This window comes from Xiphophorus couchianus, chromosome 8 (genome assembly GCF_001444195.1).
Source record: "Xiphophorus couchianus chromosome 8, X_couchianus-1.0, whole genome shotgun sequence".
Classification (NCBI taxonomy): domain Eukaryota; kingdom Metazoa; phylum Chordata; class Actinopteri; order Cyprinodontiformes; family Poeciliidae; genus Xiphophorus; species Xiphophorus couchianus.
In genome coordinates, this window is record NC_040235.1 from 8,285,503 (window position 1) to 8,862,218 (window position 576,716).

Below are 576,716 nucleotides of genomic sequence, written 5' to 3' on the forward strand. Positions count from 1 at the left end.
TGAAATATAAAAAGGTAAATTGTCATCACAGATGCTGAAGGAGGAAAATATGTTTAAAAAACACAAAAGATTGCTTCATACAGATCATAACTTACCTGTTGTGACTGAACCTTTGACATTGCTGTTGAACTTGATGGATAATATCGTATTTGAGGCTCTAAGGCTCCACAATATGGAAATAAGCCTTTTCCAGCTCACTTCAAAAGAGAAGGTTGATATTTAAATTATGGTTACCCGTTTAAGGATGAAACAAACCTTCTGACTGAGAACATTTTATGTTCAGTTAAATAAAATATTACCAATGCCAAATAAATAACTTTTAAAAATGTTTCTGCCACTAAAATACTCTTAGGTTCATGAGACATTTGATGATGAAGGAAAGCAAACAACATATTCATGGAAAGTCATGTATGCTGGACGATATGGCTGAAAAACATATCAGTTGTTTATCAATTGATATCATTAATTATTTATCATTCTTTTGTTTTAAATATCTGAAATAAACTGGTGGCGAGAGCCTTTCTGTTCTATCCATAGTTTTTACTCCACTGTTTTTTTTATTTTTAAACACTTATGAGGCATGGTGGTTACCTAGCAATAGCCTGGCTGTTGCTAGGTAACCACAAAGCGACTGAGTTGGTCGATGCAACTAACTTTGCTTAGCCTTTATGACTAAGCTGTGCGGTTCTGGATTGGAGTTCATTGAAATTATTGAATATTCCATCAAATATCTGTTGATATCGACCATGTGTCTGTTTTGATATATAATTAATATTGGTATTAATTTATTGACCAGCCCTAACATACGGTTGACCAAAGTTTAGATTGTTTGGTTTATTACTGGAAGTGGTTCACATGCCAAATATACTTCAATAAAGTGCACAGTGGAAGCCATCTTGGCACTATTGCAGAAGCTAACATCAACAGTCTTCAGCTCCACTCTTGGGGGCTCAACCAATATTTTCACAGGATAATGAAGTCATCAGAGTTTTGATTGTGTCGTTTTTGGGTTGGTTAATAAAGGGCTGTTTTCATGTGCAGTTCCATCTCAACTTTACACAAACCGACAAACATGCAATGAATCCATCCATCTTCAATCCAAAAAGTTAAGAAGAACAAACATGTTTTCACTGAGGCTCTTTAAATGGGTATATCTTTGAAAATTTAAATGGACATCTATGATTGTATACAAAACAGACCAGGGTGTATTTGTTTATTGTGAGGAAACGCTACAGAAAAATTGCCTTACTGGGGCTCCGTATAGTCCAGTGGTCCCCAAAGATTTTCTTCTGGGCCCCCCTATGGATTACAATAAATCCCCCCCAAAAATAAATAAAAAATCAACTGAGCACACACATCGTTCAACCAGACATAAACCTAAACACATATTTTGTCTTCAAACTCCATGGAAGTTTATTTCACATTTTAGGTTGCAACAAAACAAAATTCAAACCATCTTTACAGTGAAACACTTTTGTGTAACTGCTTTTTTTATTTTCATTCATCCATTCTGCTTCCCGCGCTCCCCCTGCAATGGCACTGCGCCCCACCTAGGGGGCGCGCCCCACACTTTTGGAACCACTGGCATAGTCCAATCAAGCACCTGAGGGTTGTGGTGAATAAACAAATCTAAATAACAAAACAAGTTCGAATTGCTAACAATCGCCTTCTAGTTCAGTTCATAACTCACCTGGTTAGGTCTGGTTTTAGTCATCGTTTTATAATCAATGTATGACTGATGAAGATGATCACACTGAGCATTTTCACACCATTCTCGTCAGACACCTTCTGCTGCAAGCTAAGAAAGAAGGAGCTGCTTTTTCTCACTTACCATCTTGTAGCAAATCTCATGATCTTTGCAGATGCTAAACCTCTTTCTTGGGAAAACCCTTACTTGACAGAGGAAGGATATGAAATAAGCCAGTTTGAGTCCAAATACTTATGTAACAACTTTCTGAGGAGTTCTCAGATTTTTCTCCTCCACAGAGCTTTATGGAGCAAAGCAGCCCGACTGTTAGCGGATTATGCAACTTGATACTGGAATTAAGAGTTTTGTGTTGCCGCTGAAATGTTGGGTTTGAAAAGCAGAGAGAAAATTTACAAAGAGTGATGAGGATTGGGCCGATCAGATGCATGGATGATGCACATTTTGCAAAATGGTTTCTTTATTTTCTGATATGATAAAATACATCTAATATTATCCGACTTCTAAATCTTTTCTGACCTGCTCCACATTTTAACCAGACATGGCCTCGTTGGTAAGGTCCCATTACCTTCACTGGATGGGTTTACTAAATGTTTGAATGAGATTCAGATCACGACTTTAATAGTGATTCCTGCCTCCTGAGTGTTACACAACAGTTGAATCCTGTTTGAACTGAAGCATGACGTGTGATAGCATTTGCACCCCTCACATTATTCCACACTCCAATGCATTTTATTTTAATTTTATGATAGACCAACACAAAGTAGAATTAATTGTGATTTGGCCAAAAATAATTATGCATTGTTTTCAATATTTATTGGACATAAAATCTGAAAAGTTCGGCCAAAATCATTGAGGTAGACCCTCTTTTTCCATTTCTTTTTATTATGTTATTTTGGAAAGAAAAATGAAAAGCATGCATAATTACTTACTTGTCTCCATTATTTATTCCTTTTTGTTGGTCTAAATATCACAAAATCCAGATAAAATACATCTGTTGCTACAATCCCAAAAACAAATTTTGTTGGAAGAGAAATTGTCCCAGATGTTAGTGTGGTAAACAATAACATTGTGATTTTGAGACATTTTCAAGTAATATAACGGTAATGGCATAGTAACACAATAATGCATTCTAAACTAGAAGACATTTTAAATGTCCAAAATAAACAAAGCATCAGAAACAACAAATAAAATTCATTATGACATCTCTGCAAACAAATTATGCTCTGTGATTTGAATCAAACTGAACGGTCAATGCATAAATGCTCAATTGCAATTGTTAATTAGATAAGATGCTTCTTTTCTAAATTACAGAAATTGAAGTGTGATATGCATTTGCATGAACTTTTATTCACCCTTTCATATTTAACATTGGGTTCATGATGATATCCACTGAAAAATATATGTTCTTCTCACTCAGGTTTACTGAAAGGATGGTCATAAATAATAAAAAAGTCAATGCATCCTCAAATGTCATTTTATTTTTTAGGTTTGCAAAAGGAAGAAAGTTCAAAGACGGTACAAAATACATTACTTATTGAACTTCAGAGACAAAATACAGTGTTTGTCATTAAAAAGCGTATCAGTATTTCATGCAACAAGGCAGTTGTAGTCTCTCCAGCGCACAGGGTGAAAATGTTTTTAAAAGTTATTTATTTGGCATCGGTAATATTTAACTGAACGTAAAATGTTCTCAGTCAGAAGGTTTGCTTGACTCTTAAATATGGAAAACAAATAAGGAAAAATTAGATGATGTTCATTTAAAGAAAATAACTAATCATCCTGATGCAATGTGGTGAATTTCACACCCTGACTCCAAAATACCTGCACTATTCAAACCAGAACCTCATCAGAAATGATCCACAACAAAGCAGAAATCCATTTAAATTCTTCACATTTTGTCAAAATGAAAACCTTGTCTGTACCAGGCTGCTGAGAAACAATAGCTTGGGTTCAACCCAGTCACATTTACAATAAAATACAAACAGAAATTTTAAAAACCAGCTCATCAGTTCAGTGAAAAGCTGCATAAAGAAAGTCAATAATGCGTTGATTTAATTGGACACGTTTACAAGAGGAAATAAAACTGAAGAAAAGCTCAACAAAATGTCAGGGAAGAAGACTGTCTTTGTTCATGTGCAGAGAAAACTTGCAGTATTTCTGCAAAGTTGTTGATTTGTGTAAAATGTAGTGAGACAAATGCAAATATGACTGAAAAAAATTAATTTTAAATTGGACAAAAATGATGCAATAATATGAATTTTATAGCAGTTTCTTCATCTCTGGATATTTAGTTGTCTTTTATATGAAAAATATTAAAATCCCAACACTTGTTTTTATTTTTCTCCAAAGAAAAGATTTTGAATTGATTCATTTGTGTTGTTTTGCTTATTTAGTTTGATAAAGTGCGAATGGCTTTGATGTGTTGGCAAATTAGAAACAGTAAAGAAAAAAGGGAATAATTAATCCTGCTGAACTCTGTTATTTTACAATTCTTCTAATTTAAATGACTAGAACAGCTTCACTGGGCTGATTGACCTCGTAGTAACTTCTGGAACATTTTTTTTAGTTACAAAAAAAAATGTTTAGTTAATTTGATGAATATTTTCAATGTTCATATTGATCTTGAACAGATTTTATTTTTAACAGGTGCTCTAAAAAGATTTTAGGCAGAAAACCACATTCCCCTAATCTCTGAAAAACGATCAAACAAAGTGTGTTGTTTTAAACTCTAGTTAAGTCAAATAACTAAATTTGAACTCAATGTTGTACCTTTACTTTGGTACAAGAGGAGAAGATAATTGGACCAGACCAAAACCAAACATTTTATTTATTAGTTGCAAACTTTTGCGTGCGTCTTTAAATTTTTGCTATAAAGAAATGTCCTTGTGTATATCTAACCTTTTTAACAAAACAACATTTTGAAACAAAAAAGTAATAGAAAAAGGTGATTATCAGACAGAATTCACATTTTATTACAATTCTGATGTTGAAACTAAAGATAAGAGTGCTAATAATAAAGGATTCAAACCTCAGGCTTCCAAAAACAATAGATTGTCTGAATTGTTTTGTTACATCCAGCCTGGCACATTCTATATTTTACAATTGTTCCTCACTATCAATTAAAACATGGTCAAATAATTTCATATCCCAGACATCTTCACATTTCCCTTCAACATTTAATAACAATTTTAAGACATAGAGTCATCAAAATCTCAGGTAAGATGAAGCTTTAATTAATAAAATGCCTGATGTTGAAGGTCATATCCAAGCGCAATATATGCATCTTTTAGAGTAACCTATAGATAACCTTTATTGTCCCTGAAGGGGGAAATTCAGGTACACCAGCAGAAAAGTGACAGACAAGCCAAAGTATATAGATTCACACCAAGGTAAGAAAGAGACAAAGTAAAGGTAAAAGCAAAAATACAGAATATTACGTTTTCAACCTACGGACTCCCTGCATGTTATTGCTTATAACACAATGCTGGAGGGCAAAAAGACAATTCTTTTACATGCTGCTCATAGCCGCGCTGCCGCAGTAAAACGATTCCGTTAACTAAATGAAACCTGGAGATGTTGATTTGCCACAGGAAAGGGAAAAATACAGCAGAAAAACAATTAAAAAACAACTCAAAACCACTTTTTTCCTTGCTCTCTGTGACGGCTACGCTACATGCAAGTCGTTGGCATAGCAACTGACGACAACGCCACTTTATGCATCAGGTTTCAACACCAAAAAACACTCAAACATTTCCCACACACAGGACAGAACTACTTCCCTGAAGCTCGCTATCATCTGTTTTAAAGCTGCAGTTGTGTTGTAGTTCTGGTCAAATTGGACCTTTACGTCCGTCTCCACATCATCAAACTCCTAACTTTTCATGGGTTTTCATTCGACTTACTTTGTTAAAACCCAGGACAAAATTTAAATAAAGTTTAAAGGTGTAGATAAAATACTTTCGCAAAACTTTTGCATGAACAAAATGTCTGCCGTGTTTTCTATTATTGTGCAAAAAAAAAAAATTCATTTAGCAAAATCTTTTTACAGTATAATTGAGAAACTACAATACAAAAATAAAATAAAATATATAAATATATAAAAAATAAACTTTTGTAAAAGTTACTTACTGCAGCTTTAACGAAACAGGGACTGAAAATGACAACTGGAGCTTTTCTGGCTCCATCTTTCTATGGAATATTTGTCTCATACTAGCAAATGAAGCAGAGAACTTACAGTAACTTCGCTAATGAGGGGAAAGATGCTATCTTCACACAGTTAAGCTCAGACATCATGCGCCTTCAGCTATTTTCAGGGTGAGTGAAGCTTGTTTTCATCCAACTCTATTATTTCGCTCTAGCACAGATTCACTTTTAAATAGCTAACACGCACTGGGCTTGTTTACTCCCATGTTTCGTCTACGAGTTGCCGTCCTTGGTACCAGATGGCGAAGGTATTAGTGTTGCTCCACGGAGCCGCGGCTGCTCAGGCAACGTGTGTTGTTTATATCCGAGATGGGCTTCTCTCTGAATTCATCTGAATGCCTGGCAGCTGAACAGCTTTGTGCACCTTGTTGCTCATTGGCTGTTCTGAGTTTGACCCCCATGTTGAAATGGGATTTGTTAAAAATGGTGTTGGAGATGACAGAGCGCTTTTTATGACTCATCCTTGACTCTGCTGACCAAAAAGCAATGAAGTCAGACTGCTGTTTGCTGGGCAGTGGGTGTTGGAGACTATTTAATGCTAAAAAAGACAGCATAAAACCACCACAGAGCTTTTTAGCTGGAAGAATGTAAAGCTGCAGAGAAATACTGCAGCTGTAAAAAGTGTAAATTAAGCCATGTAGGTGGTAAACTCCAGCTGTACTTCACTGGATGCATTCATATCTAAGGTCATACTTTGCCTGATTTTGATGCCTAATGTAGTGACTCTCCAACATTTTAGGCCAAGCCCAATTAAAAAAACCCACATACTTTCAGCTGAGAAAAAAATATAGGCCAACATTATTTTAGTTACAGAAGATTTTTCTCTTGCGTCAAGAACAAAATCACATATTTGTCATATTAGTCGCCTGCTGTCAATTCAAAATAAGCAATAAAGTACTCTCAAAAAAAATATATATATATACCGTTTCAGCTTTTTTTTAACCCTTTTTACTCTGTGTGCAGTCACACACTGATCCCACATGAGCTTTTATTACATTTGTTTTGGTGTGTGGTTTTGGGAACTGATGGTCTGACGGGACAACTTCACTTCAACTCTGTCCGACCGTGACATCTGCAGCGCTCCTCCTGAGCATCACCATAAGACCACAGGTGGATTAAAAGAAAAATAGAAATAAAACTAATGTGGGTTTTCTAATTTTCTTCAGTTATTAAAAATGGTTTTATTTTATTTCTAAAAATCATGATTTTATCTGATTGCTTTGACTCACATTTTTATTAAAACCCTAAATACCTTCTATTAACAAAATATGTTTCTGAAACTGAGCTGTTTATGTATTATTTCGTTTTGAATATCCAACGTTTCTTTTTTATAAAATAAATGTATTGTAAATGGTGAATCTACAAAGTACCAACTGGGAGGGACTAAAAACTCACTTTTCAGACTTTTTTTTTAATCACAAAGAATGTAAAAGACAAATCCATAAAGTTTCTATGATGGATATGGATGGATGGAGAACCTTCATAGATCTGTTAATAATTTGTGTTAATAATTACCAGTTTAGATGTACGCATAACAATAAAACTTACGTGAGATATGAAAACAATGCAAAATGCAATCTAAAATAAACGGCTGGAGTTGCAGCATTGCCTCGCTGGAATAACTCTGACGCAAATTAAAAACAATACTTCATCCAGTTTTGCAAGGACTGCAAAAGAGAGACTCGTTTTAGAAGACTGTTATGTCTAGATGAAAGTAAAAAAAAAAAAAAGAAAACATGGCACAAAAGAAGAATCTGCAGCTTTTACGAAATGGGCTGCATGGGTAATCTGTTAAAAGAGTTGTTTATGGTCACAAACACTGATTACCCTCAGCTGCAAAGGATGAATTTTTAAAGACGGTGCTGGAGCCCGAGGGCAAACACTAACACAAACGCTTTGACTGTTGTTTACAGAGGCCACAATAATTACAGCAACCTTACTTACAGACATTAAACAAGATGTTCCTTCTATCTATCTATCTATCTATCTATCTATATGGAGGCTGCCTGCTGGAGCTAAATGTGGTTGTATAAAATGCTAAATGGTCTTCTTTTCTATAAAGCCTTTCAGAGTTAGCCTTTGAAAGCGTATGAAAAATTCATTAGTGTATTTTATCCTAAAAAAAGGGAGCATCAATTTTATCAACAAAACCATCTTTCTCTAGGATTTGATATGAATAAATTCTTTTTGTGTGTTTTCATGCCCATCGGCTGTGGCTGTGAAATCACTATCATTGTTCTCCTTTTAACTGTGAGATAAATAAAACATGGAATATAGGTGGCAACCACTTAGAAACATCTTCCTAATCTTAATCTTCAGGTGAATACATCTAAAAGCTGCTTCATTACTACTCTTCACGTGATGAATGCTGAAATTGGCCTTCAGGTTTTCAGGAAAGGCTCATATTCATCAGGTAAGCTGTAATTTTACCTTACAATTTGCGTTCTTACCATTTTGTAAAATTGCATCCCCTCGCAGCTGAAAGCAGAAGTGCACTGCATTTTGGGAAAAATACCAGGCGAGAGGAGAAGTTTCCAACATCCTGGATTTTTCATTTTGGGCCACATTAAGATTGCGAATGTTCTCAAACGGTTGTGGCAAAATGAAATGACAAAACCACCGAATAAGCACTGGTGGTTTCGGATATGGATCCCTCCCCCAGTTGTCAACTCAGGTCAGAGGTCAACCAAGCACTCAGAAATGTTCCCTAAAAATGTAGCTACATTGTTAACGGACATTAGAGGAAGTTTCTAAATCACATTATGACTCTGAGTCTGTTTCACGCTGCGCTCGCTGGTGCACACCCGTGGGTTTGCCCTTCTCAGTGTCTGACACGAGAGGTGGGTCAGATTTGCCCAGAGTATTGTCTTGAAGGCATGCAGGCAGGTTGAACTGTGGAACAGATTGGTTTCCCCCACACTAGCAGAAGTTTGTGAAGCTATGTTGTGTGTTTTATTCAGTGTGATAACTAATTGTGACGAAATAAGTGTTAAGGAAAAGTATTTTGGAACGCATGTTCTGAAGTCAATTATTTAAGTTAAGGATTGCAGATTATTTTGTTAATGTTTGTTTATATGCTAAAGCATTAAAATTCAGTAAATTTTAATATTGATTACAGTCTGGTTGTACAGTAATTTTCATTATGTCAGCTTAATAGTCTAATTTCATACAGAAAGGTGGTTCGCCCAGGGCTCCAAACAGGTTAGGACCGCCTCTGCCAATAAGAAACTGTTAAAATTTCAATAAGTAACTGTCTCTGCACTCGATTGTACTTCTTAAAACTAAATAATATTGAGCATTTCTTCATGCTGGTGTACTATACACATAAAAACTGATTTGACTTGATTGATAAAATCACATTTAAGAACACAACTGTTATCTTGAAGTTTCTAATTAAGCTGGGTGTTGGGACGAGGGGAAAAGTCTGACCTTTTTTATTTCAGGGTCAAGTCAAAAAAAAAGAGATGGGTGTATTTTGTTTCCATTGTTTTACATCTTCAAACCATGGAAACAACTTTTGAGATGATTTCCATCCTTCAGCATGGCTTGCAGAGGCTCTTAATTTAGCTCAAACCTGCAAAAACAGACAAATAGCGATCCATGGTGCTGCTGGATTCATGGTGATTAGTGAGCTTTTGAGTTGCTCTCTAGAGGAGACATGCGGGCTGACAAAAATCCTTTCAATCGACTGTGCAATCTAGTAATATTGATTAAATCACTTAGCCGGAGATGTTATTACTGCGTGACGAGTTAATCCATCTTACACTCATTCAAATATCTGCTGGTGTTTTGAAGCCGCACAAATGGGCCAGTGGCTGCGCTCCAAGCCGCTCATGCAGTTTTTATGGCAATCTGTGAAGCCGTGTTGGGCTCTGTCGTCTCTCCGCAAACCTGTTTAAACATGAGCAATCTGAGGTGGTTTCAAACCAAACTAGAAGGAGATAATCTCAACTTTTTCTGCAATGTTTGCATGAAAACAAAGAAAGATTCAAAAACATTGCAATCATTTTATTTTGAGTAGAAATTGTGCAGAAAAGCATAAAAAAACCCAATGATTTACAGCTAATTTACTGCAAAGTTTACATGAATCCCTTCTCTAAATTCATGAGAATAAAACGGCTGAATCCCCTCATTAGCACGTAATTCAGATTTTAAGGCAGGAACAACTCATTCATCTTGTCCTGGTTTATTGGAGAAGGGCTGAATTAGGACATCCCTAAGTTATTTTATAACCAATGTCATGCTAAAAAGTGTAATTAACCTATTTTAAATCTCTGGAATCAACCAGAGTTGATCAGTTTGCTTTCGTCAGTGTTGGCACAAAGTTGAGGTTTTGAATTACGATTTAATTAGGTTTAATTATTCAGAATGGCTGCATCAACTGAATTGGATATCAGTGAGTCTGGATATCTGTGTTTACTCAATGAAAGTGAATTACAAGCTTCAAATGTCAAGACAATGTCACCTCTAAGCTAATTAAGGGTGAAGTGATTGGTTTATGGGATTATCATTGATAATTGGATTGGATTGGATTGGAGGAAGTCTGAAACCTTTTGGAAACATTTTTTTTATAATTTTCTTTTTTATTGCCCCGCAAAAGTAAATAATGACACTTTTAATGCAAAGTTGACACTTCTAATTTGCTTTCTATGCACATTTTAATAGAACTTTGCATTAAAAGTGTAATTATTGACCAAATAATTCAAAGTTTACACATTTAATGGACTTTTAATGCATCTTTTAGTGCAACATTGCATTGAAAGTGTCATTATGACACACCCCTTCAAATAAAGTGTCACCAAATAAGCTACATTTTGTTGTCTATTCAGGCAGAGTACTAGTTACATTTACTTGAGTAACATTTTTTATAGCAGTAGTGTTACTTTTTCCTTTTACTTGAGTAATATTATGAATTAATACTACCCTAATATGCGGTTGTACTACTGGCGTAGATTGTTTTTTGTATTTAAAGAAATAGATTTCAGAGATTGGAAACATAGTTTCTTAGAGTTCTGCTAATGTTTATGCTCATATGAGCAGTTACTGTTTATTTTGTATTTAATAAACATGGGTATTTTATTTGAAAGGTTACAAAAACGTTTATGTATTTACATTAAATTAAAAGCCTATTTGCTGTGCCTTCGATTATCTATTCCTCTGCAAGAAAGTCGGGAAAATTTAAATTTAATCTTCGTCTCCTGCTTTGCTACATTAGACTAAAGTTGGGCACAAAAAGTTTAAAAAAATCTATTAAATCTCTTTCCATTCAGCTTCTGGAAACTTTTAAACTTTTACACTGTTTTAATTATAGCAGTTTTGATTATTTTCTTCTTATTGAATTAGTGGGTGGATGGTTTAAAGTCAATCTTGGTGGCACTGAGGTAATTAACAACAAAAATCTAATCAAATCTGGTAAAATGACATAAGAGAAAAGATGAACAGTCTAAGAAAAGCAACCACTGAAATTAACTGGTGTGAAGCAAATAAACAAATGAAAATAGTAAGGCGACAAAGCTAATTAAAAGTCCATAAACTCAGAAGTGGCAGAAAGTCGGTGTGTTTTTTAAATCATATTTTTCATATTTAAATCCCTTTTTAAAATGCTCAGCAATCCCTATTTTGATCATTTAAACTCTAAAACACACCTGAATATGCATTAATACACACAGTGAAAACCGTCTTGGTTCTACTGAAGAAACTCATATATATGGTTTTCCTTATCTACGCTCTTCCAGCCAATCAGCACCAAGGAAAGTGAATGGTGCCCCTGGATTGGCTGGTACGCAAACGCCACTCCTCAGCATGTGAAGTAGCATTGTGGCTAGCTATCTTAGCTTCAGAAGCTGCATTTTATTTCAAATATTTTAGATATGCTCTACGCTTAAATATGCATTTATTTGAAGTATTAATTCAAAATAAATTCATAATTTTTTTCTTCTGTTAATATAAGAATTTATCCTTCAGATTGGATTTGAGAAGTTTTAGCAACACCAAGTCATTTCATGGAGCTTAACTTCACAAACACAAACAAATTCAATGGACGTTTCTCCTAAAGATGTTGTTACAGTATCGCTTCATAGTTTAGAAAGTACCTATGTAAGTTTTGATCTTCGTCAGAACGTCTTGCTTCCGAACCAGCAGCAGAGCAGCACTTATCGTCAGCGCCGGTATCAACACGGACTTCCTAGTGAGCCTCCTGAGGAGCGCAGACAGCGCGGTTGGCTTCGGGGGACGGTGGAGAGTTTGACCCTGGATCAGAGATTCCTGCTCCTCCGCTGTCAGAACAACATGGCTGACTTCAGCCAGAACCTCCAGAGCGGCCCGCTGCCCCGCCTGCACGGCACCGCTCATGTAGCCGCACCATCGGGTGGCGGTCTCAGTGCCGGCCCAGTGGATCCTGTAAAACCAAAAACGCCTTTAGATCGTCACAAAGCATGTTGTCTTTGCTTTTACATTCAAATCAGCACGTTTAGAATCACAATTACAGGCAGATCTCAATAAATTCTAATTACTTTAGCAAATATGATTATATTTTCAAGCTAATGGCTTTTGTTAGAATATTCCATAATCCAGTGTTTCTCAAACTTTTTCATTCTGAGAAACACATAACCCATTAAACACTCACAATGCTCTAATTTGAGAATTTCCCCCACAATAACACATCTAAATATATCCAACCTGAAATGAAAGTATTAGTTTCTTAACTATTGAGAAGCATTCATGTTTTGTAAATGTGACAAAACCATGAACTAGTCGAGGGCCTTTTGAGTTATTTACAAATTCCCAATATCAAACAAATAAAAATAAAAGTTGTTGTTCACTACATGTGTTGTTAGCATAATCTTAGGGTTATATGTCATTTAAAAGCACAATAAAAGAAAAATGGGTTCAAGTTGCCGTGGCAACACAATATAAAAGTTCTTTACCCATTTATATAAGCTGGATTCATTCGCCGTTACATCACTTTCAATAAAATAAAAACAACAATAGCTGTTGACGTGACCTGCTTTTAAGCCACTTACTCATAATTATTTTTAACCACAATCATTTGGTAAGATAACTTCACAGTTTGTGCTCAAGTCACGGCAAATAAATGGTCGTTTAGTTTGCGGATCAGTAGAAGAAGGCGAGGCCAGATTAATGTAGCTTTCTTTAAAAAAGGCTCAGACTAATTACCATCTGTCTTTTACAGGTCAATTCCACAGAAAATCACACACACACACGTTTACACCTAATGCCAGATTTGAACCGCAAATTAACCTACTTTGCAGAAACACAGCTCAGACAGAAACATTCAAAGATGGTGACACAGAACTAGAACAACTGAGAACATTTCCTGCCTAATACGGTCACTAACTTTGCTCTTCATTAGTTTTGTGTTCAACATGCTCAACTAATTAGGAGGAGCTTGTTCAGTGCAGGAAAGCAGAATATGTTGCTGCTCGTTCTACGTGGCCCTGCTCGGGTTTGGTGTCGATGCTGGAGTAGATCGAGAGCTGCTGACAACAGGAAGCCAATTTACAACATTCATTATTCAGAAAGAGAAAATGACAGAAGAAAGAAGAAGAAGAAATTTATTAAGCAGTTTGTTCTGGTCAGATTAGACAAACCAAAATAGGAAGTTTTGACTTTGTGCCACAAAATATGTCAAGGAAAACTAATATTATACAACACCCTGAAGGTGACACTCCTATGGTAAAGCACGGCGGTGGCCAGAACCTGGACAGGAAAAGGAAGCTGGTCAGCTTTGATAGAAAGGTGGATTGAGGTAAATATGGAGGAAGTGTATAAGATAAAACTACTTTGAGTTAGTGGCATAAATTCCCAATAATATAGAATGAGAAAAATGAAATGTGAAACAGGGTCTTGTAGAATAAATTTGCAAGATGTCTGTGCATAACCATGAAACAGACATGTGCAATGCTGCATATTGATCCAATAAAGTAAATGTAGGGCCATTATTATTGATACTGATATTGATGCAATGTCTTTTATTATTTATTTTTAATATAGCATAAAATTTCTGACCTTTGGGTGTTCTTGTGGTTTTTCCTCTGAATTTCTTTTGTCAAACAGAATAAGGTCAGACTTTATAGGCTTCTACAAAATTATTTAATAACATAGTGACATGATAAACAAATACAACAGAAAAGCAAATCAAATCTTTAGGCATTTAAAAAAAAAAGCAAAAAATTACTACTGAAGAGCAAAACAAAACCTTTTCTGGAGTAGATCTGACAAATTACAATAGAAAAATGAAGTAATTCAAAAGGAAAAGCATACATTTTCCTACACTAGAATCAATCCAATACTGATGTGGTGTTGATATTTTTGATATTTCTATTTGATCCACCCACCTAAAACATACAGCAGCATGTAACACACACACGCACACACACACACACACACACCAACTGTGCGTGAGTCTGGAAAATAATTCTCATGAAATGCCCAGCTGGAGATGCTATAAGCAAAACCCACCAAATCAGTTATTATCCACTTCATTCGTCCTCTGCTGCTCTGTTACTGCAGATAAATCTGACTCTTTTCATTTTCATTAATGTGCCACCTATAAGACAATATGCTTCACCTTTACCATCCCATTTCCTTCCTTCTGCCCTCTGGGCAAAAAGGTTCTTCCTCTGAACTTTTTTCAAGTCAAGGTTACACAAAGAAGGGTGAACAGCAAGTATTTATTCTTACTTTTCCTCGTTTTTTCAAAGAGTGCATCCTCTATTGGCTTTGAGTAAAATCTGTGAACCATCTTTTCCTGGTTTAAATTGTTTTCGTGCCAAATAGCTGAAACAATACATACTTGCAACCAATTAGTTGGTGACAGAAACCGCTGCGTTCAGATGGACCATTAGCAACTTGAAATGTTGTTTTACTCCCCCAGAAGTTAGACAAATTATTGCTAAAAAGCCAGTTCATGCTAGCAACAGCAGATACTTGGAGTAAAAACCTGACATCGTCTTATTTTAATATACATTTAGGTGGGAAGTAGTAACTTGAGAAAATCTCATTTTCTATTTAAACTGCTGACATGGTAAGTCCAGTAAAATAAATGAAAATGCTGCTTTGTTTTTTTTATTCCTTATAAATTCAGAAGTCACTCATGCAATGAGAAGCTTCTCCTTTCTTAAACAATCATGAGGAAAGATATCCTGTGGTTGTGGAAAAGATGTTAAGAAGGCTAAAATTATTGGCATAAAGCAGAGAAAACATCTAAGGAAAATGTTCAAACTAGTATAATTGGGTTAAGAACTGACCAACACATTACTGAAAACATTGACAGATAATCAATTAGGAAGAAATGTGGTTGGAAAAACATTTCTGAATGACAAATGATCATTTGAACATTTGGTTGAAACCATATTTTTGAATTTCCCACTCAGCCCCTCCAGACTAGCGGCAGCAGCAATTAGCAGACACCTGGTGGAGCTACTTCTCAGCCCACAGCTAATAAAAATGTTTGTAAACGGCATAACAGAGACGTGTTGTGAAGACATACTGAGTCTCGGAAAGAGCAGAAGCTTCTTAAAGCGACAAAGGCCAATTTCAAGATGTCAAATCACAAACTCAAATTTCTTTTGAGTTATGTTTGGTATATACAGAATTTTTATAGCAACAGTTTCTTGATTATGATGAAAAAATACACATTACCACCCATGTATCCTTGTCTGTCCATTTACAATTCTCCACTACTTTCTGTCTATTATTACATAAAATCCCAATAAATATATTGAAGTGTGTGGTTTTAAAGACACAGAATCTACATTTCGAAGGCAATAAGCACTTTTGAATGGTGATGAATGCCTTTTTAAATAAAAATCCCTATTCATTCATTTCCCTTTCAGTTGTGTTTAGGTTAGTTAGTACACACGCTGAGGTCTTTGTCCTTCCTCAAATCCTCTTTGATTACCATCTTTATGAATCATTTCATGATTTTTTTTTAGCAAAGTTATTTTTTTCTGTAACTAAAAGCACAAGTAAAATCAAGTCTATCGTTATTATTAAAAGGATAAGGACATTTTCTGGCAGCAGGAAGAAATTAAAGTACTGTAGGACCTTTGAGATTGTTCATGTCAGTGTATGTTGTTAAAGCAAAATGGTGAGAAGTTGCCCTTTTCTGTGCATGACTTGGAGTTAATAAAGTGAAAATGAATAAAGCTGAAGACTGTCTGGAACTTTGCAGAACTTTCTGCTCTGATGGTATATAATCAAAAGTGTTTCCATGTTTTTAGAGCAGAAATCAATTCTTATTATGATGGTTTTGCCTCGACTGATTTCCCTTTGAGGTCGGCTCCAGTCAGTCAAAGCCTGTTAAAGTGCTTAACAGAAAGCGCCCGAGTCAAAATGTAGCCGTGATGACTTAATAACCACAGTGCAAATATTTTCTTCCACCTGCAAAAACACAGCAAACGATGAAAAGGAAAATCTATCCCCCTGATGGTGAGGGGTTCACATGCCCCGCGGCAGGAACATGCTGCCTCCATCAGCACGCTGGCAGCCGCGCCTCTGTTGGTTTTCTCACAGATGACTGTTTTCATCATATGCACATCATTTGTATGCATTCTGTGGCGTATTATACCTCATTTCCCAAAACTAGCCGTCTGAGCCAATTCGTCCCTCTCCACACTTGATTGGTCTAACTCAGAGCACAAGTTAGCTTCCCATGTGAGCAACGGTTGCAGCTAAATCTACAGCAGCTAAGCAATGTGTGTTTGTGTATAATCTGAATCTTTTTGCTGCAAATACTCAAGAGGACGCCTTTTATTCTTGCTTACGCATCGTCTCTGTAGCCAGAACAAAAAAAAGGACACTCATTTGATTTATTATTTAAAAGAAAGAGGTAAGGCAAGGGACAAATTAATTCTCATGAGTGCAGGCCGACACCAGACCACAAAACTAACCTGTAGTCCGAAAGCCATCCCCCACAACGTCTGGCCAACATCTTTTATGATTAATTTATATTTTCTGAACAGGGAGTTTGCGGTCTCTGCTGCAAACAGCTTTACCATCTCGTTTGTAGGGGTGCAGCTGGATGTAAGAGAAACGCTACAGGAGTATAAAACAGGATCAAGATGAATAAAAACGGAGCGTGACCGTGTAAATAAATGGTCAGTAAGTTGCAGTGAGGATGTTTTTGTAAGCATTTTTATTTCCTAATAGGCTCAACAAGAGGCTTCATCAACAGAACACCTGGAACTTTGGGAGAAATGTTAAGAAGCTTTGTTTGCAAGCATGTTGCTTGTTAAAGTCTTCCACAGGTCACCTGATGTCCCCCAAGGACAGAATTATATACATTGTCCATCACACAGCTGTGAAAAATAAATTTAATAATTCTGTATTTAGTCTGAATATATGACTAGTTGTATCAATAGACTTTGACACGTATTTATTTCAAATGAAAAACCCAGCAGGTTTAAAAGTGGCGACCTCCATAGGTGAGAAAGAAAAGATGAGATACACATTTTTGAAGTACTTATGAGTTTTGATGCATCACAAGCAGCAATTCTTTTACTTAATAGGAAAATTACAGCATATTTAGGCCAACATTGGATCCCCTTAAATAAAACTGCAGTTTTTGACTCTTGCTTTTTGCTGTATGTTAAGGAAGTTGTCTGACCGAAAGGTTATAATTAGCTTTATTCAATCATTAGAGCCCAGAATGTTAAATTGTGCAGATAAACTGGACATTACTTAATTCACAGTGCCAGATTAATTAGTGTCCTTCTTAAGCACAATTCCTTCAGTGCTAAAAAGAAAATGTTTGACTTTTGGACTAAATGATGATGTCCTAGTCATTTGGTTTATATTGCCTTTCATATCTGTGTTATGATCATAGTGTTGTGGAAAAATATATTACAGATAAGCCCTGAATTTGACTAGGCCACTTTAAAACAGGTGTGCTTCACATTACTCTCCAGTGGCATAATCCAAGTACAATTAGAGTTAAGGTCAAAAACTGGCAGCGGGATTTTCTACGATTGTTGCTTTTTCAGATCATTTAATTCTGTAAATTCCTGATTAAATTTGGACATTTCCACTTACTTGGTAAAAATTTGCCTCAGTAAATTCCACTGCACTGAACTTTCTTACAAACTGTTTCACCATTTTTTGCTTCTGCACATGCCTGAAAACAAATCATTACCGCACTCCGTTTAATTGCTTTTACATTTGTTTTGGAGCAAACGTGTTGGCATGAAGAGAATGTGCTGAAAGTGTTTCATGAAAATTGTACAAGAAACTGAATAATTTTCATTCCAGAAGCTGTAAAAGATTTGTGCAACATTTAGCAGCTGTTGCCCGTTCCATGTATAAGTTTTGTTTAGCTCTTGGCTCAGTGCATTTCATTTTGCTTGCAGTTCACTTGGGAGACCTCGACTCTTACATTTTTGATGCACTGTAAAGGCCTGCCCATATTTTGTAGCCCAGCAGAGCTCTTGTTCTTGGTATTCGAAGCACAGTGCTGTAACCTTGTAAAGGAAGGATATTGTGAGGACATTTATTCTAAGCTCGGGTACAATATCTTAGTCTGCAGAGAGTGTTTTGATATTAAGCAGAGATAACTGGAAATGTTCTGTAAGAGGTTGTGGGAAGTTAAAACAGATGAAATATCATGATATAGACAAATGCATGTAAAAAATAATGGGTGTAATGTCCACATATATGTTATAAATGTCATATCCATGATAATAATTCATATAGCCGTTTACAAGCTGCACTTGATTTTATCAGACGAATTTTTAACTCAAAGAAAAACATGCAAAAAAAAAGACTTTGAATGTGATTTATCCTGAGAGATCCAAACCAACCTGGGTTTATATAAAAGAGTATTCGCTTCAATTATTAAATCATCAATTAACTGTGATTCCCCATATTTTTTTGGAAGCAGAACTAAAAAACCTTCAGTTCCCTAACCAGAGCCACCCCCAAATAACTAAAATTACTTGAAAAAAAACATTAATAACTCCTATTTTATACGTTCAAACACCAAATATAACTTGATATTTCGGATAGTGTTGCTAAACTTGAAGACGGTTAAGGTAATTTTATTTATGTAGCACATTTTCAGCAACAAGGCAGTTCAAAGTGCTTTACGTGAATTAGAATGAAATACAAACATAACAAAACCAAAAGAAAGGCAAAAAAGCTAAATATTGGTTCTCCATATTTAATTCTTTTTCGGGGTTGCACAATCTATATACTAACAGGAGTTTCTCTAGGTCTTGCTCCGACATTAAAGTATAAAGCTAAATGTTGGTCTAATTGTGCGTTCACACCATTAGGCGCCATTCCAAGCGTTCGACGCGTCTGACAAACAGGCCAGCAATGGAAAACAACGGCTAGAGCGATTTTAACATGTCTGAGCTGCGCTCGACTCGCCTCTACATAGACTTTGAATGTAAACCAGATGCACAAAACTCTAGCTTTAAAGCAAAATGTCAAGCATCTGCATTCAAAGTGCACACGCATCCAACTTGAAGCATCGGACCCGTTAATGACGCACGAAACGCGTTTGGTGTGAACGTTTCTCAATCAGCAAGTATAAAACTAAATGTTTGTTCCAGTTGTTTTGTGTTGTTAAGTAGATAGCATTTTCTAAAACAGTGAAGTGAATTTGTAAACCTTGGTGAATGTAGATTTATCTTAAAAAAAGCAGAAATAAGAAACATCATTACTGCAGGTCTAAACTCAGGGTCACTGCGAATCAAGGATTAGGAGAATTACTATGGGGCTTTCATTCTTTGTAAACATCTCACAGAGCCGAGCAGTCCGACAAACCATCCGAGTCTATTAGGCTTATTACAGAAAGCGTAATTTAGCCCCTAATGAGATACAAAGGATCTCAAATCAAACCGCACATCTACAGGCTAATATCGTCATTTCTCCAGCAATTAAATGAGGTATCTTCCTTGTGCTGGACGCGGTCAAGGTCGTAGCACATCTCTGGGGATTCATTTGTCACGCAGGGACAGAATGCCAATGAGGGGCCGCCTTCCCCTCGCTGCCGTTTCAGTCACGTTACGCAACGAGCTTCCCCTGCTCCCCGTAGACTGGATGTCATTACAGAAATGCATTACCCGAATCCCCCTACCTTCCAGTCGCTCTCGTTTACTCAGTCCTGTGCATCCTTGAACAGGCCATTAGAAATGGATTATTTTCTTCAAGGAATAAACCTCCTGATGACCTTTTGTTGTTGTTTTTTTGATCAGGACAAGCATGCTATAATTTAAGGCACTCTTCATGTCTCGTGTGTTTGATGTTGAGGAGGCATTGAAATGGTTTCTGTGGTATAAGAATAGAATAAACAACCAGGAAATACACCGACTATCTCTCAACCTGTCAGCAACCAACGAGCGAATCTCATTAAATAATAAACTCCAAAGAATTACTTGGAAGACTTAGGATTTTCTTCTTCTTCTTCTTCTCCATGGTTTGTCCAAGTGAGAGTGGAAAAGAAGACGAGACATTTGGAAGAGCTGGAGAAGCAGAGGTGTGATTATGTTTGTCATCAGCGGGGTGATTACCTGCCACAGGGCTTCCTCAGGCTCGGCTGGTAAAACGTTAGCAGACCGGGTGCCATGACATTGACGGGGCAGCCGCCGCTGAACTCCTCCTTAGTCCAGTCCTTCAAAACAAAACGGGGCTAAAGATATAACTCAGATTTTAATGGTGCAGCAGAAAAAGAAGAAGGTAAAATGACAGTAACTCCTAAAAAACTAGCATATACTACTTAAAATTCGGATTTAATGTAGGATGTCCTCCCACCCCCCTAAGACATCCTCGTTTGGCGGAATTATGAGAGTTTTTATTTTTATTTTTAGAAAGACTTTAGAGAGTTTAGACATAAATCTACTAGCGTTCTCCCGGCAACACATATAATTAACAGACAACACAAGACAGAAATAATAAGAAACACAGCTGGACAGTTAAAGTTACCCTATTGTTCAAACATACTTTAGTTTTGCTCGTAGGAAGGTCTAAATGTTTACAAAAGCCTGAATTTGGAAGGATATTTCTCTATTAACCAAGATAAGACTGAAATCTGAGCCATTATGGTCTGTATTAAATAGTTAAACAGGAACTTCATCACTGCAAAAACACAAATACTTCAAAGTAATTTGGTCTAGTTTTTAGAGCAAGTATCTTAGTACACTTGAAATGAAACAAACTAACTTAAAAGTAAATTTTCAGAAAGATATATAAACTTGTTTTAAGTAAATAATTCCTTAATATTGAATCTTGCCAATCACCTCTCAGCAAATTTCGCCTTCTCTCAATTTAATTAACTCATTAACGCCCTTTTTCTTTCTTTTATGTTGAAGATGTATACATATATGTATATTTCTTCATCTTTTCTACCCGATATGTTAATAAGTGGCTTTTATTTTAAGTATCAGGAGAAATTATTGTATTTATATTGATTAAACTTCTGATTTTGAAGACAATAATACATAAATCTGACATTCTCTCTTTCATTATTGTGGCATTTAAAAAATAGAAATAATTTTGGTAATTCTGACTGACAAAACAAGAGAAGTTTTGTCTGATTTAACTTCAGCTAGTGAGAAAAAAATGGGAACGTGTTGCAATGCATCTGTTACTTATGTAAACTTCTGGTTGACTACATATAAGTGGTATTTTTTCTCGCTTTCAGATTGTATGGGAGCAAAGCATGAAATGAAAACAGAAAAATATGAGAGAGAAGGCTGGAAAGGCAGACCAAATTACAGAGCTGAGGAATGAGAAATCTAAGACAGAAGAAATGAGCGTTGGGGAGAGCGGGAGAAAGATGGGCCTGAATCTGACAGCGGTTTGAAACGCTGTGATAAAGAGTCAGAGGGAGCCGGAGAAACAGGCGGCGCTGCTGCAGGATGATGTGGCAGGTTTTTAATTGATGTCTATATTAAACTGAGGGCAGGAGAATGCAATATTTCACATTCTAGGTCTCACTTTCTGTGAATAGAACATGCATTTTGTTCGCATTAGTAGAAATTATAAAAATACAACTGTTATTTGCTGCCAAATTATTCTTGCATCTTGATCTTTTTACATTTTTGGACGATTTTATCACCTTTTTCACCGTGTTTCTTGATGGTTTGTGCTTCGCCAAATGTTCAAAGCGTCTAGATATTGTTTTATAGCCTCAAGCTGCTTTAAAGTTCTCCTGACCATCTGAGACATTCACAGGACAGCTGGATTTAGAGATTAAAAAAAACACACAAGTGGATCTTGTTTACTAATTAGGCATAGGATTTATTGAGGAGTCTCAGAGTAAAAGGGGTATTACAAAAAAAAATTCCCTTTTTAGACTTTTAAAGAATTGTAGTTTACAATTATTCACAACTTCTTGTTGGTTTATCATGTAAAATAAAGAAAAACATTTAAAAAAAAAAGAAAACTTGAACATTTCCAGGCACATAAACACTTTGCCAAACCCTGTTGATTAAAAAAATCGCATGGAATGAAGAATTCTTCTGTAACACAGCATGGCTTTGTAAACTGAGGCAATTTCTACAATTGTGAGCTGCAGCTTAACTGCTCTGAGTGATAATAAGACAAATTAAACTGTCAGCATTGAAGGCACTGAATTAGATGCTTTTAAAGTGTTTTGCTGCACAGCTTAAAAGCTATCGCTTTGTGCCGCCGTTCAGTTACACGAATTGACATTTTTATTGGTCACGTATAGCCGGTATGTGCAACATGGGCTCAGTTAGCGAGAGGAAGAGAAAGATGGGGAATGTATAAAAACGTTTTTAAGATTTTCAAAGCATATATGTGAATTAGAAAAGCTGATCTACGGCGTGCGGTGAACCCGGGTGGAGAACCGCTGTACCTGCTGAATATTTGATGGGTCCAAGTTGACTCACTAACATAAACCTGCAATTTTCCTGCTTAATGGGAAATCGGAGGAACGTAACCGCTCTGAGCCCGGTGAGACGCGGCGAAGAAATTAAAATGATCTTTTGAACTCGGAGGCGTTCTTATCTGTACATTTATCGTCGGGGACGTTCGGATAACAGTAATTAAAAGAAGGTGGTGGAGAAATCTGATAACAATTTAGCGGCCATGAAGAAAATCAAGGGAAATCTTTCCGCCGCTTAAGCAGCCTTCATTCATTATTCTGGCTTTACTCAAAGTAATTGTTCTTAAAAGTGATGTCCCCCCTGAGTCTCTTTGTCAGCGAAGTAAAATCATGATATCTCCCTTAATGTTGCTGCCTTGGGTTTGCTCAAGGCGCTTTTCCTGGCTGGCTTTCGATGGTACAGTATAGGAAAAGCAGCCGAGGAGCTGGAATCATACATCCGGCATGATTAATGTACTGTTTCACATTTAATCAATGTGCACTGTGCATCATGTAATGCAGCTAAATAGCTGTTCTGTTTGTGTGTGACACAACATGATTAGGGCAAAAATGATATTCCCAGCAGGTATTTTCCTCTCCAGGAGAGTAGCTGTGTTGAGGGTTTCATATTCTTTCCTGTCTGCCCTTCATGGATTTAAAGGGAACCATTTTAAATCAGATTAATGCACCTTCTGATTCCCTCTTTGGAGATTCCTGATTAAATTTATGGAATAGAAAAAGAAATGTTTCCTCTTCTGTGTAAGAGAAAATAAAAAAAAGACACAAGCAAGGGAGGAAAGTAGAAAGTAGGATTTAAAGTGAGGGAGGCGGGGAAAAAAAGACACGACCAACGAAGAGGGACATAGAAAAAAAATCTGATTTACCAGAATACGGTCAAAAGTAAGTGGAATAATGCATATTCACTCAAAGGTAGAAGATATAACATTGAGGGCAGAGTTTTAACATAACAGAAATGATACTGTATAGTTATTAAAAAATGTTTAACGGAGCAGGGGAATGTAAGGGAAGAAAAAATGTGCAAGATGTGGATAAAAACAGATTATAAGAAGTGAAAAACTGCAGAAATAAAAGAGGGATGTGCAGATAACAGCAGAGATATGAAACTTATAAAGTTCATTGGCAGCAGTGACAGTTATGGAGTCCAACGGCTGCAAAAGGAAGGATCTGTGATGATGCTCAACTGTGCACCTAACCAGTAGCGAGTGCAGCTGTAGGGCTATATGCACCGTGTGCACCTTGAGATTTTCCTCTGAGTAAAAATAAAATCTATATAATTATTGTACTTTTTACTGTTTTTCCCCTTTGCTATTCACAAAGTTGTGGAAATAAATAAAAATGTTCTTTTGTGTCAAAATATGCTGTATGTAACCCTTATTTGGGTGAGTCTGTGGTGGTGGGCACATGTCCATCCTAAACCTGAAAGTTATTGGTCGATTTATTTTTATTTAGAGGCTTGGCACTTTTTCTGTAAGCTAAATGTGACGATGCAGTGAAGCTAGCTGAAAATGAATAAGCAGACTTTTAAAAGAGGGGTTGACTGAACCCTGCCTGAACCTTTTAGCCTGTGTGCTTTTACAGGGTTGTTTTTTTTAACTTAAGTGCTGACGGGAAACCCCATAGCTTCTCCATTGACTGACCGCGACATCTGCCGCGCTCTTCTCCAGCGTCATGCTAGGCTGAGTGAGCTAAACTGTTAAATCCAGTCAAAACGTTTGTCAAAACAAGTAGAAATTAAGAAAACGTTGTTGCTTCATATCCTCCTCGGGAATTCTCAGATAAACCACCTGAACTTGTAATTGTCAAAAAAAAATTAAAAGTAGGCTATACAGGCTATGTGCCTGTGTCTCGTTGTACGGGATGCATCAGGCTTTGTGTGGATCAGAGCTGCTGTTTCTGTGCCATGCGCATCACGTTCCTGTATCATATTTGAGTGGATTAGGTCTGTGCGGGTCATGCGTGTTGGAGATGTTGCTGTGTTTGCTTATTTATTAGGTGCAGTGATAGTTTTGTGCGTACCCTCTGATATCATCCTGCAGGCGCCCCTGCACCTAGAATGGAGGAGTCGGTCAATAAAAGGAGCTTTCAAGTTCTGCAGCAGATTCATGATGTTAAAGTAGACCGAGTTCCTCTGTATTAGAAAGTAGAAGTAAAAGGGAAGGAAACGAGCAAGAAAGTTTGAAATATGTTTGTTTTATCAAAACAGGTCCAGGATCTCAATGAGACAACCTGTATATTTATAAAAGGTCAACTCTTGTTCGACTTTGAAAGATAAATTTTTACATACTCATCAAACTTGAAAAATATTGCAATCAAATTTAGTGTGTTGTTTGCCAGATGGGAACATTAAGATGTGCGAAACCATGAAACACACCTTGGAGAAGAAATTGTTGCAAAAGGGTTACAACGCAACTTTCAAACGACCTGAAATGCTTCACTCTTCGGCGAGAAAGTTTTATACACGGAGATGGAAAACATCTGACAGCTGCCGATTTTCACAGAAGTGGATGTTCCATAAAATCTCAGAATCTAAAGGCCTCAGATAGAGAGCTAAATATGAACAGACAAAAGAAGGGTGGCATTTATGGCAGAGGAAAGCATTTTTATTCAAAGTACACATTACGCGTAAAAGTAAAGAGCATCCAGCATGAAGACATCGTCCTGCCTTCAGGGCTTCATTGGTTAAAGTTGGTGACTTTCTGTTTTTTGATCCATTTAAACCCAGAGTTCCTCTGAGTTTACAGTAGCTATTGAAATTCAGAACACATCTGCTTTCCTTTTTTAATAATAGTGTATAAAATCAATAAAGTGGTTTATAACCCTGTTGGATGGGAGTCGGATTTTGCAGGTAAATTACAGCTAGTAGTTGAGGCTGGTTTTACGTGCTGCTACCTCACTTAGGAGCATCTCAGAGTTATGAAATGTGGAGGAATCTCGACTCCAGGATTTAAGAAGGGATTGTGCTTCAAGTCATTCGTGGCCACAGTTATTGAGCAGTGCAGTACATCAACACAAAGGAGAATAAACCGCATTCCTGCATTGGCTGCTTTGCAAATTTACGCTTCCGGAGCTGCATTGTCTTTCAAATTTTACACATGCTCTATGGAAAAAACATAAAAATAAGTGAACGGGCAAATTTTCTGAGAACAATTCAAGCTGGGGTTCACTTCACTACATTTCACTATAAAATCCATGCAAGTTTATGGACATCTATGCAAAATTTACTTTTTTGAGAATTTTATTATGTTGTGTTGTTATTCCCTCAAACACAAACACTTTGTTGCTTTGACTCAGTCTAGCATGTTTGAGAAATTCTAGAATCTCCCGTGGCAACCAAAAGCAGCCCCACGTATTTCCCCAAAGCTCCTCCTTGTAGCTTCATTTCCCCACTCCGCTCCTTCAGACTAGCGGCAGCAGCAATCGGCAAACACCTGGTGGAACTACTTAGCTTATGAAACTGAAACGCTCCCAAAAAACGGCTGTAAACTGCATCAATGGACGACATGGAGAAGCATTGTTGTGATGACAAGATGAAAGAGGAGTGTTGGAAATGGTTCTTAAAGAGACAGAAGCCAATTTCAAGGCGTCATATACTGTATATATACAGTACAGACCAAAAGTTTGGACACACCTTCTAATTCAATGGGTTTTCTTTATTTTCATGACTATTTATAAGGCAAGAAATCCCACTTATTAACCTGACAGGGCACACCTATGAAGTGAAAACCATTTCAGGTGACTACCTCTTGAAGCTCATCGAGAAAATGCAGAGTGTGTGCAAAGCAGTAATCACAGCAAAAGGTTGTTACTTTGAAGAAACTAGAATATAAGGGGTATTTTCAGTTGTTTTACACTTTTTTGTTTAGTGCATATTTCCACATGTGTTATTCATAGTTTTGATGCCTTCAGTGTGAATCTACAATGTCAATAGTCATGAAAATAAAGGAAACTCATTGAATTAAAAGGTGTGTCCAAACTTTTGGTATATATAAATATATATATACATGTATATAAATATATATTTTTTTATAAATACATTTTTATAATAACTGAAGATAACCTAGTCACTGGTGTTATTAAAAACAAAAATAACACAGAGATGCATGATACGTTGGAACATCAAAACGCGTATTTTTAGATTTCCTTGAACAAATCTTGCTGATCAGACAGTTATTTTATTATCATGCTGCATTTTTTCTCAGCACATTGAGAGTCAGGACAATTAAACACAGATGTATATATATTCATAAAATTGGCTCCAATTATAGAGGATTATAATGCAAAAAAGCAAATGCAGCAGAAGCAAAGAAGGATGCACCTTCCTCATTTCCTTAAATCCTGCCATGCAGAGTTATCATGGACACTTGAGAGACTTAATTTTACAAAATAAAACGTCGAATGTATCTTTTTATGCGCCAGTGTTTGATTTCAGAGCAAAAACATTGGGTTTATACCAAACAACAAACACTTTGACCGCTGAAGGACTTACTTTCTCCTCATAGTGAATGCACGATGCAGCCTCAGGACCAAGGTACTTCACCAGACTAGAAAGCACAGCTGTTCTTCTTTCTCCAGCCTGCAAACAGAGAAAATCCGGGCTCAGCGTTGTACCAGCAGCGCTTAGCATTTAAAAGCAGAGCGGCATACTGCTGAAATAATAATGCACATCCGTGTTTTTCCCAGCTCAAGGAGGGTTTTTATTTTGTGAGGAGCCACAACATTGAGCATGAAACCAGGAGGAATGTAAGAGTGTGGAGGAATAAAGGAAAGGATGAAGGGACATGCAGTGCAGCAGGGATGAGGGATCAAAGCTGTAATTTAATACTTCCTGCAGCTGCTGCCTTAGATGGACAACTGTTTACTAAATGGCATTTTGGTACACACATTTGTTTTGTTTACAATTGACTGTTTTGTTTCTAAATTATGTTTCAATAGGAATTTGCTTTTTACAATGTATGTTTGTAGCTTGAAGCACTTTGTTTCAGCTGCTGCTAGTCTGGAGGAGAGGAAGATGAAACAGTTTTAAAGAGATTTATAAATAAAACTGGCTTGGATTAGACTATTTTACTGTGTAATCTGTATTTGAATGTACTTTGTTGGTCTATGATGCAAGACTAAAATCTTGTAGAAAGCTTTTTTGGATCTGGAGAGTAAATGTTTTACCTCTTCTTTGCAAAATATCTCAAACTCAAAGTGGATGGAAAGCGTTTGCTAAAAACTAAAAACTGTTATTCGTGCCCCAGATTCTCAGCTAACTTTAACGGGGCTATTCTAGTACATGAATATGCTTTGATATAATCTTTATCCACCATTTTTATTAAACAGATGTTGTACAGTGTTAATTTTAAGGCCTAGAGTCTGAATGAAAACACACTGCTCAGAATGGTCTATCCATCCATCCATCCATCCATTTTCTGTTCACCCTTGTCCCTAATGGGGTCGGGAGGGTTGCTGGTGCCTATCTCCAGCTACGTTCCAGGCGGGAGGCGGGATTCACCCTGGACAGGTCGCCAGTCTGTCGCAGGGCAACACAGAGACATACAGAACAAACAACCATTCACACACAACACACACCCCTAGGGAGAATTTAGATAGATCAATTAACCTAACAGTCATGTTTTTGGACTGTGGGAGGAAGCCGGAGTACCCGGAGAGAACCCACGCATGCACAGGGAGAACATGCAAACTCCATGCAGAAAGACCCCGGCCGGGAATCGAACCCAGGACCTTCTTGCTGCAAGGCAACAGTGCTACCAACTGCGCCACTGTGCAGCCCCAGCCCCAGAATGGTCTAAAAATTGAAAAATTATAACTGTGTATAATTGTATTAGTAAACCCCTTAAAATGCAATTTAATTAATTAAGGTTTGTGGTAGTAATGGGACAATATTTGACAATTGGAGTGCTTTTATTAGTAAAGATCCAGATGTATGAAATCTGTAAACTTGCTCTTATATATCATGTATCATGTTAGAGTTCCATCAGACATTAAGGTTGCAAACAAATTGCAGGCAAGACGTGAGAGAGAAAATGTGAAAAAAATGGTAATAACAGAGCGGGAAATAACTCAGACAAATCTCAGACGGGTAAAAAAAAGAGAGAGAAAGAAAACGAGAAACTGGAGAGGAAAAGCATTTGAACCATTCAGCAAAACAATGTAAGCAAAACACAGCAAAGGAGAAAAATGAAACTCAAAGGAAGAAGATATAAACAACACGGTGAGAGATGCAGAAAAATTGTAGAAAGGATGAGCAAATTGGAAGGGCTGGGATGGAAGAACAGACAAACTGACAAAAGGAATAGAGATAAGGCAACGTACACACAGTTCCTGACTTATCTTATCTGTCTCTACTGCGTCTCTTTGTCTCCGCCGTCTTCCTGCTTATGACCTATTACTTTATCCCAAAGAAAAAGAAAAAATTAGGATGCCCTCTATGCTATTTGAGGAAAACAAACAACAGAGCTGCAAGAGTTTAAAATAGAAGTAAACGGAGATGAGGGAGCATCAGAGGTCCATCCACCATTTTAAATTGCGTTACACATGTTTATTGAAATCCTTGTTGATACATTAGAAAAGAAAAGAGGGTTACATAACGCCGCCGTGTGAAGCAGTAGAGGCGCATTGATTTAAAATGAACCTGATTGGTTCTTGTTTTGTTAAACGCAGGTCACCTCACACCTCATTAAGAGAGCAAAGCTTACAGACAACAATAGAAGAGCTCTGCAGCACTAAAGCGTGGGCTTGTATGCTCAAAACATAAATAGAACATTTACACGGCATAAAAAGCAAAACTGCAAAACTAAAATGTAGCTTAGTTGTAAAAAGGTACAGCTACACCACGGATTTATAAGGAAGGGTAAAAAGTTTTCATGCAAACCACACGTGTCAAATCCGGCAAACCGCAACTATTTATGTGGCCCTCAAGGCTCAGGGGTGTCGAAACTTTTTGTCACCTGGGCCAAGAAAAGGGAAAGAACTAAAATCAAACAAATAAAATTGTCAAAGTTTTTGGTTCCTTTGGTTTTGGATTTTGAAAATCCAAAACATAAAATGGGCATCTTGTTTTGAAATTCTTTTGGGCTCAGTATAACCAATTTATCCTCAGTTATAAGAGCAGAAGTTGGGGGTTACTGTTTTTTTTAAATGCTTTCTATATTTAGCCAAATTCCATAAATTAAATAAAAGTTGATTTTGGTGCAGGGAAGTCAGTAAACGTCTCTGGATAAACGTGGATCTGCTTATAAGAAAAACTTGGTGTGAGAAAATGATGATGGTGATAATTTCATCCTGATTTAAAAGTAAAAAAGTAAATTTGGATGGGTCAGAAGGGCCACAAATGGCCCCCAGCCCACACTTTGAACACCCCAGCTTTAGAACACCATAAACATCAAGTCAGTTTTTTGCATAGTGTCAAATTACAATGTGAAAATATGTTAAATATGTAATTTTGAGACATGGTCCTTGTATTTTGATTGATTCTTTCCCACGTTGACATTCAGAACAATAATTTTTGATACGTTTCGAGTCTCTCTTGGTACTCCAGCTTCCTTTCACAGTCCAAAACCATGACTGTTGGGCTAGGATAGATTTATTAGACTAAAGTTAGTTAAAATTAGTCATAAATAAGTTCTCTGTCATTCAGCAATCTAAAACTCTTGCCGTGAGAATTAATGTAGGGCAAGAGGGTCCAAATGAAAAATGGCATATCCGATCAACAACTTCATCTTATTTAAACAGCACATACTGTGCATAATTGTAACCTTTATGCCCACTTGCATCACACGCTACCAGATTTCCTCTGTGTTCAGAAGCAGAGCGGCAAGTGGAGGTTAATTATTAAGAACCTTTTGCTGCTCGTCTCTGCAAGGTGACAGCTACTGCAGCTGCAGAGCGTTAAAGCAAGGCAGGAAAACGACCTAAACTGCAAAAACAACACCAGACACAATGTTGGGTTTTGTCTTTTTTTCTCCCCGAGTAAAAACAAAAAAAAGTATTAGAAAAGGGGAAAAAAAGGCAAAGGAATTATATTCTTGTCGGCTATGAGTGCAAGAAGGGTTCCTGGTGAAGATCTGGAACACTTACAGCTGTTTGAAAATGTTAAAATTGTTTTTACCCGCCAAAAATTAAGCAGAATAGAACCAAGAAGGAACATTTTCACCTGGAGTTAAAAAAAAAAGAAGTACAATTGGCAGCAACAGCGCCAACAGCGACTTACAGTGTTTTCACACCTGATAGTCCGGTAGACTTGGTTCAAATGGGGACAGAAATTGCAACATTTGTTACATTTTCAGCTGGTGCTGTTTGTTTTCACACTGCACTGGGTCAAACCAAGCAAACCTTTTGAAAAACCTGTTCACCTCCTCACCTGTGGGGGCGCTGCGTCAAGAACCACTGAAGGAAATGACCCAAAATCTCAGAAGAAAACACTGTCTTCTTTGCAAAGTGTAAACAAAAATAGATCGGAGTCAGATCTTCGTGGTTGTAGGATTTCTCTTTTGTCTGTAGAAAAGACAAAATAGACTCACAAGTTTGATTTAGCTGTATTTAGTTATCTGAGCTTTATTTCGCTTCTTGGTCTCTGGTCTGCTCAGTGTTCGCACATTTATTCAAACCGCACCAGAGTTTGATTTTTTTGGTCCACATCAGAGATTGATTACGCATTCACACCTCCCCAAATGAACCAGACTTTCTAGGCAAACGAACTAGAATCGGATTAAAGCAGACTAAACAGGGCTGGTGTGAATGCACCCTTAATTTACAAAAGAGACGGGACTAAACACAAATAGGTTGAGCCAGGAGCTAAACAAGTGGTTTTAGAAGATGGCCGTAACAATTATGTCAATTGCTTTTTCTGTGAAAGAAAGACAGCTAAATACAGTATTACTCTTTTAGGAAAGAGACACAGCTAAAAAACAAAAGCACTGAGCTAAGCGTACTTTCTAAAACCAAAATTCAAGAATTAACGCCAAAGGTTTAATCACCAGGAGGAGACGGTGTTAAACAAGAGCAACTGACCTGCTAGCAACAGAGAATAGCTCCATTATTGGCTTCATACAGGAAAAAGAGCTAGCTAATCACAAAAACATGGAGTCAGGTATACTTTCTATTCTATTTTAGCACTGCAAAAGAGGTAATGTCAACAATAGCTTTGCCATTTATTTCCTCTAGGGAAAAGACCTGGCTAATCAGAGAAACTGAGCTGGACAAAAACAAAAAGTAAAGTAAAGAGAAAAGAGATTCAGTTGAAAAACAAAAGCACTGAACCAAGTGTACTTTCTATTGGACAGAAAAAGACAAAAACTAACATCACCAAAAGCTCCATGGAAGGTTTCATCCCAAAAAGGAGACCCTGTTGAACAGAACACTGAGTTGGTAACAACAGAGGATGGCTCCATCATTGGCTTTATACAGGAAAAAAACACAGCTACACACAAAACTATGGAGTCAGGTATACTTTCTTTTGGAATAAAAAGCACAATTACAACAACAGAGTTGTCAATTACTTTGTCTAGGAAAGAAACTTTGCTAATCAGTGAAACTGAGCTGGACAAGAAAAACAACAACAAAAAAGAAAAACTACTCGCAGGTACTGGCAGTACAATGTCCACTGATGATTTCTTTCCTGGAGTAATCTTAATAAAATCTTTTCTTTCACCTCACAACCAGAGCAAACATAAAGCAACATCTTCATTTTCCAGCCAATTAACACCTAATGAACTAAAAGCACCAGATGTCCATTGCAGAGGCCACTTAGACATAAATGTCCCTCACACTGGGTTTTGTTTTGGGCCACTTAAAAATGCTTTTATCTGCTATATTTTATGAAGTAATAGCCACTGCGAGCTGGCAGCAGCATCCTCCCCTCCATCCGCCTCATTCCTGGATGCAATTTTCTTAATGCTGCACTCAAGTAATATTGTTATTATGACAAGACACAATACTCTGCCTTTGTCTCCACACACAATGGAAATCTGCACCAGCCCTCAACATGCAGTCAAAATCGAATGAACCTCTGTAATGCTAACATAGCCTGTTATTTTAGAGTAAATGGGAAATAAATAAATGTTTGAAAACATTTTAGTTTTCGTGACCTGTTATTCCTGCCCAATATTTGAGCCTTTTATACCCACGCTTTCCTCATTTTACCATTAGCATGCTGCATGACTTCACATGAGATCATGCAGAATTCAAATCAAATATCAAACAAGCCTCAGGAGCGGCTGCTGCATGCAGGATGAGAGCTCTGCTAAGATGAACACAGGTTCATAATAATCTGATTAGACCGGTCTCAGTCCTTATTGACTTTACCTCTCTCGCGCTCCAAAGAGTCGCCTGCTGGCCGGAAATGAAGCCCACCAGGGCCGGGTTCCCACGTGGGCTGGTGGCGTCAAAGGTGACACAGAACGGACAGTCGGTGGAAGATCCTGCCACGATTTCTCCGGAGAAACCTTTCTCCTTCCAAAAGGCCTGCAGGAAGACAGAGACGTTCCAGCTCCATCAGCGGTTTCAAGTTAAATTCAAGTCAACAATAAAATCCTGAATGAGATGTTCAATTTTGGAAACAAAGATAATAATGAAAAGAGGAGTTTCTTTGATTTTCAGCAGGGGAGCATGAAGTGGATCCACTCATAGGCAGAATTGTTTTAAGCTGACAGCGCGGGGGCCACATTATGATGAGTGATTTTTCTGCTAATTCTTACTAGATTGCTTTATTTCTGCTGTGTTTACAGTAGTGGTTTATTTTCTACAGGTGTGGAAACAATAATACACTTATTCCCCTCAGTCAGGAGGTCAGTTTACGTCCAGACGGGCCTTCAACACCAGTTAAAAAAGAAAAAGGGAAGAAAAAATGTGGATATTAGTACTTACCCGATTTGATTTATTTTTTTACCAAATTTAATTTTATTTTCCATTTTGTCATTTATCTACCCGTGATGTTGTGATTGTTGTGAAGCACTGTGGTCAGCAGAGGTTGTTGTAAATGTGACACATACTGTATGTAGCAGGGTTCTGTAGACGTTTGTAACTGTTATTATTAATGTTGCACATTTTAGCTGTGTTTGATTTTACAAACGCTAACTGCTGCTCACTGGGAGCTATTGCACTGCAGTTTGTTCAGGGTTATGGAAGTTAACCTACTGGACCTGAGGTGAGCATAAAAGGGTCAAACATAAAAAAACTTTCACTTGACTTCCTTGTATGACTAAAACATTTTGGTTCAGATGATGATGTGATGTTACAAATATGACCCAGGGGCCACCAGACATTCACATTATATTTCTAACATATTCATTACTGTGTTGACAGTGTAAAACTTCCATCATCCAGCCTGAACGTTTTACAAATTCTTGCTCTCCACAGTTAAACCTTACTAACAAGCATAGATCAGTATTTTTTAAATGCCGTTATACATGTGCAAGCTAAGGAATCCGTCCTCCCTGAAATTTTCATGTTCTGCCACAAGCACAAACTTTTTTCACTCTAGTTTTCTGTGATTTGCACAAAGAAATCTGAAAAGTGTGGCGTGCACATGAACCTGCAAGTATTTAGAGGTAGGTCTTCACCTCCAGTTCTTCGAAAAATACCTCAAGGTCTGTCAGACTGCATGGAAAGCATCTGTGAACAGCAATTTTCAAATTTTGCTACAGATTCCTACTGGATTTGGGTCTGGACTTTGACTAGGCCACTCTAACACACACTGGCCCAGTCTCCACTCTTGTGCAGGCTCAGTTTTTCTTCCAGAGCTATCCTGTATGTTACTCCATCGTAAGGTCTGACCAGCTTTCTGCCTTATGCAGAATTAATCTTCTGATCCCGACGGCATTTGGCGTGAAAGCCAAAAAATTTTGATTTTGATCTCATCTGAACAGAGCACCTTCTTCCACATGTTTGTGTCGACTCCAGAGTTTTATTTCTGGAGTGTATGACTTTTAGTTGTCTAGCTGAAATACTCTTCCATCTAAGCTGTAGATCTCTGCAGCTTACCAAAGTCATTTTTGCACTTCTTGGCTGATTAATTTTGAAGAGGTCTAAGCATGTTGGTTAAGGTGGACAGCTATGTCTTGATATAGTTGTGCCATCAAACGCTGGACTGAACAGAGCTCTGTAAAATTTTTAAAGCTTTGAATAATATGTGTTGGTCTATCACATAATGTTCCTATAAAAAAACAGTTTGTAGGTTTAATATCAAAATGTAAAAACTGTTTTGCCAGGCGTCTCTAGCTGCGATAGAACTAAATCCAACAGTGAATGCTCCTTATTTAAAAAAAACAAACAAACAAACATTGCAATAAACAGCAGAATCACAGTTTCATGTTTTATTTCAGTGAGTGACTTGTAAACATCTTTATTAGGATCCCTGTTTTATTTTCTGAACAAATGAATCAAACTTTGAATGCAGAGGCGCTGATTCGAGTCAGGCAATGTCACGCTGAAGACAGACATGCATGACAAGAAGGTGTTTATTTTTGGTTGTAGATGGGAAATTGGCAGCTGGAACAGATTTATTCTCAATATTAATCTGAAACCGCACACAGCAAATCAGGACAGTTATTTTCCTGGAAGCTCAAAAAAGAAGAGCAAAGAATACAAATGTTCATGGAGAGCTGACAAGAGCATCCTGGGTTGCTTACATAATGTTAAAAAAAAGTGCTATACAAATAACCTAGATTTGATTTGATTACTACATGTGTAACGTAACATTTTTTAAAATCTTTTCATGTACATTTTTCTGTTAATGTTTTACTCCACGGATGTCAAACTCATTATCGTTTGACATGAATGCTCTTAAAGGGTTCAGTCGTGCCAGAATGTATTGAACCTGTTCACAAGCTGTTGAAATATCAATAAATACTTAAAATGAAATCATATTACTGAACATCTTTTAAGTCCCTCCACTGATACTTTTTGTGATTTTTTTGCAATAAAACTCAAAGTGTTTGTGGTACTAATTTGGTAATATTTGCGCTTATTTATGACGGTATATGTGACATTACATTACTCACTGCATAGATCATAGACTGTAGTTTGACATCAATTAAGACAGAAGCAGCTACAAATAAAGTTTTTGACAATTTTTGAGAAAAATCTACAGTAAGCTCTCAATTATGCATTAGTGCAAAAAAAAAGTGCAAGAATTTGTTGATTTTTTGTGATTTTCCATGATAATTCTTAAGAAACTGGAAAGACTGATATAATTTGGCAGTAAACAGATAAAAACGGCATTGATTTGGCTGATAACATAATATTTAAGCACATTTAGTACTTAGTCTAAATGTGCGGCCGGATCAAGAATCAAGAAATTACGGGCCGGATTTGGCCCACAGGCTTCGAGTTTGACACGTGTTTTACTCTATCCAAAGCAGAAAAGTTGTTTATCTTTTGCTATTTTTTACAGAAAATTAGCAATAAAACAAAATTTGGCATCATATTCCACAGGTTGGGGCAACGCTACTTCAGAATAGATGTGATGGGAGGCACCCGGTAGAAGTGAGCTGAAATGACACGACTGATCTGCAAAAAGGCAGAAGGGCTGGATAACACGACTGACTAGGCTGATCCAGATGAGTGACAGCCCTCTGAGCTGTTTGGGGGTGGGATGGTGTCAACCTGTCAGCTTAATTAGTCACCGTGTTTGTCTGGAAGGATCATGTCTACATCCTTCAGCACAACCAGCAAATGTTGTGCAAATGTTCTCATGAAAAAATAAGAATTTGGCTCCCTTTGCATATGCTAGTTGTAGCCTGCCGGCGACTTCATGTAATGATAAGAGCCATAAATGTAGCAACAACAAAGGCTTTTGGGTAGGACAAACTGTTTTGAATCTGCACCAAATAACACTCACATTACATTATTTAGGCCTCTTTTCATTCCGGCTAGGATTATATAAACATCTGTACTTTCGCCAGAGATGAAAACGCGGGCCTGTGTTCGCACAAGTTCAGCTGCTCAACACAAACTTCTTACTGTGACAATTTTTACTGTTTTCAGATTACTGTGCAGTCGGATCGGACGTACATCAATTCTACACTCGTTTGACAGCAGAAACAAAAAATTTTATGTATTTTTCCATTGCAAACATTGATAGGACAATATTAAAATGAGGTTAGGCTATCATCAGTACAAGTATAGCTGTCAAAAATACAGTTTACATCACTATTCTTCATATTAGGAGACTGATCTGCTCATTTTATTTTGTGTCACAAACACTCTTGTGCATTTATCTTTGCTTTGCATCAGAATAACGTCACATGCAGGAAAAAAGCTGCAAAGAATGAGTCCTGAACTTAAAGAACGATGTTTTGGATCATCAACAACTTCAAAGTGGGAGTTTCTGCTGCACCAAAACTGCTTTTCAGGACATTACAACCTTTATCTCCAAAAGAGAGAATAATTGGATCACCAGTGCAGAGCCATCTTGACATTGGCAACAGCTTCCAGTGAGCACTAAGACCAGCTGTGCCCTGATTTTCTAATCTCAAGGTCAAACGGACAAAATCGCCCAAACCATGCAACATGTGGACCTACAAGCAGGAAACATCAGATTCACCCAAATCCAACAAACTGTCAACTTAAAATATTTAATTTGAGACAAAATTAGATCATTTTCAATCAGGATTTGATCCAGACATCGATATCCAGCATGTAAGATTATCAAATTTACAAATTAGATTCTTAGTCATAAATTATGAATAAGGAGCAACCCTGGAAATTTGATGCATTTACTAATCATTAACTATCCTGTTTGCTATATAAAACGTTTGTAGCATATAAACACAAAACCTGTCCAAAAATCCAAACAGAGTTTGTGCTACAGCCAAATATCTTGGCTTTATATCAGTTTTTTACATCATATTTAGCTCAGTTTTTATTTTTATCCCTAGCAGAAAGTTTGTGTTAGTTAATGAAGCATGAAATCACTGAGTCCGTTAATGTCCGATAAGGTACATCGACAGAAAATACACTCTCAAGCGTTTTGCATTGAGAAACCATTTATTTGGCTTCATATATTCAATCTTGTTCCTATTTTATTCCACTGTCAGGCCGTTCTGTTCAGTATAAATTCTGAGAAAATTATCAAAGGCCAACGTAGAGGGAATAAAGAGATGGGTAAAACAGTGAAGAAATATCCACAACACATAACGTGACAGTACTGCCAGGATTTAAATGTGAGTGTAGGAGGTTAAATCAATAACAGCAACATCTTTTTCAGCTTTAGTTACACCTATTCACCAGACAAATGCAGAAAACTGCCTTTGTGTTTCCTGTATTTCACAGATTTCAGCTAAAGAAATTGTAGATCATAATGTTATTAAAACCATATCATGATTTTTAGACTGAAGCATACCAGTGAGTTTGGTTTTTATAATTTTCAGTTCTACTTAACAAGCAAAGAAATGGTAAAAAATGAACAGTAATAGAAATGATCTGTTCGAGGAATAAAGCAGAAAAAGTGTAATTTATTTCCTTTGACATAAAAAATATATAGCCTGCCAACATTATATTTACTGACATAATATGTAAACAACTCAAAATCAACTGGAAGGTCAAGGTTGATTGTTGTTGTTGTTGTTTGTCCTCAACAAGCATAAAAAATAATGTATGCCAATGATTTTTCTGGCTTGATGATCATTTTTATGCAATTTATTTCCATATTTACATTGTTCAAAGGACCAGTTATGCGTTTTCTGAAACTGCACAATTAAACTATGTTACCTTAAGTTGTTATAAAAATATCAAATTTGACAAAGAAATTTGGCTTTGTAGTTTAACACCTTGAAACTGGGCCGCTGTCTCTTTAAAAACTCCTGACCTTTTGAAACTCCGCCTTCAGGAAGCCATCACAGCTTCGCTCCTCTATTTACCCTTTAAAGTTTTTAACCAGCATTTCACTTAGAAGCAGCTCGTTGTGATGCGCTGTTCCACCAGGTGTTTGCTAATTGCTGCTGGCTAGTCTGAAGGAGCAGAGTGGGGAAGCTATGGCTTGGAAACTGCAGGAGGAGCTGCGTCTTGAAAGCGAGGCTAGCTCTACCCAAGCGTTTAGCACAACTGGATGGTTGCCGTGAAGATTAAAGGATTTCTTAGACATGAGAATCAAGGCAACACTCCAGGTATGTTTTTGACGAGGGGACAACTTTATAACCTGGTGTGAAGGTCAAATAGAGTCAATTTTACATAACGCTGTCCCTTTAAGTATAAATAATCTGCAGTGTCTGGCATATTTCTTAAAGTTGTTTTTAATTTACAGCAAAAATAATACTCCTAATTGAATAAAGCCCCAAAGGAGGGGTATCTGTGAGCACATGATACAAAATTCAACAAATTTACCAGCAATTTTGGAGGCGAATGTCTCCAATCTGCTTTATAGGATTCCTTTTCTACGTTCAGGCCCTATTAAACTACATGAAGACGACTCCATTGCTACTGGCGTTGCCTCGGTAAATAACCTACCACTTGGGGGAGGGGGGCATTGTCACTGGTAATTGAAGAGACAGATGCCTTCGCCCGCCTGAGAAACCCTCCGTGGACTCAGACCGTGAGAGGGACAAGCTGGTGCTTCAAAGATTGCACCCAATGGGGGGATAAAACTAATCAAGAATGCAGACTGAAATATTTATGCTGATAATGCAAAATCAGCTTGGCGAGTTGATGGGGCAAAAGTGTTGCTGCGCGCGGAACGAGGATGTCATCCTAAAGAGAACTCTGCTGCCATCTGTTATCACGAGTCTCCGAGTTCCTCTGGTTATAGGTTTTCACACGAGAGTAATTCTTAGCCACTCTCTGAGATGTTCCCGCCAGGGAGACGGGAAGCAAGATGGCAGTTTAGTGCACTAAGCTCACTCCTCCGCTCGCATCAACAGGGACTGCTGGTGGTTCTTGATGTCATTTTAATGGAGCCGCTTGTATTCTCCAGAGCGCATTCCTCTCAAGCCGTTTCCAGTCAAAACACCGGCGCCGTTCGGAAATACCTCCCTGAAAACGGCCTCAAAAATGAAAAGAATAGGCGCTGCGATGACAAGATCCCACAAGCTCAGAGCCTTGGTGGCCACTGCAAGCAGCGATTTCTTTTTCAGTCTCCAGTGAAAACAAGGACTTGACAGAAGGTTGAATTTTAGATCTGAACGCTTATAACTGTTGGAAATTAAAAAAAATTCACAGTACAATGTGAGGAATAAATAAAATCAACATACAGTATCGAATATTGCATGTTTTTGGGAGAACTTGAGTTCAAAACATATAATAATTACAACTTTGTGAAATAAAATAGAATGGAAGGTGGAGTGTGTTTCCTTGTTTGTATATTTAGATGTTCACAAAACAAAAACTTGCAAGCAAAACTTCTCTGCATGTGTCTTTAAAGTTAAAAGTAGATACTTTGGTCACTGTCCAATAGCATTAAGGCATAAAATCTGTGCCAATCACTAAAGCAAATCAGAAGAGATATTGCTGCACCTGCATCCAAAGCCATATTAAAGGATGGAGAATGGAAGCACTTAATATTTATTTTTATTGCAGATAGCTACTGCATGGTTTTAAATACACATATTAGTTTGATAGAGAAGCTACATAATTTTAGAGCATATTTTTAATTAGAAAAAACTCAAAAATGAGTTTTTAATTTTGAAAATTGCATTTAATTTAAAAAAATTCTAGTAATAAAATTGAAATGGTAATTTTGCTTTTCCTGTTTGTGGAAAAAAGGGCAAAACAACCAAAACTCAAAAGGAAAAATCACTGAAAAACAGCAGCAGAATTTTTTATACTCAGACATTTTAAAAGAAGTTGCTTTTATTACGTAACATTTGGTTCATTCGGGCTGCAGGCAAGAGCAGAATTTAAACAGATAACAGGAAGTGACAAAAATATATTATTTGTTCACAATATATATATTTTTCTCTACTTTAGATGCATGTGTAGCTATAAAATTAGACCCACTTGTTTATCTGACCAGAATTAACAGCTTTGGTTATCTTTAGCTCGGTAAAAAGTTAACATAGTGTCCTCATCTTGAAGCAAACAACCAATAAGTTCAACATATAATAGCAAAAGGTTGTGAGGCTGGAGTTAATTATCCCGAATTATCCTGAATTTCCCCTCAGTGGGACAATAAAGGACATTTCTATTCTAATTAGAAAACTGCTAAATCAACTCCGGCATAGCATTAGACATCTCAAAGAGAAAAGGACTGGATGTGCTGTAGGAGAAAGATAAGCATATCATAATGATATGATTGTTTTGTGACTTCCTTGAGACTTTAAAGAGCACTTTCAAGTTCCCCTCAGTGAAGTAGCTTGCATCTTCTTACATAATTAATACAAAACTACAGAAGAAGAAAGCAGCAATGAGGCACAAGCTGAAGTTAAGGATCCATATAGAAATCTCTCTTCCTTTAAGATGAAAAATACATTCTTCTTATTTTTAACATGCAGGCAGCAGAGAGTGACAGAAAACATGGAGGGCAAGGGAAATTGAACAAAACAAGCACCTCACAGCAGCGTATTGAACCGCGGAAGCTGCTGTCATGTCAGATGTGGCCCAGCCGTCAGGCCAGCGGGTTGCCATGTCTGCTGCTTTTTTAATCATTCTTTCAGCTTCGTTTAGAAGTGTTTTTTTTCTCCTTATCTTTTCCCCAACACTTCAGCCAAGTATTTTCCATCCTCCAGAGGAGAGCGTACCCTATACTTTACCTTTGTGACCTTAATTTGAGGTCTGCGAGACCTGCCCCCCCTCAGGCTGCAACGCACAGCTGTAATTAGTATAAAGTGAGCTCTTCAGTCATGCATGAAACCGGCGACTCCACGCAGACACGCAGGAAGAGGACCAGCGCTTCATCTGAGCCACACTGTCAATCAGCCAACAATATTTTACGTGTTCCCGCAAATCTAAATGTGTCCCGCTGTGCCACCGAGACGCAGATCTAATAAATGTTTGCATGAGCACTAATGACCCTGCATTCATTACAGCTGGCAAATTTAATCTACTAACAAGGTGCATTCTGGTAATTAATGGTGTGGTTGGAAAGTACAAAATGAAGATGAAAGAAAATGAATCTCAGATGCTGTGCAAAGTCTTCAGCTTTGCATTTATTTGCGGTTTGAAGCTGAAGCTTCCAAAGCCCATTTTTGTATATGGAGAATTTAATTTTAGTGAAATATGTAAACACATTTCAGAGTTATATAAGGGTGTTAATGAAAGCTGATTGCAAACTTGCAACACAACCAGCCTAGGATCTTTCTGGGTCTCCTATAAGTTTATGTTAAACTTGACCCTCATTTAGGTCATGTAGAACTTGCAATGCAATTTTGAAAATCAATCAAACATACAAGTGTGCGATATCATCTGTTGTTTGAGTCTGGAATGATTGATTTGTCAACCAACAGAACAGCAAACAGTTAAATGGGTTCCAAGCCCCACAACTTAATAAAATTGAATGCCCAAAATAAAATATGTAAAACAGAGTGCATTTAATCACAGAGGTAAACAAAGACAACCAGACACAAATCAACCAGAGAAAAGACAAATTAGGTAAAATATTTACCTACAAGCAACTATGTTTCCTTCACTGTGTAAAGTTAAATTAAACTCAATGTGTTCTGTTTTAGATCAGGTAGAATTGCAAGAATTATTTCTATTTGCTAAATGTGGTATATGAGCAACATAAGATTTTAGCAACTAGCAAAACACTAATATTTTTATCCATTTTCCCCAAAGCCTTCATATTTATTGCAGAATTCAGAGAAACAATACTCCAGAAACTCCTTTTAAAAATCTTTTAAAACAAAGCTAAATGATATTTTCAAAAATAATAGCCTCAACATTGCATAATTATTTGTATATTAATCAATCAATCAAGATTATTTGTATAGCACTTTGTCTTTAATCCTGGTAATAATATTCAGGTGACAGAAGGCTGACTTTAACTGTCTCTATGTGGCTCTGAAGGTTCAGGTCTGATACCAGATCCAAACACAATAACTTCACTTTTGTTTCTGTTTAGCTGGAGAAATTAAGACACATCCACATATTGTTATAAGCATCTGTTGAGTTGATGGATGTGTTTAGAGTTACCTGGTGATATCGACATGTAGAGCTGTGTATCATCTGCATAATTATGGTAGCTAATCTTATTTTCTGTTACAGCGTAAGCTAATGGGAGCATATAGATATTGAATAGGACGAGTACTGGGATTGAGCCTTGGGGTACTCCGTACTGTAGGCCTATCAAGGAAAATAATGGGATTTTTGCATATTTCCTGGGAAAGAAACCCATGTAACTGTCACAGAAGTATCTGTTCAGGATGAACAGTAATGCTCTGCAACACAGATTGGTGACTTTGCATTTCTATCTGGCCTGTATTTCCAAACAGCTGAGCAAATTAACACAGATAATCAAATACAGATCACCTTTTACCCAAACAAGATGGCATGACAGACAGGATAAGACAGAGACTGTAAACTCTTCCAACGTTTAAGGTCAAATTTTATCCTCACTGAGACTAACTCAGCCGCAGAAACATTTGGCTGTTGTCAGAGAAGCATTCGTAGGCGGCATTAAATGTCTTCAGATATTTTCTAGTGATCCGCTGCTACTCACCGTCTGATATGTTACAATAAACTTCATCATATGGCCGACAGGCATGTTCTGAGTGAGGAATTCTCTCATGCTGGGCAGCGCCGGCTGGTACTGGATCTTTGCTGGAGGATAAACAAAGACAGGACATAACTCTTATAAAACAACTACAATAAGAAGGTGGAATGGAAAAGCATATTTTTCATGCAATTTTTCAACATTTTCATGGCTTTGCTTGTGTTTTGTTTCTCATGGCTTGTCTTTGTCATCTGTATCGCTACTCTCAAAAGGAAAAACAAATATATTTAGAAAGAAAAAAACTAATCAACATTGGATTTGACCTTTCACATACAAACGTTGTTTTTCTAAGAGCCAACCTAAAAATGTCCTTGCTGGTTTTGATGTTGTGGCCCGGACAAAGTTTTTATGTTTTCATTACCTCAAGAGTGCCAAAGTGAAAATAGTAGTCCTCTCTGAATGCCTGTCAAAATATACCAAGGTTTTCTTAAATGGACGCTTTTATTTAACCAATTTAGAAATTCAGAAAGCTTTGGGATAATGCCATCTCTGAATCTAATGGGATAAATATATATATATATATATATATATATATATATATATATATATTATTGACTGTAAACTAACTGAAACTTCTTTCATCTATTTTTGCGTAAATCTGAAATATTTGTGTTATTCTTTAGCTTGTTCTGAGCATCAGTAACATTTTTTAAGCAACGTTTCGTTCTGATCAGATATGATGATTTAATGACCATTTCCTAATGGCTCCATTTCAGTTGACATGCAATCGATTTCAGTGTCTGTTCTAAACATACAGAGACTTTCTTGCTTCCTTAATTGCCGGCTTGTTCAGTGGGAAGAAAAGAACTCATTCTTCAGACTAATTTTTGACAGATTAGAACCTATTAATTTAATTTACTGAGCTTATCAAAGGTACCCCACACAACGTCTAATCTAAACTGACTTGTTTCCATGAAGGTTGATTTCCATAAGGCTACACAACTGTTGTCTCAATATGTTGAGACGTTTTTGTCACCACCACTGCACTGAGTTAACTGTTCTTGATTGGTTTCTACCAAGCGTTTGATTTTCACTATTTAAGACATTTTGTTCCTTGAAGACAAAGATTCAAAGTCCTCAAGGTTTAAAATTGTTTAGTTTTCAATCTGTTCCATTTTCAAACTTTTTTTTTACCAGTATTTCTTTTTATGACTACCAAACATCTTTGTCAATTAATGTCAGCATTTTCGTAAATAAACATGTTTTGTAACTTAAATCCAGCAGTTTTTATTGGTCAGATAGGATTAATCACTTCAGCATTTCAGATTAATCGCTCCAGAAAAGAAACTATTAATTAATACAACACCTAAACTAATCTTTGTTGTCAGTCAACTCCCACAAACTAAAGCTATTTTGCTCGTTTCTTGCAGTGCTAATCCCCAGGAGGCAAAGCGAGACCTTTTCTGAACGCCTGGCAGGTGAGGCAACATCTGGCCACAAGCCAGGCTATTAACAAATGAACCACAGAAAAGAGGTGATGCATCATTTTTCAACTGTCAACACCTGCCACTAACCTCAAAACAATGCTGAACTAAATTTATGAGCCACCGGCAGTAAAGTTGAATAACTGGGAAATGATAAGTGGCAGCAAACTAATTTGACATGGTCACATAGCTGTTTGAAGGACACCAGCACATGCATAACTTAAAGCTTGTCAATAGGTGCCTCATGCTGGCGCCTATTTGCTTCAGCTGATTGAGAATTAGCTTGAACTTTGTTTGAATCAGATACAATGTCTTGTTAAAGTATTCCTAGTACAAATTGTGACGAATATCATTTGGATTTTATGTAATAACTCAGCAGAAAGTAGTGCATAATTATTAATTGGAGGAAAAATACATAACAGTCAATACTTTAAAGAGCTGCTTTGTGTTGCGCTTAAAGATGGCTGTCTCCCAGGATTCATTAACAACTTTGCACATCTAGTGGTTGACATTTCTGTCAGGTTTGTGCACACAAACAAGATATTTAACTTCAGTTCCACTTTGCTCTCAATAAATACATTTTAAGTACATTTTTATAATAAAAGCAAAAGATTCTTTTTCTTTTGCGCCCCCTGTAGGAAATACAATAAACGTTTATCTTGGTGTTTCACATAAACACCAAGATTGTGACAAGAAGGCAAGATATACTTGTGCATGCAATCTTTTTTAGTCATAATCAAGAACATGTGGCATTGAACAAATTCTCAAACTCTCAAACTAAATGTTGTAAAATTGAAAAGAAAGTCTAAAAAACCCTCTAAAAGGGTTGTGGACCCTTCAAAAGTGATCCGATTTTGAAGTGACAAAATCGGATCACTACTCTTCACTTTTTCAGACACCCATCAATTTCTTCTCTTGGCCTTTAGAATGTGCATTGCTTTTGGCACCCTTTGAAGACCTTATTGATCATTCTCCCATGCTTCTCTACAGGGGATACAACAAGGAAGGGCTTAGTCTGTCAACGACAAGATCGACTTTTCCAAAAGAATCTCAAACATAAATGAATGGACCTTCTTTATAGCAGCTAAAGGACCCATTAAAGGAGCAGCAGCTCAAACCGTTGCCTCATGAAGTGAAGCAATGCCCAATATTCATGTTTTTATTTCTGGGGTCAAAGACTTTTAAAGTGCTCACAAGATGACAACTCAAAGTTGTTTTTTGCAAACTCTGAGTGCAGCATTATTTAACCAGCAAAGAGAGATGAGTCCATAGAGAACAAGGACATTTTAGGTGTAAAATTAAGAGTACTGACAAAGAATGTGTTGTGACAAGGTTATTTGTATTTATATTTTTAATCAGTAGCAACACTTGATGAGCCAAACATTTTTTTAATGTATTTTTATGGATTAAATAAAAGGAAAGACATTTTTCTCTCACTGTCTCAAGATAAATCAGAGCAAACTTTTCTTCCTTTAGTTTAGCTAATTACTTAAATTAATTCTATTTGCTAAATGTCAGAAAACTTAACATTTTTTGTAACTTTCCTCGAATTCAAAAGTTTACATACATTTGGTCAATATCAGGAGTAACTGTCGTTTAAACCATGTGACTTGGGTCAAAACTTTTTTTTCTTCTTTTTATCTAATTTTTTCTTTTATTTTTCCTCTTTCCTCTTCTCTTTTTTCCTTGCATGATTCCCATGGTCTTTAAAGTTTGCGATTTACACACTTCCAAGATATTTTAAACAGACGCAATTCATAACTTCATAATTAATATATTATTTTTTCTTCTCTTTTCTGTTTCCCCTACATCAAATGTGTCAAACTCAAGGCCTGTGGGCCAAATCTGGCCCGCCACAGCTTTTTATGTGGCCCTCTAGATTCTAGACTGAACACCGAGGGGCTTAAATATTATGTTATCATTCAAATCAATGCAGTTTTTATCTGTTTACTGCCAAATTATATCAGTCCTTCCAGTTTCTTGATAACTATTACGGAAATTCACGCAAAATCAACAAATCCCTGCACTTTTTTGTGCTAATACATAATTGGGAGTTTATTGCAGATTTATCTCAAATCTGAACAGGTTTTATCAATATGTTCTGGCACAACCGGCCCTTTAAGAGCATTAATAATCTTAATTTGGCCCAAAATGAAAATGAGTTCGAATCACCCGAGCCTTACATGATTCTCAGAGCCTTGACATGGTTTTCAATCTGACATTTCTGAAATGTCTTTACAGACTCAATACATGTAGCCACATAAAGAATCTGTCAGAAGGAGATGCACGCATTCTCTGTTGATATTCAGAAAAAAATATGAATGCTAGAACTTGATGAAAGATGCTTTAAAAATCATTGGATATATGCAGGATTGGGACATAAAGGAAAGTGTTCCAACATTTTAAAAGTAAAATCTACCCAAATCCTGAAAGTTTTTGAAATTTTCACAACATATTTTTTCATGGTATATTAAACACCAAGTGTCAACACAAATTCTGGTGTCTAAACCTTGCTTCCCCAAGTTGTCTTAATCTCACCTTCTCATTTTAAAGCACCACTGCATTTCATCCTGTCTCAGTTCATTTTGACAAATACACCACTAGAAACCCGCTGACCTTCCTTTCTCAATTTCCTCTGTCACAGAGATCCGAGTCAAATCACAGTAAGAGTCCAGGAGAAGGCTTCAACATTTCATAATGCCGTCTTAACCCTCGTTCGATCCTAACATTCTGTTTACTTCTCTTGCCCTACGTGTCAAAGATGACCCACCCTAACAAAAGCCCCAACATAAAGCAAATTAATTGAATTTTAAATCCAAAATCTATTTTGCATGATGAAACAATCTGTTATTTATCAATTCAACTCAGTTTAATTCATATTTTATCATATATATTTGTTATACAATACAAAAAGACGAACAATATTGCACCCTTTTTTTTTCGTTTTACCACAAACCAAGTCTTTGTAGCAGTTTTCTTTTACATAGTAAAGATTTATTATTTTAATTATATAAATGTGAAGTTATTACTTCTAAATTAATTATACTGAAAGGGAACAAAAGGTGTGAAGGTGGGATGGTGTGTGTGTGTATTAGAGTTTGTGTGTGGCCTTTGAACTTTTTTCTGGTGCTTAAATGTTTTTATAAAGTACGGGTCAAAAATGACCCTTAAAATAATCCTTGTACCCTAGTGGTGAACAGCCCACATGGCAATATAAACAAAAACAAAGTATCTCTTTTTCTAATGTTGGGGCCAATTTAGGAAAAGTCATAACATTTCAAACCAGAAAGGGTTATTTAGGGTAATTAGTTTCATTCACAGCACAGTAAATGCGCTGACCCAGGTAAACATGGTAATGGGTCACTTTTGACCCGCAAGACAACACAAGGGTTAAGCAGAACTCTCAAGCACTGCAAAAAGCCCTTTCAAGGTCTGACAGTGAAACATGAAAAGCCACTCCAATACATGCATTTTATCAAAGAGTTGATGATTCAAAGATTAAGCTTGCAAATGGAAATGTATGATGAGAAACACAAAAGCTGAGGTTTATTACTGTACATGCTATGAAATTAGATCATTTTCTTTATGTTCAAAAAGCAACAGACTAGAGAGAATAATGCAGCATGACAAACTTAAGGGTTTGCCCAACATTTTTATTTTAGTGTGTGGCTGAGGCAATTTAATGTGGATCAGGAAAGAGCAGCAATGAATCTTTTTTTTATATCATAAAGATACAGAGTACCCTTTACCTCACATTTCTGGGAAAGTATCCATACACACGGGCAATTTTAAAGAACAAGGCAATAATGACAAATGGATGCCATTAAAACAAGAAGAAAGGGGGGACGCGGAGGAACACCATGGAGTGAAGACGTGCTTCTCGAGGCTCCGCAAAAGCAGGGACAAAACATTTATTTTAAAGCACACCCCTATTTATAAATCAGCCTCGCATATGTATATAATGGTGCGCTTCTAATCCCTGGTTCATTTGACACCTTTTTTGGTCGATAAGTCGTTTGTTTTAATAACTTTTTGTAACAGGCCGCGGTCGTCGCCTCGAACCTAGCCAGCGTGCACTAGCTACATAGCGCCCGGCCCGGGCCCGAAACGGACTGGTTTGTCGTTTTTGGGTTGATCCCTTGTCCCCTGCACGGTGGTACTAGGACTGATATTACTGCGGGCACGGGTGAGCATAAAAGAGTGGTTTCCGTCCTTGGATGGTCCATTGTGCTAAAGCTAATTATTGGTTGCGCTCGCTCGTGTCGCTGAACTGTGACGTCATCGTTTACGCCAACTTTCTTCGGCACTGTTTGGGACCATTTTCTGTTTTAAAGTACTGCGACTCTTGTAAAATGGACAAGAGGGAAACTAAGGGACCTCGTCAGAGACGTACTGCCGCTGAGACGGGCTCTGGATCGGGCGCGCTCCGGATGGATGAGACGCCGCTGGGGAGCGACGAGCGTGGATCAGATACACCGCTCAGTGAGGCAACATTTATCAAAGCACTGCAAGGTCTGAAGCAAGACATTTGTGATACTTTTGACAAGAGGATCGACTCTCTTACTCTCACATTAAGGTCAGAAATTAAATCCGTGAAGGCTGAGCTTAATGCTAATATAAACTCCATCCAGTCTCTTGTTGAAACTCAGGGAGCCACAATCAAAGAGCTTGAGGTCTCTGCTACCTCTTGCAGTGATGATTTGTCCTCCCTGCAGACCTCTGTATCTGTTTTAGCAGGGGAAGTTAAACAACTACAGGCTAAATGTGAGGATCTGGAGGGAAGGTCAAGGCGTAATAATATTCGTCTCATCGGGCTGGCTGAAGGACTGGAACTGCCCAATTCTAGAGAATTCATCTCACAGCTTCTGCGTGACCTTTTGGGATTGGAGGATGTGCCGCTTCTGGACCGAGCTCACAGATCTAGCAGGGAAAAACCTAAAGAAGGAGCTCCACCTCGACCAATTATCATCAGAGTGCATTATTTTCATGTGAAGGAACTGATTCTGCGCCAGGCAGGAGCTGCTGCACCTCTTCTCTATCAGGGCAGGAAAATTTTTATCTTTCCAGACTTTACGTCATCAGTGGCCAAAAAACGCTCACAATTTGGGAATGCCAAACGTCTCCTACACTCGTGCCCTGGCGTTAAGTTTGGTCTGTTCTACCCTGCTGAGTTAAGAATCACACTGCCAAATGGAGTTGTGCGCAGGTTTTCCGACCCCGAAGCTGCCACAGACTTTATTAAGAAACTGGGAGGTGGTGCTCCTTCTGACTAATAACTTTGACTTGGTTTGAGGCTGATGTTCGTTATTTCTGATTTATATTTGTGAAATGGTAACCTAACTGAATGTTTGTTTTTTTTTTGGGTTTTTTTTGTGATTTCACAAAATGTAGGGGGTGCTTTTAGTACCAGATTTTGTTAATTTTTTTTTTTTTTTCTTACATATTTAATTCTAATCACTTACTTATCTTATTTATGTTTTATTTATTTTTGTTTAATTTTTAAAATTTATTTTATTTCATAAATATTACTATATTATTATATTATTTATATTCTATTAAATCTCTTTTTTTTCTTTCAAATACCTTTTTAGTTTTTCTATCCTTACTACTGATTTATTTCCTATATATACTTTATTTGTTTATTTATATTTCTGTGTGTGTGTATGTATGTAGATGCATATCTATTTATACACTTAATTAGATAATATAATTTGATCCACTTTTTTTTTGTTCCTGCTTTGCACTGGTGGGAGCTTGAGTTCTACTGGGTCCGTGGATGCTTGGGGAGAGGTATCTAGTAGTTAGCAAAAGGGGGTATGCGCATCTTGTTTGGGAAGATGCTTCAGCAATCAGGGGTAAGTTCTAATGTTCTTGTTTTGTCGTACTGTTTTTCACATGTTATTTGGTCTTTAAGTGCTATCAATGGGTCATTCTTTACACAGATTGATGGATGTCACAATCTAATTGTGATAATTTAAGTTTTGTAGTTTTCAAGTTTTGTAGCTGGAATTGTAAGGGTTTAAATCAACCCATTAAAAGGAGTAAAGTGCTCCATCATTTACAGCATTTGGGTGCTCAAATTGTGTTTTTACAAGAAACCCACTTGAAAATTTCAGATCATTCTAGACTCCGGAAGGGCTGGGTTGGCCAAATGTATCATTCAACTTTTCAAGGTAAATCTCGAGGTGCTGCTATTTTAATTCACAAATCAGTACCATTTGTGTCTTCTAACATTATTACTGATCCTAATGGTAGATACATTATTGTTTGTGGGAGCATCTTTAATACAAAATTAGTTTTGGCTAATGTGTACGCACCGAATTGGGACGATTATAATTTTTTTAGTTCCTTTTTTACCAAAATTCCAGATTTATCTTCACATTTTCTTATCTTGGCTGGCGATTTGAACTGTTGGCTGGGCCCTTTGGATCGGTCATCAAATAATGTTAACAGACAATCACATTCTTCCAAAGTTGTTAATAATTTTCTTAAAGAATTCTCAGTTATTGATGCCTGGCGCTTTCTTAATCCTACTCGTAAAGAATATACATTTTTCTCCCCAGTTCACCATACATACACTCGTATTGATTACATTCTTTTGGACAGCCGACTGATACCGCATATCCGATCTTGTTCTCACAATGCCATTGTAATTTCAGATCATGCTCCTGTGACATTGGACCTGGTGATGGGAGGTGGCTCTCCTTCTGTTGTTCCTTGGCGCTTGAACACACGTCTGTTGTCTGATGATAAGTTTGTTGCCTTTGTTACTTCAAAAATAGACTTCTTCATTGCCACAAATGATACTCCAGGTACATCACCCTCTCTCTTGTGGGAGACTTTTAAGGCTTTTATACGAGGACAGATTATATCCTACAGTAGTTTCGAAACTAAACAGAGAAAGGCAAAGTTGTCAGAACTTACAACTCGAATTCTGCAGTTGGATGAACTATACGCAGCTTCCCCCTCACCCGAGGCATACAATGTTAGGTTGTCTTTACAGGCAGAGTTTGACCGATTGGCATCGGTACAAGTGGAGGAGATGCTTTTGAAGTCGCAGCATGCCCAATATGAATATGGTGGCAAGGCCAGTAAACTACTTTCTCACCAACTTCGTAACGCGTCAGCAACACATTTTATCCCACAGATCCAAACTCACAATGGCATTTCTTCGGATCCACAAATAATTAATAACCAGTTCCAAGAATTTTATTCGTCATTATACGTGTCTGAATGTCCATTTGATATTTTGTCTCTGGACTCTTTCTGTGATAACCTTGTTTTTCCTGTACTAGACCGAACTTATAGTCTTAAAATGGAAGAGCCCTTGGCTGTAGAAGAAGTTCTACGTGCTCTTAATAATATGCAAAGTTCAAAATGCCCAGGACAGGATGGATTTCCTGTCGAATTTTATAAAAAGTTCAGTCTTAAATTGGCTCCCCTCCTACTGAACATGTTTAGGCACTCATTTGAAACTGGAACTCTCCCAGCATCCTTGTTACAGGCTTCTATTTCTTTGATCCTGAAGAAGGATAAAGATCCTTTATCTTGTGGCTCCTATCGCCCAATTTCTCTTTTAAATGTAGACTATAAAATTCTCGCCAAACTTTTAGCCCTCCGTTTAGAAACTGTCTTGCCATCTTTGATCAGTCCTGACCAGACTGGATTTATTAAGGGGAGATATGCCTTCTCCAATGTTAGACGGTTATTTAATGTGCTCTATAACCCCACAGATTCTTGTGAAGCTGAATTTGTGATTAGTCTGGATGCGGAGAAGGCGTTTGACAGGGTGGAGTGGGGTTACCTTTTTTATGTACTTCAACGTTTTGGATTTGGTAATAAGTTTGTTTCATGGATAAAGCTCTTATACACTTCCCCACTTGCCTCTGTCAAAACAAATTCCATTTACTCTAAATACTTTCCTCTTTTCAGAGGCACTAGACAGGGGTGCCCCATGTCCCCATTACTTTTTGCAATAGCTATAGAGCCATTGGCCATCTCACTTAGATCCAATACACATTTAAGTGGGGTCACAAGATCAGGCATTGAACAACGACTTTCCTTGTACGCCGACGACTTGCTTCTCTATATTTCTAAACCAGCCTCTTCAGTCCCTATTGTACTTTCAACTCTTGATCAATTTAGCCGCGTCTCTGGCTATAAACTAAACCTTGGTAAAAGTGAAATTTTTCCATTAAATTCGGTGGCTCGAAAATATTCACTTGCTTCTCTCCCATTTAGGGTTGCCCTTGATGGTTTTACATATTTAGGTGTTAAGGTCAAATGTAAATTTTGCGACCTTTTTAAATTTAACTTTGAGCTGTTGGTGGACAAGGTCAAACAAGACCTAGATAGATGGTCTTTGCTTCATTTATCCGTTGCTGGGAGAATTAATACGATTAAAATGAACGTGCTTCCCAAGTTTTCTTTTCTCTTTCAGTGTGTCCCTGTTTTTATCCCCGTTTCTTTTTTTAGCAAACTGGACCAAATCATCACTGGATTTATTTGGGATCATAAACCCTCTAGAATTCGTAAATCATATCTTAGGAGACCAAAAAGTGTGGGTGGAATGGCATGGCCGGACTTTATGTTTTATTATTGGGCATCCAATATTAGAATTCTTAATTATTGGTTAAAGGCAAATGATTTGGACAGTGCCCCGGCTTGGCTGGATTTGGAAGCCTCATCCTGTATACGATCGTCTTTGTCTGCTTTAGTTTATGCTCCCAAATTGCTATCAGGAGCTGAAATTCCGAACAACAAAATGGTGAGAGTGACTCTGAAAATTTGGTTTCAGTTCCGCCGCTATTTTAAATTAAACTTTTTTTCTTTACAATCTCCTATCTTCAAGAACCCTTTATTCCGGCCCTCTATGATCGATAATGCTTTCTCCGTTTGGTTCTCTCATGGTATCAAAAGCTTTAGTGACCTCTATGAGGAGGGTACATTTGTCTCCTTTGATCAGCTTTCTGCAAAATTCGACCTCCCAAAGAGCCACTTTTTTCGTTACCTACAGGTCCGAAGTTATGTTAAGGAAAAAACTTCTCTCTTTCCCTCTAAACCTCCTGTTAATGATTTGGATAATCTTCTGTCACCTTCCCCACCGAAAAAGGGTCCTATTTCATGTTTGTATGAGAGATTGTGCTGTCTTCGTGAGTCCCCAATTCTCTCAATCAAAGCGGCATGGGAAGAGGACTTGGGTTTTCTGTTTCCAGATGACTTGTGGGATAGAATTCTTTACCGTGTTCATGGTTCCTCACTGTGTGCCAGACACGGACTAATTCAGTGTAAGGTCCTGCATCGCACTCACTGGACTAAGGCCAGGCTTTCTAAAATATACCCAAACGTTAGTCCGGAATGCGATCGTTGCCATCAAACACCTGCCTCACTGATCCATATGTTTTGGTCATGCCCATCACTAAAGCAATATTGGACAAACATTTTTGCAGCCTTGTCTGAAGTAGCTCATATGTCCATCCAGCCTGATCCACTAACTGCATTGTTTGGTGTACTTTCTGAGACGGTTTCTTTGTCAAGACTTGAGGCTGATCTGGTTTCATTTCTCACTTTGTTGGCGAGGCGTAGAATATTGCTGTGCTGGAAATCAGCTTTACCTCCCTCATTTGAAATCTGGATTAAAGATGCTTTACACTTTAGTAAACTTGATAAGATTAAATTTACCCTATGAGGTTCCACAACTAAATTTTTAAAGATTTGGCAGCCGTTTTTTGATTTTGTTCAGACATTGCCGTCCCGTATGGTGCCCAACTAAATTTTGCTTTTGCCTGACCTTTTTATTTACATTATCATATTATTTATCAAATTATTTATTTTGTCATTAATACCCATTGATGTACCTTTTTCTTAAATCCTTCCCCCCCCCCTTTTTTTTTTTTTTCTTTCTTTCACTATTAAGACCTATATTTATATCATTGTACTTTGCACACAAGACTAATGTCTTTTTTATTTCTTCTTCTAACATATCTACTTTTTGTTTTTTCTTGTTTTCTTTTCTTATTCCTCTGGATTTTATTTGGGAAGGCTTATCCATGTGTTCTGTACGACTTATGTTCGGTTCTGTTATAGAAAAAAAGTTTACATATCTTGTTCATATATTTTTGTACATTTTGTATTTTGATGTTAAAACCTAATAAAAAAAAAAAAAAAAAAACAAGAAGAAAAATTACAGCAATAAACTGTAAGGCCATGAGAAACTGGGAGCATTCTTCATCAACCACTTAATCTAAATGTTAAAGATAGGTTTACATCTAAAAGCAGGTTCCACCACAGACCCTTTAGTGAATTACCTACTCAGACCTCTGACACTTATGAAAATGGAAAGCTGTGCAGCTGAAAGAGACCGCCTCCAACATTTTTCTGTGCATATACTATCATTAACATACTTGCAAAGCGCTGTATGTCTTGTGGTAAAGTATTCCCCTTTAACTTTTTACATTGAAAATCCCAATTTCAATGGGAAATTGAAATTTTCATGTATTTTAATGTGTTTTATGTGATAAACCAATACAAATACATGCATAAGTGGGAAATGTAAGAGAAAGATGTATGGTTATAAACTGAAGAATGCAGTTTACATTTGTATCAAGCTCCTAAAGCTGATTAACAAACTGCGTCATAAAGACAGAGGAACATAGACGAGTCGGGGAGAAGGTTTAAAGCAGGGTTGGGTTATAAAACAACCTAAACTTTGAAGATCTCAAAGAGAACTCTTCAGTTCATCAATATTCTAAAGTTACTGCATAATTGTACAGTAATTTGTGTTGGTCTATTACATTAAATTCCCAACGTCATAAAGTTTGTGGTTGTAATGTGAAAGAATACTTTTACAATGAACTGCACTTGCCTCTTAATACAAGTCAAGGTTTCTTCAGCAACAAGCCAATTCAAAGTGATCATTCACTGAATTATGAAAAAAGTAATAAAACTTTACATTTTGTCAAATTATGCTGAATCCTGCTTCTGTTTGGTTCTGGTTCTGGTGATGCAGAGCCAAACCAAAAGACCTGAGAAGTCTGGAAGGTTGATACAACAAAACTTTAATGTATTGTGAGGTTAAGCTGTTCAGTGATTTATTAACTAACAAAAGTATTTTAAAGTCTATTTTCTGAGTCAGTGCAGGGACTTTAAAACTGGGTGATGTGCTCCATCTTCCTGGTTTTAGTCAGAACACCAGCAGCAGTGTTCTGGATCAGCTGCACCTGTAAAGACACTGTTTTAGTAACCAATGCGACTAAAGAGAAACGCATGGATGAGTTTCTCCAGATCTCGCTGAGACATTAGTCCTTTAAGCCTGGAAATGTTCTTCAAGTGATAGAAGGTTGATTTTGTAACCGTCTTTATGTGGCTCTGAAGATTTAGGTCAGAGTTCGTCACTACTCCCAGGTTTCATGCCTGATTGTTAGTTTCTAGCTGTAATAACTGAAGCTGTGACTCTAGATCATCTTTGGGTATAAAGACAACTTCAGTTTTGTTTCTGTTCAGATGGAGAAAGTTAACTAACTTGTTCACTAACTGAAATATACTCAGTTTAAAAATAATTTCATCACTTGGCAGTCTTTATTAGACAGGGAAGCTTTGTTCATCTTCCTCTCAGCACTCACCAAGTTGCTCATGAGCAGAAAGCACTGAGAAAGTTTAAATTATTTCCACTGTGATGAAACTGGATGAGATAAGAATCACACCGTGTTAATTATCTCCGCCATCGCTGGAGCTCCCACTTCATGTCTAATCCCTGAATTAGGCTCCATTAGTTTCATTCACAGCACAGCAAACGCGCTGACCCAGAAATCTGTCTCACACCGAGTCAGCTGGCAAATTGGTTCAAATGTGCTGCTTACCTGTTTTCCACTAACGTAAACAAAGCTCTGGACTAAAGAGTGAGTTTCAGATGCAATCGCTTCCACGCCACTGGCCAGGCCTGCTTTATTTACACAGCAGCTTCCCCTCCATGAGAAAATGGATGTTAAATAGATGTTCCTTGGCTGATTGTCGAGTTGGGTCATAGTCAAAGCCAAGGTTCGGATACTTTTGAAAGAGTCGCCAAGAACTTAGGCTTTACTCCGCTGGATGAAAAATACATGCACACTTGGATAAGTGTGACACGGCCCGACAGACTGCACTACGCAGCACTTCCAACACCCCCACCCCCTAAAAAAAAAAAAAAAAAAAAACAGAAACAGGAAAACATGTCGACGCGAGCTGCTAAATTAGCATGCCTAATTGCATTATACTCAAAGTGGCTGCTGCGAAAGGCTGCACTGGGATTTTAGTCTGTGAAGTGGCATAATGAGCAAACGTGGTAAACTAACAGCTTTTCCATGCATGCTAATCTCAAAGATGCACTGAGACCAAACAAGTTCATAAATCATTGAGGTGAGTGAGGACAGTGGCAACAAACAGAATAGAAAAATGGCAGTAGTCATCATAAATAATGGATGGATGGATGATGGATGATTGGGGAGATAAATCCAGAAGCCAAGAACAGGACAGGCATAACTTATCGGGAGTGTGCCAGACCAACTCTGGACCTAAAGTCATCTCCTTTGTTTCTTCAGATGCTCTTTAATTTGTTCAGGAGTAAGATATATGAGAATTGATTTGAACGTGAGATTTGTACACAACACATCCATGTTGAGGCTCACTGCTGTAGATTTTACTGCCCAAAGATTGACTTCCACAAACAAACTCACCATCAACTGCAGCTGTCCTGTTTCCTCCCCATGCAGGGTATTAAAATGAAACACGGCACATGCTGCTTCCAGCTACTTAATGCACCACGGTTCCTTACCACGGTGAGGTCTCAATCACTGAGCTGACTTCTTTTTATTTCGAGGATCCTCGTCAACTTCACCACGCTGATTTAAGGCCCAAGCGTTGAACAGTGGCATAAGAGCTAAAGCAATCCATGCTGCATAATTCAACACCGCTCTCAGACCTGTCTCATTAGGAATCCTGGCCATGTTCCATTGCTCCGAGTATAAGGCTCTGAGTGACAGATCTGCAGCCAGCTTAGTACAAACAGGCACAGTCACAGCTAGGCTCGAGCTTCGGCTCCTGGCAGGCCAGCTTTGACTCCCATTTCAACTTCAACCTGCATCAGCTCCACTCCCCGCTTCCCTTCATCTCATTTTTCAATTTGTGCATCTTCTCTTGCTCGGTCTAAGTGCTATTCTCGTGTCTTGGTCTCTCCCTATTGGGATCTGAGCGAGAATCAGGGTTCAATGCATGTTTTATGAAAGAACTGGAAAAGAATTGGGTGAATGAACAAATGGGACTGATGCAATTTTTAGTTCTAAAATCAAATCAGGAAATGGAAATGTTTTATTTCTCACTGCAGTTCTTGAGACTTCAAAATCACCTCAAACAAATTTCAAGCTCCTCTAGATTTTTCAAAAGAACTTAGGAATTTTGGAGAGCATGGTGAGAGACTGGAAAGAAGGAGGTGAAGAGCAAACAAAACTGGAAATCGTTACTTCTTACCCTCCGTGGCCTTACCGCGACGCTCAAAAGGAAAGCAACAAATGTCACGGTCAGACAGGGTGGAAGACGGGGGCTTGTCTAGTCAATTTTTTTCTTGACTTTCAAAACCAAACAAAAAATAAACTACTAAAATGATAAATGGACTGAACTTATATAGAGCTTTTCCAAACATTTTGACCACTCAAAGGCTTTACACTAGAGTCACATTCATTTAGTCTCAATCACAAACGCGCACACATATATACAGATACGCATATCGTTAGTAGCCCACAACTGTGGCGCACGCAGGGTCAGTGCAACCCCACCAGACTGCGCACAAAATAAAACTTGTGGGATCTAAATGACTCACATCTCTTAAGATCACAGACAACTGCCTGTTTTAATATGTGAAAACTGTATTGACCCTCTGAAGGCTTCCTTATCTCCTCCTTTATGGGTACAGCCATGTAGCAAGCAAACTGAGCTTCTCTCTTCAAGACAACTGCTAACAACTGCTCCACCATGTAGCTCAACTTGGAATCGAGTATTTTGTAAGGTTTTACCTCATCAGGTTTTGTTTCCATCATGAAATTATGTGTGGAGGTGTTTTTACTTCACAAATCTATCATGGCCTCACAATGAACTCTATAATAGGCAGAATTTTCTTCATCGAAAATATGATCTGTTCATTGTTTTTGTGTGCTGCTTTCTGGTTGATTTCAGATCCAAAACAAAGTTTTTTTTAGTTATGTTGCCTAAGGATCACTTGTGAACCAATTATGTATAGAAACAAAGTTCAATACAGATGATTTTTAGAATCTTTGTGTATCTGCTCCTATTTTCTTTAGTTAAACTTAAGAATAACTCAACATAAAACAGTTTGGCAGGCATGAAATAATATGGCTTGAACGAAGTGATTCCCAAAGAGCTATTAGCTGAAAATCTGGCGTCAACAGAAGGATGATGCATCTCTTACCTGCTGTGCAAGCTCTTAAAAGGATTTTAACTTTTAGTTAGCGATACATTTTTCGAAACTACCCTTGAACTATACTATCATGTGCAGGTACAGGCTGTATTTTCTGCCATTATCTTTCATCTTTCCACAACATGCAAACAGAAAGGTTCTGAAAACTGTTATTTCTAGATTTGAGGTTGTTTGAAGTGCAAGTAAACAGCCTAGTGAAGGCAAAGGAGATATGTGTTTGCACATGGTGGAGTTATGTATGTATCAAAATTTTATTCTGCAGTCATTACTTCGTTTGGGTTTGTTTTATTTGGTTCAGATTATGCTGCGGGGAATATTCAGCTGGATCAGATGTGAAAAAAACTTTTATTGTTATAATTAGGAATATTTTAAAAACAAAAAACTTGTGAATAAAGTTTATTTTAGAAACACTGCTTCATAAATCTATGCTGTCAGTAACTTGCTGCTGTGTGAGGAGCTGTTGGTAAAGACATATATTCTGACTTCTGCTTCTGTATTTATACATCAGTAGTCATGGAATTGACTGAATTGACAACATTAGGATGTTTGGACTGTGAAAGCCTTATTTCTCTGTATAAAAGATATCCTGTGGTGACAATTCTATGACACTATTATGGAGTTTTATTGTGTGTTTCTGACTTCATATTAGAATATATATTTATATCTATATAAATAAAGGAGTGGATCTGAGGAAAACAATGTTCAAATGTTCACTGCTATGAAAAGCAAAAGAATAATTGTCTCATTAACACTGGATTTTATTTTACATTTATCTGATCATTTATTTATGCATTTCACAAATTTTGTCTTAGGTAAAGACATTTAAAGCACCAAACCACTCCATCCCCTCTAGTATAGTAAAAAATTCAGGTATCAATAGAATGGGTTTCCATTTTTCAGCTTTCACTAAAACGATGCCTTGCTCCTTTTGAAGGGAATAATAGATCAGAACAGAGAGTCGACCATCACATGCAGTAATTCATAAGGCTACCTAGTCCTGTTTGTGTATCATATGAATCAGGTTCAAATATTAAATATTTTCTGCACTAAAGAATTGAATTCTCACATTCCCCCATCAACCCTTTGCAGCGATGTCACTAAATCATTTGAGGCGCCATGATGGATGTTGGAAGTGAGGGATGGGAACAGAGCAACTGAAATTGTTTCCAAAGTCAAGCTAATGTTTCTGTGAACGTAACACACCTGGTTGGGGCTCATAGACGGGGAAATTTACAAAAGTTGGAAATAGTTAGCTTAGAAACCGACCCATACCTCCTTCCTCCTGATGTGTTGGATGTGTTGATCAAATTACCGACTTGGCCTGAATTCACACCGCATTATTTATATCAATATATCATAAAAGCCGTTTCCCTATTCAGCGGAGCAGCATTAAAAACGTACAAGAGACGAGATGCTAACCAGTTTTTTTCCATACATGCTAGGCTACATGACGGTACGGCATTGTTTCCATGGTTACTAATGGTTAGACACACCTTCTCCATAATGTGATGTTTGATATCTTTCTAATCATACTTATTGATAAAGTATATGAATGTTAAGCTTGTTAACTTGTAAAAAGTGTTCGCTACAAATCTGCGATTACACTGAGGGCTGACAGTCATTATGACTGACAGCTGCTATCCATCACCGCCGTATCTTTCCTCCTCATTAAAAGTTAGACAATAAAATGACAAGTTGGGTTTTCACCTTTGATCCAGACGACCACGCAACACCCTATCCTCCTGAGACCCAGCAATACATTTTTGTCCTCTGTGGAGGACATAGGTTTTTTTGTTCATAACTCTGAAACCATACATGCCACTGTGTTAAATCCTGTTGGTCCTTAGAGAGGACATCCTGGGCCTCGAAATGTGTTCATATTTGCCACAAGAGAGTCCTGATGTCCTCTCCAAAGGACATACTGTAAAAAATAAATAAAAACATGATTTGAAACTTTTTCAATTGTAGTGATGTTTTTTCACTCCAAAGAGTCATGTAGTGAAAAAAAAAAAATTCAAAAACTTTTTTTTTTCTGGGTCTCAGGAGGCTATGAGCATTTTTTAAGTGAAATCAACTAAATAAAAGCGACATTAGGCTACCACATGCATGTCTTTAACAGTCTTTACAGGAGCGCATACGTTTTGACGTCCGTCACAGCAGGTGGCGTTTCGAAGAGCATGACGCCACATGCAAAGTGTTAATATGAATAAGTGAGATTTGTATATTTCAAGCATCTCTATTTATATATTTTCACAATAACTACATTGATAATTCAGCTGCTATTTGAACAACATTGGAAATGGTCAGTAATCAGTAATTAGCCCACTAATGTAGTTCAAGAAGTAAAAACACCAAGTGGTAAAAGCTTTTAGCTGAGAACCACAAACCATCCATGGACAGTAATCAGACATTCATGTGGACTTTCCATAATAAAGTTTTTATTCTGTACAACAGCCAACATTTGGATTGCAATCCACTGATCCACCCGATTTTTGTAATTTTAGGTTTGCCGGTAATTGTACCCTTAAGGTGTCGGCTGATTTTCTCTACATCATTTTGCCTGGTTGTTACCAGTAACAACCAGGTTGACATTTTGCTTATGTTTAACTGAAAAACAATGAAGGATGAGATAAAAACAACATAAAGAATAGTCTCTGCATCCTTTCAAAAAACATTCTTGCTACTCCAGGTGTTTTTTTTTAAAACAGTCATTTTTCTTAATGCTTAGCCAAGATCATCTTCAGTATCACAGAAGGAGGAAACGAGCAGAAACTAAGACAAATTATTTAGCACAAGTTGAAAGTGAAATATGAAACATCTAGTTTATAATAAATCAATTTAATTTTGTTCCAAGGCTGATTAGAGGTTTAAATGCTAAATTTCACTTCATCTTTCTCTTAAATGAAGCCTAAAGGAGCTACTACTGCCATTACGATTTTACAGAACGTACTGCTGGATAAAGATTAAAGGGGAATTTTCCTTTCCTGTATTGAAACATACATGCTCAGAATAAGTCGATACAATCTGATGGGTTTCCTTAGACAGAAAACATCTGAACAAATGTGAATATTTACATAGTTTAATATGAAATGTTTGTATTTCATGATTGGATTCAAGTGATTTTTTTCTTTCCTGAGATTACCTTATTTAAATACACTAAATCAAAACTAAAGTGAATTAAATAAACGGAATAAGGCCAGCTACAAAAAATGTAATTAAAATAAATAAATAAATAAATTTAGACAAGCTTTTTAAAAAATGAGCCAATAAAGAATAAAAGTCTCGACTCGACCTTTCCACTATTTTAAGGCAGATAATTTGTAAAATTGATTTTTTTTAAAAAAAGACTCTTTGGAGCCCTACTGTCAAAACATCACAGCTTGACAGTTCATCTAAAATCAGAATAATCTCAGAAAGCTAATTTTAATAATTTCTAAACTCTTAATTCATTACACAGAGTGACACATTTAAGGCAGTAATGTTTATTTATCGAGTCTTACATGTAATGAAAGTATGAATTCAATATTTCAGATAATTGGCACAACAATATAAAATATTTTCTATAAGGCTTCTGTGCCGTCTCTAATGGAAGCCCATGTCCTGTACAGTAACTGCACTAAATACTCGGTTGTGGCTCCTTCTGCATGAATTACTGCATCAATGCAGCGAAGCATTACGGTGCTCAGCCTATAGGGAATGACGGGATGCTTCAAATTCAACCTTTATTTCATGTGAATATTATGTCTCATCTCATTTCTACCATATTCAATAGTTTCTCTTTTGGATGTGTGAACTAAAATTAGACTTTGGACTTGAGTGCATCTTCTTCTACCACACTTTTTCCTTTCACTCAACTTTTCTTTATTAAATTTTTTTATGGAGGCAATCAGTAACTCTACCAGACTAAACTCTTCCAATAATACTCTAATTTAATGGAAACTGATTTTCAAATTTCACAGAAATGATGCAAAGGAATCCATAAACCGTGGATTGCACAAATGAAATTCTAAAATTAATAAAACCCTTGTCAATATTCGGTATTAGGAGGTACCTGCAAGGGAAAATACATCGGGTTAAAAATGTTGGAATTTAATTTTCGACTTGGAATGATTTTTACAAGTTATTTTAAGTGGGTAAGTGTAACTTCATGGTTCACGCCAAATGTGACACCCCTGCAGGTTTCCAAATGTTTCTCCACTTGGTAACTTGATTGCAGGAAAGCAGGCAGTGACGTGTTTACCACTTTCAACTTCCCACATCCGAGCATAGCAAATGTCACCTTGCCCCTCCAGTTAAAAGTTTAGACCTCAACTCTGGCACCGGTTCCAAAATCCAAATTAAAGCAAATCCTGAGCCCGGAACCTGACCTCGGTCTGAATGCACTTAAGCCAAAGTGACTCCCGCACCCCGGAGTCAGAAAAAGATTGAGAAAATTTGTTGATATGAACGCATGGCTGCGCGGTCGGCCACATTTAACAGACCTGATGAGAGGGTGGGATATTTGCCTTCTGCATGAGTGAGGATTTGAGTTAGCGAGTCGAGGGAAACGTGGGAGACACACACTGACCTGCCAAATGAGGGGGGCATGTGACGATCACAGCCCTGCACAGGAAGGTGTCGCTGGTCGTCATGACCCTGGCCCACTCGCCATCCTGCGTAACAGAAAGAAACTTTCATTTTGTTAAGAATTTACTAGTGGACACCATCTGGAGAAGCATGCAATAGTAATTTGTTGTGAGATTGAAATCAATCACAGAAGGTGCAAACAGGTTGTAACCAAGCTGGGGTTACAAGTTGACCTCACTTGTAGTAAATAAAATGACTATTTCCTCAGTACATGTCTATTTTTAATACTTCTGTTAAAATTAAATTCACACTGGATGTTGGAAAAAACCCCAAGTAAATTCACATTTTCAACCAATGAAGTGGCAGAGAAAATGCCGTTTTATCGGAAGTTACTGAAATGTAAATATTTTTGCATTTTTTTGGTCGGTTCAAGGCATGTTCTGCTTGGAGAAACCAATTAACTACATTCTGGAGAATAAGTTCTCACATTCAAAGAAATCAGTCAGTTTTGTGATGTTTTAGTGTGAATTTAATCACTAAAACATAAAAAGTGTTTTATACCCACTTTTCCACACTTTTAAATCCCTTAATATTTAAACCATCTTTAAATCTGAAAAGTTCTGGAGGTCTTTTCTCCAGAACATCTCTGATGTTTAGTTCTTTTCATAGATTTTCAATGGGACACAAGTTACTTTTCTGTCTCTGAAACCAATTAAGAGTTTTCTTTATTGTGTGTTTAGGACTGTAGTCGTGTGTGAAAACACACACTTGAGGTTTTATCAAAAAGGTCCTGTATATTTTTCCATTGATCCTTCATTTATATTAAGTCTGTACACAATGCTGTAAGTCGCATCACACCATGGTGTTCCTATACACAGACTATATTACTTTCTGCTGACAATGACATCAATATAGTTCTTCTTAAATCCCACCTGACCCAACGATATTCTCCCTCTATTTCCCTCTGTCTTCCTGGTGAAAATACGTTTTCAATTTGAAACGGACGAAACAAACCAGACTTGGTACACAAACAAGCTAGAGTTTGAATGTACTAAAAGCTGGTGTAGATGTGCCCTAAAACTCTCTATAAGTGCCCTTTGGTTCCTGTAAAACTTGTTTAAATATTATTTTTGTAAGACATTGTGTGTCAGTGGTTTGCTTATGGTAAAAATTACATTGTTTTCTCATTTCAGATTATAGCTCCCATCACACTCATGCAACTGTAACCATTTCCGTTATGTTTTGCAAATGTAATATCTTTTTTTTTTTTCAAGTCCATTAACTTTTACTAATCGTACCACTCTGCGATACACTTTGGTAATGAGAAACCGAAACTAATTAACCTTTAAAAGCTATTATTTGATATTGAACCAGCTGGTATTGATTTGCACATAGCAGACAGACTTCTGCTGTTTTTTTAGCCTTCTTGGTACATGTTCGCTACATATTCCCCATCCAATTCACTTCATTACACAACTTGATTTATGGACTAATTTGTTTTGATTTCTTTGTATGTGTGGAACACATACAAATGTCGGGGTGTTCTGGTGTGAGTTTGATGTCAATAGAAATAGTAGAAATATATGTACTGATCTTATGTATCTGTGCATATTTGGTGGAGTGTCCTGAATTGTAAAATTCTTTAAGTAAAACTAAGTATTTCTGCTTACCATTATGTTTGTGCTGGCACTGGAGAACTATCAACTGCATGAAATAATTCTCAGGGAACGTACAACACATTCCCCAAGCATTGACACCGGCCTTAAATAGTTATATCTCTTACAGAGAGAGGAGACTTTGACCATTACTCTTTGCAACGTCCTCTACATTCACTCTTCTGTTTAGCTCACAGTGCAGATTTTCTATACAACGTAGGTCTGAGGATTCAAACGGAAAGTTGAATTTGAGTCTGATGAGTCACATCTTTGGTGATTTTTACGTTTTAGTTCACCATCTTGCTGAAAGACCCAGTGACGACTCATGTCCAGCTTTCTTGGAAAGGTCATGACATTTTTTTTATTCTAAATGTCAAAATACTTTCAAGCAGTTCGTGATGCCATGAACTCCATCAGGGCTCTCAAAGCCAGTGAGAAAGAAAGAAGTACAGCAATAGCACGTTAGTTTTATTAGATGTTCTAGAAGGTTTAGACAAGAAGCAACAAGAACATTTTTTAAAAAGTCTGTGGATTCTGGCTCGTTATGTGTTCAGATGAAACTCCATATGGCTGCAGCTCTAAGTTACACAAAGAAGACAGCATGAGTTGTGCATATTTCCCTTCACTGTGTCAGTGGAAAGTGTCAGATGACCAGGAGGAAGAAGACATTGCCACACATCGTTGATATCAACTCTCATGGATCTGGACCAAACGGTCATGTTCTGTGAACACGTTCAGTCCAAACTGGCACAAAAATATCAGCCATCTTGTTGGACTTTCAGCCGTAGAACTCACATTTTCGCACGAAGCTCAGCAAGTCAGGAATAACTTCATATCTTCCCCATTTCTCTCCATCAGTGAAAATCATCCATACATTAAATGAATTAGTGATACGCATTTCCTGAGATAAAAATGACATAATTACTTTAGATACGGTAGTCAGGAAACTGACTGAATTAGCAAATTGCTTTAACCGAATGCCATCCATGTCATCATGCAATGCAAATGCATCAGATTAACATCGGTCCTCCTCAGTCAGGCTGGTAGACAGCATGTAGCACAAGACTCCTGCTGTCCCACTTCTTGATTCTCCACACGGGAACAAAAAATAAATGATTAAACTGAGCTAGCAGCACTTTCTGAATGAATCACAGGCTGTGAATCACAGTTACATCCACTCTTTTCAATTTCTGTCAATAACAGAATATTTATTGATGCTCTGTGTGTCCGAGTGGATAACAAACAGCTTGCCTTTACCCAGAGTAATCTGACAACAAATTGTTAGAAAAAAAAAAAGGTACAAAAGTCGAGACTTGGACTCTGGGCATATTCTGACTGATGCTCCACCTCCTGCTACTTTAACTTCAACTATGATCTGCACGTTTAGATTATGATAGACCGTACACAAAGGTGCAGGTTTAACCATCCAAGGCCTCACAGGTGGGTCTGTGTAATCCATTTATATACCAAGTCAAGTTCTGAGGGAGACAGACATCCAAAAACTCTGGGGACTGACAATAATTTTGATCAGAGAAAAGCACAGACATTGCTCTCCAAAGTGAAACTCCCTTCATCTCCATGAAGGAGTCCAACGAGTTTGAAGGTCAGGAAGGATATAAACACTCCAGAATGTTCTGGTCCCGCCTCAGGGTTGGACGTGCTCAGAAAAGCTCCACAGCAAAGACCTCGGTCTCTGCGTTTCTATAACAACAAAGCATCAAAACTTTGGATACTTTTTCAGACGATGCGATTTTGGAATAGCATAGTTTTTATTAAATAAATGCAATTTAAACCCGATGTGAAAAATCAAGACGGGGATGAATGTAAAAACATGAGATGTATTTATAATTCAGTGCTTATCATTCATCAGCCATCAGACGAGACGTTTGCTGATGTTTGAGTGAAGTTTAGCAAATTACATAAATTTTGATGCTGGCTGGAATAAATTTTTACTGGCTACATTCATATGAATCGTGTTAAATAGCTTGTTAAAACAAACTAATGACATGGCCACAAGTGAAAATATGGTGAAGATGATTTACTGAAGTTCAAACTGATACTTGAAATCTCACACACAAAAAATATTCCATCGGTCATAATGTTCTTATATCATATCCCCTACTCCAGCGTCTCTCTGCCTGGCTTTCTAACCGTACGGCCACACAGATATTAAATGAGGAGCGGCAAAAGCCAATGAAGAGGATAAGCAGAGCTTTCCAGCATCTGATGATGTCACCCCGGACATTTTAATGTGAAATATCTCTGCTCACAGAAAATGGAGCATGTCAAAAACCTCAGTCAGAGGCTTCATCAGATTCAGTGCAAGACTGACTGCTATCAGAAATCCTTGTCCACAAAAACTCTTAAAATACGAGTCACAACATTTCATTTCCATTTGGGATGAATAAAGCATTGTTGAATTCAACTGATATTTTCCATTTAAGTCAATAAAGCATCTCTGTGGTAAAGAGTCTTTGAAAGATAATTTTGTAGCTTCCAGCACATTGATTTAGAAACACTAATATTATTCTGACGTTGGCGTTCTGCTTCAATTTGAAATGCATCACACTGCTGTTCTGGGCGGTCTTTCAACAAGACCATCCTGGGTGTTAACACAACCTCCCCAGCTGGGAGAGCTTTTGTCCGGCGCTTCAGCCACGGCTTCCACTTCAGCCGACGTGAAGTGGAAACTCTAAAACGCCCGTGGCTGAGAGTGTCGGTGTGAATGCTTTTCTCCGTCAATAAGTGTTGGCACTTTGATAGACGGGGTAAAATGTCAAGGTTCTGCCCTGCCTCTCACCCAGTTCATGCTGCACGCCAAACTAAAAGCTCCAGCTAACCTTGGCTGTAGGAGGATCTGGTGAACGCATAACAGATGGATTTTCTTTCACGTTGCAGTCGCTGTCTAAGGCAACAGAACTGCAACAAATTGACAGCGACTTGATAGTGGAGTTGCCTTTAAATAGAATAAATTGGCAGTTTTTAAACAACCTTTTTCACCACTTTGGATTTTAAAAGAAGTTCGTATGAGTTTTTTAACTGGAATGAAAAATTAAGCTGCAATCACTTCTTAAGTAAAGAAAAATATAACATTCCTGACCAAAAGTATGAACTGATGAGTTTGAGATCGTTTTTCTGCTTGTAGCCGTCAGAAAAATGTAAAATTTCTAGAGCTGAAATGATTAATCGTATTAATGGTGATGAATCGATTATTGAAAAAAAATGTAAACTAATTTATTAAGCAATAAATTAAATACAGATTAAATACAGACTCAAAAAATGCCAATTGCTGAAGAAGAAAAAAATCAGTGCAGTAATTAAAGTTGTACAAAATAAATACACATATTTAATTAAGATAAAAACACTTTTATAGATATGTTTTAACCAACAGTCCTTGGCTGGTTTAGTTTTAGCTTAGTCTGGTTCAAATTCACTAAAGGAATGCTGCGTTATTACATTTAAGCAAAACAAAAATGTTGTTTTTCTCATTTTAAAAAAAATAATGAGAATATTTATAATGAGTTCCTAATATTATACCAAAATGCTAAGTGATTAAATGAAAAATCTGTAGAATGTGCAAAATTTTTATCTGATTAATCAATTAGTTGTCAGAATAATCAATTACTAAAATAATTGTTAGTTGCAGCTCGAATCATTTCAACTGGAACTAAAATACTTTGGTTTCCAGAGGAGTTTGGGGTCAAATTGAAGATTTTAAGGGGTCATAGTCTGGTGGTTACATATTATTATGAACTTTAACATTTTACATCCTAAAGCCTGTAGAATTCAAGATGAAGTTCTTGGTTTTTGTAGTTACTGGGAGTAAATTGGCATGGAATAATTTTTCCCACTTAAAAAAAAAAAAGCTTTCCCCCTGAAAACTTTAAATAGTTTGGAGATCACCTTGTAACCCTCCCCAGAGGGAGTCAGTCTGTTCTTAAAGGTCACTGCTAATGTCTTAGCATGTCAGCATTGTGTTAACACACATTGAAAAGCTTCAGACCAGCAAACTGTGAAAAACCAAATACATCCAACAGCTTCTGGCTGAAACCCTCTGGGGAAAGGGTGTGCTTACTTTTTTCTATTTTAGTTGAATGCTGCAAAGGGTCATTCTGTCCACTGGGGCTTTTTGGAGGACATGAAATTCTGTACAACATGCCATGTTGAATATTTAAAATTTTAGATTCCGTGAATAAATAAATAAATAAATACACTAATAGCCAGCATGACCTCCAGGAAATATGTAATGTTGATGGGGTCTAATGCGCTCGTTGCTTGGGTCTCTCAGGAAAAATCAGGCGGAACAGAGAGTGCCTTCACACGAGACAGCCCGTTAACCCAGAGAGGAAGCTGTTATCTCAGTGTCACGCCTCATCAGTCCCCGAGTGAGACGCTACTGTACTCTACCTGCCATATGGCCATCACAGCAGAGCCCAGCCGGACGTTCTTCCACCCAACCTGCTGCGCCAGACATTCGGAAAGTTGTTGGGTGCCTCCCTGTGAAGAAACAGATACGGCACCATGAGTCAGGCTTGACTTGGTGCATGCTAATGGCCTTTCCTGGACCAAACAAGGGACGGCGATCCAATTTACATTTCATGTATGGATATAGACGTTTTAGCATGAGATTTCTGTTGAGTTTCAAGGCTATACAGCTCTGGAAAAAACTGAGAGAGCACTGGACTGAATCCTATTGAAAACCTGGTGGTTATTCCACCAAATATCGATTTCTGAAATAAAACATTAGCATTGTTGTTTCTAAATGAATATGAACTTCTTTTCTTTGCATTATTTGAGGTCTAAAAGTACTGCATCTTTTTCATTATTTTGACCACTTCTCATTTTCTGCAAGCAAATACTAAATTTCTGTTTGAAATTTCGGAGACGTCAGTAGTTCATAGAATAAAATATAAATGTTCATTTTATTCAAACATGTACCTATGAAGAGTAAAATCAAAGAAACCGATCATTGGAAGTAGTCTAATTTTTTTCCCACTGTATTTGAGACTTTGCTACATTAAGTGGTTTCAGGCCTGGATGCATGTCAGCAATCAAGATAAAATTACGACAAAGAGCAAGTATAAAAAAAACAAAAGGTTAGCACAGGGAAGGCAAAAAGGAAGCAAAAAGTTGCCAGAGAATAAGGATGTATATCTGCTTAAATATAATACAACGGCCATAGAGAGACAAGTGAGAATATTAGTGACTGAAAAGTCTCCAACTTAAGTAAAGATGCATTCAATGATGAGTTGGAAGAAGTCATAAAAACTGATCAATAAGGCAACCTATACAAATGTTTGTTTCTATGAACTGCAAATCTGAAACAAACTTCCAGAAAACTGATTATGACTAAATGTAATGTTTATTGCTTGTTTCATAATTGATAACTGACTGCTGTTGGTTTTACGACGTAAAACACTTGGAGCTGCCTTGTTGCTGAAATGTGTTTGACTATAAACTTGACTTGTTTAAAGTCCCCGGGTGGCAGAAACAGTCAGCTGAGGCAGATGGATGTTTATGATTCTGGATTCATTTAGATGCAATAGCTTAGAGTCAGGTGTTTACTTTCTGGCTCCTGTTCTTACTCTGCAGGGGTCAGCTTGCGATTTCTCCAGAAAACTGTCAAAAACTTTACACTATGCAAAACAAAGGAGCAGTGAAAAGAAGCAGCTGGAAATCTTGATTTTTTTTTTTTTGATAAATCTGTCTGTTTTGACCAAACTGCAGTGATAGAGGTGTTGAACTGTCATTTTAACTCCATCAGGATGTCTGAAGTTAGTTTTCTAAGCAGCAACAAAACAAACTTTGGTGATTTAGATTCAGAATCCCTTTCAACACAATCTGCAGGTAAGATGTACAAACAAGACATAGAAATTAAAAATCACAAACGCCACAAGAGTTATCCGTCATACCCACACCACAAACAGTTTTTAAGACTCATTTTACCCATGAAGCAAAGTTTCCAACTGATTTACAACAAGGACAAGCTGACAATCTGTCACAAGGCAACACAGGGACGTCTGAGGGCAATTTAGAGTAAGCAATTATTTTAGCAGTCATGTTTTGGATGGAGGGAGGAATTTGGAGAATCAGGAGAGAAATAATCATCAGAATGAACAGAAATATACCTCATGATGCAATTAAAAAGTCTATTATGAGCTTTACTTTTCAAAGTAAATGATGAATTACTGAAATAAAGTCACAGATCCAGCTTCAAAGGCTTATTCAAATCTGAAAGACTTATTTTAAAATGATAAAATCTTAAAATCTATAAAGCCTAATGTCTATGTTTGATGCTTATGCAATCTTTAGGCAATCTGAGTCAAATCAGATGATATGTACCTTTGATACATTCTTATTTGTTAAATTTTCCTCCGTATGCTGCAGCTGAATGACAATAAAGTGTTTCTATGTCTTAATTTTCAGATTAACCCATAAAAATGATCATAAAGAAAAATTAAATTGATGAAGCAGTAAAGGTGTAAGATTTTTTTTCCTCTTTCGCTACATCTGCTCCTGATGACATTTACAGTTTCACTGCATCTCAGGCCGTCTCCATCGTTACAGTTATTTCTTCAGGGCATATTAGGAATTAAATCATAAAAATGCTGCCGAAAGTAAAGTGGAATCGCAGAAAAGAAAAAGAAAAAAAAAGCCTTTTGTGGAGGTTTGAACCAAAAGCTGTGCTGCCATTTTCTGAATGACCTTGTTAATCCATTAGTTCTCACTGGTTCTCACCCATTTCTACACTTTAGCGCTGTAGGAGGAGAGAGAGAGAGCTTGTAAGAGCGCAAAAACAGATTACAGAGGAAACACTGGTCTCATGTTGAGGGAATACAGAGAAAAGCAGCAAAGAATTTACATCAAGTTTGGAGCCAGGGGTGTTAGGATGCTGTAATTCAATGTTTAAGGGCCAAAGAAAAGCTGCGTGTTCACTGAGACATGGCGCGGCCAGAGCAGGCTGTGATGAACGGGCTTAGCTTAACTCAAGAGAGGAGATGTTCGGCTCCGTCTCCGGTTTTTAAAACTGCAGCAGAGTCTGAGTGGGAGGACATGAGGGATATACCTTTATCTTAAACTCCTGAGCACAACCAGGAGTGCTTTCCAGGAGCGCCAGGAGCCCTCCGGCCGCAGCAGCGTACATGAGGAAGAACAGAAAGGACATCTGGGACGGCTCCACGCCGAAGACGGACCTGCTGCACACTCCCATTTGCTCCTTCAGTTCTGCCACACAAGAACGGATAAAAACAAGCGGTAATCTGAGCCATTTCCCTGCCACAACAGAGCTCCACTTACTTTTACAAGTTGTAAAAACAGCACAAGAAAAAGATCCACTGTTCCACTTGAGGAGGCGACCATTACCTGTAATCATCTTGTCACTTTCTGAGTCTCTTTTCATTGTGAAGTCGATAAATTCAGCGCCACAGAGACTCATTGCTTTTAACAAAAACATATGATTAAGACTTCTAAGGCCAGAAGTCTCCTGCATCAAACAAGCAAGAATGAAAACATAACAGCACAAACTGAAGCAACAAATTCTCCTGAACGTCGCCTACTTAGGCCTGTCATTGTTAGATTTAAGGCGAGATGCATCATCAAAGCAGCCTTTTCTTGTCTTAACAAGCTGGAAAGACAGTCTAGCATGTAGTTCACCCACCAGAAAACAAAATGTCACAGCCAGTTTGTCAGTGTGCATTTTATACACAAGTTAATACACAAGTTCACCCCTACCTTAAACCCAACTCTAATAACACTCATGGAAGGTTTAAAGTAGTAGAAACTTTACTAATATGTTTCTTCTGAGTAGAATTAACATCAGTGTTTTGGAGTGACCAATCAGAGTCTCAACTGGAGCATGACAAGGAGGCTTCTGACATTAAAGATCTGAAACTCGTCGCTAAAAACATGTAAAAAGCTGGCCAGGTGGATTCACTTAAATAACTTTTAAACAGTTTTTAAGGACAACCTGTCTCATTTCCCATCAGAAGCAAACAGCGTTCGAGTAAAACTCATCCCAAATCGTAATTTAAATGTGAAATTTGCAATTGAATGTAGAACAAACTGCATCCACAACATCTCCCATTGCTGCCAGCAATCAGATAGACCAGCTTGAACAAGCTCGCTAGAAAGTGTTTGCAAATTAAACATGAGTCATCACAATATACAGTTCATTGTAGTGCATACAGAACTGGAATTGTCAATGCAAAAGTAACAAAATTATGTCCTGTGTATTTGATGTAGTATATAAAACAGTGGATGTTTATGTGATCTTTTTGATGGCTGAAATAGCATGTTAAATAATCAACAAAAATAAAAAACTTCTGCTAAGATACATATAAATATATATATATATATATATATATATATATATATATATATATATTGGAATATATTTATCCTCTTCATTGCTTGTTTCAGCCTTGTTTCCACATCGTTGCCCATGACGGTTTGTGAACATTTCCCGTCAGCTGGATCATCTCTGGAGATGATGATGCAAAGAAGGATTCTTCATAAAATCAAGAAAATTATGGACAGTCTTGACCATCATCTTCATAAAACAGAGCATCTTCAGTCAGAGGTTTCTTCAGATTCGCTGAATTACAGACCACTACAAGAAATCTTTCATGCCAACAGCCATCACCATACAATAATCTGAAGAAGCTAAATTAAGGAGTTACAACATTTAATTTTCTTTTGGGATTAACGAATTTGAATTTATTCAAAATCCACATGAAAATTAACAAGTTTACACAATTAGTTTAACATCTCCTTGTGATTTAATCATTTTTTATATTTTTGTACAGATCTATTATGCCAATAGATATTTTTTATTATTCTTCTGAACCACAATTCAAAAGCAATATACGTCTGTTTTACTGTTTATTTTCAGTAAAATTTCATTTACCATTTTGAGATCATTTCACCGAGTTTTTCCTGTCATCAACTGTCTAATTTTTTCTTCATCTTTTCAATATGAGCATGCAGGGTTTTCACTCCCGCCTCCATAAATCGGGGACATGCATGAAATGTCCTTGCCAATATTTCACAATGGTGCTGCACTCAGAGGTTTAATAGGTTGAATAGATCAATTAAAGGAAAGGTCATGGTTGTGTTTTTACAAAGTTTAATAAAAAATTTAGAGAAAGACTCTAAATGAATTTCTGATGTCCATAAATACTATTTAGAAGCACAACTTGAAATGGTCATTTTTTTCAGTTTTGTATCTTTAGGTCTGTATGACTACAGTAAATATTTTTGTCCATGTTGAGAAAAGATTTCAACACAGAAGACGCCAAGAAAACAAATTATATCTGCACATTTTTAATTTAGTTAATTTCAGGGTCTGTAACCAGTTAACCGCAATTAATCGCTTTTTAATTGAAAACCAGATATTGGCAAATAAGCTAACTTTTTAAATCAAATTGCTGCTAAATTGTTGAATAAAGATAGATACAAACTCAACAACAAATTTCTTTATAGCTTTTGATCCGTTATTAATGTTATTCAACCATCAGATCGGTGAAAAAACGACAATGCAGCATCGTGTCAAAAATATCTTCTGCTAAGATGTCCAAGATATCATTACTGCTTTGTGTTTTATTTCTATGTCTGTTTTTGTGTCAAAAATGACACAATGCTAGGCTATTGCTACAATGCTGTGATAACCTAGCACTGTAGGCTATTGTTTGCAAATGTTGGATGTGCATCAGATTTAAGGACCCATCAGAAACACACAAATGCAAAGGTTCTGGGTGGAACCATGAAAACCGCAAGCCTTGTACACTGCAATATGCATTTACAATCAGATTACGCAGTAACAGGAATTTGATGAATGAATATAAGAAAATATTTTTATTTAGTAGCAAACTATTGCCTTATAATAAATAAATTCTGATCAGTCATGGAGTAAAGCATTAAAATTTTGCCCAATTATTGTTTCATGCCTCTCAATTGATGTTGAGAGTGCCATGAAATCTTTCTTCTTATCTCGTCAGGTACGAAAGTGTGTGAGACTTGTTCTGAGTCTCACACAAGAACAACACAGTCAGAGCTGGACCGTCACAGTGTGCCATGGACCAGAAATCTCAGCAACGCCACTTTCTGGTCCCACTTCAGATGTCCAGCTTGTCACAGCATGTACAGACGTGCCACCTGAACAAGTGCCATGCTCCGTTCTGAATATGAGGGAATCACTAGTTTGAATTTAAAGCTGCACATAAAAGTGAAAGAATAGAAAACCTGAATAATATATATAATCTATAATCTGTAAGCAATGATCATCAAAATAACAAGGATTAAAGGGTTGAAATTATTCTCCATGTGCAATGAATCTAATGTTGATTCCTGAAAGGCTTGACAATAAATTTTGAATTTCTGTATGAATTTCTCACTTTTTTCCACGCATCTCAAATCTCTATCCAAATTTTAAATTCTGTGAATTAGTCACTGTGAATCTTGGCAAAAACAGGCAAAAATGTCTTTACTTTTTCCATCAAGGTTGCTATAAAACAGCTAAAATATAACTTTTCTTTCAAGCAAACCAGGCAGAGCATGAAAATAAAATCTGCTTCATTTGGTTGCCTATGAAATGGAATCATGAGCAGAACTAAAAACTGCTGAATAATGTGGAAAAAAGTGACAGGAGGAATCCAGTCTTCTTCAGAGCAAAGGACGCTGCTTTATCTACAGCAGATTGCAGGATGTATGTTGGGTTATACAGCCTTGGGTGATATTGTTGATTAGTACGACAGAGACACAGATGGACCATGGTGTGCTTGGTGTTTCCTGAAACAGCCCACAGAGACTGAAGCAACACATTACCCAACTGTCATGTTGGACCAGACAACAGAGCGGTCTTAACACCGCTAGCAATCCTTATGCTAACGGTATTTTTAGTATAACTGAATCAGAGTTTATTGCAATCTGGGTGCCAGAGAAACAGACACAAGAATTAGCGTTGGGATAACACAGCTTCTAAAAGTCCAGCCTTGAACATGTGATTGGATTCACATTTAGGCGGTCTGTAATCAGGCTGGGCATAAGACTAAAGAAAATGCTAATAACACCTTACTACTAAAACATGGCCACTGAAAATGGGGCAAAATAAGAAGGTGAGTGAGTTATCATTCTAATGAAAAGCAGCAACACCCCCATTATCCATCACATTCATGCAGACGTACAGGAATTCACTAGAGATCAGGATAAGGGGCGCTGTTGGGCATGATGATGGTAGCCATTATCTGGGCACCCAGTTACCAGGGCAACCAGATTCAAACAATACACCTGGATTGATGTGATATTTGCCTTAAGCCCCTTTTACACAAACCCACTCTTCAGAAAAGCCATTACAGTTTTGTTGTGATTTAGCCGCTTGCTAACATCTCCACTGATCGGAGTCTCTGGTGCTTTTTGAAACCGGGTCTTAAAGAGAAACTTTCTGTGAACACACCCAGATGATGCAAAGTATTCTGCAGGTGCTTCTTAACTTTATAAATTTAACAACTTCTGATAAGGAATGTAAATGTGTTACATGAGAACTTAGTTCATCAGAGATGGGTAATTATTTTCTAAATGAAGTGGAAGCAGGTGAGGTAAAAGTTAAGGGTCAAAAGGGCAAGCACTTTTTGACGTTATGCTAACATTGCAGTGCCGCCTAGTGGCCTGGCATGAAAACTACAGCGAATACAAGGTGTATCTCCATCTAAACATCAAACTTTTCCTTAAACAACAAAAAAAAAGTAAATACTGGCAGTTTGCTTTCAATGGTTTAGTGAAAACAAAAACTTAGTATCATTAAACCAGCAGCTTGATGGTAAATTCTCATCCAACTATGTTAAAGAATAAGCTAAATATTTCTGTAGTTTACTGAAAAACATTTCTACCAAGTTCTATTTTCAGAAGTGTTTAACACTTCTTTGTGATAATCTTTTAATTTTTACACTGTACTTTAGTGGAAATGTAATTTTTACATTCTCTCCATGACCTTTATCATTCTTAACATCTTAATCCCCAGTCTGCTTGCTGCACAATTAACTCAAAGGCAGCAAAATAAAAATGAAGAAACTTACTGGATTTAAAAACATGTTGGCATAGCAACCGTGACACGTAATTTCTTTTTTTTTTCACCTTGTCTGGGACTTCTCATCAGCACATCATCATAGCAATGCTTCTTAAAATGCCGTTTATGAGCGTCGGACTGAGAAGTAGTTCATAAACTCAAGATGCATGAAAGAATCAAAACAACAATCCAGTTATGTTTTTGATGAGGGAATAACTTTCTAACATAATATAAAACTCAAAAAAGTTGATTTTAAATTATGCCCTGTGTCAAGTTATGCTCGCACAGATGTTTTGCATTTCATTTAAAAAAAATAATTATGTTAAAAAGAGAAGGTTAGACGCAGTGGACCTGAAACCGACCTTCAGTCCAAGCGTGTTGCTCGATGTACGAGTGCACCGTCATGCTGTCCAGCTCCGCCGCGTTGGGGGTCCTCAGTGGATCCTGAACACACACCGTTCTGCACAGCCTGTCAAACTGAGAACAGCGTGTAATCAGAACCTGACATGACAGTTCACCGCCTTGAAGACAAAACACGCACATTGATACGGACAGAAGAGGAGGAACGACCAGAGGCTGCACCACGTCACACTGCTGCTCCAAAGCGTCTGAACCAGACTGGAGCTACTGTGGTACTTTGTCATGTGATGAACTTGTCAATCCAAAGAACTCACTCTGCTCCAAACAACTGTGACAGTAACATTCCAAGATATAAACCTCTCAAGGTTCGAATTTGGAGAGTTGGGGTTTTACTCAGCGGAAAACGTTGCGTTTCTTGACTCTCACCTTCCACAGCATCTGGATGAAGTCCAGCAGCACCAGCGGAGACAGAGCAGGGATGCTGGTCCGGTAGGTTCTCACTCTGGAAGCGGGTCCACCCACGTGAAGCACCTTCTTCCCGTCATTAAACTGAGGATACACCTCTAACCCCAACTCTTTTATGAGCTCCATAATGTGTGTTTGTGTGCTGTATGGAAAGAAAAATAAGAATAATTTTAAAAACCCCGTTATGAATCTTTATAAAAGAAAATCCTTGAATAACCAGAAAAACAGATTAAAGCTGGGCAAAAAAAAAAAAAACAGATAAATAAAAAGAACACAAAAAATACAACCATGTTTGCTGTAAGAGAGTCATCTGAGTTAAACCTTCACTTTGTGAGGCCGTTTTCTATGAAATGTCCTTTTCTGACATCTATTTGTCCGATTAGGTTGAAACATGTTGAAGGCTAAATCAGTGGCAAGCTAGACACAAACAGACAGTCACAAAGCCCTGCAAAGTTATTCACTTCCCTTTTCACATATTATTTTGCAAGCATATATGTTTTATTGAGATTTTATGTGACAGGCCAGCAAAAAGTAGTGAAAATTTGTTTAACCAAATAAAGCATGGCAAGGCTGAATTCAACCCCTCTGACTCAGAACTTTTACAGCACCTCCAAAATTTTCAATAATCAATTTAACACAAAAACATATTTTGAGATAAATTCTGTATGTTGAGACCGACACTGTATTTAACGTCACACAGCTTCTATATCCCTGCTAAATATACCGTTTAAGTTATTTTAAGGCCTAAACAATAGGGCAGTTGTACAGGTGTCACTCTTTTAAAAGGCAGAGCGATCAGTAAAAGCCTGGCAGTTCAAAGAGTACAAATATTGGGAAGTTTGGTGGAAGATAAAAGTCCCTCTCAGCCACAGCAGGGAACCAAAGCATTACAGAAAAGAAAGTTTTAAAAAGTAAATTAAGAATAACTTACTGTATATAAAGAGTACATGAAATACTTTACAGCTCTTCAAAATACTAAACTCATTCCAGAGAAATGTGTAACCAAGTAGGATTTAAAAAAAAAAATACAACTGTGCATGAGTATTTCTGCATTAAAAACATATTGCTGCTTACAAGAAGTGAACTATGAGTATGCAAACAGCACAAATGTGCAAAAAACAGCAGGAATATTATATGAGAGGAGGAAAATTGTTATGAATCTTTTCCAACAAAACCTTTTTTCTTCCACTCAACTTTCAATTAATCTGCCTGAATACAAAGAACTGAACAACTACCTTTAGAGATTATCTTTTGTAATTCCCAAGACTGCTTGGGCCATGACATACCGTTACTGTATTCAGTCAGTGTTCTTGTTGATGTTCGTCATTCACACTTTTAAAAGTTTTCCTTTTTAAACTGAGTTCCAAAAATAAATTAACTTTTTAGATCACACTAATTGGAAATACAGCTGGAAAGCTGAGTGTAGAATCATCTTCAGCATCCTTAGTCAAGAGTTCTTATATAAATGAGCAATTATGTGTCTAATCTGTTTGTGTGATGGATATTGATCCTCCCTAATCCCCACTCGGAGTTTTCAAGGGTTTTATTATTAGCAGCTCACCTCTTATCTTTTTCTAATGGTCCCAGGAAACTGGAGACAAACACCTCCCTGTCAGCTCGCAGGTGTTAAAATCATCTCATCTTTATTCCGACTTAATTATGCACAGATTAAAGAAAAAAAAAAAAAGTCTCATGTGTGGCTTTAATTACCTTCCGACCCACTGTCCTCCAAAGTCCCAGCGGTCAGCACCGTCGGCTGCTGGGATTTCAGAGGACACGGTGCGACCTCCCACTCGATCTGACAGGAAACACAAGCAATCATGAAGCAAACGCCACACTTTAGGGCTTCACTTTTCTGCAGGATGCAAAGTTCCCGACCTTTCCCCTCCAGGATCAGGATTCTCAGCTTGGCGTCCCGTTTTGTGAGCAGATGAGCCGCACTGAGCCCGGACAGCCCGGCTCCGACTATAACAACGTCCCAGATGTCGGCCGTCATGTTGGAAGTTCAGGTGAGTCTAAAGTTGTGGGTCCAAAAGTTAAACACAGTTGTCGCTAATGCGAGGTGACGTTTCACGCACCTGAAACGTTGATTGGTTGAAAGTTTTCCGTGAGGAGCGGTGGGTATAATCCTTAACGGTCAGCCGCCGTGGGACTCGGACCATGGGAGGAGTTTACGTCTTAAAATAAAGAGGATGACACGTGACATCAAGAATGACCTGCTAGAGAAATTTGTTAAGTTTATTATGTCATTAATACGGTGGCCGACAGGTGCAAATGCGCAGCAAAAGAGAAAACATGCAAACAAACAAAAAACACGCGCACAAATTAAATGCGGCAAGCAAAAAGCGAATGAAATGCAGCAAACAAAAAGAGAGACGCAAACAAAACAGAAGACACCCCCGAATGAAATGCAGCAAACAAAAAGAGAGACGCAAACAAAAAAGAAGACACCCCCGAATGAAATGCAGCAAACAAAAAGAGAGACGCAAACAAAAAAGAAAACACCCCCGAATGAAATGCAGCAAACAAAAAGTGTTGAAAACGGAAGTGCTCCAGACCACTAGGGGGAGTCAAAGAAAATAGTATTCATTTCTATGGGACCAGATGCAAGATTCAGAGAAAGAAATTTGAAAGAAAGTAAAGGTACGTATTACTATATTTCTTTTCAGATACGCCGTCTTTTATAATATTATAGAATAACAGAATAATTTATGGGTAGCGTGATAGACTTTGTGTCAGTCATACCGTTCTGGGCTCGGTCTCGACTCTTTGACTCCCCCTAGTGGTCGGGAGCACTTCCGTTTTCAACACTTTTTGTTTGCTGCATTTCATTCGGGGGTGTCTTCTTTTTTGTTTGCGTCTCTCTTTTTGTTTGCTGCATTTCATTCGCTTTTTGCTTGCCGCATTTAATTTGTGCGCGTGTTTTTTGTTTGTTTGCATGTTTTCTCTTTTGCTGCGCATTTGCACCTGTCGGCCACCGTACATTAAGTATTGACAGTACACGCCTATCAAACAAAAAAAATATTACAGGTACAGGTCAATCCAATCCAGTTCATTTTATAGCTATTTTAGTCATTGAAAGGGAAATTAAACTGTTTTTGGCACATCGTTTAAAATAATTTTAAATTGCTTCTTAAAACTTATTTTTATTTGTTGACCTTTCATTGAGGCCTGATACTGTAACTTTTCTGTTGTGATTTTTTTTTTTTCATAAAAATTTTTGTATTCTTTTTTTTCTCTTTTCACCAACTTATTCTATTGTGTTATTTTTGCACAGCACTTTGGTGCCGCTTGAAACATACTTTTAAAAGTGACAAATTTGACATTGACAAGTATCTTAAAAGAGTCATTAAGGATGGAGATGCCCTAGCAGTCAGTCTTCCACGGTCTCTGAAGAGGCCTCTGAATGAAGTCTGACTGTAATTACATACCAACAGCTCAATATCCAGGCAGCAGACACAATAATTCACAACATTTCAGATTCTCATTTTACTAACATTTCATAAACTAGCAGGAAGTAATAGAAGTGTCCTGTTTCAGCGAGACAATGTGCTCCGACACAAAGCTGAAAGGGTTTTAAATGAACAAAAACAACTTTGAGTTGATGGGTTATTCTGTAAACTCCTCAGATCTCAATCCAATTTAAAATCCGTAGGACAAGTCGAATCCACTTAGCAATTTTTAGGATTTAAATGATGTGATCCAAAGTCAGCGATAAAATTAAGTTGCGTGTAGAGTCCGTCAACGTGCACATACATGAGACTGAAATACGGAGCAACACATGAGTAACACCAACAGCTTGCTCTGCTCAGTCTTGGCATCTTGAGCAGCAGACTCGTTCCATCATTAAATGCTGCAGCGAGTTTCCATATGCTGCTTTTTCTGTGGCGCCTCCACGATCGGCTGGTGTGCAACAAGATTTAAAAGATGCAATCTTTACCGATCAGCTAAGTATCATTATTTTAGCACTACTACTTACCATATAATCAGTTAGCTCATTAGACATTAACAGTAGAGGTTGTAAACAGGTTAACGGGTGGGGAAAAGTCAGGAGACACCAGTTTGGAACCATTCCTACTTGTTTAATGAGAGTATTTCTCTGCTTTGCATCATAACAAGTGTCAAACACAGGAAGAAAAATCACTTGATCATCTATGTAGAAGTTTACACACGCCCTTTTTGAGAGTATTACAAATAACTTCCAATTATTATCCACATATCTTGGATTAAAACTAAAACCTGTCGGGGGGGAAAAAAAGAAAGTAAACTGAATGCGATAACCCAGTTGCCTTCACACAGTGAGTGCATCAACCCTCAATCCAAAAGCAAACACTCTAAATTTTTCAGATTGTGAAGACATCGTTTGTCCACAGCCTATTTCAGGTGGTCTCACAGATTTTTCTCACAACTATAGTTCTGGACCTTGGTCAGGTCATTCCGAAACATCAGTTTTCCTCTCTAGAAGTGATTCCTTTGAAATATCCTGGAGTCACAGTGATGCTGAAAATGAAACCTCTCTTCATTTTCAGGTTAGCAGACAACCAAAGGTTGTGTTATTTGTGTGCTAAATGTACCGTTTTGGAAATGTTTAAGTTTAAGTGTGGTTTCATCAGTCCATGACGCAATCTTCCATAATGTTTTGTATGATTTTAGTCAGGTGTAACACAAAGGTTAGGCATCAGAAGAGAGTCCTTCAAAAGAGACTTGAGGTGTGAATGAAAACAGGAGGCAGTGGTTTTAGTTTTAGTGAATATATTAAGTGGTTGTACAAAAAAAGACAAAAACAGCAGTAAGTCCATCAAAGTCCATCATCCATTGTCTAGCTCGCCATCAACACATCCAGGTGAAGATTCTGGTCCATTAAAAAACCTCAACCTAAAAGGTCAGAAATGCACATTAAGAATTTTATCCAAAACAAAACTGTTTTGATAGCATGTAAAGGAAATAAATATTAATAGAAACATTGAATGTGTGCATTAGTTTATGCATATTAAATGCAAATGCAATGATTTAATTTCCAATAATTTTAACATGACCCAACATTTAAAATCAAACCATAATTTAGGTTCAAACAAATAAAAAGGTCATGCAGAATTATATTTCAAGTCAATTTAAAGTGCACTTTCAAAAATCCCAATAATCAATTATCAAAAATAAAATTCATTATTAATTCTTTCAAAATATTCAAGCAAAGGGAGATAGAAAGAAAAAATAAATAAAGAGACTGCGCAATATTAAATTTAACCAAAAGTTTAGCTACATTCTGTTCAATTGATTTTGCCGTCATACCAAACTTCATTCCCGTTTTAGCGTCAATAGAAACAGTACCAAAACACGCAAAACATCTAACTGATGCACCAACCAAAGATTGACTGCATATATCAGACCTTTTTCCACAATTCGGCTTCCATTAAAAATAATTGTCTTACCTTTTCAGCAGAGTAAGGAGTACTTGACCTCAATGCTAAGTACGTAGCGACCCGGTGGCTAATAATGGCGGAATCCCAGCGGAGTTCTGAACTAGCAGAGCCATCAATTCTGGTAAAAACAACGCTTCAATAAGCAATCGACTAGTAGTTTTAGACATAAAACAATGCTGCTACATGAGGACAAAAGACTTACCTTATAATGGAGTTTGCAGATTTGAAGAAGTGTATTGATTTGTTTGGGAGACGCCGAACAGAGGAAACAGCCACAGTGGAAGAGGAAGTGAAGTTGTGAGCTGGGGGCGGGGCTTTATTAAAGAAGTTGGAAAGTTTCAGCAACACAGGAAGTGAGCCAGCAAAAAAAAAAAAGAAAGAAAGAAATTTGTCTCCCAACACAACTCACATACAAGCGATTGTTGTCGCATGTAGGACACAATTAGTCTTTGTAGTTTTGTTTTTTCAGGACTTTTGGACACAAGTTTCCTGTTGAGCTGCAATTATTGTGGTTTCTTCCCATATGATATATATATTTTTTTACCCTTCCACTAATGATTTCTTTGTACAACGAGATCATTTTGAGCTCTTTTAAAAAATGAGGTGTAACCTTTCTGCTAACTGTGACTGTACCTGAAGGATCCGATTGAGCAAATGTCATGTGAATCCTACGTACACGGCTGAAATTTACTCAATAATGATCATATTCCCTGCAACAGAGTCGACTGAATGTGGAAAATGATTCAAAAGGTTATCCAACAAAGTATTTGCTTACGTGTGTTTATGTGATTTCTGCCTGTTTTCTGTAATGTTTTAAACACAGAAGTTTTTAAATTATTTCTTACTTTTTTGATTTAACAAGATGTGGATGAAAAGTTTTAAATTTACTTAGCTTATGAGATCCACACATACCACAGTGTACATTAATTTATGATGTTTCAGTACTATTTATTGCTATTTCCATTAATTGTGTTTATTTATTTTGCATGAAGTCCTTTTTGTGCACCTTTGGCTACCAAAGAAGGAACTCCACAATAACAATACAGTTCTTGTTTATCTTCATCTAGGTTTGCAGCAGTTCATATGCAAACTCCTCCCGCTTGGCGTCGCGTTCGCTTCAGTGGTGCTGAATGTCATGGAGCTAATTACACAAGGTGGTAAACTGTGAGGACAGACAGACTAATCTAGATTTTATTCCCCGTATCTTCTCTGTCAGAGAGGTTATCAAACTCAGCCTGAGTGACTTGCATAACAGTGTACTTCAGAACTATGTTGAGGAGTTTTCATTAATAAATAAAAATGAGGTGATTTTTTTTGTGCGTTTTGCAACACAAAGAAAGAAAGAAAAAAAAACTTTTAAGTTGATATGTTCACTTCTTCCCCCCCCACAATTCTCATCTGAGTCATATAGAAAACTGATCCTGCTGAGAAGAGGTGAAATAACATGTTTTAAATTATGGAGGACAAGGTTAGTATATCTAAAGCTTTTCATGTAAAAAGGTCTAACTTGAAAGGTGTTGTGTAAGACACTAAAATTGCTGAAAGAAAGGAAATCTGAGCCAACAACTAATCGCGCCATTACATAATCAAGGACCAGATTTCCTAGGTTTATCTATTTAAAAGATATTAAAATTAAGAAAGTGCTCTTTGCACACTGTCTTAAAAGAGAGTGATTTGGTTTTATTGGGTTACCAAACACAAATATTTATGTATTTCACTAGGATTTTATCTGACAGACCAACACAGATATGTATTGCTGTGAAGTTGGAAGAAAATTACATGGTTTAACTAAAAAAAAAAAAAATCTGAAATGATCGAGTGAATGTGTATTTAGTATCTCTAAATTAATAAATATATTATTCTGATTTATATCTATTTCACGTATGGTGTTAATGTGATGATGTGCTGAAGGTCGAGCTTTGCAAGGGTTCTTAAAGAGACAATTTTAAAGCAATGTTGCAAAGTGAAAATTATTTTTAGTAGTTTTTTATAAATTCTGTATTTTCATAACAACTGAAGCTTATGTGGTTATGTGAGTATTCAGTAAAATGGCACTACTTGCCTGGAAAATATAGAACACCCCTTTTTTAAGGAATTTGCCCAAACTGTTACTTTTAAAGAGAAGAATTTGTGTTTTGGGAAATCTGAAATATTTTCTTTCAACCAAACCCATACACGACTTTTGTAATTTTATTTACAAAAGTTTAAAACAAATGGGAGTGTGAGGTCAGCGAGGGTTTTGGTTAATTTTTTAGATTTTGCTTACTTTATAAACTGGTGGCAAAAAACACAAGTGTTTTTCAAAAATCGCCAGAAGCTTGTGAAAAACACGAGCCGACAAGTGGAGAAAGTGTCCAGTATTTTACATGCAGCTCAGAGTTCAGATAAAGCTCCTTATCCTCTATTTCTAATCCATTTTCTGTGCGTGTCGTCTGAAAGATCCCCCACCGTATCTGATTTATAGAGGCGATTTTTCTGTAGATGCGCCACAGAGATAAGCTCAGCAGTCTATTATTAATATATCTACTCTTTCAGAAACTCTTGTATCGTATATAAACTGTGCTGCTTTGTATTTTTTGCCTGAAAAACCTGTTGTTGGGTTTTCTTTGCAACCCAAGACATTCTCTTTGTTTTCCTTCTTACTATTTAAAAGCATCCGCATAATAATAGTTCTGTCACTGGGATGTGGTTTATTGTGTATCCAAGACAAAAACAGGACTGCAGACGCTTTCGTCTTTCCAAAGGAAGGTTGTTTTTTTTCTAATCAATATTCTGGTCATGTTGATAAAACAAAAAGAGAAAATAAAGACAGGATTAGTGTCTGAAGAGAGCTTAAGTAGAGGAACACCTACATAAAACAGTAAACAAAGGTGGGTAATTGGCAGGTATAAGCTTAATTTTGCAGGTATATTTTCAGCACATTAGAGGTATTTTTTTTTTACCTGTTTCCATTTTTGGTTTAATGTCTTTGTCAGAACAATGACTGACATTTAGGCACATGGATCCATGCTTTCTAAATACCCATTCAATTGGTTTTACTGTATTTCGATACAATTTGGGTTAAAACTTTATAGAAGGTTTGGCTAAAGTGAAAAACTAAAGTTATTGGACCAATCAGAAGGCTTTTTGTTACTGAGGTGGAAAGGAAAGGAGGTGTTTCTTGGAGTAACACTACACCTTCATTTGTTCCTCTGCTCTCCACGGACAGCTTTTTGGATGCAGTCGCCTTTTTCAGGTAATGTTGCTATGATATCACATTGTACTGGCTATGGCTTTCAGTTGTGATTTATAAGTGGAGAGGCTCTTCTTGCTCTATTTTAAACAGGATGATTACATGCAGACAGAGCTGCTCTCACCTGAGGACACCTTTCAACCTTTGCTGTCCGCCGTGGTTATTGTTATGCTCTGCGGTGCTCATGAGCACAGGTATGGCCATGGGCAAAACAACAATGTGAATTCATGTAATTGCACACAAACTAACAGTGCCTTGCAGCAATTCTGACACGACCTGAACCTTTCCTTGTTTTACATGTTACAACAGAAACCATACGTCACCCATTCTTCATTACTACTGTTGTCATTGACCATTGTTTTTAAAGTCTTGCCACAAATTCTCGATTGGATTTAGGTCTGCTGTATGACGGGACCATTTCAGCATCTAATTTCTATTGTTGCTCCAACTGAATGTTCATAGCCATTCTCGTACTGGAATGTGAATCTCTTCTCCTTTCAAGGAGCTTTTGTAGTCTTAAAGACATGGGTGTCCAGCTCCAGTCCTCAAAGGTTGGTGTCCTGCCAGCTGTAGATGAGTGTATGCTCCAACAGCTGATTCAAATGGTTAAACTTCCTCCTCAAGACTCCAGAGTCCTGCTAATGAACCATCACCAGCCCTTGATGACTGTCGGTGGACTCTAGTGGTTCAGGTTGACCGCCACATCTTTGTACGTCTGCTGCTGTGCTTGGTTAATTGAGCAGAGCTTTGTTTAGGATGTTGTTTTGTAACCTAACTCTCTCTCTCTCTCTGCTGTGGTCTTTGTTCTTCATGGTGCTACTTGTTCACGGATGTTCTGTTTGGCTTATTCACATCAAATGGACCTCTAAATGTTTCTTCCAATAAACCTTGTTGGGGCGGATTTTAAAGCTAATTTAAATCCTAGTAGAGACCAAAGCAGAAAGATTTCATTCCATTTGAAAACATGGGTCCCAGTTTGCTTAACTAGCCCTAACCCAGCCTTCAGCAGTGAGCTATTCAGCTAATCAAAGAGAGGGAGTGAACCATTTACAGAGTAATTTCCTGCATGCTGGATAGTGTCACTTGCAGCTTGCTAACTCCAGATGACTCATCCAATCCCCGGGGCCATGCCATCAAGAAGCCAAGTGTGAAGTAGTCGGGATGAAATATTAGCTCCTCCAAAGCGAAGACCATTGTCTTCACCTGGAAAAGTGTAGCGTACGCTTCCCAGCGTGGAGGCAGGTTGGGGAGTGATGCAGTAACTTTACCAGCCTGTTTTGGTGAAATGAGGGCTAAGCTAAAAGGTAAATCTTTACCAATTCATGTTCCTACCCTCACTGGTGGTCACAAAGTTTGGGTAGTGACCAAACAAACAAGATTGCGGATGCAAGCAGCCAGGGGGAGACACAGTGGAAGACCCAGGATACATTGGCGGGACCATGTGTCTCTTGGCTGGCCTGGGAGAGCCTTGGGAATCTCCCAAAGGAGCTGGTCCAAGTGACTGGGCAGCAGGAAATCTGGGCTTTTTGCTAACTCTTGTCTCCCGGTGACCTGAACCCAGATTGAGGGCAAGACAATGGATGGGTGGACAGACGGGCTGTGAAGCGATCAGATTCCACTTCCTCACTGAAGGAAATGTTCTGCCTTGTGACTCACAATGTCCCAAGTTGAAGTCAGCACCATTTCCTCACCATCATGGCGGTGCATTTCTTCCCTCTCTTGTGATACCCGATGGTGGACCAGAATTTCCTCAAAGTCGTTCTCTGTGACCTCACCAAATTTCATCCATGCCAGAGTTTTTGCTTGGCAACCATATGAGCTGCATTACACAGATCTGGACTTTTCCAATTATATGCCCTTTAATACCTGTTGTTTGGAGTGGAATTTGCAGTAATTTTGGATATCAAAGTACTCCATGAGTACATCACAAAGTCATGTAAAACCATCTGTCCTTTTCCTTCCTCTTCACATTTATGTTCCACCTTTTCTCGGTCTATCACATAAAGTCCCAATAAAATATATCAAAGTCATTGGTTGCAGTTTAAAAATAAAACTCAGTGTGTGAATATTTCTGCAATCCACTGTAAGGTGAAAATTGTTTAACTTTCTGAATTCAATTCCACTCTGAGTCTGAAAGAAGCAATCACGATGACATTCGTATCTGTTCTCTGCTGAAAGTGGGGCCTCAGGGCATCTGTATTTGCCCAACATCACCACGGGAGCCACAGCTTCTCCAACAAGGTCCGATGTTCTCTTCCAAAATAATTTTCCAACTCCCTTTTGTTCTTAAAATTAAGTCTGTGCTTGCTTTGTTCAGAGTGTGGCTCTTAGCAGCACATTTAGTCTCACTGGTATCCCCCGAGCTACACATAAACATTGGTATTTTATTTAAAATGCTGCTCCATTTTATGCATGTTAGGACCGAAGCGTACTTGTACGGAGTGGAATAAAAGCATTATGGGCTGATTTTACAAAAATACTAAACAGTACACTTGAAATCCCTGAAAAGCTCAATTATAGTCTCATGTTCTGTTCTCCCAAAGGGCAAATTGGAGCCCAATTCAAGCTTCTCCTATTATCTGTACTTAGATTTGTTTTGATAAGATGAATGTTCCAGGATTTAAAGCCTCTGCATCATCTAAGTGGGTTCAGAGAGAGGGGTTTTATTTTTCCAGCTCTGGCGTTGAACCTTTCTTTTTTCATGTAGTCTTTTTTGTTGCTTTTTTTCTGTTGTGAAAGGTTTGAAATAGCTGAAACCTTGAAGGGTTTGTGAGGATTACAACGTTGTAGAGGGTCTTATGGTAGATACAATGCAATTAATAGAATGGGTTTTGCAAAAAGCTCCATGAACACTCAGCCTCTTATTGAAATGTTATTGATGACGACATTTTCAATGTGCAACCCCTGAAAAACTCATAACCACATTCTCACATCCTGTTTGGCCGCTTTTGTTTCTTTTTGAGGCGTTTTGTTTTCCACGTTTCCAGTAACCGAAGCAGCCTCAATGGAGCATAGAAACAAGCTGTAGCTCAGTGAATCAGAAAGAGGACAGCATTTACCCTTGGTAGCAGAAAGAGTAAATTAAAATGTTAGTTTGATTGTGACTAATCTCAAGAATGGTCTGAATTTGCAGAGCTGAGATGCACACAAGGGCTGAAGGTGACATCGACAGGCCCGCAGACCATCCAGAGGGCCGAGGGCGACACCGTGACTTTGGGTTGCAGTTACATGCTGAGCTTATTGGACACTGGAGAAATTGACATCGAATGGTCTGTGCTCAGTCCAGATACGACCAAGAAGGATCAGATGGTAAGATGCAAGATAACGTGAAGAAGCGTCCTGAAAACAGCAAAATGACTCTTTTCTTCTTATTCATCTTCGGTTTTACATTTTGTTGAGAAAAAAGATATTAATTCACTAAAACTTCTTCTGACTTTGATCTCAGTACGTGTTGGATATCAGCCTCCTGTGTTTGTTCAGCTTTTGCATGCAGAAGTACTTCCATCATAATCTTTCTTTTAAACTGCCTTCCTCTCTCCGGGAAGTACCTCTGACACTGAATCCAAGTGGTTTTTAAGAAATTTGGCTGGAAAATCAAAGGATTTCTCCCTATTAAGAATCAAAACACAAGCAGCTTGAAAAAATGTTGAGTGCAAATCCTAAAACTTGTAATTTAGCCATGTTTCTGCTTCTAAAAAGCTTATCCTGATGTGAAGTGGCTGTACTTTCATTTTAATACCCAAAATCAGTCAGACTATGGTTATATTTAAAATGCGATCAATTTTCACCAAAAAATGCAGAAGTTTCCAGGCGAATTAAAAAATGTTTATTTATTGGGAAAAAAAAACACGGATATAGTTACAACTTTGCTAGAAAAATGTAAATTTCCCAAAATAAAATATTATTTCACATTGTTAAGTTAGAAGTTTGCATGAAAAAAAATCCGAAGTTTACTGGAGATTTAAAGTTAGTTTCTTTTTCTGCATGTTGCAGATTTGCACGTTTCTAAAATTTGAAAATATGGTTTTAGCCAACTGTAAATAACTAAAACATCCCTCTTCTGAAAATGCAGTTCTGTGAAAAAGAACTAGATTTCTTACCGATTCCTTCTGTTTTTGCATTTTGGACAACTTCCAGTAATTGATTTAACCATAAATTATGTTGTCTGCCAGAAAATCAACTAGTTCCTGACCTACAGATAAAGTGCATTCTCTTCATGCAGCAGGAAATTGATCAAAAACACATCTTTAATCCAGCTCTTAAGTGACAAAAATAGACGGTTTCAAAGTGACTTCATCAAAGTCTTTTCTTAAATTCAATTGGGGTGACTTAAATAGACCTTTCATGGGCCAAAAGTCATTCACAGTGATTAAAAATATGTATGAGTTTATGCAGCTTGTTGCTGTTTGTTATGAAAAGTAAAAAGGATAAATATGTTAAAGGGAGAATATTGATCAGAGCTCTAAATTTAAGTATAAAAATGAGTACAACTATTCAGAAGATTCATATAAATATACAAGTAGATTTTCTTCCACGCGTTTGTTTAGTTGTGACTTTGAAAAGCCTCAACAACGCAGATTTCTGAGAAATAATAGTTTGCATGCTATTCTAAAACATGAGTCAACAGGGGCCCTTCTACACATCTAAAAAAGATTAGAAGGAACACAGCAATTCACAGAAAGTCATTAGCATTCCTTTTGGGGCGTACGTCCTGACCCACAGATTTCCACGAGTGTTGAGATTTCCCAGCTAATTAAGCAAAAATGTATTTTTATCTAGCTGAATTTTTCTCCAGCTTGTTTGACTGGCACAGGGCGAACACTGAGTGTTTCACTGCTGCTTTGTGAGAAAACTACTCCCTGCTGTCTGGTTGGAAATGTGCCAGCATGAGTGCAGAAGCTGGACTCCACAGTGAACTTGCAGTGAAACTTGAACAATGAGCTCAGGGAGCTTTGGAAAAGAGAAAGTTATATTTTTGATTAGTTTCTGCTGAGATTTACATCTCTAATCAAGAGTTGTTTTTAAAGAGCGTTAACTTGATTTTAATGTTTTTCTCATATTGTTTTCCAGCTTCTGTCATACACCCACGGCACCAAGTACTACCACGGAGGTCCTAGAGTTACTGAAGGCTTCAGCTTTGCTGCAGGCGATCCCTCCAAGGGCGACGCTTCTCTCTCCATCGCTCAGCTGTCACGCGACCACAGTTCTACCTACCAGTGCAAAGTGAAGAAGTCACCTGGGGTTGATACCCGCAAGGTGTCACTGGTGGTTAAGGGTAAGACTGGACATTGACCTGTCACGTGGCTGCATTATTTATGCGAGTCGCTTAACAATAGAGCTTGAGACAGGGTGAAGGAAGCGTGTCTTAAAATGTCACATCACTGCTCTTTTGGCAGCTAGGTTAAAAATACGAAGCCTTGTATGTTTAGGATCTTTAAACGTTTCCACATCATTCGCCTCACAGACACAGACCTCAGCGTGTTTTTCTGGGAGTTTATGTAACAGAAGTTCATCTATCATATGGAGTGAAAGTGATACACAATGAACAGGCAGGTTAACTGTAGTTAACTAGTTGATTATGTTGTCTTAACTGTCTTTTAAGAAGTTCCAGTGACTTTAAACATTTTCTTTGGGTCTTTCAATGGTGCTTACAGTTACTGTTGCAGAACAAGCCATCAAGAATAAGAAAAAAACAAGATTTTGACCTTTTTTTTGGAAATAGAAACAATAGAGGTGTCACTACTTACCAGTGGTCACTGGTCATTTGACTCAAGTAAGAGTAGCACTACTTTAACCTACTTGTACAATAACAAAGGTTTTTAAAAAAAGAGTATTCTGTCAAAAATTGATCTTGCAAGCTGATCCAATATTTAAAAATTAACTAACTGGACAGACAAAAATATTGTGAAACTTTAATACCAACTAAAAATGAATCCCAAACTCCATCAGACTAAGTATGCAAAAAAATAAATATTGACATTAACATCGGTATTGGCCAATGTTGGTCTTTTTATATATTTATCTGTATTAATGAGATTACTAAAACTGGGCCAATATTAAGAGTTGAGGATTATTTTCGTATTGTTGCCTTTTTCCATCCAGCTAAAATGTGAAAACCTGCCATTTCTTCTTTTCAGCACTGTTTTGACAAATGAAGACAGTAAGACAAAAGAAAAAATGTCAGGCTCATGAAAATATTTATATTTTAAGACTCAGGGACACAATCATTGTGGGATAAAGTTTTGTTTTTATATTTATATATACACAAATTCAAAGTGCCTGCAATGATGCTTTGAAGTGACCTTGGAGGAGAGCAGCTATTGTAGGGAAATGTTCAGATCTGAGGCCTGGGCTTTTCTATAGTTGTACTAATATTGTAGCTATCACCTTCTCTTATTCTGACCTTTAATATCAAACTTGTAATGAAAGGCTTACAATCTGAAGAAAGCACTATGCTGATAACTTACATAAGCAGCTAGCAGTTTCAAAGAGACGGCGATGAAAGGAAAGCTGCGAAGTAACGACTCACTTCACTTTTCTTCTTATTTAGATTGGATTTTTTGGGGGGAATTGATGCTAGATTTTATTAGAATTAAATTATTTTTACACAGCCTGGTATTATTTTCAAAAATTAGGACTCGTTCATCTGATTTTAATTTAATCAAACTGCAATTAGTTTTTTTTATTTTTTGGATTTGTTCCTCTTTTCTTTGTTAGAAGGCACTATTTAGTTCATTGAGCATATTTCAAAAGGTATTGCTCTATTTGCTTTCTTTTTCAGGCTTTCCCAATTTTATTCAACACTCCAACTCTCCCTGCTGTAAACAAAATAAATGCGACAGAAATGGCGATGCAGGAAATACCCCGATGGTTTTGTGATTGCAGTAAAACCATCTGTACCTCGCTGCTGGCTGGAAGGAGGGGAGCTTGTCGGTGAAGCCGTTTCTCTGCACTGCGAGTCCTCTGAAGGATCCACTCCCCTAATGTACAAGTGGCGGAGAGAAAGCAAAGACCCCATGCCTGCTGCTGCCACACAGGGTAAGTCTGACCTCTGTTGATGTCATCGTGTTACTGCACATCAAAGTGTGCGTGCGTGTGGGTGGGTGTGTGTGCGCGTTTGTTTCTAATACCTTGTGGGGACCATTTTCCTGAAATATACTACGTTGTGGGGACACACTGCTCCTTGTGGGGACCGAAGCCTGGTCCCTACAAGGGGAAACGCTGTTTTTGGGTCAGGGGTCAGATTTAGGACTAAGGTGTGAATTGAGTTTTGGTTACGGTTAGGGTTAGGTATGTAATGGATAGGGTTAGGATAAGGGTAAGGGTAAGGTTTAGGCTGTAGAAATGAATGGAAGTCAATGGAAAGTCCCCGCAAAGATAGCTGCGCAAACGTGTGTGTGTGCATGTGTCTGTGTGTGTGTAGGGTTGTTTGGAAAAGGAGGCACTGTGTTATTGGATCCTCTGTGCACAAAATCGAAGGACCCATTGTCTTCCTGACTCCAGAATAGCTGCCTATTAACTCTCTTAAAGGGATTTACTGTGGTTTTTACAAATTATTGACATGATGACTCATCCAGGAGAAAAATGAAGAAGTAATGATTTGCACTCTCGAGATGAGCGTGCAATTTTTTTTCCCATGGACTTTGGTGCATTAGCTGCATGTCATTTAATCCCAGTCACAGATTTAGCTAGCTGTTCTTTACATTGTTTGCCACAAACAACAGACAATGGCTCGCAAAAGTATTTACACCCCTCGAGTCTTTTCCTAATATTTGACGCTAGAATCAAAAAATGTGTATTTTGTTGAGGTTTTTTGTGATAGATTGTGGGTTAGCACTACCACATAAGCTAACGTTGACGGTTTTCTTTACTTCCGCTAGCAGGGGAGGAGGAGGGGAGCACAGCCAATCAGCTTTGTTAGCTTCAAAACCAGTTTTTTTTCTTTATAATATTTTATGTTTTATGAAATAAATTCAGAAATTGGTGAATTTCTTATAAATGATTCAGAGTTATGTTTCACAGAAAAAGAATCTATTAATTGCAAATACCTGAAGGAGCCACTCTGTAGAAATTAAATTTACTGAAAGGTGTGGCAGTATTTGCCCCCCTTTACTCTGTTACCTGTGAATAAATCCCATTATTGACTTCACAAATTTGCCTTATATTGAAGAGCTGTTAAAAAGAACGCTATTTTGGAAGAAACTTGAATTTTCTGCACTTTTTGTCGCAAGTGAAATAGAGATATTCTGATGGATGCAACCTTAACGTCTAAGAAAAATGCTGAGATGACACTTTTCAATTAGAAGAGGAAAAAAGTATCAGAAAAAACCTTTCTGAGGTTCTAAGAGACTGGATAAAACCCCCAAAACATGCAACCAGAGATTCAATTAAATAATCCAGATTAAGGAGTTACTACAAAGCGCTCAATATAAAGCGTCCCTCTGCAGCAACAGTGTTGTTTGTCTGAGCACAGACAAACAACACTGTTGCTTTGTCCTGCCCCCTCCACGTGATAAAAATGATTTTTCATCACGTGGAGGGGGCAGAAAATTTAAATTGGTCCCAATCTGAGCAGTTTACAGGGAAGTGTTGTTGTTTTCTGGATTAGATCTCTGTGTGTGGCGATGTGCGTTACAGACGGCGCAGCCGGGGAGTTGAGAATCAGCAACCACACACAGAGCTTTGCAGGGATCTACCTTTGTGAGGTGAACAATGCTGTTGGAGCTGAACGCTGCAGGATCAGCCTGAGAGCCAACAAGCGTAAGAGGAAAACACACACACACACACGCAGAGCTGCATGAGCCCCACATAAAATCATGCGGGGCCCCTTTTTGATTTAAGGCTCCTGTTTTGTAGCGTTGCCGCAGCCTCTTCATGGCTCCACTTTGCTTACATGTGGCGCTCGGGGGACACGAGTGCGTCACTCTTAACAACGGCAGTAAGAGGTTGCTTTTAATGTCTAGAAATAACTGTATTTATGTAATGTTCTCGCTTGTGTTTCATGTCAGTGTCTCTTTGCTGCTGAGTCACAAAGTCGCTGAAGCGTAAAGCCAAAATGAGCCTGCTTCCTGTTTATCTGCCATCTTCTGCAGGGAAAGGTAGCAGCAGAAAAATAAGGAAAGCCTCCATTTAAACTACAGCAAATAACAAGACTGTATACGAGGGAGTTCAATAAGTCTATTACTACACAAAGAGCTTTGGCTGAGATAGAAAGCATGGCTGTGTCTCTTTGGGGATGAATACAGTGGCTGAGAGCTCAAGTAGGTACGCTCAGTGGTTCAGCCTGATATTTCAAAGAAAACTCATCTCTTTTATATTTACACTCCAGTGAAAAAAACCACATTGTTGTGGAATCTCAGTCTCCTGCCTCCTGAATCGTGGAGCGAGCTTACGACACTGACATCTTGTCGAGTCCTTGGCTCCTTGACTCAGCGCTCAGATTTTTGGCTCCAGGCGGCGAATGATTCATTTTCAATTCAAGAGCAGGCTTCTGTTCCAGACCAGAGGTTCCGGCCCTGCGGCTCAGGAACGCCGCCAAGGGGTTTCAGGATAATCACCAGGACATTATAGAATGAGTTTGCCGCATAACTTTTTTCTTTTTTTCCCTCTTGCACGTCTCTGTCTCTCTTCTGATCGTTGTTTCTCTTCAAGCTATGGGAACATCTTAGATAAATAACACAAACTGAGGCGAACATGTTTTTTTTTTTGTGAGCTGTAGTCATGGAAGCACATTAGGAATTAAAACTTCAACTCATCCAGCTCACAGAGCCGACCGCACCGGTGTAACCCAGGGCTGCCTTCTCACCCCACTCTTCTTCTCTCTTTGCTCATTTGAGCCTCAGTGGACTGTCTGTGAAACTCCTGAATATCACAGGTGACAGCACTGTTTTGGGCTAATCCAAATGCTAACAGTATGGTCAGAACCACCTGGTGCTAAACTGGTCAGGACTGTGGAGATGATGGCGAACTTCCAGGGCACACTCGTCCATACAAACACCGTGGCTGCTGTGAATCACTTCCTGTTCCTCTGAACCAGTTCGCTCATCCACAAAACAGAACAGGACCAGACTGTAACGAACATTTAAGTCTGTGGAGACAGGTTTAAGGTCAGGAATATGGCAGCTAACATATTTGCAGATCTCACACATGCTGGACACTAATAGTTTAGACCTTTACTTTCAGGATGGCGTTACAGAGCAGAGTTTGCAAAATGGAAAAAAGTAAAGAAAATCCAAAATAAGCAGATAAATATTGTTTCAATTGGTTCATTCCTAGGTTTTCTTTTGGGTAGTTGTCAGTTTTCCAAAGTGTCTGAGTTATTAGTCATATTTAGTTGTGAAGGTCTGAAGGGAGAAAACGATTAACATATAATCACTGAAGACGCAGCGCTGAGTGGTTCAGTGGCTGGAGCGGCGCTGCATGTCTTCCCTTTGCACCGTTTCCTGTCTACTCACTGTTCACAATAAAGACCACTAGAGTCTAAAAGTATTTTTTTTTTCTTTAAATAATTGCTAAACACGAACAGATCGTTTAAAGAGACATTTTTCTTCTCAGTGACACAGTTTGTGAATCAGTGTTTTGTTTTCAATAAACGGTTCTGAAATGATGTGTGGACAAGAGTTTAGGAGCTCAGTGGTTGTTGGGCTGCATTTCCTCTCAATAGGTCAAACAGAACAACCTTCAGCTTTGAAATAAATAAACTGTTTTCAATAAGCTCATACATATCTGTATAGTTCAGATTAAAATAGACATATGTTTTAAAAGACAGGAATAAAATCAACACCAAAGGTTTAACTTTTCATCACTTGTTAGCAAATCTTACTAAATAAATGTACAGTCATATTCAGTAAATAAGAATTTACATCCTGATGTGGCTCATTTGTCGCCGTTTTGAAATTAAGCTTTAAGCAGGTGTTAAACATGCTTTAAATGTTTGCTTTTCAAAATAGTTTTCTCTTGGTCTGGTGTAATATTCTAATTTTCAAGTGGAAAATCATAATAATAAACAAAAATGAAGGCTTTCAATGTCCGTCTGTGTAAGTGATGTGATTCATTTAGAGATAAAGATCCTGAAAAAATATACTCATTTATTGAATTGCTCTGTAAAGTGATACTCAGATTATTAATTAATTACTTTCTTACTCTCATGAGAGAAATTCAATTCAAATTGTGAAAAAACATGTTTTCCCCCCATTTTGTAAAAGAAAACTGAAGCCAGTAGCCCAGTTGAATTTGACCTACTGTCATTGGGCTACTTCATTTTTTAGATGAAGTCCAGCCTTTTAAATATGTAAACTATATCCTTAAAATCAGAGAAACGTTTAGATAAATCATTAAAAGCTAGAAAGATGAACATGTATTTTATGCACCTCACCAGAACTGTGTAGTTTCTGTGTTACATTTACTTTGCCGACCCCCAGCTGTGCAGCTGTGAAGAGAAGCAACAAACATCAACAGACCCAATTTAGCTATGAGCCCGAGATTTCTTAGGAAGCAAGAACGACCGAGGTGGAGATAAAGGTGTAAGATTCCTGAGAACGTGTTTCATTCCAAACATGTCTGAGTTGCGAGACGTTGCACCACAAATCACCTCAAACAGCCTCTTTGAATACCTGACATCCATTTCAGCGCCATCGAAACGCTGCTTCGATTAGACGAGAGAGGAAAAAAGATCGGGGGGAGGGAGTTTCTATCGCCTAGAAATTAATTTTACAGCATCCAACATCAGCAACAAATGCAGCGTAAAAGCAGTCTAATAGAATAAATCTGTTTTCCCTGCTGGTTTTACAGATCCAAACAGATCTGCAGTGATTGGGGGGAAGGTTGTGGGTTTGCTTCTCCTCATCTTCATCTTTCTGGTGTTTGCTGGGGTCCTGTACTGGAAGCTGAAGGGCAGACGCCACCATGATGAGGAGTTCTCCAATGAGATCAGGTAAATCCTCGCAGCTTGTGCTTGTAGAGGAGTTAAAAGCCAAGTTAAGAGAGTCGACGACTAAAACTTCTGTGAGAACTCGACGTACCATCCCTCCTCCTCGTTTTAAAACTGAAGAAGCTTCGTGAAGTCGAGATTTAAGTAAACTTTCAGATCAGAACAAAAAAATGTTGATTAAAAGCAACGTCAGAAAAAACTGAAACACTCAGAAATAAAGCAGCTCTGAAAGAAATTAAAACCAAACATCAGGCAATTAGTCATGCAGGAGGAATGAGAAAATCGTAAACACACAATGAGAAAGAGAAGTGGTTTCCTTGACGAAAACAAGAATAGTTTAGTTCTATAAACTATGCATCCATCCACTGTCTGCACGCTCTTCCACAGTTTTTAGATCCTGCATCCATAATCTGAAAACCATTTTGCAAAAACTTCAGCCTTCATGTGACCAAAAAGTTAACATAGTTCAGTAGATAGAAACTTAAAGCACAGTTCACAAGGCAGTCAAGAAAAAACAACCATTACTGAATTCAGGCAAACAATAAAAAGTGACTAGAGCTCAATAGTGAGTTCTGGTAGCACAACACAAGATGGTTTAGATGGTTATCTATAGAAGGAATAAGGAAGTTGGTCAGAGTGGATTTAAAGATTGATTGAAATTGATACAGAGCAGGAACTGTTACGTTTCTTCTCTACAGGTTTGGCTTTAAACGGTTGTTTCCTAGTCGGCTCTGATCAGATTCGTCTCCATTTGCAGATCCTGCGCTCTTTATTCCCCATTTTTTTAAACCAACAGTCATGGTACAAGCCGGACCAAACCAAGGATTGCGCTCATGAGATTTGATTGGCTTTACGCCAACAACATCTAAACCACTATTTTCAGTTTGTGATGAGACCGTAGAAGCTGGAAAGATGGCAAAATGGAAGCTAATAATCCCATGGTCAAACCTTGAGGTCCAAGTATGTGTGATCAGTTCTGGTGGAGGAGAGCATAAAGTAGCAACTGGACGGGGAAAACTGCAATGTACAATTCATTAACCTTTTAAAAAGAGAGATGCATGTTACCAGGTTGTAGCCAAAAAATGCTAAAAAATGCAGGTTGATGTAATTAAGTATCAGATCATAAATTGGTGGGAAGCCAGTATAAAAATAAATTACATACATGTCTGATTATTGATTATCCAGATCTCACTAAAACCAAGTAAACCAATCAAACTAAACCAGAAGGCAAGTCACAAATAGCGAGCTATTCCTCGGTATATAATCTCCTGGTGTATATATACCAAATGTACCCAGAGATTTCTGATATGCACACAAAATAACATCATCAGACATTAGCTGACTAAACACAGACTTGACATTGGCGACTTTAGAGGCTGCAGAAGATTTGAGACAACCAATATCCTATAAATCTGCACTACATTGTGTTAGGCTATCGCTATTAAACCACATTAAAGATTTTTGTTGTAACATGACAAAGGGTGAGAAACCTTTTGTCACCTTTTGTCAACACTTCCAAGTAAGCTACTTGTTGACTTGGAAAGCTATTTTTGCAGCATTTCATTTAAACCCTGAATATAAAGTTTCACTGGTCTGCAGATAATCTAATTCCATTTCAGCGTCTCAGTTAATTGTGTTGCTTAAATGCAAATTTTCTGTCTGAGTGGGAAAACGGTCTGATGCTTTGGCTTCGTCACATCCCCCCTGCGTGTTTCTGCCTGACACTTGCACCGTACTGTTCTTTTAAACTTTGGATCAAGATTTGAGAGAGACATCCAAATTCCCCCAGAGAGCAATAAGAGGACGTTCCCAGGTGCTGATTACTAATTGGGAGCTTAGCAGCAGATTTGTACAAACGCCCCGACTGCTCCTCTTCCTCCGGGTACGCCTCCACAGCTGTCTGTGTTTCAGCCACTAAAAATGTATGATCGAATGTTTGAAATGTTCTCTCTCTGACTCAAAACTCTTTATTAGACTCTATTACTTCCTGCATTACGACTGGGTTTGAGACTCACTCTGCATTTGTGGATAAACCTTTAGCTGTGGTTGAGTTCTTTGCATCCCTAGATGTGAATTTCTGTCCTAGCTTCTGAAGTTTTTCCATTTCAAAGCCTATTCTTAATGGGCTGCAACTCTCTGCTAAACAAATATTGTTTGGGCTTTTCATTTGATTTCTAATCTCAGCTAGACATTTACCACATGCTTATATTGTCAACAAGACGCTGGCATAACATATTTGAGAAGCCTAATTGGTAGAATTGGTAGTGTTTCATGGCCTTGACTTGGTTTTTAAGCACTTTTCTCAAATGTTCAAGCGATTCAAGGTTTTTCCACAAGCTTAATGTTGGCCTGCATTCTCTGGCATTGAAGAGGCCCACAGCATGATGCTTCCAGCACCATCCACAACAATCCTTATCGCCTTTCAGGGGGCTTTGAAAGCCTCACATTGACTCCTCCAAACGCGTTTCTTTTCCTTGTGGACAAACGGCTAAATGTTCATCTGCACCCTCCTGAAATGTAAAGCTTGTTTCTCTGTGGAAAGTTTTGTTCCAGCAGCTCGAAGGTAGAAAAACTCAGAGTGTTTTAAACAGCAACATCCAGCCAATGTTGACTGTTTTGTTCATTATAAAGAGCTTAAAGTGATGTTCAGCCTTGCCAGCAGAAGTTATCAGATTTTGTTTCCCCCTCAAAACATACATTATTGATCTACTAAAGTAAACATAGTGTGCTGGTGGAAACCTTGAAATGGCATAAACATGCAAGTTTGCTTCCGTTAAATTCTTATCGTCGGTTTTATTTACACAATAATCTGAGTGAGCGTTCATTCAGTTTTCGGTAAACATAATTCCTTCGGGTAATCCCGCAATAAAACCCAACATATTGCGTCCTCAAATATTGTTGACGTTCCTAAAAAAGATGTGAAAAGCAGCTTTAAAATAAATCTTCCAGACTTGTTTGTCACAGTTTTTCTTGCTGTAGATATGGGCGACATTTGGTGAGCATTCAGTTCAACACAGATCTATCAATCTTGAAAGGCTTTGCTCTCCTTTGTTTTCCAATTTCTGTCACATTATCATTTTACCACAAGGGAAAAACAAGTTTACAGTTACTAAGTTACACTTCATGGACTTTTAATCGTAAACTAAAATTTAAACCAAAGTCATTTCTTATTAATTTAAAGTGGGAGTACATAAAATCCACTTTTTTGAGCTTTACATGATGCTATAATGTTATTTCTTTATCAACAACATACCTGGAGTTCCAGGTTTTTCCATGAAACTCCTCTTCAGAAATGCTGTTTCCAAGCTGAAGTTCCACCACAGAGACCAACTCTCCTCTGCAACTTTCCCACATGGCTCCTCCAGACTAGTGGCAGCAGCTATTGGCAAACAATTGCTGAGTTTGTCATTCAAACTACTTTTTAAGTGAAAAACTAGTAAAAACGTTAAATTCTAGAGGAACGTTGTTGTGATGTCTTGCTGAAGGCGTCGGAAAGAACAAGAGCTTCTTAAAGAGACAGTGGTTCATATTAATTGTCAGAGGTGGAAGGTGATCTTAGTTGGTAGCAGTGTTGTTGCCTTGTAGCAATTAGAACCTGGATTCATATTCCTTTCAGCTTGTGGGTTCTTTCTGGATAATCTGGTTTCCTCCCACAGTCTTACTTGAAGTCTTGAAGTCTTACTTCAATTTGCCGTTAGGTGTGAGTATATGCATGGTTGTCCTGTGTTGCCCTAAAGTGGACCAGCTATCTGTATCCCATAGTCAGTGGAGGTGGGAAATAATTTATCAATGTTTAGTTTTTTTCTAATTTATAAATCTATTGAAATTAAAGGCTTTTATGATGCTTTTTTCACATTTTCATAATGACGCCAGGGTTAGCCATTTCTACTTTTTCTTTTTTAAAACTAGCTCTTTATATCTGTCATACTTCAGGTAACTACAGCAACAAATAAAATGAGGTCTATATTTTATTTTAGCAGAAAAACCTTAGATTTGAAAGCAGCAGTAATACTCGATGAGCTAAATAAGCTCTACTGTAAGGGGTGTAATTTTAGACTTTGCCTGGTAATACATCCAACAATGGATTTTATTCTGGCAAGACCTTTGTGTTAACACAAAGATCCAATTTAACCTTTAATAAAATGCAATTTGCTGCCATTTTGAGCGTATTACTTTGAGTTTTTTCCGTGCTTGTCCTCAAAATTGATTTTTTTTTCAATCCATCAGGTTTGTTTGCACAGGAGATCACAAATAAACATCACGATGTAAATAAGAGCTGAACTGAGGCGAAATGATTTAAAGTTCGAATCAGTTTGTAATTAACAATGCTTGAGAGAAGACTGCCACCGTTTTCAGTATGTCTTTACGGATTTCCACGCTTATCTACAGCAAGGCATTGAACAAGATGATTAATTTAAATTCCAGAAAGTTTTCCAACAAAGAATGCATTAAAATATCGGCGTTTCCTTTCCCGAGGGGTTCCCTGTTGCTCTGAAACACCACAAAAATAGAAATGTGCGACAATGAAATACACGGCTGCTCAGGGGCGACGATCTATAACTGACCCTACATTTGACATCTCTGAAAGGGTTTCTCCTTTTGTAAATAAACACAGTCTCCTAAAACCTGCTGCACTGTATGGAAAAGAAGAAAAAAACAACAACAAAAAAACCCCACAGGCTTTCAAAGCAGACACTGAAATGTGAGGCCCATCGGTGTGGGAGGACAGCGCTGTATACAGGGAGATGCTGTCCTTGACGGTGCTAGTGTGGACTTGCCCATGTAAAAGAAGTTCAGTTCTCCTTACAATAAAAGTGCATCGTAGAGAAAAGCCTGGGGTTACAGGAAAGTTTCATGAAAGTGAGACGGGTCAGCGACACTTGAAATGGTCCGAATGAGTTTCACAGCACTAATTCCTGCAGTTAGTCATCAAAAGCAGCAGTAAAAAAAAAAACCAACAACTTTCTTTCAAGTTCATACAAGTGAGGCTTGAGGTTACACCTATTAAAAACCAGTGTTGTAACCATGGAGACGAGAGCAGCTATACGCGATATGACGCAACAAGACAATAGACGTGTTCAAGCTGAAGTGTGATCACAGAATCACATAAGATCATTGACGTGAATCTCACATTCATTTTCACAGAGTCGATGCCTTTCAACCAGTTTGTTTCTAAGTGAAGGTGATACGGCTTTACTGAGTTTTAAAAACAAGAAACCAATGTAAAGGCTTGAATTTCTAAGACATATTTTGCTCCACAGTGGCTCAAAATCATACGTACAACCACACTAATATTTAGACTGTAAATTCCTCTTTAGTTACACACTTTTGACATGAATTCTGGATGTATATTTTAGAATTTAAAATGGTTGGTTTCCAGACAAAACACAAGCACATTTTCAACAAGTCTAAGGTCAGAAGCTAAACATTAGCATGGATTAGCGATACCAAAATCAGTTTTCTTGTGTTTTTGGGATTGTTTATTTTATGTACTTTATAAGAGCATCATACCTTGCAGTTTTACTTCTGGTATTTCTGCTTGCCAAATTTTAAGTTTTATGCTAATGCTTCTTAAGATTAAGGTGAGATTTCATTCTTATGGCTAGCTTATTGTTAAGCTAACGGAGAAAGCTCAAGCTAACTTTAATGTGTAACAAAATTGATATTTGAGTTCAACTATCCCCATTCTGTATTTCATATTTTCTGTTATTTTTATTTAGAAGACCTAAATTATTTTCTTTTTTTTATTTATTAAAAGTACATATAAAGTCATTGTTTTATGATGGTGCCAGGAACTGGGCAAACCCGGGGACTGGAGAGGCAAAACAATCAGCTGGTTTTGCATTCAGCTTTATGAATGCAAAACCTGATGTGAAAAATGAAAACTGCAGCCAATTAGCTTCTGTGACTCTGTGCAGTGGATTTAAATAATTTATTGGTTCATTTTTAGATGTATTATTATTTGAAATTCAAAACAAAATGTATATAATTTATTTTCTGCAAATAAGGAGCCAAAATAAAAATGTTTTTTGTTAATGTTGCCTGCATGCTCAGTGATTTCATAACCAGCCCAGAGAACAGAACCCAGCGACAGAAATAACTTCACCAGCAGAACAAATAAAAATGGAAATCCTCCGGTGTGAACCATAAGCCATTTGATTTAATTTTGTGAATTTTGTTTGTCAGCTCGAAATTATTCCACATTACACAAAGAACCCCAAATACCACTGCCAGAAAAACCACCTGGGGCAAGAATTTTCCATCTCGATTCACCAGAAAGCGTTCTTTTACTCCCAAGAACTGGATTACAAGAGGAAATAGGAAGAAATCAGTCAGTCGTTGGTGGTTGTTTCTTTGACTGAAAGGTATATAATGAATCCAAGTCGGTACTTGCACCTTAACTGAATGCAAATGGAAAGTATCTGCTAAAAGTAACCAGAGTGAATATTACGCTTGAGCAGAGGAGAAATCTCTGAAACTAAGCTCCTCTGGGACTAGCGTTCAAACACACTCTCTTAAGTTTTTCTTCTACCTACTGGCAACATTGTTTTCAGAATAAAGCTAATACTGTGGGAAATACAGGTACAACTAAGGGTATGAAACTAACAGTAAAATTTAATTTATATAAAACTATCTCACATCAAGTGAGACCAGTTGGCAAAAAGCTCCAATTCTTATTAAGTTAAGTAGAATCCGATTTGGATTTAGTTCCAAATCGGAACTTTAGTTCTGCTCAATCTATTTTATTCCAACGTATCACAATCAGGTCCAGTTAATTGTTATACAATATAGTTAAATTGAGTTTATCATGTAATAAAACTTAGAAAAAAGAAAAATTAAACAACGATTCCAACAATAACTTTGTCCAAGGAGTTATTGGGTCAGAACTACTTTCTCTTGAAAGAAACCAAAATAAAATATATAGACAGTAACTGAATTACACAAAATAAATGGCAGCAGCAGCTCCATCAGTGGGTTCAAAGAAACACAGAAAAGCACAGAAACATTGGATTTAAAGTTTTGTCCTGAATGTCTTTATCCTTAAAAGAGATGAAGCTAACCCCAGAAGGCTTAAAACAGAGATCGCAACTTTAACGGTAGCAAAGGACAAGGGTAAAGTTGTTGCTCCTTCACTGTCGAGTCAGTTATCTTTATGAGAAAAAGCTGGACCTTAAAGAGTGAGCAAGAAAGATAAATCGATGATCATCTCAGCATCTCTAAAGGAAAAAAAAACATGAAATGATTCTCAAACGAGTGGGTTTGGTGCTTCAGTGTTCTGAGATTTAAAGATCTTTTGTTTGTTTGAAGACATTTAAGGACGTTCAGTTGAAAGCAGCTGCTTTCTTCTTCCTTCTTCTTCTTTTGTGATGTTTAACAGGGAGGACGTGGGGCCACCTGACAGCCGCCCGGTGAGCCGGCACACCGGTCCGACCCCGCAAAAGCTGGGCGGATCAGAACGATGTCAGCTATTTCACACACAATCCCTCCAGCTACAGGCAAGGACAAACAGCGGTGCAACATGCAGCGGCTGGAGATGACAGCAAGCACCGATACGCAGCGTGAAGCAGGAGGACTTTAACCTGTTTGAACAGGAAAAAAATATATAGAGAAGTTAAATATATATGCAGGTCAAAATTTTCAGTGTATCAGAATTTTCAAAAATAGTAATAAACACAATTTTGATACTTAGAGTGTAAAGTATATACATATATAAACAAAGTAATTTAGTCAAGCATTTATTTCTGGTAATTTTGATGACTATGACTTACAGATTATAGAAAAACCCAAATCCAGTTTCTTAGAAAATGTTAATATTATGTAAGATAACATTTTAAAAAGTACAGGAATGTTGAGGCCTGCAGCATCATGGGAAAAGACTGTGGGGTTCACAGTTGATACCCTTCACAAGAAAGGGAATTTACAAGCTGAAACATCAAAATATGAGGGTAAAGTTTAGTGGAAGGAAACAATAGTTGGAAAAAGGTACATTAGCAACAAGATAAAATATAGCCTTCTGAGGACCGTGCAGCACATGGACATCCTTTGCAGAGAAATCCAAATTTTTTAATTTAATAGAAATAAGCAATATGAAAGAAATGAACGTAAATGTCTTAATTGAATTATCAAAGTAAGTGTTTTTTGTGAGGGGAAAACAAATGAATTCACACATTAAATCAAAAGAGATATTTATTTCATAATAGACCTCATTTGGAAATACTCAACCATTCAAAAAACATTTATACGATCAGGTGTTTCATTTTTCTGGGATGAACTGACAGGACTCGACATATCAACAGTCACATGCAATGGGTTTTGTCCACCTTGTAAAAAAACAAAACAAAAAAAAAAACGACTACAGCCCTGACCATCAGCCGCCTCCATCAACTCTTCCTGGTTTTCTCCAAACACAGCAGCCCTGTTTGTATTTTTGCACCAACGCTCAAACGTTTCCAGAGGAGTCTTGATCCGGTTGGAGCTGGTGTGCTTCCTGTTTGCATTTCAATCCTCAGAAATCGCAGAAACTGAGGCGTTTCTATAGATTTTTGCAGCAAAAAGTATGGCTTTCACTGTAGAGGTCGGCAAAAATAATCATGGAAACTCTAAAGAATTGGTTCAAATAAAGGTGCAATAAAAAATTGATTGAAAATTGACGGTTTGAAGAGAAATACAGAGAAAAGCAACACTAATTGATTGTGACATGATTTTAGCACCAGGATCGACTGGGACCAAAATAAAACATGAAGCACATCAACTGTCCCAGTTTTTCCTTTCAGGCGAACTGGAGAGCCCTGAAAATGAATTCGCCACATAAACATGTTGATTGGAGTGAGGTTAATGAACCGTGTGAGACAAATAATTAAAATAAAACAAACAATTAAGGCAAGGTAGAAAACTCAAAACACGGCTGGATTTGGCTGCTGCTTCGCCTCTGGAGTTCAATAACAACTTGTGATTCTGACAAATGAACGATGCGTACAGATTTGAAAAGCCTGACATTAGGTTTGAACGTCTTTCCCTTTTTGCATCCCACAGGACTGATACACGTCCACAGATGTGAACTGTGCGTGTGATTGGCTAAAATCCCCAAGCAAACAAGCTGCTTGTGTGAGTCCATCCAGTCTGGAGTTGATGTTTAAAGTTGGATCTGCGCCGCGCAGCTCCTCCAGTAAAGTCCTGTGCTTGTGGACGAACCGGGAGCCTCTTCACTTCGCCGACTGATGCGCCACCGTTTTTTTCTCAAGGCACCGTACTGTACATTTGTATTTACTGTGTGTGTACATGGGTGTGCGTGTGTGGGTGTGTGTATGTGGGCACATGCATACACGGAGAAGTAAAAACCAGTTCACAAAGTCGATTCCATCCACTGGTGTCAGCCCACAAGGCATCACCATGACAACTAAGGCAAAAAAATCTCTCGACATAAAAACACCGCTTCGCTTTTTTTTCCCTCTCTCCTTATTTTAGTTCGTCTGATCCGACTCCCTGCTCTAACTAGCCGTCCCCACAATAATCATTAGTACTGATAATAATCTCTATTCAATAAATTATCTATACTGTACAATTAATTAACCTGGCACAGACCTGCAACAACGGGGAGCGTTTTTCTTTTTGCAAAATAAAGCTATCGACAATAAGTTCCTGCTGCGTCCTCGTTATAGCAAATTCTCTGCTGAGCACACGGAGGCGGACACACAGCAACGCAGTTTTTTCCTTCCGTGTAAAGAACTTAAACAGGACACCTTGCAAAAAAACAAAAGCTGATGCATAATAGAGGGCGGGGAGCAGGGAAATTAAGAACCAGAGTAAAAATTCTTGCAGAAAAAGTAGTTTCCAGCAAAAGGCATGTTGCTCTTTTTTTTCCTGGAGAGAGTGAGTCATTTCCTCTGAGGACAGCAGGTAGAAGTTGGTTCCCGATACAAAAGGAAACTGGCTTCGCCGGAGGGCGAGTGAAGCTTTACTGCGCTCCCTCTTCATCCACGTAGGTGGAGGGAAACCATCCGATCTGGAAACGGGACACAGAGCAGCCGTGTTAATTGAGTTCATTTATTCCCCGCCTGCAGAAAGATAAACATTTTGCTAACAATGAGCGATGCTTAGTTAAACACCAGGATGTACTTTCTGTACAGGCACCCATCTTGTCTTGGTTCTTGGGGTCAGGAGGCGACAGGACACTAAATATCCAGCTGCTACAGAAAGTAAGCTCTCAGAGTGTGAGTTTCATTTTCATATTTCCCAGATAATTGGGATTGACAAAGTTGCCATTTTTGTGACAGTGATGTGCTTCACTGACAAAATTATTTTATAATTTTCATTGTTTACGTCCAGATTTACGTCGTTTTGCTTCTTCTGGGTCAGAATTGTGATGCACCTCAACATCAGTGACATTGAAATCAGATGAAATGCGACATGACTGTATCCGATTTAGTTCGACATGCACAACTCAGGACGAAAACATCGGATTTGAGTCGTGCAGACTGCCATGAAAAAGTCAGATGTGGGTCACGTGCTCCAAAAAAAATCTGAATTTGGGCCGCATTTTCCTGCTGTGTGAACACATTTTTTAAATTAATATCCTGCTTAAAACAGAACTAGTATCTATTTTAAGTTTTCTAGAAGAGAAACCAGACTGAGCGCAAACGCTCCAAGCTCTTCAAATCGCGCCACGCTAGATGCGTAAAATGCGTCTGGTGTGAAGAACCAAAAAGAGTTATTGTTAAAAAAAAAAAAGCAATAAAAAATTATAAAGAAATCAAACTAGAGAGCATATTTTTTTTTGTAAAGATAAAATGTAATGTGTCCTGCACATTTGCCCTTGCAGCACATATGAGAAAAATTAAATGTTCCACAGTCAGTGCAGGTGTAAAAATAGGCAGTTTACTGCCTGATACCGAGAGTATGATGATCATGATGAAGGTGGTGACAGAAGAAGTGGGAAGTGATTATAAGTTGAGTTCAGTGTCAGGGGAAAAAAAACAGAAAAACGAAGCAGTTTTTCAGCTCTAAGGTGTGGGCTGTGAAGACCCTGCAGCACCTGCCAGATGGCAGAAGAGCTGATGACAAGTTTCAGCTCTGAGTCTGCTGCTTGTGGCGTATTCTGAAAATGTCATCTAGTCTGGGATAAGAAAGCGATGATTTTCTCAGGATGTATTCATGGCTCTCCTGAGGATTTTCCTTTTAGAGTCTAAAGCTACACCATGATACTGTTTGTACAAAGGTTTTCAGTGGTGCAGGGAGAGAAGGCTTTGAGCAGCTTGACGGACAGACTGTGCGATCCTCAGAGACGTGTGTCCCCAAAGACTTGAAGGACAAGACAATCCCCTTTCCTCTACACAGGGGAATATCTTTTGTCCATTTGATATCAAAGGTCAAATTAGAAGTCGTCTCCATGTTTGGTTCTGATTTTGGCAATGCAGAGTAAACTCGAACAAAAAGATTTGAGAGGTGTGAAGGTTGATGCAATGGCAACAGATCTTTAATGCATTTTGTTGCTAAACCATTCAGTATTTTATAAACTATCAGAGCTAAAGGCAATAGAAAAAGTCTATTCTTTGAGATACAGGAAGCCACTAGCTTTGTTTGCATCACACGAGTCATGTGATCAACATCCAGATGTCAATACTGGTGGAAATGACAAAGAATGCAACAGGAAGTGGAAGGAGGATTATAATGTGGTGTGTTTTTTAATGACTTAGTGCATGATATTAAGGACTTCAGAACTGGAGTGATGTGCTCTATTTTCCTAGTTTTAGTGAGAACATGAGCAGCAGCGTTCTGGATCAGCTGCAGCTGTCCGACTAAAGATAAATGTATGAATGAGTTTCTCTAGATCTTGCTGGGACATTCATCTTTTAATCCTAGAAATGTTCTTCAGGTGATGGAAGGCTGACTTTGTAATAATCTTTATGTGTTTCTAAATGTTCAGGTCTGAGTCCATCTTCACCCAGATGTTGGACCTGATTGCTACTTTCTAACTCTAATAACTCAAGCTGTATGCTGAGTCTGGATCATTCCTCTCTAAGTTCAAAGATAATAACGGCTTTCCTAACTTTCAAGGGATGAGGTATGGATAACTCTAGGAAATGGATGAGTTGCTTTCTGCAGGTGGTTGTAGTTAAATGCCAACAGCATATGTGTCAATTATTTGGCTGAAGCCCTGTTGGCATAGTGACTGAATCTGAGATGAAAAGCAAACAAAGCCCATGCTGAAATGGTAAAAATTCTCACAACAGAATCGTACAGCTCAGATGTTTGAGCAAAGAGAATCAGTTTAGAAGCGACTGCAGCTACAGGGTTTATTCTGGCTGTTCATTAAGTAATATGGAGTTTTTCTGTTCTATTAAAGTTTCAAATAAAGTTAGGAGCAGAAGCGGTAACACAGCATGAAAAAGAATCTAAATCAGACCATTTGAAGAAGTTGAAACAGAAAATCATGGCTTTGTGACTGCAGAGCATGAGCATGGCCTCCTTCTGTCACCACAGGGGTGCATTAGGACGGTCAAATGTGCAGCTTAATGGGGACAAATTTCTGAAATAGAGTGCTGACATCCTATCCACGTTTCACAGAAAGCCACCTGCTTTAGGGTCTTCAGTAGTTTAATCATTAAATTTAATCTAGGCTGTTTCAGACTTTTATCGTAGCACTTACCCGTCCGTTGGCCTCTCCTTTCCACCAGCCCTGGTCTCCGCCAATCTTGCTGTATATTTTGACAACGTCTCCTTCCCGCAAGGACAGCTCCCTCATGTCTCGTGCTGCAAAGTTATATCTGGCTACTGCCGTGCTCACCACCCGAGGAGTAAACACTGGGGAATGGAAACAGTAGGGAGATTGATAACATGCATAAACAGAGTTCCAACACATCTCATTTGTCAAAATGTCATCCTAATCCACACAAATTTCAGGTTTTGACATCCTCTACTCTAGGAAGCTCATATCAAAGTTCTGACTTGTAGGTACAGCTCAGCTGTGAGAGACAGACTCAGACAATGGTCCATTGAAGACCCAAACTCTGATTAGTGAAAGGAGATTGTTGCCTAAAATCTCTCAACACATGGCTCCATCCATCCTCTACAAAATGGTGCAGTCATGGGCCCCCAAAGCCAGCCGTTTCCACTCCACAGCTGGATAGTTAGGACGATATTCCTGGGATTGTATTCATCTTTCTTCTTCCTCCAAACACTTTGATTGGAGTGAATAACAAAACAGTTTTCAGTCTCATCCGACCACACGACTTTCCCCCATGCCTCCTTTGGCATATCAGTCGTTAGCAAGTGTTATGTGCTGCAGGATGCTAATCCATGATGGTGTAGTGTTTTACTAATAACAACCTTTGAAACTGTGGTCCAAGGTCATTGTGTAGCTGATCTCACTTTTCTCATGATCATTGATCCTCCACAAAACGAGGTCTTGCAAGAAGAGGGAGATTGAAAGTCACCTTCAGTTCCTTTCATTTTCGAATAATTGTGCTAACAATTGTTGCTTTCTCACCTAATTGTTTGACTATTGTCCTGTAGCTCCTATACAAGTCTGCAAATTTTCTTGGCCTTATACCAGGGGTGGGCAACCCTGGTCCTCGAGGGCTGGTGAATCTGCCACTCTTAAGATGTCTCCCTGGTCCAACACACTTCAATCAAATGACCGAATCACCTCGTCAGTACAACCAGCTTCCCCACAGTCCTGCTAATGATCTCATTATTTGGTGCGTTGAAGTAGAGACACATCGAAAAGTTGAAGGGCACCGGCCCTCGAGACCGGGAGTTTCTCACCCCTGCCTTAGACAGTTCCCTGGTTTTATCCAGGACGGCTAGGCTTTAGTCTGAATATGTGTCTTTTATAAAGGTAACAAGTTCAAACAGGTGCAGTTCATAAGGCCAAAGAGTGGAGGATAGGAGAGGTTCCTAAAGATGGACTAATAGGTTGATTTGGTCTGTAACAGCTGATACCTACAGACCTCGCTATTCATTGTAAGTGAAAAAACTTGAAAAGTGCTTGCTTTTCCCACTGTATGTAATGAAAATTACAATTTGCGAAGCTTTTATATGAAACTTATTGTACAAAATGACAAATAAGCATGGTAATAAAAAGTAAAAAAAACATTTTTTTTCTTTCATTTAATAAGTAAAACGTAATTCTTGCAAACATTGCAGTGTTGCCAATGAAAAGAATGCCTCCGAGAAGAAGTAATGAGCATGAGAGCAGATATGTTGAGTAGGTAATTTGAGGTCAACAAGTGCGAGACGTCAGCGGGAGCACAAAGGAGTACCTGACCAGAAGGGAGCGGAGCTCTGAGAGGAGGAGAAGTTCAGGCCTTGTGGACTGAGGAAGGAGAAATTGTAGGAGGCGCAGGTTGCTGCTGATAGGAGGAAACAGAGCGAGAGAGAGAGAAAACAAGAGAAGAAATGAAGCTGGAAGATGTTTTGAGATGCAGGCATGCTGAGCTAAAGCAGGAGATGCAGGGTTGAAAAAGGAGAATGCAATAAGAAGATAAATTTCACAATTCCACGAGTAAATTTGCATATTTATAGAGTTCCTCTACAGCATGGCTCAGTCATAGGTAAGTAAATAGAATACAGTTTGTTCTTTTTGTCCCACAGTGGAGGTAGACATGTTACTTTTATTCAGAGTTAACATGTTTGACCATTAAACTAATTATTTAAGTAATTATGGTGGATACTCTCTGTCTTTCCTAAAGAGTATGATGGCTGGTAATTCCTGTTGAGTTTTTGCCACTACAGCCATCTGGAATTTGCACCCAAGGAAGCTGTCAAAGTCACATCATCGTCTGAGCTTCCCACAGTTTAGTGGCATAATGGAATTGAATGAAAAGGCTAAAATAAAGTCTCTTATTACTAGTTTCTTTTTTGTCTCAGTCATTTTAATGTCTGAACGGTGAGAGGACACAGCTGCATCTTAAAAATCAGCACATTTTGCAGTCGAGCTTCCAAATTTAGCTGAAACAAAAGGGAAGCAGTGCCACTCTGGTGAGGAGAGAGAACAAAGGCAGAGCAGTGCAGGACAGAAGCCAGGGCAGCGACAGAGCCAGTATTCATACAGTCTGATGCACAGAGATGGCAGCCAGTTCTGTGGCTCCACAAACCTCTGGGTTAGCTCACTTTCCATTTTCTATCCCTCACTCTAGCATTTAACTGTGTCATCTTCCTATTCTTCTCTGTTCCCCACCGGCCTGCCTCAATTACTCTTTGTATGAGTCAAGAGAAGCTTTGAAATTGGCAGGAGCAGAACACCAGGAAAGCCAAAGAGAGTGGGAGTGAGTTTAGTCTGTCTGTTGTTTTACCCAAAGTTACCACAAATACATAGCATCCGCTGCATACTTTGCTCCCCTAAGGCCCATTACCAAAGCCATAATCAGTCATAAAGCCAGGCGGCCATGCAGGGAAAAGCAGTTCATCTCTGGGTGGAGATATGGTGACCTTGATTTCTCCAGCTTCACATCACAGTGGCAGTTCGCCAACAATGGAAGCCCATTCGTCCTTCTTTAGAGACGAAGGCATAAAGCAAGGAGCCAGGACTCTGAGCAATGCAGAGATGTGTAAAAAGGAATGGCTGGTTTGTTTGTTCCAACCTTGTGAAACGTTACAGGGGGAAATCAAGTGCCGTCCTAGTGGTGGAAGAGGATAACATCAATCTCCCGCCACAGAAAAGTTCACATTTTTCTGTGGGACAGGATTCCGATTCACAGATCTTTCATCTCGCATGTTTAAATATTCTAAAGAAAATGCCTCTTTGGGAGCTGAGATGTTTATTTAATGCATATTGAGGCATATTTGCTGTTTGAACTATAAAATATACCAACTATATGTGCTTTAAATGGGTTCTCAAGTATTTGCTAATTTTTAACCCCAGTGAATACTGGAGGTCTACCATAGATTTTCACTGCAACGTTGCACAAAAGCATGTTTACCATCAGTACCAGTAAGTGTTCAGAGAACTCTATACTGTGGATGCTCTCACATTTGAATGAACCGATCTGGACCTTACCTGTTACATCCAACAGGTATTCCACGTCAGTTATTTAAAAGTCATAAATTAAAATTAAAAAGTGTGAGCTCTTAATTTTTTCTAAAGGGGAAGGTCTTTTCTTCCACACTGCATAAACTTCCTGGTGATGTTTGTGACCAACAATGACCAGCCGGTTCATCACAAGTGAAGCAAGAAAAAGGGCTTTGAGCAACAAAGCCTGACCACCGGACTTTGTAGTTTGGTCGTCATTGTTTACTTCAGTTTAAACTGCAATCTAATTTTGAGAGCAAAACACACTGATTAAACCATCTTCAATTATTATTTGTCATGTGCTCACCCTAAGTAGTCACAACTCTCTAATCCAGCACAATATCAGGAAGCGAAACAAAGCAGGAGGAAAACAAGCAACATGCTCTCACATGCAACAGATGGAGTTCGGGTTGTGTTGGAATCGACCTTATATTTGCTAGCAGGAAGTTTCAAAGCGTTGCTGAAGGGAACTTTACCTGGTGAGCGTGTGCTAGCCCGAGTTAGCGAGCGTTCTCTGGACTTGTAGGGATACCGCAGCGTGGTGTCTAGCAGCTTGAAGCTTTCCTTCAGTGAATGCGACTGATAGTACTCCACCAGCTCCTGTTGCACGGTAACACACACAACATGAGCAAAAGTAGTCACACTCCATTAGGAAACTTAACATAAAAGTTCAGGGCATGAATTGGAGTTGTGGCAGTTTGGTCTGGTATTCCTAAAGTATTATTCTACATATCCAGAAACTGAAATGTATGGTTTTTAAATGGCAAAATGTATCTTTGTGAGACTGTATCTAAACAGAAACATGTTGTTCCTGCATGAAAAGTAGTTCCTTCCTTACCAGAAGACTCTCAAACTTCTTTGCTTCAGTGATGTGGATCCAGTTGTCTTTTTCAATAACCTTGATGTGTTTTACTTCATCGTTGAATCTGCACAGAGAAACCCAGAGGAGGAGATGTTGATGTAATTAATCTGAAAACCTCCTGATTCATAATGTCAAAGTTTTATTCCGGCGTAATACTTTTATGAACGCAGCGCAATTGAAGTCGTTTTCTAAAAAGTAAAGATTTGTTCACTTATGCAAATACACGAGAGGCTCGTCCCCGCAGTCCTTTTGCACCTGTGTTAAAGGCTTGGAAGCAAATTTGCAAATACAACACTAATTCATCACAATGTGACAGCTCCAGCAAGAGCTCAAATAACAATATCTGTGTGGAGAGCCGTCTCCAAGGAGAGAGAAAATAAACCAAAAAAGCAATTATGGAAATTAGTTGGAGCCAGAAACAGACTCTGTACAAGCTAGCTGGGGTTTCCTGAGACCGTTTTTGTCTTCCCTGGGATATAAACAAGAACCGGACCAGCTTCTCCTCCAGCTCTTTGTGAAATGCTCACTTGATGCTGATGGCAAAGCGCTCTGCCTCGGCCGTCCGCTCCCTGATCAGGTACGTCCCGCTGCAGTGGGACTTCAGGAGGTTGTCCGCCTGCTGGCGCTCCATGTTCCCCGCAAACCTAAAGGAGAAGAAGAAGGGAATTCATGGCATGCTCTAATTATTATTATTATTATTATTTTTGCCAGAATCAAATTCACAAAATTCTTTCTCTCGTTTTATGAACATAAAATTTTATTGTACATAATTTTACAGAGGTCAGGATCTAACAACGGAACTTGAAAAACCAGAGGATAAATCAACAGACTGATGGTTTGATAGAGAGTCACAGTGGGTAATGGCAGCTCTGGATGATAAACATTAGGGTACCGGCCCTTTAAATCTAAAACGCTGAGATGTTAAGAGTTACATACCAAGGATATCCATAGTAGTCTGATTCTCTTGACGACTGCCGGCTGGATAATGACTGGAAAGGCTGTCACAAACGAAGGAAGGAATGCATTATGCAGAGAAACAAATAACCAGACAATATCTGCACCGACGTTTTAGTTAGATTTAAACGTACGCTGGAGAAACAAACTGCAAAATGTTTCAAAGTTTTTCTCAGTTTCCTCTTGCACTTTCCTGCCCTCCTGCTGAGATTTGTTATGATTCATTAGTGGAAGCCCTCCATGCAGAACCGGCCCACATCGGAACAGCTCAGCACATGGGAAGCTTTCACTTTCAAGTCAAGCTTAAATGGAGGATTTGCATCTCGTAGGAATATTCTGAATGTGGATGACAGCTAGATCCCACCCTACAGCAGGAAGCAACGGCGAGGGCTAAAAGCCAGAACTGAACAGGAAATTATTTGGGAATTGTTAATATGTTAATGTTCATGAGTTTAATAAAGAGTTGATCAAGTTCAACTATCAACAACACCTAAAGATGTGTTTGTTTGAACGCATTACAGACTTTAGTTTATTCCCTATTGGCAACAAAATAAATAAAATGTGAAAAGTTTTGGTTGTGCATTATTTTCAACTTCCTTGTTTCATTAATGTTTAGAACAAACTGTCATTTCAAAATAAACCTCTCTAATCGCTTTGGGTTTATGTTTAGGGTTGATCTGCTGAATTTCAAGTTTTTTATGTTGCTTTTAAGGTTTTCTTTTCCCAGGATTACCCAGTATGTAGTCATATTCCTATAGTTGCTGAAGAAAAGTCTTTCCAAAACATAATGTTGCCACCACCAAGCATCAACACAGGGATAGTGTGTTAAGGATAAACGTTTTATATAAAAAGGCAATTCTATGCAGACAATTTTAGTTGGGGTTATAAGATTAAAGGACTACAAATGCAATGTTTCTTTTGTTAAAGATTTTCTTTCCACTTAAAAATTATGCCTTAACTTTGTGTTAAGTTGATAGATCATAAAACACCTTTAAATTGGTGGTTGCAAGGTTATAAAATGGATTATATTGAACAAAAGCTTTTTGTGCTGCATTTTCTGAACATTTCGCTGGAAGAAATGATCTTGAATTTCTGCTGAATATGCTTCCAATTTATATTGGACAGGCAGTAAAACTTTAGAGTTGTTTTAGAGTAAAAACCTACCTTCGGGTCTAAGTAAGGTTTTACACATGAACTGGGAAAGAAACCACTCTTTTGTGTTTGTATCAGCTTCCCCTGCAAGACAGAAATAAAAAGTTAAAAAATATGATAATATAATGAAAAATGTTTTTTTTTTTTTTTAAGATTTTACGGAAGAAAGCCAACCAGTTTGAAGAACAAGGGGTTAAATATCCTGAATTACATAATGAGTTTATAAAACCTCCCTACAGCTGTACTAGCATGTCCATAAGATGTGAATCTTTGCTGCCCCCTAGTGGCAACATCATAAGTTAATGAAGGCAACAAGTTGAAATAAAGCAAAAGCTTTCACCTTGAGTGTTTTGCTTTCCTGATACAATAATCTAAAACTAAGCCAATAAACCAGTTTGAGAGATGCTACATCCACTACATCAGACTGGATTCTGATGGGAGATGAGGCACTCACTAAAAAGGCAACGAATCCATCAAGATTGCTCATCAGCGTCAGACAGAAGAACCGTTTCCTGCCTGCAGCGATCGATTGGGAGCCGCAACCGCCCCCTGACTTCACGCAGAGAGATTAAAACCAGCGTTCTGTCGAGGGATAACCAACTTTAATAGCCAAGATAAATTCACGGCATCACAAAGTCGCCCCAAGTCGCTCTTGGAAAAGCAGGGCCCGACATTAGTGGATAAAAATCGATTATACTGCTGAGACAATGAGAGACCCTGTAGCGACATCAACCATCATGTAAAAGAATGATTTATAAAAGAGAAATCCCCTCCCGGCCTGCAAGTTTTAATAAGACAATACAATCAGTAGAGCTGCTCCTTCTATTTTCAAATGTAAAACACAAATAGAAAAGAAACAACATAAAGTAAATTGCAAGTTTATGTGTTAATGTTTCTAGTATTATTGACAGAAGTGCAAAAATAACAGTTTCTAAAAGGCTTTCCAGCCATCCTGAAATTAATGACTTCCACTAGTCTCAGCTGACTCCTCACAGAAATATCAAGGCCTAGCAATTCATTAAATGTGTTAATCAGCTTTGGCAGTAAAGCTCTATCTTTTTGTCAACAAAGGATCAACTATGTTCTTTTTGTAAAAGGAAGGAAAAAAGACTCAAAAGTTGGTAGAAATGCTTTTGCGTCAATAACTTTCGGTGTTTTCTGTCATTCGCTTGCTTCATGTCCCACTAGGATATGATGATCAGACTGAAGTCTGGATTTGATTATTGTTTTCCAGCCATTCATACATAAATTTGCTGCTGAGTTTGTCTGTTGTCCTGTTGATGACCCAGTTCTGGCTAAGCTTTAGATTTCAGACAGTGCATCTATTATTTCACGCTAGAAAGCATTAATATACAGAAATGTTCATAGTCAACTCAAAGGTTTTGCAAAACATGCTGCATTGATGTTTGTTTTAAAATGCCTTATAACTCCTAAGTGGTTAATGACATCATTACCAATGTCTTTGTGTTAAAATATGCCTGTATGTGAAAGAAAATAAATTAAAAGTGCTAATTAGTGTCATTAATTAACATCTTAAATAGTAAGAGATGCCAGTCTGTGCCTCTAGTGACTATCATAAAATCATATGATCATAAAATGAGAGCTTATCTGCAACAACTGAGCTTGAGCAAAGTTTAAACTATCTGCGACCTGGTGTAGTGTACTTAAAGCAGAAAGTACCACTGGAAAATAAAAAATTAAAACATGCATGTCATGGGGCTTGGATAAGACCGGAAATAAATTGATTTACTGATCCAAGATGCCTTAGAAACATGAGATAAAGGGCAATTACTAAGTCATTGAAACAAAAATGGTTGTGTCTAAATAATAATAATAATAATAATAATAATAATAATTAGTTTTTGGATGTAAAATTCTACTTTTGTGTCAAAAAAGCCTTCAATTTCAATCATGTTTTATTTTCAACCTCTGATTTTTTTCTGATTTGACTTCTGGATTTTTCTTTTACCAGAGCAGATATAAACCTTTTTGAAGATTTTGTTTTTTTTATTTTAACCAAAGTGCAGATTTTTTTCTCTTACAGATTTGCTCCAGACTAGAAAACTGTTAGAACTCCACATATACCGTATTTTTCGGACTATAAGCCGCTCCTTTTCCCCCATGTTTTGAACCATGCGGCTTGTAGCCCGGTGCGGCTTTTCTGTGGATTACTCTTCAGCCGCCAGGGGGCTCTTCAATCATTGGAAGTCAAAATTGGAAATCAAAGAAGAAAGTGCAAATTTTAATTTAAAACAAGCACATGCTAGCAGCAGGCGCGACGGACAAATGTTTTTAAACTCAAACTCCTCATCATGGAAACCACACGAAGAAGTTCATATGATGATGTAAACTCGGCATGAATGAATCCATGGTTCGGCGCTGGAGACGGAGGGCTGCGTCTTTAATATTCTGGTTATATATTCTGGTTATAGTACGGTGCACTCTATAGTCTGGAACAATTTATCAAGTGTGTTTTATAACTTTAATCTTCCTTTAAGCCTCTGAAAGTGGTAGCGGTGTGCCTAATTTTGTCATAATAGTTTGTTTTTGTTCAGTAAATATTCTGGTTTTTGGACTCTGGCAGCTGTACCTCCCACCACGGGGTGTCTGGATCCCCCTTTAGCAGCTCAATGAAGTCTCCTGTTTGGAAACAGAGAGGCGTCTTCCCTGGAGGTGTCGGTGTGCCGTGATAGTTCCTCACAGCCACCATCTTTGGACCTGGAAACAGTTTGGAGAAAGAACAGAAAGCAACAGTTCCATTAAAGACGAAGGGAAGGGAAGAGTTAAATGAGCATTTATGAGTCAAAATACTGCAGGAATTGTCCAAAGTAAACATACTATAATCACAATTTAAGTAATATTTGGTTGCAGAACTTTACTGATACAAAATATTTTGGCCAGCTGTCAAAATGAATTCTCTTTTATTTGGAGGATTCATGAATTGAAGCTACTATTACATTAGCCCTAAGCTGTCACAATTAACATTAATAAAACTAAATGACTACATATAACACTTTTTAAAAAGATCTAATGAAATAAGAACATTTGCTTTTCTTCATGTACAAAGCCACACGTTTTCCTTCCACTCAACTTTTTTTTGTTTTTGTAGAGCAATGTAACAGTTTTACTTTTTGATATGACACTCACTGGAGTATTTTTTATCAAGGTTAAATGAAAAAAAAGTAATCGTAAAATCATAATACTGATATTTTATTTTTTATGAACAAACAATAGCATTTTGCCCAAAATGTGGGCCATGTTTTAGGTTTTGACACCCTGATCAAGATTATATAGGAGCTGAAATATATCATTTATGAGTCCTTTTTGAACCACAAGTTAGTTTTTACTAACTCTGTGTGTAAGAAATCTTTTTTAAGTGACCAATGGTCTCTCAAATTAAATTCTCTTTAAGGCCTTCTAAAATTTTGGACCAGTTCAGATTAAACTCATAATATTTGGTTCAATCAATGCTCTCACGCTGAAGAGCTCATGAGCTGTAACCTGAAATATCCAGAAGATGGCGGCAGAGAGCTGTGCAGCGACACCAAGCAATACAGTTTTCAGAAAAATCAAGCTTCAGGTCAAAGATAAGAGAAAACTGACCTGGTGACATTCCAGGCTCCTGCAAAACAAACACAAAGGCAAAATCAGAAACTTATTAGATATTAAATATTGTATGTTTAACTCTAACCGAGGTGAATGTTGCTGTTTAGTAGAACAAGTAAACTCACCATGTCGTGAGGATCTGAAACAAGACAAATTAATGTTATTTTATATTTTAATAAGCAATATAATGGGTTTTCTAGTTACATGACAAACAAGGATGCAGATTCACAAATATGCAACTTTAGATTAGGAAGCATGGAGGTGGGTAACAATATTTAATTTTGTCCTAACAGCACTGTTTGATTCTCTTTGCCATGCTTACATCAGGTTTCCTCTGCTAAACTGACATGAACTTTAATACAACATAAACATCCAAAGATCTCAATGCTTATCTGAGCTAAAGTTGAAGAAATCTGTGGGACACATTTGGGGTTGTGAATCCCCTGAAGGGATAGCTAAGAATAATCCAGCTGGAAACGGGTTGATAATGTGCAAATATGCTGCAACACAAAAATTAATTTTTTTAAGTTTCAGCTTAAACAGAAAAAAAAAAATTATAGTTGGTGTTTTAGGATCAAACAATACAGATAGAAAATCTGTCAAAATTGATCATTAATTTTAAAGAGCAGCAATGCCAAAACACTGGATCTCACTGGAGGAAATAATTATTGCAAAACCAAGGATGAAACCCCCCTGTGGGGTCTGAAACGGCTTTCCCATGATTCATCCTGACTCCCAGTTGCTGTTTTTCTTTGGTACCAGAACTCAACGAGACAATGAATTAATCCCACCTTCCTCCCGATTTCTCCTGCTGTTTCCTGGGTGCCTTGTTTACCTTTTTGATATTTCTTGTAAAGATGTGTAAAAAAACAAACCTCAACACAACTGTACAATCTCACATTAATAAAATGTAAATATATCTTCAACATGACTGCATTTATTCAGCGAGGTTAACAGATTCTCTCACCGTCACCATTCTAAATGTTGTGGCTCATGTTAAACTATATCAGGACATTAAATTTAGTAATTTTATTGCCATTTGGAATCTGTGGTTATTGTTTTCTGTTTCTATTTTAAGCTGTTAAAATATATAATTTGTCTGGTTTTATTTAGAAACCCCTCTGTGGACTGACAATGCTAATTAACTTAGGCTACAAATGTTTTAGTGTTTGTTATCTATTGATTCTGGACATTTGTCCCTTAAATTGAACACAAAATGGAATGAAATGAAATTAAAGTCATAGTGAAACTAAGGTTTTCATAAAAAGAAAACATACCCTAGATGGATTTGATGTGAATGAAACTGTGAATATGAGGAAAAACGTCTAAAATTCCCACTTTTAAGTAAAGAGGAGGATTTGCGATGCTGTGGGGCTGTCTTATCTTCCAAATGCCCCGGGAACTTTAGCATGGTATCAATAGTGGTGCTACTACGATGTAAAGAAAATATAGGATTTTCTGGTCTACCATCACAAACATAAACAATTGGATTTTGCTAAACTCCAGTTGGACTTTGGAATAATTTGTTTTGTTCTTATAAAACCTGGACTGAACTTCTCAGCATCAAACTCTCATAAAACAAAAGATGAATATGTGGAAAAGCTCCTCATGCTCACTGGTAAGCATAGTGGAGGAGCTGTGGTGCTGTGGGCCTGTGTTTTTATTCCAGAAGTCTTGTTGTAAAAGCATAACATCCTGTTTTAAATGATGGAACAGAAAACTGATTATTGGTCATCCTTTGATCTTATAGCAGGATGATAAACCAAAACATGCAACAAAATCAATACAGAAATGCTACACCAGACACAAAGCTAACACTGACTGATGGTCATATCTGTCCCCAGATCTAAATACTTCAGAAAACACAGTAGGACTAGTATAGATCCATGTGCTTGTTTACTCTGACCCTGTAAAACGTTATAAGTGCTGTCCTAAGATGCTGCCACTGCAATAAAAGATACATTCAGGCTTTTTACAGATATTCCCATGGGAAAGGAGCTGTGATTTAGACCGTTGACTGTCATCGTACAGACCATTAACGTTACCACTTGCCACACACTTTTTGTCAGAATGTTCCCAAAGAGCGCCTCTTAACTCCATAAACTTAAAGTGAATTACAGATGCGCTGAGAAAGAAAACACCTACTGATTTTACAGATGGTGATCACTTCCAGACACTCTTTGTGAGCTCCTGTTCCACAGCGAGAGCAGTAGTAGCCCTGATAGAAGATGCCCCTGGAGGAAACACACAAACACAAACTTTCAGAGCTGTAATGCAAACAGGAAGTGTCTCAGACGAACATTAACCTCCAGCGTTAGAGTCCAACTGCTTGTTCTTCCAGAAATATGGCTGCTTTCTCAGCGTTTCCTGCTGTGTTATTCTTTAAAATCATAAAGCCCACCGGTTTTGTTTTGACCCAGGTGGTCCGGAGGTGTTCCTGTAATGTCCACCGTAAACACTGCATGCATAGCAATGCTGCCGCGCCGAATACCGACTCCCATAAATCACGACAGGATCCATCGGGAGATGCAGCACTAATTAGCATCTAGATGGCTGGTTCCTGCCTCCGAAGGCTCTGTGAATTCAGGTCAACGAAGGCCGGGAAAATGTGCGGGTCAATACACAGAGCGGCGCTGATCCGGCTTACTGGGATGGAGGTGAGAGTGGTGATCCACAACAGCGGCGAGGAAGCTCGGTTTTGGGCTTACAGTTGGGATGTTTAAAAATATCCATCAGCAAAGAGTGTTCTCACTCTAAAGTTGGAGTATTTTAGCATTTTCATCCACTCACCAATTGATTTAATTTAGTTTATTTGCTTTAGTCTTACAGCCAAGTTTGGTGGGTTTGAAGGAAATTAGCTGAAGACGTAAGTAGCTACTTTACTTCAGTTTTCTTTCTTTTTGCTCCTTTATCTCTAAGAGACAACTTGATATGTCAAATACATGTGCTGCACTTCATAAAACTATCAATAAACTTTGATACTTTTCAAATTTGTCATACTACATCCCAAAACTTCTATGTGTTTTACCAGTATTTGATATGTAAAGTATGAAACTGTAGGAAAACGACACGTTTGTCATCGCACTACTAAAAGGCCACTATAAGCCGGTGAGAATCTGATTGAATACGCTGAGCCATAAATAACGTACCGCACCAACCCAACCTGTGGAAACAAGGCATAACAAACCACTGAGGTCTTCACAGAACAGCTGGATTTAGATTGAGATTTAATTACACTCCCTATTTTTCAGGTGACCTCTGTCTACAGTTGGTTGCCATAGATTTAAAGGTAGCAGAGTAAAGGGCAATGAATACTAAGATACAAGACACTTCTTTTAGTGAAAAGAAATGTTGGAAACTATTTTAAATTTTCAATTCCACTTCACAATTTTGCACTTGTCCAAAAGATAAAATTCCAGTAAAAGAAACTCGTTCAGCATTAGTAGATTTGCTGAACAATTGTGGCTATATCTAAAATTTCTGAAAGAAAATTCAGATTGAGAAGTTGAAAATATCTAGATATAGACATAGTGCTGCCTAAGTGGTAAGATGGTTCCAACATTTATGCGTTTTATGGTAAAGTTGGTGTTTGAACTATTAAAATGGTAGGTAAGGGTATTTTCAGATGGAGTCTAAGGATTAAAGAGGGATTTCCAGACAGTTCTGGTCACTAACCCCCCACTGCAAATGCCCTGAAATAAAAGTCTTACCTTAGGAGCATCTTGCAGGCTCTGCAGTTGGTGTTCTTATCAAAGGTGTGCATTTGGAAGTTGTGCTGGTTGGCGGTTGCTCTCTCAGGCTTGATGTTGGACCTGAACAGTAAATAGTTTCTTGTAAAATAAAGTGATCAGCCAAGGCAGATTCTAACAAGAATGCAATCGCAGTCGGGTTGGGATGGACAACAGATTAATAACAATATATATCACAATATACACATGATACCGATCAATATAAAATACACCTGACAGAATATTCATTATGTAGAGTATTTACTGAACTCAGATCCAGAACCACACAGCATTCTGGGGGATGTAGGTAGAGGAAAGACTTTTGTGGCTCACGGTCAGTTAAGCAAGGATGTAACATCAACTCACTCACTCACACATTGGTTACCTAGCAACAACCTGTTGAGTAACTTGCAAAGCAGCAGTTTTATGTTTTTGCCACCATGCCTTATGCCTACTAAAAATTAAAAACAATGGCGTGGAGTGAAAACTAATTGAAAATGGTTTTCCTTCTAAACAGCACATTGCTTCTTAAAGAGAAACCTGATTCTGATGGCTTAAAAGTTTTAAGCTATGTTGCGTGCTGCTAATAATAGCAGCACGCAACATAGCGTGATTTTCTATGCTAAATAGACAATCATACGTTAAATGTCTATTTAACGTAAAAACAATTTACTCAACTGAATTTCCAGTAAAGCAACGCGCTGCAATTCAAATCCCATTACTTCAGGTAGCACTGATTTCCTTTGTGCAATCATACTTACATGGCCATCTCAAACTGCTCCATCCACTTCCTCTTGTTTTCTTCCGTTTTACAAAAGAACTGGAAGCCCTGCTTCCCTTGCAGGTGGATCAGGTAGAAACCATAAGACCACTAGAGAGAAAAAGTGAGCGTATGGGAGATGGAAGAGAGATATGTGGATGTTAGTGGCAAACAGAGATGGACAAAAAAAAAAAAAGCTAGTGATGAAAGCAAATTTTTGTAAACTTTATGTGCTTTGTGCGTGATCGCAGTCGGTTCGGAGATGTGGAGGGAAAATAAAAATCCCTTGCATGCTTTAGCGATGCATCTGAGCAAAAAAAAGCTGCAGAGCCAGTCACAGAGCAGAGAGCTACATGTGCAATCACAGCATGACACCCAAAGAACAACACTTCTAAAAATAGGCCTTCATGTGAAGATGAGTTAAATAAAAGGGGGGTCGCTTGGGCTTACCATTTTTCCACTTGACTGGTAGGCATGCAAAAAAGAAAGACACCAGAGAAAGACCCGGTTACACATGCAAACATGGACAGAGACATGCAGATCCAAACCAAAAGAAAGCAATGTTAGACCGGTGGCACAATGCACTGTCTCCATGAATCCTAAATGACCTTCATTGCATTTACATGATTGTTCAAGCATGGACGAGCACAACGCACGATCGGCACTTCAATGCATTACTCATACGTATCTGAAATTATCATCAACAAGCTCCTTTGGCTCAAGGACACCATTTGTAATGATTATACAGGCTGTTTGATCATGTGCGCTAGCGGCGCCATCGCCGCGGAGATTAAACTGTGGAACAAATAGCTCTGCTCGGTCCGATTTCAAAGCAAAACAAAAACTAAATTGGTTTCTTACCTTTTTCATGTCTCTGTTGTTCATGGGGTCGTCTGACATTTTGTACAACTGGAGTTCAATAATCTCTTTCAGCTCGTAGCTGTAGCCTTTTCTCTTGCAAACAATCACCACTTTGTCAAAAAGGAAAATGTAGCTGCAAACAGAAAGTTGTGGCACCTCAGTAATCAGACGGGGATGAATGGGTTCTTGGTAAGATACAAAAGACATAACGTCACTATGCTGAGTTATTAAAAGGATATGAAACTAACTGGAGATGACAGTTTGTGATAAAATTGTAAAAAATGAAATTATTTGATTGTAATAATAGTTTAATTGCAAAAATATAAATGTAATTAGACTTTTATCTTATGTAAAATTGATAACATGTCATTGTTTTGCTAATTTCATAATATCTAATAATATTAAGGCGGTTACTCTGTTGTTGATATCTTATTACACAGTGCAACTTACAGATAATGACATATACATTATTTTTGGTAATTATATACCATTACTTTAGCACATATTTACTACTAAACAATAACTCTATTGCCAGCATCTTATTGCAAGTTTACTAAAACTTTATTGCATCGAATTAATCACATAAAAGTTCAGAAATTGTTACATATTTACTACCCAGCTGTTGCACAATTGCTATAATGTTAGTACTGAGCTCAGTGCATCAGTTCAGTCCTGCTGACCCTTTGGGACCAAACTGAAACTCACCGGTCTTGTTTAGTTCTGTTGACGATGGAGGACACCTTCAGCTCTCCGTCTATCTTTGGCCTGCCGTACTCCTCCAGTTTCACCTGCTGCTTAGATTATAGAGACACAGGGTGGCAATCTGATGCTTTATCACTCAGAAACGGGGCTTTACTGGTAATTATGGATATATGTTTAAGGTTCGATTGGACATTAGTTTCGCGTGGAGATCTACCAAGCAACATTTTATTTCCGCTTTTCACCGCATTCATATTCCAAACAAGTGAAAGAAGCTCCACAAGCCCATCTTATATAGTAGAAGATAATTAATTATGTACATTTTCCAGGTATTTAGATGAGAAATAATCATTAGCAGATGATTTCTACAGCACAAAGAAGTGGCAGTGGAGACACTTACAAGATTTTCTATTGAACTTTGGAATTCACAGATTTTTTTCAGGGTCTCGTTGTCTCTCTTGACTTCGTTGATGTACATGGCCAAGTCCTAAAAGGGGATGATTAGAGACACAATGCTCAAGTTAAATAAAAACTTGAGCACACTATTCAAATGGCTGCATATAAACAAATGTGCATGTAAAAAAAGTCAAGTTTATTTGTACAGCACATTTCAGCTGCAACGCAATTGAAAGTAATTTACATAATAAACATATAACACAATAAACTAAAAAGGTACATTACATTACAGTGGCAAAATAAGGAGAGGTAATACATTCTAGTAGTCCAAACTGGAATTATCAACGCTCCAGTTATTATTAATGAAAGAAAACTCGTAAAAAAAAAACCACCACATTTTTAGGCTTGATTTAAAAGAAAAACAACCTCCATAGCAGCCAGTGCCTCTTTAAGTTGTTGCCTCTCAGGTCGGTCAGTCGAGTGACTCAAAAGTTCCTGCAACGAAAAGTTATTAATTATTACTGAATCTTATCTAAGACTAGTTCAGGTTTACTAAAACAGAAGAGTAGTTGCTCTCTACTCTAAGAACACATGTAGCATTTATGTAAAGGCTAGTAAATAACTCTATGCACAGCAACATCAATAAAGTCGCTAAGCTGGCAACAGGGTAAACTATGCCCACTTCAGCCATTCACTACCATACTGAGAACGTTTCCAGTTTTACTAGCTAATTAACTAGCTTTATTTAGCTAGCAAGTTACAAATGAGATGAGATTGCTACACAAATTTATCACGGTTTAAGGTGTCAAAAGTAATTTTTTTCCTTTCTCGGGCATTTTTTTTTTTTTAATATAGTAGGAAGATTTGGCATTTTCTGCAAACTAGTCATGTGGCAACCCATGGTGCCACTGATGGGTTGAAGGTGCTAACATACTGTATCTAGGTAGCAGGGCAGGTTAACAATATTAGAAATAAAAATCGATTTCTATATACTTCCTGTCCTTACTGTATGTTTTGTTAAAGTGAACCAGATCTTTCCAGATGCATTCTTCACAAAATGCATCACAAAATCAATAATGAACCTGAACAGTGTTGAAGAGCCACTCTGAGAAAATACTGTTTATGATTTCATGAAAACAAGAGCTTCATTTCTTATGATAACACATTTTTCTCAGTTTCACAGCAGCATATTAAACCTTATCAGAGCCATGTGAAATCAGGTGTAAACACTAATAAACAAGCAATTTATGAATTCGGGGCACCTTCATAATCCCCACGGCTCATTTTTTATCAAGTCATTATGAACAACAGAACAAGATAATGTGCCTAGATGCAGCTGAACAGACCTGCAGCCCATTTGAGAAATAAAACACTGATGTGAGATAACAGGACACTGAGTACCGTGATCATTGCTGCTGTTCTTTGTGGTTTGGTGGATATTTCAGCAAGATGTCAAAGTGTGGTCATTTCATACTCTACACTCTTAAAGTAATCCCTATTCCAAGCTGTTACTAGGGAGGACAGGCTTCATCTTGCTTCAGGGTAATAATATCAAACACTGGTGTGTGGTGACTCTACCACATTTTTTCCTTCCACTCAATTATGCAATAATAGAACAGCTTCTTTATTTACCAATCATTTTGTAACTTATCCTCCTATCTGAGGTTTTCCCTCGTGTTGCTAAATGTCATAGCATAGCAATACATAATATATGATGCAATGTATAATATTCAAATTATCTAAAGAAAACTAGATTTTTTATCAGCTGTAACCCACAATAATAAAAAATGATCAAAGAGAAATGTTTGAAAAATGTCACTGTGTGAAATGTGTCTCTAAGTTTCACTTTTTGGATTGAATTACTTGCACCAATCAACTTTTTGTTGATGTTGTAACTGACTGAAATTCTCCTGTGCACTAAAACCACAACACAGCAAAAAAGTTGTATTTTTCATTAATGTACAAAATTGATGTGAAAAATGCCAGCTGATGCTCACTACAAGAGTGCCGTCTCATCTGTTCAGCTGGAAAATGTTACTTTAAATGCTTGCTTCACTAAAATGAGACATTTCTTTGTTATCACACAGAGAAATGCTTGTAAATAAAACATTAAAAGCGACTAACTCAGTCTTTCCAAGCAATATAGTGAGGTTGTCAGATTCTGTTAGTTTACAGGCTACAACACAACGCATGTTCACCCATTTTTGTTCCTCAATGTCTGATTTCACATGAGACAAAATGAAGTTTTGAAGTGACACATGGTAAATGGGGCTGTTCAGGGATTCCCCTGTGCTGCAGCCTACATACATAAGCTTCACAGAGGATGATGGGTAAGGCTTCTGATGCTAAATATCTAAAAATAATCAGCCACTAGCTTACAGTAACATGCTTTTCTGCACTTCATCTCTCTTGGGTAACATGTGCAAGAGAAAAACCTGTCAGTGTCTAACCTGTAGTTACTGCAGAAATGATGAACAGGTGAATGCAATAGCAGCAAAAAACATATATTTTCATAACCAGAAAGGCTAACTACATGCTTTATTATGGTGGCACTAAACCAATTCCCTAATTATAATACATTATGAAGAAAAGAAACCACAAAAACAAACTAGCTATCGATGTTTTTCAAAACACTGACGCTTTTCTTGCAAAGGTTTTCAAAGAGTTGATTATTTCTGCACAAGGTACATTTGTTTAAAGAAAGCTTGTAATCATGACCTTCTTTCAGTTCAAAGTTGGGATTAAAATCAACAAAATCAATCGCTGCTCAAGGACATCTGAGATGTTGATTTCTCTTCATTCTGAGCGCATAAAGGATCTATTCACACCACGAACAAACGGTGAACTCTGCTGCGATGATATCTATGCAACAGTAAGTGAAGTGATGCCCTCAGGCGTGATTAGACCTGCGTAAGAGCCCCTCCACACAAAAACAGGACCTGTCAGTGTGACAGGCCCTCAGGGCGCAGCGCGCACCAATGCTCTCCTGCAAAGTTGCGGGAGGCGACGAAATGGGGTGTGTTTAATCTGATTAGCGCACGGCTGATTTGACCTGGGAGGCTTGTTGTAGCTCCTGCAGCAGTTCGATACCAGCAAACAGAAAAGTCGCAGCGTCCACAGTCGACTTGCAGTCAAGTAACTTATTTGCTGAGTGATTTGGAAGATGAGGGTGAATTAATCATGGGAAATATTACAGTGATCCACTTGTTTTATAAATAAACACCAGATATTTAATAGTAACAGCAAAAAAGTAATCACACTAAGCACAAACTTCGAAGGATTTTATTGGGATTTCATTAAGCAAACTAACATTAAGCATTGTGTCACATGATGAACCTGTGTACTTGTCCTTGTGTTTTATTTGCATGCTTTTAATTTGAAATGTAAATATTTCATCCTGTTGATTACCCATGACCTCAGTAACCAATGGGGAGTCAGCAGGGTGGCAAGGAAAAGCATTTAAAAAGGGAAAATGAAGAGAAAATGATCAATAGTAAATCTGGAGAATCTGCTAACGAGATGAGTCTTAGTTGTGCATTCCACAAATTTTTCAATTGTTGAAGAGTAGCAAGAAGAAAGAAAATATAGAAGTCCCGTTTGCAGAGTGCTGCAAGTGACGTAGACTACAAACCTTTGACTCAGTGGGCTAAAAACAAACGCAGGCTACAATTTAACGATCTTTATTTGTTAAAAATAAATACATATATTTTACCACCTCGACAGTGGGTGCTATTCTGTGCTGTTCTATTGCAGAAAACACTAATAAAAAGAACAGAATTTGCAGATTGAACATGACAAAATGTTTTGTAATGCATCGTATGGGAATCCTCTTTACAATTTTATGAATGATTGACTATGAAATGGGTTAAAACTGTGTTTGTTTAGTTTCTTTCTTTGATAAGAACCAGAAGAAACGGTAAAGAAAATTATAACTTAATAATCAACATGTTAAACTGAAACATATTTATAGCAGTTGACACAATGAGCTCTATTTATTTTTGCCAACTTCTGATGCTTTAATAAATTCACTTGTTTTCTTTTTTAAAGTGATACTGGGACGTTTCAGCTTTACTCCAATCTGACGACTGCTGCTTTCCTCCACTAGGAGGCTTCAAACTTTTCAGGACTGCGCTTGACACAAACATTGACAGCTTGATATTTAAAGGACGAAATAGAAACTGTGAAGATTTTCATCAGCTCCGTCTTCAAAGAGATACATTAAAGTCCAATGGAAGAGAAAATAACAGAACTGTAGGGCGTTTAAAGGCGATCTGTCAACTCACTCTTCAAATGAGATTAAGTTGTGTAAAACGGAGAATGATGCTGGTCAGGAGGAAGCTCCTTACCTTCAGTAGTAGGTGATACTTCAGCACCCTCTGCATGGGAACCACCAAGAGATCCTGCAGCTTGAACTTGCCCTCCTGCACCTTCATGGTGCATTCCTGCAGGAACAACATGAACAGCAAGGCAGTCATCATCATCATCCTCCTCATCACATGTTGCATAACAGAGAATTGTTCATTTTTCCACAAGCATTGTTAAATAATTTATTGCTGCATTCCAGTAACAACAGTGAGGTGTTTTTTTTATTTTTATTATTCTGTTCTCTCAATGGCAGAAATTGAGCCCAACTGGTCTGCGTGCTGACAAAGAAATTCCTCCAAATAATGAAAACATTCAGATTAACTCTGCATCATCAGCCGACGGAGCCGCTGTTGTTCCCTCACAGCGGTTTGTGGGGAAGCTTATTTCCACCTAAGCTTATCGCTCCCTGCCAACAAGGTATTTAAAGAGACCTTCAGAAGCTGACTTAGGGCGCTACAAAGCTGGCCCAATCTGAGACGCTCTCAGACTGTGATCACCCCATTACGCCGTCAATGGCACCCAGAGCCCCTTCGCTGCTCACAGACTGCTGATGCAACTATTACACAACAGCTCTGCACAAGAAATGACACTCATTCACATTCTGTAGTTCGTGCCAACACTCGAAAGCAGTTTTTCTCAAGCTCTAATGAGTCAGTGTTCTCAGATCTTTTTGTTAGATCTCACTTTGGCAGACTCAAAATAAGCAATGCAGACTTTACAAGTTTAAACCGATTTTATTAGGGAATAAATGAAGTTTATACTAAGTGTCGGTAGGTTTCCAGTAGTTAGGATTTGGGGCCCAAAACTGAGCTGGAAAAAGGTTTCCTCAACACTGATTTGCTCCTCTATTGTTGGGGAAAGTTGGTCTTGGAGGATATTTTGATCACATTTTTTAAAGCAACAAAAATTCTCCACATCTACACATAAAAGTTCCCAGGATTGTCCACTGTCACATGACACGGGATTTATGGCTTATCACAGCAAAAACACAAAATCTTACCAAGTAATTTTGGTCTAGTTTCTAGTACAAATATCTTAACAAACTTGAAATAAGATAAACTAACTTACAAGTAACATTTTAGCAAGCTATAGAGGCTTGATAAGTCAATAATTCCTTAATATTGATGAAAAAGTTCTTATTCCATTGGCAGATTATTTAACTTATAACAAGACATTTTTCCTGTGTTTTAAGTAAATTTATCTGCCAACAGAACTAATACTTTTTCATCAACATGAAGGAATAATTGACTTAAAACAAGCCTATATAGCTCGACAAGCCTTAAGCAACTCTCTTAAGTTAGTTTGTCCTATTTAAAGTGTACTAAGATATTTGCACGAGAAACTAGACCAAATTTACTTGGTAAGATTTTGTGTTTTTGCAGAGTTATGTCTGGTTCTCTGGAAAGTTTTTTTTTCTTTTCCTATCCAAGACAGTCCAAAGGAAGCATCGTCATCTGAGGAAATAACCTCAGCCCTCTCCAGATCCCTTTTTTTGTTGTTCTTAAATGAAAAGTTTCTCATTTTCCACTTTCTTTGACACCATTCCAGGATCCAAAAGCCTCATACATAACAACTAGAATCTGCCACTACTTAGCAAACTCTTCGGAGACGCCCTGAACCTTCTTGGACACTAAGCCGTTCCTCACAACAAATGAAGCTCTTGATGTTTGGATAAATGGTTAATCAGGGTGAAATTCCACTAGCAGTAACATTTTGGCCTGTGAACACCAAATTAATAATGACAGCAAGCTTTCTTAAAGGTAACAGCAGACAGAAGAATGACTCCACTCCATTTTAAGGAAGCCACTCTGCTCATCTACTTCAATCACCATCTTCACCGGCATTGTTAACATTTTTCCCTGAGCTCACTGCAACCATGCTAGCAGGTCATTTTACGGCGAGCTAAGTGCAAATTAGGTTTTTGTGATTTAGTTCATTTTCATTAACTTTGCAGCCAATTGCATTTCATCTGAACACTCATTATAGCAGCCAGACGCAAAGCTGATTGGAACAATAAAAACAAAAGTAGTGAAGTTTGTAAATACTCAGTTTGCGAAAAAGTGAAAATCTTTCTTCTAAAATATATATATATATATATATATATATATTGGCCATAAAAAAGTAATAATTTGACATTAACTTTGAAGCTGTATGCAGCAATCCTTACTTTCTGCATTCAACAGACAATACAAATAAAATCACTGCACACCTTTTCTTTTCTCCCCATCATTGCGTGTACACTCTCACACACACACCGTTAATAATATTAATTCCATAAAACACAATATTTTCTGTTTGTTTTTCTCTTTGTTTTGTGTTTTTTCATTAATGTAATCTAATACTCTGATGTAAAATAAATCTTTATTTTTAAAACACAATCAGTTCATAACTTAATTATTTGCATTCATAATCAGTCAAATGAACTGAATCCCACCTGCAAGTTTATTGTAATTTCTTTAAACAAAAGTCTGCATAGTTAATACTGAACTAATAAAAGTAGCTTACCTCCACTTTAATTTTCACATCCTCCCGTGTTGCTATTAGCTCATCCAGTGTCTTCTGGGCGTTCTCCATGTGGCTGCAGTACTGACCGTAGATCAGCAACCTGAGGCGGGAACAAATCTTTGCATTAATCCAAACTGTCACGCCTCATCATCCTTTCAGGATTCAACGGGAAAAGGACACGTTAAAGGAAGTGAGGTGCATGTGTGTTTGACCTTCCTGTCAGTTCTGTTCACATGAAGTGGACACAGAACTCACACAGACACACACAATATGCATGAATCTTAGAGTGGGACGGACAGTAAAGTGGGGGAAATTAATTCATGTGAATACTCATAGTTCCTTTACCTTTGAGGCTCCCAACATTTTCTCCTGAGGGACCCCTTCTTACACCATAAATAGCAATAGAGCACAACCATATCCAAGAACCAAAAGAAAGCTAACATACTGACTGATTTCTTTAAGCATTAGCAAGACTCAGATCTCTCTCTCTCTCTTTTTTTGTCCCTTTGCTCTCACTCTGAACCAGCCTGATAACAGGTGAGTTTTAACACAGCCTGGGTTTGGTAATTCCTCGCTAAGATGCTTCCTATTATAAGCAGGCTCTGTGCAAACGGCAGGAAAAAGGAAATAATTTGATCCCGAATTGCTGTTTTAGAAAGTTCCACAAATGAATTCTCCCTCCTAGTACATAAAGATGGTCAGTCCTTTAATTTGATCACAGAATATAATGTGGTACTACTATCTTTGTACAATTTAATTTGAATAAAACACAAAAATGTGAGTGGAGGTTCACATTATTCCAGTTTAATCCATTAGTATGTTATCACTCAGTATACGAACAGACAAATATATTGGCATCCCTGTCAAAAATTTATACAAACTCACAGAAATATTATTCCTTTATTGCAGTAAAACAATCACAACCTCTAATTTGAGCACATTTGTTGAGGATACAACTTTTGTACCCTAAAAATGGATTGGAGTTTCCCTTTTTCCCTCAGGTAAATACATGATGTGACACAGAGGGTAATTTATTTTAGCCTATGGCCACAGGGCATTTTATACTGGTCCCACACATAAAATGAGTTGGAAAAGAAGGCCAGAAAAATAAATTCTCCAAAATTCTGTTAAGAGGACTGTAGAAAAGAGCGGCATTCAAATGTTTAGTTATGTCATGAAAACATCTCTAGGGCCGGAACTAGAACCAATCCCAAACATAAGACCAAATAAACACAGACATTGGTCACCAGGGGGCTGAACCTGATTGTTGACAAAATTCACCAAAAACAATGACATAAGTGATGGATTTATACTCTTAATGCCTGTTGATGAATATTCAGCACATACCAAGGAGCACATTTTAAGACTTTTTACTGCCATCTTATGATCAGAGTTATGTGCTAAATTATCTAAATTACATTCCAAATAATAATTTATAACAAATTTCCTCTGACAAAAAAAACACAGAACCTTTACTTTTCTATATAATTGATCATAATTCCAGATTAATAACTTTTTAATTTTGAATATTTTCCAGCATGAAATAATGCTTCTGTAATGGAAGCTAATTAAATTTTAAGACTTTCTGAATATCTTTACCATGAAAACTAAGAAATATTTCAACATCTATAAGTACAAAACAAATGTGCGTTAACTTTAAGGCCTCGTGTCCAGGCAGGCACGCCAGGTTGGGGTTTTCTGTTCTGCCCTCACCGTCACATTTTTAATTAAACTGAAAAATCGAATCTATAAATAGCCTAATGCAATATTCATCTCAATCTGACGCAAATTGAAACATCACTTGAAACAGACGAGATTGTGACTGAGATCTCTGCGGCCGTCCTCTGAGACTGAATTTGCATGCTTGAGCTACAATATGAGGCTTAATAAGAACTAATGCGGCTCTTTGGAATGTCTGAAATGTTTAAGATACAATATCAGAGATAAAAGAGAGATCACTGTCTGACTCCATAATTAGCTCTGAACTGCTCTGTGATTCCCGGCCTCCAGGCTGTGTGCCGCACATTCGTTTTAAGATTAATAACACAGTTCCAGAGGTCAGTTTAAGAGACGTTTACCACCACAGGGGGGGCAGATAAATGATTGTGTGAATAAATGTGTTCTGATTAGAAAAGTAAAGCAGGCTGAACTCGAGGCAGTGTTCGTCAGGGTGGCATCTTACTGCCAACAAATTGTAATCACAGAGCTCTAATGAAAGGCATATTTCCTGTTATCAGTGTGAGAGGAAAAATATCCCGTCGTTCCAAGCGGTGCTTCATTAGATGCTACAATGGGACACTGACACAGATCTGGGATGGTTCAGCTGGGAGTGAGTTCAAAGTCATCTTGCCTGGAGGACGCTGTTACACGTGGCACACATTGGAAGTAGGTCGTTGGCACGGCTGGCGCGATACTCCACCCCTCGCCCCTTCAACAGAGCTGGAAAGGCTCTCAAACTGAATCTTGAGAAGGGTGAGTTGGAGATGAGCACTGGCATTCTAGTGTCTAATCAAGCTCTTCGTAGATACCCGAGAGCAAGATATCTGCAAACTGGAGGCATAGCTGCAAAATTCTGTATGCCATGCGCTTCATTTTTACTATTTTTACCTTACAGATGTGGACAAATTTGTTGAAACTGTTGGGAAATATGCAGTTTAAAAGTTTCACAAGGTCGCTGCACACAGGGATCGCTCAGAGTCCTGGTCTCTCTCTCTCTCATGGGACGCATTCACACAAGCCGTGTCTAGTCCGCTTTAATCGAACTCCAGCTCGTTTGCCTGGGAAGTCCAATACATTTGTGGAGAAGTGAATGTGCAATCGAAACTAAAAGCGAACTCCACCTAAAAATCTAGGTCTCATTTTGGTTAAATGAAACCTAGTGCGGTTCGAATGAATATGTAGATGCAAGCAGAAATGAGTTATTCTGGGTAAATACAACCAAAAACGTGAGTCTAGTACGACAGACAAATGGCTTGTAGTGTCTTACCAAATACAAGCGCTAAAATCTGACACCACTTGAATTTTTGCTTACATTTTGAGAAGCAGAAAGTTGCGTTCATGTTTTCCTGAGAGGTAATTTCTTTCAGTAGTTTGTAGTGCAGCGCAACCACAGGCGAGGAGGGGAACAGCTTTTTCAAACGGTTTAGTTTAGAGGTGGGAAAGCAAACTGAAGCAGATGAAAATGTAACGGTAGAATCGACCAAATTATCATGTAAAAACACTCATTTTCTGTTCTTTTCACCTCAGCCTAAAGGTATTCTAAAAGATTTAGCTGCAAAATCAATCTATGTAAGACTTATTTTGGGTTTGATGAAGCATTACTGTTGATTTGGCCAGGATCTATAATGCCTCATTAGCTGTTTTTCAGGAAGAAACCACCAGATTCCTGCTTGAAATGATCTTGAATATCAAATATCTCATGATGCCATGAGATCTAAAAGCTCCCAGGAATTTTCTCTGGAATAAATAAATGCCTTTTCAATCTGTTGTGCTTTTCAATAAGCAAACAGGATTTTTTGTAGCAGAAAAGTTCAAACTTAGCCTCAGTTTAATTCAGCAAACTTCACTTATTTACATTTGTAATTCCTTAAAAGTGAACCATTTGCCATCCTCCTCACTACGTGTGATGAAAAGACAAACTTCTCACCCAGTCTGGTGGTTAAACAAAATGGCTTCTGAGACAAAACTTTAAATAAAGTCTTAAATAGAAAAAATAGAAATGTTTTAGCTACAGTTCATTCAAAGGAATTGATTAGGGTAATAATAGTTTTTCAACAGTATTCTATTCTAAAACAGTTATGAACTGAGATGAACTCAGGATGTTCGTCTGTTTTTTTGTTAGTTTTTTCATTTCCTTTGCCCACATGTTTTATATGCAAGATAAGATCAGTGTATTATTTCTCTAAGACCCACAATATTAATCATGCTACTCCTGTTATGATGTCATGACCCAATTTGTTTTTAAGATGCGCTTTAATAATTTACAATAAACATGCTGGAAGATTTATTTCAAAATGTTTGTGGTTAAAATTAGACTGCAGTGTGATTTCATGGCTGCTCCCAAAGCACAAAAGTGCAAACTCACGAATCTCCATTATTGATGTGAAAGCATGTCCACATGAATAATTTCACGCTGGAAATCTTCCTAAAATGTTCAGGCTGCAAAATGGGACCAGGCTGCCAAAGGTAGAGTCCTGAACTACGAGATTCCCCAAAATGAATCCAAACTTCTCTCCGAAAAGTTTATTGAAATATGATCAAGAGGATCCAATAAGATCTCGATTAGGACTGGATCTACGCTCCCTCAGCTCTGGCTCCGGTGGAACTGTAATTGAGATTAATGGGCGGCCTTGACCGGCTATAAGACAGCAGATGGAGCATGAAATGTTGCTCAGACCAAAGATAGAAATTATAGAATGAATGATCAGGACATAATGGGACATGAAGGTCTTATTTTAAGACGTTTGAAGTCAGCCCTCTAACGTATTTCTTCAAATTTTGTTTTTTATGTCACACCTAAATGTTTCAGATCATCAATTTTAATTTCAAAGATAACTTAATTGGTTTCTCTTAATAAAAAATGCATTTAGAATTTTATTGCTGTTCACTGACATTAAAACGTGAAAAATCTTGATCTGAAACCTTTTACTTTGTCAAAGAAAGTAAATCTATAAGCGGTGAATAGATTTTCCCAGCAGATTGCATCAAAAATACGACAACAAAAAACATTACTGGAGGTGAAGCAGTGAAGTTGGAAGCAGCATCATGCTCAAAATGTGAGTTTAATTCTTGTTCTCATTCAGCTCTCTTCAAAGGAGCCCATTGTCACAGTTTTTGATTTGCAGCTCATTTAATTGATTTATTGCTTTTGCAGCTGTGGGCAGCTGTTTACAAGCCACAAGAAACTTATTGTATGCTTTTCTTCTGGGCTTCTAATAGTTTGAGTTCAATACCTGCTTAAATAGAAAATAATTATACAGGGAATTCAGAGAAGAACGCAGTCTGTCGTCTCACGCTTTGTCCTCTTGTTTTTCTTTAACGAGTCAGTTTAACAAAAGCACTAATGGTGAGTGGAAAGGGCAGCTTGGAAAGGAAATAAAAACAGAATTCAGAGCAAATCCTGAGTTAGAAATAATAATAAAAAAATCACTTTTATATAATTGAAAATACTAAGAGATGATAGAGAAGTAGAGTGCTGCTCCCTTTTGCAGAAAATATTGGTGTAACTCTTCTTGCTGTACATTTTCTTTACAATAGTCAGACGTTGTTGCTACCTTTTAAGATGCTCTTTTTGAATAAAGCTTTCCTGCTCGTTTTCAGGTCGGAAGATGAGCTTATTTTATCAGATGTTTGATTTTTGCTTGTTAAGACACTTGACTCTGACCTATGGCTGATTAGACATTAAAATCAAGGAAGAAACCAGCGTTATGCCAACACACAATTTAGCAAACAAGGTCAGACACAGCTATTGGAAATACACCCAGATTAGTTCATATCTTCCATGCATTTCAGTAGATTAGAAGATATGGACTTTAACTAGATCACAACAAATATAAAACCTCTATGAATCTTATAATGTCATCTCAAAAAGAAGGAAAAGTGTGTCTATATATTGTAATAAAATGATTGTGGACAAGAAGGAAAACTTTGCTTTCTAAGAACATCATGAAGGTCTGACTAAATATGTCAGACAGTAAATTGCAAAAATAACTTTTTAGATACTGAAAGTTCCAGCTGTTATGGATAAATGGGCAGATATATTTACTCTCAAAACATTTAAAGAACTGCGTAAAATTAAAGCAAGCAAAATTATCCAGGCAGAGATTTGAACGTAGGTCTTAAAGGGTTAATGATGGTGCATCTTTCAGGTTACGAGTCAACTCCTTATCGGATTCATACTGGCTCTTACAGGTTCTTAAAAAAAATTTCATCTGCTGTAGATGTAGTTTTTCTTGCACACCTTTCTCATTTTTGTTAAGCACATTCTACAGAAAAAAGCTGCTCAGTTAAATAAATGAAAGTTTAAAGAGCTTCAGAAATTCAGGTTCACTATCGATCAAGATGACTTTAAAAGGTTACAAGAAAATATAGTGTGTGGTGCTGCAGCTTTTATGTGCTTTTCTTATATATTTGAACAAATGTTTATCATCTTCTTCACTGAATTGAAAGTAGCCAGTAACCAGGCAGGAATTATATAAAAGAATTAAAAGATAATGAGAGGCTTTGTGTTTAGGGAAGAAAATAAAGCCAAAGTTTTGGTCATAAATTCAGTTGCCAAATGTTCACAAGTGCCGTTAGAAGTCCTATAGCTGTCCAGCTGGCAATATCGGTCTGCAGAAAACAGAAATGTTGGGAGTTTTCCTTTGGGCTTTGCAGAAGCAGTTAAAACTTCTCCTCTTCCTCCTGCTGTGTGCGTCTCTTCCATGACGAGAAAGCTGCTGCGCACGTTATTCCACCAGAAACACAATTTCGGGGTAACTGTGCCCTGGGCATCCGCCCTCACCCTAGCAGAACAGCAAGCTGAGTCAGGCGACGGAGGAATTCTGTGAGCAAACCAGAAGTGACAAGCTGTGGAAGCAGCTAATATTCAGAGACACATGGCACTGGGACCCCCTCACCTCCACTCAGCCTTCCCAGCAAACAGCAAATGGTGGAGAACGTAGAGCAAAGGCCCTCTTTAAAGAGGCTCACAGAGCCACTATGATTAGGCCCCCGCCTGCATATCTGTGAGCCAGATTACTCCGGAAATGAGTTCTGGAATGTTGCAAATGAGTATATCAACAAGAGGCTATTTAGATGCCCATTTAGTTTATGGAGCTTCCTCTGAGTGCACTTTTCCATTCCGCCTCAGTCTGGCTGTTTAAAAGCTGGGAAGATAAACCGGTGACATTTTCAGCATGGCTGCCGGTTCAATGACAAGCACACAAAAAGGCCTTTTCATCTTTTGCACCAACACGAGGAAAAAAGATACAAGCACATTGTTGTAAAGGTCACAGAGACTTACAAGCACAGATAACCAAATTAATTATGCCAGACCCCGTCCTCAGGAAACCCGCCGAGGTGCCGGAGGAGAGCTTTGCCGGTTCAAATCCCCTCGGTTACGGCTGTTTATCACCACGGAGACGCAAGATGCACCGGCGGCTTGAAATGAGGAAGGTACGCATGTCAATCACCTGTAAGTGGTGAAAGACCAGGATGGAGAGCATCTGCAAATCAAATGAATCATTTTCTTAAAATAACCCTGCGTCACATTTCAGAGAATGTCACTGAAAGGTAAACGGGAACAATGACCGGCGTGTCATCAGCACATTAGTTTATGAATAGAGAGGAAATGTTTGGTTGCTTGAAACTTCTAATTTCAGCAAAGACTGCATGTGAGTATGATACTTTGAACAAAACACTCAATATTCACTGCACTCGGTAGTCAGGTATGTTTTCAGTGTCTGGTGTATTTGAGACCTCTAATAATCTTTATTTGTCACTGTTTGGCCACAGTAATGAACATTCATAATGTCCATAGATTACATATATATGGATGAATCAGGACAGATATTATTAATCAGATTAATCACGATGAATCAATTACTGAAATAATCATCAACTAATTTAGTAATGAATTAATAGTTAACTAGAGTACACAAACTCCAAAATTGCCATTTGCTAAAGGAGCATCACACTCAAAATTGTACAAATATATATACACTTTGCATTTAAGAAAAAAGAAAAAAAAAACTTCTTTTTCCAAAAATTTATTTTAAGAAAACAAAATTACTTTACCTAGTTCAAACTCTGTTAAAAAAATAAAACAGACTATTAAGTCTCCTTTGTAATCTAATTATTCTCTAGTTATAAAATAAATAATTAGAGAATAATTAGCGCTACACTGTGCTGATGCTAAATCAAGTGGAAAGGTCTGAAGTTTTCACATGTTGACGATACAAAAATGCTTTTTAGCTGCAGATGCATCATTTGCTATAAATGATCACATGTACACTAAGGAAATTAATGTTAGGCATTAAAATATTTACTTTCTGATGTGTTAATTTGCATCTTTTAATGTAACTCCAATATTCTACAAAAAGGGTTAAGTGGTTAAATAAAAAATTAGCAGAATTTGCCCATTCCCACTCACCCCCAAATTAATCGATTTATCGACAGAAAAATTAATTGCTAAAATAATAGTTAGTGCAGCCCTAATATAGATATCTGGTTGAAACTTTACGGCTGTCTGGTTTCAAGCTGTAGTGAATCAGTGGACAGTGAACAGCTTTTTAAAAACAAATGTAATGCGCTTATTACCTGGGAAAACATCTCAGGAATAATGAGTTACAGGCTGGAAGCAACAAGAAATCAGGATCACTGCTCACAGAAGTATTTTAGTACTTATGTATGTAAGAACACCCCGACACACACACCCACACACACACACGGCAGTGAGTGACTCATTCCTGCGGTAATGGCCGCATTATTCGAGGAGGCTCCCGTTTTCTGTGGGTGCGTATAGAATCATGACCGAAACCAGAACCCATCATCACTATCATTACCATTACCAACCAAGCCGTTGCACTCAGAGCAGCAGGGAGGCAAATCACCGTCCCGTCAGGGGTGCAAATTATCCACACGCTGCTCTTCAGCTGGGAAAGGTGGAGATCAAAGAGAAATCCCCAGTTTGCAACAAACCCCCAGGTTTCCTTCAGACTTACCTTGTGTTTTCCCACATTCACAGAGAAATCAAATAATTGAGACATAATTGCTTTTTGAAGCAAATGATGCATTCTGATTATTCTTAGAGTTTGCAATTGTCCCTGAAATAAAAATTCTCAGTGTTTCAAGTTAATACGTAAATGAGGAAGAGCAGGTTTTTAAATTAATTTTGTTTATTTTGGTTCCATTATCTAGAAAGTGACGTAAAATGTTAAGCAGACAGGATTCAATAGTGACCAAAATTGCTACATTTGTTACATTTTTGTTGATGCAGTTCACATTGACATTGCACTGCGTCAAACTATCAAAACCCTTTTGAAAAGCCTGTTCACTGCCTCACCTGTGGTGGTGCTGCACCAAAAACTACTGAAGGAAACGACAAGAAAACATACAAAGAAGATACTGTATGAGCACAACTTCCTTCTACACAAACTGTAAAGAAAAATGGAGCGACGTCAGATTTTAGTGGTTGTAGGATTTCTCTTTTTGGTTAAAGATCATGAGCCATTTCTCTCACTAGTCCTAGACTTGTGTGTTTAGTTACAGCTGCACAATATTTATGCAAAGAATAATAAATTGTGATAAGAGAGAGAAAAGATTTACATGAATGACAGGCTAAGTGCTGCTGCTTTGTCAACCTTTGCTGAAAAGAGAAACAATTGGCTTCATGCTCGCTCAGCTTTTTTTGCACACAACTTGATTTATTTATTTTTAAGTGACTTATTCTTTGTGTACTAATCCCATCAATGGGCGGTTTGGTCTCGGATACTCATCTTAATGCAGTCTCATAGAGTTGAAAGGATAGAAAAAGGCCTCTATCATTGTGTTGTAACTGGATTTCATCGCTCTGGGTCCTGAGCACAAAAGAACGCGACATGAGGTCAAACACTTGGCGCGGATTACAGGGTACCAACCTTTCTTTGAAGTCAAGGAAGATCTTTCCAAGACCGCTTCCTCCGCTGACCATGTTCAGATCGATGGCTCGCAGAAGGGCAAAGTGGACCCGGATTATATCCTAGGAAAACAACACAATAAACAACAGAACAGGTTGACATATCTGTATTACATGTAAAAGCAGAAAGAGGAATCTATAGTGAGTTCTACAGTATTGGACATCAATATTTGATGTTACTATTGCCATATTGGCAAAACACATACAGTGGACTTTGAGGGTTTAAGAAAGAAAAAGAAAACACTATAACTCCCTCTAAAACTGCTTAGAACTGCCTATTTTAATAGTTCAAACACCAAATATACTTTAATTATCACAAAAAAGCACAGGGAAATTGTCTTAGCAGTAGCGAAGAAGGTAATATCAGACGTTTTCCTTACCTCTGTTCTTGTAGGTTCAGCAAAGACAAGGAAAATGAATGGTGGTCCTTGATTTTTAACCTTTTTCTAGATTAAATGCTGCTTTTTCAGTAAAATTGCGACATATAAAGTGATCTAAGCAATAAATGTAAAATAATTCCACAACGCAACAGAGAGGTTGAGGACTCAACATGTCTCAGATAAAAGCAGATCATACAGAAGGCTAAGTTTTCCAACTGAAGATCAGATCCAACACAATCACTACGTGGTTTGCTAATCAGAGTAAAAATGCTGGTCAGAACCTGAGCAAAACCTGAGTTTTATCCCAATCCGACACTCACCACCATAATGTTTTACACCTACACTGGGTTCATGGCTGAGAACTTTTATATCTCTGAGTAAGATGCCGGTTTGTTACATTTCCGAGATATATTTCAGTCAAACAACAGTTTTCCTGAATGCCTCCTTCTTGCTGGAGACTTTGCTATTACTATTTTTACATTGGGTGCACATTGTTTTCCACACTGATGTCCAAGTTTGGTGTTCCAGACATAATGTTACCACAGATGCTTTTTTTAATATACATTTTCTGTGGAAATGAGTATAACTATCATGAGCTTAATTTGTAATAATGATGATTTACGACTATTTAACAATTGGCATGAAAAGCACAATTTTACCAGATGTGAACAAAGTCAAACATGTTGGAGGTGCTTTGGAGCAATGAGCAATGAGCTGTTTTCTAAACCTACAATCTAGAAAAAAAAGCTGATTCAGGTTCGATAAAAAATGTAACAATTTTGCTTTTAAGAATCTTTTGCTTGGCATATTGAGCCACTGCTAAAAAACAACATTTTTCCATCGTTCAGTCCAGCTCATACATCCATCACTGACGACAATGTATGAAAAAAAAAATCTTCTGTTTTCCTTTGGTGCTGTTTTGAAAACGAATATTTGCTTTATATATGAAACTATAAATTATGTATCAGGGTAGAGTACAGAAACAATAACATGCCATGTCAGTCAATCAGCTGCACACTCCATTATTCACCTGTCAGAGGCATGCAGACATGCTGTAAATTCAGATTTTTCTTCGCCTGACCGCGTACTCACCTCCAGGTTGACAAAAATAGCCTCCATTTCTTGCAAACTCAAGACGTGCTTCAACGGGATCATGTAATTCTTCAAGGGGAGAGAGGAACGAATCAGAACATGCTTTACATGAAAAAACCTCATTTTCTCAGCAGTCATAACGTCAGAGTTTGCATTTCTTTCTTCGAAAGAGATCAATTCAAGCTTTTAGCGCAAATCAATATTACACAACATGGCAAAAAGACAGGCAACATATATCAGGCCATTTACTAAATGGAAATAACACTTAGTGAGCTAGCGCTACATGGAGACGCAGTGCTGCTGCAGACGACAGGAAAAAACCTGCCTGTTATTTTCCACAGCTCTACTTTATGGCCGCCACATTTCATCATCATAATGATAACAAATAGATCAACTAAGAAGCAACATAAAAAACGACAGCCTTTATGAACCCCAACTCAATTAAGCTTTACGAGTCCTCTGATCACGAGAGGCACATTTGTTCTCATTCACTCTCACGTTGGTCTAATGTGGGGAAAAACACAGGATGCACATTTGCTTTAATGAAATTAGCAGAGCAGATGATTTGTGGCACTCAGAAGAAATCTGCCAACGACGAAAGTGATGAGTTAGCAGTGCCGATCTCAACAGAGGTTTATCATCACACCAAGAGAACTGGAGTGTTTGTGTCTGTTTTGCATGAAAGTTGCTTGACTTTACCAGTTTGTTTTGCAAAAAGAATGGCAGGAAAGATGTGTGAAATAACTGGAATATTTTTGAATGTCTCATAGAGCTCTGTTCAACCCAGTATTTAAAAATGAAAAGTTTATGGTTGGACTGCAAATCTACTGAAAGATGTACTGTATGTTCACCTAAACTGACAGGCCAGGCAAGGAGAGCTTTATGAAAGAAAACAAATATAAAACAGAGGTCGAACTTGGAGAAAAACCTGCTGGAGGCTACATAAAAAACCTCAAGGCTGGGGTTAGGGTTCATCTTCCAACACGACAGTCACCCTAAACATCCAGCCAGAGCTGCAATAAAATGTCTTAGATCAAAGTATATTCACATTTTCATCCAGTCTGACTGAAGTTGAGCTATAGAAGATCAATCAAGAATGTATTTCTGTAGCTGGTAGAGAAATCCCCAAGTTCACCCAAACTGCACCTGAAGTTGATTCTTCAAAGTATTGACTCATCAATGATGAACACCAATGCATGACACATTTTTATGTTTTGTTTAAATACTGAAAATTATTTACCCAGCTCCTTGAATTCAAAAGTATATGGAATTTTAAATCCTCATAAATTGCACTGATGTATTATCAGACTTTGCTCTTGCATTATAATGAGATTTAATATAAATCAAGCTATTCCTTTGGCAACTCTTGGCACCTATAATGTGCACTTAAAGCACCAGGAATAACTGTCTCCCCTGAGGGATCGGCCAATAATAACCATATTGATCAGTTCCATGATATTTGTGCTCCCAAATGAATTGGCCGACATTTCCATGCTGACACACAGCTGAGGGGCATCAGGCGCCGACAACAAGGAGGCAGCAAACAGGAACCCAGAGCAAGTATGAAAACACTCACTACCTGTACGATCAACAGTTGTGGACACAAGTTTTGGCATGATATAAATTGAACCTTTTTTCTGAAGAGAAATACCTGCAGAACATTACCCTTAAGTTGTTTTTCTTTTTAATATTGATTCCTTTTAGCTGTTTATTGCTGTTGGTCTCTAGAAACTAGTGACCAGGCTCAAAATCTGAACCTTTAGAGACATATGAAGACAGATACAAAGTCAGCCTTCTATCACCTGATGAATAATTCCAGGATAAAAGGACTAATGTTTATGCAAAAACTAGGAAATTGTTTATTTTTAGTCGATATGTGTTTGTGTATGAGTCTGTGGGTATATTTTCATCAATTACATTTTAATTTGTGCACCAGAGTCTTCATGTATGCCACTGAATGAGTGAATGAGAACTTCTGAGCCAAACTGTAACTCTCAGCAGACTAGTCAACGTAAGAACTCACCTTCTCAATGTCCTCTAAAGTCTTGTAGTACTTAGCTTCAGTCTCTTGGATCTCAACTAAGCAGCAGTTCCTCTTGTCATCTTCTGTCATACCCATTTTCTAGAAAATACAAAGAAAAAACCTAATTATATTAGTTTAAATACATAGTGAACTTGTTGAAGTAACCGGGATTTAAAATAAACATGTTTAGGGATTTTGCTGGTTGTAGTAAATTTATGCTGAAGCCTTTTCAGGAGTTTCCACAGTTTTCATATAAAAAGCTTGTCCTTTTAACCAGGATATAATCTTGCCATGTGTTAAAACTCTGAACAGATTTTATGGGATGAAACATTGATGAGATTGGCATGAAACCCACACGCCAGTGGTTTCATACTAGATTTCTGCCGTAAAACGCCGTTTCGCGTTGTGCCAGGTAAACTGGATTACCTAACAGATTATAATGAAACTCTACCGTAAGGTAAAGAGTCATTAATATTTATTGTGTTGTTGAGACAACTAAAAAATTTAATATTAGACTTCTTAAAGTTGCAGACGCTTCATCTTTCATTGGCTGAAAGGAGTCTAAGAGCGTCAAAACTTGTTTTCCAAAATAATTCTCAAAATTAACAATACCTTTTATCTTTGACCTTTATGTTATTCTTCTTCTCAAAACTATGTAAGAGATGCAAAAATGAATGCCCATAAAAACACATTCTGCAAGGCTAAGGTTTAAACTCAAGATTAGCCTTGTTACATAACCTCAGATCCTTCCTAAAAAGTATTTCTTTACTTCTTTTTTCTTTCTATACTAGCTTGTTTTCTGACTTGCAGGAAAATGTGTTGACAGCAAGTTTCTCCCACCGAGTTTAGCTGTAAAGAAACGGTTCTGACAAGCCAGAAGTTCATTTCATTTCATATGATTCGAGAATTTATTTTCCCAAAGGTAGAGTACATCCAGGCTTCTTTCACTTTATTTTGGGCTCTCTGCCACATTGCCTTTTTGGAGGATGACTTCTGTTTAGCAACTTGAGTAAACAGCCCTGAGCGCTGCATCGATTCATAAAAGCACTAGAGACCAAACTTGATCAAAGAAGCGATTTAAATCATAGCTGCTGTTGGCGCTCTAGTTATGATTAAGGCTCCATTTTTCTCTGCTCAGCTTGGCAGGTCACCAAAACTTTTGATTGGGTTGCGTTAGAAGGGTTGAACCAAGTTCAAGTTATAAAAACACTGCTGAAGCATCTAAAGCAGTTTCTGGTTCTTTAATGTCATCCCTTTGGCTACAGAATCAATGAAGTATGTGACTCCTGCCTTTGACATGGTGGATCATAGTATTAAATCGTTCTGCAGGTTTTTGTGCAGTGGTTCAGTTCGTACCAGCCTGAGAGAACAAACTGTGTTGTTTTAAATGATTTCAGGATTGTGTCACATGGTGTCACACAGGGCTTGATATTTGTGCCACTGCAATTTTCTTTGTATTTCATGGGCTTCACTAATATTCCAAGGAAGCATAAAATTGATTCTTGTTGTTACACAGATGATACCCCCACACACACAGGGTTACTGCTTCATGAAATCACTGAGCGACTGCATAGTTCACTGATCATAGTCTGAAAATCAGTCGACAATCAACCTGTGCTTGGTCAGTAAAAATAAAGAAAACAAAGAGAATCTGAATAAATGTAGGAAGTTGACTGATTTCCACACACAACTTAGCCAACAGCTCTGTAAAATCCACAGAGCATTGGAACAAAAACATACAGATTTAATTTGAACACATTTTTATCTGGTGCGCACTTGAAGCAGCTAAACTTAAGAGGAAGATAAAGAAGAACTAGGGGAGCCATCTGGACCAGATTTGGCCATTGACAATAAGAAACCTGGAGCTAACAATGCTTAAAGAAGAAGAAAAAGAAAGTCCAGTCCAGGCTTCAGTCCAGCATGTAATTAGAAAAAGAGAAAGAGAGGCAGGGCACGAAGCCAGCACAACAAAGTTTGTGTCCGTCTTTGTTGTGGCAGTGGGTAGTGTTCGCTGACATCACTTAACACTGCAGTCACTGAGCTGAAGTCACAGGCCCTGAGTCAGACGTTCAACCAGATGGGGTCTCCCCCGCCACCATGCATGGGTCACTAACCCTAATCGGCGGGTCATTCTCGTGGGATGCTGTGTGTTTGAAATGAAGTGATGAGGGGAAGTTAGCTGATGGGGAGAAGGAGGTTGGAGGAGAGAAGAGGGGGAGTTGAGTCACAAGCACAGCACCACTCACCTGCATGTATCTGATCTGCAGCATGAGAAGGGCAAAGCAAGTGACAAGTTTATATCACCAAATGTGAAATAGACAATAAATGGAAAGCTGCATCATCATCTGGTCTTTGCAGTGTCTGTCGATCGTCACAATGCATCCAATAAACTCTGCAAAGAACAGATGTATCCTCAAGCACTGAGCTTATGATAATATAAGCTTATGTAATGTTGCAAAAGATTTCATACACTACAACCACAAACCTCAATTTATTTCTGATAGAATTTTAAGAGACACAAAATAGAGGATAATTCTCATTTCCAGTCTCCCTACGTCGATTCTTAAAGAAGCACCTTTGGCACAGTTACAGCTGTTTGTCTGTTGGGGTTTGTACATCTGAAGACTAACATATTCACACATTCCTCTTTGCAAGATAGTTCCAGTTCAGTCGTATTGGATGGAGAACTGCTTGTCACATATCCGCAGATGAATATAGGTCTGAATTTTGAATTTCGCCTCAGGAATAATCTGCAATCTAAACAATTCCCCTGCAAACTCTGCCTGGTCTCAAGTCTTTTGCAGAATCTTCTGGATCTCCCCTATATTTAGCTCTAGTAGGTGACTTCGCTATCATCTAAACATCAGCTGTTTTAGGGGAACTTTGTTCTTGCTTAAAAGGACAGTGAACATGGAATAATGAACCAAGTAGAATCTTGCAGATAAGGGTTGTGCAAATTACCACAGACCCAAAACATAAGGGATTTTCACATTTATATTTTGAAAAAGAAATGCAAATGTGTTTGTCTACAAATGCATTTTTCACAATAAGTGGAGGATATGAGTCACTTTCTTTGAAAGTTGACGTGTCTTGCTGTGTTCCTTGGCCCTCATGGTGATGATGTTTGTTTACAAATGTTCTTTACTAAACCTCTGACGCCTTCATGAAACTATTGTAATAATAACAAGACTAAATCACACACAGATGGACTCTGTTTACTAATGAGGTGACTTCTCGAGGCTTGCACTGGATTTAATTTGAGGGTACTAGTTAAAGAAGGGTAAGTAGAAAAGCTCACCCTATTTAATTTGTGAAAAACGTTGATGAACCTATAACTTTCTCTCCACTTAAGGAAAATCCAACATACTGTGTAGTTGCATCCGACATTAAGGTTTGTGATTATTGTGACAAAAGGTAAAAAAAAAAATAAAAATCAAGGTCTGTGAATACATTCGCAAGGTAGAGCATAATGGAATACGGGATTTTACCTTAATGGAAAAAGAAAATAATGCAAAACGAAAACACAGTCAAAGCAGGAGATTTCAATCTACTGGCTTCTTACTCACAATCATTACTGGGTTTGTGTGAAACCAAGTCTCAAGAATGCAGCACAAGCTCATAATCTTACTGTCTATACCTCGTTTCTGAACTGATGATGATACAAGTCAAAGTAAAAGAAAATGCTACAGGAGTTAAGACAATATGTTGTCATCCCACTTTGGTTGTGTGTTTATGCTTCCTTCTAATTAATGTCAGCAGCAGGTTGAAAACGATAAATTCACAAGGTGGAAAGAAATCTTGTAGTTCACAGATGGCCATAGTTTAAAGATACTGCGCCTAAAAACACACACAGAGCTGTTTACATTTACAGTCAATTATGCTGCAAATGTGTCAAAAGTCTTAAAATAAACTTTTATTGCAGTAGCATAAGTTCACACAGAATATTTTATGAAAATCCAACCCTTAATTTTACCGATACCAACAGAAGATTGAGGGTAGCAAAATTCCATGTTAGAGTAAAAGCTTTCAACAAAACAAGGAACGATTTCTCTCTTGTTCTCATTATTCTCCTGAAAACACAACGATGAACTTTATTCTGTATTCTGGCAGAGGCAAACTTTTTTTTCCCAGTATCCTGGAATTACTGGTTTGAAAGGGAAACAGGCCCACATTATCACTATAGGCTTGAGTTGCTTTTCCACATACTTAAAAAAAAAAAATGCCACAAGCAGTTATGAACGGGTTCCAACTCCAACCCAGCAGTCCACCCTTACAATGCATTTTGCCTCAGTGTTACACTATAATGCAATTTAAAAAACAAATCATTAAAAATTTTGACTTCTTTATAAAATTCCCCAAATATTTTCATCCATCCATCCATCCATTTTCTGTTCACCCTTGTCCCTAATGGGGTCGGGAGGGTTGCTGGTGCCTATCTCCAGCTACGTTCCGGGCAAGAGGCGGGGTACACCCCGGACAGGTCGCCAGTCTGTCGCAGGGCCCAAATATTTTCAAAATAGTAATTTCTTTTTCTCACTGATTAAGTTGTACTTTAGCTAAAGGTTAATTTTTTTTCTCTTCAGCTTCTAGGATTAGTGCAGCACTTCAAGATACATTAATTATAAGCTTAAAAAAAACATCTTTACCAGGGCTAATTGGTTTTGCAAAGGAAAAGTCTAGATCTATTAACTCATCATGCCCTCTGTGGTTCTGTAGCTAATTAAGCCCATGATGAGGATTGGTTGTCAGTTTTTATGGCAAAGAGATGTCAACTGGTCAGCATGCGTTACATGTTATAGTGAATTGCAAAGACTTCTTTTTTTCAAAGATTGTTTATTGTCTAGTGTGCATGCTGACGATGCTGGAAATCTTGTGTGAAAACATGCATCAGGTAATCAGCGACTGACAAAAGGGCCTTTTATACAAAGATCTCACCATCGGTTGTCGTACTTCCACCTTAATGATGTCCTCATAAATGTCGTCGCCGTCGTCCTCACATGGCACGCAGTCGTAGATGTCATCCTCACCCAGGTCATGTTCACTGAGGAGAGGAAAAACATGCCACAAGGTCAGATAAAAATCCCCATCCAACTGATAAAAAAGTAAAACTTTAAGGCAGCCAACACACCCTGGGCTGTCAAATCAGAGCCATCTCATTATCTTTTACACATGGGGGCCAGAGGGGTAACGTGATTTTAATTTCTTTAATGATTTTGTTTCCGAGGAAGAGGACGCAGCACCCAGCATTTACAAACCCCTCCGAAGTGTTGGGCTCCCATGTGGCATTTCCCTTGAATCTGTTTATATTGTTTTGGCACCCAGCTAGCTAACTGACCTTTAATTAGGCCAGAAGCCAGCAGAGCAAAGACAGTTGCTGTGGAGAGGAGCGGCTGCTGCTCCTCATGCTGTCGGAGATTATACTGTGCCTTGCCTTGCACTGCAGGTGTAATTATTGCTCAGGAAAGGGACTTTAAGAGAAGATGCAAATCTCTTTCAAAGTCTTCTCCCCCCAAAAATTTGTATTTGAAAGGAATGAATGATGGTTTTTATGTTTGATGCCACAAATGTTGTTTCTTAAGTGTGTAAGTCCAAACTCCTAGTTAAATGTCTCATAAATTCAATATTCTTTGGTGATTATTAAGTTTCCAACTTGAGTCACAAGTTCAGCTTCAGCATACATCCACCTTGTTTCTCTGTCCTGAAAGTTCAGGACTGGTTCATGCGGCATAAGATTCTCACAGTGTCTTTAACTTTCTTTAAAATGCCATAAATTTACAGCTTCTAAGTGTTTACCCAAAAATGTATGAAATCAGGGCTTTTATTTAAGGGCAACTCAGTATTTGCAGATCTTTCCATGGAATGTCACTCAAAATTACGAATAGATGGACAATGAGCCTATTCATAATTTTTTTGTGTGTGTAAATCGTATGGATATTATCCTGAAGAAAATGATGGGTAAATATCTGAAATACCTTGGTGCAATGGCATGCGACTGGCTGGTGTTTGCAAAGGAGCAAATGCAGAAGAGTCACTCAGTTCCCCTGGCGCTAATTGGCTGTGTCTCCAAGAGGGCAGATGAGGAAGATGGTGGATGTTAGCTTCTGAGGTAGTGCTAACACAATTTCCACTGTGTCTAGTAAGAAATATTAAGATATATTTGGTGCTTGAACTATTAGAATAGATAGTTCTAAACATTCTTAGAGAGTAGTTTTTAGATTTTTGTGATTTGCAGACAATAGAAGGTGTCCACTGCATTTCTAATTCTGCCAAAAATATTACAACATTGATGAATACAATTCAAATTAATTTTCTATTAATTGGATAATTAGAAGATGTAAAATGTTTACAAGCTAATATAGTCTGGTAATTCTGAAGGTTATCTTCTGATGTAGAGCCTGCTATTTAACAGTCACGCTAATCGTAGCATGCTAACTGTAGCTTTAAAACAAAGTCTCATTAGGAAGAGTGATTGCAGTGACAGGAAATGTGGTAAACTTTTAAAGCATCATGTGGAGAACGGCAGCACTGGGTTACTAAGGCAGTCTGTAAGTTGTGGGTTCATGTTGTTTGATTCTCCAAAACTAGTTCCAGGTGACGACCTTCATCGGCTTTCAGAGCTACAATAATCCTCCTTTCACTGTCTGTATAAACATGAGGATAAGGAGAAGAAGAGTAGACGCATCTGCCCTCAATCAAAAACTCAGCTTTGCAATAATGCTCAAGTGACGTTGGTTTGAAGTTTTAATTGGGGTGTCTCAGTTCACTCTCAGTAATACGCTGCTTCTTTTTTCATTAAGTCAAAACGGCTCAAGTTGAATACTGACGAGGCTGCATGGGAGGACAGTATCCAGCTCATGCTGTCCTATCAGCATGTCCTCTCCCAGCGGTGGGACTACAGGACCACTCTCACAGATGCTGGATGGCAGAGAGGTTACGGTGAGGCACACTCTCAACTTAATTTTGCTCTCTTATCCGCGGGAGGTTATGGACATATTTTTGACCTATGAAGAGATCTAAGAGAGGAAACTTCTCCTGGGAGAAGATGGAGGAGAAATCCAAGACTAAGTGCTCTTTTATACAGCAGGATATGATAATGAAGTATAGCTCAACAAAATAAAAATACATAAAAATTAGACAGTCAATATTGACCTGCTTCTTATCCTTAGCTTTACTCTTGAATCTGTTTTTATGTACACTGGTAGTTCTGCATCTGCAGCATCTTTATCAATTTGTCATGTCTTTCTTCATCTTTTCAGTTAGAAATTTCATCATCAGTTCATTTTCAATCAGCCGGTTAATGATACTCAAGATCACCAGCGATGCATAGTCTGGATTATTCAGCTTGGATATGACCTTAATATATGAATGTCAATTGGTTGTTTCATTCAAACTCTTCCTTATCCACCTAGATTTAGACTGCATTACCTCTTTTATTTAAAAATTGAACTTTTACAGGGGCACTTTTGTCTTCCACAGGGTACTATGTTCAATGCAGAACATCTTGCAAAGGTTTCCACAACTTCTGAAGTTCAAGGAAAACAATATCACTCATCCAGACTCTTACATTGTAGATCTGGTTGTATTATTCAGTGTTGCACTTGTTCTAATCGATTCAAATGTTGTGCTTCAATGTAGAGACAACGTGTTTATGGGGATGTATAATGTCAGTTTTTCACCACACACAGCGTTTTGCGTTTAGGTCATGTAAATTAAATTTGGTAATCACTTGACCGGTGAACCTACTTCCAAGTTGTGTCTAATACGCCACAAATAAAGTATGCTAAATACAATTTACCACAGTTTTGAGATTTTCATTTGTAAAACATTTGATAAAGTTTTCTTCCTCTAAAATTTTGCGCTACTCTGCTCTGGTTACATTACGCAATCTGTTGAGGTTTTTTGTTTTAACATTCGAGTTTTTTGAAAACCGTTGCAAAGCAAGTAGGTAATCACATTTCCAGAAAAAATGATGAAACAATAAGAGCGCTGTGAATGCAGCAGGGCTAAATTTGTATAGAGACGTCCTACATACTGTATAATGTGTGTAAATATGTGATGATATGAGAAAGAGAAAAAACAAAGATTTATCTGTATAGGACGAATTTCCAAATCTGTTCTTCTGTTGGGCTTTTGTGAGCACTTATAAATAATTCACATGCATGTGGGCATGTTGGGGTGTGTAGGTGTGTGTTTTTGCATGTCTTAGCATGAAAATGCATTGGTGGGACACAGAGTGGGAAGAAAAGGACCTTAGGGCTCAGGAATTAGGGTCTAATTTTCTGTCTGATAAAACAATGACAAGCCAGAGGGTGTCCAGTGTGTTTGCATGCAATCGGTTTAGTCAGTGCTCCAGGCATATGATGACATAGAGCTGCATCAGTAAGGAGGAGGAATGGACAATGATGCACTGTATGAGAGCTACAGTGCATATGTTTGATACAGCTGAGGTTTTTGTAAATCAAAAAATTATATAACATTTAGGTTTTTTAAGTTAAAAAAGGTAGGTTTTGGTAAAAATGTGGCCTCAGACATGTAATAGGAGAGTATACAAAGAGTATGAGTAAAGCAGCTCATGCCTCTAAATGAAAAGGAAAAGTTTGCAAAGATTGAATTTTAAAATATGGATGGCATTTATATTTATTTATTTTTGTGACAAGCTCTTTTTATTGCTTTATACAAGAGAATAAAATCTCCCGCAACTCAGATTAAAAAAAAAAAAAAAAAGCAGCCCACCTGATCTGATTTAGTTAAAACACCTTATCTTATGCTGCTATGATCAAATAAAGAAGCTGTTAATGAAATATTGCATGTTTGGAATTCAATTCATTCATTCATCCATCATAAGATGCTTATAGAACGAAAGTTGCTACATGTTGCAAAAACAAATTGCAATAATTATTAGCATTTGCAATAATTGCTTATAATAATAATAATAATAAAAATTTAAGTACATAAATTATACTGCTCTAACATCTCAGAGCAGCCACAAATTTTGTTATCTCAGGCTGCATTTAGCTTTGACACATTTGTGACGGTAAATTCCAGAATAAAGAGATGGTAGCACAACAAACTAAATCGGTAAAACAGACTGGGAGGGTGAAGGAGAAAAAAACCGTACAAACAAGAACACTTGTTTGCTTAAATTGTTTGTTAGGAGGATTACATCTATGAACATTCTTACAATATTTCTCAAAATGTGTGTTTTCTTCTCTTTGGAACAGAAACTTTTACAAACTTTTGCAACATATACCGCCACCAAGTGGACTGGAGTGTAAAACTCTACACTAGCTTAGCTCAACTTCATTTGGGCTTGTGTACTCTGAATAAGCCATACAGACAATAAATAATAAAAGTGTATTTCACAGTAGTTTTTGGTTGGGTGTGCATATCTAACATAAAGTTTGCGGATTATAAAAAGGCTACAAAAGAGAACAAAGTGATTGCTCTAGCTGAAATTTATTTTGAAACAGAAATGCAACTTTTACTGATCCTCTTATACAACCATTGGTAAAAAAAAATATACACTCAGCTTTATTAGGTACATCTGGTTTACATCTGATTGGACCACAATTCTTCCTGCCACACATTCCACATGTAATCAGAAATATTCCTCTAGCACTAGGTCTACATTGACATGACAGCCTCAAACAGGTACTGCAGAATGTTTGGCTGAACCACATCCGAAATGAGAGAAATCTGGTGACTCTGAAGGTCACCGTAGCACATTGAAGTCACTGTCATGTTCAAGAGATCACTTTGAGATGTTTCGTCTTTGATACTGAAAAATTCTGCTGATGAATCCTTGCCTTCGAGTTGTTTACTTCAAACTCCACCCTACCATCTGAAAGACAACTAAAATCAAGACCAGGAATTGTTTTTCCAAACAGTAAAAGTCCAATACTGGTGATTCTGGTGTCTCAATTTCCAGTTCTTAGCTGGCAGAATTAGCCAGGTCGTCTGCTGCTTTGAAGGTCAATAAATGCGTTCAGAGATGGATTTCCTCAGACCCTGACTGCATGTGAGCAAAATGGCTGACAAGTTATCTGCAAATAATGCTATTTTTAATCAGCTGCATTACTTTAAGATGACTTATTGCTTCCATGGAGAAATTTCTTTCAACTGTTCACTTTTGCAGGACTTTTGCTTCTATTCTATTCTATGTTACTATCAGTTACAGCTAATATTAACACCAAAATTGCTGCTCGTTTTATACATTAAGAGGAAAACAATCAAATAGAGGAAGCCAGGAATAATCCACCAACTGCAAGTAAAAATATATGAATGCAATAAAGACAAACAAAAAGTCACAAAAAATATAAACAAACATTACCAAAAAAGAAATATTAATATTTATACATGTCTAAACACTGTACAAAAAAGAAGAATAAATCACAAATTGTGCAACTTTCCTATTTTGCAAGCTATTGACTTTTTTTTTTTGCCTGCCCAGGGGAATAACACACCAAAATAAACTGCTAAAGATGACACAAAGAGCTTGTGACAGTCCATGTTTGGGAATGGAAATCTATGTGTGCCTTTCGCAAAGGAAATAACTCCCCTGGCAACTGTGGCAGATCCTCCCCATTTCATGCTTTGTCAACCTCAGGATGGAGTCATTCCAGACGGGGAGGACTTGGGACTTAAGCGAGGTGATCATCTGGACGCCAGAGGGAAGAGGTAAGGACCAGGGTCGCCGCATTAACCTCAGAGACCTCAATTAGACGAAGAAACAGATACCGGGTAGCAGAACGCAAACAGCGTGACCAACATTTACATGCCGGCGCTATGGAACATCCAAACCATCCACTTTACATCCGTTGCTTTTAGGTGAGCTCCTAATGATGGCTGCAGGCCTCAATCAACCTCACTCAACATGAGTTCAACTGACGCAGCGTGCGCAATATGGAAATACTCTAACAACTGAAGTGACTTGTACTTAACCTTTAAATGATACTCAGTCAAGCAAAACATAATCTCTTGTGTTCATAGCTTCAGGTTAAGCTGCTGGATGTAGATTACTCATACAGGACCAATTCTTAACAAGTAGACTTCACAAATCATCAAGCATGTCCACATCAAGAGTCCAAGCACCGCATTGTACTTTCTGAGGATGTAGGATCAGATTTTAAAATGATAGGAATATAAGCAGTAATTTCTGTTCTGGGGAGGTTGTGTCTGTGGAAAATCCTGGCTGAAAATCCCTCTGATTGTCTCCAGTCACATTAGCTGGACAAAACACAGGACACGCAATTAAAGTTTGTCTGTTTTCCTGACATACAGCTGTGGAAAACGTTAGGAGACCACTGCAAAATTACCACTTTCTCAGATTTTACTCTTCATAGGTATATGTTTGAGTAAAATGAACATTTGTTATTTTATTCTATGAACTACTGACCAGATGTCTTTGAGATTCCAAGCAACAATTTAGTATTTATTTGCAGGAAATGAGAAATGGTCAAAATAAGTAAAAGGATGCAGACCTCAAATAATGCAAAGAAAACAAGTTCATATTCATTTACAAACAACAACACAAATGTTTTAACTCAGGAAGAGTTCAGAAATCAATATTTGGTGGAATAACCAAGAGGTTTTCAATGGGTTTCAGTGCAGTGGTTTCATCATTTTTTCCAGAGCTGTATATGGATAATTTTGAATAAATTTTAACAATAATGAAAAATTCCACAAACAAAATCTTTAAATTCTTTTTGTACAATCTAGGGAAGTGCAGTTTCCAGTGCAGAATACACACTTGTCACTTCAGGAGTCTATACTAGGAACATCGCTACTTAACATTTTAAATGGGGTTTCTGATGTTTAAACCTTCAATATTTAGTCCTGTATTGATGTGACTGAGAGTGAACAACAAAAGATCTGTCTGAGACCTTTAAATAACTCCAGGTTTTAAGAGTTGAATATTGAGTCGAAATGATCATAAGTTTGAAACTGTATGATCATCAGTCATTTTTATCCTCTGTTCTTTAGGGAACTTTTGTATAAGGTGAAATGGACAGTGAAAAGGCAAGATGTTGACAGACAGTCTTCATCACTCTTAATCAATGTGGCTCTGCAAAAAGTCAATGAAGCTTCCATGAACTGTAATTACTGGAGTTCTATTGAATATGAACACATCCCTAAAAGATCCATGCAGCTGCTTTTCAGGTTCGTTTTTCACTAAATAAATCCATGAAGACTCACTTGAGTAACATAAGAGTGATTGTTTTTACAAGGCATAACATTGTGACCACCTTATTAACCATCATGGTGTGATCCCCAACGCCTGTGAATATCAAACATGGAGAAGCACCATTTAGGTTTATACCTTCAGATCCAGAGAAACCTCTATAAGTATAGAAGCTGGGGAGTACTTATTCTTATTCTTATTAAACATGGGGAACCAATATTTAGTTTTATACTTTGATAGTAACCCAGAATAAGACTCACACATGGACACACATAAACTCCTACTGGTTTATAAATTATGAGTACTTATTCTTATAGCTAATCGAGAACAAACTTTAGATCTAGAGAAACTGCTATTAGCTTAAATTGTGTAGCATTTTTGTCTTTTTTGTTACCTTCTTCTCTTCCGTTTGGTTTGTTGTTTTGTTTGTATTTCCTTCTAAATCATTTAAAGTACTTTAAACTGCCTTGTTGCTGAAAATGTTCGTCCATTCATCAACATCATTCAGCAGTTGGTTTCAGTTTTTATTTATTTTTTTTACCCCCATGTTACTCACCAGTTTCAGGAGATTCTTAGCTTTGCCATAAAATTATTATTGCACTTTCCCACTGGCTTTTATTATTTACAATCAAAATTTGTGGTGGCAATATTGCTGTTTTATATCTTTCACAGTCTTGTTTTTTTACGGCTCCACATGTTCTCCCTGTGCACTGGTTTCCTCCTATGGGAAACAGATTGGCTTTACATCGATAAAACATGACTGTTATTACTGTGGAAAGACAATTATTGTCCCCATCATCCATTTTTCGCAGTTCAGTCATGGAGCCATCATAAATCACACATGCATCAATATTTCAGGCTAATTAATATGTCTTTGAGAGCGGGGTTATTGCTAGCATGACCTATGTGCTAAGCGTGTCCTACTGCATTAAGTGGAGGACCTGCTGATGAATCAATTATCCTCCTGTCCATTGGTGAGACAAAATGTTCCTCGTAAAAGGTCAAGTGCAGCCATATGGTGGAAGGGAATGATTAATTTAATAAGACCTGCCCTCTGCTCCTACAGTAAAGGTTACACACAGACCTTAGCTTGGTGACATCCCTGACCACTTAAGAAAACAAAGAACTCAACCCTCTGACTCAGTGAAGCTGCTGCTTTGGGTAGCAAGGTTAATTTCAATCAATGTGTAGAATAGATTTTAGATGTTAAACACTGATTTAACCTTTCCTATAGGATGGCAAGTCCATCACCTGCTCAGTTCCTATGTTTATACACTGACTTCTGAAGGTATTTTGTTGATACAGCTTTTTAATTTTTTGTCGTAAGACAAACTGTCCATGTACAAACTCTCAACTGATGACCAGTCAGGTGGGCTCGTTAACCAATATTCATGATTCTGGGAAGCGAAACCTGCAACCCAATGACACACGGTCACTTCAAATTGTTTACAATTATAAATAAATAAGCAATAAAGTCAATCATTACACCTGCAGTAAGTTAGGGTCTACACATCTAGAGACTGAAATTATTTCTATTCTAAGAAATTCTATTCAAGTTTCAAGACATTGAGAATCTGGACTTTGACTGGGCCGTTTTAACCCCTGGAAATATTTTGATCTGAACTATGGCTGCAACCAATTATTATTTTAGTAATTGATTATAGTATAGATTATTCTGATGATTAATCAGATAAAAGACTGCACACTTTAAAGATTTTTTTAAGCCTTTTTTAATTCAATAATAGAAATACATAAAAAGATGCAAAGAAGCAAATAATTCCATTTCATTAAAAGAAAGGAAATAAACATTTTATTGAATTTTAGTGTACACTTGACTATTTATAGAAAAGGTGCTTAGGGGGGCGTGCCGTGGTGGCGTAGTGGTTAGCGCGACCCATATTTGGAGGCCTTGAGTCCTCGACGCGGCCGTCACAGGTTCGACTCCCGGACCCGACGACATTTGCCACATGTCTTCCCCCCTCTCCTTCCCCGTTTCCTGTCAGCCTACTATCATATAAGGGACACTAGAGCCCACAAAAGACCCCCTGGAGGGGTAAAAAAAAAGAAAAGGTGCTTAGAAGAAGATTTTGGTTTATGTAGTATTTCAAACAGATGAAGCTAAAACTTCCACTTGAGAATTTCTGGGTAGAACATATTTACAGACAAAAAAGTATTTATTAAGTGCAAATCTATATATATTTTTTTAACAGTTTTGACTTAATTACTGCTCTGAGTTTGTTGTGCTTTCAGCAAGTAACCTTTTTGGAGTCTCCATGCTCCAGCTAATGACGTCAAACTCAGAATATAACATAAAATTATGTTACTGGCACCAATTTTAAGGGGTGTGAATACTTTAGCAAAACTCTATCCTTGTGAGTCTGCTGCATTCAGACACATTTTTATTATTTCTCCCCTTCATAAGTGCATTACACATTAATAAATGAAACCAATATCATTTAAATATAAAACAGATAATTATGGTTTGTATATCAGGCTATCATCACCTAAATATGAGACTTATTTGAGTCTTATTTCATGCAGTCACCCTGCATACAGTATTTGCACCCTAATCCAGCATTACCCTGCTTGGCAGCATCTCATATCCTTCTCAGCCTGCATCATCCTAAACAGTTTGTCCCAATCATGCATTCAGGAGAGACATATCTATATCTACAGTATAGTTTGCATGATCTGCTTTCTCCCCATCATTCCATGATGAACGACACCCATCTCAGAGCGGTTAGCTAATTAATCTCCATTAATCTGAGTCAAGCAGCTGCTGTCACCAGCCCCAGAGCCTACAAATCCCTCTCACGCACAGGAAAACCAAACCACTGTGCACCGAATCCAAGCAGCCGGCCACAGACGCTTTCAGAAAGGCAGCCAAGCCTAAAAAAAAAAATACTGAGCAGAGCAGAGCTGGTGTCGCCATCGCAACAGACAACGTGAAAGAGTGCTCTTTGCTTATCTAATTAGGCAATTAGCGCATATGGCGAAAAGTGACAATCACAACTTGACTTCAAGCATCGCTAGTTATGTGATATGTATGCACTGGAATCCTTACATCTGAAAAATGGTTTCTGCATCAAAGCAATGAAAGCCGATGGTATTTAGGAGAGAACATGACCATGAATAAGATGCTCTCCAAGAGACGGAAAACATGTAGTCAGCGAGTAAAACTGAAACAATGTGCAAAAAATTAGAACAATCTAAGGAGTTTTAATTTTCAAATGCAGGGTTGTTCAACTTAACAAGGTTTATCTGAATCCTTTCATGCATATTGGTCACTACAATGGACAGCTATCTGAAAGCCATTTTCTTGTGCTTCTTGTGGATTTTTATGCTATAAATGCACACAGACCACTGAAGTGGACACTAATGCATCATAAAATACATTATCAACTACTGGCCATTAGCTGCAAATGCAAGAAATTATTTTTGTTAAATCCAATACAGAGCAATGCATCTGCCTCACCTTAAAGGCATTTTCTGTTGTTTTTCTTCAACATGGCATAAATAGATCCCAGAAAAAGCTAAAGAAAGTGTTTTTGATCAAACCTAACTCAGCTACACCAGTTCTGTCAGGTCTGAAATTTCAGAAAATGTTCGTTTTGGTTACACTAAGTGGCCCTAAACAGCAACAGTTTTTTCTCAGTACAAGTCAGAGACCGAGGGAAAAGGTTTTTGTATGTACATGATAATATCTTTTTATACATTCCTGAAATAGAAAATTATGTAAGAGAGAAAAAAAACAATGTTGTGAACTTGCTTGTGTGTTTTCTTAGAAACAAAATAATGCACATCCATTTCCCCTTGGGTTTTAGATTTTCTTGTTTAAAGTGACAAAATGTTTGAAAAAGATTAAGGTTAGTGGAAGCCTGCAGAGAATTACTGGAACGTCCAACTGGGTGACTAAGAAAGTCAGTTTGGAAGATTGCACACTTACTCTGCCAACTCCTCCAGGCTCCGGTACACATCATCCTCATTCAGAGCCGTGTCCTCGGACGGGAAGGGCCTGATGCACAAACAGAGCACACACAGCCAGAGATGGTTACAAAACACTTTGTCGACACACACCCACACAAACACACCGCTCTGTCTCAGGTAGAAAAATAACCAGTCGGAAACTTGGTGTTCCATCTGTCAGCTTGTCGCTCCTCGCTCCATCACTTCAGCAGCTAAACAGCAGGAACTATTCAACCGAGGGACCCCATCAGTCACAAACAACGTTGTCAAAACACATCAAAATGCTGCTGCTGACAGATAAGGAGCCCGCCGTCCTCCGAGAACCAACTTTACTGCTAGGAATTCAAGGGAGGGAAGCTGGCTTTCTCTTTTTTTTCCCCCTCCTTCCAGATTGACAGGCAGGAGTCGGAGACATCCTATCAGGATTTCGACCATCATTCAATCTTCAGGGACAACGCAAGCAAAATAAAAAACTGAAAGTTTGGAGATGTTTTTTTGTTTTTTTTTCTGCGGGGTGTGACCTTCAGCGCTTGCAGAAAACAAACTGTACCGGTGTGAGACAAGCTGAACATAAAAACCCAACAAATAAATAAAAAGTTGTGTTGAGATTCATGTTTTGTGAGGACCTTGTTTATCTGGGTGAATTTATCCAAACTGTTTTTAATGATGTCAGATTTCTGGAAGTTTTAGTTGGAAGAGTAGGATTAGATTTCTAAGGGTTAATGATGCCATTTCTCCCTAAGAGCTGCATGTGAATGCTGCACATTAAGGCCTAATAAATGACATCTGAAAGCCTCGTAACCTACACTGCTGCAACGTTCTCAGTCAAATCTTGGGTATTATGCCACAAGGTAGGGACGGGCGATAGGGAATTTGATCATGACATTTTATCAAATTTATTGTGTAAAAGTGACATTAAAAAAAATTTACAAATTCTTTTAGGCAACTATACTTTTAGGCAGCTCTAAAGAAAAAAAAACGTTTAAATAGGCTTCTTTTGGACATCAATTACATAAAGAATTGTGATTTTGCCACTAATTTGCAAATAGCGACTGTATTTATTTTCATTTTTATACTACTTGGTAACTAATCGGGCAAAGTCGGGCAAATATTAAACATGATTCCAGCAATATTTTAAGTTTTTGAAGTTTTTAAGGACCATTAATAAGGATTTATCAATATTATAGTTTATGTTAGTCTATCACAAAAGATCCCAATAAAATACATCGAGTTTTGTGGTTTTAATGTGAGAAATGTGCAAACATTCAACTTTTATGCTGACAAAAAGAGACCAAAGAGAAATAAAAAAAATAATTTGTGCATGTCATGTTGCTGTCTAGACAGACAAGTTAGCCTGGAGCCAATGGCGACAGTTTAGTGTCACAGTGTCACATTCAAAGCTCTCATGAAAGCACTCTCCTCTCTGTTAGCTCTCTGCTTTCAAATCCTTTTTACTGTATTTAATCCCAAGATATGATCAAATGACTCCCAGTGGTGTGCATCTCTCTAAAGAGGCAGAGGTTAGAGGCTAATTGCTGCACTTTATGTTTAAATGCAAGTGGGTAAACTGGACTCTAGCTGTGCATTTTATGCTTTGCGTGTGATTGTGACATCAGTACTCAGCCTCTGCTTAATTAAAGCAACAATCACACTGAAAGCCCGTGTCAGTCGTCGAGCTAATGAACGCTGGGCGAGATAATCAAAGGTCAGCAACCTCACACAAACAAACACGTCCTGAAATCTCCTCTGTCTTTTATAAATCCTTCTCTCTGAACAATTTCCTCGTGTTTTACAGCTGGTAACTTTATTAAAACACGTAATTTCGAAAGCTAATTACAAGTTTTACTTCCACAAAATCTGCCTCTTCTGATTTATGTCAAGCTCTCGCTCACTGTTATGAAGCGCACAGGGTGCCTCCTCCAGAGTGCAATAACACACCCACATTTGATGGCCCCCTCCAATGAAGTGTGCATTATATTTTAAGTTATTAATGGAGTCCCGCAGGGCAAAATCTAATTACACAGTAGTTTGTGGAGCTCCACGCACGCATTCATCATCCCTGTGCTCCTCCGTGGAGCCGAGCAACGGCCATTGCTGCAGTTTTAATTTCCCTTAAATAGTGCAACCAGGTGTAATTGAACTCTGTTCCTAATTTCATCAAGGCACCTCTGATGAGCCGACACTCGGCAATTTATTGCTGCTCTGTGGGCTTTTTACGGATGCATGTTGTTCATGTCTTTATCACACAGGCTGAACGGGAGAAAGTGATGCGGCAAACGTAAAACAATAAGTTTATGTAGTTTTATATTTTCGTTAATGAATGCCTCTTGTATAATTTGAGGTGGTGCAGGGGTTAAGCACAACCCACATTTGGAGGCCTTAGTCCTCAACGCTACTGTTGCTGGTTCGATTCCCGGCCTGACGACCTTTGCCGCATGTCGTCCCCTTCTCTCATTACCCTCTTTTCGTCAATTCACTATCAAATACAGGCCACTAGAGCTTTTTAAGTAGTATTTTTTTTTCAAAACAACATTTTGAACAATGCGACTAAAACAACTTTTATAATCCAAAGAGACATTTCTGGTCAATTTTACAATTTACCGATTGCTTAGAGGCAAACAATTTTATTTTATTTTTTAAGGATTTCAGCGCTGTATCCAACTGAAGAAGGAAAACTGGCAGGTAGATTTGCATGTTTTCTTTAATATATCCATCTACACAGATTTTTATACTTTTGAGCTTTATGAATTTTTTTCTCCTTTAGCTGTTGCTTACATTTCTTTTGAAGGTTGATAACGATTGAATTGTTTTCAAAAAGCTAGCCTGTAGGTGAATGGGTTTTGATAGAAACATGTCTCTCAGACGTCGCACTTTTTAGGTGAGTTTGTCAGAGGAGATTTTGGCGCCTTAATGTGGTACGAATCTGCAAAAGTGGTTGTTTTGCTTCAGCCCTCTTTTAACACCGAAGATGAACAAAACCAATCAGATCTGTCTACAGATAATTAAACCTTCAAGGTGCGGATCAGTACATTGTGGAGGACTTAATTTGATCTTTTTCAACAATAATGTGACACTTGATGCTTCTTTCTGTTTTGGGTCATTAATAACCAGGAAAATCCCCAACAGCTGATCTTCTTAATCTTGGACTTCATCTTCATCTTCTTTGTTTCAGTCATCCTACTTCTACACTTGGTCCTCCTCCTCCTCATCCGTCTTTTCTCATCTAGCTGCTGATCATGTTGGTCCTGGTCATGTTTTGTGTCTTAATCTTGGTCTTCTCCATGTAGGTCGTCTTCTACTTGGTCATCTTAATGTTTTTCATCTTGGTCTTCATCATTTTGACTTTGTCTTAGTCTCATTTACCTTTCTCCTATTTTTTTTGGTGTTGTTCTTATGATTCTTCATGTTCATGTTCTTTATATTTTCCTACTTTTCATCTTGTTTTAATTGCCCCCTCTAGTGGTCGCCATAGAGAACCAACAATTTTGTTCACTGCTTTATTAATTCTGAATTGCTTCACTGTTAAGTAGTTTCCTCTTAGCAAATTTTCATCCAAATGTTTCTTTTCCAGGGATTCACCACAAGTCACATCATTGCAAAAGTATTTTGTTTTTCTCCAGACGAGCAAGGTTGTGCCATCAGCAATCCAAGTCACATTTGTTGACATTTGAACTTTGTGCTTGTGACACATTGAACGCCACAAAACCCTCAGGTGTCCCGTAGCATGATGCTAAAGCTGAGGTCAGAGCCCCGAACACACGAGGAAACAGCAGGGATCAGCGAACATGGAGGACAGGGTTACAGTGGGGTTCGCTGAGGACAGAAAAGATAATCAGCAGGAAAGAGGATGAATAATAAGTGACACAGGCTTATACTATGGGTGAGACGGATAAACAGGAGGTCAACTCAAAGCACAACCAGAGGGCCTGAGGTGGGAAAACCAAGGTTATCGGGATGTTAAGCGAATAAGTAGCTACAGGAAAAACCTTTGAAATAATTTAAATAATCAGTTTGCCAAACATGGTAAAATGTTATTAATTAAAAGGGTGATGGCTGTATCTTTTTATGAGATTGTAACACCACTAAACAACCCAAAGCGCCACAAGATATGATTCAGACTTTTCAAAAGATGTGAAGCTTTCTGTCATCTTAGAGGATAAAAAAAAGAAAAAAAAAACTCCTAACAATCCCATGTGGCTCTTCGGATCCATCTGCACTAAATTAGCAGAGCAGTTTTCAGAATGTTGTAAAGTCAGACCCACTTAAAATTTAGCAAATACTAAAGCAATGTAAGGTCAACGTTACAGAGATGAGCTGCAGTGTGTTAACAAGGCCCAACAGCAGCCAGCAGATGGATCAATCGTCACGCCTGAAGTGATTTCATCCACAGATTTTTAAACGCAAGACTTGCAGTCTGCTCTAAATGTAAAGATTCAAGAGGTTTGGGTCAATGTTTGACCTGAGCCCTGGAGAGATGGAGAAGATCTTTTAAATGACTTTGGAAAAAAGAATGAGTCATTAAAATGTTCTGCTTACTTTACATTATTTAACATCTTAAGAATGAAAAACAAAACTCAATCCAATATATAGAACCAAGAAATGAAACACAATGCCTAGGAGTAATTGTTGAAAGCAAGGTAAACATGATTATTATTATATTGATTTTGTCTAAATCTTGAGTGCCACACATTTGTGTTCATGTCCCTTTAATGTGACACCCCTAAAGAAAATCCAACATTACTATTTGAGGTGAATTTGAGAGTTTAGAACAGCTCTGTTGCACAGATAATATCTTCATTATTTTTGAAAAGTTTGGCAGATTTCCCTTTCAAAAGAGATCATTATGTCATTGACTTCAACCAGGTTTCTATGGATTTTGGTGGAGAAACTGGCCCACAGCATCACAGACTCGCCACTGTACTTAAGAGTAATCATTAGGTGTTTTTATGTATATTTTTCCTTTATTTTAAACTGTACCCACTGCAGTGTTTATCTGCTGAAAAGCTCAAGCTTAGTTGCAGTTTGGCGCAGGTTCAGTTGTTTCCAAGTTTGTATATATTACTCTGACTTCAGCTCTGTGGTTAGCATTAATAGAAACAACTTTGGTTGCAGAGTTTTTAAAGAATGTCTATATGTGCAAATAAGTGTGAGACTCGTGGATTTTTTTTACCAAGCTAAATAAAAGCACTCGAGGAAAAGGTTATAGATGTTTCTGTGTGAGATTCCGCTGCTGCAATAAAAAGTAATTTATTCTGAAGCGCTTTTTTTCCACTGCGCTCCCAGGGGTGCCAATAAGTGTGGGTGGGGGCAACATGATTTGTGTACTCCCAGTACAAAGCAGACCACACGGCTACCAGCGTTTGGCACATTCATTTTGGCCAAGAAAACTGTATTATGCAAACAGATCTTCCCCAAGGATTTGTCTCAAATAATAGACTTCTGCTTTGCGTTGTTGTTCAGGGCTTGTTACAAACATGATCTCAGTAAATAAAACCTTTTTTGATCTATTGTTGCCTTTGGATATTAATATTATAAATCAACTCAAGGACACTTTATTAACTCTGTTCATGTGGACTGCCACAATTGACATTAAGCTTAAATTTAATACAAAAATATCTACATTCACATTTATATATAGCTCTGTTCTGACCAATAAAGCCTTCACACACACATTACATCAGTTCCCAAACGTCTAGCGATCAAATCGGTCCATGACCCTGTGCTGCAGGTGGGATTATTGGGGTGCAGCAATGCTAACACAATGATTCTGTTCAGGCCTTTTCAGAAACCACTTTGTAAAAAAAGTACCTGGCAGGAAACTTTTAGGAACTTTGTTCTGTTTTTCAAAAAGATAGACTCTCTGTATAACCATGATAACACTCATGGTGCAGATCTAGCCACAGAATTCATCGGCATTCAGGAGGTGGATGACCCAAAAATGATTGCCATGGCAACCGACAACGATTTGAATGTGAAATCTGTGTGCAAAATGATGGCCAAGTTTTCATTCAGTCAGCACTCCAGATCAATGCTGCTGTAAACTTGCTCTCTTTTTTTTCCTCATTTACAAGAAAAGTTTTATCGAATTATTCAAATTTTTCACATTTGATCAACAATATTCAATCTGTTTTATTAAAAGTTGATGTGATAGCTCTTGCTTTTTGTCTTTCCTTTGGTTTGTTGTTTTGTTTGTATTTCCTTCTAATTCATGTAAAGCACTTTGAGCTGCCTTACTGATGAAGATGTGCAATTTAATTAAAATGACCTTACCTTACCATCAACCCTGTTGTAGGCTCAAAGCTCTGTGTCGAGCCCAAAGGTTTAATAATCAGATGAGAAGTTTAAATTATTTAAAGAGATATTGTTTTGATTTAAGGACATTCTAAATTGTATTGTATTAAAAACAGGAAGTGTAGGATTTCTTTGTCAAGTTTAGCATGGTGATCTATGACAGACCTCTTCTGTAGGGTTACATGCCATGGTTCATTTCTATTAACTTCACTGTTTTGTTGTTGTTAATTGTTATTTATTGAATATAACACAAAATCAATTATGCTTATTGTATGTGCTGTACTGGTAAAAAGCTTAGACTTAACTTCTCACTGTTCACAAACCAATATTGATTTTGACTCTTTGCTGCATTGTTAAAAACACAGTCAGCAGGCTTTGTTTGTCTTTATTAATAACAGGGGACATACCTCCTCTTTTGCCCGCCGCCCACTTCTTTCTCCCCTCTTTTCATTTCCTGGCGCAGCTCCTAATGGGTGTACACCATCAACTTATCACTAACCCAGATGAAATGGCCTTTTACATGGCGCCTGTGAGCCACCCAGCTAAAGCAGTCTGAGCGAATGAAGAGATCAGAAGGCCAAAGAAGAAAAATATAGAGAGTCCCTGAGCCTTGAAGAAAAATGACTACTTTTCATTTAATAAAGGATCTGACTCAGAATGACGCAGGGCCGATTTGAGTGACAGATGGAAAAGCATTGTGGAGTATTCCTTCCCCTGAAAGATAACGCTGGCAAAAAGCTGCTGCTAATTGCCTAAAATGTAAATTGACTTTTAAATGAGCAGCAGATGTTAATAGCATAATCTATTTCAATACACTGCCTTTGAAGGAAATAGGGACGAGCTGTTTCAAAATGGCTTTTTTCTTGACATTGATATTCTTGGAGTGGATGAAGCAATAAAAGAGTGATTTGTGTGTCGCACGCATACCTGATGCCTTTGATTTGTGCAATGCTGTGGTGGGAGATCCTCGACAGGGCAGAGATTACCTGAAACACACAAAAAGCAGAAAAATAGTTAACAAAATATTCATTTATCTATTTTTAGGACTACAGTAAGAAGCGAAAAGCAGGAAATATGTTCAGGAAAGTAAAGCTGCTGTTTAAATACATATTTTGTATAGTTTTGGCTTAATTACTGCTATGAGTACGTTGTTTCTTCAGCAAATGGTCTTTTTTGAGTCTGTACACTCCAGTTAACTAAATTAGTTAACAATAATTTCAATAACTGAATCATCACAATTAATCTGATTAATCGTTTCAGCCCTATCCCTGCCTATTTGCGAGATAAAGAAGACTGTAGATATTAGCTTCTGTAGCAGCACAAAATGGTTTCCACTGTGGCTATTAATGTATATTAAGTCATATTTGGTGTGTGAACTATTAAAATAGGAAGATATAAACATTTTTAGAGACCCATAAATGAACTACACCATTTTATTTTTTGCCATACCTTGTCATTGTTGATTTTGACCATCATTTTTTCTGAAATTGCATTACTTAATATTAACTAGATGCTGCAAATGAGCTATTTAATTAAGAGTGAATTAAATTGAGATGAAGATCTAAATACCTCTCTCTAAAGCAGGGGTGTCAAACTCATTTTCGTTTTGGGCCAAATCAGGATCATGAAAGCTCTTAAAGGGCCGGTTGTGCCAGAATGTCTTGATAAAACCTGTTCACAAACTGTTAAGATATCAATAAATTCTTAAAATGAAATATTATTGAACATATTTTAGTCCCTCCAGGATTTTGTAATTCTTTTTGTGATTTTTCTGCAATAAGAATCAAAGTATTTGTGGTACTAATTTGGACAATTTGCAATATTTGAGCTTAATTATGACATCCTGATTAATATAATTTGGCAGTAAACAGATAAAAACTGCATTTATTTGACTGATAACATAATATTCAAGCCATTCAGTCTTTAGTCTAGCATCTAGATGGCCACATAAAAAGCTATGGTGGGCGGGATTTGGCCCACGGGCCTTGAGTTTGACACATGTGCTCTAAAGACTTCAAAAAGTGTGTTAACCTTGGAGATAAAACCCTATAAACAAGCTACTTAAATATCCGGTTTTTTTTTTACAACCATCATTTTAAAGTGAGTTTTGGCATAAAAAGGTTAATTGTATTCTTGTAAAGATTTAACATCGCGTATGTGTCACAAAGAGCCGGGTTTGTGGTTGACTACCGCAGATGGCACGCTTGTAGGCTAATGCAAGAAATCACACACACAAATGCAACAACACACAACGCAAACCTCGTCTCCTATGACTCATTACCCACTCCTGGGTGTATTTCAGGTTGCAATACCATGGCAAAGCCAGATGTCTCCCTGACAGGAAGGATAAAGTTGATATCTCAACCTCTCTTTGGAGGCAGGTGTGTCATCTCAGAGGCCCTCTCTGCACACAATGCAACAACATGGCACCCGCAGTATCCATTATTCTAGTTGAGCCTCTGCTAATGACTCTCCTCAATAGAAGGCTGGCACTTTAGGACCGTGAAGCACTTCTGCAGAAGTGCTGTTGACCCAAACCTTAAACTCTCTCCATTCACGGTGTTTCATGTAATCAGCCAGACCAGGGATTACATTGAGCGTATGTTCATCATCTTCATTTACATTTAAGTGGTGTATTACAGAGGATATTTGCTCAAAAGACTAATAAGGGATTTTCTTCTTGTGTCATAGATATTGCTGAAATAATGGGTCCAATGCAAAGCAAATATAAAATTAGATAATTTAGATTGAAAGCACACAATGTACATAGCCGTGTACAATTCCCCTTTTTTTTGTCAGGGAATGATAGATAATCACAATATTTCCACTTTTAATATAAGATATCTTGTAAGGAAATTAAAGTATTCTTTAATACTTTAAAGAACACTTTAAAGTATTAAAACTTTAAAGTTTAAAGTAAGTACGAGCTTAACAGTACATCTCGTACTGTTAAGAAAAAAAACCAAAAAAACCCACCTAGACCCAAATTCAAACCCTAAGAGAGAATGTGGTACAGTTTTACGAAATTAAACCTGAAATCTGGGCTAAAATTTTAAAAAGATTTAAAAACAATAGAACATATAACCTAAGAAACATTATACCCCCATTGAAATATGATGGTGAAAGTATCATGCTTTGAGTTTACTTTTCTTTACATAGAGCAACAGGTTTATCAAGGTGTTGAAACAGTTACAAATTTCAAAACATTTGTTTACCACAGAAACAACTTGACAGAAGTCTGCCCTACCAAATGTGAAGCATGGTGGTGGGCTTGTTATGCTGTGGGGTGACTTTTCCTTAGAACAAACTGTATTTTTTTGTCAACCTGGATTTTGAAAAATTCCAAAATGATCACTGAGGCGCAGTCGCCCCATATGGAGCTGTGCTTTAAGTCGAGGTGAATAAAAATCTGAACAATTTCGTAAAGTATGTTCAGAACAAAAACATCATTAAACATGGTGGTGGCACCATCATGCTGTGGACTTACTTTTTTTGGAATTGGACTTTCAAACAAAGTGCAAAATGAAAGATCAAGAGAAAAATAGAATTTTATAGAAAGATACTGAGTCTAATAATTCATCCAAATTATCTGGCTTCACCAGAAGGAATGACTCCATAATCCAATAATAAAATATGCTCTCCAACAAATTGTTTTCTTAAGGATGTTTGTTAACATTTTATTTGGGCGTGGATAAAACTGGCATGACATTGTCATAAACATGACATAACATCTGTTATGAACATGGAGTCTTTCTAAATGTATATAATTGTTGTCATGAAGTGTCATTTGGTAAATAATGACACTTTTCATGCAAAGTTGACACTTATTTTATTTTTATTTTTTTTTACAAGATATCATATTAAAGGTGGAAAATATTGAGATTATCTATTATTCCCTAATATTACATGGCTCTGATGTCAGGGAATGACAGATAATCTCATTATTTTCCACCTTTAATATGATATATCTTGTAGGATACATATAAAAAAATCTAATGTAACTTTTAGTACAACTTCTTTTAGTACAAAGTTGCACTAAAAGTCCATTAAAATGGTTAACTTATCATTATTCAGTAAAGAATGACACTTTTAATGCAATGCAAATGTGCAATGAGATCATTTAGATTGAAAGTACATAATCTACTCTGCCACCACCATGTTTCACATTTGGTAGGGCGGTATATGCATTAGAAGAGTCATTATTTACCAAATGACACTTCATGACAGTGGTTATAAACATTTATGAAGACTCCTTCAAATAAAGTGTTACTGAACATTTATTTAATTGGGTAGAGTTGTACAGAATCTGTATGTTACACACAGGGAGAAAAGATGATCAGGATGTCTAAGAAATCACAGTGGATAAATCCATCATGCTCCCTGTGGCGCTCTGCCCACCCTGCTGTGCTGCATAAAGAGATCACATATGGTGTCATTGCCCCACTGACTTTATTAGCCCAAAAAGTCTGAATCAGCTTCCATTTTCTGAATTAAACAAAACATAGATCACATCAACCAAAAGGCAGGAAATATATAGCAAATATGTCAAAGAAACCATCAGATGTCAGCTAATGCTAGTATTTAAGAGCTATTAATAATTAAATATGGCCTGGTGTGATCAGCTGGGGTGGATCTTTCTAAACACAGCTGCCTTCAGCTCAGGTTGGTCCCATTTCAAAGGATAGCCAAGCCACTGGCTTCCTCCCAGATAGGTCACAGAAGGAGCGCAGCCTGCCAAGACCAGCCTGCAGCATGCCAGCGCTGCACGTTAGCGTAACGTTCACACATTACAGGGGGAAGCCAAGCTCAAGTTAACTTTCCTCAACATCAGGGGTTTGCTCTTGAAGACTGTGTTTTACAATTAGCAGCTGTAGGGACGGTTTCTGCTCAGATTGTTGCCACGTGACCTGGACATAGATAAAAAGGGGAAATTGGACACATTGCTAGACTTGAGGTGTTGGCAGTGCATGAGAGCTTGAAGCCTCAAGTATGCCATGCACTCAGAAAGTCTGGAAAAACAGAGAGAGTGAAGCATACTTTAAAATGTGTAACACCTTGACTCGACACCTAAAACACAGTGGTCAGCCTTCATTCATTCTCTTGTGCCTGATTACCGTTCACCAGAAATACCCAACCTGAGTGAGAATGGATGGATGGATTGACAGATCAATAAATGAATTAATGGATGGAAGGAAAAACAAACCAATGAATGGATGGACAAGTGAACGAGTGGACCGATAAACAAATGAGCGGATGGAGTATTGGACAGACAAGTGAATGAGTGAATAAACAAACTAAAAGACGGGTTAATGGACAATTGAATGGATGAATGCATAGATTAATGGATGAATAGATAAATGAACAGAAAGATGGACAAATGGAAGGGTGTATGGGCAAACGATTGAATGAATGGATGGACAAACAAATGGACGGACAAGTGGATGAATAGATTGATAAGCAGACTAAGAGATAAATTAATGGACAGTTGGATGAATGGATGAATTAATGGACAAATAGATAAATGAATAGACGGATGGACAAATGAATGGATGAAAAGAAAAATATAAAGCCAAGTGGACAAACTAATGATTTGTTGGTTCAACAAATAAACTAATTATTGGACGAATGGATGACTAGCTGGATGGACAAACAAATAAATAAATAGATAAACAAATCAATGGAAGGACAAATGAACAAACTGATGGATGAATTAATTTAGTTCCTATATTTTCTTTTCCCGTTCTAATCCACAACAGGAAGTCAGTATAACCTCTGCCGTCTCCGTTGTGTTTTATCGTGCCTTTGGTCTCTCCTTCCAGTCTTTTCTCTAAGGTGGTCTATCTGTTTAATTGCTCTTTCTTCTTAAGGTCCGTGTTTTCTGTTTCCCTTTCAGCCTCCAGTTCCCTACCCTCTCCCTAATCTGATCCTTTGATGCGGTCCGAGCCTTCGGATCTCTGCACATTATTAGTTTCCTTCTTATCTCTTTCTCCCCTGGGACTCTTAACTCAGGGCTCGCCAGAGAAAACAGAAGCATCTCTAACCTCATTAGGAATATGGAAAAGACAAGTCACACAATAGCGTGATAACTTAAGTTGCTATCGCCCCAAACCATTATACTACTTTATTCTAAAGCCCACACAGATCCTCTATCCAGGCCTGCGTCTTCACCAATGAGTTTTGAACCCAAAACCAATTTTCATGTGACACTTCATGGCTAGGAAGAGCTTTTACAGCAAAGTGAAGCCAAATGGAAAAACACACAGACGTTTTTTTTTATTTTTTTATGTCTGGTCATGCGGACCACCGTCTCAGCTGGGCACCAGGCCCACGCCACATGTGACCACCCTGCAGCCAATAAAGCGACCTGCAGCTAGCAGTTCACCGTGGCAACCAAGGACTGACTGAATATGCATCGTCACAAATTATGGCTCAGATCACAATAAAGCTGCAGCTGGGTGCTAGGGTGTGGCTGGGATCTGATTAGGAACGGAAAAATGAAAATACAATACTAAATAAACAAAACCTGATACAGTGATTACATGATTTCTTTTTCAAACAGAAATTAATGGATTCATAGGAAGCAATTGAACAAAATGATACAGTTAACAAAAGACGAATCTTTTTGTCTCCCAACTTTTCAATTTCTGTACCCTCCCTACATTGCTACCTCCCTCATTCTCTTTCATATTTATGAAATATTAACATGCTGATAAGGCAGCATTGCTCTGGTTCTGCCGGCCTGATAAAATGGGATCCATGAAGCAATGGGGCATTGAGTGGGAGTGCTGGGAGCAGATGGCAGAGAGGAAACCCTCCATGTACATCAATAATAGACAGACAGACAGAGGAGGAACGGCTGAATCCCTCTGCCCTCAGGATTTTCTGCCATTTACAAACCCACTCTGCCATTTCATGTCTCTGATTCTGTCCTTTTTAACTCTTCTGTGGGTGTGCCAGTAGGTAGTTCACACCAAGCACTGCACCCAGGGAATACAGAGAGAATATTCTTGTAAAATGAAGGGATTCACACATAAAATGCCAGGCATTTTAAGTGGGCAATGTAAATACAAAATATTGACTAAAATCCAGGTTCAGTTCTTATTGCAGGGGTTTATTTTCTATTTTTCATTTTTCAGGCTTCAGGAACAATCAACCATTTGAACCGATTTCCAGGACTCTTTAAAGTCTGACCTAATGAACTGATTTTGGTCCAATTCTTAATTCTTTGCCTAAGGAATATTCAGCTCTGGAAAAAACAGAGTCCACTGCACGGAACCCCATTAGAAACTTCATGGTTATTCCACCAAATACTGATTTCTGAACTCTTCCTGGGTTACAACATTAGTATTATTGTATCTAAATGAATATGAACTTGTTTTTTTTGCATTATTTGAAAGCACTGCATCTTTTTTGCTATTTTGACCATTTCTAATTTTCTGCAAATACACTTTTCCTTGGAACTTTGGAGACATGTCAGTAGTTTATAGAATAAAAGAACAATGTTCATTTTACTCAAACTTAAACATATAAAGAGTAAAATCAGAGAAACTGATCATTTTAAGTGGCCTCTTAACTTTTTCAAATCTGTACATGTTTTAGTAGTGTAGTCTTTCATTGCAGGATAAATCCAATAAAGATTATTAACTAGAAATATTTTTCAAAAAAGACAATAAATAAATATGTTAGTATTTTGAGGGGTTATTAAAAATAACATTAAAAGAACTTGTACTACATCTAGAATGCTTTTTTCCCCAAAACATTTCTCAAAGAAATATACCTGAGTAAATGTAATTAGTACAGAATCAACACCTTAAAAATTCCTGATCGTTTTATGTGCAAGAAATTGTTTATTTCTGTCATTCCAGATAAAGGTTGACGGTAAAGACACAGTTTAATGCTCTGATTCAAATAGCCTGAGTGCACACAAACACGCCCACAGCGGTGCAGCTCTGAACCATGAGGACAGGACGCAGAGCCTCATGAATGACGGCGCTCGCTCTCCCGGCAAATTGGTGAAAGCCATCAGGAGTTGGGCCTTAATAAATCCTGATTCCACTCAGATTGGCACCTGCCACATCGCGCTCCAAATCTCTTCAAAGCAGACCCGGCAGCTGCTTGATTATAGGGGATTTCACTGCATATGTGTGGGCAGGAAAAGCCCGCAGGCCGGCCTGCAGAGCCGAAGGAGGGCTGCCTCTGATCTAAAGGCGCATCATGAGCTTCATCAGAGCCAAATTGAACAGCTGGAAGCTCGCACGCAGAATCTACAGCATTCCTGCTTACGGCAAACATGATCAACGCGTGTTAGCTTAACATGATGCAGATGAAGTTAAGTGTTTTAAGCCTTTCTGTGATGCCTTTCCTCACAGCCGTCGATAGAGTATTGATGAGAATATGTACCGACCGATCAATTCAGGAGCTTATTTAACTTCAGGACCTACAGCATCGATTTGCTCTGAGCCTCGGTGAAAAAGGGCAGCGGTGGCAAATAGTGCTGCATGGATCGCTGCAGCCTCGTCAACACCTGCCAATGCGCCGCAGCCAGGACCCATTTCACGCCATTTCACCCGACATGCGCACGCTCGCTTATGCACGACGACGCCTGCATGTCAGGAGGTGTGTCTACATATGTGACACAAGGCAGACACACATGAACATTAACACACACACTCGCACACCCCCACACACACACTGTGGTTCAATCATGGTTTGAAAACAAAAGTTCCACATTGTTCCAGAATCGAAGCTTGATTTTTCTCTGTGGGGGTTTTAGGCTTTTTTCATGCATGAAAAGTTCATAAGAAATATTTTCATAAATGTCCGATTCTAAATATGGAAGCTGCTAAAACAAAAGTGAGAAAGGAAATATGAAAACAAATGAAAGGATCAACAGGAAGATGTTAGCGGACAGGTGGGTGAATGGAGAGAGAAAATGAATGGATGGATAGAGAGATAGATGGATGGATGGGTGGAGGAAGGAGAGACAAATTAAAAGGATCAGTGGATGGATGGACAGACAGATGGATGGAAGGAAGGATAGTTATTTGGATGGATGGATGGATGGATGGATGGATGGATGGATGGATGGATGGATAAACAAACTAATCTATTATTGAAAAAAATGATTAATGGAAAAAAATTATGGATGTATTTATGGATGGTTGGATGAAAAAAACGACAAATGGATAATTGATACATAGATGGACAAATGAACGAATGGATCGGCAAATGAGCAGATGGACGGATGGATGAACTAGTTAATTACTGAACAAATGAACAAGTGGATAAATAAACCAATGGATGGATGGATGGGATTCCTCTATCATTCCAATAATTTACACAAATAGCTCATTTATATCAGATTTTGTTTTCCAATCCAGCTAAACCTGCCAGGTCTGAACACTTCCTGAAACAACGAGCCCTGAGTGAATATGGTGTCAACACCAAAGCCTGCGGTGCAGACTGGAGACCTGGAACTATTATTTACAGTAGAGAAACACGGCCCTGCTAGGCTGCGGCACTGAGGCAAACAGAAAGCCACATGTTGACCTGAAAGAAATCTGTGAAAGTGAGAATTAAGTGTGGGTAACTTTTTTTCTTTCTGGTTGTCAAAACAGAACTAAAGAGTTCAGATGAAGGTTAATTTAAAACTGTTACATGATTAGAAAAATTAAACTCAAAGGAAGACTGCATTTTTTTAAAGCCAAAACATTTCCATCAAAACTGCCCTTGCATTTAATCTGTGCCCTTATTCTGGTCCGGGAGGTAAACTGCTCCCAACATCAGAATCACAACAATAACCCCACTTTGCACTTTTACAACTTCTTCAGCAAAACAGTTGACAGAAAAGAGCTTCCAAGAAAATATTATGGCATGCAGGTGATGCAGGGGAACCTTTCTTTCCATCTCACGGAAAGAATAAAGAATGTCACAAGGAGCCAGCATGCACCTTTGAGTGCATAAAAAGAAAACAGGAGATGATAGTAATCCTTAACAGTATTTTTTCATGTTAAAACATTTTCACAGGGTGGCCTCGTGCTTGCGAGGCGTTTGTTATGCAAAAAAGCAGCAGGTCACTGCCTTATTCTTGTAACACTGTAACACTTTAATTTATGAGAATCCTTTATCGGCATTCCTTGGTTATGAACCGTCCAACCAACTGGGACTCTGTTGCTTTCTGTGACAAAAGTAGAGCCAGAAAATAACAACAGCGCTGGGACAAATGATAAGAGGCAGCTTTTGCTCAGTGCAGCAAATTGTGTCAGAATTAGAAAAAATTTTATCACTTGGGTCTAGTGCAGAAATACTTTGAGGGAAGACCAGGATTAGTAGATAAAGAACAACTATTGAAATGTAACAACATGTAACAACTTTAATAATTAGGAATTTTAAACCCAGAATATATAACCCTAACTTCACTAAAAATTGCACATGTGATCCAAGAACTGAATATTGGAAAGAAATATACATATATATGGTCAAAAACTGAATTACTTGGTCACAGCGTTCAAATGTCAAGCATGGTGCTGGAAGCATAATGCTGAGGGCTTGTTTCACCACCAGTATTGCTGGTGGACCACACAAAGTGGACATAGTAATAATGAAAGAAGATTAAAGTGAAGTCCTGGGATTCACGGGCATTATGGACCACAGTCGCCCATGAATAACTAAAGTCTGCATATACATAATCTAAAAACACTTCTAAAAGTCTATTTTAATAGTTAACACATCAAATGTGCATTAATACACCCAGCGGAAACCATCTTGGCACTAGATGCCAAGGGAACATTCATGCCATTCCTGGACTGGCCAATTTGCAAACGCAAGTCAAGAGTGTTAAGAAGCATCGTATGTATTTCAAGCTCCCATGCTGCATTTTCTTTAAAATATTTTAAATATGAAAAAAATCTGCAAATATCAAACCACGAAGATGCTCAGGTCCATTTGTACCTGTAAATTATTCTTCTTTATCTCAAGAAGATTATTGAAACTGGGACACAGTTGGTTATTCCAACGCAGAACGATTTCATATACACATAAACACTGACTTTTGTGATAAAGTATTAAGTTATAGAAATGTCATCCTTAGAAAAGTCCTTCAAAAAGGCATGAATAGCTAGAATAGCAAAAAACCAAGTGCAATGTGAAGTCCAAGAAGATTCTTAAATTTGAACAACTCTATAAAATCTGCATGAAACCAAAACAAAACACTGAAGATTTGGTCACACAAGCAGCATTTTGAAATCAATCTGCCACATGGTGCACATCACAGTTGATCCGAGACACAAAGCCTCTGAGGGCGTGCGCCGACACAAGGGTTTAGGGCTTTGGAGCAGGTTGTGGTGATAAGAGCGAAGTGAGGATCATTGGAGGATGCAGAATTTCCCAATGTTCAGCCGAGGCTGGGCTCATGAGGCCAAAGCTTCCTCGTGGTCTTATCAGGAGCGGCCACCTAAGCCTGCGTCTGTGTGCGTGCGTTAGTCCGTTTGCGTGCACAGGAGAGGCCAGGACATGTCAGTTTGACACGCAGCGCAGAGAGAGTGAGAGGGATTAGACCAACATGCATAATCCAGCCGGCCTTTGGGAGGAGGGTCTGCACACACCCCTCTGCTGGGGGAGATAAGACAGAAGGGGAGCAGAAGGGGAGGGAGGATGTCCTGTATTCAGAGACAATAAATCTGAATGTTCTGGTTTCTTGCTCTCTGATTGAAGTCATGAAAGTGTTTGAAACCAGTGAAACTGCAGTTCTCAAAAGCAAGGCGTCATCATACTGACATGATGTTGTCATTTTTATGAAAAATGTTAAACTCCAGGAAGGCTTTCACAGAAGCTACAAGTCAGGTTTATTTAGCTATTCCAAACCCAGAGTGGAAACATGTTTTGGATTATTGTCATGTTGAAACACTAAACTATGTTCATGTTTCAAAACATCTGACTCCAACTACAATCATCAGACGAAGGGAAATTTGTTAGGATGTTCAGAAACTACTCAAGAATCACATTGGAAAAAGCTGAAACTCCACTAATACCGTCCACAGAGTTAGTTTTTGTGTCACCATAAAGTCTGACTAAAACTTGCTGCTGCCCACATGGACAAACCAAATGAAATCCAAAGAAATGTTTCATGTTTAGAGGATACAAATACTGAGATGTTTGACAAAATGACCAAAGAGTTTAACCAACTGTTGGGTCAGTGTTGTACAGTTGGGTTGTTTTATTGATAGTGATGGTTGGTAAATAGTTGTTTTTGTGGATTTTTTAAAAATTGTATCTATGCTACACACACCAAAACAAAAAACTTTAATATATTTATAACTTTATTTAGACTAAATCTATTTGGATCAGAATTTAACATTTTTGTCTACTGCAAAAAGTCAAAAATATAATCTATTAATGCAAAATCTTACTTTCTTAATAAATGCTCAGTCCCAAGCCCTTAATTTAATATCAGACTTTCTGAGTGTTACTTTCATGTAGCAGGATTTAAATGGTTAAATAAATAATGAGTTTGTTTCATTTTAAGCATCCATATTTCACTAATTATCTGAATAAATCTGTACCAGATTTCTTCTCACATTTCTAACAATCAGAGCCCTCGTTGTTTATTCATGTGTAGCTCATATTTACAGAAGATAAATCCTACAGATTCCTCAGCGGTGTTCCATATTCGCGCCGTCTAGAGATACAGATGATCCCTTTGTCGTCTCTCCCCTCATCTCCTCCAGTATTCCTTTCTTTCAAAAACTCTTATCACACAGCACAGTGTTGACTTAGCAGGAGAGACGCATGTAACCGAAGCCAGTTCACAAACAGCTAATACAAAGTCAGGGGGGAGGCATTCTTACACACTGGAGGGAAAGGATAAGCTGTGAACTCTGGCTTCTAACATATGAAGGAACAAAGATTTCCTCTCTCAATATAACAAGGGAAATGTAAATTTTCACCAAGCAACAGTAGCTCACAAATCTCAAATGTGACATGGGAACTGCTTGTCTTCAGGTCAATAGAAAATGTCCTTTTTGGACATTTAGACTATTTTTTCCACCCTTCAAAGTCTTGTCAGTATGTTACAGCTGGTCATTCAGTTCAGAAAAATCCCAAACCATCACACTACCACTGCTGTGTTTATCTGCTGGTATTCCTTTTGATTAGTCCGCGAAGATTTACACCTTCCCAAAATGTCCCTTTTGCCTTCCCAGTCCACTAAATATTTTCTTGGGCCTTATCAAAATTTTTCAGGGGAAATGGATGCCATGGGTTTCTTTCCTGTTGTGGTTCCATGTCTACATCTGTTAATAATGCTTCAAAAGCCTCAGAAATAGTTTTGTAACCGTTTTCAGAATGACAGATGTCAAAGATTTCTTTAACCTGAGGCATGATGTGTTAATTTTTGAGATATTTTAGCCTTATTCGGGCTGTGAGCCAGGTTCAGTTTGATTATACAGACTAGGCAGTAATCCAGAAAGTGAAATTGTGGCAAACGTGTGGCGAATCACAGGTAGATGGTAGATGAAGGGGAAAGAGGGACATTGTGTTGGACATTGTGACAACAGTAGACTCTACATTAAGCAGAGTATATCAATTTTACACAATGATATTAAATTCCACAATTATTAATAATTAGAAGGTGGCAAAACAAGTTGAGAGACGAGGAAAGAAAAAGAAAGTGAAGATAGTTTGGTGTGATCGATGCAGCCTCTGCTACCTACAAGGCTCGTCTGATTGGCCAGCAGGGTGTTTCCATGGGAGCAGTGGTAGTGACAACTGGACAAAAGGCTTCCATTAGAGGTCCTGTCCCCTTCGCTCCACAGCTATTAAGACCCTGTCTGTTGGACACCTAATGCTCCTGACAGATGGAGAGGAGCAGGAGGCAACGGGGAGCGCTTTCAACCGGAGAGGCCGATTCCATACACAGCTGCAGCGCAGTAGAATGTCAAAACATTGTAATATCAAGGCTGCGTTATGCTTCTGCTTTTTCACACCACCTGGAGACATTCAAAACTTTAATTCTGGAGATTTCATGAAAGTTTAAGACCTCAAAAAAAAAAAAAAAAAACTAACACAGTGCAAGCATTTCTTGACCAACCGAGGACAAGGCCTTCTAAAGGAAAGGAGCTTTTAGTCAGAAGAAAACTCACAATTAAGGTAGTGGGAAGAGAAAAAAGTTTGAAATTTTTGGTGAGGTTGCAAGAATGTGGTGTGAAAGAAAACTGCAGCTTATAACAGAAATTCCTGTGTTATAAATAAGCCTCACAATACTGACTACAAACTGTGTTCAGCTAACTTTTCATAAAGGCCATTCTATGAGTTGGAATAACAGCAGACAAAAAAATAATAAATAAATACTCTTATAAAGATTATAGCAGCATAAACAGCTTCTAATATTCACATAATCTCACGTTTACATTATTCATGAGATCACAGGACACTGACAGCACAATATGTCTGCCTCATGGTTACACAGCCTTCCTTTGCATGTAAAGTAGAACATTCTTTATACAGTCATGGGAAAAAACTAAGCAGATGATTCCAGCTTCCACAGGATTTAATCAGTGAAGTAGTAGTCAGGTGTTGCTAATCAGATGGAAAAGCAGCAGCAATGACCTTAGAGAAGCAGTGTTGTTACTGTCCATTGATCTGGGAAGGGTTTAAAGCCATTTTCATTCACATCAAACTCAGACCATGCAATGCTTAGGGGAAATTGCAAATCTTAGATTGAACAAGTAAAGCAAGAACACCCAACCAGCTAACCAGCGAACCGGTGGCTATTTCTCTTGATGAAGTATCATTTTATTTACTTTCACTCATATAATAAAATCTAACTAAAGTAACAATACATGGAGAAAAACCAACAAACAAAATAAAACATAAGCAACAGAATGTAGAACATTATATAAAACCAGTGAGCTCCAGCTCAGTGCAGGTTAAGATTTGAGGAAGGAAGGAAGAAAGAAAAAAAGAAAGAAGGAAGGAAGGAAATAAAGAAGCTGTCATTAAAAAGTGGAACAAGCACAGAAGATAATGAGGGTTTATCAGAGTTGAACAGCCTGAGAATATTTACTATTTGAATCTGGATCTAATACTCTGTAAGCTGACAGTAGGGGGCAGTAAATGGTAATTACTGCAGAGGGGTGAGACAGGCATTAAGTGTGCCAACAATGTTAATAAGCTCTCTGCAATTTCATTTTGATGACCTTTTATTGCAGACTTGTCATCAGCTGTACAACTGCCAAACCAAACTTCCTATGAAGTAAAAACACATTCTGCGACAATCCTGCATAAAAGCGATGGATTCCAACTTTTTAAACCTTAAATTGCCTTGGTGAGCTCGTTCACACTGAATCTGATGTTTTCTTCTAGCTGTTGATTAGAGAAACTCTTCTCTCTGAAAGGACATCGTAGCATGACTCATCAGAGTAAGCAAGAGTAGAATGTGAATGACGCAAATGAATCTGGAACAGTGTCCTTCAGGCAGATTACACAGGAAAAGAAATGTATGGCCCAGAGCTAAAATATCTCATCCTAAGTGTCAGACACGATGTGATGATGTAGCATGAGCACTGTTCAGCGACCGAGTCAACCATGAGCTCCTCAATGACATTTCAGAAGCGACATCCATCTTGGATGGGTTATAAAGCCACCTTCAAATCAATCTGAACAGCACCAAACCTCCCATTAGTGTGAGCTGGAAAATAAATTCAATAAATTGCGACAGACACGTGATCAATATCAAAATGATGGAATAATTTCACTGAACTCCAATCCAGAACCGCACAGCATTCTGGGGGATGTAGGCAGAAAGACATTAGAAACTCAACCACTCACGGCCAGCTAAGCAAGGCGTGTGGCATCGACTTACTCCTTCACCCTTTGGTTACCTAGCAACTCACGCATTATTTAGTTACCTAGCAACAACCTCTTGAGTAACTTGCTCAGGAGCAGTTTCAGGTTTCGCCTTATAAATGAGTAAAAATAAAAAGCAATGTAGTGAAATGAAAACTGAGGATAAAAGAGGAAACATCATGCCACTGTTTGGCAGTATTTCCGATATTTAAAACAAAAAACTAATCAATAATTATCAATATGGAATGATATGAAGCGTTTGTATAGTTTTATGTGTTTTCAGCCGCATTGTCCAGCCCTACTGTCAGCATGTTTTTTGGGGGGGAAGATGCAGCAGATGCAGAAATGTTTGCAGCTCAAGAACTTAAACAAATATGGAACAGAGTAGGTGAAAAAATATAAATGAAAGATGTTGCAAACCTCATCTTAGTTAAAATGTCAGAAAACCTCAATAAACTCAATCAACATTGTAAAGACGAGTCAGCAAAAACCACTGAGACTGAAAAGTTTCTGCTAAAAACTAACTACAGCAACAAAATCATGGGATTTACTCAAGTTTCCCCAAGAATGCAGTCTGCAGGCACTCACAGCACCTTCATTGTTTGAGGTCAAACATATCCTTCACACTGCTGAAAAAGCCTCTACATAATGAATAGAACAGGATCAATGTAAAGTGTCTAAACGCGTGATCAAATGTGTCAATCACAGCCTGAAGCAGCAACAGGACTCTTAATGTTCCTGCCTGAGCCTGTGGAAGGAGAGAAAGTCCTTAAGAGCAGAACATGTCCAAACAGGCTGAGAGATGTTCCACCAGAACAAAAACTGCACAGCAAGAGACGAATGAATGTACAAGAGAGTCCATCCATATGGAACAATGACAGGGCAAAGATGGTAGCAGCTATCCAGTTTTAGATAACATGGCAGGACATTATTTTAGCTGAAAGGTCGGCTGTTCAACCCTTCACTTCAATTGTTCACAAGTTGAAGAATCTTCTAGAAAGGTTCTGAATGCCACATTGTCTCCACAGTGTTCCTCAGTTTTACGGTTTGTCTCTTTGAATAAAAGGGATGTGAATAAATGTACTCTGATCTTTTGATTTTTGAGAACGTGGGTGGGCAGTGCAAGCAGTCTGTGCCTAAAGATGGTTTGACGAAGTGTACTTCCACATGACTGTCAGAGGCATGAATACAGATTGATGTGCAACTTTAGTGAGCCTCCAAAATAAAAGCGCAACACCTTTCTGAACGTATTCATGCACAGAAGGCTAAGTGAAAGTTCGCAGGTTAGCACAGCGGACAACACCACAGGTTGGAAATGACGACAGAGCTCCACTGAGGTGAAAGCTGCTTCTTTCTGTCCAGTATGACCAATGGCTGGCAGAGAAGTGAGGAAGCTGGAAAGTGTGAAATGAGCCAGGGGTATGAGGGAAAAGGGGTGAGACACCCAGTCTGCCTTCATCTATCAGACTGATGGAGTGGAGTGACATACTATGGACACAGTATGTATGTCTGCAGGACAATTCCCTCCTGGCCTTCTAACAGTAAGCTTGCATTTGCCAAAGATGTAGGGTTTGCCTGCTGTGACAGAAAGTCACTAATAATTATTTTATAACACAAGAGGATCTTACTGTCTGATAAATTTGAGAAAAGATTACCAGCTATCATTCTGTTATATTTAAGTTATATTTACACTGCAAAAATAGTTTTATTTAAAGCAGAAAAAAATTATTCTAACATCTGCAAAATGATTACAGTTAATATTATGTTATGTATAACATTATTTATTTTTAAGTCATAGCTTTTAAATCATTACTGTAGAGAATATTACCCACTTTACCCCACATTTTACCCTTTCCCGAGTAACACAAAGACACAATATAGTCAACAATTATGAAGCAACAATAAACTTTAAATTTTGTCAGATGTCTTCAAAATCATGTGTTGATAACATGTTGATCAATATTTACACTATTCAAAGGCAACTCTAAATAGCTATGTTCTATATATTAATATTTAATATCATAATTTGCTTTAACATTGGTGTCCATAAGGAGAAAATAAGTGTTTTTCTTATATCATTGTTTTTAAAGAGAAATTGAACAAATTTTAGATAGGTAAAAGCAGAGCTTTAAAAAACAAAAAAAACTTTCTGATTAGAGGAATTCAAGAACTGTAAGTAGAAAATCCTAAAAGTGGCGTCTGATACTTTTATTCAGCAGCAACATCCTTAATTAATGAGTCCTTCAACATGTAGTCAAAAAAATATGTATCCGATGGCTTAATCTATTCAATTTAATGGATGCATATGAGATGCAGTTTGGCAACAACAATTTGAGACCTGACAAAACACTCCCACCCACTGATCACACTGCAGAGGGGGAAAAAAGAGGTGTGAGGAGAATCACCAGAGGGATTTCAAGGTGTGAAACTGAGAGCCATATCATTGCCGTGGCACGAAGATTGGAAATAAGGTTGATTCGGGTGATGAAGAGGTCACTGGGTGCTCTGCATCACCACAGTTACAGTACTGGACTCAGACTGAGCTCCGCCACTCGAGGAGCGCTTCAATTATAGGCTGGGTGGTGAAAAGGCTTCTTTCATGTGAGTCATGAGCAAAGGCAGCAAAATGAGAAACAGAGAAAGGCACTCTTTGTTTTAAAGAATCAAACTTCATTTGAAGGAAACTTTTCGCATAGTTCTGCAAAAAGCGTAAAACAAACGAAATCCCCCACCAAACTAAGTAAACAAGGAAATAAATCAAAACAGTTTTACTGCACGAAGAATCGAGGAAACAGTTATGTAGTTTGGATAAATATATACAAGTCAAAGAAAATTTCAGAAAAAACAGTTTTGGAGACCTACAAAGAAAAATATGAAAAGCACAAAAATTGCCCTGTTTCAGATCATCACATGAAACATTTTTCATGTGATGAGAATCATGAGAATCAAACTTTTTTAAAAAAAAGACACATTTAGGCCTGATAACAACCAGACCTGTACAACAAAAGAAAATAACATAATGTAGACGAAAACATCTCAAAAAGCAACGCATAATGACCCAAATGAAAGGAACACAAGAACAGATCAGATACAAACTAACTGGCATCCAACAGACTGGAAAGAATTAAAATGATTTTGAAGGTTTTGTGACTCTGGGTGATATTATCCAGAAATGGAAAAAGACATGGAACATCATTAAACTTTCCCAGGAGTGACCAACTGGCCAAAATTACACTTCAAGCATAGTGGGTGACTCATGTAGGACGCCAGAACAACATCTACAGCAGCCCAGACCTCACTCCCCTCAGCTAAGATCAATTTTTATGACTCAATATGAGCAGCCAGAAATGGCATCTACTTAACATTTACAAGTACAAAATAAGACAAATTACTTTTTCACAAGTTATTAAAAACAACTATGGAAAACCATTTAATGGACTAAAAGTTGAACTGTTTTGGAAGGTGCAAGCTGTTTTACATCTAGCTTAAAACAGCATTTCAGAAAAGGAATATCAAAGCTACACGGCGGTGGTAGTGTCATGATCAGGGCCAATTGGCTTTTTATTACCTGAATGATACAACAAGCAGGTCATTCATGGTTAAAAGTCCTTTAAGACAGGAGTAAACCAAAATTCGTCCACAGTGATAGAAGTTATTGTCTTTAGGTTATCTTGGTTTGGATAGGTGAAACATTTAACTGTGAAAAAAAGCAGAATTAAAAGAATGGATAGATGGTTATTTTGCTTGATTTTAAAAGAAATGAATCCCTACTAGTATAATAATGAAAAAGTGAAATCTTGTGTTTTTCCTTCAACGTTCAGCCCCCGTAGCACGCATACAGTCATCAATCAGTTCAAAAATAATGAAGTTGTGGGTGAGGGGAATGTGAAAAAAAAGCCAAGTGTTACTAGCCTTTATTACTGCCAACATGCATGCAGTTAGACGGGAAAAAAATGTGTGGGGGTGTGTCGTTTTCAGGAACTGGATGAAGGCCTTTTGGATTGTAAAGAAGCAACAGTAGCAGGCAGACTTTTCTTCCAGCGCTCCACAAGCACAGAGAAAAGCTGAATGTGTAGGAAGGTCCGTTCCAAGGTGGGAGGAAGTTATTCTGGGGCAAGATTATGTCACTTTGAATCTACCCGCCAGCAGCACGGCTTCAAAAGGACTCATGTCTTATTAATATCCTCTCTGAAGGGACACGGTGGCACGAAGAGGTGACCAAAGACATTATTTGTGCACTCAACACTGTGTGAGCGACATCAGTGACTGTCCTCGTGTGTCTGTTGGTGACGGATCAAAATGTGGGGCAGAAATCCAGAAAACAATTAATTGGGTTCTCTTTGTGCTGCCACCATGCGTGACGTCCAAAACCATGAAAAGTGGATGGCTTGTCGGCATAAAAGCGCATCACATCAAACCGGGGCGACAACAGCGGCGTGTCACGTCGGACGGAGGGGAAGAGCTGGTGCCAGCTAACCTTTGAGGACGGCCAGAAATCTTCGCCAACACTGGCAAGTCTTCGAAGGGCGTCGCTCTTCCAAGTGCCCTTCCCATCCCCCATCACTCCCTTTCTGTTCAGTCATCACCCCTCTCTCTTCCTGCCTCTCACTGAATATTTTCACATTCCCCGCCTATGAAAACACAGCTAACAGCCTGTATGTGTGATGTGAACGAAGCTGCGGGCGATGCTCGTCAGCCAACGTGAAGAGACACAAAAAAATAGAATAATGCATGCTGATGAGGGCGAGCGGCTTTTAAAGTTCGGTGGCCACCGCGGTACGGCGCCGCGGCGGTGAATAATTCCCTCACATGAGGCAAGGCTAATGTTTCCACTGGTGGCAGCGCGCCACTCGGGAACGCCATGGCATTCTGTTGATGCCACTTTTGAACTCAGATGTTGATCTTCCCATACAAAGGCAAACAACAATGATTATCAAAAATCTAGTTGATTATTTTGGTCACTTACCAAAACCCTAACCCAACTCATTTGGGAGTTTTAACATAACTTACAGCAGGTGCACCTCAATTAATTACAATATTAAAAAGTTTTTAAGAAATGTTCAAATTTATTGAAGCAAATGTATTCCTAGATGTTGGTCTCATGCAGTCAGAAAAGATATGGCAGCTTCATTGCTTGAGATTCAATCTACACAAAGATTTTAATCAAGAAAGTAGCTAAACAGGACAAAGAAACGCCTCCACTATCAAAAACGCAAATCTTCACAAATCTGAAAGGAAAAGAAACTAAACAGGCCACCAGATGATTCAGTTCCTCAGCCATGCAATTAAAAAGCTGAATGTGTGACTTGTTCACACTTTTGATTTCCAAAAATTAAACGAAAATAAAGGTGACATGTTTTCCTGTTATGACCCTGACAACTTTTAATTATGTTTTAGCGTGTCTTATTTACTGCAGAGCTGTTTTCTCACCCTGCCAGAAGGCTGCTCCTGTCCCCATGTGTCAGTTTCAAGATGTTGTGCTGCAGTTGTTAACGGGTGATCAGACGCCATATTGATGGCGCACATTTTAATTTGTCTGTCAATCATGACAAATTTTCACAATAAGATCATTTTTACAGCCTGAATTTGTGTTTTATACTGACTTTTACAATTTTTGACATCTGCTGACTTTGTTCCACCATTTAAAGAATCACTGTCATGCTTTAAAAACAACATTTGCATGAACATGCCAGATGTATTGCAGGGAAGAAAGAGGCATCATTCTCTTCCCTTTCCTTAAAACTGAAATTCCAGTTGGCAGCTTGTCACCTTGACAAAGTGGAGGAGATTGAGCGTGAGTTGCAAATGTGTAACATGGTCAGAGAGCATCGCAAGTGTGGCAGGACTGCCGTAAGCAGGGCATCTCTGTAAAAGGCGGCCAATTTTAAGGGTCGTTATCATGAGGACGTGTTCCACCGAGGTGCAATGTTTGTTTTTAACCATGGTTCTGCAAAAAAACTGAAATATTCTTAAAGTACAACAGCATCCCTATGCTATTTGATTTCTCTAATAGTCATTTTAGCCTCTTCCAATAATCTGCAAGTCAGATAGCAGAAAAGGATAATGACAAAAAATATCTGCACTGTTTTATCAGTTTCTGGTCAGGTACAGATCGCTGAGCCAGACAGGTAATACAATCCTCAACAGCAGGGGGAGCCCAAGAGCACAAGAGGATTCCAGTGCTGCTTTGAGAAGGAAATTATCCCCAAAAATATATTAAAAATCCTTTTATAAATATACTAAAAACAAACCAAAACTGAATTGTAAAACATATAAGATCCTCAATATAAATAAAATTATATTTATAAATTAAATGTAGTTTGAAAAAAATTAATACATTTGAGTACAAAAATATATATATATAAAGACCTATAAACCTTCTCAAATATTAGAATATGCCTATAAAATAAACAATTCTGACCTTTTCTTTCAGATAGAATTTGCTTTTTTATTAATTATTTGTTGGAAAAATAAAGAGCTGCACATAAATGACATGCTGCACTACACACTGGAAAATAAGTTCTGAGAAAACACGAAAACCAAAGTGTTACTAGAACATGAATCCAACATGAAAAACCATTCTCACTCTACATTATAAACCCGATGGGGAAAGTGATAAAACTTGACAATTATATGCCGATTGTTAAGAAATAGTACCCTAAGTCATATTACTGCTACCTGAGCACATTTTTCTCAGCTAGGAAAACATGCTCTGATGAATCTCCATCATCACCAATCTGGCAACGAAAGTGTCCAAAGACTGATCTTCAATTAAAAATTTAAGGTATTTTAGATATTAAGAAGCTTCTCTCATCATTGTTTGTAGAGAAAACTGAGGCTCTACATATCAGACATGAGCGTTGCTTTAGTTTTAACACACCCAGCAGTGCTGCTTCCAATAAAAACCTCCTCAGTCCTGTGTGAAAACACTTTATGTCCTCCGACAGAAACAGCCAGGTCTATCAGATGTAGCGGCAGACATTTCGCTTCCAGGCAGCGGCTGTCAGACTGCCATTCCTGCTGCTGGGTGCCAGACACGTGCTTTCCACGCCTGCCTCCTTCACCCAAATGAAAAACAAACTCGCACTAAACGGGACCGCGTGTTGTGGAGCATAAATTGGATAATCTAAGGCAGACACAACAAACTTAATCCTTCACAGTGATTGAAACAAAGAGGACAAAAGCTCAAAAAACTGTTAAATGGGATTTTTTCCCCCCTTACACAAAAGAAAGTCAGAGCGCAGCAATGGAAACTGTCCTCTCCACAGAGATGGCTGTGTGCGACAGGGTGTGTTTCGACTGTAGGCCACCCATCCCCTCTAACTGGAAACACTTTTGTGAAGGAATCCCTTTTTGTGCGTGCAGACATCTGAAGGGAGAAGCCCAACACAAGTGACACATCACAGTCTGAGACAGCTCACTGTGTGGAACAGACAGAGGCTCATTATGGGGTCTCCGTTCAGCATGTCTCACCAGGGAGGCTTGGAGAAGGCTGGGGGAGGGGATGGGACTCAGAAAAGGGGATCCACCATCAAGGTTTCTTTCTTTCTTGGATTTGGAAGATTTAAAAGCCTTGATTCCAGGAATAAAGAGAAAGCTTTTGTAATTATATTGATACTTTAAAAGGACCAAAAGCTTTTTTAACGAGACTTTCTCGTAAAGTGTCAGCCTCCCTTGTCTCGATGAACACATAACAGTCAGCACTTTTTCACAACGGCACCAAGAACAGATTTCCTCTCTCTCTGTAAGTGAAACACACAAAAAAAATCTGTGACATTTCCTTTATTTTTGGCTCAGAAGCCTCCCAAACTCATATTTTTATTCTCTTTGCGAGTTTAATGTGTGTTCTCCTAAAGTTTTGGCTGAGATGCCAACTGAACAGGAGGGGTTTTTTGTTAAAAAGGCAAATATTGTTAAATCTTGGACAGCTTGTTATTGTCGAAGTCGGATAGCTCTGGGTGTGGTCCAACATTTTATTCAAGAGGACTAAAATGTGTGTTCCCATAGCATAGAGCTAAAAACCCATTTTAGCTCTATGCAAACTGTCCTTGAGCAGAGCTGCTCCAATTGAAGCAAACAGTTCTGATATGAACGCAATCTAACTTAAAATCCACTCAGCAGTAAAAACAAAACAACCTGCAAAGTCTTCAAAATGTCTTTTCTAATATAGTAAACTGTATTATTTTACATAAATTCTTACATTTGTAAGAGTTTTCTAGTACGGTTGTATAAACAAGAGTTTTTAGTTATTCACAAAAGGTATTTTCTTTACAAATAATATCAGTTCAAAGAAGTTTTTAGTCTTTCTTGTGAAACCTCAGAGGACTAAAAGTCTCCTACAACACTCTCTGTCATCCTTCGGCTTATTTTTGTTTCCCTTTGGGTCGTAAAGTCTGGAAATCTTCCTTGAGTAACACAATGGTGTTTTTTCCCCATGAAAAAGCTTTTTTTTCTTTGCCTTAGCACGTAAGCACTCAGAAAGCTGATTCACAGCCCAAATCCTAGTGTTTTTCATCCTGCAACGACACTGGCGGGATTTTAAAAAGGGCTTTCAAACCATGGAAATCCATTAAAGTGTCAGTGCTGTTGCAAAGTGCTATCTTACATGTCTAATTTTATTACTAATCCATGCTTTTTTACCCATGAAATCAGTGCCATTCCTGCGGGGCACAATTGCCAATTGCTGGAATCATTTAAGAAAATCAAAGTGACACAAATACATACACATACAATCTGCAGCAGGAACGCAGTTCTTCAACTTGATGTCATTACAATTTTTTATCAAGGCATCTCAACTCCCTTGAGTTTTACAGTGTGAAGAAACCACATTTAATTTGAGACGTAAACTAAAAGATATAAGATCTGATTGAAACAGGAGTCTACATGTAAATTATACATGTGTAATTCAGGAAAAACTTTGACTTTTGTTCTGATTGACCCAGAAATGCTTAGGAAAATTACTTTATGATTAAAACAAAAAGAAAGTCCATTACGTTACATTAGTCTCTTTTAAAATGTTTATCTTTCTCTGGTGTTTTCCTTCTCATGATTATGTTTCTGAGTTCAATATTTACATGGAAATGATATTTCATTCTAGTTGTCGAATGAATTTTTAATAAATTTAGTTTGGCGTCCTTTTGTGTGATTGTAGATTACTGATCTACTTCTTTCAATTATTTACTTTGCTTTACATTTGATTGGATAAAAAATGCATAATAAATAAAAACTGATCATAATTGATTGAGTAATTGACATCTTACCAACCATATCTGCTTTCTGCTACCAACAAATGTCCCTCAAAATCTCCCCCAATATCTCAAATAAAAAACACAGACCGAGCAAAATCGAGCCAATCTCCTGCTCTGCCTCCATAATAATGTTACTTGTGTCAGGAATGCCTCTCACATGCGGAATAATTAAGTTTGACAGTTTGGTTTTATTATTGATGCGGCGGTTCATTCTTCAGAGGACAGGTGCGACCTGTCTGTCACTTAGACAGCAACCCGAGTCAAAACAACCTGGAGTGAACAGGACAGCCACAAACAGCTTCTTACAAAGGCGACACCGTGACACACAGAAAGAGAAGAACGCCGCTCACATGTGTTCACAACAACTGCACCCTCCTGAGCACAAACACAATGAGACAACGACACACTCAATAACCCAGAATCTGGGGTAGGTGAAGGAATCTGACGGAGAGGGTTTGTCGTCTTTGTGGAGGTTAGAGGCTTTCTGGATCCAAGGTTGCTACCAGTTCATTTACTCAGACTCTAAAAAAACGCCACAGCATCACGACAAACGCTGACATACTTCTAATTTAGTGTTACATCAGTGGATTTCTAGTCTAATGGATTTTTTCCATCTTTGCGTGAGCTCAGAGCTCACCATGCATTTTCTCACATGTTGCAAGAGGGGTGTTGTCTTGTTTCTGGTTTAATGTGGATCCTTAGCTACCAAGAAGGGTTACCTTGAAAAGCACTTAGAATGATGTCATCTACAATGGAGGTTGCCAGTATAAGTTGTGTTGCTTTTCTTCATGTCAGGAAGGTGGAATTTTATTGAAAAGCTAAGTTTTATTTCAATTGCTGATGTAAACATCTAGATTTACTACAGAGATTACATGCAAGTATAGAAAAATACCAATTGGAGTACTTTTCCAATTGGAAAATTACCAATTGAAAAAGTATTGGTACTTTTCCAAGATGGTATACGAATACCAAGTGGAATAGTGGAAGGAAAAAATGTAGTAGAGAAAGTTGTGAAACAACAAGTCTTGAAAATATTAAGAAGTTCCTCTAAATTCCCTTCACAAGGTTGATGGTGCTTCTGGTAGCCACCACACACAGATATATCTTAAACATGAGCTACAACTGTCACATCCCTTGTGTTAAGCCACTTCCAAACTAGAAATGCAATTTAAATCATACCAGAATAAAGCAGAAAACGTGGATTTAACTGTTCCAAAATGATATTATATTTTCTACAGAATGATCAGGAAGCCATTTGTAAACATTCAAATATTTTACAATAACTTCATATTGCTACACTGTGCCTTCATCCGTGGCTTCCAACTATTATAATAGATTCAAATTGTATGCAGTCTGATTCAGCACCATTGGCTGCTTGCTTTACAATAGTGAATCCAGAGATAATTTCCTAATGGTACGGCCATTTACAGAACAGAAAGGCAAAGAGCTATTACATTAATGTGTTTCTTATTGTTATTGTCCCAAGGGGGCACCCATAGACAGAAAAAAGGTTGTCATAAAATTGATTTAATCTGGTTATCTACCAGTCTTATGTCAAATGTGGGTGTTTGTACCAGAGGAGGACTGTTTTTCCATTCAAGGGCTCTTGTGTGGAGACGGCGACAATGCATTTTATTCTCCATAAGATTTCATTTCATAAACTGGTACATTACCCAAATGCAGGCTTTGCACTGAGGAAGGAATATTAGAGGTGTGCTTGGTTCAAGAGCTGAATGAAAACAGCAGGGAGAAATGAAACTCTTTTCCAGATCACTGGGCTACAAGGCACTGCAATCACTTTCCCCCAAACCCACCCATCTTATTTTCAACATTATCCCTTTCTCTGTCATGTATGCTTTTCTTCTTCCTACCAGCAAAATGTAAAAGGATTTGGTGGGTTTTGTTTGTTTTATTCCTTTTTTGATCAGGTAGTTTCCAGAAAATAGAAAACTGGATTTGTCAAATTGGAACAAGCCAGAGCTGGCATGACTGAGGTAGGCACATGGAAGCAGACCACCCTTCACGTTTTGACTCAGGGCTGTGCAAGTAATACTTCCTTGATTGTTTATTCATTGCATCCTGGGCCGCTGACAGTAGCAGGAAAGGATGGAGTGAAAGAGCAAAGGTAGAAATGCGAGTTCTTTTTTTTGTGCTCGATGACATTTATGTTGCTTCAAAAAACATTCAGTGGTGAACCCAGAAAGGTTGGCTTAGAATTGTGTGCTTTTATACAAGACAGGCAAATGATTATTCTCACCACGGTATCTGAATATGATGTTTTAGTTTTGGCTGTACCTATAACTGAATCAGGTTTAATGAACATGGAAACTGGGTTATGTTAATAAGCATATAGTTTTCTTTCTATTATTTTTAAATATTGATGGTTTTCAAAAAGAACAAAATATGAAAACAAAAAAGTGCCATTCAGCACCTATGAATACTTTGCAAACCCACTTTTAGAGATTCAAGTATTCTTGTAATCGCTGAAAGTGATTACAAATTGGGTAACATTTGGATATTCATCATTGCCCAACATTTGATACCAATAATAATGCCCCGTAACTGTGTAGTTCAGATGCAGTTAGATTAGTTATGAGACCATTTTGAGTCATTTTCAGTGTCTTTAGGAGAAAAAAGTCCACCTTTAGCTTGAGGCACAGCAACCATCATTTAAAATTTGATTTCTACATCCATTTCATCACTTCCTACGTCTGCTTCAAATCAATCTGTATCTGCTCCTTTTTCCTCTGTGTTTAAGTAACTTCATTATTATGGAGATAAATAGTCCTAGTTTATGATCCCTATTTGGGGAAATAAGAAGTGTGAACTACAACAAAGCTACCATAAGGGGGGATTTTTCGAGAGCATACATTTTCAGTCTGAAAGCAGGACTTCATGTCTTTCTTCTCAAAACATGAATGCGACAATCGGTAGTAGCCAAACAGGAACACCCACTAGAAAGAAACAAACGCACCCAGTATAACACTTTCATTCTATTGGCTGAGAGGTTGCCAAGCGATGGTACTTTTTTGTTCCAAGCAAAAGCAGAAAATGATTTGAAAGTAAGCAGGGAGGCGTGCAAGCGGAGATTTGATCCGAGCAGAGACACGTTTTGAGCGTGAGGAGAAAGGTTTGAGAAAGCAGAGTGAATATTTGAAAGAGAGCAGAAGTTTTGAGTACAAGCATTACAAGTTTTGAGAACAGACATGAAATCCTGCTTTCAGAATGAAAATGTGCGCTCTCCAATTATGGCAGAAAAATTACCCCTTACCGCGATCGGAAAAAAAGGTGAAGGTTCAAAATAACCAGCACCCTTTTTTAACACATCAGGCAATAAGAATATGTTAATGCAAAAATAATTTTAGCTTTAAAAACAGAGGCAAGTTTTCTTCTAAGCAATGCAAAAAAAATTAAATAAAAAATAATAAATGCAAAACAGGTATAATAATTAATCCAACAGAGAAGCTACAGGCTTTTCCACGGTCCGTAAGGTCAGCGTGAGAAATGTGCCACTTCGCTGCAGTAGTAATCTGTTGCAGACGACTAACTCATTCATGAGGCTGTTCTCCTTAGTGTTCATTTTCTCAAAGCAATAAGCCACTTTGTTGAGAGAGTGAAGCTTGGGTTTTTTGTTCAGATAATGCACCCCTGAGCTCCTATTATAAGCTTATATGAATAACTTTGAGTACAAAGGCGACAATTAAAGGTTTTAGGGCTGCTCTGAAATGTGACTCTGCTTATTAAAAGTGGCCTGCACTGTAGCTTCTGGTGATTTCTAAATTATTAAAAAGGAGGTGATCTGACCATAAAAACTTGACTCTAATCCATATAAATCCATTAGAGCTTTTGTTAGAAGTTAATTGCTACATTTGAGTAGTTGGGACTCTTCATCTTTTCCCATTTGAACAGGGTATTTGTCATTTGTTGGGGGTTTTCTTAAGAACAAAATCAGCAGTAGGGATGAGAAACACTTCTCTTTTAAATACCAACAGATAAACCAAAGATTGCTTTTGTTGTCAAAACCTAAACCTTTCCATTTATAATTCTGTTTCAGAGAACTGCTTTTAATGCTTCTGTAAAGCAAGACCAAATCAAATTATATGAACATTTTGAGTTTTATTTCCTTTCAGTCTGAGAATCTGCATCATTCAAGGCTCTTTATTATTAACAGTTGCATAGCAAAGCAGCCTCAATCAAAGGTCTGACCCTTTTAGCTGCCAAAGCAGCCATGTAATTGTTTACATAAACTGGTGTGAACCCTGTGTGGATGCATAGGAGTATGAACGTCAATAAAGTAAGATATATTTTTATTTAGTTGTCCGTTAGAACATCTGTATTCACTAGAAATTTAATGAAAAATGCCAGAAAAGAATGAGATTTAAAAAAATAGAACTGTGCATGTATTTACATTTAAATAGGCCTGATAAGTGGTTTTTGTGGAAGGTTTCAGACCAGTTCAGGCAGCATTTTTTACAGCAACACCGCAGAGAGTCGAGGAGGAACAAGGTTCTAAACTGTTCTGTTAAAAATTAATAATTAATTTTATAGACACCTTCTGACATCTTGTTGCATTCAGCTTACACCTACAATAAAGAAATCTTCGCTTTGCTGGCTGGTTTCTTCCGGAGGGAACTGCATGTCTGATTAGTTTAGGAATACTTGAGAAACCTGCTGGTTGCCGCACCGGCGAGCTTCAGGGTCGTGAGAGGTCTGCAGTAATTGGAAGGTGTGAGAAATGGCTGTTCTCACAGAGACTGACCTATTCCTGGGAAAAGGGAGCTTTAAAAGCAAACAGAAGGGTATGATGTGGACAGAGGTGCACTGCTGAGAAAATTATATCACTTCTAGAAGCAAAGTGCTTTCAGAGCATTTTACTGCAAGCTCAGCAAACAAACCTACAGTGTATTCATACATAAAACACTGTTTGGAATACAAGCCAGCTAAATGGCTCAAAAGTCATTTATAGAAATGACTAGATTACAAACTTTTATAAGAGCATATTTTATACATGAGGGACATTTCTGACACAAACAAATCTGTCTGCAATCAGTTTCCAGGCAGAAACAGAGCCAACGTTGTGTTCTCTACTTCTAACTCTATGTAGAGTTAGTGTGCTAAAGGCAGCAGTTAAAACTGGGACTTCAATGTACTGATACAAATACAGCTCTGTGTCAGAGTGCAAACTGAGATAATCAGTACAGTAGGTGCTTGGTGTTTTGTTCATTCATTATAAGTATTAATGCGTAATTTCATTTTTACAATTCCAAAATCTTTAAGGAATATCTTACAATTAAAAAACTAGTCAACATGAAGGAGACACAACCAGAAGCAGATCTAATGGAAGTTGCAAACATCCTGTAGACAGAGGAACTTTATCACACTCGTGTGATTTCAGAATTTATGCTTCACAACATTGATGGATGGATAAATAAAGGGCTTTGTTAAGTGACATCTTTGGTTTACTTTGACTGACCAACTAGTACCCACATTACTGCAGATGAGGCACCAATGCAATGGGAAATGTTCCTTCTCTTTTCAAGCATCAGTTGTGAAGAAGACATCAAAATACTTGAACTTTTCTGCTTGAGGCAGAGACTGACCCCCAACCGTGAGCGTCCATTCAGCTTTTGTTCCGGTTGACAACAATTACCCCAGAGTTAGAGGAGCTGACTCTCACACTCAGCTAAAAACTGATTCATGTGTGCACCAAAGGTAATGACTTTATGACACCATCAGAACCAGATCACCAGCATAAAAAATCGGACTCTTAACTTACCAAACCAGGTACTTTCCTCTAAAACCTTGAGATTCTTGTCTATGAACTACAAGGGACAGCCCTATACTGCAGTAATGGATAAAAATACTGACACATATTAAAAGGTATATCTTGAAAAATATATTCCTGTTCTGCTACATTGCACAACACTGATAATTAGTGGAGAACAAGGTTCCCTCTGGAACTACCTTTCAATGATTCCCGTCTGCCTGCAACAGAGGTACGACCTCACCCTCCAGCCATTTACCCTTAAGAAATCCCCCAGAGACGACGGTCAGAGAAGGTCTGCAACAAACTGGGGTGTGAAGGAGGAAAGGGCTCATTAATCCGATCCCTGAAGTGCCCCGATGTTAAAAATAAATGAAAAGTACACCCAGACCGGCCACCTGTGAGCTGGAAAGTCTGCTTGAAGAAACACAGACAGACATGCAATGTTTGAACAAATCAAACTGATCAAACAGTTTGTCGAGACGAGAGAGGAAGATGGCAGAATCTGCTCTCTTGAGTGGGTAACTTCTGCTACTGCTGCAGAAAGATAAAGACTTTCCTTCACTGAACTTGAGCAAATTTGCATATGCAGGAAGTAAGATATTCTTTGCTTTTCTTCTCTTAAGGAAGTCTTTGGATAGCTTGCACTTTCTTCTCTACAGAAAAGCCAATCGTTACCAAAATGATTTAATATTCCAAGAGTTTAAATTAAATGGCATCTTCTATTGGCCAATCATGTTACCTTGACGACAGTTCCTTTAACTTCTACAATACAGGCACAAGATGAAGTGAAACATACAAGGTTTCAGTGTCAACAAGTTCAAAAATTCCTATTCTTAGTTCCTGCCACCAAGAAGAAACTCATTGATAGTGACGTCTCCCAAAGGGACAGACACAATCTGATGACCCCATATGACCCGATTAGCTTTGTAGTTTATACAGCAGGGAAAATAAGTAATTCCAGAAACAGTACATCCAAGACTAGATGGACCATTACCCGGTCAAATGTGTTCCACAGTGGGATATACTATAATCTAACTTTAGAGCCTCTGGAGCAGCTGGAATTCAAACAATATATAATATATTACTGTGGGGGAACCGAAAGTCGATTTCAGTCCAGAGAGTGGGAAATATTGAATTCACTGTGAAAACATTGGGTTTCATTTAAAGCAAAGATGAAGGGTTTGTAAAGTTTTTGATGTTTTCCAAAGCAAATATTTCTTTCAATGAGAAAACTTGAGATCTCATACCTGTGCTTAGCTTAAGGTTAACAAACAATCACAAGAATATAGAGAACCTACAAGTCTAATATAATTCACTGTACTTCATCTTAAGCATTGGGATTTCATTGCATCTTCCTTCAATGAGTTGAAATATCAAAAAAGACAAGAAAATCTAGGGCTGTGAATTACAAATTACACATCTGGGTTATTGCCTGGAAGCAGAAGCTATCTTAAGGGCTGTCTGGGTTGTGTCTATCTATGTTTTTGTCTCTTTCTGTGGCAGAATTCGGTTCCTCTTTGGCTCATCCCCGGCTGCTCCACGGGGGGCGTCAGGACAGGATGTTTCCCCCAGGGACAGATGTGCTTTCGTGCAGACTGCTGGATCGGCATTAGCTGAGGATAAGGCTGAGCTGCTCCCATTACTTCCAGCAAAGACAGCAAAATTGAGCCATGAACTGTACCCAGATTTTATAGTTACTTTTTAAGTAAGATTGTAATTGTAAGATGAAACTTGTACATATTCTTGTGACATGATATCAATTTCTGTTAAAAGAACAGTTATAGTTATGGTTAGAAGTTCTCATGCATGGCTTACATTTTGGGATTTGGGACACTTTAATAACTTCATACTAAAATGATTGAAGAGCATGTACAGCCATAAATTATTGGTTTAAAGTTTGGATTTATTGTGGTTCTTATTAACAGATATTCATATGTATTTAAATATATCATCCCTGTTATTTGGATTGAGTGTCCCTAAGGAGCCTGCACCTCAACCAAAGATTTTTGTTTCTAACGTATTTGGACTGATCATGTGAGAAACTGCAAATTTCAATCACGGTGGAATCGGTTTGGGAGCAAGGGGGTATGTTCCTGTTTAGTCTCTCCTCTTTTCAATGCAGATGGTTTCACTGAAGACTGACCTTAAGCGTTAGGGGTTCCAGGTTGTTCCTAACCATCCCAATCCATTGTTATTGTTATTCAATGGATTATAGTTTGGATCTTCTTGCCGAAATGCCAAAGGATTTTTTTCACTTATGTATAAATGATTAAATCAATAATGTTGGAATCCATAAGTGTTTTGAAATGGTCCTGAAAGACATTCCCAACTCGCAAAAATCTAGAGTTACACGTCTTAAATTTTCAATGAGTTTATCTAAGTGTTTGCCAATCCAATTAGTTCTTGATAAGCCTCAATTTTGTTTACTAAGACAATATAGAGCCTCACACCTGCATGTACAACCATGAAAACCTGTAGATTACTACTATATGTTTTGGGTAAAAACTAATATTGCTGATGCGAACAAAGTCCCTTCTTATCCTGCTGCTTCTTCTCTGTTTTCTGATACAAAAGAAAGTAACGTCCCATTGTGCCTCTCTATTCCTCGAATGTCTCGTCTTTGCCACTCACCATGGGCCTCGGGATGAGTTCTTATCTGCTGCGTGCGTGTGGGTTCGGCACACACACACAAACCCACGAGGGACCGCCATAACAAGCCGGGATGCCTGAGAGATGGGCCGCAGAGATAACACACGAGCGAGCAGGAATACATTAAAAGCCAAGTGAGACGAACCATGCAATATTAATTGGGGCATTATCAAACATCATCCCAGATTGACTCTCGCGGCAGAGGAGCTGCATAGAAATGTACACACATTTCCTGAAGTGGATTTCTGTGAGAGGTAATCGGGTTTAAGTGAAGGAAAATGAATGGAGATTTGTATTTTAACAATGTGTTTGCTGATATATTCACAGTCAGGGAAGGAGATGGCATGAGTATTCCCTCAGCTGCTCAAAAGTCAACATGTAGCCCACAAACAGGCAAACACAAAGCCATCTGTAAGATTAAAAGGAAGTTATCGGAGCAGTTAAAACGCTCCAATGAAGAAATAGAGTGAAGCTTCCACAGGAAAAACAGGCAGATAACCACCTTCTGAGTCACACATTAGCAGTAAGAGAAGGACGACACTGGTGAAGCAAATGACGAGGAAGGATGGAGGACGGATCCTTGGCTTACAGGAGCAGCGCTGAGCATTAAAAAGAGCTAATATCCACAAGCACTGACCTTCCAGAGCCAATGACACGGCCTGCAGGGTCTGAGGTGTGATACTATGTGTCTTTTCTAGTCCAGTCAAACTCAGCGTAGCATATGTCGCCTACTATCCTCAGATTCTCCAATCATACAGAGGCCTATCTTATCACTTACAGTTGTGCAAAGTAAACCAATTTCATTAATGGACTACACAGATTCAAAGAACGATTAGAAAAAACCTTCTGTAGTTACACTGTATTAACACATGTTAAGGAATATTTGGTGTTTGAACTTTTGAAATTTTTCAAGTACTCACAGATTTCAGCTGCCCTAGCTAAGATCAGGAAAAATACTTGGTGGATTCCTGCAAATACCAGGATCCCACAGTACAATTCATTAATAGCACCAAGTTTTCATATTTTATCATTTTAGTAGAGCTCAATTGCCTCTTTTGATGAGCAGGAATTAGTCAGAGATAAAATGGCAAAGTCACACAAAAAGCAGCCTTCATCAGCGTCAATGTCAGTTCACTCAGTGTTACTCCACGTTTCAAATTTGCAGGTCAGAGTTCACCGAAGACGAACCGACACAACCCAACCTGAGTGATGTTTAAGTTATTTTTCCCGATGACCCCTCTCTGCCCTGGAGCATCCGCTGGACTGTCAGGCTGCATCGGCTGATATTTAAGTGAGAGCATGTGGGCCAGAGTCCACAGCACGTCACACCTAACGCCCCCGAGTACACGTGTGCTGGAAAGTGACAACCCGCTGTAGCCGGCTTGGCAGAACGGACAGATCATAAGGAGGCAGCTGTTACTCGTCACCACCCCCAGTGCGGGTCAAGCTGGGCTACCTTGTACTAGCGGAAGGTTTAAATGTGAGAAACAGTCTGTGGAAAATAACTAGGCATGTAAAATGTCCACTTTCATCGGTCGGACAACAAGCTGATCCTGCATTTGTTCGTCACATTTCATGTTGTTCACAGATTTAGTTTTATTTACAACAACCTAAAAGTGTGTATTGTTACTGTAAATGTTCACTGGTCAGTTATTTAAATATAATAGATAAATAAATTTAATGTAGATCTGCTTTATCACATGAAAGGCTTCGATTTGTGTTTTTGTGTAATTTGCTTATTTTTTTATTTCTTTCTGTAAGACATGGATGTGATGAAACACAAAAGAAGTGAACTCAGTACATAAATAAACAAACATGAGAATATTAAATTTATCAGTAAATATATCAATGTCTTAATTTCATTTTCTTATTTTTTTTCCATTTTATTATTAGTTTGACTACTTAGCTTTAAAAAGACTTTGGTGACATGTCTAAATATTCAGTAAATGTCAAAAAATAAAAATATAAACTAGTGGTGGGCTCATATGAAGAAAAGTTTATAATTCAAAAGCCCTTTTTAGTCATCCATTGCTTTGGTTGCAGAGATAGCTTGTGCGTTGGATTTATGGACGTACCAGAAACACGCAGCAAATGTTCCGTCTTGATTTATTGCATAAAAATTTTTAACGCATTAATGTCTGTTTAATTATTTTATTGAAATTAACACGTAAAATCCTTAATGTAAATGGAATTTTTTTTTAGTTTTTTATCTGAACAACCAACATTTTTTATTCATTCATTTACTTTTATTTACATTCATTTATTTATTTATTAATAATTTAACAAATAAATAAAAGCCAACATAAAAGTAGTTACTTTCGGGTAAATATCCAAGATATTCATTCATTTATTCATACTTTTAAATCAAACATCCCCAAGTTTACTTTGAATATCTCAGCTGAACATTTTAATCAAAATTCCTGGATTGAAAAAGCCGAATGATGAAGTGCACTCATAACCTGCTGAACAGACAAATATGGCTTTCATTTATCCATGAATTGAAACTTTCACGCCCCTGACCGGTGCTGAGGTTAGATGAAATTCTACAACACTGCTTTGTTTATCATTCCTTTAAACTCCCACCGCCAGCCTTTATATCGCACCTTATATATTTACTGAACCAGAACACACTGGTTACATTGTAGACTGCTTTATGACACAATGATAGATGAGGAAAAAATTGTCGATGTTTGCTCTCCAGTCCTTCATTCCCCTTCCAATGCAGATCCTTCTCTCCCTATCAGCTCCCACAGAAGCTCTGAAGAGTCATTTCGCCAATCTGTCAGAGGATTCGCTTTGAATAGTTTCCCACACGAAACCGGCATTTATACAGCATATAAATTCCATATTCACGCCTTTGGACTTATCGTTTTCTTTTAGTTCTCCATCACAGAGGCAGAGGAAGTAATTTAGAGCCGGAATATGGAGAGTGCCGGCCGGTGAGAGATAAAGATGTCCGTGCCTACCACACTCCACCCCCGTCCCTGAGGGAGGTAGGAAAATAAAATAAAAGAAGGAAACGTTATTGCGTTTTCACAGATGGGCTCTCTGAGAAGCTGCTGTTGCTGGCAAAGCCAAAAGCAGTTAGAAGTATTACACTTCCAGACATTGCGTTTCAGACGCTGTGGTGGCTGGTTGCTACAGAGAGGAAGTGGAGGGATGCGTCAGCAACAGGAGGTCACACCAACAAAGACTGGATTTGCTCAAATGAATCCCGCTGTTCTTTCTCAACAACTCATTCACTCATTTAAGGATGCTTAACTGCAACTTCTGCTCAAGGTACACAAACTGAGTTTGACAGTAATTATAAATAACTTGGTTTTCTTTAAAAAAAAAAAAAAAAAAAATCACGTAGCAAAGTTGCTACAGACATTGAAAATGAAGTTTGGATTTTATTATCGTAATGGTGAGTAACGCATCACTCAGCCGGACGATCTACCTGCTCGGCAGTCTCATCATTGTTTTTGATGATCACTGTGGTGTCATTTGTAAACTTAACGGTGGTATTGGATTTCCATTAGAACATGGAAATCTAAGGATTATAAATTCAATTAAGATCATACAATTAAAATTAAACTGAAAAGTTGTTTGATTTTAACTAAATCAACATAGAATAAAGTAGGAGCACCTACAAATCATAATATTGAATAAAAACATTATAAACCTTTATTGGGGCAAATTTTAGATTAAAATTTCTTCGGTCTGTGATCTTCATTGGAATTTTGGAGACATCTTTTTTGAGTTTTTTTGGGTTTAAATTTGTAAGTTTTTAGATGTTAATATTCCCATAGAGGTCATGACCCTTAAAATTATCTTTGTATTCGCTGATGAAGACCTGGGTGATCCTGAAATCAAATCAAAAACCGATTAGACTAATTAAGAATCTTGGCAAGTAAAAAAAAGTGAATGTTTGCAGACTTTTTAAAATTGCATTTTCATTATTAGTGAATGTAGCTTTTCATCAATCCTTTTTTTTAACTACACTTAACTGAAACACAAATCTAATTTATTTTTTTTATAAACAAAAGGGCACAGACTTTTAATTTGTGATATTTTAATAACCTTCACGGTCGTTTACATGAATCTCACCAAGCAAAACAATTTCATGATATCAAATTTAAAGCTCTCAACAAAACAGACAGAAGCTTTAAAAAATGCTCGCTCTTTAGAGGGAATCTATGTCAAGCCTACTTCCAAATTTCAGATTATTCATGCTAGTGAGATTTGTCAGAGATGGCTGCCATCTTTCTAAAGCCCCAACCCCTCCTGGAGTCACTGGGAGTTCATGTTTAACGTCAAGTCATCTACAGTTACACCAAAGTGAACCAAATGACTCACAACAAACAGCACACTGGAGAAGGAAATCTCACTTAGTGGTCCAGTTCAATCCGGAGTCGCAGTAAGTCATGCATTTGCTGGAACTGGATCAACACGATAAAAAGCAGCATTTTTATGGACGTTACAGGAGCTGCTGGAACTTCACTACATGTTAACCGAGCTTTCAGTAACTCAGAGAATAAATTAGCTTTACATAAGCATCAAATCTGGATTTTGAAATCAAAATTATGTGTTACTGAGCAAATTTATGACAGAGCAATGCTTCTATTTAAAGAGTATTTTAATTACAGGGAGCTACACAGTGTGAACAGTTATTAGGCAAGCGAGCATTTTAACAATATCATCGTTTTTTATGAATATTGCCCAACTAAAAGCAGCATAAATTGTAAAGCTTGATGGAAATAGAAATCAACACCATAGAGCAAAGTGTGAAAAAAACGAAATAGTTTCTGTTTATCAGGCAAAATAGACAAAAAAAGAGATTTAACTAACTCTGAAAGTCATAATTTATAAAATGTCTTCCACTGGAAATTGTCATGTGCGTAACTGGCTGAAACACTGCTGCATCTGTTACCAAGTGTCATTTATGTGTCCAAAAACAGCAAGCATAAGTTCCTATATAGCAGAACATCCCCTCCCCCACTTGTTGCTGTACACTGCTGCTCAGATGCAGAAGTGAAAGCTACTATACTTTTTTCATATTGGGCTGTTTGGAAATGTGTCCATTTACAATAAATCAAGAAGAGTCACAATTGCAAAGGACTGAATGGACGCAATATTTGGCAACATATTATGAGTGTCAACATCTGTTCTGCATACTAGTTTTCCCAGTTAGATGTTAGTGAATGAGATGCTAACGCTAGAAGAGAGTTTTTTGCATTGTTACGTAAGGGTAAAGAAAGAAAAGTATCAGGAGAATGTGGGTTAGTATCATAACTAAACAGATTCCTGACATTGTTCATCCCTTCTTAAAACAATAGTTGTTAAGCTACGAGCAACATGTCTGTTACACAGCTATAATATTGTCTGCTGGAGCAGATAGCATGACTAATCAACCAGTTAATGGTAACCTGTAATGCTTATGGTAATCAAAAAAAAATGCTAAAGATTATTTATCTGTACTAATAAGAGCAAGACAAGGGTACTACAATAATAAATGACCTCATTTATGTCTCTTTACCAGAGTTGCCAGTATTTGTAATTTGTAAGATATCGCATCGCCTTCACCCGGAAGTCACATTAAAACCATAGAAAAAAGAATCAGATCCTCCAAAAGCAAAGCCTCCTAATTGAACGTGTCTTTGGAGCAGCTGGAAGTTGCAACCCAGCGACCACTTAGCAATTACTGCAACCTGATGAATTCTGAGGAAGCATGGCTTTGTTCTGTAGACACTATATTAATGACACGAGTACACAAGACAGATCAACAGCTGGACTTGAAGAATCAATAAAATATTCAGCCTCCAGCTCCACACCTCACTGAGCTGCAGGGCATGTCCTAGTTGTTTATTCAGAGGAGCGACGGCTTGTTTGCTCGTAATGAGCTTCCTCATTAGAGTGGAGGAGAACAGGCCGGGAGGATGCCTGTGTCATAGGGCAGGTGTGCTAGTAAGCGGCTGTGAGGAACATGAGGCACTTGTGCCGTCCGGTTTCTAAGTGCCATGATGGACACGAGCAAGTTTTAGATTTGGAAGTACCAGTAATCTATCAATTATCAACTTCTTGTGTTCCAATTTTCCTCCACTTCCTTTGTTTACATCAACATCTCTTTGTTTCATCGTCTCCCCGTTGTTTTTGCCCCCCTCCTTCCCATTTCACTCAGGCGGACGGTCTTTTGGGAGGACGCTGGGGTTGAAAGCAAGAGCGGCACGTCCGTCTACCAGGAGGAATCGATTGATAAAGTGGGGGGCTACATGCAAGCAGTGCTACTCTGACCCTGGTGAGGGAGCGCTCTGAATACCGTCCCACCGGAATCCAGTAATCTGGTACAAACAGGCCTTGTTAAACACACAAGCGGCGTTCTGCATTCAAGGGCAGCTGATGGATATTAACAAGCAGATTATGAGGGGAGGTCAGGTTTTACAGTAGAGAGCACTGACCGATAAATCCTGCTGCTACGGTGGATTTCTTTTTCAGTTTCACTAAGCTAATATATAATGCAGATTTGTATTCCAATGGGGCAGAATAATACCATTGCTTTATTGAGAGTCACATTCAGACCCATTATCTTTCAATCCATCAGAATGTCTAGCTACTCCTAAGTAGATACAAACAAGCAGGTTAAAGGTTGAATCCCTGGAGGATAGACAGAGTGTTTTCATATGACATCTTCTGATGAGCTGAATCTGGGCTACAGAGGTCTACAAGGGATTGGAGAGCTATCTATAGTGAGTGTTTGATGATAATCCACCAAGCAATACAGTCTATTCAAGGAGGTCCAACAGGCAGGAGTTCATCAGGGAAATTAGTCATTCTGACAGCAGCTTTATCCTTCTCTGCTCTCTAGGAATGTCCTCTTTCTGATTCACATACCGCCTTTCCTTCAGGGTCACTAAAAGTGAAATAACAGATTACTCTACAGCTTACTCTAGGTTTCCTCTTTCCAACAATAAAATGGAATTTAAAACATTTGTAAAGTATACTTTCATGGTTGGTTAATTTTAAAAACTTCAAGACATACTTAATGATCTGGTGAGGCAATTATTGAACTCTAACCTCAAATGTCCAAAAAAACACACTACATCCACACTGTCATTTTTTATTTAAACAAAAATCAACTCCAAATTACACCCATTTAAATGTAACTGGTAGACTGGCACTGCAATATGCTGGTTCAGTTCTTATTTGGAAGACCAGGACTACTTTGTGTCATTTGACAATTCTGAATTCAAGTGAACAAATATCACGTGGCGTTCCTCAAGGCTTCATTCTCGGGATACTTTTGTTCGACATCTATATCCTCCTGCAAACTCACGTAAGGGAGTACCACAACATGACAACTTTAGTGGACGGGTCACAGACACCTTAGACCCATCGAGTCGACACTGAGCTCCTGTTTGTACTAAAGCATTCTAGAGTTAAATATGAGGCACTCTGTCCGACAGCTGAAGTTAGGCTCTAACCGGGTCATCAGTAGGACGGTAATCCAAGCACAGCTGCAAATTTGGAATAGAAAGGCTGAAAAAGAAAAGAAACATCATTGTATTTGTGTTGCAGTGTCTCAGTAAAGTCTAGACCTTGGCCTGAGTGTAATGTCATATGAGACCTTGAAAGTTTTGCAGAAGCAAATGTATAAACTCCACAACGAGCTGAAGTGAGTTTATAAAGAAAAATAGCTTAAAAGTTCTTCTAGTTATTGCTGCTAAATGGTATTCAGAAGCTATTGAATAATGTGATCTGTGTAGCTATTTACTCTTTGCTTTCATATTTTAGCTTCACTTAATAACTCATTGCTTTGTTGGATTTATTGTGTGGTTTTGTACCTGAGGTGAGATGTGACTAGTTTTTGAACCTGATAAACTATAGTAAAATGTTTTATCATTTCTAGATTCAGGCATACATTCTTTTTACCATTTCCAGATATGTTGGGCTCATAGAGTATTTAGATATTTGATGTAGTTTTCTTCCTGCAATCATGCAATTGGTTCTTTTATCCTCAAGAGATCTCTACTCTTCCTTTGTACTTTTGGGAAACCTGATTCTCAAATCTAAAGAAATCTGTATTCTGGCTTGTACCAGCAATTGTCCTGCCAACTAGACCCAGGTCCTGTTAAGAACAGCAAGTCAGTTACACAACACAAAGCACAGCAGTTACAATTAACAATGCCATCTTCATTTCGCCACGAGCGTTAGACAGCGAGTGTTGATGGACACAATGTTTCTGCTGCAGACATTGAATGTCAGCAGTTTCTGCTGTCAGGCTCAGATGCAAACACGTCTGGTCTGACTGATATAATGCATTTGGAAAGTCTTCACATCAGAGACACTGACCTACTGGGATTTCATTGTCTTTTTTGATTATTATCTCTTCATGTAATTATGCTCAAACAAACAGTTTTTTGTCTTATGAGTGTCTAAATAAGAATCTGAGTAATCAACAAGAATGTACAACACTTCCCTACATTGCATATTGAGTATTCCTAACACCTCACCACGCAAATCCGGTACCAATGCGAGTGACAGGAAAAGATGCACAAGGTGTTGAATGCAATGACACACCCTCAGTTCATCGTGTTACGTTCTGGGAGGAACCCAGTTCATGTATCCATAGTGTGAGCAGCAGGGTTGCAGCTCCAAAGAGATTCGAAACTTTAAAAATCCTATCTTATGATATTTTAATATGGAGGATATGATGCATTTCAACGGAACGTCAGAGACGAAAGTCAATGTTGCTGGATTCTTGACACTCTGGAGAGCCATAGCTGATCCCAGGGGAAAAACGGGATCCCCTGAACATTTTAAGACTTTTAAGATGACAGGGAGCCTGTATAGGACAGTGTGTGCTACCTTGTCAGGTCATGGTTTCTCTCTGAAGCTCAGAGGTAAATGCCAGCACTAAAAATGTGTATCTTTATCAGAACTGAATGCTTCTGTGAGTTAAAATCCATTATTAAAAAAACATTCATGTGTTTTCTGTCTCCAGAATTTCCTCCACCTTCTACCATAATCAACTGCTGTGAGATTACATTGTTTCAACATTGTTTTTAAAGAGTCATTAAAAACAATGTTGTTGTTTGACACATGCTCAGAACAGATGCAATAGTGCAACTCTGGCGGAGGAGGATGCTTGAGACAAAGAAAAGTAAGAGAATAATCACAACGGGAGTCGATTGATTTGTTTTCCATATTTAGCAGCCGTCTGCCATGCTACACCAACTGAACTCACAGAGACTCCATTGCTAGTCATGCTAACCTTGCCTTGCTGACACAAACATTCAAATTCCACTCCAAAAAACTATTTATTCGTCTTCAAAGAGTTGTAGATGAAGCAGTCAGCTCTTCCCCTGAAGTAAATGATTCATTTTGATCACATACTGTATTTCTTAAAATATAATTGTCTAAAATCTTTATCATCAGGTTGAAACTATACCCTATGTTGATGTTTGTTTTCCACTCAAACTAGCAATAAAACTTTCAGCGATTTTTCAATTTTATGTTCTTCTCGCCAGTCGGATGGCTTTACTGCCCATGTCTTATTTCATTTCACTGTTGTTTCTCATCTGAACAGCCTGCCCGCTGGTACTGTCCTCTACGCTGCATTACGTCTAACTCTGCGGTGGCCCATTAAGCCTTATTGTTGTATCGTTTCTGATATTATACGTAGGCCTAATGTGAATTCAGTGGCACACATGAGAGCCTGCATGCACACCTGTGAAACATGCACAACGATCATTAATGTCTTTTCATGTTGCAAGCTTCTCTGGAAACAAACCTTAGGAACAGACAAATATAGGCACAGTGAGATGTCACAAAGTTTTTGAAATGGAAAAACAGGTGAATAGAGATTGTAAAAAAAACATTACAACAAAGAGATCAATATGTGTAAAGTGTATTTTACTTAAAGTAAAGAAACTAACAAAAGGAAAAATAAGATTTGAATATATATTAACCAGAACCGGGCCCCTTGTGGAGTTTCATCATTGAGGAAGTTTCAATGACAATGGGGATCATGAAAGGGTAAATCCATATTCCTGGAGTACTTATAAAGTGTGTAAAACATTTACTGTGTGATATTAAGGACGGTTTGCAGGCACGAGCACCGATCCACTAGACTTGTTACAGCACCGGTTAATGACGCAGAAAGGTTTTGGCATCAAACACGCACCAACTCGTTTCCTTCCATTTTCCCTTTCTATTCTCTGCTTTTACATTTTATCAGCATCCGTTAATGATCCAGGGAATACAGCGGCAATTGCCTCGTCTCGTTTTTGTGCTGTCTGTGCGATGACATTCATGCCATCTTCGTCTCGGCTTTGATTAAAGATCGAATCAGAAATGAGCCTCTTCAATAAATTCACACAGGGTGAAAGTATCATCTTAGCTTGCAAGCAGAACTCAGACAAACGGGAGGTGGAAGACCTAGCAGAGGCGATGGATTGAAATGTCTGATGGCGTCTGGTGGAACAGTTCAGTGGAAATGCACCCTAGAGGGCTTTTTTTACTGACATATGGAGATTGATCTTCCTCACGCTGCGAAACAGAGCAGGTGAGACATGGATCTGTATTGGGAATGGGGAATCATGTCTCTCCCATTGATCTGTAAAGGATCAAACTGATGAAGGAGGGGAACAGACAGATATGACTTAAAAAGAAGCAACAAATGAGCCAGAGAATAGCAGGCATTAAAAAAACAGAGGCAGAGGGCAAGGAATTCATAAAAACATAAAAAAGAACAAGGGAATATTGTATAGTAAGGAGCCGTCAGTGTCTCCGATTTTTACAGGACTATAAAAGCGGTTTTGCATGTTTCACGCAATAAAGTACAAATTGCAAATTCTTGAGTAAAGACATTCTATAAAAGTCTATGGTGGTAACCTGAAGCCAATGCTGCTACTGTTGTTGCTTCTGCTGTTTAATATCTCATTTAAAAAAGAAACAATCATAAAACTAGGACAATTCCAGAGTCTGTGGCAGTAAACATGTAGTTATGATGGTCGGACAAAATCATAAGAAACATTGTCTCTAATTCCATCAGTGTTTACAGCATGCCAAAGTCAGCTATAAAAGCTACTAAACCTTGGATGATGAGTTTCTGTAAAATTCTGTCAATAAATAACATTGACACAAAGGACAACAGATAATATTAGCTATAATTCAAACAACTTGTGCGAGTCTATGATTAGGCTGGACGTGAAGCTGCAGAAGAAGAATTGCAAGTTATGATAAAATGTCACAAGAAAATAGTCTAAAATGCAATGAATTTAAATATTTTCTGTATTTTCTAAGAAGCTAATCAGAGGCTCTGTTCACACTTGGTGGAAAAGATCCAACCATTTATCTCAAAACTTAAAGACAACATATCCATCTATACATGCATTCATGCGTTAATGGATCTGTTTATTCATTAATCACAACTTGGTCTGTCTGTCCATCTATCTATCCATCTTTGTCAGCAGTGAAACACAGCGTCTCTCCACAACGATCTGCATGTTTGGGTATTGAGTAAAATGTGACACACTGCTCTCACACGGAGGACAGAGTATCTTTTGACAAATTTCCAAGCCACATCCTATTGATTAGCATTCATTCTTGTGCAAGTGAATGGAGACAGCAGAAAGCTCACACTACATCTCACACAGCCTCCACAATCAATCTGGGCGAGAGCTGGCAGGAGACAAAAAGACAGGAAGGGTGGAGGCTGTGGTTCTCATCGGCTGCGAGGGTGACAGAGAAGACGACAAGTCAGCAACAGGAGGAGGAAAGGAGAGGTGAGACAAACGGAGTAAATATAGACATGTTAACCTGCAGAAAAGAAGCCAACTAACAGTTCTATTAGCACCTGCACTGGAGCACTAATGACTGTGACAATGCCATCCAGCGCTCCCTCACACCAGTCTGAACGTGCTGCTGCTGAACGAGTTGTGAAATAATCACACTGAGGAATGTCAGAAAGCTGAGGATGATTGTTTCAAAGTGAAAGGAAGGCATGGAAAGATGCAGAAAACATCCAAATTTACCACAACAAATCTGTATTAGTTTATATTTTAGACGAATTCCTCAAGTAGAAACTAGGGTCATCAGTCACACGGTTGGGTGGAAGGAACAGTCACCTCGCAATCTAATTTCAGTCCTGTCCTTTCACGTGTCGATGTGCCCTTGGGCCTGGCATTTAGGTTACCTACCAATGAACACGCGGATACTTGGGCCGCCACTAAAAATGCTTATACCTGACTATTTTGATAGTTCTGACACCAAATGTACCTTAATATGCGGAAACCGTCTTGGCAGTAGTGTAGAAGCTGAAACCCGCAGTCTTCTTTATTGTTGCTCTTGGAGGTACAGCCAATCAGCACCAAGAAAAACAAATGGATGGCTAGGATTGGCTGCTGTGCTGTCGGTAGGTATTTAATCTTTCCAAGCTATATTGTCTTTCTAATATTTTAGATATGATATACACCATGAAACTGTTTAAGACGGTCATACAATCTGAATCTATTAAAGTCTTTATTTTGCAATCAGGAAACATTTGTCTTGTTTATCAAATCTTTTCCCATGTTTGCCAATATTCTCACCTGCCTGTTCAGCCCATTCTCTCTGTATGGCATCAATGATCAGACTCCCTAATTCTCATCTCCCTTTCCCATCTCTCGCCTCACATTCATCAAACGTTGATGGCCTGTTTTTATGCTCCATTATGAGTTTGACTTCATTCCCCATCCATCTTTTGTCACAGACCAAAAAACGGCATCTGACGCTCACTTTGACTAGATTTAGGTGAACACGACAGGCCAGGAGCAGACAGCTCGGAGAACATTAGCGGTGAATTCATTACTGGTTCATTCAATTAACGCGCCGAAGAGCGAGAGCCGTCGCGCGGTAACGCTGCTTGGTAATTAATGGAGTCATTATTTTTGGAAGATAGTGCTCTCAGCTGTGAATTTGTGGTGTGTGATCATTCCAAGTCACTGAAACCATCAACATCAGATGAACATGATCTTGACTTTGTATTTGACTAGTGTTGTAATTAATGAGCCTGAAATTATGTCAGTGAGTCTGTTGCTTTAAACGCTTCACTTAGAGTCACAGTTGATCTCCAAAGAATACACACACCTTTTAAAATGCTAAAATGAAAACTAATTTCACTTTTTTACCAACTTTACTTCAACCTATTACTAAAAAATTGGCTAATCTAGATAAAATTGCCAAACTCCAGCTGGCTGCTTATAAGTACAAACCCTTAACTAACACACTACACTAAAACACGTTTTAGTCAAACTGCAGCTGTTTCATTTGGTGCACAGCTAACATGAAATATATAGTCAGTGGGCCACTGACTATTATTACCACTGAATTTAGCTTTAGCGATCTCCTGAAGACACAAAGGAATTTCAGTTTTTAGCATCACAGCCTGAATCCAAATCCACAAAAGGATTTCTTCCCCAAAGAAAATTAAAGTCACAAAATTAAATCCGACAGGAAATATGTGAAGAGATAGTTAGATGAGAGATTTTTAGAGCTTTCAAATGATGTAGTGGGAAAATGTTTGCCAAGTCAAGTTGTACAATGCTAATATACTTCTAGTAATGCTTTGGATGTTCATGCTTTTGCAACCAGGTTGTTTGTTTAGTTTACTAACAGATTTGTTGTTGTTGAATTACAACATGATTTATAGTCTGCACACTTTTATGATCCACTGAAGAGCTGAAAAAACGGCCTTTAGCTCATTTTATGAAAGTGCGTACACCCAAGGCTTTCTGAGGGATAGATCGTTCCCTGGACCGGACCAAGCATCAGCCAGAGGAAGTATAAAGCTATTTTTGACAGCGTATCACGTCTCAGATCATAAAATAAACAGAGAAATCAGAGACCCCCAGCGATCATAATGTTGAGCCAGAAACAAATTGGCCCTCACTTGACACTTTCAGCTCCCGGTATTGATTTTTGTTGCCAGCATAAAAGAAGACTCGTTCTTGAATCAGGATCAGGTTCAGCAAAACAACAGTGAGGCAATTTAATAGGATAAATAAATACTTTTCCAGCGACAAATCCAATGGATTTCTCAGAAGGAGAAGTATATCTGTAGAGATTTAAGAAAATAATAAAATGCTTTAGAGGCTGAGTAAATCCTCATAACTAGTGTGATGATGTAAAGTCGTGCTCATAAAATCTCCTTAGTTATGTCAATGAATATGAAAATAGCAAAACATATTCTGGTTTTGAAGTGAAACCCCAATCAGAGCTCCTTTAAAAGATACTCTGAACAAACACAGTTACATTCATTCTTCTGATTCCTGAGCTAAAAAAGATAATTTATCTCTATGAATCGCTGTGATTATAAACATAATTTTAAGAAAAACTCAATGTTCACCACTCACAACAGGAGGTTGTTATCGAGCCATTCAGAGCTTCTGTTTACTTGTCAAACTCAGTCATAATGTGGTTTTTATTTCATCTATCCCCTTTCTGCTCGACTTTTTGCAAAATAACTTTTAGATTATTATTTTTATTTACCATTTCTTATTTAGTTGCATTAAGAATTTATGCTGCAAATGTGTTTAGCATAATCTAATGAGACACTCTTTCAACTTGTGGCTTAATCCCATTCTACCTCTGCTGGTCATCCAAACTTTCTGTGCCAAAATGTCCCAAAAAGCTCGAGGCCAGTGGTCCATCATCACCACTGCATGAACACATAAAATACTGTCTGCTTTTAAATAAGCATGCAACGGAGCAAATAACCCTGGCAAATCAATTAAAGTGTGGCGCACTGTATGAAAGTGTGTGTCTGTTTGTTTTATTGCTGCAGTACTCTAATAGGTCACAGAGATTATTGTGTTATTACAGCTCATTTAGACGGTCATTTATGTGTTAATTCTGAATCGATGTGAGAGCAAACAAACCGTCAGCAGGCAGGAAGCAGCACAGGGTGATTCCAGTCTCTTCCAGAAGCAGCAGGAATGAATGTTATGAGCTGCGGGTATTAGCCATACAAGAGACGCATGCATGCATGCAATATCTAACCAACTTTTACCACAGTAGGGATAGAAAGAGCTGACTAATTACTAGTTTTTTTTAAAAACTACTGTGCTAAAAAGTTGTGTTTTATGGTTTAAGAGTTTTTATTTTTATGTGGCTTTTGTGTTCAGACCAATTCCTGAAACTTTTTTTTCTCAGTACCTTCTCAGTAATTTTCCATCATCAACAACAAAAATATAAACAAGTATATATATATTTATATTCATATAAATATTTATATAAATTCCCCCATACCCAATCAGTCAAGCAGTTACATTATGATTAGATGTGGCTGTATTCTCAGACAACATTTATTTAATATTCATGTTATTGTCTTAGCTCAGATTATAGAGGATTACAAAGGATCTTACATATGTATGCTGATGACACAGAGCTTTATATTTTGCCACATGACCACAGGCCTGTTACAAGAAATAACTTATGCATGCGAGTGTATGGATCAAACTTTTGTTTGTATTAAAGTGCAGAAATAATTGTTGGTTGAATCTGGTTAACACGATGATGCCATAATACAGTGGCATTGAGTCATACTGTGAAAATATATCAGCCCATTTCTGCTTGACAGGTCAGAGTCTGCTAATTGAAGTACTGGATTCTTTCAGAATCTTTTTTGTCATTTGTCCAGAATCTTCACATAAAACGTAAACATAAGTTTGAAACATGCACGCTCAGAGACGAATTAAACGTTTGGAAATTGCAAGTATTAATTGGATTCTTTCCTCCAACTGTGTTTATGTTGCTTTCCTGGATACTTCGGCTGACTGCAAACTTCTCATCTTCTCTGGATGTCAGTGTTACAGTAAAAGACACACTTTATGTCCTAATTCTGTCTGGGCAAAGTGGTAGTCGCAGCACAGGTGCACGTAGAGGGCTATGACCCCATTTGGGGGATGTCCTTGTCAGAAATCAAGTGCAGAGTTCAGCTGCTCTCAGTCTGTCGTCTCCTGGGAAACAGACTGGCATGCTCTGGGCCTTGGGATTTATCATACCCTTACTGCCTTCTCACTTTCTTAGAGTACAGTGTTCTATCATTGTACTGCCTGTAGAAGCAGTATTTTTCTTCTTTCTTTCTTGTTTAAGTTGGGTTAAGTAGTTAGCTCTGCACGGCTGATCAAATTGGAGTTTCTGATCCAGTTTGTATAAGTTTGGAAGCTTACACTTGGAAGCATTTCTCCGGAATAATAACCAAAGGTTTGAATGCATAAACGTGAATATTTCTGCGTGTTATTCATGTTGTTGATACTTCCTCTATGAAAGAACACACGGAACTTTTGGTGTTTTTAAAAAAATGGTTCTTAAAGAAAAAATAGATATCAGCCAGAAAAAACCCTGATTGATGCTCCTTACATCCTCGATCCAGGACTTTCCTAGACTTGTAACTAAGATGATTTTTAACTCATCTGAATGGCATAATGTAGCTTTGACAACTTTTAATATCTTAATATGTTGGCTTACCTTGATACCTGTGATGCCTTGGGCCTATGCCCACTTAATGAATTTGGGCATCAGTAAAAGCTGTAGGTGTGGTTGTGTTGGGAGGAAAAAAGAAATCCAACTTCTAAAAAGTCTTAAAATTTTAAAATCAATATTAATATCTTTTAAAGATTCGTTCCACAACTCCCTTAGTCACAACAAATTAAAGAACAACAGATATTAAACCGTTATTCAAGACAACAACAGAGAAGCTGAATCTATCAGGAGCTTTTTCTTTGGGCAGCAAATCAAACCCCGTCTTTGATCTCCACTTTATGATCCCAGGGAGACAATGGCTTGTTTTCTCATGGACTGGGAAAATATATAAATAAAGTAAACCAAAACAAATGCTGCCACTGTGTTGTGTTTAAGCCTGGAGGTTATCACTTCAGAAGGAGGTATTTCTATTCATTCAAGCCCAGGAGGAGTCTCACAAATCACAGTCCCACCCATGCAGACTCATAAAGAGCCAGCAAAATTTCATTCAGCAGCACGCACACAGGCTGAAGACCTGTTTCCTACTCTGACCTCTCAGGGTGTGCTGCTTCATCAGTATGTATATGATAGATTTAAACATGGTACTAATGAATGCAAGAGCTGATGGTTCTGAGCAATACAAAGGACTCTGAAACCATATAAATGAAAGTTTATAGTATTTTAGGTGGAAAAAGTGGGTTGTTGCAGCAGAAAAAAAACAATTTTAGTTTTTAGACAAAATCAATCATCTACACAGGGAATATTATGAGTCAAACTCAAAATACATCATCTAAAACTGATAAATATCTGCATGTGAATGTAACGTGGAAAATCTTCATTCATTATTGTTTTGAATAGTCCTGGGTTACAGCACAATGAATTTATCTGCCAGACTTGTCGATCAAAGTACTTAGGTGGGGCTAACACTGCTTTTCAGAAGGTGATAGGTGAGTTGTTGCACAGGTCGGCAAATCAGATTTCCAATTTTTTATGTCAACATCAGCCTATTCACAGATTTCTTTTAATATTCCAAAGAAAAAAAATGCAGCTTGGGAAGCTAAAATACCTAAGCACAATGCTACTTTACCCACTATTGGCTTTAATTTGCAAAAAAAAAAGCCAATCTAAGAGCACCATTCAATTTCTTTGGCACTGACTGGCTGTAACCCAAGGAGTGAAAGTATGGACGACTGTGGATCTTCGCTTCTGCTCTTGTGCTAAAACAGTTTCCATTGGGCATGTGAATGCATAAAAAGCTATATTTCATGTCTGAACTGTTTAAATAGGCAGACATAAGAAAGGATCTCAGGTATTCGCAGGCAGCTGTGTGTCCTAACCTCTGCGAATACCAGGAGTCCACAGTAATAACTGTATCAGCTATGGCAATGAATGCAGTGTGATGAGGTTGACTGCTCTAATTTACATTAATCCAAAGGAAAAAAAAGTTGTAAAAATTACAACTGTCTGTGGCATCATGAGACCCAGCTGCACAACGACTGTGTGTAAATTAATAGAGCAGCTCTCCTCCCCTCTTTACAGCAGAGTGTTTAAATGCATTTTCTGTGTGACTTCGCCGGGATGCATTTCTGTCCAATGTGCGTCTGGACTTCACTGTGCATGCATGTCGACACGCTTATTGTATAGTCTCATTAGACAGAGCATATGTTGTCCTGGGGGCAGAAAGCCACCGAGACGCCTGCCACTCCATCCTGTCTTCTCGTCTGGGCTGTGAGGACGGGCGTGACAGACGCACAAGTTGCAACTATTGTTTTGCGCTCTTGAAAGACTTCTTTTCTCTCAGCTCCAGGCTTCCGTCTGACCGCTTTCAAACCCCGTCACCCCGCTCTAACCTTCCTCCGAGCCCGTGAGCCCAAAGGGACCCTGGCTGATGAATTGTTGGGAATGTTAAAGACAGATAAATTAGGATCTGTAACTGGCAATTTATAGAAGCCGGTCTTAGCTGACATATCCGACAGTACGCTGTCAACCCGAGAGGGCCTCCTTTAATCAGAACGCCCCTTCAGAGTGTGTTTGGCTCTGAAGATCCCTAAAGGTTTATCGGCTATGGTAAGCTGAAGAAGTTCAGACAGAGCCTTTTAGGAGCATTTATTTTGGGCATCTTCAGAAATATAAGGTTTGAAAGTCAAAGACTGCAGAACTTAGGCAACAAGTGCTTCCAAATGAGCAATAATCCTTACTGATTGAGTTTCTAAGACACCTCAAACCACAACTTGACATAATTGAGATTTAACTCAGCTTGTGGCAACAGAAGGTCCCATTATTCATCACCAGTGAGTGCTAAGATTCACAATATTAAAAGCAAAGCAGTATCACACCTTCTGTGCTTCTGCCTCAGCATTCAGCAGCTGAACTGGCAAAGTGAAGAAAAAAAACATAAAAACTGTAAAGTTTTAACCTTTTCGTAGAAATGATTTGCTTTGTGGATGAACTCTAAAGGGCAGACAAAAAAGCATAAACACACAGCAAAACTGGATAGTTGCAAAAAGCACATGCAAATAGAAGGTTTCTTATGCTTTGTGGTTAGAAACACAAATAGCTGATTTTTCCATGAATAATTTGGAGTTTTGTTCCACATCAAAATCCACAAATAGGTGAATTCCCAAATACTGTATTACAAACAGGTGGGGATCCGCTGTACGTCACAAACCGGCAACCGGCCCACACTCATCCAAATGTTGTGGTTTCATGGTTTGTCTCTGCAGCGTTCATGAACCAACATGCTTTAGGCAGCTGTTAACTTGTATTTTTTGGCTTTTTACATTCCTTTCAAGATTTTACGACATGCTTGCATTTTTTACACACACACTAACGTACACAAATTAAAGGCTCCTTATATGCTTTGCTTTCGTTCTACATGTATATGTAGGGAGGGAAAGGTGGCTTTCTGTCAGTTTTCAACAGACTGGGAATCAAATCAGCAACCTGCTGGGAAAGTGGAAAATCCAAGACCAATCAGAAAGGAGAAAATCCTGGATATAAATTTCATATCATTTATCTATTGGCTTTAAAAAGTTTAGCCCTCATCTTAAGTATTCAAAACTCTCAGATTAGTTAATAGATTAAAGAAGCATTTGTTTGACAGAAAAGATAGAAAACTGTTATGTATACACACTTCTCCAATTAATAATAAAATGGGGGTGGCTGATCATAGATACAAAACAAAACATCAAAAGTAAATGATTTTATGTTTGAAAAAACTTGCACAAACAGAACAATCAGTAGGGAAAAAAAGAGAAAGAACTCAAACATGAAAAGTAGAAATATTCTTTGTTTTGGATATTGTTTACAAAGGGCCCATTATATTGTGAGAAGGACGTACAAAAAAGCTCAGAGGTTAATGGGATAATGATTGAAATGTAAAAATGTTTTTTGGCGTAGAGCTTCACACTCTGCACAACTTGCTCACACCTGTCCCAACTCGTTTATTAATTGCATCGGTCTGGTAGTAAAACTGAAGCATCATGGTTTACCTGTCACTGAAAAGACTTTTCAGAATAAGAGTAGTGGTCAACCTTTTGAAACTGTCTGGAGTCAGCTTCATGACTCAACACCTGCATTCGATGAGAGGGAGTCTGTTTAACCTAAAATTAGGCTCAGGATTTTCCTGACTTTTGCTTGCCTGTAATCTTTAGCTAATGCCAGGATTTGCATGGAGGTTGGAAGGGTTTCAGTCAGGGAAATATTAAACAAATCTCCCAAAACATTGCAGGAAATAGAGTCTAAAATGGGAACTTTTAAGTAACAAAAGCCAAGTCAAGACCAACCCGTTCTACTTTCAAAATATCTCTCTCACACAGTCAAATGAGGCCAGAAATGTGACCACTCTTCTGTTTAGGAACTTGGAATCACCATGACTACAATGACTTAGAACTGTAATCAACACTTGAGTCGAAAACGTGCCAAACAACTGCAATTATTTCTGCTTGGTTGGTTTAATTGCATTTTGTAAAACACGCCTTTCAGTCCATAATATTACTGCCTCATAATAATTTCAACATTATTAATGATTAGTAACAATAAACATGTAATTAGCTGATGATAAATTAAAAATAGTTTAATAAAATGTCCAATTAACCCATTTTTCCAACCTTATTAACAGCAGCTAAGTGGAAAGTGGGAACAATTCCCTTTTCAGCCTCATTAACAGGTCCACCTCCCAGCCTTTGATTAAGATCACATGTACTAATTGTCTGGTGTTGTAGGTAAATACTGCTGTGTAGCCTTTTGCCATCCTCTCCATGTCTCATTATCCCACAAAATTAGAAAGCCAATTACAGAGCATTACGTTGACGAGGGGAAAGCTACATCCCAGCCAATGTTAAAACCACCACCCTGTCCACATGCAGAGCTGTGTACGAGTTAGATGTGTTGAGTGTACAGTTAAAGTGCAAACCATCTTTAACCGTGGCAAGAATTAGTTGCAAATAATATTACCTCTGAATTGCGTTGCTCTTGAAAGTCACAGGATCTAGGTGTGAAGACTCAGATAGAGACGGAAAAAGGTTCATTTTGTCTCTGATGAAATACTTCTGTGTTGACTTAACTGCACTATCCTGCTAAAAAATCCAAGTTTGTCAGCTTTTTAGGAGAAGCCACCTGATCAGATTTTTATTTTTATAAGTTCATGGTGCCATGCTCATTAACAAAGGTCTTTGGAAAGGAAAAATCCCATCAATTTGGAAAGTGCTACCCCATGTTCATTCTTCATTGGCAAAAAAATATCCATTAGCATTACTGGACCAAAGTTCATGTTTCCAATTAAAGCCCCAGCAAAATTGAACAATATATTTTCATTCGTTGTGATAGGACAGAAAAAGCATTTTACCAAACTTTAAAGTTGGCCAAATTAAATCAGGGATATCAAACTCCAGTCCTCAAGGGCCGATGTTCTGCAACTTCTAGATGTGCCTCTGCTGCACCACACCTAATAGAATAATTAGGTCATTAGCAAGGCTCTGGAGAATTTATCTACACAAGGAGGAGGTAATTAAGCCATTTCATTCCAGTGTTTTGTACCTGTGGCACAACTAAAACCTGCAGGACAGCGGCCCTTGAGGGCTGGAGTTTGACACCTGTGAATTAAATGAATCTCCTTTCCAACAGGTAGAGTTTAGCTAAAAGTTTAAGCATCTCCCACGCAAACCAGTAGCTGATTCCAAAGCAAAGGAGCCTGGAAACTAAATTCTCTGCCACCCAAATCTGGATCTGAGTATTCATGGAACAACACAGTTAACCTGTGAACTACAACTAAAGGGCTTTTGTATGGAATAATGAGCTGATGGAGAGCTGTAAAAGTAAGCCGTATAATGTTTTAATGTCTCCTGGAATACCTTTATAATAATAAAGTCTTGGAATATTACATTGGCAAAAGTAGGCTGTTTTAATGATTTGGTAAATGTGTGAAGAAAAGCCAAAGTTCTGCTTAAGAACGATGACACGGTTCTTCATAGTTTTCAGGAGATGAAGACTTTAGAGACATTTAGAGAAATGATGAATTCATAATGACTTCAGTATTAGCTGAATGCAGGGAAAGAAACGAGTGATTCCTCCAGATCTGTACATTTTTAAGACAGGTGATTAGTGCCACTTTGATTCAAAGAAAGGCACAACGAGCTGGGTATCACAGGCATAATGATGAAAGCAAATTTCATTATTACCCAGAAGCATTACAGGGAAAATAGAACTGAACCTATAGCTTAACCCTGAGGGACACCATATCTCACTACATGAGGAAAGTGTTTGCTACTGCAGTAAAATATTAATTATGTTTTTTACATATCTTTACCATGTGTGCTATTCAGTCAGAGGAGTGCTCAGATTGAATAAATTACCTTTTCTCCTAAGATAATTTATTATTCCATGTGTTGCCTTCATCGTTATAGGAAAACCCCAAAAAGCAACTTTACCTCAGCATAACAACAAAAATCTCAAATGAAAGCACACAAATTCAAAAGCAGTGAATGCTGATGATGAGGAGTCATTCACTGCGAGTGTGGTCTTCATTAAATTGCCAGATCTAGAAATAGATGTAGTAGGAGGAGGAGGTGAACAAAAGGATGGGGGAGTGAGGCACAAAGCAGTCAATCCCCCTGAGAGAACTGCTAACAGACAAGGGAGCAACAAAAGGGGACATGGCAGCTCTGGTCAGGTGAGGTCACCGTGAGGACAACAAAGACATCCTCAGGCGCAGGCTGTTTTTTTCAAATCTGGCTTCAAAACTGACTGTGATTTAACATTTTTTTTCCATTTATATCCTGAAGCTTCAGAACCTGTGTATTAAAGGGTCACTTTGTATGATTTGATTTCCACCCTAAGGCTTTTGATATTTTTTCTTTCACATTCTTCATAGATCCTGTTATATTTTCAGGCTATGCTTTATTTTTCTTTTGTTTTATTTTTTTTATCCTATGATAATTGCCTTGGGCATCCTAGCATTTATATGTTGAACTTTATTCTCTCTTCCTTTAACCCATTTTGCCCCTTTATCTCTATATTTAATATTTTCTTGAAGTTTAATTTTGGTGCAATGACATGTTTCCCAAAAGGCTAAATTTGAAAACCATAAACAGAGGAAAATGTCTGCAAATTTGTTGGAAGAAATAATAATCTTGACAGCCTACTTTACAAGATAAAACTGTATAATTGCTTGTTAACACAAAGAGTCAGTAGCACAGTAGCGACTCAACTGTAGTTAAAAGCATCAGAAATGGGGAAAAACAACACAATTTAATTGACTTTGAGCATTGCATGGTTGTTGGCGCCAGAAAAGCTGGTCTGAGTGCTTCAGAAACTGCTGATCTGCTGAGATTTTCACACACCACCATCGCTTAAATTTACAGAAAATAGTTCAAGATGGAAAAATATCCAATAAGAGACTGTTGGGTGGTCAGCAATGCCTTGCTCATGCTAACAATCTCTTTTTGCAACCAAGAGAGATGGCATAGCATCTTTGGCAGCTGGTAGGTTAAACTTTGAAGCAGATGGTCTACAGGAGGATAAGATCACACCGCGTGTTACCTCAGCTGGTAATGGGAACCTGAGGCTATAATTTTCACAGATTCAGCAAAAGTAGACAAATTGGACAATAAGGCATCGTAAACACATTGGAAAATCTGATGAGTCACTGTTTCAGCTGCCAAATTCAGGTGGTAGGGTATTATCTTGGCACTTTTGGGTAAATTGGTACCAACAGACCATCATTTAAACACCACCACTTCCAGAATATTCACACCTTCCTTCTTAGATGTGAAGCCAATAACTATGAGGCAACTGCGTGGATTATGCCAATAACCTCTGAAGAATGTGTCCAACATCTTGTCTTAATTAAGTTGGAAAAAAGAAATCTAACCTAGTAACAGCAAGTAGGCAGAGGCTTCTGAGCGTTTTCCAGAGTCATTCCTCATGCATAATCACAATAACTGCTCAGTAGTGCCAAAAATGATGTAAATTAGGCACGTTTTGTCGCCCCTTTTGGGTTTAATTTGAACAAATCAAGTTATGTTAATCTGTGCTGGTCAGATAATGTGCAAGAATTAAGAAAGAAGATGTGCCCCAAGCCAATCAAGGTAAGGGCGCTTGTTTAGAGGGGAAGCCTGTCTGTCAGCCACTGATAAATGCTTCCATATAGCATATCTCCATAAAATCTGCCTTTATCAGGGACTAAAGGCTGCTCAGTCCAGCCATTAGTCATGCAATTTATGGAACAGCTTGCAGGCTAAGCACAGCAATTCCCAAGTGTACCTGCCCAATTCCGGGCAGATTAGTTGAAAATTAAGCAGGTCAGGTTTTATTTTTGCGCCTGATGATTGGTTTCCGCTTCAGTTCACACCCGTCTGATCTTCCGCAGCTCACAAAGCAATGCGCACCCCACCTTGGCATTTCCTTTATTGTTTCTACTGTCGCAGCATACAATAGATTTAGCCATTTCCTCCACCCAATGCTGCATTGTCAGCAATTCAGAAAGAAAGCGTTGCCCTTATAGAAAGTCTATTTATATAAACCCAAGGTTTACTTTGTTGTAATGAGTCAAGCAATCCTTTTACTTTTCTTAACATGCATCGCCATTTTTTTCCCTGCTATCAGACAGCGGTGTTTTCCTTGACAATTTGTAAGTTTCTGCCAGCTCCCGCTTACAAAGGTAAAGATGTTGTCAGGTGGCGGAAGACAAAAGTCAGTCTGCCACCTCCACAACGAACAAACCTCACAAAACAGCCTGAAGCTTTTGTTGATTTTGAATTCATTTGTGTCAAGAACAACCCACCAGAGGCCTTATCTGCAGGAGCGAGGCTGTGGTGGAAAGTCTGAGGTAAAAAACAGATGCGCGAGAGAGAATCAGACAAGGTCTGTTTCTTCTCCTTGTTTTTTCAGTTCTTTTCTTTTTTGGAGGGGCGGGGGAAATTTCTGACTCCAAACTGGCATAATGCTGCACAGTGAGAACATCAAGCACAAGGCTAATGGTTTCCTGAAAATACTTTCTAAAATCTTTATAAAAAGCAAGGTCTCCACTTGGAGGTGATTTATTACTTTTAGTTATATGTTGTGATTGGTTTGAAAGGAATCATCAATCAAATCTCACTCTTTGGCTAATGGGGAAAAGAAACAAAATGGGATGTTAAAAAAAAAACCGCAATGGTGACGAGCCTGCTATCGGTTTCCCTCACCTTTTGCATCTTTGTCACTAAAAACTACATCAGATGTGGACATTAGAGAGAGTAAAAGTTCATCCAAGTGAAGAAATATATCATTGGCAAACAGAGTTATAATGTACAGAACCTGAGATATTAAATCCGCCAAAAATGCCATCATGCCGACTTCCATACGATAGATTGTGCACCTGCAATCTATGCCTACAAATTCATCCATCCATCCATTCATTCATTCATTCATCCATCCATCACCTTCAGTTTATCCAAAATTGGGCTGCTGAGGCAACTGGTCCATACCTCTCCCCAGCAACACCCCAGAATAATTATGGGATATCCCAAGGAATCCTTGTTCATATGCGATTGGCAGCTTGTCCTGCAGGTTCTGGGTTTGCCCTGAGTTTCTTTTCAACCATAAGTGTCCAAAAAAAAAACCCCTCAACAGACGTTTTTTGGTGAGTAGTAGCAGCGGCTCTACTTGTTTATTCGATTATGATCCACATCTCGAGACCATAGTTGAGGGTTGGAATACAGAAAGTTGACAAATTTGGACTCTACTTAAAATAGGATTTAGAATCAAAAAGTAAATGTCTGGAAATGACATCTCTCCTGTTTCATAATGTTTTCGTGCAATGACAAATTCCTAAAGAAAATGCAGCTTATTTTACCAAAGAAAAGATTAATCTTCTGGTTTTCTGGAACAAACGCAGTTTCTGTTTTGGCTAAAACTCTCAATTGCTTATAGCCAGAATCTGTTTTTAGTTGAAAAAAAAAAAAAAAGGTTTGTTACTGACCTGTTGCTTCCATTACCTGGCAACTTACTACCCGTCAAACTGGAAAGCCCAATTCCCATCACCAGCTGATAGATGGAACTCTTTAAATACATCCTTGTATGCTTTGTAATGCGTTTTGTAAGTTTGTAAGCTGGTTTAATACTATGTGGCAAAAATCAAGCCAGCATCCTTCACCCGGATTAACACCCAGTCCCTGGACGATGGGAAATAAGGAGTGGGCACTCATTATGCAATTGCAGCTTAGGGAGGACGGGGATCTCTATCAAACTCCAGATCATGCTATAGGATCTGACATGCTGTGATAAATGATTGCCCTTTTACAAGAGAAATGGTGGAAGGCTCTTTAAGGCTAACTATTCTCTTGACCAAGAGAGGGTAAAAGTCAGAGGAGAAGCCAGAGATTATATAAATAGGAACCTTTTCTTCTTGTGCAGGAAGTGTGAGCACAAAAAAGAGAGACATTTCGCTCGGCTCCTTCTGTGAGTTTTACTCCAAAGAATTGGAAATTAGTTGCTCCAAAATGGCCCCGCTTCCAGCACAGCTCGTCCTCATGTACAACATTTTCATATCAGATAGCACAAGGCTAAAAAAAGCAGTTTGGATGACAGTTCACTGAGAAACCACGCACAGTTCTCGGAACATTCGTGTTTCTGTGAGGTGGCCTTACCCAGAAGCGGGATGCTTTAGTTATTGGAAAATCTATCTCCCAGTCATACATAAAGATACTGCTATTTAAGGTCAGGAGCCTGAGGTAAGAAGAGAGATGAGGAGGTGAAAAGGCAGGGAAGAAGAGGGAAACTGCAAAGTAAATCTGCAGCTAGCCGGAATGCAAACTGTCTCTTCGTCTTTTCATCACTTTCACCAAGGACTGTGTCACTGACTTCAGCAACACACAGCATGACAGAAATAATCCCAGCAGTCGTTCTTCATCAGCTGATGGCCTCTAACATCACTGCACCCACTGGAACACTGATATGATAAGAGAAAACTCTGACTGATGGGCTTTTTAAATTTAATGATGTCATTTAATGTGAACGAAGATCAACTTTAGTTACAAAGCTTCAGTTCCTTATGCTCTACTCAATACCTTTCAAAAGAAGATGTAAAACAGCTATTGCTTAAATTTTGCAGCTCACTTTCACTCAAGGCAAGAGTTTGTATTCCAGTTCCATTCAGGTTTAGGTAAGAAGTCTTGCACTTGTTTATACCAAAATGTCAATCTTAACTGCATCCAGACGAAGAATAATTCAGTCATTAATAATTACAATTCTCATTCAGAAATGTTTAAATTGCTTTTAGGCTACAGAAGAACAGCAGATCAAATTAGATAGAGCTACTTTCTAAAGCACTCCACACCAAATTAATACAAGACTGGCCAATATCGATAAGAAGGAAGCTGAAGACCCACCAGCTTTTTTTTTCTCCACCAACCATGAGGATGTTCAGCTCGTCTTTATAGAGAGAAGTGGATTATATGGCAAGCCCAAATATCATCTAATGGTAATAAAGTCAAAACTACGTATAACATAACAATGTAAGATTGACACTTTCCTGATCTTTCAGAATGGAATCTCATAATTGCAAATACTTTTAACAGAGTAGCATATAGAAATGTGCAGAGTTCAGCAATGAAAAGCAAGTTGCAATTCAACCTGCAAAAGAATCAAGAGCATCTTCCCCATAGCAGTGTGCACTTCTTGTAAGTACGAAAGTGTGTCAAGGTCACATTAGAGCTTAGATACACCAGCCGTCTGATGCACAGATCCCCTCATGCATGGAGCATTACGGGGTCCCAACCTCTGGAACAGTCTCTGTTCTCAACATGCAAGATTATCTTGATAGAGCTGACGAAAGTCCAGCTCCTTTGGCCTGCGGAGATCTGACTTTGCCATCTCCTCAGATTAAAAATACAAATCATCCTGCAACAAGCAATCTTAACTGAATCCACACAAAACCAACTGAACTCGAAAACTCCCGTTTCCTTTTTTTAATCACATTTTCTTAACCAGTCTCTGTGCAGTAACATTAAATTTCTGCATTTTGATATTAAATTGCTTAAATATGTGTCGCTGTTTGATACAAATGAAAATGTTCAGCTGAGCAGAGCATCAGTTTGATACGAGCTACTGAGTTTCCAAAGGGCACATTAGTATGCACAGAAAAAGCTAATGAAAAGTTTAAAAACATTTTCTAGCTACTGTCACATTAAACAATAAAGGGTGAGAAACAAAAAGTTTGAAAAACTCTTTACTTTGAGGTTAATTGCAGACCATTGTTTTGTATTTTAGCTAACCATGCCAGTATGTCAATATTTGCTTGCAAATTTTGCCTCATTTCTCCTCCAGTCAAGAAAGAAATTTATGATTCTATTCTTTTTTGTGTCAAATATTTTCAAAGTAAAAAAAAGGGTTGTAGGTACAATAATAAGCAGGCAGCTGCCAGTAAAGCTTACACAATCCATCCTAATTTTAAATCCCTTAGCAACCACAGTCGGCTCACAGAATTCAGATACCAATTTATTTAAAGACAGACACTTCCTTGTCCATTTGCCAGTTCACTTTGGGGAAGAAAATTAAGCAGCTATTATTGCAGCAATATTTTTTATATATATATAATTTGCACAGCTAGTTGGCAACACTTGGAGAAATATGGAAGTAAAAGTAGTAGACAGTAATTCTAGTGATTGTTGCGAACTTAGAAAAGCAACATGTTTTCATTGATCTGCGAGGCATAGGGTGTTTTGAAAAGTGATTAATAGTAATCTGCTGACAATGTTAAGCGCTTTATGGCTCTGTTCAGATAAATAAACATATAATGTGCAAATCCAACACATTTCTATTGTGTTTGCCCCTGTTATTATAACTTTATTTTATTTTTTTCAAACACCTGTTCTGAGATGTCAACAGATATGCCTCACCAGTAATCAAATACCCAGGTGGGATGACCATAGAAGTTAAAACATCAAATCATGTATGCTAAATTTCCCCTAAAATTCAGAATCGATATGCTATACACTAAGCACATAGAAGGAGGCAGAGGACTAGTTAGCATCAGAGCCAACGTCCCAAATGAAACAAACATTCAAGCTCCAAGAATACATCAGGAAGATAGAAGGCCCCAAGGCATGAAGAGCTGAATGTCAAAGGCAAAGGAAAGTAGGAGAGAAACCATCATGGGAGTTAAAAACCCATCCACTGGTTCTACCACAGCTGATGTGGCTGATGTGACCAAATCTTGTCAAGGACAAGAGAGAGTAGGTCTGAAACACGGTGCAGAATCAGTAAAGTAGCAGGCGTTGAGCATTTCAGTGCTCATTATCTTCATTTGTTTTTTTAAATGGCAATAGGCTCAACATCATCATGTAAGTGTCAATTTTATGCATTATTTTCCCCACTTTTCTGTATTGCAAGGAAAATATTTGTTGAATAAGCGTCCAGAGTGATGTACTTGAGGCCTACATGTCGGCATGGAAACACAAGCACAGTCGAACTCAACGTATTGCTAATGTAGCTAATGGCAACATTCTGTTTTCTGCCTTTTCAAATTTTAATGGATGTGACACAGAAGACTATAAAAAATGCAATAACTAACTGATCATTTATACATCAGCATTTTAAACTAATAATAAGAATCATAATAAAAACAATGTTTCAGTGTAGTTTTTGGAGACATGTTTCAGCGGTGTCCGTGTTCATTTATTTCTCTTTTCTTTGATGTTGCCGTTACACAAACCAGCACATTGTGTCCAATGAGACACTGTAAATGACACAACGCTCAGTTACTGCACTCATAAGCTCACTAGCTGGCTTACACAGCATAACAAGCTCTATCCAGGTCATTCACACACTGGCACACATACACACCCCGGGTTAACGACATGATGTTCTCTCCAGCTGACTCACTTGAGTAAAGTCATGTCAAGAAAGATAAGTCACTGAGTGAAAGGATGAATTCCTGCTAGTGTGTAAATGTGAACATACTGTATGAACGCTGCTTCATTAAATCATGCAACCTAATGTGTGTTCAGCATGTCTGTGTGTGTTTCTTCTGTTTGTGAGGCTTTGTGGGTGTGTCTGAAATGAAGAGTGAGATAGATCCCCCTTGCCTCCTGCTTCTGCAGTGTGAACACCCAGAGAGCGAGCGAGCTGCCAGGACTTCCACCGTGAGTAAAAACGGAAACAAGTGCTTATGGCCCGTAAGACTTTCTTGCACGAGAGCAATTTTCCATTTCTGGGAGCGAGCCCCAGAACAAGCTAAAAGGAAAAAAGCAGAAGTGAAGAAAATATTTCAATCGCACTTAATCATCCCCGAGCAGGACACAGAACAAGCACAGAAATGCCGTGTGACAACAAGGGAATCAAAGTATATTAGAGCAAAGCCTGTGGCAGAGACTTTCCTCTGTCATCATAAAAAGTTTTAAGGTTCAAAGGCAAGCAATTCAGGATGAACTTGTGAAATCATCTCTAATAAATATGGACCAGAAGATAATTTATATCACTCAGACCTGTAAAATAAACAAATAGTTTTCATTCAAAATTCAAATAAAGCAAATTTAGTATTCAAACTTGACTGTTACTGTCAAAGTGTCTCAGTTTTATTACTTTTAGCAATCATCTGCAACATTCCCCAACGAATGCAGACCAGTGTAACTACATGCAAAGCTGTGAGCACACACACAACGAGCACACTGTTCTGCTCAGGATGGAAAACTGCTGTAGAGGGAAGTCTGACTCTGCCAGCCAGATAACAAAGTCTACAGTGTGTGCTTAGCGTGTGGGTCTAAGTGAGTTGGCCTTCCAACAACTTTAGAGTAGTGTGGGCAGTAAATAATTGTACTGTATGTACAAAAGTTGTGCACAGCTTGGGACCTTTTTGCTGCAAAAAGCAAATAACGTTGGGTGTAAACTTCAACCCAAAATGGTTCTGTTTCCCATGAAAATGAGAGAATATGAACTGAAAGGCCAAGAGCTGCATTCATAAATGTTTCAGCAGTAAATCTAAATTGTCTATGTTGGCATAATTGAATTTCAGTGTTGATGTTTTTGACCCGAGCATACTGACTGAGACAGAGGTTGTGCTAATTTGGTTAGGAACTTGCTTGACTGATCAGGACTACCAGTTGTTATTTTACAATAATTCATCTAAATGAACAAGAACAACATAAGGTGTGCCTCAAAGCACTGTTTCATGACCACTTTTGTTTCAACTCTTCATTTTCAGATTCTGGAGGTCATACTGATGACACATAGATATGTTTCTTTCTCTACAGAAACTATGCAAATTCCACAGTTGTGTTGTTTTTGTTAAGTTCTTTCTTTGCTTTTATTTTTCTTTACCATTTAGCTGATTTTGGTACCACAAATATAGATTACAGTTAATATTCACAAATAAAAAGACACATACATATTTATTTCTCAATGTCTGAAGTTAAACTGGACCAAACTTTTCTTGCTTTAGATCACTTAGTCACAAAAGTTTCTATATGCCAGAAAACATAGCAAGAATTTTCTTTTGTAACTTTCTGTGAATTCAAAAGGCTAAAATGTTACAAATATCACCCCAGCTGTGATATGACCACTGCACTGCCTACTTGTTTCCGTGTTCACATACACCCAGTGTAAATGAAAGTGTAAGTGATTCAACAAGTGTACCTAATAAAGTGGCCAGCTGGTTAGAATATTAAGTGCAAAACTGGCCAAAGGAAAGAAACATAAGAGAAGATCATTAAGAAAATGTTAATAAAGTGGTTGGCATGGTTGCAGCTCGGTCTGGAACCCTCTGAGTCTGGAACTGAGGGGATTATTGATTTCTGCCATTCAGGGCCGACAAGCCGAGTCCAGCTATTAGCTTGCTGTCCTGCCAGCCATTGTCGGCACTGAGACCACACTCCTTCATCACAAAGGGCACTAAAGTGCTCAGAAGAGTGAACACATGTCAGCCTCAAAGGAAATGATAGGAATGTCCCTCTTCAATCAGCGTTCTTGTTTCCCGTTTTTGAAAGTTCTCCCTAATTCAGGTCAGATTCTCTTTAAATTTTCACTTTTTTGTAGCATTATCTCACCTGTCAAACAACTTGACCTCTGTCTGGCGGTGTTTTCTAGTCTGAGTCTGCTTTTGCTAAATCTGTGAGCTCCTGTTCCTTGCATGTCCTCTCACTTCATCACGCTGTCTGTCCGGTTTAACCTCAGATTTCTTGTTGCACCTCAGAGAAGCAATGAGCACTAAAACTGAGAAAGGTGCACTCATGTTTTGTTGAACAAATGCTTGCAAAAACTGTTTTGATTAATATTTAATATTTTCACACAAATATACAGTAGAACCATTAGAAAAACAAAACACAAAAGTAAAAGAGTTTACACTGGTGCACAATGTCTGTGACAGTGAAAAACGATATTTGAAATATTTTGCCTAAAAGAATCTAAACTGCAAGAGACTTTTTAGTTTATCTTCATCCATCTGTCACCGTTCTCTCTGTAATGCATTCTCTGGCGGGGGGCAGCCATATTTATTTACTACCAGGCCGGGGTCATGCCTGACTTTGTTACGTTGAGCAGGTACAGACAGTCTTGCTGCTGTTAATTGAAGCCCAGGCAGATGGAGCGCAGCAAGGGGGTGACCAGGCACAGGCAGGGAGCTTCATCTTATGTCCAGAAAACCTAGAGGCCTTTTTTGGAGGTTGAATTCAATTGGTTAACATTTGTGCTACTGTTGTTGAAATGTTTGAAGGTGGGAGTAAATTTGGATTGTTTAAATTAAATAAAGTTTAAAATTATATTTAAACTTGCTTGAGGTGTACTTAAGTCAAAGCAGAGTATCATGGCGGTAACGCTTTAAAAAGTTCAGAACCAGTCATCTTTGCCTTTTAGTCTTTAATGCAATATCAAGGACACTACCTGAGTGATTTGAGTTTGTAGCAAAGAACATCTCTACTCCTCCTAAACATGTTTCTGGTGAAACCCTTGATCTGTTTAGCTGTGTCATAATATACCTTTGCTGCAGTTTGGTTTCAAGACCAACACTTTGCTTTATTCTAGTGATTCTTAATTTTTAATTAGATGTGACAGAAAGCGACTTTTCAATTCTTATGGAGCACAGAATAACGCTGTGCTTCCCCTCCCTCAGTTGTTCCCTAACAGCTAAAGAAACAGACCGTTAGCTGTTGTAGCGCCATTTATCATAGTTATTAAACAAATAACTATTGTTTAATAATGGTTAATATGAGAATTATCACTGTTAATCAGCTGAGAGCAGAACACAAATGTCTAATAAAATATACAATAAGCACTTAGGGAGCAGTGTTACTTGGGATTATTATTATAACTGCAAAAAAATATATTGTTGAATATATAACATTTATTCTGCACACACTGTAGCCCATGCCTATCAAAACAACACTAAATAATTTATTAAAATAAACTTAAAACCATCTTAATATACAGTAAAATTATAAACTTCCCTGATTTTACTTTTTTTTTTACATATATGTTTGAGATAAAATGAACATTGTTCTTTTATTCTATGAACCACAGGCAACATGTCTCTGAAATTCCAAGCAAAAACATAGTATTTGAAATGGTCAAAATAACAAAACAAGTTCATATTCATTTAGAAACAACAACACTAATGTTTTAAATCAGGAAGAGTTCATAAATCAGTATTTGGTGGAATAACCATGAGGTTTTCAATGGGGTTAAGTGCAGTGGTCTCTTCATTTTTCCCAGAGCTGTTAAAAGATTGAGCAATAAATACACTTTTTTTTATAACAGCTTGCATGTTCCCTTTTAGCAAGAATCGAAATATTGTTGGTATTCCAAAAACGTGGAGGAAACTTTCCCCCTAGCCGACATGCAAGATTTACAACACGAACAGCTTTTCATCGCTGCTACCTGTTCCAATGCACCTGCCGTGAAATAAATGAACGAAAGCACTGAGGAGGGAATCAGTTTAGTGGCCACTGCAGGGGACGCTCATAACACCCGGCAAGCTGCCCAGTCCCACACAATAAGAACCCTGTCTGGCGGTTTTTTATTACCCGTATCAAATTACAGAGTGCTACACCACAACTATGAAAAAATTGTAAAAAAAAAAAAAAAAAAAAAGAAAAAACTTCCTTAGAAAGACTAGAAAAGGGAAATGGGGCCAAAAGAAAAGTGTGAGAATCAACCCGAACCTGGTGAGGAGAAAATGAGCTGAGGGTGGAGGCCATCTCGACCAAGTGTTGAAATTCAGCAGGAGAGGCAAACAGAGGGAAGGATGTGGATTAATGGAGGCCATAAAAAATGAGCAAACTAAAGCATCTCACCATTTTCAGTCTGTTGCCAACATTAGTCCCTACAACTTTCCTTAACACATGCGGTGAGTGATGAGAGACCGTGTCATCTATTCAAGACTAATTTCCATTTTACAGCCTTTTGATAAGAGGAATCGGAGAGGACCGGCTCCAGCCGAGACTTTATGGCCTCAGTGTGTGTGTGTGTGTGTGTGTGTGTGTGTGTGTGTCACAGTGATGTGCTCACATTGATGAACTGAACCATACAAAAAGCAATGACAAATTTAATGGCCCCCACAGACAGTGCTGTCAATGTTCCGATTGAGTGAAGTGGTTATTTCCCCTTCCACGCATATGCATATCTGACACAGTAATTTTCTAGTCAGAGCAAGTGATAATACAGCATTTATGTGCTTGACTGAACCTTTTGTACTGATACGGAAAGATGCTCTTGAGTGACTCTAATAATGCAAATGATGTGTGGATGATTTTGTGCTTTTATCTCACCGATGTACAATTCAAAACCTGTTGTGAAAATTAATTTGTATCCAAGAAAATCCAGCCAGGGAATATTTATTTTGATTACAGGTGAGCACAATTTTCCGAAAGTGAATCTGACAAAACTTCTACAAAGTTGGCATTTGACATCTCAAAGAAAGTATACATAGGTAAACATTTCTTCTTTTTCAAAACCTTGGCAGAATTTTTTAGTCGTAATCTAGTTCTTGCTCACAGGCAGAAAGAATGGATACTCAAATCCTTTGAATATCCAGGTGGGTTCTCTCTGAATAGGCATTTTGGGGGTCTATAAAGATTTTTCAGTGACAAAAATGTTGATATTCCCAGAGCTGACTCGCAGAGTAAGTGTGAAGTAGGACACAAGGAATAGCTCCACTGGTTATCTGTCCAAACATATTACCAAATCATGATGGGAAAAGACATTTTTTAGATCACTTTCGTGGTTCCCAGTACTGAGAATACTGCAGTTTTGTGCTGCTACCAAGTAGGAAAGTGTCCCTGAATCCAGCTTTTCTGACCATGATCTTGATCTCTCACAAGGCGAGAAGTGTCCCCAGAAAATATAATTTATATAATTCTAGCGTCACACACAACAACTCTTGTGTGCAGGACTTTATGCGAGTAAAGCAGAGCTCTCTGACTCGGCCCTCTCAGACTTGCAGCCAATCCTTAATGACTGGCTGCAGTTCTGACAGTGAACACACACTCCATTTACACAGCAGGGATCGACTGGCTGCCAGAGATCCTCACCCTGTCTGCACCTGCTCACACTGCAAGTCCAGATTCCTGAGTACAAATGTTAACAAATGCCTTTATTACAGAAATTAATCTCATCCATATTTGATAGAGAAACTGTTATTCAGCTAATGTTACAATGCAAATTATTTCATGACAAAAAAATTAATGATCACAAAATCTGTGAGTTATTTGACAATTTTCTCCTAAGAGAGATGCAATAAGGAAGAGTATTATTGATATTATTATTATTATTAGTAGTAGTATTTTTATTGTTATCCATTATTTTTCTTTTTTGCATACGCTTAATACAGTTCTGGGAAAAATTAAGAGACCACTTCACTGAACCTATACCTATAGGGAGCAAAATCAAAGAATCGGATCATTTTAAGTGGTCTGTTATTTTTTCCAAAGCTGTCTGTTGTTGCTAAAAACTAATGGAAATAAAAACTATATATTTCTAGTAAAATTCGCCTGCTGTAATCGGCTTGTTTGATTGTTTTGTTTTTCAGCCAGTATTTACAACATTATGAAAAGTAATGGGAAATTAACATCAAACTGAGTGCAGATATGTTTGTATTACATAACACAAAATGTCCACTTATTTATGCGCAATTCATGAGCGTAGCATGCTCGCATTTCAGCATTCCCTGTGAGAACTTCTTACACAGTGAACAGTAAAAAAATGAGAATAGATTCCTATCTTTTATTCTTTTCACATCACAATGATTCCTGGGAGATTGTACTTGCCAATCACTGCCCCAACCACTGGAGGACTTCAGGATCAGAAACTGGGGGAGGGGAAATAATGAGCTGCTTCCAAGGAATTCACAGACTCTTGGCTCAGCGGGGGCTCTTCCCATTTATCCCCTGACATTAGTCGCGCTACGCTCCGAATACGCCACCCAGACGATCGGGGAACTCCCTCCTGTGACCGACGCCTCCCAAACCAAAGGCAGGAGTCTCTTGTGATCGCGCCTCAGCAGCCTTTTTGGGCCATCAGCACCACGCAGCCGAGAGGCGACACTTCAAAGAGCCAAACTGAGGCCAAATCCGTTTGTCTCGCTCTTTCTGTTTCTCTAGCAACAGAATCCAACACTCGCTTCAACAAAGAACGAGAGGATAAAAAAATGAAGGATAGATTCAGAATCAAAAGGCCAGTAAACAGTTTGTCATGAACGTCATTATTTCTCTATTTCCTTTATTCCCTGCTGGTGGATTTAAACGTTTCTGCTGCTGAATGCTCGCCAAGAGAAAACAGCAGCTCAATAAAATGAGAAGATGAGAATTAAATAAAAACACAATGTCACCTGCTGTTGACAAGGTCATGACTAATCACGTCATAATGACCTGGGAACGAAGAAAAAAGGCTCTTGTGGAAGTGACCTTTCATTGTGATATTTAACAGAAGGAAAGCAGGTATCTAGACATAAAATCAGTATTGAGATTTACAGAAGAGGTTTCTCACTGCTAGAAAATCCTGAGTCAGTTTTTTCTAGAAAGAAAACATATAACACACAGTCATGTCCAAACTTTTTAGAGCACAAGTCAAATAGTCAACTTAAAGAATATTTTTTCTTACTTGCTCGACATTAAACTAAGCCTGCAGTATTTTGATCAAACAATGAAATGTGATTGTGGTAAAAAAAAAAGAAAAGAAAAAGAGATCTGTATATTCTTGTGGATCCAAAACATTGAAATGGGTCCTGTCAGTTTTCCTTATTAAAAAAAAATCTAATATTTTTTTTAGGTTAACTGCTTTTAATTTACCTTGTCCAAATAAAAAAAGTAAAATCTACTGTTAATAACAATATTAATTCAATTACATTTTCTTTGAAAAAGTTTTAGAATGAAAGTTGCTGGTTGTTATTTTGGTTCTATTTACCAAGAAATTAAATAAACATAAATGCATGGTTAATAAAAGACCAATATAGTGTGTTGGTCTTTCCATTTTCCATTTTTAGAAGAATTCAGTTCTTTAATTTACATGCATCCATCTTCCTATTAACTCTGACACAGAATCATCCTCTCATCATGATGCTGTTACAACCATATATTAGTGATGAGAGTTTGTCAACTAGCCTAGACCAGCCGTCGCTTCACCACAAATTATAATTCTGGCTACCAAAACCCCAAACTCAAACTTGAAGTGTGAACACCTCAGACTTTTGGACTCCTGAACCTTTTCCCCAGACAGGAGCCCAACCCTGCCCCGCAGTCACCTGTTTCCATGGCTATCAGGGTAACGAGCTGCTGTAGCTGAAGCGTTGCGGGGGCGATTAGAGGGGTCTAAAAAGACAGGAGAGAATACGGGGGGAGCGATCCCATTTATAATTCATGTCAAGAGAAATATCATCAGCGCTGTGCCGTTTTGGAATGAATTATTGATTGTGTCTTGGAAGCTTTATGTAAAAATTTGCAGATGGGGGCGGTCCTGACGGACGGTTAAGTAAAGTACAGGGGCAAGGGAATAGAAATGACAACCACAGAGCTACTTGGGAGAGCCAGGGAGTGAGTGTCCAGAGTCGAGGAGTTAAATTTTCCCCTTAGGGGTGAAGAACCTGTTGGGGAGCTGAGCCATACTGGAGGAAAGTAGAATATTTCATTGTAATACTTTCTTCTAGTGTCAGAAAATGGTCAAATGAGAGCTAACAATAGGGAGAGCAAGTTAAAAGTGTACAAAAGCACATATTACATACAGCATGTGCTGGCATATATATGTAAACACATCCACCTGCTTCACATAAATGTAAACATCTCACAATAAATCTCAAAACACTTAACCCCCCCACACAAGGTCATGTGACCATCCACTTAAAAACCCACTCAGGTACTGACAGTAAAGGACTGCTGCTCAGGACGTGGTCGCTAATGGAAGGGGACGGATTCATCTGAAATGCTGACTCCAGCTGATTGACCTCTGAACCTTCCCCCTTCCATCACTTACAGGAAACTCCGTCTCCGCCTCGAGTCTGACGACCAAGAGTCGCTACGAGAATTTACAGCAACGCCTTCAGGCTCTACAGACACCGCCAATGTTTTCAAAGAGACTTCTGTATATTACAGTTTGTAGATATTACTAAACATAAAAGTCAACATTTCATGAAGCAGAAGACTGCAAAAGCAAGTATCCAGAAAGCATTTTTTTTTCTGGATTTTCATAATAAAGCTTGAAGATACCCTTCAATATAAAAGTTTCAATATTTCTTCTGAGTATATTCCTACCAAACAGTTTGCACATTACTAATGGGACTAAACTATTGCTGAAAAATAGTGAAGTTGACCTTTCAAAATAAAACTTGCTCTAAAATAGCATGAATATATAAATATATATATATAAAATAAAACCTAAAGATACTCTTCAAAATAAAAGCCTTTATGTTCCATACAAAAGATTATTGCAAATTTATGTTTCACAACATTAATAGTATAAAACCAGGCATTAAAAATGCATCATTTTACCTTGTAAAAATAATGTACGTATATGCAAAGGAACTCTAGTACAAATTTAAAAACATTTAAACCAGAATGAACAAGAGATTATCTTAGACTTTCAAAATAAAATTGACAGATTATAGCAAACAAGGATTTTTTAATGAACTGGATGAGGAAATTGAGTATGATCTTCTTAAATGAAACCTAAAGATGTTTTTATAAATAAAAGCCTAGATTTTTGATACGTGATTTCATATGTAGGTTCCATATTGCTTCAGAAGTCATTCTGTTGGCCTAACAAACAAAACATACAAATATTTATCAAAATTAAAGTTAGGCTAAAACCAGACAACAAACATGTCTTATCTTTTGGGATACATAAAAAGACAATATTTTTTATGTTTATATTTTAGTAATCTTGTTCTAAGAACTTGTCTGCTATGACCTTTCTGTGGCATGCAACAATTCTTGAAAATGAAACAAGGACAGCAAAAAGGTCTGAAAGTTCAATGCTCTGTAAATTGAAGCTCTTAAAAGTAAAATAATAATAATAAAAAGAACCACAAGGCCGAGCCGAGGGTGTGCAACGGAGGCTAAAACATGCAGGCACGTTCCAGATGTTTGAGCACTGGGCGTGGAGACTAAAGAGTCGGCTATTTTCAGCCACAGAGCGCAGAAAAGGAAATGAAAAGGAGCAGAGTTCAGCGTGCGCTGGTTTTGGGGCAGCCAGAGAGGGTAATCAAACACCGCCGTCCAATGGCAATCACGTCGCCTCGACACAATAGTGGCTCGCCTGCCCGCTAGCTCTGTCTTATCACAACACTCTCTCAGTGAGAGAGGTGCGAGATGAATGAGAGGGAAGTGGAGGACAGTGAAGAACGGGAGGAGATGGATGGGGAAATAGAGAGAAAGAGAAAAGCAGCAGAAATAGGAGCGCTTGGTACAAATTAAATCTGGGGGTTGGTGTTGTTGTTTCAACTGAGCTTCCTTCATGTTATAACACACTGGCTGTTTGGTGGTGTGTTTTGAGTGTTTGACCACAGAATGATGTGAGATGAGCTCTGATGCAGGTCAAATTAGTGGAACAGTACAAATAGTTCCTCTTTGGGAATTTCATGCAAATACTTCCAATTTACATCTCTAGGGACACAATTAATCCAACATTTTGTAGAAAATACAGCTTTATTTGTGCAAATCCTTAACTCCTGTGCTCTTGACAAGCATTCATACTTTTATAACTTTTTTTGGCGTTACAATCGCACACTTTTGCACGTGCTTTGAAATATCCCTCTCTGTGGCACATTGCTTCATCTGAGTAAACTTTTTTTTCTTATACTGTAAATCTGCCAAGATTGTACCGTCTCTTTTTTCACTTTCTATTTCTAGAATTTTACCATGGTGTGAACCTGCATGCCTCAGCTTGCCAGTCATTTTGCTGCTGGTACACCTGAATTTCCCCACCGAGGAACAATAAAGGTTATTTCTATTCTATTCAATGCTGCTCTTGTTAATGCTCTACTTGCCCAGACTGTTAGCTTAGGTGGATGGACATGGATGAATTAAATAAAGCACTAATAAAGCTACTCTGTTTTATTATGGGGATGGTTGGTTCAGACTGATGTGGTTGGATTAGTCTTCAACCATATTGGGTACTTTTAATGTGGTGACTTTTGAAGGCAATTTGTTGCACTAGATTTTATGCAGAGGTATCAGAGTTAAGAAGGGTGGACATATACAGATATAAACTATATATTTTTCCTCTTCCCATCCATAATTACGCACTACTCTGTTGGTCCAAAACCTAAATTTTCCAATAAATACGTTGGTTGTATTATTAAAAAATGTAAATGATCTCAAGGAGAACGTCTCTGCAAGGTAGTGCTTTTGTGTGAAGCAAAATCTTTAGCTAAAGAATCAGCCAAAGAGCGTCTGTTTTCATGTTGAAGGACTGATTTCCATTCCAACGCAGCGCACAAATAAAATCAATTCACCTTGACGCTGTACCTTGGAGTCAGTGAGCATCACCTTGGCGGCTCGGACACTTCACAAGTCAGTTGCGTCTCTGAGGGTGTTCTGGTGAGACATTCATTTCAAACAAACGATGCAACTTTCTTTAATGAAGCCTGCAAATCTGTCAGAGAGCTTCCTTCCTTCACTGCTCACAGACGGAAAATTACCAAACTGTTGATAGATGGTTAACAGGTGCAGGCTAATTATGCTAATCATGGCAACAGCCAAATAAACTGATTGCCATGTTCATTTAAATGACAGCAATGTTCCTTTGGTGGCTAATTAAAATAGGTTGGAAGACAGGAAACGAGGCGGCTGGGTTTGGAGAAGAGAGAGAGAAGGTGTTTAAATAGAAGCCTTCTCTGGGGCCTCAGTAATAAGCTGTATTTCATTGGTTTAATGATGTCATAATGAATTTCTAATGATGGGGGATGGGTTAAGGTGAGAGAAGAGACGAGTGGTGAAACAGGCACGAACCTGTAGATTTAACATCTGCAAAAAGAGTGCTAACCAGGGAGCTTGAGTTCATGCTAATGCAAAGTAATGAAAATAAAAATTAGTAGAGGACATCGAGCAGGTTATGTGCTCCATCTGGTTTAGTACTAGCCCAATGTGAAGACAAAAGGGAGGGCTTGAAGGCGCAATTACTTTTTATCAGCACCGCGCCTTGACAGGTTTGGTCTCCCTTTCCTGGTGACCTGGGAAAAGGCATCATTAGAGGAACTGGAGGCCAGGAGGGCTGACTTCTGGGTCGGTGTAAAGGAGTGAAAGGTGAATACAGGGCTGATTAATGTTTATAGAAGTAGTAAAGAAAAAAGTCGCCTTATCAGCCCCTTCTTTCGTTACTTTCACAGTCACAGCTGCTTTACTTTCCTATGTCTCAAGTACACTTTACTTTAACAAATGCATAAGACTAACTCTTTTTTAAGAAATTGTTTGCTCTTGAACTGCACCAACACCATCAGACCAGGAGTAGCAAATCTGAAAAAGATGTAGAGAATTTGATGCAAATCTGTGAAAAGCAAGTATATCATCTTTCCTCATGTCTAAAGAAAACTACAAACAGTTTCTTCAAAATTCATACTCAACAATGTTTTTCAACCATGTGTTAGGGTTACAAAAGAGAGTATTACCAAAAGTTATGTTTTTTAAAAAACAACTGAAATGTTTCTAGGTATCATTCAAAGACTATATCATATAATAAATAATGTGGTAGATTTTTTGGATTGGGGTCACTACCCCAATTTTGTACAACAGAAACTGACCTTTTTTAAAATATATTTTGGCTACACCCAATGAAAAAAACATAAACAGGTGAATAGTGAACCGTGAAATGGCGGAAGTGGATTAAGGTGATGTTGATCCCATAGCACTTTTACTTCAGGTTAACACACAACAAGAACTTGTGTAGTTACCAACACTGGGATCACTAATGTTAAGTAGCTTCCTGTTTGGGTTCCCCAAAGACTTATGAGCCGCTAGAACATTGACAAACAACTTATAAAGGCAACCTAGAGTTTTTGGTCCACAGACATAGCGAATATATACTCAGACCATCAGCGTAATTCGGTATGATTGCTATGGACAGAGGCATTGGGGGTTAAAGTGAACGTAGAGTCAACCCACTGCCATTATGCATCTAGACTACTAAGTCTTTGAAGGACCACAAATCTGTTCATAACATAAATATTGTGCAAATGCTAATTTTTTAAATTTAAACCAGAACAGTTTAAATTAATAGAGCTACACAGAGTTTATAAAGTTTTGTTGAGAATATTATGACACTGTTAAACCTCGTTTAGTAACTAAACGTTACCATATTGTGGGAATTTCACATCTGCTCCATTTACAACAACACAGGAAGAAACACACAAACAAGACTCTCAGAAGGATCTTTGGATTGGATTAACTATTACTGATGTCAATGACAATCTGATAAAAGCTTAATCAATAGCAACCTAAAAAGTAATCTGAAATCTCAATGGACCTGTTATGATTCAATTTAAATTGACACTAGAAGAAGATTTTTCATTAGGTTTTCTGACTATTTCTTCAAAACATAATGCTCTGTTTGCAAGCCATTTTTGCACCTATTGATGAGAATATTATACAGTATATTCTTTATTTCTTGTTGATGTTCGTATCCACAGAGGGGAAAAAAAACATGCTGAGACCTGAGAATGTGCAAGAAAGAAAGACCTACCTTTATTATCTGTTTCTGAGAAATTCTGACCATTTAAATGTATGCTACATCACAGGGATCTACTCTGTTCAATATATTATAATGTGATGTTTGCCCTTAATGGAAAATCAATGGTGAGACAAGCCCGCCACTGCTGAGACCATACTAAAGCAATTTCTAAATTGACATATGGAGGGCCTGCGTGATTGATTCTGACTGCTGTTGGATTTTAATACCATTCACTGCGAGCTCATTGACTGTCAGACGTCGTCTTGTGGTTTATCTACAAACTGCCAAGTGAGTCCTCGTCTCCTTTTTCTTCTCTCTCATCGTTTTTCTGCTCCTTATTCGTCTCAGTGCATGCTCCAGAGAGTTGATAAGTTTGGATTACAGCAGATATGTTTGATAAATGAGCAGAAGACTTTCCACAAATAACAAAAGCTAACAGTTTATTCATACTTCACCCTCCTTGTTTTAATAGAAACTTATGCTCGTTCGGATGAAGCGGCACATTATTAACGTTCCCAGCTGCATCAGCTGTCATCATGAATTGAATGACATCATGCCATTACTAACAGCTTACAAACTTAGAGAGGCTCTCGCCTCTTAAACCAGACTTCTGTGTGGAGCTACACACAACTTGGAAAGGGATTATTAAGAGGAGTGAAACACTCTGTCTTTAGCTGAAGCCAACAGGAAATGTTTATCCTGGATTAAAGACCAATCTCTTTATTTCTCCATTTTTGTATAACAGAAATGAGATAATAAGTCAATTTAAGTGTTTGACCCTACTGTGTGCTTATTTAACTTTCATAACCTTTTCAGGCCTGATGCCACTTGGAGAGACTAAAGGCAACGTGGAGAGAAAGGCTCAGTGAAACATGCAACATGTTCAGATGACATGTTTGATGGATGGGTGGATGGATGGATCCATCTGTCAGTCAACATGTCATCCATCCATCCGTCCGTCCGTCCGTCCGTCCATCCATCCATCCATCCATCCATCAACATGTCATCCATCCATCTATATCCATCCACCCATTCATCCATCCATCAATCAACATGTCATCCATCAATCAACGTGCCATCCATCCATCCATCCATCCATCCATCCATCCATCCATCCATCCATCCATCCATCCAATCTGCCATCAGATAAATATGATCAACCCTTACATCCAGCAATCCACTCATTCATTCATTCATGCAAACCAACAATGTCATTAATCCATCCATGACTCAGTACCAAATGAAATGATATCTGCTCTACAACAGATGAGGAAGGGTAACTATCTGGATGTATCCAGAGCCATTTACTGGACCTGAAGTGTTCTAGATTATTCCGTCTTGTGTTAGATGGCCCATTTTACATTCAGCAAAATAGCTGCGTATAAAGGTACGAAAATAGAATTTGATTCAAACTTGAAGCCCATTTAAAGCTAGCAGGGCTATATCAGGGTTGTTTTGTTTGTTTTACCACATCCAGAGAGCTTTCACACATGCGTGTCATTTAATCACTTCTTTTAAACCATCCTTCATGATCCACTTTTGAACCTGGAATATTCTGAATCGCTGTAGAAAGTTCCAAAAATCACAGTGCTTGTCTCATTTTCCTTACATGGTAATGTCTAACTAGCATAGTAATCACATTATGTTTCAAAACAGAAAACTCTGAATGCTAATAGTTTAAGGAAGACTGAGCCCTACTTTTCCCCCGCTGAGAGGTAAATGTGAACATTTTTCAAGCAGCATGCAGGTCAATGATAATTAAGCACCTACCAATCATCAGCAATTAGTCTGTAATATGTTTACATGAATGCTGCTGGGAACAAAACTGCAAAGCCAAGTGGAAACAAAACCCTTTCCATCTTTAATATGACATACATCCTCTACAATTCAACTTAATGATGTAAAAAAAAAAGCCTAATACTTTGGTAAAGCATATTTAATTACCTACATTCAGAAACGTTTCTTATTTTTGCATGTTTTTTTTCACTTTCCCTGTCTCCTTTCTTTTCATAAACCATCTTTTGACTGAATGAAAATACTTTTTCATCTACGTCTGCCAGGGGTATGGATAATTTTAAGCTCAATTGTTAGTCTATTAATGGCTTTTGGGTCATTCTTTGTAAAATTAGATCAATTCTGATCTTTCTCCATCCTATGTTTTAATTTAAAAGACACAAATTAACAAATGTAAGACAACAAAAAAACCCTAATAGGACAGCTGAACTTTATTTTAGAGAAATTGATTTCACTATAAACAATAGGAGGTGAAGTATAAACAAGATATTTTTTAATGCATCTTTTGTTTGCTTTTTAGTTGAAACTTACAGGATTGCATAACTTAAAAGGTTGAAAAAGCCTTGAAATTAGTTTGCATAGTCTCATTTTTGTGTTTTTTCCCTCCTTTTCATGAGTATAGGACTTAGCAACAGCCATCCAGTGACATGGAATAAGATTGCTGACCTTTAGGTGTTACATTAAATGCTCATCCAAGCTCTCAGCGCCACACCGGGGGTTAATGTAACAGACGGATTTGGGTCTGAACTACCTTTAAACTCAAGCTAAGCACAAAGGGATGCTGATCTGCACTTTAGATGAACTCACACATCCCTGCACTTTTCTATGCACACACATGTCCAACACATAAGGAAAGTCCAAACAGCAACAATAACAGCAAGCTTCTATTACTTATTGAAATAAATTTTTACCTGGAAATCTCATTGTCAGAAATTGCTCTTAAAGTTACAAGCAGCCAGCTTGGATCACATGACTTTCTGGAATACATCAACCAGGAAGAGTTTTTATGTCTTTCTTTTTTTTTTTTTTAAACTTACCTTGCCGAAGTCTCTGACGTCAAAAAGATCAAACGGGTCAAAAAGTTCACTGTTCCTCAAGCCGAACTTGTCGTGGCACACTTTCAGGAATGTCCGGATATTCTTCAGGCACAGGAACTACAGAAAGAGAAAATAAAAAGCAAAAATGACGTAAGTGTCTGCGTTAAAGCATCTCCATCAGATAATTTACGGTACAATGAAAAGATTAAATATTTAACGCCTGTGTTGCACCAGCATGATTAATCTTGAAGAATATTTAGCAAAATGTTCTACAAGTCCGGCTAGGATTGGCCAACAATGCCGCAGCACTGTTGGGTTTAGTTTTTTAATGAAGTGGCTTTGTAGTTGACCTATTCCTTTCAGGTGCTTAGGAACTTTAAAACTGCGTACCTAATCCTCACAGCCACAGAAGATCATGTCGTCTGATGTCTTATCAACAGACACAGTGTCCTGAGATATGTCCTTTAGATGGAATGAGACCTCTAACTAAAAGCTAAAAAACAACCTGTCAATCAACAGCAGAAACTACCTCCAGCTCCAAGGACGGGGAGTCTTGTCAATCATTAAAACATAGTTAGATATTAAGGAAAAGCAAAGAATAAGCACACTGAGAATAGAGTAAATAAGAAAAATCTACACTTTTTTTTTGCCATACTGGGAAATAATGAGACATTTCTACCTCTTTTCATATTAGGCTGCAAGAGACTATAATCAATTGGTGTTTAAAACCAGAAAATGACTGAAGAATCAATCACAGATCCAAGAGAAACATTGGCCAAAGATGGATGACCTGTCCAGCTTCAAAAGAAAAAAAATATTTATAGGGATTGATAGTTTCAAATGAGTAGTTCACCAGTTTATTAAACACAACTATTTCTGTTTATTTTTTCTAATTAAATGAATGTTAACATATTTAAGATTATGTCACTGCAATAAAATTATTTATCTAAAAGTTTTTAACACATTTTTAGAGGGTGATTCACATCCCTGCATTGCCAGCCTCAGTTTTCAGGTTTGCAGGACTAATTCTCTGCATTTATGATCTGCTGAGGCAATACAAATACCTGAAACTACACAGACAGAGGGAGAAAACGACAATCTTTGGCAAACTGATGAGCTGACCTGGTCAATTTAACAGACAGAATGAATTCAGTGTAGCACAAAATATTCCTTTTCATCACTGGCAACAAAACCAAAGCATGTGTGAAGCATGTGTTGATGGAGACAATCTTTATAGGGGTTACAGCCATTGACGCTATTCCGGTCTAAATATTGACGCTCTCGGTGCTTAAAATATTCCATCAGTCAGCCAAACCTTGAAGGCAAGAGCACAGACCGATTACAGCGGCGTTGTAGTATAATTTATAGTCAAACCTGGTCTCTGATCTTTCTGTATGTGAAGAATGCATTACCTAGCATTCAAATTCACACACTGCCCTGATTTGCTCTTTCAGTTCTGTGTGTGGTGTGAGATATGAGCCGACGAGCAGGGAGCAGACGGCACTCACACAAGATTTGAGGCAAAGAGTCTATATGGAGCGAAATGCTTGATTGCCTCGTATCTGCTGAAGGCCTTGACCACATATTTCTTTGTAATGGCTGTTGCGTAAGACCAGCAGTCTTTCAAGTTACATCTGAAGCAGGGCTGATGTTAGACAGCAATCAGGGCAGCAACGATGGCACCAGAAGGTGCAGGTACAGTTTTAGACTGAAAATCTTTCCCTCACCAGCTACATATGGTGACCTTTAAAACTTAAAGTTAAAAGTCCGCCTTCTCTGGAATACACACTTTTGTTTTATGCTAGATGTACCACTTACGCTAATTGCGGATAAGATGCTAAAGTCTAATTATTTATATTGTTGTTTTAAGTATTTCATAAAAGCTTGTATAACAGCAATTCAGAAAAAAATCAACTCACAAAAAGAAAATACATCTTCAAGGATAGAAAAGGATGAGTTGAGTTCTCTTCTTTTTCTTATATTAAAGCTCCCAGTGAGTAACTGGAATTGATTAATATTATTAGAACCAGGTGAAAACCTAACAAAAACCGAATATTTGAACACAACCCTGATCATCTCCTTCATAAGAAGGTTATGAAACAACAGAGTGTCCTCCATCAGAGGCTTCTTCAGGTACGCTGCACTACAGACTGCTGCAGGAGGTCCTTCGTGAGCACCGACATCAGCATGTACAACAAATCTTTGGATAATATGAGTTAATATAACATTTAGTTTCCCTCTAGGATTACTAAAGTATTTTTTCAATCTGGTAATAATTTCTACTAATAAAAACAAATACAGGTTTTTTTTTTGGTTTTCTTTTACTTCTTTCTTTCTTTAAGTGTAAACTTCCTGTTGAGTAAAGCCGTTACATTTGATCATCAAAGAGCCTGGAGTCCAGAGAAAACCCCACCCACCACATTATCAGCTGCCAGAAGTCACACTAATGACTTTAAACTCTCATTTCTTTCGAGTCACTCCTGCATCAAAATCAGAATCGCTGTTAAATTATATGACAAGCATCCGGCCTGCATCAAAAACCTGCAATGTGACTTTTTAAGGTGGAATGTAGTAAAGGTTTTAGCGATTTAGGTTTGTTTTTCTACATGCAATAAATCAGATTTGATATTCACTACTATCTACTTTTAGTTCAAGGTTATCAGAACATCAGAATCTCAAAGAAGCCACTCCTTCTAAAAACTGCTCTCCACTGAACTCTGCAGATGTCTGAGGAGACAAAGTGTTTCTTTTCCTGCAGCTGACTTTGTGAGGTAATATCCACCTCAGACTGATGTTCTAATTAGCTTTCAAAGAGCAAAATCCATCCCATTGCTGCTACAGTTCTTCCTGGTTTGCCTGGTATTTTATGATATTTCCGTTAGCCTCTCTGGGCCACACCTGAGAGGTTCGCTGATTCATTCTCATTCATATGAGCACGCCGGCTCAGTCTCAGTGTCACGGGTGCGAACCCCATAAGAGAGCCACACAGGCTAGGAAAAAGAACTGCGATTGGTCGCCTCGCCAAAGTGACATTTGCAGTTCAGCGGCGGAGGTTATCATGCCTGCAGATCCACTTGTGCTGCAGGGGGAGGAGAAAAAAAGAAAGAGCTTATTTTCCCAGCCCTGATATGAAAAGGTAACATTTGCTGGAGTGGTCTGCGGGCGAGAGAAAAAGAGAGAGGGAGAGAGAAAGGTTCACTGCAGATACGGATCAGGACAGGAAAGATGTGTCTGACATTCTAATGTAGGTTTGGCAATTCCAACGCATAGGTTGGATTAGAATGAAAATACTTAGATTCAAGCAGAAAATAAATAATATTGAAAAAAAGAGATATTTTCATACAGTGCGCTAAGGGCAAGTGCACCTGGGAGTGAACTATATATGATCATCTCCTCTGGCTGAGGCTGCCTTCAGCATAATCAATCTGGTATAACATCACATTTTAAGTCATACAGGCTGCAATTAATATGAGTATTTAACAAAGGAAGGTTTTGTTTCAAATATGGCAGATTTCAGACGATAAATGTGGGATTTTTATGCTTTTATTTTATTTCTAGCTTATAAAACAGCAGGTCTATTTTTCAGAGTTTGTTTTTCTGCCTGTCAGCTTTATGACAGACATTTAATTTCCCCTGTTTTAGGTGGAAAATTACCTTTGGCAAATAAAATGATGTTTACTAGTGCTTTGAGGTACTTTTAGGATGTAAAATGCCCTTAAATAAGTTTTTTCTGCCTAAGAAGAAACAAATGTAACTCAAACTCAATATAAGACTTTCTTCTCAACATGATTTATCCAACTGACTCAACAGGTTTGTTGTTATTTAGCCCAATAACCGTCTTCCTCAACAGACTGACATGAAGGTCAATGGGTCCATAAGGACACCGGTGTCCTCCTGACAGTTGCACGAGACATTTTGTTTGTTTTTAATCAGTAACTACTATTATTGGGCATCACAGATGGTGTAAAATCTGAAGAATATTTACAATGAACCATAAAGATAAACATAAAAAACTCAAATATGAGTTCAGGTTGGCTGCTGAATGCAACCTACCGTATTTTTTGGACTATACGGCGCACATAAAATCCCTATATTTGCAATGCGCCTTATATTCCGGTGCACCTTATGTATGAACAGTGTACCGTATGTTTTATTACGACTTTGGTAAGCGACGAAGCCACTCCCCTTGATTGTTGAAGCATAATCGCTGCTGGTCAGAAACCTCGTGGAGTCAGCTTCCTATGCTGTCTAGACAGACTTGTTTTGGGGTGGAGAACCACTTTTCAACTGTTGTCCAAGCTTTCACAAAGGCCAGAATCATCAATGAACAGCCAAGCAACAGCAATGAGACTGACTCGGATGATGACGAGAGGGATCCGGGCTTGCTTGATGCCGCTATCGCCCAACTGTTAAATTCCGACACTGAAGACGAGGAATTTGATGGATTCGTAGAAGATGAATGATTGAAAAGGTGAGTGTACTTTTTTTGTGTAATATTGACAGTTATTGTTAATGATTTGAATAAAGTCTGACTTATCCGACTACCGTATTTTGTTTAGCCTTATGCACCTTATAATCCGGTGTGTCTTATATATGAAAATAAATCCGTTCACTGATACTGCGTCTTATAATCCGGTGCGCCTTATAGTCCGAAGAATACGGTACTTAAGTACATTTAAAACATCAATGTGACTAACTCTATAAAAAGCAAGAGTTTTTGTCATTTGTTGCTCTGCAATATGAAGTTCTAAGTAAACACAAAGCCAGGATGGAAAGACAACATCAATAACCTTAAAAAAAAAAAATAAAAACAGTTGCTGCTCCACATCAAGCTGGGAGGGGTTTTTAGGCCAACTGCAAACCATTTTAAATTAACTGGGTTGTTAATTTTCCCAGGAATGAGCCTACCTGCAAATTCCCTCTAAGCTCAGACTGTAAAATGTCGAGAGAGATTGTAAAAAATGCAGGAGCTCCGTCTCAAAATCGTCAAGCCTCAGTTAGCATGTCAAATATTAAAGTTCATTAAATGGCAACGAGAAGAAGATTGGAGAAAAACTCATTAAGATCAAAATGTTAGTTTCACCAGTATTCTGGACAAGATGAACAAATTTGGGATTCACTGAAAAGACCATCAACTTCTTTGTGTCCCAAAATATTCCAGAATCAAATTTTACACCATCTGTCTAAAACACACAAGTCATTGACATCAGCAGTAACCCTAAAGAAGCAATTATCACAACGCATCATCTGGAAAGGGTTATAAGGCCATTTATAAACTCAGAAAGATCACTGACAAGGGGAAAACATTTACCACAGCGGAGAATCTTTCCAGATAAATTCAACCAAGGTCAGGCATGTAATGTTCAGAGAAATGATTAAAAACTCTACAGAAAAAATACAACAACTATTCTTTGTGTGGAAGAGTTGGAGGAGGACGCCTCGTCTCTCAACAAAAATTGCAGCATGGTTTTGGTTTGTAAAGTTATAAACAACAAACCACAGGACTACAGGATCAATGTACTTTGGCTAGATGAGCGAGAATGTTCTAATTACTGCAAAACACCACAAACGCATGCCAACTGTCCAGCATGTTGGTGGAGGGGTAGTACTTTGGGCTTGTCTTCAACCACATGACGAGCCCACCATGTAGTCTTTGAGTTGTCCACAAATTCTTCAGTATAGTAAATATTCTAGAAAGAAATTTTAATGTCTTAATGCCTGTCTGAGGGATTAAGTCAGGCCACAACCGGGTAAGCAATGAGGAAAAGATCCCTGGTGAAGCCATCCAACCATCGACAGAAGGCCATGGGAAATACCAAGAGCACAAAGTCAACATTAAAGAAATCGGGCATTTAAAGATCAGAAAATAGAAAATCGGATGCTTGGAAAAAATTTAAGTTTAACCGGAAAAGAAAAAGAGAGCCACGAGAGCCTCACTCCAGTTTGTCAGCAGGCTTTTAAAAGGGTGGCTTGTGTGCGACAGCAAAAGAAACAGTTTGACTTCTCACTGAAGAGTAAACAGCTCCTGAAAACGGCAGACATGTCAGAGACATACAGGCAGAGCAGAGCAGGTGGGAGAGGAGCAGCAAAGAGCAAAGAGTCAGGCAACAAAGACTCATAAAAAAACCTTGACATGCCCTTCTACCATATCACCACGCTACATTGCACATAGAACAATGCATTATTTCTCTGAGGGGGTGGTCCTTCATCTGCACACACTCCTACATGTTCATTGCTGAGGAACTACAAATTACAACTTCCACCAAAACCTCGCACAACAGCAAATTACAGAAATGCGACATGTGAAAAGTACAAGGGCAAAAGGCTTGTTCCACCATAGCTGTAGATCTTCTCTGTTAGGGACAACCGGGGTGAAAGCCAAAACAAAAAGAAGCAAAAAACTGTAAGCAGAACATCACAGATAAGGCTGCAAAAACAGAATCAAGCAATCTGTTCAGGCTCCCCCTCATATCCCTATTTTCATCACCTTTGGGAAATGAGCAATTAGTGGTAATCTAATAACATGTTTTATCGCATCACTGCAAGAAAAAGACACTGTTGTTGCCCATATCTGACTTGTTCCTCTAGCAGACACAGAACGGGCCCAGAACAAAAAGAGGAGGGAGAAGAAAAAAAAACTCAGGTTAAACTGAGGTGAGTCAGAGAGAGGACCAGATACCCAGACAGCCTGTCAGAGAATTAAAGTCAATGAAAGAGACTGATGTTTGTCTGAGAACTGTGAGGAAGACTAAATTTGATTCACAACAAAATCCCCTCAGCAGACAAAGTAATAGGGGCAGTGAATCATCGTACACCCCGGATGTCAGCTCCAAAGCTCTCAGCAGGTGATGAAGCACTCAAAAGATGCACCCAAATGACCACAGGGGAGCCTGGAAGACTTCTTTATGACTGTAAGTGCACACACGCACTTTAAAAAGCTGAAGGGGATGCACAATCCAGCAAGAAACCTTCTGGTGCCAGGTGGAGGTGACGATGGATTTCATAAACTTCAGACTCTTTGTCTTTGGAGAAAATCAAAACAAGAGCTAAAGGAATGAGAGCCGTCTGCTTTATTGTTCAAATGTCTACAGTTCACTAATCTAAACGCATGTAAGCAAACACTATATTACTATCTATAATGTCATGTAAGCATGTAAGCAGACATTATATTGCTATCGACAATGACAGCCTCTTTATGGCCAACTTCATTTATGTCAGCAAAAGAAACCAATACTTAGCCACTGAGTCAACGTTGAGTGGAAGGAAAAGAATGATTTTTTAGAGCTGGTCTGACAACATTGAATTTTTAAATCTTGCACATTTGTTTTTCCAGAGCAAAAAAACACAAGATAAACTCATATGACCAGTAGATAGTGAAATTATTTCTATTTTTCTAGTTTTAACTGCAGGAAAAGAAATGCCTCAAAAGCAATAGGTGATCACCAGTTTCATCTAGAAGAAGATGCATGTGTTTTTATTGCTTCTATAACAGGAAATGAGCAGATCTACTTACAATCCCAAAGCACTCCACACCAGCTTAATGCAAATCAGAAGACAAGATCATTTTTCATTGTCAAAATGAACAGATTTTTACATTTAAAGCTGCTTTAAAATCTTTACACCCTCTCCAATGCTAAAATAAAATGGGAATTGATCAACCATACTGTATACCAATATAATTACAATGTATTTTTTAAATTATTCTGTGTTCTTCCTGTCAGGTTCCATTTTCACGCACACTACAGTAGTTTGCTCTTTATAAGTGTTCAAACAGTGTCACTGAAGTTATTCAGTTCTTTACCAGCTTTAATTTTGTATAAAGTTACAGACTAATTATTTAAAATACAAACATTTAGTATTTTCTAATGCAATAGCAGTCAGACCAAATAAATCTTAACATATGCCCTTTAGGACACTAACTAGTCAAAACTTCAGGAATATTTTTTATTTGTAAACTGAATTTAATTCAAAGATTTTCAAAAGACATTAACTTTGCCATTTTAAATGACTCAAATCTCCTTATTTGACAAAACACCCGATTTTCTGTGTATTACATATTCGTCCTACAAGAAGAGCCAGATATAAATAAACTGATAAATAAAACACTATAATAATCTGAGATGTGAAGTATTTTTCTCACATCTTTATCCTCCAATAAACAATCAAAGTTCAACCACTGACAGAATCAGTGGACTCGGATCTAATCTCTATCTATTTGCTACGCTGCTTCCATTCAGTTTGAAATATGTAAAATAAATCGAAGGAGATGATCTTCACAAGAGTCTACTTCCCCCAACTGTTATCTCTAAATTCCCCTTATTTGAAATCAATATGAGCCCGGATAAATATTTTAAACCAGCCAATGTCTCCTCTGGGTTTGCCCTGCTGAGGCCTGAAGGAGGAGAATCTGTGTAATCTGTTGCTTTTCATCTTTGTGAAGAGACTAAGGAATAACTTTGTAGACTTTGTCTTTTGTTTTGCACAGCAACTGTTGGCAACAATGAGGCAAAAGGTGAGAAAGCTTTAGCGGTACGAACGCTGTTGTCAGGAAATTGTGTGCGACTTTTTTTTTTTTTTTTTTTTTTAATTTTGTGGCCTGGAGAGCAAATCAATGCTTGAGCATCTGCAACTCCATGTTGACTGCAGTTCAACTGACGGTCACCGTGTCACTAAAAATAAAGGTTTCGTAACCAACAGGACAGAACATTGCGCCCTACATTAACTAAAACAATTACACTTAAGGAATGAAAGCAAGTCCAGCTTTGCAAATGTTTGGACAGGATCTGCCAGGAGACACCCGGAGGACCCTGATAAGCAGATTCTAACCCCCCTTCAACCCTCAACTGGGACACTCTGACACTTGGAATGCTGAGGAAAGGGGGCGTATTCCTTCAATTTAGAGAAGAGGACACTGCATGAATTATGCATTACATTAAAATTGCATTCAAATGTGTTAATCTCATCTTGTTACCCCCAACAGCCTGTAAGTAGGAAAGGATTGACCACAGTTTTGTATCTGAGAAAACCCCCAGCTGTCGAGGCAGAGCTGCTTCGTTAGAGAAGGCCTGGTGTTAAAATATGGAAGCTAAATAGGCTAAGTGAGGCTGTTAGTGGGGTTAATCTCCGTTACAAAAGAGGATAATTCTGACTCTGTCAGGAAAAAGCCACCGTGACTGTAGAGAACAGCTGCGTAATTAAACCCAGGCCACCTTTACCTTTTATACAGTGGCTAGTCGTAAAAACAGGAGCGCTGATGTGGAGCAGCGCTGAGATCAGAGGAGCCCAGCAGGAGCAGGCACTGTTTGCATTTGCTGCACCAGAGGAACACGCCATCAGTAGCAGGCTCGACATTTGAACACACACAGGAAACAGAAACACAATAAGGAGGATATATCAGAATTGTACGCAAAATTCAGAAAACAAGGATAAAAGATACAAAAATTACCCATCCCAAAGTTGGAATAACTGAATGAATCTATTATGTTACAGAAACATCAGCAGACCTGTTCATTTGCTCAGCTGACTGACTGACTGCTATTTTGGCACACATCAATTAACAACCTGTTTCCTCTGTTTTCAGCTCTATAGCACAGGTGGGTCACCTTCCCCACTTAGGAAAGATTTGTACTTAAATCTATAGGACAGCTCTGATAAACATGGGTTCTAGATGCTACTTTGTGTTGTAGTTTTATCACAAACATTTCAGATTTTGTTAAACTAATGCTGCTCATCAGAAACAGAGTGACTCATCATCACATGCTGTTATTTTCACCCAATGAATAAAAAAAGTTCTTTGTTTCTTTCTGATTTCTCTTCAGTGCATAATGAACAACTCCAAGCACCGACCTCCTCAACGGCGCAAACATTTTACATCTTTGGGCCCACTTCATGTTGTCAGACAGGTTTTATTTCATTCATCTTTAAGATAAAATAAAGGGAACAAGGTGTACGTACAGAAAAAATGACTTCACTATTCAAATTAAATTCTTTTTCTGACCTGTAATGCATGTTTTCATGTGTTCTTCTTACTCTAAACAAGTAAATGTATGTCAGTTTTTCAGCAATGTTTCCAAAAGTGATTAAAACTGCGTGCAACACGTTTTTGGATTCCCCTTTGCATGATCAGCTTGATTTCCATCTGCATCTGGATTTCACAGTAGTTCAAAACAAATATTAACAACCTGGATATCCCGCTTACCCTACAATGATTTATTTTCCTGAATCGTCTCAAAAGCAGCCTGCGAACGGGAAAAACGCTCTGCACAGCTGCTGTTAAAGCAAACAGCGCTCACTCAATATAAAACCAGACGTCCAACACGGACCAAGATGCTAAAACATCTTGGCGCATAATGCAGGTTTTATCCACTCTTCCTAAAAAAAAGAAAAAAAACACTGCTGTATCCAAGCAACAGGCCATGCTGCTGCTTTCTCAGGAAGGGGAGGATGTGTTTGAGACATTTCCACTCAGGCTCAGCTGCAGACGCGGGGTGTGATGAATGCGAGGAGGAGGTCCGCCGAGAATCCCAGACAACCATGGATCAATGGCCTGGTAATTTATGAACGGGATGGGCGAGAAGAAAGTCGGCATCCATCTTTTTCTCTGGCGAGTTTCTCTCACAACTTAAAGACTCATCGCTGTGATTTAGACCCCCAGAGGACGCATAAACAGTCACTTTTACCTCACCAAGTATATGCTCACCACTATAGGTATAACTTAAATTTTATTTAGATGAAGAGAACCCCAACTGTGCAGAACACCGCTGCAGCTCGACAGCTTTAAATAATGTTTAACTTGGCCGACCTGCGTCTGAAAACAGAGGCTTTAATTTCTTGCAAAGCTGCTATTAACATTATACTGATGCTAAGAGACGAGATCAAAGCAAGATACACTTTTATTGCATGCTGGTTATGAGTTTCTGTCAACAGGTGCAAAGTAATGGGAGCATTAATATTCTGCAAAATGTCCGTTATCTACACAGAGCAGAGGCTGTTTCATCATCGCATTAGGAGGCTTACAATAAATCGCTAAATGTTGATTGATTTCAGGAATTTGTTTCAGAAAGTGAAAGTCATAGATTTATTTATATACAGAGGGATTTATTTCAAGCACTTCATTGTGTTGATTTTAGGGATTATGGCTCACAACTAATGATGATCCAATAATTACTAGAATATTATACCAACAAGACCAACAAAAGAATAAGAAAAATGTTAATATTATTAATCCATTAAAAGATACCAGTTATAAGATAGGAAATTCATAAAACGTTGTTGCTGAAGGAGGACTGTACATAAGGAAATTGATTGAAAGTTTAGTGGAAGGAAAAAATATATTTCTATAAGTGGCAAACATTCCAAAGTGCATATACAATATCATGCATGGATATGCTTGTCACTACGCTGCCATATCTGGAACACAAACTTTGTTTTCACATTGGCTCTAAGCCATATTAATGAAAACTATGAAAGTAAAACATTTCAACAATATGTCACTGTGTTTGATGATTCTATATTTTCTTTTTGAATTATGTTTTTGTTGCTGCTGCTGTTCTAATTTATATGGGAACTGTAATGTGTTAACTTACAAAAAAAAAACCCCTAAGATCCTGTTTGTGCAGGATTACTTGAGGAGGCCATCGGCAACATGGAGGGATGTAGCTTTGTGCTGTCGATTATCTCCAAGGTGACTAATGCTGTTAACACCGGAGACCAGCCTCTTAATTACCCATCTGACTCCAGGCTGAGCTCGGCCCGCTTTAATCATCCCAAGGCTCGGATAAACACGGGTTCAATCCACTCGCAGCTCTGCAGCACAACACAGTCCACCAATCAGTCGCTTCACAGATTCAGTGATCGGACAGGTGCGACTCGCTTTGTATTCCTGTTGGTTTCACTGAGCAGTGAGCTTTCCACTCGACCAGAGGAAATCCCATGTGAAGCTAAAGCAATTGACTTGTAGATAGAGTGGACGGATTGATTCCTGCCTGAGAAAGAGACACTGAAGATACGCAACAACAAGGCTGCATTCTGCAGATACAAATGAATGAACTATGTGAATTTAAATGAATGAGTTAAGTAAATTATTTCTTTAATTAAGCAAGGATGTAGTGATATCCTTGCTGTATGCAAAAAAGAACGAAATAAACCACCATCTGTCGCTTTGGGGTTAGTGTTTTCAGGATGATTGTTACTGCCAATAATGTCTCTTCTAGTCATTGCATGACTGTAGGTTTTCTCTACAGGACAATAAATTGGGCTTTTGATTACTTTCTTCCAACAACGACCATATTCTTACCTTATTCTTTCACCTTCCAGAGAGTTAATACAAATACACGTCACAATTTTGTATAAATTATTTCCATTTTATTTCACAATTTTCTGCTTCTCTGTGTTTGTCTATCACACATAACTGCAATAGAAGACAATTTTTTCTTCCTTTTGATGTGTCAAAAAGTGAAAAACCGGGTATAAAAGACAATGTATATCACATTTGAGCTTATACCCACTAAATTAAGAAGAAATCTTGAGGCTGAAAGAAAATCTACAGAAGTCATTTTTATAGCCGTTGTTATTAAACGATGAAGTTTAAATAGGCTTAAATCTCGTTGGATATTGCTGCTTCAGCTTTTATCTGGCCTGATAAGTTCATGTCAAGTATTTTTTAATCAATCAACCAGTCATATTTGTTTCTACAGTGAAGCTGTCAGCTGTTATTTGGTGAAATAACCAAGTACACATAGTTATGTAAGTGGAAAGTGTTGTATTATGTACCTCTGGTATAAGTACTCAATAAACCTATAATGAAACAAAGAGGGTGGGGTGTGTTTCAGCTTACTGCTGCTATTATACTCAGTTTGGACTATTGCTGCACTTTTCTCTGACACTGACAGATTGCTTACTTAACAATATATTGTGTGTTAATCATCTCTCATGTCATGCAAAGGCACATTAGTGGAAGGTAAAGAGGAAAAATAATGTGTCCTTCTATTTTTCATTGCATATATAACCATGTTCAAGATGAGTGAATAGGTGGAAAATTATCTCTTATGAGATGATTTATGATTCCAATAAGACTTTCAACCTTTCAGAGATATTTACACAGTTCTTATATGAATGACAACATAAAAACATTGTCATCTTTATTTTTTTTTTTAAATATCAAGAACAGCACCTTGCACACAAATAGGTGCTTAAAATATAGTCACATAAAAAAGATTTTTTTTATTGCAGCAGCATTAAATTATGCTGAAAAATGATTTAAATCTTCATTTAAATGCTTTTATTCAATGGGGAAAAAATATACAGTGAAACATTCAAACTGAGGAAGTGTGTGGTGCCGCTTGCAGAGGAGAAAGCGGCCAAGGATGCCAAGGATGCCTGGGAGTCGACTGAAAACTTCAAGACATTTGGCAACAAAACCCACTACTGCCACAAATTCTTAAAAAATGTATACAATTTAGAGTCGAATTTTTTAATAATATGTAAAAAATTATCAGTGAAAACCCTCAGTATTCATTGGTGTTAAGAACCACAGCCGCCTGATTTTATCCAAGAATAACCCCACTAAACACATATACAACAACAGTTAAAAAACAGGCAATGGACCTTAATATGAATTCATAGATACAGTGAAAACTGTCTTAGCAATGCCATAAAAACAAACAAACATTAAAGTCTTCTTTATCTCTGCTCATCAGCGCTAAGGAAAATAAACAATCCTCTTGGACTGACTGGTTTGTAAACACCAGTCAATAGCATTTCAAGGAGCATCGCTAGTTCGGCTTCTCAAGATGCATTTTCTTTTGAATATTTTAGACATGCTCTAAAAAATCTGGGAATAGGCAAATATAGAGCTACACTATACAGAAAAATCTGCAAACAGTGAACCGTGAAAAGGCAAGATCCACTGTGTCACTTACTTTATTTTAAGACTTTTTACAATTACTTATCTGGAGTACCAGTAATATTGTAAGTGATTTAAAAAGAACTATACATAAACTATTTAACAAATAGTCTTTTAAATTTCCTTTGGCAGAGGAGTCTATTAAATACGCCCCACTGTTTGAAACCATCGTCTTATTGCTGGGGGTTTTAAATAGAGAGCAGTTCATGCAGACCACACTTGGCCAAAGCGGCTGTAGAGCTTTAGGGAAGCCTTTTCTTAGATGGGCTGACTGATTATCTCACAGTTGGCGGTCCGCGTCATGCCCGCACTCGATGTCTGCTTGCTGCACATCTGAAGGCTGCATGTCTCAGTCTGTAACCGAGGCCCTCAGACAATGTTCCGCGACACGGTGTGGTGGGGTTGATGTGGGTTAGGATGTATGCATGGGAGCAAGCTGTGAAGCAGTTCTGTCCAGGCAGGAGAAAGTAACTCTTCAGTCTCCTGTCATGCAGCTTTCACAGTGCAAATACGATTCCCTGCTAAATTGCTCCAAGACCTCAAACTTTTCCAAATTATGTCCCATTATAACCACAAAGCTCAATGTATGTTATTTGGTTTTTATGTCATAAACCAACCAAAGTAGTGTTTGTGTTGGTTTATGACCAACACAAACACTACATGATTATCTATTGCATAATCATGAAATAGAAAAAAATGATGTGTGGCTCTGACCACCTTCCTTCACTGCTAAAGAACAGCATCCTTAAAGTATGAGGATTGTGTGTTCAAGGTTAATGTGCAATCCATAACCTCTGCATCCCCTCCACAGTTACCACTTTCCCTCTTCTCTAATTAATGGTTTCCTTGTCAGGCCCGTCGGTTTAGATGGGGGGTCACGTCTAGGTAGGTTTGAATTTGTACAGTACTCTTTCTGCTTTAAACTGCTCCACAACTTTCCCCAACCTGTCTGCTGTGTTCCTCCGTCTTTATGATGTGGTTTGTCACTAATGTTCTCGAAGTGACTCCTGAGGCCTTTAATAGCACAGCTGCATTCATACACCAATTAAATTACACAGAGCTAGAGTCTATTTGCTAATTTGGTGACTACTAAATACATGTGCAGGAAACAGGCTTTTTACTTTAAAATTCTGTCTTACTTTGTGTTAGCAAACCCAAACAAATACACTTGAAATTCAAGCAGCATTAATACTTTCAGAAACTGAAGGAAACAGGACTTTTTTCAGCTCGTTTCCATGAGCACATCAGATTTCTGGCTTAAATGAAGCACCTTTGTTTACACTTTAGCTTAGACAGCTTAAGGTCATTCAATGCTGTCCTCTGTCACATTGAATCACCAGAGCACAGTTTCATTTTGGCTCCCCTTGCAAACCGCTGCAACAGTCAACAGCATTTTGCATTTGGAAACACACTTCCTGTTTATACTTGCAGTGCAAATTACTTTAGAAAGCTCTTTGGCACTGTCCCTCGGAATTAATCACTGTTAAAACAAAAACACATCATCAGACCAGAAAGTGAGCAGAATAAAAAAAAAAAACAACCTTCACACAGGCAAGCATGCAATCGGAATGTTTTTATGCAAGAGCCCCTCTCATCTTCAAGACAGCTAATTATCTACTCCTTCTGCATTATCAGAGGAAACATTCATAAATTACCCACACCTGTCTCTATGATCGTTTCTGCACCATCTTGGTTGAAATTCAATTAAATCCAAGCATATCAGTGACCCAGCTGTACTGCCAGCTTCCAGGTAGACAAGAGCTAAATCTGAGACATTAAACAGCAGACAGTAGGGAGGGGAAAAAAGGCTTAGCTGTTATCTTTTTAAAAAGCAGCTGCAAGTGAGAAGTTTGGGAAAGAAAGAGATTCAAAGAGCCTTGTCAGGCGGATATAGCCATGGTGGAGAGCAAGTCGGGATCAAACGTCCAGTTTCTGCCGATAATCCTCCTCAAGAGGAATGGGAGGTGGGAGCTGGGAGGGGGGCCATGAGGGAGAGCTGTTTGCTGTGCCACGGAAAGCAAACGTTGCTGGTTTTTTCATTCGGCAGGCAAGGAGACGCCAACCCCTCCGTGGCTCTCCAGACAGTCTGGCACACGGGCCGAGGGAGGAAAACCTTTGGAAAGATCACAGCCCTGAGCCTCCAGCGTGGAAACAACCAAGTGTGTATTTTGTGTGCAAGTGTATCTAAGAGAAAGAGAGAGAGAGTGCCCATATGAAACTGCTTACGCCTCTCAGATGTACGTTGTGGCTGGTCCATAATTGGAGGTTTAAGACAATCTACAATGTCTAAAAGCCACAAAATGGCAGCTGTGTAAGTGAACTAACAAAAGAACAAGAGTTTACTTCATTTTCATGCCAAACAGATGAGTTGAAGAACAAGTTTATTCTATGCATCTATTTAATATAAACATTAACAGAGACTCTTTTATACAAAAGACAATCAAACATTTAAGAGATGCTAAAAATAAGCATTTTATGTAAAAATCAATAAATACAAGTTAACATTTAGAGAAATGTGCATTAGCCTTATTGGCTTAAGTGACATTAGGTCACAATTTTAGTGCAAAAAAGTTTTTATAGCAACAATATCATACATTTATAACCAGAGGATTATCAGGAATTGCTTTAAAACATGAAGTGACTGATATCCTGTATAAAACTTATGATGTTTCCTATGTTTTAGATAAATGTTAACATGATGTAGTAGCTCCATGCTAACATTTATCTATCTAGAAGAAAAGGATGGAAAGGAAAACTTCAGGTCAGCCTTGGTAAAGTTCAAGTAAATGTTTCCTGTCTTTAAGGCACAAGCTGAGACTAAAGGGTTTATCTATAAGTCTGAGTTGGAGAAAGAGTTGGATCAAAGCTAACAAGTCATGTTATCAAAACACAGATTGATTATTGTATTTAGATTTTCCTAGGCACAGCACAGATGGGTAAAAAACATCAAATTTTTCATTAAAACTAATGTTATTTACTCATAGTAGCATCAACAATACCCAGAGCAAGTTCACAGTTAGCATGTTTGCTAGCACCAAAAAGCACCAGTAAGAGTACATCAGAATGGGCCTGAAAGGGAACTTAAGTGACTTTGATTGTGAGCTGATCTATGTTTCAGAAATTGCTGATCTACTGGGAATTTCACTGACGACTATCACTTAGGTATATATAGACGAATCAGAAAAAAGTTACTATCCTGCTGGTATCAGTTGTATGGATCAAAGAGTTGTTCATGTCATAGGTCAGAAGAGAACAGACTGGATTTTGGGTGACTGGCAACTGGGTCAGCCAAGAGATGTGGGCCATACCAATTCTAAAAGCAGAGTGGAGTGTTGTAGACGGTGAACTACGGCAGAACACACTGAGATGCTCAGCTTTATTACCCAGCATAAACACCATGAAATGTATCCATTCTGACTTGTATCAACTATTCAAACTGCTGCTGAAGGTGTGATGTTGTGGATGGGGGTGTTTTTCTAAACCCTGAGCCCCTTATGGCTGACTTTTGTAGCAGCCTCTGTATTCTTGCTGACCATGTCCTTCTTTTTATCACTACTATGTTCCAGTGGATACTTCCAGCAGGATAATGAAGAAACCTACAATGACGGCATAATCTTGTTGCCACACAAAAGTAAGGGGTTCATGTTGTACTTGCACGATGTCCCTAATAAAGTAGGCAACAAGTGAAATGACAATAAAGTAAGTCTCTATGAAACTGCAGATTGGAAACTATAACGCAATGCTGTGAATGAGTACTTAAAGTACAGGTCTAAGAAACTGTGAGGCAGTAGTGTCTTAATAAACCAGCTCACTCCTTTCACTTATTTCCCATGCTGTTGGACACCGCCTACAGCAACTGCTTTAACATAGGAGGGAGAAAAAGCTGTCACTCTGGATTTAGCCTACTTTCCAACATGTGCCTTCATTTCAAAGCAGATGGCAAAAAAGGAAGAGTTGGGAACGGGAGGGGAGGCATATTTCCTAAGCTGCTACATTACAGAGTGGAGAGCTTTTCATGGACGAAGAAGACAGGCGTACGGTGACTTGAGAGTAGTTATTTCAAAGTGGATTAGACCCTTAACATTTTTGACATGATTTTCCAGAGTTTGCAGTTTTTGTATGTGTTTTCATCTCAGGTTAACGATATGGGGCAAGTGACTCATGGCAAACATATTGATTTGTCCAGCCAAAAATGACACCAAGTGACATTCGGTATACAAAGGGATTTAAGGGGTGAGAGGTGTGTGAATCAAACAAAAATATTTACTAAAGACCAAGAAATGAATCTAAGCAAGAGTACATCTGATTTCAAACCCCTATATTCCCAGCAGTAAACAGTTCCACACAGAGTTGATGAAGCTGTTCCTGTAAGGGGAGCAAGGTGAAGTAATCATCTCAATTGCAATCAAAGATACCCGTAATTAATTAACATGCATGCCCATGGTGGGTTAGGCAGATGCGCAGTGAGTTTGGTAAATCATAGCACAAACAGGCACTCTTCAAGGACAATCATTAATCATCTGATCAGCCATCATGACAAAAGTCCTTGAGGTGTGTTTTTTTTTCTGACAAGTTAGCTGGTTTCAGTAACATATGTAGTGATTTCACTGCAGTATTATTGGGGATTTTTTGGAAAACTACTTTAGGTTGTTGGTTTTTGCACTCAGACTTGGCTAAGAAATGATATGCCTGAATCAGGAGGACACAACAGGACCCAAGGGCAGAGGAGCAGGGTGGAGGGGATGATGTGGAATCATTGCGTCTCTCTCCTGAAAAAACCAGGACGGGTCGACTCCCCTCGTAAAACCATCGATTAAATCTTCAACATGATGATTTCACCACATGTTCCATGCCAGTACTTCAGCTATCATCATTAGAAAGCAGAAAACTGGCTGACATAAGCAGGGGAGTAAATAAGAACATGTTATCTCCAACTTCCACGTATGGTCATTTCTTTATTTGTGTACTAATTTTGATGATTATGATGTGATTCCTCTAAATAATTTTGTACAGAAATGTTCCATTATAGCCTATACAATTCAACTACATTTTTGGATTCCCAAAGAGAAATTCAATGTTATCATAACTCCTATCATCCAAGAGTCGTGGAAGGTGATGCTGTGGGTAGAAGGATCTCCAGCAGCAGTCAGTCTTGCAATTAATCTGAAGAAGCTTCTGACTGAAAGTACTGATACCCTGTGAAAGCCTAATGACATGCTAAAGGTTATTATCTGGGTTAGAAACAACAATTTTGTTGTTTGTTTATATGTCCTGGTTGACACCATCAATTGTTGGCAAGCAAGTGCTAATCCACTTCACTTGTTGTGACCTCTCCTCTTTAAACATCTGTCTGACTGTATGGTTGGGAAGCAATAAACAGATGGTACCTGAATAAATATGCATCTATACCCACAGCAATATTAGACAGATTAGTGATGGGCTGTACTAGTTTAGAGTTAGTAGCTGTTGACAAGTTGCCAGTTTTAATATTTTGTTGATTACGTCAACTGTTGGTGAGCATCTGTCAGACAACCATCAGCTTTCAGTTTATGCTAAACCCAAGGCAATGTGACCACAGTTTCAAATGGATGAATTATCCTGCTTAAAATTTAAAGATGTAATGCAAAAACAGCAGTATTTTTTATCGACCCAACTGTTATTACTATTCATATGCCACATTTCAAAACATTTTCACTGAAACAGTAAAACTGAAGATTATCCCGAGCTCTGTCCTGGACAAACAAAAGGCAGACAAAAACATATGTAGCTAGAAATGACTTTCACCTCTCACCCTTCGAGTAGGGACTGCCTGCAGAATTCACAGAAATCAATAAATCATCGCTACAAGCATCACTCTCCGCTTCCACAGCAAAATCTCAGCAAGAAACAGCATCCCCCCTCCAAATCCCACAATATCTCCTCACCAGTCCAGCAACAAATATATATGTACAAAAAAACAGTAGACAGATGCTGCAGTAGTGTCAATAAGCCTGGATGCAACAATCATTCCCACCAGGCCAGAGTACACACAAGGTGTCAGCCAAACAGCAGAGGTGTGGTAAGCACACCGAGAGCAAGGTCATTATTTGGATAGAGTAGCTGGAGTGGGAGAGTTGAGAGCTTAATGCTGTTTGAACATGGATCTGGCCAACTCTATTACGTACAGCAGAACTGACAGAGTAATGGAATATTTGATCAGAATGCATAAGACACATCATCACCAATACCGTGTGGCTAATATCCGCATGCTGGAGAAGTCAACTGATATTTGGCAACAATCTTGAGTGAACATTCGTCTGAGAGAGTGGCATGATTAAATAAATAATTGCTTTTTCTCCGGGACAGATTCACTTCCAGGGCAAACGGCACACCTCATTCCAGTGCAGTTAGGTGAGGAACCCAAATATAGGTGGGCTTTGAAGGTAAGGATGTATGGTTAAATCAAACTCACAAGACCATTAACGACCACAGGTTCACATTAATGAGATGAGATACTACCAATATTTTTAGAAAGACACTATTTATTTTTTTTGTTCGTTTTTTTTGAGTTGCAGATTTTTCTGTGAAACATGATAGCAAATTATTCACCAGAAATCAGTCTATGCACTGATTTTCCAATAAAGCATATCTATAATACTCACAACAAAGTACAAAATACCCAGGTACACCATTGGCTGTCATTTGCAACGCAGCCAATCCAGGAGCGCCATTCATTTTCCTTGGCTGAACCAAGAGCGGCGATATGAAAGATCATAAATGGTTGTATCAAAACGGTTTCCAACGCATATATTGACACATATTAATGTATGTTTGATCTGTTAAAACAGGCAGTCGAGTGTTTTAGAGGGAAAAGAGGAAAATACTTTTTTATTGCCCAGATGAAAATTTATTGTAGAAGAACAACAATTTCCTGAGCGTTCAGTATAAGTTACTTATACCAAGCAACAATTGAAAACTATGAAAAAAAGAAGAACCTATTAAAACTAGCAGACAAAATAAAACAGATGTGGCCCCAATTGCACCATTATTTCTCTATTAAGTCATTGTACTATTCTAATGTCTTGACAATTAGCATCCAACTAGTTATTACTGTGCATCTCCACCTCTGTTTTGTATGCATGGACATGTTCATGCACGTTTTGTTTTGTCTCTTCGGTAGCACGTGTGTGTTTGTGTGCACCAACACACCATTGTATGTTAGCTTAGCATGTGCGCACGGTAAGATGTTACTGCGATAACGGAGAAGACAAACGATCCATTGGGTCTTATCAGAGAAGTTATCACGCTGACTAAGAGAAATTACACCTAGTCAAATAAACCCTAGATAACATCTCAGTCTAAACGCTACAATTACTAACTTTTTATTCCCTCCAAATACACACCCTGCTCAGACAAAGCCCCGAAGCCAGCTTCGCTATTTAATGACTCAGTAGATTGGTCGATATAACAGCCACTTGTATACTCAGGTGAACTTGCCTGCTGTGGTGAATACATAGCTTGAGTTTATAGCTCTCAGTTAAAATAAATGGAGCAAAACCAGAGGTAGAATACAGCAAAAAGACCCCCCTGTTCAATACAGACATAAACATCGCTGTGTTCAGAGGCGAGGCATGTGCACACACTGAGTAGCAAACAAAGAGTACAGGTCAGAAGATTTACTATGCAACACAAAACACTACAGCCCTGCCAGGAATTCATGCAATAGAAGATTTAAACACAGCGTCCCAAAAGAGCAGCAGGTGAATCCAAAGTGATTCTTTTCTCTTAAATCGCTTTGATTCTCTTTGGAGTAAGGCAGCACAGACCAACCATAAATCAGATGTAGCCGACATGCCTACATAAAAGGACCACAGATACCAAAAGAACACTATTTAAAAAGAATGTTCCATGAGAATGCATGTTTTTCCACCAGTGTTTGCATCTGTAAACCCTTACTAAAGGGTTTGGCTGTTTTTCTGATGTAAAAAATAGATCAAGATCAATAATCTTTGACAAAATACAGAATAAAAATGACCCCCAGGTTTGAGCTGTGGAATCCCTCCATCACCATTACATTGTTTGCCTGGAAATGTCACAGTATTAAATATTAAAACCAGCTCCTCCTTTCTTCCACTCTTGATAAGGAAGTGGCTTTGCAAAACTACACAATCAATCTCACATATGTAATAGGTCAGATTTTAGTCATAATTGTTACCCTTTCTTACTATGTTTAAAAATAAGACGCATACAAATAAGGAACAATTCATTTCTGATTCCCATTACTTTTAGTTTGTGCTTTTTTGTCATCTTTTCTTTCCACACTTATGTTTACACTTCTTGTATCTACATTTCCTGACAAATTACATATTACAAAAAGAAAATAATACTTTTAATCCCTTTTAGTCCTTCCTCTACACTTCTTTCCAGAAGTCTGCCAACATGATGACAACACTATGTCACGCCACATGTTGAGAGAACTGTCATTTTCATGGAACTTCATGTTAGTATGACGACATGTGGAAGGACGCATTCAGTGACCACGTGACTGCATTTATGTGCCTCAGGGAAAAGCACAAAATTAATCTGGTCTATAAATATACAGTTCTACTTAGTTGGAACTCAGAAATACCTGATGACTTTAAACATCAAAACAAGTTTAGCTAATCTGGTACAACGGTGATTTACCATTCTGGTCACAGTCTCTCAGTTTTAGCGTCCTATGTAGAAAAAAAAACATCAACAAATGTTTTTATGCTGTAATATCAACCTCAGTGGCAGCAGGAGCAACAGTGGAGTGGAAAAACCCACATTCACAGTGACAGTTTAACCAAAGATGCTAAGGTTAATCACAGCAGGCACGAAGCCCCCTCCAACAGATGGTCTGTATTAATGCAGACACCCATCATCCTCAAAGCGGGTAAAGTCAAGCTGGATCCACTAGGAAACGATAATTAACTTTTAATTCAGAAAAAAATTCTTGTTTTATTAAGATTTGCTGGTTAAATACATATAATTCTAATAATCCACTTAAATTTCAGCATTTTTGACATGCCCCTTTTATTTAGAATCAACTATTAACAACACAACATGACAAAGCAGTAGATTTTCTGTTCCAAAGTTATTCAAATGATATAAAGCACACATGGAGAATTTCATAGTATCACTGACAGAATCGTTTTTGGTCTTCTATAAAAGACAACCATCTCCATTCAGCATAACAGCAGGAGGAGAGTCATTTGCTGATCAAGGCGCTGCAGAAATAAGAGTTGCAATTACAACAGGTTTTTCCTCTCCGGGAGGCTAATGATAATTAGAGACAAACTACTGTCCGTGCATCCATCACACTGCAGGAAGCCAAATAATAAACTACTGTATGAGAGCATCCTATTGTCTTAAGACACACATGAGCACCAACTCTTGGAGTGATTTAAGCTGTTGTAATGTGTTGTTAGGGAAGAAAAGTAGTAGGATTAAGTCAAGGCAACAGATTTGGTGATTACACACAAACAGGCATCCTGGAAAGCTGATGCTGCTGCAGCAAAAATAAAACAAACAAACAACCAGGTTAACATATATGATGCATTTTGTCATCTTTCCCTTGCTAATTTGTCTAAGAACAAAACAAGCATCTCTGTAAATTATATAAACATTGAAACATTTATTTTAGTGCATAAATTTAAAAATATATAGCTTTTAAGCATATTTATGCTATTGATATTTAGATTTTTTCTGTTATTCTTGAGAAGCCTGTCTATATAAACTCCCTCTGGTTATTCATATCACAAATCCAGAGCAACGACATTCCACACAGCTGGGAATTTCTTGAAGAAAGATGTCAGTGAGGGATGACAGGCGTCCTGCATTGATGTCAGGACTACCCATAAATCGGCACTGGAAGTCTCTCCGTGTCGTTCTTTTCAAAACAACAATGGCAGATAAAGAAGATGGAGCAATCTTGTTGTTGAGCGAGCAAATGCTTCAAATTTAAGTACCGGTAGTATCTCTCGTCTTGTAGTCTGAAGTCATTGAGTGTTGTTTCTGCTTTTAACTCATGCTGTTTGTGACATACGTCATTACACTGGTCGCTCGACCTGCAAGCCTATAAGTCAGATAACACTGGACTGTGACTATCTTACTTTACAAGTCAAAGGTGCTACAAATGCAGACTGACTTCCAACCCCTGCAAAACACATGGAGGCTACAAAAAGCCCCCCTAATACTACTTTGAAGGAGCAAGAATCTCATTTCAATCGCACTTTTTCCTTCCAGTAAACTTTGCAGTAATATACAGCACTTTGAACTGGTGATGCACTGATCGATCAGCCGGTCTTATTTCCTTAATGTTGGCTGATCGACCGATAATTAGTTGTGAAACTAATCTTATCCACCTTTGCGAAGGTCAGAAAATCATCCGCTTTCCCTTTTTTGCTCTGCAGTGAAAAAGGAGATTCACCCATCAAGTTATGTAAAAACCTTTCATTCATTTATATTTGAGAGCATTATATTTTGATGTATTTTAATAAAATAAGACTGGAACATTGAAGGTGGAGTGACATGTAACAACTGGCAATGTGCACCCATACTCAGCTAAAACAGCAGTATCACTTTAAACCAGCTGTTCAATGACTATGGGTGTCGGTGATAATGACCACATGACGGTGAAGTGAGTAGTTTTTTTTTTTCCCCAAGACTGTGGAGGCCACAGAACAATTCTATTTGAAAAATCATTGTTATTTCCTAGTACTAACTTTCTGACATACTATTTCTTTCACTTCATACAAATGTATCTGTTTATAACTACTGTGTAACTCTGGCTAGTCTCTTAGTCATTGCAAATCAAGGTAAAAAATAAAGCAAGTAAGCGACAAGCATGCATAAACCAGCGTTTTGAGCTAGATCTTTAAATTCTTATCATGATGCTAATTATAAATGAGACCTATACGTCTGCTGATAACAGGGTTTCTCTGCAGCAGCAGCGAGTCATTATTCCACTCAGCGTTCCACTATCTTTCGAAGGCCATCAGTCACCGGGAGTCACAACATTAACTACTTGATGAGCCCTCAATCAAAAGACAAGCTCATGCTGCTGTCATCTAAATAAAACCTAACCATTCTCACTTTGTCGGTTTCCACCTCAGGCGTACCTTTTTTGCAGATTCCAAGGGGCAAACGGAGGAGTAAAGCTTGTTTCTTAAACTCAATTTTGCTCAGTTTTTTTTTGGAGCGTCGACGGGGTTCATTACACTTCCAGTAACAGATCTTAAGTATGCGTTATTGCAGTTAATTAAGTACATTTGTAAGGTTTTAATTGTTGGGTAGCAGGCAGGAGGGGATGAAAATTAGTGTAGGGATATGAAGAAAAATAGAATATGCAATCGTTCACATTCCTCACCATCGCCCACTTGGGCTGTCTCACACGGAGAGGCTGGAGATGAAACTCCGGGGCGACAGAGTGAGAGCATATTATAAAACAGCATGGTGGCACAGCGAAATTACACATTATGCCTTCGCATCCCTTAAGAAAATTATTCAATTACGCTTTCATTGCATTTGTTGATGCAAGTGTGCCTGAAAAACAAGTCTCAGTGGCAGCTGGGAATAGTGCGCTAACAGAAGGAGGGAAAGCAGAGGGCGAAAAAAAAAAGATCCACAGATGGAGGTCGAGTGTCTTTATTTTGAAGCTGACTGAAAGGCATGGAAAATTAAGTGATGCATGTAGGACGGGTGCAATGGAAGATGAGCAGATTGAAAGAGGCAGGGGAGAAAGACAGGATCTAACAGATCATATTTGCACTGTGTGACATGCCAGGAACCTCTTGTTCTCAATACTTCATGGAAAGATGCTCTTTACTTTTTTAGCATGAAAATATTAACCATCTTTTAGGGATTTGGGGAAGAATCACTGAATTATTAGCTGTTGCTAAGTAAGCCGACTGAGCTAATATGCACTTGCAAAACTTTAAAAATTTTGGGGAATGTTAATATTGATGTTGAATAAATCAGTTCCAGTCTGAGGAATATGTAGAGCAAAACTCAAGTTAGTGATAAAGGAGTCAGGAGCTCTTTCAGACAAATCTGTGTCCACAGTTTTGCTAATCAAATGCACTTGAGGAACTAGAGCATGTCACAATGTTTCAACCTGTTCCTCCAACTGTCAAGTATGGTGGTGGAAGGGTGATGATGTGGGCTTGTTTTCTAGTTTCAGGATTTGAACACCTTGCAGTCACTGAATCAACAGTCAACTCCTCTGTATGTCAAAGAATTCTAGAGTGAAAGTTGAGGCCAAAACAACAAATCAAAGCATTAGAATGGCTCAGTCAAAGTCCACAGCTTAACCTCACAGAAATGCTGAAGAGGGTTGTGCAGAACCAAAAATCTCGACCTCTTTCTTATTTTTCCAAGTGTAAGAGTGTAAGAAAACGACGAGAGAGACGCCACGAGGAAGATCGAGAGGAGCTTGGTGCAGCATGACCGCGATAGGAAAAAAAACAAACTGATGGATGCACACTTTGCTCCTTACACAGAACTAATCCTAAATAAAACAAAAGAATAAAGGTAGCAAAAAAAAAAAAAAAAAGAAAAATTAATTTGTTACATGTTGGTAAAAAAAAAAAAAGGAAAAAAAGAGAGAGATCTCGGAACAGTGAACAGTAATGTCAAATCAACAGTGATTTGACATTACCTTCCTGAGTTTTAGTGTTCTTTGATACTGTTTATTAACAATGTTAGGTCAAATTTCATAACAAACTGAATAAATAGAATTTTTTTTTTACAAAATTCCTTGGCCAATAAAGTTGATTCAGACACAGCACAAACAGTGTTCCTATTGACATGACAGCAGTGTCCCATTCTGGGAATTTCCTTTTGCCTTTGTCATCTCTAATAATATTATCTTCACCTACCTGTCTCTGCTCTGCTTCTTCATGCCTTACTAGTTTCCACGGATCATAAAAAAGGGGACAAAGGGCAGGACTTCTCAGGACATTTGAGTCACAATAGACAACAGTTTATATTTCAAGATAAATGGAAGTAGCCTACTTTTAAACACAATTACACTTTGTAACCTTGACAGTATCCAAGATGTCCAAATCCATCAGTCTGGAGTGAAAGAACACATTTAGTTAGCAATGCAGTTTCTAAACTACTAGAAAATGAGGCACTCTTCCTAAGGGCATAAACACGTTCAGCCACATTACTGCAAAGTTAGAGTGAATTTAAATCTCACAGGATTAAAACGCCTTTATGTTTAGACATAAATATCAAAATTATATTCAAGCTCTGGGCTAAGCAAGACCAAGTACTGATGTTGAAGTAACCAAGTTCCCGCTTTAGGTGGTCCTTCCAGTGTGCTTATCTTGAACAGAAGGTATCATAACCGAGAAATGTTACTGCTATGTAGCTGAAATATTAGCAGAAAAAAATTATTTATGTAATACTGTTTTCCCATCAGTTTGTAACCCATGCTTATGTAACATCTGCTGCAAATACAGTCTTTGGTTTGGATCCGTTGACACCTGAACAAACCAATCAGTTTGCAGATCAGTACACACCCTCGTGTACTGTTCCATGAGGATGTGCATTATGGTTTTTTATTAACTACGGATGGACAGAGTGATGACAATCAGCTGACTTTCTGCTTGATCAAAATTGACTGTTGATCAGAAAGCCAAAGATCCACCTTTCAGTGTGGACTTTATTAATGTGGTACATGGACTAATTGTTATTCATTTTCAGTAACAGTGTTATTAAAAGGAAAAAGTATGTCTGAAGTTCATTCAGGCTGCGAGAGAGAGAGAGAGAGAGCAATACTTGAAGAAAGCAAGATGGACGAGTGGAGTGAAATTTCCTGGCTTTTATTCCTCTGAGCTTTTAAGTTTTTCCTGTAATGGAACAAGTTGGATTTGCAAATCTCAAACTGAGCATGGATCTACAATCTCTGCTTGCATAAACATCCTGTCATAAAGCATAACATAAAGATATTCAGAACAAGATAAAGTCAGTGCCAGTTGAAGAGCTTGGCAACGATATACGAATTATGTAAATAAGGCTGCAAAGAATGGAAGGATACCAGAATGGGAGCATTGCATGGGCAAGGATAGTTGGCATACTTTGGGATCTTGATAAATACTTTGATAAGATAAGGATTTTAAACACTTAACCTGCATTGACTTGGAGTAGCTTTATTTGCTGCCAATCACAAAAAGTTTGTTTAACCTTTGACTGAGCAACCAGAGGAAAAGCTTACCTTGGCACTCTGCTGTTTGCTGTAAGAGCTGACTGTTAAAGCAATCTACTGTGTTCCTGAGTACAGGTGATGAAGTGCCACAGACAGGCTGAGATCGAGCAATTTGCTCAGCTTTGGGAGTGAACCAGCACTTAAGCCTCAGCTGAGCCGTGCGCGTTGTATAGTGTATATGAGTGTTTGTCGAAGGCAAAAGAAATGCTGCACTAAATCCATTCGGCTCTTGTTGTGACTCCTGCCCAGATATCTGGATGTGTTGCCAGGCTTTAACAAACAGGCTCTCTGTGCTATCAGCCTTACTTATCACCCCGTCACACTGTATGGGGAAGATAAATCTAGGCAATTAAAATTTAAATTGCTGTGTGCACTGCCATGACTTCCTTCTCTCTGTGTGTCTCTGCATCTCTCACCGGCACCAGCTTGGACCGCTTCAGCACCATGTTGGGAATAAAAATAATAGAAACATGTAGAAATACTGTGCATCCCATTCAAGGTTGAAGTTGATTCTTTTATTCATTATGCTTGACTGATTTGATGGATGGATGGATAAACTTTTACAACTTGTAAATACCCTGTAAATCATAACCCTGATAAAACATAGTGTTTATATTTCATATCGCCTCTTGTATTATTCCGATATTAGCGTGTGTGCATCATGAAAGAAGAATTTGACATTTTCTGCAGATTGCTTGCATTTGCAAAACTCATTCAAGCTGAGATGATTTAAATAATGCAAAATCTATTCAAAAATGTTTCTATGCTTGTCACAGAAATGTGCATAGAACACGCCGGGCATTCCTAAGCAAGTTAAAAGTCTACACCCAAAATGAAGACCAACTTCTCATAAATTCTCAACCAGGGATTATTTAAAGATCCTGTAACTCAGAAGAGACGGAAGTTTTCCAGACAGAAGACTCTTAGAGCAGCTGCTTTACAGATAGATAAGATCTAAGTAGAACTAAGTACAGACATTAATTGTGGTAGAACAATCAAAATGTTACTCAATCACCAATAGATTCTGAGTGAGTATCTGTCGAAGATCTAGTGAAAAGTGAGAACATCTGTTTATGCTAAACTTTAACAGGAAACAAGTCATGTAGAAGGACAATGTGTTAATTTAACATAGATGAGTTTTTAAGATTGATCCAATGAAAATTTTCTGAAAAAGAAACTAAAAGATGCAAAGAAAACCAACCAGTATTCAGTTGACTCTTTTCTAAATGGGAAATATTGATCATCTTTTAGTGGCAACATTTATAAACCTTATAAATATACACTTTATTGTGAATCAATAAGAAACCATTAAAGGACTTGGCCAAGCCATAAGCATAAAATATTAAAAATATAAACACATTTTAATATCTTAAATCCTATATACTTTTTAAAGTATATTTAAAAGAAAAAAGATCAAAACGGCAAATTACAGAATAAACAAACTCTAATGTCACAGATTCAGATTCCTTCATATTCAAAGATTCATTACTGCACACATCCACACAGCAGTTTTGTAATATCTCCCTCCTGGGAAGCAGGATGCCATATTCACAAGGTGAGATCAGTAGTACATTTATGGAGTGGTTTTAAATAGTTAGAGCAAACTAAAAGCAGAGGTAGGTATTCTGAAACATATTGGCATGTGGTTCACAAAAATACAAAAATACAAAGCAGAAAGATATTTATCAAGTGTTATAAGTAAATTCAACAAAGAAAATGTCTTGGGTTCATATAGTTAAAGTGAACTTTCACAAGAAATTCTAACTGGACCTTCATGCATCGTTATGGGCTGTTCTGGTCAAACACAAAAGCCACTTCTCCTTTTGTTAAAGGGAACTGAGAGGGACAGGAATTTGAAAATAGCAATCACATAAAAAATAATTCAGTGCCTCAGGCAAGATCAGCACAACACCTCACCCTCTGCTTCTGTGAAATGCATCACTTCCAGGGAAAGGTAACATGAAGGAGGGACGTGATGCATGCTCCTTTGACAAGGAACTCAAACTCTGGTAACAAGTGCTCCTTGGAGCTTCTTGTGAAAATGACAGCAAGGCAGTCTCAACAGTGTCCGTAAAAAGGGAATGTGTATGCACATGACAGCAAAGGTTGAGAAGGGTTGAAAGGAGACCTACCGGTATTTTCTTACAGAGCATGGTTCATATGTATTTAACTATCATTTTAATCTGGGATTTATCAAATTCTCTTACAAAAATTTATTGTTGCAAATCCTTTCAGTCTCTACTTGACTTAGCAGTTATAATGATACATGTTAAAGTACATACATGTTAGCCATTAAAAGGTTTGAGGTTAACAGTGTAATAAATTTTAATGTTGGACAGTGTCAACAATTCCAGACTTTTGATGCAGTTTGAAAAGTTTTCTTTCTAACTGTGAAAAGTTAGAAAGTGAAAGAACTCCATATTTTAGGTGACAAACAGATTTTTTTTTTTTCTCAGAGCACATTTGAAATATTTGAAAGAAAGAAAATGCAGCTTGGGAAGATGAGATAGCATAATGCTACTTGACAGGCTATTGGCTGGAGTCTGCAAGTAGCTGGAGCAGAGCTAAGATGTTTTCCACTGCATATTAAAGGTACAGTTGGTGTTCAAACTATTAAAATAGGCAGTTACAAAGTAAGTGTTTTTAGAAAGAGTCTCAATTATTTGTGGATTTCAGATATTCTTAGAATAGATCCATGCACAAGGGCTAGCTAGCTTAGGAAGTTGAATTATGCTAGCAATGAATGATAACATTGGCCAGTGCAATCATTTCCAGACTATTCTCAGAGATGGGTAAATCACTTTATACAAATTATTCTATGTAATAAAAAAGAATCAAGACCAGAGAGTCTTGATTTCTTCAGAGCGTTGTTAACCCTTTTGGCAAAAGTAGATGTCTCTATTCAACTCTGATCAATATAACAGATCTGAGCCTGAGGCTGCTTTCACCAGGATCAGTGAAGATCTCAACAGGGTGTCAGTATTTTGTAGAATACTCACATCAATTTTCAGTCAGTATTCTACAAAAATATAATTCTGAGAAAAAATCTGGATGTTTACCATAGCAAAACAAAACATGAGGATGTTTTCATAAACATTGTAAACTAGTGTGCTGTTAAAAATAAACTATTTATAGCAAAGTATAGAAGAACAATTTTAAGAAACTGTATTCATCACACATATGCAAACAGTTATACACAAATTGCCTTTAGCCTCAGGCAGGTCAAAGGCTACTCTGGGAATTTTCATGTGCCCATTTCCTTTAACCTCTTCCTCATCATCACACTGACAATCTTTGATCCATGACAACGGTTTGGCCTCTCCCTGTCCCCCTCCTCTTCCTCTTCATCCCTTTTCCCTGGACCTATTCATGCAGAACAACCAAACTAACATCTCACTACCAGCAATCAGTTCATCCGACACAAAGCAACCCTTCTATACACATAATGCAAATGACCAGATAAGACTTGGAGTGATAACCTCAAGCATTTACAGCTGCCAGGCTGTTTGGAGCTTTAAGACGTGTGCACCGCAAGAAGCCATCTGAGGCAGAAGATATAAGGATGATGGGGTCTCAGAGGAGCAGTGGAGATTTGTGATAAAGGAGCTTCTCAATCTGCTAGAGGAGGGCCAGAGAGCAGAGGCGTGACTCAGCTGCAAATGCCCCGCCCAGGAAGAACACACAAAAGCAAAGCATAGGGAGGATTGGAAGAAGAAAAAAAAGAGATGTTCCTTAGCTTTCAACTCGCTCTGTGGCTTTTGGATTAATCCCTGTAAAATCTGCAATAATCCATCTTTCTATTGGTGCCATTTTCTTATGCTAACTGCAATGTAAATAACATCAGTTACAGCCCTCTGGCAACAGAGCAAACAGAGCATCTGGACCAGTGCGTCTGTGCATGTGCATTAAACAATGTGTGTGTTGTGTGCGTGCTTATATGCAATTAAGTGGGGCAGTAAAGCAAAGCACTAGGGCACAGTAAATTTTCATGCAGGGCAATGTGGGTCAAACTGTTTCCACCTGATTTAGTTCAGAGGACCAGAGGACAAAGACCTGCAATAATAGTTAAAGACAATAAAGTCACCAAAAATGTTGCTGCATATGAGACATCATTCATTTAAATAGGAATGGGACAGTATGAGACTCTCACTGTGGGATAACCTTGAATAATGTTGATATATCTACACACAAATATGTGAAACACAACTGCAAAAGGAGATTAAGAAAATTTACAGGATATTGGGAGAGATTTTGTGATGAAAAATAAATCTTTTAGTGTGAAAACGTTTGAAATGATTCATCTGATTCATTTCCTTGCATCATAATCTTGCATTTTACTGGGTGTCCATACTTTTATAGATACAATTTTATATATGCAATTTGGATACATTCCTATGTGATGCAAGGAAAAGAAAAACTTCTGAATTTGTCTTGGAAGTTTTCTTTCAACCAACTGACCAGCAGGCTGCATCAACAGGTGAGGGGTTTACTGTGTTACTCTAATTTCTTTTAAGCAAGAAAACAGTTCAGGAACTTTCATATTTAAAGGCCAAATGTACACAACTAGAGCCATTAACTTCTTGACATCCAAATCAAGCAAAAAAATCTCAATAATAGAGATTCTCTTACGTAAAAATTGCATCAAACGTTAAAACAATAGGACTCAGGTCAATATTAGACACAGAATAACCACCTAAATCCAATGGAAGCAGCTGTTAACAGAATCAGAAAACAAATAGCATTCCTTGCGGTGCTAACAACGTCAGGGATTTCCCACAGCAAGAACGTCAGGCAAGCTTTTTTACAGGCAAAACTCTGCTATATAAATCTGTAGAAATGAGTCACAGGCGCAGACATGAAATCATTCTGGACGCTTCTGCTGGCTTTGTGGTTGACTGAGAGTTGCGCAGAGAAGGGAAAGACCTCCCTGTCCTATAAATAAACAGCGCTCCTTCCCGACTTCCTCCGCGCCCAGGCAGCGGGAGCATTAGAAAGGTCTGCCTGCAGCGCTGAAACATGCAGCAGCAAACCAATAATCTTATGCAACACTCTGGAAAAGGAGGGGCAAAAAAAAACCACCCTAAGCTGTACTGCTGCAACAATCAACTCTCATAAAACAGATGTGAACACTCCTAGAGCAAGCAAGTACTATAAAACTGAAATATGAGATCAAAGAACAAATATAGCACAAGGGGGAAGTCTTTAAATATTAGCTGACAAGATGGAGATAAATATTAAAGCACAACATAATCACAGCTGGAACTTTTTTTTTTATTGGATTTTATTATTGCTGAAATCAAAGTACATCTTTTCAAGCATTTAAAAAAAAAAATTAGCTTGAAACAAGGCATCTATTATTCTTTATGGATTTATAAGCCAATGTCCAATCAGAAAATCAAATAATGTAACAGATAAAGTTAATGTTACTAGGCAGGTGTGATTATGTCTACAGGAAACATTAGATAAGTGAAACAGAAGAACAAAGATCATCGACCAGGAAAAATTCAGATCAGTCCAACCCTTCACCACTTCAAATAATTTCAAATTAGCATTTATTATGGAGGTGAATCAGTTTAAAAATGATAAATTCTCATAAACCAACTGATGGCGGAGTACGGCAAAAGTGCAACGAATTTGATTGCTGCAAATTTATTTAAATGCATATTATTTACTGAGTAACTTTAAATTGCATCTTACACCTAGCAGGTATGATTGTCAAGTGGTTGGTATAAAATAAGAAATGGGAAAAGAACATCTAAGAAAAATAACATGACCATTTGCCTCTGTTTTTTATCTTCATTTTAGCTGGCGTGCAAAATTAGGGTTGGAAGAAACATTTATATTGTGAATCTTAGTACAAACCATGTAAAATTGTTTATGTAACTTGATCACACTGATGTTTACAGTTCATATATGAGGCACCTGCTATCCAGCTACTCCACATGACTGGCAAAATGTACCTTAATTTACCACTTTAAAACTTATTCTGTAACTATTTTGTATCACCAGCTGTAATTAACCAAATGAAACATCAAGTTCCTGTTCAACAGCAGCTTTTATCTCATCTTACTGTAACAATTACATCACTGCTTCCGTTTTCTGTGGGGTCAGAAGTTTCCTCCCAGATTCCAGGCCTGCGGTCCGGCACGTCAACCTCTGCACTCTCACAAAAACGGGAAATGGCACTTCACCTCCCCTTCACCCCCCACCCCGCCGCTGTTCATCTCTGCATTACATTACCCTGATTTCCCTACATATCCATTAGAGGCTCTGGCTTGCAGCATGGAGACCAGAGCTGACAAGGAGGGACTAACAGCCCCCTCAGTATTAGATCAGATCACTCTGCTGCTGGACGGGAACATGCTGCGCAAAACTATGTCATTCACAGAGCTTCTTCATACAAAGAGGAGTCAGTTACTGTCAACATTCCCCTCTGCATGGAAAAGTAATATTAGAATCACACACTATCATGCATTTTATTGACATTTTGTTAATGACAGACCAAGACAAAGTGTTTAGGTTATTAGTTGTTTTTGAACTAAAGTTGTTAATGTTGTATCTAAATATGCTAGTGTTTACATTTTTTATAGATTTAATTTTGTCAAAGAAGTATGAATTTGGTCTCTCCTCCTTTTACTTAAGAGTGATGCTTTCAAAGCTTTAGGATCTGAAACAGGATGTCTCTCTCTTTCTCTTGTTGAGTAAAGTAGGATCCATATGCCTAAACATCTTTTTTTGGAAAGTATATTTTAAAGAAATCAGAGGATTTTTATCTTTGAATACAGTGAGATTTTTGCTTTTCTATTTGAAATGTATTTCTCGCTGCTATGGCCATTCTAAAGCCAGATGGATTTGGGTTTTTTTTAAACTTTGCCCTCAAACTTTAAAAGACTTCCTAAAAATACCCACCACACAAATTTTTTATTACTTTTGTAACTAAATAGATTTTTACTTGCAAAAACAATGTTTAAAGCAATACATTTTCTTCCAGTTCATCAGAATGAACTACTTTGTGATGGTGTGTCATATTAAAATGTATTTAAGTAAGATGACATATTTTTGTTGTCATCTAAAAACAATGTGAAAAGGTTCAGCTGGCATTAATACTTTTGCAAGAAACTGCATCTGTAATTGGAAAAAGATTTCAATGTTTTAACAGATCTATGAAAAATAATTATTTATTTCATGAGGCATAATAGTGAAGTTGACCTTTGGTGGAATTATATTAATTTTCTGCTGTGAGCATTTGAAACAGGACAGACTCTCATGTTCTTGTTGCTGATTTATTTTTAGCACATAAAGCTACTTTGTGTTAGAAACTTTTTCGCTTCATCTCCTGACGTTTGGAAAATAAACAACGCAGAAGTTTCTATGAAAGCAGGAAAACACACCTGTCGTTAAAACTCTCGAATGCAGTATGGAAATCAGCAAACACCCCCTTTCTGTGGTCCATTTTCACACTTCATCTGTCAAACAAAAGCCCGCCCCCCCATTAGATGTTACAGTGCAGTTATTTCCAAAAGGCCAAACACAGCAACGAGTGCTGACTCATCATCCACATGTAAATTATTCATTAAACCTGCAGCCAGATCCGCCTATACGGGCCTCCTGATCAATTCCCTGTTCAACAACGACGTGATCAGCTTTTCTGCTTCCCACCAGAAACAACCAATCACCATCGCCGCCATAAGCCTGGTAACTATCCATCAAAGTCTGGTAACGCACCCAAAGTGTAGCCTGAGAGCAAAACTCAGCATAATCTTTATACTATATCTATATTAAAGAATGTTTGGAGTAAGTCAAAGAGATTTTAGAAAGGGATAATGAAGAATGACTGAACTTGTTAACTTGGGTCAAGTTTTCCAGATGGCACATGTGAATGGATTTGCATGTGCGTGGAGTTCTCCCCATGCATGGCTGAGCAGACACAAGCACCCCCTTCTCCCACTCTCTGATCTGTTAAACCTCGTCCTCGCCTCTTCATGTGTCAGTCTAATGTAATTGTAGTTACAACGCCCGGCAAGCGAGAGACACGTTAGAGGGATGTCCCGAGGAGGAAGCGCACTCCAACAGATGGCTTTAATATGGAGCAAATTAACAGTCGGATCTTTCACACAAGCGCTCCACCCAGGAAGAAGATCATGTAGAAATGCAAAACACCAACCGGCCAACAAACTACAGCGAAGGAGTACAAGGAAGTAGTGGGCACCCCCCTTCCAGTTTTCACTTTTCCCACAGAAAGTGTGCAACATGAAGGAATCTTATGTTCAACTTGGAAGAAAATTCCCCGCCTCCTCAAACCTTCTGTTCACAGTTTTGCTATCACTTTTTTTTTTTATTACAGACAGATACTTAGTTCAACACTGAGGTTTAAAGTGAGATAACAAGAGGCAAAAAGAACTAGACTAGATGCTATTTATTTGGATAGCTCTCCTACCACGGCCATTTGAAGTGTGGACTTTAATTAGACAAATGCAAGATCTTGATTCTTTTTCTTTTTCACACATTCTGCTGTTTTGTTTTACTTCAGTTTTTGTTCATGTTTGGGCTTAATATTGGTGTCTAGCATACTTTGGTATACAGAGAAGTTGTGGACTCACATGTCCAGGACCTGTGGCTGTAAAACAAGCCCACATCATTCTCCCTCCACCACCAAGTGTGGCAACTGGTATGAACTTTTTGTTCCAATATGGCTGAGGCCGATTTATGATTTTCAACCAACATTTCTGTTCTGCTCTTGTGGTTCATTCAGATTCAATTTTGCAAACCTAAGTCATGCAGTCATGTTCTTCTGAGAGAGAAGAGGTTCCTCTTGGAAAACCTGTCATAAACTTTAACATGCTAACTGGGCCATTAGAGTCGGCGATGGAGATCTAATTTTCTTGACGCAACTCTGACTTTCCGGTGAATTGCCTGGGATGTTGACTTCTAGGAATACTGTGAACTTCTTTCAGTATATTCCACTTGTGATTGAAGTGATGGGGAATAACTGTAGCCTCACTTCACGACGCTTGGTTTTATAACCCTTCCCAGATTTATGGGCTGTAACAATTGCTTCTTTAAGGTCATTGCGGATTTCTTTTTATCCTGGTACTGTGTGAACACACCTCTATTCTCCGAATCAGTGGTCACGATTGCTGTTGATTATTTGATCATCTGTACCAGGCTACTAAATTTCCTCCTTGTTTTTCCCACACAGCTGTTCTATTTTGGAATCTGCATTATGTTCTTGCTTACATTGGGGCATATAAAAATAATTTAAGAACACTGTGAGAATCAGCTTCTTTTTTATTATAACCTGTTGTGGAAAACCATAAAACTGAACTGAAACTGTTTCCTTTCCGTTTCCAATGAGTGTACTCTCTCTTTCATGTTACTATAGACTATCCCCACATCAAAATCCCTCGCTGTTAAGAACCAAACCCATTTTTTCCTTTGGGAAGTCAAAGGGTAATCTGTCTCTGCATCCCATTGGCTAACAGTACATTCTAGTAATCAGTGATTGGTTGGGTTGGGACACATGTTCTGTGCTTATCCTTACCCTCTGAGGTTAAGCAGCAGAAGATATGTGACAGAGTGGAAACACTACTGACCCACTTTTAGATATAAGTACTTTACATGTCATGGTTTAAAACACACTCTTAATCCTTTACTTACAATGAAATTCACCCTTTTTTCTCTGAATACGCTCTCTGCCAACAGAAAGCTTTTAATGGCTTAATCAGAAACCAGGGATGTAATTTGTGTTTTAATAACTCATTGTCTGTCATATATATATATACATAACACTATGCTTCTAACTTATTGACAGTTTTGAGTAATGAACATCCAATAAAAAAGTCTTAGGCAACTGTGAGGACAGTTTATTTTGCTGCTGTGGAAACTAGACCTAGAAACAGACCCAATGATCTCAAACCAGTGAATAATTTAAAGAGCAGATGCTGCACTAAGGAGTTAAGTCACGTATGTGACCGCTCTCTAGCACATTCCAACCAAATCAACTATTTAGGCACACATACAGATGCATCTCATATTTTAGACAATTTCTGACAAAAACTGACTTATTTTAGTAATTTCATAACTTTATTCTTGACAATTGTGGGTTACAAATGGAAACAAAAACCTCAGCTTATAGGAATGTTACTAAGAACCAATAAAAACATTTTTTAACATAAAAACATATTGTCATGGCAATTTATTGCCTACGCAGTCAAGGCAAAACTAGTCACTGCTCAAAAGCTGGTTGTCCACTCAGTGCCAAGATATAGTGAGAGGACTAAAAAAACAAATGTCTTCCCTGCTGAAAACGTGCCAAGGTACTTTATAGTACATGACCTCGACGCTTGGTTTGGGCTGTTTTCATAAAACACTGTATGAGAAATCACTTGACTAATCAGGCACAGTGACATCATGCTCATTAAACCAGATATAGACATCATGTGCTGATTGTGGGCAAAAGCCAATTTCTGCTGGAAAAGGAAACCGGCATCCCCATAAAGCTCCTCAGCTTGAAGGCTCTTTGCTCCACAGTTTTCTCAGAGCTATGGCCATCACTGTTACGTATATACTTTTTCCTTCCACTCAACTTTCCAACATACGTTTTTATTTTTTGCCCATTTTGATGATTATGGATTTCAGCTGATGAAAATCCAAAAATCTAAATCAGTTACTCCTAAAACTACAACATTAGAAGATCAAAACAATAAAAAATAAAAATAAAATAAAACAGAACAGTGGCCTAGTGAAAAGCGTAGTTATGGACCATACAATATTTGCCCTAATTTGTTGTGGTAGGAGTATTTCATTCTTTCCACTCAACTTTACATTAGTATGCTTTGATATAGCATGCTGAACTGTCAGCTTTGTGGTTTACCCTCATCAGTGAGCAGTTGTGTATAATCATAACATAATTCTGCATTAAACATTCTATTTTTCACATTTCTTACACATTGTGATGACTATGTGAGAAACAAGTTTGTTGATTTTCATTACTTTGAAGTCATAATAACCAAAATTACCAAAATAAACACTTTGTGTGCAATCATTTCATGTAATAACACAGGTTTTACTTTTTAAAATGAAATAACATTTTGTTGAGATTCACCTTTATTTGAAACAAAGTGGTGTGATGATTCCTTTAGTTTGTTAAACTTTTAATCTCCTTTGCCCTGGAGCTCTGCAATAAAATGTGCTCCTACAACTGCATTACACCTAAATGGCCAATTAATCAAGTGCATCGTTAAAAGTAAAACAAATGGTGGGGAATCCTGTTTTCTCATCATATTATGTAGTTTACAAAGACATCCCATTGTTCTTTTCTCATTAACAGGATCCTGTTTGTCCTGAGGCGCTACCAACACATCATTAAAAGCAGAAAATGGAAATCTCTTGTTTCATTTTGGTTTGATAGAGTTTCTGAGGACAAACCTTGTTTTGTAACTGAGCCACAGAGTTGGATTTTAATTAGAAGTAAGTGCCTTAAGGTTACATCATGTTTTCACGTTTCAATGCCTGTTTCTGCTCAAGGTGGAGCAGAGAATAAATCATGCTTTTTTATATTTGATTCATGTGAGTCAGTAACAAAAAAGTGCTGAAGTGATTTTTGTTTCCGGCACTGAACACAACTCGCCTTCTGTCATTGAATAAAAACATATTTTCAAGGTTGGAAAGCAGCTGTGGATGAACAAACCAAAGGGCAGATTTAACAAAATTTTGACAGTCATGTTAATATCTTTGCTGTGGATTCATCTTTTTTCCTCTTCACCCATTTACTATCTTATAAATGTTCTGATTTAAAAACTGGGGAGACTTGTAAATGTAGAATATTCTCTCAGATGTCCTTAACTAAGGCTAATGTACAAGTACTCAAGCTAAATATTTCAGCATCCCTTCCCTTTTAACTGACTGCTGATGGGAGGCAGGCCATATTCTAATTAATGGAAGAGAACAGCAGGCCTTGAACACTGCTGTCTAGTTTTATGGAGAAAGTTCACCGCCACATCTCTTTCTATCGAACATTACTCCCAATAATGTGATTCATAGATATTTAAATCGAAACAACCTGGGTATCACTTTTTATCCCAGTTTATTCAGGAAATGACTGAGGTCTTTGAGCTGCTTGATGCTACAAACAGAAATCTGGAGTTAAAATAAAAGGAAAAACATGAAAGTTGTCATGATATTTAATCTTTTTTGTTGACACATTCGATTTCAGACTAAACAGTTAGACCAGCTGAGGGATATGAGACACAACAGCGGTATCCATCAAGTAAACCACATGCATGGATTACAACAAAGAACAAAAGTCCTAACAAACCAAAGACTTTGCTGCCTTTAACGACATTAAGACTGGAGGAAGAGATAAAGCACGGTTATATAGCCCATAAACACACACATGCATAAAGAACAGGATTTCCAGTTGATAATATCATGATTTACATGACTGAAATGTCTCAGACATGTAAACTAACAAACCTTTGTGTAAATTAGCTCCACACGCTCCAGAGCACTGATATGGTCTGATGTACTAAGTGCTATAATTAAATGACAATCATCTAATGAGCCTTATTATTATTAGGAGCTACACGCACGTCGAGCTACGCCGACATCAACCGCAGAAAACGGCATATCTCAGGACAGCAGTTAAACGTTTTCCACATCATCAACCTAACAAGACTGTTGCTGACAGACCAAAGCCCTCAGCAGGTATCAATCAAGCAGCACTCCAGTTGTATTGAGAGGTTTGCTTGATGATACCAAAACTGTATTCCCATCAGTTCTGCCATCACCAGTGCCGTTCAGCTGCCTAGTTAGAGGTAAGTTCATTTAATCCAGCGAGCCCTGTAATGGTGTCTCAATAGTACCATCACTTGTCCTGGCATTTAAACACAATTAAAAACCCTAGACGAGCAATATGTCTGTTTACTGCCTGTGAACCCAGCAGAGTGCTCAAACAAACTGGGTCCTTCTAATGGCTCACATTAATCTGGACCGAACACACCACAGCCCTTCAAGTTAACTTTATAGGTTAGAAGATATAAAGACATTAGAAAAACTAAGTATATCCCATAATTCTGAGGGTTGCAGTATAAAACCTTTAAACACATTTTTTTGTGAGGTTTTTGTAATCTCTTATAAATTTTGAGGAGTTTTGGCCCACATTACAATGACTCATTAAGGTTTTTGAGACACAGTGGATCCCCAGTAGCTGTGTGCAAATTGCTAAAATCTGTAAATATTTGAGACCAACTCTGAAAGACGCTGAAAGCTGCCATATACCTTAATAAAGTGGAAATTGTCTTAGCAATACTGCAAAAACTAACATCTACGGTCTTCCTTATTTCCATTCTTGGGGGTCCAGCCAATCAGGACCAAGGAAAATAAATTCTGCTCTTGGATTGGCTGCTACGCAAACGTCAACTTGTCGTGTGCCAAGTAGGACTGAGTATGTATTTCAGCTTCCCAATCTGCATTTTCTTTTGAGTATTTTAGATATACTCTAAAAGATAATCCACAAATATACAACGAAGTATTAGGGCCACGCTAAGAAAAATAACATTTTGAGAATTAAATCATAAAATTATGAGAATACAGTCATAATATTACAAGAATAAAATCTACTGATATATTAAAGTCATAATATTACAAAAATAAAGTTGAAATAATACAAGAACAAAGTCATAAAAATGTGAGAATAAAGTCATATTTCAAGAATAAAGTCATAATATTACCATCATAAAGTTACACTCGTAATACGGCAACTTAATTGTTATGTTATTTTGACTTTAGTTTTGTAATATTATGACTATTATTTTATTTTAAAGTTTTTTAATTTTCTTAGTGTGGCCCTAATACTTCATCTACAAATACACAAATTTTCCCTGAAACATTTGGAGTTACATTCCACAACAAAATCCACAACTACTAATTCCAGAGTAAGAGGGTGTCCACTATCTTTTCTCTTTTAAATCCTACAAACAGCAATAGTTGACTTACATTTCTCCATAAAAATGCATATTAGAATAGTTTTACATTTTTTAGAAACTTTCATATCAGTATAATGGGGGGAGAGGGAAATTAAGATTTCAAAATAACCTTAGCTAGTATTTTTATTTTTTCCCCACCCGGCTGGAACAAAGGCAACTCAAAGAAAGGAGGTGTGGGTGGAGGTGAATGAAGGAGAGGAGGTGTACACATGGGAAAGATGAATGTCACCAAGCAGAGCAGTTCATCATCTCAGAAACCTATCTGAGGGCTGCGGTCAGGCAAAATGTCATCCCCAACTCCCCCCCTATATTCAACTGTCAAGGTCAGAACATGTTGGAGGAATGAGGCATGCAGAGGCATGAAGGAGCACCGCCGCCAGCGAAGAAGCAGCAGGACAAACTCAACCTGCGTTTAGCCCTCAGCTAACGGTTAGTTAGGAGAGTGGAGGAAAAAAACCCTCACATAGCAGAATGTAATCGCTACCTGCGGATATGTGGCCTTATCAATAAAAGTGGATGAATGTAAAAACAATCAGACACACCGTCATTGAGCTAATCAATATATACTGAAACACATGAAGGATCCAATTTTACTTTGGGATCCTTCCCACAGTATAAAATATTACCCATAGAGAATATTTGTGTGACTGAATTGAAATAAAGTGCCTCAAGGTGACTGCACTGAATTAAATTGATTAATAATTGAGTAAGTTATGCCAGTGAGTGTGGATATACTGGATCTTACTTAATACTTTGCCAAAGTGACTTATCTTTTTTAGTTAATTCAAAACACATTTTTGTACGTCGCAAACCAGACACTTGGTGGTTTAAAAATGATGGATTGTAAACTAAAGCTTTAAAACATTAAGGCAAACAGAGATGATGACCTAATTCCTCACTTTAGAGTTAGCAACTTGCTCCCTTGTCTTATTGCACTTTGGGCAAGAACAAAATAAAGTAATCAGGAAGTGATAGAAATATAACATGGACTTTACTCCAAGGTCATCTAACTCTTTAAACTAGTTTATTGCATTGTAAAATATGTGTTAGGACTGCATGCAACTGTAAAATGTGTCTGATTGCTGATCAGAAAGTAAAACACAAGGTTATTTGGTCGTCAACAAAAAACATGTTAAACGTACCGAGATGGATCTGTTTACTGGCAGCCCTGGAACATATGTGGGAAAACTCTTTAGTAGTAACATTTTATTTTTATTTCCTTTATTTAACCAGGTAAACCCCATTGAAATCTGGATCTCATTTTCAAGAGGGACCTGGGCAGAAGTCTGCAATACACAGCAACCTGGCTACAAAATAAAACTAATTAATACATATGCACAAGTTTATTTATAACTGTTTTTAACAAAATCCCCACTAATATATTTTTCTGGTACTTCAGCGGTCAACATTTTGTGCCACTCCTATTTGGCCCAGAGCATCACAAATCCTGCCTAAAAGATGTAAATTATGGAAATCTAAAATTATTCAACTAGTATCAATTCTCTTATCTTTAAATTTTACCTTATTAATGAGGTAATCTCGCTGAGAAGAGGTTTAAGTGTCAAACTTCATAGTTAATCTAAATCCAATACAAAAGTTAGCAAAACAGCACAAAACACATTCAAGTCTGACTGGGAATGTTGTTTGCCCAGAATGAATTAGGGAAGTTATGATAAAATCATGATGAAATTACAATAAGTGATAAAAAAAAAAAAACCCATTTGTTTACATGTTAGTTTCAGCCACAGTAAGGACCAATTTACCCCCATGTCTCCCCTAAAACTGCGGCTCTGATGAGTTATTTGCATGAGTTTGGGGAAATGCATCCTGTGCATCCAACCACGTTGTCTTTATGTGACAGATGGACCGGCCTCAGCTGAGAAAACGGGACCAAAAATGAGAGACAACCAAAACAGACACAGTTGAATGAAAAGGCAAATATAAAAGTTGTGTAAAAGCAGAAGTCAGCCTGGTTCATCCTGCAGCTCTAATTTTGGCTGCGGCACCTGGCGCTGCACGTTCACGTGTGATCAGCAAGCCAGAAAAAAAAAGAAAAGAAAAACACATCTGTATGACATACAGTAAGTCTCTTATTAAAATAGGAGGATGTGAGAAAATAGTTTACATTGACTCTGAACTTATCAGAAGCACAAATTACCAGAAATAGAAAGAAAATGTGATCCATGCTCAAAAATAGATGTGAAACAACACTTATGAAGAGAAAATTGGTGAGAAAACACACCGTTGCAGAGTGAAAGCCTGCAGATACACAAATTTAAACCTTTGGAAAGGAAGTAACAAGGTGTTGTAAAGAAAATTTGGAAAGGAAAATAACACCTCTTTACCCTTCTCAGAGCAAGAAAATTACACACTTTGAACATCACAACGAGCATTTCATGATAGAAAACCGCCCCTCGGCATTCTTCTCTGAAATCAGCCGAGTAACGATAAGAATGCAGCGCTCCGAGAGGGTTTGGTAGGAGAACAATGGGGCGTCCCGACTCCAAGTGTTCAGTCCAGAGCCAAGCATTGTTGGACTCATCCAAAGAGGGGAGGGGTGCGCTCTGCGCCTTCTGTTCTCTGGCCAGATGTTTCTTGTTGTCTGGCTAAGTGGGGGGGAGGAAGGGAAGGAATTACACAACTCCTTCACTTACTCTACCTCCCTCTCTCTGTTTAATCCATGGAGGGCTTTAAGCTGAGCAGGAAGTGGGAAGCGGTGCATGTCCTTAGAAACGGTGAGGGAAAGCTTGGATAAACAGTCAAAGTGAGTCTAAGCCAAACTGCATTTCACAAGCAGAGTCACTATTGTTTGTTAGGGGAAAAAAAATCTCAGTGCTTGTGCTATTTTTGTCCTCAGGGGAAGAATTTAAATCAGCAGCTACCTTCATCCTTTGAGGCATCTCAACCACTCTGTTAGAGCAGCTTGAGCAACTCATACTGATTATTTCCACTTTTGCTATTAAGTCACACCACGGCATCTCACATTTGTCCCAAAACGTCCTGATGACACCTGAGATTTGCAACATGCAATACACGATTGTTGTTATGGATGATGTGTTTGGGGTTATACTTAAGGTTAGATTAGGCTAATACACAAGTGTCCACAAAAGAGGTATTTTTTAATCCACTCTATCCACTGTTTCTTAATCCACTATTTTCCCTATTAAGGATTATTTTCTGATATTAAAATGTATTTGTAAGGCTTAAGTGTAGTGAATGTATGTAGTGAATGCTGCCATTTTTCATACCAAAATTCTGTCTTTCCTGTCTGAGCTAAAGTCAGTGATTACATTTCCATGAACTAATTACTGTACGAACAGATCCAGAACAACCAGGAAGTAAACAAGGAAGAGTTTTATCAAATCTCATTCCAGCTTTATGATACGGTTAACAACACCTACAGAGACAGTTCACTTTTTTTTTAAAGTTGGGCTGAGGATAGTTCTGATGAGAAGTAAAAAGAACAATCAGTACAGTCGTCAGGAGAAATAACCACATTCCTTAATTATATCACAATAATTGCTAGAACTATCTTTAGCAGCAATTAATTGACGTAATTGCTTTTTGTATGATTTCTGTCAGTCTCTCTCAGCTTATTGTGGAGTAATTTGTAACCACTCTTCCCAGTATTTTGTTGGGATTTTAAGAAAAGTAGCACACTTTACTAATATAAATCTGAAAAGTGTGGCATGCATTTGCCTTGAGCCCCTGCATAAATATTTTATAGAACCACTTTTGACTGCAAATGCAGTTGCTGCTTTGGATATTTTCTATCCTGCCGATTCTTCTTTACTGTCGCATAAACAGTAAAGAAAGTCTTGAGTCTCCGTAAAATACTGGACTGGACTTTGACTGAGCCATTCAAACACAACAGTTTGGTTTTAATCTGAACCATTTGACTCCAGCTCCAGCTGTATGTTTTTGCCCTGCTTCCAGGAAATAAACCTCTCCACCTGTTTCCAGTAGCATTAGGCATTTGCCATGTTGTTTAGCATTTATTGTGATAAATTTCCTATAAGAATTTTGATTTACCTCAATAAATTCCAAATAATGATGTTTAAAATCCCCTAGAACACTCTGTATTGCACAGCTATTTTCTCCACTGTGTTCAATGAGGGTATGTTGGGAAGTTTCCAGAACAAAAATTAACCTTTAACTCAAAAATTTGAAAACAATCTACTAAGATCATTGGGCAAAATCAGTGACAAGCCCCAGAACAGGTGCATCACATATTAACAACAAAATATATTGACAGCGCATTCTTTAAATTCCCCACATCAAGGCTTCTGTTACCTAATGGGTCCAAAGCTGAAACAAATAAACATTAAGGCAGCGGATAAGTGGATCCCAGGACCGACATGGTGTCTGTAAATGCAGCTTGTTGTCCCGGTCTTGGCACATCTTTGTCTGCTAATGGAGGATAAGTTGCTGAGAACCAGATGAGTTGTGCGCGTCACTTCGAGGGACATGCTCAATTTCACAAGAGAACGCCACTAAAAGCGTCTCCTCAATCAAATTCTCTTTCTGTTTTCTCTCTCAGTTTGTTTCCCCCCTGAGCCGCCGCCATTAATTCTAAATTGTTTAGCTTTCCTGCCTTCACACTCTGTTGCTTTCATGAAGCTAACACCAAGCTGGCTTCTTTCCCCTCCACCCCACTTTTTCTTCGCGTCTTCAGATGGGATTGAGGATGCTCACCGGCCTTCCTTTCAACTGCCACTTATGAGAGATTGGTTTTTAGAAATGTCATCAATCAGGGGAGGACTGGACAGCGTGCCAACGTTAAAGAAAACCAAAGCAATCGTCAATATCATCTGGGGAGAGAAAAAAAGTCTTGCTTTCTTTCGCCTCATGCACTAAATCAAATGACTAAACTGAGGAACTTGATAAGTGGTTAAAGCAGCACAGCTTTCAGTACTTATTAAGGTTTGAGGATCTTGACGTCCAAAGAAAATACTAAACCACGCAGTTTCTGCATATTTCACATGGTTCAAGCCATTTTACCAATTCTCAGTGGAAATTTTGACATTTCCAGCATCTAACACCACCAAGAAATATCTTTTCCTGAAATAATAAATAGCCTATATGTTTAAGATGTGGATTTCACATCTTCATTCCTGTAGTTCTACATTGTATTGTACACAACAATAATTCACAATTCTTTGCTCCTCCAATCAATCAGCTCATTTAGTTTCAAGGTACTGCTACTTCACAAATTTTGCATTTGTTCTGCAAAAGGTGTGTCTCAAAAAAGTAAGACAGAACATTTGTAATATTTACCAACTAAAGATTTAAATGGTAGGTGTTGCAGATAGAGATGTGCTAATGGCTAATAAAAATAGTTTAAAACAGCTTCAAAATGCCATCATATGTTCTTGGTTTCAATTGGCTAAAAAAAGGAAACTTATTTTTATTGAGCTGTATAGTGCAACTCCTCTCAGTCTCTCAGCACACAGATGGTTATGGCTCCATTCATGAATTATTAATGACTCTTCAGAGCAGTAAAGCTTATTATGGGAAGATTGTCACTTTTTTTTTGCTGTTTTTTATACATTTTTCCAACATGTACTTACAGCACATGAAAAACATTTAACAGCAGGAGCTTTTTTTTAAAATCAGTGTAATGAACATCCATAGTTTCAGCAGTATGGACACAGGTTTTACAGGCTCTGCAGCTTGAAACAATTATTCTGAAGTTTATTATTTCTAAAATGAGTAGAACTGAAGATATAGTGTGACGTTTTGCAGACGGTGTCATTGTGAAGAGGTTTGCTTTGTTATTATTGTCGCATTATCACAATCAGATCTGAGTCATCTCTATTAAATTTTTCCCTGGCCTCTATCACTGACAATTAGCTCATTAGTATGCAAAAATGATACATTAATTACAAAAAAAGTATCTTGTTGTCTGATGAGGGGGGTTTATTCTCGACAGGTTCCAGCAGCTGTCCATCACAAGATTTTTTTTAATTACTTTTCTAAAGCCCACACAAGCTTTATTGTGTTGCACGTATCCTTGAGGATGATTCAGAAGTTGGAGGTGGTGAAGAGGTGTTTTATCCCTGCACTGCATTATGGGGTTTGCTTCTTTAAGCCTATAATCACTCATCGAACTAATTTACTATGTGAGAAATTGGATTAAATCTAATAACAAAACTCCCAGCCAGAAATTCATGCTGAGCAGTTTATTAGTGTTGAAAGAGTCTGATTAGTCGACGGAAAAAAAACATGAATTTTACGTGTTCTCCTAAAATCAACAGCAAAGTAAAAGAGAGAAAAAAATTATTTTACAGCATTATATCTGAATTGGTAACATTTGCTCACGCTAGGCCAGGCTGGGATTCAGGTGGTGAGACAACCTTAAGTTCAGATCAATTCAAAATGAAAAAATAAAAACCTATAATTTGTTATCTGATTTAATAATTAAAAATCTCATCACAGGTTAAGGGTACTATAGCACTGCAGCAAAAGATAACATGTACAGTCATCCTTATTTCCGCATTTAAGGGTTCAGTCAATCAGCACCAAGTGAAATGAATGGTGCTCATAGATTAGCTACTTTGCAAAGACCTTTCAAATATTTTACATTTGCTCTGCGAAGAAATCCGTGAATTTCTCTGATTAATTTTCCAGTTACACTCTTCAAAAAAAGCTGCTATTAATGAAGAGTGAATGGGCGAATGTCCACTGTCTCTAAACAGCCACGTTTATCTATTGTGTAAATAGTCAACAAACCTTAACCTAACATATATCCGCATACGTCTGAGGGAAGCTCAATAAACTGTCAGAAAAGTATGGTGACGATTTTTTAGCACAAAATGAAGTCATAATTCTAAAAAACTCAGGTAGTGCCAAAATGATAAATTTGCTTGTGTACAACAAAATGCTGTTACATTTTTGGGTTAATTGTATTTTTTTCCTACACATATCCAAAATAATTTCATAGCCAAAAACAAGTACAAAGCGCAATGCTTAGAGGGCTAAACAGAAAGCATCAAAACGGCAACTGGGAGAAGTTTAAATTAAAAGTCACAAAGCAGCGTCCCACAGATGGAGCGTGAGGAAATAAGCTCTTCCGCTCCCTCTAACCCACAACGCTGTTCCACTTTGTTTGCATGATTAACAAGGGAGATCAATAAGCACCAGCCCTTTATGGGACTGAGTGTAACATTGCAACCCTACCTTTGTGCCCTTCCGATCCCACAGCTAATTATGTGATATGATCAATACATGTCAGTAATGGGATATTGGTGCTTCTTGTGGCAGTTCAGTGGCAAAAGCCTTGGGAAAAAAAAAATCTAGTGCTACAGTCCCTAATAAACACAGCTATTCTTAGGAGGCACCAGGCAATGACGAGCGTGTTATCTGCTTCCGTTTGGAGAAGAGATAGAAAAAAATATGAAACTGTTTATCTTTCCCCATGTTTGTGAGTATGGAGAAGAAGAAAAGCGGGTTATGATTTGGATGCTGTGCCTCTCCCCCAGCCCAGACCGTTATCTGCTCTCAGTCAGCAGGAAACAGCCACAAGCAGTATGCCACAACAACAACACCACCACAAACTAGACTAGCAAAGTCCTCATATCATAGGGTAAATGTTGTTCAAGACGGCGGTCAATAAAAACAGAAAGGCAGCCAAGGCCAGGCAGAAATGGACTGCTGTAAAAATCACATGACATACTTCAAACCGTTTTGATTTCCTATGATTGAGAAGAACTACAGGAGAAAGATTGAGCCATCTGTCTCGCTCTGACAGGGGGAAGCACTGTGGCCTCTTCTCTCCCATTTCGCCGCGGAGTGACGGTGCCCAGCGAAGCGTGGCTGGCACCGGAAATATTCAGGCGCCATTCCGCTGCATGCCCATGCAAATGAACCCCCTCAACAACCACTATGCAGATGGAGCCACTTTATAAATCAGACGGTGTCCATAAGGTTCAGTGTTCCTCGAAGCTGGCTGCATGTTGCCACGGAGGGTCAGTTTTCCCTCTAACTGGCAAGTTCCCCACAGTTTCATAAGGTAATGGAATACAATTATGTAAATAATTTTGATTTGATGAGCTAAATAACTGTGAAGAGTATTGGAAAACAATAAATGGTACCAAACCTAAAAAGTTTGGTGTGTGTATGCATTAACCCTTTTTAATATGATACCCATAAATAAACTATTATGCAACTACTTGCCTTCAAAAGACATGTAATACCTAGAAAAGAGTCTACCTGTGTGGAGGTTAATCTCTTTTCAAATACAGATGTTCTTTGATGGTCTTAGAGGTTTGATAAAGAAAATCAGTGAAGTCTAAAAATCATCACAAAGTTCAAGAACCACAACAGAGACGTCAGAGATAGTCCACAAATTCCACAAGTCTGACTTTTATGGAAGAAAAGCAAGAAAAAAACCCAGAAGGACAAGTCTTATTTGTCCCAAGGTATTTTATATATTGCCATTTTAGATTTTTTTTCACTTTGTGTTTACAGTGAATCCCCACCAAGGTTCAGTATTTATTGATTCATCTAGTCGATGAAAACTAGAAGCATTTGAAAGAACATGTAGCTTGGGAAGTTAAAATAGAGAGGTGCAATGCTACTTGATATACTGTTGACTAGCGTTTCCAAAGCAGCACCATTTATTTTTCTTGGTGTTGATTGGCTATACCTCTAAAAGCAGAGATAAGGAAGATTGTAGATATTAGCTTAAAATGCATATTAATGCATTTGAAGGTATTGTTGGAGTTTTAACTATTAAAGAAAGGCAGTTATGGGGCATGCCGTGGTGGCGTAGCGGTTAGCGCGACCCGTACTTGGAGGCCTTGAGTCCTCGACGCGGCCGTCGAGGGTTCGACTCCCGGACCCGACGACATTTGCCGCATGTCTTCCCCCCTCTCCTTCCCCGTTTCCTGTCAGCCCACTATCATATGAGGGACACTAGAGCCCACAAAAATACCCCCTGGAGGGGTAAAAAAAAAAAGAAAGAAAGGCAGTTAAACGCATTTTTAGAGGCAGTCTAAATATTTGCAGGTTTTAGCTATACTCGGATGGTTGTGGTCCCTAACCCGCATGAACACCAGATATCCACTGTTGGTTATTCCAATAAATTACACTGAAGTTTGAGGTTTAGCTTTAATCTGCCTCAACATGACATCACTTGAATCACCTCTCAATCAAAGGATTAAGTCAGCTTGGAGTTCCCCTTATAAAACACATAAGCACTCACATCTCAGACAATAAGCCGTCCCTGAGGAATGCAAACAGAAGAAAGATGGACATTAATGTACCACAAGCGCTAGGTGGAGCAGAGTTTTTAAATGTGATTGATAAAATATGTGGCTCTGGTTTTTCAGAACAGACTGGCTGACTCATGCACAGTCTGTGCAGTATGCGGGGGGAAAAAACAGTGGACCACATTTCTACAGTGTGCATCACGATGCAGTAACACCATCACCAGTGTTACAAAGATCAAATGAGTAAGAAAAAAGGAGGATATGTTTGAGTTATTAAGGTAAAAAAAAGAGATCAAAAGTAAGAAAATATGAATCACTGACCATGATTCATGGTCAGTGCCAAATAAGAAGAATTTGGCTTCTTAATCAAATTCTCTTTATATATATGTATGTTTTTCTGCAATGTTTGAACCTAGTTAGCAATAAAACACAGTTTTGTGTTTTATTAGATACCATCATCAAAGTTTCTACACTCTTTAATTCTTCGGGTCAGCTTTCTACTCTGTGGGGACTTTTAGCCATTATCTCATTGGTGTGTGGACAACTGAGTATAAACTCAAAGTCTGACAGGATTATTTTTGCTCGCTGGGGGGATAAAGAGGTCCTTATGTTTAATTAGAGCTGAAAAATATACATGCACACTCAACTGTAAGTCCTTTTGATTTTACAAAACAACTTCTAATAGTTCCTAGAAAGTGGTAGATTGTTCCAACACACAGAGTTCAGGTCCTACAGGAAGCTGGACTTCTTAATAATAATAATAATAATAATAATAATAATAATAATAATAATAATAATCCTGTTCAGTTTTGTTCAACACATTGAGGTTTGACTAGAAGAAAGATTGAAAATGTATTAACACTTTTGCAAGGCAACATATTAGACCTAAATTGCAATTTTTAGAAAAATTAAACACCAAATTTCCAGGGTTAAACCAGTGCACAATTCACTTTCATGGATAGGTTTGCAGTCCTCTGCAAATATTAATGATAACATGGAACCGATTAACCGGCTCTTCCAGCTGTTCTTTAACAAAATGATTTCATTTTCTGGTGTATTAGTTATCATCCGACAGAAATTGAGTTTTATAATTAAAATATTGTCCAATTTTGGCAGCTAATCGAACTTAATAATTACAGCATCGAACATTGAAACATTTCAAATTTCAAAATTTACTTCCATTTTTATTTTTCACAGTGCTGCAAAACTATAAGTGTGAGAATCCATTTGCACTTCATGTATACTGACAACAGCTACTTAACCGTTTCACCATTTGAGTCTCAACTAATGCTGTTCTGCATTCTTCCTGCAGAATGGGAACTTTTACCGCTTCGTATTGATTTATTCTTATCAGAGACTATGGTATACCACCAGATGCTATCTTAATAATGAAAGTGATAAAGAAAAGAGACGCAACACTCCCTGCTCCATAAACATCTTAATCTAAATAGAAATATTTTTCTCTTACAGCTCAGAGATCACAAGGAGTGCATCGCATGGCACATAAAAAAATATTACATAGACAGATGATGAGAAGCAAGGGGTAATTTTGTTTGTACATCTAATAAAAGCATATTATTATGGAGAGCTGTTGACGTGTTAGCACCATGTTAAACAGAGTTGTTTAGCAAAACACTACAAATGTTTTGAACTTTAACCTTTAATTTCTGTCCATCTTTCAGTGGCGATTTTTATATAAAATAATAATAAATCAATATCTATACCAGTAAAACAAAAGCTTTTACTTTACCTTATAAAATACACAAATGCCAATTACATCATGTTAATTATTAAACATGGTAGAGGGTGTGTGGTGTTTTGGTCTGATTTTTTTTTTCTGATGCTCCAGACTTCAAATGATTGACTGCATGACATTATGAAATCTTTAAACTACCAAGATGTTTTAAATAAATCCTGACACAAAGCTGATCCTCTTCCATAACCATCTGAGGATCCAGGCCTAAACTCCTTGCTATAACATATCCATGGCCATTGTTGCAACAACAAAAGGGGGCTTATACACAAAATTACCAGCAGTTTATAGTTTGAACAGTAGTCGCAGCGTAGTATCACAAATACAGATGTACACTGAATGCCCCTCCAGGCATTCCTTTAGAAATATTAATGCTATTCAAATGTCTGATTTGTATGGCTGACACACAGATTAACTTTAAGAGGATGAGTCTCATCTGGATTAAATAAAATTGCACTAACTTAAAAAGAAGCAGTTAGACGCAGGCATGTAAAGTCCTCCTCTGTTTAGTGTTTTCCACTTGTTTCTACGTTACAATGTATGTTTTTAGGTCATGTGGACACAGAAGCTCAATTATATCAAAGCCACATCCTGATGACAGGCGTTTGTCCTAAATAAGTGAAACTGAACATCAACTTCTGCAGCTTGTCAATGGTTGATGTGATCCTTCCTAGACTCAATAATGACATACTATGCTTAATGGTTGCAGAAATAATTAGCAATTTTACAACCATTGTACTATATCTGATTGATGTTCCTGGCATTACATCCTATCACCATATAAAGGCAACTCTGACTTGTAGCAGAGCATTAAAATAGTGACATTATAGACATAATAAAATGTACATCTCATTATCTGACCAATTTAAAAGGAAGATTTTAAAGGTGTGCTTTTATGTACACCTTCATGCTTCACTCAGTTGGCTCTCTCAAGGCAGGTTGTTGACAAGCTTCACACTGCCTACCAGGTGCTGCAGGCATCACTACATGACTTATTATCCAGAAACTATTATCATGTCTCAGAAAACATCAATGTGTGTTCTCGGTTTCATTTTCTTCATATATATTAATATTAATGTAAAACTTTAAGCTTGAAACCCTGGTCTTCTTTGGCCAGAATTCCTGATTAAATACAGAAGCAATTAAAGGCAATTTATTCTTTAATTGATAAATTAATTCTTTAATTGATAAAGCATGTCAGAAACATAGTCACAGGCATGCAGAAAATGTTGCATTTGTGCTATTTGTTTTGTAATTTTACTGTTTCATCAGTCGGACTTTTCTTTGCAAAAGGGAGAATGTTAAGAGAGGGTTAAAGAGAGTTGCAGCACAGTGCTCAAACATGTGGTTAAAGCCCTAAAGCCACATACGTCAATGATTTATGGCTGAATAATAAATTCCCTTAGCTTCTGTTGGTGTCAAACTGAGGCTCGTCTTACAATCTAAATCACAAACTCTGATATAAAGAAATTAAAAGCTTGATTGCGGGTTTTTGCAAACCTACATTTTTTGCCGTTTCATAATTAGAACAGCAACAAAGCTACTTTTCTCTCCTGAAGAAATGGCTAGCTAAGGATGGCAAGTGTCACTGAAGCCACAAAAAACAGCAACAAAAACTCTCTTTAAAAGATTCTTGTGACCTTAAGAGCAGGATCACTTCATAAAAAGGTTAGACAACCCTGTGCTGGGACTCATTCCCTTATTGTCAATCCCATTAGCTTTCAGCTGCACTATCCCAGCTGTTCAAACCAGTGTGGATCTCTAATGAGCTCCATTAACAGTATTACCTGCTTCCGGTGAGCACTGGGGTCACGGGTCAACAGTAGACCCAACGCTGAGATTAAATTACCCCTAGGGGAGGCTGGGAGGTGGCTGGGCAATTTAGCCACTGCCATCCTCCGTCTTTCTCTAGTCGTAAACCGAAATGTGAGAACAAGCTGGATTTATTCTCTTGATATGGTTCTTTCTGATCTCACTTCTAGCCCAGCGGAGATCAAATGTGGTTTTCAGGGTTAGAAATTCAACCTAGAGAGAATATTCAGAGTACGCTGCGATCAAAGGACTGATTAGGAGAGGATGAAATGGACTTAGTCTGAGATGTCAGTGTCGCTCTCTGGGATTTCCAGCTCATCTCACTGAATGACGGCCATTAAAAGCCACAGTGTGGTGTACATCCACTCGCAACCTCAAACAGAATCCAGACAAGACGATAAATGAGTCTTATCAAAAAAAACAAGGATAACGAGATCAGCCTCAATTATCTACAAAAAACAGTCCAATATTATGGCAGGTGAGAAAAAAAACAGTAGCCACTTTCACAACTTTGTGAGGGTCAAACAGCAGTGAGGTTTTTTTGTTTTGTTTTGTTAGCCGAGGAAGGCAGCCATTATTTTTATTTGTCATCAAGCAAACGGCAAATAACCTACATCTGTGAATACATAACTTACATCCATTTTAATAGTTTGAACACAAAATACACTTTAACATGGATTCATGCAAAAGTAGAAACTGTCATAGCAGTACTGCAGAAGTTAATGTCTATGCAGATGCTAACTGGTTACTAAGCCAGACAATCTGTCTTGGTAGCAAACTTGCAGCAGGTTGTTTATTTAGCAGATGAACAATGGAGTTATTATATCTTGTTGCAAAATTGTGTTTCAGAACTGAATCAAAAGCTAAAGATTTTTCTCTTCTAATGCAGAACCATGACTGTAAAGAACAGACTCAGATAACAGTGGTCATTTACTTTCTTCTGCAATTCTACAAGGCTGACTGACAGCTCACAGGAACAAGTTGGAGAATGTGGTCTAAAAAGGCTGAGATTTTATAAATGGGCTCTGGGTTATTTTTTTATAATCTAAAATTTGATTTACTGCCTTAAAAAAACTGAATCTTATTTGCTATAATGATAAGAATTTCTTTTGAAAAGCCTGGTTTGCCAGGCAAGGGTGTAATGGTCGATTTCAAATCAGTTCTTGCTACTTGCTGTCATCAGCTAATCTGTCAGGTGGGAGCAGGACAAAAAAGAAAGAACCTCGATTGCAGTGATTGGAAGCAGCAGGCGCTGTGTGGGATCTGGAGCCCCGCAGAGAACTGGGAGGATTCAAGAGAGCTCGACTGGCTTGGCATACAGCCACAACACAGGTACTGGAACATTTCTCACTCACGCATGCAATTTCAAACATAACAAGCACACTGAAAACAAAAGCATGGTACTACATGCATATCTGCTTTAGTCATCCCAAAGGCATTCACAGTAACCTCATTGACAGAGTCGGGGAAGAAAAAAAATATATCAAAGAATCAGATGTGGAAAAAACAATACAGCAAAACACAAAAAAGCTACAGAGAGCAAAGCCCTCTCTCGTCTCCCAGACACAGCTTGAGGCGCTGCACTATCAGCTCACACAATTTGAGCTGCTGAGAGTCTGCAAACACCAGTGCTCATTAGGTTTCTGTTTACAACCTTGAGGTGAAGATGAATAAACGATGAGAACACAATGAAGGATTTATTGGGCTATATAAATAAGGGTCAGCTAAACTCCTGTCTGCACAGATAAAAACATAAAAATATCTTAAACTTCTACTCCCTACACACATTTGATAAGTAACTCTGCAGTTCCTCAGAATATAGATTTTGATAGAATTAATTAGACCACTGGCAATTCTTGTTGTTGTGCTTCTACCTGATATCCAAGTTTTGCACTGGGAACCAGATCGTGTTTGTATACCAGCTCTGTTTCTGTTGCGTTTTTAACAAACCACAGATAGAAAGTGGGTCTTTTACAAATGTCTTATAAAATTTATGACAAAATTAAGCATTCCAGCCAACTATAGGCGCCTGTCAGCATTACTAATGTAGATGACTAACAAGAAATAGGAAAGGTTAAGGAAATTGTTTCAGTTTGTTAATGTTTAATTTCTGTGCTCAATATTAAACCAGCATGTCCATAAGAGTCATAAAACTGAGAAGCCTTTGAAGAATTACAGGTAGACTGTGCTTTTAAATTTCTCAACTGGGGAGACGGTTTGCCAACATCGTCCCTCTCTTCACGTTAAAAATCGCCACTTAATTCATCTTTATCCTTTAAACACTTGTTTGCATATTCCCCAAACTCAAATCAACTATGGAAAGCTGCAAGCCTGACAAAACTTTCACAGAAGAAGCTATAAGCAAGATAGATGTCCTCTCTGCTTCACATCCTTCTCATTTGGTTAAGTCACTCAGGTTGTGTGTTTCCAAGTATCAGAACACACACACTCTCTGACCTTTTCCTTATCATAAATCACAAACTACCGTTCTCCTGCCAGGGTTTTGTTTAACCCAATTTGTCACTAAGGACACCTCTTCCACCCTTGCTGCAGATTTTCTCAGAAGGACCGGGAGGGCAATTAGTGGGTGGATCAAAGGGTGCCATCCAGACCTCTCCTTCGCCTTGTAATCATGGACGTCCATAGCTTCTGGAGCTGATAAGTGAGGGCTACAGTTGGCCTCAGAGCACAGGCAGAAGCACAGGTGCCTCAGAGAACAGTCAGAAAAGTGCCGCTTTTCCAACCTATAGCCCTAGATTCAGAGTGTATTCTCATGTGAAGTCACAAAAGATGCAAGACATTCAATTTGTTTTTGGGCTTCTTGGAAGTTTCAATCGTATAAATCAAAGTATCAAAGTGTTAAAGTTCTTTAATTGAACTTTAATTATACTAAACTGAATGACCGGAAATACAAATTTTGATTTTCTTTTTCTTATGCAAAGGGGAGAGCGGTGAATCCTGGTGCAAAGCAGACAGACTCATGTGACACATATTCACACATTACTGTGACAGAAGCAGGTCAGCGAAGGTGTGCTGAGAATATTTGACAAACAAGGCATCAAATACCCGCTGCTCTCGAATGATAGCCGTTTCGACTCCCTCTGTAGCATAAGAACAGGAATAATCAAAATTATTTTCTCCAAACTGGCAATTTTTATTCAGAATTCCAGCCAACCTTCACAAAGATGACTCAACATTCAGCAACAGAGACCTACTGGCATCATCAGATTGGGGAGTGAATGAAAGCAGAATGAAAGATTTTCCACAGAGCACTTTTCACTCTACTGCTGCGGTCGTGTTAACTTCCTGAGGAACCAAATGCTTCCTCATATTGATGTTGGGAGCATAAACAAGATTAAGTGAATGGGAAGCTCTAGACAAACGGAGGCACGTCAATGTAATCATAAAACCACTTCGGCTCATGTGTAATCTTAGTCTAAGTATATATCAGGATGGCTACTCTTCCCAAATTCTCCTTTGCAGGGACAAGTTTGCCTATTGTGTTAAGGTCACTCCATGGGTACAGAATCATCCATGAAAAGCTTCACATCTTCATACAGATATCTTTCATGCATGTGGCACATATACGGTATAAAGAAAGCTTTAATTTGGAGAATTTTCTGATGTTCACCCAATTGAGACGAATTAAATTGATTTAGAATTAAAAAGAATTGTCCTGTGTAGAAATAGAGATTAAGAGAATACTGTTGAAAAATGTCTGCCTTCCCATGCATGAAGTTGTTGCAAAACCTGAGAGCTCCTTCAGTGACAGATTGCTGCATCTGAGGTGGAGAAAGTAGCATTATTGCATATCCTTCCCCCCCATCAGCATATACACTTTATAACCCTCACAGCTCACTATAAACTCAAACTCAATAAGTGTTTACATCTCTGCTGTTAGCAGTGCAATCTTTTTTAAACATTTCTAGTAGGCTGTTGCTGCTTTCAATGCACAGATATTGCAACATTGCAATTTTGAAGTAAGCAGTATTGTTTCTTCTTCGTTGTAAGTTTGATCATATAAAATAACAATTTCTTACTCTTATTTTTTCTGTTGGTCACCTAAATGTTCCCAGAGTTGGACAAAAAAGATACTTATATTCCTTACTATTAAAATGTACTGCTTAAATAGGCAAATTATAAAGTAACATTTTGATATCTTACTCATGAAAAGCTTTTATTTCAGTAAAACTATGCTACAGTTCCTCAGCTTTATTATAAACAAAATGGAAATGAAGTAAAAAAAAAAAAAAAAACACTTCTGCATTGGTATACTAATATATGAGTAAGAATAGGAGCTGTTATATTTATTTTCTTTATATAAAATTCTAAGTGGCCTTAAAATGCTTGCAAAATAATATATCCTGTTTCTATTCCTCATAACTGCCTAAATAGAGTGGCAAAGCTGCAACTTCCACATCTCAGTGTAAATGATTAAACGAATAAAATCTGTAACTTCCTCTTTTTAAGCAACATATCTTTTCCCACTTGCACAACTGGCTTGATTGATAAAGTTGAGGTAACATCCTTTGAAGCAGATGAGAAGATGCTGAAGTCGCAGCAAAACTGCATGATCATTTCGCTGACGAGGCAACATTTCTGGCAGACAGGTGAATGGCAACGAAACGCTCAGACCTTGCAGGAGGTTTGCATGTACATGATTGGGTTTGTGATAAAACTGCTGCTGCAAACACAAAGCACAGCCCACACCTACAGAGGTGATCAATTGTTTCTTTCATCCAGGACAAAACTGAACTTGATCGTACAAATTCCGTATTGCTGCATGCACATTGCATTATCACAGGCCGCAGTTCTGCAACAACAGAGATGTGGGCTTGACCTGACGGGAAGCTCTGGAGGAATCGTGTTGAAGACATCTAAAGCAAATTACAGAACACCTCAGTGGATATCTGGCCAGGTGAGAATCAAAATTATCTAAAAGGATATCAGCAAAAAACGTATTTATTTTAAGCATTTATTGCTATTCAGCTTGATAATTACTGCTTAGAGCTAATGAAAATAAGCCAATATTATGGAAGAATACTATATATATATATATATATTTAATACAGAAATGTTATGCTATGGACACACATTGCTTATTCACAAACTCCAAGTGGCTTGCATACCCAGAGCTTGGGTTCGAAACCCAGAGACGTATGTCAAACCCTTAAAAGACTACGGCTAAAGAAGCTAGATCTTTGCACAGTGCTGTGTCCAAAAGCACTGATTAACAGCTTAGAGCACATGTGTCAAACTCCAGTCCTCAAGGGCCGCTGTCCTGCAACTTTTAGATGTGCCTCTGCTGCACCACACCTGAATAGAATAATTAGGTCATTAGCAAGGCTGTGGAGAACTGATCTACACAAGGAGGAGGTAATTAAGCCATTTCCTTCCAGCGTTTCGTACCTGTGGCACATCTAAAAACTGCAGGACAGTGGCCCTCGAGGACTGGAGTTTGACACCCCTGGCTTAGAGGAAGGAAAAACTGTGAGTGAAAAAGCTCCAATAATCATTGTTGCTTGTGCATCTTTTTTTGTACCAGACTTTTTCCTTCCACTGAACTTTACAACAGGGAGATTGATACTGCACTCTCAACAGCCAGCTTCCTTATTAATGACCTTTCATGAATGGTGTCACTGACAGCTTGCTGGACGACTGCCAACTCAGCATTCAATCAAATAATTGTGAATACCAGAACATGGCCATGATCTCACATTTGTGTTAAGGTTATTGCTAGATTACCTGCATTAATCAGCAAATGTAACAAAACTAATGGTTGGAATCATATCACTATGTGTTTAAGAAATGAGTTTCACTTTTATTAACTTTCAGGTGATACTCTAATTTGCGTAGATTTACTCCTATATAGAGCAGTGCAAAATGTGTGTGCAATCAAGAACAGAGTCTGGGGCGTAAACCAAACCCCCATCATCTCTTTGAAGTTTGTTTTGCACAGACTTACCTGTGACATCTGGGGCCTGAAATTGATCTCCTTCAGATCAACCGATCCGGGGGAGAGGTTATGCAACATCTGGCACAGGAGCACCCCGTCCCGCAGCGCCTGTGCCAAGTCGAACACGACCGCCGAGGGCCACACGACCCGGTGGTTCGGGGGCAAGACCTTGCAGTCTATCAACCACCGCCCGCATTGTCTCCACTCCTCCATCTCTGCTCCGGAGACCCTCCTGGCAAAACTGACCGAGTCCTGGAACTGCTTCACAGCCGGCGGAGAGCTGCGTTTCTCGGCGCACGAGCAGGCACTCTGGTCGGCTTCCTTTGCGCTCTGGGTTTCTTGATCATTCACTGTGACTTCTGTAATGATGTGATGTCACAACTTTAGGTTAACAGCAGTAAGACGCTGAGCTTGTATCACTGCATGTCGGCTCTCCTGTGGTCCCAGCATGAAGGCTAAAGAGACAAAAAAAATTCAGGAGAATTTTCTTCTCTTCATTCTCAAAGCCAAAAAAAAAAGTTTATTTCAGAAAATCCAGTTCCCAAACAAAAAGCGAACAGCTGGATGTAGCGGTACGTCAGACAATCCAAACAGCAGAGAATGTGGGCAGGGTGAAGTGTCGTTTAATACTGAACAAAGCCCGGTGTCACTTACCGCATTTGCATTTTACGTTTCGTCACAACTAGGCGTGCAGGGGGGGGGGGAAACGCCAACTTTCAGTATTTTTATAGCACAAAAATAAAATTACGCAGAGAAGTGAAGACAGAGAGAGCAGGCAGAGAACAGTAGCTCAGTCCACAGCCCACACGTCGCTCACAAGGAGCGGAAACATGTCCAGCGGGAACAAAAAAACAGAGGAGCTCGTGTTTACATTCACCTCCGTTAAACGTCACGTTTCTGATACTTTGTATCGAACCTAAGCGCACGCGCCAAAACACCGCGGTGAAGATTTACAGCCCCTGTTCTCTTCCGCTCCCTTTCCTCACGCGCTTCTCTCACTGGTTTCTTTTGGCACGGAGACGTTTCTGTGGTCCCAACTACAACCCACTGCTCACGTTTGACCCGTTGCCCCCCGTTTCAGATTCGTTCCAGACTCGGGAGATAAAATGAGCTCACAGCTTCCCGGTGGTATCCCCTGCAAACTTACAACACGGACAGTGTGTCCCGACTTTCCCAAAGTGGATCCACACTCCATACAAAAAAGAAAAGAAAGAGAGACATGGGAGTTTCAGTGTTTTGGAACTCGGAAAGTGAGAGTTGTCTATCGCCCCCTGATGGATAATGTGCGAACTGCAGGCGTTCAATTAAGATTTTGTTTGCCTTCGCCCTACACTGATTATAAATAAATGGAAGTGAAACATTATGTAAGTGCAGACTTAATTAATTGTTTACAAAACATTTATTTAACAGAAAAAAAACAAACATATGCAGAATAGGGAAATAAAAGCAATGATCCAGTTGCAAAAGTATGACTACAACTCCTTATTTAATAAAGCTTTTGGTTTAACTTCAGCTTTTATTGCTTGGTAGGAGTCTATGCACACGGACATCTTATCTTTAAAAACTTTTACTCAGTTAGATTGAGAGGTCATCCCTACTGTACAGTTAGTTATTTAGCACTGTACTCAGTTATGTTATTCCAAAACTGCAATTTTCCTTTCATGAAGCCATTTTTTTTGTTGATTTGGGTGTATGCTTGGACTCAGTGAGGCTGGAAAAATCTATCTTTATTTCCACCTTTCTAACAAACATGTAAAGGTTTTGGAAGTGTTTTTATTTTCATCCATATATCAAAAACCTCAGTTTCATGAAAAGAGAAGTCACCACCCTCATCTTCCACCCTCATAGCATTTCCTTCCACACGGTTCTTTGACATTTTAACAACCGTGAAATTTTCTTTCAAATAAAAGTCTTTTATATTTAACTATCGATTTGTCCAGACAGGTGGTAATCTTTACATGCATGTCCAGTGATTTCCATTTTATGTTAAAAATCTCCTTGCAGTAAAAAGTGGCATCATGGGGTCAGTGTCCATGACAAGCAAAAATCAGTTTGAAGGAAAAATAAACAGGGCTGCACAGTGGCGCAGTTGGTAGCACTGTTGCCTTGCAGCAAGAAGGTCCTGGGTTCGATTCCCGGCCAGGGTCTTTCTGCATGGAGTTTGCATGTTCTCCCTGTGCATGCGTGGGTTCTCTCCGGGTACTCCGGCTTCCTCCCACAGTCCAAAAACATGACTGTCAGGTCAATTGGTTTCTCTACATTCTCCCTAGGTGTGAGTGTGTGTGTGCATGGTTGTTTGTCCTGCATGTCTCTGTGTTGCCCTGCGACAGACTGGCGACCTGTCCAGGGTGTACCCCGCCTCTCGCCCGGAACGTAGCTGGAGATGGGCACCAGCAACCCTCCCGACCCCATTAGGGACAAGGGTGAACAGAAAATGGATGGATGGATGGATGGAAAAATAAACAAAAAGCAATAACCTTACAGAATCATGCCCCCTTTCAACCACTACCTTCCTAAAGCACCTTTTGATTCAATTTTAGCATTCATTCTCCTTCGGTTGCAGTCTAGCAACGCTCCGTCTCTTCTTGGTAATATTTCCCCACTCTGTCTTGCAAACTCTCTCCGAATCTATCAGACAGTGAAGACATTTCATGCCGATAGCCATCTTCATGTAACCCTAACAGATTTTCAGTTGAATTTATTTCTGGACTCTGGCTCAGCCATGGCAAAACTTTATTTGTCCTTCACTCATGTCGTCCGCCTAGAATGAATTCGGACGTAGAGCACGTTTGGACTCGCTATCATTCTGAAAAATAAAATCCCTCTTTATCTTCAGGTTTCTAGCAGGCATTTATTTCACAACCATAGATACATGGAAAGTAGAGGAGACTGTTGTCACATGTAGAACAAAACTAGTCCTTGTTGGAAATTCCTGCAATTCCTTTAGCATTGCTGTCAGCCTCATGGTAGCCTCCCTGGCCATTGCCATGTTGTCCTTTCAGTAAATTTGTCAAACTGTCCAGTTTTTATAATGTCTATAGCCTCTTTCAGAACATATTTTTGCTGAAACATGAGCACACACATATCAGAGGCATCACATGCACTGTATTTCGCTGTTCAACTAATCTGGGGAAACAAGCAGAATAATATGATGCAGGCAGTGGACAATAACATGTTGAAGATGCTGCACGACAAACTTGTATTAAAAACGACTGAACATAGGATCATATTCTTTCAACTTACTGTTTACACAAAATCATTTATGAAAATATTCTTTGTTGCATATCCCAAGAAAAATGTGCTTATACAACAGCGGAATTGCCCTGTGACAGACTGACAACCTGTCCAGGGTGTACCCCGCCTCTCGCCCGGAACGCTAGCTGCAGATAGGCAGCTAAGGGACAAGGGTTCGGTACACCCTTGTCCCCTAGAGGGACAAGGGTCCCTTTAGGGGACAAGGAGGCCTGTAGGAGCCGATGCTTCATTCTGGAGCTAAACCTGTGTATTTTTGTGTGATCAAAACCGTGTCACTGTGTAAACAAGAGCCCAAAATGCAACAAAACATTTGTGTTTGACTGTGCTGGCATTGTCATGCAAATAGTTCTTTCTGCTGTCTCATATTTGCTCTGCTTTTACTGGGGGACAGTATGCATATAATGGAGTTCAGTGAGGCCATTCCATCCTCTCTATGCAAAATGTGGCTAAAAGCTGCAAATGTGGACATGACACCAAAATCCAACCAGGTTTCAGGTTAATCGAGTTTAGTACAATCAACGGTAAATGTGAACTCAAGTTTGATTACAACAACTGAACACACTTATATAGTTTTCTTCCCTCTTATAACAGATTTGTTTGATTTCCAGTCAAACTGTACAACATACTGTATGTCAGATTATATGAGGGAAAGTATTCTGTCAATAGTTAACTTTTATTAATCAAAGCTGGCGAAAATCGCATATGGGGAACCCCAAGGTTCCATCTTTGGGCCCTTCTTCTTTAATATCTACATGCTCCCGCCAGCTCTCATTATAACTATTAAAAAGATTAGACCATATGCAGATGATACACAGCTTCACATTACAATGTCACCAGGTGACCATGAACAATTCAAACACTGAGCAGATGCATATACCAGATCAATGCCTTGATATGCCATATCTTTCTTCAGCAGAACAGAAACAAAACTGAAGTAATTACTTTTGGACCTAAAGAGGAAAAATTAAGAGTCAGCATACAGCTGAGTCAGCGCACAAAAAAATGCCAGAGTTTATATTTGAACTCTGCCAGAAGGTCTAATAATATTCTGTTTAAATTATAATTCCCTCTTTTTTTTAAATATTGGGAGACATTTTTTTGCTGTTATTTAGAAAGTGTTTTGTGAAATTCTTAATCTGAACTGAGTATTTGATAGCAGACAACGGATCACTCAGTCAGATATTTCAAGCTGATGAAAGCCAGTTTCTACCTCGGGCTAAATCTGAGAAAAATCCACCCAAGCTGTGTTGTTTTTAAACACAGAGTAAACAGATATTACAGCACAGAGTGCAGCACGAAATGTTTAAAGAGCTAGACTTTTTTACCCCATGTGGTGTTAGTGGAGCCAAAACACGAAGAGTTATTGGATTTTAGTTCAGGAGGCGATTGAATGCCAGTGCTGCTGGTATTTAAAACTTACACCTGCTGCCTCTAAAGTGTTCCAAATATCAACTCATGCAAGCTTAAGTTTCCCCACTTTGGTTTTCAGCTAGCAGGTCAATATGTTGTTCATGTCTGCCATACTTGACAGAAAAAAAAGAGAAAACTCTATGCCCTCTTCTTTATTCTCTCTAAAATCTATTACGGACACAGCCAATGCCTGCTGTGATTCAGCGAAGTCAACAGCTTTTTATTATTGCTTTTCTTTCTAAATATCTCACTCCTGCTCGGATCGTTGAGGTCGGGTTTTTTTCCGTTTCTGCCAAAATGTCATTTTTGTAAATCAAACAATCACAATTGGTCAATTAAACACTTAATTGCCACTAACATCAGTATGCCACCTGTTCATGGTTAAATGGCTTTTGTCATGTCTCATTACGCTCTCTGCTCACTCATCACTGCGCCTCCCCAGCTCCAGGATTCCCACTGGGATGGAACCTTTTTAGCCAATTTATCTTCCGGCTCAAATCAAAGCTGGCTTTTCTCCTCACATATGACCAAGCGTATCTGTTTTAGATGATTCATGTCCCTTAATTAAAAAAAAATATATTTTACATTTGGTTAACCACAAATATTTGTCTATTTGATAGTGTATGTAATAAAGTAACACAAACTTTGGGATATGGAAGTAAAAAGCACATCCTTCCTGTCCACAGCCATCACCATCTACAATAACTTTGAAGAATTTCGAGTTAATATGAGCTACATGTCATTTCTATTTGGGATGAATAAAGTATTTTGAAGTTGAATATGATTTAATCATTTTGTCTTCCACTTCCCAGCTTAACTCTTTTTTGTGTTGGTCTGGTGGATACAATTTTATGAAGATACATTCGTCTAACCTGACAAAATGTGAAGTCGAGGAGGCATGAAAACTTGCTAAGGGCTCAATGTGAAATGAAAGCTTTGGAAATTTCCTTCTTTGTGGTTCCCCTGATGTTGCAACCTTTTAGCAAAGGCTTCCCTGAACTTCCAACAGCCCTGACATTTAAGAGGCCCTGATATCAGCACAGAAAATGACTGTTAATGAGAGCCGAGGCTGTGTTTTAATGCACCTCATTATATCCCAGCAAGACATTTAACTCTGTGAGCTTCAATATGCAGTGCTATTCTCATGAAGACGAGGGAGTTGCATAAAAGGATGGCCTTTGCACAGTGAAATCTGTGATGTATAAATACTCTTTGAGTGTGGCCACAGAGCCATGAGATCACTTAACCTTTAAGGGCTTTTTCTCGTCCTGTGAGCCTAAAACATGGCTTTTAAGTCTCCATGCAGGCGGTTTGTTCACTGTGAGCTGTGTTGCTATGCTGACAGGGAATCAGTGTCAGTGGAAGAGACAGAGAATCAACTTGCGGCTATTTCCAAGGAATTTTGTGGCTTTCAGCACCACCAGACTGTGGTTCTAAAGCAATTATGGCAATATGCTGCTCTCAACAGTTTCTATTAAAAGTAAACAATCTAAATCTTCCCAAGACAGACGCACCAAGGCCAAATTATTTCAGGAAAATACAAGGAGGGTACCCAGTTAAGGCCTGTTTGGTTTCATCCATGCTCCAGGGCCGCATGATTAGGAGTTTTATTACACTGTCACTGGAGGAAGTGGTTGGGAGTGAGTGATGGACCCTAACAAGTGGCATGCAGTGAAGGACTAAAGGAGTCATAAATAGAAAGAAACAAAGAAGAGATGCAAAGAATCAAAGAATAAAGTAAAATAAATAAACAAATGAATACTTAATTAAACAAATGAATGAATGCATAGCATAAACAAGCCAACAAACAAATAGCGATAAAATACAAGTACAAATATAAAATAAGTAACAAATGAAGATGGAACAAACTACAACAGATAAAAAATACCTCAACAAATAAACAAATAAAGTAATTTAATTACAAAATAAAAAAAAGATGGAATAAACTACTACAATCTATAAATAAATAAATACATACATTAATTAATGTACTCATGCCTGGCAAAGAGATGAAGCATGATTAACAGTGTTCCAGATTCAGCCCAGAGCTGCAGGGTCAGTGTCATTGTTTGCTTCTTCGCTTCCTTAGCAGCTTCCTGAACTGAGCATGCTCTGTACATGTGACACAAGTCTTTAAAAATCAACCAGTTCAGCAAAACCTCTCCAACCATAAGTAATGGCTTTAGAACAGATTAATAAGCACCATAAAGCCTCATACAAATTGAACATATTAAGCAGAAGAGGCGCTGGCTTCCCAGAGAACAGTTATCAGCTAATTTTCAATTAAGATGCCACATTAGCATGAACTGAGCACCAAACAGAAGTGTGTTCATCTGGATTTCGCTCAGTGGATCTCGATCCAGAGCAACATTGACAGAAAGCCAACAGTAACAGTGTTTTCATTTGCTTCCCACTGGTTTTGGGATGGGGTGTTAAAAGAAAAGCAGACACCAGTTAATCAAAGCGATCAATCTTGTGCACCATATGTGGAGTTGGACGTGTGGCAGTGGGGCCAGCAATGGGAGAACTGAGCTGTTGTCATTAGAGGTGTGGCACCGATCGATCATGACCTGAGGCCGGTGTGCGCTGCAGGATGGCATTTTCCATACGGCATGATGGGAATGCGGGTCACAGAGAGTGAATCATCCTGCAGCATGCACTCAGGACAGCAGGCTTTTCCCCATAAAACTAAAGTTTAATTTAACAGTTGTCTTGATTATTTAAAGCTAGATTTAATATTTTATGTAAACCAGAATGAAAGAAATGCATTGGATACATAGTCACAACCAAACTTCTGCTCATTTAAAATCTCACAAAGAGAAGCAACCTCCAAGCTGATCTATGATAGCCCCCTCCTGGCAGAATCCTGAACTGCTCAGTCTTTTCTCAGCCAGTGCCTCACTACCATATTTCTCTACAACTCCCCAACTGCAGATATGGAGTGCTTCAAAGTGCGCGCATGCTGCGATCCAGTGGAGCAGAAACTGGTGGCAGGACCAGCTGTTAGGACTGGACTGTGCCAGTTTGTGCAGAGCAGTTGGCAGGCCTGTTGGAAGCACAGCTAATGTGTAATTCAGTGCAGCTTTTTGTCACAGTCTAACCATTCACAGAAGGTGGAAAAAGATGGTGTTGTTAGACATCAGCTGCCTGTTGTGTAGAACAGATCTGAAATTGAATCAGTGGAACATAGTAAATTACTGAAAATGTCATTTATTTCGGAATTTCAATTCAAAAAGGGAAACTCCTGTGTTAAGACACACATTTTGAAGTCAACCCTTTTTTCATACTCTGGGAAATAACCTACTGAATTTAACTTTCTCAAAGAGATCAATGTCTAGGTTTGACTCTGCCAGAAACTCTTAATTCTCAGATTTACTGTTGTGTTTTGGATCATCCTCGTTGTGCAGGATGTTCTAACAACATAGAAATCTAAAATCTGGAGATTGGACTTGATTTAACACAAATTCAAATCAGTTCAGAACCGCGGGTAGCGATCGGATCATTTTAACACTTTATCAATTTCAACTCAGAGCCTGAAGCCTGGTTGACTCGTTGAACCGAGCACACAGCAGCGGGTGTCGCAGCACCACGTGCACCTCTGGATCTTTGTAACTCGGCGTATATCGCGCGCGCCGCTGTTCACACAAACTGGAGGAACTGGAAGATGCTCTTCCAGGCGGCTCCAATGCAAACCTTAACTAGGCCTGGGCAGGGGGCCCGCCGCCCCAAAGTGCCCCCTGCAGCTCCACCCCTGGATTCATCTCTTTATCTCTCTCTCTCTCTCTCTCCCTGATAAATATTACTCTAACCACAGCTGCTGTCCCTGGTTACTTCAAAAAAGCAATTGTGGAACCATTAGCAACAACAAAAAAATCGTCATTCATCAGTTTTAAAGAAATTATGTTAAAGTTTTCTTCTGCTTTGAATTTTTTTAAGAGGCTTCAGTTCATTTAAAACTATTTCACAAAATAAGATAGCACTTTGAAGAGCTTTTATTCACCTTTGTTCATCAGGTTCAGAGCAGTGTTGGTGTCAGGGTACAACTGTACAGCGGTTCAAGTGTTTCGGTTCTGGCAGACGTGGGGACTTTTCCTTGGCTCTCTGTCCTTCGGGACAGCAATAATTTACTAAAAAAACAAATAACAAAAAATAAGTACAAGGAATTTGTTATGGCCACTCTAAAGCATTATTTCTGCTGTTTTTGCACCTGTATATCACATCAAACAAGGGACTGAACATAGAGCCCTGACTAACTCCGTAGGTGAACAGAAAAACTCCTGCCTACGAGATGTTATACATTAGGACAAATGCATCTTTAATTTCAGCAACAGGCTTAAATTATGACGCCAACATTTTATGATCATAAGTGAAAAGCTGTCAAAAAGCCTAATAGCACAATGACAAAGCTTATTGAATAAATGTTAAAAAGAACACCATAAAACGATTCTTGGAAACTTTTAAGACGTTAGACATTAGAAAAAAACACTGAATAAAAAAGGTAGAAAGGTTTATTTTCAACAATTAAAATATGTACAGAAACAGATAAAAAAAAAACAACAAACGTTAACATGTAACAACTTTTGGTCCTCAGAGCGAGATATAAATAGAGAACAACAAAGATTATGAGTCAGTGTCTTCCGAACTTGAGTTGGTGGAGGCACAATCCGACAAACTGCTGCTTGTGCTGACAGACTGAGAGGCACTTTTGCTGGTCTTCTCTGGAGAATGTAAAGGAAACAAAGCACCATCAAAATCTTATTATCAAATCATTCAAGAATAGCTTTGTGCCAATATGCTTTACTTACTTTGATATTTTTTGAATTTCTTGAACAGGCACGTTCTGACATATTGCTCGAGCTTCCGCAGAGTGGACGGCTTCAGTAACTCAAAGTCGATCTCAATCTCATCCAGGTTATTGGTGCACATGGTGGGCTCCGACGCTTGAAGGATTTCGACCACGCGGGCCAGCTTCATGCCAGGAAGGCGATTGATGTCGAGGCTCAGCTGATGTTTTTCCTCATACGTCATCGGCAAGGCTTTATTGTCTGAATCCCGTCTTTCCTCGTGTGTAGCCGGCAAAGCTTTCTCTCTCAAATCCCAATCTTTGTTTTCTTTCAATGGATTCCTGAAATTAGAGAAAGTACGAGTAAACGTGCATATAATGTATAGAAACAGCACTAAGTCAATAATCATACCGAACTATAGGGTTTGAAGCACTTTTAGGTACATCCCCGCCATGTTCTTTCTGGTCATTCTCCTTCCGCAGGTTTGGGGTTTGAAAAACGGCTGCATGCTGTCCGTCAATGGTCTTTAGCTAGGCAGAAAAACACCAGAACATTATTTTTATGTGGTGAAGCCTTTCTAATAAAGCTCCAAAACAATTAAAAGCACCAAGAAGCCAAAGATGTTGAAAACACGGTAGCGAAGAAAGAAATGCAGCCGTTTTCACACATGAACACCAGAGTTCTAGAGAATGTTCTGGCAGGTTTTGATTTAGACATTTTCTGTTAGGAACACTCTAGAAATGTGGTGGAATGGCAGAACACAACGCAAAAATACACTGAGGAAATCAGTGTATTTTTACACTCAGTGCTTTACTACAGCTCCTTCCTGGCAAAAAGGAAGCAGAGATCAACAAATCAGGAGAGCAGAAAGGAGATTGAAGCAGCCATTTTGTACTGGAAGCACGCTGGCTAACTTGCAGTAAACACTCTGCGAGATCTGCCATCTCACCCGCTGACATTCCAGACATTCAACTCAAACGAAAAATGTCTTGCAGGCGTCCAAAGCGGACGTTGTGGAAATTCATTGACACATATTTCACCAATCAGGAACATCTCTAGAACATTTAAGTGCACGTGTGAAAATGGCTCTGGGGCACATCTGCAAGGGAACGCAACACAGTTAACACATCAATATCTATGTTACAAATAGCACCTTCCGTTCATTAGCACCCCTGGAGAAGATGTGGAGAACATATATTTTATTGCACTGATATGAAATTGTAACAAAAAAATCTAACCGTTGATTTAATTGTATTTTAGTGCAGAAAATATACTGATAAAATGTCTTTTAAACAAGTAGAACTAATAATCACCCTTGTCTATGGGCCTATTTCTTTAAACTACTCTGCAAAATGGAAAAGAACACAACATTTCATGTCAATAAATAAATAAATAAATAAATAGATGACTCCTCAAAGTCCATCGTCCAGGTGGGTTTTCATGAATATGTTTAGTGGAGGACACTCTGGGCAACTTTCTGTTTCAAACATCTGGGCATTATAAATTCCTTCACATTGTAAATAAAGCAATACAAAATGCAGCCACAAAAACAACACAGAATCGGTTTATCGGACAATAAAAGCACCGCATCATCTCTCAAATCTACTGTAAATATCAGATTTGTCAGATGAGCATCTTTGATTTTATGAAAAACAATTATTTTTTTCTTTCAGATGAAGCCCACCTGTTTTCGTGCCTCAGCAAACCGGGTGGAGTCCTCCACTGTTGACTCAGATCTGACCAAACTAGCCGGACTGCTGATGGTGCAGCTGGGAGCGGTGACCCCCACTTGCTCATCTGGCATCTTAGCAAACCTCTGTTCGAACACTCCCTTCAAGCATCCATAAGCAAGCATGAAATGGAGAGAATTACTAAAAAAAATAATACAGTATTATAATTCGCAACACACCTGAAGCTTTCTGGCCATGCCGACCACAGTGTGATGGGAGGGGTTGTACTTGTAGCAATTGGAAAAAATTAAGCGGATATCTGCAGCGAACTGCTGCGCGTCCTGGTACTCTCCTCCATCCATCTTTTTCTGCAGATGAACAGAAATCCTTTAAGTGATGCCAAGATTACACTTCAATCCACATAAAGGTAAAAAAAAAAGTAGCTCTACTTTCACAGTGCTGAGATCCATTGGGTATTTGATGATGTCGTGGTAATCGTGAATCCCCAGAGCTTTAGCGTCTACAGGCCTGTAGAATGGCCAGGCGTAGGCGGAATGTTTTTTCGACAGCATCTCCTTTAGGATGTTGCTGCAGTACTTCAGCTGCTCCCTCAGTCCTCCATGTTCTGTGTTTGGGTTTGGAATGTCCCTTGCTTCAAAGTCGCTCTTGGTAGGAGTGGTTGCTCGGCCCGTGCCTTCAGGCCTCATCCTTTTTTCTGAAAGGAGCAGCAAAGGGTATTCACACCTCTTGAAATTTTTAGATTGTGTCAAACTACAATGCAGACCAACACAAATATAGTGCAAGTAAACAAGAAAAAAACAAAAGAGAAAAAAAAAAGATATGTAACTTCCTGGAAGTGCCAGGCCTCCGATGACAGAAACCGCTTATTGAAGTGGCACAAATAATTTTTGTATTATCTTGTGTGACCCCTGACACTTCTGTAAATATTTTTTTGGGGAAAAAAACATGATTAAAATGACATTAATGGAAATTTTCTTAAAAATCCCAAAGCTTCAGTTAAGAGTTGATATTTACAATTTGAGAAAAGACAATATGAGGATAGGCTGAATTTTTTTTTTGATGGTGAGGAAATATGCACTGGCTGTAAATTCTGATTGTTTGTCCTTGTGTGTTGGACTGTTCATATGTGGAATTGATGTTTGATTCATGTTTAGAAGATTAAACAGTTTTAGTCGTTTGAGATCCCAGGTTTGTTTGTTTTGATTCTGGTTTTTCCTGAAAGGAGGAAGGCTTGCTGTCAGTAGGACTTTTTGCTGTAACACACACGTTTGAGTCGCATCCTGACTGGACGATGTTTTAGATGTATTGTGAAGGTCTTGTGTGAATGAATGATACATTCTATTTGTACTCAAAAGGATGGAAATCTAGAAATTTTACTTTAGATTCTGTATTTTATTATATGCATGTAATGGTTAATGATTAGGTAAAAATAGAGCAGAGTGTCTGAAGGACATCAACAAATAGGTGCAAGTTGGGAGTCTTGCACCAGCTGTTGGAATGTACAGCTCATCTTGAGTGTGTGAGGAGAGAGGGGTGTTTTCAAGATCAACACACACTGGTATTGGTGCCAACAAGCAGACAGAGCTCTCATTGTTATACCAGGCCTTAATAAAAACTCTCAAAGATAAAGTGTTTGAATCTTATTAATTATTTAACAGAAAATTCTGAAAAAAACAATAAAATAAAGTGACGTTTATGATTATAATGTGACAGAATCTGAGTACGAATTATTTTGCAATGCGCTGTACGTCTCACCTCACATCAGCCGTTTGCAGAAGCGACATTACCTGGAGGGATGCTTTTTCTGCCTTTCCCTTTGCCTGCATGAGGAACAATCTCCTCCTCTTTCTGAGGCATCTGGGAAACTTTTTGCAAGAAAATCTTCTCCAAGGCAAGAGCCATCAGCACAATGTCATCGGTAGGCTGCACGGGAGGATTGAGAAAAATCAGTTAGGACTTAAATATCCAGGACTTTACCTTCTTTAAACCAAGAAGCTCCTAACCTTGTTATATATGTAACAGTTGGTAAACATGGTGTTGAAGTCTTGCAGGCATTCGCTTGAACTCCAGTAGTAGTTGTTCTCCAGGCGTTTCTTGATGGTGCCCAAGTCCATGGGAGATGTTATGATCTTATGATAGTCCTGTTGAAATAGAGGCGAGTTTGGATGTAAGAGACAGTCTGTCCGGGTATGACTGACAATGCAGGGCAGTTCTTATCTGGCAACAATGTGAGCTAAAAAAAAAACAAAAAACAAACAGATTACTCACTGGTAGCCCGAGACTGACTGCATCAACAGGCTGGTAAAACGGCCAAGCAAACTGGTGCCGCCACAGAGCTTTCACCACCACTTTCTCCATGTACTGCAGCTGGTTGGTCCGTCGGCCAGGCTTGTTGGGATCGGTCACCTCTGGAGGAGGGGGATTCACGGGCATTTTGGGATCTGGCTCAGCGTCGGAGGACATGATGCAGGTGAAACGGGGTTCGCCGTTATCTCGTTTTAGCCAGGTAGTGTGTGCCTTTCAGCTCAGTGGAGACTCCGAGGGAACGCCGGCCTGCTTCATGCATATTTTTCATGCCACACAACCTGTTTATCAAACAGCAAACAGTTAGAACTGTGCACTTCTAACAACGCTGTGGTTTATTAAGACATCACAGTTGTCTGCCAGGGAATTGTAGAGGTTTTGTTAAGCTTGCCTCTACTCTTTTTGTTCATCTTATGTATGTTTGTTCAACAACTTTATGGCGTAATAACCTAAATTAACTGAAATAAATACTTGGAAGTATTTCAGTCTGTCTAACAAATTTGCATATTCTAAGACTAGCTTTCATTTAATGGAATTAGTTCAGTAAATTAGCTTATATAATCGTACAAAAACAAGGAAAAAAATTGGGAAATTAAATTTTGTTGCTTTAATAGAACAGATTTATGTACTCAATAAAATGCTAGGTCTTATTAAGCAGAAAAAAAACCCCTTAAGAAATATATTATTCCTTTTTGAACCCCAGTGCTCTAAACTTGACAATTTGGGCCATCGGGGCAAAATCACTGTTTTACAATGTTCAGCTTTATGGGATGATATTTAGTGAAGGGCTGTGTCATTACAATAGCATGAAAAACACCGAAAATGGTGGACGTTACAAAAAGAAACACGTTTTGAATGACTATCACTGGGATTTTAAAAAATAAATCTTAGTCTAAGTATGTTTAGTTTTATCGAACAAGTTCAAAGAAGAGTTTAACCAACAGTTACTGAAACGGTAAACTCGTTTACAGCAACAAACAGCACTGGATGTTGTCGAAATAATACAAAGTATCCTTTATTGAACACTGCTAACTGTTGAACATTTTATAAGCGCTTTTTTTCCCCCCACAAAGAAAAAAAAACAACAGCGGTAACACATTACAGCAACACTAGCTAGCTCAACTTGGCTAGCTGGTTTTCATAAAGTGCTACTAACTAGCAGGTTAAAGCGACAAAAAAAAACCCTCAAAAGCCCAGTATGGATCGGCATAAATCAAGTTTCACATAAACAAAGCCAACCTGGAGTAGCCTTTCTTTGTTTTGTGGTGGTCGACTTCTAGTTTAGCAAGTTTTGACGCCGAACCTTCGTGTTGTCATTTAACGACGCAAAAGTATCCTTTCCAACAACTGACCAGAAAAATAACGGTTGAACAAAAACTGAAGGGTTTGTGAACTCTTTTTTTTTTTTTTCTCGTGAGAGGGAGTTGAAGTGATCTTCTGAAGACTTTGTTTTTCTGATCAAAGAAAGTTATTACTGAAGGGAAATGAAATCAGAAAGCCGAACTGGGTTTACTTCAGAGTGCAGGAGTGGGGTACCAACTGAAAACTAACTGACCAGTAGCTGACATGGCTGGAGCAGGAGTGGAGGGAGGGGCGTTCCTCTTCACACCGCCACCTGTTGAACCGGAGTGTCTAGAGCAGCGGTTCTCAAACACGGGGTCGGCTTCCCAGGGCGGGTCGTCAAAACACATGAATCAAGACTGGCCTGAGAGATTGTTTGCTGTTGATGTTAGTCTACAAGAAAAAAAAAAATTATATAAAACAAACATAAAAGTTGTGGGTAATGCATAAACCATGTGTGCACAGTGACCACTTGAGTATCCATTTGTCATGCTACCCATGCAGGCTATTAACATTTCAAAATTGCACATAGTATGAATTAGCTACACATATTCAAATAAAACCATCTTGCACAAATAATCCTTTATCCCACTGCTGCTTCATTGAGCATTTTCTACCATTTTTGAAATGGGAGAAAGAACCGCAAAAGACCAATTTTATGTTGTTTTGTAGCAAAGACTTAGAGTGCCTGTGGACTCTATTTGATATTGTGCATCAGGGCTTGTGTCCTGATTCACACACTGCAAGGTGTCGACCACACTTACCTTCCCAGAAAGCCATTTTGTCAGGACTAAGCCCTCTCTGATATCCATTTAGCCGAGATGTGGCAGAGGGTGTGATGTGTCGAGGAGGTGAATCAACAGACTAAGTGAGATGTTAGGAGGTGTGGGTGTCGATTGGTTCAATAAATTAACCCTGTTTTCTCTCCGTTTTTTCTCTCTCAGTTTTAGCTGTTCTTGTGTATCTTGGATGTGTTTGGCAGTGGGGGTTTGGAATCTTGTTCTGGTGCTGCAACAGTGAAACTGTGCACAATCTGAGACCATCTGTCTCCACGTTCTTCTAAAACATTTTTTGCATTATAGTCATATGCATAATGGAGAATTTTTGTTTTGTTGATCAGGCACAACATAAACAGAACATTGTCTCTGGTTAGATTCAAATATCATAGATGGACTGGACACAAAACTGTATCAAAGTGTGAAACACCCATATTATTAAGTACTTAAACATCAAAATAAGACATAAAAAAAACACAAGACAAACATATTTTTGCTTGAACGATTGTACAGAAGATAATGAATAGATTTATAAGATTAAATTATAAAATTGAACTTGGGACTTCTAACTAACAATATTGGAATTCTGACTTCTGTGGGATTCGTTTTTGTTTTTTCTGCTTGCAACTAAGAAGTCCTAAGTATAAATCTGTAACAATTAAAGTATTACAGACCTTTTTTTTTTTTTACACAATTACTGAACCAAAACCCACTTATGTAATAGTTTCAAAATACATTTCTATCCAGTAACGGAGAATAACACAAGTTTACCAACACAGCAAAAATAACAGCGCTAAGGCACACTTTTGATCCTTGTAAGTTCCCGTACCTTCCCCTCGTAACGCGCTTGCGCAGAATCTTAGCAGACCACATTCCCCGCTTCTCCTTCTCCTCGCAGGTCCTCCCAGCTCAAGGCAAACATTAAGAAGCGAGTTGCTTGGCTTAGCCGCTCAGCAGGGGCTTTTCCTTCACTGTGCGGGTTTTCCTCCCCTCTTTCTTACTTTCCGATGAAATAATATCTGACTGTGCAGCAGCATCAATCCTCGTGAGTATTAGCATAAAAGCAAAAGCTCATTGTTTGAATGGAAGATGGCCCCCCCCTTCGTGGCTGCTGCTTGTCAACAGCGCAGCACGAAAAGGCCACTACTCGCTTTTTGTAAAAAATTGGTATTTTTTTGTCGGTTAATTTGTTTTAGTAAAACTTGGTTCACATTCTATGTAGCCGTCTTCGGAATACTATCCGTGTTTTGAGCGTTGAGCACCACAGAAACACAACTAAGCGATCCCGTCTTGCTCTTTGTTTAACGTTGCTTTTCCACAATTTATTTGATTTCAGCGAACATGTATAAATCACCTCGTGTTTAAAAGTAGCCTTAAACCCAACAAGATGGTTGTTAAGGTGTTTATACCTTTTCCCTTTCTCAAAATATTAACATTTTAACGTTAGTTAACTGAAGCTAGCTGCGCTAGCTAACTGTGATGCAACGGTTGAGCTGCTACAGGTATTTATGAAGCAGTTGGCAACAGTAAGCAGCCACATTACTTCCCAATTAGATTTGTTATGACATATACTGAATACGGTAAGGACGTTTAAAGGTTAGAAATGCAGCTATGCTGGTAAAACTTTGAAGTAGTGTGTAAAAGTAGCTAATCGTTGTGCTAGCAGGCCGTTTAGTTGAGCACATCTTTTTAAAATCAGTAGTCTGCATGTTTGTTGTCAGAAGGCCGGTAGTTTAATTCCCTTTCTTTAGGACTGTCGGCAATTTCAGATGAAATCTTTATGTTAGAACAAATTATGTCATTTGAAAGCTAATTTAAAAAGGCTTCGTAAACAATCACGGTTGTTGTCTAGAAATCAAACAGTTACGGTGTTTTGAATGCAAAATAAACGATTAAGCACCCGAGTGAAGACAAAAAAAAAAAAAAAAAAATCAGTTAACATGCTCCCCAATTTACAATGAAACCCAAGTAGCCAAACATTTTAATGGGTTTATTGTTATGTAGAGTGACAACAATGAGAAACAGTGTCGTAATTTTCCATTTCTAGAGCTCATGTATTTACAAAGTTTTGGTATATTAGTGTGTTAAACATCTTTCAGCAGTTGCACCGTATGCATAGAGTAGAATATTATATTGGCATTGCATTAGAATGTGTCCGTTGGAACTCTGCTTTTCAATTACATATTTGGGCATTAAAATGGACTTTCGCTGTCCTTTATTACCATAATTTACCACAGATTTGAGTGATTTCAGAAAGCCCAGGGAGAGTTAAATGTGAGCTATCATCACAATATTCCATCCATCCATTTTCTGTACACCCTTGTCCCTAGTGTGGTCGGGAGGGGTGCTGGTGCCTCCCTCCAGCGAACGTTTCGGGCGAGAGGCAGGGTTCACCCTGGACAGGTCGCCAGTCTGTCGCAGCATCACAATATTCAACATCAGGATCGCAGTGTCATATTTTCTAATAAATGTTCTGCCCTCGTAGTTCCAGATCACAATACCTGGAGCAAATTACCTATCATCAAGCAAGAATGTCTAATTTTGATATATCTTTAGACAGTTGTCACACATATGTGAAGAATTCAACTTAAGGTGATTGAATTCCTGGTCCAAAAAATGTCAGATTCTGCTCAACAAGAAGTGGTCCAACTGATTGTGTCAAATCTTGGCCGTCCCATCCTGAGCAAGCATCAGGTGACAGTGGGGAGAAATTACCTCCTGATAACAGTTAAAAAAACCTCCCAGCAGAACCAGAACCACCATCCATCTGGACCTGCCAGAGGGATGAGAGGAACCTAAACGATAGGATCAGGAGGACTCCAAGTTTTGCTACTTTATTCACATCTTCTTAACCTTCTGAGTTTTATTAAGTATTTTTAAAGAACATTACATTGTCTAAGACACGCAGCATATTTACTGTTCAGGACCTTAGAGTCCAATGAAAGTTTGCAAAATTTCTGAGGTAAAATTTCAGCCCTCTGAAGCCTGTTTAGTCCAATCAGGTCTATAAATACTGAAAATCAAAGATAAAAGTCTGTGCTGTGTGTCTCAGATTATCATTTACTTTACCCGTTTGTTCTGTATTTCAGGTTAGCGTCAAATCAATGTTAGTGTCCTCACCATGGCAACAGAAGACAAGAAACCAGAAACTGACACTAAGCCTCCAGTGGTTCCATCAGCGTCTGCCAGCCAAAGCAAGGTCTGACGAATTAAAGCGATCAATCCCACTTCCTGTTTGTCTCGTCCCTGCAGACCGCCTGATCACTGTGGCTGCGCTGATCTTTTCTGCTGCTCTTGTTCACAGTCTGCGCCTGCGAAGCCAAACTACAGCCTGAAATTCACATTAGCAGGACACACCAAGGCCGTGTCGTCCGTCAAGTTCAGCCCGAGCGGAGAATGGCTCGCCAGCTCATGTGAGTCCATTAAACATCATTGTGATGCTAGTCTGACTCTGAATTCAATGTGATACTAATGCCAGTAAAGTATTGAAATGTTAATTTGTATAAAACAGCATTTTTAGAAATGCCCTAATTGTAATGCTTCTACGCTCCATAGCAGACATCAACTTTTTTGACATTAACAGCAAAACTTTGATAATTTGCAAAGTTCTCTGAGCTTCAGATTTTGTCATTTCATCCTAGTTTCTTTTTTTTCCACCCAATATGTTACCACGGGAACAAATGAAAAACTTCCTTAATGCTATTGTAGCGATGATATCAAATAGCTAGACAGGCAGTCTGAGAAAACTGATTCAGTACAAGTCAGCAAAACTTTCAAAATGAGAATCTCAAACTCTGATACATCAAGTTTCAAACAAAAATCACAAACTTTCATATGTTTGATTGTGAACATGACATCTTTCACAATCAGACTGCCTCTGATCAACACTTCATGGAGATAACTTCACTTTAATTAGAAGTTGTGTTAAAGAATTAGTGCTCATATTGGAGAAAGACTTGTATGGAAATACAAGTGATTTAAATTGTAATATATCAGTAATATTAGTCCACACTAATATTTGGGTAGTAATAAGTAGAAAAGAAGCTAAAATCAGGGAATTCTACATAAACACAAAATAATAATTCATACACACTGTCAGTGCTGTTGGAAACCAAAATAATAGTGTTGCAAATGTCAGAATTAGTTATTAGAATAATAATCATTATTTCTGCGTCGTCTGTCTCCAGAGGTTTAAATGATTAAAGTGATTTCTGTTGATTATTTTTTTCCATGACCTGCAGCACAAATTTCTTACATAATACACATTTAGATAAGTTCCTTTTAGGTTAACGTTTCCGACAAAAGAATTTCAGTCCTCTATTATAAAAATGTCCATCTGTAACTTACGGACTTATTGTCCTGCTCTCAGCAGATGCGCCAACATTAGTTTTAAGGTTGTTTTCCAAACAGTCCTGACTGAGTTTCTGTGTCTGCTGCAGCTGCTGATAAACTCATAAAAATCTGGGGCGCGTACGATGGAAAGTTTGAGAAAACCATCTCTGGACACAAGCTGGTGAGTAGAACTGGACTTTCTGTCTGAGCGGGTTTGTCTTCAAAGCTCGGTTCGTGACGTTTGGTCCTACACCCGCAGGGCATCTCTGACGTGGCGTGGTCCTCGGACTCCAACCTGCTGGTGTCGGCGTCCGACGACAAAACCCTGAAAATCTGGGACGTCAACTCGGTAAGGTGGCTCAGACGGGCGGGAGGAAGCGTCAAACCCGCGGTGCTGGGATTAGCAGACGTGAGACTCTGAATATTTTCTTTTCAATCCAGGGAAAGTGCTTAAAAACCCTGAAGGGCCACAGCAACTACGTGTTCTGCTGCAACTTCAACCCGCAGTCCAACCTCATCGTGTCGGGATCGGTGAGTGCGCTCACAGCTCCTGGCAACAACACTCCATCAGAAACACAGAGCAGATGTTGGACTGCAGCCAGAGCTCTCTCCCATTAGCAGCAAAGCTTTAGTGACTGTGACTGAAACTCTCATCCGGTGTGTGTGTGTTTTCTTTTTCTTTTTGGCGTCTAGTTCGACGAGAGTGTGAGGATATGGGACGTTAAGACTGGGAAGTGTTTGAAAACACTGCCGGCTCACTCTGATCCCGTCTCTGCTGTGAGTTGGATTCTGTTTTCTCTTATTTATTCTGTTTGACTGAAACAGGAAAACATGAAATCTGCTTAAATCTGCAGGTTCACTTCAACAGAGACGGCTCTCTGATCGTGTCCAGTAGCTACGACGGACTCTGGTAAAACACTCCACTCTGAGATCCTGTTTTTATTTTATTTTATTTGTGTTTGTCTTGTTAACTAACAGTTTGGTTTATATTTCAGCCGAATCTGGGACACGGCGTCGGGGCAGTGTTTAAAAACTCTCATCGGTAAGATCAGCCACTAAAAACAAAAGATGTAAACCAACAGACTTTAACGTCGTCAAGAAGTTATTGTTCCAATTGATTCAATGACTGGATTCAAGAAGTGATTGTTGCACTTAGTGATGAGTTTTGACTTTAGAAAGTTAGGTGGAAGGAAAAAGTGAGGCAGGGAAAAGGTACACAAGCAACAAATGTGTGAAGCCATGAGAAGATTGTGAAGCAGAATATCTATATAGATATAGATTTTATACAAATTATACATTTACTTACTGAAATGAACTTTTCAATGATTTCCTGATGCACCAATATAAAATATTATTCTGTTACGTGAATTATTCAACAGTAGACCTTAAAATCATTTCTAATATCGTCAGTAGTATAATAACCGACACATCCACCTGCAGCTGCTCCCTAATGAGAATCATCCAGACAGAAATCCTAACAGGTTCAGATTTGTTTGCTAACGTTGCTCCTGCTTCTAACAGACGATGACAACCCTCCTGTGTCGTTTGTGAAGTTTTCTCCCAATGGGAAGTACATCCTGGCTGCTACTCTGGATAAGTGAGTGCTGCACATTTACAGAGCAAAGTTGTTTACAGACGCTGCTCACTCGGGTTGTGTGTGATGCTCACCTGCAGAGGGCAGCACAACGCCACATGTAGCTGGACTGTGGAGTTTGTTTTACAGTTTGTGTTCATGGTTTGTCTTTGCAGCACGCTGAAGCTGTGGGACTACAGCAAAGGAAAGGTGAGAAAACATTTTTTTAAAAAACGATTGTTTTTGTCAAGTGTTTCCACCCAGTCTGTTTAAAAGAATGCCTTAGTTCTTCCTTTTTCAATCATTTGAAACAAGTGAAGCCGCCTGTTGTTTTCGTTCACAGTAGCAGTTCTGATCGTCTTCTGAATGTTTCTCATAATTTCAGTGCTTGAAGACGTACACAGGCCATAAGAACGAGAAGTACTGCATTTTTGCTAATTTCTCTGTCACCGGAGGGAAGGTAAGTCCCCGTCTCGTCCCAGTCCGCCGGTGTTTCTCAGAGTTTGAACGATGCCGCGTGCGGCTAAACGTGACTCTCTGGCCGCTGTCCTGCAGTGGATTGTGTCCGGCTCTGAGGACAACATGGTTTACATCTGGAACCTGCAGACGAAGGAGATCGTGCAGAAACTGCAGGGCCACACAGGTACAGCACATGAGTTGTCTATTTGATTCCCTGCTGAGTTTGAAGTCTTTAGAAAAATCTTTATAAATGAAAAACGGGACTTAATTCCAAATTTGATTTATGTGTCATTAAAATTAATGTTTTTGATCAGTCAGGAAAATATTTTAATCCTAAGTGGAAAAATATCCCCAAAGCATAATGCTTCCACCTTCGTATTGATTGATTACTTGCACATCATACCTTTAAAAAAAAATTTTTTCCCCCCGTTTCTGCTCAGACGTCGTCATTTCGACCGCCTGCCACCCGACAGAGAACATCATCGCATCTGCTGCTTTAGAAAACGACAAAACCATCAAGCTATGGAAAAGCGACTGCTAATTCAGTTTTTGGGATATTTTGGCCTATTCACCTTTCTATATAAATATATGTTGTTTTTTTTCTACATTGTGTTGCAAGACAAGAGGACCTTTTTTTTTTTTTTTTTTTTAATGGAGCTCCGGATGGATGCAGAGAACTGTACCTGAAGTTCAGTAAGGAGTAGCAAACCCGTCAACCACACATCGGCTTCGCAGTGCAGATCTTCCTCACGTCTGAAGTGCGTCACGTTTATTCGTCTCCTTAAAGAAAGCAAGTAAATCGTGTTAAACCTTCAGCTGCTTCAGTATTTTTGACTCTGCCTCTCTGTTTTTAACAGCTTCTGTACAATAAACGTAATTGTTTCCAGGCTTGTTGTTCCTCGAATTCCTGTGTGACTGTAAAGAACCATTTAAATGAAGAGGGGATATTTACATTAACCTTCAGTCTTAATGAAATGGGGGAGAAAAAAAAAAAGCCGTATCAATATTGCATTTTTATCTTCCCTAAACGTCAGATCTTTGTGCCACTTTTTGTTTTTTTCAAAAAAATGCCTCAGAAACTGAGTTTAACTTGGTGTGGAAAGTTGATTTAAAACTTGTTTTAATATTTTATTTTAGCATAATTGTACGAGCAACCAGTCACAATTCTTGTGTTCCATTTGTACATATGAACTGATTTTTTTTTTTTTTGGGTTGCTTATGCTCTATTAGTACACACCTGTGTGAAAACAACAAGCAACATCCGATTTCTGTAGTTAATCTGGATTTCAGTGGAATACTTGTTTGCAGCTCTCAGATATAATCTGCAGCCTAATAAAGTTTTGTATGTTTCATGTTGTGTAAGTTGTTTTGGTACCTAAATGTGCATCAGTTAATTCTTTGTAAAGTTTTCTCTGTGTGCATGTGGAGTTATATGGATCTCAAGGCTTACAGCCATATCTCTTTTCCAAATCGACGCAAACTTCACATTGGACCTAAAGCTGGACCAACAAGTTTTTCTTTCCACTCAATTTTCCATTACTCTGAAAGTAAATCTTTTTTTCAGCAATTACCATTTGTGGGCAACCCTGTAACAATACAGCAGTCTTCCCTACGATTGTGCAGGCCACAAAATAATGAAAAAATTACTTTGCCATCAGTCAAAATAACCAAATTTATCAAATAACTAAATGCCTATATATTTGTGAATGAAAGATGTCCGGATTTTCCTCCAGAACCTGTTACAACTGTCATTTCATCTCATATAATAACAGATCCACTTTCATCAGTTTAAAGTTTTTTTTAATAACTTTTTGTTTCTTTTCATGAGAGAACATCAGAACAATCCACAAACGTATGACAAAAAAACAACAAAAAAAGACAACCTTTTGTCTTCTTAAAAACAGAAAAATAAAAATATAACCATCAGAGATGTTCCCATCTTGCAGTGACAAGTTGAAAATGGCAAAATAAAAGGCGACACAGTTACCAAAGTGCCAAAGCGGACAATCCTTCCCTCCCACTCCCCACAAAAAAATTACACTTTCAGTCTGAAGCTGAGGAAGCTTTTCCACAAAACAGCCACAGAGAAGGAAAAGAACAGTAAATAAGCAGGGGATAAAATTACCTTTGTACAAAAATAGATCTTTTTCCCAAGTGATTTTTTTTTTCTTTTTTTTTATAAACTAGAACATTTAACCGTTTATGCAACAAACAAAGCAGTGATTGTGTCACAAGCTCAGCTTTTCCTGATTACATGTTTTCAACATACATTTGCTAAGCAACATATACATTTAGGAGAGTTGAAATTGATTTTTTTTTTTCATTTTTGCCTCTCCTGATTTTTTGAGGTCACAGAAAACGGCTTAAGCTGGTTTCTTTTGAGTTCAGAGCTGCTGCGCTTCTGCTGGTGGATTATTGTGTTTTTTTTTTAAAATTTTATTTTGTTTTTAATAAAAGTTACAATCCAACCCTCCCCACCTGTATTTGTGATAATAAAAACACCTTTAAACTCCCACAGTTTAGGAAAATTCAGACTTTTATTTATTTATTTTTTTCATTTTCAGTTTTGGAATATTCAATGAGCAGATCTGCTGATATATATTTATAAATATATACAAATATACATATTAACAAAATATAGCTTTATGTTATAAAGCATCCGTTTAGGTTTTCATTCTATGTGGACAATTATTTCCTCATCGTTTCCCACATCTATCAATTTCCTGCAGGGGGCATGAACTTTTTGCACGTCACACACTTTATATGGCTTTTGCACGATTGTTTCCAATCAGCCAGTAATGAAGAGGATGTTCATATATATATATTTTTTTTATATTTGGGAAACAAATCTTTGACGGTTTGAAATGAGTTTTTCTTGATTCAAATAAGAAAAATCTACATAACACAGAGCATATTCTGCATCAGGAAAACCAACATGTTTTCCCAGAATATAAATACTGTAAACTGAGCCCAAGCTGGCAGGTAATACTGTCACCTGGATAGGTTGCACAAACACAAACCACCGTGCTTAAGTTCATCTTAGCAATAAACATCACGCTGATGGGTTAAACTGAAGTTATTGCTACTTTCTCATTGCTACTTTTCTGTTCGGCGCAGAGCATCTGTGACAATTAGAAAGCTGTGACAAAGTGCCTTCTGTTTGTCCATTTAAATACTTCTAGAAAACAATTTCAAGTAACGCTGCAGCGCTGCTTCTCATCCACCAGAGGGAGCGCACGGCACACAAATCGCCACACTTTTTTACTTCGACTCGAGGTAAATCCATCCAGCACATTTCATTTCTATCACATCTGACATTTCCGAGCTGGCTTTTCAACAGAAGGAATAACTGGAAACAATTTCACAAGATGGAGCAACATCCAACCCGAAATAGTGAGGAAACAAACAAACAAAAAAAACAAACCCAAACTGATTTAAGCACATTCTACCGTTGGTGATTTATGTATAAATTCTCTGTGGAGTCTCTGTGAGGCTACTGGAAAAGTATGGAAATTTCATAGTGCTTAAATATGTAATTATATGAGAAGGAAAGCTAGTAAAACATAAGAGAAAGGGAGCAATGAAAGCAGTCAATATCCGACAGCCTTCAGCTCATAGAGTTCTGTTTTTTTTTTCTTTTCTTTTCTTTTGTACTCATTTCTTCTATATTTTACTTTTCACATTATACGTTCTGGGCAGTAAAGAGGGAACAGGGAATATTGGCGAGCTGTTCCAGCCAGCTTCTATATATGGGGCCCACATGGGTAAGTAATGAGCTGGAAAATGGGCCCCAAATCGGATTGTCACTGGGTTACATAACAACCCCATGTCAAATGCCTGCATAGGCTTTATGTAGGGACAAGATGTGATAATCAATTCAGACCAATTTTCTAAGAATTCATGTCAGAGCCAGCTGTGCGTCATATATGGTGCCCAGTATAGTCCCCAAAACCAAAGTCCACTTAATACCAGCAGAGGAGATGCAAAAATGTATATGGGTCCCTTATCCAGTGGGGGGGTCCAAACTGAGAAGCTATTTGATTTTTAACAAACTAAAATTTAATTTAGGTTCCATGAAGACATCAATTAGTTAACATACTATCGTTAGAACTGTTTGGAAGTTTTGAAATAGATTTAGTTAAAATTTTATTCTGCTGTGAAATGACAACTTCTATTATTTTGTGCGTTGCAAAATGCTAGAAATAGCATCCATGAGGTGAAAAGTGATTGCTGTCAAGAACCCAAGACTTATTTGCTCGTGTTGCTTTTGAAGTCTCAGTCCAAAGGTTGATAAAAACAGTCACTGCTTAGGTTTGTTCTCATTGACCATTTCCGGACAATCAGGAGTCATGTGAATATGTTTGGTGCTTTTTAGTTTGCAAGAATTTCTATGGTGCATTCCATTCACCTTGAAAGGTGAAATTTTCATGGATATAAGAATTAGATCAGCCCTATCTACCCAACTGACTCTTAAAGCTTTTCGACTTCTAATCTGGAAACTTTGAATCCAGAGTAAAAACATAACAGGGTTTTAGCTAACATATTACCTAACATTTCAGATAATATATATTAGCTAATGTTTTCGCAAACAGTTTTAACTTGTAGATGCTACATCCACTGAGGAACTTGGACAGTGGACACAAAAAGACATTTCTCCCAACTGTATTCAGAGTTACAAGTTAAAAAAAATTAAGTGGGATTTCATCATTTTCAGCTCAAAGACCAAACTTTCTCTAGTTTGAAAACCAAACTATCAGTCAAGCATGGTATACCAGCAGAAGTTACAGAAAAAATACATTAGAAAGTACAAAATCAATTTCCAACAGGAGTTATTACTTCTCTTTACATAAACGACAACCATATTGAATTTTTAGGTTGGGATTAGTAATAAACCTCAGTTTCCGGGGCATAATCCTGAGTTTTTCCGGCAAAAAAACTCAGAAATTCTACATTTCAAGTAGAACTAAAGTGTCCCATTAGCTAACATTTAAGGCAAACTGTTTGTAATTCCTAGTTTAGCCAGTCGATTTATGCTTTGCTCCATTTTTCATAGAATCCAGAACTTAGGCACAAATAATTATGACGTAATTTCTAACTTAACTGCTGTAGTAGCAAGTTAGAAACCAGTGGGATTTTTTCCCCCATACAAGACCAACCTAGCTACAAGTAGCAATAAAACCCCAAAATAATTCATTTCTGTGTCAGGCATTCAAGCAGTGAAGCCAAACATTGTACATTGTTATAAGTGATGCCAAATTATTTTTTAAGTGAAAAAATAAATGTTTAGCTAATTTCCTCCAACTTGGAATTTAGAAAATTTGACTTCCAAGCACAAATGGAACGCACCATTAGATGATTTCAACTAATATGCTGAGCCGCTAATGGCTAAAGCTAATCTTTTCAGCTAATGGTTTCCGCTACCAACTTAGTTTATCTGAAGGTGATTAAACCAGATTAAAGTGAGTATCTATTTCTGAATAATGGAGACCTCCACCTCCCAAACATTTACTCTCGTTAAGACGCTCTGCAGACAGTCTTTGGAAATGAACACTATGCATAGTTTTGCAGCAGCTTCAGCATTTAGAGAAAAGCAGGAAAGGGCAAAAAACAATAAAAGAATGCGGACACAAAACACGTTTACACATAAAGACCTTTAACATTTCAGTTCAACTTAAATGTCACTTGGTTGTCCAGAGAAGTGCACAGAGTGAATGTGTGTGTGTTCTTTTCAGGAGGAAAAGTACTGAGGCGTTCTTGAACGGGAGAGTGTCAAACTCCACCGCAGAGGTCGATCACATCAACATCCACTCTCCATCTAGAAACCCAATTACACTGTCATGAGGTTAAGTGCCAAGTAACAAACAAACAAACAATGGCTCTGCCACGACAAACTAGCTCTCCTCCCATATTCTCTAAATCCTACATGAGTGAATGGAAACAGAGGTATTTGTGCATTTCTGAAAATAAGGTCAATACTGTTGTAGCTTTCAGTACAGGTAGATATGAGGTGTTGGAAAGAAAGAAGTGATGCCTACTGCAACGAGCAGAGGGATTTCTGAGCGTGGAGGTGTGTCTGCCTGGCAGAAGTTAGCATGAAATGTGAGGCAGAGAGAGGACTATGAGGAGCTCAGAGTCTGACAGAATGATGACATTTTCTCTTGTGTGGGACTGTGTGGTGAGGCAAAAAAAAAAAAAAAAAATTAAGTCTGAAAAAAGTTGACATGTTGTCCCTGCACCTGCTGGAGGCCTCCTGGAGCATCCAATGACGCTCAAGTCTCATAAAGCTAATTTACATCAGTTTACGGGCACAGAGAGTTACAGAGATTGTACTAAACAAGATTTTCCAAGTCATTCTGAGTACTTGAGGGTTGATTTGTGGACTGCTAAGACATCCTTCCCTAACGCCGCTCAGTGCTGGTACAGTAAGACATGGTTGGGTCTGTTGGAATTGGCCAGAGACCTGAGGTTTGTGAGAACTTGCCCTCTTGTTAAGCCACTTCTGAGTTCTACGCTGGCAAGCTCACTCTTCCAAAAAATAAACACCTGGTGCAAGAGCTGACATGTTCAGTCAGATTGAAGAGACAAGTTCCTTTGCGTTGTTGTTGTTGTTGTTTTTCCCCCAAGCTGTCCAGTCCTAAAAAGCAAAAGCAGGCTCAGATCCCAGATTAAACATCCCAGAGGTTCCACAGAATGTGCGATTGTCCCGATCACAATGCCTGTGACATCGACGCTGTTTTGCTGAGCACTGTGGGTGTTGAAAACCTGATCGTCTCTGCTGTTTCCTCATCAGGGGGATCCGACAAGCAAAGACGAAAACCATGGCTCAGTATGTTTATGTCCTCGTTTCAGTCCTGTCCCGTCACTTACGTTGATGGTGTTTTATATATATATATATATATAGATATTTTTTCTTATTTATAAATTTTACAAGGTATAAAAGAGACCCATATTCATGATGGATTCCTCATTTTGAAACACTTCAGAGAGATGGTGAACAGAGAAGATGGATGAGGGACAAAAGCAAGAAGGGAGATGTTCATTTTTGTTGTTTATTCTTTAAGTCTGCCCTTTTGTAGATGTTCTGGATCCAAGGCAGCTGGGGTGATGCATGTTGGGAGATTAAGTGTGGGAGGAGGGTCCGGGGGGTCATGAGGGGTCACTCCTATTATGTCATTTGATGAGGAGCTTCTAGCATCTCCATGAGGAAGGTGTCAATAGGTGTGTCGCCAATCAGCTTGAAGAAGAAAAGGTGCTCCAAACACTTGAGCCCGATGGAGCGCAGCGCTGGTAACCGTAGCAACAGCTTAGCGAACCTGTTCAGAAATCGTACAAAAAATATATACATGTTAATGGTTTGAATAAATGGTGAAATTAGGCTGCACTTTTTTTTTTTATACAAGACCTTACATATTTCTTTCTTTTTGACTGAGATCAGATCAGCAGCTGGTTGTCGGCTACGGCGCACATTACATGCACCTCCATTTTGCTTTTCTATTTTAGTAATTAAACATGGAGAGCATTTTATTCTGAAACTATCAAAAGTAAATGTTATGCCTAGGTGTGCTTACACACATGGCTCTTGAGGTTTAGTACTGCAGGGATGGAGTGAGTCCAGGTGAGGGAGAAAAATGAAAGATATTGTTTTGTTTCCAACATATTTTTCTAATATTTTATCACAGGCAGAATGTCTTGCTTTAGTTCCACAGGGCTCCATTTTAGGTCCTGTGCCGTTTTCTCCACATACATTACCATTGTGTTACATCTTAAATAGTTTTCTGAGGATATCCAGATTTATTAACCTCAAATAAAAAAATAACTTGCATTGTCTTAACTCTAGATGCAGCTGGAAGTCTTTCTTACATGCCTGATTTAGATTCGACCTCTAAACTAAAACACCAGTTAAATTTTTTGATGGGCACAGAAAGAGAAATGTTAAAGCAAATTATGTAAAGCATTTTATTTTCTGAATATTACATTGTAGAGCAAAGAAAAATTATTAACAATATGACATTCTTGGACTTGGTGGTGTCTTTTGTTGGGATCCCTAAGCCTAAGTAATTTGTACAAAAGTAGATAAGAAATTGCCAGCATTTTAATATAAATAATTAATTTAAAAGTGTTTCAATTATATTTGTGCACATGTTTTATAAATCTACAATCTACATATAAATTCTAAAAATTAGGTTTACCTGTTTGTGGGTGTTAAAAAGTGAACTAATAACATAGAAAACTAGTAAAGAACCACACATAAAGACTTTATGAAAGGAAGATGTCATCTATAACATAGAACATATGATATTGTCTATGTGATTCTTTCACTGCTTTTTAATCTCACCTGCCTGGCTGCTCTGGGTATTTCTGTTTGCAGTAAGCCTCTAAAGACGCGTAGACTTTCTCTCTCAGAGCTTCCACCTCACCTGGGTTGGACAAACCTTTAGAGTCTGCAAACACACAAGAAGAAATAACCTGGGTTAGATCAGACCTCACTACAGTCAAAACGTCCTTTCCTCATTTTCTTACGTTCTTCTGAAGGTCGTGCCAAAAGTGGCTGTTGATTAAATAAATATTTATGTAAAAAAAAAAAAAATTGAAAATACATGGAAATCCTTTAGGTTTACACATATATACACAAACAAATATAGTTCAATTACATTTTGGGTTAATTTCATGATAAAACTCAAAATTGTCTCAATAATATTGTAGTCCTGTGTTTATTGTACTAAGTGGTAAATAATATTTATTATATAGACAAGAATATTGGTCTGCTGTTTGACCAATCAAATAATAGTGTGTAGTTGGATATTATTTCATGATATCAAACAAATACTAACATAAAATTTAATGGTGAATCTTTTCATTTAACAATTTATTGCATATTTTAAGTTTATGTATTAAAAAATTAAATACAATTTTTATTTATGTCTTTATTTAAACTATTATTGGATAGAGGGACGTTTGGCTCTCGAGCATTAAAGCCTTGTGGCCAAAAATATTATTACTAAAATAAGTGGTTCAATTTTTAACATTTTAAAATGAAATTGCAATGCAGGCTTCAAAAGAGCCTCAAAACTAAAATAACATAGAAAAGGACAATGAGTCGTGTCAACACGTTTTGTAATGATGCAGTGACAAACAAAGTTTAGCTAATTAAGCTAATAATAACTGGGTTGTATTTATTTACTTTTACAAAGCACTGTAATTTTCCTGGATAGTTAGGATGTGACTTCCACATTAAGCTTTAACCCTCTGAGCTCAATCCAAACCCGCTCGGCCCGGTCCGGGTTAGTCCAATTAAGGCTGCGCTAATTTAGGCTCAACAGAAAGACACTGGGAAACAAACACGTCATTGATGGAACATTTCTGCTCGACAAAGGACTGTACTTTTAATAATGGCTGGACTAGTTCGCATGGTGTGGGAAAGGAATGACTGAGGGCCCCTTTTAGCGTCATCCCCCCTCTACGCCCACAACCCTTTGCGCCCTCAGATAGTCCGAATCTCGCAAACCGCTAATTAACAGGAATCAGGCAGCAAAGCAAACCGAGGCCAGTGAACCTGGATGCGGCTGGAACAAAATGTTGAACATAAGGGGATCAGCGCGTCTGGGGTTAGCAGATCCACCGTGGCCCCTGGAGGGACCAGGGAGGCTCCAGTACTGAGCCATTTAACACCCTGACTCACATTAACAGGAAGCTTTGGTAAACATGGATGACATTTGGCTTGATAAGGTTTTGTGACACATGCCTCTGTAATAGGCTGAACCTCAAATCAGGAGGTTTTTTTCCCTATTTGACACAAACTTTACAGAAAAATACAAAAGTAAACAATATAGGAGCTCCCATATGGGTCAAAATGAAGAAAAAAGATATCTAGGGTCTAAAATTGTTAAACAACATAATATTTGGATGAATGGATGAACAGAATATATAGATCCATATATTTTTGCAGTTTTCTTTATGGAGGATTTACTTCTTTCAGTATTTATAGGTAACTAGAAATAAACTCTAACCTCCAAACCTATACATTCATCCATAAGAAATGACACAAGCTCTAGAGATGAACTGGTGTTGTGTCAGCATACAGGAGGACTTGGGAAAAAAAAAAATCAGAAATCTTATCTCTAGGCTGTCCTAGCCGAGAATACTATTTATCTTTATCCATCAAAGTAACTCCTGAAGAACTCTTTGGAGCACCACTGTGTTCTAAAAGTTTATAGAAAACTTGACAAGTGGAGGATGAAATGAAAATAATGTTTGCTTACACGGAAAACGAGCGGTGTACTTTCTGGGAAATAAGAAAGAGATGTTCTTTTGAAGGTACACAGTCTGAACTGAAATTTTTTTTTAAAAAAAGTGCTTCGATAAACCTTCAGAAAGTTGGTAAAACAATTCAAGAGCATGTTCAAATATCATAAAAACAGTCTGGCTTTTGGAAGCAAAACACAAAGAAATAATGGCAGACTCAAGACTTTTGGACAGCACTCAATATATGAATAAATACAGGGCTCCTGCGCCCTGTTATTACCCTCTTTAGAAGCATAACTGGGTTTTTTATGCTCCTCCTTTATAACCCTCACTTTGCAGACCTTTTTCAAAGCTCCTGCTGAAAGTGAAAGCTTGCTTATGATTGTCACCTGGGTTGAAAAGGACGATGGCTCGGAGGCAGCCCAGCTCAGTCTTATCCATCTGCATGTCTCTCATCTTTGACACCAGCTCTGTGAGCACCCTGAGCACAAGAAAAGACAGGAGCAAGATGAGAATATATATATAAAATAAAGGCAAATCTGTGGTTTTTCAAAGACCAGAACTCCAGTTCAGTTTTTTTTTTCTTGGCTACTGTTTTATGTCAAACAACCAAACAAGAACCAGAAAAGTTCACATCACAGAAAACCACTTGACTGTAATTGGTACATTTTTTTTTTTTACTGCTAACTTCATGTTAATTATCCAGACTGGTATATTAAAAATATGTTTTCAACCGCTAACCAGCTCACATCTGTTTAAAAATAAACGCACACGAACACGCTGCGAGGCACCGTTAGATGAGTGGAAAAGTTTACAACCCTACAGAGCAATTATATTTAGTTTGTGGTTTTCATGCAGAAAGAGCCGCAGAGTAAACACAAGCTGTAATCCAACACCAGCACACCCACTGTCTGTGTGTGACATCACAGGGTACTGTAGGTTTGCCCGAACTCCTCACCCCTCTCTGACTGGGTCACACCCTCGCCGTGCCGCCTGCTCTTATTTTCTCCTTTTCTTTCAGGCCCTCAGGATTGTTAAGTCAATTGTGACTCACTGCTAATTTAATTTGCACCGAGGAGGAACGACAGAGCCAAAAGAGAGAGAAAAAAAAAGAGACTAAAGTGTGTAAGTTAATCAGTCTCTTCATTTGTATGGGCAAAGAGAGAGAAAGGAGTTGATAAGGAAGCATAATCTGTGCTCTGGATCTTAATACTTGCCACAGTTAATGCAGAGATGGAAAATGTCCTGTGGCTCAACAACTGGCCTGTTGACAGCAGCTGTCTGTCCTCTGCTGGCTCCAGCTCACTGCTCATTTTCCTGATAAATAATCCCTAATGCTGATATGGATCGATAAAAAAAAAACTAAACGTCTGAACAACTCAGCAGATTAAACGCCGCCTTTCTGCAGCAAAGCATTGTCTTTTTGCAGAGCCCGACCGCGTCCAAGTTTCAACTGTCTGATCCAAACGGCTACCATCAAGTGACATAAAATCGTTTTGGATGTTCAAGAAAAACCCAGGAACCATCAGGCTTTTTTCCCACACTTGAATTTTTCAATGCAGTCATTTATTACATCCACAAAAGAAACCAATCTGCCCTACATAGAAATAATAATCTCCCCTTTGTTAATTCCTGAATTAACTGTGCTTAACCAAGTCTTTTGGACAGTTGAACATGGTTTGATTACAGCCAGACCTGTTGAGTCAAGAAATCAGATAAATATAACCAGTCTGACAACATGAAGTGGGTTAAATGATCTCATCAACTAACCAACAACCACGCTTTGCTAAACAGTTCTGTACAACTAAATGTTTTGCAACACAGTGATGTTTAAAAGTGCTAAAACACTCAATGTTTTCATCATCAATAATAAAATAAGTGAGTCAAATAACTCAGAGTAAATTAGGGCCGACAACACGACCTTGTGGAACACCACAGGTTTTAAATCAGTCTAGGTGGTGATTTGAAATTGAATTTTGCAAAAGAATAGCTCAACCAGACATGCCCACCCAATATTTTAATATTCAGATGAATATAGCATGATCTGTAGAGTCAAACGCTGAACATATGGTCATTCTGGCTGTAGATTTCTTTGCATCCCTACATATATTACAGACGGAGGAGCACTGACTCAGTAGAGTGGCTTTTCCAAAAAGTAGACCAAAATTTCTCCAAGATATTAAAGTCATCATCTAAATCTGTTGTAGGAGTTTTAGTACGTAATACAGTGGAGTTTAGACATGAGCCTACATTTTCTATGTGCTGGTGAATCAAAAATGTGTTAAAAAGGCCCAAAATCTATCAATTATTTGTAAATTCGAAAAATGATATATGTGTTGAAGTGGTTTCTGGGTTACTTGGGTTTCCATGGTATAGTTATAAAAACTAGTAATTTTTGACATGTTTTGGATTACAAGATTCCCTCAGGGAGTCAAACAGAATGAAATGAACCACCAGCACTTTTAAAGACAACAAGAGTCCACCAAGAGGTGTGCTCCATCTGAATTAAATCATCCATCAACAAGACTCCACCCCTAAAAATCTAACACGAGTACCTCATTAAAAAGAACAGCAGTAGGAATCAGCAGTGGTTTCGAGTTGAAGGCAAACCTTGATACAACAGGGATAAACTGAAAACAAAACTGCAGAAAAAGAAACTTATAAAAACGTAACGCACACAAGCTTTATTTAGTCACTCATGAGAATGGGACAAACTTTAAATTGTGCACACAGTTCTGAACAAAACTGTACTTTGCACAAAAAGATATGTTTTATCTAAACATCTCACTTTTACTCCACTGCAGTCGGCAGTTTTTGATGCCGACTGAAAGCTCTAGTCGTCTTAGCGATGATCTTACATGCTTAGCCTGGCTCTCCTTTGTACACTTCTCTAAATTCTTCTTGGCAGAAATGTTTGAAATAACTTAAACTGCGTGAATGATGTCTGTCAACAGCCTGGAATGTTTTTGTTTCTTTTGCTGTGTCACTCAATGATATTTAGAAGGTGTTCTAAAAGCTCAGTTGCGTTCTCATTTTAAAACGTTAACTCTTGTATTACATCGACCTACAGAGCATGTGGGTAAAGATCTTCACTTGGGCTAGGTTTTTATTTTTCTGGAGCTCTCTTTTCCTCGATCATGTGACCATGTGTTGTAGAGGAAGAGTTTTAGTTGGCAGTTGCATCGTGGCTGGATTTGTTGTCTTCCTGAATCAGTTTTCATTTCCACTTATTGACTACTATTCAAAGAGTTGGTTATCTGTTTAAGGAATGTGTTTTATTTGAGATAATTCTTCCTTCCCTGTTTGGATAAGACAGCTATGGATGTTGATTCTGCAGTCAGGAATGTATATATTTGAAACTTTTCCACTTCTATTACTTCTGCTCAAGTTGTGATGCAGCAGAACACATGCCATGGTCTCATGCGATATCTCAGACAGCCAGTCAGTTCTCTGCCACGCAATGTCAATAACAACCACCAGGGTGGTTCCTGCTATGCTCCAAACTTGGCTGTGACTGAACTTTGCATGGATTTTTTGACATTTTCTGAAGCAGCTCAGGGTTCTCTCTGAGAGCCCTGATGCACCCAGGTGTAAATATTTAATACAGTGGAGTTAATCAATAATTTCTGTGCTGCTTCACCCTCAGCGAAGCAACCCTGTGGTTTGCAGTCAATGTAATGTTTTCATTGAAGAACCAGAAATGTCATATGCTGTCAAAAAGATGAAATTACTTTACTCAAATGTACTTATAAAAGGCTGAAAACTTCACTTGGTTTTAAAAGCTAGTTAGCTGCACAGAAAGTGAAAAAATTCACCTTAAGTGAACTTAAATTCAGTCAAAATAATTCTTGGAACCAACAAACTTTAGTCATCACAAAGATGCATCTCAAAAATTTTAATCTCATTGAAAAGTTAATTTATACTAGTAATTCATTTCAAAAAGTGAGACACTTATTTTTTTTTAAAGATTATTCACACAGAGCGACACATTTTAAGCATTTGAAGATACTTTTGATGATCCTGCCCGTGGAAACTTCTGATTGGACCTCAAGCTATCCTCTCCTCTTTCCCCCCAGGCTCTGTGTGCAAATGAATTGCAAGCTTTGCTTCCATCAGAAAGATGACTTTGAACCATATATTATTATATTAAAAATATCTTTTAATTTCTGAAATGCTAAGATTTTGGATTTCACTAATTTTAGACAATATCGCTTTGTGCATAATGTGTCTTGGTTGACCCATTATGCAATTTCTCTAGATTTATAAACCAAAAAAGTAAGTCCAACTAACAGACTTTTTAGGAACTGAAAAATAGTAACATTGACCTGTCAAAGATGGCTCCCACTCCGGCACTATGGGCGCTGTTGCGATGCACGTGCAGCCCCGTCGCCAACAAAATCCCGTCCTTTACTGCGATGGAACGGTGCGAAAATGACGCAATGAGGAGTTCATTCCAACCTGAGATGAGGAGAGGGATCAAGGCAAAGGATAGTTTAAAAAAATACAAAGGAAAAGGTAAATCCAAGTACAAAAGTTCACACAGCGTTCAAGCAAAATTAAAACAACAAAGGCAGAATTCCAATGAATCAATTAAAGCCGAGCCGCAAAAACCCTGCAGCTCCCTCAAGCACAAGCATCAGGTTATCACTGAGACATTGGAATCATGCTTTCTAAGGAGACAAGCGTGTAAAAGGGATGAACTGCGCCTGCCATCACAATAAAGACAACAAGCTTGACGTGCCAAGGCAGGGGGTCTGACACGGGGGAGCGGCACAGACGAAAGACGCCGGCGGATGAGCGACAGGGTTCCTTTAACTGTTCTGCCTGGCAACAACTCGCCTCTTCTCCCTACAGTTGAGTTTGGCCATGAGAGGAGCCGTGATGCTTTTATCTGTGATACAGCAGAACTAAAGTGGTTATTTATAGAAAACCTGGGAGACGAGAAGAGACGAGCTCTGCAGAATAATATCTCACTCCAGTTTGGTGAAGTCTCTGCATCGTTATATGTGCGAAGGCTTGAGGAGCAAACATGGGAGGAGGGGATTTTTTTTTTCCGCCCGTTCGTTTTCTTATGGATGGAGAGATAACATAATGGTGTAATTTGGAGTGACAGGCAAAGAATGAAGGCAATGTGTTGCCATCTTACTTGTGACGTTGGCAAATGTAGCTGAAGTGACAGATGATTCACTCTGTACTCCACGTAGCATCATCACTAATACTTAGCAGCTAGCTTATGTCATTTTCCACAAGATGCAAATGGCAACTGGAGGCCTGTCTCTTGATTTAGGTCACACAATCTGGGTTGGTAGAAACAGCTTTTAGCCCGCTTGAATAGGGATGCACTGAGTTAGAGCTATTGTCTTCTGTATCTATTTCTTAGGTTTTCTTAAAATCACACCAACAGAATAATAATAACTTTCAACCCAAAAAATAAAGAAACTCCAAGCCAAACAGAGCATTTCAAAATTTCCCAGTTGAGAACCATAATCTCACACTTGAATCTAATCTTGGACCCTTTGCACTTGGTTGTAATGGGCTCCAGTGATTGGATGAAGACTACAACTTGAAGATACAAACTGTACCCCGTCATGTGCGACAAGTAAGTCCAAGGTTCCTGAACCAGAGACGCTCCTCTCCAAGAATATGCCATGAGATTCTGTCTCTGAACACCACAACAAGATAGACGAGAACTGAGAGTTTGGACAGAGTCCAACTCACAGTGAAGTTCTAGTTTGCTGAGAATGTGGGAACAGCTTCTGATTTAATAATATTAGGACCAAATAGCTCTTAAAAGATAATGCATACCGTTCACAGATCAGTAAAGATCACCCCACACCTCCTGTCAGTTGTGAATTTCCCTGAATCAGCATCCAGGCTTAATGCAGATTGGAATTATTTTGTGCTGCTCGATGCACATTCCACATCTATCAAAGATCATTGTGGAAGCAAATTGCCACCATTTTTTCGTTAGAGTCTGAGCAACGTCCCACATTGATTTAGCTGTATATTTCATCATCATGTTGGTCATTCTGTGTGTAAGATCGACTGTCAAATTGGCCTCTTGCCCAATGACCCTGGAGATAGGCAACACCCCTACTGCAATATTGCACAATAAACCAGGGAGGTTCATCTAAATATCACAGCTATTGTTGGCAAAAATAGTAATATTTAAAGGAAATACAATTCACCACAGTCTGTCATATTTTTTTTTTTGAACTCCTGAACTCGTGCTAACATACCTGCTCGTAGCAGGATGACCTGGTCGTCCAGCGGCAGCTCCGAGAAGTGGGGAATCCTCTTGGCCCACTCCACCAGAGTAAAAAGCTGTTTGTCTGCTGCCTGACAGATATTTGTCACTGGGTCGTTGGGCTGCAGGAAAGCACACACACACGAGAAGAAGCACAAGCACAATGAATAGGTGTCATTTTGTGTGTGTGTGTTTTTGTTACTTTAGTGTGTTTTGGCCCAGAGCCTGATCTCGGGATACCTGTGAGCTACAAATCACCGTGCCTTTACACACATAATGACGGCAACATGAGTGCTACGCTGGGAGTGATAGCCTGTCAAAAGGAAGGCAAGCAGGAAGACAAAACAAACAGTGATTCTGTCCCAGCTTGTGGAGGAAATACCTGCAGAGAGCTGCTGGTGAAAAAACAAGCTTTGCTGAGCGCGCTCCATCTTTGGGGAGCTTTTAGCTGAAACACTATTGGAGAAGTAGAAGAGCTCAAGAGGGCCTTCGAGAGGCTCAACTGACACTTTACTACTAAACAACTCAGAGGGAGCTTTATTGCCAACCAGAAGGGGACTGTAAAATGTGCAACCTAAATTATGTGCATAACTCATACATATCTACCCCTAGTTATTCACCTAAAAGAGGTTTCCAAGATCTCTTGTTTTACCCCATATAAAAAAAAACAAATAAATTCAGGAACGGTGCCTATTTTAGTTTTTCCAGTGATTTAGGAGCTCAGAAGATTAACTAGAGTGTAATTATTAATGTGTGTTAAATGATAAAACTAAGCTCCCAGGATTGCGTTGTCTGTTACTGGATTGAGCTTACGGTGCCAAGAACAAGAACACTGATTAGTTTCTCTTTCTGATAAATAGTGCAGATGAACCAGAATAAAAGCCAGAATAAATTACTGATTTGACTTTATGGGTGTTCCACAGGCCTTGAGGAGATGTGATCATAAAAGCAGTAAAACAGAAAGATCTTACAGCTCTTAGAAAATGGGTTTTAAAGCCTGTCATCTCTTTCAGTCCCAAAACGTAACATTTGCAGTAATGTTGCTTAATCAAATGTCGCAGTGCACAGAATTTTCTAATTATGTCTAAAAATTTGGTCCTCTTTTTATTTAGGTCTACAATGGGTTCATGTTAGTAATTTATATTCACTAACAATATGAATAAAGGTCATGTCAATGGCATCCTAAGTATAGAAATTATAGAGCATTAAACTTTCATAAGTTTTAAACACAAGATCAATTTTCCTACAAGTAAAAAAAAACTTCAGAATTAAACAGGTGTACATGTCAGCATTTTGTCAAGGAGACCTAAACTACCCACCTCAAATGAAAGGAAATTTCTAACTTCACCTCAAGTCAGTAACTAAATGTTTGAAACTCAAACACTGGTAGATCCAACAGGCCAATGAATCCAAACATACACAGGTGTTATAAACATGTCTGACAGAATTGCCAATAACACTTTATTTGACTAGGTGTGCATAAGACTGACATGACACTGTCATAAACATGAAGGAGTCTTTATGAATGTCTATGACTGTTGTTATGAAGTGTCATTCGGCAAATAATGATACTTTTAATGCAAAGTTGCTCTAAAAGTTGCATTGAAAGTCCATTAAAACTGCCAACTTTGCATTAAAGTGTAATTATTTACAAAATAATAACAGGTGTTGATAGCGGATGGAAGTATTTTGAGCTTATTTTGCTTAAAGAAAATCTGCAGTAAATTCAAAATGTGTGCTCCCACTACTGGTTTCAAAATATAATTCGTGCCCTTAATGATTAAATATAACCCTATACTGCCATTTTTAACACATTTTATTTTCAATGACACTTGGAAACTTTTTTAACCAGAAAGTACTCAGCATCCTAGAACTCTTAGAGAACATTTCAGCTACCTAAGGTCATGGAAACATTTCTTTTTGAAGAAGAAAAAAAGAAAATTGTTCTTGTTTGCACCAAACCAACATCAAATACAGCTTCTCATACGGTGTTCCTGTGCTTTAGATTCAGAGGTACAATATCACGGTCCAATGGGAATCGCCGCAGAATACTAATGCAACACATGCATACTGTATGACTACTTTGCTAAGATGAAACTCCGTTTGGACATCCAGAACAATACTGTCAGTCTTTGACAAGAAGTTTACCATCATCCCAGGAGTCCAAACCACTGATATGCACATGTATAAACAGGCACACTTGTCTTTTTTTTGCATAAAATTAAGTCTAGTAAATATTCTTAAATGACGAGTCCCCGTGTGAACTCGCAGTCTGCTGAATAGAGTCAGTAACTTCTCCCCGACTTCCTAAACCAAATCCCACAGATCGATGCTAAAAGCTGGGAAGATCCTGACATCAACTGCTGCTCTCTAGAGAAGATTAGTTCAAGATGAAGGAGAAAACTCGAATCCTCTGTTCTTAATGTGCAGGCCAAAGGCGACCCAGTCCTCTTTTCCCCGTTCCACCCCAAACAGTCTAAGATTTGTGATGCCTGCAGAGCATTGCAGATGTCTATCTGAGATGAATTTGTGTATGTATATATATATATAGAGAGAGAGAATTTAAACCAGAAACAAAGCTTGAACTGTTCTTGAAAGTAAAAGTTGTCTTATTTTCCCAGTGGGGCCACAGAGACAACTGGCGTCTTATGAATATTTCAGCATCTGATCTCCGTGGGAAACGATGGACGGCGCAGCTCTGAGCGACAGTTTTTGAGAGCTGCGTTTCCTCTCAGAAACACAAACAGATTGAGCTAATTCCTTCCAAAGGGCAGGCTGGGCGAAAAACAAAGAAAAAACAAAAAAAGGAGTAGAAGGGGGGCTCCGATGTGTGCCACCATCATGCCACCAACCCCCAGTCTCCTCCTCTTCTTCAATAGAATAAGAGTCCCGGGATTCTTGTTAGACACTACGGGTCTCATGAATGTTGTATGGATATCTTAGCCGTGTTTACACTGACCTTGTTTCTTTGCCTCCGTCGGAGGAGATGACAGGGGAGAGGAGCTTACACTTTCCTGAGACAATTTACGAGCATCGCGTTACTGTACTTACTGCTCGGGTCATGGAACAGTATTTGGGATGTTATCAGTCTGCAGGAAAAGAATCTGCACTGAGCTGTGCCACTGTAACTGTAACTGTAACCTCACTGTATGGAAACACTTGACTGGAACTGCAGCCTGCCAAAAGTCCGAAGTGAAGGAGGAATTTGTGTGAAAGATATTTTCCCTGTGACCATAAACTGGCTGTGTTTGTTCTAGGCGAATCGAAGGATTTACAGCACACATGCGCTTCATCACCATCATCCCCACTACTTAAGAGAATTGCCAGGCTTGCATACTGTCCTATGAAATTTTCATCACTTGTGGAAGGGTGGAGAAAGATTTCCCTCTCAATTTTTCATTATTCCACTTGAACCAGACTTCACCAGTGTGACAAGAGGGAAAACTGAGCTGCAATGAAGATTGGTATGAAAAAAAAATAGCTCATGTGCCATTTTTTTTTATTTAAGGGCCATTGTTCTGTTAAAGAATGAAGTCTTTTAAACTGTCTAACATATTTTGTTAGATCATTTCTCTATAGTGGTCCATTTATCTCCCATTAACTCTGACCAGCTTCTCTCCCTCTTCTGAGGAAAAGCCTGGAAAAAGCATAATGCTGCCAACACCATATTTGCCCATTTTTGTCATGATTTTATTGATATTTACAAGTGGATGAATGTAAGAACATTCAGAAACTATGTGTTAATCTATTACATAAAATCCTGAAAAAAAGTCATGTTTTGGGTTGTTTTATGACAAACTGTGAAAGATTGCTAAGGGAATTAATGTTTTTGAGAGGTGCTTTTAAAAAACACTTCTGTATTATCCTTTAAATAAATGTGTGTACTGTAAGTATTACAAAGTCACAGCCTTGAAATATCAAAAATACCAAAAAATAAAAATAAGAGCCTCAGGTAGGACAGCGAATGATAGCTTTGTTTCCGTCTGCTGAGGAAGAGATCTCTCCTCTCCTCTCCTAGTGAAGGCATATTACTAACGCCTCTTTAACTCCTGTTCTAGGTCACCATGAGATAAACACACTTTCATTCAGCCAGACCAGACCCCAGCCATTAGACAGTGGCAGCAGCCTATTCACGGGGTACACCCATAACCCGGGCCCTGTGATTAATTATAGCACGGGGCAGCGACTCTCAATGGACACCGGCAGGGGGGGTTGGACGCGGACGTTATTCGGAAAGAAAGGGAAGCCCTGCTGGTCGGGCCGCCTGAATGCTGAAACTGTGCCAAAATTGTCGGCTCTACTTTAGTGAAAGGGTCAGCGCCCCCAAATCAGAGAAACAAAAATCAGGCTGTTTTCCTTGCCACCGTTACTTCCATGTTGTTAGCAGAGACATTGCATAACACATTGACAGGAGGATAACCTTGAACTAATGCAAAATGCTATGGTTTCATGCTGTTAAGCAATGCAATACAGATTATTGATGCTGTTTTTATTAAAATACAAAAACGCAACTACTTTTGCAGCTACAATGTCACATAATACTCAGAATTATATTATTGATTTATATGAATTTCCAAGAACAGATGCACATAAACAGTGAGTGAAACACAGAAACTAACAATGTGTGTAATGCAGAGTTAGCTATATTTAAAACCAAGGCTTAAGTCCTAATCCAGCCTCAAGTGCTGAGATGAAACTAAACACCAGAGTAAGCAGGCTATTTTTAAAGACATTAAGATTTATGAAATGTAAATAATGATGGAGGGAAGAAAAAAATATAAACACTAACTAAATTTGGTTAGAGTGGTGCTCCAGTATTCATGGGGGTTAAGTAGCACAATAGCTAAAAACTGAATATGCCAGCCAGTAAAGTGTTAGGTAGCATTGCACCTTTAGATTTAATGCTTTATGGACAAATCTGGGTTTCTTATGTAAATAGGTTTTCCACAGAAAAACTGGTGAATAGGTGAATCTGTGAATGTGGAACTTCTTAAGTAGCCTAAAAAGAATATTGTGCAGAGATTAATATACTCTGCTTTTGTTAAAAATGTGACATTAGGAGTCTAAGTGGACATGATTAATAACAGGGGGAGCATTATAGTGAAAACTTGCCATTTCTTATTAAAGTGTAATATCAAATAATCCCATAGGAATTTGTTTAAACTTAAAAAGTATATGCAACTTCTAGTTCTGGACAGCTTGCAAAAGTTTCTTTTATCTGTTCAGAAGTCCTCTTGTGTTGGCGCTGGGCAGGCAACAAACGCCGAGGGAGCCAGCATGACTGAGCGCAGACACACTCAGTGCATTACTGAGTCTTCACTGCCAGGCGCTCCCTCCTGAATCCTAACTCCTCCTCTTTCTCCCTTATGTCAACACTCATCTCCTACATTTCCATCTCACCCCCCAAAATAGTTCTCATTTACTCTCATAACATCCCTCACATTTCTACCTTTACTTCACAGGACATTTCCCTCCCTTCTGAAGCAGATAATTCCCAGAAGCCCTCCATGCCTCCCTCCCGCCTTCGGGTCCTTTGGTAAGCTGCAGCGCAGCTCCTCTGCTTCCCATGTTGCAACAGAATTCCAGAAAAAGCAGAGGCTTATGTGGGATGCTTTCAGGAACAGTCTGTCTGTTGCAATATTCATCACTCTTTAGTCTCCTCTGTGTCAGAGGCGGCCCAACTGATACTGGGAGCAGGAAGAATGAAACTCGCAGCTGAGTAAAGAAAGTGAACAGCTAAACCTGCGTTCTAAAGCAACCACATCCAACACCAGATAAAAAAAAAAAAACTAAAACAAAAACAAACACATTTGTAGCATATGAAATATTAACTATATACAAGTAACTTTGCCAAAAAAAGCTATTTTCTCTCCTAAGTTTACTCGTTTTGCACTTAGTACAAGGCAAAACTAAAAAAGATCAGAACTATAAAAAGAAGAAATATTTTTTGAACATTTTGCCACAGATGGAAAGCTCTAGATGATTCTAAAATACAAGTTACATCTTCAAGTTCATGCAGAATAGGATAAAATTATGGCATTGTATAGAATCTATCATTATTTTTCACAGGCATGTGGGCTTAGAAATGCTTCTGTTTAAAGACTTTTACAAATATCCCTTATACTGTTTGCGTGGTTAAAAGAACTTAATGAAATATCAGATAAAGTGGCAGGACAGCATTATTATTCCAGAGTATAATATTATAATGTCCCTCCCCCACTTGTTGCTCTGCACTGTTGGTCATCTGGTTGAAAGAAGGACAGTCCACTGTTTCTGTGCTTCATCAGAAAGACAAATCCATACAGATAGTGTGAAAACTGAAGGGACACCACCCATAATGTGGCTTTGAAACTACAGTCTGGGTCACCGAAACTCACTGAATTAAAAATAAAAGCAGAAATATCTAAATGGTCCAATAACAGCGGACATGATTCATCAAATGGGTTAAAATTTATAAAAAACTCATTACATTGATTCTCAAGTTGTGGCATAAATAGACGTCAATGTTCAGGCTACTACTTGAGTGGTACTCATTAAATATTTGGGCCTCAACTATTCCCCAGATGAATACAAACAAAATTGGCTAATGTAAAGATAACAAGCTCGATGGCCAAAAAGATGAGTAATTTGGCCTTGTTGATAATTGCTTCAAAAACAAACTCCTCAAAAAAGAAATGAAGAGGGGACAATTTTAAGAATCCCTGCCATTAGAAACTAAAATAGACATACAGAGAACCAGGAAGTGCCACTGACAACTTAATTTGTGTCACATTTACCCCTGAAGTCAGAAACTAGATGTTGAAATAAGACCTAATCTAACTTAAGCAAGCAAGATCAAAAGGAAAACCATTAGAACATTTTATTCAGTGACCAGGCTACTTACTTTTAGCAATGGGAGCTAATAGCAGCACATCTCTTGACATTTTATACATGTTCACAAACAGAAGCTGCTACATGTATTTATGTGTGGGGATGATTTATTCTTATACAAACTTCCAGAAATGCAAATAAACTGTTTCTTACTGCAGATGGCAGCCTCTCTAAGGTCAGGATTAGTGACAAACATCCATCGTTGACTTGCTTTATTTTTTTTCAACTTGGAAGTTGGACATTTTGACATAAATCAAAAGAAAAAAAGCTCAAGTGCTGTTGTAACGCCGTTTTAAAAAGCATTACAACATTGCTTTTTTTGTGGTGAAACTACTAAGTTTTCCAAGATTCACCACACTAAACCACAAGTTTAGTGTGGTGAACACTAAACCACCACACTAAACCACCACTAAACTTGTGGTTTAGTGTGGTGAATCTTGGAAAACGTAGTAGTTAATAAGTTGGCTATCTGATAATTGCTCCTGGAGGAGACTGCAGAGAGAATACAGAACAAGAATCCAGAATCTGATACCCGTACCTCGGACAAGCAGCTTCATGATGGCTAAAACTTTCCATAGGAATAAACTCCATGCAGGAGTCTCTGCAGAAGTACAGGAACGAGTTGCTCCTCTCTCAATTCTTCACCTCTTAGACTCAGCCAGAGTTTCTACTTCAGCTACTGTACTTTTCTCTGCTTTATTGAGTGACTTCTCAGTGCAGACAGAAAGTGCCTAGAGGAGACATTGAAATGCAGCTTTTACCTCCTGCACTGCAAAGTCTACAGGAGCTGCACACATTACAATTTATTTCACTAAATTTGTAGAAAAATATGGTAATAAAACAGCGCACAACTAATATGGTTCCGGATTAAACTAGTTTTTGTTCTGGCTCAAGAATGCAGAACAATACTGCAGAATATTCTGCACAATAAAAACCAATATGAGCTTTAGCGAGTGTTTATTCTATATTCTGAAACAAAACAACAAGCAAGTATTGAATATTACTTTACTCTAACTGATTATATGCTGTTGTAGCTTTGTGAAAACATGCTACCCTCTGATTTTAGTTAAAAATAAACAAATTGCACTTTTGCTTGAAAGTTTTGTGAAAATATAGTAAAATTGTGCTATTTTTTAATCAAGTTGATCATTCTCTGAGAATCTCATTATGTGAAAACACAGAAAAATAAAACGGAAGAAGATTGAACTTTAACAGCTGTTTAGTTACTCTATCATTAAAGATTTGTCTTATTTCACCTATTTAGTTTTGCTAATAAGCTGGAAGCTTTTTTCATTTTACCAGTACTATATTAGTAACAAAAACACACAATCTGAAATCTAAATTTAGGGGGATTAAACAAGCAGAAGTAGAGAATAGTGGCCATTTCCAGCAGTAGGCCTGACGTGTTGGAAAAAGACACAGTTTGTTATCAGAGGAGAATCTGCGCTCACCGAGTTGGACGGCATCCCCAGGTTGGTCTCGATGTAGGTCTCGGTTTTGGGCTCCACCGCCTCCTCGGCCTCCAGGATCTTCTCCACGGGCATGTCCTCGTTCACGCAGCTGGTGGACTCCACCTCGTTCTCGTTCTTGTCCTTGGCTCTCTGGCGCTCCTCCTGGACGGCTGCATGTAACAAAACTGATTCCGTTCACTACTGCTGTTTACTGCTGACGTCAGCACCCACCCGACATGTTTTCAGTTGACGTAGCTGAACACCGTTTAGCTCCCGCATGAAACAGCTGACAGGTATTTGCAAAGCCAAACTTTTGATTAAAGCTGAGAGTTTTTGTCAAGTTCAACCAACAGTCTTTTTTTTTAAAGTGTGCATTGACTTTAAAGGGGACCTTGGTCCTATAAAAGGATCAACAAAGCAGTGAAGAAACGTTCAGGGACTCCTTCCAGTTTCCACATCAAAGCAACCTGTTTTCCTCTGCTGTGCTCAATGACAAACAGCTATAGCCTTCTCCATACAAGTCCTTCATTCACACATAAATAATGCAAGGACTTTCACTTCTCCCTTACACCACAAATACAGTGCCTTTCAGCAGTATTCATATCACTTAACCGCGTCAAATTCCGACATATTTTTCTTAAGAGTTTCTGCACCGACTAACACAAAGTAACTGATTCACAGTTTTCACATTATTTGAAAAAAAAAATGACAATCTGAAAAGTGTGGCATGCACTTGTTTTTAGACACCGAGTCAATCCCCTGCAGGACAACCTTTTGCTTTGGTTACAGCTGTAAATGTCATGGGGCGTGTCTCTACCAGATTTGTAAATACTGACATTTATGCCTTTTTTTTAACTTAAACTGGAAGGACAGACTCTGTAAAACATCAATTCTTACGTTTTGCAACAGATTCTTAATTAGATTTAGGTCTGGCCCTTCTAACACATGATAATGTATTGATTAGATATTCCATTGAAACTCTAGTTGCATGTTTGTTTTTATTGCTGCCTAAAACACGTTTTCTTCAAGGATTGTTTTAGATTTAGCTCCTCCACCCATTTTCAAATCAACTTTAACTCTTGCACAGTATGATGCTGCCATTCCCATGTATCAGCATAGTGATGTTTTTTTTTTTCTAAGAATGATCAGTTGTTTTAGTTTACTGTTCATTTCATTTTTTGTTTGTCAGATAAAATAGCATTTTGAAGATTTTGGCTGCAATGTGATCAAATGCAACAAAGTTCAGAAAGTTTTAGGAATATAAATACTTTTCCAGGATCCTATAAGTCCTTTCTCTTTTTCTTTAACCGCATAAAAACAATAAAAAGCTGGAGTAGAAATCAATGAGGACTTTGTCGTGCATAAAAAAAAAGAGATATAAAGAAAACTGTTGATTTTGTCATCTCATTGACTCGGAGACAGGAAATGATTTTGTTGCTGGGCAGACAGACAGGCTCATAGCTGAGGCGGGAGAAACCGCATGTCCACCCTCGAGTGAAAAAGAAAAAAAAAATCAGTACGAGTATGTTTTTGCCTTTTCAGAAGGCTGTAATTTATTTAATCCGAGGCACCGCATATAAACGTTTAAACGAATTGTGGCTTTTAATTTCAATTGCGAATTAATAGAGCTTTTTTTTGTTAAGTGTTACATAAAGGGAGGTTTTTAGAAAGCTAATGTGAGCATCCAGGTCTGCACACACCCTTAAGACACACACATTACACACTGGGTGTGCAGGACGGCCTGTCTTCTTAAGTTTTCCCTGCTCTGGTTTCCATTTCAGGTTGAGAACTGGAGAGGCCTCGGCCTTGTTGTGAGGGAAAGGGAAGCAGAGGTTGTCAGAGGAGAAGGAGAAAGGGGCCCCAGTTTTGGAGAAACGGCTGTCTGGCAGTGGAGGTCAGCCCAAGGGTAGAATACTTGTGTTGGAGTCACACAGAGGTGAGGAGGGCTGAAATCATGTTAGCTTTATTCTCCCCTCTTCCCTCCTCCTCTGCTGTCCTGACTGGGAGCGCATAAATTCATTTAATCCTGTTTTTCTGTGGATTCGCTTAGCCTTTTGGGCTACTGCTGCTGCCTTGTTCGCTAACCACAGCCCTCGGGGTGCGGGGGAAAGGCGGTGGGGTGGGGGGAGGAGTGGCGGTGAGCGGGGAGTGAGGCAAGAGGTAGTAAACGATAATATCCTTGAAAGAAGTATGGAGCCCAACAATGACATAAACAAAAGCGTGAGGGAGGGGACAGGGGGCCAGGATAAGGTCAAGAAAAATGGAGAGAAATCTAAAATACTTTCTTTGAGCTAAACAAGCCCTAAATAAAGCTGCACTGATACAACACAATCATCGGTTTTTCTGCTTAGTTTCACACATGCCTTTAAAATAGGCCTTATTTTTAACAAATGTGTAAGTATTTTTGTCTAGTTTTTAGCACTAAAAACTAGACAAAGTATGAGACAGTATGATGCTGCCATTCCCATGTATCAGCATTTCAAGTGTACAAATATCTTTGCACACTTGAAATGAAACTAACTTACAAGTAACTTTTCAGAAAGATATAGGAGCTTATTTTAAGTTAATAATCCCTGATGGAAAAAGCACTAGCTCCAATAGTGGATTAGTTCACTTATAAAAATACACTTTTCCCATAGTATATGTGAAATAATCTACCGGTGGAACTAGTAATTTTTCGTCGAAATTAAGGAATTATTGACTTAAAGCAAGATCCTATGTAAAAATGATTTAGTTCTTAGTTGTGTCTCAAATAATCTGTTTTAAAAAAAAAAAACTATTGAAATTGTAAAACAATTGTAACACCTGCATATATCCCAATTTTTATCCAGCCTTACTGTGGATCAAATTCATATGGAGCCATTATGAAAACTGTGAACAATTCCATCTGGGGGCTATTTGTCAGAAAAACTCTTACCCGCATGGATCCAACACGTAACTCTTGGGAAGGTAGCTGGAAAATTGCAGTAAAAAGAGAGTTCTTTTTATTTTGATATTTTACTTTCGATAACCATGTGTTGTTTTCCTTCCAAAACTATCTTTGTGTTGGTTTATCACATAAAATCACAATAAAATACAGTGGAGTTTATGATTTTAATGTGGCAAAATGTAAAAATTTGCAAGGCACTGTAATCTGCACTCTCCATTTAAAAACCTCTTTAACACAATGGAAAGATGAATTGATTTATTTGCTCAATGTGAGAAGGAGAGCTTAACAGCACTGCTGAGAGCACAAATATTTTTAACACCTTCATGGAGTGTTAAAATCCACACCTCGCTGCCTGTTTTTCTTCCCCTCACATAACAAAACTCTCCTGGTTCCAAGGCCCACTGTGGCCCGATCTCTGCCGTCTCCACAGTGAGGCTCAAATCTGATCGACCACCTCTGGGTTTAATCAAAGCTGTTCGCTGGGCAAGAGGGACAGGAGAGAGCAAAACGTCATCATCAAATTCCCGGGAGTTTTCTTTGTTCAGAAGATGCAACAGTGACTTGCAAAAATTACCATGGCGACAAATTTTGTTTTTATATGAGCAAGGTCTGATTCAAGGATAAATGTTTGCAGTTTTACTTTGATTTGCTTGTTCACTTGTGGTATGAGCAGGGATCAATGGTCCAAATTTATATCCACATAAACTGATGGATTTTGTGTCAGAAATGAGGGAAAAAGTGTTAACTGCTAGCTAATTCATAAAAACTATCAATTATAAATCTGCTGAACAATTGATAATATTAACCTGCTTATGTTTTTAGAAGTATATATAATTAATTAAATAAAGACTCTTTATCATGTGTGTGACTAAATCACTAACTCGTTTTGAGAAACAGGAAAAAGCCTTTGCATGGCATACATATTATTGCTAGTACCCTGAACAATACTTTTAAAATAAATGTAGCTATATAATTTTTTTTATATTGATTCATTCCTTTTTAAATTTTGATCAAGGTTTCTAGGAAGCTTAGCATTTCTTTTAGCCTTTGGACTCAAAGCTGGGTGAGGATACATACAGGTCAAACATCTTTTCTGTTCAACTAATAAGTAGTTTTCTCTTGGCACAAAGTGGATGATCTTTTTAAGCTTTTTTTAAATTCTTTTTTAGGTATTTTTAAAATTCATGCTACTGCAATGAAAAAAGAAGTTTGTTGAATAAATATTCTGCTTCAGAATTTTTTTTTTCAAACAAATTAAACATTCAGCTTAGATGAAAGAATGTGATCTCTTTCTGCTTCTGGAGGTGAAACCTAAATTAAATTAAAGAATGATTTCTGAAAAGAAAACACACTGATTGAAGCAGGTTTGTACAGGATGAGGGTTTTGTTTAAGCAGGACTTTATCCTCAACGGTATGTGCTGTACCTTCTCTCTTCATGCCCATGGCCAAGCACTTCTGGTAGCGGCAGTATTGACAGCGGTTCCTCTGGCGCTTATCGATAACACAGTTCTTGTTGTCACGGCAGGTGTAGGTCAAGTCCTTGCGAACGGTTCGTTTGAAGAAACCTTTGCAGCCTTCACAACTGTAGACACCATAGTGTTTTCCTGGAAACGGGAGAAGATAGAGGATGTTTACCTTGGGTTTTAACAGGATGTTTCCTGGATTATGCTAAAGTGAGTCTCACATCAGATAAAATACAGTAGAAACAGCAATAAATTCAGGGCATGCATGAGATTATTATTCACTAAGTGAAGCAACGTAGCAAAAAAGTAAAAAAAATCAACATCCAGATGACTGGTATTACAGAGAATGGTAGAAATGACTTTTCCAATAATCTCTCCCATGTGCTGCTCTCTTTTTCACATTTTGTCACATTACAACCACAGAGTTTAATGTCTCTTATTGGGATTTTATGTCCTAGATCAACATGAAGAAAGGTGCAACAGTGAAGGAAAATCAAATATCAAATAAAAATCTGAGGATTGTGGCATGCATACAAATTTAGCTCCCTTTTGTTTGATACTCCTGAATAGAAATCCAGTGCCACCAATTTCTTTTTTCACTTTAAACAGAAAACTAACACTGACTGAACACACAATTCTTAAACTGAAACACGATGGTGGTAGCATCATGATGTGGTGGATGCCTTTTTTCTGCAGGGACATGAGAGCTAGAAAGAGATGGATAAAGGACCATTCTGAATAGAGCAGAACAAAAACATGCAGCCAGAGCTATAATAGAGAAAATTTTAGTTTGAAGACTAAAAGCTCCTAGACTTATAGTAACTGAGGAGCTGAATACATATACATGCCACACTTTTCAGATTTTTTATTTGCAAAACTAAACAAATAAATAAAATAAAATAAAAAACATGCACAGTCGATCCCCACCTATTCACAATTCATTATTTGTGCATTCAGCTATACCCTGAGAAAAGAACATCGGCACAATGCTGCATGACATGCTATAGGCCGGCGTGTGCAAACCAGCCAATCCAGGAGCTCCATTCTCTTTTTTCAGTTTTCTGTGTGTATTAATAAATATTAAAGTATATTTAGTGTTTGAACTATTAAAATAGGCAGCGTTCTTTGAAGGGATCTGAAGTACTTGTGTATTACAGATATTTGCAGACTGTTGTGGTTCCTAACTACCAAATTACATGTTGGACTAAGACATAAGTTCTCTCCAAAGTAAAGTAAAGGTTTGTGTCTGTAACATAAAAATACATGAAGATTACATCTGTTTTCCACCTTGGGTCAAAGCAGGCATCCTAATGCTCTCCACAGGTGGTTATTTATGTGACACACAGCTCTGAATAAGTAATTAAGACGAACTGCAGCACTCAAGTTGTGCTCAAAACACAAAAACAGCTGCTACCTAACAACCTGCTACTTACACTGAAGACATGGTGCTAATGCGCAGTCATGGCAGCAGCATATGGGAACTGTAGTTTGATAAGCATCTGATCATAATTATATCTTTGTTCTATCAAAGTGAACAGACTCTTGAGTTTGTAGTTTATGTTGTGGTTGTGAAAGGAAACAAAGACTCACTGCACTGAGGACAGATTCCACCAGGACTCTGTTCTCATGTCGGCCTCTTGTTCCTAACAGCTACAGCTTTTGTTTTTTATGATGGATGGAGCCCGTTTTCCATCTTCAGTGTTGCTCAAACTGTTTGTTCAATATCTGCTGCTTAGACCACCAGAGAAGATAAATAAAGCCCTTAAGCAACACCAAATGAAGCATGACTTGCTATTTAACGCTGTTTTGATTCTCCCTCCTCCCCTATCGGGCAGAAGCAACTCCGATGATGCAGGATGACAACAAAATTCACCTAACCCCTAAAGGTTAAAAGCTTTTAACGCTCATCCCAGGGGAAAATGATTCAACAGACATCTATTTGTTTATGATGGAAAAGGAAAAATAAGAAATTGATTAAATTTTTGACTGCAAAAACCTTTAGAGTTACTCATTCTTGAAAGTTGAAGCGGCTGAGTTAATTCTAGGTCAAATGATAACTCATGATCATCATAACTTTGAAAGGCAGATGCTTTGTTAAATAGCGCTTTTAGCAATATCACTTTTCAAATCAGAGTAAATAATTTTGAAATATTAAAAGTGTAACCTATATTTAGCTGATTTACACTTTTTAAAGCCAAAGCAAAATTTAGGCCAAGTTTGTCAGAATTATGTCACGAAGTACAAAATGCAAAATTAATATGTTATTGTGTTTTGTATTTGACACTGAACAATAATATATTTCTATTCGGTTCAATCTGTTTGTTTTCACCTCCAGCTGCACCTCTGTTAGTTTTTTTCCCCCCACTAATAACATCAACGTTGTGCAGTTTCCCGCACATACAGTATTTCTCTATTTCAGTAGAAGTTGATGTGAGGTTTGGTTGCCTCATGATTTATGTTTGTTCTGAAGCGCCTCCTTGCTGCAGCCTTCATGTGCTTTTCCCCCCCAAAGTGTGGCCTGACTCTGGCTTTCCTACCACATAGCCGAGATTTCTGAAGAATTACGCTGACTGTTGTCCTTCCAGGAGGAGTCCCCCTGCAAGAAGCTGAAGTCTGTAGTTGTGCCAGAGTGGTCAGCGAGGTTGCTCTCTGCCGACGATCGTGTTTAGATCTCCTTCGGAGGTTTTTTAGTGCGGCTCCAGAAGGATTAAGCAAGATTTGGGATAGTCCGACTTCCTTTTAATTAGGCAATAATGAGAGACGATGTCATCTGAGCTGTTTACAGATTATTTCAAACCTTCCAGGGATCAACAGCTCATTATGATATAATGAGGGAGAGAGTGGGGTAGAGTTTCTTTTCTGTTGATTTTGATGAGATCATAAAAACCCCAACAGGAGACCAATAAAAACAGATTTCAGGAGAGATATTATTATTGTTTTATGGGGATGTTTTGACCTTCACAAACATAGACTTTACAAATGTCAATAAAGAGAACTAAGCGTACAGTGCTATGAGCAAGCTTATTAATGAAGTTAAGTGAAAGGAAAAAGTCCCTATGCCTTTTGAATCTACTCTTACTGCTTGACTGGACTTTGTTTAACAATCCTCTCCAGGGCTTGGTTATGCCTGTTGCTTGTGCAAGTTTCTACTGTATTTTTTTCCTTTTTCTTTTCACTCAATTTCTCACTAATGTGCAACACTCTGCGACTTACCCTTGCTTTCTATCTTACCGTTAAAGATTGACGTCGGTTAGTTTCCATAAGAATAACTTGTTTTTCTTAGCTAAAGTGACCATTTTGAAGATTTCCCTGTGAATGCTCAAAATATAGCATTCTGTGTGTAATAAACATACAGAATATATTAAGAAATTTGTATTTTTTTGGAGAATAGTGGCCTTTATTTATGAGTAGCAGGACAGGAAGTAGGGTAGCGAAAGAACCCAGGGAATCGAACCCAGTGGTGTTCAATTCCCTGGGAATCGAACCCAAAATTCACTTTTTGAATGAAATGACTAATTGAACTCGTCAATAACATTCCAATTGACTGAGACACACCTGTGCTGTATCGATGGCCGTCCCGGTGTCGGTGCACTCACCTGAGGAGCGGTCGCCGCAGATGGCGCAGATGTGTTTGGTGAGCGACAGAGCCGTGCCTGAGGGCTGAGCGGGCACCTTCATCACGCCATTGAGGCCCAGCGGGGGCTTAATGTCCTCCGTGCTGCTGACCGAGTTCATTGGAGAGTTCAACTGAAACATCAACACACACAAACACACACGCCGACGGGTCACAAAACCAGACCCTCTGAACTCAAAACAGGCAATATTACACACTTCACTGCACAGCGGCTGCTAGATAGTTTCTGTGGAGTTAAATACATGTTACTTAAAGCAGACATTAGAATGAAGTTTGTCGTGTGGAGTATTAACCACTTGACCAAACTTAAGAAGAAGAAAAAAAAAAGGAAATTATGTAAAGTGAATTATTAGCAGTCCCAGAAGTCCTCTTCGCTCCTGTTTTAGATCTAAATCTGGTGCGGCGGGGATGCTGCACCACTCAACCTCAGAAACTCTTTTATTCATGCCCCCTACAAGCCCCGCTGGCTCCAAAATGCTCAGTGCTAGCATAACTACCCTGCAAAATTTAACAGCACAGCGGAATAAAGAGGCAGAATTTGTTGCAGCAGTAGTGCAAACGGCAGCTTTTAAACACAACTTCAGCTGCTGCCTGATACCTTCTGTTTGAGAAATGTTCTCCCAAGGAGGCCTCTCTTTGCCTTCTGTTGAAACCGAAAAGCCAGGAGGGTCAAATTATTTCAACTGCCTAAACGTTGCTTCCAGAGAGGATAAATGTTGCATGGCCAGATGCATATACTTCACAATGACTAAATGCAGTTCATTAAACAAGCTAGCCAAAAGAACTACCTCATGACAAAATGAGAAATGTAAAAGTCTGCTAGTTCAGCACAAGTTGGCAAAGCAAATGAAAGCTATTTTATTAAATATATACATGTGGACAACAACTTTCTCAGCTTGAGAAAGCGCTCTGGGTGTAGGGCAGAAAATCACAAGGGAAACCTGAAGAAACAAAAATTTCCTTCTTGGTTTTGGTTTCATACAAGATCTCTTCAGTCATGTTTATAATCATCTGACAGAGTATGGCAGCTACTAAATAAAACATTTTGTATCCCTGTCACGTAGATATATTGTAAAAAAGAAAAGAACATTTCTAGTATAAATAGTGGTAACATAGGTTGAACAATTATTTGTCAATTCTTTAGCTCCACATGTCACTTTTATATCCAGATTTGATTCTGCACTTCACTGCACACCTCTATATTTATTTGTACAAGATCTATGATTGATTGTTAGTCCATCCCAGACATCCTGAGACTGAAATAAGTCTGGACGAGATTAGCTTCACATTTCTTTGTTTTTGCAAGGAAAAGTTTTAAGAGCAGTTTATGAATATAAATTTATGTTTGAGAACTTAAGAAATGTTTCCAAAGTAATCAAAAGCCCAAAATGTTCTCCATACAGGGCTATTAGATGAGCTGGAAATTTTTCATTTACTTTCTCATCTTATTAGGATAAATTGTGAAGGACCACTATTGTGAAGTAAAAGAACAAGCTAAATGTTACTCAATGTCATCTAAATGTGTCTTGAAGGAGTTGTAAAATGTCTAAGTGATACCAAAGCATTAAGTTTGCAGTGAAGATTATATTTTGACCAAGATTCAAGATAAGAATGCAGTTCTACAGAGTTCAGAACAAAGTCTGGCAGAGAAAAGAGAAGCCAACTCATTCATCACAAATCAGAGCAGGAGTTTGAAGGTGTGACCCAGAAAAGCTTTGAACTTAAAAAATATATCTTGTCTCGTTAAACTAATCAAGTGCCAAGAAACCAACTTGTCAAGTACAGGTTGTTAATCTATTAATCTAGTCAATCTAGAAAAAATACATCAGGCAAGTTGTCAAACAAAACAGAAAACTTTATGCATTTGTTCCATTTACAGGTTTTGGGTGTTTTTTTAGCACTAGTGTATCTACCTCCATAATGCAATTCAGCAATTTTCATTAGACCTTCCAGCTACGGGTCAGAAAACTCCCTTACCGTAATACAGAACATTATGCTGCTGTTCTCACAGGGCTCCATGAGCTGCTGTGGCTCCAGGCCTCTTTTTTCATCTTTTTTTTAAAACTCCAACAGCCCAGAGTATGAGTCCTGCTTAACAGCATCGCTACGAAAAACGCAGCTTATGCAGTCCATCCATGAACAGAAATACTCCTGACCACAGTGCTCACCATCGGCTAAAATAGAAAAATTCAAAAATACAGATTTCTTTGCTTCCTTTCATCCATGTTTCTGTACGATTAAGCATGACATATGGAGTGTTACAGCAACTCCGGGAATATGAGCAGAATTTCAGACTGAAAGGGTTTGAATTACTGACAGATATTTCCCAGATGCATCCACAAAAATGGATGATTTCACTGCAACACAGGAATATCTTTAGGTCACGCTGTGTCATCACCTCCTGGTTTGATCTTCATGATTTATTTTTTCATAAGAACACAGAAAATGTTGCACACAATCAAGTATTAATGCTTTGAAAAAGATTTAAACTGAAAGAAAAAGTCAATTAGTAAAAAAAGGGAAACCTTTTTATGGTTTATAGTTGAAAAGATCACAAATCACAAAATTGAATAAAAAAAATCTAACATAAATGGCCTACAAAATCTGACTTGGCAGTTGTTGAACAGTCAGTGACACCATTCACGAGGAGGGTAAGTCACATTAATGGCAATAGAAATAGTAATATTAATGGAAAGTTTAGTGGAAGGAAAAAGTGGAGAAATCTCATGTCGTCTGCTGCAGTTGGTCCAGAGTGTTTTACCAAAGTCAGCACAGGTAAATGCAAACCCGGTTCTTCCCCAAAACATCAGCAAAGTGACAGGTGTGTGCAATGATTCATGAGAACGTTGCCCTAATGAAGTTCTGTACAGTATAGATTTCAGTAAGTTGATATTTCAATATTATGTCATTTTTATTCACCTCCTCTAATATTATAATTATAAATATGCTCCTGTCATATGTTGAAAAAACACTTTTTGTTTAGAAAACCAAAGAAAATCAAGAAAAAAAAGGGGGAAAATACCTTATCTGAACTATAAAAGCTGAAAACATGACATGACTGCACGTTCATTTACAGGATTACACACACACACAAGCACACTCACAGTATGAGGTCTTACCTCCCTCAAATGCCTGACTCTAGTTTTTTTTCCCCCCGTAGCGCAGCACTCGCAGAGCTGTCTCCTCGGCCGGGATTGTCTCTATCAAACCCTCTGTCTGCCTGACAGAAAAGATTCTGCCTCTCAGGCTATTTTCAGTAAACTTGCAACTCAATCCCAGCAAGACAGAGGCAGAAAGCCTGGGAGGGGTGGGCAGACTGGGGGCCGGGGGGGTTTCTTTCTCTATTGCCAATGGCAATAGAGACAAGGCAAGGGGATTAAAGTAGCTCAGGACCAGTACTGGAAATAGAATACACGAGCTCTCCCTTACAACACACACACAAACACACACCCCCACACACGCGATGCTTCATAGGGAGGTATATCAGCTGCAGGTGGAACTACGCTGCTCGGGGATACCCCAGCTACAATACTTTCCTCAGCACACAGGGTCAAAGGCTAATAGGAAGCCTTAGACTTAAACTTAATCAGAATATGGAAGAGGAACGATTCATTTCAAGGACTGAAATGTAGGACAGAAGATTTCCTGAGGAACAATGTACAGCGTGAGCGGCTGGAACGCTTCGTGTGCTGCAGGTGTTATGTAATGTGCCATGAAGGACGTCTAACTAGTGCAGTTTCAGCTAGTGGGTGTTAAATTCGTCGCAGAACTGTTGCATTTGATTATATGTTCTGTGCTGGAACACGGAACGTCACATTAAACAAGATACATTACGAGTTTCCTGGGGGAAAAGCGGGTCCGTTCAACTGTTAGCATGCTAAGACACAGAGTGGAGGAGTCGTCCTTTGAGGCAACAGAGGACGAAAAAGAAAGAAGAGCCGAAACAGAAGAAGCCTCAGCCTAAGACGGGCTTAGCGTGATTCAGAGTCAGAGCCACAATGGCACTTCAAACGGAGAAATCAACTCCTCATGTGGCTCTTCACCTGCTTTTTATTCAAGGGCACCTTGGTTAATGTAGAGGAACTTATCTTTAACTGTTTTCTTCTAAAAAGCTGTAATGGAACTCCTTCAAAAGGTTTTCCATTATGCAGCAGGAGCGGCATATCCAGGAATAGAGCACTCTACTTTACAATCCACTGTTACAGATCTCACTGCCCGCCACTGTATCACCGGCTGCAAGCTGCTTATCTTAAGTATGATTAATTTTTTTGTAGCTTTAATTTACTTTTGCCTCAAGGCGTGAAGCTTTAAAAAAAACAAAAAAAACATCCAAAAATAGAAAATGAAGTGCCAGGAAGTCAGCGGGCACTGTTCAAATCCCCTGTTGAAAGAAGGGAGAGGCCTAAATGGCAAACTCAGGAGAGGTGAGGACAGGGATCAGGTCGAGATCTCACCTCCAGATAACCCCCGCTGCCCTTTCACCTCTGACACCTTGTGACGATTACTTCCTCCTAAAAGCAAACTTATCTGGACAGCTCCGTAAAGGACGGGAGGAGCGAGGAGGAACTTTCTTCTGCTCGCTGCGGTGTGTGTTTGTGTGTGAGAGTCTTATCCGGACACACATCAGCAGAGATAGTGGATCAGGTTTCACACAGGGAGGCCTGTTAATGGACCCCTGACTAGCCTGTGTGCCTTCAGGGGATCGCAGTGAGACAAGCCTCTCTCTCCTGGGACCGTTTGGATATCAGACACCGGTTTGAACGCAAACGGCTCACCAACAAACATGCAAAGGTTTGATTATCCGTGGAAACATTTACCCTGCATCTCTTTGTGGATGAACTTGCAGAATCAGAATGCAGGAAAGCTGTGTTTTAAACCTGCACTGACTTGGACATCAATCATGTTTGAAAACTGATTCCTTGGACAGTCTCTAGCTGCATTTCCATTAACCATGACATTTTGCAAATTAAACTTACAAAAATAAATTTGCTTAATGGAAACATGACAATTTTGAGAAATAAAAAACATGTTTTTTGTTAAAAAATTTTGTGCTAAGACCAGGTGGCTTTTCAGTTGTAAAAAAAATAAATGTTTTTTGCATCACACGAGTCACGTGATCAGCACTGAATCAATACTGAATATATGTTATGTAACTGTTAACATATGTCGTTGCCATGATTTTTATCAAGTTGGACAACCTGATTCACATTTGATTTTAATTTAATTTCTTATTTAACAAGAACATCGCAATTGCGAAATTGCGTTTTTTCCATTTTAGCAGAAAAAGATTTACACACATTTGTAATGGAAATAAAACTACTTACTTCACTCAACAAAATATGCAAACAAGGGAGTGAAGTTATTCAGCAACTTCTACGATAGTCAATAGCTACTTTTCCTACTGACGAGTTGGCACTGCATCAAACTCAAAGTCAGTGGCAGGCTGCAGATTTTCTCAAAACATCTGTAGCTTAGGTTTTCTTGGACACTGTGTATCATTTCCTCACAGCCATGTTACATTTTCAACTCAAATTTGATGGTAAGCAGAACAGAGTCCAGCCAAAACAAGCAGACAACAAAACTATTCCTGAATATGCAGTCAAAATGGCCACATCACAAATCCACCTTTTAGGAATCTCAATTTTTGGCGCCAAAAACCTGGTTTCCATGAAGGTAGAAGGTGCAAATGCAGCAGAAAATCTCTTGTCTGGGAAATTATCCGCATTAGTGAGGACTAAGTGAGCAAGTAATTATTTATCAACCATTAGCAAAATCCTTCTGTGGTTACATAAAAATTCCTTTAAAGCAATCCTTCCTGTAAAAACTTCATGATTATTGTCGCAGGCTCTAATAAAACACAGTCTCGGTTCTCTCCTAGTGGCTTAGTAGTAGCAGACATGATTCCAGACAGCTCGGAGGTTTACAACTCGCCCCATGCTGTGCCACAACAGATAAAACGAAGCCCTACTGGCTCAGTTTAGATATATGTGTGTGTGTGAGAGAGAGAGTTGCTGTGGAGTTCTGTTGCTGCGGAAAAAAGGCGATTTTAGTGAGACTATCAGTGGCATAAAACAGCTGAACCTTATGGGGCAAAGTGGAAATATGCAGTGACTTTCAGCTGTTGTGTCACCTCAGCGTGGCAGCATCAGAGCGTGCGTTTTCTTCGCTGTTTTTAGCATTTGTGAGAGCGCACGCAGAGCTCGGGTGCATTTCAAACATGCGTTTGTATGTTTTTGTTGCGTGTGCACCCCAGCGTGTGATTTTATGTGTGCAAGCAGACATGACTGTAACACATACTCCTCCATGCGTGCGGTTGATTCTGTACTTTCAGGCTTCTGTGAGTACTGAAGAGGATATGATGTTTTATGTGGAACAGATCCTCACATGTGGGCAAATATCACACTGCCCATTACAGAAAAACTTCACTGTGGCAACCTTATTCTAGCTGGTGTAAATAAGAGTTAAAATGCGTGATATCTTGCATCTTTCCCCCCTAAACATATTGCATTGTACTGTGACCAAACATCTCTATGTTGATCAATGATCATTGTTTGACTCCTCTTATGGTTTAGTAAGGTGTAACTTGGTTCAAGTCATGCTTCAATTTTATTTTAAGACAGAAGAAGCATTCTCTTTCAACCTTTCCTTTGTTTTTTCTAATCAGCCAGTTGAGTATGAGGTGAAGTTCTTTGTGGGTTTTCTTTCTTGTAGTTTCTCTGAACATTGTCTGACTTTTTGATGAATTTGCTAGTACGTCCTGCCTGAGTGAATTAGGAGCAGTTTTAAATGTTTCTACTTAACACCATAACGTGTCTATAAATTGTCTTTATGGCCATATAACCCTTCCCAGATTGATGTAAGGGAGACTCTGCTTCTTTAACATGATTACAGATGTCTTTCCTTCTTGACATTGTGCTAACACACTCATGCATGCATCAGTCCTGATTATGTATAATCACCTTGGTGACCATCAACTATTCAGTTTCTTGAATAAACAGTACTTGACTATTAGGCATAGCTGTTTATAGCTAGTTATATTGGCAATTATTAAAACTAGTTTTCCATTACTGTAAATAGAATTGAAATATTATTCAAAAATGTCTGCTGTCTCCGAAATAATGCATGCATACATAAACTTTTTAATGTATTCTGTCCAATTGTGCAAGAACTACATCCGAGCGATCCCTAAGGTGTTTTCCCAAATGTTGGTTTGCCTCCGTTTGCCAACATTTCCCATCCATCTGGCTGCGTGTGTGTGAGTGTGTGTGTGTGCGTGTGTTGAGAAAACAGTTCAAAAGTTCAAACAAAGTCAGACTCTGGCAGTAGCTCTACGTATTTACATTTATTGTGAAACTATTTAGGACATGAATGTCATCTTTTATTAAAATCTTGAGATCTTGTAGCTCGTTTTTGGATCTAAAAGCCTTTTCAGCATAAAGATGAGATAAAGTCCAGGTATACATTTTCTGTATGTATGCAATCATCTGGTGATAGATCATATCTTTCTAAGTGTGCTCTGCTGTGCTACATGAGCATGAGCAGAGGCAATTTCTTTTGTCAAACTACACATAATCCAGTAATAATTCAAGGGGTATTTTTGTGTCAAACCACAACGGCGTTTAGGATTTCTTTGATTAATTCCTTCCTGTCTGTCCCTGAGTAGATAATGGGGTGGGTAAATCCCCGTGCAAGTGATCCAGCTTTTAAAAGACTTCTTTACTTGAGTATTAAGGTGTCACGCAGCCACTGTGTTCAATATTTAATGACTATTTCCACCTTGAAACTGAGAAGCAAACAGGTTTTTTCTGCCTTATTAGACCCTTAAACAAGCATGAAATGGGATAAAAAGAGACGGAGAACAGCAATCACACAGTCTGGTCTTTGCTGTGAGCTTATTGAGGTCCAGACAAGTTAAATGTCTTTCAAAGAATTAATTAACACCAGTCGAAAAGTCTAGTGCTGCGAGGGATTTGGTTCCTTTTTGTTTTTAAAGGACAGAGGTCCAGAATTAAAACACCTATTGCCAATTCACTGACACCTACACACAGAATGTCATTGTTAAATTATTTTACTGGACGATAAATTGCCCCAGTAATTACTGTGATCAACAATAATGTTGTTTTGAAACCATTTTGAAGTAGTGTATTGATAATGGCATAATAATGCATGTTTGGCCCCTCACATTTTGTCGAGAACAGTTAACGTTAAAACTGGAAGGTATTTTGAATATCCAAAATAAAATACGACAACCAAAAACAATACATATAATGGGAATAAAAGCCACTTATAATCGAACATATCTATTGATTTTTTTTGTTAACAAAATTGCTGTAGCTTTTGATTTTGATTATTAATATTCAAAAGATATTAAATGCAGCTCAATCTGATTAATCATGCAATTAACTGACTAATTGCAACAAACACAATAATGCAGCTTTCCAACCAAAAGAGACCCAGACCACGTTCTGTACTTTGCATGTGAAGCTTTATCTGCTAAGCTTTTTCCTTCCTCTCAATTTTCCAACTTTGTGCAGCTATACAAATGACAAGAAATGTCTTTTTGTGGCAAACTCTCTCTGTAGATGGTGTCAGTGAGTCTCTGTTAGGACATCTGTCAAAATAGCAATCTTCTCTACACTGAAAAAAATAACTCTTTGGATGAACATAAAAAAAATATGGAAAGGATTTCCACCTGATTACTTTGCTTTATTTCAGCACCATGTGATTCTGTTACTCCTATTTAGAGCAAATGTCAACAATAATAATAACAGAGATCAACAAGACATTGAAATAAAAGAAACATGGAAAAAATCCACTTACTAACTTCACCTTTCACATGTGGGAGAGTCGGTATTGTACTTCATAGACATGCCACGGTGTACATTTCAGCCCACAGACAGTATTGTGTTGCAGTAAGATCACACCAATAGATGCAATTAGCTCCAAAAGAGATTATTCCAAGCTCAAAATAAATGTGTTCCCCTGAGGCACTTCAACCGCAAAGCCATGCGCCTGCTTTCGTAGAACATTGTTTGAAACTTAAGACCAATGTCACTGTTTCTGTTGCCCTATAGATATGCACATGTTGGCATCTACTTTGAATTTCCAACACAAGTCAGAGCAAAACAACAAGTCTTGGAGTTTTCATATTAACTTTTTAGAAAACTTAGTTTCAGAATAATTTGAATTGACTAACTTGTAATCCTTTTCTCACATAGCAGCTTCATGTGGGACTCTATGCAAGCTCAACGTTTTATAAAAATATTTGAACAAGCTTCTTAATCACATTCATTTCTCTGGCCAATCTCCACTCCCCGTTTTTGTCTAAAATCTCTAAAAAGCATTTCTGAAACAAAAGTGAACCCGCCTGGTGTTTCAGTGCAGCTTCAAAGTGAATTACAGTATTAAAGCCGTTTGGTTCAAAATATCTCACATTGTCACACAGTCTTGAGTGTATCATCAGGATCAGATAATGTAGTTTCAGTCATATCTATGTGACACATTGCATTTTGTAAATATGAATGATGGATCTGTTAATAGCGTGAAATATGGTGTTCTGCAGGACTCAGTTCTAGGTCCAGTTTGTTTTTTTTCTACACATCCTTCATTTTGGCTGTATAAAATGAAAATATGAGATCCATCGCTGACAGGATTAAATGAAACTTTTAAAGAATAAAGAACATCATCATTTACAGGTGTGCTTTAAAGACAAACCATGGAATGTCCACTAAACCAAAGTAATCAGTCTTTGGATGGCTTCTTCCTGTATCTTAATCCACCATGTTAAAATGCTTAATCATCCCAAACTCCCTTCTTTAATATATGACGGAGTGACCTCCAGCATTCACTGGAGGTCACTAGAGGTCTCCAGTGACCTCCAGTGAATGCACAAGTCAATTCAGCAGAGCACATTAGGGATGGGTTGGAACGGGAGATTTAGATCATGAATTTACAGTCGGTAAATCTGCAGCAACTGTATGATGTTATCTAAATCAGGGACAAAATCACTAAGATTGTTTGAAAAAGTGAAGAATTAGGACTGTTCTGAAGGTGAAAGAAGGTCCAACCCATTACTGGTAAACTGTACAGTATTTATGTCACCGAGAATACATTTTGGTTTTAATTTTATTATTGCTAGCTTTATGTTTTGTACATCAATCTACTATATTTGAATCCTTGTTTATTCTTTGTGTAAAGCACCGAGGATTACAATTATGCTTGAAAAGGGCAATTAAAATAAAGTTTTGTCAGGTTTCATTTCCAAATCAGGACGTACATTTTATCAAAACAAATAATTGAAAGCCAAAATAAAGCACTGGAAATGTGCTGCACTGTTTTCCTTTTCCACAAAGAAACCTATGTTTTGAGTCAAGGCCTTTGCTCTCCGTGCGTCCATGCCATTTCAACGTCTTTACAGCAACAATTCCTACGTATATTTCAGACTAAAAGCCCTCTCTGGCAGGAACTTGAATTTTGTCCCAACAATGGGTGGAACGATTATAATATGGAGCAGATGCAGCAGAGTCAACTTGTACTTCTCAAAATAAGGATTTGCATCAAAGAGGAGCAAAGCTTCCCTAAACAATGACTTAAGTGCTGTGTGCTAAGTGCATGTAAACTGAACCATTACATTAGCTGCAGAAAGGAGTATTAGGGAAAAAATAATATTTTCGTCTGATTTTATTTGCTACCTGCAAAGAAGTTTTGCAAAAAAAAAAAGATTTTCCAATATAAGGTTAATTGACATGAGAGACCCTTAATGGTTACTTAAGGAGCCTAAACAGAGTCCCTTTATGTGACATGGCGACCATGACATCATGCAGAGTGACCGCAATAGCCATCAAAACCTTAAGTAGTGGAATGGACTTCATGACTCCCATGCAGGAATAAACTGAGCTCCACTGATTTCATTCTTTTGAATATTTTCTGTTTTTGTCTCCTAGCGACTCCCGTCTGAACATGTTGCCCTTGGAGCTGGAACATGACATCACCGCTGCCGCTCATTTATAACTTATTAAGTGCGCGTTCCGTTTTCTTGTAAAACATTTACACTTTTTTTCTGCATCAGTGTTTATGTTGCGTCCAAATCCAGGCACAGTCATGCTTTGTATGTATGTTTCTTTTTTTTTTTTAAAGGCAAACTGGGAAACTGAGAAACAACAGTGGCCCGTTGTTGGTTTAGGATCCTCGGGGAGATTTCAGAACCGAAGCGCAGAAGCCAAAGGGGTACTGGTTTAAGCCGCAAAATGGAAAGTTGGACCCTGCAGTGGTCTGATAATAAAGGACCCCTTTTTCAGCAAAAGACAACAGCCAGACAACTCCTGCTATTGTAAGTGGAAGTGTGAAATGTGTTCCAACCCCAACACATAATCCCTTCCAGCTGCACAAAAAAGTTGTGGCGTCTCTGATAGAGAAGGACGGTCTGTATTGTCGGTGTGTTGAACCCTAAGGACCAAACCGCTGAAGAGTCTGATCAGAAAGAGCCCTGTTGTGGCCTGCGAAGCCTTAAAACCACATGCTGAAGCTTGAATCCTGCAGATGTCCTTGTCCTTTACCTCCACAAACAAAGACCAGCCTTCAGAAAGCAAACTCACAGACCCTCCATGCATTTTGAGTGACAGTAAAACTCAGTCAACATGTGGCCTTTTTGCAAAAATATGTAGTTTCCTTTCTGATCTCCTTCATCAAAACCAAGGAGGCAACCAGAACGCAGTCATCAGCCATGAGAAACCTACAACGTTCTTCCTGAAAAGTTAAAAAGGACAGCTCAGGACAGATGAGAAGCATGGCTGTTTTAGATGTAAGAACTGACTGGTGAAAAAGGCTTTAGATGTGGTTTGGTTTCTGAAACATGCAAAACTACTGAAAGAACAGAACATTTAGTCATCTTATCCCTGCTTTCGTCAAGCAGTCTTGTGGATATTTGATGTTACGCCTCACTTATTTTTATTATTATCATATTTAGGGGAAAATAAAGCAGGTTCCTGTAAGAAATGGAGTGTTTTACTGTGATTTTAAACGCTATTACATGTTTTTGTACTTGGGGGGGGGGGGGGGGGGGGAAAGCACTTGATTGCAGTTCATGCTGAGAAGAAGCTTCTTGAGGGCAGGAAGAAGTAAAGGAGGGACGGTGCACAGCACGATATATGCCTGGTAAATCATCAAAATTAAAGTATATGCCTGTAAAATGTGTGTGGTTAGCAAAGGCAGGGCGGTTAAATACAGTAGAGGCTGAGCTGGGCAGTGACCTCGTTCCAGTTAAGTGCTCTTGAGAAAGGATAGTCAGCCAAGTGTTAAGAGCAAGCGGCATACGCCGTCTGACTCAAATCACGTCTCATCAGAGGTGCCGCGCCTCACGACCACAGGGCAACACCACCGTTTTTAACCTCTGAGCCCATCCAACTGCTGATCTCCACCCTCCTGCAGCAGCAGTCAGAAGCTTACAGGGTCTCAGCTAAGCAAACAGGGACTGGTGAGCACCTGTAAAGCACGGGGGTCACGCAGGAAAAAGTGTAAAGATTTGAGTGAATTTGCCAAGGACCAAGTTTTGTTCTGTGAGGTGTTCCATGTCTGCAGTGGTCAGTATCTATCAAAAGATTTTGGTCTGTCAAAGGAACAACGATTAGAAGGAGTTTCTCAAATTCCTGAAGAGGTTAACGCTGCTTCTCATAGCAGTGCACTGTCTGTCAAGTCAATCTACCATAAAGGACTGTTTGATGAAGTGTGTTAGCACTGGTTGACCTTGTGGCTAGTTCCTCTAGATTCCCCAGAGAACACCAGATTCTTGGTCATCACTCTGATCAAGGCTTCTTCTTTGATTACTTAGACTAGTCAGGCACTCAGTTCTGGGGATGATCTCAGTTATTGCAGCTAAATGTCCAAAGTTCCTGTTACAGAAGTTGAAAATAATAATAATAATTAAAATATATATATATATTTTTCAACTAAAGATCAGGAATAACATACCATTTAAGTCTTGCTTTATTCCATCTCACAGAAGACTCAGAAAGGCGTTTCCTGTGTCGGTCCAACATGAGTGAAGAAAAATAAAAGGTACTACAAAAACTTTTCACCGGTGTCAACAAACTAATGCTCTCCCTACCATTACCACAACCAAGACACATTCCTCCCTTAAGAGTCCTTGAAGTACATACAGTACAGTTAGCAACCTTTAACTTTAAATAAAGAGATTTACAAAATATATTTTAAACATTAACCATGCTTTTCTTATCTTGTTTTTAAGGGAATATCTTAAATATTCAAAAGAAAATAAAGCTTGAGAGGTTGAAATACCACAAGCCAATCCAAAAACGGCATTCATTTTCCTTGGTGATGATTGGAAGACCGCTAATATTAGCTTCTGTTTGAACGCTAGTACAGTTTCCACTGTGCATGTTTATGAATGTTAAGGTATATATGGTGTTTAAACTGTTAAAATAATTAGAGTTTTTAGAGAGTCTCAGGTATTTGTGTACTTTAGCTATTCATGGGTGGTAGCGACCTCTAACCCCACACATAGCGCGGGTCCATTGCACATACATTTTGCATTTAAGCCTCAGGCAAACATCATTAGGAAGCCTTAATCCGATCCCCAAAAGTCGTAGATCGGATGTTTCAAATTTTCTTTTGCGTACCACTGAAGGAACATCGCATACGCCTCCATCAGGGATTCAAATGAGACAGATAAACCCAAATTCACCCCTTTCCAAAACGCTTCTAACCTGAAAGCCTAAAGTATGCTACTACAGTACATGAAGAGGAGCCCAAACAAAAGTTCTGGGAATAAAAAGAAAAGAAGAATCAGAACGAAGAGGATGGGGAGAAGGACGGGAGCTTTCTAGCTATGAAAAATATCATCCGTTTTCATAAAGTGGCCCTAATCCCCTCCTAACTCTATTACATGTGGGACGCGTTCCTTATGAAGGTGCAGATGAGCTTAACAACAGAGAGAGAGAGAGAGAGAGAGAGGGAGGGAGGGAGCCCATCCCTAAATAGCAGCGCATTGTCTGGATTCTTTAACTCAATTATCAATAAACACAAAAAAGGTCTAGCGAATGCATTTTGTGGGGAGAAACAATTTTAATTTCAGATATGGGTCCAGACTGAAACTGGGACACTGGAGGCTTTGATGTCTTAATTGTGTATGTGTGTGTGCGTGTCGGCGTGTCTGTGTGTGTATTGTTAATGCCAAGGAGTCTTTTTGATGGAAGACAAGAGACAGATCAGGAAAAAATGGGAAAATTGAAACGATGTGACAAAAAAAAAAAAGAAATAACGAAAAAGGCAAACGGGAGAAAGGAGCCCAGACAAAAAGAAAAAGAGAGAAAACCAGTGGGAGAAAGTGACATGGATGCTTTGGTAATAAAAGCGCAGAGCTGAAGCTGGTGTTTTTGAATAGGCCTTGATTGACTATGCCACGGGGTCAAAGCGGGGCCTCTGTGGAAAATTGTATAATGGTATACGCGTCTGAGTGTGCAAGTCTTAAAGGCCTCTGATTTGCACTTATGGGATGTTTGAGTGCAGTTTGTAAGAGATGAAACATGACCATTTTGTCTGCATGGTTTACAGGGCAGCTGTATTGGCCTGTGATTTAGGAAAACCATAGTGGTGGCTGCTAAACATTGATCTTTCTGGTTTCGCAAGGTGTAATTAAACTCAAAACAAGCTAAAGGCAATTATTTTAAGAAAACATGCTTATTTGATGTGTTGCTGAAAGCTAACCCCGAAAGAAATATGGGTATTTTCCCCTGATCTTGACTTCTAACAAATTTTCCTTTTTGAAAAACCACAATTTATCAGAAATGTATAACTGAGAACAAAAGTGGTGAAATTAAAATGCATTTTTTCCACGTTGTACAAGTATTTTAGTTTTGAAATGGGCTTATCTAAATCTGCTTTGAAAGAGTATTGCAGTACTTTAAAAATGTAGAAACTAAAAGTAAAATATTTAGCTGTTCAAAACAATATTTCACTGTATTTTTCAAAAATCTAAGTTACATTTGATCACTTGTGACTCACAATACTAAATATCTAGAGTAGTTAAACCTGCACACTGAGCACATGTTTTATTGAAACACAGGTTGAAATATTTGTTATATTTGTGAAAACACACAAAAAAGGAATTTTCCAGAAGTTTTGGCATTGGGGCAATTTACACCAAGAGAGCTGTGAAAGATGCAATAGTTAATAAATTTCTATTTTCTCAGTTTGTAACTGGAACAACTTCACATGATTCCTCCACTATTTTCTTTCTCTCCCGTCTCTCTTTTTTTTCTTAGCATGTTTTAACAGCTTTATCCAGTGTTCAGCAAACTAAACATGATAAATATCATAAATCTTTTCATGTCAATATGTGTTGTAATGTGATTTAAAAGTTATTAAAAATTGTTGAAAGCTCTGTAAAAATGTAAGTCTTTGCTTGGCTGGTTCTGAAACATGAAGAGTCACTGTACCCAAAATGTCTCAGTCACACTTATGTCATACTCGAATTTAAAGACAACCAATAAGTTTAAAGGAAAGCAAGGTTTACATAAGAAAATAACTAAATGAGCTGTTTTTGATTAGGTGGTTTTGGGTCACTTGTGCAGTCACCGTCAGAGACTCCAGAAACACTAAATAAAAACGTCTCATAAACAGACTGGCTAAAACCAAACAAGTAATCCTGCTGCAATTTCCTAACCCAGCCTCATCCAACAGAGCTGTTCTGGTCCAAAACTTTTGCCGAAATTAGATCTGGTTATTTTAGTTTCCAAAAAGCACAGTCCGGAACAAAGACCTGTTGTATGAAAGGTTGCTGTGTGGCTGTATATGAAGAAAAACTCTTTCCTAATGGTGTTTACGTGAAGACAAACTGAAATGAGCCAAATTACAAACATTAATTAGTGTTTATAGTAATAAAGCAAAATACAATTAGAGAGTAATGTTCTCCATTAACTGCAAATGACAATTTTCTAGGGCTAAAAAGGCTTAATAAATCCTGCACTTGCTATTATGATAAAGGAGCTTCCATCATTCTCATCAGCATCTAGAGCGCTGATGCTTGTATGAGGTGCGGGCATCCACTGCAGTGGGACTCTAAGATGCCTAATATACATAATATGTTAGAGGTATGCAAAGTGGAAATTCATGACACAACCAAAAAATACTGCACTAGTAGTCGATAGCTATCCCAACAATGAGCACAATGCCCCCAAATTCATCTATCACTGAACTAAGACAATTTTTTTAAACATTAATGGTCTGGTTAAAAAATGGTCAAAAAAATTCCATAATTGTGCCAAATACAAACCCAATAAAGATGAAGTAGGTGTGGACAGACGCGGTAATATTTATACACCAAAACGTATTCTTAGAGTTTCGAGTTTAAAGTGCCTCATAGATCGGGTAAGAAGTCTCCATCACATTTACATACAAACATGTATGCAGCACTTCTATTATATAATGTAATAGTAATCCTGGAAGTATTTGATGTTTAATCACAACAAAACAAAACCAAACATTTATGTGACAGACCAACGCAAAGTAGAGAAGGATTTGGAAAGTGGAAGACAATGACTTGCAGAGGTACTTTTCATTGCATTGCAGCTACAGCTGCCAATGTCTTGTGGTATGTTTCTAGTTTCTCTGTTGGATCAGATTTAGAGTATTATCACAGATTATCAATGAATTGTTGAATTAATTCAACAATTCATGTTGTGTCAGAAGACAACTATGTCAAAGTGATGGCAAACTGTTTGAATTAAATGCCAAATATTAGCAAACTTTGATTTGTTTTGATGTGTCAAATTAAAGCTGCCTAAAACCATATAGACACGCCACATTTTTTAGATCTTATCACAAAATCCCAATTATGCTACACTGAAATTTGTGGTTAGAATGTCGCATAATGTGGGAAAAGTTCAAAGTGTGTATTCGCAAAACACAGATTGTGTATGTCTGCCTGAGGCCTCACCTGTGGGCTGATGCTGGGGCCGTAGCCCATGCCAGGTGAGTTCATGGAGTGCGGCCCCATGGGTGAGCTAATGACTGAGAAGGGTGAGGTGAGGCCGTTCATTGGTGAACTCAGGGTGCTGATGGGAGAATGGAGAGAGCCAGAGGGTCCCATGGAGGTGGGGCTCAGCAAAGAGGGATGCATTCCACGATGGGAAGTAGGAGAGCCTAAAGGTGAGGAGGTCACCTGTCCTGAAGAATCTGGTCGGAAAAAAAAGAGAGAAGAATTATTAATGAACATCAAAGAATCAACAGCATTTTTGTTTTGAGGTTTTATAAGCCCCACAGCTCCATAAATGTATATTTTCCCATGAAACCTTAATGATCTGTTTTCTAGAGCACCCTCAGAATATAATTACAGCTTTTCTTGACCACAGCTGTTAGCACCAAAAGTCTAGCACATCTGCTAAAGTGTAAAAGCAGGTGTCAAATCTGGGCACTGTCCAGGAAAAAACGGACAATTTAGCAAAAAAAACCCCAACAAAACAAAACACAAAAAAACCCCACCTCAAACTATTTCAACAGGATTAGTTCAGAGAGGAAAAAAAAGAGCTCAAGCTAACACAAGGGCCAAATGGGAATTGGCGGTGTCGACACAGTCGCTCTGCTGCTCTCTCTGGTTCTGTCCCTCAAACTTCAAAAGTGCTTCCCTCAGGAATGCAGGAGGTCAGCATGCAGAATAAACCTACTGTATAATGCATGCGGCCGATGAGTGGGGTAGTAAACTTGAGAGAACAGAAAAAAACATGACCTTGCAGCACAGCCCAGGAGAAAACCTGCAGCTGGGTTGTAAGTCACAGACGGCAATGAAGCTAAGGTCGTGTATGCAAGAGCTCATCTGACTTCAAAAACTAGACTTTTCTTTGACTTAGGTTTTACTGAGCTGTCATCACAGAGATCTAAGACAGACAGAAACATGAGCAAAGACACAGTGATGAGAGTTTTGGAACAGGGTTTCAATGCATGTTGATAGAAACGTTTTTCTCGTTTGCCTCTTTCGGTGCTGCAGTTTCCTGAACTACAATCTTTACTTCCATTCTCCATAAACTTTCTTAAAGCAATTTACTTGTAATGTTAATCTTGCAGAAAATTAAATATTTAATTTATTGATGTTTTGTTTAAATTTTGAGGTGTAATAACAACAACAATTACATTTTATTTGAGACATCCAGTGATGGTGAGAAATCTAATATTTTTCTGAAAAAGCTGCTCACATGCGAAACATTTTATTCAATTAGACGATAAAAAAAGAAACGATAATTTAAATGACACCACTTTTAATTCTTATATTATTTCACATAAGCCTTTTGATATGCAATTGACACTAGCCTACACTATTTAATCCCTAAATGATCAAGGCTGCCAGATTTGGTACATGTGTGCCACTGAAACAGAAACACATTTCCTTCAATATGGCTCCAATGATCCAAAAATAACAATGCTTAATCTGCTACATTATTTTGTCTGCACTGATGAGGTTAAACTCACCTTCTAGCAGACTTAAACTGAAAGTGAAACTGATAGCATGACCTATTTTCTGATTAATTTGATTCACAATCATCTGGTCACTTTGAGTTTATAATAGAGAACAATTTCTTCTTCAAATGGTCAATAAAATCTTGTATATTAACCCAAAAGTGACATACCCCACCCAGATGCAGCAGAACACTGTGAATTCAACATCCTTGACACAATACTAAAGCTGTATTCAGGACAAAAGCACAGGAAAAGTGACCCATGTACTTCAAAGTTGTTGCAGGACATAAGGCTTCAACGATTCCTCATGTTCAGAACTACGTTAACATGCTTTTTCAATATGCAGGCAGATGTGGAAAGAGGAAACAGCTACGCGCATGAAAATCTGAGTAATCTAAAACTGATAGTAGGAGATTTATAATGACCATTGGCAAAGAAAGCTGCAGCTGGTGCATCTGTGTCATAAACATATGGGTAGCATTTCTATCATACTCACATGTGTAATAATTTAGTGGCTTCTCCAGCTTCACTCACCAGAACAAAAGAAAAAAAAAAAAAAACAGTGGATCTATCCTATGTCTCCTGCCTGATCCATGTGTCGTACAAATACATAGACACAATCACAATAAGTGGAAGAGAAGAAAAAACACATTTCTAATGGCTAACAACTGCTCTGCACATTCACAAATCAGTTCAGTCTGTAATCTCCAGACTGATACATCATGAATGTCTATCTATCTGATTACATTTTCTACTGTTTCTAGAATGTGCCCACCCACATAATTCCTGAAAAACATTAAATAAATAAATAAATTTTAAAAAAGGCTCTTCCTGAACCAGCAATTCCCACAGCTGTTCCTCCAATTGGGTTTTAATTCAGGCAGATAAAGCGAGCTGTGGTATTAGGGTTGCCAATCCACCATTGTACGGCTCAGCAGGAGATGGCGCAGGGGCGTGTGTGGGCGTGGGCGTGTGTGTGTGTGTGTGTGTGTGTGATGAGCTGGGGAGTGGGAGGGCTTAACTGACAGCAAGGCTCCACCTGAAGGGGGGATGACAGAGACGAGCTGGGAGGTAAAGCCGGCTGCTTATGTCTCTTTCTCTTCCATTCATCCTTTTGCTTTTCTTTTCTGTTTATTTCATTGATTAAAGAACTTTTCTGGGTGACATTATGTTACAATGTGATACAGTTTGGTGTGGATTATCTAGTTTGGTAAAACCTCCCAGTTCAGAAAGCTTTCTCAGAGCAAAATATGCTTGCATGCGCTTGTGTGTGTGTGTGTGTGTGTGTGTGTGTGCGTGCACGTTTGTGTGCTTTTGTCTTGTTAGAGATGGGTAAATGGTGTCGGATTACAGCTGGATATAAAGGACTCTGTCCTAATCCTTGAAAAGCTACACATTTTTTCTCATCTCCAAATTCCCCATTTTTTCTGAATGAAACATCCAGAGTTGTCCAGATATTTTTAGTATAAATACAAAGTTTATTCTGGATTAATGGCATATACTCTCTCTCTCTCTCTCTCTCTCTCTCTCTCTCTCTCTCTCTATATATATATATATATATATATATATTTTTTTTTTTTTATAAAGGAAGGTTTTAAATATAGAACCGACATAAAAACAAGGATAGGATGGCTGGAATAATAGTGTAAAAGTATACAAAATGAACAAATAAATAAATGGATGGATGGAAGAAAAACTTTCTTTGTACTACACTGGAACACCCTGGCAAATATTTTTAGGAATTTTCATAGATTTCCAAATGGCAAAGAGACCTTGAAGTACATGATAATGAGCAAAAGAAAGGCTGAAAAGAAATGAAACTAGAACAACATGTATAAAATAACCAAATACACAAGGGAAGTACAGCAGTAAAGAATTCAGCGAGGGGCAGAACGTTATAGGACTGACAAACTGTTCGTTCCTGAGTTTTTATCACATCTCGCAGAGCTGAGGACAGTCTCAAGAGCTCAACATTTCTGGCATCAATTTGCTTCATTTCACAAGCAGCATAAAATAAACAAACTTTCAAAGATTAGATAAAAGCTTAAGCAAATTAGTGATCATAGGCAGGACAGATAAGAGTGCAGTAAAAGCATCTATAAATATGAGCAACATCTGCCCAAGTCCTACAAGTGTCAGATAAAAAAAAAGCTGACTTAGGGTTAAATAGGAGCAGAAAAAGTCTTTGTCGCCTCTAGCTGCTGCCTGTCAATTGCTCCAAATTGCTTGGCACATTAAAGCAAAAGTGACAGCTACAAATAAGCAAATTAGGGCCCAATCTTCCTGGCAGGCACAGACAAGAGCTTCCCCTACTTATCGGCTCTCCTCTTCATTCAAGCATCTCCCATTTCTAAACAATAGCTCCCTCCCTCTTGCCTTCCTTACTCTTTTGTTCTGTTTTTTGGATGTGATTACATGGAGGGAAACTGCCAGTTCAAGCGCTGGCTCTCGCAGGCTTATGTGTTTAGAATGTGATAAATGGATGATGCAGATGAGAGCAGTTAGTGAGATGAAAAAGAGAAAGCGTTCCACGTACAAACAGAATCGCGTGGCATTTCTTCCTGCGCCGGAAACAACTTGTTTACATTCTTCGGCTGGAGTGAAACTGATGTGATAGAGACTGATGACAACTTTCCAGAAAAATGACACTTGCACAAAGCTCTTCAGGTTTGTCTGGAATGAAACGGAAGGGATTGTCATGACACGGCATGAGTTTTACTGTAGAAACAAAAGAATGCCTGCAGATCACGAGTGTAGTATAAATTCTCCTTTCTAGAAATATTTTGAGCTTTGCTTGTCTAAACATAGCCGATAGCTTTGATATGTTGGTGGTGGATGTTGCAATCCTATTCATGTTGTAAAATGCACACAGTATGTGCTTTTCAAACTAGCCTTTGTGGCCACATGTGGCCCACAATAGTTGTGGTGGTTAGCTGTGAACAGCTAAATTCCACCATTCAAAAAAGGCTTAAACTGCATATTTTAATTGTTCAAACACCTACTATGCCTTAATATGCATAAATACACACAGTGGAAACTATTTTACCGCTATCACAGAAGCTAGTATCTACAATTTTCCTTATCTACAGACAGTCAGGAAAAAAATGTTAGTCCAGGATTTGGAGCTACATTCCACAGGAACAATTATTATTGGCCATTACAAAAAAAGTAAGAAAAAGTCTCATGTGAATGTTGGTACAAGGCATGATGGCTAAACAACAAACATGTGGAACAAGATGCTCTAATGAGAAGACAAAACTGTTGCAAGACTTCAAATGATCAATTTTGATGGATATATGCAAAGAAAATGAGTAACATCAGTCTGTCAGTATATTGTAGTGACAGATCCTAAAAGGGTTGCATCTCTATGCAGATGACACTTTTAAGATTTGTATGTGCAAAAGAAAACAAACAACTATTGTAAAAAATCCTTTCAGTTAGTAGGTAGGTATTACCTTTTGTTGGTCTATTTCTCAAAATCCCAATGAAATACATTAGAAAAACAACATAAATAGTGAAACATTTGCAAAATTCTGTAATAAAGATAATTAGTTAAGTTAGATTTTCCTGCTAAAACATTTGCTCAATTGACCTCATCAGCACTAGAAAAAGAAAATAAATAATTGTTGATCATAATAAAAGACACAGACAGATTCTGCAGAACTCTGAAGAACCAAGCCTGAATTTTTTATCAAGCCCATAAGCTGGAGTTGTCTGTGCCATCAGCAAGGGAAAATGCATTATGAAAAGAAAGGATGCAAAAACCTTCATATGATAGTTTGAACTACCCTAAAAGCAGCAAAAAAAAAAAAAAGAGTGTGTATCTTTAGCCTGCTTTCACAAATGACAAATGTAGCTCATAACAGCTAAATCTTCACTTTGCTTCTGGTAACTGAGTTTCTTTTCTTAATAAAAAAACCCCCAAATATTTATAACCTTGAGCAGATACAATTGTTTCTTGCTTGAAGGCCAACTTCTCTTCCTCTGTTATCCAACTACTTGTGGAACAGCAGCGATTAGGTGGAGAATATGTGGGACACAGCAAAAAGAGAGAGAAAAAGAAGACAAAGGGAGAAAGCTCGCAAATCCCTGCAAATCACACACTTTGCGTCCAGCTGCCTTTCTGAAACTGAGGCGCTTAAATCTTGATCAGTGGAATTGACCCTCTATAGGCAACGATCATAATGCTTTGCATTTGATTGAGGCTGATGCATACAGATTTAGGTTAATACCCCCATGTCCAATCATCACTTTCCTCTGAGACTCTGGGATTTTCACCAAAACGACACACATGCATAAAAACATCCAGATGGGCTATATGAGGGTCCTCATACAGACAATTTGTTTTCTATACCTCCATGCAGAGGGGGTTTCAGAGCACAAAAAGTGAGATACCAGCCAAAACAACATTTTATGCACTGAGTTTGCTGTGCATCCATACAGTACTGTAACAGCAAAACTTCAGCTCTAACAGGAAGAAAACTTGATGAAAACCGCAATCTTTGTTTCTGTTACTGTTAATATTCACAGGGACATTTTAGGCGAGGCAGGTGAGTCACTTTTAGAAGCTTGCAGAGCAGAACAGCGCAGCGCAGCACAGCCAGGATGAAACATTAGTCATTAGCATTTCTCCGGATGTGTTCAGAGGAAGGAGAGAGAAGAAGGGAGGAGGAGAGGGAGGAAAGACGTGGCTAAAAAACCCAAGAGATTCAGTTCGTTGCATTAAAAAAAAAAATGCTCAAAATAACACAATAGTCTGCGTAACAGCTTTATTTTCCAGAGTTTTTACTTCTGACGTCTGTATCACCATGACGACAACAGGCTGATATTTCAATCTACCCGCTCGGTTGGTGCTTGCTTAAAAAATTAGACCAATATTCATCACCTTGCCATCGTCAGCACCCAACTATGTGCAGAGTCAACATGTTGTGTGTGCATATCCATGTGTGCTCATTACTGGTAACCGTCCGTCTACTGTTTTGCACAGCATAAACAGACTAATCTGGTCCTTTCGGTGGAGATAGAAAGTGTAAATATCTGAGTCTGAAGTGTTTACTCTGTGGATGGTGGGAGTGTGGAGGGAGTAATGATGGGAAAAAGGCGAACGAAAGGCAACAGGTGACGTGGGGCGTATTAATGAGGTGGAAGTGTGGAAAAAACAGGGTGAATATCTCATTTAAAAGATTGTGCAATCGCTTCACAAATGAATCAGGCCCACCATTTTAAAACACCTGCTACCAGTGTGTTGGCCCTTCTTCTTGCTGCCAAAACAGGCCTGACCTATTGAAGCATGAGCTCTACTAGATCCTGCAAGTAGTATTATTGTATTTGCCAACAAGCTGCAAGGTTAGAAAAGAAAACACCTATTTTTATTTTTATGTTTTTGAAACGTAGATGTTGCAGTAATTAAGAGAAACAGAAATCAGATGTAAGCAGCATCAGTAAGTGAGAACTTTACTGAATTAGAAATGATGTGATTACTGCATCTGTAAATGGAAATATTTGTGTTTTTCTCAAGTTATGTAATTAACTGGTAGGTAGAAAAAGCATTTGCAGATATGTTGAGTAGTGTCGTTTTTTATATTTAGATTGATGAATAATCATTAATTTTAGTTATTCTTTTTCAAATGTAAAATTTTAACCATTTACAAAAGGCTACTTGAAGGTAAAAAACATTATTACATTTTAAATAATGTCAATAAAAACGTTTCCAAACATATCTACTTTTTGGCGCAAATTTGTTTGATGAATAAAAAAATAATATTTGATCAATAAAATTACATCCATGTTATTTTTCCTCCTCAGTGTCGGCCCACATTTATGCACAAAGAGCTTTGTGATGATTCAGTAAGCAGAGGGGAAATGAAAAGGGTCATTCAATAAATAATAATGACAGTTTTACTTCCTGTTTACACAAGTAAATGGCAATTTGAATCCATGGAACGTGGAATTAACTCTGTTTCAGAAAGAGTTTGATACAAATCGTACTTCTTTTCCCCACACATCCTGCTGTTTGTAAAAATTTCACTTCTAAATGAAAATAAAAGACAATACAGAACATGTAAAACCTGAACAGATGGAGAGAAATTGCAATGCAAACCGATGCATAAAGGAACCTTAGCGGATAAGGAGATAATAATGAGGTTTAAAAGAATTCACATGTAAGTCTTGGTGGAAACAAGGCCTTATGTTGTTATCTCTGCTTTAACACTCCATAAAAGAAAGAAAAAACAGCCTTCAAGTAAGGTCTTCCCATTTACATCAAATCCTCATTACAGTCAGAGAGGATTAAGAAAAGTGCACAAAGCCAGGTGATGAAGGTTGTAGGCGTTACTGTAATTCTTCCCATGATGAGATTTGATCAGGCATATCTTCCTGACAGCTCTAATCAAAAGTACCAAAGCCCCTTCACGGTATCTGTCGCCGCCCCTATCTGCTGCCACTGTGAACCAACTTGTAGGCTAATAGAAAGAATGTGTGAGCAAACACATACAAAAGCCTTAATGTTGGATAAAAGACGGAAAAGAACCCAAACAGGCCACCCATCATTTCACAGTAGGTGGGCCACTAACAGCCATCATTTGATACACTGTGTTGATATAACCTGATTCTTTTTGCCTGCTGAAACAACTGCCCTCATTAAAGACTTAATTCCTTCCCTCCCATTGCTTTTTCTTTTACATTTTTCTGTCTCTTGTGGGCTTCCCCTTCTCTCTCTCTCTCTCCGTTTTATTTCCCTGCTTGCAGGCGGATGAAAGTGCCAGCCCTGAGCCATGTCTGTGCCCTCCGTGACTCTTAAGTGTCTGAACAGGCCATGGAGCCACGGCTTGCCGTGGCGCGGCGCCAGCTAAGCCAAAGATTACTGGCACTATTGCTAACTGTGAACTCGGCTGCCAACACTCTGATCTGTTGATATGGCCTAATTGTTCTCTTTAGCTCAGAGGTGATACACAAACTCTCCTTGGGTGCTCTGAGTCTCAGTCTGCACTGGATTATGGATAAAGCAACAAAAGATCTGGCTGAGCAAATTTTACTTTGCCAGAAAGACAAACATTACGGGGATGATCATTTATGCATGTAGTCAAGCTATGTTTGAATTTTCTTTTGTAATTTCCTTCAAAAATGAAACGTATTATGGGTTTCATCAGGTTCCTCCCATAACTTGGCCTGAAATACAGTCATGGGAAAACTAAAGCACATATTTGTTGCTTTTCATAGGAATTAAGAGCAAAAGAAGCAAGTTTCATAATGAAATGTAATTAAAAGTGTCTTTAAAAGAAAGTGTTGAGGCAGTTTGTTGGTCTGGAGGATACAGGTGTGCAGAAACACAATGCCAGGATGGTGAGAAATCAACAGAAACCCAGGAGAAGCGACTCCTGCTGAAGCCATTAATCTGGAAAGGGTTATAAGGTCATTCTGTGTAAATCCAAATTATCTCATTGTGAAAAACGTAATTCAAGTGACTCATTTTTAAAAATATTCCTTCCAAGGAACAGACATTCCCATAATCTCCAGCTCTGAGGTTTAGTTCAGGAGGAAAATTCAATGCATTTTTTTGTAGCTACAGGATCAGGGGACTTTACAATCATGGACTTGTATACTAAAATATTGTATTCATGGATAAAGCTTAAACTTAGCCATCAAGCCTCACCTTAAATAGCCTTAGGGATATGTCATGTTCTCTTCAAAGCACACCAATGACAATAGCCTGGTTTATTAGCACAGAAAACATACACCCTTTTCATGCTAGAAAGTGAGATGGTACGTCATGTAATGAATCTAAAATAGCCGAGAGACCAACCTACAAGTAGACAAAAAGAGAGGGAAATGCAGGATATGGATGAAAGACAGCCAACATGGTAAAATTATTACACTAGCTGTGCTTTGGTCAGCAGCTAATGTCCTGTGCAGTAACGCACAATGCAATGTGATCAAAGAGGTCCAACCAGTCCAACCCATGGAGCAGCTGTAAGAACAAGAAGACTATGTCGTAATTCTTCTTCTAAGAAAACCTGTGAGAAGACGGTATAGATTAGGGAGCAAGTGAACATTTTGTTCTGAAAACTGATCAGTCAGAAGCAGGGGATATGAGACGTGGAAATGGGATCAAAGGATCTGACAGGGGCTAAATTGTGATGGCAAACGCGGTTGCATTGATGCATCCTGGGAACGAGTTCTCCTAAAATGTCTTTCTGCATCCGGAAGGGCAGACAAAGAGCATCAGAACTCTTGCAAAACTGGAGCAAAAGTGAAGAAGGTGGCCTAAACAAAGGAATAACATTTTGTGTGCAAAAGGACAGAATAATTCAGAGTGACGCGTTTGGGAATGTTGTATAAAATCTTGGGTCTTACAGATTCTGTACTACCTCACTAAGAATTATTGTAGATCATGTACAATCTTTTGTCCCACACACCGTACACCCTGGTTAGTGTGGCCTCTGTCAGCATCAACATTTACAAAAATGGTTCCAAATTCCCCAGATCTTAATCCAATCTAACATCTGAGGAATGTAACGGCTAAACAAATGCAATTGATGGAGGTTGCCCCTTTCAATTTTAAAGGAACTCATTCTAACATCTTAGTGTCTGATACCACATCTGAGCTTCAGGGATCCAACAATGTCTATGTATTTTTTGACAGCTAAAAGGGCAGCCAATCTGTATACAGTCTTAAAATAATAATAATAATAATAAAACAATTGCCTATATATATTTTGGAACTAGAACTGCAAGGCTGCAAGGAAGAGCTGCTACTTCATCAAGCTTCCGATTTGCTTGAGCTCAGAGACGGAAATCACAACACAAGCCCTTATCTGCTGTGTTCATTGCCAAAACACACTTGAAAGCACACAACCGAGCCTAAACATAAAGAGATAATAACATGAACGAAAAACACAACCTTGAGTCCTTTCAGCAAGAGCGAGAAGCAATCTCATTTCTACTTTGGATTACTTTCACACTCTAATGCTGCCAGAAAGTTTAAGTTTGCCAGAATAATATTTCACTAGGCGACGGGGATGCACTCCATGTTTTAAGCACACATGAAATTAATTAGCAAACAACTACTTTGTGAAGGACAAATATTATTACAGAAACACGCGACCTCTTTTAACTATGTGTTTTCAGAGTTAGGATTCTTTTAGAGATTAACAATGTCAATTATTGAAATGGAAACTAAATCATTGCTGCCCTCTGGTAACAACACAAATCTACAACTTAACCCACAGTTAAGAGACTGTGGTTATTTGGACACTTTTGTTTGTACAAGAAGTGAAAAACATTAAAATGTCTACGGTTATAAGCCTTAAAATCTCCAAATACCACAGCTTAGTAAGGGCACATTGTCCACTGGCAGCTTAGTTGATGCCTAAAATTCTGAGTTTAGAACTAACCACAGAATGAACTCTGGCCAAAAAATCAAATCTGCACAGTGAAGCTTTTGATTCCATAACCATCCAATGTTGGTTCCACAGGGATCAATATACCTCTTCTTTTTAACACACATCCTCTGTTATGATGCACAGTTAAACATTCACCTTGCAAATAATCTGATTGGAAATTTAATTGTTCAGGAAATTCCTAAATTTGAATGATAAACACAGCGTATTGTAGTCTGCTCTTCTGAAATGTCTTGTGTTTCTTTCTTTGAATCCAGTGTGAATTGAACGTTTTGAGAATACATAAAGCATAAACTAATGACTTTAGATTGTGATCTCAATGTTCAGAAACACATTTTATTTAATCACAAACTGTATTTTACCACCTCTAAAATGTATCCAAAATCAGATCCTTCTCAGTGCAACCTATCAAAAATTGATTCATGTTTTTACTGCACACTGGATTTTCATATGCAACCCAACTTGTATTCTTAATCTTTATACACTGTTTTTATTTGGTATTATCAATGCCTTCAATTTAAAAAAAATATTTTAAAATATACTGAGCTTATGATTGTTGTATTATGTATGTTGTATGTATTTGTTTTTTGCCTGGGAGCTGCTGGTAACTTCAATTTCCTGAGGGAGTCTTCCCAAGGGATCAATAAAGTACAAGTCTAAGTCTAAGTCTAAGTCTATGAAATGTTTTCGATAAATTAAGTCGATCTGTATGTTTGATCACGTGAAACGCTTGGAATGAGCGCAAAGTGAATGTTGGACCTCTTCCACTGAAATCTAGGAACACAGTGAGAAGCACATACTGTATATTTAGATAGTCATTGCTGTCTAGTACAAACTTTCTCAGATTTTCATGTGATTTAGAACATGGCATCCATATTAGTTTCTGTCGGTTGAGACAAAAGGAGCTGCATGGATCACATTTAACTTTTGACGAATCGTCAGAACCTTTCATCTTAAAAGGTTTGAACATATAACCTTCTTTCTTCCATTTTATCCCTTTTTTTTACCATTAATTTTCAGTTAGTTGGTGGCCAGAAGGACCTGGCTGTTATCTCAGAACTTTCAACAAAACACCCCCTCTACTCTTCCCAATGGTGAACAGCCCTGAGATAAGGGCGGGGGGGGAGGGGGGATAAACACAGATTGATCAATGGACGGGCACACTAAAGAAAAGACGGAGAGGTTCCTAGATGGCACAAAAAATGAGCAATGGAGGAAACAAGAGCAGAACGGGGAGGAGAAAGCTGGAGATCCTGGGGGTTTTGGGAAGGGGATGAGACGAGAATGGGAAAGTATGTGCGTACGTGCCGCAGGAAGAGGCCTGCAAAAGCCGGGTGGAAATGCACGCGCCTCCATAAGAGAAGGGGGCTTACACATCCCATGGAGTGTGCGTACGCATGAGTGTGGTTGTCACTAGTGGAGTGTATTTTGGATCAGTGCACCAACTTGTAATAATAATAAAAAAGAAATCCTCCCAGGGAGAGGCGCAGGATCGGAGGCATGCCGAATCCAAGATAAGTAAACAAAATCAAGAAAATATAGTGGATCTGACTGATGAGACCAGACCTTACAGCTCCCACGCCTCCGTCCTTCCCTTCAGTTAGTCGACTCGACATGCAGCATTTTGCACATTTAGCTATTTTTTACATTTAAAAAAATTCACAATCAAAAACTTTGTTCTTTTTCCACTTAGTTTATAATTAAGAGACAAACATAAGCTAGTGTTGTTTACAAATTACAAATATAAATCTGAAAAATGTCAGATGCAATGTAGTCAGTCAAGTAGACTGGATGACTAGTAGATGTCTCATCAGATTCCTCCACCTGGATCTCTGCAGCTCCTCCAGACTTACACACACAATCCTTTTCAGATATCCATGTGGGAAAACAAATTAAAAAAACACAATTTTGTTTTCAGTTCATAGCTATGTACAACTGAGTTGTTGCATCAAATACAATCTTGATAAATTCAGTGCTGTCTTTGGCTGTGCTATGCCACCATCTTTAGGTAGGGACTTTTTGGAGATATATTTTTTTAATCTTCTTGTGTATTTTCTGAGGGAAGTAATTCTGTTTGATTTAAAATGTCAGATGATTTTCAGGGTGTATTTACAGTAGATCAAACTGCTGCAATGCTAGCAGGGTACACTCTTTAGTGGGCTGGAGAGAGAAAATAAAGCACAAAGGTGGTTAACTGAGGCATTGTTTGGATCAGTGGGACCTTAAGTGGAGCTGGCATTAATGTGGAAGAGAGCCTGCAGATTTATTCGTCTTCATCTCTCCCTGGCACTTGTGCTCTCACATTTAATTTTCCCTCACTCTTCCTCTCTTCCGCTCCTGTTTCCTTCAATTTCTTTCCACATATTTCCCCTTGCCTTCCCTGTTCATCGAAGGGACTCCCCAGAGGTGGAGGATAATCCCAGTTCGGGTGCAGCGAGTCTTTCATGTTGGAGGAAGACACACTGGCGTGAGCGCTGCCAGCTATCTCCCTCCACTCTACCGATACCTGCGGGTTCCGAAGCCTCGCAGCCTCCCTCCGCGCGCTCCTTCTTACTCTGTTTGTGTTTTCCACACAGCTCTGTGTTCTCTTTAATTATGAAGACCCGTTGCTTCGCTTTGGTAAATGTGGCTGACAGCACATACAACAGAAAACACTGAGGGAGCCGGATCCGTCTCTGTTAAACAGAACCACTGACTGCTCTTATTCTGCTCTTCTGTATCCTCCTGATACTTTACAAGAACCCCAAAATTTTGTTTTTCGGGAGTTTGAGGCAGATCCTTGGGATGAAATAGAGACTGTTCTTAAGTGTTTGTTATTCCTGAGCACACAAGTGTAAATAAACATTTAAGGATGTTGACATCAGCCATAGAATGCCCAAGACATGTAAGTTTAGTATGACTGTTGCAACATCTCATACTTTCAATCACAGTTGGTTATTTTAAAGTTCCCCATAGGTTGATTCACAATATAAAACAAAAGTTTAAAAACACTGAAACATATTTGTCAAACTCTGGCTGAAAAAAAGAAAAGAAAATATAAAGAAAATATGCTATACTTTCAAACAAGATGCTACACTCACCTCTAAATGCTGGAAACTTGGAACTGGTGTGGAACTGATGCAAGACTTACTTTCAAATTAAACAAGTGAATAATTTTCAAATTTAAAATTTATTTTCCAGATGGTCGCTTGTGTCTAAATAGCAAAAGACTCGCTCTTTACTAGCTCCCTCAATCCCAAAATGATTTCAGGTTTGCTAAACCTTTATTTCAGTTAAAAAACTAAAACAGGAAACATTTTCACAGGAAAAATCTGTTTTTCAACTCAAATAATATCCATCAATAATATCCACCTAATAATATCCATCATTATTAGTTGTTCATACAGTCACGTGGAATCGTTTTTACATTTCACGTAAGAATGTAAGGCAGAAAAGTTACTTATTTTTCCACAGTCTCAGAAGTGAACAATGATCTCTCAGTACTATCAAAGGGTGCATTGCTGCAGAAAGTGTTTTTTCCAGTGATGCAATGTTGTAAGACACATTTGTAGAGACATCTGTACTGGGAAAGTTATATTTTGGAAGCATTTTTTTTTTCTCACTGGCATGGAAATACATATTTCTTTTGCTTGTACATCTTGCTGGTCTTGGATGGACACACGTATGTGTTGGGCTTGGCTGCAAGACAGAGCTCAAATAAAGTTGTGGTCATGATTGGCATTGACGGCCCCCTCTGCAGAAGAAGCAGGTGTTGTTCATTGGTTCACACCAATGTGACCATAGCTGCGGGGCTTTGCAATTGGCGGAGGGCAGACACCACCGCTCTGAGGAGGAAGCCACTGATGCCAGGCGTGTTTGTGGGCCGGGGTGAAAGGAAGGGAGAGTGAGTCTATGGGGGAGGGACACTGCGGAGAACAGACCACCTGGAACCCACGCCTCAAAGCCCTGGCCTGACAGAGTCAATCTGACCAACAGTGAACAGAAGACAGCCAGTCTGCTGACTTCCCCTCTCTTGCATTTTCACTGGCAGCTCTCCAAAAAACACATGCTGTCCAGCAAGACTTTCAAATAGGAACTTCAGCTCGGGATTTTCCACTAAGTCAAGGGGGATTTTTTTTGTCTTTGCAAAGCTATAAAGAGAAAGTACACTAAAATCCTTGAAAAAGAGCAAGAATAGAATCTGTATGTCCAGTTGTTGAAACACAAGCTGCTGTTAACTAGCCTAACATGTGGATATTTTGTATTCACCACATCTGACAATGCCACAGCATCTAAAAAAATAATAAGCACAACATGTTGTATCCTTAGCAAGCCCAGAATGTGACGTTAACACCAGTATTTCACAGAAACCATATAGCATAATTGTATTAGTTTTTAAAGAACCTTTGCAGTGTGACAGGAAACAATCATGCTGTTGGAAGTCAACATGGATGATCATCCATTAATCAACTCCAAGCTTCCAACTAAGCCCTCTACACACTGAGGTCGGCCTGAGATGACCTGGGCAATCTGTCTCAGTCAAGTCTAGAAAAGACTTAACAGATATGGAGAAACAGGAGTTGTTCTTCACTTTCATCTTCTTTTCACTTCTAATCCCTTCCTTGTTTTTCTTGACTCTTCTGTCTCTTCTTTGCTTGACTAAAGTTGTATTTCCTGCCCCCATGACCTGGCGTCCTCCCCTTCAGGATCCCTCTGCCATGACTAACAGAGTTTCTTGTGGGTGAGGAGGGTGTGGAATTTACTTTTTGTTTTTTTTTCTCCCCAAGCTGCCTCCTAGAATACTGTAACCAGAAGGGGTGTCGGAGAAGAGAAAACATCCAAATTCAAGAGAAAGACTCTGCCAAGTCAGCAAATTAATGGAAGGAGGTCACTAATGGATAACTCTCGCACACAAGCTCAACTCCTTTTTACCACACACATGCTCAAGTGTTTTTCCTGGGCCTTCATCCAAATGATAGGTAAAGCTCAGTAGCCTGGTTTTCCTCAGGGTGGCTGCTGAGAGCAGGCCTCCCTTTGCCACTGGGGGTATGAGAGCAGGACAAGACTCCGGCGGTCATTTGTTGCCCCGAGGATAAACCATAGATCTTTCATAAACACATGCAGGCATAATTAACTCACCAATTACACCAAGTGGTTAAGATGATGCTCAAAAGCATGCATTTTTGAAATGGATATATAGAAAAACAGATGTATATTTCCAATAGGAATAAGCATAAAAAAAAGCTAATTTCAATCGAAGTTCTCTATTTCAATCAACTCGGAGAAAACAATATTGTGCATAATCATGCTCAAATGAGTGCAAACATGTGCTGCCCTAATATATACTGAATTAAGTTTTCAACTGACAAACTGGGCATAGTTCTCAAAAATAAAAATCTGCAACAAATCCTAGTTATTTTGCAAAAAATAATCAGATTTTTTACTCAAGGGTGCAATATTGTTGTCTGCTGAGTTTGAGCTGTAAAGCCAGGGCGTTACCCTAGTATATGTACCTGAGTTTTAGTTTGCCTTACATATGCAAACTAAAATGTTCTGACGTAAGAGTGTTCTCCATCCATGGAGGTCAGATCTTTGTGTACACTGCCTCTGGGCACTCGTGTTTTAATCATGTAAGTGTGTTAAGTAGACTGCACTGAAACTAACAGTGATTACAGTCATCTTCAAATCTTGGGTTTCAGTCACAAATGTAAGACATTTTGCTTTCTAACAACAAATACTGAAAATGAACTTTTCATCAAAGAAAGTAAACATTATATTTGAGAACATAGGTATTGGGAAACATCAAAATGCTGCTACAGCTCAGTCCAAAAATTTGATTTTTGACATGTTTAAAATGCTAAAATAATCATAAATTCATCTGCAGGATTTATCAACTCGTTAAAGCTCTTACGAAATGTAACATTTTAAGATAATCTTATAGGTTTTTAACTGCCTTTATTTTAATTTCTCATAGAAACTGCACCTTCACAGCTTTTAGGGTTCACATGTTTCTCTTTTCTGTACAAAGTCAATAAAACAAGCTATTACTCAATTTTCTTATATTTTAAACATAGAAACAAATGTTATTCAATTTTTTTTCCCCCAACAAAAGTGTCCCTGGCTCAATGTTTTGACCTTAGACGTGTCTCTTTCCCGGATACTCTTCCTGGAAGTCCCTCCTAGCTCAGCTACTTCCTGGGTGGAGTTACTGAAGAAAAAACTGGTGCTATTGATTTTGGTTTTTCTTTCCCATAGAAAGTACACCTAGCCTCGTGTTTCTGTGTTCCACTCCATCTTTATCGTGGATGGATGCATTGAACTATTACTGTCATTAACTTTGAGAACCATCTTTGTTTGTGTACTGCAGATTGTGTGGCTGGCTTTGTGCTTCTGTATTTAGCTGTCATTTTGCTTGACTGTCCAATTTATGGTGTTACTGTTCAACATTATTGTGTACTGCCTTTGTCTTGTTTTTTATGGAAAGTACTCATGGTCCACAGACACGCACCATATACCATTAGACTAAGCATACTCGGACTCATTCTTTCCACCTGGAAGTATGTGGAATTAAAATGGAAAACAATAAATAATTATTAATGCAATCGATGTAAATTCCAGAATCAAATCCAAATCCACAATTTCCCTCTGACTCTAAATGTAGTTTAGAGGTTGTATCAACAGTCTGGAATACATCGCCACCTGGCACCGAGCGCCATCCTGACACACTCGAGTGAAGCAGTCTGTGCACTGCGCGACACGGCCTGACGCTGACTGATAGCTGGCTGGGGATCCTGAGGGGCATCGAGAGTTTAATCACCCATAACCGCAATTACAGACATACACGTCCGCCTCATAAAGCACTGAAACAAGATGAGCGCCTCCCTCCTCTCCTCCCTGCAGCGCGCATCAGCCAAATTCCACTAAAGCTCAAGGAGGAACGAGGGAGCCAAAGGCATAACCTCAGAGAGTGAGGGTGTGCGGGCGGGGAGGGGGGAGAAATCCCTACCTTGTGTGCTAAATTAGAGGGAGAATTGTGGCATATTAATTAGTGCTTTTAATACACTTATTAGCTTTCAAACAAGCCATTATGCACTCACAGTGTGGAGGAGTGCTGCAAGAGTGAACAGGTGTGTCGTGTTTCTGCAGGAGATATCTTAGGATCTTAAGGAGCCTTGAAATAAGAGATTCAAACGGACCGAGCTGCTGCATCAGTGAATGCACAAAAAGACAACATTAACATATCAAATACGTAAAGTCACACACACACTCATGTGCCTGAAGCGCATGCGTGGACGTGCATACGAGCACACAGTCCTAATGATCACATAAAAGCTCACAGTACACCATAAGACAGGCCTTAGGATGGATTAAGATGCAAGCCTTTATCAGTAGGTTCCCACAATCCCCTGTAGAATATCTCATCTCTCTCTTGCTGTATCTTTTTTTCTTACTTCAACTCTTTCGATTCCCCCCCACCATACCTCAGGGATAGTGCCGGGAGAGGGAAAGAGAAGAAGAAGAAGAAGAAGAAGGGAAGAGAAAGCAGGAGGGCAGCAGAAAATCTGAAAATAATTAAAAAAAACAAAAAACATTTTGGAACAAGTTTGCTAATGGACTCGCTGTGGACAGCAGATCACAACTCGGCTGATAGACACCAAAGCAGCAAACAAGATCCAAAGCCACCCCTGGTCATGAGTCAAAGCTACAAAAGTGGCTTTCTGACAGGGAGATTAGGAACAGCAGGTGAGAGAGAAAGGGCTCCAAGGGTTAGCAGGTTAAATACAGAGGGCAGGCAGGATTATGAGGAAGGAATCACATGACTGAATTTTAAAACATTAACATTGACTTTTCAGAAAAAAGTATGTTTCTGTGCTGTCAGTTATCAAGTCATAAAGTCTCACAGATTACGTGCTTTGAAAGGAAACTAACACCACAAAAATCAAAGCTGCTCCTCTTAAAACACAACTAAGCATTTCAGAATCACAATGAAACAACAGAACTGCAAAGTTCATAGACTTTAACAACCAACCCTACAACTTTAACACATAAATAACCACTAAATTAAATATATTTACCTTTTTTAATTTAAGTACATGATTGGGAATAGGATGTAAAATGATCACATGTTTAATTTTGTCATAAAAGCATTTGTATTTAACATCTCCTCTTCTATTTTATAGAACCATATTTCACAATTGAAATGGTTCAATTGTCTCCTTCACAGAGACTGAAATTAACTATTTACATGAATTTTCAAATCTTGTCATGAATTCCCAGTAGATTGAGGGCTTGACTTTGACTAGACCATTTGAACTCAGGAATATGCTTTGATCTGTATATCGTGCTATTTGTTTGGGTTTATATCCATCTATCTTCTATTTAACTGATCAGTTTCCCTATCCCTGCTGATGAAGAGCATCTACACAGCAGGATCCTGCCACCAACATATTTCACATTATATCCAATATGTTCAGAGTAATGTGCAGTGTTAGAAAATATTTTGGTTACTCTTTGCATGTAATATAAACAGCTCCAATTGGATCTCACCTGATTAGAAAATCTTGTTCTTCATTTAAAACATTGTTGGCATTCATACACCAATGACTTTCTTTATGCACTCTTTCATAAAGGCCAAACATGTGAAGCGCACAACTTAAAAGTTATCATGTCAACATATTCTCCCACATGAGTCACCATGGATACCTTAGCCTAGTCTGTTAGATTAGGTTGTCATATTTCGGTAGGTTTAGAGTTGTGCTATACCTTTTTGTATTCCCAGATCCTTAATTAAACAAAGTGTGAGGACGTTCTAGTGTTGTAAATACACATCCAGCATCCTGACACCGTTGTTCAAAACCAACACTGGAACACACATCCAACTCAATATTCCTAGAGGGCCCATTTGCATCTTTTTGAGAGGGAGGTTTGAGTTCAGACGAGAAAGAAGCTTAACAGACAACCTTTGAACCCTAGAGGTGACAGAGGGCAAGAGTATGGTCACAAGATTGATGCTGTAGGTGATTCATGGCGCTGCGGCTGCACTACAATGCCACACACATAAATCTGAGCTTTCGCCAGAGGCCGAAAAAGTGCAACAAACAGGAGCTACAGAGGAAAATGTGTCTTTTTTTCCCACATTATCTCCACTTTCTCTCTGAAAACCTCAAAGATAAATGGCTCATCAACAGCATAGTCGCACACAATGAAGGGTAATAGCTGGCCTTCAAATGAAAGCAATTTTTTTTTTAGTTCAGCTCGTTAGCTTGGTAGAAATGATATCTACAGGAATATGATGAAGTAATTACATATTACATGAATAAAAGCGGAAATGAGGACAGAAATTAAAATAAGGTTACTATGCATTAAGAAAATGCATAGTTTCTGATACATAATGCTACACCAAAAATGACATCATGGACTGATACCAATGTATCTTGCATCCCTAATAAAACACCCTCATACTCTAAGTCAGACAGCAGCATGCTTTTTCTACATACAAATTATCATCCCATTAATTAATCAGGAAGGGCTGAACTCACCCACATGTTCCTTTTCTTCAGATGGAGATCGAAGGAGAGAAGCTGCCTGCATCATTCAAACTGTTAAGTGCAGCTCAGTGTACAATAAAAACTACAAGACAAAACATCATAGATGCTGCACATCTATGTTGTCTTCTCATCAAACTGCATTTTATTGTGTTGTGGAAGAACACTTTGACAAACATCCCATGCCTAGAAAAAGCCTCGTCTTCTGCTTCACCACATGTGGCCTTTAAAAACTTCAGTTTTGACTGTTAGATTTCCCTTCATTTATTCAGTGAAATCTGTCCTGCCAGTGTTTCTGATGATGCACCACCAGTTATCTCGCAGTATTTGATCCAACATAGTCAGTAAACACTCCCCTGCTGGTCTTATTTTTCTTGCATGTCAGTTGATGTCTATTAGAGGATTTGTGTACTACTTTTTCTAATACTTTAATGTCACTCTAAGTGTTTGCCAGCAGACAACAGCTAAGCTTCAGATCTAACATTCACATTGTCTGATGAAGTTTGAAAGGGACTAAAAACTCAGCCCAGGACACACGCTGAACACAAACCTAAAGAGCAACCATTACAATCAGGATATTATAATATAAAAACTAGCATATACACACCTTATGTCAAAAGCATGGCTACCTTTCTTAAAATTTGACTTGATTTGTTCATTATCAAGTAGTGGAACAACAACAAACAGGACTTGTTTAAAACATTTAGACAAATTTCAACAGTTTAAAAGAATTTTTGAAATTAATTAAAAAATCAAAGTTGAACCCATAATCACATTAAGATACTAAGAAATATAATTAGGCTTTCCAGCTCTAGTAAAAAGACTGTAGAAAGCAGAACAATTTTTAGCTGCTTTGAAAATTTCATGCCCACATTTCTTTGGTATCTAATAATAGATAATATTTTAAAAGCCAGTTCTATAACTTATTATCAAGTCAAGCAAGATTTTGTGGAAATTTCTTGCATGTGCAAAAGTACATGCATACATTTGGAGATTAACATCCGGATTTGCCAAAGCTTCCAAACGTCTAACTTTTTAACATTCAGAGCATCCATCAGCAAGTCAGCATCCCAAAGTAATCAGCTGGGACTTCTTTTTAAACAGGCGCTAAACATGACAATAACTCTACATAACTATATAATATCTTAAAAAATGTGAACTTTTGTTACGTTTTGAAAGGAGAACTTCATAGAAAATTTTCAAACAAAATATAGAGAGATTATATTTAGCAAAGTATTCTTTTTCTAACAGCTTAATCTTTGAATGATCAAACTTCCTTCATTAATAAAGACCTGATTGTTCAAAATTTTACCATAAGAGCACTTTACACTTTAGTGATTATTTCTAGAGTTAAATGGGGGCAGATTTTTTCCTTTGTGGATTTAGCTTGCAGTTTTTGTGTTTGAGGCAGGCCCCAAATTCATTTTCAGAGCTAAGCTTAACTCGTTCTTTTTGATAAAGCTCAGTCTGTTTTACTGTCTGTTTTGTTTTTCCATTTAAGGTCCATCTGGTCAGATGACTCTGTGTTTAACTTTATCTTCTTCCTGGACAAAGCCAAAACCACACTAGAATGGCTGGGTTTTCGATTTCTCCCTAGAATGGCTGAACAGGGCCAAAAGGCCCTGAGTCCACCCTGACGACTCTGATGGCTCAAATTAGCATTCTTCTTCAATTGTAAATGTGGCCGTTGACCGTCAGGCCAGAATGTAGGAATGTGAATAGTCCATGTTGGGGGTGGGTATCTATGATACCTGCAGGAGATCAGATCTCCTGTAGGTAGTGCTCTTCAGTTTAGTTTTGAAGCATACATGAAGTGTTTTTGGAGAGATGTGACCTTTTGCAGCTGATCCATGATGTTGTGCTGCATTATCCAGGTCATTTTGCCAAATGTACATAGAGTTTGCAAAACATACAATCTGTTTCAAAAAATATGCAAAGGTTTTTCTAAAAGAAATGAGTAATGTTTCTCTTTGAAATAAAGCTAAGAGGGTATTAATTGTGTTGATCCACCTCAAAAAAATCATGCAAAAAGTGTAAGCAAAAGAAATCTGGGAGACTTAGCACATGCAAATTTGCATGCAGCCTTTTGTGCTGTGGAGGATAAATAGGTGACTGCTTCACCTATTTAGTTCACAAGAACTAATGGCATTTATTTCAGTCATAATCTTGCGGGGGGTGACCAAGGTTCCATCACTATGTGACAGCTGGTCAGCAAACCTGGCAAACATGATTGACATGGCAGCACTGAATGCACATGTGCTTTATCAGGCATGCATTGGGGTGCAGGAGAGACGGGTGGACTTCCTGGTTGAGCTTGCAAAAGAGTTCGGTAACTCTCATGTGAGTGAGAAGAAGGCACACAAGGAGAAACTGCTTCGGCAACAACCTTCCACACCCAGCTCAGGCAAAAGGGCGAAGTGTCAGGTCAACCATCGATGCAGGATGCGTGTCCTGAGGCCGAAACATCATCAGTGACCCCTCACACCCCCACCATGGACTGTTCTCCCTGCTGCCCTCTGGAAAGAGGTTCTGCAGCATCCGGTGCAGGTCCACCTGGTTCCGAAACAGCTTTTTCCCACTTGCCATCAGACTGCTGAGCTCTTAACTGGACTGCACTCAAAAACTGGTCTCCACTTTATACCTTGCACATGTACAGAGCTAAATAACTTCTATTTTACTGTCAGTCCTGCACTTTATATTTTATATTTAGATTTATATTCATATTTTATACTGTATTTTATTTTACTCACAACATTGGAACCTCAAACATTATCCTGAGCCGTATGCAACGAAATTTCGTTCTGTATACACCCTGTGCATTGAAAATGACAACAAAGTCAGTCTAAGTCGAAGTCGAAGTCTAAGGAACAATTGTGCAACTGTGAGATGCGTTGAGGCCATTACCAGGGTACTTGGCCTAGGTAATGGCCCTATTTACTGAACAAAAGCACCTGCTAGATAAAATCCTTCAGGCCAGTTGGACTATCTCTAGCCTGAATAGGTATATGTCCAAATGGCCTAACTCCAGCCATTCTAGTGTTTTAATAGCATTTACTGCCATAATCTGAGTATCATTATCTGAGTACTATCTACTGTCTGCTATACTTTGCTTCTTATGTGTCATATGAAATCTTCTGCACCAGGAGCCACTGATATATCAACTGTTGTTATTAACTCCATGCACAATCTTTGCTATTTTCACCCATGAAATATTCCTAGAGTGGTGCTCCTTTGCTTAACTCTATCTCTAATCTCTATTTTCTGGACAAAAAACACTGAAGAAACTACTACTGCCATTGACAAAGACATCAAAGGAGCTTTTGCTTCTGTTGACTGAGTACTCTCATTGTTTTTAAACTAATCCTGAATTCGTCCTTTCTCTGTTTAACTCTTTCTCTCCCATTACTTCAACATGCTTTTTTCCCCATAAAAATACAAGCAGGTCCAGTATTTGTGGTTTTTACTTTTTTATGTCATTCCAATCTTCAGGTAGTAAAGGCAGACAGTTGTTTGTTCTAATACTCAATATTGCCTGAGTTATTTATGAATTTTTTTGAAGGGATTGGTCTGTTTTCACTGTTGCCACATTCTTACTCAGTTTAAAGGGTGGCTGCACAGTCATAGACTCAATGCAGTTAGCTAGCTTTTGCCATTTCATGATGAACAGAATCGGAATGTGTTGTATTATGCATTGCATTGAATGAAATACACTTTAGGTTGAACTGGATTCTTTGTAGTTAGGTATGAATTAGGCCAACTGATTGTGAAAAGAGCTGGGAGGTGATATTTGTTTTCCAGAGCATTGGAACCAACGTAAATGAACTCAGATGAATTGATATGCAAAGTAAAACTGTCTCAAGCTAATGCAATCAAAATGTTTTAGACTTGTGTTACACTTCGTACTCATTGCGACTCCATGGTTGGGTAAAAAGAACAATTGCATAGTTTACATTTCCAACACGAACAGCTAGATAATAGTGGTAAAATCAAAGTGCAGGAGAGGCCAAATGAAAGACATGAATTTGTTATGCTTTCAGACAACCTCCTGCTTTCTCTGCAATACTTGTATCAATATGAAGGACACACGAGGAGGTAAATGTGTGAACACCAACAGCTGTGTCATCAAGCTCGACTCACCTCATATATATTTTATCAGCACACAGATTTTTAGCTTTTTTTATTATTAAACTCCTCATCATATTTTCATCCAGATGAATCTTTTAAGGCCAGAGATCCATTTTACATGTCTCCCTTCTGACACATCAGCCTCTCAACTTGCTGTAGAAAGCTACTCGACATTATGCCAAAGCCACATGTACAAAGATGCTGAAAATATTTCACTATTAGCAGTATAAAAAAAGGCAGAGTACACACATCCACAGGTTGCATAAGGTTTCATGCATATCTATCTATCTATTGGCTTTGGGTTCTGCTGACTCAAAAGCAGAATGAGTTAAGATAAAAGATCAATCAGGTGTTTTTACAACCATTAAATCAGAGCAAAGTCAACTTCCCATCTCTCTTTTCCGATAGCGTCTAAGCCACGATTACTCATGCAGAACAAAGAGTCGTAAACTGTGCTATAAACACTGTTTAAGCATGCTACTCAGCGAACAGGGTTATGATCATTATGTAACCTTCAGAGCTGCTGTGCTTAAGCATTATTTTCTCCCTCCCACACAATAAATGTGTCGCGTTCCCAAATAATGATTATGTGAACAGGTAAAGGAAAAAAAAAAAACATCAGCAAATGCTTAATTACCACACAACGCCCTGGCACCATCAGTGATAATAGATCTGTTTGTTCTAGATTCTCCTTTAACCTCTGCAAGCAGATGGAGGCAGATAAACACAAAGAGCTCCAGTTGCATTGAACAAAACAACATCAAAACACACCATCCCATCCTCTGAGTGTTCTTCGGCTCTGGTTAATTGCATCTCCTTAAGGTGTCGTGTGCACACCCATCACAGTTAGAATGTGAGCACAGATGGACACTTCGTGTATGCATACATCACTCTCTCTCTCTGTTGCATGTGTATTTGACACTTGATAATGTCTGTCTGCTTGTCTTGTTTCATTTCAGGCATTGTGCCGTCCAGTAAAGTCTGAATAATGTAATTGGCTGAAAGCTGGTGTCGTATGAGAAGTCGACACCGCCAAGCCGGCCCGGGCCCATGTTGTGTAATCATCAGGCACCAAGGCACATGTGCCTGGTCCATGTATCACAGTACACAAAACAGATGGCAAGTGTGGGGTGTTAAATAAACACAAATACATGCTCATTATCAGCTTGGGTTACAGGCAGCTGCTGCTGTAGATGTTCAATCACATCCCAATGACCACATAGGAGGGAGGAAACCAAATCATGGAAAAGAAGCCAAAACAAGAGTCGCTTTGGATGCGGCAGTGTGATTACGACTGCTGCTTCTTTTACTCACTCAGCTGGGTTGTTAATGAATACAGCTGGCAAAGAGACAAAAAAAACACACAGTCTTTCAAATACAGAACAGGAAAAGGGGAAAGGAGCAAAGATAGCCCTCTACCAGTGACGTGCGGTCAGGGGAGGCAGGTGAGGCAGTGCCTCACCAGCCATCATGGAAAGAAAGAAAATATATAATCATAAAGTAATTTAAATTGTTATATTCATCCGGTGGTTTGCACTAAAAAATATTTATTTTTCATGTAGCTTCACCAATTTCGATTTTTATTTGTTCAAAATCGCTGAATTTTCTTATTTTCCCATTGAAATGCTTGGAAGCGATGCCGGTGAGGCAGCAGCGAGCTCTGCCTCACCTTGGATTGCGCAACCCCTGGCTCTGCGCTGGCTGCTAAGCGGAGAGAGCATGTTGCTGTACGGCGTCAATAAAATGGTTTAAACAAATTTAATATGTGAACTTATTTCCAATAATTTAGCTTATGTATATAATGTACAGTGCTTTTTGTCACCAACTGTGTTTGTGTAACGTGTTTCGTGTAATGAGCGATTATAAACGGCAGAGAACAGGTTCGAGGTGAGGCAGGCAGTTCTCTTGCCTCATGGCAGGGGGCGCTCAAGATCCCAGACGTTCGTCTTGTTCACTCCTCAACTGCCCAGTAAGTGACAGCGAGCTAGGCTAAACGATTCGGGAAGCAAGTCAAGTGCAGCGATAGATTATAATAGAGATAGTGATTTTTTTCCTCTCGCTTATCCCGACTTTCGACATGGATGACTACATTACAACACTAAAAAAGTTTTCTCAAGTGGACTTTCAATCGAAGCAGGAGATAATAACCAAAGGAAGACCAACGCCGGAGCTGAAAGGTTTGTATGTGTAAGGATGCAGAAGTGAAACATAACCTGTAAACTGCTGTCAATCTATGCATCTATTTGCAAATCTGATTCTGATGACGTCAGTGCCTCACCAGCTATGAACCTCACCGCACGTCACTGCCCTCTACAGACTGGTCGTGAGGTTTTTTCTTTTTGACACTAAGCTCTTGTCCTGGTGTACAGAGTACAGATCCAAACCTGATGAGCATATGTAGATCAGTACTCCATCCGTCCATCCATCCATCCAAAGTTGTGGAGGCAACAGATTCATGAGGGAACCATAGATATTCCTGTCCCCAACATTCTGGGGTATAAAGGCTTTTCCAGGCTGGGCGGGATATACAGTATGTTCCCTATATATCCCATCAAGTTCTGGGTCTTTCCAGTAGGATGTGCCTTGAAAACCTCCAAATGGAGGCGCCAATGGGGGTGTCATGATTAGATACCCAAACCACTTCAACTGACTCCTTTCCTGACAGACATTTTAGTCCATTTTACTCTTAATCGTGATCCATGTCTCACGACCGTAGGTTGAAATCGGAACGTATACGGACTGGTAAATCGTGAGCTTTGCTTTTTGGCTCAACTTATTTTTTTTTAGTATAGGCTGATATACACTCTAAATGTTTTGGGTCTTTCAAGGTGCTTTTGTGACGTTAAGTGCAAAACTGTCACATAAATGATTAACTCCCAGAGACTGAAGTGGGGGACAAACAAGAACGGTGAGATGAAGAGAGAGGAAGAGTGTCCCATGGCATATTAAAGGTGTCAGAAAATAGAGAAAAAAGTCTGTTACTGCTACTAAAGCAGGTGATCTCATTAACATCACTCTGGTTTATGATCTCCAAAAATATTCCTAAAGAAGTGTTTCACTTTTTGTCACGCAACACATGCTTAGTTATTCTTTTGAAATTTTAGGTGATAGAGTACATTTGTAAAGTAGAAGGAAAGAGATGCACAATTTATTGCAAAAAGAAATCTTGCCACAGTGTGATGTGAAGAAAATCATCCACACAGCATGATTCTGTTACTGCCAGGTTTCATGGGGGGTACACGAGCTCAGTGTAATGTGAAGCCTCAATTTTATGTTACATGTCATGTTAAAGTTGCATGTCTCATCTTACGAGAGCACCTTCCTCCAACTGCATCCAGATGCGTCACAGAATACACATGCTGTGACTTGAACCATGAACTTTGTGTTCATCCACAAAAGTGCCTTCACCTTGACATTGAGAATATGAAAACATGTAATAGGTGTGAATACCTTTGCAAGGTACTGTACTTATTACGTAAGCAGATAATCATATTTAAAGAGAGCACACATTCTTTCATTGTTCACTCTTGCTCAGTGGGAGCATTGAAAGGCTTAACATTCCCAAGGAGTTATTTTGATCTTTTCATGCCATCTCATTATTGTGCCTCTTTCATTATCTGAAATATATTTGAGCAGAAAATCTTGAGTCATAAAGTTCTTGCTAAGTGAACCACCCCTTGAATCCTAAGCCATCTGCCAAATACTCATGAAAATGATGGTGTTTTGAACATTGACTCTGCAGTCTAATGTCATCATCAACCCCCTCCATTACCCATTTCAAAATCTGTGATGCACAACTATGCTATCAATTAGCTCAATATCAGTGACTGTAATGGGCTTTTGGACACTATCCCCCTGTGGCATTTGTTGTGCTTTTCCCTCCTCCCCCGACAGTCCCTACTCCATCATAGTCATATTGACTGAGGTGGCAGCTTGGGCAGAAGCAAAAGGTCAGCTTTCTGCTATAGCTCCCCCACAATGCCCCTGGTCTCACCGCGCCCAGAGTGATGGTGGGCCAAAGTATGTTCAAGTTGATCAAATATTTCTAATTTATTACATGTACTATTACACCTCTTCAGTGAGTCGGTATAGCGTCAAATTGTAGCTGAGTGATTTTTTCAGAACAGAAAGCAGTGTGAATGTATGACATGACACTTCTTAAAAGCAATTGAACATATCAACAAATTAAGCATATTGTAAAACACTGAATACAAATAAAGGACAGTACAGTGGACCCAGTTATTCACACGGGCTAGGGAACAGAGCTAAAATTTGCAATTACTTGAGAACCCTTTAAAAATACTATCAGCTACCTATTGGAATAGTACAAACACCAAAAACACCTTAATGGGAATTATACACAAAGGAAAACCATCCTAGTAGTTCTTCTTGCTTTGCAAACATCAGCCAATAGCATATTAAGGAGCATTGTGCCCAGGTGTTTGTGTTTGTTTTTGAATACTTACGCTATGAAAAAAAATCACAGAGGCAAATGGAAAATGGAAAATTTAAAGTTACATTCCACAGAAAAATCTGTGAGTAGGCAAATGCGCAAAAACTGAAATGTGAATAGGCAGGGTTCCACAGAATAACTCCTAAAAAGGTCCAAATCACCCTGCACCTTAAGGGTGATTGACAGGTGCAGTTTCCACCAATAATCTTTCTTCTCACTGAATTGAAACATATTGGCAACACCTTCCAGGTTAGTGGGCAGCAACAGATGTTGCTCTTCTAAGGTCATTGCTAATGTCTTTTCCACTGTGGCACTGTGTTAGCCCAAAGTATACTACCAACCAAAAACTGGCAAAACTTCTTTCAAAGAAGAAATTCTCACTTGCTAATGAGCAGGGTTTGGTAGACAGAGGAGTCCATGTTCGACTCCATGACTCCAAGCTCTCTAGGTTTTGTGGCTACTGAACAAGCCTAAATGATTACCCTTTCATTAATTTGATTGACAGCTGGTACTTTCTGAGTCAAATTATTGATGTACATCTTTGTGATGATATTTGATGTTTTGAGATACCCCTCAAAATCCCTGATGCTTGACAGATCATCTACCGAGCAGTGTTGATGCAAATTTACCAATACTACTGTAGATAATGTGACCTAACTTGTTTTCCAACATGTGCGATGTAATACTATACTGCAGCAGATGTTCTCTTTGTTATCTGTAAGAAATGACTGTAATTACTCTTGCAGGTAAAACCTTTTCCCTGGCAGACAGGATGACTAAAAATGAGTGAAGCTGAAAGAACCCGGTTCCGGGCATCCTTCCAACAGCTGTAAAATTTCACTCCGGTCCTAAACAATTGTGTTCTTCATTTTTGAGCTCTGGAAGCCACCTGCATCTGAGCTGTTGTTATGTTTGCTTGGTAAAACAGGGTCTACAGCATAAATGTTGTCACTGGGGCCATGGTGCACATTCATCGAAGGGCGGTCGGCTTCGCAGTACAACGTTGAGTCCTGACAAGACATTTCCATTAGCCTCTGCATTACCATCACTCCCACCCTCGTTTCCTCCGCGCACCTCAAGGAGTGCCTCTCTGAGGAGAAAGCATGTGGGAGTTGCAAACACTTCCAGCTCTCACATCCCAGCATGTACTGGCCTGCATTAGCACACTCTGGTGGGCCTGTTGCTGTGCAGCTGAGGCATGCGATATTGGGAGGTTAGGAGTCCGCCACCCTGCGTCCACTCACCACACTCATGAGCACAAGACAAGGATCTTTGGCCCTTCGTCCTTTGCAATGTGCCTCTCAATTTCTAGGTTTGCCCTTTTTGGTCCTAGCACAAGGGCGGACCCAGTTTGAGCAGGGGTGGCAGGTGCTTTTCTCTGACCTTCCACTTCATGAGATCGGCAATGGTGACATTCGGATCAAGCGCTCTGCTGCAGTTTCTCCCTCCCCCCACCACCAAGCCTGCTATAATGCCAAGCGTGTCAAATCACTTTAGCATCAAAATACCAACAGCCAACCCTCCGCACTCACCACCCTTCCTCTATGCCTTAACATCCCTGACTGCCTGTGTTTTTCTCTCACCCTGCATCTCCCCCATTTGAAGCTGAAGGGACGCGTAAAGTCCGATGATGTGTAGCTGCCTTTCCCTTTCAGATTCCAACTGACGTGGAGAGAAACATCTAATGTTTGTGAGCAAAAGGATGAACTGGATCTACAGGCAGCAAGACAGAGTTTTGAGTTGGCTTTAAAGGACAGTTGTGGAGAAGTTTAAACTAGGGGTAAGTTATAAAATACCAAAGTTATGAACATCAGAGCTCTGTTCAGTCGAGCATCCAGGAATTTAAATAGCATGGTACAATGAAATGCGCTGATTTGACAAGTAAGGCAAGGAGGACAACTATTAATCATGTACTCCACAACTTTGGCCTTCGTGGAAATCAGGTGAGAAGAAAGGAATTGTTGAAAGAAACCCACAAGAAGTCCATTACAGCTTACTAGAAGCCATATAGTATGTGAATCATGTAAAGCACTTTGAACTTGAAATGTAATATGCGAATAAGCTTGACTTGACTTGAACGAAAGGTGCTCTGGTCAGATTTTTTTGTATACTTGCAAAATGACATGCATGCAGAAAAACTAATCCACAATCCTTCTGGTTATCTTTCTGGTTATACAAGGTTCAGAGTTTGTAATTTTATACAAAAGCTTTAATTTTGGAAAAAAAGAAATCTCTGATCATGGTTTAAATTGAAATAAAGATTCAATCAGTAGGACAGTCACACCAACCATCAATGTCTACCTCCCTACCAAATACCAGCTTTAGAAAATATCACGCCATCTCATTTTAACACCCACTGTCTCATTTCCTCATCTTTTAAGTATGAACATTTACACCCATTATTTGCTGTCCAAATCTTGGTATAATTGATATTTCTGTCTGACCTTGAGGATACTTAAATGCATCCAAGCAATATATCACAGTCTCATTAAATGAAGCATTATTTTTCTCATTAGTGTCAAAAATATTTTAAAATCAATGATTATCCATTTTCTGATAAGATAGCTTTTCAAAAACACTTATATCATTGACAAGAGGCAGAAGCCTAACGCAAGGTTTACAATATTAACTAAAAACCAGAGTGCATTCAGTTGGAAGAATTATGGAGTAGAAAAACAATATATAAATATTCCAAAGAGGATTACTTTGAGATGTATAATCAACAGTTCATCTTAACAGTTAACAGTGCATTTGGACAGTGTTTGTCCACCAGAGGTATGAAAAATGTTTTCAACTCATTCTAAAATTGTAACCATGGCCTTTTGCAGTTTGAAATATCTACAAAACTAAACGTGTTAGACAGTTTTCAATGCTAAATCCTTCATTGTTTAGTGTTACCGGCATTAAAAACCACAAAACAATTGAGACTGGGGCAGAGGTTCACCTTTCCACAGGACAACCCTAAACATACAGCCAGAGCAAAAATAAAAGCTTATATCACAGAATTTCATCCTTTTTAATGACCCAAACTAAATAAAATTGAGAATTTGTAACAAGACCTGAAAAAAGAAAGTGCAAATATGCTTAATCTGTGACTGCAGTAAAAAAAATGGTGATCCATAATTATGTATTACTTTGTGTCAGTCTATCATATAAAATTCCAAAGTTATGTAAAAAAAAAACAGAGGAAGGGAGAAATAGTCTTGTTTTTTTTTTTTTTACAGCTAACAGAGGCTGGATATTTTGAGCAGAACAGCAGGAAATGCTTGTTTAATAAAAAAAGATGTATTGGACAAATAAATTATGAAAAATAATCTCTTCCTTTGGTTTGACCTTCTCTAAATATTTAGCCCTGCTGTTGTTTTTACACCAGATTCACAATTCAATGTTTTCTTTCAATCATCTTAGCAAACAAAGAAGACACAAAAGAGGAACCATAATGAATTGGAAGTTCTCAGAATCTGGACATGCTTCGTATTATTTCATTTTGTGAAAACATTTTAATGAAATGCATCTCCAATATTTATCCCAGCCTTCAGCAAATTAATATGCACACAGAGAGTTCAAGTCGCTTGCACAGAGCCATGCTTTCAACTCTTTCGCTTATCTGACGCCCATGTAGTCCTTTCACATCCTCCTGCTCCAGTGTTTATCAGTGTTTAGATGAGGCCAGTGTCCTTCAATACTTAGTCAGCTCCAGTGATGTAAACATGGTGCTTAGCATCAGGTCCAAGTAGCCCGAAAGGGTGCAGTGACACAGCAAGCTGTTTCTGGCGTTTTCTATCATCTGGGCTGAAGAAGAGTCAGAGCCAGGAATAAGATATCTGGGTTGAGATCTACGTCCTCGTTTATATTCATGCCTTTGGTTAATTCCCCAGCACAGTCCAGCGGAACCCAGCCAGCTTCCGTGTGATTTACATGCCGTTCTGTGTTAGGCAACACAAGGCCTGCAGAACGAAAACTTGCTTATTCATGTTTAATTAATGTTTATTTAAAAATGCAAAATTTCTTTTTTTCCCCCCCATATTTTTCTCCACAAGTCTCACATAGTGTGTCATTTATCTCACTCAACGGGTCGGGATAATCTGAAAACTCAGAGTACCGCTGGAATCTGTGCAACAATGGCAACTCACCTCATCTGTGCAAACTGCCTGTGAGAGAATATATTACAGCCTAAAAATACAACAGCAATAGTATTTAACACCAAGCTCTATCTGAGTAAAGGAAAACTGAACAATAAATGTGTTTCATTCCTCCTCATAGTTCATTAGACGTTAAATTATGCTTTTCTCATGATGGTTTAAATTTAAAAGCTGCTGACTTTGCACTACTGAGGTTTACTAGTATCAACAGCCTCTGAAGAGCTTCGATCAAATCCCAACCCTTGTTTCTACCACCTTCATTTACATAGAGGAGATGATGACAACTGAGAGGCAGCAGAGATGTGACTGCTTCCTGTGAGCCTCTACTTCCCGCCCTCTGTCCCTGGTTGCCTGCTCTTCTGCCTCTCCGCTGGGACTGAGCTGCAACAATGAGGTAGCATTTCACTGAGATGCCGCTGCTGGGGGATTAAAGGCTCAGAGAGTTATCAAAGGCTTAGTCGCTCTGATTTCCAGTGACCCGCCATGGATGGCTGCCATAAGAGTGTTCCAGCGCAGAGACCTCCACCTCTGCCAATGCGTCCCGGCTGCTGCGGTGGCAGCTGGCCTCCAGGGACCGTGTCATTTAGGGATATTCCACGGATGGGACAATTTGTAGAAGTTTCATACATGTTTGACAGAAGGCTCAAATGGAAAAATACAAGAGAGAAAACCAAAAATAGAGTAAAGATTCAGCAAGTACATCTTGATTTTTTGAGACAACTCCATAGCATCCTGGATGTTTAGTCAGTGTTTGGAAAGTTTGTTCCCATTATGAGGAAATGCACTCAGACAGCAGTGTGGATATTTTGCTTCAACTTGTTTGTTTCCACTGATTTTTGTATCCACATCAGACACGTTTATCACATGGTGAGGAATCATGAACATATGTACGGTTCTTCACCAAATAACTACGGTACATAGACTGCAGCAACGACTCAGCTGCTCCACCACTGTGTTCTTTTGGGATGACTTAACATACCAAATGGACAACTTGGAGCAACATGAAACAAAATAAATGTAGGACCTGTGGCTGCCAAGCAAACCATTACTCCTCCACCACTGTGTCTGATAGTTGATATGGGACATTTTGACCTGAAATTCTGTGTGGATTTTCTTCTGTGGATTTATTCTGTGCTTTATGGCCAAACATTTTCACCGAGGTCACATTGGCCCAAAGAACACTGCTCTAGGATTGTTGTGCCGTCAAATTTCCTTTTAGAGAAAATAGGTTTTATGCTGGCAGCCCTTCCAAAAAAGAAACTCTTGTTCAGTCTTTTTGTTTGTGATGAACTTTAACATGTTAATTGAGGATGTAAAGTTATAGAAGGAGGTTTTGGAGGGGGGGAGGGGGGGGGGGGGGTTGTCATCTCTTGGAGCAATACACAGTCTAATCTTTGGTTAAACCTTCTTGACCACTGTTCCGTGTTTTCCAGTTGATTTATTATTTTTTTTGCAAAGCCAGTTGTTTATGATTGCATCCATTTTTTCATTTCAACTTGTTACTTTCATCCAGTTTATAGTTATATGAAAACAAACTCGTGGTAAAAAATGACTAACCAAAACGTAAGCAGCCAATTAAAAGTGTTATCTTATCTGGACAAACTCCAGTTCGCTGTCTGAAAGTAAACTGCTCCAAAAGCCTCAGATTAGCACATTGCTGCTCGAGATAAGCGTCTCTAGTTGCACGTTAAAAATATCTCCTCTGTGTTGTGATGAATAGAGGCCAGCACAAGTAAACAGCAGCATGGTGTACTCCAGCATCTTTGGCTCCTGACCTAGCAGGAAGCAGCCTGGGAGAGCATGGACTCTGGCCAGCCAATTATAGCGCAGGGAGCGAGGAGCACGCTGAGGATAATGAGGCCCCTCTATGTGACCCTCTTCACCTCTGTGGGACCCCGCGATGGGAAACATGAGGACCCACTTTAACCTGACGTCGGCCCCCTCCACTACCCACTGAACTGCTCTCTTTAGCTTCCTTCACACTCTTTTCACCCCAACTGCTGGTTTTAAACCCTGCTGCGTGACCACAAGGTCTACAAAACACACGCTGCTTCGCTCGGGAGGCCCACCACATGGCTTATTGTTGCACTGCTGATCCTAAAAAGCTACACAGAAAAAAAGCTAAAAGAATTAGGGACATAAACATAAATTAAGAGCAAAAACTGGAGCTATATCACTACTCTTGTTTGCTGTTTAATCTGGCGAGCAAGAAAGGGTTCTTGCCAGGCATTGATGATGCCAGGATTTGTAAGGCAGTGAAATCCAGTAACTTAGAGAAGATATTATACCCCACAAATTTCTATGCATTTTATTGGGATTTAATGTGACAGGCTAACACAACGAGGGCCTAATTGTATATTGGAAGAAAAATGTTACATAGCCTTCATTATTTTTATCCCTATACGAATCCGAAAATCCACCTTCCACTGCAATTACAGCAGCAAATTCTTTGGGGTAGATTGTTGCTAGCTCTGCACATCTGAAGGCTGACAATTTAAAACCTTTTTGCGATTACTCTTTCACATGCAGATTGGATAAAGTATCTGTATACAACAATATCCAAGTCTTGCCACAGATTCTCAGTTCGGTTATATGCTGAACTTTTGGTTTGTTTGAACATAAAGAATGTTCCATTATTTAAACTACTTCACTCTAGCTCTAGATACATGTTTAGGGTTGTTGTCATTTAGAAGGTGAACCTTCACTGCACTCTTTTGCTGCCTAGAATAGGATTTCATGCAGAATTGCCCTGTATTAATCCAACATATACATTTCTTCTGGATGATTCAGCCAACTCATTGTAAACCCAGAGATAAATTTTTATCTTATTAACCTTGGGACTTTCATCTACATCTTCTTCCTTATAGTTCCTTGAGGCAAAAGCCAGATAGAACTTAAGACTTTCATCCACAATGGGATTCTTTCCTTATTTCTGGATAATAGAAGTGATAGAGGTTCTCTCAACAGAATTCCAACTAGTGTTTCTGGATTTTATTTCAGAGTCATGGAGTACAATGCTGCTGAATATAAAATTCTGTATTTTCTGACTTTTTAATCATTAAGTCTAAATCTTTATTAGTGGCAGTACTGAGATGTGAGTGCTTATTTGCTTTGGGTGTAATAGAGGCATTAGTAGAGAGTGAAAATGGACCGCATTGGTAAATGCTGTCAGATTAGTGTAGAACTGTTCGATACTCTTCAGATTCACATCTAAGATTCACTCCAACCCCCTTCTCTGCAGGCATGATTGGTCCTGTCATTTGGACCCTCCAAACACAGACCATATGTGAGCTCAGCCCTGGCAATCAGGCTGCATTGTGGAGCAGGCGGCTGAGTTCATCAGGAAAAAATTAGCCCGCCGCTCTGCAAGCCTTGCTCCTATTGGCCAGTCATGCGGCCCGCTCTGTTTGAGGGCACCCCAGACATTCCTGCGGATAATCTTTTCCATTCCTCCGCTCAGCTCGGTGAGGACAGACCAAATCACAGCACAAGGACTGCATTGTGAAGGCCCTGTTTTCAATGCCGTCTCTTTCTTTTTTACGCTTTTCTCCCTGCCTCACCTCATACACCACAATTCAAAAAAAAAAAGAAGTTAAAACAGCATTTTCCATCATAACTTATTTTTCTCATTAAAAGAGAGAACAAAAAAACACGGTAAAAGGTTGCCCTCTTTTTGAAATAATCCTAAAGAAAAGCTACCAACGCAACGTTTCTCACGATCCTTGTCCAGCAATAACTTGTTATTTGGGTGAGGGGCGGGAGGAGAACAATGTAAAAACTGCTGAAACCGGAGCCCAGCCACATCAGTGCGCTGCCTGGAGTTCAGCAGATCACGGATGAAAACGGTTCCACCCCCCCAAACCCGAGTGAGGTTCGCTTCAGTTCCCAGAAAACCTCCTGCTTGGTCACCGCTACACGCCTCACAGCTCCCACAGCAGCTTGTCATTGTGGGTGCAGGCAGAGGTTGGAGGACAATCACACAATCTGGGGACACTGGTGGATTTACAGCAACACTTTCCATAATTAGACCCACGATTATTACAGACTATAAAGTTTAGAGAGGCTGTCCACTCTCTAAACCAAACAATTGCTTCTCTTTTTTTCTTCACTTGGCTGCCGAACATACCACTGAATTACTTCAACATCTCATGTGAGAACAAAAGCAACAAGACTGTGATAATAAATTTCATCAACCCTGAAAGTGCTCTCCTGTTCATTTGCCTTTGAGGCAGACAAAATAACCCAATCTGACTCGAAACTTAAACTCTTAAAACATCCCAAAACCTTTGACATACTTCAGCAAGACTATACACTTCTAAACCAGATGGTCTGGATTGTTCTGGAAACACATTCACCCTCACCACAAGCTGTGACAGTAAAATATGTTGCAATCAATCAAGATAACTGTGTAAAATGCAGAAAGATGGGGGCGAGGTTGGTGGAATAACTGTGTGTGCCTCATCATGCTGAAACTTGTCCATGAAAATGTATTCATCTGAGGAGAGGGGGTTTAATTTTACCTAAGATTAAAAAAAAAATCTTACATCTTCCACTGGGGTACACAAATATATTTAAATCATGTCTTTCTTAAAACTAAAAAAGGAAAGTAAAATTAGGTAAATAAATAAATAACTGTCTTCAGGGATTGCTGCAGCAGATGGGAGCTGAGTCGCAGCTGAAGGCATATTTTTTTGCTAGTGCTGCGACTCGTCATGAATAGCAAAGATAGTCTGCTGTAAATTTCTCACGCAAAACTTTATGCAAGTAAGGGGTGTCAACTTTCAAAAGGTATGCTGTCATGGGAAAAGGAAAGTTTTCACAACTGTGAATGCGGTCATGGAGAAAACTTACAATAATCCAAGACCGAGGAGCTAGCAGAGCACCTTGAGCATCAATCACTTTCAGAAGCTGTAGAAGACGTTTGACCGATTCTTCTGTACAATGAAGGTTCATTTCACTGGGGTTTGCGAGGATTCACTTACGTCTTATGTTGATTACATTTCAATCAAATTCAAAATAAATACATTTGCTTAAAATTCATTTTGTGTGTGGATCCCCTTGATTCTTTTATTTTCAGTAATTCTGTTGTAGATTTGCAGCTGTATTTAGAAAAAGTTTGTAACTGATGACACACTTTGTGCCAAACCTCCGCTGTTAAACAAATGACCTTACATTTGGCAAAAGAAGACTTTGGTATACAGATGAATTCAAGTTTGTACCAATGGCTGCATTATGTCAAGCCCAAGCCCAAATCATTACTCTTCTACCACAGCGCTCGACAGCTGGAGTAAGTTGATTTAATTTTCTCCAGTCATGGACTTCATTAACTTTTAAAGCACTTTATGACTTTGTATCTGTGAACAGTGCTATATAAAAACAGTCCTGCTGCCATACTCTTTTCAGAAAAGATGTTTCTCCTTCAGCCCTTCCAAATCAGCCATGTGTTCATCTTCTTCTATTTGTCTCGTCAAAAACTTTAACATTCAATATGCACAGAGGGGCTTGTGGGGCCTAAAACTGCACTGCACAGTCTGACAAAGAGGTGAATTTACTCTGACGTCTATTCTTAGGAAGAATGAGCCGCTCTTATAAGTCTGTCATTTCCTATACAGGAACCAGAGCCAAGTCAGAGTACCACAGCAGAAATGAATCTCAACCTGCTCAACACCATCTGGGTGGGAGGGCAGTAAATGTATCTCACTGACTGAATATGCTCAGCGTCAAGGTTTTTGTCATCTAACTATTTTCTAACTGATTAATTGTCCATATTTTATTAAATCTGAATCAAAAGGTAAAAATAAGTATTTTTGTTTGGATGCTAAAATTAGCTTCCATGTTGAATGAGACTCAATGGCTGAAAAAAGAAAATTGTTGATATTTTCAAAATGAATTTCAAATATATTACAGCTACACATTTTCACCACAATAAAACTCTTGGCTTATTACTATGATGGCTTGATTTCAATAAAATTAAAGTAACTGTAATTTACTTTCTTGTCTTGTGCTCCAAAGCAGCAATGGTCTAAGCATCAGTGGACATAATTTACATAAACGGTGATGCTGTGAAATATGAAAAGCAATTAAAAAATAGTCTTGAGTGAAGTTCTGGGGAGCAATTGTTTCAAATTAAAAGCAGAACTTTAAAATGTTTTGAATTTGAGAAAAATATTTGATGTTCAAGTATGATGGGCTTAACTTGTTTGGATATTGCCTTCTAGGAAGCATCAGTGGCTTATCTGAGGTTATTGCTGATATATTTCTTTCTTGTCGTTGTGCTACCAGGATCTTGCATGTTCCAGGTGGACAAACTACTAAATTTCCTGCCTTTTAAAAAGTGCCGATGCCGAATGTAATTATTTAATCAAGAGCATTTGATTAGTAAAGCCTTGCTGCTAGTTTCTCTAAAAATCTCTGGAAGGAATGTACATAGATATTTTAAGAAGAAAGAAAATACAGCATTTTTTCCCCCAGCAAACAAACCTTTATTCCAAACATCAAACGTATTATGATAAAAACCACAAGAAGCCAAAGAAATGTCGTCCGGATTTGATCAGCGTAATTACATAAGTAGTTTAGGGATTTTTTCTGCTCTAAAAAAGTTCAGCTGTCACCCAGAATGATTTTTAATTTGCAAAGACCTGCAGGCAGTTTGATCTATACTTCAAACTCAAATGGAACTTATTCCATTGTTTTTACATGCAGAGAATAAAATTTTTTGTTTGTGTATGTTTGCATTCTTCAAAAGACAAAATATATGTTTAGTAATAAGCACCTGCAATCCATGAAGAAATTAAAAAATGAAGAATTCTGATCCAATTATGCCAATAAGAAGACTCTTAAAACACAGTAGGAAATAACTAAGCAAGATTGAAGTGTTTTATGTTTCTGGAAAATGGCTAAATACAACACAGGCATCAATTCAGATGCCATTAAAAACATTTGAACCAAAAAAAATATTTGTTTATGATGCTAAAATTAAAAAAATAAGTTGGTTTCTGGGGGTTTATAAGAAATTATTTGCTTCAGTGCATTGAAGAGGTATTTACTCCATATTCTGTCACTTTGCAAATACAAATATTTCTCAGACAACACAAAGTAATGAATAGTTACTAAATTGAAGGAAACTGGTGTATGTTTCTAAAATTTGTGTTTTGTATTCAACACGCCGCAGTCAACAGTTCAGAAAGCTAACCTTTGCTGCAGACTGTCTAATACTTTTGCACAACTACAGACTGAAACTTTTGCCCAAACAAATATAGAGCAAGATCAGTCAGACTGGAGGAAGATGATCTATGAAAATCAACTTTCAACTCTTGCACAGGTTCTAAATTTGACTTTGCTCTGAAATGTATTTATTCTGTCATTAGTTTTAACATTCGGGATGTGATCAGGATAATGTTCCACCACATATGCTAAAACAAATAAAACCTGACAAGACCAACTTCATTTACATGTTTGTAGGTGTCCTCTATATGGGATTCTCATGGGTTTCCATTTACAACATCTTTCGTCCTCTTAATCATAAATCAGCTTTGTGGATTTCACAATAATTAGTACAATAATACATGTCAGAAATTTCTCTCACCTAAACTGTGGACTTCTGCGGCTTCTCCAATTTAACTATGGGCTGCTTCTGGTCATAACATCAGACTAGTTTTAAGTGGGCGATCATTGTTTGATGGAGTTGTGCCATACTCTACATTTTAGACGACAGATGGAATGGGGCTCTCTAAAAGACAATGAGATCATTTTTTTTGACTATTTATAGACAATGTAGGTTTTGAAGACAATTTACAGCTCTTGAGTTTACTTACATGTAGAGGGATCAAAGTAAAGAGGACTGTCACAACTTCAAGATTTGTTATCTGTACAATATTCTAAATACCATGCATCATTTTCCAATTCCCAGCAATGAACTGTGTTGATCTACCACATAAAGTCCCAGTAAACTATGCTGAAGTTTGGGGTTGTATGTAAATAAATATGGAAACGTTCAAGGGGCACGATTACTTTTGCAAAGCCGGGGAAATCCAAGTTCATGGTTAAAAAAAAACAAAAACAAAAGAACAACATATAATCAAATGTTCCAATTGAGCTTTTTACAAGTGGAACTGGCTTTATCCGGCCATAGAAGTCATGCTTTCCTCACATGATGGCCAGCACAGCCAGCCTCAGCAACGATGCTGCAGATAGAGCTAGCCTCAGGGAAGGAATCTATCAGCATTAACAAGATGTTCCGCATAGCTTGGACCCCTATTCATTAGCTTTACACCAGAAAGAGCTCGGCTCAGGCTGGCCAGAGTGCTAGAAAGGAAGTGGGCGATCTCAAAACACCTCTATTACCTTATCCATCAGTTCTCAGCACGCAAAGACAAGATTAATCATAAAAACAGACTGAGAGCTGCATGTGAGCGACGCCCACAGTCACATCTTTGACCGGAGGCAGTGACATGCGCATGAGTGTTTTTGCAGCATCAAGCAACAGTTTGCACCACATGAAAACTCCAGCAAGGACTAAGAAACATATGGAAGTTTGTTGGAAACTTTCTGAATCATAAGCAAGTTATTTTTGACAAAACGCAGAACTGGACACAGCAAAAAATTTTATGAAAGCAGAAAGACGAGAAGAAATTGCACTTTTGAATACTAGACAATGTTGTATACAGCATATTAGGACAATGTGTGCACTTTAATATAGCAAATGAATGAGATAAAATCCTCGTGTCTGACATTTTGTTTCCTCACATATCAAATAGGAAAAAAAGAAACAACAAACAGCTTTGTTTCCACGGTTACCTGAGGATAGGCGACGCTGATGGAGGGGACAAACACCGCTGAAACATGAACACGCCTCAGACGAACGACCTCGTTGCATGGGGGGAGCCAATGAGCACTGGGGCTTCAAAAACCCTGCAACATATGAAAGAAAAATGCATTAGGAATTTATAAATAGGACTAACATTTGATAGACAAATTAAAAAGAGACAAATAGTATTTTTTCAAAAAGTTGAGTGGAAGAAAAAAAGCGCAATAGAAAATATTCTACAATTAACTTGTCTGTGACGATTTGGCGAGCTATGCCATCTGCTTCTAGCAGTCCGCTCTTTTATTAAGCCCAATTTCAGAAAGTACACATTTTGCATTTTCTTCAAGCTCCACTGTAAAAAGAAACTTTTTGGAAATGGTTTTTTTTTCATTTTCTCAACAGTGTAAATACCTGGTTTAATGTTCACAGTATCACTGTATCTGATTGACCACTGCTCAGGAGGTTATCTTTTGAGAGTGCCGTGTCAAAGTATATAAATAGAAAATTCTGTGAAAGTAAGAGTATGGTTAAAAAAAAAAAGGAAAAAAAAAAGAGGCTGCAAGCAACAGGTTTAACTTGAGAGGATTGAGAAGCAAACTTCAATCCAAAGCTTGAGGGAGATTCACAAGGTGTGAACTGCAGCTGGAGGCACTGCTTCAGGAGCTACCACACTCACAATTCTCTCACCTGAACCAGAGACAACATCTGAAGCACCTTATATACAGCTGAAGCCAGATTTCTTCATACTCCTGGCAGACTTTTTAATTTAACATGTTATTTCAGACTGTAATAACAATGTAATAATGTTTTGGAGCGGAGCTTCATTCTAACAGAGAATCTGAGGAAGAAGTTAAAGATTGAGATTTTCTAACCTCAAAGACTTGGAGCTGATCACCAAACAGAAAATGATCAAAATACCAACGGAAACATGCAAAAAGCTGCTGAGCAAATAAAAGAAGCATCATATTATTATGATTATACCAGTAGAGATTAGAGTAAAAGTTATGTCCAGCATGCCATTTTTTAAAACAAAATGTAAAGATATTACATTTTTATACAATATATAACATTTAAATAAAACATACTTTTTATTTAAGTATATCAGGCTTAACAGCATGTATCTAAATGAACGCTGTGTAATTCCCTCATCACAATATCGTGTAAAAGTCTTTTGTTGAAATAAAATAAGACAGTAATGTAAAGTACTTCAGCAGAGCAGTGAATTCCACTTCATAAATCTCAATCCATATGCATTATACAAGCCAGAGAATAATAAAAAGTGATAAATACAATTCAAAGACATAACAGAACTGTCTGCTTCATTTCATCACATTTAGCTCCATGTAACATGTTTTTAATGGGAAGATAGGAGACATGCAACATACGCGACATTAATCTATAAATTGAGTTTAAATTGAAATACTGGAATGAATTAATTTTTCAATTATATTCTAATAAATTGGGCTGCAGTTTATTAGAATATAGAGCTGGACTTCACCACGACCTTCATCTGCATTTGGATCAAAACTACTGAACAGTGTAACGAACCAACAGGATGATAATTAATGGTGGAGTGGTGGAAGGCAAAAGGCATTTGGGTACCGCTATGAGTTGTGCTGCTCTGCGTGGGCAAAATGTCACAATAGAGGATGCCTGGAGGGGCTGGACCAGGCCGTCTTACTGTCTGTCTCTGAGGTCATGGGGGTCACTCTCAATGGGGTGGTCATTATCTGGCACAATGAGGCAACTGTGGAGGCTGCAGCCCCTCCAGCCAAGCACTCACCGGTCATTTGGCAAAAAAGAGGGAACAAACAAACAAACTAACTAAAAGAGACCTTTTTTTCTTTTGTCAGTTGTTCTTTATTTTTTATTGTAAACCTGCCAGTGGACTACAAAGGAAATTTAGCCCATGTGGCTAAATCTGGCATATTTAGATGCCTGTCTAGCACAAAACCAAAAAAAGAAGATATTGCTACAGTGTTTTGGAACCAAAAGGACCAAAAACAGATTCTGTATTCCCTACTTGATGATTCCTTAAACAAACTTTAAGTGACATATGAGAGGCATTTCGCTGACTGACATTGTAGCTTCTAGCAAAGCTCAGATTTATTTGTGCACTTTGAGATGCTCCGTTTTTATTGACTCGGGGGGGATCACGATGCAGCGACAAACTTATGAAAATTCTAACGTTATTCATTTCTTCTGAAGACCTTTGGATTTCCAGCAAACATCAGTAGAAGAAGCCGCCCTCCTGCTGCCTCTTCCCTCCCGAGTCACTCTGTTCAGAGCCCAATAAAGCTCTTTTATTTCCAGCATGAAAAACATGTCACTCCAGATGAGCTCAAAGAGTGACATTTAAAACAGGAAAAGGGATATTGAATTAGTTCCCCATCATAAGCTGTCTTGGATGCTGATATGTTTTTAGCATGTTTGTGGTGGGTGCGCGAGCAAAAACTGATGTGCACGTGTGAAGTTATGCAGATGTGTGACCAGGGGAGATTTTATGTTTGATGCTTTTCTCTCAAAGCTTTGACAGAATCTGATGGAGCAAAGGCAAGCACGGACTGAGATCATTTCGAAAATCGCTAATTAAACTTAAGATGAAGAGAGACTTCAAAATATTACACAAGAAGCACAAATGATTTTCCTCAGATCATTTATCTTGTTGTGTACAAAGCACACAATTGTTATCAGATGTTGGTAAATATTAAAAACAAAATAAGTGTCTTTCAAATACAGTTTTATGGGTGTCGTTGAGAACAATGGCAACATGGAGAGCCAAAACTGTGATGCTCTGACAGTTTATCTTAATAAATATGCACAATAACTTTAGAGCCTGGCTTGGGTTTCAAATACTCAAACAATTGGAATTAAGTTCAGAGGAGGATGTAATAATACATCCAGTTCCCAAACCAAAGCAGGACAAGATTTTAACTATATTTTTTTAGGAAAAATAAAATTTTTTGTTTCCACTAACTGGGCTTCAAAGGTTTGCAGTCAGTGTAGAATAATTCAATCTTGTCTGACTTCCTCAAGTACCGGAGTTTCTAAGCAATTAAACTGAAAAATACTTTCGTTTTCCCAAAGGGAAACTAAATTTTATAATTTGTATCCTTCAAAGAGTTGTTGAAGATACCAATGGATGGCTGTGGGCAAATCTTCTGTAGCAGTCTCTGTCACTGCCGTTCTGAGGAAGCTTCTGACTGAAGTAACTCTGTTGTTGTACAACAGTCATTTTATGAAGAATCCTTCTTTGCTTGAAAGCCCCAGAACAAAACCATCCTTCTTCATCTCTTTGCTTAGCTTTTTAAAGTCTGGTATTGATGTTGATGGTATTGACCTCAAAACTCAATCTGGAATGGTTTAATGATCTTCCTGACATAAAAAAAACAGTAAATACAGATCTGGAAAGAAAATATTTCAAAAAACGAGTCTAGCATACACAAAAACGGTAATGACTTAAATAATGTGCTACAAATAAAAAGCTACGTAGACTGTGCCTGTGCCTTCTTCCCAGGCTTTTGAGACAAAGAGTCTTTCAGAGTTATAACCGGAAAGTATTCCTCCATACCATGAGTCCAAGGGTAGCAGAAATGCCGTTTAAGAGTGAATTAGAGTAGGGAAAAAAGGTTTAATTTGCTTAACCACATTCCATCTTAGCCAAAAGCATCAACTTTTAAAGGAACAAAGTACAAACCATTTTGTATAAAGAGGTTGAAGGGCAAACAGTGACACATGCTCCAAGTTCTGAGCAATGTCACTGAACATTAAGGCATTAGCATATGAGCCAACCCTCCCCAGTCAAGCTGCACTTTTCCAAAATCAGGAGTAAATTAAGGAGACAGCAGCCCCCCACCACCAAAAAAAAGCCCCACACTCCAAGCTATCCACTGGAAAAATGTTCCCACGAGACATAGTTATGTTATAGTATGAAGTTGGATTTTTACCTAAAGCTGAGAGTGAGCAGAGGAAAGTGGGACAAATTAGTTTTAGAACATAATCTCAGCATCTGTTGAAAAAAAATAAATAAAAAAATAGAAACTTTATCCTTTGCTATTTTCAATGTAAACACACATCTCTGACTTAGATGAAAATTTTGTCGGTTGCAAATGATTCATTACTTGACTTAAAAAACAACCGATTCCAAGAAATATAATTACGAAGCTAATAAAACATTCAGCAACGTGACGGCTGAGAAAATATTTGGAAAACCGCAGATTTGGGAGGCACATATCCATCTTATTCTTTTGGCTGAACCCTGACTTATTTTCAGTTGTTTTACTTTTGTGGCCTCAGAGTAAACGATGAAAGCGGGTGGACATGCTTGTGCAGGTCGAGGATCTGCTGCCATGAGTGGTAAAGGTTGGTACATGTCTCGTCATTAAATCCCAGAGTTCATCCTGCATCGTTATGTCTTGGCTCGCATATTTGAGCAAGAATGTTTGATGTTGCTTTTCATTTCGAAACAGAAAGAAAGAGTAAAACTATTTAGGTCCTTTCAACTTTTCACATTGTGTTCCACAACACAAATTTCAATGTATTTCTGAGTCCTAATCATGCTATCAGTATAATCAGTGCACATCTATCTGCTGGTCTATCATTAGAATTAGAATAAAATATATAGACGTTTGTGAGTGTTACGGGACAAAACTAATACTTTTGCAAGGAACTCTATCTGCAAATGTTCAAACTTTTTGGTTGTTTGTTGCTTGCCTGCCTCAAACAGCCAAACTCCATTTTCTTTAAGACAGATCATAGACATTCAGGGTACTGTAAACATGCTGGAGGTTTCCTCATTAAATTTGGGCTGCAGACAAAATCACATATAGCGTACACAGTCTGGTGTTAATGAAGGAGAGCCTAAAAGATGCTCTGCTAATGAAACTAGGGTTTTTATTGATAGACTCACTTGTAAAACAGAGCTTTAATGACAAGGTTCTAATTAAACATAGATGTGTAAATTTACCACAGCAACAAAACCAGCAGATGAGAGCAGAAGTGAACCATGCTGATTTAGGGATATTTTTAAACTAGCAGGTTCACTTTGAAAAATCTAACAAAAATAAAGCACAATTTAAATTTCTGGTTACTGTTCGTTTTCCTTACTGCCCTGGTGATCAAGCCCAAGGTCAAAGTTCATCAGGGCCCTCACAGCATCTCCAAGGTGTAATAAAAAATAGTTTCCCTCACGGGAAACCAGGGTGTAAGACATTTGTAAAGTGCACAGAGGGATGGACCAGCAGAAGCCATTAATTGCTATACTTAACCATTGTGAATGCCATTCACCTTCAGCCATTTTCTAAAGTAGGCCTCAAAGGTCCACATGAGGAAAAGGAAACCATAAAAGACCCATCCCCACACACACCCATCCAGCAGCCTCCATTGTCTGTCCTCCACAGCAACCTTGAAGACTGTTGTTGTTAAATCGAGTGTTTTCTCTACATGTCTAAAATACTGTGTCCATCATAGTGGATTTTCTGTTTCATTGAAATAAAATATTCCCATTTGTGCAGTGCTTTGTTCATTTCAACTGAATATGAGGGAGTTTTAGATAAAGAAAAGGTAATTATCGAATTGGACCTAGTCCTTGAAAAACCTTGTACAAAATGAAAGCACATTTTAGTTATTCACTATTGATGACCCATCATAGCCCTGCTAAGAACCTCAATGTGCCCCTAATTAATATACACCATTGTTTGCATTTCTATCATCCATTTTAAAATGATTTCCATGCCTGTATGCTGCTGATGCAACTCTATTTTATTTGCAGTTTTATCTTTGAAGCTATCTGCACATTAAAACCCATCGTTTTCTAATCAAACACTAAACGTGCTGCATCCTGCTGTGATCCGCATTGCGAGCAGGGAAGGAATCTTTGACATTCCTGGGCATATGTGCTCCATCAGCAGATATATTTTTCTTCCCTCATAAAACTCAAATTCATTATAAAGAAGAGAAATCTACCTATAAAGGTTTTATTTATCTCTTATGGAGCAAATATTGGACAACAACAAAGCCAGCTTTGATGACCTAGTTTAAAATAACAAAATACATATGTGTTGACCATTGTTTTATACAAAACACACCCTCCTTCGATTCATGCCTGTGTGTATTGAGGGCTAAGACTGTTTATGTTTCTTAAAAGATTATCCACGGTCTGAGATTTTAAAAAAAATGGGCTTGGTTTGAAATCTCATTGCATTTGTAGCACATTTGAGATTTGAGTACAAGGGCTTGTAACTGAAAAAAATAAAAGAATTCGATACGACATTTTACACAGCGGAGTGGATTTCTTAGACGCACAATTTTCTCTGCCTTTAGGGCAACATGAGCTACCCGAGGGCTTCTTTAGTCCTAACGGAAGCATAAACAGACTGCAGAACCAGATGCCCAAAAAGACCTTGGCAGGAAGACAACATTTTCAGGTTCAGCCACAACAACCCAAACCTGTCTGCAAAATGTTCCTGAGCAAAATGACAACGATGCTGGCGCTTTGTCCTCGTCTGAAAGAAGGACAAAGGTGACTAAAATCTGCAGACAGGCGTCTGTTTCTGGAACTGTGCAGAACTGCCTGCTATTTAGGTCTCAAGCGGCAATAAAAAGTCAACTGGACAGTTTTACTGAATGACTTATTAAGCAACTCAAGTTTCTGCGAGACACAAAGCAAGGTACTTTGAAAGGAACAAGAGCACCTTTCTTTAACATTTCTGTCTGATTGTAATAGGTGTGTATTTTAACGGAGAGACAGGAGAGTAAACTGAGGTATACAATTCACAATGGCAAACATTAATGTTAAAGGTGGAACCTGTAAGTACAAGTTTTAAAACAATGAAAATGTTTAAGTTACCTATGTTTTGTGTGCTAATATTTAAGGCAAATAATTCTAATGCAGTCCAGATAACATTGTATATGGGCTAAATTGAATTGAATATATATATTTTTTATTATTTCTGAAGTTATGCAGTGTTTCTGGATGAATTAAAATTTCTTATAAAGCTAAATAGCTCTCAAGTTATGAGCCCAATCAAAAATTAGCAATTAAATGCCAAGGGGAATTTCCTTTGTCAGATGAAAAAATAAGTATTAAAACAGTTATTTAATTTTTTAAAATGTTTTTGTACTACCAGCATTAGCAAAACGTCTTATATTTTGGTTGGGGAGAAACTGCAACTGAAGTAAAATAATCCATTGTCTGGATTAAAAAGTACAAACCTGAAGCAAACTTTATCAGCTTTTGAAAACTGGAATTTATAGGAATATTTTTGGTATGTGGGAATTAAGTTCTGTTATTATCCAACTTAAAACTGGGAGCAAGTCACCAGAGCAGAAATGAAGAAAATCAAAAATAAAAACCATGAATTTCTGACAAAATAGTGATTTTTGTAGTGGGGAAACCAAAAACTGATTAGCATAGTGTCTTTTTTTGGCTATTCATGCACTCATTATTGGTTTTGACCAATAAGTTGCACATTTGAAAGGAGGAGATACAGCATATTATTCTTTTTTTATTCCTTTGTGTTTGATTATTAGAATCCACAGCTTAGAATCCACACTTTCACAATCTGTTAATACCTCAAAATGTCTCCGATAAGATTTGCTCCTGGTTTTGTTGTGACTTTTCACTTTTTTTTTTACTATCTCGTACCAAAAATGGAACCACAAAAACAATTCAAAAGCAGAGTTGATGTCTTCTGCCCTTTTCTAGCTGAACAATGCTATCTCTTTCCAAGAAAGATGATCCCGTTACACCATTTAATTTAACAACCTCACTACACTTTATTTACGATAATATATTTTTAATCCTGAGCAGCAAAACATGTAAAAATCTTATTTCTAATGGCCTGCATGATAAGAAAGCTAATAAAAAGACAGTTTTGAAGTTTTCAGTTAAAAGGAAAAAAATATATATATATATATATACATATATATATATGTATATATATATACTCTATATACACAGTTTCATACTGTAAGCATGTACCATGTTATGAAGAATACTAAATATAATTCTGACAAAACGGCTTGGCAAGATTTCTCTTGCCACTGTGGGTGTGAATAATCAACTCAACCACATGCAAAAATCTCGTTTTCTACACCCACATTTATGCCAAAACCAAACTCTTGGCTCCCTCAGACACTCAGTGCACCTGCATAGATATCAGCCACTAAGTAGATTTAGAGTCAGAAACTGCATTCAGGGACTAGTTCAGGCTAAACGGCAGATGGATGCGCTTTGGCAGTGGGTTTCATTACAACCTGTCTCTCAAATTCACCTTTCCCAAAAAAAAGATCACCTTGTCTTTCTCTCTCCGGATTGCATAAAACATGAAACTTCAACGGTCCTTTGCAGAGATCACACCAAAGCCCCAGTTCCTGATTATTTATAACAGTCATTTGTCTCTCTTGCTGTGACATGATGAAGCCAAAGGCAGCCCAACGGTGAGCAGCCCAGACAGACACGGGGGAGGAAGAAAAACTGAAAGAGTATGGTAAATGAGGTTAAAGGGGAAAAAAAGAAAGGGGCTGGTTCAAAGCCTACTTCTGCATGTCAGAACCTTTCTCCAGGGCAAATAGGAGAACAAGGGCCTCACTGCGGCCTGGCAGCCAGAGCTGCTCCTTGGGCAAATGACTCCTAATCAAATTTGTGTGATTTCTGGACTGTGAGGGTAAAAGAGGCTTCTTTCACCAAAGGGACAGAGACAAGAAACATTTAACCATCTACTATCCCTCCGCTGATCTTTGCAGTAGCTGTTCACATGACAGACTATCTACCCACACCAACAGCCCTTGGCAAAACACACACTGGCCTCTCTCAGCTGTGAAATATTACCACCAGAAAGGGAGAGATACAGCTTAGGTTTATGGGCTTCCTCAAATGGATCACGGGTGGATTTCGTCCACAGTTTTGCAACATTCACAGTGATTTGCAGTGTTCCAGAGCACTGCAAATCACAGTTTTTTCTGTTTGATAGATGGCTGCATTCTGATAGAAGAAATTCAATCGAGTAGTTGCATTATCAAAGAACTTTAACTCGGCCACTGAAGGTACTGTAAAAGAAAAACTTGGATTTCCAATACACAGAGGAATGATCGTGAAGGGATATTTAAAAGGAAGCTCTGAGGCCCAAAGAGTTTACGCGACCCATGTCCCACTCACTGCCCGCCTGGATCCCGGAGCACGTTTCCTGTTAGCCTGCTAAATTGACTACACACCCACGCTTCTGCCTCCACAGAGCCCCCCATTAACCTCATCCTCCCACACTGGCAAAGCACAGCTTGTGTTCATGCACTGAGGATGTAAACATGAAAATTGCTAAGTCAAAAAACAAAGGGAAGGACCTGTCCTGCCATCCATGTTTGATTTTGTTTTCTCTCTCATGAGCATGCTCTAAAACATCTGGTCAGATCCAGACAGCTGAGTGATGAAAGATAAAATTCAAACCCGAATCACTTTGTGTCACAGATCTTTATGAAATCTTTGACTTACTCCTGCTCAAAAGAAAAATTTTTAATCAATTTCAGCTACTGTGAAGTAAATTTACATCAGGATAAAAACACCTGTTTTAAATAATTTCCTGAAAGATTGAAATTTCTTAAAAAGCTGCAAAACATTTTGTCAACCATCAACAGTGACATGTTGAGATATTATTAATTAACCACATTTGTTGGTAATCAGCTGTAAGTAGATTTAGGAAAATTAACTAAAATTGGCGGTTGTCAATGTGATTAAAGATTGTGCATACAAACTAATGCCTGGTTGTTATAAAATGTCCACTCTTTTCTGTGCTTAAAAAAGTCAGGTAGAAAATCATTTGGAAATTTGTATGAACAAAAGAACCACATTACATGAGGTACGAAATGCTGAAGGAACAAAACGACCAGACAGCATCTGGAAAACGAGAGAACAGGAGTAGGAGAAATTGCGAAAAACAGTCTTGGAACAAGAAATTAGAGTCAAACTATAATACATAGTGAGTTTCCAAAGTTTTGATTTTGAGGGAACTATAGCTTCCATTAGTTGTTTCCACTACAACATGACTTTGGAGTAGCCTGGCAGTTCTTCTACCTGTCCCTCTCCAGTGTCTGCAGCCTTCACATTCAGTAAGACAGAAAGGCAAGGAATGCCTAAATGCAAAGAGAAGTGTGTGTAGCATGAGAACAGAGGCTTGAAAACAGTTTCCCTTTTTTATACAATTGTTTTAATTTTATTTGCTGATGCACTCATTCCACTGACCTGCAGAAACACCTTTTCCTTTTAGTCAAATCACAATCTGCAGTTAAAATTTTTTTTTTTCTTCTTTTGTTTCAGACAGGTGAGAAGCCAGAACAAGCAAATGCTTTTCTTAAAACATGCCTTGAATAATAATAATAAAAAAGAATATCTTTGGCCTAAAACATCTCCACTCTACATTATGCAACATTTGCAATTATTGCAACTATTAAGCTAGAATTCTGTCTTTTTTCTCTGAAATTACCCCTGGTCCATGTTTCTTTTTGTCTTTTTCTTAGGAACTGGCGCTATATAAACTGCACCGACTAGAATACAAAAAACAACAAAAAATCACATATCTAATATATAACATGTTCAGACTCAGATTTGCGCTGAGAATATCAGCGCAAATTTCCCATAAAATTCTTAAACTGAACTGAATTCACAAACTAGCCCAGTTTGTGTTCAAACATTCAAAATCCAATTCAGACCAAATTAAATTCAGATCCAAAAAATCCATTCTAACAAAATCCAGACATTTAGTCAGATTGGGATCCAATCCGATTAAATTAAAATGAAATCACACAATTGTATTCTTGAAAATAAAAATATAGTATGTTTGAGTCTCTTATGCTATATAAAAAAGATGAGTAGATCAAAAACACCTAACATGAGAGCATCTGGAACTGATTCCAGAATGGCCTAACACTGCAAATAAAAAATAAAACACAAAAAAGAATGTATTACTGAAGAACATATGAGGACATTTACAGATAAACTGGTATGTATTTAGGTGCACTCTTTTGCTAAAATGCATTTCTCAGTCAGAACCATTAAATATGAATGCAGGATTTAAAAAAAACAAACAGCAATGCTGATTTCAACATGTTGACGGCAAAGCTCCATTAGGGAGTGGAGGAATCCAGGAGGGGAAAATATTGCTGTAATCTAGAGAAGGATTTCAAATCTACACTAAATTGATTGTGAAGCGTGAAGAAATGATTCAATATCATTCCTTCACAGGGAGCTAAGCAGAAGTTGTCAGGGATTACAGAGCAAAGGGAAGGGGTGGAAAGCACATTTTAGCTTCCAGAATAAATTGAGACGACGGCGCTCTCAATCTGACTAAATGTTTCAGCTTCAGCATCGCTGGCAGTAGCTGTTGTAGCTTGAGACAAAACTTTTATATTTTGCAATAGGATATCCAGAATAGACTACTCCCGACTGTTTTCAATATTTCTTCCATTATAAACTACATCTATGGTGTAAAAGAAAAAGATTGGTTCTAATAATATTAAAGATTTTTAACTGATTTCCTAAACATCTCAATTTTGTTGATCTGGCGCTAATGTACGTAAAGTTTCATAAATTTATAGTCAACAGAACTGCATTTCTGTTTATAAGCATAATATAGAGATGAATAATTTAGTTGATGATATTGAATCTCAATAAATGTAACATATGATGCAGTTTTGAAAAGCAAAACACTAATTAATCCTCTTGAGAACATCCAAGAACGCTCTGGATTCACACTATCCTTAGGTTTTCATGCAAGTTGCTTGAAATTATGAAATACTTCCACAGGTTGAACTTAGCAAAAACTTTCCAGTCAGCAGCAAAGTAATTGCTCCTAAGTGGACTAAGCCTGCAAAATGTACTTGTGATAATAGACTGCTATTACATCCCATTATTTTACTATATCTTAAAAATCTCAGAATAATTTTAGTAAATTCAGGTTTTTCTAACAAAAAGAAAATTAATGCTAAAATTATGAGACAGCCTAACCACAAATGGTGAATAAAACCCATCTTAGTAAACATGCAGAGAAGAAAGCGGATTCCTCTGGTATTACTGAGAAACAGGGAACACTTTGTTCTCAGAGCTTTCACATAGAAAGTTTTTAGCATCCAGGCTAAATTATCGACTCGTGTCTGCAGTGACATAACAGTCTGTCGAAAAATTTCAGCTTCTATGCTGAAAGTAATTTAGACAGATACAAGCACAGAAAGTGTGCGCTGGCATGCAGAGTGTAGGAACAGTAAAATGTTTATTGCAAAAGGTTTGCTAATGAGTTACAGTGTATTCTGTAGCCTGAGAGAACGTCAGTGCACTCCAAGAACAGAGGGATGCCATCAATTCCAGGAGGCGCTCCACTTGTGGGTGTGCCAAGCTTGCTGCTAGTCTGAGATAAGCATCTAATTAATCATCTAAATCTGTGATTCTCAACCTGGGGCTCCTGGGGGCACGAAGCATCTCAGGGGGGCAAAGGCTTTAGGGACAAGAAGAAACTGTCTGCATCAAAAACTGTGGGAGCACACAGATTTGCCTTTTAGAAGAATGTTTATTGAATTAGAAATATTTAAATAGTTAAAGATTATAGTTAGCAATTTTGTATTAACACTAGAAAGACGCATGTTTTAATCGAAATAGTGTTCTCTCTGGATACCCGAGGGCACATACATACACATCCCCCACCCCCACACAGCCATATTGTTCTGCACTTTGCACTGTCACATCATCTGTACTTTACCATAATTGGACCTGCTGCTATTTCTTTGGTATAGTTGAGTGCCTTTAGTTAATTTTAGTTGTATATATTGTTATTATTATTATTGTGTGTTTGTTTATTTTATTTATTGTATATATTTGACTTTTTGCACGGGAGTTGTAATAGAAATTTCGTTGAATCCTGTTCAATGACAATAAATGCTATCTATCTATCTATCTAATTAGTAAACCCAATAAGAAGACTCAACATGATGAACACGTGAAAACTAGTTAGCAACATATGATATAGACCTCAGAATAAAACCAGAGTAAACACTGATATACTTCTTTTTTTTTTTTAATTAGTCAAAAAGGGACGTCTAAACTTAAAAACAAATAGCTACTATCTACTTGGTTTTTTAGATTATGTTTTAACAACCAAATATCAAAGAAATATGTTTCTTAAAGATTGTAAAACTATGTTTTACATACAATGACAGCTTGAGAACAGAGTTAAAAGCATAAACAGTTGTATGAATTATTCAGTTCAGGTTTGACCTGTATAAATATTTTACATTGGGAAATTTGGATGGAAATGCACCAAAGAGATAAGATTGTCAAGCTGTGATTATGTGAAGGTAAATACAGTCCTTACATAAAAGATCTTTTCTGTCACTTTGTTACCATCAAGTCTCCATAATCATTTAAAGTGAAGTAGAATCTGAAAATAACATTTTTAAGTTTGTGTACGGGCATTTATTCTTTTGAAAATAAAATAAATAAATAAATAACTTATTTTTGTGTTGTAATATGTAATCCAACTGTAACTAACTTTATTAGAGGTTTGATCAGTGTAAGGATTTTAGACAACAAATGAAGAGATGCTAGTAGAATGGTAAGATTAGCATGAGAGGACATTGCAATGTTTAATACAGTCATTACAAAGTCATATGCTTTTCTGTCTGTCAATTCATGCAAGCTGCTGTTAGCATGACTTCTTCATATGACTAGAAAAATAACATTTTAACAAGATCAAGCCTCATGAGCTCATTATTCTCCCAGAAAAAGCACAACAATAAATCTAAATCAATTCTGAATGTGTTAAATATGCACTCACACACACCAAATGGTTTAAATTATGAGTTTATGTGAATCAATACTCTGACATCAGCACTAAAAGCAGTATGTTATGGGGAAAGATGATGGGATGACGTAAGATTTTAGTAATAATGAATATTCTGTCACAAAAACCATTAAGTTGGTGTCCTTTGCCACTACAAAGCTATTAGATACATATTTCAAGATATTAGGACATCAAGAGGAAAAGACAAGTCCTTGGATCAGTTATAAGAAAGAAAACCAGCCAACATGGGGGAGACAAAAATTGATAAGAATGAAATTAGAAACAGATGAGAGAGAGGAGAGTAATGCTTACAGATTGTGAAAGAGAAAAAAGGGGGAAAGTGAGAAAGAAGAGAGAGAGAAGCAAAGGGAGGCATAAAAACTAGGTCAAGTCACATGACTGGGATCGAAAGCAGGCAGGATTAAATATCCTACAGCATGTGGTCATTTACACAACAAATGTAGATTTCATTTTATGAATTATTTCTCTACCATGGGGTCTGAGGCCTGGCAGAGTGAGCACGATGCTACACTGCCTGGCTGGTTGGAGGCGACGCTTTTCACTGCGAACAAAAAAACAGAGTATTAAAGACTTGAGCGAGCTCTTCCCTCCGAGACAGGAAACAAAGCCGGAGCCAGGGATAGCATGGAAATGATCATAACAGGACGGGACATGGTTCCAGCGTCAGACAGCTTCCATTGTGACAGGCTAATGGCTGTAACATGCACTGCCCATTATGCTTGATAAATTCAGAGGAGAGTGAAATGTTAGGAAACAAAGATGTCATGGATTCTAACTCTGCATTTAAGGACACCAAACGTGTGCGGATATTTTTACGTCTACAAAGGTAATTCAGGCAACAAAGCGATTGAACATGCAATTATTTAAAAAACTCAAATTCAGGCCACTTGATGGTGACGTTAACAAAAGCAGTCTTATTGTGACTGAAAGCTTGCCTGGTGGAATATCAAACCTATTAGGGAGTCTAACAAATAATGTAATGTAGGGTGGCATGTCGTGAGAAGGGAAATGTCACTGGTGCCCCGTTATCCCCTGCTCTGCCACATCCAGAGAGGAAACTATGCCTGCCAATCAAGCCCTGGACTGCAGACTAAGCTGGTCATAAGCTAACTCAATCCCCCTGAAGCCCTGGATACTAAATACAAATCATTCATCCACATCTGTGCTGATTAGGGAGCAGCAAGCACAGAAATGAGCTCTACTGTCCATGAAAGATTTGGAAAGTGAAGATAAAATCTGGTGTTACAGTTATTGTTTAAATAAGTGAAGCTGTTGCTAATCGGAGTGATAAAATGTTGTCAATCACCCAGATCAACAACTCTGAAAAATGATGCATCTGTCACTTTACGTGAAAGTTCTCATAGGGAGATATCAAAACTAAAATCTATTTAGTGCACCTATGTATTGATCTACATTTCACATCTGCCACAACAATTTTAAGTTATTTTTAGAAACTAGTTCTAGCTGTTAATGATACTCCACATGCTGTCAAAAGATAAAATAAAACATATGAGCTGGCACAGTTTTGTGTGCTTTTAGTCTCGACATTGATTAGTCTGTACACTGGAGAAAACCAACAAGAACAAAAACAAAACAAGAAGTACTCGCCAAGTTTTCTTTGGCTGGATGTAGCCAATTTGATTGCAGTGGTTTAGTTTTGATTGTGACAAATGTTACATCAAATCACCTTCAAATTAAAAAGTCTATAACCATTTCTAAAAATGGCCTTTGGGCTTTTGATGTGTGTTACTAAACAAAGCTCTAAAAAATTATATCCATCCATCCATCCATCCATCCATCCAGCCCAAACTTTCCTCTGTCCGATTAAACCCGTGAAAATTAAGTACCAGGTTTAAAAATGCATTTTGTATTCATTTTTACTTTCAATTTCCACACTGTTGCACAGAACTCAGAATGCAGTCACTGCCTTAAGGAGTTCCTGACCATTTGCTTAGGACATATTTAAACAATAACTTCACTTTAAATCTATAGACTTTAATGATAACAAAGAAAGCTCTTTGCTTATCTTCAGAGATTTGTTTGAAGTTATGCAGAGTGAGAACACAGTCCCCCAGGCACAAAAAAACAAAGCTGCAACAAGAAAAATCCGCTTTATCTTCATGTGGTGAAGAGATTCAGGTCAAAGGGTGAGGCACCTTTCCAAGGCTATCGAAATGTCACAGCGCATGTCTACCTGCAGAAACCTCAAGATCTGATGGGCCAAGTCAAGCATAAGGCTGATCAGAAAATATTAAGTCTGCCTCCCAGGGTAAAGAAATAAAATTATATCTCAAATAACAATTACATACAGAGAGACAGTCCGTCAGAACAGTTTAGAGCTAAAAAGAGGTGAACGCTTTGAAAAAGCAGGATCCAAAGCAGCAACGTTAGTTTGGATCAAAAGATGGGCCACTGGACGAGTTAGAGGAAGGTCAGGCTGCAGGGCTGCACAGATCATCTGCATACACAATAACCTGAGGGCATGGAGAAAATGTTTTCCCATTGTAGCTTACTCTAGAGGCCGTGTGCCTTACATGACCTCTGTGCTGACAGATTTAAAATTTAAAAGGAAGCAAAACCCATGTCAACATGTCATTTGGGGAGAAAATCCTGTCTGCATGCTATTGGATTGTACAGCCAAGTTCTGCCTGGAGTCTTTATGTGTGTGAGATTCATGTGTTTTATACAATTTACCCTCTTTTAATCAATTACATGCCGACACAGAAAAAGCCTCAGCGCACCTGCATAAAGAACTACGCTCTTTTAACAGAGGGGAGCTAGCACTGATCTGAGTTTACATAATCTAACACGTACAGTCAACTGTATCATCAACATCAGCATTCCTAGAAAGGAGCACAACTTGTCAGCTCAGCCAGGCAGAAAGATGTAGGCCAACTGCAGATCAACACGGGCAAGAGGAAAGAAAAAAAATCAAAGTCAAAATTTAGCTCCATATCTGCATGGAGACTGGGATAACTGACAAGGTATTTTCTGCACCATGCAGATAGCCAGACAATGAAAGAAAACAGATTCACGTCAAACAGGCCAGGATGCATTGTAATGAAACTGTTTGACATGTTCTCTTCAACTAATGAATTAAAGCTTCTTTTATTGCCTGACTTGTCTTCATTGAATTTCCTCATCTGTCTTTTCTTGCTACTTTCATTTAGCCCCTTCTGTTTGGGATCTCTTTTTCCCTGTCTTTGCTCTCTGTCTCTCGTTTCTCCCTATGATTGCTGGCCTGCTCCTGCTGGTGCACACCGGGACTTTGGCAACCTCGGCATCAGAAAACCCATCAGAAAACAGTGATGAATCTCTTTTGATCGACGTGGCCTACCACATTAAAACGTGCAGCTGGTCGCTCTCTGTAGCTCTACCGTACACGCTTGCTGCCTGCCAGCAACCCCATGAGAGGTCTCATCCAGGTTAGACAGAATGCTCCCTGAGCTCCTCTGAACCCTAAACACTAACAAACACGAGCTTCCTTTGGTAGAAAATGAACAGAAACAACGCGATCTTGTGATCTTTGCAGTAGGGACAGACAAAAGCTTGCCTGTGCAGCTACACTATATCATACTGTTACGTAGGTGGATGCAGCACAGCAGATGCTTAAATTTTATTATTATATCATTTAAAAGGCACTTTTCTCTGAGATTTCTTTTAATCGCATTTAATCATAGAGTGGGAGCCAGATATCCTGAGCTGTCTTAGTTATGCTGCTATGTGATCAGGCTGCTATACGACACACTGACCAGATTCCTTTATTCCGCTGTTTTCCAACCACGTTCCAGATACGCATTATTTGAAATAATTGCTGCCATTAACTTTGGGTTCTGGCTCAGTTTTCTCTTTCTTTGAAGGAATGTCTAAACCCAATAATTCAGTGTTTATTTGTGTCTCTTCCCTAGACTGAGCCTCTTTTGGGGCTTTGGCTACCACTACCTTTTTGTATTCTTTGTTTTTCTTACTTGTAGAAGTTACAACTAATTTTGTGTACTCTAGTTGTGTTTCTATCCCAATAGAAAGGACCCCTGGTACAGCTTTTCTGTGTTTACTTGTGTCTACCTTCTGGACAGTCAGTCACAGACCTATTGTTGCCACTAACTTTGTATACTACCTTTGTTTTTCCTAATAATAAAAACTTCTCCAGGTACTGTGCTTGTGTTTAACTTTGTCTTTTTTTTTAATCTAGACTGAACTATTGGCACAACTTATAAAAGAGAGTACACAAATTAATTGTGTGTACTCTCTTGTCATTTCCCATTGAAAGTACACCTTTCCTATGATTACATGCTTAGCTCTTTTGTTTCTTTTAAACAGAATAACACCTTTAGACCTGTTTTCTTCTGTTGATCTGTTCTTGCTGATCAAGGCAGATGACTGCTCATTCCAAGTCTCAATCTGGTTCTGCTGATAAAAGTAGTGTTTCCTTTCCAGTGTTGCCACTTGTTTGCTCAGGTTGAAGGATTCCTATGTAGTCAGTGAGTCAATTCAACCGTTTTTACTCATTTGATATTATTCGTTGATTGTACTGCATAATAATTTTGACTGAATTCGATTGTTTTATTTTAAGTCTGACTACACAACTTGAGTATATTGTAATGGAATTAATTTGACTCCTTCTGGATATGAATTGGACCTCGTAATGAATTTTCTTATGAATTTGCAATATACTGAATGTGTAGAAAGAAACTGAACTGAATTGAATTAAAGGGGACTCGTCTACATTTAAAAACAGAGTCTAGTCTTCATGCTTCGAGTTACAGGGCCCTGTGAGAAGAAAGTGCTGTATTTTCTTCTTTTCTCCCCCCACGTTTTATGAGGGGTTGTGTTTGGCTCAGGTCTGGTCTGAGTCTGGATCCACAGCCGGTGCCCTCCCGCTCCTTTGCCACTTAATTAGCCAAACCTCGCACAAAGGGGAGTTGGTCACATGGGCCCAATTTGGTGCGCAATAAAGTCTGCGAGGGCTCAATATACATTACTTTGAGAGTATTTACGTGGCTGGTGCATTAAGGTAAGTGACTTTGAAGATGCAGAAAACGGGACAAAGAAGAAATAAAGATGGGGGAGGCGGTGGCGGTGAGGAGGGAAAACGACTGAAATGAAAGGAGGGGACCCTAAAATTCCAGGGAATTTTTCCAGATGTTGCACAAATATTCTGCTGAGGCAATCCAGATGTGCTCACTGTTTATTCCCTCCTCCTGCTTGCTGTTCCAATGGCTTCTCTTTCTTTTCTACAACCTCTCCGCCCCTGTCTCCTTCAAGCAGCTCACATTAACTGTTCTCTGATAGTGCCTTTTAAGTGAAGGCTTTAATAGCCCCCAGGGCACCTCAGCATTCACGAGGATCCTGTAATAAACATCCACTCTCATTCTCTACAGCTGTTATAGGCGTGTGCATGTCTGGAAGAAAGACGAGCTAGGGTGGTTTTATTGGAACTTTGGATCAATTATCAATTAATTTTGTATCCAAAAAAAAAGAAAAAGCAAAAAGCTCCCCCCGTAGGAATGAGACAGAATGTGGAAGACTAGCTCAAGTGAAAACTAAACATAAACATCCGTCCTACTTCCTTTTCCTATTGTTTTTGTTCCCCCGTTTCAATCATTTCTCCTCACCTCCAGACAAATGCTGTCATGTCTGCTGAAGCCGCTCCTCTCCCACAGAGGGTGACCCAGCCACAACCCCTGACCTTAACTCTCCCAGACAGCACAGTGACTCTCAACTGCACCACCATCCACCGCTGCACATATATCACTTCATCAAATCTAACTGTCAGGGGGATTCTCATCAGATGACGGAAAGTCATTTTCAGCTCAGGTGCCGAAGCGAGTTGGCCGCTAATCGGCCTGTTGGATACTAAATCTCCTGCCGTCCAGTGACTCCCGACAGCTGATCAAAATTGAAGGCTGCCGTTCGCTGACACTGGAGCAGATCCAGCATGCTGTGGGGATGCTTTGCTACAGCAGGGGCAGATAAGCTGGTCAGAGTTGAGCTGAGTGGAGCTAAATACAGGGCAATTCTGGAAGAAAACCTGTTTGAGGCTGCAAAAGACTGGAGATTGGAACTTTTCAGCAGAGCAATGAACATAAACATATAGTCAGGGCTGCAGTAGGAATGATTTAGATGAAAGCATAGTTGTGTAAGAAGGGTCTTGTCAAAGTCCAGACCTAAATCCAGCTGTGAATCTGTAACAACGCTTGAAAATTAATTTTTGCAGATGTTCTGCATCTGAGTTCGAACAATTTTTCACAGAAAAAAAAATCGGTCTCTAAATGTGTAGAGCAGGAAAAGATCCTTCTAAAAAGGCTTTCAGCAGTGATTGTAGTTCTGCAAAGTATTGATTCAGCAGAGCTTAAAACAAATGCTTTTCAAACCTTAATTTGTAGAAATAAAACTAAACTAAACTAAAACTAACAATGTTTCCTTTCCAGTTCACATTGTATTTGTTCCTTTGTATTGGTGTATCACTCAGAACGCTGATAAGATATATTGATAGGTTGATTTTAATACTGGCAAGGGAATTTAAAGAGGTATGATTGATTTTTTGTTTTTTTAGTCGGATGCTGTATATTTATGCCAGGAACAAAGGAGACGTTTTCATCTGCTCCTTTCTTGTAATTTGCATGTAAAAGATATGGCTACCTAACATCTTTTTCCACTGCTACAATCAGAACACTTAGCTTTCCTATCCAGGAAGTTAATTATTCATGACCAGTTTTTTTTTTTTTTTTTAATTCTGACCAATCCTGAAAGAGAAACACGTTTTCACTCTTGAACTGTAACAAAACCCAGTTTGAGTTTCACTTTAGTTTGAAAACTGCTATGAAGATATATTTTTTAAAACACTTTCTTACTACAACAACTAGTGACTTTCACTGACGGTTACCAGACAGGAAATGAGCGGACGGCGAAGGGGGAAGACATGCAGAAAATGTTTTTAAGGTCAGAAATCGAACTCAAGATGACAGCATCTGATGATCTTCCGATACACCAAGCGATGTTCCATAAAGTTATTTTTACCATAAGCAATTAATCCAAAAGCAACAGAGTAACAGAATTTAGATCCCTAGATTTTAAGATTTGATCTAAATATCTGGCACCTTTCTCCTGTTTTCACTACTTTGCTAAAAGACAAAAAAAAAAAAAACTAACCTAAATGTGACACTTGAACTTGTCAGAGTCGTTTCTAAATGCTGTCAGCACTTTGGTATGTAGAACCGCATTGACGAAAACACAACCAGCACCTGCACGTCTGAGTGTCTCTATCTGAGTTTACCTGGCTGTTCAACTGTCTTCCCCAAAAACAGCCCATGTGTTGTGCTAAAATCTTAACAGTAGAATGAACAAGAAGACATTATGCTTCACCGGAATTGAGATTTACGAATCTGCACTGAATGAATTTACATTTCTAGAGCACTTTTATCCCAAAAGCACTCTTTAAAAATCTATTTAACAGTATAGAAGAAAGTATTTTACCACATTAAAAGAAGTTAAGGGTTCTTAGCTTTCCTTTAAAAAAAAATCATTCTCACTAAAGACAAAAAAGAAAACTATATGTAGACAAAAGAATAAATATGCTGTTTTAGGTTTTATCCCTCTACTTTGTTGTATGTTTTATGCTGCAGTCTTTCCAGGTCATTCTTGGTAAAGAGGTTTTTAATCTATTATATTATTTCCTGGTTAAATAAACGATACATACATATTTCAAAGTGGTACAACACAATGCAAAACTTTTCGTATGTGACCTTCAAATTTTGTCAAGTTAAAGCCACAAATTTCAATGCATTTTATTAAGAATTTATATGATAGATCAAAACAAAGTATTGCTGTGTTGTGAGGTGAAAGTGACAGGTGCTTTTGAACATTTTTCACAAATAAGATTCTGGAAAGTGAGTTGTACATTTGTATTTGGCCCCCTGAGTTAATTTGTAGAAGCACATTTTGCTGAAATTAAAGCCATATTTTGGGTTATGTTTTGTTATGCTATGTTATAGACATTATTATTTAGTCTTACCACAAATTTTTAAGTGATCTCAGCTCTGGACTTTGACTAGGTCATTGCATAACATGCTTTAACCAATACAATTTCATTACAGCAATGGCAGCATGTCTTTCACCATTGAGTTCCAACAGAATGTCCACCAAATTTTCCTGTATTTCGCTCAACCCATATTCCCATCAATGTTGACCAGTTTCCCTGTTCCAGCATGATGCTGCCACCACCATATAAACCCATTGCAATGGTTTGTTCAGGATGGAGTGTTTTGCTACTTTTAGTGTTTTGGATGTTAGTTGAGTAGTTGTGATTTCTTGGTGTCCCATATATGACACATTCCCAATGTAATATGTAATAAACTTCTGAGGCCTTCACAGGAAAGCTGTGTTTATACTCTGATAAAATACACAGAGGTGGACTTTACCAATTAGGCTGCCATCTGGCTGCACTGGATTTTATTTCAGATCAGGTTTGAAGACTAAATGCACGGCACACTTTTCAGCTTCTTCAAAATTCTTACAACCTCATCCATCTCTTTTACAGTGTTGGTCTTGAATGCACAATGATAATAAAACACAATGAGGTTTAGTGTTTTTATGAGACTTCATGTGTAAATGTTTAAATGGGTGTGTATCCGCTATCGCAAGGGGCTGCAAGGGCAAGTACAAAATCAGATGTACAAGTGTTGCAGTTGTGTAGATTTTCCAGATAGATGGCCCTTCCCCCTCTCTTCTCAGCACCCTTTACCCTCCGGCCATTGGGGACATTCCTGAAACCAGACGGTCACAGCAAGGTGTTTAACTATAGGTGACAAAGCCCTTTGGACTCCTATACATGTGCATGCGTCTCTGTCTGTGTGTACATTTACAAACAGGTGTGTGTTTGTCTGCTGGCATGGGGGTGTCCGTGTGCGTGTGTATACTAAGGGGCTGAGAGGCCACAGTCTGGGCGGATGTACTAACACGCTAGACCTGCAGGCGTCAACAAATGGTTAATCGCTCTTTCACTACTGCAGGCAGAGCAAAAACCCACAGAGGAACTCTGTTATCTGACATGAGATCTTTTTCTCTGGTCTCAAACATGCATGGCAGTTAGTGAAAATACTTTGAAGACAACAAACTGTTAGACCGAAAAAGATGAAGTCTGTGTTTATAAAAGTAGAGCCAGCTTGCACTGATACTAATCCATCTGTCGGCATCTATGTATATCCTACAGGTAACCCAGAGTGTTTTATAGTTCCTCTGATACATTTTCTGTTTGTTATAATTACAGTCTTAGCATTTACCCCATGGAAATAAAAAAAACAAAACAAATGTGGTTATTCCATTGCAGCACGGACATCATTGAGAACTATAATGCAAAAGAGACTTTCTTTACATAAACTGAACATACAATATGGATTGCAAAAATTGTGTTTTTACTTAAACTCTATTAGGAGAATCATATGAAGGCCTATACACACACATGCTTAACTGATGAACAAATGGAAGAAATTTGTCTGTGCTTTCAAGTGCGTTTCCGATTGACCCATACTCTACAAAGGTTTGAAGTCATTTTTGAAGTCAAAAAACTCATGCAACAAAAAACAATGCATGAGGTTTTTTTCTGTCTTTGGGACATTACTGATAAATATCAGTGAGACCAGACCTTAAAAACTGTGTATGTAGAAAATAGCAGTGACAACAATAAAACAGGAAAATTACATAAAAGTAAAAACGTACAAGAAAATTGGTCACATGTAATGACCTATAAATGTAACAACTAATTATATCAACTGTTTATTCTATTAATTTTTTGAAGTATAATTTTGACTGATTATTTACTTATCAAGTGCATGAAAATTCTGAAACTGCTATATACAATCTGCACTGTCTCTGTTGTCACTCTAACTACAGAGCCATTATCGTATTCAAGACACTAAAGTAGGCTGCTGACGTTTCCTTGGAGACGCTTTTATGAGTAAGCCTTTGAAATTCAGCAACAAGTCTTGAGAAAAACTGAAATAATATAATGAAATGACAAAACAGCATGGTAGTCATGTTACCTCAGGCAGCTTGGAAACGGCATGCTATTTGCACGCTGCAACATGAAACAAACCACCGTTTGAGTCTTTTGGAACTTAAAATGAAAACACACCAGGTCTGTTGCAACAAGGGAAGAGAAAGAATAGGATGCACAAGAATAGGATTACTAGCTCTCATATTAGCGTAACCAAATGCAATGAGATAAACAGTTTATGTTAATTTTGGCTTTGCTGTGCAAACACAAACTTAACAAAACCTTCATAAACACAATCTGAATGGGCGCTATTTCTCAAACTCTTACAAAAAACAACAAAAGTTGGAAAAAAGTTATTCTGTTATCAGCATGAAGGTTAAAAAGTAGCATCTAATGTTTTCTGGTTCACCAATATACTGGCGAACAGAATTCTGTTTAAATTAAAACATGGCTGAGAAGTGAGGCTTGCAATGTTATGTGCAAATGTACTAAAAAATGTTTTGTGTTGACCTGGAGCATATTTCTTTTAACTTGTACATCAAATCAAAGTGTTATTTTACACCAGGGTTTTAGTGCAGAACTCTACTTCCTGTGACACCACTTTAAAAATGTTGTGCATAAAGCAACATCAAAACAAAACAGCACTGGAGGCACAGACAAACCACAGTTTCTATGATTACTCAGCTTTTTGGGAACATCACAGCTTCTCAGTTTTATCTCTGCACAGTTCAGCAGTGATGAGTTGAGCAACTTTCTTTTCCTGAAACTTAATTACTTATCGCACCATCTACAGGAATAAATATTGTGCCAATTCTTCTTTGTGAAATAACTCGGTTTCAGTTAGTTTGGACTGAGAATGTGAATGTCAACCGGATTTATGTCTGCTTTGATTATAACATGTATATGTTTCGCTTTTGCTTTGCGCTAGTTGAGGAAGAATAATTGCTGCAAAGCCAGTGACTTGATGCAGAAGACTTGATCTCCATAGATAGGAAATAATGAACTGACATTTTTTTTATTTTCTTTGCAAAGTCCCTTGAGACAACATCTGTATAGAATTGAAGCTACTGAAAAAAACTTAACTGAATTTAAAATGCTTTGCCCTGATGAAGAAAAGGATCCCCACAGTATGATGCATTCACCACCATGTTTCACAGTATGGGGTGTCCAGTGTGACACCCCATACTGTGAAACATTTTCCATATAAATTTATATAAAAATTTTCCAATTTTTATATACTCTTTAGTTAGTTAGTTGACCTGAAAAGGCAGTTTGATGTACTGGATGAATTTAGGAGCTTTAAGGGGTTAAATACAAACTCATGTCATGCTTTTATATTTATTATTCCTGCACTAGTCTATTACACTAGTCTATTAGTTAGTCTATTACATGAAATCCAGAGTTGTGTGATTGCAGTTGGATGAAAATGCAAAAAAGCAAGTGGTGCAAATATTTTTTGCAATAGATATTGATAAATAGATTTAAGAAAGCAAGTTTGCAGCAGCCAGCCGTCTGAAGTGTAAAATTACAGACACTGAATCCACCTCATGATATGAATCGAGGCAGAAATAACCGTCAGCCTTCATCTCTCGAAACCTCTGTCTTCTGTTTACACTCAAACACTCATCCATTACCACACAGTCGCACGTGCACACTCAGAACACAACCGAAGTGCTGTGCATGCTGTGGGATTTCCATGGCCCGGTGCCCAGCAGTGCGTGAGAGACTCGTCCTCCCCTCCCATTGGCATCTGGCAAGGTGACAGACAACAGCAACAGCGGTGGTTACTGTGGTGGGTATGGAGGAGGGCGCGGGGGCACACCGGGACAGCTCCTCCAACTGTCGGTGACCTCAAAAAGAAGTTGTGGCGGAGCAGCGCGAAGCATGTTTCTAATTACCTCAATCGGCGTACGCCGTGGCAGATGCTGTTTACATGTACATGCACACGCATGATGTGTGAGCGTCAAAAAAGAGCAGGTAGGCTAATGTTTAAACACCTGGATATACAGTTTCATTAAAACAAGTTCACTGCAGGAGTTCAGAATCCAATCCCTTTGCTTCAAATGATCATGACGTTTCAGACACATTACAATCAAACATGCTAAACACGATCCACTAAAGCTTTGTTCCAATGAGACATATTTCAGGTAATAAATCAACAGAAATAATGAAAAAACGAACTGCCAATTACAAGCAAGAAAGCATGTACTTAAAGAAATATAATGAGAGAAAGAGCACAACTCATCTTTGATTCAGTTGATTCGTCATCTCTTCCAAGCAAATCAACATCAAAGCCAATGCGCTCATAACGCAGTTAATAAACACATCATGACTGCCTGAAAATTCAAAGAGAGTTGTTTTTTTATTTTCTGCTGAAAATATGCCAGCTGTAAGCTTGTGAAGATGAAGCAAGGGTTCATTTTCACAATAAAGCTTTTATTGCATGTGCTTTTTTTCCCACTGCCTTTTCACTGATGTGCTTACAAGCAGCGTTTAGATTCAAATGAAGAACAGGTCAAGAACCAGCTTTGTGGATTAAATCAAAATTGTGCTTTTGTCTAGATTTTTATTCCAAACCAACAGAAAAATAAGGTAAAGATTACCATTCAAACTACTTTATCAAAGATGGAAAGATCCACCATGAAACTAAGAAGCTTGCTGATATGTAGATGTGATACAACAAAAAAAGATTCCTGTAACTGGGAAGTTAATTATTTCTATACTAATAGTATTGTACTGTACGTTATGGGGAAGGGGTGGGCACTCATGTGAGAGAATGCAGCCCCCTCCCAAGCTCTCTAATGGGCCCCTGCCCTGCCCCAACTCTGCCCACACTAGCACAGCAGAGTCCGCGACTCGGGACCCCCCAGAGTTGCCCGGCAACGCCAGTGAGATGCCCCAGCAGGTGGCCCATTCCAAAGCTTTCTCATGCTGTGTAATTCTTTTGCTGCAGGAGGGACTGGTGCACTTCACAAACTGATGTTATCATGAAGAAAGACTGAATGACTAAATCTTGAAGCAAAATGTTCAAATATTGGCCTGGATGGGTCATAAAATTAGGCAACCTGGATCTCATTCATCAAGAAAATTTGTTGACATAACTGAAAAAGTGTGTGTGCATGTCTGTGTCTGTGTGAGCAAGGTGGGCTGCAAACCAAGCAAACTTACACCAGAAATGGGCCCAGATTATATTGTTAGAAGCTTGTGAGAGGATACCAAAACGTTTCAAAGCCACACCATTTAAATGGCAATTCAACAAGACACTGAGGAAATGTATCTAAACTTCTGAATTTCTAGATAAATGTAAGTTATAACTGTAATTAGATCCAAAATGATCTAAAACAATCAATATTTCCAAATCTCCTTTATGGCAACATCCTTAGAATCTGTAATTTCAATGCAAAATTTAGAAAGAAAGAAAAATACTCCTATGAGTTTGGTCCACACAAAGCACATATTCTAATTGATATTTTTAACTTCTGCTAATAAAAACATAATGTGAAAAACAAATAAAAATGTGTTTTTTAGGTGTGGCTTGTTTCCATAGTCAGAGAATAATTATGAGATATAATAGTGACTTTAGTACTCAAGTCAACTACTTTTTTCATGAAGCTTCTTTACCAACAACTTGTTACATTTTCCCACAGACTTTAACGAGGATGCAGAAGTTCACATTGAAGGTGCACTACTCAACATTCTCAGTCTCTGTGTTCTTTAGGGTTCTCGGCCAATCCTCCTCGTCTTATTCTGGGACGCAGGCAGAACAGAGAGCGGAGAGTTCTGGCAAGTGTAGGGGGCAAGCCGACCTTTCTCTCAATACGAATTATGAGTGTGATCTGCCCCAAATCCCTGCAGAGACTAACGTTTCCACTTCAAAAGAGCGACTGTACGCATCCTGAATAATACCAGCCCACAAAAAAAGCCATTCAGACACTCAGAGGACCTTCAATAAACTCTGAAACCACAATGCTTAGATGATTTCCAATAACCGAGGAGGGAAAATGCTTAGAGAAACAACCAAGCTTCTGGCAAAAATTCAAATGAATTGAGTCCACAGGAATTAGGAACACGAACACAACAAGGTAACAATATTCCCAGCTTGAAGGATGGAAAATGGAATATTTACTGTTTTGGATTTTTGATATTCTAAATATTCTTTAGAGTCTCACAAAAGTTGTTATAATATCTGAACTTTTATTTTTAGCATTCTGACACGTTACAACTACAAACATCAATGTATTTAAATGGGATTTTATGTGATGGACTGGAAAGTAAAGCAATGACAAGCGGTCCCTTCAATCTGTATGATATGAGCAATCTTTTAGCAGGACAGCAACTCTAAGCATACTGCAAGAGATACCATTGGATTGTTTAAAATCACAAAATTCATTAAATTAAAAATGCAAAAATTAGGGGGCGTGCCGTGGTGGCGTAGCGGTTAGCGCGACCCATATTTGGAGGCCTTGAGTCTTCGACGCGGCCGTCGCGGGTTCGACTCCCGGACCCGACAATATTTGCCGCATGTCTTCCCCCCTCTCCTTCCCTGTTTCCTGTCAGCTTACTGTCATATAAGGGACACAAGAGCCACAAAAGACCCCCTGGAGGGGTAAAAAAAAAAAGCAAAAATTAGTTTGAGATATTTTTTTTATTTGCTAAACAAAAAAAAACATTTTTATATCACTAAAGATTTTAATTATAAAAATGGCAAATGTTCGCCATTTTTATATATCCAAATTCGTTTGGTCATCAGTTGTTTTATATTTTATATTATTATTTTACCCCTCCAGGGGGTCTTTTGTGGGCTCTAGTGTCCCTTAAATGATAGTAGGCTGACAGGAAACGGGGAAGGAGAGGGGGAAAGACATGCGGCAAATGTCGTCGGGTCAGGGAGTTGAACCCGCGACGGCCGCGTCGAGGACTCAAGGCCTCCAAATATGGGTCGCGCTAACCGCTACACCACCACGGCACGCCGTCAGTTGTTTTATATTTTGTTGGCAAAACTTTTTTAATCATTCTTGACTTGTGGTCAGCGGCCGAACAAAATCTCAAGGGACACAAATGGTGCCCGGGCCACACATTGGACACCCCTGGTTTAAACAGAAGCATATTCATGAGTTAAAATGTTCCAGTCAAAGTTCACACACAAGTCTATTTGAGAATCTATGGCAAGGCTTGATTCTGTGAACATTAGATGTTCACAGATGCTCTCCATCTAATGTGACTGAACTTGAACTATTTTGGAACAAAGATTAGATAAAATACTTGCAGCTGTAATGGCAACTAAACATGGTTCTGCAAATATTTGAATCAGTGAGGGATAAACACAAACAACTTTTTATGAAACAACATTTGGATAAAGAGAAATCTGCTCACTTCACAATTCCAAACTATGTTATGCTGGTCTAGCTAATAAAACCTCAATAAAATGCAATAAAATGTGTGCTTATAACATCAATGTTCATGGTGTATATAAACCTTCGCAAAGTACTGTAAACAGAATATTTTTCTGCAAATCTCGCACATTTTTCACTCTTACACTAAACATGTCAATCACAGCGACTCACATGTTGTGAAACCTTCGAGTCAAAATGCACGTACTGTAAGTTGATGAGAACAAAGAGGTTAAAAAAAACAAAGGAAGACAAAAGAATAACAAGCTACTGTCTTGAAATAGTTTAAAAGGACTGAACGCCAAGAGCAAATTCCTAAAATGATCGAGCATGTGGGGGTGTAAAGGTCAAGGTGTGAGGTGCAGAGTTCAGTGCGGCCGTTATCAATAAAGACCTCCTGCCAGTGAGCAGCTCCTTAGACAAATAATTAACAAGCTTTTCGGTTCATTCTTGGATTTGTGCATCAGAATATCTCAGAGCACTTTTTCTGATTTATTCAATGTGCACAGCGTAAACATCTGTGAGCTGCAGTTCACACCAGCAGAATAATTTAAAGAGTAAAGACCTACCATTTCATCTAAAGTCAAATAAACTTCTCCTTAAAAAGTTTAAGTGGATGGATCACACACAGGTCTGAATGCTTGCACTGTTGCTATAACTGAGGGAAAAATGAATTTTTTCCTCATTTAGTTGGGATGCAACTGTGGGTGAGGGGTGGGAAAGTCCAGGGTGGGCACACAGACGGCAAGCAAGTTTTCTTTGACTTGCTTCAGTTAAAAGGCCTCATGGGTAAGATTGCGAGAGAAAAGAAAAAAAAAAAAAACGTAGAAAAGAGAGGGAGAGAGCTGTCACTTTAAGCCATTAAGTCTCGCTATAAAACTCCTCCAATAAAAATGACAGCTGCAGCCCCCTTTTATTCCTCAAAAGGGGAGCAAAAGCTTCACATCGGGAACACAAAACTGGACGGCCGTAAAAGACAAACTTGGCCAAATGCTTTTGGCAGAGTAATTTTACCTCACACACACACACACACACACACACACACACACACACCCCTACCTCCCGGCAGACACACAACCTCTCCCTGTATTACCTTTGTTCCTGAGTTATAGCCAGAGCAGGAATGCAGACCATAGAACCCCCCGCCCCTCCTTCTCCAGACTCACACAGCCGTGAATCCCACTTTCCCATTAAAGACCATGAACTTCATTGATTTTGGAAATGAGGGCTGGCTAGTTTATATGACTTAGGTAAGTTCGCGTGAACATAAAAGGCGCCGTGCTTCATAAAATGAAAAGAAATGAACACAGCTATTGCAGGTGAAAAAAAATCAAGCCCTTCTTTAATAGTACTGAAGACTATTAAAAGCAGGCTTTACATTTTTTAAGCAATGGCAGAGAGTTAATTTCAATGTTTTGAAATGGCTTAATAAGAAAAAAAGCAAATGTGTTGCAGTTATTCTTTATAGATAGGATAATCATTTTTAATGTCTATTTAAAAAACCTTGCTCAACTGATGTGCAATGTTTATTTCAGGCCAAAAGATTTTTAATTGGGGGAGAATGGATTCAGTCGTAGGATTAGCAGTAGCACAAAATATTAGGGCAGAGTGATGTATACTTCCAGGAAGTTTAAAAAAACAAACAAAAAAAACATAATGACAAGCTGCAAATTTCCAAGCAATTGTCAATTAAATTAATTTTGCTAAGTTTTTCAAGAAAGTGAGTACCAAAGTTAGCAAGAGCACATTTTTCCCTAGCAGGTATTTTAAATACTGGGTTGCATGTCTTTTCAATACATGTCTATTTTTTGAAGTTGCCAACAAGGAAACTCTAAATTGAGCCCATTAACTCTGACCAGTGTCCATGTGAAGGCCCAAAACATGATGCTGCAACCAGCACGGTCAATGGCTTTTGTTTTTGCAATTTTCCATAAAGATCAGTTGCTCTGTCTGCTTTCTTTCAAATGAACTGTAAATCTTAGCAGCTCTTCTGGAGCCTCCATGGGTCTCTTGGCTGCATTTGTGATAGTTGCTCTCCTTCTGTGGCCTCTAAGTCCGAGTGGTAAAATCAGCTCTTTGTCTTTTAGACTATTTATTTCTTTCCTGACAGACTGTTATCATCACTATCCTGCAATTTGCTTTGACTAAAGGACACATTCTCCTTTCAATGTCACCCCTCCTCTCTTTGTAGTTTAAAATCACGTGTGGAATAGTTTGGATCAGGCAATACAGTACATAATACTGAGCATCCGCTGCCAAGACAGGGTGCGGTCAGCCAACAACCAATCTATAATTGTAAAACATGTCCGCTGTCGTTTCAGTCAGATGCATGTCAGAATTTAAAATGCAGCACAACTTTAGATAATTACGTCAAGCAAGTGGATAATCAATAGAGTCAAGGTCTTTGAGAATCGGGGTGTCCTTGAAGAGGCCAATTAAACAGCTGCAGCTCAAGTGGTCCCTTTAATGGAGAAATCTAAGACATAAATGATGATTTAAAGAGGACAAGAATCACAATATAAAAGCTGCTGATAAAGCAGAGAAAGATTAGGTCCAACTCAGATGGAAGAGAGCTGAAATTTACACCAATCCCTTCAGTGTCAGGTAAGGCGTTTTCTGTCAGTTGGGCAAGTTTAGGTGCACGTTCAGACAGTCTGAAACTTGAATCAGCATCAGCGTGGACACACAATACAGCGCACCTGGAATAACAGCCTGTCAGTGTGTGCGACGCTGGCGGTTCAGCGTGTTTCTGGGAAGCCACAGAGAGGGGTGCTGGGACAACACCGTCAGCAAGCAGAGGCTGTAACTGAAGGAAGGGTCTGTTTGCTCCCTGCGAATCCAGCCTCCCCCTCTGGTGCGAAGAGAACAGGCAGCTGATGAAATGCGTGAAGGTGTAACTCGACGCCCTTATGAGAAAGACACAATAACAGAGGGGGGCTCACCTGCAGCTCTGGGCTCAGCTTTGCCACAGAGGGACAAGGGTCTGCTCTGTTTACTTTGACTAACTTACAGTGCAACTGGGCATTAATGATTCACAGTGCCGTGTGCTTGTGTTCGCTCAAGCTGCTAACTCAAACAACCAATTAGTACAAATTAGAACCGATCTCAGACTATTGCATTTCCATTTTAAACTACCTCCGTCCAATTCTTAGGAAGTTCTGCAGCTGCTTATGGCTTTTAGCTTAGTTACACCCGATATCTCTGCACTGGCACGTTGTTCGGTAAAGAATTAGATTTAAGATTTTAGTCTGGACTGTTGAGGCTTGAGGCCCCTTATACATTTCTAAACTTCTGCAGCCCCCAACAGGACCCTGAGCTTGCTAGAGGCTAGAATGGTTGTGTTATGTAATTGCCAGAATTATTTTCTACCTAATCATTAGATTAATCAAAACTAAAAACTCCTGTATTTTTTTTTTGTCTAAAAATATGCAACAGGCATAGATGCAACAGGAATAACTTTGATGCACTGCTTTTTAATCCACTTGCAATCAGATAAAAGTCGGGGATTGACCAGCAGAAGCTTCAACACAACTAAACTTAATTCTAACCTTTTCTTTATTTTTTTCTCTTTGCATGTAATTGTATCGATGTGAAGCATCAAAAAAGTTACATGCAACAAATACATGCGTCGGAATCTAAGAAAGGGAAATTATATTTAAAAAACGTTTAAGATCTGAGTAATAAAGCACCGGCAACGGCGCAAAAAACAAACAAAAAGAACCCCACATCTTGCACAATGATCCATGCGAAGATTAACTGGATAATTCCATCCATAAAAACCGTCCAAATTTAAATTGAGCAATGTGCAGAGATAATTTTCGTGCAGCTGATCTGAGAATGGGGCTATCTATATCTGATCTCAAACTCTACTTTAAGTAAAAAAAAAAAAAAAAATCGCCTTTACATTACATTTAAATGCAACAACCGAAAACCCTGCAAAGCAGTATTTCCATTTAAATATGCCCTAATCATTACGACCTAAGAAATATTCAGCGCTCCGTTCAAGTTAGAGCTTCCCTTTCTGCAGCAAAGTTTAAATTGGTTGTGTCCAACAAGGTATAGCGATGGAAACGAGGGAATATCTGCTGAAATTGTTGCAGATACAGTTAATGCGTTGTGTCAACAGTTAGTTCGAAAGTTTAAAGTTGAACCAAGTCGATTTTGATGCGGCGCACGCGACCTCTGCGCGCAGCCAACCTCGAGCGCTGTCAGTCCGTATCAAAGTAAAATGTCATCAACTCACACAGGGGCTAAGTAGTCAGCGAGTCAAGAATGTGTTTGTTTTAACTAAAAGCCTGCGGATTATGATGTTGTTTTTGATGTGTGAATTAAATACAGCTCGCGCGTTTGGCAACTCGCTCCACGCGCTGTCAAAAAAAGGGAGAGAAAAGGGGACAGCGCGAGGACACGTTCCGCGAGAAACCTCAGAGAAAAGCTGTTATAAAAACAAAACACCTCGCTCGTAACACATTGAGGCGAACTTACCCAATGACAGGAACGGTTTGGTTTCCATGTCGGACTCGGAGGTTAGCTCATGCCAGCTGAGACGACCGCGTTCGGGGAGTTTTCTCACGGGCGGCTGCTGGAGCAAAGCGAACCGGACCTGGGCGCTGCTGCTCCGGCTTGCTGCTGCGGCGGCTCCTGTGGCTGCTGGGGGACCTCTCGGAGGAGAGCGGACTTGACTCTGAGCGGTAAAAGTGACAGCTTGGTGTCTGATGATAGTATCTGGAGATAACCTAATGTTTCTGCCTCTGTTTGCACACTCAGCTGCTGTTCTCTCTCTCTTTCTCTCTCTCTCTCGGTTGTACAACAACTCCAACTACTGGAACAGCGCAGCAGAAAGGGACCTGTGCAGGGGGTACTCACACCAACGCACGCCGCACTGCAGCGACGCAGGCAGATAGACATGAAAAGCTTGCTGCGATGTTTGGAATCAACATGGAAGAAAAGGAGCGCATCACGTACAGTTTTCTACATCACCCAGAGCCCCCTTCAACTTTGCAGCAGCTACTTATGTCTTGGTCTCCTGTGTTGAGTCAGACAGAATTGTTCAACTTATCTCTCACACAACTTCCAGAATCTGAAGTCGATTCACATCTGCTCACGAGTGTTTTATTCACTGTGATTAAGAATTTAAAAAAAAATACATGAGCTACATTTATGCTTCTTTTCATACTTTTGTAATGCATCACATTACAGTTAACTCTAAAATGTTGTCTGTATTGTGACATTACTCATTTAAGTTGGTCTATGATTTTAATATAGACCAACTTAAATAGTGCAGAATTGTCAGGGCAACTAAAAATCTGATAAAAGTGCACATTGTGCATTTCTGCTCACCCTTACTGTAGTTCCTTCAAATGAAATTCACTGCAACAAATTGCTTCAGCACTTTGCAGAACCATATTTTGCTGCAAGCTCTTCACTTCTAAAGATAAACGTTTGGAAGTTCTTTGTTTTACAGCATAGCTAAAGTTCAATCAAATGGAATAGTGTCTGAACAGATTCCTGGTTGCATTTAGGTCTGAATGAATTTCCTTTGTTCATCGCCATTACATTGTAGCTCTGGCTTTATCTTTTGGGTCGTTGGCTCCCTGGAAGCATTTTTATAGCATCATTCTGTGCAACCTACAGTTTGTTTCATTCTGGATAATGTGAACTGTTAGCGCTCCAACAATAGTTGTCCTGAGCTCCAGAAACTCGGAGGAACTCCAGAGATCATGGGCCGTCTGAAGGCGGTCAACTGAAGTGGAATTAAAGGCATCAGACTAAAGGGGCATCATTGCAAGTCACATTTTTCTGATTTTTATTTGTGTAATAAAAATAATACCATGTTCTTGATTTATTATATAAAATCATAATAAGATGCACTACAAAGTGTGTTTTAACCTTTTGCTACAATAATTTAAAATGAGAAAGAGTTTGTCTTGATCCCTATTCTTAGATTTTGTCTTGAACCTCTTGGCAGTTTTACTGCATCACTAAAAATGTTTTAACAATCATTAGATTATGCTATCTTTTGACATTTTTCAGATCTGGCCAATTTTTATTGCTTTGACTGATTGAACTTTATCTTCTGTGCTCATTTTGTTTGCTACTAAATTTGCAGAGCTGCATTGCTCACTCCTTTCTTTAGAGGACTGGTACTTATTTATTTTCCACATGTATTGTTTTGCCTCTGGAAATAAACTATTTCAGTTTTTAATACTTTATTTGGCTGATTTTATCCTGGCTTGGTTTATAGAGCAATGAGACTATATTTAAGGGTTTTTGGGGGCTATTACTAATTCATAGAGCTGAGGTTTCTTCAGTTGGGCGGTTTAGTTCTGAAATTACTCACTCTCAGTTTGAGGTATTAGGAGGAGCAAAGCAATAACAAAATATGACTCAAATAATTTCCAAGACAAACAGGTAGTCCGTTTTAAACACAATTCTGTGAATGACCTGCTAACCTTCGCATGTTAGCACACTTGTCTGCCAATGTGCATTGTCCCTGTCAAATTATGAAAGCAAAGTAAAGGTTTGCTGAAATTTCAAAGGGTTACAAAAAAAGTGAGACTGAGGAAATGTCTCGGAAATGACAAGTGCCTTTTTTCTCACTAACTAAGAGAAAAAGTCAAAAAAAGTGACTTTTTCTCAATCTTGAGTTGCTGTAGATAAGAACATGATGTGTTGATTTGAGATCATTTATCCGACTTTAGGACATCCGGATGGCAGCATGGAAGTGATTTTTTTTGTTTGTTTTTATTCTGGGTTAACCAGCAGGCCTGTATGTGGCTGGTGAAATGTAATTTACGAATGTGGTTATCACAGTTATACTCTCATAGAGGGCCATGTTACTTTGGATAAGAATTTTCCCCCAATAAAAACTTGTTTTTATTGGAATGTAAAAGGGACATGACTTGATCCCAATTGATTACACATGTTCAGTAAAAAAACAATAACGAGAAACATCAAGACTGCACATTGGTCTAATGCTGTGAAAGGTACTCAAAGACAAACAACATACATTTATGAACAGATGCATGGCTGTGACTATGTTTTTTCCCCTTGCGATTTTCTTTTTGTTATTTTGTCACATGTTGATGCTCAGATTATACAAATGTCAAGATCCTTTCACTTCCACATCCGATTCTGGCCACATAAACTAGATGAAAGCAGAACATTCATTGTTCTCACAAAAAGACTTCACATAGAAGTTCTGCAGGCGACGTAAATGGCTGCTGCAGCCAGCCTCTAGGCCCCTGCTGTGATCTTGCTTTAACTAAGAACTCAAAGGTGTTCCCAACTTATACTGAGTTATGATGCATAATTAATGCAATGCATGACACATCTAAGATCAAAGGCAGTTGAGAAAAAAAAGAGCAAAATGAAGTCTAATGATTCAAAAGATATCTGAGTAAAATGTGTTTGTAGAGAGTTGCATATGCGCAAAGAAAACAATTCGTTCTTTGAGTGCCTCTTTCTTGGTTTTTGTTAAGATGTCTTAGATCTCTCTTCTCAAACACTTAAATCATCTTTTCACGATGATCCATTAGGTTTATCTGTATTTTGTGCTAACTTCAAATGACGTTTTGTCCTGAGCTCCTTTTCATAATGCAAGGCAGACATAACACGGTTCTTTTAAACACCTCAATCTGGACAGGTTCTCTCATCTTTCCGTTGGATTGAGCTATTAATCTTCGACTCAAGCCATGATTAATAGCAGTCCGACCCTTCACCTTCATCCACATAAATTCTCTTGAGGGTGTATTAGTTCCCTAACATTTTAGGGGCTTTAAAAGGCCCTGAGTCTACACTTACCTCTGAATCACAATATCTCTTGGCTCAGTTATGTCTTTTGTTTCTCAACTTTATGCAACGTTTTGGGGCCTCAGGGGATGAGAGACCCCCACTGTTACGCTACGCTTTGCTGTGGTTGCTTTGACAGCTCTCCTCTTCTCCCTTTTTCCCCTCTCTTAAAATGGGTGATAAATGGGACAAGGGCCTTTTGGTGTCCTTTGTGCCTAAACCATTCACAAGAAGCTCATTCGTAAAAGTTATCATGGCTTTGACAGTTATTCATTGGCTTTGACAATGGTTTTCAAAATTCAGGTAGGTACAAATGTAGGACTATTTGAATAAATCATTAAGTCTTTTAAAGGGTGTACAGTTTCAGAAATGAAACTGTGCTTAATGTGCCCGTTTCTAAAACCATTAGGGCAATTAGTGACTCAATACCTCAAAATCTTCTGAATTCTTTAGAACTTTCATCTAATTTGATGAGAAAATTGGGCATTGAAAAAATATGGTCAGCATTAAGGAGTACCAAAAGCATTCTGACATCATTAGGTCGTTTGCATTGTCCACCCCTAAGGAAGGCCCCAGTCATCACATCCCGAGTTCACATTCCTTAACCTCCAGGGTCAGGGCTTTGTCTTGGGATAGCAGTGAGGCAACTTCCCTTGCGGAAATCAACACGAGCTGACACAGTAAATGCTGGAGACGAGCACAGAGGCAGGAAAGAGGAGCACCATGCGTGTAACAAATAGCTTCCCAAACACTCCTGTTGCTTCTAAACACTATGAGAACATGATATCGAACAGCTAGTTGTGGATTTATGAATTTCTGCTTTCAGGCTCAGAGTTAGAGCCATTACATTTTTCAAAGTTTTGTAAAGAAGAACCTCTGCCACTCAAACCGGAATTATTGGAAAATTTGTTTGTGGAATCTCTGAGATCAAACCTACGAAATGGAGGTTGGTTGATACAACTTGCTATTTTCTTGTATCCAAAAATAAAAGATTTGTTTGGAGGGCACAAAGGTACGCTGATACAGCTTGACCAATGCATTAAGGTGGACTGTCTTTATTGGTATTCATGAGGGTTAGGGATCTCAGCAGTCCACCAGATAGATCAAATCTGAATACTTGAAGTATTCAAGTTGAGGTAACATCTGCAGTCTTCTCTCAGCACTTGGTTGTACAGCCAGTCAGCAGCAAGAAAGAAAGAATGCCACTGCTGGATTGGCTGCTTTGCAATAGTTTGTCCAGTATCACTTCATCTAAGCGTCCCAAGCTGCATCCTCTTGAATACTATTAATGTTGAGATACAATGTGAGTCTATGTAGCTTAATATGAAACAACAGCAGAAGTACATGTCCACTGCTACCACAGAGTTTCAAACGTTGTCATATACTATTTGTTAGTGTCTTTAAAATTGTGTTGAGTATGTCCAAACATAAAAAATTGAAAAATCTTGTCAAACATCATGTCTTGTCAGGAATATCTGTTTGTGTTTCCACATCAGGTACTTTCTTCATGTTGCCATCTATTTTATTTCTCTTGCAGCAAACAGCCACCACAATATTTTACAGTTGGGATGGTGTTCCCAAGTGCACCAGTGTCCGTCTTTTTCAAACAAATGTAGCAACAGTCGTTATGACCAAACAGTATTTCAGTTTCATCAGATCACAGAATATGTCTCCCAAAGTGAAAGTCTTTGCTCCTGTGTGCATTTGCAAACTGCAATCTGATTTCTTATGTTTCTTTTGGTGTGTTTGCTTCCTCCTTGCTGAGGGGTCTTTCAGCCCACCTTGGTATTGGACACGTCTTACTGTAAATAATGAAAGAGTCTTATGTGCTCTAGCCAGCATCTTCACAAGGTCTTTGGATTTTGTTCTGGGGTCAATTTGCACAATCAGCACATTCATCTCTGGGAGACAGGACCCGTCTCCTTCCTGAGCAAAGTGATGGTTGGACATTCGAACCATGTCTATACTTGCGTATAATTGTTTGAACAGATGAATATGGCAACGTCAAGCATCTGAGAAGCACCACAATTCTCTCCCTAATATCTGGGCTTGTTTTATGTGACTTTCCCATCATATCAAACAAGGAAGCAGTATTTTCCAGGTGTGGACTTAAACTACATTCACGGGTATGTCTCCAATAACTCAGATGTGTAAGCTCACCTATTAAGCCATGACATCATCATCTTGGGTTTTCCTCATTGTTTAATATAGTAATCATTTGACATGTATATTCAGAAATACGGACAGCTTATGACTGCCCAAACTAAATTCCCCCAAATGCAAGTGTTTAGGATATCCTTAGTAAGTGTGAAATCCCAGCACAGTCAGATTGTCTCGCAATTCTGGCTTTGTTGTGTAAATACACGCTCAACATACAACATGCATATCTTTCCTGAGTTTTCCTTGTGTGCAATGTTGGAGAACGTTCAATGCTTCCTTTTGCAGCCAAACAAAGCATTCCCACACAGCAGATTGTTGTGCAATAACATTGTTATGTTTTTTTTGTAACATTTTGAAGCTGGGCAACTGATTTCTTCTGAACTGCAAGTCCATAGTAAGTTATACTATTTATATCAGCGCTCTTAGGCACTTACTATAGTACCAAATTTGTGGATATGAAGAATACTCAGTGAGGAAACATAACATTAACCAAAACAAGCTACATAGTTGGACATTTTATACAGTGCAACACTATTGCACAGTAAAAGTATCGCAATTATTAGCGAAATTACTCAATTTTGCTGATGATTACTGTGATTTTCAGTGCTAAACGTGGTTTGGTGGGAGTGTAGGTAGAGAATCCGAACAAATTAGAAAGTTTGGTTTATTTTACACTAATTTGAATTGGGAACAAAAATCACTCCCTTAAAATACAAATGTCTTCACAGATATGCAGTTCCTTTGACTTTGTTTTAGCACATTAATTTTTTGTTTTGTGCATTTTTGTCATGAGATCAAGGCATTTCACAGATCCAAGTTTAAAAAGTGGCGCTGTATTTTCATAATTGAATGGAGCTTCCTTTACTAAGGACCCCAATCCATACTGAAGGCACCATCAACTATCTTTCTAACATGCCATCTTGGATTTTCAATGCTGCCTCTGGCCAAAATGAGATTCCCTCAACACGAATAGTCAAAGCTCAGACATGCATCATTTTTTAATATCATATTAAAGTGAAATTGGCTACATTTAAAAAGACACAACAATAAATCTTGTCAGCTCTCGGCTTGGGCTGCTTTTATCACAGAGGGGCGAATTACCCTCCCTGAAGAGCATCATCTTCCTCCCAACAATCGAGTGAAGCATTATTGCAAGATGATGGAGCTACTGCTGCCGGGGCTGACAAATTGTGAGAGTGAATTATGGCTGTGTGGAGGGTTGAAGGTGTAGTCAAGCACTTGTATTTTTTTATACAGCTTGATAAGCAGAGATGTCATCATTTCATTTATATTCATTTGCTTTTTTTTCTTCCAAGATCTTACTACAAGATTTGTATTGAACGCTACATCTGTTTTTCCTTCTCAAATAATATAATATGGAGGGTTATAAAGTGTCAGTCTTTTCCCCTTTAGTAATCTAACCCATCAACTGAAAATGTTTTCACCAGACTCTCTTCAGAGTTCAAAATGTTCAATCCAGCTCACTTCACCATCCACAAAACAGCTTCCATCTGACATGATACAGAGGGGGAAAAATGTCACTCATTTTTTTCTTGCTTACTTGTTTGGTTGGCTTCAGAATTTTAGCACCCTTCTCTACAGCAGGTGCATCTACAAGGTGTGCTGTCAACCTATCCAACCTACCTCCGAAAAGGAATTTAATGTAAAAGCAAATATCTTTTTGACAACACTTTAGTTTTGTTAAGAATTTATGGTTGAGATACCATGATCAAAGTTGAGAAATATGAAAGATTATAGAAGGAAAAATTACCGTAATGGAGGCCAGAAAACAAGCAAGTTGGTGCATAAGACAAAAGCAGTGATGGTAAAGTTTCATACTTAAATGGGATGTTCAGAAGTTGCAGATTCATCCAGTAAGAAGGAGGAAATGAGCAGAAATTTCTGACTGTAGTACCATGGCGACTGCAACCTCATTGGATTTCAATGGTGAGCCAGCATGAGTATGATTTACGAACGGAGTCTGCACGACAAAGTCTCACTATTTTATACATAATCAGTCTGTATTTTACATGTACAACAAATGAATCTACAATTCAGTGGTGTAGCTGTCAAGACATTATCCTGGCACTTTAAGCCACACCACTAAAACTATACTTCCATTTATGTTGTTTTCTCACAGCGTCACAAAGTTCGGCTATAAAAAGTTATTCAACACATGTGGTAGAGAAAATATGCACTACTTCATTTAGCTCAGCCACAGAGAAAAAGTTATACTTTTGTAACTAAACCTAGGTTTCCATTTGTTTCACGGTCGTGCAGCAACAAAATTGATGAAAAATCTGTCATTATCCGAGTTTACATCATGGAGTTCACCCACAATTTTTGCTATATTATTTTTCTGAATCAGTGATAATTATTTCATTTTTTCCATTCTAAAGCATTTGTCATTTGGAAAGTCAGCCTTAAACATATATGCTTTAATATTCTTGAGCTGCAAATATTTTATGCAAGTTGCATATATTGAAAATGGTTCCCATTTACCATAATCCAAAAAATTATGAGGAAGAATATCTAAGCATGGAATATAACTATGCAGTCTAATGCTTTTTTTATTTGACCTCAAATCCTCAGAGAATCATGGATTTATTAGTCGATAGATTTATTTGATGTGATTTCCTTTCTCTTTACAGTACAGAGAAAGGAGATAGTGTGACACAGTTGGACTTCAGATGGGTAAACACTCCCTGCTGAGGCCAGAGATCTTGTGTACACACAGGGCACAGCACACGCTCAGCGAATGGGGCCACACGGCTGCCACAAGGATGGATGGTCTAACCAGGCCAGAGTCCATGTGGGCACAGCAAAGTGTGACCAGAGACCACCCCCCTGTCTACTGAAACCATTAAGATCTAAAGAAAAGGCCAGTGTAGATTTTGCGGATTATTGTTCTACAACTGTTGCTTGTGCAGACCGAATGTTCACATTCACGGCCCACTTGCCGAGTGATCGTCTGACCACAGGGGAAGGGACTTGAGTCAGCGGCTCTTGAAAGCAACAGAGTAATTTCACTGAGAGGAACACTAGAGTGAAGTGGAGTAACAAGACACCTCTTCTGTGGCTTCCTGGTTGCTCACCAACTAGTGTTGACAGTCTCTTGCACACACGCTCTAGACCACAGCTAATAATAAACCTCTGAGTCAGAAAATGCGGATGCGATAGAAATAGTGGGTTTTCACTGGCCAAAATTCCTTTTTTCTTGTGTCGAAAATGAGGTTTTTTGGTGTGCGAGACTCGGTCTCACCTCAGTGGATGAAGAAAATAGCAGTACAGTTGTTTTATATGTAAAGTTGTCTAAATAAGCACTTTTTATTTGCCGCGAAAATAAAAAAGAATAAATGTTTCCTGCTATTTTACAAATGTAGCAGTTTTAGTCCACATAGCTCTGTGATATCACTGAGTGGTTTTTATTTTAGAGTATCGCTCCCAATATGTGAAGAGTTTGTATTGTGCCTTATCGTCTCCAACAAATGCATCTTGTTGCTATTTTTATTTGCAGCAACTCCCATTTTAATTAAAAATGTAATTGGACTAAATTGGAATTCAGAGAATCACAGTGCATGTAATTGGATTTGAATATGTATCTGATTGTACACACTTTAAATTAAACCATGGATACCATATAAAATGTTATGTTTTACAATATGACAGGACAGAAGACATCACAATTAATGCTATATTAATACTCTGAAAGAAATAATAAAAAAAAACAAAGGCACTTAGCAATATAGGTAGTCTACAAGTTAGATGTAATGCGAATAATTTGGACAATATTAAAATAATAACCTGAATTTTATGTAAGTGAATATTTATTTGATTTCATTACCTTCTCTATTTTGGCCAAACGATGAAGATGAAAATGCTTTTTTGTGAATAAAATATGAACCAAGTTGTTGCTTTTCTTAAGAACTAAACTGTCTAAAGACGAGCTTGATTGTTTTATCATTAGTCATTGTTATTTTGAAATTCAAACGTCCCTTTTAGGCAACTTGCAAAGAATGATTCATTGTCCATTTTTGAACTGTCATAATTTTTAACCAGTGTATATTTTATGATGTTGGGAAGAGACAGCATGATCTGTTTGCAAACATCTTATTTCATTGTCCAAACTTCTTTTTCTTGCAAGTTTTGTTTGGTAAAGAAAACTAAATTATTTGCATAATTTTGAACACATGACCATGGGCAACCTAGTGTGGTCCGTCATAATTCACCAAATACTGTAGATGTACTGAAGATTTTGGCTGAAAAATAAAGCCATTAATAAGGACATAAATCTCTCATCCAAGAGCTGCTTTATCGGTTTGTCAGCAGCCTACTGGAGAGCCGCCCTTCCCTCACACTTTATCTGCCTGCGAACTGGCGGTGTTTGTGTTTGTGTATGCGAGTCTGTGTCTGAGCCACGCTCTCGCCGTGATTTACAGCTCCTCTCTGCTCTCCCCTCCTGTCTGCTGGTCAACTGCCACGGTGAAGGCAGCTACAAGGGACGGAGAGCCATAAATCTGGACACTTCCTACCACTGCCTCCCACTTCAAGGAGACGCCTGTCCCAAGCACGATTAACCCTTTTCCCCTCCGTCTGAACACAGTCGGCGACCTCCATCCTCTTCCCACCCCAACAAGGGGCCCATTAGAGGGGGAGAGGAGGCTCGCTTTCACACTTCAAATGCAAGGAAGCTTTTACATTTGACATTTTTCTTACTGCACAGGAAAAAGCTAATGAAGTCCAACATACACATTTGAAGTTGATTGTTGAAAAGCTTTCATTAGGGGATAAAAGGAACAAATTGTATTACAGGAAAAAGATAGGAGATGTGTGGTAATAAAATTTGTCTAAATAAACAGACTGGATTTGCTTTATGAAAGTACAAAAAAAATCTAACAGCATTAAAGACATCCCTGACAGTATGCTAACAGCTAATCCTTTTTTCTCTGTCATGAAAGTGATATTCCGCTCCATGTAAGAGAATGTTTTCAAAAGGCTTTCAAAGCCACAAAAGCCTCGTTCTGTGTGAGTGAAGCAACAGTCCCAGCATGCCAATTTGTAAGGAGGTTTTCATGCTGCTCGGGGGTTACAGTAGGAATTGAGACATCTTGTCATTGAGATGCCTAAATACAGCTATGAAATATCAGATTAGAGGGCCCGTGCTTTTGACAGTAGAGACTGGGGCATCATCCTGAGGGCGCGTGTCCTAATGTAAAGCTTGCCCCTGCACAAGAAACACACACCCAAACAAACATTCTGCTTACCCACTTTCAAATATGCACAATCATGCACTGCAAAATGTGCCCTCTCAAACAGACACACACATACTCATTATTCATGGAGGACGGCTTACAGATGCTTGATCTCCTCACTGTCAGTCAGGCTTTTCATGTCGGGTTCCAGCTGAGGACACTCGTGGGACAGTTTTTGAAAAACTTTCTGTGGCTAATCAAGCCGTGCCATTCAAATTTCTTTTGAAGGCTGATGCAACAAAAGTGTACTGGATCTTTAAAGGAAAGCTCTGAATTATTCAGACCAGTGGAGTTCTTTACCTGAGAGCTGCAATAACTGCCTGTATTAGGTTGGGACTATGACAAAATGTATTTTTCACAATGTTTGAAGGAACTCACAATATTTCTAGAATTGCTAACCACCAGACAGAATGATTATACAGTTGTCGACTGTCATTAGGGACGATGATGCGAGGGATTATGTCATGGGATGATAGGGGAAGCGCCAAAGAGCTAAACTTTGTCTAGGGAAAATAGTTTTCACATTGGTAGCGAGATACTTTATAGTGGTCAAAAACATAAAACATTGTATTTATCAATATGTTGGGCTTCGTTGCGCAAAATTTATTCTGCACAGCATTTTTTTTTATCTTAGGAAAGTGCAGTTCATTGAGTTGTCCTGCGACATTCTGGTTCAGATCTTCGTCAGGCTGGGAATTTGTTGTGTCATTGGTTAATTTTAAGTGAGAGCAACCCATGATCACATGTGGTCTACCTCAGAGCTCCATCCTCATCAATCAACATCTATATGATCCTGTTAGCTTGAATCAAGGAGAACTGGGACTTTCCTCACAGCATCTATGCTGATGATATTCAACTTTATATTGGCCCACATGGCCCACTACAGATTTGCCTTCATTTTGTCGTACTTAATGAGTAGATGGGTCAAAATTCCTTCAGTTTAATTCAAAACAGACAGAAATCCCAGTTTTGTTTTGTCCTAAAAATGTAAAATTAAAAATCAGAACTCACCTGGACTCTCTTGGGGCTAAAGGTTTCTTTTAAAACTCTCATCACAATAAAACAATGCATGCTCCAAATTTATATACTAATGACATATACAAGGGTTTACATACTGTATATATACTGCTGCATTACGGCACTGGCATAAACATGCATCTAAGACTGCAATACATTATATTTAGAAATATAATAAACCTTGTACTGTGTTTGTCAATCTTCCAAATGTTTCCAACATGTTTGACTGATGCCACATCAACAAAGGAAATCCTCTATATGCAGCAAAACAGGACTGGGCTATATGCAGCAACCCACACTAACAAGTATGTAACTGAATGCAGTCAAAACAGTACACACTTCAACTGCAGCCACATAAATAAACATATGTGATTAATAGCATTTCCTTCTTGTATTATGATAAATAGTAAACTGCACAAATCACCTTTTTGTCTGGCCAAAATTTTGTTAAGTATTACAATTGATAAGGTGTGAATGTTTATTTAATACTTGATGCTTACTAAAAAATATATAAATATAATATAAATATAAATTATCCACGGAGACACAAGCTGCAATTTCTGTCCATACCGTTAAGGCCACAATTATTTGTCAAGCTTCACTTAAAAGATCGATTACCAATTTTGAAAAAAAAAAAAGTCATTGTATTTCATTTCAACAAGAAAAAATAATCAAAATGTTTCCACTTTATTTGCAATTAACAGCTTTGGCCCAGTGTATTCTCTATTATTTTTTTTATCTTTTTTTTTTACCTTGTGCCAAATTCTTCTTAGCTGCTTCCAACCAAACACCATCTGGTTATTTGCAGACAGATGTTGGAAGCTCAAAAAATTTTAATAAAGCAACTTTCTGTAATGTGATAGCCTTCCATTCCTGCTGAATCTGCTTGTCAAACTAACACCTCCACCACACACGAGACTGCGGAAAGTAAGCAGAGCATCAATAAACAGCTCAATAAAGAGGTTTACTGGAACACATGATGATATGTTTTTAAACTGTTTTAAGAACTATTTCTAGAGACTGGCTATTACTGAACGCCGCAGTAGGCTTTGCATTTTTACAAGGCTTTGACACAAGCAGGAATACATCCAGACTGCAAATATTTCCAGATATGACATATTCTATGGCAGATCTGCTACAATATTGTATCAGATCAACATCTGGACTTTTACTTCCTTTGATTGAGGAACTGTTCTGGTGTCACAAAGATATTTGCTGAAAAAAGATTTACACTAGAAAGAGCCCTGCATGCTCCAAATTCACCTCCCTCGTCACCTACATCTGAAAGCATGATGGGGTCATTATGCCATGATTACTGTAATGTCCTTAATGAAGTCCCCACTTCAGTAACAGCACCTGTTTAATCCACCTCCGGGGGCTTTTTGAGCAAGCAGATGGCTTTTTTTTTTCTTTCTTCGGATCGGAGAGAAAAAAATTAATAAATTGCAGAGTAACATTCTATGCAAAGCTACTATCACATGCATATTACAACATGCAGTGTTTTAGTTGGCAGAACAAAGCCGAGGAAGCTGAGTGAATCTTTATGAATCAATTTCTTCTGAAATGCTAACCTGAACATGCTTGCTGTTTGAACCAAATGTGCATAAAGTAGAAAATAGGTGAATAGAGTGCTAAAGTTGAAATGTAAACAATAAAGAAGACTTTAAAGAGCAAATGTCTTCCACAAATATTAAAACTGTTTAGTGTAACAATACTGTGGTTTTAAGACATTGCTATCAAACCTAAATGAGTAAATTCCTCTTGATCATAACAAAATGTAAACAAATTAGCGGTTGGATTTTCAATATTTCATGCAGTTTGACATTATGTGACTGCAAAACAAGATTAACTTTTTCTCTCTTTTTTTTTTGCACGAATTCAAAAGTATATAGCGACAACTGGTGCAATGTTCTGTTCCATTATTGCTTTAAAAATAATGAACAATTCATTATTTTGGTTTATGCACAACACCATCTCCTTTAAGCCACTTGAAAACAACGTTTATTATTTAACTACATTGCAAAACTTTGATGAATATTTTACAGACATTGAATCAGAACCACTCTCATTTTCATTTGACGATGATTTTATCGTCACCAACAATTATTTTTCTCTTTGAATGACTTTATTATGTCATGTTTATAAGTCCAGATTGCAAAAGTGCATCAAACGAATACCAAAAAAACCAAACCAAACACTCACTTGTGAAGATCCAGACAACTTAAACATCAAAGCATCCATCATCAGTCCGCTTGCTGGACAGATGCCTGCATGCTGTCAGTGCTGTCATTTACATTGCACCGCAGAGAGAAAAAAATCAAAGGGAGACACATCAAAAAGGTGCCAAATTTTTTTATAATTATTTCACGTCTGTCTTCACTGCCTCTCTACTTCAAATCATCCAGCTACAGATCAGATAAATGTTGCAAACTTTTACCGGCATTGAGGGTGAAGTTGTTAGGTTTTGCCCACTCTCTCCTCTTCTTGGGGAATCTGCCTCTTCATCCGAGCACACAGGAGTCAGCAGCCTGCTAACTTCATTGTGCAGATGGGGTCAGGGGCAGTTCAGATGGGGGGCTGTTTGGAGAGGGGAGCCTCTGTCCTGGCTATGCCCTGCGGTCAGTAAACCCTCACCCCAGTCCTGGCCTGTCCTTATCTTCAGTTTCTCCCAGTTCCTCCCCCTCAGGACCAGAGACTCCTCGGAGGTCAGCAACCTATTTGTGAGGACACTTGGCTCATCGCGGGGGATGAGATACCCTTTACAATAGCCCTCGTCATCTGGACAGTGACTAATGAAGCCGTCTTTCTGACAAGTACTGATGAGCAGCCTCAGGCTGGTTTGGGATCCATTGCTCCGCTGCTAATGATACCAACTGTGGCTGTGATTCCCAAACTCCTGACAGTCCCCTAACCCTCTGACAAACTTCTAACGAGGGCCTAATCACTTGTAGTTTCTCGGGCCATGAACACATCAGCTTTTGTTTATTAATAAAACTCAGGTTCATAACGTCACCGACTGCAAATGGCTGCTGGCTCTTTTTAGGAACACTGGGTTCCCATAGCCTGATGCCTCGTTGGCATCAACACAAAGGCAGAAGATGAATGAGGCCGAAAGGCCTGATGGAACATTAACATGGATAGTTGGTCAGATGGGAGACGCAGCACTGTTTAAAGATAATTTTTTATCAAGGCCTCTCGGTACAAGAAAATATTTTTTTCCTGGCTAATAAGAAACAATAAAAATAGCAAAAGAACGACTGTTTTACAGAGATCTGCCTAAGATTTAAATCATAGAAAACAAAAAGCCATTTAAAAGGAACAGCCTGTAGGACAGCGGAGATACAAAGCTGTGCAGATTTCAGTCCTCCTCACCTTTATAGAGTCATATCAGATGGAAAATTTACATTCATTTTATTCAAAAACTCCATGCTTAAATTATGCAATGTGATAGGTCATCCCTGACACTTGGAGTGGTTTTACTAGAAAAAAATAGGGGGATACCAGGGAAAGGCGGAATATTAAGCTTAAATTCTCCAAATATTTTCTTATTTCTCTCAGATTCTCACATTTTTAGTGGCAATAATAATAAAAACATTTTTCATTAAGACAGGTTATTCATTGTGGGTTACATAAGACACTTAAAATAAATTAATCTTTTTTTTTGCTGTGGCATTATTTCACACTGAAATGTTTTAGAAAAGTCCAACCTTTCTAGAATATATCTATCCAATGTGGAGAAATAAGTGCCTTTTTGTTTGTATACCAGAACTATGCACTAATTTGTGTTGGTCACATTAAATCAGCCTGAAGTATATCCATGTTTGCAATTTTATCATGAAGAAAATGTGAAAAAGTGCAGAGTATTCATATCATTTCAAGGAGCTCAAAGTCTCTAAGTTAATTTTTTTTGCACAGAACTGAGGAGTACGCCCGAACGCAGCAGGTGAGCGCAGGAAGAAAAGCAGCAGACGGTGGGCTCCCTGGCTCACATGCACACTCCAAGTGTGATCATTGTGTAAAATCAAAGATATTCTCTCATGCCTGGTGTGGGGCTACAAGAAACTCAGGTTGGAAGTGACAAGAAAGGGAAGGAGATAAAAGAGTGTGTTTTTTTCCCCACCCTCTCTTTAGGAAACCAGATATATTTAGAAATAGGTGCATTACAGAATATAATCTCCAACACTAAAGAAACAAAGAATGGAAATCCAGTCTTGGATTAATCACGTTATGAGAAACGAGAGGAGAGAAAAACAGGGAGGGCGACTCGGCCACAGATGGAACGCTCAAGTCCACTGCTGCTGAAATATTTACTGCAACGTCTGCACAGATGGTTCAATTATCACTTATCTCCAAGATTTACAGGCAGACCATTTGTCACTGAAACCAACTAACTACTTGTTTGTTCGCATTTCAGTCAGTTTGATATTTAAGAAGCTGCATTGACCTTCTGTACGTTGGTGCAGTGAAAGAAACGATGAGGACGGAAGCACCTGACAGTTTGGTGCAACCTCTAACCAGGTTGCACCAGAACCTGGTTAGAGTCCACAACACCACGTTCTCTAAGGATCTGGGTCTTTGCAGAAAAATCAGGGCCACAGACTAACAAATGTTCCACTCTTCATTAGTACTTGTGGCTTTTGGTATGAGGACAATTTTTTTTAATTTTATTTATTTTAATATAATTGTTTATCAATTGATAGAGGCCAATCTGTCCGTACATACTGCAGAGCTAATGTGAAGAATTCAGTAAGAAATAATTAATTATTTCATTATTTAATGGAAAGAGGCTCAGTTTATGCACGTTTTCTAAAACTCAATGCTTTCGAGGCCATTCTGCTCACATTCTGCCCCCTCCAGTTATATCTTCAGTGCTGAGTAGTATATGCAGCATTTGCTGAACTGACTGTAGCCTCTTTTGTTCCACTTTATTATATATATATATATATATATATATATATATATATATATATAATATTGTTCTTTCCTGTATAATGAAAAGAAATAAAAATTCAACAGAAAAGTAGAATGGGCCACTATTCTGGATAATAATAAGCATTTCTCGACACAAAATCTAATCATGTTTTCTGCTACCGGATTGAAACCAGAGCCACATGGCAGAATTTATCCTACTTTCCTCTTCCTGGTTAGACTTCAGAACAAGATACAATGCAAGACAAACCATGGGATTTTATTTTACTAAAAAAAAAAAAAAATATATATATATATATATATATATATATATATATATATATATATATATATATATATATATATATAATATTGTTCTTTCCTGTATAATGAAAAGAAATAAAAATTCAACAGAAAAGTAGAATGGGCCACTATTCTGGATAATAATAAGCATTTCTCGACACAAAATCTAATCATGTTTTCTGCTACCGGATTGAAACCAGAGCCACATGGCAGAATTTATCCTACTTTCCTCTTCCTGGTTAGACTTCAGAACAAGATACAATGCAAGACAAACCATGGGATTTTATTTTACTAAAAAAAAAAAAAAAATATATATATATATATATATATAAATAAAAATGTATAGCTCAATGCCACACTGCTCCGGCTTGATTAAACCGTAGCAGTGTGTGGACAGAATCTGAGTCTGCAGAAAGAATGTAATTCTTTGAAAGCTGAGAGCATTGCAAAATCTCAAGTGAAGTGTGGCACAGAAAACATAAAGGATGTGCATTACTCGTGGAAAGAGGACAGCCCTGGATGTTAAGGTAGAAATAGCAAGCTGTCTCAATATGAACAACTGCACAACCTTCTGACAAAGACAGAAAAGCAGGCACTTAGAAATCTGTTTTCATGTCTTTTCTATGTTCATTTTATTCCCAGTGGTGTGAATAAGTCATTAGCTCCTTACAGATTTTTTATTTTATTTTGCTTTTGTTTTCCTGTCACACTTAAATGTTCCAGATCATTAAACAAATTTTACCATCATCATGACAACCTGATCAGTTTTTAAATGGTCATTTCATTTGTTAATGTGGAAAAAAAAGCTATTAACTGTGCAAATACTATTACTTGCACAGAGAACCAACAGGCTCTGCTCACAGACGTTTTAAATCACATTTGCTGTACTTCAGTATGTAAAGAAGTTGGGGAGAAACAGTCCGAAATTGCCTCTTCCATTCATTGCAACAACCTTCTCAAGTTATCTGAACAGAAGAATTTGAAATGCATATTAAGGACGATTGAAAAAGCGTCATGTTTTATGCGGGTTTCTCCTGCATTTCCTTAAAATTTTTACCTCATGTCATGTTTGCATTCTGTTGATTTTAGTCTCCTTTAACAATATTGCTATATTTAACTTTTTAAATCTGATAATTTGATATTGTTCTTGAATATTTTCTTAAATTAAAAAAAGGAAATTACTAATAAAGAAAAAAAAAAAAAAGAAGAATAGGCTTCATTTTCATGTAATATTGATCCCTCAGACAAACAGTGATTACTAAATAAATAAATGTAAAAATCTTTACAAAACATACATTGCATAGGAATTAAAAGGAGATACAATCAGTCTGGATTAGTCATTTTAAAAGGAAAGAACATAAATCTTGAGTTCAGAAGGCACTGCGCATCCATCCTCTCCACTTTCCCTCCTCTGTTGACTAAATAGGATTGATCACTTATGCAGAGAAGGAGCTATTCATGCTGTGCTAAAGAGGTGACCATAACCCTATCCATTTCATCAGCCCTCAGCCCAGCAGTCTGACAACAAGGCATGTCAGCGGCTTCTTGCATAAATCCCCTTCAGATGGATGTCCTGTCCACACCCATCTGCTTCTGTCCATTTTTTCCTGCAGGGAAAGAGGAGAAGGCTAGGACCTTGTTGTGTGCTGCCTCACTATATGGAGGCTAAACCTCCCACTCAGAGCCACACTGTTTGAGACGGCCAAAGAAAGTGCACTGGACAAGGAAAGGTAGCTTGTAAGGAGCGGATCATAGCGAACCCTGGCCCTCCCCGCCCCTGATGTTCAAAAACACATCAACAGAGACGCACGCCTCACAGTGCTGTGGGTTCTTCCACATGGGAATAAAGCATGGATTTTATGCATTTCATGCTCTATAGTCCGTGTGGATGATTACTTGAATTTGTGGTGCAGAAATTGTCTGCGCTCAAGCATCCTAAATCACACATAACGGTGACAGTTAAAGTCACAACAGCCAGATAGCAAACCTTCAAGGTTGGGTGTGTTTTTCTTTTTGAAAGCTTTAAAGGGGAACATCTGTCAGTTAAAGAACAGTTCTGGTTTTGAACTTTCACAGATGGACTTTGTTCTTACTCCTTAGAGTGTTTTGAATATACAAAAATATAAAAAATGCAGAACAAAAATACAAAGGAATGCTTTTTATACCAACTAAAGGAATGGTTAACCTTATACACATAAGATGCACTACACATATGAATCTGTTTGTAGCATTACAACTGCAAGCTGTCTTTTTAGGAAGCCAGGTGATGGATCAAGTCAAAGTGAAATGAGCATTTTCATTAAGAAACCAAACAAAAACAAATGTAATTCCAAAGTTTAAGGTCTACATTTGTGTTTAATTCTCCCAAATATTTCAGAGAACCACCTTTTACTTCAGCATAATCTTTTTAAGACTTGCCATAGTTTTGCAATTGGATTTATGTCTGAGCTTTGACTGGGTGATTCTAACATATGAATATACTTAATCTAAGCCATTCCACTGTTGCTCTAGCTGTATGTTTATAGTCAATGTTCTTTTGAAAGGTCCTTGTCTTTTACTGTCTCAAAGCCAATAGCAGGTCAAGTAGCATTGCACCAAAGTATCTCAGCTTCCCAAGAAGCATTTTCCTTCAACATATTTTAGAAATACTTTTTGCCTTTTTGTACTTAAATACTTTTTGTTACTATGATTAACGCTCTCAGGTTCGCTGGACAAACATCTTTTGTGGATTTGCAGTTGAACTAATTAGGTCACTTCAGAAAGCAGTTTGTTATAATAATGATCCTTTAAGAGAAACAGAATGGCATACTTTTCTGGATTTTGTATTTCTACAAAATGTCGCAAAACCACGCATCTTTCTCCATCCACTCAATCATGCACAAGTGTGTTTTGGTCTATTGCATAAAATATAAAAGGAAAAGCAGAGTCCCTGCAGATACTTTACACTGAAGGCTTTCTACTCCGAGTTCTCCAGCTGGAGCACTGAATTATATCTTTGCCTTCCTGTTCCTTTTGATTACAGTTTGTTCTCTGTGACTTTGAGGTAAATACTATGAAGGTAAAAGGACGCTGCAATCTGGAAAATGTTTCATGTGCTGTATTTTTCTCTCTGAGGTTGGCTTTGTGCATCTCCGACTGTCACCCAGCGGCATCTTGCGCCGATGCTTTTGTTATGAAAATGGGAGTGTGAAAAGGTTTCACTTGGGGTTACTGGAGTGGGCTCTGTTTATGTTTTTGTTCTGGCTTTGTACTTTTGTAGCTCCAGGTTGTTAGTTTCCTCCAGTTTGTGTCCCAGCCTGAATTAGGCAGACTCAAAGTCTCCTCACCCACCTCTTTCTGTCCGTTTTTGCATTCCTTTGTTTTCTGCTCACACCCATCTTTGCTTCGCTTCTTAGGAAATAACCTTCAAGTCCCATGGGAGCCTGGTGATAAAATCCTTCTCGGTCCAGGGATTCTGTGTGGATGGTATAACTCCGGGGGCTTCAGGCTTTGTTAGGAACTTCTTTCCTCCCTTACACCTCTGGTAGTCTGTGGAACTTTCTCTTTGCAAGTCTGCACCTATTGTATTCTTTTTGATATGGGGTCCACCTGTGTGTTTAATCGCAGTGTAAATCCAGCTGTTCTGTGAGGTTTGTTTGACAATGCTGGTGAAAAGAAAAAGCACATCATGAAGACCAACGCAGTAGTCACACCAGGGATAAAGTTGTGGAGACGTTTACGCAAAGTTAATGTCATAAAACAAAAGCCAGAGCTACAGTGTGGTGGTTTTATCAAAAACTGACTCAGTCGTTGATCCAGATAAATACAATAGAGAATCTAAGGTAAGATTTGAAAATCAAAGATCCATCTCATCAGTCCTCACCTGAGCTATTTTTGTTCTAAATATTTTTCTCCTACTTCACTATTGTGCACTAGTTTCTATAGATGTTTCAATTAAAATTTCAAGAAAATTAAGGTTTGTATCTGTGTAAATGATACATCACTTTCAAAAACTTATTTATTTTCATTCATCTTTTTGCATAACACTTAACTTTGGTGGTGTACAGGTTTACACTCCATGCTGATGGGGGATGACAGCGCTCTGGGTTGTCAACTTCATCTTTATTTTAAAGTGTTCACTTTTTCTTACCCCTTTTCAAGCAAAAACTTAGTGATAAGCATATTACTTTGTTCTCGGTTTTCCGTTTCCTTGTCTTACTGGTTACTTGTTTATTTTTTTAAACTTGTTGAAAAAAATACAAGAAAGAAGAATCCTGCTTGCAATAAAGTATTGTAATTTCGATTGCACTCATGACTTTCATACATTTTGCACGTTTTTGTTTTAGCAATTGATAGTTTTTGTCACAAATAAAACCAACATGGTGGCCCTTGTGGCTGTGCTGGTGTGTCTGTTTAATGGATATAATGGACCATTTACACTTTGTCTCAAATAACAGCAACACATTCACAGCACAAATGTTGAGTGAAAGTCAGCAGCAACAATAACAAAAGTAACGCCGTCCTTAGACTTTTACTTATAATTGCATCATATTATTTACACAAGCAGATGCTCTGGTCAAAATTTGGTGTTTACTCATGTTTGTGTATCACCTTATTGCTCTACCCTAACCGTACAGAACCCTTGTCAAGTGTATGCAGAAAACTGTACAATCAGAGATGCATATAATTACACTTTCATTGTTTACGGTGTAATTCCACACCTCAGGGTTCGGTTGTTTGAGTTTCTGTTTTTTCCTGTTTATTGAATATAAATATTAAATGAGCTGCCTTTATTTGTAGGTTAGTTCATTTCATGCTTGAAGCCAAAATTTATTCATTTTGCTTTTGGAGAATTAAATCCACCTTTTTTCACATTTTGTTACTTTATAACCAAACGGTCCAGTGTATTTTGTTTCCATCTAGACCAAAACAGAGGAGAGCGTACTTCTTAAGTGAAAGGTCTCCAATTGCTGTTTGCCATGCATAAATAATTTGCAGAAACACCGTTTACTATCATTATATTACAAAAACATTAAGGTCTGGACTTTGACTGGTCCATTCCAACACATGTTTTGATCCAGTATAGGTTTTAGGTTTCTATCTTAATCTGTTCTCCCATCAGTTCTGACCAGCTTCCTGTTCTCTCTGAAGAAAACCATCTCCACAGCATAATGCTGCCACTGCCATATTTCACAAACAGAGTGATGGGATGAAAATTATGTGTAATATTTTAAACTCATCCTACCACAGCACATTCTTCTACATGATTGCCATAATATGTCGGTTTTTAGCACATTGGGATAAGGATGTCTTAAGGCTTTTTTCTTGAATATTTTTCTCTTTTTACTCATTTTACTCATTTAATGACATCTCCAAACAATTGACTGCATTGTCTTTTAATTTGGATTATCAGAGTAAAGGAACTTGTATAACAAAAATCAATAAGCAAAAACCTGTTGGTCTGAAATGCACAGGTTGTTATACAATGCACTAAACTAAAAGAGTATTTGGATGAAATCTAACACTTTTATGGTTATTCTTTGAAGTCAAATTGGAGCAAAGAAAACTTCCTGTTTGAGATTTTGCGTCTAAAAAGGTCCAAAAAGTAAAAATGTTTCTTCTCTGTCTATAATTCTCTTTCCATACACTTTTCCTCCTATAATGTCATAAGAGGTTTTGCATGTTGGCGATATGCTTCCTGTATGCACCACATATACAAAACAGTACGTTTAGGGCTTCTTGTAAATTTTTCCCCATATGACTTTTCGTTCTTCATACATATACTGTAAGTATGCATAAGTACAAGTATAAATCCTTTACTATCAATTTTTTGTTTTCCATATCAAGAGTTTTGTTGGAGGTCTGAGCTATAACAAGAAGGCTTTCCTCTGCTGGACTCATTTTTGTAGCAAGCCAGTTTACAAGAAAACATTACTTTTTTTTCCCATTCCCGCTCATCATTAACGTTGACTCTGTCAAAGTGAGCAATATAAAAGGAAAAATGAGAAACATTTTGTATGAAATGAGCTGTGAAGCACTATTTGAAAAATATTAGAGCTAAAAAGCGTCTGCGACTTAACATAACCCTGACTACAAAGAGATGATAATATTCCTCCGTAACCTCTTGATGTGCAAATAGACACCTGTTTGCTTACATGCTTGTCATATTAATTTAAAAGACGATTAAACTTCTGTCTTTTTACCTAAACAAGCTCAGGGACTTATTAAAGAACTACAATTACAGAATTTTAAATTAATGTCAAATTGTTATCATACAAGATACATGCTTAAAAAGAGTAACAAGTACAGATTTATTTTTTCCTGCCCCCTTATATATATATATATATATATATATATATATATATATATATATATATATATGATATTGAGATATTGGCTATATATAGACATTTTTTTCTATCAGTACAATCATTTGATAACTTACAATTGATGTTTTCATAGTAATGGCTCAAAGCAGTTGTGTCACTGTGTCTTGCAGCAGACAGTCTGTTAGCCAAGTCTTTTAAATTTGGGCCAGCCATTTACCAAGCTCTGCATTTTTTGATGGAAAGTGTTAGAGTTAGAAATAAACCTTTTGCCATTTCATTTTTCTTAGTTTGTTCTTTTATCAAGAATACAACGTGAAGATGAAAAATCTCCTTAATTTTTTAAAAAATTTTTGGTCAACTTCTTATAAAATATTTATCCATAACCAGTGATTTTTCCTAATTACGGTACATTTCCACTGACTCAAAGATGGGCTTGTTTCCCATTTTATAGTGGTTGCTATACTGTTTGACCTCTTCACCCCATGTCCTCCTGCCCCCCTCCTTTCTTAACCCAGGAGTCCATCAAGCCAAGCAGAACAAAAACAAACAGCGAACACACATCATGACTAGAGCAGTGAGCATTGCCTGTCCCTTTACACGCAGCTACCAGAAACGCATCTAAAAATCTATACCCACATATTCCCGAAACTAAAAACCAAAATTCAAACCAAGAATGGTTTACACCAGCTAACAAAATCCTTTTGGGGAAATGATGGGAGCCACTTGCTTCACAGGATCTTCCAGTGTTATTCTAAAACTCTGTTGTCTTTCTGGAGCTCCAAACAGTATTTTTCAGAAGGCCATACACATGCAGTGTTGCACAGATAAACTTGAATTTATTTAATACCATTTGCAGATAAAAAAAAAAAATCTTAAATCTGACCAATATTTGTAATCTGAGAACTGGGCAAGGATAAATCATGCAGCTGTGGAATATTAGAAAGAAAGCTATTGTTGGAAGAAAGCCATGAGGAGTCAAAACATACGTGTGGAAAAAGGTGGACATTAAAGACCATAATTCAACTTTTGGTCGAAACTTTTGGGATGCTTTTGCTGGGATGAATAGCGGTGGAAATGTGATGAGAGATAATGTGAAGATGGATGGATGGAGCAAAAATACAGAGCAATCCTGGAAGGAAATCTGTTAGAAGTTGCAGGAGAACGGAGCACTTTTTGGCAGAGGAATTGCTCAACCACACACAATCAGAGCTTCAGTAGACATGTATTAGGATGAACTAGCCAAAATCAAGATTGGAGGTTGATTGATTGATTGAGAATCATAGTAAAAGATTAAAATTTTACAATAATGCTCTCCATTCAATTTTGAGCTTTTTTTCCACAATCAATATGCCAACTTCTTAGTGACTGCAAACCATGCAACCTAATTTTTTTCATTTTATGGTCAGTTTATTTGTTTTGTTTTCTAGTAACAGAAAAAGCAGAAAAAGAGAAGCGGCACCAGTGTGGGTTTTGTAGGGCGCCATCATCACAGACAGCTGAAAACGTGCTTTCAACTGTCCACGTCACAGCGACCCGAGTTAAACTCACAGGCTGTTGCACTTCTGCTGTAATTTATTCATCGTCGGTGTCATGGAGAGGTAATGAACAGGGGAAGAGCAGACCTGGTAGGATGTGAGTTTTCCTGGAAACTGAGTGTTTTCTTTTTCACCAAGCGCTCAGCTTATTTCCCTGCTCTGCTGTGTGAGAACACAGAAACTTTAAAAGCTCTCAGAGGTGCACTCTGCTGGTGCAGACGTCCACTATTAGCTGCCTGTACACCTTCCCTGCAATGGTAGAATGGCATACATTGGGATTCAGGGAATTAGACATGTTTTCACTTTCAGCTCTAAGTATAACTCGCAAAGTGTCTTTTTCTTGCCTATAAAATATTCAGTTTATTTTCTTGCCTTATAAAATCCCACAAACAGGGCTTAAAGAGCTCTTTGGGTGTGTTCACTGTTATCACTGGTGATTTACCAGAACAGCATATACCCTTTAAAACACACTAAACTAATTATTTTTTTGGGAGGGTGGGAGTGGGGGGGGGGGGGGGGGGGGGGTTCTGCTTTAAAAGAACAGGCACCAAGTGAGAAAACAGGAAGTTAGCCAGCTGAGTGGTTTCTTTCTTTTGTCTGCACTGCACTTTAACCCAGAGACGGAAATAGAGCTATGGAAAGTGTGACTTCTGCCACAGGAAAACAAAATGTTCAGAGCAAGTCAAATAGAGACAAAAAAAGGAAGTCTAGTTCTAGCAAAGAACATGTCTACATGCACCATTTTCCTCAAATAACACCAACAGCATTCTGAGAGAAGACTGACAGAGGGGTTTAAATAATAACTATTTACATGTCCAAACAGGCAGATCAGATTTCTTCCCTGTCCTGCCGGAGGACAGCTGAAGCAAAACCACTGTCTCCAGCTCACTGCGTGACTGCATGCTGTTGTGCAACAGTCGAACTCTTTGCGTTCTTGTATTTCCTCTGCCAGCTTGTTTTTAAAAAAAATTTTTTAACAGTTTCAACATCCTGCACGCGGGGTGCCACGAGAGGCTGACACTGCTGTTCAACTGCTGCTTCGTTTACTGTGAAAACCGAAAACCTCGTGTTCGAAATGAGAAGGACGGAGCGGAGGAAATAAAACATCATCGGACATCATTTTTATTTATAGAAAACTCATTGTAGGCTGCTGAATGTAGATGGGAGAGTTTGGTGTGAAACATTAAGCTTAGGTCAAGTGGACTAATAATAGAACATGGAGCTTACTGGAGAGTAGGGGTCAACAAAGGTCAGAGTTTCCAGTAAGCTATGCTTATTTAACTATAAACAAATCAGTTTGGTGAAAGAAACTGATTTATCTTACACTAAAGATAAATGATCTCTCAAGTGGTCCTGTTTGGCTATAAATAAGCTTTTATGGTGCTATGGAGAAGTCTCCACTCCTCTTAAACAGTTTCCCTTTTTTTTTCACTTGACAATCAAAACACAAAGTATCAAATAATCTTGAAGTAAAAGGAGAATGATACATGGTTTTCAAGTTCTTTACAAACAGAAGCAAATCTACTCCGATACCCCTAAATAGAATCAAATGAAACCATCAGGATTTAAAAACTTAAACATCACTTATAGAGTTCATCCGTGATTTATTTAGAATTAGTGAAGCGGTTCTGTGAAGGCCTCTGAGGTTTGCTAGAGAACAAACGGAATCATGAAAACCAAGAAACACAACAGACAACTCAGGAAGAAAGCTGTGGAGAAGTTTAAAACAGATTTAGATTATAAAACAATATCAAAAATGTCTTGGAGTGTTTAATGCACCATCTGAAAACGGAAACAGTATCGCACAACCGCAAGCCTACAAAACATGGCTGTTCATTGCATAGTCTACATTGTAGTCTCTACAATGTTGACCTTTATTGTAGAGAGCACTTTTGAAAGAAAGCTAAAGGAGGTCCCACTTCCAGTTTGCTGTCAAACATGTTGAAGAAGATTATCTTGTCACACGTGACCAATTTTGAACACTTTGGTCTTCATATCAAACATTTTGTGTTGAGAAAAAGTAACACAGCAAACCACCCTGGACAACGCCACTCTGAAACATGGTGGCGGTAGCATCATGCTTTTCTTCATCAGGGAGGTGAAAGATATTTGGTGGGGAGATGGAGGGAGTTGAAATAAAAAAAGAAAAGGAATGTTTGAGATATTTTGTAAAATAGAAATCTCAAAACTGGAAGAGAAATGTCCACAGAGTTGGAGAGGCTACTGAAGCAAAAATTAGTTTTACGTAGTACAGGTCAGAATACGAATCCCTGCTTTTGCACTTTTTTGGATGAGAAGTTAAACGCGATGTTATTTCCCTTCAATGTCAGACCTGCATCATATTTTGTGTTGCCTAGTTGCATAAAATCCTAATAAAATACATAAATTGTGTGATTGTAAAGTGACAAAATGTGGAAAAGTTCAAAGGTTGTCATTACTTTAGGGAACTGTCTGAAAAGGTAGATTTTGTTTTATCCCAGAGTAAAAGACAACATAGAGAAGTTTTGCTGTCCATGTTAGCAGCAGATCATTTTACTGCATTTTTTAAAATTTTAGTACGATGCAAAAGGAAGTTACACTTATTTCATTTTTTTTTTTTTTTTTGCTGATGATAAAACCAAACGATAAAAAGAATCTGTGATGATAAGGTTTTGGCACTCCCAGAACTTCAGTTGCCTGTACTTTAGCTGTAAATGCATGAATTTTAGATGAAGAAAGTCCCTGAAGTACTTTCAGTGTGAAGATTTTATATTTCCTAAATAACTAGTTTCTAGGAAATATGGGAAGGGAGTAAAAATTGCACAGATGGAATATTCTTCATTAATGCAATAATGCAGCAGTAAAACATCATGTAGTTGAATGTTTCATTCAGTCTTGAGTGCTCTGTACATCATATAGTTTCAGTGAAATATTTCCACAAGCTGACATAGAATTTTGAATCGCAAATAGCAGTAACTGTTTGAAAGTTTTCATTTCAAACCATTTAAGGGAGCAAAATATTTTTGTGAATCCATTTAGTGAGCAAATAGAGAAATTTAATGTACAGAATACATGATATAGTCATGTATTTAGAAAAGCTGAGCATTTACAATATTGGAACTTATTTCCTATTTCCTACATTTAACCTTAGATACGAACATTGTTTTTGAAATGTTCATCTAAAGTAAGGTTATTTTTGGTCCTTGAGAGCAATAAAAAACTTTCTTTTGCAGTAATAAAAAAAAATTAGACTTCTCTAATTTCTCAGTACATAACTAAATATGTAAAAAAGGTGCCTTATTTTTTCAATGTAATATTATATTTTCTATATTCTATTAATTATTATATTTTAAGCAATCACCCCTTTACTTGACAAATTAAACAAATGGATGTTTCTTGAAAGGTATAGCACAGAGCTAGATGAATAAAACAAAAGAAAGAAATTCATTAAATAGAAGCTCAGACAAGCTCATGTGTGTCTGTTGAAAAGGAAGACAGATTAAATGATATAGAAAGCCTGTGTCCAGCTCGTTTCTTCTTCTGACCATTTGCTCTGTAAAGCCCCACTTCCAAACGCACACAGAACGGCTGACTCAGAAAGCCCTCCTCTAACTCCACTCCATCAAGAGAGTCTTCACAAAGCTTCTGACAAATTACATCATGTGATCACGATCGCACAAGCAGTCCAGCCCCCCGTCTCGTTGGAGGATCACATGATCTAATACTGAAGTGTTGCCATTGTGTGTCAAGGCATTGCCTGTCAGCGATAGCCATGTGGTTCTGTTGACTGAGGCCTCCGAGGAATGCCGATAAGGCTCGGCGGCGTGATCCCGCTGAGATCGCGGGGCTCAGCACATGAGCGGAGATTCAGCAGAACATATGTGAAGTGGACTTGCCGCTGATTGAGGACTTGATATCCTCTGCTCTGGTCTTCATTAGACAGAGGAATGGGGGGAAGGCAGGGGGGTTTCTCTCAACAAGGATTGCATATTTTCTCAGCTAACTTTTTGTACTCTTCACTGCATGCCTGGGGGTAGAAGGAGGGGGGTCACAGACCATTTTTGACATCCAACATTTGTGTTGGATGTCAACACAAATGTCTGGATTCATTATTCCCTTACCAATCATTTAGTGTCAGAAGGAACTGTATGCGTTTTTCGCACTCAGCTTGGGAAAATACCAGCTGTCTCATGCAATCTAATTCACAGCTAAGTGTTTTTTTCCCCCCTTTTGTTAAATGGACACAATGGTTAAGTTAGAATGTTTTGATATTAATTGAATAAAATCAAAGGATTTCTGTTGAGGTACAAATGTTAACCTTAATCAAGTGTTCGGATACACATAACCCCAGTCCTTCCATATCTTACTGTAGGAAAATATTGAATTTTGTGTTAATTTGAACAGTTGATGCCAAGACATTTTTTCTGTAATAACATCTAAACATTCCCACATTTTCTTGCATATTGTAAAAAGCAGCCTGAATGGCAGTCGTCACAGATGTGGTGTTATTGGTGATGATATGATCCAGTCCAATCGTGGTTTAAGGTCCTGAACTTGGTATTTATAACAACAACAAAAATTATTTTTGATGATTTTGAAGTATTGCATTAGAAGAGACTGGTGGAACTGGCAAAATTCAAAAAAGAAAAAAAAAAGCTTGCTACAGAATTTATGAAGGGAAAGAAACACAATTACTGAATAATTCTGATGTAGCAAACTTTCCCCATCCACAAGTGATGGGCCTGTGCCTAATAGAGGCACAAAACTCAGGAAAACTGAAAGAGTCTTTCCCTCCGTACTGGAGGTTTGGTTTTTGAAAAATTTCCGAGATGTTTGGTTCATGTTAATTTTCAACCTCTAAATTTTGTTTCACAGCCATGTATACATAGTGTCAACATCTGACAAAAATCACACTTTGTGTAGCCTGGTTGAGTCGCTCCAAACCAGCAGATGTAAACGCGTTTAATTCACATCTTTGTTGTGACATTTTACAATCCGCATGACAATTGGGTGGAAACGTTAATAAATATTTTGGATGCATAGTTAATCTAATTACCTTAAAAGCATTGTGATTTTCCTAGAAAATGAGTAACACTTTGCATCAGCTTTGTAAAATAGCCTTGAGATGATGAATTAAGATCGCTACAGCATAATGGAGCTCCATCAGTCCTTTTATTCCTCACTCTAAGCATATCAGAATAGGTATTCAGATGGATCACAGAATCCTTTTATGCATTAATTGCAGGAAACGAGCTGTTCAGAGTTTTTCCAAGAAAAACAAGATAGCAGAGGTTAATGTTCTAATTGCTGGTCCGCTGAATGTTGCAGGATAAAATAATCATCTCTTTCAGCAGGAGACGAGTGGAACAAAACAGACTAAAGGCAATGGCCTCAATGATGGCAATTATTCAAAAGAAAAAATGGCATTTTTAGGATAAATGCTCAAGGTTTTCTGAATTTCAGTCAGTAAAATTTTCAGTTTGGTGATTCAGGGTATTTTTTATTTCTGTCTTACTTCCTTATTGTCAAAGTTTGTACTTTCTGTATGATGGTACATATGGTATGTTATAAAGGAGGTGTGCCATTAAGCAACTTGTTTCAGCAGGAGAAGAAAAAGGCAATGTGGTGTTAATGTACAACATATCCAATATTTATAGTTTGAGTGGTGGAACTGTAGATTATAAGTGGACTTTCTGCCATCTCAACCTATGGCTCATCATAGAGTGACTTACTCTGGATGTTATGCTGCAAGAAACATGAGCCTGTCATTATCTCATGTCCTCACACCCCATGCATAAAGTAATGTAAAGTAGAAAAACATGAAAAAAAGCTAGCTTTTTCCAATAGTTCTTTAAAAATTAAAAACATGTAAAAATTCTCAGGATATGAACACATTAATCTGAATGGAGGGAGACTGATGCATGCATTCAGCAGCAAACTGATGACCGAGTTATGGTTATAGAAACCATGCATCTGGGCCTTTATCAAGTCGTTTACTTAGTTACTTTTTACTGGAAAACAATTGAACAGATAAAATTCACATTCACAATCAGGCAACAACCTAGTCTTCTGCTTAAAAGTATATTCATCCTTGTTAAAATGTCAGGCTTTGTGTTATATTGAAAAAAGACTGATGGATAGTTTCAACACCATTGCCAAAAATGATGTGATATCCATGTTGTGCAATTCAACAGAAAAACAAACAAATCTGGTTACATAAATTTGCACAACCCAAATCAAACTTGTTGGTTGAATACAAATAAGTTCAGATCTTTGTCTGCTGGGGGTGTGAATAGTTTGGGGCCTATTTCTGTTGTTGAATTTTAAAATTTCGGTGCTCTTCTCCTGACTGATACCTTTAAGACCCTTTTGTTCTTTTGCAAACTCTCTCCAATGGATTTTATGGATTTAGGCAAAATATGAAAATTAGCAACTCTCAAGAAAATCATATTATGGTATTTGAACTTGAACGTCTTGTAAACTGTTGCTAGAAAATTTGCCCAAAATCACGAAATTAGTAAGAAGGAATGTGTTTAGAACTAATGCCTGTTGATGCACATAAAACACATACCAATGATAATATTGAAAATAATTCCCCACCACCTATGGATTGGAAATTTTTAAAACTATAGTTAATTTAGTAATTTCACAAATAAAAATGCACATCTGCTGTATTTTATATATTTGAATGAACAAACTATTCCATGTATAATCTTTTGGGTAGGGATTAAACAAATAATAGATTGTTAATATAAGTTTTAATCAGTTTAGGCAGGGTTTATTCCTGTTTCATTGGACACTATAATGGACTAGATACGCTACAGGAACATTATAGCATAATTTACACCACTGGTTTATTTTCAGAGGTAAATTGTTTAAACGTCATATTTTTGGCATCCTTTACGTTTTTCCTCACCATTCTTTTCCATCCTTTTCAAGTGGATCATCAGTAGTTGATTATTTTTAGAGATATTGGCTTCAGCAGCTACCTTTTGTCTCACCAGCTCTGAAACATTTCTTGTTGTTGGGGAAAAACAGAACACATGAGGGAAAAAAGGCCAAACCTCAGTAAGCATGTTAAGTGCAGCCCATCATTGTATTGACTGACCAGGTAAAACTGGGTACATACTTCTTAGAATGGATCTTCTTATTGATTAAAGCCAGAAAATTCCTTGCAACCATGTGTGGAAATATATTAACAAGACAGGCAGCTGAAGCAGAAATTTTTCTCAAGTCTGCTGTATTTTCAACAATTCTTCACTGTTTTGTTGCATTAAGTGGAAAGCTGTAATAGTCATAATGTCCCTTGAATGTTTTTACATTTTGTCATATTACAAGCATATTTTACATGAGACTGACATAGAAAGTGAAGGGCTAAGATGCAAATGCAAAGATAGTTTATTTCATTTCTTAAAATTAGGAATTTTTAATGCACCCAGAGTGCAGACAGCTGGAGGAAACACTTTTAATCAAGGAACAAATGATCAGCTTTCAAAGCTTTTGTTGTTTGACATTAGACTTCTATTGTAATGCATAAAACAAAAGGACAAAGATAAAAAAAAAAAGAATGTGCTTGGAAACCCCCCCCCCCGTAATTTTGGCTTCAAAACAGCGGTCGCAAAAATTATCGTCCTGGGATCGAGTTCAAATGTTTCTTTATGTCAGAATTTTATCACGGCACTCCAAAATGACAGAAATTTAATTGGTGCCAGTAAAACAAAGCCAAGGCTGCCATAAATCTTTTTAGCTGCTGAGGGCCAAGTTGAAGTCCTGATTTCATTGACTGAGCAACTGTCCTTCCCTCTGGGTTTTTTCCCCCCCTCTCGCCTTTGTTTGTCATCTGCTAGTGGAGTGCTCCGTGACACCATTTGTCTCTATAACAAGTCGCAATGAGCAATGTGTTCAGTGGGCCCACCTGCAGGAGCCCCTGCACTGGTTGATGCTCACCATGGGCCTCCCAGGACTACCCACAGAGGAGGAGGCAATAAAGACCTGGGGAAGGAGTCATAAATCTCCATAAACTTCAGCCAGCAGCTCTCCCCCACTTTCGCTGGCCACTCAGATGAAGCCCCTCCCCCTATGCGTCCCCCAGATGGACTCCAGAGGAAGCAAGGCGAGGTCTTGATTGTTTGCAACTGAACAGCCTCTGCTGAAAATCTGTCAGCAGTGACCGTTTCTGATGGCGCAACTTTGTGAGAATGATCAATAAATAAGGTTTTGGTTTGAAGACAAATCTGGCCTGAAGAGAACTTGCTTAAATACTCTGCAGAGCATCCATGTGTCATCCAATCAGCAGCCACATTTCAGAAAGAGAAAACGTTGAAAATAGCTGCGGATACTTGGCAGTCTCATGCTAATTTCATGATAATTCAAAAGCTAGAGTTATGAATTATTCACTTTCCTTCCTAATGCAGGAGGATATTTTCTCAGAGCGATGTATAAAACCTGAATGTTTTTCGCTGCTCTAAATGTGTAGAAAGAAGTCATCTGGTGATGAGTTTCAGGGGAAGAGGATCTGATCTCACTAATCAGGACGTGTGGCGGAAAGCATCCCTCTTAAGGAGGAAATGCCTGCTTCCTTTGTCTCTTACTCCTAAGGACAAAGTCCTCTGCAGAAGCTGCTGATGAATGGCTTCGTAGCTGCCACCTACAGACGTGCACATGTATGAGTTAATGTGTCGACCTGGTTTATGGCACATTCTTTGAATGTAGCACAGAACAGTAGACCATAGATTCATTATTAGTGAAGAAAAAACTCAAGAAAAGGAAAAGTGCATTGCATAACTTACATTAACAGAAAAGTGTAAAAGTCAAAGTGATAGGGCTTTGAGCTTCTACTTCTGAGGTAAAATGAAGTGAAGGCATCCAGTTGAATTTAATGGATGCTCTGAAATGTGAAAGCAGCAAAGTCCAAGTCAATTCTTAAGTCTTTGGGGTGAAAGTCCGAGTCACAGCGGCTGAAAGTCCACTCAGAAAAGTTGATGTCGCAACTACGATATCACATGGAAGCCAGACTACTCATGAACAAAGACCTTCATGTCTTGAAGTATTTGTTTATCATAATTTCCCTCACCATTATTTAAGGAAAAAGGGAGAATCTTTACAACATGGGAACATCATTCTAACTGAAGTACGGCAGCATCAGGCTGTGTAGGTGTTTTGCTGAGGGAGGGACTTGTGCACGTTGCAAATACTGATGATAATGAGGAAAGAAAATCATCTGAAGATACTAAAGCAACATCTCAAGAAATCATCCTGTAAGCTAAACCTTGGACACTATTCAGTGGTCATAAAGCCCTCATCTCATTTTAATGAGAAAAAAAAGGTTGAAAAATTTGCATGAGTTAAGCAGCTAACTAAAAACTAAAAACTAAAAACTAAATACTAAAAACCTGAGTAAGTAAGTTCTGTTCTCTTCCAAAGAAATGGACCGAAGTTCTAGTAAACTATTGTGGAAAGAAACATAAAATTGAGCCAAATTGTGCAGTTTAAACACAATTCAACCAACACTAAGAATATGCTTGTAAATTTCTGAATTTAAAGATATGTAAAAAAAAAAACTTCAAAAATTGCTCTCAATTCGACATGTAGCAAATAGAAAGAATTCTATTATGCTTACTCATGTAAAACAGGTAGAGTTTAATCAGAGTCATTAGTGAAAAAAGTTATGCCTTTTTTGTAAAATGAATGTGGATCTAATTTCTACTGTAAGAAGCAAACCCCAACAGTGGTAGTTTATGCAGCTTTAACAACTATTCATCTTTTAAAGGTGGACCAAATTCCAAATTTCTTTTTCTAGGTTTGCCAATTTTGACCTTGATATTTTATGGTTTCATTTAATACTTCATAATTCAGTTTAAACACACAGACAAACTATATTCTTTTAAAGATATTTAAAAAGTTAAGTGAGTTACCAGTAAGTGCAGGTTTTATTTAGGCTATTATAGTGTTCAAATAATAACCTGTTTTTCCATATATTATTTCTTTTAGATGACTTGAGCAGATGAGTTGTGTGGGAAATCCCTCAGCAGCAGATGCCGCTGACAGAGACGTGAAAGGTGTCGACCTGATCTGCAAATTGTCTCTCATTTCCCTCCTCTACACAAACGAGCCTCTTATCCGGCCCAAGTCGCCCACCAAGTTCTGACAGGAACAACAAAATGGCTGTTTGCTGGGGTGTGCACCCAAAACTTAAAGGTTCAACCTTTCACTGACCTGGAGACGCACCGTTTCTTTGCACCAGTGAAAAGCCCCATGTGGAGGTGGCGGCACAACTCATTCGATCCTTTACACCTCACTGTACTGCTCCCCCTCACCAGCCCAATCCCCCGGCATCCCTTTTTCTCCTTTTTGCTGCCGTGAGATCACCTTACCGTGTCACCAGATTTCCCAAAGTCAAAGCGAGGACATGCTGCTCACCTTTTGACTTATTTACCTCTTGAACTGGGGAACAAATTCTCCTGAAAAGCAACTAAGACTGCCAGCTGTCATTCTCACCTCCCACTTATTAAAGACTGAAACCACATGCGGGGAGACGGTGTGCAGTTTAAAGAAAAAAAAAAAAAGGAAAAAAAGGCAACCGCAGAGGAAAACCTGATAAGCATCAAGCTGTACTTGTAAAGCAGCTCATCTAACATTAATGGTGGAGTAATTGGTTTGTAACTGTAACACTTACTCGGCCATCAATAATGACCAGGGAAGAGAGTGTAGTGTTACTTGCTGAGGATAAGGGGCTATTGTGCCTGAGCCGAAGCCACAGGATCAGCTGAATGGGCCTACAGTTATGTCGGACAAATATTTATATAGTGTCATGTTGCTGGAGCAGTCTAACTAGAGGGGACAATAATAGGTAAGGTGATTGAAAAGTCAGATACACATGTACCACAGTTTTACTTTATCTAAGGATCTACTTTTGCATCCTTCGCTGATCAAAGCTAAGGAAATGGACTCCAAACACCTGGAGAGGATTTATTTTTGGAGGCAATGATTGAAATTAGTTCTTTGAGCCAACAGTTTGTTTACATTTGATCCCACAGAGGTTGAATAGCACACATTATGTGTTGATTTCTCAACAATAAGCTCCCAAACTTCCTCAAGGCAAGTTTATTTACTAGGATGATAGTAAATCAAGTCAGTTAAGAAAACAATTTATTCTCTAGCATGAAGTGGCACAGATATAGAAGAATAACTCAGTAGCCATGTCATAGAATAAAATAATCAGCATGTCTTCCACATTGTGATAATCAATCTGCAGGAAAAACAAATATACTTAGTAGATAAACTGTTCTCATATAAAGTAGAAAAAACAATGATGAATGAAAAAAACATCTGTGGTAATAAAAATGTTTGAGTGTTTAAACCAGAGTGTTGGCATAAATCTGAAATAGAATCTGTGGGGGGAGCCAAAGACTGAGGTAATGGCAGGTTTTTCAATTTCAAATATTTCAGGTTTCTTGCAAAATTTTTAATCTCCAGCATAGCAATTATACAAAAAGTGCTCCAGCAATTATAAGAAGGGTTTCTGTAATGAGCAAAAAACTTTCAATTATAGAAATGGTTATGAATATTAAACAGCATAAATTATTTGATTGTTTTTTTTAATAAAGATTAATAACAAAACAGAGTATCAGCATTGAAAATATATTATTTTCTCCATTGTTTCATTAGAAATATAAAACTATCCTAAACTCTGTTGTATAAAGAGCAGTGTTAGCAATATGGCTAATGTTAGTTGACCAATGTGCTGGGCTAGCCAGTCTGCAGTGACAATCTACACGAAACTTGCAGACTGAAGTTTTAAGACTGTTAACTTCACAGGAGTGATGGGTGGTGCTTCTTTCCTTCCCATTGAATAACTAATCATGTCTTTCATGACCAGAACATTCCTAAACAACCAAATTTCTTTTAAGTCAGTTTTATTACTCTGATAATTGACTGAATCATCTTCAACCCTTTCATTTCAGGTTTGGATCTATAAAGGGAAGAGTTTGTAGCTTGTTGTAATTTCTGCATCTGTAAGCTAAAATAAATATAGCACTTTTCTAAGAACATTGTAATGTGACAATAATCAAATGTACATCCAGGAATATTTATAATAAATTGTATTGATGCACCACCAAACTACTAAAGCCTTAATTTGAGAATTAAAAAAAAGCATAAGTGTTCATACTTATGCAAGGCACTGTATGCATACCGTCCTGACAAAGCTGCAGCTTAGCATCCAATAAATTAGGATGTCGAAAAGCCTGAGAAAGTGTCCAACTTTCTTTCCTCCTTTGATGAAATGCAATAAGTATATATTTCTCCTTAAAAGAATGTGGGAAGGCGAATACGGCACCTCGGTTTATTGAGGTTAGATTGAGTTGCCCAAACAATTCTGTTAACATCCCTTGAGAGCCACAGCTGTCGGGGACCTCTCTTTGAACTCACAGCAGGAGATCTACGGCACCCCCTGGCTCTAAGCGGTCCTTTCTCTATCTCGACTTTGCATTTTGTAACTGTAGCTGGACGTAGACTTTTAAGAGGGCTCAAACCTCCCGGGGCAGCTGCACGGCTGGTAAACGGATCCACACCGGGCAGATCACCTGAGAACACCAGGGGTAGACCTCTGGAGAGTTGCTCATGTGTCCCACTGCCTGCTCCGTTTGCAAGAGATTGTAAAGAAAAATACGGTGAGGATCCATGAGAGTGAGCAGAAGGAGAAACGTAACAAGACCTCTAACTTTAAGCCCGGCTCATTCAAATAATGATCGCAGACTGATCTGTGCGGTAGGAGTGATCTCACAGCATATTCTTTGGTAGACAAAACGGCGATGAAGGCTAGCAGACTATGCAAAGAATACTACAACTTCTGCACCTAACAATGTACATAAAATATTCATACAGGCACTGTAGCACATAAAAAAACCCCTAAAATATTGCATCTAGTTTGATGTAAAAAATATGACAATGTATATATTATATAAAACAATGTAAATATTTTTTATTCCTCAGTTTTCAGTGGTCCTGCTCCCTTCTCAGCTGACACAGAAAAGTTTGTGTTTACAAATTATTTTATTCATATAGTGGAAAATAGCATTGGTGTTACTTTGGACGACACTCTTTTCAAAAGAATAAATAATTTGGCACCTAATAATCATCAAAGTATCTTTGTTGATTATGCAATTGGATTTTAAAACAATAAAAGCAAGATGAAATTTTTGTGTTGTAAGACAGTGAAGAGGTAAAACATTTAGCCAATGCTGGGCTTAAATCAAAACCTAGTCAGCCGCACTAATCTACAGTCTGACTATACACGATTAATCATGGCTAAATTTGTAAACAGTGACCTTGCCTGTCAGTTGGTTAGAAATGACAACCGTTGAAGCAAGGACGGAATCTGATCTGTAACCGTTCCCATAAAAATACCAAAAGACAAAGGCAATAAATAAACTATGAAGCACCTTCTCTTATCAAGTGGATTCACAGGGTTTATCACATGTCCTTCACTTCACTATGCGGCCATTACCACTATTTTTTTAATTCAGTTTCGAGTGGTATTTTTTCCGTTGCTGGTTGCTGTGGCTGTTGATACTCTTAGTATGATCAGTGGCAATTCACCTTATAACTAAGAAATTCTCAGTCAATTGTTGGCCTGGAGTTTCTCATAGTACATATTTTTTCTCAACATTCTTCTCAGACCCCAAAGGTGCATGCATGTTAGGTTAAGTAGGATTTCTGAATTAATCATAGCTAAAAGTGTAAGCGTGTTTTCTGTCTATCTGTGTTACCCTTGTGGCACCAAGGAACCAGGAACAAAGAGACAACATTATGGAGCTTTGTCTCTCCAAAGCTCCCAAGTTGTTCAACAGGGCAGAAAAATTTTAGCTTATGAATCATCTTCTGTGTCAAATGTTGAAGTGGTTAGGATTTCAATTACAGATGATATGAGGTAAGAAAATCATGAATGCAGGGTTTTTAAATAGTTACCAAGTTCAGAAAGTCATATCTGAATGCAGTACATGAGCTTAAACCTTGAATGTGGACAAGAGATCAATTCAAGTGTGTTTAGATTTTTCCAGACATTGCATTGGATATAAATAGATATTTGATTAAAAAAAAACCAACATGTTTTGCACCAAAAAGGCTGTTTTATAAATGGTGCACTGCAGCTAGTTACTGGCAGGATATTGTGCTAAATATTTTTTTTTCCCCCAGTCACCATTGATGACCAGCTTGAATCCAAATGCATTCACAAAAGTCAGACACATCCAGCCTCCTCTCAGCAGTGTTTGTCATAGTTTCCCAGAAACCCTGGGCTCCTAGTGTTTCTGAAAATCCATTAAAGCTGTTGATGGAGGTAAAGACCTGGCAATTTTCACTTAAGCTCTTTACGCAGAGCAAAAACAGGAACAACACAATTATCAGATGTTCACAATTTATTTACCGAAGCTGCAGGTAAGAATAAAATAAAAGGAAAAACTTTTCCTTCCATCTGCCTAGTTTAAATTAATTATATATATATTCTGTTACTCTGCTGTTACATAAAGCATCCGTTGGGCGTTAGAAAATATGGATCAGTATTTTTCAATATGTTTGATACAACTTCATGTTTACACTTCCACATTGAGGATGTCACCAAAGATCAGAAATATTTTTGGCTGATTAAAGTTAAGCTCGATCATTAACATTATTACCAACTCAGCTCCTCAGGCACTTGGAAAGAGAGTTTTTCTTCATTTTAATTCACAATGTCAATATTTTGTATAAACACTTATTCTAATATTCATGTTTCTCCCGGGTGCTCGCGTCCTTGCGGACTAACTGTCTGCATGCTGGAGCATTCATGCACTTTGAGTGATGCAGTCATTCATCAACGTGACCCCGGGCCCTTACAGATGGAAGGCGAAGCAGGCTGCAGTCTGACTACGCTCAGGTCCACTCAGTGGGCTGTCAAAGCCTATCATCTTCATACACTTCAGCGATCAATACCTCACAGCATCCTGACAGAGTGAGTTAGTGCAACACACCCCTCTCTCTCAAGCCGTAACTGGAAAATCCACACAAAAAATTAGTAAAAAACATGATAAATAAGCATACTTATATCAATTTCCATCTCCTCTGTTTAGATCATGTTTGAAACAACATATAAAAGAGCTGACTTTGGGGTAATGAAGATATTTCTCAAACTTCAATTGTCTGGAACTCTGAATTCCCCAAATCCACACAAATGGAAAATGTTTTTTCTCTCCCGTGTTGAAAATGCAAGTAGGAATATTTTGCAAATGGAGCAAGTTCTTGCAGCAACGCTTGCTCAAAGACTGATTTATAACCTGGGACATAACTGCCTAAGGCTTTCCAAGAAAGTTTAGAAATAAAGCTCAACTTGTGAAACATTACCACAGTGTAAACAATAATCCCGTCTTCTCCACACAATTTATCCTCCCTTCACACTGGCAGAAGACAGCACTACAATAGTAAAAGTCAGTATGTATCCAACCCAGAGTTCAGTGGACTCTCCATTAACTATGATAACTTGTAAGAATTGGGACATGTAGAAAACTTCAATAGGGAGTCTGGGCAGTGATATTAAGGTGGTATGGGGCATGGAGGAGTGTGGCATCAGTGGATGCACATGCATTTTGTAGGACTCAGATTGACTGCAACCTCAATTATACTAGACTATACATTACTAGTAAATTATTGTAATACTTGGGAAAAATAGACTCATTACCTCATACTGAGTAGGAGCAGAAGGAGAAGGGCCAAAACACAGGTCTCATGCATTGTAGTTTTTTTGGGGGAAAAAAAAAAAAGTTAAGTCCTGACAAACTATTTAGGAATAAAGAGAAGGGAGGATGAGAATACACCAACGCCTGAATAACAGTTAATATATTTTGTAGCATAAATTCATATTAGTTGCAGTGTAACCTTAAATATCTTCAGGCTTACGAATCTTAGTTCAACTAGTTCATAAATTTCATTAAGATCTTTAAATCCTGATTAAGAAAATGACAATCGCCTCCTCAATTCTGAGGTCATGATCATCAACTGGACAAAGGTGGAGTGTTTGGGAGTCAGTCCCTCAACCTAGAGCTCACATCTTGCTGCGACTTTCACGAGAAATAGATGGGAGTTCTCATGTTTGGATCATGATAGACTCAGAACCTACATACATGACGCTGCTAAGAGATTTCTCCATAGGTTGGCTGACTTTAGCTCAATAAATAGTGGAAGGAGCTCAATCATTTGGAGAAAAGCCATTGAAAAAGGCAATGGAGTTGGTTGCTGAATGCAGTCAGGTTGTGCTCTCGCTTTTGGGAGTTTTTCCAGAGGTTACTGAAGGGACCAGGTGCGCCATTTTGCTTTGGCTGGTGAGTGCTTGCATGGTTCAGCCGTTTTGATATGTACATACATTCGTCTCACAGCAAAACACACCTTAGATCACTTAACAGCAGTGGCCACAATGAACACACACACAGACTCTCTCTTGCTCGCCAGTGCATGCCTTCCCACACACCCCCTTTCATATACAGACAGTCTACACACTGGTGATGCACACCAGGTCTCATTTTGTATCATTATTGGCTGAACGCTGAAGATGGTTTTTATTTACCACAATCTAATCACATTTCAGCACATTGTGAAGTTTGCAAGATGGCTTTTAAACCAATGACAAAGGACCGGAAGTCGTCATTGTTGCTCTTGATTTGACAAATCAATAATAACTAAAAGCTGTCAAAAATCATTTTACTTCTGACAATTTATAGCTTTCGTGGATGGACATGTCCATGTCTTTTTTTCAGAAAAAAAAAATATTTTTAAAGAACCAAAAAATGTCAAACAAAGACCAGTCAGGATTTTTTGTTTGAACGATTTTTGAGCTGATGGAACATTTCTGCCTCAGATAAGCTCTCCAAATACCATCAAACCCATCATTTTAAAACGTGTAGCATCAACTTCTCAGCAGGGTCCATCGGGGCAGAGCTGAACCCTTTCCACTCTGTTCGCTCTTTCACCAAAGTTGGAGTTTCATGTTGAGTAAATCAGTATTAGTGAAGTAGAACTTTGGCTGATCAATGGCTTCAGCTTTCTGATTAGATAGTGGCTTACAGGTCTGGGGAATATACTTTTTAACCAAGTGACATTAACATTATTGCTTAAAGAGAAACAGAAATCCAAGCAGAAGTGATAATTTGATAAAAAAGTAGATAAAAGAAAAAAACATCGCTGTTCTATTGGGATGTATATGAATATCATGGAACAAACTGGCCTCTGACCTACAGCACATTTATCCGGGGACTCCATATATATATATATATATATATATATATGTACAGTATATATACAGTATATATATATTGAGCAATTTAAAGTAGTTGTGTTATTTTTAGTTTGTGCTGTCTAGCCTGCCATTAAACCCACTATAGCCATTGCAACATGCATGGAGTGGCTGCATGCCAGGCCTTTCCAACACACAAATACTAACAGTGAGGCGGACAACTTCCAAATAGATGCAGACAATCATGATTTCAAAATCAATAATCTTCAGTCCCACCTGACAAAAAGAAAACATTAAAAAAACTCTAGAGCCTCTGTGAAAATAATAGTTCTTCATTTTGCCAAGTTTTAGGCCACAGTGTTGTGAAGTGCCTTCTTTCAGCTGTTGTTTTGCTGTTGAAATAAAACAGTTGGTTTAAGAGTTTCCATATGTGCTCAAAACGTCGATCCTGCAGAGATCTGAGCATTTTACAGGGTTACAGTAAAAGCTGTGGATTAAAAACCTTTTCTGAAGTTTTTTTTAAGTCTGTTGTGATAAAGGGACTTGTACACTAATATAGATCAAAAATAATCTTATGGTTACACTTTCCATTTGACCTTCCACCCAATGTAACTGTTCTGCAAGTCACTTAAACATTTCCTCACCATACTTTTAGCCAAATTTCAATCAGTGAAAGAGATCTCCAAAACATGAATACTACTAATATAAAGAATATACTTAAAATATTTTCAGCTGGACACAAATGCCATGTTACATTATCATGTTGCCAATGTAGTTAGCATGTCATGGAAGTCATAAGGCTGCCAATACAGCAACAGGTACTTTAGTCAGAGGCATCTTTAGATTGTTGCAAGACTAACAACTGCTAGAAACTCATCCTGCCTACAGCATGACCACCCACACAGACTCTGAAGATACTTGAATACGAGTTATGACAACATTAAATTTCACATTTGGATTAATAGAGTATTTTTGAGTTGACTTAAGTCAGTCTTTTATTCTGTTGAGTGATGTTTGAAATGCTGAATGCAAAAAAACAGTCCCAGTCATAACATAATAATTTAGCTATAGTTAAATTTTGTTGATATTTTTGGTCTCTCCTGGGCTAAAGAGGAGAGTCTGGAGATATTTAGTAGAGCCAAACCTCAGAACCCATAAAGGCTTGTTAAATGAATGCACCGTCAGTTACACTGTCTTAGGTTACGACAAGATTTGAGTTTCTTTTTTTTACTTTTTCCTCTCAACATCCGATACCAAGTGAAGAATTCAATGCCAGAAAAAAACAAAGAAAAAAGAAAACACAATATTGCATGCCATTTTGGAGTTACCCAATGCAGAGAACCACTCTGAGAAAATGAGACGATTCCTTTTTCTTCTGAGGAGAAATGCAAGTCATATCTCTGTAAGCATAGTCACAAATACCAACTCTACAGTTCTGTGCCTGGCAAATAGAAAGCTAAAAGCAGATGAATCTTAAGATAGTTTTAAGACTTTATATGCATTTTCCTTTCATTCTCAGAATACCACATAGATTATAATCCATTTTAAGATGAAAACACTTCGATTCTTCCGAGACCAATTACCTCGATAAATTGTAATTTTCAGGATTGTCCATTGAAAGTTCCTCTTTTACTTTATAATACAAGTTGCTTTGTATTTTTGTTTGTTTGCATTTCCCTTCTTATTTAAATAAACAGAATATTTTTAGCATAAGGACTAAAATGCATTCTTGATTATAATTTGCTATAGTCAATGCAAATGTTCACTGCAGAAGTTTCAAAATGCTTAAATGCAGAATCTCTTTTCTCCTTGTATATGTAATACAAACGATGGGAAGAGTTTATCATTCACAGTTAAGAAAATGATACCAGTTGATTTTAATAGATTATGAGACTAATTGGTTTATAAACTTTGCGTGTCTCAGCTTTTCTTATATCCCCCAATTCCATTAATTTCATATTGCGCCAATTCACAACATGTCGTCTCACCTCGATTGAAATAAAAGACGTGAATTCAAATTAATCATAAAGACAGAACCCCATGCAACAGAATTGATTGAACAGAATCCATAGATGTCCAAGATAAAAACAAAACCTCCAGTGAAATGCCACCCATTATAATACAAAGCAGTTCTTTGACTCACCCGCACCAACATCTAGACAGAAAGGGTCCATAGTGAGCAGGCCGACAGATTCACAGATTTATCTCCTTCCTTGTCAGGTGCAAACTTCAAATCCAGCGAAGGCTATCTCAGACTGTTGCCTGACCAAACTACTTTCCTCCCTCTCCATTAAAACTCTTTGCAAAAGAATAGACAGTCCCCTGCTGAATATCAATCTGTTGAGAGGTCTCCATTCTCCGCATTAGGAAATCCTGGCTTTCTTCAGTTATAGGGCAGTTGAAAGAAAGCAGTTTAAGCTGAACTTTCTCATGCATGCGGGCACAGAGAACAATACTACTACAGCCACAGTTTTTGATTTTGAGTTGTTTTGACTATTTTGAAGGCTTCAACACCACTTTGTTTCGATTTTGGATTTGGCAGGGTACGTCGCTCAAGAACACAATCATAAATATTATCAGAACATGCAGATGGAGCTGTTCAAATAAATGTTATCAGGGAATAAATTTGCATTTTACACAACATTTCCTCACTAAAGATAGTATGGCTAATGGAATATTAAGCAGTTTAAATCATAAAATCAGAATTATATAGACAGAAACTGTTATTTGATGGGAGTCTGTAAGAAAATCTGAACATCAACATTGACTTTCAAAACTATTCATGCAACTTAAGTTGCAATCACATGTATGATAGATCATGATAAAATAGTCCAATATTATAAACTGGAAGGAAAAGGAGATTAGTCAATAAAACCTAGTGAACAAATGTTGACATTTTCAAATGTGAAGGAGGTGGCATCTTGCACAAAAGAAAAAAAAAAATCCACAGCCTCCTCCAGTTTTCAGTGACACAGCAACCATACATTCATTTTGTGCTCATCTCTTTGGTGATGTGCAGTTTTAGTTTCACCACCACAAAATGAGTTGCAAGTAGAACATAAATTTGAGTTTCAATCTCATCTGACCAAAACACTTTATCCCACATTTCCCCATCTCCTGCATGACTTGGTGCAGGCTGAACACTATTGCCCCAGCCTGTCAGTTTTAGCTGTCTCATGTCTTTATAAATGTGAAGTTATGCTATACTTTTTTTCCAATTTCAAAATTAACTAAATACGGTACTCTGTGACATGCTGAAATGTTGGGCTATTTATAACAGTCTAAGTCATAATGATGCTTTTTAATGTTTATTTTTAAATCAAATGTCTAAAGACATGACCAGATTATATTACACAGGAAACTTCTGCAGTGCATTGTACTTACTTTTATTTAATGACATCAAGGGAAAGTGACTAGAATACATAATATGGCGCTTTTCAGGTTTTTATAAGTAAATGTTAGGATTTGAATTCTGCACTACTTTCAGGTGGTTTATTTCTTCAAATTCCAACAAAACACATTCATTTCTGGTGCTAAAAACTGATAAACAGGTACAAATAGTTTCACAATGCACTGTAACTTTATATCTTTAAATACATAATATGTATGAATAAAGCAGTCATGCTACTCCCTCAAGAAAACTGTTACACAGTGAAAGGAGCATTGTTAGTCACATTGTAAAGATCTATGGCATTCCATCACAAGAATTGTCACATAAGGTCATATCCACATGGGAGTGTCATTTGACATCTGGACATGTTAAGGTTAGTAACACCGCCTCTGGACTAAATCAAGAAAAGTCACACCATGTTTTACAAGTACATAGTTGAATATAATTTACTTCTAATAATTTTTCCATCTGACACCAGACATGGAGTTTTGTGGGGTTTGTGTAACATTGTTCATTTAACATGACATAATGCTGCATGCTGAAATGAGAAATGAAAAGATTCTTGGGAATAAAAGATGAAACTTGGGGGAATCCAAGTTAGAATCAGCTTTATAAACCAAAACTGTGCACAAATAAGAAAGTTGGTTTTGATTTCAAGCACTCAGTGCGTAGAGAAAGCAAGTAACAATACTTAGAAATAAACTGACATGTAAAAGGAATAATACATTTAAACTGTACATTTGTGTGTAAAATGATTTTTTATATACAAGGAAAAGAAAAGCAGGTTTTGGTTTAGAATATATTCTTGTCATTACAGTAATTATGACAAAGTTCAAATTAGAATATAACAGAATTGGAGACAGCTCATTCAAAAGGCTACTGATCAGACCTAATGAAACCTAAAATATTTTGAGTTTTCTGGCTGTAATGTAACAAAATGTGACAAATTTTAAAGGTTGTGAATATTTTTGTAAGTCTGCATACCTATTGTCTCTTGATCAACACATGGTATCCTTTAATCATCTTGCTTTATAAACATTATTTAATCATTTCAGGCTCAGTAATGGTTTCCCTGGCAACAAGACAGTCAGATGTTTTATTTAAATTTCACTATAATAAATAAATAACCATGAATTAAAAGATTATATCTATACTGAGCGAAACTTAAAGCAACTTCCTTTGAGTTATTTTCCCTTTTCATTGGAAAGAATCAAACTGACTCTACTCATGTATAAAAGGAGGAAAAAACACAATAAAGTAGTTTTTGAAATGTATTGTTACTTCTAAGATGAAAACCAAGCTGTTTAATAACTTTATACATTTTAAAATCTGCGTGCATAATCACTGTATATTAAATACCACATTTTAATCATCAACTAATACATTAAAATAGTAAAGAGGCTTTATTTTGCAGGCTCCATAACCCATTTCCCTTTTTTAAACGCCAAGGTGAAAGCTCAAATATCACAAGCCGCAGGCTTTAATGACTCAATTCATAACCACAAAGAATAATAATGATGCACTTTCTAACCCTCAATAGCTTAAAGTTTAGCATAGCGTATGAAGTGTCGAAACCTTTTCACGCTCACAACATCCACTTCCTGACCTGCTGTTTGACCTGCAGGTCACAACCTCTTCACACCAGCTCCGGGTAAATCTTCCCAGTCAGGTTTCTCAGAATTAGCTCAGTGAGGTAAAATAGCCTGTCTGTGGTTTCAGCAGCTGAGTCAGAGACTCAGGTGTGAGACACAAGTTTGACAAGATGAGGATGGCGGGAAATAAAAGCTGAGGTTGGTGGTTTTATGTTTTCCATGTGGACGAGTGATTAATCCTGAGTAGGACTCTATATGCCAGTCATTACAACAAAAAAGTTAGGGTTAGAACAAGAGGTCTGCTCTGCTTTTAATTAAAATGTCTGGCCTAAAGGGATTCCCAACCACCGCTTGGAGCTCTGCACCACATGTGCAGTCCAGGAGGGGTGGGGGTAGTTGGGTTGCATTAGGCAAAGCTGGGGGAGACATTTGAGACTGTTTAAACAAATCAGTGAAGAATATCAGTCACCAAAGACCCTGTGGGAGATTCTATTGGCTTGTTCCCCTGCTGCCGAGGCATTTGTCTCTTGGGAGACCGTTTTTTTTTGTTGTTTTTTTTTATTATTTATTTTATTTTTTTTGCAAAAACTAGAGAAGTTTCCATATTTCAAATAAATGTGTTTCTTTCAGGATGAAAACATTTTGCAGTCACATCCGCTGCACATTTATGATGAACTTAAAGGCAGAATGCCATCAGGTATTTGGGAGACCTCTGACATGTGTGAGAGTGGAGGGCTGCACAAAGCCGTTCAGCAGAGATGGTTGTGTGAAACCCAGATGGTCAGATGTCATAAACATGGCCGAGGTTTCTGGCTCACATAAAGGGCACAGTGCTGGTGTTTTATTTCATTAGAGCTTCGGGGCACGAATGCATCCCCCCTCAGACTCTTAGGGAGGCTTTATGAGGATAAATAGGAAGACTGCTTCCACCTTGTTTGAAATATTTATTTAAGACAGTGTGCACCTATGAGGAGTTCCTGCAACCATGTGCACCAGGGGGAGCGGGATGGGGAAAATCAGGTGGCACTGAGCTCCTTGAGAGAGCGATCAGTTTAAAACTTCAGTCAAGCGGGCTGCAAAGTGTAGCAACCACATCTGTTTTCACTCAAAACTATCAGGGGCTGGCACTGCAGGCAGCTTGAGCCTGTTACTAAAGGCTTTCAGGGGCCTGCTGAGGGACGGTCCAGACGCAGTGATTTATCCACTCTCTGCCGAGTGGATGAGGACAGAGTGTGATGAATATAGACGTGGAATTCTAATCAGTCAGTCCTGCTGCAACACCTAGCCAGAAGGGATGATGAACTGAGCAGTTTCACTGCAATGAGGCAAAATTGTACTTCATGTTGAATTAGAGAAACAAGAAAACTGCACTGATTAATAATTAAATTGTCGTTACTTACAGGGTTGCTTAATTACAGTATGGATGTTGGAACCCCAGGATCCAATTTTTAAGCCTGCAAGTCCTGACAGTGTTTGAAATGTACCAAGAAACAGCTACAGTGTCTTCAAAAATATTACCAGCCTTTAAATTTTTGTGCATTTTATATATAGGATTGGTGTGATTTGATGCAACAACATAAAATGTACTTAAATGGTAAGCTAAGGAGAATGGAGCAAAAAAAAAAAAAAAACAACCCACAGATTATGCATCAACTTCCCAAAAAACACAAGACATTGCAAACAGAAACTTGGTCGTCCTATAGTATAGGCATTCTTATCTTTCCAACTCACAATTATGGTTTACTTTGTGTAAAACATAGAGTGTTTGTTTTTTAACATGATAATATTTCACAAGGTTTAAGAGGTACAAATCCTTATAGAAAACACATTAAATGTTTGTAAATAACATACTGGATCATGTATGTCATGTATAAATTATGGAAGTGCAGATATCTCTATATCTGCCTTCCTCTATTCTGAAGTTGGGGGATAAATGTTTGACAGCTTGCATCTCAAACTAGTGAGACAGTGCTGTAAAACTGTGATCATGTTTCTTTAATGTCCTTTAGTATCTGAATGTATAAAATGCCGGAGAAAAAACTAAACAAACAACAAAAAAAAACTATTGAAGGTTCCAAAAAGATCTGTCTAACTTGTGTGGCACCTCCAACCAAACTAAAATACCATCACATCATCTAAATTTCCTTTCTTCCTCCAGTTGGTGCTAAACTTAAACTTCAGTGAGTCTTCTTTATGCCTAGATCTCTACAATGATTGAATTACTACGATGCAAGTGACAATTTTTAATTTTTTTGCCAACAATCAATTAAACAGGTATGCCCAACTACTTAACCAAGCAAGACTAGCCAACAGTCGATTTAAGCTTTTTTTCTTTAAGGAAAAAATTCTGTTATGGTTCCATACGTCATGGTTTAGGAACTTGACAGAAATGGTTGAAAGTTGTGGAAACTCCTAACAGTGGAGTTCTGAGAATTCCACCAGGCCGCGGTTTCCTTGTGTTGCTGCCACAGCCGGCTTTTAAATAATTTGGAAAGAGCCCTCTGGAAGCTGAATAATTCACCACAGCATGATGAGGTCTCTAGTCAGCTGGGTGTACCATTAGTAGGCTCAGTCCTAGACAGCTCTATTGCCTGACAGATCCAACAGAGAGATGGAGTGCTGGAGAGATCGGTGCGTTTTGGTGGTGGTGGGGCAAGGGGCTCATCTTGTCCTCGCTCTGCCCACTTCAATTACATCAGCCACAAGGCCTCCGAAGAGAGGATGAAGAACCCCTTAGCCTCCATTCACCACACCCAACTATCATCCAGCTGTGGGAGCTACCTTAAAGGACCTTGCTTGTGGACATTTAACAAAAAAGGACAAAGTGTAGGACACTGCTTACTCGGTGCCTAATTTCTCCTCCATATCGAGGTATAAGTGAAAAACCTTACATCTCTCCACTTGACGGACATCATTGAATAGTTTCTCTCCAGGACAGGCTGGTGAAAGATGCTGCCCTGCATCATCACCTGTTTAGCTCATTTCAGCTCCCCGGGCAAAAGAAGCAATGACATGAATGGAAATAGAAGATCAAAAGCTGCTTGACTGTGACTAAAATCTACTTTCCTGTGAGGCATCAAAGCAAAATAGGATTTTCTGCTCAGAGGTATTAGCCTGCTCAGTGTTTCTCCCACATTCCAATTACCTGAGAACTGATGGCCACGGCACAAAAGGTGAAACCAGCACGGACCTGTCAGAAAGTTCTATCATGGAGTAGGAATTTCTTTTAAAAATGTATGACACATTCATTAATGCATATTTTCACCATGGTCAGCCTATCAGTTCCATATTGACCTTGCCTGTATTCCCAAGGCCTTTCTGTTCTACAGTGCAAAGATCCGTCAGCTCTTGGCTTGAGTGACAGAGTGCCCAGCCTTACCTTGTGCAGCCAGTGGGCCTAATTCATAACATCATCACCTTCACTTGGCCATGCCATGCCTCTTACAGGAGATGAATTTCTCCCTGCGAAGGACACCTCAGTAATGTACCTCATCTCAACCTCAAGATGGGACTCAATCATCTGTCCATTTTTGCCTGTTCTATATGATGCACACTGAGACACAGAGCAAAGAAGAGGAAGGAAGAAAAAGTGTTTCTTCACATGAAGGAAAAAAATGGTTCTTATGCCATATGAATTGTCAAAAAAAAGACTTATTTGAAGTTTGTGCAATCTCATATCTTGCTATATCTTTGATTTCATGTGCATCTTTGAATGCACCCTTGTTTTCTATTCTGTACAGATTAGGATAAAGAGTGTGAAAGCTATTGTTTTCTTGTGTCAGGAGTTGGTGTTCTGTCCCTTTGTTAGGATAGTTATGTCAGTAGCCCTGTTACACCCTGTGCACAACATTACCTAGGATGCTTTCTAGCACCAGGTAGCACTCTCTCTCTCAGAATTATACACCATGACACTTCCCTTAAAGGATTCTAATTTCTAAAAATCCCTGCCTAGAAAACCCCAAAGGACGTCAAGCGTCCTTCGAAAATGTTAGTTTCCATGTTAATTTTGCACAGACAAAAACCACTACAGGGCAGAGAAACAAAGTATTTTTCACCTGTGGCATGCACTCCGTATGCATGCCGAACAGACCAGGCACACAAAGCACTAGAAATCCTGCCAACCAATGACAATGTCCACAATGTCCAATATTAATTAATATTACTTAATTAAGATGCATTTAAAATACATAGTAACTCATAATCTTACTGATTTTTTAAAATTTTTATGCATTGAATATATTATTGTTGGTTACAGAGAAATAAACCAGGGTTTTGCCATTTTACACCACATGATTCCAGGTCATGTGGTGTAAAAGTCACAAATACCATCCATTAACTCGATGTTAATTGATCAGGTCAATTAACATCGAGTCTGAAACAATTTCTCCTAAAAAAGATAAACCTAGAAGACTGAAACAAGCAAAACTCGGTTTTCCTCTCTTGAGTTGGGGACCTTTGCATTATGTGAGGCGTGACTGCTGATGAGAAGTTAACATCTGCATCATTTAACATCAAAGGTATGTTAATCTTTCATTTACCTCCAGGGAACACCATCAAGAGTACACCAAACCCTAATGAACTTATAATGAGGAACAAATAGCTCTCTAAAAGGTCTCGCTCCTACACTGCTTCCTGTGTCCACATACTCAGCTGAAAACACATCCACTCACTTACTGGTTCGGTATATTGTGATTAGTCCATCTGATAAAACCTAACTACTTTATTATATTTGATAAAATGAGACACATAATGACTTGCTGATTATAACTAGTAACAGTTTTGCCATCATAGACATGACAAACTACACACTGTTGGGAAAGTTCTTTCTAAAGTCTCCCTACAATCAGCTGCTTTCCCAACACTGCAACATTGATTTTTAGCATATGGGGCAACAGACTTTCATAACATTTTGGACACTGACCAATTCAAGGCAGAGGGGAAAAAAGACAGAATGATGGCAACATGGAAACAATGAGACAGTGGAAAAGATATTGAACAATGAGGTCAATCAAAACTTTCCACAATATTCATTTCTATAAAAACAACAAAAAAAAAGGATTTTCAACCGTTTAAGGACAATTTATCTCTAAGTGTTTGTTATTTACACCAACATTCTAAATACAACAGGTCTATGGTCTTGTGTGAAAATAGAACAGTACTGAAAAAGAAAAACACAGAAAACAGATCAATTGTGGGTAAGTGCAGAGTGGGTGGAGAAAGAACTACAAACCATATTTTTTGCCCTACCATTGTTGTGACAGGGTCTACATGAGCACAAGTAAAATAATTCATTTCAGTGGAAGGTGATGTGTGGAATCAAAATTTAAGTGGAGGGCTAATTCACCAGGGTCCCAAATCCTTTCATACTGTGAATTTTTTTTTTTTTTATCTGGCAGGTTGAATATGAATGATGGTGGCAGCCCACGTTTCTTTTTGTTCCTAACTTTCTGGCTCTGGACAAATTAATGTATAATTAAGCCACTGCTTTTACCATGGTGAAGTGTTTCAACTTTTTGTCAGAATTCCAACTTCAGTGGGTGCTGCTGTGTTTCTTACATTGAACCCTTAAAAATCTGACTTAACTTTCTGTAACAATAAGTCTTCATGTAGGGGAACTTTGTTTACTAAACCAATAATTATGTAAAATGTAAATCTGTTGGATCCCGTTTGATCCCTGTCTTTGACTACAAATAAGCTCTTTAGTTTTTATGTTTGAGAAAGGAAAAAGAAAACCCTATCAGAGGAAATTTACTTCACTAAAAGTAGCCCGACTGCATCTTATTTACACATTCAATGTCATAAGCCAAAGTCTTTAGATATATTTAAATAGACTTCTACTCAAGGACTGAAAGGCATTTTGGTGTGAAAACAAAAAAGTAAGACAAGGAAAAAAATTTATATTTCTGACAATAATATATGCAGTGAATTTCAATAATAAATAGTTTAAAAGAAAACTTTTAAAAAGTTTACAATAAAACTTCAAATTATACCAAGATCATAACTGGCACATGCATTCTTGAAAACATAATCTAAATTCAGAAAGTATTTTGAAAAACAGTCTTCTGCCATAGTAGCACATCTGCTTCTAAGTAAATCTAAACAAACAAATTGTTCTAAATGGTGGGTTGGTAAATGGAACATTTTGTCATGGTGTCATAATGTAATTAAGGGAACTTTAGTTTGATTTCTTTTTTCCCCCAATGTTATAAGAAAACTTCTTATTTTCCCTAATCTGGCCCCGTATTGTTAAGGGAAACCATTTGTGGGTTGAGTAGTATTTGGGCTGCATACATGAAAAACTTGCCAATTCTGTGTGCCAGTGCAAAACAATGCATTCTGCTCTTGGTTTTGTTTTTGGATTGGATGATTCAGGTTTCGAGAATCAATACATGTTGGCAATTTATTCTTTTAGTAAACAGGGGCCTCACTGGTGTGTGAAATAACCGTTCACAGCCACTGGAGGCTGGCACCTCCTGGAGCTTTTGCCAAAACTGTAACAGCAAAGTCAAGAAAACAAAAACACAAATTTCCTTTTCTTACTAGGATGTCTTGTAAAACTGATTAAACAGAGCCTTTGGCTTGTATAATTTAAATGTATGTTACAAAACCTCATGGAAGGCAGGAAAGAAGGAATAGATAGCCTGTCAGTTGTAAACTGGTTTATGCAGGATATTTGTGCATCTGGGACTATGTAAAGAATTTGTTTGTGCACAAAGAAAATATACTTGGAAGAATCAGATTCATGTTTATGCAAAGTTCTCTTCTTTAAGTCATGTCAAGTTTTAGTATTCTAGGTTTTTTTCCTCCAATGTTCCTATCACTGTCTCCTATTTTTCCATCATGTCTAACATACACAGCAATAATTGCATGTCTACAAAAACTGAAACACTATCTTCTGAACATATTGCAGCTAAATGAAATAAGCAAAACATTGTGTAGAGGATTTTGCCTTAAGTCATTAGAGAAATCTTTGCATGGCTTTTTCCCAGCATTTGCCTTTTAAACCATTTTCCCTTCTACTAAACAGCTTCACATTGTACGTGTAGTAACAAAATTAGGTGCTCATTGTTAAAGTCTTTAAAAAAATGCAGCAAAGTCCATATCATATAAAACATTTTCTTTTCAAATGCAGTCAGACTTACAGCTCAAAACTACATTCATTTACATATGTTGAAGTGTTAACTAATAGAAAATATAAGATATCCAAGAACAACAGCAAATGTTGCTCAAGGTTGACCTTGTACGGCTGAACTCAGGCATGGATGCAAAACACAACAGGTAATTAAGACAAGCCTAGTGATAGCAAAGTCTGAAAGTCTGCAGTTTTTGAAGATTTATTTAATGGTTTAGTCACTGAGTAGGAGGAAATAAAACAACTACTGCCACAAAAGAAGTCAAGTCTACTCTGCCTGCAATTCACCACAAGGGAAAATAAAAGCTTGCCACCAAACCTAAAAAAAAAACCCCAAAAACTTCATTCCTAGAGGCAATAAGGTTTCTGCTCGATTTATGAACAACACTGTTATTCAGCAAATTACTTTGTACAAGTATAAATTTTCTCCACATATGCAATCTAAGTTTCACTTGTGAGAGTTTAACGAAGTGCAAATTTGATGAAAGAATCCTCAAAATTTGGAAATATGATCAGACTGCAGCTGCAACATGAATCTCCATCAGTCAGGCAAAGTAGGGAGAACAAGCTAGCAAGATATATTGGCAAATTTTTATGTAGATCACAGATTTGATGCACCTTTTGATTCATGATCTGTAGACAACAGATGCTACATATCAACAGAGGACATGTAAAAGTACAACCTCATGTTAAAAAAAAGAGAAAAATCTTACCTTATAAACTTTATGCTTACAAACAGCCACATTCCTCTGCTGGCCTGTCTTATTCTTGACTCTTCCATTGGTAGATGTGATGCTGGAGTATTCACCCTCAAACTTGTTTCTAAGCTTAATTCAAGTATCTAGTTATTTAGTAGTCAGATGGCCAAAAAGAAGGTGCTTACAAGGCAGAGATGACTTTTCTCATGAGTGAGAAGTTATGTACCATAAAAATATTTATTTACCAGAACCACACTACTGACTACTGAGATGTTAACAGAGATGTTTTTACTGGGAGAGTATAATTATTAGTATAATACTGGGAGGAACCAGGTGATTACTGCATGGAACCAGGTGCACTGATTGCTAATGAACATCAGGTGCGGCACGATAGAAACCAGGTCAACTGAGGTACTCTGATTATTTGAATTTAAAAGTCATTAAGAGAACATTAAGAGAACTGCCGAAATTAATTTATTTGTTAAAAAATAAAGATTCTTCTAAAAGTCTAAGCATCAAGACAATAATGCTTAGACTTAGCAAAAGAAATGGAACCATAATCCATATTATTTTGTATGTCCTTATGCTGTATGTATTACACAATGATTTTGAATAAACATTCTTAGCATATGTATAAAACACATGGTGAATTCAGTTTTCATTTAAGAGTATATTTTATTTTTACTTGTGTATACAGATATATTAGCTTAAAAGCATTTGAGCTTCTATCCAGGTAAATAATAGCAACCAGTTTTAGACTTGCTGAAGAAGTCGTTGACATTCTCTTTTTCCCACCTCCTCCAGTTTACAGTGACAGCTTCCCTCTTCTCATAACAAATGTTTGTTTTCCCAACAAATGCAGGCCAAATTGGTAGGGAAGTATACATCACCTCCCAGCCACACCAACCACCCCCACCCGCCTCCCCGCCTCTGGCAAATGGCCCCTGAAGAGCTGCTCTTACAAGCACCGGAATGAAATACATAAGGCATTATTCATATGAGACCCCAGGGTTCAGAGGCACTTTGGGAGGAGTGTGGATAATTAACAAAGAAGTCAGGAGAACGTCTGATAGAATGATGGGAGTTCGCTAACCTCCCTGGAACGCTTGCAAGTTGATCAAAATGTTGCTGCCAGGCTTCTGATGAAATCCTCCAACTTTTGACATGTGTCTCTAATTTAATGCAACTACTGTGTCTTCTGGGTTGTATTAATGTGTGATTTCTGACTTGCAGCGTCCTTCACAGACAGTCACCAGGCAATATCAGAGGACATCTCTACCTTTATGTTGCTGGCAGGTCCCTGAGGTCCAGTGATCAGAGTCTGCTGCTGATTCCCCATAGAGAGATGAAAACAAAAGTGGCCAGGGTGTTCTGTTCGGTGGCCCCCAGACTCTGGAATGCTATTCCTCTGGACTTGAGATCGTTGGACTCTGAGGTCTCTTTCAAAAGTCAGACATAATAAAGGATAGGAAAAGCATGCACACATTGTTTATTGTTCTTCAGATGTCACCACCCTGGTGTCCAAAGACGTCCAGGTTCCCAATAAATCTCTGAACAATGGCAGATAACTTAGCTTGAAGGCAATAAAATAAATCGTAATTTCAAAACATAAAAAAAAAAAAACTTTTCATCAGAGAGTGGTGCAGAAATTCTTTCTTAATCATAACAATATCCCAATAATTTGAAAGATAATTATACATATAAACAAAGTTCACGAACAACAATATAAAATAAATATTCGCTAAACTCACACAGAACAACTTTACCTTACAGGTTCCTTTGCTTCATGTATTGATTTTGCTTTTTAACATTTTTTCTTTCACTTCAATACAATTTCATTATTATCACAGCACTAGAAGAACATATTTTTTACAATAACACGCTAGAAAAGAAAAAGAGAGGGGTTGTTCTACGTGTTTCTCTTTTAATGAAACAAAAGTTTTATAAATATTCTTGAAAGATACCATTCAACAGGAGGGGAAAATATGGAAGAGAGGCTGAAAATATGGAAGAGAAGCTGATGCTGACATCTCATATTCCACATATTTGCTGGAAGCTGGATTACTTGTTTCTTTTAATAATGACTTTCTTCTTGCCACTGACCCTAACATGTCGGATTTGTGAAATTCACAGTAAATAATTATCTCATCAACAGATTCGCACACCAGAGCAGCAGATCTTCTGGGCTCCTTCAGAGTTATTGTGGATCTTCTTAATGTTTTCCAATTAATGCTCTCCTTGTTTTACCAAATTACCAAAAAATAAATAAATAACATGAAAAAACTTGAAGTCTAATGGGAACATTACTGTGTAGAAAAAAATCAACTTCACCTATTTGTTCTTTGATATTCTGGGCATGACTCAATCCATTTCATATCTACAAAGGAAGAGGAAAAAATAAAGGAAGGGGAAGAAACCTTCTCCCTTGGTCCTTCATATTCATAGCATTAATTTGAATGAAAAATGTTTGTGTAGAGACACTTTTCCATTTATCACAGCAGTGAACAGGAGGACTGCAATACATACATACAGAGACAAAAGAAACATTGCAAAGCAAGTCTCAGTTGTACATCATATACCTGATTCAGCTGATATGATATGATTGATGGTATTAAGAATGGAAGCAATGGGAAATAATAATCATTTAATATCTGACAGGCAAACACACAAACAGCTCAATTCATCCAGAGTGGAGGGCAATCAAATGTTATGCTTCTCTCACAGCCCCTCTCTCTGAGTGACCTTCATTTTCTTTGGTTTAGAATGACCTCAGGAATTTAAATGCACGGAAAAATGTTTCTGTGGTATTGGAGGATTCAAATAAAGAGGTATATAAGGGAATTGCTGAAGGTTAAAAACAAGCACGTACTGCGATCGGAGCAGAAGGCCTTCAGAATTTTTAAAAAAGTTCACTCCCGATCATGAAATAGGACTAACATCTTTCTTTACATCGTGAGATGCCAAACCTCTCATGGATATGCCACTCTATTTGATTAGAACTGATGTTTGTAGATCATGTAAACAACACTCTTATGTTGTGTCATGTTGCGCTAAACCAGGCTCTCCACATCTGGATGACCCTTTATTATCTCTGCTTTACTGCCTCCCTCTGTTGTTTTTTTATGTTCTGCAGAGCCATCACTGTTTCAGTGCTCATAATGACTTCTTTCGTTTCATAATAGCTGGTCAACAGGTCAGAAAACATAAAAACCAAGCAGGAGGGATTGGTCTTCCTTTTAATGGCATACCGTATAGAAAAGGTGCATCTTTGTTAATGTAATGTCAATTAGAGGAACATAATGGAAGTGGGTGCTTTCTATGCGAGTCATTCGTGTCAGTCAAAGGTCAAATCTCAGTAGATGAGTATTTCTTTAATTTCCTCTCCTCTTTTTTTGCTGCTGGATTCTTGCAAATTCTTAAATAGATGTTTTTGGAGAGCTTGTATTTCTGGTTTATCGCAACAGACGCAGTTCATGCAGAGGTTAGCATGTTTATCTACTCATTTTGGGGGAGAGAACAGATTCAAATTATGCCAATAGAGGGAACAGACAAGGCTCCGGTTCCATCATGTCTGCTGTTAAAACAAAGAGCCTGGAAAAAAAATGCAGAACTCTGGCTAATTAGTGCAAAGTAAATAAAATTAAACATGCAAAGTTTAGAAACAATATTTAAACTTGCTAGTTGGTGGCTCTTATCAAAAATCTTGTCTTTAAGATTAAAGTAAAACTCATAACATCGTTTAGTTTATTTGTTTATTGAGTTAGCTATGAGAAATCATGTATTGGATCTTTTTGCTACATTGTAACCATATTTTTTGATGTATTTTGCCAGAATTTTGTGTGACAGACCAACACAAAGTATTGCATACTAAAAATAAAACAACATGATTTTGAAAGGCGTCTGTAATTTAACTACAGCTCAAATTCTTTAGAGATATATTTACTAATTTTTGCAAATAGAAAATTTACAAAATTGTTTATTTTTGCAAATAGAAATATGAGCAGCTCATTGTGGTTCAGACTGGGATCTTTCTCTGATTTATGCAGTTACCTGTGCTCTGTGTGTAAAGTTAAAAACATCTGCACACATGTGGTCAGGGATGTGAAGTGTTATCGGTCAAAATGACAGATGGCCTTTAGATTTCTCTGTCACCATTTTGAAAAACATAGAAACTCAGAAAATATTTGGTCAATGTGACCCCTGTTCGATAGTGACGCAAAGCAGATTCTTAGTAGGATTTAGATTGGAACTTTGACTGGGCCACACAAACACACAATATCGTTTAATGTAAAGCATCTCATTATACCTTCGTCTGGAGTCAACTTGCTGGAGGTTGAAGGTCTTAAATCTTTTGTAGCTTCAAACTGGTTTTCTTTTAGGATCGTTCTGCATTCAGGTCTAACCATCTCCTCATCAAGCTGCTGGAATTGAACGCTAAAGCGGTGGGTCTTATTAGTTTGCCAGCAGATAGAGTTTTGCTTGTAAGTAAGAAAAAAAAATAATCAGAAGACCTTTCACTTGTTTGCTGTGTCTTCTGGTGGCTTGTAGAAAACAATAAACAAATTCTTTTGGCTCTCTTTACAGAATAGATTTCGTTTTGCCATATTTCTAGAGTGCACGGCTCATAGAGGGACAACTATGTACCGCATAGTCCTTCCACAAACACGTGGAAGGAAAATGCATCGTTTTCCTTCCACTTTACGATTATATACTACTCGTGTTGGTTTACTTCTTAAAATTCCCTTCAAAAAAATGTAAGTTTGTGGTTGTAAAACAACACATGAACAGTTCAAGCAGCATGAATACTTGAGCAAGCGGCTCTTTCCCTTTCTTTCGCCGTCGTTTTATTTCCCTCACCCCTCCTCCACCGCATTCTGTCCGGCACACATGTGGTTTATGTGCTGATGGTGTGCAGACATCTCCGTGCAGCAGGAGGAGGCGTGTGGCGGAGGTGGGGGTACAAATCCCACTCGACTTAAATAACCAAATAAGTGGAATTTCTAAAAACAATGGTTTCCTGACTTGTCCACGACCCTTCACCTTATCATTTTGGGGTCACGGGGCCCTAAACTTGAACCCTGCTTACTTCAGAGCATTTGGCTTGCTGCCACCTCAGGTTAACCCCACATCCTGCAGCCTGCCGTAAGAGTTACAGGCCTGTCAGTCGTACAGCTGAGATAAGGCCTCCCACGGTACGGCTATTGCGTTTTATTTCCTCTCATTCCCTTCTTCTGATGTCTGGTCTGGCTTTCAAACACATGTGACATTATGTTGCATGAACTGAAATGGTTTGTTTTAAAACGTGCAGACTGAAAGTCCAACATGTGTGGGTAATTTTGCTCGGGGTTTAGCAGTTGATTGATGAGGAAAGCAGACACTTTATGCTTCCTTGAAAATCCAAGCAAACCAAGGTAATACATTTTGTAAGATTCTGCCACAGTCCATGTAATGTAAACATTTCTAATCTAAAATAAATATCAACACTAATCATGAGGAATTTACCTGCCTGGGTTTTAAACTTAGTAAAACTCAAATCAACTAAGCAGCCGGTTGCCTCAGAGAGCAATTAGCAAACAGAGTCCTACGGTCAGGGATGAAGTTGTGGAAATGTTGAAAGGTTGGGTTAATAAACAATGTCTCAAACTTTGGACATTATTTGTTCAGTTCACATTTCCAAAATGGGAACACTGACAGAAAACTAACCCTAAACAGATGATCTCCATAGTAAAGCTAGGTAGTGACAGCATTATGTTGGGGGAATGCTTTTGTTCAGCAGGGACATTGAAGCTGGTCAGAGTTAATAATTCCAAGAAAACCTGTTAGAATTTGCAAACAACTTGAGGCAAAGTTTTACCTTCTAACAGGTCAAGAAAACAATAATTTTTTTAGATGCTCCATTTGATATGTTTCATATTTGTTCAATAGCTTTCTTCCCACTCATGCAGAAAGTGTCTTTTAAGAGCCACATTCAAAGAACCAATGAATTGCTTTGCATCTTTGCATTTAGTAAAATGTATTGGATTGTTTTGGTGTGGTATAGCGCACATTTTTAACCGGATCTTCACATGAATGTGTTTTTTTTGTTTCCTTGGTAACAACTGTTTTGATCAGGTATCCAATTGAAGAGTAGAATAATAGTGTCTCAGTGGGATTTCCTTTGTTTAATACAAACAAAAAATACACAAAGAATGAATATGAGAGGCCAGATTCATGCCTCCTCTTTGTGATGTACCAGTGCTAAAAAGCAGACCACTGTGCATCCAACGTGTAATCAAAAACAAACTCAACTTATATGTTAAGTGGTCAGATGAGTGACTCTCTCTCTGATTTTAGAGAAATCAGTTAACCTAACAGTCGTGTTATAGACAGCAGAAGGAAGCCGGAGTAACCAGAGTGAACCCACGTATGCATGAGGAGAACATACAAACTCCAAACAAAAAATACCCCGAGGTGGGATTAGAACCTAAGACTTTATTGCTGCAAGGCAACAATGCAGCCAACTATGACAAACTTTTAATCATTCTTCATAAGTTTTTATAGAAATGAGGTTGGGACTATTCCAGGGGCTCAATGTTAGCCTGATTTATCTTGATTCATCAGCTCCATGTTAGCACATCAGCTCCACACCATAGCATCCACAATGTCTCACTTTAGGTTTGTAAGCCTCATCTTGACTCCTCCAAGAATACTTTTTTATGTTGTGACTAAACAGATGGATTTTATTTTGGGGCATTAGAGCAAACAGGAGTGAATAAAAATGCAACCATGTGATGTAGGTTTTTAGTTTTAAAAAAAGATGAAGAAAATCATGTTATTGACTTAAGTTTCACAATTATCGTCAACCAAATTATTTCATTGCAACATTAGTTCAGACACTGAAGCAAAACACAGATAATACATCACATTTCTGCTAAAGAAAACCCAGTTTCTCTCTCCTCTACCATCTCTGTGAATGAAACAAAGAGGGGTTTGTGCATGAAGCTGCTTCACCGCCAAAGACAATAGAATGTGGAAGCTCTACCTGTCGACAAATTCTTGGCGTGTGTAAATGTGCTTGGATCAGTTCAGGTAATATGATTAATGCATCTGTGGGCCTAACTGACTTTAATTAAAGGGCAAACACTGTAACGGGAATCTGGCTTGCGGGAACGTTGTTGAGAGAAAATCAAAGGGTTGGAACGACTCAGTGATGCAATCTGCGTGCAAAGAATGGTCCTACTGTACACTTTTTGGAGGGCATGAATTCACATGTTTCCCCACTCCGCACATTCATTCATCACACAAACTGGCTTCTGATTAACCTGTAAATCACAGATATATTGTCCAGATCTCAGGGCATCATCCTGTGTCTAGTGTAAGCAACTGTTCTTTCTAAGGATATAGACCTGCTGTCTGTCCAATGTTCCTTCAAGCAAGAAAAACTACTTGTTAGAGCATGCTTAGGGTTTTAACAGGAAAGATTCACACTTACAAAGTAACATGCAGGCATACAATGGAGAGTGCAGAAAAAAACCCTGTAAAGCGCAGTGCTGGGAATCTTAACCAAGATTTGTTTGACAGAGTTAACTTGGCAGGAGAGAATATTGCCTTGGAGTGAAAATGCTCCCCTGCGTCACAACATTTACCTCAAGCCATCATCAGGAAGACGGAGGCACAAAAGCAGGCAGTGTATGTCACTGTACAGGCTGTGCCCTGCTTTGTCACTTAAGACTACTAAAACAGGCAGTTGTGACAGTTGATGGGAAACACAGTGCAGCTAAGTGCACTGGAAACCTCCTAATATCCCGTCTTATGGTTTTCGCCCAGTTTCTGCAGCAGTGTTGAGCTGTCAGTAGTAAGTGTGGCGCCACAGGCTCACAGTCAGACGGCAACATTTGGGGAGCCTGTGTTGGAGAAGGGGCCGCATGGGAGGCTGGACAACAGTGTATGAGTGTATTAATACAAGCTTATAGAGCTGCTCTTATGATACAGTGCTGTGAATGGAAAACATGAATGCTTTACTGGATGTTTTCTGCTGCAATAATTTAGACTTTTACTAAATGGTTATGAGGATTTGCATGATTGACATTCTGGTTGAAATGTTTCCAGCAGTCAGGTTTTACATAACATGTAACCTTTAAAAGATTTGATCTATTCATCAGTTCCATTTGTTCTCATACATTGTAGCTGCCTTTCCATTATGCAAATCATTGTCAATATTCCACAAATTACAACCCCACCCCCCCACAATTTTTCAATTGCAGTGTTTATTAAATAAGAAGCACAATTAAAATCAAACACGATAAGTTTACTCACGCTATAAGTCATAAAAAATCCCAAAAAACATGTGATCATGTGACTCGTCAGATACAAAAAAAAGTGTTTGCAGTTTTGCTAAATAAACCAATTTCAATAAGGACAGAAAACCATGTCATCCATGTCTTAGACATTTGTTAGTGTCTCTTACCAGAGAATGATTAATGCTTTGTGCTGTTTTGTCTTGATGCAGGTTAATGCAACAGAATGCCTTTTTCAGAGTTAAAGTAAGAAAAAAAATCTCATTAATATTTCAATTCATATCATTTGAACATGTACAATGGATTTTGTTTTCTTTTACTTCATCAATGATTGTCAGAATTCAGACTAAGTCTGGCATAAAAGCATACCGAAAGAATGACAAGAAGAACTCACCTCTACTTGTGTGGACCAATTCAATGGAATACTACAAATTAACTATCAAAATATTAGATTTCTAAACAAAACGTGTCATATTTAATAGCTTTTAATTTGATTTCACAAAGGATTTAACTTTTAAAACTAAAAATCCTAACGTCTAACCTTGGCAAAGAGAGCCATCTTTTAAGCATACATAGCATTTTTTGAGTTTTTGTTCATGGGGGTGAAAGGTTACAAAAAAGGCTGTAGAGACGGAGTTTATAATGCAAATAAAAAAAGTATTTTCATATTAAAAAATTAAACAGGAGAAATAAGTTTGAGTAGTTTTTTCTATCAAGATTAACAGTTGTCTACAAAATTATTGCCACACAATATTGGACAACAAATTAAATTGGACTGCCAATGTGCAAAAATGTTTTTGAAAGTAATAAGTAGAAATGTAATTTATGGTAAATGCAATGCAGCACATCATTATTTTACCATCTAGTAAAAAATTAGCAGCCAATGAAGAAATCTTCCAGATTTTTATTCTTGACAATTTAATCTAAAAAAGACAAAACAGGTTTTTTTTCTGTTCCTTCTTTTTAGGTCTAGGGAAGTTCAGAAATTAAAAATTTAAACGTTTTAATTATTGACCTTTAAATTATACCAGGCATAAATTTCATAATTTTATCCAATCCACCTCATGTGCCTTCTCTTTCCAACAAAAGCAATAAAATACTGTTTGCAATATGTTTGTTAAATTTCACAAAATAAGTTAATTGTAATAAAAATGTCCACAGTTGTTCTTTTAGCCCCTATCTGGCTGAGGCAGGGCACAAATCTAAATTTTAACGACTCACTTGAAGAAAGGATAAACACCACTCAGCGTAATTATTGTGCAGAACTCACAGATTAAAACGAACATTGACGACTGAATGTCTAAGATGATACAATTCCGCCCTCTTGTGGAAGAATAATTCAGTAATAAAATTGATAGTTGGACATATTCTGAGTATTTCTACCTCTAAGCATGTTTAATCACTTAAACTACTAGTGAGATAAAATGAGTTTTTAATCCCTCGCTAAATTCTTCTTTTGTTTCTCAGAGTTCCTGCTTCCTTCCATGTAACCTCTCTGTTTCCTTCCTTTCAGTATGACATCGCCGGCATCCTGTCTGCTAATGGTCAAACAGGATTTATAATTAGGTTGCATTCCAATTTGTAAAGAGAGCATACTCTTAAGAGATTGGGTAAATTCTGGAAACGATTGTTTATGTTGTAACTTACTTAGTGCTATCAGAGTAAAGCAGCAGAATCTAAGGGTTCACGACCTTTTTCTGAATCTTCTTTGTGGAAAACTTGATATTTTCCCCTCCATTTCACAAATATCTCAAAAAACAAGACCCAACAAAGCTCCTCAGCTGCAGCTACTTATCACGGACAAATCCAGGAGATGGGAGAAAGAACAGAACTGCTATAAATTAATCAAATCAAATGTCTGATATTTCATACTGACATATAATCTTGCATTTTAATCCCAGGGAAAAGAGAAATAACACTGTTTTTTGCTGCTGAAGAGAAATCCTTACTCTTAATTTTCACAAAATTCACTCACTTTTTCTCTCCTTCATATTTAGTCGTGCTAACAAGGGCTTCCAGACACATTTTAGCCAATTTCTACTAGAAACTACTACTGCTCTCTATATTTTATCTTTATATATATATATATATTAGATATGTGTGTGGGTGTGTGTGTGTGTGTGTGTGTCTTCATGTTCCAATCAGGCTCATTTTCTAGACTGACGGTGCCTTTTAAAATAACCTTTAAGCTGGTATTTAACACACTTTTCAATAGGTCATCTTTTCTGTATTAGGAATATAATATTCAAATTTTAAATGACGTCTTTAGAAAATTAATTAGAAAAATCATCATAACTAAGAGAGATAAAGGCTTTAAAGCATAATGTGTTTCACTGAGTGAATTAAGTGACAAGAATAAATAAAGTTTTTAATAATACTATAATTCATTGAATAGGTCCGAGCTTGAATTTGATGCAGAATCTGTGAAGGAAGCTAAAGATTAATATATTGGCAAGAAAGCTTAGAAACCTGTGGGATGTGAACTCAATTTACCTAGATTTTTTATGCTCTAATTTTTATTTGTCCTAGATTTTAAGCAGAAAATGGTCTTAAAAAGGTCCGAAAAGTCATAGATTTAACACTCTGCACCTTGCAGAGTACCTGCACGTGCACTACTATTTCTAATGTGTGAACCCAGAGATAGATACCAGAGCTTTTTTTAAACACATTGTTAAATTCTAATTTATTCACATTAAGAAAAACAAAATTAAAACGTCTTTTTCTTTTCAAATCCTGCATAATACCAAGTTCTCCTTTTTTTTGTTCCTCTTCTCTTTTATCATGAATCATTCTCATATTTAAATTTGCTAAGTGTGTGTCAGGCAGATATCTGGCATTAGAATAATTTAGTGCAGTTATTGCAAATTGTGCTTTTAGCTCAATGCATGATGTTCAATTCCTTCCCTTTGCCATGTATTTTTAATGTCCCTCCAATCTAATTATACCTATCTTACAGCAAACATTTTGCACTGAAATCCTATTAAAAGCACAGGTGTATTACTCAGGATTTCATTGAGAGAATTACTTGCTTTGCACACATTCTGCAGAAAAAAAAAGCATGTGCTTTATTGGGACACGGCGCTTATTACTGCTAGACTTACAATTTCTACTCAAAATGCTATGAGGACATGAATGCAAAGTGCAAGCGAAAGCTGGCTTAAAGAAAAGCAAAACTCAACACAATCACAGCGATGTCCCCAACGTCTATGTGTTGAGACAGGACTCTGTGAATAAGTTTTGCAGACATTTAAATGCTTTAACTGTTTATACTCATGAACACTTCCAAAAATTAGACCCAGCACTTCAATTAAGTTGAAAAGCAGAAGAAAAACATCAACACAAAATAACCTCACTAACTCTAGGTTGAACTGCTGCTTAACGTTGCTTAGCTGTTTAGATAGATAGATAAATAGCATTTATTGTCATTGAACAGAATTCAACGAAATTTCCATTGCAGCTCCCGTGCAAAAGGTCAAATATATATTATTATATATTATATATTTTATTAACATTATTAACAGTATAAATAAGCAAACACACAATAATAATAATAACAATATATACAACTAAATTAACTAAAGGCACTCAACCACACCAAAGAAGTAGCAGCAGGTCCAATTATGGCAAAGTACAGATGATGTGACAGTGCAAAGTGCAGAACAATATGGCTGTGTGGGGGTGGGGGATATGTATGTGTGACTGCGAGGTTATGATATGTGTGGGAGGGGGGGGGCGGCAGGGAGTAATGGCTCTGACGGCTGTGGGGAAGAAACTGTTTCTCAGTCTATTTGTTGTAGTCCGTATATTCCTGTACCGCTTGCCTGATGGCAGCGGCACAAACAGTCTGTGGCCCGGGTGGCTGGAATCCATCGCTATGGATCCAGCTCTCTTCTTGACCCGGTCTGTGTAAATGGAGTCCAGGTCTGGGAGGGGGCATCCCACAATGCCTTGTGCTGTTCTCACCACCCGTGTCAGTTGTTTCCTCTCCAGTGCTGTGCAGCTACCATACCACACAGTCATGTTGAGGCAGAGGATGCTCTCGATCATCGCCCTGTAAAAGTTCACGAGCAGCCGTGAGGAAAGTCCAGCCCGTCTCAGTTTCCTGAGGAAGAAGAGCCTTTGTTGTGCTTTCTTCACCAGGTGGGAGGTGTTTGTATTCCAGGAGAAGTCAGACGTGATGTGGAGGCCCAGGAACTTGATGTTGTCCACACGTTCCACCACTTCTCCATCTATGAGAAGGGGAGTGTGAGCCGTCCTCCTGGACCTTCTGTAATCCACAATGACCTCCTTGGTCTTCCCTGTGTTCAGCACCAAGTTGTTGGCTGAACACCACTGAGTGAGCTGCAGAATCTCCTCTCTGTAGTGGGTCTCGTTGTTGTCTGAAATGAGACCCACTACTGTTGTGTCGTCCGCGTACTTCACGACTGTGTTGGTGGGGTGGATGGCCACGCAGTCGTGTGTAAACAGGGTGAAGAGAGCTGGGCTGAGCACACAGCCCTGCGGCGTGCCTGTGTTGAGGACCAGTGGGGACGATGTTGAGCCACTTATTCTCACCACCTGAGGCCTGTTGGTGAGGTGTTTGAGTCCATCTTTGCATTACATCCAGTTACTTCTCCCCTGAACTTCATGCCCCTTTGATTTTCATTTACACTGCTGGCTCTTAGCTTCTTTTTTCTGTACAGACCCTTTCAAAGAGTTACTACTGCCAGTAGCTTTGTCTTTATTATTTCTTTTCATCCAATAGAAAGTATCCAGGTTCTGTGTTCAACTGAATCTCTTTTCTGGATCTTACAAGCGAACGAGCGACTCCTGCCTAAAAAGCTTGGATACGCTTTGCTTTTCATTCCCATAGAAAGTCCTCCTGGATGTGTAATTCTGTGTCTTCAGATGTAACTTCACTCATTTAGTTATAGATTTTTTCTCCCCATTATTACATTACAAAAATTTGACAGTTTCATGCTACTTGACAGATGATAAAGGTATCAGTTTTATAGTCATATTTATTGTATTTCATTCATATAGTGTTAGTTAAAGTAAGCCCTGCCTTTTAATCCCTGATATACAAATACTAAAAGAAAAAGATATTGGCTGATAAATCAGTCAACAGTAACAGCAGGTGGCAGTGTTGTTCAGTCTTTGTTGCAACGATAGGAAGGACTGAAAACCTTCTGCCAGCCAGTAGATGGCAGTCTAGCCTCGTCACAACTCTACCTGGCTCAGTTTGAACACATTCCCAAGGATGAAGAGAACTCCAGCATCAAACTCATGGAGAAGGGACGATGGCATCAGGAGAACGATGTCCTGACTGGAGATGGCAGTCTTGCCTCGGTGTTGGTTCAGAGTGGTCTAGGCGGGGGGTCGGGGTGGAGAGGGAGCTGTTGGTGAGACGAATGACTGGAAAACGGTGAGTCGGAGGGATAAAATGGGAGTGGAGGTTGGAGGTTGCACAGAGAGGAAGGCTGTGTGAGCAACAGAGATTAAAGGGGCCGGGACACACGAGACGAGGGGGATATAGCCGCAGAGGACCGCTTTCATACAGATGAGGATGCAGTGAGGGATGTGTTGGGGGATATTTGTCTGCTCCCGAAACGGCCTTGGAGCACTTTATTCTCGAGATTACACAGGAATTCAATTTAATTGCGCCATTAATGTCTTTTGATTACATTTTGGTTGGCGCACAATCATGCCCATAAAACCTCTGAGCTCTCTCTTCCACGTGGCACATGACTGCAAATGTGACAAATAGCAACTGTGTCCTCCTCAGCCCACTTGCTTTTTGGCTTTGCTTCCTTTTCATCCACTTTCGTGCAAAAATAATGCATACCCTATTGTGGACATTATGTGCAAAATGACAATAACAAGAAGCTAAAAGCAATCATAACTTGCTCAGCTTGTCTTCATGATGTGACTCGCATGAATTACTGTGCCGCTGGCATCTATTTCCTATCCAGGAATGCTGCATACTGGCAGTATTGTGCAATTAACCAAATGACCCCTTAATCATGTCATCTTGCTGTCTGCATATCACCGACGGAAACAGGCAAAATCTGACTGCTCATTTCAACCCATAACCCAAAGCAAAATATAATGGAAACCTAATGAAGTGTATTAAATGTCCCAATATTCTGTTCTCTTATGCCGGGGTGCCAGCTACTAAAACTGAGGTAGCATCGTGTTCAGCTTTCTGAAAAAAAACAGCAGCAACAACAACATAACACAGACAGCTTCATCAGTAGCTTCCCAGAGCTGCCAATGAATCTTCATGAAGCGAGCGCTAGCTGCTGTTCCCACATTCGAAGGAAAGTTTAACAATGGAAATAAGTGCACAGTGAAACAAGAAGTAGACTTCCAGTTTGTGTGCACCGTGTCCTAAAGCTGGTCATTAATTTTCATTAAATGCTGTCAGTAAGGACCATTAACCAGGCTGGAGAATAATCACCTCTCCGGAGTGCTGACCTGTTTATGGCACAGGTAAGGGTTAATAGAAGCCGACCACCTTTGTTACACAACAGCCACGCTGCAGACACCACAGCAGGAATTCACTAATTATTCACTTTCGTTCAGGACAATCCACTTTGCATCATCGACATGGAGCGGGGAAACACTTTACTGAAAGTGCAAACAATTATGCACACTAATTTTTGTGTACACGTGTGATGACATAATGAATGCAGCCGCGCTCTGGAGGGGGATTTTTTTTTTTTTTTTTTTTTTGCTTATCATGCTGAAGTTCCACTAATCAAAGGCTCTTCAGAAAAGGGAAGATAATCATCAGCAGCTCAATTCCCACAAGTGATTAAATATTGCATGGTTCTCTTTAATTCATAATATATGAAACAGACAAAAAGGTCAGACCCACAACTCACTGAAAGGAACCATATAGAAGAGCTTCTGTAGGTAAAGGTAAAATAAACCTAATTAAGAAAGTGAAACAATGTTGAATAATTGATGTATTATGAAAAATGATTCTCTGCTGTCACCTAGTAAAGCCTTATGAATCTAAATGCTAAATCTCATTTGCTGCACCTTGATCTCTTGCAGCAGCAGGTTTCTGCTTTAACACCCATGTATATATACAGTATATCAACACCTTTCTGGATCCAAAAGGAAGAATAAAAAGTTAGCAACTTCAGATTCTTGTCTCACACCCAGCGTGGGTTTGACAGTCACTTTGACACAGGCTTTTGATGAAGGGCTGAAACGTACAAGCTAACCTTTTGCAGTCTTTATTTAAAATGTAGGCTTTCCATTATCGAGGTTTTATATAAAAAAAAACTATATAATCACCTCTGTATCTGAAGCCAACAATTTTTCTACCAGCCTTTGTAAATTCAGAGTAGAACTTTGCATTGTCTCAAAGAATTTCAGCAAAAATCTTGGAAATGTTAGACACAAAATCCCTTTCAGGCCACAATAAGTTGCAATTTTATCCTGGCATCAAGTAAAGCTGCAGCTGGAGGGCCATGTTACCACTGCCACAGGATGCATCATCCAAGCCAGATCCACTTCTCAGTGACAGAAATGCAGCATTTCAAGTCCACAGCAAAATTCGGTTACAACATCTGAAAAGAGAAAGGTAGTGAATACATATACAGCCTTAGTGACTAGCAGTTCCCCACAGGGATCTGAATCAATAGGATCTAATTCTGTGATAACAATGGCAGAGCTTCAACCATTTTGGGGAAACATTTATTCAATTTGGCACTTGTGTTTCACATGAAACATTTCTGGACCCTGGATAAACAGCGTTCTGTGTAAATAACAGACTTTTGTGAAAACACCATTAAATGCAAATGTGTAGAGGGCATAAAGGTTCCTACAATGCATTACAAATGAAAAGGATGCAATTTCGATGAAAGCATGAAGCTGCCACCAGGAAAATATCATACATGATATGAAAACTTCAATGTTTTAACGTTTCTTTTCATGTTCGAAAAGCATAATTGCACATTATTGCAATAAATATGAATATTCATCACATAACAAAAAAAAAAACATTCCACATTCTTACGTATTATATTGAAGTGATGTGATAATATATTCTAAAAACATGAACAGTGTATCACTTGAACAATCAAGTTGACATTAAAATACAATGTCTTCCATTGTTAGATGAGAAATGATGTCTACTTTATAACATAATGAAGTTGATGACGGTGCAGATAAGCGACTGAGAAAATGTCTACAGGAAATGAATAAGATCTATTTCATGTTTTGGTTGAGCCATGGAGGGACTTTGCTGTTTTTCAGAATCTTCGGTGATGCTTTGATAACCACAGTTGCACTGAGAATGAACTTAAACTACATCGGAGCTGAACAGGAGGAGGAATAAGTCTGATTTCTCATTATGTCTAGATGTGCAAAGCTGGCAGAGACACACCTTAAATATCTTGCTGCTGTAACTGCAGTGACAGTTGGTTCCATAAAAATTGACTCAGGAAACTGATTACAAATGCATGCCACATCTTTCAAATATTCACTTGTAAAATTATATTGAGATGCATGGATGGTTTTCCTTTCATTTTATAATTTTGCTAGACTTTTAATTGGTCCCTTACCAGAGCTTTTAAGGAATGACATTGCTCCTGTAACTATGCGAGGTTTAAATCAGGTATATATTTATAAGTCTACAAAATCTGAATGCAATTTTTTTGGCCCTCATTGAAACAACTATTTGAAGAACTATGTTTTCATTTGTTAAAAAAAACAATATTGAGTTGTTGTTCTTATCAATATGTCTGAAGGTGGAATTATTCTAAAGGACAACTCTCACTTGCAACTTGCAAATATATCAGATATTTGGAAAACTACGTGTCCTGGCTGTTCTTTTTAGAACTGATTTTTAACATGGAATAAAGTCAGTGTAGTTTATTAAACATACAAGACATGGCTTCAATTAAATAAAACAATTACCAAGGCATTATTCAAATGTCTTTTGCTCTGTTGGGTCTGTTGGATGGTTTTCCTTTCATTTTATAATATTGCTAGACTTTTAATTGGTCCCTTACCAGAGCTTTTAAGGAATGACATTGCTCCTGTAACTATGCGAGGTGTAAATCAGGTATATATTTATAAGTCTACAAAATCCGAATGCAATTTTTTTGGCCCTCATTGAAACAACTATTTGAAGATTAGAATATTCGTTCTCAAAAGTTACTTTCTTTGGTATTAAGTCATAAAAACATTTCAAATTTGCAAACAAGTTAATAGAGCAGCAGCCAAGTTAATAGAATGTACACAAGTACAGCGTGCCTGTCCATGTTTACCTTCTCTTACAGAGTCTTTCGCTGATGACAGTGCAGTCATCTCAAGCATCATGCAGACAATGTGTGGCACAACTCATGAACAGCATTATCAAGCAAGGAGAAGTCTGCCATCACCACAAACAAGCTATCATTACCAGCAATCAGCTCGTTTATCCGAAAAACCTAAGGGCTAATTAGAATAATAGCCCACTTAAGGATCAGGATCTTTATAGTTGCACAAAGTCTGTGACAGGCTAAATGTGAAGGATTATGTTTGCTACTTTCTTCTCACTGTTCTGTGCGTGGATTCTGCTATGTGTACGTCATGCTCTCCGTATCATTTGGTGAGGGCTGGAAAAAAGGGATTTAGGATTAGACCATCTAAATCTGCTCCAAATCTGCCATATGGAGGCTATGTCTATCCATTATCCATCAATGTGTCAAACTGTGTGCAAGGGAGCAGCTGTCTATAGAAGGCCAGCCAATTGGTTTGATACAGGTGAAAAGTGATGTATGATTGCCTTAGCAAACCTATCAGTCAGTCTGCCAGAGGGCTTCGGCCAAGGGACACTGCAGCCACATCAGACCTTGATTCCTCCCCCCCTCCAATCTCTGAGGGTTTCACCTCACTGTTACTATCTTGATCTGGAATCCTTCCCCCACCTCTCCCATGTGGCCTCCCTGGCCTCAGTCCTTCTCTGAGCAAACCAATAAAGATACGCTAAGCAAGCTGAGGAGTCATGTCGCGCGAGCATTCACCAACAGTGGCAAACAGAAAAATGTGCCTGAAATACGTTTTTGTCTTCTGGGAGACAAAAAAGAGCAAAAAACACAAAGGACTGGCACCTGTTGGAGAGCATAAAGCGACCTTTGTAAAAATCTCATTAGACCACATGGGGCTGCGTAGATCCTCATTGTGTGTCAGCATGGGCGATCATGAGAAAAGGACAAAATTAAACCGGCATAAGAACACACTGCACATGAATTTATAATTGCATATGATACAAGAACTTTAGATCTGTGAACTTTATTCATTATACAGCACCTTGCACAAGTATTCATTATGCATCAGTTTACATTTCGTCAAGTTGCAATCACAACATTTAACGTGTTGTACCGAGATTTTTGTGCCAGTGACGGGCACCAACACAATACCCATCATTGTAAAGTGGAAGGAAAATAACACTTTCTGCATATAATAAATAAATAGTGGTGTGTATTTATATTCACCTTCCACGAGTCGATATTTGTGGAACCACCTCTTGTATCTCTAAAAGGTTCAAAGATTTAGAGACTGGAAATTCTGCTGATTCTTCTTAGCAAAATATTTCAAGCTCAGTCATTGGTTGGAGAGCTTTTCTTTAGAGCTTGTCAAACATTTTCAATGAATTAATGTGTGGTTGGGCCATTCTAAGTCATGCTTTCATTCTATCTCTGGTTGTATACTTCAGTCTAAAGACTTTTGCAGACTTTTACAGGCTTCCCCTGTCCTGCCAAATGAAATGACATTTAATCAATGGTGTGATAGATTTTATTTAGAGGTGTGAAATACATGCACACACAATTTTACATTCTCTTTTTTTATGATGAAATTTAAAAAGAAATAATATATTCTGTTACTTCAACTTCACAACCATGTGTTACTTTGTGTTGGTCCATCATATAAAACCCCAATAAAACACACAGAAAATTGAGTTCATAATGTGACAAAATCAACTGTGATTTAACCTAATTAGGCAGGACATATTGTTTCAATTATTCCAATAGTGATAAAGGTTTGTTTTGCCTGTAAACTGTATTTTTAAATTTACTTTACTTTAATATACACCTTACACATTGAGGTTCAACAGTGACAGAAGTTTTCTTCGCTTATAGTCAGTGATTATTGAATAAATCAGTAAACTCTCAACTTGCAAAGGCAAGAAACTTCATGGGCCTGTGTTTGCAACAAATTAAATATGGTCATACTGATTATGCTAGCTTATATTAAATCAAGGACACATGTTTTCATTTGTTAAAAAAAACAATATTGAGTTGTTGTTCTTATCAATATGTCTGAAGGTGGAATTATTCTAAAGGACAACTCTCACTTGCAACTTGCAAATATATCAGATATTTGGAAAACTACATTTCCTGGCTGTTCTTTTTAGAACTGATTTTTAACATGGAATAAAGTCAGTGTAGTTTATTAAACATACAAGACATGGTTTCAATTAAATAAAACAATTACCAAGGCATTATTCAAATGTCTTTTGCTCTGTTGGGTTTCAGTGCAACAATATAAATCTCCTTTTACATATTTTATTGAGACTGTTATTTTTTTCCCCCCAATATTAACACTCATTGAGGTTGAATGCATTAGCAGTTTCAGCTTAAGAGTTTTACCATGGCATAAATCAGGGTCATAACTCAGTTTTATATTAATAGACTGAACATTTGCAGCTCATTTTAACACATCACCTCAATTATAAATTCAACATTTCTGGACTCTTTGGAAAGGAACACTGAGTGCATTTTAATTTGGACCAATTACAAAGCTCTCCACATTTACTGGCACCGTAATCTCACACTGCGGAAGAAAGTCCAGCCTTTAATTTCAGTAGATTGAGTAAATTGAGATAAAATTCTGCTTTGAACTAATAATTGTTTTTCTTTTCATGCATATATATATATATATATATATAAAGTTATATATATATATATATATATCCACATATATCCACATATATATATATGGATTCAGAAACCTGATCTTCTGAATCCTGTTTACATCTCACAAACTGAAACATCAGCTGTCGTATTCCAATCGTCGACCAGAGGACAAAAGACAAAAACAGGACTCAGAACATCGGGTTTCAGAGGAAACTACTCCGTTTACACGATACTAGAAGTTCTTAATGCAGCTTTCTGGAGCTTTCTTTTTTTTCTTAAAAAAAAAGATTCATTTGGTGTTGCAAATTTTGTGATAAATTAATTTGCACTACGGAAAGTTCTATATTTATAGTACCAAGCAGGAAGACTGGAATTAACTAATCATATGATCAACATGGTAGAATACATAAACAGAATTTAAAAATGGATTGATTTTAGTGTTACACACAGCAGCAATTTCATTAACTTACAAGCCCAGGGGATGGAAATAAATTACATACCCATTCCTGATAAATTGAGGAAAATATGTTTTTAAAGTGCTCTTAGTCATTTTCTTCCTCATGTATAATGACTGACTTTCTCCTTGATGTATAATTGCAACAATTGTCGACTAAAGTAATGGGGATATTGCCGCAGCTGTTCAACTAATCAGCGTGGTTAAGTGCAAATCTGTGTCTTGTATTTGTTTTATGCTCCATGAGCTTGATTGGATCACACCTCTGTGGATACAAACACATGCTTATCTTTTGTCAACGCTGTGAAATGAGCTCTCGTTTTACCCCAGCATGGTTCATCAAAGATGCCATTTCTCACCTAAAGCTCTGAATTTTTTATCTGTCTCAAGGGAAAAGTAAAGCAGCCAGGCCACAGAAATGTCTCTTTTTGTGTACATTGCATTTGTGTGTTGAACAAGATGTAATGACATTGTCTGCTAGTTGCCATGGTGCCAGAAAGAGACCATGGATCATTTTTGAGAGTTTGTTTTTGTATTCTTTGTCTATGTCTTCCTTCCCACAACCCCCTCTTTTCGTTCTTTGTGCTTACTTCCATCTCTTGTAAATGTGTTGCACCAAGCAGTAAACTTCTTTTTAGCTACTGCTAAGGTAAGCAGCAAAATACAGAGCTGGGACAAAGGCAAGTCAGAGGAATTGAATATATTCTACAATAAGAACAAGTTACTGCAGTAGCTTCTTTTGGGTATGCAGTGCAAGGCATTAGTTAAACAACAAGATAAACACGCTTGTTCCATTGTCATAGCAGCCTATCCCAGTCATAATAATGTGTTGTCTTTGTACTCAGACATTTTTCAAGTTCCCAGTAAATTCTTGTAATATGGGGAAAATTAAAAGTTGGAGTTTGTTTGCTGAGAAACTCTAGTTTAGAAACAAGTTTGGCAGTTGCTTGCATAAAAAAGTAAAATGTACTGAATAAACAAGTAGCACCATATGTTGCTTTTTTAAAGATATTCTTACTGCTTCTTGTTGATCCTGTCATGAATCTGGCAGCAATCAGAAGTTGGTTGTTTGGATGGCTTGTTTAAAAGGAAAGCTTCAAAAATCAAATTCTCTTTCAAAAACAACATTTTGTAAAGTAGGATTTGGTTACCTATGCATGATATTGCAATACATTGAGGATTTAGTTTAGTATGATCAAAATCTCAAAAATCTGTTATAGGACAAAGTTTTTTGTGTACAGTGTTATCTGCTTGTAAAAATGCTCCACCGATTCTTGAAGCAAAATATAACTTTAAGCACCACTGCTTTTAAATACCAGCATATCGAGTTCTGGGTATAGTCCCCATCATCCTGCAATGCATGATTTACATTCTGTGAGTGACTGACCATATTTCACTGCTATCCTTGTCCATTACTACTCAGTCATTAACCGTGTTCACTTATGCCTGTCTAACTATCTCTGCCTGTGCTGTTCAGGAGAAAATCCCATTCCAGTCACAGCACAGGTGCCAGACCATGAGAAACTTCATGCAGACAAAATCCAGCATTTTCAAGTCAAGTCTTTGAGAACACGGTCCTGATTCCACCAGCCGAACCCCTACTCTTCACCTGCTAGTTATTCTTACACACTCTGATTTAATACATTTTCCATCAGTGTCTGACTTCTGACTTGTCTCCACATGCCAGATTTTTGAACCTGTCACAGAGTGAAGCCCTTGTAAACCGAACCTGGACCGTTTCTTTGACTGCTCTAAAATTTTTCTCTAAGTCCAGTGTTACCAACCTGAGTGCATTCACTCATGTACAAAGTTTTACTTGTCTCTCTAGAGACTCTCGAGGAACATCCGCTCATGGGTCTCCCCTGAATTTTCCCTTCACATCTGGAAAAACCCCCAACAAGTAGATCAATTCTGATCTGGACAAGATTGTGCAGACCGGTCATATCTCAGTCACTCACTTCTAACTGCTCTATGTATCTTCAAAATACTTGTGGTTTAGATCAGAGATCCATGACCAGTGTAACATTGGGCACATGGGCAATTTTGTTTGGGCCTTTATTGAGTTTAGGGATAGAGTAGATATAAAATATTTTCTCAGCACTTTTAAAATACCCCATGTTTGAAAGTAAAACAAATATATATCTATCTATCATAAATATTTCCATCAATAATTGTGGAAAATGTTGAATAGTGTCTAAAATTACTAAAATTTAACACTTCTTTGTAATTAATAAAGGCAAAAAGTGGCTAAGGAAACTGCCAAGAGCCTGACAGCAGCACTGCAAGGAGCTGCAAAAAATGTTTACACTAATGCTAGTGATGCTCTAATTGAGAAAAGTCTCCTGTATTATCAATATGTCTGGATTAAGGTATGAGGTTGAAGGACAGAAGGATTGTTTTGATGGGTTTATCATGTTTCTGTTACTTATATGACAAAGAGAGGCATGCAGACCTTATATAGTCACTAGGACAAATGTACATGAAACTTTACTGGTGTCAATAAAACAGAATTTCACTATTGTGGTGTTTCCACTAAATAAGAAACTCAATAAAGACCATATGAATAAGTTTGTTGACTCGATAAATTCCCGTCCTCCTACCACTTCCTGTAATCTTCGTCTTTTCTGGCAGAAGTAACATCTGGTTGTTGATTACACGGCGTGTGTGTTGCAAACTATTTCCATTGCAGTTTTTGTGAAATACATAAATTTCAATACAGACGAAAAATCATTTAGCTATAGAGCAAAAACATTATCAAAAAATGTGAGTTTTTTCAACGTTGCTCTGTTTCCATTAAGCAAATTTATTTTCGTCATTCCAATTTGTGCAATTTTATGGTCAATGGAAACACAGCTACTGTAGTTTACTTGGTTTTCTTGCCATCTCTATGGGATAAGCATGGTGCCAAAAAGGCACACAAAATGTTTTACCACATTTGTAAATGAAACATTGAGACAATGGAGTTTGGTTTAAGAATGTCTGTTCTCAATATCAGTTATATTCTTGAAAATTGTACTCTTGTTTTGTTTACTCTCATATCTTCAGCTGTTGCTTCTGGGTTATTAACTTTTTCTAAATATTAAATAATTAATTTGTTTGTCAGACTATTTTCTGACCCACATTCCACTTTGAACTGTGCCATGCATTCATTAAAAACCGGGGAAAAAAACAACTGTGCCGTTTCTTGGAATTGTTCTTCTGCTTGTAACAATGAACTGATTAGAACCTAAACTAGCTGAACGTTGTTTTCTTCCCTCGTCCTCTTTTTTCCAACAAAACAAACCAAAGGTCATCATCAAATTTCAGTACCTCCAGCTAACTGAGAAACAATGACGACTTGGTCGACAGTGGGAGCTGTCAGACCTACGGGGTGTGTGACAAAGCAAGATGGAGGCCATGACAATCAATACTTCACTTGGCATGAGGCAATAGGCATTAAATACTCCTCTTTCTACTCCCCTAGGAACACAGCAACATATTAAATCAAAACCCAATCACCCATGCACTCTTCTTACACATTCACACACATCCTTGAGGCTATACACCAGCTGTCCACCAGGAACCATTTAGTTTTAATCTTAATTGTCTCATTAATATAATTACTTAATATCCAGGTTTGTATGTTTTGAAGGACTTTAGTAAAGGTTAAAGGCATAAGGACAGTGCACAGTATGGATTATGCAGGGAGGATATTTGCCTCACTCTGTCCATGTGAGTGTATGAGAAGGGGTCTTGCAAATGACTGTTGACAGTGCAGGGGACATTCATCAAGAAAACAAGCCACATGAGCAAAGAGACCAGAGTTAGGGCTAAAATGAATCTCATAGAAACAAATCTAATCTAAGCACTGCCAGAGAACCCATTTATAACGTTAAGATCACAACATGCATCTTTAGAGAGGAGTTCAAGGGGGAGGGAAAAAAAACTAAGAGTCAGAGTCTGTGGAACACCAGCTGAATAAATAGGTGTCTCTCTTTGCTGTTTAAGTACAGCCTCTTGACGCATTATTGTCAAGGAAACAATATGAGAACATTACAAAGGAGTTATCTCAGCGTTAAAGGGCTTCCTGTCAATAAAGCTAGAAAATTTCTAGAGGTCTTAGTCTATTTATAAAACACAGCTTCATTCTTTCTGCACCAGCTACTCCCTAGGGGTAAGATGGTTGATATCAAGGAGTATCAGCATGCTCCGACAGCAACAGCAGGGGGGTCTCTGCAAGTAATGACTGAAAAAATGGAAAAGCAAATCAAGCAATCCATAGAAATTTGTTACAACCTTTATTGATAACCTAAGGATAAAAAAAAAGAAAAAAACAACAACTAATAGTTAAACAAGTTTTGCTGAAACAGTGATGTGTGGTAACTGGCACTGCCACTTATATGACTATTTCTTTTATACCTGTATTTTGCTTTAATGATCAAATGTCTATTTTTCCTCAAAAGACAAATATGTTTCTTTTGGTTTCTTATTTTTGTAGGAACAATTTCGGAAAAGCTGCTTGCTGCATGATGTTAAAAAAGATGGCACCTCTTCAGAATAGCTAGTATATCGAAATTGAACTGGACGCAAACAAAATAAACCTCAGTTCAGTCAGTGGCTAAAATGTAACACAGAAGACTGCAACATGTCCATTTCATTTACGAATGACTTGAATTTAACTGTATGTAATGATCAGTTTGTCTTGGTAAATTTGACTCATTTAGATATTACGGCACGTTTAATATTTCCCAATTAAATGTGATTAAAACAAAATGAAGTAAAACTGATTTGGTCAGCTGCACATAAAAAAAAAGAAAGGCACGGTCTGAGTCAAACATTAGTTGAAATGTTTCCATAAATACTTGTTCTGGGTAAAATGCTGCAAACAGACTTCTTTACTTTGCATTCACAGCAACTTAAAAAAAAAAGCATTTTTTTTTTGCTCATCAGTAGCTGCTGGATGTCGTCTCTTCAGCTTGTCATTGTGCATGGTGCTTCTGTTTTTCTGGTTAAACTTGTTTATAGTCACCTAACTGGAAAACCTTCCATAATTTAGAAGACTCATGCCTTTAAAAACTTTATATAACCCAGCTCATTTAGTGATAAGTCAAATGTTTAGCTGCCATGTCTACAAACTACTAACTCCAGTCAGGGGGCTTCTCTTTACACATAACAGTTTGAAGGGAAATTGTTGTAACTTTTGCTTGGATGTTAAAGAAGAAAGTATAAATTCCTCAAAGTTAAGCATTGACAGAACATATGCATCAATATATGAATGGATTATGTCAACAGCAGTCCTAGCAGTAAAGTTTGATGGCTATACAGCATCAACACATAAACCTAGTAGTGTATCTAGAAACTGCAACTACTTCAAGCAGTGCCACAAAAATATTGCAAACTTGCCAATATGGATAAAACTATGTTTAAAAAACAGTGTATGAAAAGAGTACTTCCTGTTTTGACAGTCACACCTTTATGTAGTAGAGAGAATGCAGTGAGTGTAGATCAAAGATGTAAACAATCATTCTGAAAAGATGACGCCTCAATTTTCTACCAAATCTCCTGAAATAAGCATATGTTGCTGAAATCAAAACTGTTTACACTGATAGTCACTGACAGAGGAGGAGAGCAATGCAACCTAACACACAAAACAACAAGACAGCACAGGCTAAAACTCAACAGGAAAAGGTTTTAGAAAGACTTCTGCATTAGAAAATGCTGGCAAAAGTGGTGGTATGTAACACAATAGTATAGAAAGAAAGACTTGATAGATATTATAAAGATTGTTTGATTCATGGAGTCTGCAGAATTAAAACTGATGAAAATTTTGCAGTTGCTACACCTAAATGTTATTCCACCCCCCAGGACTTTTGGGAAACATCTTCTGTGGACCAAGCAGATGAAAGTGAAACTTTTTGGGAGATATGGGGCCGTTAGATCTGGCATAAAGCTAACAGTATTTCAGGAAACAAGTACCATACCGACAATTAAACTGGCCTGAGGAATTAATGACTTGACAGAACCAGAATGTCCAGCCATGAGTTTAGAATGTGTGGCATGCTGTTACATGAGCTTTAACAGTTTGTTTATGTTCTGTTGTGGCCAATTTAAAACAATTCTGCAAGGAGTAGTGGCCTAAAATTCTTCATTTCTGATAATGACTGTCAGTTATCAGAAATGTTTCACATTTCTTCCACGGGTAACAAGATGAAAAAAATGTTTTTAAAATGGGATTTTCTTAAAAAATTTTTTTTACATGGGCCAGGTTGGATTTGATGGTTTCCATTTGAAAATTGCATATTGTATTTTCTCAGGTTGTCTTTGTTTGATATCTAGTAGAAGGCCTTAAATTGCATGTAGCAATAGAATATCACAGCTCTGTCTGAGCAAACTGTGAAACCTTAAATACACATTCACAAATATCCTGTATTGCAGCTAGTTTATTGGCCAAAAATAAATAATAAATAAATAAAAAATCTAATTGAGCTAAATAAAATGTAACAACATCTCTGTGGTTAAAGTGTTGCCCCATGTGACTCATACTGACAGAAAAAAAATGACTGACATCAACTGAAAAACTGTAAATACAAGCCGACAACAGATCCCTCTGGTCTACACATTTATCAGTCATTTTAGATGCACTGTGCGAAGCTGATAATATTAAAAAACACTCTCACTCAAAGCACACTCTCTTGTGTATCTCTATCAAGCATAAAAATTGCGTTTTTGCCACTGAGGCAGAGAAACCAATTAAGAGAGGAAAGAGATTGAGGTGAGGTGCACAGAGGTTTTAAACAGTTATTATGTGCTTTAGAATTTAACTGCTGTGGATAAAAATAGAAATAAAATCTTTGAACTGTAACATTTAGTTTAAGCTTTGTAAATAGGGCAAGAAGTGTCGGGTTGAGGTTAAGTTGGAGTGTTAAATTTGAATGTGTTAATAAATTGTGTTTTGGCATTCATTAAACCCCAAATGGGTTAAAATACACAGCATAAAATGGTTGTACTGCATCAGTTAATCGCCTCCCTCGTTCTCATTTCATCCCCTGGGGTTTTCAGCTTTCAGTCAGATCCTTGAGTCAAGCTCTGTCAACCTGTTTTCATATTGTTCTACCCGTGACTACTAGTTTTTGTTTCTGCTTTGGACTCTGTCTCTGTTAGCATTTTTTTGTTGTTGTTCATTTCCACATTCATGTTTGTATTCCCCACCAGATCTCCAGAAAGCACACACATGACACCATGGGCACTGCTTTTTTCCTTTAGTATTCCTGGATTTGAAGATTCTCACTTCCTGTTTTGACAAATGTTTTTCACAGAATGTATTATTCATTATTATCATACTTCAAATCATTTCTTAAATGATTGGCTTATTTCATCCATCGTGTTTGGAAATGTGAAATCTTTCTTTTCATGTAGAAAAACAACTGTCAGTGAGAAAAGTAATAATACAAGGAAAAACAAAGCTTTCATTTCCAACTCAAAACTTTCATAAATTTTACATGTGCATGAACAACTTAGTAATAAAAAAATATTTTTTTTCTATAAAACTTCTATGCCATGTAATTAAGCTACACTTAGAGTTTATATTAGAATGCATGTAGTGGCTCTCATGTTTGTCATAATTTCCTGAATTTTATATGTAAAAGTCATTTATAAATAGTTGACCTTTCTTGATGTCTCTTGTTTAAGGGCTTATGTTTAATGTCATCCATTTATAGTGACAAGAAATAATATTCACACAAACTCGAGAATTTAAATTGAACTGATAATAATACACTGGAAATGTTTGAAAGATTTTACTTACATTCAGAAAGTAAAATATTTGAATTTATTACAAGAGATCGTTCTGATGAGATTTGTTTCTGCTGATTTTTTAAGTTACTTTAGCTTAAAAATATATTTTTATCACAGAAATATTACACATTCACAACTATGGTTGCTTGTGCACTTTTTTTTAAACCAAACCTTTTTTTTCCTTTTATCATATTTTCCATTAGCACTATATGAACAGCCATCTTCTTCAGGAACAACCTCTTTCTGTGGCTTAAGGTTATCAGAAAATTGGAACTCTACTTGTGAACGATGTCGATGGCTGTCTGCCCGACTGCTGTCAGGTCAGCAGTTTTCCCTGCTTTTAGCAGTAACCATCATCATCAGAGTTAAAAGAAATAAACACTTACATATATTTCACTGTGTGTGTAATGACTGAAGTAACCTAACAGGTTTGATGCTTTTTTTTTAGCTTACTGAGGAGTGTTTTGGGAATATTCTTCGATATTAAGCACAGCGGTTACATATGAATAAAAGAAAGGAATATAAATGGTCAAAATCCTCTTGCTGAAGAGGGAAGAGTAGCAAAATATTCATAAAAAAAGAAAATTCACAGGAAAAAAACTATCATAAGAAGCTAATTTAGCAATATTACCTCCAGTTGATCTGAGGTACCCTGATATGTTTTTTTTCCCCCTCAGGACTGGATGTTGCTGCAGGCACATTGAATCAAATCCTTTTTTTTTTCTTCTCATCCTATTCTCGAGTGATGAAAATTGGCAATCATGTAATAATCCACTTATGAGTGTGCAAGCTTGCTTCACAACGTACTCAGCAGTAGTTTTCACTTCACAGGCCGCGACCACCTAAGGCTGCTCCATCATGAGTTCTTCCAGGCCAGTCGTAGACCTCTCATCTCGGAGCTTCCTGTGTAATCCCAGATCAAAGGTCCCGGGGTAACCGGGAATGGATCCTGTGGTCTAACAAGTACACTCTCCCGGATGGGAGAAATGAAACCCATTTTTCTTTATCTTGCCTCTGCAGGTTAGCGCAGTCAGTGCACTAAAAGATAGAGCCTGTCATGATAGTGCAGGCCTTGCTCACAGCAGAACTCACAAGAATGTAGGCCACCATGTCTCCCAGGATGTTTGATGTCTGTTTTCAATTCCCTGTTTTCATGCTCCCCAGAGAAATGTCTGATAAGCAAAGGAGTTGTGAATGAGTGTGCAGGATCTTCCAATGAAGCCAATATACGTCCAACTTTCCCACTTTTTGAATTTATGCTTATGTCAGAGTCTTGTTTGACAGTTCCATCCATGTTGTTCAGTTATTTGGTTCTTGTTCTTTGAAGTTATTAAAGTGAACTTTTTTAGTTTTTTTAAGTCTGAAAATTAGGAGTCACTTTCTAATTTTTGACAAGTATGCCTGCCTAGTTTTTCTTTCAGTAAGGTCACCATGCATCAATGTGGCATGAAGGCCACTGTCCTACGTTGAGATACTTTTCATGTTCAGAAAATCAGTTTGAGATGTTTTAGGTTTTGAGATTTTGCTCAATGTCAATGACAGTGTTGTCCTAAAGGGTCAAAATGGTCAGCAATTGTCAATAATCACTTTGTAAAGGACCCAAAATTGCCAAGAAGCAAAATTCAGAGAAAGTATTTCACAGAGAAAGGTGGAAGTTACAAAGGGAGATCGGAGGATAAAAACATGGACAAGGGTTTTGTGTCAACGTTCCAAGCCTTTAAACAGAATGCTGAAGAGATCACAAGTGATAAAAGAGAGGAGGTGGACCAATAAATAAAAGCCTGACAAAAAAAAATAGAGACCACAATAGGGAACATCAGATGGAAAAAGACCAGACAGGCTCAATAATACATCAGTTCCTTTCTTCCCATGTTTTCTGGAGTCTCAAACAACAAACAAATATGAACTGAGGACATGATGATGACATCTCTTTGAAAGGATTTCAGTGAGAACGAACATGCACCAATCGGCATTTCAACATCAGTGTCTCCGCCGAAAGAAACACTGACGGTATGAAAACGGATGGATCATTTCCAAACTGTGGCTGTTTGTCGTTTTCTTTTTCCCCCGTTTCTTTCTTATTTTCTCATAGGAAGCAAACGGCTCGCTTTGTATAAATCTTCTCTCTATGTTTGAATGTTCCTTCCAATTTGTTTACAGAGTTCGACTCATTACAGAAGGGAACTATTTTCTACTTGATGTGGGCAGAATGCAGAGCCAAATTAGCACCCCTCCTGGAAATTTCACACTATAAAACATCTTCACCACAGCAGGTGGTATCACTTCCAGCAGGGTGCTAACAGTTTCCAAAGACACACTGTGAACCCTGGCACCACGAATAAATTGGGAACGAGATTGTAGCATGTCAAAGTGCCAATTTATCCAATAAATACAACGGCTAGTTTTCTTGATGCTGTACTGTATGCGAGCCAAGAATTATATTTTCATCTCATTTCCATGCATGGTTTGCTGAAGAAGAAAAATGTTGCAATGAACCTTCTTTTTGCTCAAAACAAACTTCTTGTTGGGAAAAAAAGCATATTTCTTACATAATGTCTTGAAATAACTTTTACACAAACCATACCATTTCATGTTTTTATATAGCACTTTAAGAAATAACACATGACTGAACAAAGTGCTAAAACAACAGGCAAAACAAACAAAATTAAAAATTCATAACAGTGAGGTGTTTTACATTGAAGGAATTACCTTTCTCAACCTTTCTCAGTATCAATTTTAGTAAATTATATTTTTGGCTGTTGCCACAGTGAAAACATAATTTATACTTCTTTTTTCAATTCTGATGTTTTCAATATCATGGCAAAATTATAAAAAAAACTTATCAAGCCTTTACTCTCCATCTCCATCCATGGGATATTAAGTTTTAGAAATTCTTAAGTTTATATGTACTTTGTTATGTACTAACCCTAACCCTAATTCAAATAAGGTGAAGATTTGTGAACATGGATTGCTCAGTCCATGTTGCTTCGGTGATAGCCACTAACTAACAGATAACAAGTAGAATTTGGGATTGCATTCTGTAACCACTATAAATGTTAAGTTAAAATCTGTTGTGAAGTTCTTCATTTTATTTTCTCTTCTACTCTAAAAGAGTGAGTTTCTTTGTAGCTGCCCGGTGCATGAAAACGCATTTCTGTTCATATCAAGTGACAAATGATTCTAAAAGGTTGCGATTAGCCTTTCACTTTCCATTTCCTCCTTACAAACTCTGAATGTCCCACCTGACACACTTTCACTTTACCAATCGATTTAGCCCTGCAGGTAGGATAAGAGTGCCATGGTGGCAGGATGAAGCCCTTCCTCAGGGATATGATCATGATTGCAGCTAAGACGGAGAAATTACACCTTGTTAAACAATTTGCAGTTCGGATGGCCTCCAGGCTCAGAAGGGGGCAGTTCTGATTGGAGGACGGACTGTTCAAATCCGCGGAACACCTGAGGAAAGTGAAAGGATAACACTTTTCCTCTGGTCAACACCCACGACTGAGAAAGGCTCCTAAAAGGATCTTACAGACTTTGAGCGCCACGAGGCCCAAAACAAAACACAACTTTGTAACGTTGTCAGTGCTATCAATTTTGCTGAATGCTGTGGGAGTCGGTTTTAAAGACTCATGTCTGTGACTAATCATCCCTGTCCTTGGTCACAAATGCTCTTTTAGCCAAAATATGTTTAATTACTCTTGTATTCCCGACTGGTGAAGGACAACCAATAAATCAAGCCCTAAAACAGGACACTCTACAGAATGAATCACAGTAATTAGAACATACATCATGGTAAACTAGAAAATACTGCGGAATTCACTCGTTAAAGAAAACTCTTTGTTAAGAGTTACATGTGATTTGGACTGTAAAGGCAGTCTACATATTTAAAAAACGAAAGTACGTTCTGAACTGCTGCACACTATAAATGAACATAAAAAACAAGATCAGAGAGTTGTTGTGTAGCACACAAGCACTAACTATTGATAGAGAGAATAATCTAGTTGTGCTCTATAACAAATAATGACATTTTTCAATACTTGTAGATGCAGAGTTTTTAATTTTCAAGGGCACTGAATGGTTCTAGTGGGTTCTCAGTCTTTTATATGGGCAGTAAAATATTCTCAGCACTCCTCTTAATGGCAGCAGTTATTGTGAACGAAGAAAAAAGCAGGTTAGCATGAGGTATTCCTGCCATTTAAGTGCACTTGTTTAATTAGAGCTCAGAAAAAGAGTTCCCACTGTGAGTTTCTGTCAGTAATGGCTTGTCCAGCTTCACTCATCTCCTCTGCTGTCATAAAGGTTCCCATGTAGACAGAATGGCAAAAGGTGACATACCATTAAAAATAGTAGAAAATGAACCACTTAAGTCATCCATTTTGAAGACTATTAGGAAAAATGTAATTATTCATGATTTTGTAAGAGGTTTCATTTGTTATGATGTTCAATCATTAAAAAAAAAAAATTGAAAGAAAAATCAAATTCTTTGTCAAGTTCTCTACAGTCCTTGAGATATAAAAGTAAAGCTGAAAAGCCAGGTTTAATTTTGTGCAATTGAAAAAAAATAAAAACCAAAAAAGCTTTGATAGATTTCTGAGTATTTTTTCATGAAAAAAAATATGGTTTCATCATTTTCAAACATGCTATTTCCTTGATTCCTTTCATCTCATAAACCTTTGGACAAAGAGATTACTTCGATAAATTCCCTTTGCTCAGAAATCATGGGGACAACTGATTCTGAACTAGAAAGCAGTGTTTCAAAACCTATAGAACAAATGCGTCTCAACCAATAACAAAAAACTCATTTCTCCTTTTGGATTGTATCAAGCTGTGAAGCAGAAGAAATATGGTTCTCCAAATCATTTCACTTTGGCCTCCTGGCAATGTCTTTTGTGTGACTTCCAGTGTGGTTCATTAATTTTGTGAGTTAATCTAGATATTCTCTCACTGATATACCTTCAGCTCTATGGCAACAGCAAAAAACACACTATGCTGTTAAAAGGGTGAAGGTTAACAACAAAGCCATCAGGTGAGCTAAAAGTAATGAACATAATGTTGTGTTTTGTGTTTATTCTTTTTCTCCAATGTTTTATACTTCCACAATGAAGTATAAAAAAGTTCAATAAGGTATTTTTAACTAGCAAGGGTAAAGCATCTGATTTAATATTTGAGTCTAGTGTTTTTATTTATCTTGTCATATATATATTACGATGAATGTTGATGATTATGTTAATGGAAAAGCAATAAAACTCTGGAGCAATCTGAAGCTAATAAAAAGCCCACTTTTTAGCTGATGTTTAGCACCCACCGACTGCATTACCTCATTGCCGTTTTTAGAATGCTTCAGGGATCATGTTTTATGTAGCATTTGTTTTTTTTAAATTTATTTATAAATATTTTCTCTTAGCATTTCTGTTGAAAGTGCTTATAATATTTCAAATGAGATTTCTTTTCGAGCCCACATAGGGGAAAACGACTTGTTCTTTGTATTTATAAGAAATGCTGCTGCTTTCAGAGCCTCTGGGGAGCTCTAATTCCAATAAGGAGCTTTTTTGTTGGAACAAATGCAGTAGTAGTACTGAATGGATCGCCTTAATTGCTCCCATAAGCAGGGTGCCACAGATCCAAATGTTCATTGTTAGTATGTAGGCCAAATCATCAGGCTACTCTACAGTAACTAACGTCTTGTTATTTTCACATTGTACTTTGAACCTCACCAGTGGATTTGTCCTCCGTTTAACCCTCAGCGCCTCATCTGCAACTCTTGAAGAACTTTCAAATCTTCTGAGCTACAATACAGATAATTTTTTTTCTTCTAATTTTCTCCCACTGGTTGATGTTAACTATGATTATGCAAAACAGTATTTACACGACACATGGCTATTGAATTCAATATGCTAAGCCATTAGTAGAACCGCATTGCATTAATTTCAGGAAGCATTTAATGAACTGTGGATGACAAAAATGAAAATTAATAATGAAATTATGGAAGGAGCACAGCCAGAAAACAATTAGTGCTTTTACAGAGCGTGGGAGAAACTTGGCAATACCTTAATAACAATGCCACAAAACTTTGGAGGAGGAGGCTCAGTAAGCACACCGCCAAGAGATTAATCATCCAAATCAACAACCAGGAAGTAGCCTTGCTGCTAAAAATATCGTAAATTAAACAGATGCTGCTGTAGCCCCGACAAATAAAGAGGAATCATCTTTGAAAAAGCATAAGCAGGGTCTACAAAAAATAAATACTTCTTTTAATGTATTTGCATCCAAATATCAAGGACAGCTTAAAATGTTCATTGACAAAAGAAAAGGGCTGTTTAAGTAAAACAAGGATTAAAGACATTTGCATCAAGGTTGTGCTGTTTTGTAATCATTTTTAAGACACTTTATTCAACTCTACTGTGTCATTCCATACACTCTCATGTTTGCTACTAGTTGTATGTATGTGTAGTTCTGTTGCTGCTGAGTACTGGGAGACTAGGTTACATGCTCTCTGCTACAAAAAACAACAACAAACAAACAGATAATTGCTTGCATTTTAATTGGTTGGAGTGCGCTAGAAGGGGTTTGCACGGGGCACCATACCTGCAACAAACACAACAGTATGTATATTTATAGTTCAAGCTCACAAAGTTAATCATAGTTATTAATCATGATTAATCACAGCGCTAGAGTGTGATTAATCTGATTAAATTTTTAATCGATTGACAGCACACATTTTTTTTTAAATCTATCCATCCTCTGAGCAACACAAAGTGAAAACAACTCAGATTTCATCAGCTTTCCACTCTAGTAATTCATAGTTTAAAATTTAGTTGATGTTAATTTATATGAAAGCAGTTTACTTTTAGGTTATGCAAACTGTACTTGAGGAACTTAATCATGTCTTCTTTTTTTCACGAGTCCAAAGCAACACCACTGTTCTATAGCTTTTAGTCCACATTTATATATAATCCCCCTTTATTACTTAATTTGTACATTGTTGTATTTCACACCAGTGTACCATCTATCAATCTCATAATGCACTGACTTTTAAAAAGCTATAATTCAGATGAAAGATTGAGAGGCTCACAGCCAAGCAGAGCTCTTTTTCTCCAACAGCCTTTTGAAATCCAGTCAAGCAAAATCTCAGTTAATTAGAGGTGAACAAAGAGGAGGTAGTGACGGAATAACCCCGAGGTTGGCAGTGCATTTCTGCTTCTGGAAGAAACTATAACCTGTTGTGGGTGGCAATGCTTCTGCACTAAAAACAACATGATGGTGCTGGGAAAGTAGATAATGTCTTGGATCATGAAATCAAATGCAAATTCACGCAGTTTTGTTCTTAGTTTGTTCACTAACAAGTTTTTACTTTTAGCCAATATAGAGCTTGTAAGAAAATTACTACAATAAGGCATTTGTCTAAAAAACTAGGTATTTATACAGTATCAGCTCAGCTTGTTTTCTTTCTACTTATCTCCATCTTTTATTCATTTAAAACAACGCAATTTCCACATTTTTCTTTTTTAAAACAAATAGGTCCTCCAAAAGTAAGCAATATCTGCTGCTTTTCTGTGTATTTAGGTTGCTTAGATTTCCACCATAAGTCCTTTCTTCTGCCCTTTCTTCCTGCAACTTCATAGAGTTGCCATAGAAATAATTAATGAAGTGCCTGATTGCATTTTCAGTGCACCACTTAGCTCATCCAGATGCAATGAACGACAACTATTCAAGTGAGGACTGAGCCTGGATTTCAGGAAGCACCGCTGCTTTTTCAAGTTGGAGTGAGTGACATGGATGAGTTCTTAAACTCCAGTGACCCACTTCAGCGGTACCTGCCCATGCCATAATTCTCTACCTAGTTTGACAGATGTCAGATTTATATGATTCGGAGCCCGGGGCTATCTTCTTGTTCCTTTTAAAGATACCTGATCCCATTCTTCTTTTTGGTTCCTTATTTCCAAAGAAGAAAACCAAGAACTTTAAAAAATATATGTTTAAGATTTGGTTTGGTGGATTATTTTGTTCAGGGTTGTTCTGCCTTGTTCCATTTTTCTTAAGCCTATATTAAACTTGTGTCTTTTGTGCCAACATCTTTATGGAGCTCATGATATATTAACACTGTATCAGAAGTTAATATGATGAGCATGTCTCTTGGGTACATTGCATCAGATGTAAAATCTATAGCAGTACATTAGAAGCATCAAATTATTGATTTGGTGAACTTGATTCCTTTCAGGTAAAGTAATATGTTGTTTACATCAGATTCATTCAAAAAAGCCACAACACAACAAAAGCTACAGCAGAAACATTTTAGCATAACTTTAACAACTGTGTTGTGTCTGTAGGTAGTCGTATTGCTGCTTCTGTTGTTGCGTTTTCGATTTTTTTATTTTATTTTTTGTTGTTTACGCCCCTGTAATCCGAAACAAACTTCCAGAAAACTGCAATGATGCTGAAACAATGAGTTCCTTCAAATCAGGGCTAGAAACCCACTCGCTTAGAGTTGCCGTTGATTATTAATAAGTGGAACAGCGATTTGATACATATTTGATGATGATTATTTTTGACGATTTTGATGATGACATTTTACAAATTATGTTTATATTATGTAAAGCATGTTCAACTGCCTTCTTGCTAAAGTGTGCTGTGCAAATCAGCTTGACTTGACTAAACTGACACTTTTAACTAAAGATGTATGCAAAAACTTATGAGTTTATAGTGATACCAATATTTAAAAAAAAACAACTAAATAATGAAAGCGCAGTAGTAAAACAGATAAAGCTATTATTTCAATGTTGTAATACAGTCTGGGACATTCCATTCAGAAAAATCACTAAAGTCTTTATTGAGATATTTTCAAGGCACACAAAGGAGTAAAACTGACATTTTCCAACTGTGTTCCACTTTTGAGACCTGCATGGGACTGTCAAATTAAAACACATAGCTCTTTTAAAAAAAGTCACTCCATTTCATACCCTTGATGCAAACAGACAAGCTGTTCCAATGGAATTACTGCTCAAATGTCAAAGATGATAGTGTTTCCTCCACATAAATGGAAACATTACTGTTGGCTTTAAGGGGAATGAATTGTCAAAGTGACTGCTCTGAATCTCATCAAATGCTTGGCACTGCTTGCCTTCTGTTAAGGAGACGGGCTGTAAAGCAAAGCATTTTTGAAACGCATTACAAAGTGAAACCATCGGCTCAGTGTCTCCATTGTCTTCAGAATTATAAAAAAAAAAAAAAAGAGAGAGAAGAAACAGAACTGGGCTACCTGAACTCCAAAGCAAACTTTCACCTACAATTTAGCTTTGAAGCGGAGGACATTTATCACAATCAACATCTCCAGTCCTCCACTACTTATTCACACATTACTTTAATTAGGAACTTATGAAAGGTCATTCCTCTTTCTCTGCTGTGTAAGAAAGTGCACTCCAAACATGAAAGGACTTAAACAAATCACATTTATTCTCTCAGTTACTGAAAGTCACACTGTCATGAGAGGCCTGAAAAGGTGTTCAGCGTCTTTCTGTAATTTTGGACTCTACACAGTCTCTTCTGTTCCTACAAAGTACTCACCATAAGTTATTCTTTTCGATTATAGTACATACACATAAATATAGAATAATGATGCATTCAATATCTTGTAGTGGATAAGTGAGGTATTAAGACATAGGGTAACAACAACAAGGGAAAAAACAACAGTAATAATTACATGATTTCCCCCGGTAAAGGTGTTAAGTTCATGTTTCCCACAGTTTCAACTTTTTTAAAACTTTGAGATAGATCCTGAAGATTTATGCAGGTACATGAGAAAAACTATTTTCTTGTTGCTATTTCCTAACTCTTGAAGATCAACACACATTTGTCTGACTCAGACGGCATGCTCCTTTGTATTTCCACTTTAAATGACTTGCTAAGAGAAATCAACACTGAAGTATTACTGGCTTAACTTATGTAAATAATATGAGTTTTGTATTAGATTACTGAAATAAATTGACTTGTCAATACTATTCTATTTTTCAAGATGCATTTACATGTTTAGTAGCATCATGAGATCTGAATTAAGTACATTTGATGCTAGGTTCTATTTATTATCAACAGAATGGATATTGTGAATGTCAAAGCTGGTTTCATTTAGGCATTAGCAGCGTTAGCAAGGCCAGGAGAACGATAGTAATATTATTCAATGTTTTCATTTCATTTGAACTTACTAATGTGATTTGATACTGTTATTACTGGCTTTTATATTCCTGGTGATAGTGTTGTTCTTCTTCCTTATTAACAATTTTTGTAATGGTCCAAACCATTGATGCCTAATAGGGCAATCTGCAGATACCAGCAAGCAAAAATAAGAGCTGTTGTACCTACTGTGCATGGTAAATTTATTGCTCATTCCACTCCAAAGACAACAGTACACACAAACATTAGATTGAGCACAGCTGCCAATGTACTTCCTGGCTGTGGTAAGGACCCCGTTATTGCAGAGTCTTGGGCTCCATTTCTGATTAGCCTCATGGTGCTTGACATGTCAAGATGAAGTACGGCTTTCGGAAACTGTAGTGTTTCCTTGAGAGATGTAACAATAACTCACAAGATCTTTTGTTGGATTTCTGACTTGGTGTGCTCCAACCCATCTCAGGAAAAAAGCTGGCTATATGTTTTTCTTGTTTTTCAAAACACACTCCTGTAGACTCTGTGAGAATCTATATCTGAAGGTGCAACTCAAGTAATTGGTTTTCATATGCTGCAACAATATAATATGCTACATAAAAAAAAGGTTAGGGATTTGTGCTTGATGTAAATGCTGACATGGCAGCATGATTTTAATTATGCTTCAATTGAACATTTTACCTTAACAGAAAAAGTTAAAAGGATCATATAATCTTGCTCTACCTGATTTTCCTTTTCATGCCACAATAAAATCTAAAATGAGTACTTGGTAACACTTTATTTGAAGGGCTGTAAGACCATAAGAGTGACATGACATTGTCATAACCATGACAAAACACCTTTCATGAACATGAAGAAGTCTTCATGAATGTTTATGACTTGTCATGAAGTGCCATTGACAGTTTTAATGGACTTTTAATGTAAGTCTTAACGGGACTTAGCATTAATTTTTTTTAAATTTATTTTCCCAGATAATGTTGACACTTCTTTTTGACACTTTAAATGGACTTAGTTCAACTTTTAGTGCAACATTGCATTAAAAGTGTCATTATTTACCGAATGACAACAGTCCTGGACATTCAAGAAGAATCCTTCATGTTCATGATAGGTGTTATGTCACCCTTATGCACACCCCTTCAAATAAAGTGTTACTGAATATTGTTTCAGCAACATTAAGGAACAAACCTGAGCTGTATAATTAAATTAAGAACTTAACTATTATAGCTGTGCTTTTTATACAGCTTGCTGCTTGTTTGCGTAGAAATAAAAAAATACAATTATCACCACATATCTCACAAGTAAAGAGAGGGGATTGGAGGATTGGGGGGACACCGGGGTTCCAGTAATGGTTATTACAACTAAAGAGCAGAAGACCCAATGCAAGAACCATCATGTACAGTTTTACTTCCAACAACTAAAAACAATGCAGTCTAAGCATTACAACTGTTCTCTATTAATCAGTTGTAATGTTCTTGATTTCATTGCATTAGCAGGATATTTTAGCTTTTATAACTTGCGGATCAAATTTGCCAAATATAAATATATATATTTTCGGGTTGAGAAACATGACTTACACTGTCAGAGTTTCAGTGTTGGGCAGCATAAAATCACAAGCAGATAATTTACAAAAAGAAACAATGATAATAATGAGGTAGAAAACACAATGCAATCAACTGCCTGTGAGGCAAAAATTAGGTGACATTGAGTTATGCTCTGTGGTATGTATGAAAAGCAAGACAGTTTATTTTGTCTGAAGATTGCAAGATGAGCAGAATTGAATGACTTTGATAGAGGGTTCAAAGTTGGGTTACAGACGTCAAAGGCTTAAGGCAAAAAAGCTGTTTGTAGTTCTATTCTTTGAATGGAAAAGCTGATTAACTTGACATCTGAATTTATATCTTTAGGAAAAATGCATTGGCTTGTTGTCTATGGAAAAACAACGACATGGTGTGTCATAGGCTTAGGGAATTATATGTTATTATAGGAGATGAGATGATCAGCCAAGACGTGTCTGACACTACAGAGGGAAATGGTACAGTATTATTGTGTTGCATGAATCCATCATCAAAAAGAGGAAGGGAAACGATATGAATCACATCCAATGACCTTTGAAGGTACATGACTAAGCCACATCACATCCAGAGAAATGTATTAAAAACGATACCATGGTAAAATTCAGTCGAAAAGCAATCACATTACAAAAACCAACTAGAATTTCCCCATATTCACCAGAAATCTCACTGAAAATCCACATCCACACACCTTCCCCAGATGTGCCTATATGTTCTGACAACATGGACAGCTATATGACTATTTCCTTACACAAAGCACCACCAGTCAAGGATTGGAAAATGATTGATGTGTCATGTCTAGATCTTGTTTGAGGATTCTTGCCTAACATGAGCCATTAGACAGAATCTCAGGTGCAGTCAAATACTGATGTAACATCACTCACCTGTAACTTGAAGACCCCTTTTGAAGACCCCTAATCTGGCAATCAAATTAAGGGTTATCTCGCTCCGTTGCTCTCCCGTCTAACTCAGTCAAGGACTTTGTCCGGTTATGTGAGAACTGTGAAGGAAGGCGAAAGAAGAATAAGTGGTAAATACCAGGGAGTCAGAGGAGATAGCTCTGCTTAATATCTTCTCATTAGTCGCATTGAGAATCCACAGACAGAGGGAGCACACCGTGTGCTGACACCCAATCAAATGTTCATTCATATCAAATGTCAAATCAAGGCTCAGAATTTGGGTTCTTCATCCTTTTAATATTATTATGGCCAGACTTGTCTCTGGCTCAAATAAGTGAATCCTCTTCACGTTGGACCTTTGCTGTCTTTGCCACTCTCAAAATGAGGTCATATTATCAATAAAAAAGAAATGAATAATATTATCTGCCAATATTAGACTTGTCTCATTTGGAGAGTTGATGGGGATGAAGGAGGAAGGAAAATAAAATCAACTCAAAGACATTTTCCAGCTCTTGGCTTGTTTGGAGCAAACTAAACAAAGCTATTCCTCATTAGGCTACTGTGTGCTTGAAACAGATTTATTTTCAACACATTAAAGAAACAAACACTTACATTGAACGAAGACCCATGCTCAAACAAATAATTATAAAAACGGAGCTTGGAGTGAGGCATTGAGATCGAAAGGACGTAAAGTGCCTTGGAAAAGTGATTATCCATCAGCCATCTTGCACATTAAAACAGCAAACTTCACAGTGTTTTAAGGAGATTTTCCATGAAAGACAAAGTAGTGCATAACTATGAAGTATGGAATATATTTGTATTTAACTATTGATAATGGTGCTTACTTAGATCATTTGTAAAATACCTCTTGCTCAGTCAGAGCAGATGGAGAGTCTTGCAAAGTCTTGCAACAGATTCCTAATTGAATTTGGTTCTGGACTCTCACCAGGCCATTTTAATGAAAGGGCTTCAATCTAAGATATCAGCTCTCTCTGTATGTTTAAGGACATTGGCCTTCCTCTGCTCTAATGTTTGTCTTCTGCAGGCTACAACAGGTTTTACTCCAGGATTGTTCATAATATAGCTCTGTCCATCATCCCACTAACTCTAACCAGCTTGATGGTTAGCACGATGCTGTTCCTTCATCTTCCATGATGCTCTCAAATGTTTTCCAACAAACTTCTAAGACTTTCACAGAACAGGTGGATTTATAGTGAAACTAAGTTACTTCTCAATTAATGCAAGTTGTGGATATTTGGCAATGAGCTGTAATTGGTTCTAAGAGACATAATTCAAGTCATTTTCTCCTTGATAAAGAATGTATATCAAAACACCAGCTGCCACGCAGTGTCGTTTTATCTGTTATGCTGATCGACTTATCTCTCCCTCAGATCCCCCGATGGGAAGGAATGGCCGGGTAGCAGAACGGACTGGGTGCATTCATTGCCACCATTATCATTTGAGTACTGCACTGCTGAGTCTGGAGCTCTGGTCCCCTGCTTGGATGGGAAATGAGCTGCCTGAAATTTGCCTGGCACTTTCCTGTCCTCCACCTAACTTCCCAGAATGCTCATGATAGAACACCATCTATCATGATCTTTGGACTTTCTGGATGGAATCTTTAAGAGTCTCCCGAAAGTGCTCAGCAACACAGCTGTACTGCATTTTTACCTGTTGTGTCTGATCCATGATGCTCTCAAGAAACACAGCAGGAAGTCGGTGGAGGAAGTCTCCAATACCATCTGCTCCTGTCTGCCAAACTGGCTCGGGCCTTTGTGGCAGATAAAAGGAAGTTATCACAGAAAGTTGTCTTGGGCATTGTGCCTGTTCGTGATGCAGTGTTTCTGGCAAGGCCTTTCAACTTAAGCAAGCTTTGGGGAAAACATCCTCTCTGCTGGAGGGAAAGTTCAAGTAAGTGTGTGAAAGCAATCAGAGGTTTGGTAATTGTCAACGTCAGCAGTCTCAAACCTACATGCCAAGAGTCTTTAAGAATAAATACACGTGACAGTTTCTACATTTAAGGGAAAAGTGGGGCTTCCCAAAAGGCTTTGATTGTGGTTAGTGTGGGCCAAATCCATATTTATAAGTGACAGCCAGGCAACATTCTTTGCCCTCAGCAGGCTGTGCAAAGCACTAAATTGAATTCTGCCACGCAGCTCTCGCTGACAGAATGCTGAATAAGTGAGAGGATCTGTATTTTAGAGAAATGCATGACTGGTGGCCCGCATATGCATCAGAATAAAAGTGATATGTTGGGTGGGGAACTCTCGTGCTATTTGACAGACACTGCAGTAGCACAATAGAAGCTTTTTTAAAACCTGGACATGACAAAGAAACGGCTTTTCACTTCAGTCGGTTCAAGTCTCAGATTTAACGCATTAGAATTAATTTAGTCTTGAAGCTGTTGACTTGGGACCATTGTGAAAAAGTGCTGGCAGGCATCCAACAAGGATTATTGTAATGTGAATAAATACTTTATTTAGCCCACTTACTAATTTAGTCCAAACTTCACAGATTGAATTTCTTGTACCATGTGCGAAATAAATGAACCATTCCTTTGGGCTTTCTGTGTACTGGCCGTCTCTGAATTAAACTCTGAAACCATATTGCATTGTGAATTGTTCTACATAATTAATACCTGCCCCTCATAATTTATTAAGTCCGACAGAAAAAAAGAAGCTAAATGAGCAGAAATTATAACCAGGAAGAATCTTATTTCTTTTTTTTTTTTTGCATTGAAGAAAAACTTGCATTGTTTCTGGCATAGTTGCAAATCTCTTGACAGTTTTTTGGGTCTATTACACAGTTTGCATGACCTCAACGGAATTTTATTTGTTCTAACAGTTGTGCAGATTTCATTACAAGAATTCACAGAGTGTGGTTTGGTTGGAACACAGTGCAAGGATCTAAATAATGTAAGAGTGTAAAAACACTGGATAAAAATCAAACCATGAGTCCGGCTGTGGATTGGTCTTTTTCGGACCAAGCCTTTTAATGAGGGAACCAAGCCAATCCAAAAACATTTACATGGATGGATGGATGAAAAAAAATAGTTTTTTACTTTCTTCAAATTAAAATTTTTACATACCCTAAAATAAATATCCTCTTAGACGCTAAATAAAGCACATTGAATGATGTCATGGCTCTCCATGCATCTGATTTGGTTATTCACAACATTTGAGTTAATAGGGGAGACATCTGTGGCTGTATTTCAAGGCAACACTTCAAACATGCTGCTTCCGTTGTGTGACATCTTGAGTAAAGTCTAATGAAATTGATAAAGGTAGCACAAAATTGAGCCATTCAGGCAGCCATGAAAAGGTCAAATAAGGGTTGCAGTTGGGCACGACAAAAAAAAAAAAAAAAAAAATCGGATTTGTGACACATTTGCCTGCTGTGTGAAAGTAGCCTTAGCAACACAGGTAGCACACATAGAGTTTGACTTAAATACTCAAAGGATCTATAAATAGGAAAGGGGAAAAAAAGTCTGGGACTAACACACCCTAAGAGGAAAACAATTGTTCTAAACTCATGTCAGGAAGGAAAATGTTTTTGTATTTTCTTTTTTGCAGTGTATTTGAATACCTGGTTTAAGCTGTTAATCAGAATCGACCAAAGCCTAATTTCTAAATCGGTTAAAAAGAAGGTTCAACAACAGAACAAGTATTCTGTCTCAGTGGAAGACACTCAAGACACCTGTTCTCTATTTGCAGTAACATTATGATTTGTGTTGAGGTGCACTTAACCTGTCCTTCCTGCCCCATCATTTACTTGGGGTGTGTTTGTGTCTGTTTTGCTCCACTCTGTATTTTGGCACATTCAATCACTCTGAAGTCTCCTGTCTTGGCTCTATGGCCGGGTTTCAGGAGTGCCATCAGTATCCCGCAGCCATTCACATTTACTAACTGGCTACAATAACAGCGCTTTATTAATTTAATAGGTTACTGTAAAGGAAAATGATTATTTAAGTGCTAAAATACTTACAACATGTGTAAAGGTATAGCCAACACTTTTATTGGAACAGTTTTCTGTTGAGCATGGGAGAGCTGACAATAGCAGACATTTAAACAAGCAGGGCTTTTTCCTCCCCCGCTGAAGACAGAGTAATAAATTTACATTCCGATAGGGGGCAAGAGACTTCTTGGCGCCTCTCCTCGTGCCAGACAGAGATGAGCACGAAGTGGTTCGCCCTCTTACTGAGATTAAGTGTTTTTCCCCTTCTGGCCGAAAACAGGTCTCTGATTGGTTGAACAACGGAACGCCTTCGTTGCATAGATTAAAATACGGAAACACCCCTTTTGTTTAAAACGGAGTGTAAAGAAAAAGAGGGAGAGAGTTTTTCCATTTTTTTTTCCTCTCCACGTTGGGCGCCGTTGTCTGTCTATATGTTCTGTGTTCGTTTGTCTTCCCCTGGTGTGTCTTTATTTTATTTTATGAGTTAATGCATATCTCTGTATCTCTGCAGCTTTGTTGTTCATCGCTTTCTATGAATTAAACTCTGTGATCTGTGACGTCAACACGCTGTGTTAGTTTCGTTTTAGCAGGACGCCGCCACTCGCCAAGGACTCGGGAGAGAAAAGAGGAAAGAGCCAAAACTTTTTGTCCAAAGCTAGCATTAAATGATCTTCTTCTTCAACATTACACAGTGCAAAAGCGCTACAGATACTTCATCAAAATCACTGGCTCGATGTTTAAAAATGGTCACTACTGTTGGTCCATTTGTTGGTTTGGTCTAACAAAAGGTGTCATGATGCAAATTGTTCATTTGCCTTTAAAACAGTAATTCTTGGTCAACTCAACTAAATTTAAAAGCTCATAAAACTGCGTTCACATATTGAAAGAGCTATTGTAGAGTTTTATAGAGTATTGTTTACTGCAGCAAAAGCTCACCCAGCAATTCAACCAGAATAAAACAACATTTCAGTGACAAGCACATAGACAGATGGTTGACAATTAGCATAAACAGTATCATGCAATTACATTAAAACACTTCATATCTCCACTTGCCTCCCTATTAAAAATGTCCACACAGGTATCTACAGTTTTATTTTCTCTTGTCAAAATGTCATGTTGTATGAATGGCACTCTTTATTTTCTGAAACATGTCTCGGCTTTGTTTCACAGCTTTTCTTTTCATCCTGTAAATACAATTACGGAGTGGCAGCAGTGATTGGCAGGAATAGCATTAGTGACTGCAAACAAAAGAAGAGCTATTCATGTAGGAACACCCACAGAACTTGGGAAAACTCAGAGGCTGATGTGTCAGCCTTCTTGATATGGATGATGGAACTTTGAAAGAAGTCGACTCTTTTGGGAAAAAAAAAGAAGAAAAAAAAAAAAGGAAACATCTGAAAGACATGAAGGGCACAATTGTCTTTAATCGCATTTGAGTTGTTTTATCTGGTTAGGGTAAAGGCTTTGTCTGTGTGGCTGCGGGAGTTCTCTCCCGCTCTGCAAAGTGAAGTCAGTCAGTGTATCAAAGCTTTTTTAGATTGAGGTTGCTTGTTGTTTTCAGAGTATTTCTTTATGTGGCTCCAATAATAAACTTAATAACTAGAAAGTATTCTATATAGAACGTAAATGGACTTGTAAATGAAGATGTTTTCTAGAAGCTGAACTCAAGGATGTTAAAGCAGGATAGGATTCCTGCTGCTGCATTTTTCATCAATAAGCCAATTATTCTGAATATCTGAACATTTTACATGCGCATACAATTATTTTTCAATTTTTTTTTTATAAATTTGCATTATTGTGAATTGAAGGGAAAATTCTGTTAAAAAAGTGAAGTGTATTGTATAAATATTTATAACCCTTTACTTCATCTCTGAATAAAACCTAGCGCACCCGATGTAACCTACTCATTATAATGCGATCTACTGTATATTTGAGTAATTTAGATATAACTTAAAAACTGCTATTTTTTAAAAGCCTTTGATGTTTACTAGAAAACATTAGTGAAGAAACAGTATTGTCCAAAAAACACAACAATAATTGAATTGAAGAAGTTGTGGAGAAGCTTAAAGTTCATAAATATATCAAGCTTCTGACTGGCCAGGTTTGGTAATCTTACCCTTTTCTTAAAGTTTGTTGTATAATTAACCTTTTTTTTCTTGTTTTTTTATTTCAAAAGTGTAGCTGTTAAACCACTTTACCTGTTTCCATTTCCATCTGTTTCAATTATAATTCTTGTTGTTTTTCTGAGCCGGTTACCAAAATGTGACAAAAATTCTGGGTGAGTGAACACTTCTATTTTAAACTGTGAGCTGGAAAGGCCTTTTAAATCACTATTTTCATATCTATTCATATTTAGTCTGCATTGCCTTTCCTAGACATTAAAAAAGTTAAATGATCACTGACGTGAGAAAGAAAAAAACTGACTTGATGAGTTTAACTTTACTTTTTTATGGCTTTTGAAACTACCCACCTGCAACCTCTGTGTGTCAGTCAAAACAGTTGCGTACTCAAGAACTTAACATAATTTGGTGTATTTTTACAGAAGACTGGAACAGATCCACAACCAGCCACCAATAAACCATGTTTCATGTTTATAAAATGGCAGGTCCCTGTTTCCCCCAACCTGTCAGAGCGAATCTTCTCTGTCTCTCATTTTATTTTCTTTCATTGTGGCCCTTTCAAAGCAAAAGTGACATGGACTGAGCTTGCCACTGGGTTCAGCTGTTAACCCTGTACTCCACAGTGGAGTCTTATGGAATATAACGCAACACTGGCAGGGTTTCTGCAATACAGAGAGGATAATATTTTTGACAAGTGGAAAAGCTCCCAGTTTGTATGCAGTGCTGTCAGCTGTGATGATGCATCTGTCTTGGACTAGCCCTACTGGTGAGGAAAAGAAGACAGACTGATGACAGGAATGCTTGGCGTGCAGAAACCACTGTGATCTACAAAATTATCACTATCACAAAACTGATAAAAGGCTTTATCAATACCGTGCTGTTCTGTTTTTTCACATTAGAGGGGAAAACTCCAGACTAATGATTTTAATTTTTGTCCATTTTTCTTTGCAGTAAGCTCATGTAGAGCGTTGTGAAAACATTTTTGAAGTCTGGGCTTAGATTTTCAAATTAATTTAGGGCTGTATTTTTTACTGGGTTATTTTAACAAAAGTATATAATTTTGATTAGGTTTCTGATGCTCATATAGAGACAATTAAAAACAGCTTTAGGTGTTGTAGCACTTTGCCCTTTGTTTTGAAGCACAGTGGGTGCACTTCGTCTGCAAGGTTTTTATCCAACAAGAAAACAGATCGATGTGATTTGATTCCCTTTTGATGTCTGCAGTTTGATGTGGTCCAATATTATGCAATACAATATTCTGTAATATTATCTGCAAAGACAGATCAATACATACGTTTAGTCAGTTATGACACTTGCACTGCCTCTGTCTGGGTGTGTGCTTTTAAGCTATGGTGTAATTTAGATCTGCTTTAACTTAAAGTTGGATACACAGCAGAAAACGCATACACTCCTCAGCAGTTTCTTTAAAAAATAATTTGTATTCTAGTACAATGGCATGAGAAAACACTGCTTTTATAAATAGCAGCATTTCCATTCTTTAAATTGGAAATTCAATTAAAAAAATTATTTAAAAAACTATTTTAAAGCTGACTGAAGAGATCTGACGATTATTGTAACTCAATTACTATGTGAAATACGTAATATGACTTAATGTTCTTAAGCTTTTTTTCTGATAACTGTAATTATTTTGATTATTATAAACAGCTAACAAAACCATAGGAAGTACTTATAATTAAAACAGTCAAATCTAATTCTGCAGATTTTGAGGTTATGAAATGCATGCAAGTTGTTCTAAGACAAACAGGTTAAATTTAAATGCAACTATGACATGCAATGTGAAAATACACAAAATAAATTAAAATACATTCATTTGAGTTTAATCAGACAAAACTTAAATTTGGTTACATATTGATTATTACTTGATTATTTGAATGTATATAATAACTGAATGCTACAATCCCTCCTCTTCACCCAGTATGCTGTAGCAAGTCTTTAAAACTCATCACACCATTTTGTATCTTCTCTTGTGCTCGCATCTTGTGCTAAGACCCTCCCCCTGGCTCTGATTGGTTGCTCCTAACCATGCAGTGTATTTCTGCAGATATCAGTAGGACCACAGAGAGAAGTCAGAGATGCTTGATTTTTTTCCCCACAGATCATCTGTCTCAAAATATATTATGAGACAGATAAGAACAGTTTTAACAAATATTGTAAAAAAAATAAAATAAAAATCATAAACATTACTGGCTCAGCTCTAAAGGGGAGGTTTTATGCATTTTCTAGGCATATACTGTCATTTTATAGGACAATCAAGTAACTACCTTACAATTTCAAGTCTTGAAATTGTCCTGTCACTTTAAGAACTGACAGGAGCTTCTTAAAGAGTTCTTGTCATTCTGCCTTTAGCACATCATCACAACAGTCCCTTTACAGTATGCCATTTACTACCGTTCTTAGGAGTGCTGGACTGAGAAGCAGTCTGTATAATTAGCTCATTGGACTTCCAGTTTTAGCAGATGTTTGCTAATTGCTACTACTGCTAGTCTAGTGGAGTCATGTGTGGAGGGAACTGGGGAGGGGTGCCCTGTTAGGAGAATGTTCTGCTGGAGACTGCAGCTCCAAGGAGGAGTGTTTTGGAGCAGGCTTTATACGCACCCATGAATGGCTGCCAAGGGAGATTCAAAGATTTCTTCATGAAAGGATCAGAGTAACACTCCAGGTATGTTTTTGATGATGGAATAACATTATAGCACAGTATAAAGCTCAAGAAAAGTCAATTTTACATAATACCTCATCCATCACCACCCCTGCAGGTTAAACATCTGAAAAAAAGTCTCTGTTCAAAGTACTCATGCTGCTTTACTCATCTATAGTCTCCTCTTACAGCTGTTCTTTTAAAATTCTGTCTGCCTTCATGAACAACATGAATTCTTACATTGTACATGAATGTAGTTGTTTTGTTCCTTACTCTGCGGTGGTCTTTGTTGCTGCTCTTTCTGCCTCGGGCCCTCAATGTTTGCAAGGAGGAGAAAATCCCTCTGCACTCTTTTCTAATCAAGAACCATTTTGTCTTTGCCTTTTGACATTGAGAAAGACCTTTCATTAGACGGCTAGATCATTAGGCGTTGCGTTCATTACATAATTAAAATCTCTCCTTGTTATGTGGAAGGGTTTAAAAAGCCGATATTAATAACAAACAAACCATTGGCATCAAAGACATCATTTAGACAAATTATGTTCGATTCAATTCATTTGGGCCATAAAGGTGGTGTGGCACCCATATGATTAGGATGTTTGAAAAATACTGAATTCCTTGAGTAGTTCTAATCTATCTAATTGCTAGGCAACACCGCCCTGTTGGTATTAGCAGTCTGCTGCCTGCTCAAAACAAATCTTGACAGTAAGTGATAGGTTTATTTTAATTCCTATCTAGCAAAGATTCAGACCAAGACAATTGTCTTTTCTGCAGAAAATGAGGGAAGATCCGAGACGCGACAAATCGCTGTAAAACACTGTCTTGGATCAACTCTGCTAGATCTTTCTCTGCATTTCTCTTTATTGTATAGAAAAAGGAGGTTGGGCTTCTTCACACAGAGAATTGACCAACCGTCTTTACATTCTGGCACCGCCTGTGGACATGCCCTTACAAGGGCATGCAACTGACCACAACTAATCAATTACAGATGGAAGCTGATACCACAGGAATGTGCAAAGTCTCTAGCCTCCAGGCAAACATCCTACAAATGGTTAATAGTATTTCACAGAAGAAAAGAAGTCAACTAAACTACACACAAAATAATAATATGAAAACATAACCTTTCAAATAAACTCACAAGTAAATGAACTTAGATAATTATTCTAACAGTAAGTTACATATATTCATATGTATGGCAGTCTATTGACAATAATGTTATATAATGCAAGAAATAGGACTATTCATCACACCATTTTGTATCTTCTCGTTATGGGAGGAGTTAATCTGTTTCACAGTAACATTTACACTCACTGCCGCTGTTTTGATTTTTACAATTGTTTATGCTGAATTAGACAGGTTTGCTCTGCACATTATAATGCCTTAAATCTCTTGCATCTGAGACATTTAGCCAGCATTTGCCATGTTATGTTTTTAAAGGATTATTTGTATAGCTTCAGTATTAAAGAAAATGCCAATGATCCAGTGTTGAAATAGAATCTCCAAGAAAACATACATTTTCTCAGATAGAAGTATCATCTTTCTGAAAGTATGTCCATGTACTACATAGTATATGCACTCAATTCTTGGTAAGGGTGCTTTTTACATCAATTGCTGCATCAGAGCATTGTGGCATTGATGCGATCACCTTGAGGGTCTTGTAATTTTCTGAGAAACTGAATTCTGAGTATTCATTAGCTGTAGGGCATCATCATCATCAAATTAACAGAAACAAGAACTTGAGCTAAATCACTCTGTATCTAATGAGTTTAATTAATATGGAAGTCTTGCTTTTTACTGAAGCAAATTAACTTTTTAAAAATATTCATATTTATTGCAATTTACCAAACTATGTCACCAAAGGGTCATAGCGTTCTGATGTTATGTCATGTGACTCATCGTAAGTAATTATCCCTTAAATTTTCAACTTTATTCAGTACTTTTAAGGATTAAACATTGACTATTAATACAATAATTAAAACTATGTTGTGGTTTATTTTCTGTTGTGGGATACCACACTAAAAATGTATTATGTCTCTTAGGAGTCCATAAGCCAAGATCCTTAGCCCTATTGTCACTCTTAGGTCAAATGAGAGGGAAGTTATCTTCCAATGCAGCTGAAAATCAATGAAAATATAATTTATATGTTACCTGGCAGACTGAGGGACTCCTGTCATGTTTTTCCAAATCTATGGGTCCTAACTGTCAAATAAACAGGGGGAGAAGACATCCATGGAAGATTCACATATTGTTATTTTAAATTAGTTTTCAAGGGCTTCTGACAAGTACATGCATGTGTGTGAGTGCATGTTTTATAATTCATAAGCTTTGTGGATAATTCATAAAGACTGCTTTGGATAGATGTGTCAAGGTTTTCTTTAAAGACGTACACAGATAAATTGTGAAAAGATAAGTTAACTGTCACAATTTTATGGATAGAGAGACTACCAGATGTTTTCCAGTTAGTATAACACATCAGTTATTTATAATTGCATTTGCGTTAATAAACAATTTAAAACATATCCTGAGCTGCAAGCAAAACTGTCCATGTTTATGGAGAAGGCAAACAGAAATTTTGCATTCTTTAGTTATGACTTTTACATGTTCGTTTCTACATGCTGCTGCTGCTCAGAAACATCACTGCAGGTTATTTTGTGAGCATTGTCTGAACAATTTTGTGAGCAGCAGCACAAGAGGTGGGATGAATTTTTTCGTTCTATGCATAAGTGAATGAACAGAATGGATGAACCCAATTTAGACTGTGTGGGATTCTGTTCATGCAGGTGAGTGCAACAACAACTCAGATAGATTCAACTGTCTGCAGAGGAGAATGTCAACAACCACTACACTTACGACCAGTCTAGTGGTGGGTAGCTTCCATTTCTGCTTTAAAACGACTGACATTTCAGCAGAGACCATACAATTCTCCATACACAGTAGTATTGGCTACCTTTAAATTCATTTTGTCTGTTTCAGAATTGTTTTTGTTGACATGCTTTGTTGACAGCACCATTCAATATCATTTTAGGCTGGGTTCTCCAAGTGAAAGTTTACATTTAAAATGTATGAATAAATTGGATGAGTGTATCTTTAATTAGTTTTTTTAAGGCAAGCCTCATTCAAGATTTTATGGGGTGTCAAACATGGCCAGCTGAGACAAAAAAATTAATAAAGAAATAACTCACTGACCTTCATCTCAAGTGCTATTACAAAAACCCTGAACTGCACATCATCCTGTGATGTTGCTTTTCTTCGGCAGAGACAGGTGATCTGGTCAGACTTGATGGAGCTAAATGAGTAACAATCCAGAAAGCAAACCTGTTAGTGGCTGCAACAGATTCCAGAATGGGGCAGATGTTCCCCTTCCAGCAGGATAACACCTCCGAACAAACAGCCATAGTTTAGATCAAAACAAATCACAGGATAGCATGGCCTATTCAAAGATCAGACCTTGGTAACTGATGTTTAAGGACGCTATTGATTTAGTCTGACTGAGCTTGTGCTATTTTGTAAAGAAAAATAACTGTCTAGATTTGCAAAACTGGTAAGGACCAGACTTTCAGCTGAATCTGGAATGAATGATGGTTAAAGTTTGTAGAGAACAGTTTCAGGATGCTGCCCGTGCCTTTGGTTCCATTGTGAAGGGTGAAAATTGCATTGAATTCATTTATATTGGACTGTCTTAAATTTATTTTCATATTTAATTAAATTGTAGGTATGAAAGCACTTGCTAAAGATAACTCTATTTAATAAGAATGCCTGATAAAGATAAAATGTCAGAAACCTTTGACTATCACTTTGTGAAATGTGCAGAGCATAACACTCTCCTCATCATGCTAACCAGTTGTTCTACGATATTACCCCTGCGAAAACACATTTTGACTTCAAAACAGTGAAAGCAATTATTGAATAGCCCTCATTGGCCTCTGATCTGAACACTGAAGTGAAGTGCTAGTGCCAGGCAAGAAGTAAACTCTCAATGAAGCACTTCTTTTTTTTTTCTTCTTCTAGAAGCAATGCCAAATATCAGGTTAAAAAATATGACATATTGATTTGTGGTAAAAGCTTTAGAAACCTATGTAGGTCATATCCACTGTCCTCTGCTTCAGAGTATGCAGCTTTAACACAACCTTTTGTGAATAGAAACTGAGTCTGATATCTGTTTTTGCCCCTGGGACGAAAGCAGAAAAGACCACAGCCAAACTGTGTCCTAAAAAGACTCATCCATCTTTCCAACGAAAGCTACTCTAATGAGCTAGCATTCATAGCTTCTTTGATGCCTTTAGAATCTTTGATAGAGCATAATAATGGCTCAGAGGCCCTTTCAGAAGCTTTTTCTAAAGTCTCAGTAAAGAAGATATGTTTTTTTTACTCCATGACCCACTAAATTCTCCTTTTGCAACTTGAAGAACGCTTTCAACACATCCCACTTCCTTAAAACTGAAATTTAACCAACATCCGGACGTTGCTCAGTCCTAATCTCTCCCCTCTGATGTTGAGGCATTCATACATCATTTGTGAACTTGATGTTTACAGCGTTTTGTGCTATTAGGAGTGTGTAAATCGGAGCAGTTGTTTTATTACCCAGAGAGATGGAGAGCTTATTTTCACTTTTTTTAGTGTTAACATGCTGCGTTGGGAATGCCTTTTTTAGAATTGAGCTCCCACTAGAAGAGTGGAAAAAGCCGTGGAGCATTTCTCTAGTGCCTTGCAGTGATATTTTCAAAGGTAAGATTGTCATAATGACCATAATTTTCCATGAATAACAATGCCATTTCTTTTTTCAAATAATTCAACCTGCCGAGTATTCAAATATCATACAAATTCATGACCTCTCTGAATTTCTGAATATTTCAGTAAAAACATCCCAATTATGTTTTGATATCTAACATACAGTATTTTTAATAAACCTGTAATTTTTTATTGAATCAAACCTTATTAAAAATAATATAAAAGCCTTTTCCACAGTTACCATAAAGATTTTTAATATGATAAGTACATTTTCCTTTTCTCCAAATGTTTTACCAAACAGGATTTATTAGATTTTTGGTAGGAAATTTCCAGTCTGTGCCATCTAATGTTAGGCATTTGCCATCCTCATCTGGTACTACATCAACGTTTACAAAATAAATGCCAGGTATCCAGTGTGCAAATTTCAGCTGAATTCAAAAATATTCTATTGACCCAAAAGTGAAATTAAATGTTGTTTCAACTCAAATTGTACAAATTTCTTCAAAGACTCGATTTGATGGTGACGGCTATGTGTAGGAATGATCTCATGCAACACATAATGTTTGATACAACTAAATTAAAAACAACAGAAGCAACAACAGCAATTGTATTTTTCTTTTAACCAAAATTGGTAAATTATTCAAGCAAATTTAAAGGCTGAATTTGTAAAATGGGGTCAGAAATCAGTCTTGGTTATAATAATATTAGTTCAGAGGCTTCATAGAACATTGGTTAAATGTGCTCATTTTCAGTATCATTAACAGCAGAAGCAAGCATTTTCAGCAGATTATAGACATAATTGTCAGAAAATTAACATACCTACATTAATTGGTCCAAATCTTGGTGATCTCATAGCTGTGACATGTACGTGTGCTCTAGAAACTGGCTTGATTTGTACGCAATAATACAAAAGATGCAAAATGCTAGACTTTCAAATTCAAATGCTCAACAAGTTACAACATCATGCAGTTTATATTTGTGAAATATTCAAATGAAAGAAACATAAATTGAATCTGATGTTATGAATATATTTTCAAATCATGACCATGACCTACCTCTTAGTACCAAGTATTCATCTAATTTTATTTTCCCCCAAAATAAGACGGAATGCTAACAGATGGGCTATTTGGGAGAAACAGAGGGTAGGCAGTCATGACCTTATCACAACCCCCAATTTTAGAAACCACAGATGTAATTGCTCCCTGAAAATGACGTATATCTGAAAAGATGCTATGTCTGAAAGGGTTTGATGTTCATAATGATTTTTTCTCAACTTGCAATTACTTGACATTATGAAAATTCCTATATTTCTGTGTGCTTTATTAATTTCCGCCATGCTCTGTCAGATTTTAGAGTTCTCATCTGCCCAGTAATTTTATTAGGAATCCTGGGTTTCTCCTTGTCTAAATGGAGATTTCCATGCCCCTTCAAATTCTTTTTCCAGGGGTTCATTCTCCCCTATGTCTCGTAATTAAGTCGGTATATGAGCCGGAAAAGCTAAGCTCTCCTGAAATAAACCTTGAGAATTCTTCACCATCTGCTCCCATCCTCCCCTCCCAGCTACACCGCCTCCTAACAGAACAGCCATCATCAGGAATACATCACAGGCAAGATGAAGGAACTGACCATCAAAGAAAATCACATTTCCAACTACACAGTCTTGCACATGTTGTGAAATATGACGCTGCTATTAGGAGATTTTTCTTTTATTATTAATACGTCCTGAATAGTATTACTAAGGGCTCCTGAATTAGTTAAAATCGAGCAGTCTGGTCTCACTCAATTATTTTGTACCATGATAATTAAGTTAAATGTAAACTCAAAAGGGGGAGTATGATCAAATTGAAGAATAGGTATGCTGGAGATCATTTCTGGTCTGTTCGTGGACTTATATTCAGTGGCATAAATACAAATTTGACCAAGTTATTTTGGGTGATGCAGATGCAGAATTTTTATTGTAAGTTTATTTTAGCAGAGGAAGACAACATATTAGCAAAAAATAAAAATCCAGAAATATATATGCAACTTTTAATAGGGTTTATAAACTGATCAGCAGAAAGGAGTCTTTGAGCTCCCACCAGCCAGCAGGCTGTCTGACCTTTGCAGACCACTTATGTGCCCCTGAATCCTGTCACTTTAACAACATAATTCAAGTTTCTATGTGTATTAAAGACAACTACCACAAAATCGCTTTTTTCCAACAGAAACTCACCTCCAACCTGAGCAATGCCAGCCCCTCTCACTAATCTTTGACAACAGTTTTGCCAGATTTGAAGAATGTGGGGAGCTGTCAAAGGATCTCAAGGCTGTGGACCTAACCTGCCAGTGAATGCCAGTAAGATCCAAAGAAGGCTTACAAAAATTTGATGTGGTCATCCATCCATCCAACCATCCATCTACTGTTTATAGCCACTTAGTTTTGTAGGGCGGATGGTGCCCATCTCCAGCGGTCAATGAGTGAAAGGTGGGATACACCCTGGACAGGTTGCCAATCAATCACAAGGCAACAAAGACAAGCAATCATGCACACATGCAATCGCAACTAAAAACAATTTAGACAATGTTCTTATTTGTTGAGATGTACCTGTATGCCCAAGTGAAATCTTTGTAGATAGTCCGTATCACTCAATGTCTGTTCTCTTCGTTACTCTTCTCTTCCACTTTGTCTTTTCTGGTAAAATGGTTCAGAGGCCGAAAGCAAGGTATGAATGAATGGGCTGTCTCTTGCGTAATTGGAAGCGTTCACTGATTAATGACTTAGTGGAAGCAGGCATCAGAGGCAGCGGCTCCCGTTGAGACGGCGGATTGTGTGTGTAACCAGCTGAATGGCACACACTGCCATTCTTCTCATGGCGCGAGCTTGTCAGGCTGCTTCAAAATCAGTTTGCTTAACACGAAACAATCATTTCAGCCACAGTTGACTCATAGGAATTAAAATGCCTGCACATGTTTCATCAGCGGCAATGTTTTCCATTGGAAGATGGATGTTAGGATACCGATGATTCTCCAAAAGGCATTTAGATCTGCAAAGGCGCTCTAATGGCATACTAATCTGTTTTTTTTTAATGAAGGTAGATTTGGGGACTTCTTTTAAAAAAATGGGAAGTGTCAGAGTTTTAGTTGGTATACCAAACATAAAAAGGATTAAATCACAATTTGTTTCACAATGTTTCTTCAGGTATTCAGACTTTCATCTGAATACCTGATAGCGAATACTATCAGGCATAGAACCTCTCTTTGTACAAACTCCTTTTAATATTTTATTATAAATAAATTCCATCTTATCTGCTTGACCCTGTAGTTATTTTTTTTATCTCAAAAAGAAGGGTTTTCTTAATGAGGCAGTCCCCTCAGCAACCAAGCTCCTCTTTAATAGCAGATCACAGTTGGAGTTCAAACAGTCAACCTTCCTACCTTTAATACTGGACATAAACTTTTCTATTAAATAAATTATGGTTTTAAACATTATCCTCCAAAACAGAAACAAAACACTGAAAAACTGGAATTCAGCGAAGAGTGGGGTTTATGAAAACTTTGGAAAGAGCAAGCATCACCAAATTTCTAGACATGCACGTCACAGAGGACCTGACTGCCATAGAAAAACATTTTCAATCGGAGGCTTCTTCAAATTTACTGTAATACAGACCACTACAGTAGATCCTTCCTACCCACAGCCCACTAACTCTTTGAAAAATCTTCAATAATTTCAGTTACAACAACTTTCAATTTCCCTTTGGGCTCAGTAAAAGTTTTTTTGAATTGAATTGAATTCTGACACCTATCGAGGGAGGATGATACCAGCAGACTTAGAGATCTAACTTGTGTCTCCTGCCAGAATTGACAATAACATCTGATCAGACTTGACTGGATGAGATGGAGGAAGCACTCCATTAATTCTGATTTGTGTTACCACCCAGCCCATACAGTTCCTCTAGGATTCATTTCTAGTGCACAGTGTTAACCTTCAAGTGTTTATTGGAAAGCATGTGTCTATTGTCAACCTCCAGATAAGCAGACATACTGTAGATAAGCAAAGTTCAAGTTCTTCACAATAAAACCTTAAGTCAGTTTGGTGTGCCTTAGTCTGAGTTTTCTCAATAGCAGGGATATATGTCCTCAAACTAAGATATTAACATTAGTCCTACTGAACTTTTCTACATTTTGTGCACTGCAACCAGAAACTTAAATGCATTTTATTGGAATAAAAGAAATACTTATAAAATGTGTTCAACTTTGTGGTGATGAATATGTTTGAAAAGCAATGTATTTACAGGATTATTGACTGTAGTGTGCATCCAAATGTTTTTACTTGGCAGCCCAAAGCTGTTGGAGAGACATTAAACATGACAAATCTGTGAACAAGAGTGGAGGAGTGAAGTGCCTCTCCACCCACGAAAAGGAAAAGTAAGTTACATTGGCTGCAGAAAACGAAGCTATAAAACTCTCTCTCAAATATCCTGTCCACTCATTAAGATCTCAAAAATTGTCAGCTTGTGAAATAAAGGTCACTGAATATCTTGCTCAGAGTTGATAAATAGAGAAATAGTTGTTAGACAATTTATAAGCAGAAATTACACAGCTGGAATTATTGGGTAATTTACTTTAATTATGAAAATGTTGCACTTATTTGAAGAACTTCAGAGAAGTTCTTTAAATAACTTCTCTGTTATCCTGTTAAATGCTGTAGGAGCATTTTAGTAATTTTAGGTTCTGAACTAACACCCACTTACCTCAAGAGGCCAATTAGACATCAACTTTAATTATGGAATATTTTCTAATGGCTAAGTACGTAGCCAGAGCTAATCTAATGTCAATACATTATGGTCTCCCTTCAAAGTTTTCTAATTTTTTAGCTTTGTTATATAACCCTCTTAGTGCAATGAGTATCATCGGAACAAAGTAAAATGTTGCAATCGTTTATTTTTTTTTACCTAAACATTTATACAAATAGCTTTTTATTCTGGGTGTAAATGGGGAGCCCATGGTGGTCAAGGACATACGACAACTTTCACAGTCTGCATACATTTTGAAGAGATTGAAGTAGACAGACAGTCCAGACATGTTTCAGGAAATGTTTGTTTCACGACTAAAAGACTGGAGGTCACACACTTAACCTTAACTACAGTCCTGCAAGTTGTTGTGAAACTAAGAACTTCACAGACTTATAAAGATCAGAAACACCCCCACTTCCCTTCACAATATCTTCTCTTGTCTTTCTTATTTTTAAAGAGGGACTTTTAAAGGTGCTGGTGCCTTTGGTGCTAATCAGCTAATGATTTAGCTTTAGGATTTTTATTAATGAAGAAAATGACTCACTTTGCAGTAAGAGAGTATGCTACAATGCTACCATAAAATGTCAGTTGATGAAGTTCAGGTTTTTTATACATCTTTGTCTGTACTGTCAATAAGTGTGGATGGCCCCCCCAAACTAAATCTAATATGCAGTAATTCAATAAATGAATTTTGCATGAACCTGGCACTTCGGGATTTTTTAAGGGACTGTTACAACCATCTCCCAAAGAAAATATGTGTGTACTGAATAACTATTTGAAGGCAAGATTATATTGCCTGTTACCCGTCTGTTAGCTTGACGTCACAATCTCTGTTTACACTGCATGTTTCTGACAGTGATTCAATTGTGTTTGCATACATTCATCTGTCTTCAGGTTTTCATGTTTCTGCCAAACTGACTAAGAATCTGTCAGCACACCTGGAGCTCTCAGGATGATCAGTTTCTTTAAACTTAATACAACCATGGTTTCTTATTCACTGTCTGCCAGAGCATTGAGTCAGCCAGTGCGGTAAACATTAAGCATCTTTTGGCCTTTACTGTGAAATTACTTCTAGTATATCTGTTTTTTTTTAAGGTGGATATATTTGTATTTCATTGTAGAGGAGAGCCACACAGAAAAATATATTTGTTGCCAGCAACCTGCTCTCCGCAGCTCAAATATGACTACAACCTCCTCCCCAGAATATTAAAGTTTATTTGAAAAGAGCTTATACACAAAGGATAATACAAAGTGAAAATTGCTCTACAGAAAAATATAAGAAAACTACATTGACAAAAAACAATGGATAAAAATGTAGAAAATGTTAGAATTGAAGAAAATATAATGGAAAGACAGTAAATAGTGATAATTGGGAAAGAAACATATATCAAACAGATCTTTATCTTGCTTTTGTTATTGTGACAAATACCTCGCACATGATAATTTTTTGGCAATTTTACTGTTTAAAGCCAGGTGTGACAAAGATGTCACAGTGATTTTCTCCTAAATTGTTCAATATTATTTTGTTAAAAGAAATATGTTCCAATTAGCTTAGATGTTGCCTAGGAGATGAAACTGAAGAGTTGAGTTTTGTCGTCGTTGCTGACCTGACATGCATCTATTTTTGGAAATGATGTCATCACGACACAATCTCACACTGTCACACAACTGCAGTGGGAGGTTGAATAGACAACCTTTTGGGGTATTATGGATTAAATTTGAGAAGGAAGTGAATGTAGCACACCATGTATGTTAAATTGATGCCACTGTGGATTTATAAGCAACATCAAAACATTGCACAGACCAGTGTCATTCCAGCAGCATTAGCTCTCACATTCTCTTATCACGTGTTTGGTCCTATGCCACCTTTCTTCTTTGAAATGTTACATGCTACAGACCTCATCTGGTCCACGTACCGCTATCACCTTCTTCTGGTTAAGTATCATTTCTCGTCTGACACCAAAACTGGAGATGCATGTCTGTGTGACTCTGAAGGTGGCGAGACTGTCAGTCATGCTAATGTTTGCGGACAGCTATGTGTGTGTCTCTTAGCCATTTCCTGTGTGCTGGGGCATCCAGACATCGGCAGCTGTCTGATTCAGTTCCAGTCCCTGGAGCTCAGAGAGGACCTGACACTGTGCCTCCCTGACACAGAAACCTTCCACATCCATGGTTGCTCTCCGGCCCTAGAAACAAAGAAATCAAGACATGCCACCGGTGGAAGGTCACGGTGAATACCCCCTTCATCACTCAGAGCTAATCTAATGCTCACTCTGGCATAACTGATGACCGATGTAATTGACATTGCATAACTAATCATACATATTCAACAGAGGCTGATGATAGTTTCCTAGTAGATGAGCTGGAGACTTAGAAAGTCTCAACACTAGAAAAGGTGACCTGCAGCTCATCTAATCTAAATAGGGGAAATGACACTTAAAATTCATGGGGACAATCTATGCAGTTTGTTCCAAGTTTTTTTTTTTATCCACCAAGGAGAAAGAGGATGTTGGCAAATTGAAAATAATTGTGGTGATTACTGAACATCTGTAATCTTAGAAGCATTTAGGTCAAGGGGAAAAGTAATTCTTTGAAGGCCAACTGTTGCTCCCACCATATTCATTCTCCATCAGTTCTAATAAAGGTGTCTGAAATATTTCACTGATTCAACTCAACGCTAACAAAACTGTATCTTCCCCCACCCCCTCCTAAAAAAAAAAAGAAGAAGAAAAAAACAATAAAGGTATGCTCTGTTCTAGGAAAAAAACAGATGAGTATCAAACATCTGGAAAGGGTTACATTGTCATATCTAGGGTTTTGGGCGTCCAGAAAACCTGAGTGAGAGCCACAAATAAAGACAACACACAACCTAACAAGGGACAGATGACCTACCAAAATTCCTTCAACAGCACATGCCAATTCATCCGGGAGGTCACTAAGGAATCCGAAGAATCACATCTAAAGCACTGCAGGCCTCAAAGACTTCAGTTAAGGTCAGTTAAGGTCAGTGATCATGGTTCATCAATTAGAAGGAGATTGGACAAAAATAGCATTCATTGAAGTGTTTCCAGGTTGAAAACACTGCTAACAAAACAACCACACATGTCCATCTCACATTTTCCCAAGTATATTTTATATAACCTGTTGTCTGACTTGCAAAAAGAGATGTTTTATTTGGAACATGTTCATCTTTTCATGTCTGGTGTGAAATCAACTTGGCATTTGATGCAAAAGAAGATCACAGAGATAGTCAAACATAGTGACTATCTAGGCCATGCAAAGCCTGGGACTTCTTTGGATGACTCTATATGATCGACAGAAGGATCATTTCTGCTTTAAACTGGACTTTGGCAAGAGGCAAATTGTTGCAACTGGATGACTAGGTTAGAACCTCTCCAAAACTGCAGTTTTTGTGGGCATTTCTCAGTACACAGTGGTCAGTGTCTATCAAACATGGCTCAAGGGAGAAACTGGTGACAGGATCATTAGCAGCCGAGGATCAATAACGGATGTAAGAAATGAAGACTGCTTGGTGTGGTCTGATACAATTCCACAGCTAAAATTCCCGATTACGTTCATTCTAGTTCTGATAGAAAATGAACAGAATACAATGTTGCTCACAGTTCATTGTACATGAGAATATGTAGAGTACCTAGAGAGCAGTCAGAATACTGTTGTCGAGCCATCTCCATTGTTAAAAATGTCCGCATGGGCTTTTAAGCCTCAAAGCTGGACGACAGAGCAATGGAACAGAGTGGCTTGGTCTGATAAATCACATTTTCCTTTAAGCCTTATGGATGACCTGCATGGCTCCAGGATGTACCATGGAAAAAAGGAAAGCTGACAGAGGCAGTAGCCCCATTCATAAATACTTCAAGCTTGGACTTAGGAGGTGAGGTGGCGGATTAGCTGACTTGTGCCAGGGTAACTGCAGCCTGAGTGTGTAATGTAGCAATTACAGATGATCTGTGCACCCAGCTGGTTTGGGGATTGGGATAAAAATACGCAGAGGTGTGTATTTGATAGACATAAATTCTAGTTGTGAATAGACATTGGGTGGTTGCACTGAAATGCAGCAAGACAGAATACAGCGTGGACTTTGACAAAGGGTAGTTACTTGATTAGTAAACTATGAATAGACCAGGCAACTCAGAGAGCTGATTATCTTTATGATGGAGCTGTTTTGTGGCAGACTGTAGTGTAATGTGTTAATTTTATGTTTTAAAACCCTAGCTTCTGTTACACATGAGGATATTACTTTAAGAAGGAACAACTAGGTGTTTTTCCTGATTAGAGTACTTTTGCACAAAACATATATTACTAGCGTGTCCAATCCCATTACAAATTGATTTTACATAGAAATCCAAATTAATTTGTTGGTCAGGTTTGATGACATACCTTCAGTTTTGTGTCTCAGAAGATTCCTTGAACTTTGTAGACTCTCGTACATGCAGAATTAAGTGAAAGAATGGAA

The 576,716-nt window shown here is 38.1% G+C and overlaps 6 protein-coding genes and 2 long non-coding RNA genes across 22 annotated transcripts; 3 read left to right on the forward strand and 5 right to left on the reverse strand.

Moving 5' to 3' along the window:
- Window positions 1-9,904: 9,904 nt before the first annotated feature.
- Window positions 9,905-80,593, reverse strand: LOC114149499 (probable flavin-containing monoamine oxidase A). The gene is made up of 12 exons (XM_028025426.1): window positions 80,299-80,593; window positions 80,131-80,218; window positions 78,382-78,562; window positions 77,958-78,072; window positions 72,604-72,761; window positions 69,945-70,034; window positions 63,884-63,968; window positions 43,375-43,475; window positions 33,090-33,248; window positions 27,271-27,357; window positions 20,446-20,546; window positions 9,905-12,308 (listed from the first exon to the last, which is right to left on the reverse strand). The coding sequence occupies exons 1-12, from the start codon at window positions 80,414-80,416 to the stop codon at window positions 11,993-11,995; spliced, it is 1,599 nt and encodes a 532-aa protein (XP_027881227.1). The 5' UTR covers window positions 80,417-80,593; the 3' UTR covers window positions 9,905-11,992.
- A 1,892-nt stretch (window positions 80,594-82,485) lies between these two features.
- LOC114149504 (uncharacterized) lies at window positions 82,486-84,213 on the reverse strand. The gene is made up of 3 exons (XR_003596519.1): window positions 84,043-84,213; window positions 83,850-83,958; window positions 82,486-83,295 (listed from the first exon to the last, which is right to left on the reverse strand). It is a non-coding gene; the product is annotated as an uncharacterized LOC114149504 (long non-coding RNA).
- A 2,953-nt stretch (window positions 84,214-87,166) lies between these two features.
- On the forward strand, window positions 87,167-107,658 carry LOC114149503 (coxsackievirus and adenovirus receptor homolog). The gene is given in 8 exon segments (XM_075410497.1): window positions 87,167-87,266; window positions 90,206-90,381; window positions 92,143-92,347; window positions 93,958-94,110; window positions 95,710-95,832; window positions 98,863-99,004; window positions 106,380-106,439; window positions 106,441-107,658. Coding segments are annotated over 8 exon segments (1,083 nt in total). The 3' UTR covers window positions 106,565-107,658.
- On the reverse strand, window positions 107,176-311,971 carry vav2 (vav 2 guanine nucleotide exchange factor). 12 transcript variants are annotated; one of them, XM_028025411.1, is made up of 31 exons: window positions 311,413-311,971; window positions 310,768-311,117; window positions 249,923-250,039; window positions 171,414-171,472; window positions 164,176-164,244; window positions 152,984-153,089; window positions 150,295-150,309; window positions 148,049-148,147; window positions 146,026-146,094; window positions 144,516-144,616; window positions 134,899-134,998; window positions 132,375-132,470; window positions 128,455-128,523; window positions 128,033-128,119; window positions 127,639-127,727; window positions 126,934-127,066; window positions 126,523-126,537; window positions 126,074-126,183; window positions 125,295-125,396; window positions 123,730-123,818; window positions 121,710-121,723; window positions 121,582-121,600; window positions 120,569-120,696; window positions 117,991-118,062; window positions 116,809-116,870; window positions 116,400-116,516; window positions 115,849-115,936; window positions 115,487-115,610; window positions 113,263-113,352; window positions 111,648-111,802; window positions 107,176-109,004 (listed from the first exon to the last, which is right to left on the reverse strand). In XM_028025411.1, exons 2-31 carry the CDS (start codon window positions 310,969-310,971, stop codon window positions 108,957-108,959), a joined length of 2,646 nt encoding a protein of 881 aa, XP_027881212.1. In that variant the 5' UTR covers window positions 310,972-311,117; window positions 311,413-311,971; the 3' UTR covers window positions 107,176-108,956. The 12 variants fall into 12 exon arrangements, with proteins under 12 accessions (XP_027881212.1, XP_027881211.1, XP_027881214.1 ...); XM_028025410.1 differs by having other exon boundaries at window positions 310,768-311,213; XM_028025413.1 differs by having other exon boundaries at window positions 113,263-113,349; window positions 310,768-311,971.
- A 7,429-nt stretch (window positions 311,972-319,400) lies between these two features.
- LOC114149500 (bromodomain-containing protein 3-like) lies at window positions 319,401-325,796 on the reverse strand. The gene is made up of 10 exons (XM_028025427.1): window positions 325,442-325,796; window positions 324,167-324,483; window positions 323,902-324,039; window positions 323,686-323,821; window positions 322,327-322,592; window positions 322,117-322,245; window positions 321,892-322,038; window positions 320,619-320,737; window positions 320,229-320,548; window positions 319,401-320,141 (listed from the first exon to the last, which is right to left on the reverse strand). The coding sequence occupies exons 2-10, from the start codon at window positions 324,359-324,361 to the stop codon at window positions 320,044-320,046; spliced, it is 1,548 nt and encodes a 515-aa protein (XP_027881228.1). The 5' UTR covers window positions 324,362-324,483; window positions 325,442-325,796; the 3' UTR covers window positions 319,401-320,043.
- A 1,373-nt stretch (window positions 325,797-327,169) lies between these two features.
- wdr5 (WD repeat domain 5) lies at window positions 327,170-334,035 on the forward strand. Its single transcript, XM_028025433.1, has 14 exons — window positions 327,170-327,364; window positions 329,409-329,518; window positions 329,624-329,732; window positions 330,759-330,832; window positions 330,911-331,000; window positions 331,093-331,182; window positions 331,345-331,428; window positions 331,506-331,561; window positions 331,647-331,693; window positions 332,173-332,248; window positions 332,401-332,434; window positions 332,610-332,684; window positions 332,780-332,867; window positions 333,124-334,035. Exons 2-14 carry the CDS (start codon window positions 329,441-329,443, stop codon window positions 333,222-333,224), a joined length of 1,002 nt encoding a protein of 333 aa, XP_027881234.1. The 5' UTR covers window positions 327,170-327,364; window positions 329,409-329,440; the 3' UTR covers window positions 333,225-334,035.
- Window positions 334,036-334,466: 431 nt separating this feature from the next.
- rxraa (retinoid X receptor, alpha a) lies at window positions 334,467-458,468 on the reverse strand. Of its 4 annotated transcripts, none has more exons than XM_028025429.1 (11): window positions 458,144-458,468; window positions 424,424-424,537; window positions 382,472-382,710; window positions 365,483-365,642; window positions 361,848-362,027; window positions 357,494-357,678; window positions 349,165-349,294; window positions 347,251-347,383; window positions 343,315-343,406; window positions 341,019-341,124; window positions 334,467-339,996 (listed from the first exon to the last, which is right to left on the reverse strand). In XM_028025429.1, exons 1-11 carry the CDS (start codon window positions 458,169-458,171, stop codon window positions 339,849-339,851), a joined length of 1,515 nt encoding a protein of 504 aa, XP_027881230.1. In that variant the 5' UTR covers window positions 458,172-458,468; the 3' UTR covers window positions 334,467-339,848. The 4 variants fall into 4 exon arrangements, with proteins under 4 accessions (XP_027881230.1, XP_027881233.1, XP_027881231.1 ...); XM_028025432.1 differs by having other exon boundaries at window positions 357,494-357,663; window positions 365,483-365,633; window positions 458,144-458,467; XM_028025430.1 differs by having other exon boundaries at window positions 365,483-365,633; window positions 458,144-458,467.
- On the forward strand, window positions 458,236-459,868 carry LOC114149505 (uncharacterized). The gene is made up of 2 exons (XR_003596520.1): window positions 458,236-458,349; window positions 458,490-459,868. It is a non-coding gene; the product is annotated as an uncharacterized LOC114149505 (long non-coding RNA).
- Window positions 459,869-576,716: the final 116,848 nt, after the last annotated feature.

What these genes read in the sequence shown, in the direction of transcription:
- rxraa (XM_028025429.1), bottom strand. Translation starts at nt 458,171, where the DNA reads ATGGAAACCAAACCGTTCCTGTCATTGG. An exon ending in CAAACCGTTCCTGTCATTGG is followed by an intron (nt 424,538 to 458,143) that starts GTAAGTTCGCCT and finishes CATATGTTGCAG; the next exon opens with GGTTTTTGAAGCCCCAGTGC. An exon ending in GGTCATCCTGCTACGAGCAG is followed by an intron (nt 347,384 to 349,164) that starts GTATGTTAGCAC and finishes TCCTCATCTCAG; the next exon opens with GTTGGAATGAACTCCTCATT.
- vav2 (XM_028025411.1), bottom strand. Translation starts at nt 310,971, where the DNA reads ATGGAGGAGTGGAGACAATGCGGGCGGTGGTTGATAGACTGCAAGGTC. An exon ending in AGCCTGGAGGAGTTGGCAGA is followed by an intron (nt 153,090 to 164,175) that starts GTAAGTGTGCAA and finishes TCCTCTCCTCAG; the next exon opens with TGAACATGACCTGGGTGAGG. An exon ending in AGGCACTGGCTGCTATGGAG is followed by an intron (nt 128,120 to 128,454) that starts GTTGTTTTTCTT and finishes ATCCCCTTTTAG; the next exon opens with GACTTGGCCATGTACATCAA.
- LOC114149500 (XM_028025427.1), bottom strand. Translation starts at nt 324,361, where the DNA reads ATGTCCTCCGACGCTGAGCCAGATCCCAAAATGCCCGTGAATCCCCCT. An exon ending in TTGCTGAGGCACGAAAACAG is followed by an intron (nt 320,738 to 321,891) that starts GTGGGCTTCATC and finishes TTTTCTGCCTAG; the next exon opens with CTAAAGACCATTGACGGACA. An exon ending in GCTTCAAACCCTATAGTTCG is followed by an intron (nt 320,549 to 320,618) that starts GTATGATTATTG and finishes CTCTAATTTCAG; the next exon opens with GAATCCATTGAAAGAAAACA.
- wdr5 (XM_028025433.1), top strand. Translation starts at nt 329,441, where the DNA reads ATGGCAACAGAAGACAAGAAACCAGAAACTGACACTAAGCCTCCAGTG. An exon ending in AGTAGCTACGACGGACTCTG is followed by an intron (nt 331,562 to 331,646) that starts GTAAAACACTCC and finishes TTTATATTTCAG; the next exon opens with CCGAATCTGGGACACGGCGT. An exon ending in CTGGCTGCTACTCTGGATAA is followed by an intron (nt 332,249 to 332,400) that starts GTGAGTGCTGCA and finishes TTGTCTTTGCAG; the next exon opens with CACGCTGAAGCTGTGGGACT.
- LOC114149499 (XM_028025426.1), bottom strand. Translation starts at nt 80,416, where the DNA reads ATGACGGCCGACATCTGGGACGTTGTTATAGTCGGAGCCGGGCTGTCC. An exon ending in CCTGATCCTGGAGGGGAAAG is followed by an intron (nt 80,219 to 80,298) that starts GTCGGGAACTTT and finishes GTTTCCTGTCAG; the next exon opens with ATCGAGTGGGAGGTCGCACC. An exon ending in CTGTGATGGCCATATGGCAG is followed by an intron (nt 63,969 to 69,944) that starts GTAGAGTACAGT and finishes TCTGTTACGCAG; the next exon opens with GATGGCGAGTGGGCCAGGGT.